The sequence below is a fragment of the Neolamprologus brichardi genome, chromosome 4, assembly GCF_056152115.1.
Source record: "Neolamprologus brichardi isolate AB-2024 chromosome 4, ASM5615211v1, whole genome shotgun sequence".
Lineage (NCBI taxonomy): Eukaryota > Metazoa > Chordata > Actinopteri > Cichliformes > Cichlidae > Neolamprologus > Neolamprologus brichardi.
The window spans coordinates 11,427,389-11,914,975 of record NC_142107.1 but is presented as its reverse complement, the minus strand read 5'-3'; the positions used below and the strand labels follow the sequence as shown (position 1 = coordinate 11,914,975).

At 40.6% G+C, this 487,587-nt stretch overlaps 18 protein-coding genes and 1 long non-coding RNA gene across 29 annotated transcripts in view; 15 read left to right on the top strand and 4 right to left on the bottom strand.

The window, feature by feature from the left end:
- The first annotated feature begins 2,498 nt into the window (after nt 1-2,498).
- On the top strand, nt 2,499-14,727 carry srlb (sarcalumenin b). Of its 2 annotated transcripts, XM_006791436.3 has the most exons (7): nt 2,499-2,597; nt 10,629-10,724; nt 10,938-11,033; nt 11,765-11,800; nt 12,779-12,895; nt 13,137-13,370; nt 13,466-14,727. In XM_006791436.3, exons 1-7 carry the CDS (start codon nt 2,540-2,542, stop codon nt 14,275-14,277), a joined length of 1,449 nt encoding a protein of 482 aa, XP_006791499.1. In that variant the 5' UTR covers nt 2,499-2,539; the 3' UTR covers nt 14,278-14,727. The 2 variants fall into 2 exon arrangements, with proteins under 2 accessions (XP_006791499.1, XP_006791500.1); XM_006791437.3 differs by lacking the exon at nt 11,765-11,800.
- A 3,713-nt stretch (nt 14,728-18,440) lies between these two features.
- Nucleotides 18,441-60,618, top strand: adcy9b (adenylate cyclase 9b). The gene is made up of 10 exons (XM_006791438.3): nt 18,441-22,000; nt 45,314-45,486; nt 48,399-48,509; nt 48,903-49,159; nt 50,584-50,686; nt 51,291-51,499; nt 52,831-52,990; nt 53,552-53,694; nt 54,985-55,008; nt 55,461-60,618. The coding sequence occupies exons 1-10, from the start codon at nt 20,188-20,190 to the stop codon at nt 56,818-56,820; spliced, it is 4,353 nt and encodes a 1,450-aa protein (XP_006791501.1). The 5' UTR covers nt 18,441-20,187; the 3' UTR covers nt 56,821-60,618.
- A 925-nt stretch (nt 60,619-61,543) lies between these two features.
- On the top strand, nt 61,544-103,748 carry crebbpb (CREB binding lysine acetyltransferase b). 4 transcript variants are annotated; one of them, XM_006791440.3, is made up of 31 exons: nt 61,544-62,410; nt 75,064-75,659; nt 80,991-81,158; nt 84,993-85,233; nt 86,099-86,212; nt 86,928-87,173; nt 87,263-87,359; nt 87,551-87,688; nt 87,787-87,904; nt 88,057-88,219; nt 88,372-88,428; nt 88,697-88,818; nt 89,340-89,528; nt 89,693-90,079; nt 90,316-90,492; nt 90,670-90,844; nt 92,481-92,599; nt 92,697-92,936; nt 93,117-93,205; nt 94,555-94,635; nt 94,769-94,825; nt 94,931-95,008; nt 95,132-95,199; nt 95,281-95,431; nt 98,041-98,187; nt 98,284-98,397; nt 98,511-98,676; nt 99,088-99,255; nt 99,508-99,669; nt 99,987-100,268; nt 100,388-103,748. In XM_006791440.3, the coding sequence occupies exons 1-31, from the start codon at nt 62,326-62,328 to the stop codon at nt 102,764-102,766; spliced, it is 7,374 nt and encodes a 2,457-aa protein (XP_006791503.2). In that variant the 5' UTR covers nt 61,544-62,325; the 3' UTR covers nt 102,767-103,748. The 4 variants fall into 4 exon arrangements, with proteins under 4 accessions (XP_006791503.2, XP_087695938.1, XP_006791502.2 ...); XM_087839812.1 differs by having other exon boundaries at nt 94,525-94,635; XM_006791439.3 differs by having other exon boundaries at nt 90,667-90,844.
- A 965-nt stretch (nt 103,749-104,713) lies between these two features.
- trap1 (TNF receptor-associated protein 1) lies at nt 104,714-116,673 on the top strand. Its single transcript, XM_006791442.3, has 18 exons — nt 104,714-104,912; nt 107,795-107,965; nt 108,046-108,128; nt 108,209-108,349; nt 108,792-108,863; nt 108,994-109,154; nt 109,254-109,363; nt 109,453-109,526; nt 110,623-110,778; nt 110,981-111,101; nt 111,188-111,257; nt 112,115-112,262; nt 112,361-112,546; nt 112,685-112,823; nt 112,904-112,989; nt 114,406-114,551; nt 114,716-114,788; nt 115,171-116,673. The coding sequence occupies exons 1-18, from the start codon at nt 104,792-104,794 to the stop codon at nt 115,270-115,272; spliced, it is 2,160 nt and encodes a 719-aa protein (XP_006791505.2). The 5' UTR covers nt 104,714-104,791; the 3' UTR covers nt 115,273-116,673.
- On the bottom strand, nt 116,177-119,593 carry LOC102779933 (MAPK regulated corepressor interacting protein 2-like). The gene is made up of 5 exons (XM_006791441.3): nt 119,210-119,593; nt 119,032-119,101; nt 118,447-118,586; nt 117,515-117,604; nt 116,177-116,565 (listed from the first exon to the last, which is right to left on the bottom strand). Exons 1-5 carry the CDS (start codon nt 119,262-119,264, stop codon nt 116,495-116,497), a joined length of 426 nt encoding a protein of 141 aa, XP_006791504.1. The 5' UTR covers nt 119,265-119,593; the 3' UTR covers nt 116,177-116,494.
- A 599-nt stretch (nt 119,594-120,192) lies between these two features.
- LOC102780506 (glycerophosphodiester phosphodiesterase 1-like) lies at nt 120,193-125,762 on the bottom strand. Its single transcript, XM_006791443.2, has 6 exons — nt 125,284-125,762; nt 124,551-124,726; nt 123,540-123,645; nt 123,257-123,349; nt 122,797-123,008; nt 120,193-122,593 (listed from the first exon to the last, which is right to left on the bottom strand). The coding sequence occupies exons 1-6, from the start codon at nt 125,548-125,550 to the stop codon at nt 122,446-122,448; spliced, it is 1,002 nt and encodes a 333-aa protein (XP_006791506.1). The 5' UTR covers nt 125,551-125,762; the 3' UTR covers nt 120,193-122,445.
- Nucleotides 125,763-125,845: 83 nt separating this feature from the next.
- Nucleotides 125,846-155,235, bottom strand: dnaaf5 (dynein axonemal assembly factor 5). Its single transcript, XM_006791444.2, has 13 exons — nt 154,670-155,235; nt 153,792-153,976; nt 153,528-153,652; nt 151,960-152,078; nt 150,274-150,506; nt 149,704-149,928; nt 146,142-146,285; nt 144,579-144,747; nt 139,006-139,153; nt 133,716-133,866; nt 132,263-132,419; nt 131,819-132,010; nt 125,846-126,432 (listed from the first exon to the last, which is right to left on the bottom strand). Exons 1-13 carry the CDS (start codon nt 155,232-155,234, stop codon nt 126,278-126,280), a joined length of 2,568 nt encoding a protein of 855 aa, XP_006791507.2. The 5' UTR covers nt 155,235; the 3' UTR covers nt 125,846-126,277.
- A 2,465-nt stretch (nt 155,236-157,700) lies between these two features.
- prkar1b (protein kinase, cAMP-dependent, regulatory, type I, beta) lies at nt 157,701-223,731 on the top strand. 2 transcript variants are annotated; one of them, XM_006791445.3, is made up of 11 exons: nt 157,701-157,846; nt 159,460-159,647; nt 173,913-174,083; nt 176,966-177,057; nt 197,022-197,083; nt 201,340-201,386; nt 203,999-204,157; nt 208,968-209,028; nt 211,209-211,330; nt 219,843-219,924; nt 221,298-223,731. In XM_006791445.3, the coding sequence occupies exons 2-11, from the start codon at nt 159,474-159,476 to the stop codon at nt 221,468-221,470; spliced, it is 1,143 nt and encodes a 380-aa protein (XP_006791508.1). In that variant the 5' UTR covers nt 157,701-157,846; nt 159,460-159,473; the 3' UTR covers nt 221,471-223,731. The 2 variants fall into 2 exon arrangements, with proteins under 2 accessions (XP_006791508.1, XP_006791509.1); XM_006791446.3 differs by lacking the exons at nt 157,701-157,846; nt 159,460-159,647 and adding an exon at nt 171,139-171,560.
- A 13,599-nt stretch (nt 223,732-237,330) lies between these two features.
- pdgfab (platelet-derived growth factor alpha polypeptide b) lies at nt 237,331-254,409 on the top strand. Of its 2 annotated transcripts, XR_436902.3 has the most exons (7): nt 237,331-237,982; nt 238,983-239,079; nt 242,733-242,876; nt 244,079-244,269; nt 251,960-252,086; nt 252,646-252,774; nt 253,476-254,409. XR_436902.3 is itself a non-coding variant. In XM_006791447.3 (6 exons), the coding sequence occupies exons 1-6, from the start codon at nt 237,923-237,925 to the stop codon at nt 253,487-253,489; spliced, it is 633 nt and encodes a 210-aa protein (XP_006791510.1). In that variant the 5' UTR covers nt 237,331-237,922; the 3' UTR covers nt 253,490-254,409. The 2 variants fall into 2 exon arrangements, 1 of the variants encoding a protein (XP_006791510.1); XM_006791447.3 differs by lacking the exon at nt 252,646-252,774.
- An 87,331-nt stretch (nt 254,410-341,740) lies between these two features.
- Nucleotides 341,741-366,001, top strand: LOC102781952 (nuclear GTPase SLIP-GC-like). Of its 3 annotated transcripts, none has more exons than XM_087839808.1 (24): nt 341,741-341,883; nt 343,601-343,682; nt 343,854-343,966; nt 344,288-344,317; nt 345,719-345,760; nt 345,869-345,907; nt 356,587-356,611; nt 356,769-356,855; nt 357,173-357,260; nt 358,068-358,284; nt 358,405-358,626; nt 360,265-360,471; nt 360,564-360,739; nt 361,649-361,742; nt 361,829-361,916; nt 362,034-362,155; nt 362,391-362,564; nt 362,651-362,805; nt 362,934-363,051; nt 363,184-363,292; nt 363,394-363,524; nt 363,735-363,816; nt 363,994-364,075; nt 364,384-366,001. In XM_087839808.1, exons 2-24 carry the CDS (start codon nt 343,616-343,618, stop codon nt 364,451-364,453), a joined length of 2,538 nt encoding a protein of 845 aa, XP_087695934.1. In that variant the 5' UTR covers nt 341,741-341,883; nt 343,601-343,615; the 3' UTR covers nt 364,454-366,001. The 3 variants fall into 3 exon arrangements, with proteins under 3 accessions (XP_087695934.1, XP_087695936.1, XP_087695935.1); XM_087839810.1 differs by having other exon boundaries at nt 363,994-364,099; nt 364,384-364,467; XM_087839809.1 differs by lacking the exon at nt 344,288-344,317.
- Nucleotides 366,002-370,556: 4,555 nt separating this feature from the next.
- On the top strand, nt 370,557-383,713 carry LOC102786762 (nuclear GTPase SLIP-GC-like). Its single transcript, XM_087839807.1, has 21 exons — nt 370,557-370,813; nt 370,949-371,030; nt 371,139-371,251; nt 372,218-372,242; nt 372,400-372,486; nt 372,794-372,881; nt 375,678-375,891; nt 376,013-376,234; nt 377,109-377,315; nt 377,408-377,583; nt 379,006-379,099; nt 379,188-379,275; nt 379,416-379,537; nt 380,482-380,655; nt 380,743-380,897; nt 381,009-381,126; nt 381,251-381,359; nt 381,453-381,583; nt 381,770-381,851; nt 382,056-382,137; nt 382,286-383,713. The coding sequence occupies exons 2-21, from the start codon at nt 370,964-370,966 to the stop codon at nt 382,353-382,355; spliced, it is 2,424 nt and encodes an 807-aa protein (XP_087695933.1). The 5' UTR covers nt 370,557-370,813; nt 370,949-370,963; the 3' UTR covers nt 382,356-383,713.
- A 1,357-nt stretch (nt 383,714-385,070) lies between these two features.
- On the bottom strand, nt 385,071-386,979 carry LOC148102958 (uncharacterized). The gene is made up of 4 exons (XR_015719016.1): nt 386,834-386,979; nt 385,954-386,162; nt 385,610-385,790; nt 385,071-385,238 (listed from the first exon to the last, which is right to left on the bottom strand). It is a non-coding gene; the product is annotated as an uncharacterized LOC148102958 (long non-coding RNA).
- A 6,588-nt stretch (nt 386,980-393,567) lies between these two features.
- LOC102782247 (nuclear GTPase SLIP-GC-like) lies at nt 393,568-407,729 on the top strand. The gene is made up of 24 exons (XM_087839806.1): nt 393,568-393,824; nt 395,523-395,604; nt 395,765-395,877; nt 396,196-396,234; nt 396,985-397,026; nt 397,131-397,169; nt 397,589-397,613; nt 397,756-397,827; nt 398,086-398,173; nt 398,377-398,593; nt 398,752-398,949; nt 400,256-400,462; nt 400,563-400,729; nt 402,799-402,856; nt 402,935-403,022; nt 403,155-403,276; nt 403,492-403,668; nt 403,760-403,908; nt 403,999-404,116; nt 404,226-404,334; nt 404,419-404,549; nt 405,078-405,165; nt 405,248-405,334; nt 406,201-407,729. Exons 2-23 carry the CDS (start codon nt 395,538-395,540, stop codon nt 405,328-405,330), a joined length of 2,397 nt encoding a protein of 798 aa, XP_087695932.1. The 5' UTR covers nt 393,568-393,824; nt 395,523-395,537; the 3' UTR covers nt 405,331-405,334; nt 406,201-407,729.
- An 8,352-nt stretch (nt 407,730-416,081) lies between these two features.
- Nucleotides 416,082-418,234, top strand: LOC148102957 (uncharacterized). The gene has a single exon (XM_087840295.1). The coding sequence runs from the start codon at nt 416,202-416,204 to the stop codon at nt 417,918-417,920; it is 1,719 nt and encodes a 572-aa protein (XP_087696421.1). The 5' UTR covers nt 416,082-416,201; the 3' UTR covers nt 417,921-418,234.
- Nucleotides 418,235-424,136: 5,902 nt separating this feature from the next.
- On the top strand, nt 424,137-426,246 carry LOC148102956 (uncharacterized). The gene has a single exon (XM_087840294.1). It carries the CDS (start codon nt 424,255-424,257, stop codon nt 425,971-425,973), a length of 1,719 nt encoding a protein of 572 aa, XP_087696420.1. The 5' UTR covers nt 424,137-424,254; the 3' UTR covers nt 425,974-426,246.
- An 8,924-nt stretch (nt 426,247-435,170) lies between these two features.
- On the top strand, nt 435,171-447,944 carry LOC118454217 (nuclear GTPase SLIP-GC-like). The gene is made up of 22 exons (XM_087840293.1): nt 435,171-435,237; nt 435,407-435,519; nt 435,683-435,724; nt 435,840-435,878; nt 437,028-437,066; nt 437,495-437,519; nt 437,671-437,757; nt 438,074-438,161; nt 440,027-440,243; nt 440,364-440,582; nt 441,841-442,047; nt 442,140-442,315; nt 445,612-445,705; nt 445,788-445,875; nt 445,993-446,114; nt 446,326-446,502; nt 446,594-446,742; nt 446,840-446,957; nt 447,067-447,175; nt 447,260-447,390; nt 447,681-447,768; nt 447,862-447,944. Exons 1-22 carry the CDS (start codon nt 435,171-435,173, stop codon nt 447,942-447,944), a joined length of 2,478 nt encoding a protein of 825 aa, XP_087696419.1.
- A 3,752-nt stretch (nt 447,945-451,696) lies between these two features.
- Nucleotides 451,697-465,543, top strand: LOC102782541 (nuclear GTPase SLIP-GC-like). 2 transcript variants are annotated; one of them, XM_087839804.1, is made up of 23 exons: nt 451,697-452,158; nt 452,294-452,375; nt 452,546-452,658; nt 453,585-453,623; nt 454,413-454,451; nt 454,880-454,904; nt 455,064-455,150; nt 455,464-455,551; nt 456,325-456,541; nt 456,662-456,880; nt 457,790-457,996; nt 458,089-458,264; nt 460,874-460,967; nt 461,050-461,137; nt 461,255-461,376; nt 461,630-461,803; nt 461,890-462,044; nt 462,153-462,270; nt 462,381-462,489; nt 462,585-462,715; nt 462,922-463,003; nt 463,187-463,264; nt 463,418-465,543. In XM_087839804.1, the coding sequence occupies exons 2-23, from the start codon at nt 452,309-452,311 to the stop codon at nt 463,534-463,536; spliced, it is 2,547 nt and encodes an 848-aa protein (XP_087695930.1). In that variant the 5' UTR covers nt 451,697-452,158; nt 452,294-452,308; the 3' UTR covers nt 463,537-465,543. The 2 variants fall into 2 exon arrangements, with proteins under 2 accessions (XP_087695930.1, XP_087695931.1); XM_087839805.1 differs by lacking the exon at nt 454,413-454,451.
- Nucleotides 465,544-467,268: 1,725 nt separating this feature from the next.
- Nucleotides 467,269-480,430, top strand: LOC102782834 (nuclear GTPase SLIP-GC-like). 2 transcript variants are annotated; one of them, XM_035908069.2, is made up of 22 exons: nt 467,269-467,458; nt 467,594-467,675; nt 467,921-468,033; nt 468,303-468,338; nt 468,655-468,679; nt 468,823-468,909; nt 469,497-469,584; nt 472,042-472,258; nt 472,380-472,601; nt 473,402-473,608; nt 473,707-473,882; nt 474,396-474,489; nt 474,577-474,664; nt 477,083-477,204; nt 477,478-477,621; nt 477,710-477,864; nt 477,978-478,095; nt 478,178-478,286; nt 478,390-478,520; nt 478,729-478,810; nt 479,009-479,086; nt 479,296-480,430. In XM_035908069.2, the coding sequence occupies exons 2-21, from the start codon at nt 467,609-467,611 to the stop codon at nt 479,080-479,082; spliced, it is 2,355 nt and encodes a 784-aa protein (XP_035763962.2). In that variant the 5' UTR covers nt 467,269-467,458; nt 467,594-467,608; the 3' UTR covers nt 479,083-479,086; nt 479,296-480,430. The 2 variants fall into 2 exon arrangements, with proteins under 2 accessions (XP_035763962.2, XP_087695929.1); XM_087839803.1 differs by lacking the exons at nt 467,269-467,458; nt 467,594-467,675 and having other exon boundaries at nt 467,939-468,033.
- A 2,539-nt stretch (nt 480,431-482,969) lies between these two features.
- Nucleotides 482,970-487,587, top strand: part of LOC102787068 (nuclear GTPase SLIP-GC-like) — a 12,943-nt gene continuing 8,325 nt past the window's right edge. Inside the window, exons 1-7 of the mRNA XM_087840292.1 lie at nt 482,970-483,095; nt 485,276-485,340; nt 485,439-485,520; nt 486,138-486,250; nt 486,840-486,884; nt 487,076-487,100; nt 487,278-487,367. Of these exons, the coding sequence (XP_087696418.1) occupies nt 485,454-485,520; nt 486,138-486,250; nt 486,840-486,884; nt 487,076-487,100; nt 487,278-487,367 (340 nt within the window). The 5' untranslated portion in view covers nt 482,970-483,095; nt 485,276-485,340; nt 485,439-485,453. The remainder of the gene's footprint in view (nt 483,096-485,275; nt 485,341-485,438; nt 485,521-486,137; nt 486,251-486,839; nt 486,885-487,075; nt 487,101-487,277; nt 487,368-487,587) is intronic.

The following is a 487,587-nucleotide window of genomic DNA, read 5'->3' as shown; positions in this document are numbered from 1 at the left end:
CTTCATTCACGTTTTTGTTCATTTCTTCTTCCTTGTCACACAAAGCTTGTTACTCATGATTTTTCGTCTGCATTCCTTGAAGCATGCACTACATGCCTTTTGGTTTCCATCTGTCGTTGCTTCTTCTCCTCAGTTTCAGTGTTTTCTCTTCTGTACTCTGTTATATACTCCTTGCAAATGCACATTTTTGCTCACCATTTCTTGGATACTACACTACATCACTTTGCATATTTTCTCCAAGTTTTACTTCTTTTCCTCAATTTCAATACTTCAAAATATAAAATACTTGCAGTGCCCCATATTTTGTCTCAAAGTCTTGGAGAATATGCTGCAACCCTAAAGTCAAAGTCCTGTGCTATTGCTTGTGTGCATAGTGGTTTGAAGTTTTTTCAGCCTTTCACTTGCAAAGCAATCAGGAAAACAAAACAAGAGCACATGCAGTAGTTTTACTCACAAGCCCTTGAGTAGCCAGTGGCAAAGCTGGGCAATGTGCTACTGAAGGAAACAATGAAGGAGTGCTGCAGCAGCTGGCAGCAACCAAAAACCCTCTTGAGAGATGTCAAGAGACATCTGCAGACATCTGTGTTCCTCTATGCTCCATCAAAAACTCCAAGGACAGCCCCCTGGTCAATAACTTTAGCCACCGTACACAAATATCTCTGTCCACTCACATTATGAAGCCCGTTAAAAAACACTAGAACCACCAAAGTGGGTCATTTTGGCCCTTTTGCATTTTAAAAATCACGTAACTCTGTTAAAATAAAATAAAAAAAACATAGTCTTTTCCTAAAAATCGGATCACAGTATTCATCAAATAGTGAATTTTGGGGTGTGTGGGATTGAAAAGAAAAAACTAATAGTACTACCATTACCACTATACCTAGAACTGTTGAGGGTGTAGTGTTGATGTCATAGAAATCGATGAAAAAGACTGATATGCTGGGTTGCCTTTGGCACTTTAACATAAGCCAAACCTAGCTACGTGTGATTGATAAAAAAAATATACAGATCAACGATCAATGGTCATGACAATTTGCATATTAATGATCAAGAAACTGACCTCACAGCCCATTGTTCATCAGTGCTGTTGGTTTCAGTCATTGTGCAAATGTACTGTTTATAAGGTTGGGGAAACCTGCAGTCAGCTGAGACTGAAAAAGTCACCTGGTTGAGTGATGAAACGTTTCTCCCACTGAAAACGCTACGTCCACATTAACAGAATCAACTTTTTGGGAAACCATAGCCCCCAACCACTCCCCAGCACCAGTGAACTATCTGAGGATTAATGCTGTTTTCCGCTCTAAAATGAACTTGCTGTAATGTTTGGACATGCTTCCCGAGTCATTTGGAAACGGCATGCTTGGGTAAGAAACTTCTGCCATATTTGGGGATTAATTTACAGTGGAGATGTTGATTCCTGAGGAATTGTGAGATTATGTTCGCCACACTACATCTGCCTGAGTGTGATAAAGCAGTAATCCGCCCAGCCTTTAGCTGTGCCAGGGATTCAAGTCTGACTCTGGGGTCCTCATGCTTCCGACATACCCTCTCTGCAGCTCTCTCATCCCCTCACACTCTCTTTTGGTGATTACTTTAACCTATACGGCAGCCAAGTAAGTCTTCCTTACCAGAGTAAGAGTCTGACAGTTCCCTTCAATGCTTCAGTGCAGCACATTTAACCTACTAAATCTAGAAATTCATGGAGATGGGGGTAGTAAAGCTGTTACAGTCATTTTGTCATTATTTTCTTTTGTTTCAAATTTGATAATGCTTTAGTTAAATAAGAGGAAGACAGTCTCTTTAGACACAGCTCTACTATTCATTCAAATTGCAGCAAATACTCCAGCTCTTGGCCGACACAGCTTTGTTACTTGGTTTAGACAAGCAAACTACAGTTCCTCAATTAGTGAACTTCCTGGCAGAGGTGCTAGTCTCGTAATTATGGTGTTTTGGTCGGATCATAGCAGAGCAGCACTTATATTTTTCCCTGTTTGCAGCTTTTGTGCTGAGCAATGCTAACTAACTAACAGATAAGAGATTCCTGTTGCTCTATTAATCAAGTACTCACCAAGAAAAGGAATGCATAGGTGCAAGTTTGAGCTACTTCAATGCATTTGGCATTTATTCACTATGAGAATAATTTAAAAAAGAAGAATTATATCACTTTATATCTGTGAAAATCTTATTCTCATAAAAAAATGTGGCTATTTCAAGTCTCTGGCATTAATTATGTGATATATATTGTTAGTGAGGAGTTGAGTGAATTTGCCATAGAGGATAGAGCCAACTCTTGTGCGCTTATGACGAGGCCTGAGCTGCAGCCTCCCGCTAAAAAAAAGAAGAAAGAGTCAGCTGCTTGCACATGTAGAGTCCCTGTGGCACGATAGACTCCTGTAACACCTCGAGCACACACAGATCTCAGCCCCTCCACCAGCTGGCCATCTCTGTATCCCACCTCTTCTCTCTCTCTGTGCACTTTAACCTTCCTGCCTTGGTATATATAGTCTGTGTGACTATCAGAGTTCTCCTGGCAGCCATCATGAAGGGTGCAGTCTCGATCTGTTTCCTCTCTCTGCTGCTTTTGCAGGCCACAGCAGGTAAGATTCAGAAGCAATTTGGTAAAACTTGCTGTTTTAGGTGAGCTGGTGCACCGTGGGCGTGAGAAATGTTTGTGTACAAGTACTGCTGATGATTGAACTGGTGATGTGGCATAAGTTTAGAAGCAGGGTTAATGAATGGTTAATAAATAGCACCCTATTTGACTGCTTTGTCAGCTTGATACTTCAATGGTTCGTCAAAGATTCAGAAGATGGCCAGTAATAGCCTGTCATATTATTGAAAACAGGCTGTCGTGTAGGTTTTTGTGTCTATTGTAGGGTCAATTTGGCCACAAATGGCACTGGCTTTTAGAGGCAGAGTACACCACCACCCAAGGATAAGGATAGACAGACAGAAATGTTACCCCAGCCTTTCTTTACCACCAGGCTAAGCTATTTAAATCTGTCCCAGTTTATAGTTAAAAAGCTGGCACGTGTTACAGAATTGTGGATTTACCTGTCTCTTTCTAATGCTAATCATTATTAAATCAAATGTTTCATGGCATACTGGAACAGCTGTCACTTTTCATGTATGAACAAATCGCGTTTGGGCGAGTTTCTGAAGTTCGGGATTATTCAAAGCCGTTCGGCCTCCACTGTGGACTGACAGCATGTCAGCTGTCCTAATGCACGGCACCAGCTGATGGAAAGTCTTAGTCTAACCAAGGAGACGGGAACGGCCACGTGGGAGCTTGAATGGACGCTGAGCTTTTTCTGCACGCGCTAATTCGGTCTCTTTGCTTCATTCTTCGGTTTCACCTGCTACAGTCTGAAGAATGACAACCATAACACCAAAACAACATACATCCTAACTATATCAAATGGCACCCATGGAGCTGAATGTCACAGCGAGCTGATCACCCATAACTGCGCCCAGATTACCCATTCTAAAAATGCGGACTGGTCTCTGGGGCTGGACTAGCGCGGGTATTGTTACCCTTGTCTGTCACCCTTGTCCGTCCTTGGGGTGGCGTTCAGCTCCACAGCCGGGACGCAGGCCTCCATATTCCAAGCTGCTGTCAGGTGTCTAAGATTGGATGGGCTCCTGAAACCCAACCCCAAATCCCCCCCCCTCCCTCCCTACAGCTCCTCCCTCCCTCCTCTAGACCCTCTACCCTCCCCATCCCTCCTGAATCGTCACCCCTCCCAGTTCCATGCTTCCCTTTAGACACACTGCACAGCTGCTGCACTGTCACAATCACAATTTATTCCCAGCAGTTGGCCTTTTAGGGACATGCATTCTCCAGGCTGGAGGGGCCGGGCCGTGGCTTGCAGCTCAAGCTTTCGAAGAGCCCTTTTTTGCAGGCTCGTACAGATGTCTTACGGTGGCCCCCTGTCTGTGAATATATTCCACAGGCATACTGTGTATTGATTTTTGCTGCAGAGCTAAAAAGGACTTTATGTTGAAATACCCCCAGGGTATGGCAACACTGAGTCATGAACTCTTTCTGTCTCGGTGTGTAATTATGGTGTTTTTGTTTGGTTCAGTCAACTCTCAGGAATTCCACTGAACTCTACAGGATGGACACGAAGGTGTAACCGCCCTCGAAAGCAATGTGGTGTTAATATGCTATCATTTTATCACAGGCTGCCTAACATACAGGTTTATTAATCCACCAGAAAATCTTATATCCTTTTAAAAAAAATACACCTGAAGGCTGCATCAGGGCTGACATATTAACACAGAAACTGATTATGTCAAATCTTATGGAAAGCGGCTGATTGCATGGCCAGCATTGATCGCCTTAGCTGACTGATTGGAGTATCCACATTTTGATATAAAGCAAGAACACCAAATGATGCAAGTCATCTTTGAAGCTTAGATATCACTAGGCTGATGTGCAGCAATGTGAACATCTTATAAACCAACAGTAATTTTTTTCTCACCTGACATTAACATGCAGTCATTAAAAAGCTAAAACTTTTCACGAGCTATGTTTTTGGCGGCGTAAACAAGCTGCTGGAAGTTGCAGGTTTCTTATGTGGATGTGACACTTCTCAGTGTTGGCATGTACTGAAAAACATAGGCTCTGTAGGCAGAGAACGTTTTGTGTGAATGGCTATGATTGACCATTCAAGGACTACATTTGTGTTTGTTACATTATAGCAAACTTTTGGGTAAACTGTGAAGAGGCTTAAAATTTCACTTTACTATCTAAAGTACCTTGAGATTGGTAAAATTGTAGTGAATTAAAACAGTCGCTGGTGCAAATGTAGAAAGATTACTTGTCTAACAGGCAGCGCTCAGAACTTGAGAGTCAGCAAAAAGGACAAAAGTGCTATGTGTAGAATATTTCTGCCCACATTAAATAAGCACTAACAGTTCTTCAGCATTTCTTCACACTGCTGTGTTTATAGTTGGTGGCAATACTATCCATCCTCACTCGGTAAAAATATCTTTGGCCTCCTCACTTTGCAGAGGGGAGACACTGAAAGTTAAAGGAGCACGGTCTCCATGTGATTCTCCTCTAATGGCACGCAGGACATCCCTAGGCTTTCCGTAGTGCAAGGGACACGCCAGTCATACTCGGTGACTTTATTACACACGCTTCCTTAAGACGAGCCGCGCAGCCCCAAGGGCACCTGACGTCCTTTCCTGGCTCTAAAACAGGCGAGCAGGGACTGAGGCATCAGATCAACACTTCAGCGTAAAGCGCCTTTGCCCTCGCGCCTTTCTTTGAGCTTGTCCCTACCCTTGATGCAACCCCCCTGGTACTGTTTGGTGGCTTGTTCATTATTGTATGACATAGTAAAACTAATGAATGAAAAAAAAAGAAAAGAAAAGCAATAACAGTGATAATTGCTAAGTGATAAACACCCAGTTCCATTACTTGTTATATTTTCAGAAATTTAATTAGCACATACAAGCAAAACCATACATTTGTAGAAAAAAAATGTATGGCTAAATTTACATGCATCATGCTTTTCACTTGGCTAGCCTGCGTACTACACAGTCAGTTTGTAGGGTGAGGATATCTCTAAAGTCTCCAAACTGACTAACAGTCAAAACCTTAAAATAGGCAGCAGTCATTTTGCCACCCCTCCTCTGTCCATCTTCTGACCCATTGTAGGGCTATTTTTGACTGTGTGGGAGTACGAGCTGCAAGCTGTGCCACCTGTTGCCATCTGTGGTATCTTCTCACCACACCCTGCACAGCTCTGCTCTCGCACCTCTGACCCTCACCGAAGGAGGAAACCGGCATTCTTATAGGCTGGCAGCAGGCTTATTTTAACATTCATCTGCTTTGGTTTAGGTATGTTTCCTGCCTTTCTGAAATGGGCACTAGTGAGAAAGTACTTTTGTTTAATTGCATTCATGAATTTTAAATGAGAGTGGAGGCACTTTACAAGCCATTGGTCATGTAAACATTTTTTTCTTTCTCTTTAAATTTGACTCGAATCATTGCTTCTCGGTGGATCTTTCTGGTGGAAACCTTCTGCCTTCAGATTAGGGCTGCTTGTGCAGGATAAATCCTTTAACTAGGGTTTCCAGGGCTGCTGCCCTCATCATGTTCACTTTAATTCAATTTACTTAGACTGTGCTGTAAGCAGAATATGATCCCGGGGGTTCCACAGTTATACAGATGGTCATTATATACAGGCACATATCACCATGCACACAATCTCAACAAAGTGATTCTTTGCCCTCAATAAACATGAAGCAACAATTTTGAGTGAAATATGGACTGATGTATCTAGAATTAAAGGTTTATTTATTCAGATAATCAGTCATGAAGGAAAATATGCTTGGTATACATTGAAAGTATAGCAGTCAATTACATTTGATCTGTTCAGATTCCATTAAATTGAATATTTTACACTGTACTTATGGAAGAAAATTACATGGAACATTTACATGTAATCAAATTACTTAAAATCAGCATTTTGGGCATAAATATTTATTGAGTGTTTGGAAAAGACCACAACATCTATCAGGATAATCAGAGCATAAATTTAATCCATCTTTAATCTATCTTCTTTAGTCAAAAGAAATTAACCTTGTGGGTTAATGTAATTAAATAGGAAAGCGAAGCATATTTCAGGCTGGTTTCCAATGGCTGGTAGGTCATAAGAGATCTGCCTATAATTGCCGCAGTGGCCGGCTTAGATGTTCAGCGGGATGTACCGACGCCACCAGAATGTTTCTCCAAACTGTGGTGCGGTTGTGTGGCAACGAGCTCAGCGAGGACAGGGTTCAGCTCCCCTGCCACCTTCAGGGTTAATTTTGAGCACTGATGCAAGGCCCACTGTCCACGGGCAACATTACCTCTCTGATCTTTGCAGAGCTCTGTCCTAATTAGGGATCGACTGGATTGGAAGGTGTTAACAAGTTCACAGCCGCTAAGGCCCTCTCGAGGAGCTAGCGTTAAAAGACGTGACTCTTCTGAGTGATGAGTCAAGTTACAGAGGCTTTAGAAATCCCTGTAGTACTGCAGTGATGGCGTGTGGAAGAGATGGGATCTGGTCATCGACAGCCACTTTAGTCCTCAAGTGGAATCACCCTCTCTGCCCTCTGGTGGGTTTCATCAGAGGGCACATCCCCTCTATTTTGCAATATGATCACATTCTGTTCAAAACTTGTAACCTGCTCAGATAACCGGAGCAATGTGGCTCAGATTCAAATGCAACCAAGCGGCCATGGATCACAAACAGATGACATCACTTAGTGGTGTTTCTAAAGGTCACATGAACAAAAGCAGCTTTGCGCAGGCTGTAGTTGTTGTCAGAGCTAAATCCGATTTATTATAAAGTCGCTGTGGAAAAAAAGTTGCGGAAGGTTTGATGTAATTTGTCTTATCCGGTGTTTAACATGTGTTTGAATAAACACTTCTTCCCTAAATGCTTGCATTTTTCCAAACTGCCAAACCCAATGAAACCGTGCTCCTTTCGCCTCTATGTGTTTAGTGCATATGTGCACTATATATTATTAAACTTGGCAGAATCAAAAATGAAGAAGTTTATTATATACATGCAAAACACAGTGGTTATGCTGAGCAATATTTTTTTTTTACTTTCCTGAAATGCAAATAAATAAAATAAACAACCAAACTAAACTAAGATAAAAGTAATGAGCATATAAAAGTAAATAAAATAAAACAGTACTCTCTGTACAAAAGGGTAGAGTGTTGTCACAACATAGGAAGTCACATGAGTTCACATTACTGCATCTCTGCTTTCATTGTGTTAATCCACTAGAATAAAGACAGGGCACACTTGCCATTAGGAGTTCACATGCAAGAAATGAATGTAATTTTTTATTGTATGGGCTGATTAAGGAAGGCTTTCTGCCTGATAACATGTAGCCACATACAATATATGGGTTTGCAGTGTTGCTCGTACCCTCCTTTTATTCTGGCTACTAACCTTTGGGTTTCTCTTGTTCTTGCATCGTGCAGAAACATTACACAGGCTTATTTTTAGCAGGTTGACTCGGTGAGAATCAGCACTGTGTCACTGCCTCCACGCAGCAAAGGAGAAACCTTTCGGGTTTCAGTTAAAGCCCCAGAGATTTGTAATTTCGGGGGTCTTTTGTGGTCGTTTATTGTTTTTGTATGTGCACATACATACATACATACATACACACATCCATCCAATTTGATTGCTGTGATCAGAAAATGCGGGCTGCATTTTTCATGAATGAGAAACATTTATATTGAACTCAGTTCATTTCAGTGAAAGAGTCGATTTACAAGCCTCGAGGCTCATAAATATAAACATAAGTTTGCTTGAGGCTTGTAAACAAACAGGCCTTCGGATGATTTTACTTGTCATTTGATGCAGCGTTGGATTCGTCCAAAGCGACGTGCCATTCTGACGCTTGGCCAGAAACACTAGAAGTCATTCACCACATGGCCGGTGGCTTTACTCGAGGCTGTGGCGCAGGATGCTGCAGCAGCACTGCCCTCTGAGGGGGTGATGTTTATCAGATGTTTAAAAGAACCTCTGATATGTGACTTTGCTCTGTAGTTTTGGTTTTGAAATTTTAAAAGGCATTTTTAAATATTATTTCTGAAAGAAAGCGTTTTGTTTGAGGGAACATTGCTGATGAATATGGTCTATGGTGACACCAGAGAGTTGGAGGAACTATAGTTGAGTTTTTCAAAGAATATTTAAGTCACCTTCTGATTTTTACTCACTCCACCCACAACTTACAGCCAATCTTGTCATCAACTTTCTCAAAAAGTGTGTCAGTATCTGTGAGAAACGACAGCGGCACTTATTTCACAGTGTATTAGACAATAACAGACGGACTGAGAGGATCTTACATTATTCAACCCTGTACATGAAATGTGTCTGCAGTTCTAGTCTGGAAGTTTTTTTTACCTTCCCATTTGAGCACCTCTGCTCTACCCCCAGTCACTTTTTGAGGAGCATTACATAAATGCCATGATATGATTATTTCTTCACAAACACCCGCTGAGATCAGAAGGTTGTGCCGCCAGCGACTGAACCAACTTTTCATGCTTTTTCTGATCCTCTGTGCAAGTGGTGTTAGTTTTATATAACTGCAATAAAATTGTGTATTTTTACAGAGAAAGTCAGGTAAAGTGCAGGCGATTATATGAGGTTATATTCATTTTTCTCTGTGCTGCTTAAAACATTTTGAACTTATCAGCGCCAGTAAACTGAATTTGCTGGCAGAAGGTATGCATGTAATTGGTTTAAGAACAACATCAATATTCTGTGCTTTCCACAGTCTTATTTACACCTGAATGACTGCAGTTAATAATTCAACAGGTGCTCCTATATCAGAGTCAATCTTCCACACTCTTAAATACCTTTAAAATTCTTTAACAGTTCTGGATGCTCAGACCCATAAGCTCCCAGGGCATGGAAGTGTGAACCAGGAAGACTTCCCAATTGCCGCTATATATATCTTGTGGCAGGTTGGCATGTGGGAGGCATTGTGGAGGGGGTCTGTACTGAGGCCTGGGCACACAAGGACAGGCCTCACAGCCTGATGAGCCTGTGATTGGTGGATAAAAATAGATGAGAAAAGACAGAGGATTGCACACCATTGTCTCATGTATATTATTGTTGGGAACACTCAGTCCGGCTTTCAGTTCTCCTCCTCCTCTGTTACGAAACCGGGGAAGTCCCTCTCTCTGTCAGTCTGCCTTATCTTTGCTGTTGTTATATAGCCCGCGCTGATGCCAAACACATGTCTTTGTTTATTTTCAGCATTTGCTTTCTAATTTAAGACCTGATTGTACTAACAGCTGTGATCTAAGTAATCCAACATGTTCAAAAGTGGACATGACTGGTGAGCAAATATTTTCTCTTGGTCATTCTTTCTCTCTTACACACACGCTCATACACAGACACGAAACAAGCTTATAGCTCAGTTAAAATGTGTATATTGACATGCTGGACCTACATCTGAATGTAAATGCTTACTTAGCAACTATATTCCATTTAAAGGGGGGTTGGTTAGAAGGGCTACTATTTAGTTCACTTAACCAACAGTTGGTGTGTCAGTTGAGAGCTTCTGCTACATCAAAAAATATTTGCCCTCAATGTATAGTCATGCAAAAAATGTAATCTAAAAAGGGAATATTTAGATACTAATGACTACAAATCAAAAGTGTTTAGTTGGTGGATTGTGTTTAGGTGCTATAATTTCCTAACTTGACTTGTTAAAATCTGAAAATACAGCAAAAATCACTGAATAGCTGATTTTTTTTTTCTTTCTTTCTTTCTTTCTTTTTTTTTTTAGTTTTCTTCCATATAATGCCTTTATACAAGGCTCACATTAAAACATTTTATTTATTTGCATCTACTACAAAATCAGTCAAGTCTTTGTTTTCACTGATCTTTGGCCAGACATACCGTCATGTATTAGCAAAGCTTTAATAAACATGGCATGGCACCTGTCGACAAACCCAGTGTCTGCTTCTTTATTAAACTGCCGTTGAACAAATCAGACCTCCCATGTTTATTTTCTTGAAATATCAAGCTGGCCATTTAAGGCATACGCTGAGGTCTTGAAACAAACTGAATTTGCTGTTGATGTTTGTGATGTTTCTGCAGAAGAAGAAGAAGATGTTATATCCGTCCTTAGAGACAGATCTCACATTGATGAGACGCTGCGGCTTGCAATGGAGGAAAAAGCAGGAGACTATGCAGGTGAGGATTGAAGGTGAAAGAGGCATGTTACAAATCTACAAATTTTTTTCCACCTGATTTCCCTTTAACACTTTTGGGGGAGCAAACTAAATATGACAAGTCAATAGGATTTTTATGCTATTTAAAAAAAACAGTGTATCCAAAGAGAACACTGTTTACCTTATTTACCTTACTAACATCCTTTTGATCATCTCTGGTCTCCTTTTTCTTCAGCGGCTCTGGAGAGGTTGCGGAAGATCTACCATACGTCCATCAAGCCGATGGAGCAGGCCTACAAGTACAACGAACTGAGGCAGCACGAGATCTCAGGTATCACCGAGCTCACCGGCTGCAGCTTCACTTTGCTTCACTTTCTCCTGTTGGTGTGGAGTTTTCTGTTTGAGTTGCTTTAGTAACTGATTTGTTGACTTGTTTGCAAAAACACAGCATCTTTACACTTCCAACTGATGTATTAACAGCAATATGTTCTCCTTTGGAAATTACCTGTAGCCTCTCTTTATATCAGGTTTAAGGGTGGGATTATAAAAGTAAGAAGGGTAGTGTCTTTTTTTACCCCTTCTGTTACACATTGCACTGTGCCCTGTTTCTTTACAGTGGACTCAACACTCCAAGCTGTACACTGAACTGCCCAGAAAACCCCACTTTCCTGCAATGAAATAAAGTTATCGCCCTCTTGTGGCTTTTCAGGCCTGCATGCAAAAAAAAAATAATGAACTTCTATTTTCAATGCATATGTGTGTTTTAAAAATGGGAGTAAATCCCCACCATCCCAATCACCTGACTACACGGGCATGTCCTCCATCTGTTTACAGACATGTTTGACACTTCGCAGGTCAAATATGGGATTAAACTCCAGCCTGGATCTCCCACCTGTTTATGTACATTTTTACTTTATCCCTCCATGTTGCTTGTAGAAACATCACTCCCTCACTGAGCTTTCCTCCACCTCCTGTTTCCCTTCACTTCTCTATACTCCACCCTCTCCTGTCTTCCACTCATCCCCATCCCCTCCACTCCCTCTTCCACCCCTCATCTAACAGCCTACCCGGGAAGAACCCTGGGGGACTCAGCCACAGGTGGGTGTGGCCAGAGCTTACCTGTGCATGGCAGTGCCTGCAGTGCTCGGCCCTTTCCTTTCAACCCCTCATTTGTCTTCATACATTTGCCCTGAGTGGGTTGCAAAATTTCAAGCACGTTTCACTTTGGACGACACTCGATATGACTGAGGTGTAGTCAAAAGTGATCCATGGGTGAAAGCCTCATTTTACGGAGAGTGAATAAAAAGAGAAGTAAAAACGCTCTTAACATACTTTAAGTGTGTTAGTGTTTAAATTGCACATTATTTAAACTTTTTACAAAATGACTTACCATTACTTTGTAAAAACAAAATATATATATATATTTATATAAATGGGGTTGCATGTGCAGCTTTGGTTTTAACAAAGGATACAGAGGTTTGAGGAGGGGACACTGGTGGGAAAGGGTGGTCAGTGTTCAGCTAGGAGTGAACTGGTTTACTTTTTCACTTTATTTTTTAATATTATTATTTTTTATCATTTTAAATTCCAGTAGCACCAGGAGTGATGCTTAATGTCTGGTTTTTTTGTTTGTTTATTCTTTCTCCTTTCCCTTTTGTAATGCTATTTTTCCATCAGTCAGTTGCATTGTAGTACATTGCACCCAGCCACCCAAACACCATGTCCACTCACAACAGCTACGAGACACACAGCTTGTGCTAGACCCGTCGAGTCTCTTTGTCAGAGTATAAAACTTTATCGTGTGTCATGAGATTATGGCTGCTGCATTGCATTTATGCTATTAAACACCCTAACAGCTTTACAACATGTTTCCGTCCTTCCTTCTTAAGTCTTGTAAAATGTGCCCTGTGCTCTGGATTGGCAGTGCTGTTCAGATGTGCTCTTCAGTGAAAAAATAAATAAATAGATACGCAGGGAGACTTTTCGGATAGATGGTTGATTAGATGACTGGCTAGATGATGATTTCACCACACTGCTGATAATTTAATCAGTGTTGTTTCTTCTTGCCCTAAACAGATGGAGAGATTACCTCCAAGCCCATGGTGCTATTCCTGGGACCGTGGAGTGTAGGAAAGTCCTCCATGATCAATTACCTCCTGGGCTTGCATGACCACCCCTATCAGCTCTACACAGGTACCATGAAGATGTTATTTTTTATTTTGTAAATTAGCAGTAAATAACATTAAGTTCTGAAATCCAGCGCTGATGGGGGGAAAAAAAGGCAAGGTCAAAAGTGCAGTTGTTGCTAAATCTACATCAGATGGGGAGTTGACTGGAGAACTGGGTGCTTTACATCTTACTGAGGTTCAGTGTGTTTTCCCATCTGCTTCTCCTCCGCAATGCTAATCTCTTCCTCTGTGTTGTCCTTCTGCAGGAGCTGAGCCTACTACCTCTGAATTTACAGTTATTATGCACGGGGAGAAGATCCGCTCTGTTGAGGGTATCGTTATGGCGGCTGACAGCTCGCGCTCCTTCTCTCCCCTGGAGAAGTTTGGTCAAAACTTTCTGGAAAAGCTGATTGGTATTGAGATGCCCCACAAGCTTTTGGAGCGTGTGACGTTCGTAGACACACCGGGAATTATTGAGAACCGGAAACAGCAGGAAAGAGGTAAACTCAAGAAGCTCGCTCTCAGGTTTTGATTTTCAGATACCACAAATCAACTGCGTGTAGCTCATTATGACCTGTGCTTTTCTCCCATTTAGGCTATCCTTTCAATGATGTCTGTCAGTGGTTCATTGACCGTGCTGACCTGATCTTTGTCGTGTTTGACCCCACCAAGCTGGACGTTGGTCTGGAGCTAGAGATGCTCTTCAGGCAGTTGAAGGGTCGTGAGTCACAGATTCGCATCATCCTGAACAAGGCTGACAACCTGGCCACCCAGGACTTAATGAGAGTTTACGGAGCACTCTTCTGGAGCTTAGCTCCCCTCATCAATGTCACTGAGCCTCCCCGTGTCTATGTCAGTTCCTTCTGGCCATATGACTATGCACCTGACACCAGCCGGGAGCTCTTCAAGCGAGAGGAGATCTCTCTTCTGGAGGATCTCAACCAGGTGATCGAAAACCGCATGGAGAATAAGATTGCCTTCATCCGCCAGCACGGTATCCGTGTACGCATCCACGGCTTGCTGGTAGACCGCTACGTCCAGACCTTTAAAGAGAAGATGAGCTTCTTCAGTGATCCCGAGTTAGTCTTCCAGGAAATTGTAGATGACCCAGACAAGTTTTACATTTTCAAATCCATCCTAGCCAAGACCAACGTCAGCAAATTTGACCTGCCCAACCGCGACGCTTACCGTGACTTCTTTGGCATCAACCCTATCGCCAACTTCAAGCCTCTGTCAGCTCAGTGCTCCTACATCGGAGGCTGTCTGCTTGATAAGATTGAGAAGGCAATCACCACTGAGTTGCCTGCCCTTCTGAGCAGCATTAACTCTGGCAAGCAGCCTGGCCTGTCCTCCTGCGAGGCCACCGGCTGTGGTGAGAAGCCAAAGAATCGTTACCGAAAGAACTGAGGAACACAAAATACTCTAAAGGTAGAAAGGAGAAGGTGAAGGTGAAGAGAAAGGGTCTGGTCGATGCCAACCCTGCTTTTTGTCAGAACGCTTGTATCACTAATGGAGACAGAGGCGAGAAGATGCTTTTTTCTTTCCTTTTTTTTTTCTCAGGAGTTTAAGGGGAGGTGCATTTAATGTCCGTAGGATTGAAAGAGATAGCGGGAGGGAGGGGTCATCGATAAAGGCAGCTTAAGGATACAAGTGCTGAAGAAATGAGAACATGACTCTCTCCCTTGCACAACCACTCTGGACTGTCTAGGACTTTGGGATTGGGAAATCAATGATGTGAATAAAAGAGGAAATGGGAAAGATTAAATGAGAACGAATAAAAAGTTTAAATCCTGAACAAAAAAAAGTCAAATACCAGCTCCCTTGTATGTGAATAAAGGAAAAAAGTGGAAACAGAAATGTGTGTTGGACAACTTGTGAGAATTGCATTGCAGCAGGTTAATTCCACACGCTTCAGGAAGCTGTTTTTGAAGTAGCCCCTTGTGTGGGTGCCACACAGAGCTAGACATCCAAACCTTTGCTTTTGAATTAGATTAACACTGCATGTTCGACATCGCAAAAGGTGCATGCATTTTCTCTCTGACACAAGCAATAGTCCCTTGTGTTACTGACACCTGCAACACATGTGGCTGTTTTTTTGTTTTGGTTATTTTTCCTCGTAATTTTGTATGCTCGCCAGTCTTGGTTGTTGACAACCTCTGAGAATAGCAGGGGTCAGGGATCAAAGGTCAGAGTCTTCAGTGCAGAGTGGGTGTTTTCACTCTGCTTGTAACTGTTGTTACTCTTTCTTTGTTTTTTTTGTTTTTGTTGTTTGAGTCTATAAATTTGCTTTCAGCAGAATTTAAATGCTGTGTTAGCGTTTATTTTCCCCTCAGTGATAAGCTGCTCAGCCTTTTCTTTTAAGTGATCATATAAAAATAACATATGAATGAGGCTTTCAAATGATTTATTCTGCCAAATATTATATATATATATATATATATATATATATACACACACACACACATACATACATATATATATATATATATATAGATATATATATATATATCTATATCTATATATATATATATATATATATATATCTCCTCTGCTGCAAAATTTTGAAAATTGCTACCAAAGTGTGGTGGATCTTTGCAGATTTCCCAGCTTGCAAAAAAAAAGAAAAGAAAAAAATGTGAGATGGAGGTAAAGGAGAAGTGGAGGACTCGTGAGTTGACCCCTGACCTCTATGGAGAGAAGGAAAGCAGAAGGTAGCTTTTACCGCAAGTTCCTGTGTACTGTGCCTCAATAAATGTCCTAAACACACTTGGACAGTCTGGGCATTGAACAATGGATATTTTGCTTGTTGGCTTCAGCTTTGAGTCTCTGCACACCTTAGCATGTTATTTCTTTTTCTTTGGTTTTATAAGTTGTAAAAGACAAAAGATCAAATGTGTTAGGGTTAGCAGCTTCTGGCAGAGCCAGGCTCGTTGCTTCCAGTATGGGTGCTGAGCTGAATCAGTATATTTTTCCAAATTTTTCCGAGAGTGCTTCATACACAAAGCCCTAAATTGTAAAGAACAGGTAGGTGGTTCTAAGCTAACCCAACAAAAAACTAAAGCTGACTCATGGCCAAGTGCACTTCCTGTTTCCTCCACGTGTCCTGTCTCACTAACACCTCTGCTGCTTTTCCCAACTAAACTCTGAAGCATGATTCAAAAGAATATAGCAAACATAACCTCCAAATAAGCTTAACTTTGATTAACTTTTCAGTTTGAGTGTAAGTGCTGCACAGGGTGTTTAGTATGTTTACACTGCAGATTCAGAACATGGCCACTAGAGAGAGCTGTGTAAAAAGAGGAAAGAAAATGCAGACCACTGGCAAAAGTTTATAGTGGGATTGATCGCTCAGGCTTCGTAACATTAGGTGGTTGCATTTTTTTTTGTGTACTTGAGTGTAATTTATCTTCATTTACCTGTGCATTAGATATTCAATGGATGTGCATCCCATTAAAGCAGTTGTTGATTCACTTTTTTCCCCCCTTTTTTAAAGAAATTTAATTTCATCTTGGCCTAATTTTTGCAAGCTTGACCATCAAGAATAAAGATTTCTGATGGACCAAGCAGTGAAACTTTGTGGTTATTCAAATAAAATGATCAATCTTTGGACTCAAACAAGAAATTTTGCTGAGATTATATCTTGCGCTTGCATATTTCCTGTTTCTCCATCTTGTCTCCATACATTTCTCTGTATAACGTCTCGCTCTGTTCCTTTTGTCTCTCTTACACCAACATCTGAACAGGTCTGATCTCCCACTTTTTGAAAGCATGCTTTTTGTGTTCCACAGCTGCAATGCACCAACAGTTTGTCGTGACTGTGGGAGTGAGGGGGGGGGGGGGGGGGGGCATGTATGTGAATGTGTCTGTGGATGTGTGTGTGATGTAAATTGCCTCAAGTTTTGACACATGCACCAAAATTCCCCCTTTATACAGTGATATGAACCCACGTGAGCTTCTCTGTGAGTGAACTCCAACTCTTCTGCGAGCGTTAGTTGACATATTCTCAGAAGATTAAAACTGATACAGTGGTTTATGAATAAATCAATAGAGTTCCAGCTCACCACTTTAAAATCACAGTAAATGTTCTTATTCTCCCAATTAAAGACAGAGTTTTGTTTGTTCTCATGCACGCAGGTGGAATGCAAGAAGGTAGCGCGGTTCCCTCTGGGGGTGCTTTCAAAATACAGCGAAGCTCCTTGCTGACTACAGAGGCCAGCTGCTTAATATTTCTGTCAGGCTGCTGAATAAATAAATAATAGAACATTAAACCTGCAGGTTCTTCATTCAGTTTGGCTGCACACTCTGTAGCCTTCATTTCTCATAGTCTGCCTTAAATGAAGTATTCAGAATTAGATATCAGTGCTCCTATTCTGCTGTTTATTTGAAGATACTCTGTATATATCCAGGTGTCTTCTAATTAAGACTTCTTCTACTCTCATCTTAGACTAAATGTTGTGTCCTTAAATGATAAAGTGTTTATTCTATTCTTTTTAATGGTATAGAGCAGCAGAAAAGAGAGGAGGGTAGGGGGCTTTGTTCACGAACTGAACATATGGAGTTTCGCTGAGTGCCATTAATAACATACATCCCCACCCTTCCCTAAAATGCGTGCTCGCTACATTTCACTCTATTGCTTTTTATCAAGTGCGTACACGTTCCTGCACTGTAGCCCTCCCCTCACTCAACCCCTCTTTTCGTCTACTCTGCTCGCAGCGTCAAGACGATGGTGACCATCAAAACGGAAGAAGAGAGAGGGATTTTCAAAATAGAAGATCGTTAAAAGTAGATTCTTTTAGCGTGTCAAGAGTGAAGCTCCAAATTGGTTGACAACAAGAGCCTCTAAGGAAACAGTCTCTTATGTATGGAAGCTCGTTTCCGCCAAAAATAAATAATAAATAAATACTAATAATGGGAACAAGAAGAAGAAATAGATACATTAAAACAAGTTTAACATAAAACATAAATTTGAAAGATGCCACTTATAGGTAGAAATTTGCGTTTTGCAGTATTATATTAAGTTTTCAACTTACTAGATCAAACTTATGAGAAAATAACTTGATAATTTGTTTTATAAACTCTAAATTCTATAATAACCTGAAATTTTGACTTATGGATAGCATTTTCTTTTCTTTTCTTACTTACTTTCTTTCTTTCTTTTTTTTTGTTCAAGCTAAAAAAAAAAGTTTTTAATTTTATTTAAACACACAAAATAAATCAATCAAACAAACAACAACAACAAAAAGAAAATAAAGGGTCTGAATGATCACAGGTTTACTTAAAAACCACAAATTTGTTTGCTGAAGCGTTCTTTTGTAGTTTCATGCTAACAGAGTATTTTAAGGTGATCCTATAAAAAGGTTGTTGTAGAAAGTATGTGTTATATTGACCATGTAATACATGCTAATACATGGATTATTATGGCTCTGTGCCTTTTTTAAAACAACTATAAAATGCACATTTGGGTTTTTATTCTGAAAGGAAAGAGGGGACGTGATATGGTATTTATTCTGGCGTCACTTTCTTTCTTTCTCCCTCTTACACACACACACACACACACTCACATACAAACACACACTTCTCTCGGCTGGACGGCTGGAAGCGCACAGAGACAGAAGATGGTGGCGGCTGCTGCTGCCACCGTGTTGCCCGCTGCGCCTGGATTGCGCGCACAGCGTTTTGGCGCACGTGTAGACGCCGGTGCGGCACACAAATTGTGATCAGATAACCCGGTAATAGGACAATTCTATCTCTCACTGTGGACGGCACAAGGGATGGAAAGGCAGGACGGTGCAGCAGCAGCCCTAATCTAGCCTATCATGTGAATCTTGAATCACCTGGAGGTATGACGATATTCTTTGTATCCTGCCCAATTAATCAAAGTGGCCGTATGAAGGCAGCGCTCTGCTTTAGCCTGTGGGACTGTGCTACTGGGGGGAGTGGAGAGGAGGTGGAGACCTTTTAATTAGCCCTACTTTCTCCGGGGCTTTCGTCGTCTGGCGATTACAGGGGGGACCAAGCTGTCGTGGGCAAACTTTACTTCATATACCAGGAAGGACTGGACTTCACGCAGCCTGCTCCAGGGGTCTGTTTGTCTTCGCAGATTTCCGTTTGAGACACCACACAGCCGGGAATGGTCAGGATATTAAGACAATCTGGATATTTTCCTTCTTGGGGCGCACTGACGATGAATTGGCCACAGTTTGGATGTGAATACCAAAGCAGCGCTAACAAAACACTGATTTAAGACTGGCTGGGCTATAGCCTTGAGAGGCGCGCGTATCTGTGGAGTGGGCATTGCCGTCTGAGCTCTTGCAGTAACGCCGAACAGTTCATTCGCATCGCATCTCGCTCCTGCAGAACTCCGTGCACAAAATATCTGCAGAGTTCGGAGACGCAGTGACTGTGGAGACTCTGGAGTGGAAAGCCAGGCGAGGACGGGGCGCCGTCCATGAGTGTGTTGGCGATTAGGCCCTGCGGCAAGGAGCGTGGGGGTATAAAAATAAAAACTCAAGTGGCATGATCCCTGTATCCGGTGTTAACCTACGCCTTAATTTTAACCGCTGACCTTTTGGATCGACACAGCAAACGGCAAAAGCTCGAACCACTGCGTCCGACTGGCCCTGGATGAAGTTTTGCTCAGTCATGTAAACTTCACATGGTTTAGTTCACTTGACATCGACGTGTATGGAAGTAGAAGCGTGGGTAACTGAGTGGATAAGCGGAATTGGAGACGCACCAGCAATGAAAGCGGGCTGAGCAAACACACTGAGTATAAAACAACTTGACAGAATTGAATCTGGGTTTTTTAGACACATTTTGAGAGCACCTTAAAATAATTTATCCTCTCACTCCTATTTGTGTGTGTATGTGTGTATTTTTCAGCATTTTCCTGTACTCACAGTATTGTGTAATTCTGTCCGTTTGGCCAAATAGTTTCCAATGAGTGAAGCAAAGAGCTGGCTGCCTCGGCAGAGGAGGCACTGGGTGAACCTTGCAGTTTCAAGTGTGTCGAGTCAAAACAGCGGGAATGTAGAGGAATGCAGGGATTGACGTCAAGAATGGCAGAAATGAACTACTAAGAAACTTTGGATGGTCTGCTGGTGTTTCTGCAGCCAGAGCACAGAGTGTGATTTTTCTCTCAAACTTTTTCCCCAACCCTTCCTTTTTTTTTTAAAAATTTAAAGATTGAACAATCATACTGTGTGGCCGCAACTTTTTGCCTTACTTCATTTGTGTTTCCTGAGAAATAACTGTGCCTTCTGCCTAGTTTTTGGTTTTTTTTGTAATTTTTTTCTTTTTGATAGATTAGAAGAAAACATGGCATCCCCCCAGCATCAGCAACTGTTGCCTCACAACACAGAAGTGAGCTGTGACTCAAGTGGAGATGGAGGCGTCTCGGTGAGAATTGGCAGTAGTGTCAAACACAAGCACGGAGGCGGGCCGCTGGGTTCAATCGGGGGAGGCTTCATTGGCGGAGCCAAGCACTGCAAGTACAGCATTTCCTCTAGCTGTAGCTCTGGGGAGTCCGGATTGAGGAGGCCGGTGGTCAAGAGTTTTCGTTCTCACAAAAAGATGCCACAGCTTTTTGAGAGATCTGCCGGCCATTTCTGGGACCCAAAGTTTGACTCTTCTATCCTGGAGGAGGCCTGTAGAGAACGGTGTTTCCCTCAGACCCAGAGGCGCTTCCGTTTTGTGCTTTTTTACCTCCTAGCAGCTGCTTTACTCTGGGGAGTTTACTTTGCTGCCAACCCTTCCCGCTGTGATAGGGTTGCTTTTCTCGTCCCCACTGCTTCCTTCCTCCTTTTCTGCTTCCTCCTCTTCCTCTTAACGTTTACCAAACTCTACTCTCGCTGCTACAACCAAGCATCTCTGCTCCTCATCCTCGTAACCTTCATACTGACACTGGCCCCCCAGATTCAGACATCTGGCTTCAAGGACCCTGAGTCTCCAGCACCTACACTTGATGTGGAAGAATTCAGTGGAATAGGGCCCACATACAACATGTCATATGAAACACTTGTGGGAGATAGCAACTGGTGTCCCTGTCTTTCTCCTGTAGGCACCTTCTCCCTTTGCATTGAGGTTCTTCTGTTGCTATACAGCGTCCTCCACGTTCGTCTCTATGCCTCTGTCCTCCTCGGGTTTCTCTACTCCATCTTTTTTGAGAGTTTGGGATGGCTGCAACTGACTCAGGTAGGCGAGAAGTGGAGCTTAGCCGCCCCATCAGATTGGGATACTCTAAGGTGGTTGGGCCCAGCAAAAGCCTTGCTTCATCTCTGCGCTCATGCCATCGGTATGCACCTGTTCATCATGTCTGAGGTGCGGTCGCGGAGCACCTTCCTTAAGGTCGGACAAGCTATCATGCACGGCAAAGACCTGGAAGTGGAGAAAGCCTTGAAGGAACGAATGATCCACTCTGTTATGCCCAGAATCGTGGCTGATGAGCTCATGAAGCAGGGCGATGACGACATAGGTGATCATTCTGTTAAACGTTACTCCACCAGCGGGGCTGCTGCTGCCATCTCCAGCCCTAAAAACAATAAACGCAAGAAAACCTCCATCCCCCGAGGCCAGATCATCTTCAGGCCCTTCAACATGAAACGGATGGAGCCTGTCAGCATCCTTTTTGCAGACATTGTGGGCTTCACCAAAATGTCTGCCAACAAATCTGCTCATGCCCTCGTTGGACTTCTTAATGACTTGTTCGGACGATTTGATAGACTTTGTGAGCTCACCGGCTGTGAAAAGATCAGCACTCTAGGAGACTGTTACTACTGTGTGGCCGGGTGTCCCGAGCCCCGACCAGATCACGCCTATTGCTGCGTGGAGATGGGCCTGGGCATGATTCAGGCTATTGAACAGTTCTGCCAGGAGAAGCGGGAGATGGTGAACATGAGGGTGGGAGTCCACACTGGCACCGTACTGTGCGGCATCCTGGGCATGAAGCGCTTCAAGTTCGACGTTTGGTCAAACGATGTCAACCTGGCCAACCTGATGGAGCAACTAGGCGTTGCTGGGAAGGTGCACCTATCACACGCCACTGCCAAATTCCTGGATGATCGCTACCAGCATGAGGACGGACAGGTCATGGAGAGAATAGGACAGAGTGTGGTGGCTGACCAGCTCAAAGGTAAGTGAGAAGAAATGATAAAGTAGAGTGAAAAACATTTGTTGCTTTTCGATCTGCTTTATTGTAGATTGGCTGTCGGTTCATCGGCATTAAAGTCGATGTGTTCTAATACTTTTACCTTACCCACAGAGGAAATGTGTGCTCATGCCAGCATATTACTATTTCACCCTCCAGGTGAATCAAAGCACTTGTGAGGAAGCATTTGAATTGGTCAAGGTCAGAACAGAGTTTACGCATCATATATTATACCTGATGGGCTGGCAGGGCTTTGAGTGTGTTATCAGTGCCCTCTGTGGCACTGGTACTATGTGACTCTATCACAGACAGACGCCATCTTCTTTCCCATCCTTCCCCGCTCTTTGTTCTCTTCTTCAATTACATTGCCTTCCAGACGTCCTCAGTGTGCTGCGTTCCCGTTACCTTGCCTTGAACCTCTGGGATTGCTTTACAACTTAATGCAACTGTCACCTTTTCTAAAAGAGATTTGCCTGCAGCTATATCCTCAGCCCTCTATCTTGTCTTTTATGCTGCTCGACTGGAGGCTTTTTTTTATATGATGCATTTATGCAAAACGCCTCAGTGTGACTAAATGTTGGCTTAACTGCTCTTCTCATCATTTAAGGCTTTCTGATCCATTATCAGCCATTGTAAGTGAAGTGAAAGTGTCTGACTAAGGTATTGCAGATGGTGTTCATCTGCCCTTTTGAATTAGCATTTTGGGTTTATTTTTGCTTCACTGTGCTGCCTTGAAGGCTGCATGTCAGATTTTGTCCAGTGCATTTTAGGCAGGAATTAGTGTGAGCACAAATTAGCAATTCAAATGTAGCCATTAATAATTTGGGTGCATAAATTATCAGGGTATTTATATACACATCATTTCCCCCCAGAGATCAGTGCTGGGATCAGTCAAGGAAAAGGAGCGACTGAAAGTGCCCTTTGTTTACCAGGCAGCAGGGCCGATTTATAGGCCTGCATTTTCCTCTTATCTTTTAGATTAATGAGCGACTACCACTCTTGCTGTTATGCTTCTCTTTTTAATTTTATTCTGAAGATAAATGTCTTACCCAGAGTGCTATCGCCCTATTCGCCTCTTCTTTTCCCCTTATTCATGCCTCCATCATGTATTCACTTCCCCCCCATAAGATTTATCTTCATCCTGTAGGTTTCCTATGCCAGTGACAGAGCTGGCTGTCAGGAGAGAGTTGTTCTCCAGCGCTGTAAAATTCCCTCCGCTGTCTAGCTCAGTCTGTGTAAATCTCTTGGGTACCACTGCAGCCAAGCATGGATTGTGTCTGAGTCTGGTCCCTGTTGCTTGACTCAGAAGTAAATTTATCCTACCTAGACAGCGATTGCTGTCTGGCTGTCTTTTATGTATCGTTGAAGCCCTTTTTGAGTTAGTGTAATGTTTTAGTTTCTGGGGTTTTTTGCAGTTGCACTATAAGTTGGAGGTGGGTTTCTGACCAAAACGTGCCTACTTCCAAGTTTATATCCTCTTATTTATATCGAGCTGCTTTTAATATAAGCTGTTTATGGTTCATTGTAAAAAAAGGAAGGTTCATACGGAGGGCAGCCACGTGTGGCCAGTTGAGTTTTACAGCTGCGTCCTGTTCCCTCCTCAGCTCTAAACCTCAGTAGTGAGGAGTTTTAGGAAGAAAGTGATGAAATTGGGGCCGCGTTTGTATCCTGTTCTTGTAAGTAATGCGGATATTACAGTTTATTATGAGCCTCTAATTGTTTTCGTTGAACTTGAGACACCTTTGACAGAAATACCTGCTACTGTGTTCCTAAGGTGACGTGGCGATGCCTGTCTTATCTAGCAAAGAGTCAAAGAACTGAAGGTGTGTTTTTTCTAAGCAAAACAAAATTAAATCCAACAAAATTCAACAATAATCAAATATTAGTCTGTAGAAATGCTGAAAAATATCATGAAATTAGTTTATTCAAGGCAAAAGTGATGATCTGCAACATCAAGTTGCAAGTCTACCCCCTGAAATATTCAGTTTGACTGCCACGAGGAAAAGAAAAGGAGCAATTCCTCACTTTAGAGGACATATAACAATTAAATATATATTGCTCATTACTTTTAGAGGATTTGCGTCTTAACTGCATAATTTAAAAATAGTATTCATAGGCAGTTGGCGCCTTACCATAAATCATAACACGGTTTGCTGGAAGGATATTATGATATGATTCTTCTATAAACAAATATACAGGCTTTTTATCACATAGCTATCTATGCTGCCAGACCTTTTTGTTTGTTACTTTTTCTTACTGGAAAACCTACATTTGGCTCCATTTCCCCAGAAAAGTACCTGCATACATCTTTCCTTTGTGCGTAATGCAGAATGATGGCACCTGCAGAAGATTATCCCTTTGGAGGAGACTGTCGGTGTGGCCTTGTTATTTTTCTGCTGATGACAGAATCGCCACACAAAACATTGCTCTTCTCTTTTTCAAGAAGCCATTGTTTCCTGGGAAAAAATAATGTTGTTTTTTGTTTTTGGCTGATGCTTACTGAGGATTGCACATGCTACAGTAAGAATGAAGTTGCTTTCATAACCAATTCATGTCTTAATCTCCAAAACTACAACAGTATTATATGTGTGCAACTAGTAGTTACAGCTGTCACAAGTAATGCCCACACTGCTTTGGATAGTTAGTGAAAACACTTCTGATAGATACTCTTATAATGAAAAAGATGGAAAATGATTGTTAGTAACAAACCCGCAGGGATTTATCATCTTAAATTGAAGGTCCCTTCAGTTTTATAGAGTTTCTTAGTAATCTTTGGAGCTGTCACAGCTTTTTCAGAAGACAGGAAGGCATGTGTTTTCAACCCAGTAGCTCTAAAAACCCACTGCACAGTGCTCTGCTCAGCCCCAGAGAGCAGACAGACACAGCAGAGCCAGGTCTAATGACCCACATTCATGGGCTTATTTATATTGGTCAAACCCATGTTGTCGCCATTCACAAAAGATGCAGGCCCAGTCCTGAGGACACTACATCATTTCCATGTATAGCACTGCCCAGAATCCTTCCAAAAGATGCTGGCTCCAGATCTGGATTCAAATGTTAATCGCTTCTAAGCTGGGACAAGGCCCATCTCTCAAACAGACAAACAATGCTTCCCTGGCAGACAATAACTTTGCTCTATAACTGCTGGGTGTGCAAGTTCACGTCGGTGACTAGACTTGCTGCACAGGTGGTATCCTGTCACGGTACCATGCTGGAATTCACTGGGTGAATAAGAGCAACCCATTTTCTTACAAATGTTTTTAGAGGCAGTCTGCATGCTTAGCTGCTTGAGCTTATACACCCGTGGCCATGGAAGGGTTTGGAACACCTGAATTCAATGATGTGGCTGGGTGAGTGAATACTTTTGGCAAAATATTGAAAGCCAGTGATGTGCTTTCCCTGCTCGTGACTGTGAAAGGGTCTGCCTGGGTGTGAATGACTCTGCAGATGTCTGGGTACCCTCCAAGTTGTTGTGACAACACAAACTGTCCTACACAGCCACCAAACTACAAGAGCACCAACAGTGCATGTGTCCTCAAACAAAACTCCACCCTACTACATATTAGTACGAAGAGAACAACTACTTGTGTCCAAAAGTACATAAATAAATGTTTTTTAAAAAAAGAAATGAAGCAAAATGAGAAGCAGTTGCTCCATTTCACCTAATTTGAACCTCTGATAGCTCTTTTGTACAATAGGCTCTTGCCAAGAATACTCATTACAGCGTTCTCACTAACCAGCTGCCTCGAGGTTTAGCATGTTCATGACCTTTTAATAAGTCATATTGCTGAGCGAAGCTGTGCGAAGCCGGCTACGTACAGCATTACCTTCTCTCACCCTGCTTTCATCTATGTGCCCTGAGGGAGATTTCTAATTAAGCAAGACTGGGTAATCTCCTTGGCTAAAGTGATTAATGTTAGTGATTCTCCATTGTCATATCTTCCCTCACTGGCCTGGTGTTATCCCGACCACGGAACGCATCGGCCGTCTCCCTGCCAGCCCTTTTTATCACAGCAAATGATATTGATTGCTTATAATGAGGCTGTCATAGCCGTCTGTGTTTGTGATGAGGAAACAAGGGAGACAACAGCAACCAGCCAGGGTTTGATGTCGTGTAGATATCAAATGAAAATAACCAGGGTTTGTATGCAGAAGGCAACATGTCTCTTTATTTTGTGAATTTGTAGCACCGCCTTTACCCCTTGCTAATAATTGATTAGCTACATTATGATTGATTTTTTTTTAATTTTTTTTTTAGCAAAGACCAAAACCAATTTGCAAAATGTCTGTGTCTCCAGCTCTATCCTTTAACATTTACGAGTTATTGACAGTTATTTTTTTTGGTTAACTCGTGCACATGTACATATTACCTTTCCCATGTCTGTACCCTTGTGCTGTTCTATAGGGAGCTACTGTCACTCAGCAAATTGCACAATATTTCCTTTAAGCTCAGTGGAAAATTACTTACAATGGTTTCTACCTGTGACCTTGACTGGGATAAATGAGGCTGGTTTTGTGGTTATGCTTAGAGAAGCAGAGAAAGAGAAATCAAGGTGAGAGAGACGATGAAATGCATTTAGCTTTGGTCCTGCTCTGCTGGGAGAGACCTGGTTTTTGACCAGCGGATATTAGTAGCCTAATGAAAGAAAAGAAAAAAGAAGAAGCAGAGATACATCTCTATTGGCTCGCTGTATTTTTCATTCATTGGTTTCAGTTTTGAGCTCTGGAGTGAAGCACACATAAACAAAAATTGTCTAAACACATTAAAACCACTGGATTTTACTGCCAAAGCGATGTGGACGTGTGTGTGTTTGTTTGCGTGCGTCCACTGCCCTTATACTGCTGTACTTGACAAAAAGTTAAATGGTTTGGCTTTTTGACTCTAATATGTATACGCAGCTGTCTTCTCCCCTTGCCAATAACAAAATACCTGGCATAATTTCTGTCTAGCCTCTTGAGTCCAAATCAGTATGCACACACAGCTTTCAGCCCTACAATTGAAAGACAGGGATTTGGGGGCGAAAGTGAAGTGGGCTGCATTTGAGTGCTTGGTGGGGTTATGAGAGGCATACATAGGGCAATAGACATGCTAGACTGTTGTGGCACAACTGTTAGGAAGGTAAGTGCGTTAAATAAGTGGTAGGTAGTAGTGGACTGAAATCTGGGAGTGGGACAAAACTGCACAGAGGCAGCCAGGGGAAAGCTAAGCTGTTATACAGTTTTGCAGTGACCAAGCAGAGGCTAGAGCACCTTGGCTTTGCATGGCAGATGCGGTTGGCCTAGGGAGTAATGGCATAATACATCACATTGTTTGATATTGTACAGCACATATTATAGTTCAGCACAGCATGGCACTGTAGCCTGCAGAAATGCAATCTCACCATTTGTCATCCTTGGCCTTATCATACTGAACAAGTCTGCAGAGCCTCAGGGTGTCAAGCTCTGCAAACACAGGTCCATTGTGGCAAGGTTATTGAAGGAATATGATGTGGTGATTAGCTGATTATTTCTTCTTTTTTTATTGCAGGAATCATTTAGATAATCTTCTGTGTCACACTGTTACTCTGCAGGATTAAAAAATGAGAAAAAAAAAAGCTGTTTTCGTTCAGGAGAGTTGTGTAAGCAAGGGAACTGCTCGCTGTTTTGACCCAGCAAGCAGTAAAAGATTGGTACTGAGGAGCTGTAATGAGCTTCTGGATCAAGAGCAGGAAAAGCAGAAAACATACTAATGTAAAAAAAAAAAAAAAGAGCTCAATGAGCTTTCATTTAAGCTGATACTGTGGGAGATTTTTATTTATGTTCTGAAAATCCATGCATCCCCATTGTGATACGCCTCCTCCTGACAAGTGTCAGAGGACCCTGTAGACCTCTCAGCCCACCTATAGGGGACAGCTGTCCTGTAGACTCAATGCTAAAGTGTCCTACCTCTGTCTGTTGTGACAGAGATGACCCAGGGCGAGGAGGATGAGAGGACCTGATATCAGCAGCACAGCTGTCTCCGTGATAAGACGCTGCACTTGCAAGCAGCTGACATGGCTGAGCCTGTAGAATAGATGTACCATGTGATGTAGCATGTGGAGTGGAACATGCCTTGTTTCATTTTTAAATTTAAAGTAAGGACGTCAACTCAATAGTTTTGCTTACAAAGTATAATTCGCAGGTAACATTTTAATGGTTACATCGTGGATTTTTTAATGCTGTGTACTGTAAAAGCCATCCTGCCATGATATTGACTCGATATAATTATTGTAGAATAAATGTAGTGTTTTGTTGATATTGTTAAGGTGACAAGAGTGACTGCTTGAGTGTTTGTGTGTCATGTTACTAGTATTTCCAGATTTAAATCGCCAAAGTCAGGGAAAATTTATCAATTCTTTTTCGTTCCTTGTCTCTGGTAGAGTGGTGGGAAATTTTCCACCTTCTCCTAAAAACCTGTGTTTAAATCACATTGTGTCAAAGTGCTTGATTTGTTCAGTAGGAGTCGAAAATATGAAATGGAGACCTGCTGTCTGTTGCAGGCATTGTCATTTCTGATCATACTGATGTCATTGTAGGATCTGTTTTAGTATAAGAGGAGAGCGGGCCTCTGTTTCAGCTGCTTCATTAGCCACCATTAAACTGGAGGCTTAATGAAGGTAAGCTAATGTAGTGGAGCCATGCATTGAACTAATGTGTGGAGGTGTTTGTGGACAGATTTGTCTATAATTAGTCGATAACTCAGGAGGATGGAGGGAGTGCTGATTTGCAGGACCGTAAACATAACTTTATTGTGTGTTACAACAATGTTCTATAACTATAATGTAAAGAGTTTTCATACCTTCTCATACTTTTTGCATTTGGAATATGTATTAATATCCTAAAGTAACAACCTTGTAGAAGACCAGAGATAAAGCTATTTATCTATACTCACAGGTTACTTTGGTACACCTATTCAACTGGTTGCTAATGCAATTATCCATTGAACCAGTCACATGGCAGCAACTCGATGCATTTAGGGATGTAGATGTGGTCAAGAGGACGTACTTCAGTTCAAACTGAGCATCAAAATGGTAAAGAAAGGTGATTTAAGTGACTTTGAACATGGTATGGTTGTTGATGCCAGACATGTTGGTCTTAAAGTATTACAGAAACCGCTGAGCTACTGCTGCACACAACCATCTCTAGGATTAGAGGGAATGCTCCAAAAAAGAGAAAAATATCCAGTGAGCGGCAAATCTCTGTGCTGAAATGCCTTGTTAATGTCAGAGGTCAGAGGAGAATACTCAGACTGCTGTGATAGGAAGGGAACAGTAACTCAAATACCCACTTATTACTGAGGTATGCAGAAGAGTATCTCTGAACGCAGAACCAGCCAGTCAAAGGTTGGAGCAGGTGGGCCACAGCCACAGAAAACCACACCGTGTGTCATGGATTTATCCTTCCTTGTATCAACAGTTCAGTCTTTTGGTGGTGTAATAGTCTAGGGAATTTTTTTTTTTTTTTTTGGGGGGGGGGGAAGGGGTCTTTAGTACCAGCTGAATATTGTTTAAATGCCACAGCCTAACTGAGTATTGTTGCTCCCTTTATGACCACAGTGTACCCATCATCAGCAGGACAGGGGCACCTCCAGAAATTATTCAGAGAGGTGCCCATATAGGGGCCACAAAAATATTGGGGTGGTACACCAAAAACCGAATTTTCAGTTTTAAATGTGCTGCTGTCAAATATAGGTCACTTGAAACATATGGCAAAAAAGAGAGAAAGAAAGACTTATATCACTGAAAACAGGTACATATGAAAGCCATATGAAAACAAATCCATAATAATCTGTTTTAATTGATTGATTGACTGATTGAAAACAGATCACCTTTAGATTCTTATCATGGATAAGTAGACAAATCTGCAGCATGTGCTGTCATGTCATTGTAGACCAAAATCCCAGAAGTTTCCAGAACCTTTTTAAATCTGTGCCATGAATAATAAAGGCAGTTTTGAAGGCAAAAAGAAGTCCAAACTAGCAAGGTGTACCTAATAAAGTGACTGGTAACACAATAGCTTATAATAGTGTAAACTTTCTTCAACACAGGCAGAGTTTTTAAAGCAATCTTCTGGCTGTTTTCCATGATTGCATGCAGCAAGCCAATCTGTTACGTGGCAGGAGTTTTCACATGGGCAAATGTGCTGAGAAGATCAGCTTGTATATTTCCCTGCATTCAAAATGTTCCCTCCTGCAGTGAAGAAATAATAAAATAGAGCAGAATAGAAGCACGGAAAAGAAATAGCAGCAGAAAAAAAGAGAGGGCATGCAAGAAAGGTATTAAAAAAACGATCCAGTGAGAGACAGACAGATGGATAGATTCCTGTTTTGTTAATGGCTTTTGTGTGTCTGTATCTCATAACACCAACCTGAACACAACACATACGATGAAGACTTTACATCTCCATGCCTGTTAGGAGGAGGATGAGAGAACCAGACTTCCACTTAGTGTGGACAGCTGAACACTCACTGCAGTTATAGTACTTTTTGCCTAGAGTATTATCTAAAGCCTAAAGTATTATCTGTGTTGGTCTAATCTTTCCACGGCCTGGGTGTCAAAGCAAAGACACTAAAATTGACATCTTGTATGTAATTTGCCAAATCCAGCCTGCAACTTCTGGTAGAACATTGCTATTTGACGCCCTGGTATACGCACTCGCACACATGCGCTTTACTCCAGCTGTGCACCCTGGGCCTGCAAAGGCTAATTGCCATGGCAACGGGCTATTGAAAGAGGTGAGGGTCAGCTGGCTCTTTTTAGATGGAAGGACAGGTGATTTGACAGAGAGAAAGGGTCCAAATTGACTCCATTCAACTGAATTTCTGGTTTTCATATTTCGGTCAAAGCAATGCGAAGACTTATTTTTGTGTGAGTCCAGCAAGAATAAGAAAAACGCATGCGGCTATACTTTACTGCCTGAGCTCTAAAGGACACCTACGCAAATAGATTACACACTCCGAGGAGCTCAAAAATTCATACACCCTGAAAAGAATGGAAAGAAAGTTAAACAAAAAAGAATCTTTCTTTTTTGTCTCTCTGCAGCTGTTGCTATCCCACTGTGTGCTCTGTGTGGTTGTTTATTTAGATCTCTGCTGGTACACTGCGAGTTGTGAGCCGTGTTATCGGACTAGGCTAGCTCGCCTCGTGGTTCTGCAGACGCTCTGGTGATAAATTGTTATCATGACTCACCGATGCATCCTAAGCTTTTTTTTCTCCCCCCTTTATGTTCAAGGGTACAGAAAAATGCCAGCACTCCTTTTTAATAGATGCACACCAGCCTTTACTGACACTGACAGATGGTGCTCACTCTTAAGGTGACACACAACAACCTCTCAGTCCACCCACAGCACACCTCTCAGTCACAAAACACCTACTTTTTGCAATTTATTTATTTATTTTTTGATTTGAGCACGCTAAATGCAATCACCCACACATACAGCCACACCCTTTCCATGTTTGTAGTGCTGTAGTGACTTGTTAGTGTGCACAGCAGGAGTGAGTGTGTGATAAATGGCTATATGAATTATGAATGATGAAAGATGGCGGGGAGTCGGTGCCTGCTTAAGCCTGCTACCGTACTCAACATGCACGGATTGATGGAGCCCGTTTGTGTGGGCGTGCTGCATGAAGTAAAAAAAAAAAAAGTGTTTTCCTCCGTTTGAACTTGTGGGCACATTTGGGTTTGTTGTGAATGCACAGCGGTGAAGTTCTTCATTATTAGCAGCTGGTAAATTCACTTTAGAGTGTCTGAGGCCAATTTTAGCTCTCTTCTTTCAGTGGATGTGGAAGTATTTTGAAATGCTTGTCTCTCACACCCTTCCTGTGTTACTGTCAAGGACATTTCGGTAATATTTTTGACCTTCCTCTTGAACCATTTAGTTTTTTGTTTTTTTTTGTCACCCTTGTCTCACTTTTGTGTAACGATTTTCTGTTGTGTAATTTTGTCATAAAGAATTCAGCAGTGATGTGCTTTAACTTTATTCAAAACCTGCAAAATTAAGTTAAAACCGACGGTTATCTTCCAGTTTATGCACAGTATAAAAACATCAGCAAGAGTTTGAGCTGTCACCTGAGAAAGCTTCTTGCCAAAAACAAAATAAATCAGTTTATACTTGAGAAAAAGAACTGTCGATGCTCACAAAGCAGGACATAGATATACAAAAGTGTCAAGAACTGGAGTGAGAAGTATCACCAAGAAATTCAAAGAGAGCCACAGAGTACAGAACAAGCCTGGCAGAATTAGGAAGTGAAAGATTTCAAAGACTCTGGAAAGAAAACTAGTGAGAGATGTGTCTAAAGACTCCAGAACAACTGCCAAGACATGAGTGAATAGCTTAGCCAAGTCAGTAATTGTAGTCTGAAAGAAGACAATCACTGGAACCGTACACAGGAATGGACTGCAAGGCTACAGATCAAAAGAAAGCTCCACTTCTGTCGGAGATACACCTTCAAGCCAGACTCAAGTATGCAAAGGACAACCTGGAGAAAGATTATAGATACTGGTCATATGACATGAAACTAAAGCTCTTTGGCCACAGAGATGCTGCTTATATTTGGAGAAAGAAGGGAGAGATGTACAACCCAAAGGACAGCATTCCCCACAGTGAAATGTGGTGGTGGAAGCGTTATACTGTGGGGACGCTTCAGTGCATCTGGAACTGGGAATCTCATCAAGGTAGAAGGAATCAGGAAGAATGAAGACTATGTGAAGAAAGCAAACCTAATTCTATCGTGTATCCTCATCATTTCATCAGTTGAATTCACGAGGCTTAAGCTAACAAAGAAATGTCAAGTTGGTATTTGTTCTGTTTGTCTGATACAGTCATAAATATGAGCTAACATAATGTCAACTGTAAAATCATTTTTGGCTGAGCTAGTACGTCAGCCACAACATTAAAACCAGCTGTCTCAGACTGCAAGGAGGCTGAAACACAGTGATCTAGGTTTGAGTCCAAGCCGCTCTCTCTCCCTGCTTTCCTGTGGAGGAGCAAAGAGAATTAAAAAATAATGTTAACAAACAAAAAAACCTGCCTAATCTTTAGTAGCTTCACCAGGCCAGAACAACGTTCCAGCAACACTGCGTCTTTCTAACAGGATAATTAATGTGGAATTAAGTGAGCATCACAGGCACAAAGGAATGAACTATTAGGTTTTGGCCTCACAGGAAATATGACTAAGATCAGTGAAATTAGTATGAAATGTTGTTTTTAACAATACATAACTTCCACTTCACAGTAATAATTAAGTGTTTAGTGGTGGTGCAGTGATTAGTTCGTATCCACCAGCCAGCCGATGTTTTTTACTGTGGAGTTTGCGTGTTCTCTCCAGGTACTCCTGCTTCCTCCTACAGTCCAATGACATGCACGGAGTTGGGTTAATTAGCGATTCTAAGTCGGCCGTAGGTGTGAATGTGGTGTGAATGGTTGTCTGTCTCTCTCTGTGTGCTAGCCCTGCGACAGACTACCAACCATCCAGGATGGAGGGCTGCCTTTCACCTAGCCCTCCTGCAACCCTGGATTCTATACATGGAAGAAAATGGATACGGAGCAAAAAACATCACCAATGTTTCCTTAAACTGCCGGTGTTCCTGGTCTCTCTGATGTATGAACTGATCTCCCAGCGTTAGCTTCAGGTTTTTCCCTTGGCTTTAGTGTGGTACAGTCCTTCTGCATTTATCTTGCTGTCAGCTGCTCCCCCGTACACATACTTCACGTGTGTGTTTGTGTGTTAAGTACCTGATATATCCCCAACAGAGGTCATCCCCCTTTGTTTGCTGCATAACTTTGAATTTGTCTCTTACTCCATGCTTCTTTTTTTTCAGTTTTTCTAACCTCCATCTTGTTGCTGTCTCATTGTTGAGTCAGACTGCTGCAACTGCTGTTTTTCAAATGGCACCTTCATCAACGCTGTGACATTGCAGCAGTGTTTATCTTCGCAGCCTCCGTATCAAACTGTTCCTCTTCACTGAGATGTGAAATGCAACACAACTGTTAATTATGACACTTGTTAAGAGGATGTAGAAGCAAAAGCATACATGACTTTTGTGTTTGTCTCAGGTGGTATACAGTGGAGGGGTTTCTGGGGTAAGCTGAATTTGTAGTTATCATCCTCATTTATTTTGCTGTATCACTTGCCTGTTCTAGTTAGAGAGTCCTCAGGGGAGCGGCACAGTGCTCGGCAGAAGATCCAGCAAATTTTCGTCATCAACCCCCAGTGAAGACACCATTAATCAAAATGTTGAGTTAGCAAAGTTTGTGAGACAGCTGGCGCATGAAAGGGAGGGAGCGGTTGGCCTCTGTCGGCTGTTTGCTTTGATCATTTACCCGGAGCCACAAATGTGGTCGCTGTTTAATCAATAGGGGAGCGCTGCTCATAGCTGTGGGTCAATAGCATCTCTGGCTGAGAGAGTTCAGCCTGTAATGAAATCGAATTTCAGTTATGAGACTGTCTTCTGACAATTAATTAATGTGCAATTTTTCATGGATGTTGGCATTTTATTTGTTTTATTTAAGAGAATGGATGAAGAGAACTGAGTTTCAGACAGCATATTTTAGCATCATATTGTGATAAATAGGAGGAACACCATTAGCTCCTAGGACTCAAACAGCACTTTTCACAGCCAGGAGGAGATACCGGAGATACTGTTTTGGGGATTTTTAGGTTTTCTCTAAGTTTGTATTTTTGATTGTCTTTGCATTATCGTCCTGTATTCTGTATTGCTGTTATTTAGCTTAACGTTATTTCCCTATACCTGATATGCTTTTCTTTTGGCGTTGTTATTTAGTTTTCAGCTTCTGTTCGATAGATCTTTAGGTTCATTCTGTTTTGTGGGTTCATAACTTTTGGTTTGAGATGGGATTCGTGTTTGAGCTCCTAGTCTTCTGTTTATACCTTTAGTTCCTTGTTTGCTTTAGTTGGTTATAGGTTTGATAATCCCCTTTTTAATTCCTGTTCTCTGTATTTGTCTGTCCTCTGTCTCTCTGTCAAGTTTGCTTCTGTAATATTCTGTGGTCTTTGCCGCTCATGTTTTGTATTTAGCTCTGCTTCCCTTGTCTCATCTCTTCTGTGATTAGTTTCAGCTGTCCACCCACCCGTTTCCTCTCCCCTCATTACCTGGTGTCTATTTATTTGCCTTACCCCTCCCCTCCCCGGAGTTCTTTGTTGCCTGCTGCCTCCTTGTTAGTTTTAGTTTTGGATTCACTATCCTACAGTTGTTTTGTATTTTGTGAAAGCTCACCATTAAAGCTGTTTATGACTTTCAGTTTGTCTCCCGAGGCCTGCATTTTGGGTCTATTTTCTGCCTGCCATGCAGCCGTTTCACGGCAGGTGTGGCGACCTGCAGAGCTATGCCATTAGAAGCATGAGCTCCTGGTAGGGACGCTCATGCTGGACAAATCAATGGGTAAAAGTCAGACAAATTTGGACTACCTCCCCTTGAGGTAAAGGCGTTGATCGGAAAATAAAAACTGGGGATTGCCAAGATCCAGGTGCACTGGCAGGGTACAGGGAGTCATCAATGGCCTATGGTTCTCATAAAGCGAAAGGGCTTAGACAGGCAAACACTGGAGGAGATGGGGAAAGCGTTCCGGGTTAAAAAATAAAATTAACAAGAAAGATAGTTGTGCCTAAATCTACGCAATTTTTCTCACTGCAGAATATTGGACTTCAAAATGTTTGAAAATGCCCGACTGCAGTCGGGCATTTAGCTTCATTCATCACATTACTGATGTCTTTCCTCCTTGAACACTCGACTACTCCAAAAAAGCAAACTGCCAAAACATCTGCTTTCATAGATGTGCTCACACTTGCTGATGGTGAATTAATCAAATGCATTTGGATTAGCGGCACCTGATTGCTACTTATCCTCTTAATTCCTGAAGAAACAGTACCCACTGTGCAGTGTACCCACTGCTTCTGCTCTTTGGTTTCTGTTAAATAAATAATGCCACATTGCAATATGTCATTTTTGTTCATCCGAGGTTTATTTCCCTCATTTTAGAACCTGGCATGGGTCAGACGATTTTCTTTTGATATGTGAAACCTTGAAAATGGGTGTATGTGTGATGGCTGAAAAACTTAAAAAGAGTTAAACAAAAAACATGTACTGGAAGGCTTGCAGTAGTGTGACTTTTCCTAAAATAAAATAAAAACATGAATCAAGTGCATTATCTGTTAAAACATTTTGGATGGTGCGTTAAAGGTTAAGTAGGTGAACTGATGTAACAATCAGCTAGATTTGAAAAAGAACATTAAAAGCGTTTCTATAAGAAAAGCTTGCACATTTGGCTGTTTCTGCAGCGTAGACAGACGTGCTGAATGGCAAAGAAGCCATATGGTCACCATTATGTGAGCAAGAACGAGGGAATTACCTTTCATTGTGTGTGTGTGGGTGAAGTGTGAAATGTGATGAAGTAAAAAGCAGAAGATGGAAAGTGAGGCTGAGCTTTTGGGACGATGTCAGTCGGAGTGCTTCTTTGTGGAGAAGAGTGCTCTACGCCGATGTGGCGATTAGGCAAGCGGATATCGTTGTGAACACAAAAGAACATGGAGGATATTTGGATTTGTGACAGAGAGCGAGAGAGCGGGCAAGTCAAAGAAAGACAGTGAGCTACAGCAAGACTGACAAAAACAGGCAGAAAATACAGGCCACTGTGCAAAAGAAGGGGGGTGTTAAGAATTTTGGAGGGATGTCAACTGTATCTGCCAGTAGACCGCGGCAGCATGGGATTGTCGGGGATGGAGGGATCGTAGGCACAGAATACAAAGAGTGCGGAGAGCGTAAGAGACAGACACAGCCAAGCGAGAGTTAAGACTTTGGAGAGATGTCAAGTGTTTCTATTGTTGTTTTGAGTGAGCTGTGGTAGGGCCCGACTGAATTCAGAAAAAAAAAAGGAAAGCCCAGACCAAATGTGGAAATTTAGTGTTAGTGCCACCCCTGTGTGGAACAAAGAGAAAGGAAAAGGAAATAAGAGATTCCAGCGGGAAGAAAGGCCTCAGAATGACTTGTTGTGCTGGGACAGTGTGTTTGTGTGTAAGCAGAGAACTCTGACGTGAGTCTCAGTATAGTGACATATTTTTGTCCTGAACCTGGAAAGCAAATGCTGAGAAGGCCCAGGTGGTGTACAACACCTGCTGTTTCTTCTTCTTCTTTTTTTTTTTTTTGAGTACAGGCTTATGTAACTTGTTTTGAGAGGTCGCTCTGGGTTATCTAGGGTCTCTGAGTGTTTGAGAAAAACTCTGTTGATTTAGCTGGGCTTCACTGAGTTTGACGTGTACAAGCAAGGCACAGGTTTATTTGCATCCCCGTCTGCAAAACGTAATGCTTGGCACTGATAATGTGTTGTTGTTGTTGTTGTTGTTGGAAAGACTGGCAATGTGCAACACATGCAGATGAGAGTGATAACTTTGCTTGACATGCTTGCTTATGTATACAGTGGCATTTCCTGAAAGCAGCAGCCTCATGAGCAGGACAGTAGAGAGCCCTGTCCTGCATAAAAACTACATTCTGCACTTTTCCAAAGTCTTGAGCCACTCCCGATTTCTCGTATCGTGCTTGAAAGGAGCCAGACTTTATTCAAATGTTTTATTTAGTTTTTAAAGTGGTCTCAAGCAACAGTTCTCCAGGCTTTCTGAAGGTCTTTTAAAGTTTTTCTTTGCACATTGGCTGTTTTTTTTGTTTTTTGTTTTTTTATACTCGTTTTCACTCCACTCATTTCACTGGTTTGTTAGTTTGTTAAGCTTCTTAACGTCACCTTTGAATAATACAACGAGTGTTATATGTACACATAACAGAAAACTTAACAAAAAAACAATTTAAAATTGATTCTGAGGAACTTTATAAGCCTGTTGGAAAAACACATAATTTGTTCACAGTCCTTTAGTTGACTCTGTGAGCTATTAGCCAAAACTTGGCATATCTTGTCATTGTGTACATAAAAAAAAAAAAATTAGGAAAGTGACCGAGTGCAGGATAAAGAAGATTCATCCCAAGCAGCAGCAGGTGAACAGTGTCAGTCATGCTGTTGAGAAAAAAGAAAACTCCAACAAAGACCTGACACAGGACCTGAGAGATGCATCTGACCCTTCAGTTGATCCATCTACTGTTCACTGAAGCCTCGTCAGAAATTGTCTCAGTGGAAGGGTGGCTGTCAAGAACCAAAAAAGGAAGTGCTGTGTGCTCTAAAAGCTTATCTAGAAGGTGCTCTTTGGTAGGGCAGATGCAAACTCAGTCCTATTGACTCCAAGTCTTCATCACAGTCTGATGAAAAGCCTGATAAAGTGCAATATCTAATATAAAATATACTTATTGTTTCAATAAATCGCTGCGCCTATTTCCCATTTCCCATAATGAAATCTGGGAAGGCTCAAGACCTTTGCACAGTACATTATATTAAATCGCTAATCAAATGTAATTAAAATCTTTTGAAAAGTTTTACCACCGTCTCTGCTTTTGCAGAATTCTTAGATTGCTATTAAGGATATTTTAAGTACTATGTCTTTCTCTTATGAATTCTCTCTTATGTCTCTGAAAAAGCAGACTGCATTGATCTGCTTGCAGATCCCAGCGTAACCGAGCACCCATGGGATGTGCCAAAACAAGCCAGGTCCACTGAGGACCAACTAGCAACTCAACTAAACTGCCACTATTCCAGTGCCAGACCTCCCTCTGGAGGGCTAGCATCTGTGCTGCGATGCATCACAGCTGTTTTGGTGGAACGAACGGGCAGACACAATTCTAGAGATGTGGTTTTAGTGTTGTGGCAGATTGGTGTACATAGTTAATGAAGCAATATTTAAAAAAAACCTGTCCTATATATTATTCAGAAGAGGATGTGTTATTGGCAAAGTCAGCATGTGAAACAGCCCGCTCTCTTTAACCGTCTCTGACATTCTCTGACAGAGGAGGAAGTCTTTCCTACCTTGACATTAGAAATAATTCTGCCTACCTGTCCTTTAAAATCTCTGAAGAAACACTGGCTCAGCACAACTAGAAGGCCACCACTTACCTTCCTTCCCGGTCTCCCATGGATGCTGGGCATAGAGATATACGCAAATTCACTGTTCTCCTTTACTGACAGATATGACAGCTGAGTCCCTGTGGGATTCCTTATGAAAAATGCATACATGTCATTTATGTTTTCTGACTGAATAGGTTCACTCACAAATTACTTTTTACCCACTACCACCACAAACAAACTCATAGACTTAATCTATCCTTTTACATTTTTTCCTCTTTTTAAACTAATTTCTACCTCTTATGGCTGTCCACTACACCAGAGCAATGACATTCTTCCAAGCAGCCTGCCATGCCGGAAAGATTTCCTGTTGTTCCTCCTACCTTTACCGGGGACAGGATGTACAGAATATCTCTGGACGGAGACACAGAGGAAGAAGGAAGGGACGCTTCTTATTGGTAGTGCCAACATGGCATGGAGAACTGCCCAGCCTAGCAGTGCTAGTTTCTCTGCACCACCTGTTCGAATGCCCTCCTGCTCAGATACCTGGCCCCGGAAAGTGAACCTGTCATTATGGGAAGATCAGCCGCATGATAGGTTTGTGTGTGTGTATGTGTGTGTGTGTGTATGTGTGTGAGTGTATGTTTGTGTGCTGATTCCAGCAAATCTGCCAACACTCCTTTCCTCTTTGCTGCCCTTTGTGTTCGGTTGCTTTTAATAAACCTCCCTGGGACTGCAGCATTGGCTTTTGAGTCCCACTTGGGTTGCAAATGGAACTTGAAAGAAAAAGGTGTTGCTTTGTGATAAATGTCCAGAACATTTTATATTTATGGCTACTGTACCTGTTGCATTCATGTGCTATTTTTTTCCCAATGTGAATTATCTGTTCTTCTTTTCTACTTTTGTATATCCCAGTGGGGAAGCAGGAGGGGTGTTTTTCTATAATAATGATTTGTCTTTCTTTGGTCCTATTCCCTCTATGTTCTGCTTGTTGCATATAGGACAGTGTAAGAGTTTGTGGCATCTATGCTTTTTGTTACTTAATGTTCGCATTCCAATTTAGTTGTCCTTCTCTTTGCACAGATGGATACATTAAGAGTGCCTGAAATGACCCACGCAGTGTGTTTGTGTGTGTGTGCTCATTCATCGGTTTTTTTCTGCATGTTTTTTTGGCACACCCAACCTCTGCACTGAGACACTCAGAGGTGGCTATTGTCCCACGAGAGCTTGGACGTGCCATGAAGAGGTGAGAGGAAGGGAGGAGTAGGACTGATGATGTTATTTGTTTGCAAAGTGTTTGCTCATTTCACCCTCCTCTGTCCTGAACAAAAGGGCTTGGAGAGGGAGATAATGTAACTAGGCTCTCATGGGGAAAGGTTATCTACTGTTCCCTGTCAGCTGATAGCAGAAGACAGGACACTTCAAGTCCCATACCGCCCAGAGGCTGCTGCTAATGATGCTCTTCAATTAACCCAAGGTCATGGGCGATGTAGAAGGGCCAGCACAATCACATACCTGCCTAAGAGACCATCAAACAAACGTACATAGAGTGACAGATGTACTGAAACCTACACAGCAGGAAAGAATCAATTGGATCTCACAGTTTCCTGACCTTTTATCCCGCCACGAGGACTTTAGAGTGCAGCTATACTATGAAGATATTGGACCCTATTAGATGAAGTGAGCTATGTATCCAGCTGCTTATCCGAGCCACACTCTACTGGCTGACAGTGCAATTTCAGCTGCTACAAGGTTAGATGACAGATTGTCCTCAAGTGGTCAGGAGCAGGCACACAAAGCTCGTGTGACCACACTGATAACATACTTGGAAACTTTGCAAGCCTGGGCAGTTTGTTCGTCTTGCTCCTCTTCTCTCTTGGCTGCTGGGAGGTGTGAGGTGGTTTGTACAATTCTAATGACCTTGAAAGTCAATATTTGATACAAGCACCTTTATTCTTCAACACAGCCTGAACTCACTTAGGCAGCTTTCTTCTAATTTCTTTAAGCAGTCTTCAGGAATAGTTCTCCAGGCTCCTTTAAAGACATTCAAAGCTCTTCTGGTGTCTGCCTTCCTCTGTCAAGATAACCCCGCACTGCTTTAATAATCTTTATGTACGGTGTCTGGGGAGGCCAGTCCATGACTGATCGTCTTCTGTTGTGTGTTTTTCTATCCAGTTATACTCTAATTGCATTGCCAGTGCGTTTGGGGTTATTGCCATGCTAAAATATGAAGCCATTGCTAATCAGATGTTTTCCAGATGGTGTTGTGTAGTAGACCAAAATCTGATGGTACTGTTCTGTGTTCATAAGGCCATTCATTTTGATAAAAATCTCCATCAATACTGGCTGAAATGTAGCCCCAGACCAACTGAGCCTCCATTGTGTTTTGCAGATGGCTGTATACACTCACGTCTGTACCTCTCTCCTGACCTCTTACATATATTTATTCTGGGTTCATCAGACCTGTTGTCACCAATTTTCAGTCCAGGAATTTGGCATACCTCAGCCTTTTCTTCTTTTCAACTCTTTCTTTTGTATTTCTATTAATGATCCTTTGGGAATCATGTTGTTGTGGCAAAAATATATTCACAAAAAATATTTTTGTGTCAGGCTGCTAGTAGCAAAGTGCCTAAAGATTTGCTACGTTAGCTGTCATATTTAAACACAACACTGGTTCATCCTCTTTAGCTAGGTCCCTTTTTTATGCTTGAATAATTCAGAGGTCAGGGTTAAGTGGCTTAACAAACCAAAAAACATTCCTCTGAAAATGGTTCAAAGACCGGAGTGAAAACGAGTGAAAAAGCAGTCCGAGGAACTATTGCTATAGACCATTTTTAAAAAATTACATTTAAAAGTAGGTCTGGCTCCTGGGAAGCAAAATATTTAAAAAAAAAAATAATAGAGGCTTAAATTGAAAATGGTAAAGAGATAACTTAGCCACATCGAAACTGAAACATTTTATTCTATTAAAACAAACGAAAATTTGAATTTGTGTCATGGTTCTGGGTCATTTTGACCCAGCTTTTTCAGTTTCTTATGTTTTGGTATATTTTTATATTATTGATTATTATTCTAGGTTTAGTTCAGTGTCGGTCTGCGTCTTTGTAAATTGTTTCTTGCTTCCTGTTTTACTTTGAAGGTCCGTGTCTGGTGTCGGTGTGTTCAGTTTTACCTGCCTCCTGTCTCGTTAGCCCAATCCCTTCCAGCTGTGTCTCCCTCATGTTTTCCATTCCCTGATTACTCCCCTGTGTATATAAGCCCTGTGTTTCCTTTGTTCTCTGTTGCGTCGTTAATGTCTACTCACCCTCAGTTTACGCTGTGTCTTCTGCTACCTGTTTTGCTTGTTTGTTAGTTTATATTTTCCAGTTTAGTTAGTCTTCTGTTCTATCAGATAAGAGATAAAATAAGATAAAACTTTATTAATCCCTCGGGTGGGTTCCTCTGGGAAATTTGTAGTAAAGCAGTTTATTCAGAGTTCATTTTTGCCTCCGTGAGTCCTGCATTTTGGGTCCTTCCTCTCTGCCTGCCTGCACACAGCCATGACAATTTGATGCTAGAAACACATTTAACAGTGTTGGGATAGGAGCATGTTTGCCTCTGTGTTGCATCACCTCTTCTTTAAATTTCTAAACTAACAGACCATCTGCTCTAGCACAGAAAGAAAAATGTGTCGCCCTGACTTTTCTGAAGTGGAGTGATAATGGATCGATATTCTTTGCACTAGCAAACCTCCTTTCTCTGCCTTTTATCTTTTCTGTCTAGTAATTTGTTGCTACACACATTTTCTGTCTTGACATACCTCATTATTTTTAATAAGCTTTCACAGTATTTGGGAAAAGAGGCTAAATGGTCCAGGGATTTCTGTTAAGATGAATTTGGGTTGGTTCCCATAATATGCAGTTTTATTATTACTCAGTGGGCGCCTTTGCTTTTACTGTGCGATTTGCATTAATTGAGAGTATAAATATATTAATAAATAATGAAAATCTGGCACTCTCTCTGACTCAAAGGCTCCCGATCTGGGTTGTGAAAATGTCAATAAAAAGGCGAGGCAACAATTACACCACATTTCTCCACTCAAAGTCATTTAAGGCATCTTCTACCTTACCTACGTCACTCCAGGATGACTTGCGGAAGTTGTGAGAACACTGCATGTCACTGGAACTCATTTCTGCTTCAGAGATACTGATGAGAAAGGATAAAAGAAGACAGGAGAAGCAGAAAGAGAAGGGGAAAATAACCTAGTTGACCCATCAGCAGAAGCAGAAGACGGTGTGTCATAATGGGAGGCAGGGTAGGATTTGATTAGCAAACTAATGAAATCAGTCATGCTGCGTGCGAGTGTTGTGTGTGTGTGTGTGTGTGTGTGTGTGTCTCTGGATCTGTCTTTGACACACAGTCACTCTCACACACTCACTCTCGCACATTTTCATTTTCGGAGGCAGTCAAAAGCTCTCCTCAGTTTCCTGCTGCCTCTCCTCATCTGCTGTGCCATTCTGCATCACTGATGCGGGGAAATGGTTCATTGTAACTGCTGTTTACCGCTTTCATTTCCCGTCCTTGAATCTCATCCACCTGACTATCCACCCAGCTACAGTGAAGTCATCCATCTATACTTCTGCTTGCTTTGTGTACATGCGTTTCACTAAGTGTGTAGGCGTTTAGCGATGCTGTTTTTGTGAGTGTCTCATAAACGATACATCAATCATTTTGTATGCATTCTTATTTTTGTGTCTTGCTTCTTAATTCGTGTGTTCATCTTAAACTGAGACTTTGTTCCCTTGTGGCACACGTGTGTGTGTGTGTGTGTGTGTGTGTGTCAGAGAGTGGAGCCCCAGGGTGGCTTAGCAGAGCCAGTGGCAGGCCTGTCTGAAGTACTTAGTGCATACAATGCTCAGAGCCTGAGGCTGCAGCTTCACTGACAGTTAAATTATGTGGCTAAGCACACAGTTGCAGGTACTAACCTATGCTGCTGACAAACACAGATAACCTGTTAGTGTGGCTATGACGTGTCACAACAGCAAAGAGGAAAAATGAAAAGTTCAGTCACACACACCTGGGTTGCTTGTTCTCAGTGAGGACGATTGGGAAAAACCCTCGTTTCTGGCTAAAAGCTAAAGGTGCGTTGATTGTGTCTGTATATCTGTGCAGTTACCATGTAAAGGATGCCTGTTTCTATGTGAGGTGGTGTATGTATCTGTAGTCAAGATTACAGGATTGAAATACACCATCCTCTGGCAATCCTGCATCTCAGATAAGCAACTAAAATACTGTCAAAAGTTAATGAAAACTTCCTATCTCCCCTTTACTTCTGCTTGTCAATGTCTTGCTTAGTTCAGGTGGTAGAATTTGGGGAAGGGGTTGCATACAAATACACATAACTTGCAGGAGTAATGGAAATGGACATGTTGATAGAGGCAGGAGGAAGCAGGTGTTCAAATATTTGGCTGTTTCAGGGTCAGCGGACAGGAATACATGAACACCTGCACTTACATGCACATGCACCCATATTACGCATATATGAAAGATTACATTTCTCATTATGGAGAAGGTGAAGATCAAGAAGGAGAAATGGAATTAATTCAGAAATTGCTATACAGAAATCCTTCCTCGGGCTATGGGGGAATTGGTGAGAAATGAGAAAGTGTTTGCCCTGATTTCCTATTTTTTTATATGTTTGCCACACTTAAATGTTTCAGATCATCAAAAACATTTAAATATTAGACAAATATTAAAACATAAAATGCTGTTTTCACATGAAGAAGACATATGATTGTGGGCAGGAAATGTGACTCTTGAAAGAAGTTTTACTTGTTTGTATATATCAACTGGAAATGATAGATATGGCATTGGGATATTAACCATTACATTGTGACCCACTAGTTTAGGTCTCAAATGTTTCTTTTTGGTTTCTTTTTGGGGGGTTTTCTAGTTTTGGTAAAAGAAGTAAACTTTTTTCAGCCTCTGATGATGTCACTTGGTATCAAAGCGCTAGTCTTTTTCACACTGTGTGTATTGAAATGACAGAAATGCAAAGACCTGCACAAATGCATAAAAAAATGATGACAAAGTTTTGTAAACGTGTAGGGAAACAAAAAAGGATCATGTCTGCAAACTTGAATTTTCCAACTTTGCATAATTCTCTGTGGGGATTTATTCTGGCCACAAACCCTCTGCTGACTCCTAAAACAACTCCACAACTGCCTATACTTTTATCCACAAAAGAACAACTAAACCCAACTCAGGCCTTTTCCAGTTACATCTGGGAATAAGAACTGATCTGTCAGTGACATCCTCTCTTTATTTGTTTCCGTTTCTCTCTTCAGGCCTAAAGACCTATCTGATTTCTGGCAGAAAGATGGAGGCTCATTCCGTCTGTACCTGTTCCCAAATAGGATTAGCTGGGACGGAGCAAGCAGATCCTTGCTGTCCCACGTCCAGAGTGCATACGCCTGATGGAGCCCCTTCGGCCTGCACCCTTCCCCAAGACAGAGCCAAGGTAAGTTGCTGTCTCTGAGGGAATCAGCTTTGTAGTTAAATATATAAGTATATTTTCTTGGGCTCATCTATCATTGTACAGCTATATTGCCTGAGGAAGAACACTGAGCTCTATGCTCTGCCACAGTCTCTTTGATGTTCATCTTTGCTCTGTGTTTTTGTGTGGGCGTATCAGGAGCTTTGATAAATATTTTCAGTTTTCTTTTTGCATGCATTGAGGTTTCTATTGTCTTGTATTAAAGGAGCTAAAAAACAGAATTGCTTTGATCCATACCATGCAAAACATCCATATTTTTTACATAAGCTTATCTTGAGCACCTTTGTTAATTTGCCTCTTCATATTTGGTGCACTTGTATCAAATATGTTTCTGTTTGCATGGCACCTCAGTGCATATTAAATTCTAAAGAGTATGAATCTAAACAAAAACACAGAGATATTGTCTAATCATATTAGTTATGCAACAAAAATGCAGGCAGCATTATAGTGCTGATCGCATACAGTTCATAAGTATTTGGCTGGTGACACAAGTTTTGTCATTTTTGACTTTGTGCAACCCCACAGTGGAATAAAAAAAAATTAAACAAGTGAAGTGTGACGAGATGCAGACTCCCAGCTTTAATTCATGAGGTTTAACAAACGTAGCCATTTTTATACATAGTTCACCTTTTTTCAGAGGACGTTTGGATAGTTGTTTCATGGCCAAGTGAGACCCGTCCCGTCAAACAGACAAAGCAGATGTAATATCTCAATCTGAAGTGTTGAGATTTAATTTAGCCGTTAACTGACACTCCATATGAGGTCTGAAGAGATGCAGATGAAAGCGAAGGAGGACCATTATTGGGCTGAAAACCAAAATGAGAAGAGAGAGAGAAAAATTCAATGGACAATTCAACAATCTGATGCGTTGTTAAAAACACTGAATGCACTGACCAGCTCAGCAACACCAAAAAGTCCCGAAAGACCACACAAGACAATTAAAGTAAAGATAGAATTAATGCCATGGTTAGGAAAAAGACTTAAAAAAATCATATCATTGTCAAAGTCTGTATTCAAAGACACCTTCTTTGGACAGATGAAACCAAGATTAACGAGTGATGAAATGTGTAACTGTGAAATAGACTCTAACCCGGGAGACAACAGCTCACAGTTCAGAGTTTATTGCACTGGAAGGTTTTTTTCACAGGGATAAGTGCTGGAAAGAGTCTCTGGTAACTCAGAACAGCAACTCTAGGAGAGAAGAGATGAGAGTTACTTCCAGTCTACGGCATGGGCGAGCACCAGAGTAATGAGCTAAGTGAATGTTTCAGAGTTGCTTACTTGGGATGGGCGCGGAACAAGCAGTGGGGTGAGCCACTGGTTAGGTGTTGGGAAAAAAAATCTAATTGACAGGAGGGTGAGCAGGCAGGTGGTTCGAGAAGGTGTTGGATATTCTGGAAAATTCTGGAGAATTGGATATTCTTTAATGGCCAAGACAGTCATCTGAGCTTGGCCCAGTAGAGCTTGCTTTTCAGTTACTGAGGACAAAACTGAATACAGAAAGACACATAAACAAGCAGCAGTAAAAGCCTGGCAGAGCATCTCAAGGGAAGAAAAACAGCATGTATTGTAGACCTCAGGCAGTCATTGACCGCAAAGGATTTTCATCCATATATTAGAACAACCTTTATATTCATAATAATTTTTAGTTTGTTTTAGTTTGTCCATCATAAAAATGGCTGTAATTCCTAAACAGTTAATTCAGTACTTTTGTTAAACGCCTTAAATTAAAACTGAAAGTCTGCACTTTGATCATATTTTGGTCCTTTATTTAAAATCCCCTATGATATTGTACAGAGGCAAGACTATGAAAACTGTGTCATTGTCCACACGCTTATGGACCTACCTGTGTGTCCATCGCCGATCTTCTCCTTATTTCTGCCTTGAAGGGAAATTTTCACATTTGCCAAAATTGTACCGCCATAACATACTCATCAAAACCCTTAACACATCATTTTTTTTATTAATTAGCCTCAAAAACCTTTACTGCTGTAGCATAAATTCACCGAAATTAATCGTCTGTTTGCACCCTGCGATCTCTGCACAGCTCTTTTATCTCTACCCGGACAGGTGGAGAGTGAAGGTGCAGTAGAGAAAAAAGGAAGGCATGTGAGTGGTAGAAGAGGTAGGGCTGGAAGGTGGGGTTGGCTTCTCATCCCAGAATGGAAATGAGTTAACTCAAGCAGAGGGGACCTTGGAAGTACTGCCAAAACCTGTCGGCCTACCACTGATCACTTCTTCATTTGCAGCTTTTCATCTTCAGCGTAGCTCTCACACAAATCTGGATGAGTCTCACACTGAAGGATAAGACATCTTAGAAAAAAAAGCTTAATAACTGTGAGCAGGTGAAAGGATGAAACCTGAACGGCAGGTGTAATCACAAATGTTTCCAAGTGGGTGTACATTATTTGCCATCTCTTTGTATTTACATTGTTTAAGCTACACGGTACTACTTTATGGCACCTTGTGTTTCTCTGTGTCATGGTCAGTCATAGCACAACAAGTATCACACAGATCTCTCGCTCTCGCAGACACACTCGCCTGAAAATAAAGACCTTGAGCCAGTGCAGACCTCCTACACACAACTTGTTAACTCTTTTATTGCCATCACTGTTTTTTAAACATTGAAACATACTATCATAAGTGTTTCAGAGTTTGTTAGATGAATTAAAAACATGTTAGCGTTCCTGCTTTGCCTTTTAATGGCACATTTTAGCTCTTTTGCCCTCACAGCAAAGCTGCATCACACCGACGTATCTTGTTGTATTTTTATCAGCTCGTATGCTCTGCTTGATCTGCGTCACTTACTTCATGAATTCTCTTCCTTTCTTCTCTACTCCCTTTCCTTCTGTGTCACCCGTCTTATCACCCCACAGTCCCCCTGTCTTTCCTGCAGCGTGGCACTGATAGCAGGGGAGGATCAGGTCCTGGAAGAAGGCATGGTGCACAATGGCTGCCATGACGACCACAAGACCAACAGTGGCAAGGTTAGTTAGTTGATACCACCTTAACAAAACAGAGAAAACAATATTAAACAGTCAAAATGTTATTTGTCTGACTTTCACATTTGGAAAGACTCATAGTCTAGTCTACTTTTTGTCATTGTGGTTCTAGCAAATATTGGCACATAGTGATCTTTCATTTACACATACCCGGCGGCTAAAAAAGGTCTCAAAAATAGTTCAAAGAAGTAGAACTCTATGGGTCCCAGATGAACTGTGCCACAGAGACAACCATTTAAATTGGTGCAGCTGAAGCACAGCCTGTAACTTTCATATTTCCTATTCAGACTCCTTCATACTATTTCTGACCCATTTCCACAGCCATATCACACGTTCTTCTTTGTAAAGTCGAGTACCTCTTTCACCTCTTCACCTCAGGATGCCTCAAATTTGAAGTGCTCCCCAGTGATTTCTGCAGGCTGCAACCCCAGGGCTCTAAACGGGTTGCTTAGTCCTCGATTAGAAGCTTTGACCAACAGCCAGACGTCCCTGTGTGAGATGCTGCAGGAGAAGGAGAAGAAGACATGGAGCGGAGGAGCCATGGGGATGGATCATTCAGCGCTCTTACCTCTGCGATCCAAGAACTTCAGGGAGAGGAGTGATGCTCACTTTGTAGATGTTATCAAAGAAGATAGGTAATCCAGCATTAATAATATGCAGTAGTGGCGTACTGTATAAATACATGGGCACCGAAATGAAGAAGAAATGGTCAGTGCATCATGGGAAGCCTCTCAGCACACTGAGTCTTTAGCAACACAATTAAGGGAGGCTTCAGGCTCACCTGATCCAGCCCAAACTATATGCTTTATCAAAAAGGAAAGCTTTTAGCCTTAAAAGTAGAGACAGTGTCTGTCTCCTGAAAACTGTGAGCTGGTTCCACAGATGAGGGCCTGTAAGCTGAAGTCTAATAGTTAAGTGCTCACATTGTGGTAATATAGTACTGTGAGGTCTTTAAGACATGATGCTGCCTGTATATTCAAGGTTTGTGTGTGTGTGTAGAGGAAGCCAATGAAAGGAATCTGGAAATATGTGAGAATATGATCTTCTGGATAAGCAGAATATTTTTCAGGAAGCTTTTAGAAGTAAAGTTAAACAAGCAAGTAAAGCTGATCTATTAGGCACTTTTCATAGACTGTCACAAAGTGTTATACACAAAATGAGTAAAATAAATAAGAACATTAAGTGCCATAATAGCCAAAAAGGATATAATAAAACACAATCTATTAGGAGCCAATGTAGAGAGTATAAAAGAGGAGTAGTGTTGGCTCCTGATAGACTCCAATCAGATAAATACAATTCAAACCAGTGCAGAGCATTTCCTTTAATGCCAGTGCTGCGTTCTAGTTTAAGTCATAAAATGTTCAACGTCATCCACAGTATTCAATGCAACACTGAAGTCTAAGAGGACAAACACACAGCAATGTCCACAGTCATAGACTTTAAGAAGGTTATTATTAACCTTTACTAGTGCTTTTTCGGTGCCATGGTGAATTCAAGACTGTATCCATTCCATTTAACCACTGCAAATGATCACATAACTGATTTACAACATTTTTTTGAGAATCTTTTAAATAATATGAATATTGGACATCTAATTGGATCAACTTTTAAGCAAACTTAAAGGCCTGGTGGGTAGCCAGTTAGTAAAAATAAATAGAGCTGGTAATGGTTACTGGTAAGACTTCTTTGAACAGCCTTCTATGAATGGGGTCTAATAAACACACTGATGGTTTGGATGAATTCATTATAAAGTTGGTTAGGAGAGATTAAAAAGCAATAATTGAACAATTAATACATTTTAGCAGCGTTTATAGTTGCTTTAGTTAACGATACATTTGTGGGAAGGCTGTGAACATATGTTTTTTATTTAACATTAAAATCTTATTTGTAAGCAATGTCTGAATTTCACATTTGTGCTCTCACGTGCACCTCCATTGTTTAAGATCTACAAAATGCTGAGGGTTCCAGTGAATGTGTGAAAATGGCTGAAAGTACTTTATAGAATATTGCAGTGAGATTTGTAGGCGATTAAAAATGTAACTTTGTGTGTCTCTTGCAGTCTCATGAAGGACTATTTTTACAAACCTCCAATAAACAAGCTGAGCCTCACCTTCCTGGAGAAGAGCCTGGAGTCTGCGTACCGGATAAGCTACCAGGAGGAGGTAGGTGTTTGTGTGTGATGAAATGTTGCCTAACATAGTTACCTTTGGTCTAGCTAAGATCTGAGAGTCATTTAGATAAGCACGCATAGTATGCTTGCTTGAATTTCTATATATTTATCTTAGGTTGTTCATGTTTTCGTCTTTGTCTGTGTCTGGTAGCCCAGTAGTGCTGCGTTATAACCAGACCGGTCAAGACTGCGGCAAAGGGAAATCACTGCAGGACCTTAGAAGCAGTTTAGTTTTAGGTTGTGATGTCCTCTGCTGGTGTATCATCAGAAGTGCATCTTAAGGACATGGCTGCTGCTGTTGCTACAGTCTCATTAACAAATAATATGTAACTAACCACAAATAAGATTTATTGAGGCTTGTTAAATTTGTAACATTAATTTTTATTTATTTTTTTCATTTTATTCAAGGGGGATACAGCTTTTTTTGTAGTTGCTCTGTGGTTAAATTTCCTAATATACCACCAGTATTAAGACAGATTTCCTCTAACACCTCATTCTTATTTATGAATCCCCTTCACGCTACCTTAAATAAGCATATTTTTACGATTATACTCTTTTTTTTCTGCCCTCTGTTTCCTCTTTTCCCATCCTCCCAGGTCGAGACCCAAGCAGCGGTGCAGACATTTGCCAGCCCAACATTCAGTTCTTTCCTGGACATGCTCCTGTGCTGTTTAGTATTTCTGGCTCTTTCATTGGCCTGTTTCCTTCAACCGCTTGTTACCCAGCAGAACCCATCCACACCGGCACTCATTCTCACAGCTGTAGCCACAATTTTGGAGGTCCTGGCTCTGCTGATTGCCATACGGTGAGATACTGACTGCAGGAGAGGCTCAAGCCAGTCAGACATTATCAGAAAGTCTTGAACATATTTTATTAAATTAGGAGTGCAATACAAAGAATAGAATAGATTTATATTCCCTGTTAATAAAAACCAAAACTTTGAGCAGCTCTAGGCGGGGGAAATGAACAGAGATAAACACAGTGAGATAGTATATACAGAAATAATAGTGCAACATGATAGTACTCGTATGGTACTGTAAGCACACCCTACCACCCTCACCAGCTGTTGTAGTCTTCACCACACTTGTTGACTGATAGAAGTTTGGCCATCAGGGGATGAGAGAGGTGAGTACGCTCTAAGATCCCAACAGACTAAAGCCTCTTATGGGCCTTCCCGACTTGGCAGGAGAGGTGTGTGGTCCAGGTGAGGGCAGCCTAGATGTGCACACATCATCTCTACTTATTTCTCAAGTATGTTGAGAGAAGAATTCTTGGTACGCTTGGATTTTCTGTAATACCTTATTATTGAGGCATTATAGGTTGTTGGCTCTGCGTGAGACTGGTGGCCTGTCAATGCTGTACCCTACCTCTTTCCCCCTTGACCCTGATAAGGATAAGTGGAGGAGAATGGATGGATTGTCCTTATCATTTCCTTGTTCTTTTTAAGAGGGAAGAGATAGTAGAGACAGTGGTACTCTTATCTTCAAGCTGTGTACAACCCATCTGAGGGCTAAGTCCCAAGCTGATTTTTGGAACTTTTAATCAGAGGCTAGAGCAGTGGTTCTTAACCTGGGTTCGATCGAACCCTAGGGGTTCGGTGAGTTGGATTTTAGGGGTTCAGCAGAGCCTCCGCCGTGACATGCATGGCTCATTTTGTGCACCAGTAAAAAACATATCTATGTCATGAATTTGAAAAAAATCACATTTTATTTTTCACTAAAGAGGGGTTCAGTGAATGCGCATATGAAACTGGTGGGGTTTGGTACCTCCAACAAGGTTAAGAACCACTGGGCTAGAGGAACTGTCTAATACAAGAATTGAGTGGGTGCTTTGCTTACCTCAAAGTATATTTAAAAGATGACCAGGAGGAGAGACAGAAGAAAAAAATGTTGGCGTGGTTAATATTGGACTTACAGGTAAAATCTGTGCAGAAAGAAAAAGTATAGACCCTAAAACAAAAAGAGCCAGGAAATGTTTCCATCTAAATATATATCATATATAAATCAGCCCTTTAATAATTATATCTGCAGCCAGTTTATTAGTCAAGCTGGGATCACATGAGGACACATAAAACTATAAAATCTCTCACATGTCATCTGTATCAGTCATCATTTTCTGGGTTTCTTTTCTCTCCAGTATGGCTTTTTATCTGGATAGTGTGCTGACCTGCACTCGAGTGCTGATGACGGCCATGTCAGGCTGGATAGCACGCCACTTTATAGGAGCTGTCCTGGTGTCCCTGCCTGCTGTGGCAGTATTCTCCCATGTCGCTTGTGACATGCATCACTCCATTCAGGTGAACTAAAATTTCATGTTTATTCTATGCTTTTAAAAAGGGATCTTTAGAGTATTAAATACTGCTACTGTTGTTTGATCAAATGGTAAATGGTAAATGGCCTGTATTTGTACAGCGCTTTTACTAGTCCCTCCTAGGGACCCCAAAGCGCTTTACACACCTAGTCATCCACCCATTCACACACACATTCACACACTGGTGGAGGCAAGCTACAGTTGTAGCCACAGCTACCCTGGGGCAGACTGACAGAAGCGAGGCTGTTATATCGCGCCATCGGCCCTTCTGGCCAACACCAGTAGGCGGTGGGTGAAGTGTCTTGCCCAAGGACACGACGACCGAGACTGTCCAAGCTCGAACCGGCAACCTTCCGATTACAAGGCGAACTCCCAACTCTTGAGCCACGATTGCCACATCGTTGTCAAGTTCTGCTTGTCTTACTTCATCTTTAATTATGTTTTTAACTGCTGTATGCAGTATGTAAGAAGTATTGTAGTTAGTATTGTTTACAGTATAATCTACACCTTTTTGACTGATATTGTGTTCTGTCTCTTGTTTTCCCAGTTTACCATGTTCATCTGCTGTGCTGTCATCATAGCTATTATTCAGTATTGTAACTTCTGCCAGCTCAGCTACTGGATGCGCTCAACGCTAGCAACACTGGTGGGACTGGCACTGCTGGCTTTGCTCTTCAGCTCCCCCTGCAGGTATGAGATGCATTTATTTTACAGCGGAGACGTCAATAAAAGGAAGTAATAGTTTTGCTCTTTACAACCCACGCAGTATTTTTTGGCATGGTCATTTGGTCAGTTCACTTAATTATAAAGGATAATATGATGATTATAATTTCAAGGAGGGAGGTCCATTCAGTCAGCTTTTGTTTATTTCTCATTCATAATCCATAGAAACACATACATCTCACTTGCACTTAACAATCTTGGTCTCTTCGATAATAAGCTCATGGCGTCATTATACGCTACATGAAGTTTCCGTAAACTTGCTTTCCTGGAATTCACCTACAGATGTGCCTTAAAGTCTGTACATGCATTAAATTTACATAAGAGGATGTTCACTAGTGCATACATCATCAGACATTCACAATAAATGTCATTGTCTGTCATTTGATCTTTAATAAGATATCCAACATACCTGACCTTATATTATCTGATGGTTTAAACTCTGGAAATCTTTGGTGTTTGCCCTCTTTGGTTTACAAATCATGACAGTGCTCTTGCAGGCATTACATCTGATGTCATGTTCCCCAACATAACATAACATGTGAAGGAGCTGCTCTAGACCAGCACCACTAGGACTAAAGAGCACAAGATCATCTGCATAGATAATATGATTGACTAGCAAATTGCCAACCCTGCACCCAGTTTTTACAGTCATCATCACAAAGATTAAACAAACTGGGACAACATTTTTCTTTGCCTAACTCGATTGCTCACTGCAAATGGGGCTGAAATGGTGTCTCTCAACATGTGGTTGCCACTTCAATAAACTCTCACATTGTATTTAGCACCCTTCTTTAACTCAACTTGCAAAATAGGGTGTGAGCGCAATCCCCAAATAGTTGCCACAAGAAGAATTTGTTAGTTTTACAGTGATTTACAAAAGTCGTGCTGTTTTCTAAATGTGGTCAGGTTCCTTTCGATATCAAGTGCAAAAAATAAATATCGATGCAATTAACAGTAAACTGTGTGTCTTAAACATTAGTAAATCAGTTTGCATGTTTGATTTAAATGTTCTCCTCCCTATATTTTGCACCCTGAAAAAGGAACTCTCGGAAATACATACATAACAGGGTCAGTCGCAAAAATCTCTGCCTCAAAACTTTTGAGGCATCAATAACAAACATAAAAACTAATGAATTCTTTCCTTTTTACAATTGCGTGCCATTTCATGCTATGAACAAGTATAATGTCCGTGAATTGAAATCATTTTTGATGTTCTTATTCCATGAATTAATGTTGCTTCTGCTTTTTCTCTTTCAGTGTCACTAAGAGTCTGTTTTTCTGGTAAGTATGATTATTGTTAATGTTTTGAAGTGCATTATTTCTCACTTCAATCATTTCACATTAAAACTGGACAAAAAGCCTCAACTGAATGGGCTCTGTTATTATTCCAACCAAGCTTTTTAATCCATGTCAGCCTTCTGCCTACTTCCTACATTTGTCTCTCACTATCAAATAAAATTAAAGATAAAACAAGACAAAACACACTATGCCTTCAACAGATAGTGATAGTGAAATGAGATTGAATGGGTAAAATAAGGACACCAGCCAGACTCTAGGCTCTCTGCCACTGGGGTGCTCTGACCTTCTATTCTGAGCGATGGCAGTTTGATTTTGGTGAGATGCATTGAGTTTATAGCAAATGTTGCATTTGATTATTTGTAATCGTAACAGCTGCACTATTTCTTAAATTATTCTAAACTTTCCTTTCCCTCTTTCTTCTCTTTCTCAACCAGGTCTGATGGCCAGAACAACAGCAGCAGCAACAGCAACACCTCCATTGTCATGTCTGACAGCCCACTGGAACTTGACCCACAGACCCACCCACAGGACCTTCTGGGCCGTGAGGCCTGTGTGGCCTTTTTCCTCCTCCTTCTCTTGGTCTGGTTTCTTAACCGTGAATTTGAGGTCAGTTACCGTCTGCATTACCATGGCAATGTGGAAGCTGATCAACACCGCATCAAGATCCAGAACATGAGGGACCAGGCCGACTGGCTGCTACGCAATATCATTCCCATACATGTGGCCGAGCAGCTCAAGGTTACCCAGAGCTACTCCAAGAACCATGACAATGTGGGTGTAATATTTGCCAGTATTGTTAACTTTAGTGAATTTTATGAAGAAAGCTATGAAGGAGGTAAGGAGTGCTATCGTGTCCTCAACGAGCTGATTGGGGACTTTGATGAGCTCCTACGGAAGCCCGCCTTTGCTAATATAGAAAAGATCAAGACCATTGGTGCCACTTACATGGCGGCAGCAGGACTCAACGCTCAGCAGTGTGCAGATGCAGCACATCCTCACGCCCACCTTCGAGCTCTTTTTGAATTTGCCCTTGAAATGATGCGTGTGGTGGATGACTTTAACAAGAACATGTTAGGGTTTGGCTTTAAGCTTCGTATTGGATTTAATCACGGGCCTCTAACAGCAGGCGTAATTGGCACCACCAAGCTTCTTTATGATATCTGGGGCGACACAGTCAACATTGCCAGCCGCATGGATACCACAGGCGTGGAGTGTCGTGTCCAGGTCAGCGAAGAGAGTTACTGTGTTCTTAGCAGCATGGATTACGAGTTTGATTATCGCGGCACAGTTAATGTCAAGGGCAAAGGTCAGATGAAGACCTTCCTTTATCCTAAAAGCAGCGATAGTGGCCCGGTGCCTCAGTACCAGCTCTCAGTCTCTCCAGAGATCCGAGCACAGGTGGATGGCAGCATCGGGCGCTCACCCACTGATGAAATCGCTAGCATGGTCCCTGCAACCAGCACCACTGCAAGCAGTACTAATACTATGGTACCCAGTGCCAGCACTGGTTCCCCTAGTACGACAGGGCTTACTCACGTGAAAGAGGTAGATAGCCGTGAAAGACGTCCCACTGCAGAAACTTCTGCTGCCAGGCGATCAAAGTCTCACACTGGCCTGACATCTGTACATATAACCAATCTTGAAGGACCCCCTTCTTTGTCAGAAAACAAACAACTTATCATCTCAGCCCAGCAGGATACATCCCAAAGGTCAACAAATCCCCTGAAGGATATCAAGAAGGACAATTACGAGGATGAAACTGGCGGTAATGTTGGCGAGTTAACCAGACTCTAGAAATTGTCAAGTGTGCCGCTTTCATCATCAATCCTCTACCCTTTAAGCTCTCATTCCTTCCAGCTGGCATGTGTAGAATCACTGTACATTTGGTCCTACTTCAGTTGGCGATGGAGGCTGTGAAAAGACCCCAAGGTCTCGCCTCACCAGCCAAGAAGCAAGTTGTTGTTTTTTTTGTGTGTGTTTGTGAGAATATAGCCATTTTCACACATGCACTGCAGTACATAATTTTTACTAGACATTACCCAATTGAGCTGCATATAGGAGCACAAAGATTTGATCAGACTTCAAATTGGCTTTCCACAGTAAGCTCCTTATAGCACAAAGTGTAGGCAATGTCCAGTTGGGCCTGTGTAAGAATAGAAAAGGCACTTATCCTGAGAATTCGCAGCAAAGGATGGACGTTATGTGTCCTGCTTCCTGCACATGCTAAGAAAGCAGCACCTTCATCTAAACCAAAAGAACCAAAATTTCCAGCAGTGTGAAGTGGACTTTCACCTGCAGCATGTGAGAAGGGACAATTGTAGATGTCCTGGTGGGATACATGTGTGAAAACGGCTCACGGTTGGCTGATGTTATCAAGAGTGGAGGGTGGACCACAAAGATGGTCTTAGGCAGTAGCGCACAAGAAAAGGGAAAATGTGACAGCTGACTCTGGACCTTCTCTTGCCTGTCGCAGATCCCATTATCTGCCATTAACTTATTTGATTATCTTTAAACCTTTAATCTTGATTATTTCTTTCATATGTCTTTTTAAGTGCCTTTAGAGTAGAATATTATGTAGACTAAGCCTTTATAAATAAGGGAATAACAACATAAAGGGAAAATTGTAAATTAGAAAGCTTTTTGGGAAGAAAAGCTTTGCTTTTGTTACAGGTTTACTTTTTAAACTATGTTTTGCTATGATAGCTTTGCCTTTTATTAAAAAGAAAAGCACCAATGTGTAAAACATCACAATATGTGACAAGCGAAGGGCAGAATTATGTACGAGTAAAAAAAAAATGCACCGCACTAAAATCCTGCAGAGCCTGTGTCCATGTTGTTCTTGAAAACCAGAAAACGCATCAGGAAAGGCACAACGGGAACAAATCGGTACAGGCTAAAGGCAGACGAGGCTGAGCTGTGAGTTGTCGAGTGAGTGTATTGCTCTTATGCAGTGTGTGTCTGTATAGTAAGATCACTTAGGCTTTAATAAGGGGAGGTGCCTATGAGTTACTCAAATGACTGAAACTGCAGGTTTACAAATAGAAACTTGTTTGCTGATGTGGCAGCTTTTTCTCTGGCCTCAGTTAAGATCTTTGCATTGCCTCAGCACTGAGGCATGATGGTCTAAACTGCATTTAATCAGCATGCTCGCAGCATCATAGGCTAACTGCTACTAGTGTTTGTGCCCTCTGCACATCCAGACTCTTGTAGGAGCTCAAACTATCTAACTGTGTTTAGTGAGTATTTTAATGGGTCCTACAAGATGCTGGCGTACCTATAGAGTGTCTTAAATTGTGTCTTAATTTCTTTTTTTTAGATGGATTAGAGAATAAAACTGCCTGGGTTAGCTATGGATTACACTGTGTGTTAGTTGATTGTGTTTTAGGACATGGATGATCAAAGTGGAATGTCACAATAAAAATGTGTTTAATAGTGTTAATTGTTACACAAAACTTGAACTTTCTATCTGAGGCGTCTTAATCTACTTTCTGTTATTTAAAGGACATTACTGGATGCAAACATCTGGACGCTTTTACCGCTTCATACTTTCAGTGACATGAAAACTTTACATAACGGCACTGTAAATGCAAACGGCAGTGCACCAAAAGGTATTTCATAGAAGGGTCTCTGTGCTTTTCGCTTTCCCTTTAATTTTTTCTATCTATAATGTCAGAACAGTTTTCATCTCTCTTGCTGTTACATTTTCTTTCTTCTGCTGTTTAAAAAAAAAGGATTGTGTGCTCAGACGTAAAAATGGTTTCACCAGGGCACCATTTCTTGACCTGAACTCTTAAGTAATAGAACAAGTGTTGCAAATAAAAATAATTCATCATCAAGTAATTTATGTAAGCTGCTGCAGCTAACAACACCTTAATAGTTAAATAGTTTGCTCGCATTGTTTTCTAAGTGCGGAGTTAGGGTAGCTTGTGCCTTTTAAATTTAAACGTGTCATATTTTAAAGTTAGTTCTTTTTCTTTGACACTTAATATTAATCCGAATTTAAAATACCGACGCTTGTGCTTGAATCATTTAATTTGATAAAATATTGAAAGATGAGATTTCAGCAGTGCCTTTTCTTGACATGTATAAGTAAATATAAATATGCCAAATATGTGACATTATTTGGATTTATTGCGGTTTTTAAATTCCTTTTTCTCTTTTATTTTATAATGTTATAATAATTTACTTATGCAGTTGGTTTAAATGTAACAACAATGGTTTAAAAAGGAAAATAACCTTCCTTTGCTTATGAGCACACAACCCTTAACACCATTCCATTTTTTTTGTTTTTTTTACACTGTAATAAAGGGAATAACCATTACTGTTCATGGTTAAACACTTAATAGTGGTCATAATTCTTGAGTGTTGAGCTACCTTTTAAAATGGAATTTTCCTTAATAATTTTGATAAGCCCTGTTGAATAAGCTGTTTTTTCTTTTAGTTTTTTTTTACTCTGAACAGGTGAAAATCTGAAAGGTGTGTTGACTCACACATTTGACATGCCTTCTTTTTCCCTTGTGTCACTGCAAACATGAGCGCATCTTTTGATTTGCTATGATTTAATGAGATGTGAGTGGCATTCTGAATCAGCAGAATGGCACAAATATTAATGCCAAAGAGTGTCATTGCCATCTCTTGGATTTTCTCTTTTTGTTGTCTTCTTAATTTGCAGGTATTTTGTGCACACCTTGCAGTCATCATATACTAACTGGTAAAGGCACTCATTTTTTAATGTGCGGTATGCCTTTATATTGTATAGTATCTGAGCATTTTCTAGAATTTATATAAGCGCATGTATTAGAATATTACTTGTCTTAAGAACTGGGTAATTTTAACAATGTTGGAATAATACTTGCATGTGTGTTTAAAAAAAAAAAAGTGTGCATTTGTAAAACTTTGTGATTGTGTGTATTTTGGAAGAGATGCTCCAATCCTAGCAGGAATGTGAACAGTGAGGCTTCAGTTGGTAGAGATTTAAGTTCCTTTTTAATCCAAACTAGCCAAATAAAACTGTGGAGACGTTGCAAGACCTCTCTGGTAGGTAGTATTGAAAAGTAGCCCACTGTAGATCCCTCTAAGTTTTAAAGGGGACCTATTATGCTCTTTTCTGGGTCATTATTTAGATTTTTGCACTCTAGTAAAGTAACTTTGGATGATTCGCAGTTCTTTATCACCTTGACCCTACGCTATATGGACACATTACACCTACAAGAGCTGCTCAGCCATGTAAACTGATACCATGAAGCTCCCAGTTTACAATTTTTGTGCTGATGTTAATGCAAGAAGAGGTTTGGGACTCTGCAGTTACTGAGTCAGCAGTAGAAAGTGTCTGAAACATAGTGTATATATCAGTCTGAAGCCTGAACTTTGGGCTTAAAGTGAATTTTTTTTTCTTTTGTACATCAACCTCATTATTCAAAACTTTTTGGTTAGTGTGTCTGATATTGTAACATAATTATATATGAGAGAAAAGAAGAAAAGCATAATGGGTCCACTTCTATGAACTGTTGCTTTCTTTGGATATGTTTTTGTATATAGCACGCTAACAGGTGAAGTTAAATTTAATAATAAATAAAGTCAGTTGCTGGGAAATGTTGTCCTAATGAATTTATAGCCTGTATACTACCAGTGATAGATTGAAACTATAGAAGTACATGGTACAAGTTTTTTGTTTGTTTGTTTTTTTTATTTTACACTTACCCTTAAATGTATTTCAGAAGCAAACTGTGTACTTTCCAGTCCACTGAATTTAACTGAGAGCAGCTTTTTAATTATATTTCTTAACTGATTATGCTATCCACCAATACAGGCAGCTACAAGATTTCATGCAACTTAAACATTGGTGCATCGATACACATTTATAACAAAGACATAAGCTCGACTGTGTGCTTGGCTAGTACTTCGTTATAGTTTTCTGTTTTCTAATTAGTTTATATATATATATATATATATATATATATATATATATATATATATATATATATATACACACACACACACACACACACACACACACACACACACACACACACACACTGAAAGGTGCTTCTTCCCAAAAATTAATCATCTACTTTCACACCTCACAGAGAATCTTCACTTGATTTTTAGATAAGTAAGTAGACATAAGTTTGATGGGATAATATGTAAGTTTTTAAAACCTTTCCTGTAAGCACCAATAGTCACATACCGGTTTATCATAGCTTGTGTACTTGATAGTGTATTCGCTAAAAGTAAAGGCTGCTTTATCTGTTTCTATATAACAGTGTATAGCATTGACTCACGTTTTAGCCTGCGAAATACAAAAAAAAGTTCCATTTCAGGTAGCGACTGTTGGGTGTTTGAAAAGTTTGAAACAGGTAGCTCGTTTTTTCTGTGTAATCCACCCCTAGAGGCAACTTCTCGTACGTCCACATGACGCACGGTGGGGACACAGGTTTACGTCAGGGCGTCAGCGCGCCTCCCCCCTCCCCCCACAGTCTAGCTGGGAAGAAAAAAAAACTTTTTTGTATCGGAGGAATCAACAGCCGCCATCTTGACGCGGCTCATAGTCTGGATTTCGGGGGGAGCATTAAATTAAAAAACCGATCGGAGCCACACGGAGCGGGCTCAAACGGCTTTTTTCGTGCAGAAAATCGAAGCGTGAGCTCTTCCGATTAGAAATAATGCAAATATGTGAGGGCTAAGTGGGGTTTTGTCGTCTCGAAAGCCCTCTGTATATTTGATTTCCCTTTTAGAGAGCGCCGCTTCTCGCCGTATCGCCGTCCCGAGACGCTTTATTTATCGGGAGACAGCGACCAGAAAAATAATCCGTCTCATAGAAAATATTTTTCGAATTTTGATCTTTTTATTTAAGCCCAAAACGGAATTTATGGCTGCTCGTTTCGACTGCGAAAAAAATGATTCTGTGCGGACGTGAAATCGGCGATCTGCGGAGAAAGGGATTCGCTTATGCTTCGTGCCATATTTTATGATTGATTTTTATTTATTTTTCTCGGACTGAAATAATTTTTGGACGTGATTATTGAGGATAATTATGTGGGTGTTGGGTGTTGGATTATCATGGGGTGATCTTAGGTGGCGAAGCGTGGCGCTGTTGCCTATCTTTTGAAATCCTTTTTCTCCAGGCGGCGTTTCGCCAGTCTGCCAGTCAAAGAAAAGGAGGAAAAAAACTGTTAAATTGCTCCTTGGCGCCTAACAATACAAGTGACCAGCGACTGCAAACCGGGGGGCGAAGATTTGGACTGATTTCTACTTTTATTCGTCGGTGTCTTTAAGCGCTTGTAATATTTGCCGACGAGGATGGCTGACAATCTTATGGATGTGGGACCCCCCACTGCAAAGCGACCCAAGATCAATTCACCTCCCTCAGGATCAGATGGCCCAGGTAAGGACAGGGCATTGTTTTTAGTGTACCTGTTGTGACGAAGGTGTAGTAGTAGTAGTAGTAGTAATAGTGGTAATCACAGTTTTCAAGCTACACGGTGCACAGTTTGTGCCCCTCAACAGAAGTGAACGCATCATCTATGTACAGGAAAGCGGTCACTTGAGCGGACTGCAACTTTTCACAGGAAAACAGCACATGGTGATGTTATAGGAACAGTTTGATTTAATCTATAGATCACAAAATAATGGCTGTAAAAGACAAATGGCGTAAAAGGGGCTCAAGCTCAATGCATTTCCATCACACGAGGTTTTCAGCTGCTCAACAGGCAGAATTTGCTCCCAACTTTTCAACCTTTGTTGGGATAAATGTTAAATGCCTCCATTGTGTTTTGTCATCATAATATATCTTAAGATACAGATAACGACAGGGCTCTGGCAGCACTGATGAAAATGCTGCCTCGGTGTCTGGAGTTGAATCGCACTTTGTGTCGTGCTCCTTGACACTGGAGCCGTGCAGATTCGTGACAGCACAAGCTGTTGATAAACGTGCTGTTTGACTGAGTGATAGTCGGACTACCAGTGAAAGATCAGGTCTTCCTCACATGCTGAAATAGGTTTTTTTGTTTTAAGTTAGTTTAGAACACAAACTGGACAGCAAATTTTTCTGCAGTTTTTTCTTCTTCAGGGAAGCATATTTGCATATCCTTTCCTGTTGTAAAAAGCTACCATGGGGAAGTCTGAGGCGTTTAGAGGGTAGCCCCATGGTCTGCCTGTTAAGCGGTCAAACCTGAAGAGCAACTTTGCTGATCCTACTCGAGAAAGGACTTTCGAATAAGACGGAAGGACTTTTCTTTCCTTTACACGGCATGCCTCCTTACAGGTTATGTCACCCTGTGATTTGTGTTTGTGGTTAGGAAAAGAAAACATAACAGTCTATTGGCTTGTTTGATATGATGAGCTTACTTTTTATTTTTGTCCCATTAAAATAAGAAACGAACGCGTGACTATAGTAACAATGCAAGGATTGCTTCGCAATTACATGGGGACTTTTTAAACTTGAGGACATCCTTTCTTATTATGTCTCTTTAAGGTACACCTCAAAGAGTCCAGTTGTATTGAAAAATACACTTTTGAATCAGAGCCGTGGAAAACTAATATGCACTATTTTCACTTTGCTGAAAAGCTACTGCTGCAGAAGTACTCTGTATATACTTTGCATCTGTATACAGTGTAGTTGTCTACTAATTTAAGCCTTGATGACGTTAAGGGTTTACTCGTTGTAAGCATCAAAAAAGCATGGAGGGTCTTATTTCAGTAAAGGCTTGCATTTCATTGCTGGGTTTGCATTAGTTAATCAATTCCTAATAAGATTCCTAGGTAATGCTAAGAATCTTAATCTTCAAGTGACTTATTAAGCTGAAGCATCAATTTTCAGGAATATGTTGAGGTGTCAAACTTAGAATGGTGAAATGAGCTGCTCATATATTAAAATGCATGGCACTAAGGTGCTACCAAAGATGTGAAGGGGAAAGAACACAGCATGTTGTGGAGATAAGCAAAAAGAAAACCACCAAAAAATACACTGAGCAGAAATTAGGTGTAGCTTAAGGGGAGCGATAAAACACAGTCGGGGTTAATGTAAAAACTAATCCCCAGGTCGCCTACCCAGAAGGGTGGCGGGAACCTTCAGATGTTTATAAATCTCCCTGTGGGAAGCACTTAAGTAGAGAATCTCTTTAAGTTTGAAATGCATTTTTTTTTGGGAATGCTCAATAAGGTTTAAACCTATATAGGTCACCCACCCAGAAAGGTGACAGAAACAATCGCTGGGCAATAAAGCAGACCTACCTGGGGCTTCTTCCTCCTCCACTGCAGTTGGAAATTATCTGTTTTAGTTGATGTTCACACAAATTGTATGTTTTTGTAAGCCATTATAGGATGTTTAGTGTTTTCCACAGGATGGGAAGCAGTAGAGATGCAGGTAGATGGTTGCGCACCCATGTTTTCTTTAAAGAATTATTAAATGTTATGTTTCAAGAGGTGTCCCTTTGCATGTTTAAGTGGGGCTATATGTTAAAAATAAACAGGGCAATAATGAGCTGCATCTTTCGGATATTTCCGTTCTGCTGGTTGGATTCAGCATAAAGATTTTGGTCAGCAGCCACCGGGGGTTTGTTGCAGGAGCGCATCAAGCATATTTCCACACTCTTTGGGTTCTGCTTAGGGTAGACACCCCTCCCCCTGACCAGGAGGACCACTGCAGCAGTGCTAAACAGCTAACCCTCATGTTTCCCTTGTTTAAAGGGAAACATGAGGGTTAGCGGTGTAGCAGGCACACAACTTTTAAATTAAGAGCAAGGCAATTGTCCACTAGTAAATCAATAGAGGAGCGCGTCGCTCGTGGTGCAACACTCATTTTCTCTCGGAGACCTCCTCTAGTTTAAATTGTGGCATGCTCGAGGGATAAAGACCAACTGTGAAAAAACGATTGTTCTGTTGCTCGTCAAATAAACTGAATTCATATTCATACAAAGTAAATTGTGTGAATGCAGTCCATTCAAATTTCAACGCTAATTACTGACTGATCATTTAAATATTGTGGGGCTTCAGCGTGTTTGTCCAAATCATCGTGACTGTTATTTACACATTATATTGCCGACTGAGTCACCTTGGTAACTATTATTAGTAGTTGGGCCGATAGGAACGACATCACCCTATGCCACATCAAGCCAACTGTGTACAGAGCTGATGTTCACAGGCACAAATTAACAAAAACATCAAAGACTGCTAATGTGTGACTCTTTTTTTTTTTTCCCCCCATGGTGCTCTACTCTCTTGTCAGTATGTGCCTGTGGCTTCAGGCCAGTGTCACTTGTTTTTATTTGTATGACTGAGTGGGCGTGTCAGCACCACAGGCAGTAGCAGCCATCTTCAATTCTACCGCTCACCTAACGGGTTTCTCTCTTCCTCTTTCTGGCCTCGGTGTCTAGGAGACTACCAACTCCTGGGTGTATTGGTAGTGTTCAAGAGTGCTAAAATGTGCTTTTCACCAACCTCTGGATGTGCTGGCTGATGCCTCGTGTGGCGTAATTGGTGGAGATGAGAAGCATGTGTGGCACTGGATTGCTAAAATCCTCTGAGAAAGTATTTTCAGCAGTTTAATTCATTCAGTTCCTTGCCCCAAAATTAATAAAAAAAAAAAAAATTTGTGATCTTAGATCGTTTTGCCCAGAAATTTTCTTGTCCATTTCTCTAAATGGTTGCGGTTTTTATAAACACACGGCCGCAAATGATTGCAGCCCCAGCTTTACATGTTTCGTGGGCAGCTAATTTTGTACATCGTGAAGTCATCATAGTTCTTATAAAACACCATGTTAAACATTTTACAGTTGCAGTGCCACTCAAATGTGTGGAAAACAGCCCACTCGCACGTTTTCTCTTCACATACAACAGTACGTTTCCTATGTTTCTTTGTTTCATCAGTTCAGAGGTTTTCTTTGATCATCATACCTAATTAAAAGGGAGCAGATTGTCGTATTGGTCTTTTAAACAAGATTTAAATGTATAATTAACATAATAAGAATAATTAGTACAGAATACATTAACAACACACAAACATAGTGTTTTGTCAGAGGTCATACAAGATGTTAGTAAGTATCGTGCTCTCACTATGTACCTATAATTTTTATACAAAAAACTTTGGCGTATATTCAAATAGAAATCTTTTAGAAACAAGTTCTGTCACTCTGCAGCCATGTTGGTAACACCTTGGGGCAGTTATTTAGAAATAATAAGAATAAGCCTCTAGGTGTTGTGTGCCATGGGTTTTATGATAACAATGTTACAAAGGAAATGGCAAGAATAAGCAGCGAATGAACCCATTGTATGTTCTTTGGCCAGTTCTTTTTGAGTGTGTGCAGTAAATAATTTTTCCCATACACCCCTGTTAAGGTCTTCCCTTTGCATTGCTCACACTCTAAAGCCCCTTTTCCGTTAGTACCTGCTCGGATCGGCCGGTTTTCCATTACGATCTAGTACTACCTAACCACATGCGTGGTTGTCGTCATTGCAAAGTGTTCGCGTGTACTGCGCCATAATTAATATGCGACACGAACGCTACAAAGGTGGACGTTGAGGCAAGAATATACCTGGAGCTCGGTCTGTGGCGTCCCCCCCCCCTTCTAGGTACATATTTCCCTCGTTGCCGGGTTTCAAAATTGGCAGTTTTAACTTTAGTGAACTTAGATACTGAGTAGATACTAATGGAGAAGGGCCCTTGTCCACTAGTAACTACTTGGGTTGACTCGGCACAGCTTGAATTATTTTTTAGGATTTTCCATTAGGTGATGGTACCTGGTACCAGATACTTTTGTAGTGCCTACTCAGCTGGGGCTCCAAGTGATCTAAAAAATTTGATGTCAACAGACTGCATGCCACGGATTGGCAGAGGTGCCATTTGATGAGTCTTAAGAGTGTCTCCTTCACGGAAATCAAAACCGCCATTTTTAAAACCCGGAAACGAGCACAAAAAATACTACCATAGTGTCCAAGTCTGACAAAAAGCCGAGCAGCAGGTTCACCATCACTTCAACATTCTGCTTTGTTGTGGCGTTTGTGTCACATACAGATAACGTCACGGGACTTTCGGCTGTGTTGCTGTAATGACCCCATGATTAGGTGGTAATTGATTGTAATAGAAAACGACCAATACCGGTTTGAGTTTTGTCCAACCTCCTCACTTTGAGCCAAGTAGGAACTAGTAGAAAAAGGCTATATGTGGGATGTCCAAGGCAGCAAGCTGAACTGAACAACTGGCTTTGGCTAAAATTTTTATTTTATTTTGTTTTATTTTTTAGTTAATGTGTGTGAAGAAGGCAAAATTGCTCCATTTTCCTCATTTATAAAGTCTTGATTTCATTGTTGGTTTATGTCATTTTTTATTTTATTTTATGTTTGTATTTATTTTTAAAGAGCTGTAGTGGCTTCATAGTGTAGTGGTTTACACAATTCCCTCATTCAATTCTGCAAGGAGAGACGGATCCCATTGCAAAAGGCATCCAACGCTACCCGCTGTGGTGACACCTTGTGTTATCTTTTAGTAGCTTTTATATTAAGGCAGTATTCGCGTGTTGTGGTTGCCAGTGCCGCAGCATACACGATACATTTGTCGTCAAACTTGGTGCACTCAAAAGTTTCCTCTCTTTCAGGAGGTTACCTACCTTAAAGGAGGAACTATAGGAAAAGCAGCTTTTCATATCAATGGTCACAAAGTCATAAAAACGGCATTTAGCGAATTATCTGATAATAGAGAAAATTGATAAATGCCAGATAAAAAGTTTGGTAACTGAATAAAAATAAATCTAGAACCTCCTGCAGTTTATACTTCCACTCCACATGTGCAGTTTCACAACGTAACTTTAATTTACAACAAGTCCAACAAAATTGAGGTCTCTCATCAGAGTGTTTGAACAAATGCCATGCTAATTGATGGTGTATGGACAAAGAACAAAGCACAAACACAGGTCGGTTCCTGCCACAGAACATTGGCTGAAAAGGCACGCAGTGATTGCTGCTAGAGTTTAAGGTAAAGTTACCGCAAGAAACTTGTTAACTTGTTGGCGAACCTGGGTTCTAATTCACTCACATGTTGTCTGCATATCTATAGCTGATATAGCTCTGCTGTTTATCCAGCATTAGAAAGACACCCCATATCCACCTTATCATGTTGTTGCGTTCTTTTCGTGCTGATGTCTTTTTACTGTCTCACATTTTCATTTTTTTCAGAAAAGTCCTCTTTCCTTGTTTCGGCCTTACATGCGTTAGGCACATAACCGTGTTGGCTTGATGGAGTGATTGTGTAGATAACAGCTGAACACATTTTACAGTCTTTACTTCACCCCCTCTGCAATTAATCTTGTGACTTTACAGATTTTGGAAATTATTGCACTAAAATGAAAGGGGGACAAATGCCCATACAGCTTTGAGCCATCTAACGTGAGCTTGCCTGTGATGACCTGTTTTCCAGAAATTGTAATCTCTTCGCAAGAACTAATGACACTGTCTGTATGTCCTGATTTCTAATAAGCATTTCTATTGTGCTATATTCCTTTTTTGATGAGAGGGGACGCTTCAGATCCAGCTCAATTTCTACAGCAGGTGCTGGAACCATCTTAGCTGGATGCAGCTGCTGTTTATATGACCCAACACATTGGTATATGTCAAATTTGTTAAGTTTGCAATTAAAACCGTTTTTGGCTATTTTCTCTTTTTCATAAAATGAAGCTGCCAGCAGGGCAGGGCAATATGGCCAAAAATCTTTATCACGATATATATTTGAAAATTTGCGATAACGATATAACTGACGATATAATTGACGTGAGACAAAATACTTTACAACTCCACAACTTTATTACTGCAAAAAAACCCATCAATGTGTTTTCACTTAAACAAGCAGCTGTTTTTTATGTGCATTAAAGCTATATAAAAATTTAACAGTGAAAATGCAAATTCCTTGCTGAAAAAGACATTTCAAGTGGAAGTTGGCTGACATATCCTGAGCATAACCATGTATAATATCCACAAAACTTAAAAAGAGGTTATACACACACACAATACGGTAATATTATGTTGAAGCACGGTACGTATTACTCCGCGAGGCTCCTGACTACGGTAGCCATAATTCAATTGTCACAGCCAGTTATTATGAATACAGAATTTGTGAAAAGACAAAATGATAAAAAAAAAAAATTCCCCTGCTGTCATGCAAACAAACCCCTTTTGCTCTACAGTGGGATGAAAATGGAGCCTTTGGGGAACAAGATCTTTCTAGAGGAAGTAAAGTTCACAAGTTTATAGTAGGGAAACCTGTGAAAGGATAATTAACAGTTGATTTTGTCTCCATTTTGCTCATGGTCTCTTCAATGGTTTGTTTTCGGCAGCATGAAACACTTTGCTTTTAGCGTTGGCTCTCTGTTACAGAACCTGTGGCTGCAGTACATGTTTTAAGAGGCATACAAGTCTATCCAACCATCCATCCATCCATCCATTTTCTTAACCGCCTATCCCACCTGTCTGCGGCCAAATTATATTCATTTAATTAGGATGTTTTTCAAACACTTGCCATACGCAAAGCCTATCTAATGGTTAGGGGAGCTTGTGTCCTTGTGCTTTCATCTGGTTTGCAGTGCAAATTGGAAGTGGGACACTTAATTAGTTTGATTTTCTCCATAGACATTTATCCAGATTTCTTATAAATCTAATGTTGCTTTAGTACTGCTGTAATTGCTCTGATTTTTTTTCTTCCTTTGTTGTTAGGAGAAACTGAAGCGCTTTACAACTGTCTGCTACCAGATGAAGAGAAATGTCGTCTTCAGAGAGAATAGTGTGGGATGGTGGGATTCTCTGAATAGTGGTTACTACCATTTCCCACTACTTGGCATGTAGTTAACTGCTTCAGACCGTACTTTTTATTTTTTGGATAGGGTCATCATATTGAAGGTCTTAAGTGTGCTTGCTGGGTGCTTGCTCTTTGCCTACACATACTTCACATAGTTTTCTTGGTCCACCAAGTCTTATTCCTCTAACCTTAAGCTTACCTCTGGTATTTTATTTAATGTTTGTGACTAGAATATTTAAGCTTTTTGTAGTATCTGCCACATATCATTGAGGAACATGTTTGGTTATACTCCAGTCGTAATTACCTAGTGGCCCTAGACATTGAGCCAGGCGTGCGTGCGGGTGTGGTTGTGGTGCTAGTAAAATGTTTATTGGCTGGCGTTCACAGCCACGCTCACGCCCCTACGTTAAGGACCTTGGCATAAATGCGATTTGGACTATAACCTTCATTAATGTTATCTGTGTGTTGAGTATTCATGTTTACTCATTCTTTGCACCACAAGAGTGCTCCGAGTTTCAGAGCAAAAGCTCCCCTCTGTATGATATTTTTTTGTACTCAGTGTTACTGTAAGGTCACAGCTGGGGCTGTGTTACTTTATTATTTTACTTTTAAGTTTGCTGTGTGTGAATGTAAACATTGCACACATGCAAGAGTTCATCTGCAGTTTAATTATTTTCTCTGTTCAGCCTGATTGTTTCTAAACTGAAGGTTAGTCAGTGTGAAATTTCAGAAGTGCCCTCTAATTGTCTAAAGTATTCACTCACCTATACAAATCATGGAATTCAGGTGTTCCAATCACTTCCATGGCCACAGTTTTAAAGTCAAGCACCTTGACATGTAGGCTACATCTACAAACATATGTGGAAGAATGGACTTCTCAGTGAATTCCAATGTGGTACCATGATGGGATATCACCTGTGCAACAGTTCAGCGATGAAGTTTTCTCACTACTAGATATTCCACAGTCAACTGTTAGTGGTATTATAACAAAGTGGAAGCGATTGGGAATGACGGCAACTCAGCCACAAAGTGGTAGTCACATAAAATCAGAGAGCGGGGTTACTGGATGCTGAGGTGCATAGTAGAGCTGGGCGATATATCGAGTTTTTAAAAAATATCGATATATTTTTATACGAGATATAAGATGTGACAATATCCTTTATATCGATATAGTCTATGTTACGTTATAACTATACTTGTGGAGCCGCAAGTTTGCCTCTCTTTCGTCCACTTTTGTCTTTACGCAACATTACTCGGCCTCGCCCCTCCTTCACTGAACACAACTCCCCCTCCTCCCCCATCGCTTCACCTGCAGGAAGCGACAAGATGGACACGGCAAATCTCCGTTAACGAGTTACTGCGCATCGCCCCGTGCGTGGGGCTGGACGCCGTCAACTTGTTAGCTAGCTAACCACGCTAACGAGCTAACCACGCTAACGCCATGCAGCCCAGAGGCGCTGCACAGCCTAAAATCCTTTCATTTTCTCAAAAGTTGACAGCGCGCCTTATGTATGAATTCTGGTTGTGCTTGATGGCCGCGAAGCGATTTTATGTGGTACACAGCGCTCAGCAATCTGTCAAAAAATGTTTTAGTACGACTTTGGTAAGCTACGGTGCTGCACCTGTTGATGGATTGTCAGAGCATTACGGCTACCGAGGAGCCTCGCGGAGTGATACGTACTGTGCTTCAACGTAATATTACCCTACTGTGTATAAGGACCATAAATGGCACCTGTTAAGAGACGTGGTTATGAAGAGGATTTCAAACTCAATGCTGTCAGTCACACAGTAGAAGTTGGGAACAGAGCAGCTGTGAAATCTGTCTTTGTTACTATGCTCTGCATCTTTTAGTTTACATTTTGACTGCACAATTGTGAGCTTTTTGTTATGCACAAAAACAACATTGTTTTCTTTTATTTATGGAGCATTATTATTTAATAAATGCTCATAATTTATTTTTGAGTAAATTTTATGTACATCTATGCTCTATGTTAATAAAAGTGCCTGTGTGACATCTGGGACACAGCTTTGACTAAGAACTCTCTTTTTGTTCTTACTTTATGGCTTAAAAAAAAAAAAAATCAAGATATATATCTTATATCGCCGTCCAGGTAAAATATATCGAGATATGAATTTTGGGTCATATCGCCCAGCCCTAGTGCATAGTGTGCACAGGTTGCCAGATTTCTGCAGAGTCAGTTTCTACAGACCTCCAAACTTCATATTTGGAAGAATGGCCATCCAGACCTTCCATCACCAGCACAATGCTGAGCGGCAGATGCCGTGAGTAAAGCATGCTGCAGATGATCAGACTATGTAATAATGGAAATGGGGCTTTAGTTCCAGTGAAAGGAACTCTTATTGCCTCAAAGACATTTTTGACAATTTCATGCTCCCACCTTTGTGGGAACATTTTGGGGATGACCCATTTCTGTTCCAGCATGACTCCTCAGCAGCACATGATGCAAGGTCCAAAAAGACTTGAATGAACATGTTTGGTGTGGAAGAACTTTACTGGCCTGTACTGATTCCTCATGGAGCACCATTGGGATGAATTAGAGCAGAGACTAGGAGCTAGGCCTTCTCATCCAACATGAACATCTGTTCTCACAAATACACCGCTGGAGATTGGTCTAAAATTCCTAAGAAACACACGCATAAGTTAAAGTTGTGAAAACCTCCTGAAAGGACTCTACATATGCTTAAAAAGGAAAAATGATTAGGTTATTGTTTTGTATTTTTATGGCTTCATAGTCTAGTGATTTGCACATGCTTCTAACAAGCAAAAGATCCCCTGATCACCCCCAGGAGGGAGACATCGATCCCATCTTCACTACATCCTCTGTTTGATTGTCTGAGGGATGTCAAAGACTGGTTATCACATAACTTTCTTACTTTAAATGAAAAGAAGACAGAAATTATCATTTTTGATAGAAATATGCCTCTGGGACAACTGACTGGCACATTCGGGCCTGTTGCTAACCACCTCAGTGATGCTGCTAGGAATCTTGGAGTTTCTACTGTGGTAAAAACCAGCTTTCACCAACTACGCCTAATTTCTAAGGCTAAACCTTATATACCACGCAAAGATCTGGAGAAACTCATTCATGCTTTCATCACTTCAAGACTGGATTATTGTAATTCTCTCTACTTGGGCCTACAATCTTCTCTTCTTCAGCGTTTGCAGCTGGTCCAAAATGCCGCAGCACATCTGTTGACCGGCACTAGAAAGTATGATTCTATCGCCCCTGTTCTGGCCAACTTACATTGGCTTCCTATTAAATACCGAATTGATTTTAAAATTTTATTGTTTACTTATAAAATCCTAAACAATATGGCACCTGACTACCTAGCTGATCTCCTCTGTCTGTATAGCCCTCAGAGAGCACTAAGATCATCGGGCCAACTGCTCTTAGTGCAACCTAGGTCTCGGCTGAAGACCAGAGGAGACCGTGCCTTTGCCGTTGCCGCACCCAGGTTATGGAATACTCTTCCTCTTCATATTCGTGCATCAGATTCCATTCAGTCTTTTAAATCACGTCTAAAAACGTATTTGTTTAACCTGGCATTCAAGGCTAATTAGGGTAATTTACATCTGGCTTTGCATTTAGATTATGTAATTATTTTATTTATTTTATTTATATCTGTAATTTATATTTTATATTGCGATTTTTTTATTTTTTTTTTATTTTTTTATCTGTATCATGATTTTACTGGAAAGCACTTTGGTGTACTTCGGTCTTTAAAATGTGCTATATAAATACATTTTGATTTGATTTGATTTGAGGGTTGTGTCACAAAAGGCATTCAGTGGAAAAATCTGCCAAATGAAAATATGTTGAGCCACCCACTCTGGTAGCTCCTTCTGATTAAGAGAGCAGCTAAAAGTACCTTTTATTGTTCAGTAACTTCCATGAAGACATTGATTCACTCCAAACCACTATGTACTTTCCCCCATTGTTTTCTGAATGAATGAATATATAAATAAATACATAAACAAAACATTGCTGATTTCCAATAAAACTTTGGACGATAATGGACGATATTTCTAGTGTAAAAGAACAGAACTTCTATACAGCAGGGCTTGCAAAATTTCAAAATCACTTCGGGCAGGCACTCTTCAGTTTTTGGTAGCCCAAAATAAATTTAAGTAGCCTGAATAAAAAAAGAGATAATTTTTATTGTATAATATTGTAAAGGGAACAAAACATCAATTAAAAAAAATGTTAAAAATGACAATCATCAACTCAAATATCTGTTTTTAATTGAACAGAAGTTTCTGTGAACTTGTAAGAACTGTGTGGGACAGGGGTGGGCAATTCCAGGCCTCGAGGGCTGGTGTCCTGCAGGTTTTAGATCTCACCTTGGGTCAACACACCTGAATCACATGATTAGTTTGTTACCAGGCCTCTGGAGAACTTCAGGACATGTTGAGGAGCTAATTTAGCCATTTAAATCAGCTGTGTTGGTTCAAGGACACATCTAAAATCTGCAGGGACACTGGCCCTCGAGGCCTGGAGTTGCCCACCCCTGGTGTAGAACATGAATCTGTCTGTGTCAGATTCTGAATCTGAAATTTCCACTGAAGTTACTGATGAGAAAATGCCACTCGACGTTGAGGGCATAGCATCTCCTTCATCAGCTTTCTCTTCCTGTGCATTGCCCTCCATTTCACTGCTCTTTGTTCTTGTCGGGGTTTTATGATCCAGGTGTCTTGAACCTTTCAAGAAATCATCCAGAAACAAATCGACTTGTCAGGGCAAAAAGATTCAACTGTTTCCCCATTAATGGAGAGTTGCATGCAGTCATTTAGTGTTTCAGGGTGGTACGATGTACGATGTGTTGTCTTCACTCGGTTCATGCAAGAATATCCTCTCTCACAGATGGCTGTTGATGGAATAAGTGTCAGCATTAATTTCACCACCGCTCTTTATACATAGTTTGTGCAATTGCAAAATGAAAGTGAAAGCAAAAAACAAGCAAAAATTCAAACGCGATTTCAATACATCACATATTGAAAGAGGATCATTGATGCCAATGACATAATTACCCAGCTAAATTTGCGAAAGAATACAAAAGCACTGACATGTTTTTGCTTCCTATGATAGCCCGACGGGCAGGGCTCAGATGGTTTTTAGTAGCCCGACTGGAAAAAAACGCTAGGGACACATTGGGCTAGCAGTTTTGCAAGCCCTGTACAGTCAGCTAATAACTAACTGGTAGCTTATTGACTAATTCTTCCTTTCTCTCTTCTTCAGATCTCGTGTCACTGTTTGACCTGGAAAATGACCTTCCTGATGAGCTCATACCCAATGGAGACTTGGGAATGGGAATGTCCTCTAATGGTGCCCCAGGTGCTGGTCCTGGTCTTAACTCAGTGGTTCCTGATGCTGCTGCGAAGCACAAGCAGCTGTCTGAGCTCTTGCGACCGGGAAGCTCAAACAATTTAGGAGGTGGCCTGCCACAAGGAAGCATGGTGGGAAACCAGCTAGGTGGTGTGCTTGGTAAAAATACACTAGGGCAGGGATCCCCCAATCACCAGTCTCCCCAGGGCCAGAAGGGAGGTCCAGGACAAGGCAATGGAAGTGCAGGCATGGGCTTCAGCCAGCCTATGGGCCAGGTTCATGGTGGCATGAACCAGACAGGACAAGTGATTAATGGGGCTATGGGACCAGCAGGGCGAGGGAGACCTGGTCTTGGCATGCAGTACCAGGGCCAGTCCATGCAGGGGACACAAGTGGGTGCTGGACCTGGAGCTGGAAGCAGTGTGGTGGGAGATGCACTCACACAAGGAGGGCCACAGATGGGTGCGCACAACACAATGAGTGCACAGCAAGCAGGAAACATGAATAAGGTAAGGTTTGAAACTCTGCTCAGCTAACTTGAATACCATATTTTTCAGACCATAAGGCCCATTAAGCGAAACAAAACAACCAGATAAGTCAAGCTTTACTCAGCTCATTTTTCTTGCTTCCTCTACTTCCGTACCATTGATTCATTAATGTTGAATTGTCTCGCAGCTGCTCTGTTCACATGTTTTTGCAGTATATTAATGACTAACCTCGTGTTGTGGATGGATTATTTTAGCTGTTCTCCTGACTGAAGTTTGGTCCGTTTACAGCATCCTGCCATGCGATTGCATTTGTCGCTAACCGTCGGGAACCCTCCCATTAACTTTTATTGAGTGGAAAAAGTTATCCTTCATCCTCCAGCTTCACTGTGTTTAGGGCTGTTCGAGATAAACAATATGTATCAGATGACAATATAAAAACGTCTATCGTTTCCTTTCGTGGTGTCGCAAAATAAACTGTTTACGGCAATATTTGCCACTACAATGGTCATTGTAGTGGCAAATATTAATTTCCTAAAGTTCTCTCTTTCTGTTATATTTAATATAACCACACTACGGACGGACAAGTGCCTGTTTTTATGCGTTGTCGTTAGCAACAACGACAGTAAAACCATCGTGTGTCCGCTTGTTTATTTTCCACATAAACCTTTCACAATAAAGCTCAACATCCTGTTAAGACTTTTCAAAATAAACTGAACCACGTGAAAGATTATGCAGTGTTTATGGATGAGAAGCAAAAAAGAGCCGTCAGGTGCTAAAAAATAAACCTTAGACTCAAACGTTAGAACAAACTTTTCCCCGCAGCACTCCACTCCACAGCAGTAATAAATATTCACAAAGAAAACGGCAGGCGTTACAACGTATGTCTAAAAATGTATAGCTTCATGCATCGGTTAAAACACTCGACTCCAGGTACGCGACGCCCAGCTGGAAACACTTCACGCAAGTCGAGCTGCCCGAGATTCACAGAATTTACATGAAATGATACATTTTTGTGATTTATATCGTTATCAGGACGATGTCCTAAATCGGGATATGAGATTTTGGTCATATCGCACAGCCCTAACTGTGTTTATGTTATGCTAACATAGCTGTGTTGCTAGCGATCATGTAGCACATCACTATATACCAGCTAGTCCAAGTCCAACCCTACAAACGTAACTGCTGTTTAGTGTCTTCATTTATGTTGGAAGTGATGGATAGCAGAGCTGTACGTTTTAATTTTTTCAGAAATCTCTGTCAGAACATGCTAAATCATGTTTAGGTGGAAACTAGCAAGCTAACTTTCTGCTAACTTCTAACTCGGTTAAATTTAATAAATTCTGTTTTCATGGATGCCTGAATGTTAAACTTTATTGTTCCACCTGGCAAAGCAGCAACGCTGATCATTTTATTAAAGATCAAAGAATTTAGACTGTTTTTATTTCTCAATGATGTTGCAGTGTTCGTTTGACTTTGGGACCTGAAGCAGAGTTTACACCCACGCTGTCGATTTTTGAGAAAGTTGCGCCTTATAGTGCAAAAAATACAAGTACATACATTCTGAATAGGAATTCACTCAGGCTGTAGTCAGTGGTGTCAGTCATTGTGGTCTTACATGCTGCAAGTTGACACAACCAGGGCATGTGACGAGACCTGAAAATTGTGTCATCGTACTTCTACAAAGCGAGTCGAAGTTTGTGAATGAAAAATAATTTCCATGATGTGCTGCTGGTGCAGTTGGTTGTGATAATCTTTACTTTCACAGACTTTGAAGTGCTCATTGTGAGAACATGTCTTTCCTTTTGTCTGAGAGCTTTGCGGTTTGACAGGAAACCAGGGTTAAACCAGCAGGCTAGTTCTCACTAAGATTATTTGAACAGACATTGCCACATGAAAAAAAGCCCCTCCTTTCCTCATATAGACACATACGCAGTAATATAGGACTGTTTGTGTTATTTCATTGTTTAACAACATGTATTGCTTTGTATCTCCCTTATATATTATGTCATTTGTACGAAACTGAAACTGTCACCTTTTGATCGTACTGAGACACCATGATTATGTTTGAGATGAGGAAATGGGGTAAGAAGAATAGGTCGATTTGAACCAGCTTGTGAGCAGTATGACGTGCGATCAAGAAGTTTTGTGATTCGATTTGTAAAAAGGAAAACGTACTGTACCAGATTTCATAGCCATAGTTGTCTACTTGTGGACCGAGTGTAGTCTGATCAAATTGTTGTGATTTTTGTGAGGAAAAAGGTTAATTTAAAGTAAGAATTTAAAATATATATATATATATATATATATATATATCTTTGTTTCTTTTGTTTTCTTTTGTTTGGGCAGTGTGAAATGCACTTCACACACGTACACACACGCACAGTTCTTTGTCGCCAGATGCCACGTTTATTTATTGTTTACATATGTTATGACCGACCACAGTCTGACAGCTCCGGTCTCAGCTGATTTCCAGCCTCCCCTCCACTCCTCTCCCATCTCACTATAAAAGGGAAGGAAACCATCATCAGTCCAAACGCCATCAGCTGTTCTCACCTGCGTCTCCAGCACCGCCCCGTTGAGCTCACCGCACCACTCCTCCCCTGCAGCCACGCCCGGGACAGGCAGATATAGCGAACACAATTTTTAAATATGGAGCAATTTTTATCTTTTTAACCAAACAATTCATGTGAGCTGCAAGTAACATAGCATGATTATTATTTGAGTTTTTTTGAAAGAATTGAATTGAATTGCCATCATACAGTAAAGTGGCAATAGACAAAAAAAACCCTCCACCTTAAAAGAATCAGTTAATTTTAGTACAGCATTTTTACATCTGTCATAAACATTTATTAATCAGAATGTAAATACTTAAAGAAGAGAAGAAAATTAGATCCACTGAGAATGAGGGGAAAGAGTCGGTGCTTCTTAAGGCCGCTTTTATGCTTAACACACTCAGCACTGCTGTTTCGGAGTCACTTTAAGTGGCCATGCACCGCTGCCACTATTGCTAGGTTGACAATATGTCAAGTGTAGAAGCTAAGAGATTAACAGGTTACACATAAGGAGATTTTGACTTCTCAAATCAATGCTTGCGGTTTTGACCTCTTCTCTTCCTAAATCAGCGGTGATGTGGCAGCATTTGTCTCCAGGTGCGTGCGTGCGTCTTTCCTCAACTTTGCTCGACTTGCAAACAAAACTTGTTAGCGCTGAAATGGAAGAAGTTGAAATGTGAAACAAAGCGTTTCTGGACCCTTTAAAAAAAAGTTTTCTGCAGAAGTTCTCATGTTTTCCAATTGTTGCTGCAATCTCCCACTAAGCCATCTGGAAATCTTTGTGCTCCTATCGTTGAAATTCATGTAGAGACCAAACGGCTCATGCTCTCGTGTCTCCAGCCCAGCTGTGCTGCCCGGGCCAGCTTACAAGCTAAAACAACACCAAAGCGCACTGCACGGAACAACAGAAGCTGTCATGTCATTTTTGGCGCGTGCCACCATTTGCAGGCAATAACTGCCTGTAATACGTACAGATCATCAAGTGGGAGAATCCATGTGGGAGGCCGAATGTGTGAATGAGAGAGCGGCAGCAGGAAAGCATCTGTGTCTCTCTGTGTGGAGAAGTGGAAGGGGGAGGGGAGGCAGCAGTGCAGCGCTCTGCTCAGCTGTTGTGCAAGCTTTGTGTTGTCACCTCCCTTTTTTTTTTTCCTGGGCAAGCCCTGCCCAGCAGCGAAAGCAAAGCAGACTGCTGCTTTGGCCACCACAGAACAGCGTCAAGCAGAAGCAGCAGAACGGTTCAAGTTGAGGGTATCAGAGGGAACAAAAAGCTAATGTCGGCTGTGGTAATAAATGGTGGTCAAAGCTCTTGATAAGGAAGTATCTGTATGTGTGGCCTTAATGTTGTGTGATCGAGTCTGTTAATTTTGCGCCTGGTGAAGCCTGGCAAGACGCAGGAGATGATTGAAACTGAAATTTTATCCAAAAAAAAAAAGGAAATATGTTATTTTAAGAAATTGAAATAAGCTCCTGGAACACTCTTTTAAGAAGATGTCACACTTGCTGGCTAATAAACAGGTGTTATGTACCTTGAGCTAATTTTCCAATACGCACACAACTTTGGTAACATAGATACTGAAGAGTATTTGTAACCACATGCTTTTGTTCTTGCAGGTGACACATTAAATTGTCATTTTAATCAGTTCTACTTTCACTTGTTTTCTACAAAACACGTTCTCTGGGCGGCAGTGTTAATCGAAGCTGCAGATTCATTAGTTGTAGTTAGAGTACTATAACTTATGGACACGTCAGGATTTTCCAAGTCTGCTGCCAACACGTCTCACCAAAAGTTTCCTTCGTTGGCTGGGAAAGCAGGACGGTTCTGATGTCTTTCGGTCTCTTCATCCATCTTCCTTTTGTTTGGGATCATTTTCTGTGGACGATGGCGCAAATAAATATGGCCAACCTTTTAAAATCAAATGACTGATTGTCCACATAGTGGTATGTGGAGTAATCACTGGTGGGGGAAGGGGTTTAACCAAGAGGAAATGCTGAACTGTGTGTGTCAGTGATTAGTTCGGATTGCGAGTTTTCATGCAAGGCAGCTAATTTCTGTTTACCTTCAGTCAGACGGAGGACAAATGATTCGTATAAAAATCTGCTGGTTTGAAAAACTGCATGGAGCCCATGCTAGCTCCTTCACACAACAGCATTTACAGCTTTTTTTGTGTCATTCCCCGTTTCCCTGTGTCTCCCCACAGTGGAAGTGAAACATGTGGAGTAGAGTCATAAAGCCAAACACATGAAGGTTGAATTAAACTGGAATTATCCTTTAATGAGACTTTTCTTGACTGGGAAACACTGATGAGAAGACCATCACTTTGTAGACTTTGAAGGATTTGTTTTTTTTACCTGCGCTTTCAACATAAACAAAAACAACAACGGAAACTTATAACAAGCGGCAGCAGCAATGCTCCTTTTCTTGAAAAGAGAGTGCTTGAATTTGTTCTGTGTGTTCGTTATCAGATTAACCTCCTACGGTGCCCAGTAGGAAAACTCTTCTTGGGCTCCTGTTGACCTTCATTGGATTTGCAGTGTATGTTACAGTCTGTCCCATTTGCAATGAGACACAAGTGAGTGGAGAGGTAAAGGAGCTGTCCACTATGAGGGCATCCTTAGAACTGAAGAAGCTTCTCGGATGAGAGGTGAAACGTCTTCAAGTAACTTAAAGAAGTCCAGACGCTTTTCTTTGCAAGCTCCTTTGACTACGATGACCTGGATGACTGAGAACCTTCACAGACACTATGAGGGCATGCTGCACGATAGGTCTTCTAACTAGTCTGAATCCTGTTACTCACTGTAGATGCCGATGCCAGGAGCTCCATTTAGCCAGCAGTATGGCCAGCCTGGGGTGCAACAGATGGGGGCAGCGGGGGTCAACGCCCAACAACTGCAGAACAAGACAGCGATTTCCAGCAACCTTCCTCAGTTCCCTGCTGATTTGAAGGGAGCTGGGAGTGTGCCAAACATGGTGAGTGTCCGTCCGTTGTTTAAAAAAATAATAAACGAGGGTAAACGTCCCAGGCTTTAGTTTAAAGTTAGTTTCTGTCCTTGCTGCTACACATTAAATTCTTATTTTAGCTTTTTTACTCTGACACAACTTACTGAGCCCTTCCTGAACTTGTACCTGTTGGCCTGGTTTCAGCTTTTTTTCCACTGTCATCTTCCTGTTGTGGAGATGAGCACCAGGAGCTTAACTTCAGCAAGTCTGTTTCAGCGTACTTACAGGGAAAGTGACTCAGTCCTAGTAGAGCTGTTGCTTTTGACTGGTCAACCACAGCTGTCTGTTGTTGATCATCAAACAGATGTCAAGCAGGGACAGTAAAAACGGTGTTTGATAAACCGCGTGGTCTGCCTTACAATGCATTTCGTTGCACTTATGGTTATTGAGCATTTCATGTTCACCACTGTCTTCTGCACTGCTTTGCACTTGGTTCATGGTGTTGACATACACAAAGTTTAGTCACAGGAAGTCTCCGGGCTTCGCTGTTGCCTTTTAAAAAGATACATCCAAAGGGTTTAAAGCGCACCTCTTCTAACTTGGTGCTATCCACCGTCGACTTCATAGATGGAGCTCTCACTACTGCCACTGGTAAGAGAGGGAGAGAAACACAACAGGAAGTTTATTTCATGCTTCCAGCGTGATGGCACAGTAGCATAAGCTTGTTCTCATTGAGCAATGTATGTTAGTCAACCCTTATTACTGACCATAAGTGGACAGCAACCAGGATAAGAGGTTAAACTGTTTGAAATGGTATTTGGAGGGTTCTTTGTTTTTAAACATCTTTGTAGATCTTACAGTCTTATAAGATTTTTGGCAGTGTTGGCATGGTAGTGTGTGAGGTCGGGGATGGAGGATGGAACAAAATTTGTTTTCTTTAAAGTATTTAGTGTTGGAAATAAATCAACTGTTGTCCAAATTTAGTGAAGACTTGAGAAAGAAAGGATGACTTTTGCTTTAACTTTGGAGGCATTAAAGACTGAAAAAAGCATTGGGTGTTGAATTTTCCACTCACAGCATGCCTTAAAGTAAATCTTCTGTAGCATTTTAATAACCTTAATTAGCTTGAGACTATTAATTGGCCCGTTGAAGTTGAGTTGTTTTGATGTAGCGAATGCCAGCTCTAACAGTTTGGATACAACTCTAGTTTTAATGTTATTTTGATGGACTTTTTTTTTTTAATCCACTTGTGTATAATGTTTCACTTATCTGAGTATCCATTTAACATTAACAGTCGTTACCACTTTTTCCTGTGATTACACTGTATGTTGTCTTTGCTGTTAATGCAATGTTATACGTGACATACATGACTGACATATGCGATGGTGTGTGGGAGCACATGTGCCCGCACACATGTTCATATCAGCGCAACGGCACTCTTCCAGTTGAGTGTAGATGTGGGTACGAGCTACAGTGATCATTCACTTACAAACAAGAGAAAACAGACAGGGCATTTCTTTGTTTTTTGTTTTTTTTGTTTGTTTTTTTAGTTGGAGTTTAATGTAGCTGTGCACTAGCAGAGATGGTAGGTTAACTCTTGTGTATTTGTTGGTGAAAGAGAGTATGTGTATGAGGAGGGTTTGCAGTGTGGTGGGGAGATGGGTGCGCTAGTTTTTACGTGTGTAAAAACAGATTAAAGTTGGAGGAATTATATCAGTGGGGGGAAAAACTGAAAAGAATAGACCCCGGCAGATGACTTATTGTTTTAACCGTTCTGTCCCCACATGGTCAGTAAATTTTTTTGTGTGTGTGTGGTTAATGCTGGAAATGGGAAATTGTTTCACTTTCTCTCTCTCTGTCCGTCTGGTTCTCTCTGAACACGCTAATGTCTGCGACGGAAATATGTAAGCAGAGGCAGACATATTTGTCCCTAAAGTTTTGTCACTGTTTTGCATTTTCCCTCGTCGTCATTCCAACATTTTGTCGTCTCCTTCCAGGAATTTGCTAATATCTGTGATTCCTTACAGTGGGGGCAATAATTATTTGATCCCCTGCTGAATTTGTAGCTTTGCTCACTTATTAGAAATAAATGTCTCTAATTTTAGGTAGTTTTTATTTTAAATCGAGAAAGAATATCAATCAAAGTCCAAAAAAATATGACACACAAGTTATAATTTTGTTTGCAGTCAGTGAGTATTTGATCGCCAAGCAAAATTTGGACAATGTGGGAAAACCCTTGCTGGCAAACACATTGGGAAGATGTTTTTGTAGTTGGACACATCTCAAGAGTGATTTTGGTCCACTCTTCTTTACAGAAACTTTCTAAATCCTTTAGGTTTCTTAGCTGCTGCTTGGCAACTCAAAGCGTCAGCTGCCTCCACAGATTTTCTGTAAGATTGAGCTCTGGAGACTGGCTAGGCCACTGCATGTTCTTGTAGTTGGTCACCAGGTTTGGACACATCTCAGGAGGGGAATGTTCTTCTTCTTTAGCCCCTCCTTTTTGCCTTGGCAGTATCCTTTGGGTCATTGGTCGTGAATGGGTCTTCTAAGGTTACAATCTTCAGTCTTCTGGCTGTGGGAAGCTTCTCAGTAAAGATTTTATGGTATATGCCCCACTCATTGGCCCCTCAGTGTGGTAAAGTTGTCCTGTAAACTTAGCAGAAACACAGCCTCAAAGCACAATGTTTCCACCTTCATCCCTGACTGTGGAGATGTGTTCATTGGGTCATACTTAGCATTTCTCTTCCTTCAAACATGACAGGTCAAGCTAGCAAATTTAACACGGGCTTGTACATGTGCCTTCTTGAGCAGGTTGTCTTTGAAGGTGCTGATTACAGTTTGATTGATTACAGCATAGTGTGTTGCTAATGGTGTAATGCTTGGTGACTGTGGTTCCAACTGCCTTTAGATGATTGACAAGCTTCTCTGTAATTTTGGGCTGATCCACCATATTTTCTCATCATCATCCTCAATCCATGAGGCAAGATCTTGCATGGAGCTCCTTAACGAGTACGAAGATTTATTTTTCTTCCATTTCTGATTAATCTCACCAAGCTGCTTCTTGATGGGTCTTGCAGCTCATTGCAGCCTTGTGTAGGTCGACAGTCTTGTCTCTGACATTCTTTGACACTCTTTGGCCTTGTCCGTGGGGGTGCAGGCGATAGATTGGAAAAAACGATTCTGTCAAAATCTGCGTTTCATACACTCAAGTTGCAATCAGGGTATCTGCAAATGACTGATTGTAAAGGATCAAATACTTATTTCACTCAATTCATCTCAGCAAAACCCACAGGGCCCCCAGCACCAGCAGATGCACATTTCTAGGTTTTATGCAATGTGTTTTTCTGGATTTTTTCCCCCCGTTAATATCCCCTTTCTCTCCATTAAAACTGGAGGCTGTTCAGTTTTTTCTAAGTGAACAAACTTATAAATTCAGCCGGGGATAAAATTTCCCCCATTATATATTGAGACTGTGATGATTATTTATCATATTGAGGTGAAAGTTGTTGTTCTTGTACTGACAAATGTAAAAAAAACCCTGCAATTAAAAAGTAGCCAGAAATGCATACTGGGCTGCAATGACATTATGTGTAGTTGCATTTCCAGGGAGGTGCACATCAGGTTACCACGTAGATCACGTTGTGGGGTTTCATACCTATGATAAAGACTTAAATCTAAGGCCAAAAAAATATGCATAGCTTCAGTCAGGGGAACAATATTTTTCAATATGATATGATAATAACAATATGATCATTCATATATCCACATTAATTTTTTGCCTCCCGGGGTTTCACATCTGTGTCTGGTTTGCACCTCTGTGCGTATCCATCACTAACTTGTATGCGTATTGTGTGTTTATCACAGATGCCGCAACAGGTAGCATCAATGGTTCCTGCTCCCGGTGGTGTGTCCGCAGGCCCAACGGCCGACCCTGAGAAGCGAAAACTCATTCAGCAGCAGCTGGTCCTGCTGCTGCATGCACACAAGTGCCAGCGGCGGGAGCAGGCCAACGGGGAGGTGAGGACCTGCACCCTGCCCCACTGCCGCACCATGAAGAACGTACTCAACCATATGACCCACTGCCAGGCTGGCAAAGCCTGCCACGGTGAGTGAAAGTGATGAGTTTTTAGAGACTGAATTAAAAAATAAATAAAGAGAAGCCTTGGATCTACCCATATGAGCTTTTATGTGACCGTGTTCTTCTAATTTGGTATTTTATCTGCTAATTGCTGCTAATAATCTTATAAAAACGAGATTCCGCTTCTAACAGATGGGTTTACTGTGCCATGTGTTTGCAGCCATAATTAGAGCCTGTGATGTGGGCCTGATGCCATTTCATTTAGCATCTAAATAAAATGGCACCGGGCGTCGATGTCTTGCAAGTTTCATCCAAATGACAATAAACACCTGTTTCTTCAGACTCACACATATACCATCACCACAATAGTTTTGAGTGAAATTTCAAAAAACAAAAAATATCCATGAAATTTGCCTTTTTGAAAGGCATTATGAAGAAATTACTGACTTTAAATTTTAAAATGTGGCTTTAAAATAAAATGCTGAGGATGACTATTGTGTCACTTTTTGATTTATTGTTTAAATGGAGACAGTCCAATTGTTTCATTAACCAAGCCTCAGTGATTGACATTACCCAACAAAAGTTGAATCTTAAGTTACAAACAAGTTTCTCCTACAGTTTGGTCCGTGTCTGTTAGTCAGTAGCTCTGACAGTTGTTGGTAGTGATGAGGGCATCCAAGAGTTATAGACTTGGAAATTTGACATTTTATATATAAATATAAATTTTATAAATATTATCCTATTTTTTTCTCCATTTAACCAGCACCTGTTCTTCACTGTAGTGTGTAGATATTGGGGTTTGATAGTCTTGTGATTTTTGCCAGATACTCCTGAATTAACTGTCACCATCACCTCACTTGATTTTTCCTATTTGTGCTTTATTTTTCTCCAGTTGCACACTGTGCATCATCCAGACAGATCATTTCCCACTGGAAGAACTGTACGCGGCACGACTGTCCGGTGTGCCTGCCTTTGAAAAATGCAAGTGACAAAAGGAATCAGCAGCGTAAGTAACTTCAGCAGCTCCATAATTTTAATCTTAATTATTCATTAAACCCATATGAAAAACCCCCACATGGATTATAAAGAAGATATCTGAAATGCAGGTAACTTTTCAGTAAAGCAGTCATTACTCTGGGATAAGCCTCTCATGTTTGTGGTATAAAGTGGTGCCACCTGCAGGTTGTGTTTCACTGCCACTTCTCTGCTGGCTCGCAGACTGTGAGGGCTCGAGCTGCGAGAGGATTCCTCTAGAAATACTGGGCCTGTAATGTGACACCCAGGGGAGGGGCTCAGTGGCGCTTTTAACACTGGGGGCAGGTTCTTGGGACAGCATGCTCTCTAATTGGTTAAAAAGCCCTATGACAGATTTAAATCCCCCACAGAGGCAGCATGCTCCCTGTCAGCTATCAACACAGCAGGGAGCAGCACAGGGATGTCAAAGTCCCAAAAAGACTATTTGTAGGGAATCTTTTTTAAAATTTTCACATTAAAAAAAACGCGTTTTTCATTTTTATGTTTAAAATTGTTATAGTCATATACTAATCTTATTTTTTTCTAGCAATTTATAGGCTGACATTATTAATACAGGAGAGCATAGAAGCATAAAAGAACACCTGAAGCCGCATTTACTCCTCAGTTATTGCAGGCTATTACTTGAGTTAATTCTTTAATGTTAATATTTATAATGCAAAACCACTTATCCTGTTTTCTCCCTACAGCTACGCTAAGTTCATCTGGAGCCAGTCTACAAAATGCCATGAATACAGTTGGACCTGGCCAGCCCAGTGCAACAGCCATCAGCAGCGCTGCAACACAAATTGACCCCAGCTCCATGCAGAGGGCCTATGAAGCCCTGGGCCTGCCATATGGGAACCAGTCTCCTGCTCAGGTGCAGGGCCAGGGTCCATCTCAGCAAAACCCACAGGGCCCCCAGCACCAGCAGATGCGAAATATGAACCCGTTAGGTATGGAATAAAACGAAATGCCAGTTTAGAAGTTTGTGTATAGTTGCTTCTGTGCCAGTTTTTCATAAATTCTTCTGTGTGTTTACCAGGCTCTAATCAGATGAATCAGATGGCAGGAAGCATGGGTACCCCCTCCTCAAACCAGACTGGCATGCACTCTGATTCCTCGTTGTCTGCGCTTAGCAGGTAAGACTTTTCATTCCTTCTGCATCACTTGAAACGAGGTCTACTGTACTGCCCTTCCCAAAATAAATTTATGCCTCTCAAGTCAGTCATAAATATGTGTTCTCAGTCTCTTCGGTAATTTTTTTTATTTTAAAGAAGATAATTTTTCAATGTTATTTACAAATTATGTTCAAATTGCGTCCGTCGTACAGTCAGCTGATGCCAGATGGGTCAGTAGTAGGAGGCATGGGAAACCTCCCCGCTGCCACCCCTCTGTCTGCCACAGGGCTAAGGAAGGCCTGGCATGAACATGTTACTCAGGACCTGCGCACCCATTTGGTGCATAAACTGTAAGTGCAACAATAAAACAGCTGTGTTTGTAGATAGATGAGTTCTCATATGGTACAACAGGTTATATTTGCTTATTTTATTTCATTTTTTTCATCAGAGTACAAGCCATATTCCCAACCCCAGACCCAGCAGCACTGAAGGACCGACGCATGGAGAACCTGGTGGCTTATGCACGCAAGGTTGAGGGTGACATGTATGAGTCGGCTAACAGCAGGGTAACTTGATAAAGCATCTTCACACTATTCCACCTTCATCCTTTTTGAATATCTTTAAAGCTCTTTGTGCAGCTATCCTTGGCGACTGAGATAAAATAATTTTTAAAATATATTTTCCCCCCCCCTTTTTTTTTTTTTTGCCTCCTCACTAGGATGAGTACTACCACTTCCTGGCAGAAAAAATTTACAAGATACAAAAGGAACTGGAGGAGAAAAGGCGCTCCCGGCTTCAGAATCAGCCTAGCATGGGACCAGCTGGGCCACAGCAGCCTCAGCCCAACCCCATGGGCCCAGGACAAGCCATTCGACCTCCTAGTTAGTAACTTAAATTCTTAATCAGCCGTTGACTGTCCTAAGTTGACAGTACCTAAATACCTTATGTTATAATTACTTTAATGTTTCACAAAATTTCTGTTTTTATCTGAAAGCATCTTTTAAAAGAACCTCGACTTCTCCTGTCTTCTCAGATGGACCTACACAGATGCCTAACATGCAAAATCAGATGATGCCCCGCATACCACAAGGTATGTGTTCATCTTCTGGTTTTTGTTTTGTTTTTTTGGGGGGGGGAGGGTAGCACTTGAATTTGCATCTTTTATTTCTAACATGCTCTAGTGGTTTGTCTGTTGAATGCCACTTTTATTTGTTTAATTCGTCCATACCTGTTAAATTGCTCTGATACGGGATATCAAATTGATCTGGTTAAGTCTCCCTCATATCCCATTTGGTTATGCATTATTAAATTATATTAATTCCCAAGGATCTTAACAAGATATGTACTTGTCCCCACAGGAATGAATCAGTTTAACCCAATGACAGTGCAGAATACACAGATGCCTCAGGCACCCATGGGAGCAAGGACTCCCTCCCCCAGGAACCATCCACAGCAGATGAACATGAACTCCATGCCAGCGGTTAGATACACTCCTTTGTTTTTGTTTTTTTGTGTGTTTTTCTTTCCATTTTCTCTTGCCTTAAAGCAGTTATTTTTCTCTGAGCTCACTTGCTTGCTCCCTTAAATTTCTTTTCCCTCTTCTTGACCGTGAAATACACGAGTCTTTAACTGTATATTTAGTTAATGCTCTGTTACTATTGTCACACGGAAGCATCAATACGAAATGTGTTTCCTGTAGTTCACACAGATCTTGATTCATTTATGAACCAGCTGCTAATGAATAATCTGTACTGAAACTACTGCCCAGGCCTGGGCTTACAGCCGTCCCAGGTGTAGTTTGCGTCTGTATTCTTCTTTGAGTCAGCAGAGGCTGTTAAGTTTACACCACAGGACCTTCAGAAAAATAGCAGGATGCCCTTGTGGTAGCTTGCATGTTAGTAACATTTCCTTTAGAAACAAATTATTTTACCTGGCAGACACCTTCATAATAGGTGTTGTCTGTTGTTTTGATTTATCTATTTGATCTCTTTGACTTTACAGATGGGAATGTCTCCGTCAAGGATGCCTCAGACTCAAGGAATTATGGGTAGTCATGCTAATAACATGGTATCTCAGCCAGCCAACCAAGGCCAGTTCCTGCAACAGGGCCAGTTTCCTGTAAGTGCGGGTGGAGCGATGAATGTGAATATAGGTTTGGGACCTGCCATGTCACAGGCTAGTGTCACGCAGGTGAGAAAGATGCTGAGGTTTTTTCTTAATTCTCCTAGTCTTTTTATTGCACATTGCTTGTTTCTTTTTAAATATATAATCTTTTGTGTGTGACTTTGGTGTCACACGCTTTGTAAATGGTTGGTAGTGTTATTCTAATAGTGCGCACACCTTTGTTCCAACAGCCACAAAACTCTAACCTCCCTCTGAATGCACTGAGCTCCATTGGCTCTCAGCTGCCCTGCGGCCCTACAGCTCAGCCTGCCCTGGGTACCACCCCTCCACCCAGTGCCTCTGCCACCCAGCAGCAGCCGCCGCCACCACCACCGCAGCCACAGCCACACCATACTCCCACCCACTCCCAGATGCTTCCACAGCCCTCCACTCCCGTGTCTACGGGTGGGCCCTCCTCCACCCCAACCCACATACCTAGTGGCCTCCCTCGTCCCCCCTCAGCCTTGGGGACACCACCTGACCCTTCTCACCCTCTCACACCCCTGCAGCCCCAACCTGAGCCCTCCAGCCAGATGCAGCAGCCCACCTCTGTGCAGGCACAGCACCCCAGCACGCCGGTGAGATACTAGTTTTTCCCTGAAAAGCTACCACAGCTCTTGAATTGCTTATGCCTTTTTCACTTTCCTTTAAAGCACCATCCAGGTGTTTTAACCAAACAATATTTCAGATTTTATTTAATAAAATTTAGCTGTCAATATTTTAATCGCAGGAGGGGAAAAAGTTTTTTTTCTTATAAATCAGAATTATTTTTTAAAAACTGGCAGCACTAAACAGTTTCTGTTTCTGCTTTAAGTTGTCCCATCAAACAGCAGCAAGCATAGATAACAGAGTGCCTACCCCAGGCTCTGTGGCTGAACTGAGTTCCCAGCAGGCCCTGCCTGACATGAGCAGCACTGAAGCCAAAAGTGAAGTAAAAGATGAAGAAGACGACAGCAGTTCTCTGAAGACGCAGAATGATGTAAAAATGGAGGTATGTGCAAACTTTCTCCACCACAAATAAACCAGTTCTGTCAGTAAATCTGTCTTGTGGGATTTCAGTAACTTAATCTAAGGCATTATGCTTCCATGGGTGTCAAGTGCTTGATGGTTTGCTGCCTTATCAGTGTTGGATAGATGGTTAACAATCATTGTGTTCATATATAAGCAGGAGGAAGAAACCAAACCCCCAGTGGTGAAGAAAGAGGAGCCAGATGCAGCAGAACCAAAGCAGGAACCAATGGAAACTGAGGAAAAGAAGCCAGAAGTGAAGACAGAACCCAAAGAAGAGGAGGAAAGTGGGGCCAACAGCACGTCAACGACCACCGCTCAGAGCCGCAAAAAAAGTAATGTTTCTATATTTAGATAAAGGTGTAAAAAAAATAGACATAGGAAATTGTTTTTTGGTATTTTTCAGCATGCTTGAACACCCAAATGCTTGCTCTTTCTTGGTAGAGTGCTCAAGTTAAAGGTGTTACACTTAAACAGCAGCACAAGGAAAATGGCCTTTTCACTCACTCACAACACTTTCACTAAAATATCAATGGATGCTTTTCTGTGTATATAGGAAGAACACTCTTGGCCTCAAAATCTTGTTTAGACCCTTTTAGCATAACTGTCTTTGTGCAAGAGTTTTGCGTGATTGTCCACAAGTCTCATCAGACAGGTGAAAAGCTACATGTTGGCTAGCTGTAAATGTTCTATTGTTGAGGGTTGTTTTGCATAGACTATTTAAAACCACTCCACAACATTTCAAAGGAAATAGCCTATCTTTCACAAAAATAGTTGAGCTGTGAGCTGCCCAGCCCCGGAGGCAGGTCGCTGGCCTCAAACCACAGGATTTTCTTCCATCATACTTAACAGGTGGTCTAAGACGCTTCCTCTGAAAAGCCATTTTTGGTCAGAGCCTAACGACTGCTTTTGTGTTGTATTTGTTTGTCCAGAGCATGTTCTTGTCAAAAGCCCTTTCTTTTGTATTCACTGGCAGACTGTAGTTTTGATTTAATGCTTTAATAGGACAACAAAGAATTTTCTGGCATGTCTCCTGTACATGTTAAATGTATGTGATCACTAATGGCTGATGCAATCTGGTTCTTATAGTGGAATTCCAATGATCTGCTGTTTTAATTTAACAGATAAAGTAACTAGTTGTTTGAAGCCTTAGCCACTTGTAGATAATTTTCCTTATGGTGGAGCAATTTATTTATTTGTACATCTTTTTAATCCTTTGCCAGACTTAAAAGTATCTAGAGACTATTTTCTGAAGGCTTTTTAAATTCCTGGCATGATGACAGCAAACACTTCAAAAGCATAAAGAGAACCGGGCCCTGGATGTCAGAGGCAGGTTCCACTTGTCACTTCCCAAGAAGGCTGTAATCATTGACACCTAATCGTGATATCAGTGCGATTCCTTATATTTTTTTGTATTCGTCCCTTTTGTCAATTTTTATCAACAGCTTTATCTACTGGCAGCGTTTTTAAAAAAAGAACAGCATTTGCCTTTCAGACATTTTAACATGAAGTCAAATGTTTTATGGGTATTTTGTGTGTATGTGTGTTATTTAAGTATTTAAACTAAGTCTGGAGTTAAAATCTATTGAACAAGACACAATTTTATGCCTGCATCACCAGGCAGTTAATTTGTAAATGGTAAATGGACTGGTTCTTATATAGCGCTTTTTCTACTCTGTCCAAGCACTCAAAGCTTAAGTGCTAAGTATCTAACATTCATACACATCACACTCCGATGGATGCATCGGAGAGCAACATGGGGTTAGTATCTTGCCCTGGAGCAACCTGGGATCGAACCACCGACCTTCTGGTTAGTGGCTGATCCGCTCTGCCACCTGAGCTACAGCCAACCCCATTGAGCTGCACACCATTGAGTCCATTTAGTTAAGGAATGTCACAATTATTTTATTTTTAGACATAGGTATGCTGTTTATGTGTTTTTCCTCATGGGATTATTCTTGTCTTCTCTAGTTTTCAAGCCAGAGGAACTGAGGCAAGCCCTAATGCCAACACTTGAAGCCCTCTACAAGCAAGACCCAGAGTCCCTGCCTTTTAGACAACCTGTAGATCCAATGCTGTTGGGTATCCCTGTAAGTATACTCAATGATGTGCCTTTAGTCAAAGCTTCGAATTGTTATGGGTCATTTGCTCAATCCTGGAATTACTTCTCTGCTTCTTTTCCTGTAGGACTACTTTGACATAGTAAAGAATCCCATTGACTTATCCACCATCAAGCGCAAGCTGGACACGGGTCAGTACCAGGAACCGTGGCAGTACGTGGAAGATGTGTGGCTCATGTTCAACAACGCGTGGCTGTACAATCGTAAAACATCCCGAGTCTACAAGTACTGCACCAAACTGGCAGAAGTGTTTGAAGCAGAAATCGATCCTGTCATGCAGGGTCTGGGCTACTGCTGTGGCAGGAAGGTAAAATGGCACATCCTGGATAGTCAACACAAGCTACTTAGGGCAGCACACCATTCTGCTTACTGATAAAAGTCACTTACCCTTAGTTTAGTCTTTATTTGGCTGTTGACTTCAGATGAAAGCTGATTGTCACATTTACGTGTACCTTAATGTTTTGGGTTTTTTTTTCCCACCCTGCAGTTTGAGTTCTCACCGCAGACACTGTGTTGCTATGGCAAACAGTTGTGCACCATCTCGAGGGATAGCACCTACTACAGCTACCAGAACAGGTAAAGGTGCATGCTTTCTCTGCTGAAGGGATTGGCATGGGTAAAGAGGTGAAGAATTAATTATACAAAGTGGGTGTGAAGTTAAACCCTCAAAAGTACAGCATGACTAAAGATCCCACTTCACATTCACCATTCTGCAAAACTATAACCCAGGAATGTGGAAAAAAAATCATTTTACATTGTGCGCCACTTACAGCCCACTTTGATCTTAAGTGGTCCAGACTAATAAAACTGCCCTTTTTCTCCTTGTGTGGAAGTTTAACTTCACATTGAATCCCTTAGATACTCAAAAAAGTACGATTCCAATATTTATTGTTGTTGTTTTGTAACCCCCCCCCCCCTCAAAAAAAAAAAAAAAAAAAAAAAAATCTGCCTGATCAATTGCTGTCATTTAGTTATACATGGCCATGGGGAGGTCTTCATCAGCAGGAAAAGCTGTAATACCTATTAAAATACAAGTCTAATACAAGTTTAAAAGTCCCAAATTTATGCCTCTTTTGCATTTCACCGAAGCCAATCTGTGGGCAGGGTTTGAGTTTTTACCTGGCCAATGCTGGTCCCTGGGCCTTATGTTTGACACCCCTGCTCTAAGGACATAATTCTCACAGACAGAGTATTGCACCACAGTTTGAGTTGAGTGAGTCATATAATTCGGACAAGCAAAACGTGCATGATGGGTCCATCCCTCACATCTATCCCTTTAATTTTGTTCTAGGAAATGAGCTCCAAAGCACCCCCTTCTGTTCAGAATCTGTTATTGCAGCTTAACATTAGTCCAATGGAACACACTTTAGTTATAGATAATCAATGCTAAATGCCTCAAGATTTCCCAAATTAGAATTAAAGACTTGGACACTGTTGTTAAAGGGAATTTAGTCATGTTGTTTCTGCTTAAAGGAACCGGCACAATTGTTTTTGCATCATCACTTCTGTCTCTCCTGACATGATCATCCATTCATCAACTCTTAATGCATGTTGCTTCTCATAAATGATTTCAGTGTAAATTTCTTTACCGTTTTGATTTTGCAGCATGCATGTTAGATGACGATGTTGAACACAAATTTGTTGTTGACGACAATCATTTAATGTCCTTAACATAGCATCTGAGCATGTTTCCCCACATTTCTGTTCCACTTTGAATGAGAGTGGCTGAATCATGACCATTTTGACTAACCATGTACCTCTGCCCGTGTGTGTGTCCTTCCGTCTGTCCGCTGCCCATGCTCTGTCCTCGGTTGTTGCTGTGTGCTCCGTTCACTCTGCATTCTGCCACCCGTACGCCGGTTTGCCTGTGCTGCTACTGTGTGTGCTGGCTGCAGTTCACCCAAATATGGCCTTATTGCCGACAGGTATCACTACTGTGAGAAGTGCTTCAATGAGATCCAGGGCAACAGTGTGACCCTGGGAGACGACCCGTCACAGCCACAGACGTAAGTTCCTTGGTCCCCGGATGTCTGAATATCACCCTGTGATCATCGTGGAACCATTTGCTTTCTGGCTCTTGTTCTCTGGAAGGGAATAAATAGTCACAGATTTAACATGAAGATCTCTCTTTTTGTGCAGGATGATATCTAAAGATCAGTTTGAAAAGAAGAAAAATGACACGTTGGACCCTGAGCCGTGAGTATTCTCTAGACAGCTTCAATTTGATGTGTGTGACTGCAGTGTTGCTTCTTTGCTGCTTTTTACCAAACAGAAAGAAAAAGCACGTTTTTGTCATCGTAGGTTTGTTGAATGTAAAGACTGTGGACGAAAGATGCATCAGATCTGTGTGCTGCACTACGACGTCATTTGGCCATCAGGGTGAGTATAGCTTGACTGCTACGCTAGACAAATATCTTCAAGCACATATAAGAAATGTTTGACCGTCATAGAATTTATATTTGTTAGTTGACACTAAAAATAATTAGATTTTTCTCGTTTCAGTTTTATCTGTGACAACTGTCTGAAGAAGTCTGGTAAAGCCAGAAAGGAAAACAAGTTTTCAGCCAAGAGTAAGTTACATATACAAGTAAAACATCAACTTCTGACAAAGAATATCAGTGTTTAAAACATGTCTTTGTGTGTTCGTTAAGGGTTGCAATCCACAAGGTTGGGTTCATACATTGAAGACAGAGTTAATAAGTACTTGAAAAGGCAGAACCACCCTGAAGCTGGTGAGGTGTTTGTGCGAGTGGTCGCCAGCTCTGACAAAACTGTGGAGGTTAAGCCTGGCATGAAGTCTAGGTAAGTGTCACACCTGCTTTACAGCGCTTATTTTTAATTTATTTTTCCTTTGGCGGGTCCAGATGCATAAAAGCATCTGATAAATCTTCAATAGCATTGTGTTTTCAATCTTTTCAATCACGCGGCTGATTCCACATTTATCTCAGCTAGAAACTGAACTGCATAATGCCTCGAGAACAGTTTTTGTATTTTGCAGCTCATAGAGTAGAAGGACCGAAGAGCTTGTTTCTCCTACAGTATTGGTCAGAATTTAATCAAACTTGGACACCATGGCATGATGACAGCAAACATCAAAATTATCACTATTTTGGGTTATTACCCAAATATCCCAAAGGTCGTTTTATAGGGACTCATCACTCCAGCTGGACTATTGATCAGGATTTAATCAAATTTAGATACAACAATCACATAATTGATCACCAAAGGCACATTTTTCATTTTATGAGCAATAACCTGGATCGTTTGCTGAATGCACTGTGCCAGTGATGTGCTACTTTTAGGAAAATGTGCTGGTCACAGCGCATTGTTGAATAGCCTTGGCTCAGGAGGTAGAGCATGTCATCTACCAATCGGAGGTTGCTGGTTGGCTGCTCCATTCTGCATGCCAAAGTAGCCTTGGCCAAGATACTGAAGCCAGAGTTGCTGTCAGTGTGTTCATTGGAGTGTGGATGTTGGATAGAAAGCACTCAGACATAGAAAAAAAGTGTGTGTTTGTGTGAATGGCTGCATGAGATGTCTTCTACTACTTGGATGCTCAAGTATAGTAGAAAAGCTCTATATATGACTAACTAGTCCATTTGCCTGTCTATTTGATGCCTTGTGCAACGTCACAATGTAGATACATAATGCAATTTGTTCAGATATAAACAGAAATCTCCATGTTCATACTTTCATATCAAAGATCTGACTGTGGAAAGGGAATTGGTTCCGGAAAAGAGTTATATTTAATCTTATGAAAATTGATTTACTTTTTTTTTTCTTCTTCTTTTCACAAATGACTTGAGTCTGTCTTTTAAATGCTCTCATATCCATCCATTCAGTAATGCATGCCTGTCCAGGTCTGAGCTGTCTGGGCCTCTCAAGCTAGCTGAGAGAAATAATCCCTACAGCATGTGCTGGGTTTGTCATGGTGTCTTTTTACAGTTGGACATACCCGAAGCATCTCATCTAGGTGATACTCAGGAGGCATCCTAGCCAGATGTTTCAACCATCTCAACTGCTTCCATTGGGCTTGAGTAGAGCCTTTATTCCTCCACACCAAAATGACCTCAGCCTTGTCACTCTTCAAAGGAGGCTAATTTCCGCCACTTCCTATCACTACTCATAGTTATTGCCAATAGGTGATTGTAGATCACCTATTGGCAATAACTATGAGTGAATCTAGTTTAATTATAGATTCACCAGTAAAGTGAAAGCTTTGCCTTTGTGCTTACCTTTAAACAGCATTTACATTACTGTAGATGCTGTGCTTATTTCTCAGTCTCCCACTCCACTCTTCCCTCACTCATACACAAATCTTTGAGATATTTGCCCTCCTTTGCTTGAGGCAGGCACTTGTTACCAACCTGGAGTGGAAAATCCATCCTTTGCCGGGTGGGAACCACGGCATCCGACTTGGAGGCGCTAATCCATGCCAGTTTGTAATGTGCTGCAAACATCCCCACTGGGAGCTGTAGCCCATAGCAGAGTGAAGCCAGCAGAGACATGTTAAGACCAATGAACATGACACCCTGTGCCATTTGGCTACACCTAGAAATTCTGTTCATAATAGTAGAGAACAGAATCGGAGACAAAGGGCAGCCCTGGTGGAAAACAAGCCTACCTTATTGCCAGTAATGAGAAAGATGAACCCAATGACCCATAATCATGAGCACAGTTGAATTGCTTCTTCAAGTCAGCAAAAGTATCTGTAGAGTAGTTGGGGGCAATACCCCACACACCTTCATCTATCATCATAGAGGGCACAGAGCTGGCTCAGTGCTCTGCAAGCAAGTTGAAAACCACATTACTCCTGTGAATGGAGGTGGACTTTTCTCCATAGGGGAAGGGAAGTTAAAAAGTGTGATTTCCTGTTGAAGTTGAAACATACCTCTGGCTCCCCACGGCCTACAGTGTGGTCAGAGAACTGCTTTCACCTCCCGAGTTATCTGACTTGAGGTTGCTAGATTTTCTTCAAGACTTATGGGAATCTTGTTCCATGGCTCTATGTACCAAACCCCTCCCACACTCGAGTTGGCGTAGTTGGCGGCTAAGAACGCTGTCTTCTGCCAGTACCAGTCAGCTGCTTTCAGAGTTGCACAAGTTAACCAATCTCGAAAGAATCCCTCCCTTTTGATTGAGAACTCCCTTCACTTATGTCCATCTTCTGCCAGAAGCCATCGTGGGCGGATACTGCGTCAGGCACCAACAACTTTATAACCACAGTTCTGTACATCTGCGTCAGCAATGGAGGTGTGGTGCACGGTTCATTCAGACTACATGACCCCAGCTTCCCCAAGGATGCTGTTGACATGCCTCTGCCAGAAGCTCTAAGAGCACCCTGACTATACGTTGAGGTGTATTCGATCTGTCCATTGCTGCTGTTGCTTACACCTTCTCTTTTTCCACAGGTTTGTAGACTCAGGTGAGATGATGGAAAGCTTCCCCTACAGAACCAAAGCACTTTTTGCATTTGAGGAAATAGACGGGGTGGACGTTTGTTTCTTTGGAATGCACGTCCAGGAGTACGGCTCAGAGTGCCCCTTTCCAAATACCAGGTAACACAAGAGCAAAATGTTAGAGGCATTGCTCTAAGTTTCCTTTTAGTTTGTGTGCATTATTCTCACATCACATATTCTGTATCTCTTTTTCAGACGAGTTTACATATCATACCTCGACAGTATTCACTTCTTCAGACCGCGTTTACTAAGGACTGCAGTATACCATGAGATCTTAATAGGATACCTGGAGTATGTGAAAAAACTTGGGTGGGTAAAAAGTAACGTTACGCAGTGTTGCATTTTAACTCCTTTCAGTCATGTATTGATGCATGTTTAATTCTTCTAAGTGCTAAGTGAGTCATAACTTAATTCCTGACCAGGTATGTGACGGGTCACATTTGGGCCTGCCCACCCAGCGAAGGAGATGACTATATTTTCCACTGCCACCCTCCGGACCAGAAGATCCCCAAGCCCAAAAGGCTTCAAGAGTGGTACCGAAAAATGCTGGACAAGGCTTTTGCTGAAAGAATCATACATGATTACAAGGTCAGAAAATTATACCAGTAAAAATAACTTTGTAACCACCTGTGCATGTTATGTTTCTCAAGACATTCCCAGCTATAATTAACATTTTGAAGTCTGGTGTTGGCGGCAGGCGGTTACCACGCTGTTCAGCTGAACTAACGTAGTTTGCTTTAGGAATATAAATATGATTATCTTGTAAGATTCTGGAGTGGCTGATGGGCACATTTACACTGGATTATCAGTGAATTAGCATTTATTTACCAGCTACAGTGTTCAGCATAAAGGGGCTCGCTTTGTCTTATTATAAAGACTTGACAATTTTGGGAACCCCCCCCCCCCATTATTTTTCATAAATTCAACTTCCAACTTGTCCCAGTTAGAAGCTCTTGTTGCCCGATTCCCTGATAAGAGCCTTTGTGTGTCTGTGTTCAGGACATTTTCAAGCAGGCAACAGAAGACAGGCTGACCAGTGCCTACGAGCTGCCGTACTTTGAGGGTGACTTTTGGCCTAATGTACTGGAGGAGAGCATCAAGGAGCTGGAGCAGGAAGAGGAAGAAAGGAAAAAGGAGGAGAACACAGCCTCCTCTGAGACAACAGAGGTGAGTTTGATGGATACGTGGATTCAGAATATTTTTTATTAATGAAAGAAAGCCTCTTCTGATCCCAGAATCAACAGCCCAGTGTTTTAAGTCCTTTGTCTCGCCCCAGATTGTATCATTCTCAAGTACCCATTATATAAATGCTTTTGGCTTTCTGGCACTGTATAAACCACTCTGCTTAATTGCATAATTTCATCTTGCCTGTTGTGCAATCTCAACTTCTCTAAATGTCCATGCGTGTCTTTTTACAAGGGAGCCCAAGCTGACAGCAAGAATGCCAAAAAGAAGAATAACAAGAAAACCAACAAAAACAAGAGCAGCGTCAGTCGAGCCAATAAGAAAAAGCCTGGAATGCCAAATGTAGCCAATGATCTGTCCCAGAAGCTCTATGCCACAATGGAGAAACATAAGGAGGTGGGAAACCCTAGCAACTATAACAGATTTTTAATTTTTTTTGTCTGTCCTAAATGAATAAAATTTCATTTCATGTAACATTTCAGTGACTTGACTCTTCTTTTAAAGCTTGGGGAAAAAATTCAGACAAAGCTGGTAGATTGTTGTGTGTGAAGTTATAAGTACAGAGCAGCGTCTCTCTTACTGTGCTGCTTCCTGAGGATAATTGAATTCCACATGAAAATTTTCTTCCACACAAGAGTTAAGGAATTTGTCATGTTGCACTACACTTCAGCAATGCCTATAGCTAACAGTGTTGCTTCCTCTCCTGCCACCAGGTATTTTTTGTTATCCACCTCCATGCTGGGCCAGTCATTAACACCTTGCCACCCATCATGGACCCTGACCCTCTGCTGACTTGTGACCTGATGGACGGACGTGATGCGTTTCTGACCTTGGCCAGGGACAAGCACTGGGAGTTCAGCTCACTGAGAAGGTGTAAATGGAGCACAATGTGCATGCTGGTGGAGCTGCACAACCAAGGCCAGGACCGCTTTGTGTACACTTGCAATGAGTGCAAGCACCATGTCGAGACTCGCTGGCACTGCACAGTTTGTGAGGTAAGATACAGTTGTGATCATTGACCGTGTTTTAAAAGCAACATCTGCATCGGTTTTGAATTAACACTGAGTTTACATTTTTAACTAAGTTTAATGTCGTCTTTCTCCCCTCTCATCAGGACTATGACCTATGCATTAACTGCTACCACACTAAAGGCCATGAGCACCAAATGGTGAAGTGGGGTCTGGGCTTAGATGATGACAGCAATGGTCAAGGTGGAGAGGCCTCCAAGAGCCCTCAGGAGAGTCGACGCCTTAGTATCCAGCGCTGTATCCAGTCCCTGGTGCACGCCTGCCAGTGCCGCAATGCCAACTGCTCTTTGCCGTCCTGCCAGAAGATGAAGAGGGTGGTTCAGCACACCAAAGGTTGCAAGCGCAAGACCAATGGTGGCTGTCCTGTGTGCAAGCAGCTCATCGCTTTATGTTGCTATCATGCCAAGCACTGTCAGGAGAACAAGTGTCCCGTGCCCTTCTGTCTCAACATCAAACACAAACTTCGACAACAGCAGCTGCAGCACAGGCTTCAGCAGGCTCAAATGATGCGTCGCAGAATGGCCACCATGGCTGGAAGGGGTATGCCTATGCCATCTCCACCTACCTTAAATGCCCCAGACACTCCAAATTCTGTGCAGCAGCCTAATACACCCCAGACTCCCCAACCCATGTCCAACCAGCCCCAACAACAGCAACCACCAAACCCCACCAATATGTCCCAAGGCTTTCCCAGCAACGGCCGCAGCAGTCAGCCTCCAACACCAGTGCCGCAAGGTAAACCGGGGCCTCAGTCATCCCCTCTCCATCAGCAGCAGTCACCCATGCCCAACATGCCGCACCAACAGCAGCCTCCACAGCCTCGCCAGCAGCAGCAACCGCAGGAGTCATTGATGGAAGCCCTGAAGGTGGCCAGACAGATCGAGATGTTAGCTAAGTCAAAGCAGCCGCAGCAGCAGCAGCAGCAGCAGAAGCAGCAGAATTATGCAATGAATGGGATGCCAATGAACCACCCACGCATGATGGGGCCCATGCCAAGCCAAATGCAGATGATGCAGGGGCCACGCGGGCCCCAGGTGATGCAGCAGGGCCAGTGGGGTCCGGGGATGCAGAATCCCCAGGGTCATCAGCCACAGGTTCCTCCTCAACAAGGCCCCATGCCCCCTCAGCAGCCTCAGGGAAACCCAATGCCCCAGCAAGGTCAGCCCATGCAGAGGCCCATGATGCCCCAGCAAGGTCACCAGATGTCTGGGGTCATGCCTGCACAGGGCTCCTCACAGCAGGGCATGACACCACAGCGACAAAACATGCCCCGAGGTATGCCGGGTAACATTGCTCCAAGTGCCCTGCGGGAGCTATTGGACACCCTGAAGTCACCCAGCTCCCCACAGCAGCAACAGCAGGTCCTGAGCATCCTCAAGTCTAACCCCCACCTCATGGCCGCCTTCATTAAACAGAGGACGGCAAAATACCAAGCCAACCAACCACAGCAACAGCAGCAGGGCCAACAGCAGAACCCCCAGGCCATGCTAGGATCCCAGCCAGGAATGCACACAATGGTGGGCATGGCAAACCAGGTGCAAAGGCCAGGGATGGCACCTCAACAGCAGCCTCCTCAGCAGGTGGGACCCCAGGGAATGCCATCCATGGGCACCCAAGGCCAGATGGTACCAAACGGAAATCAAATGTTCCGCAGACAGCAAATTCTTAGGCAGCAGCAGTTGCAACAGCAGCAGCTGCTGCTGCAACAGCAACAGCAACAGCAGCTGCAGCAACAACAGCAGCTGCAGCAACAACAGCAACTGCAGCAGCAACAGCAGCAGCAGCTGCAGCAACAACAGCAGCAGCAGCAGCAGGGAGGTTTGCCTCCAGCCCATGGGCAGTTCCCCCAACAGCAGCCGGGACCAGGAAGCTATATCCGTATGCAGCAGCAGCAGCACATGGCTATGCAAGGAGGTGGGGGGCCTATGGGACCGCTCCCTCCCACATCTCAAATGGGCCAACCTGGGATGGGAATGGATGGACAGCAGAACTTCCAGCAACGCATGCTTCAGCAGCAACAGCATCAGATGATGAAGCAGCAGATGGGCTCTTCGGCACAGGCCAACTCGATGAGTCCACAGCCTCACATGCTCCAAGGCCAAGCCCAGGCAGGAGCTCACCTACCTGGCCAGACAATGGCAAACACCCTGGGAAGCCAGGTACGCTCTCCAGCCCCAGTGCAATCGCCCCGCCCACCTTCGCAGCAGGCCCCTCATTCCAGTCCCTCCCCTCGGATACAACCCCAGCCATCACCTCAGCATGGCGCACTCCACTCCAGCTCTCCCCATCCCAGCTTAGGAGGTCCCATGTCAGGGCCCATGGAGCAGGGTCACATGGGAACACCAGAGCAGAGCGCCATGCTCCCGCAGCTTAACACACCAAACCGAGGGGGGTTGAGTAGTGACATGGGTATGGTGGGTGACACGACGGGAGACACACTAGAGAAATTTGTTGAAGGATTGTAGCATTTTGAGACAGAAGAAAGGCCTTGTTCTGTTTTCAGCTGCAACATTTTTCTATTTGCTGATGTAAAAAGCTAAAAGAAATCACAAAATAAATGAGTCTTACGAGGCCTACGGACTGTGAACCAAGGACTACTTTTTTCAAGTACACAGAGTGATTTAATAATTGCTGTTGAAGAAACAACAAAGACACAATGAATATATTTTTGGTTCAGACCAGCCTTGCAAGATTTTGCCCTGGTCTTTGTGTTTTAATTTGTTTTTCATTTGTTATGCTCTGGTATTGACTTTTTAAAAAAACCTTCTCTAAAAAAAAAAATTTCATTTTATTATTTTTTATTTTGTACGTTTGCAAATTAATATTGTATTTGTGTAAAGAAGACTGTAAAATTATTTGTGTGGGAATTGTTTTTGCCAGGCTTCACCTCTTGCTCAGTTTCTCTGTTCCTGGCTAATTTATTCTAATATGCCATTTTTCAAAAAGGACTGCCTTTAGGAAAGCCTTAATTTCTTTCCTGTTTGCAGAGTCTAAAGGAGATTAACGTATTTGTATAGATCTAGGAACTATTGCACACACCCAAACACAATTTGCAGGTTGAAGGTAAACCTGCGATGACTCTTGTTCATGTTCACAGGTGCAGGAATGTTCTTTTTACTGGCCTGGGCCCAGTGTTTGTCTTGCAGATGTTCAAAGATTGCTTTGTCTCTCCTTCAGTCTAAAGAAATTCTCATTAAGTCCTAAACCTCTTTCGCCTGTGGTGGGAAATTATCTTGTTTGACTGCTAATTTGTGTTCAGAGAGTTTTGTGCATCATTTTCTCTCGCATTAAACTTGAATTGATGATGAACTATTCTCTAATGTAAATCATGCAGGTGGACAGTACTGTAAATATGCAGAAAAGAAATGAAATCACTGTACAAATTGGTTCAAATGGCTCATTTCGTACTTATATACCATATTGTTAAATAAACCTGTGTGCCACAGACTCTGCCTTGAATCTTTCTGCATGGGGGAAATTCGTATGTGTTCAGCAGCTGGGCTGATTTTTATTTGCTCAATCATTTCTCTATATTAAAAAATAAATAAATAAAACGATCCATTAGATTTTCATCAGTTGCGTGTGGAAGCTTGTTTGGGCCACTGAAGAATTTGTTTGTTTTTTGGGGGGGTGCCCTCCTTAAGTCAAGGTTTCAGGTAAATTCAAATGATCACTTTGACATTTCAAACTTAGTTGGACATTGACATTTTGAAATGTGTAACCTGAAATTTTGAGAGATGATGAAATTATGAGATGTGTAACTTTTAAAGTAAGTTTTAAACTGATAACCTGAAGTTATTGAGATATGTGAACTGAAATATTGTGAAATGTAACTCAAATTTTGAAATAACCTGAAAATTCGAGGTAAGATTTTAAGATCATATTCTGAGATTTTGAGAGAACTGAATTTGCATGTAGGTAAGAGGACAAATTGAAATATAACCCCCCCCCCCCCCCCCCCCCCACCCCCAGTGGTAACTACAAGCTTTCATAGTTTCCAAGAGTTTATTTTGATGTGAGAACAGGATCAAGAAAAATCTTCACATTTAAAAAATATGAACCATCAGATTTTTGCCATTGACAATTTGAAATGTAACAAATTGTTACAAAATAAATGCTGCTTGCATGAACATAACTAATTTTACATTCTTTTTGACCTTGAAGTGTAAATTGGCAACAAAGAAAAAATCTCAATTTTAAGTAATCAGAAAACTCGAATAAATAACCGTACTAAAGATTAATATAAATATATACACATATAATATACTATGTTATATAATGTCGTAATATAATGTATTACGACATAAAACTTAATTATGCACATAGAGTTTGAAGAGCATCCTATTCTCATCAGGCAGATTGCGGTCGGCCTTTTGACGTCATTATCGCGCGCAGTCGCAGGTCCTTTTCCCGCTGTAGTTCAGCGTGTGTCCCTGTCGGTCAGTTGACCTGTCATTTGTTTTGTCTTTGGGTCCCACCCGAGTGTCAGCATGTCCCGCTGTCTCGCGCTGGCTCGGTTCGCTCTCGGTTCCTCTCAGAGGGCCAGCTCGCGGCTGGTGTCATCTACACGCGGGCTGAGCAGCCGACCTGTCTCGCGCTCCTTGACTGGAGGTAAGCTGTGCTTATTAGCCAGCCAAGTTAGCCTAGCCGCCTAGCTGACAGCACCAAGATTTCAGTTAAATGTAAACTCTGCTTCGGCTAACCTTTGTGGCCATGTTTTTTTAAACTAACCTGCGGCTCACGTGTCTTACAGTAGAAACCGATTAACGGTTGAATTTAAAGCGATTCGCTTATAAATTTTATTGCATGGTTACATCCAGTGTTGGGTAAGTTACTTTAAAATAGTAACTTAGTTACATTACTAGTTACTTCTATCAAAAGTAACTCAGTTACTTCAAGTTACTCGTTACTTTCAAAGTAACTAGTTACTAGGGAAAGTAACTTTGGTTTTACTCAGAATTCTCTTGTTAATGTGTTGCTTCCATAACTTTGCCAGTCTTCTAGCTTGCTTACTTGCCACAAGTGCACTGTGCCACCTACCAATAGAAAGGAAAAGATAATGTGCATATTTCCACGAGAGAAATCCCACACCCTGACCATCATTGACTGCTGCCATGATTCTAGCCTACGTCACAGCATCATGTGCGCCTTTTACATCCAACACAAAAACTGCAGTCGTGGTACTTTTGATTGTACTCAGAACTCGGAAATTCTGCCTTCTGAATAGGAAGATGTAGGTAACACCAGACTGCAGATGAGCTGCATACAGGGCTGGACTGGGACAAAAAATCGGCCCGGACATTTTGACTAGAGACCGGCCCGCCATTATAGGAAAAATCATAAAGCCTTTGAATGAAAACAAACACTGTTGTGACAGTGATGTACACTGTTTTGATGGTATATTTGCATCAATCTATGAATCGTTTGTTTGCAAGATTCAGATAATTATTTTTTAAAAGCTAGACATTTTAAATTAGAATAAGAAAGAAAAGTATTTCTTTGTGCCCACCTTTCCCTGTTAATGCCCTACCTGGCCCCCCTGGCAAAACTTTGCTAGATCCGCACCTGCACAATTACCAGCTGTCAGCTACCTAAAAAAGGATCCTGGTGTTATTTGTCTCTCAGAAACAGTTCATAACCTCCCTTCAACTCATTCATGTCACCTAGAAGGTAAACCTGTTTCTCCATCACCTGCTCAGCTCTGATGATTCAGTAAGGACATCTCCTGGTTTCATCTTCATGTTTCCCTCTCACCAGATAACCAAACCGATATCATGACCAGCAGGTTTACAGCTGTGGCTCCAGCAAACATCAGCTGATACTAGAAATTAATATTAAATAAATTCTAACAACAGCTGATCAAGCTTAAACGTGCTGCTGTTGTTTAGCGTGATATCCGCTGGTTTCCTCTTTCTGGCGCAAAGTGGGCGATAAACAAACAAGAGAGCCGATCAGCTGATCATTGATCAGTTTTCATGATTGAAGTAGAAACGGGAGAGGGAGGGGGGAGAATGAAAGAAGAAGAGGCAGCTGTGCAGCAAAGACACAGAATAACTCCAGCTTTGTGCCCTTTTCATTGTAGCTGAATTACGGGACAAACTGTTCCTTTTCACCTCAATAAGAAACGCGTAATATTTTCTCTGAATACCAGACGGGACGGTTGGCAACTCTAATAACTTATGAACAAAATAAAGTTCAACATCATTAACTTCATAGCACCCACCCAGCTGTATAGAAACTCCGTCATGCTAGCTAGTACGCAGTACGGAAAAAGTCAGCACAACGAAAATAAACTCCACCTAAACTTGGTTTATATCTGACCCAGATAGACTGCAGGTCATAACTTCTTACCTGAAGTTCAGTTCACACTTGGACCGGCGGCCGCCTCGGGTCTCTGCTCCTCCTCCTGCCTCCCCTTTCCCTCATCCACCTGCTGCCTCCACCACTTGCTAATGTTACTGAATCTGTGGAAGCTCCGCGATAGCCACCACACGAAGTAACGAGTAACGACCCTATCTAAATCCTAGTAACGACTAACGCGTTCCTGGTTTTGGCATAATAACTAGTTACCGTGCTCGTTACCACAATAGTAACGTAGTTACTGTAACGCGTTACTTAATAACGCGTTAGTCCCAACACTGGTTACATCACACTAAACTGAATAGATTTCATTTATCGTTTAATATCCCCCATCTTTGAGGAAAACTTACAGAAGTACCATACCATAAACCCCGAGAACCGAGGAAAAAAGTGTCTTTCAGTTGAACCTTTTTGGTAATTTCCTGCCTCTTTTGAGCAAAAAGAGGCCAGCCAAACAAATAAGATATAATTGAAAAGGCCAGGATGTTCTCAATTGAGGACATCAGGACTTAACGTTACTGTTACACAAACACTTAAAAACACAAAGGTGAGACCCTTATTTTTATTTTTTTATTTTTTTTTGAAAGAAGGCTCATGCACACTGCTCAAACGAGTAAATCCATTTCACCTGCTTTGTTTCAAATCAAAGTGGCAGCAAGATGGAGCCCCCCTCCCCAAAATAAGCAATGGTTGTGCAGATGTTGACTACAGACCCTTGCTCGGAACTTACTTTTCTCTCGTTTTGCTTTTTGCTGGTGTCTTTGTGAGTCCTGGTAGCATGAGACGTCACCTACAGCCCAACTGCAAAAGCCCGATCCTCTCTATGCTTTAATCTGCTTCTCAGTACACCTGGATACAGGAGTCGAGCTACAGCATTTTGAACAAGCAAGAGATGTGAACGCAGAGCCTGACTAATGCCCAAATATAAGCTAGTGTGATAACCAAGCCTGGATGACATGAAGCCATGAATCACTTTCTTGAAGGTCTGTGTTTTGCTGTAGGCAGCATTCAGACATTGTTTGGGTAAACATCAGAGGGTTAAGTAGATCCTGATTAGAGAGATGATGAGGGATCTAAAATGCTACTGCTCCCTTGTTAAATGGCCTCACCATCTTTACTCGTCATGCCATCAGGTTTGTCGGTTGGACAGCTGCAGAGGTGGAGCAGTCGCCCCAGGGTGTGGAGTTCGCAGCAGGCCTGCCTTGGCTTTAGCCCACAGTATTATTACAGCACCCAGGAGGCAGAGAAAGAGCCAGAGGAGGAGCCTCTGCACAATATCATCAGTGATACAGAAGCTGTGCAAGGTACTGGGACAGCTGCAGACATATTTCCCATGAAAGCTTGTTCTCAAATTCTGAATGTTGCTCTGCCTTTGATCTTTCAGGTAGTTTCCACAAACATGAGTTTCAGGCTGAAACCAAAAAGCTGCTGGATATTGTCGCCAGGTCCCTGTACTCAGAGAAAGAGGTGGTGTAAATTGGACAAAAGCTACTATCATTACAGTTTACCTTCACTGCTCTCCTCTGACTGACTTGTCTTTCTTTCAGGTCTTCATCAGGGAGCTCATCTCTAACGGCAGCGACGCACTGGAAAAACTGCGCCACAAATTGATATCAGCAGGTGGTGAAACGGCTCCAATGGAGATCCACCTGCAGAGTGATGCAGCAAAGGGCACCTTCACCATTCAGGTACACCTGTTTACTGACTGTAGAAGTTTTGGACAAGTTTTAGAACAGGAAGGATAACATTAGATCAGAAAGCGAGTCGTAATCCTAGCAGATCAGCTGAGCTCGGTGCCAGCAAAACACCAGCCGATGGCTCAGCTGTTACCTTTCCCTGTATCCAGTCTTAACCAGGATAATTCTAAATTTGTTCAAGCTGCTTTGCAACCCATCTCCACCCCAGGACCCCCTTTTTTCTTGCATTGTTACTTACTTAAATCAGTAGCATATCTCTGCTTTTTATGTCCTGAGATCCATACAGCCAGCTATAAATAATTATAGCAGGTTGTTCCTAGTGCTTCTAGTGCACTTGAAGCCCTGAGATGGTTTACTGCCCCCTGCTGGTAAATGGGATACAACACACTAGGATAGCTTAACTCTTGAGTGACTGATTTCTATATTCCAACAGGACACAGGAATCGGCATGAACAAGGATGAGCTGGTGTCTAACTTGGGCACTATCGCCCGCTCTGGTTCTAAGGTGAGTGCTTCATTGTGACATTACTTATCTGATATAGCGCTCCTGTTGTAAGTTTGGCTTTTAAAATGCAGCATCGTGTTTTCTGATGCTCACTCCATCTGTCATCATTGTAACTTTCTCCCCACTGTAGGCGTTTTTGGACGCTCTTCAGAACCAGGCGGAGGCCAGCAGCACCATCATTGGTCAGTTTGGTGTTGGATTCTACTCCGCCTTCATGGTGTCCGACCGCGTGGACGTGTACACTCGCTCGTCTGAGCCCGATGCACCTGGATACAAATGGTCCTCAGATGGGTGAGAGCAAAGAGTGGCTGTAGAGAGGTATCCTTGGTTTGAGAAGGGCTGCTGTGAATCAGAAGTGTAATCCTCAATATCTCACATGGTCTCCCTCAGCTCTGGGGTTTTTGAGATTGCTGAAGCCACCGGCGTTCAACAAGGAACAAAAATCGTGCTCCACCTCAAAGACGACTGCAAGGAGTTTTCCTCTGAGGACAGAGTTAAAGGTAAAAGTGCTGTCGCTGCTTTGGTAACTGTAGGATGGCTGCAGTGAGGAGACGTATTCATGCATCAGTACTTATTGTTTCTGTTTCAGAGGTTGTAACAAAGTACAGCAACTTTGTAAGCTTCCCCATCTTTCTGAATGGACGGAGGCTCAACACTCTGCAGGTGAGCTGCTGTTCTCCTGTTTTGGATGCAAAGACTGTCACTGAATGGTCCAAACTCACAAAATAAATGGCACAATTGTACAGTACTGTGTAAAAGTCTTTAGCCGCCCCCGATTTCTTTATATTTTGCCTCTATGGAGCCAAACGTTTGCTCCTTGTGTTTGTCCTCGTACCTGACAATTTTAACCAGAATGTTTTTGTTTGGTTGTTTGCTTTTTAATCCTGACCTATGAATGATTTAAGTATTAAAAGGCATTAACAAATAGTAAAACTATTGTTATTTCTTTATTTTATTTGACCTTAGTTTGTTTTACAAGTTCCAAAAAAACCAATTCAGTTAGATTAAATGTTTTCAAAAGTGTAGTTTTTGCCCCTCAGCCCTGAAAGGCTCATGGGGTATTGTCATCACCCCACCGGGTGGACAGGCATGTGGTGTGGACACCTAAGTTTGTGAATGCAATAACTTGAGAATGAGGTGACGTAGGAGGAAATTGATACCATGGGGTGCATCTACTAAAAAACCTGGATAAGTTCAAATCTTGGTGATCTCAACCTGAAAGTCACTGTAAGCTTTACGAAAATCTGGTGTATGGGATAACTTAAGAACAAGACGACATAGGATTTTGAAATGAATACCATGGGTGTGTCTACTAGGAGGCTGTCAGCCTCCTAGTAGACACAGTACTGGGTAGCACTGTCAGTCATTAGTATTTAATTAGTTAAGTTGTATTTAACTGTAATAATCTTGGTGTCTGTTTTTGTGGCATTTTGTTGCTAGCATAAAAATCCAAAGACAGCAGGCATAAAATAGTATTTTTAAACCAACAAGCTGATTCCCAAAGAGCTGTCAGCCCAAATTTGATATACATCGTAGCTGTGTATGTTGTGCAGTTTCCTTAAAGAATTTTAGGCACCTGGAGAGGTGGGAGACAAAAGAAGAAGTATTAAAGTGGGGTTTTTTTTAACCTTTATTTATACAAGCAATTTCATTTAGACTCAGTGTCTCATTTACAAGAGAGCCCTGTTTCAGACAAACATATTAAAAATACGACAATGAAAATAATAATTTTTAATAATCGCTGTCTGTCTTCCTTCAGGCCTTGTGGATGATGGAGCCGAAGGAGATCAGTGACTGGCAGCACGAGGAGTTCTACCGCTACGTCGCTCAGGCTTACGACAAGCCACGCTACACTCTGCACTACCGCGCCGACGCCCCGCTTAACATCAGGAGCATCTTTTATGTCCCTGAAGCGGTGAGGAGTATTTCACAATGCAAACTTGACTTCAGTTGCTGTTTGGTTGCAAAGCTCTGTGAGAATCTTCATTTAGGAAACCGGCTGGTGTTCAGGTCCAGTACTGATAGATGACGTAAACTTTACAGCTAAATTGTTCTTTAGTGACCTTTCAAGCCGGTTTCCTGTCACGTGTGTGACGAAAGAATGTATTTGCCAACAGAAGCCATCCATGTTCGATGTGAGCAGGGAGATGGGGTCCAGCGTGGCTCTGTACAGCAGGAAGGTCCTGATTCAGACCAAAGCTACTGACATTTTGCCCAAGTGGCTGCGCTTCCTTCGAGGTTTGTTCCTCCTCAAATGCTTCTAGCATGCTCTGTATTTTTTTCTTCACACAACACTTTGCAGAATGTTTTTGTTTTGTTTTTAGGTGTGGTGGACAGCGAGGACATCCCTCTGAATCTGAGCAGAGAGCTGCTGCAGGAGAGCGCCCTCATCAGGTACAGTAGCAGTAATGCAGCTGTTTTAGGAATAAGGTTGGTTTAATGAAGGGAACATACTGTAATTTCCATATCTGTATTTTTATTGTGGAACTTACTCCTCATTAATCAAATAACAGACCCTCAGTTCAGCCTGTCTCAGGCCACATCTGCATACATTTGTATTTTAACGGGGCGATCGTGGCTCAAGAGTTGGGAGTTCGTCTTGTAATCGGAAGGTTGCCGGTTCGAGCCCCGGCTTGGACAGTCTCTGTCGTTGTGTCCTTGGGTAAGACACTTCACCCGTTGCATACTGGTGGTGGTCAGAGGGCCCGGTGGCGCCAGTGTCCGGCAGCCTCGCCTCTGTCAGTGCGCCCCAGGGTGGCTGTCGCTACAATGTAGCTTGCCATCACCAGTGTGTGAATGTGTGTGTGAATGGGTGGATGACTGGTTGTGTAAAGCGCTTTGGGGTCCTTAGGGACTAGTAAAGCGCTATACAAATACAAATATAAGCACAAATACCATTTTAAAACGGTGTTTTAAAAAAGGGACTGAATTATCTCCAACACGCCTGTAACCACGCATCTCATTGACCGCTCACCTTCTTCTGGAAACCGCTCCACACAGAGTTTCGTGACCCCAGAGGAAACGACTATAGTTCGTTACAAAAAAATCTCCTCTAAAATATGCATGTGCAAAATCAAAGCCATGATGGTAACCTGTGCTTTGACTATGCATTAAAATAGACGTTTGACATCACTACAGCATATCAGCAAGAAGACTGACCCCTTACACTAAATCCGTGCAGTCAATTTTTCTGTTCTTCGCTTGCTCTCCCCTCGATGTTTGCTCATTTCTCTACCGTCTCCTTTCTTTAGGAAGCTTCGTGATGTTCTGCAGCAGAGGGTGATCCGCTTCCTGCTGGACCAGAGCAAAAAGGAGCCAGAGAAGTACAGCAAGTTCTTTGAGGACTACGGCCTCTTCATGAGGGAAGGCATCGTCACCACACAGGAACAAGATGTCAAGGTTTGCACCAGAGCTTTGCATTGAAATGACACAGAACTTTAAAGGTTAGCAGAAACACTTTGAGTCTGAGTCACGCTCCGTGCTCTCGCTCTTTGTAGGAGGATATCGCAAAGCTGCTGAGATTCGAGTCGTCGGCTTTGCCGGCCGGGCAGCAGACCAATCTGATGGAGTACGCGTCCCGCATGAAGGCAGGCACGCGTAACATCCACTACCTGTGTGCCCCCAACAGACATCTCGCAGAGCACTCCCCCTACTACGAAGCCATGAAGCAGAAGGACATGGAGGTAAGACTTGGACTCGAGTTAGCCAGCAGCCGGGTAACCCGAGCTGATCATTATCCTGATTAATTAACAACAGATGCTGCTTATAGCTTCACTATAACAAACTGCCGTGTCTCCATTTGCGTGCGTGCACGTATGCAGGTGCTCTTCTGCTACGAGCAGTTTGATGAGCTGACCCTGCTGCATCTCAGAGAGTTTGATAAGAAGAAGCTGATCTCAGTCGAGACCGACATCGTGGTCGATCACTACAAGGAGGAGAAGTATGAAGACAGCAAGCCAGGTGTGCCCGTCTTTCACAAGAGCCTCTCGCTGTTGCAGCTGTAGACTTGACTCCTGCTCATCGTCTTTTCTTCCTCGCAGCATCCGAGCGCCTGACGCAGGAGCAGGCTGATGACCTCATGGCCTGGATGAAGAACTCGCTTGGACCCCGTGTGACTAACATAAAGGTTAGAGAGGAACATTTGCATGCCTGAGATACCTGAAATGACTGTTTCTGAATTCGGCTGATGGGTTCTTAGAGGCTTGTTGGTCGTCTCTATCTGCACCTTCGATCGCTTTGTTTCCTTTCTTTTTTGTCCTTTTTCTTTCTGCACAGTTGTAGATTTGTAAAGTTTTGTGGGAAGAGCGTGAACTTTAGGTCCTGAAGAAGGGTATGATGGGAAAAGTTAAAGAAACACTTTTCTAAGTGCTGGTTAAATCAGATTGGGAGCCGTGGTGAATGATCGGCTGATTTCCTGTCACAGACTCAATTTTAACCGTCGCGTCGGTAAATAAAAAACAATGATGTGGAAGCTTGCTTGTGTGACTAATTCTGACACAGTTAGGGCGAGTCGTACCTTAGTTTTTACCTTCGTAAACAGATTAGAAGCCAACATTTTCACAGAAGCGCCAAAGCTTCACCTCAAGAATTTCAGGATGAAATCAGCTTGAAAATGTGATTATTTGTGAGTTTGACTCAGCTTATAATGTGAACAAATGAGAGACATCAAAGTTCAGCATAACCAGGCTTTCTTTGGCTCAACAAAACCTAAAACCCCAGGTGGAGATAACGGGTATCACTACAGGAGTAATCAGCTTTCTGCTTCAGGCTCTGTATGAGGAGTTTTGTGGGTCATGGGACTCTTCTGTCACACAGTGATCAGTACGAGTAGCGCCTGCTCTAATCACAGATGTTATCAGAGGGTGATTAAAAATCTATAAGGAACATAAAACTGTCACAAAAAGGACGAGACAGTCAGAGCAGAGGACAGAAGATCGTTAATCAGAGGACAGGAAATCAGCTGATTGGATTCTTCTCTGTACAGAGTAGTAATAAAAACATTTTAATTTAAGTTAATCATTTTAATTGGTTAATTATTATCAGTGCTAATAAGGTGACGGCTGCACATTAAAGCCCTGAAATTTTAAACTACATTTAAACATTTAAGGTGACTGTCACACGGCGTGGGAATCGATTTGGCTGAAAACGATTTGGCACATTAGAATCAGGTTTCACATCATCACCTGTCGCTGAGCCCGTTTCTGCTGGAGGCTTCTTCCTGTTAAAAGGGAGTTTTCCTTCCCACTGTCGACAGTGCTTGCTCACAGGAAGTCACCTGATTTTTGGGGTTTTCTCTGTAATATTGCAGGGTGTTTAACCTTAACTGTTGTTGTGATTTGGTGCTATATGAATAAAACTTTAAGGGAAATGAACATTTACACATTTCCTGCATCATTAAATGGACATTCAGTAACAAAGGGCATCACAGTTTGTCCTCGGTTTTGGTAACAACCATTTCATCTTAAGCACCTTGAGAAACAGATTTAAACGTCTCTTTGTTACCACCGTGTGCTGTAGTTAATTTTCTCCTCTGGCACTTTAGCTGACGCCTCGTCTGGACACCCACCCGGCCATGATCACAGTGCTGGAAATGGGCGCCGCACGCCACTTCCTCCGCACCCAGCAGCTGGCCCGCACTGCTGAGGAGAGAGCCCAAATACTGCAGCCCACACTGGAGATCAATGCAGGGTGTGTGGGTGTGTGTGTGGGTGTGTGTGTGTGTGTGTGTGTGTGTGTGTGTGTGTGTGTGTGTGTGTGTGTGTGTGTGTGTGTGTGTGGACAAATTGTACTGGGTGGAGAGTGGGAGAAAGTGGGTTTTTGTCCTCTTCTGACTGCGCTCTGCTTTCTCACAGACACGATCTGATCAAGAAGTTGTTCGCACTGAAGGACACAAACTCTGAGCTGGCTGGATTATTACTGGAGCAGGTGCTGGGCTCACAGTTATTTCATCTCTATTTGCTCTTTGCCCATTTTTTCCATTAATGATCTTTAAACAAAAAAAACAAACATGTCATATCATGATTTTTAACACTTTCCTTATATTTAGAAGAACCATAATGAAATGTGTTCTAATGAAAAAAATAAGGGCTGTGTTGTAGTGCTGTAAGATACTGCAAATTTTGGTAAATACAGGGCTAATATTGCCAATACAGATACAATAAGCATGTTATTATCAGTGTAAAACGTTGCCCAGCCTTTCTCTTCAGGCAGGATGCCATTAGCTTGTTCACTGGAGAGATTTTATGGTAATTTGTTTTAACTGGTAGCAGTGCAGCTTTTATAGTTTTACTTCTTTTATTTTTTCCAGATCTATGACAATGCCATGATCGCAGCCGGCTTGAACGATGATCCTCGACCGATGATTTCCCGCCTCAACGACCTCCTGACCAAAGCTTTAGAGAAGCACTGAGAGCTGCCTGTAGACTGGAGCATTCGCAGCAGCTCAATGGTCGATAAAGCCAGAGAACTAGACTTTGTAAAGAATACGCCACCTCTTTTCCCCTCTCAAGTCTTTCATTTCCACCGGTGCAGCAGGCGTGAAGGCTGAAACAGGAACTGCCTGAAGATTCTCCATAAATACTTCAGTGTCTCTACGCTTTGTGTTCTTTGGTCCTGCCATTAACAGGACATGAAGGTCATGGTTGCACCCGTCTGTTGTTACAGTGTGACTTTGCCATTACGCTCACTCTTAGTGTACTTTCAGTTAATAGTCAGGCTCATTGTTAATCACATCATGAATACTCCAGGCTTCTCAGTGAGCGCTGAACTCATCTTAAATATCTGATATTTTTCCAAGTTTGGATTTATAAGGAAGCTTTATTGGTCTTCCTTTTGGAAATGTGCCACTAAGTTTCCAGATAATCTGGTTTTTCAGAATAACAACCTCGTCTTTGAGGTACAAATTTTGTGCAGAAAAACGTTCTTTGTCCAGCTCAACAACAAGGAAATAAATAAACAAGTAAATCCTCTGCCAAGGCCAGATTTTAGCCAACGTGATCCAAATCTGCACCGAAATTCAAAGTGTGGGGAGGTTTTGCCCATGTTCCACCTCTCAGCACATTTGAAATTCAGCCTGGTAGTTTGTAATCTTTTGCTGTTCTCACTTTTTTTTGCTTGAACCATTTTTCTTATGCTCTTGTTTAGTTTTGTGGTGTTAAAATGTTTCTGAGCAGCTGTTTGCGCTCGTACTCGGAGACTCTGCTGCATTCAGGAAGCGGTAAACGTCATTTCGAATAGTGTGAGGATTTATGGAGGCTTGTCAGCAAATAAACACGGATTCAACATAATGCCAGGTTAAAGAAATGAAGCTGTAATCTGGAACTTCTTTAAAATACAATTTTACTGCATTTCAAAGTAACATCTCTGCTGTGAGAGAGAAAATATAAGATGAACCTCAGTTTTAAGACTTCATCCTTCTGTGTGCAGTCTGTCTGCACGGCTGTGTGACCGCACAAGTTCAAGTGGTTCTCAGGAGTTTCTCTGTCCACCGTTATCAGCACTGTCAGTCCATTTCAACCACATGTGGGCACTTTGACCCATCAGAACTCCCGCCCAGGCTTCCTCTTCTTTTGTGAGCCGTCATCGCAGTCTCACCTCCAGACTGTCCGAGAGCATCGAATCCCAGAGGAGCGTCAGGAGAGCTTATCTATGTTTTCTAAGAAGCGTTGGGCCCACCATTCATCCAAATCTATGGGCACAAAGTCTGAGAAGAAAACAGAAATTAAACCATTAGATACATCTTTGTCCATGGTGTGGATGGTTGAGAATAAATATGTCAAAAGGATGAAAAATAAAGAATCACTAAATATTACGCGTTTCTCTTCATCTATAAATTTTCCTTACCACCTATTCAATACACTACTCCATTTAGCCCAGTGGTAATCCACTCAACCTGTGAGCTAAACCATCACAAACTGCAACAACGGCATTTTTAATGAGTCTTCAGTGCCCTCTTGTGGTCACAAGGAGGAACTGCGACGGTGTAGTATATTCAAAATAAACTCATTTTTAAATCTCATTTAAAAATGAGAAACGTAAAAACTTTAAAAATAAATACTAGCATATTTTACATCAAGCTGTCTTACATAATGCTACGATAAATATATTTAACACTGCCGACTTTTCAGTTACGTCTGCCTGCTGGGAATCTAAAGTGATCATCGCCCTCCGGTGGTCATAAGGCGGAACTGCAACAGCTCAGTCACACCACCACATTAAAAGTTGGAGAACCAACGAGTTGTATCTAATGTATTTTTATTTGACTCATCTTATTCATGATTTTTGGATTTTTGTTCTGGGCTAGAGGTCTTAGTATTATTATGATCACTGTTACATTTAAAAAACAAAAAACCTACAAATACCATTTAAAACAGTGTGTGAGCTTTCCCTATGCATTGCTATATTAAAATTTTAAAATGAGTCAACAGATTTGACCCGTGACTTTGGGCTATGCTATTTGGCTGTTATAAACCAGTGCGACCTACTGCACAGGTTGCAACAGTTACAGGCCTGTGAGCTGCAGCTAGATGAAATATGATTGTTACACTTGCACTAAATAAATAAAGTCTCAGGACTTTTTTGTCACAGTGCGTAAAAACACCGAGTTGGGGTCTGAAGATAACACAAAAAGGAAAAACAGTAGCTGTACTCACCATCCATGTGTGGGCTGGGAGTGGCCTCTTTATAATGCACTGCTTTCTGTGCAGCCTGGCCCACCTCCTGCTGTAGCACCTCCTGCCAGGCTGAAAACACAAGACTTCGGTCAGTAAAGCCACCATGAACACTCTGTCCAGTCCTACACTCCAGGGCCACACCCACAGTGCCTAACAAGTAAAGTCCAGCAACTGTTTCAGAGACATACCTCTCCTGACCAATGTTTGTGTTCCAAACAGTGAAGCACGTGGTCACACACTTTGTGTGTGTGTGGTTGTACTCTACGATTAAGTTCAACTTTGACAGCTGTCTCCAGGTCACAACTTTGAGGAGCCTCCAGTGGATACGTTTGATTATACAATTTGTATTTCAGTGAACAGAAAAGAACCAATCCAACCTGAACAGAAGCCTTTGCAGAAAGGCGGTGTCAGGCCTACTTTGTGCCCTTGTCCAGTCAGTGCCAAGGTTACTCAAGTTGTTTATGAGCTGCTGTGACTGAGCTTCAATGCCAACAACAGGACACACAATGTAAGAACCACTGAGCCAAGTGGGGGATCTCCTGGAGACCCGCTGGGTTTGTGAATGTTAAAAAGAAGCCCAAACTTCAAATCCGGACCAGACCCAACAATCCTGTCAGAACGCTTTGGTGCTCTTCTTTAAAGTGATGCCTAGATTTAAACCCAAAGCCTGAAATGTCATTTCTTTCAGCACATGTGCCAGCGTGGGTCAAGAGGAGATTGATGTGGGCGTGAGAGCATTTTTCTGCTTAGTGCCTATCAGTGTCAGAGCAGCTGTGTGGGTGAGGCCTCGGAGGGAAGAGGAGGGGGCTGGTTAGCATCTTGATAGTAAAACAATGTCATTCACAAAACAACAAGTGAGGGATGGGTGTCAGGATACAGTGTAACAGTGGGATAGTCTCTCACTTTCTTACCCTCAGAGACAAACTTGACATTTTCTTCATGTGACAGGGTGAAACTCTCTTCGTGATGATTGTGTGCGGGCAGAGCTGGAGCAGGGTGATGGTATTTCTTACCATTCGGACGGTTGAAAACGATCTTTGGTGCGGGAAGTCTGAAAGGGGGACAAGAGAAGTACTGTGTTGATTTCTGCCAGAAAGAAAGTGCTCATTATCATTCCCAAGCAGGAACTTTCTTAAGTGATAGCTTATATCCAAGAAAGGCTGGTTAAGCAGGAGTAAGAAGTTACAACAGCTGAATGAGGGACCTTGTGATCCAAGGTCACACACACATGAACAGGGCCAGTCTGCCTGGCTGGTTCAAACTAAAAACCAATCATAAAAACCAACAGAGTAGGCAGGCCAAGCTCAGAGAAAACCAGAGCGGGGTTTTATTCAATCACCAAGGCATCAGCTGATGAACAATTGCTGCAGTCTCTAGCTGATGACGTCCACAGCTGCTAGGACACAGTCATTCACAATCACAACCAGAAGTATCTGAAAAAACTATAATGCAATCATTTCTTTACAATTGTCTCCTTTCACGACCTGTGCACCTACCCAGGCATATTCCAGGACGTTTGTTTGTGCTTGAAATCACTGATTTTGCTGTCCAGCTGCTGTGTGGGCCCTGGAGAGCAAGACAAAGAGGATAAAACAACTTGTTATCAGCAGTCCGGAGAGGTGAAAGTGGGTTTTCCGGTGTGCCGTGCTTCGTAGTTTAGCCCCACAGTCTCACCTGTGCGTCGCTGCGTGACCAGTTTGCTGGGACCTCTTGTAATTGTGTACATCATGCGCGGGCGGCTTCACCTGTGATCCCCGAGTTCGACACTTTGAAGTGTGAAGCAAAGCACGTACATCCAAGAAGACGCTCTTCTGATGGGAGAAGCTGATCAATCCACTGAGCTGGGACACGAGAGTGTGCAAACTGTTCGGTAACCTCGTGAAGCAGAGCGCCACGCGTAAAAAACACAACAACCCCAAAAATTAGCGACCAGTGCACAGCCAGAGTCCCGTCTCTCCGTGTGCCCCGATCACTCACGAAATGTAAGTCACTTTGGTGCTAAGGTGTCCTGGCCGGCCACAATGTCACATAACCTGAAACAGCGGCAGTCATTCGTAAGACACGAGACGCACACGGTCACCGTCTCGACGTGCCTACACGCCTCCTTTGGCGCTTTAAAGCGACAGCGTCCCCCGAGTGTGAAGTGAGACTTGCAGAGGTGTACTGAAGCTTGTTTCACTAATTTGCCTCAGGTGAGAGCGAAAATGCAGGATGATTTCACGTCATCGCGATGATTCGGCCTCAGTGTGACGAGTAAGACACTAAAATCGGGTCAGATGAGTGACGTTTATGTGCTTCAACAAGCCGCAAATGCGCCAACGATGTCTGTGTTTACAGTACACACAGGTGAGCACAGGTGCACCAACAGTAACACATCTGTGGGAGGTCTCCCCCAGTTCAATTCTGAGGCTCAAAAAATTAATTTTGTGCGTTGGTCTGATATTGTTTGCAGCATTTTGCACCATTAGTGCGTCAATTCATGATTGAAATATCTTTATTTGCGTCCTGGTTTTCAGTCAGAGTGTAACCAGGTCGATACCAAGGCCTCTTTTTGTTTCTTCTGCAACCTCTTTAGGGGGAAAAAACTTCCAAATCTTTGGATGTCTGTATCTCAGATGTGTTGCAGTTAAAGACAAAACAAATACTGCTGTTTTTGATATATATTTTTTTACTTATCTTTACACGAGCACAACTCAAGTGTTCATTAAGAAAGTAAGAAAGCAAACTTTGACCCTGTAAATGAAACTATTAGCAGCAGTTGGACACAGAAACACACCTGAAACATCAGAGGAGTAAATATAATGAGTTACAGTAATGAATGAGATGTTCTGCGTGTGTCACCTGGCATGATTCATGACCCACTTTTTTCTCAGATTAAACAAAACCCTCAAACAATATAGAAATATTTGTGTTGGTGCTTCCGCTTGCACTTTTGAAGTGTACAATTAACCCATATTATCACTGTCTTACATGCAGCACAGTTTCTTGTGTTTTTGTGCAGCTGCAGGATTAAATAAACATCACATAGCAGTGACATGAGATGATCATGACAAGCATTAAATATGATGCCTAAATGTTATGTAACCACTATATACATACATTGTTGTCTCTTTAAAGGTGCAGTAAAACCTGTGGAAGATCAGCAGCACAGCAGGTAGAGCAAACGCTTATCCCTGGTCCAGGTGAGGTGAGGTGTTACTGCCGGCAGTAGAATAAAGGTGACAAGTCTGCAGATGTTCCTTCACGGTGTAGCATGTTTGTATAGCCTGTGTGCCAGCTACAGGTAACTAGAAGAAGAGCCAGATTTTACTGGAAGTTTTCAAAAGGTGGTCTTGAGCAATAGTTCTTTGGGCTTTCTGAAGGTTTCTCAAAGTTTTTGTTTGGACTTTGGCTGCTTTTTCGCTCATTTTCAGTCCAGTCCTTGTACCTGATCATTTTCAGGGGAATGATTTCAGTTTGTTTGTTTTTGTTAAGGGACTTAATACTTGACCTATGAATAATTCCTATTGTATGTGTATGTGTCTACACATAACAGACAACTTTGCAAAGAACCCATTTGAAATTGTGTGTTTAGGCACTTTGTTTCTAGCAGATATAAAATAGCATTTTTGCACCAACAAGGTGATTCCCAAACAGCCAAAAACAGAAAAATCCCAGCATGGTGTGCAGCCAGTCCTTACAGCATTTGAGGAAGCTGGACAAGTGCAGGATAAAAGAAGATGTAGTCGTTTCTAAAAACTATATATATATATATATATATCTACAGCATCTGTAGATATTTATATGAGCAGGAACAGTACATGAACAGTATGTGAAAGTCATCTTCTTAAGACATAGGAAAGAAAATTCAGGTTTGATACAGAACCTGAGAGATGCATCTGAACCTTCAGTTGAGCCATCTGCTGTTCACTGAACGCTCATCAGAAATGGTCTCGGTGGAAGGATGGTGGTCACGGAGCCATTCGTAAGGAAGGGAAAAGAGGAGAAAAGGCTGAGGTATGCTGAACTACACAAGAACTGGAATGAATGATGTGGACAGCATGACAATGATCCCCAACACACTCCCAATGCAGTAAAAACAACATGGATAACATACAATAGGAAACTCTCGGTCATGGATTGGCCTCTGCAGAGCTCGAGCCTCAACTTTACTGAAGCGTCTTGACACAAAAGGCAGAAACATCCAAAGAAGAGCTTTGAATGTCCTTCTAGAAGCCTGGGAACTACTCGTTCGTCTACAACTACTACCCGTGTATTTCCGTGGAACTGGTTGGCATCACAGAATTAGCTAGCACCAAACTTTATTCCATTTTATAATTTATCTTTCAGTATTATCAACACTCTCACTTTATTATATAGGATTTTTAGGATTATTAAAAGGAAAAATGACGTGTGTTGCTATTCTTTAAAAATAAACTGCACTGGTTATGAATCTGGCTGATCTCCACCTAAAAGTCAGCTCCTCGTGAGGCGCTGCAGCACTTCAGTCGTGACCACTCGTTCTTGTGGCTCTTTGATTTCACTACACACCATGCACGCTCATCATTTTTGCAGCACCGAGCAGGTTTTGAGCTGTGACTTTTCCCATCCCAGGCTGACACTGTTCACTCTGAGGTGTACTGTGATGTCCTGAGATTTCTGAGGGAATTCAAGTTGAAGGGTTATCATTTTGACACAGAGGAGATTTATGGAAGAGCAAGAGGACTTCCTAAGGAGGCTGCCTTGAAGGGGAGATTAACCACTTTAAATCGGGTATGGTTTTTATTTACTTGTACGCAAGAGTAGAAATGAATGATTGCACTTCTTAATTATACCCTTTGTCAAACCAATGAGTTTCTAAGATCTAATTTGGTTATATTGAGAACCTGTAAGTCTGGAAGATTTCTGTGTGTGTGGCTGTGTGGTATCGCTCAATAATGAGGATCACAGTCCTCCAGCAGACTGTCAGTCATGTAGCTGATCTTCAGCAGGTTTTGGTAGTACTCCTTCTCCACAGCAGTGTTAACAGTCCAGCCCACCACCTCCACTCCTCGCTCTGCCCAATACTGAACATAGTCCCTGATTGAAAGGAAAGAGAACAAACTCAATTGTGCAATTCTCACGCAACAAAAATATTTTAAAAATCGAAAACAAAAAACACTAAATATGAAGTTAATCATTTATGAGTAACAGATGAATCAAAACCACCTTCCTGTTGGTCACCGTTGGTCTGCAACAACAGAGTCTACGGCAAAATAAACTACCTGTCAACTCTCAATTACCGTGAGATGAAGTCTTTCTGCACAAGAATGGCAGAGATCCCACAAAGTTTCCACAGTACGCGATGGTGGGCCCAGTCCAACAAGACGTCCAGAACACCGGTCCACAACTGGCTCCACGTCGACAGAGAACGAGGCGTGCCGTCTCCAAAACGGCTCAGTCTCCAGGGCCGGTGGGTGAGAGCTGTGATCACATGGGGGTCAGTCTGACGCATCTGCGGACCAGAAGAGGACAAAGGTCAACACAGTGCAGGTTTTAGTAGTTAATAGAGCCTTTTATTTCGTTTAAACAAATACAGTGGATTGAATGACATCACTGCCTCCATAAAACTGAGAGGCTGATTATGAGAAACTGAAATCACTCACAGAATTCCTCCTCCTTAACATTATCCTAAAGCGTTATGATTAGTGTTGTTTTTGACTGATTTTCATGATTAGTGTAATTCAGGAATTTTTGAATTACCTTGTAGATGACTTTGGGTTCAAAGGAGGAAACGACGCTGGAGTTGTAAAGCACCGGGAACTTCTTAAACATGTTATGAAGCACTGATACAGCCTGTAAAGCAGGGGAATGAACAACACAAGTACTATAACTGTGCGGTAACGTCAGTCTCTTTCTTTTTTTATTACAGTCATTGCATTAGTTCAGCTAGCATGTAGTTTTTCTCTTTTCTTCGAGAGCCTTGTATGTATGTTGAGCAATGTATCCATAAGCCTGTTAGGTTAGCGCTTAGTGTATGTAGTACCATATCAGGTTGACCTTTGACATCAAAGAAGATGGTCAGCTGGTGCCTGATGCATTCCTCCACAGCTTCCTGCAGAGTTGGAACCTTCTCTACATTAAATCTGTCCCTGCAAATGAAAAGAAACTATTGGAAAACTGACATAACTCCCTGTTCTTACTGGTTACTGGTCTATGAACTACATCTGTAAGCATTGTATACATACAAGTCATTGTAAGCATACATGTCTGTATTTATATACAGACATGTATGCTTACAATGAGCATAAATGTCTCATTGTAAGCATAAATATAGATGATTTCTTTGAGCTGTTCTTTTTCCAGGATGATTTCATATTACACATCTTTAATGACTTTGAAAGCAAGAAGTGGGTACACAAGTTTGAATTTATTTTGGATTTTCTCTAATCCACACATGGTCAAAAGTATAGAAACACACCCACTAATATTTGGTTAAATGTTCCCAGTAAGTTGCACCTCAAACAGATGCCTTTGGTAGCAATAAACAAGTTTCTTGCTTCTAACTCAAACTGGATATTTGAACACTCCTCTTGACTGAATTGACAATCTACAAGTATAACTGGCAGCAAAAGAGCCCCAGAGCTTGATGCTACCACCACCATGCCTGAAATTTGGTATAGTGTTCTCAGGTTTGCAACCACAAGACATTTGACTCATCCGTGTGGAAAGAAGCAAGAATAAAGGTGTCATTTTTGGAGCATGATGAGTGTATGTAAGCTTTTTGACCACAACTGTATACATTCCATTAGTTTTATTCCAAGTCTATGAAAAGAGATGCACTACTAAATCATTTTGTTAAAAAATACACATATAGACAAAAATAAGGAGGAAAAAAAGACAAAAAGAGAACCGAAGATTCTGCATTTCTAAAACTGTGAACTTTTGGTGAAACACACTTCTAAGACTCCTCATTGAGCAGCTTATTGTTCACAAACACTTTCCTCTTTTTAATTAGCCTAAACACGCTTGAATCACTGATCAATAGGCAGCCTACTTCATCCTGTGGTGAGCAGCAGCATTGAGTCTCCTGAGCTGAACAAACTGAAGTTTGCTGATTGGTCCAGACCCATTGGTGGTTCGGTCCACGGTCTCATCGTGCATCAGGACTGGGACTCCGTCGGCTGTGAAACTCAGGTCCAGTTCCACTCCGGTGGCCCCGTTCCTACTAGCCTAGAGCAGATGTAATGGGACAGAGAGATACTGCGTGAACCAATGTATGATTATATACATGGATGGATGAATTCTGCTGTCCAGAAGACAGATAAGATGTTATCTTGTTTATATTTTTGTCCGTGGCTCATTGCTTCATACTCATAAAAAGCTGAAAACCAGCCTGTTGAAATAAAAGAAGCATCTCATCCAGAGGTTTAGGCATCTGGATAGATGCTAGGAAGAGAAGGCATTGTGAGATGGAGAGCAGATCTTCATCATAAAGATGGCATCAGATTATAAACAGCACAGGAGCAGAATCAGGTGCAAGATGAGTCTGACCTACTTCTACTTATTTCTAACCCCCCCCCCAAAGCCGGTGAAAACACCAAGAAAACCTGCTTTTACTGCAAAAGTAACAGCGACAGCATGTCTCAGCAATGGCTTTTAACCCAAGGGGCTGTTATTCCAGATAACACCATAATTAAATGTCCCTGCACCTGTCATTTGCTGCAGGTAGATAAGAGACAAGAGGCCTGTGGTTATAAATCAGAGCACTACAGCTCTCCAGCTCTCACCTCTCTGATCGCTGCCAAGGTGTTCTCCGGAGCGTCGTGGCTTCCTCCGCGGTGCGCCACCACCGGGACGCCGCCTCCTGAGGAGAGAGCGCCGGGCCGCAGGACTCGAGCGGCCCGGTCCGCCGGCACCGGAGGGAAGCGGAACATCACCATGAAGATGTAGAGAAACGCGGTGAGGAGGGTGGCCCAAGTGGCGCTTCTAGTTACCAGTACAACCAGCAGAAACACCACCGAGAAATACACCACCTCATCTCCGATCTGCAGCATGGTGAAAGAACACAGGACGGGATGTTTGTGTCACGGCCGGCTGGGTCGATGCAAAAGTCGCTGTTTAGACACACGGCATGGATGGAGGTCTGCTATCAGTACGCGGGTGGCTACATGTTGGAGGCAGATCTCAAATAGATGAGCGAGAATCAGCAGATTGTGAAAAGGATGGATACAGGAGCGCTGCTCTTATCAGTGTGGTGCTGCAGAAATCTATAATGTCCTATTTAAAGAATCAGATTTCATGAACTATAACCTAGATTTAAACATCCAATTAAGTCGGTTTGGACAAATATAAGAAAAGCTTATGTGCTTTTATTTTGAAGGCAAAAATCACATGACCAGTTCCTCTGACCGGTTTAGTACAAACAGGATATGCACAAACAACCACACATACACCATTTTTAAAACATTTTTCTTAAAATCAAACAGAGCCAAATGAGTGCAGCGCGAGGAATGAATGCAGAACACAGTAAATTAAGGAGACACTGTACATGAATAAAAAGAAATTATTAAAAAATCTTTTTCTTCTTTTTAAAAGAAAATTTAGTCATAAAACTCATAGTACTTTAGAACAATGGTGAGGTAATGAACAGCTCTTGGAAATGTTTTCTACTCTTGCTAAAAAACAAACAAAAACAGTTAAATAGACTTCAAAGAACAGAAAGTGAACACGTTTTTCACAGTTAAGGCACAAACATCTGTCTCAGTTTCTCCGTGTGCAGCGTCACTCCGTGCAGCTTGCTGTGGACTCTGTGGGCAGTGAGCTGATGTGCTGGAGCAGCTGATCGCAGTAGACAGGACTTCGCTGTTTGTCCCGGACAGCCTCCACCTCCTCCTTCAGAAGTGCAGGGTGCACCGAGCTGCCTTTCTTCAGGATTTCTGCGCGCACACACACACACACACACACACACACACACACACACACACACACACACACACACACACACACACACACACACACACACACACACACACACACACACACACACACACACACACACACACACACATAGAGAGAAACAAATTCAGAAAGACAGCACACATAAAAGTCAGCATTCTGGATTTGAGCTGAACATCAAATACTTAAAAATTTGGGCCCAAAAATAAACATCTCCCATGATCTTCATCATCACTCTACACTAAATAACAACAGCGAGCTGATGCTGTCACTCAGTGAGGAGTGACAGTTTTAACAGTCTCAAAGCCACCTATAATATTTGCACCATCATACTTAACAATTGGCACGCTGTACTTCTCCTAAAGTGCTGCCTCACATTTATCTGTGAACATAAAAATAACTCAGTTTAAAGCTTTAACTACTGGCTGGATGTGTTTTTAAAAGCACTCTGGCTCATCAAGATGCTGCACATCTCACACAAATTGCAGCTAAGGTTTCCTTCCAGCATGTTTCCTGCCAGGAAGAAATTCTGACATTCCCACCCCAAAAAGTTTTAGCCAGACCCAAAGCAAAAATCTCTTTCCCCCATCCAACTTATAATAAGCTATTTTTAAAAACCTTTACAAAACCATATTGCACATTTTTGTTCAATAAATAGTCACAAAAAAGAAAGAAATGCACTGATTTCTGTCAAACAAGGTAACAGATTGATGATGTGCAGTTTTTTTTCATTTTGTTTTTGCACTTCAAGCTTTTGCAGTAAAGAGTAGACAAGAAAGAGTCGGAGAAGATACTTAGCAACGGACTGCAAGTTGGATTCGAACCCTGGACGCTGTACAGCCATGGGGATATGGGCACCTTCTCAACCAGTGATATATATATATATATATATATATATATATATATATATATATATATATATATATATATATATATATATATATATATATATATATATATATATATATATATATATATAATAATATATATAAATAATATAATAGACCATGATATAATATAATATCATGGTCTTCCAGATCTTGTTTTCCATAGTCCCCTTAATTTAACAACAATAATAATAATAATATTTTAGCTAATAAAGGTGGGCGAGGCACTGTTTTTATAGCTTTACAGCCTTTCCTTATTTTATAGGCAAGAAAAGGCTGTAAGTTGACCTTTGAGCTCCAGGTGGATGCCGTCTGTAGAACAACCCAACCACGCATGCTCTTTAACTACAAGCTCTGCGGTTTCCACGTCAACAGCACTTTTATGAAAGTTTTATTGAATTTGTTCTCACATTCTCTTTTATCAGCTGGAACGCTCACTAAACCTACCCCCCCCTCCCCAAAAAACCCAAAAAACAAAAACAAAACAGCTACAGTGTAGCAAAATTGCAGGTGTGACCCTGAATCACCTTCATAACCTGTACAAGGTAAGGACAGGCCCAGCCTATCCTGGATGACTCTTGCCACCCTTTCTCAGAGAAGTTTGCCATTAGTCTTTTGAATAGCACGCTATGCTCTTAATGCTTTTATTGTATATTTATTGCATTTTGCTTGTTGATTGTGTGTTTTTTGCTGACTGTACATCAAATGACCCTTTTGGAGATAATACAGACCTCCATGACAGGTTAAAATCTGCTTTTTTGAACATTCTTAGTCGCTTAAAGGACTGAGCACACCAGCAGGTGGCAGCGATCAACTATATTATAGACGTCAAGTGTGCAGATCCTTAAAAAAAAAAAATTAAAAAAAAAAATCCACCAGGAGGCAATAAGTCACTGTTAAAATCCTCTCCTCCATTGCTCCCACATGCTGTGCTGATTTTCCAGGTATATTGAATTACTTCTATTGCTGTCCCAGTGGGTAAACACTCCACAAACAACAATGCAAAAGCGCTGTTTCAGTGGTGACAGAATATCACTCTGGATGAGTTATTGCATGTAAGCTAATCATTTGATACCCACCTTTGTTCTTCAAGGGGATTGAGGGGATTCTTAGCTTTTGTGTGTCCTGTACTCAGTTGGGATGGATGTGGTGGGGAGAGGCGGGACTTTGAATTAAAAGAGAACAATGATGGCTTGTGAGAAGCAAGTTACGCCCGTGCCAGCAGTGACAGAAGGAGGGATGGGAGTGTTGTCCATCATTCTGTCAGGACATGCTGCAGACATCAAGACAATTCGCAGATATGCGTTTGAAATACAAGAAGCGTAAGAATGGGATCAGCTATTAAAGGAAGAAGTAGAGAGAGATGGAGGGAAAGACAGAGGGTGGGAAAAAGAAAGCTTCAAACAGAGCCATGCATGAGAGGGAGGAATGCTTCCACAAGGATATGGGCTGGTTATGGGTGCTGTCAGATATAGATCACTCAGCGAGACGCGAGGTCGTGTATTCCACAAAGAGTCTCTGAGCACAGTTTGAAGAGCCTGACTCACAACCATATACTTAAACTGTTTGAGGCACATCTGCTGAAAAGAATAAGTTCTAATGCTCTTGTGTCATTTATTTCAGCAGTTCTAAAACACTTTGGAGCCTCTTGGAAATTTGAGAAATTTCCAAGAACTCTTTCATAACTGTAACATCATTTAGGTACCATTCAAACTATAGGTTTTCCAAACCTTTTCAGCCTAAATGCTTCAGACACACGTGACGCAATTTTACACAATTGTATCAGAAAATAAATCTGGGTTGAAAAGATAACATGGGTGAAGGTGGAATATGTTTATTTTGTTTGTGTAAATGTCCCCCATTTTTTCCATTTATAACAGCAATGTGCAAAAGTCCTGAGCCCCCCCTCATTTCTTCAAATTTTGCTTCCAAGGAGCCACTGTTGTGTCTACAAATAACACACAATTTTAAATTGTATCTTAAGGGAATTTTTTTTTTTACTGGCAGCCTGTTGCAAAACGGATAATTTGTTACCATTTCTTTAGTTGAATACATGAAAAATACCAACGATAATGCAGTTAGCCAAAAAGCATTTTTGCATCAACAAGGTGTTTTTACAAAGCGCTATTAGTCAAAAAACTCCCTAGATTTTGGCACTGGTGTGCACTGTGTCCTTAATAAATTTGAGGAAACTGGACAAGTGGAGGACAAAAGAAGATGTAATAAGTCTTAAAAAATGTCCAGCACAGACCTGACACAGGATCTGAGTGGTGCCTCTGGACCTTTGGTTGAGACCAGTGGTGTTGGGTGAACCATGGGAAAAACTGGAATTATGCATTTGTACAATCAGATTTTGACCCATCATGTATAGAAAACATGATTGGCTACAGCTTCCTTTTTCAGCATGAAAATGATCCCTAATACTGTGCCAATGTGGTAAATGATTACTTGAATTGAGAAAAAAAGACCCCACACAATGAAACAAAACTATCACTGTACTTTTTTGGCATCAACGATGGATGACCTCAGTCTGAGAGTCACTGGTTTCGGCTGAAATAACTAAACTAGATATTTAAACTTTTAAATATCAATTAAAAGAAAAATCTATTGTCTGTCACAGTATTCAAACAGTCTTTTTTGGTAGTTGTGAGTGCTGCATCAGTCTCATGGCCAAGGAAAATGTAGGAACACTTCACCCAGTGTGACTCATCTATCACACAGAAATCTAAGACACGGAGTAAAGACTTAACAGGCTTTGGCTATGCAGGTACTAACTGCCAGCAGAATAAACCCAACAGTGATGTGGGACTTTTCATGGGATTTGTTGCCAATGCGTGCCATTGTGTGAGATACGCAACTGTTTCGTGTCCTGGATAAGTTGAGACAGTAACCACATCCTCAATTATTCATTTCATGATTAAACTGAAACAAACAGAATCAAGGCCATGGACATCTTTCTCTCAGTTTTAAAGAAAGTGAGCAAGATCCAGGCCAGCGCTCTTCCTAATGCTCCACCTCCACAAGTGCGGCTAAACGAACGTCCTAGCCTTGCCAAGAGGAATCCCATTATTTTTTCCACCCACCAAGGGGATCCTTAAAAAAGAAATACAACACAGAAACTGCTCTCAATAAAAAAAACAAAAAAAACACTGAATGTGGGTGTGCATATAGTAAGTCTCCATCACAGAAACAAACAGTGTCTTTGTAAAGTCCTCTTAAGTGTGAGGCTTCATGGTATTGAGGCTTCTGCGGCATCTATCGAGTATGAAAATGCTTTTTTTTTTAACTCAGAGAGAGAGAAAGAAAGAGAGGTCCCTTAGCGAGGCCTCTCTCTCGCTCATCACTGGCAAAGGCATCAGCACTCACCTGCGTCCTGTCAGAAGCAATGACAGCTAACATCCATATGAGAGTGGGAGGGAGTGCAAGTCCAGAGGAGCAGAGGCTTGGTTAGACAGTTCAGGAGGGGAAAAAAAATGTGCTCAGACTTTCCACTGATACGTAAATAAAACACAGCCGTGAAGCCACCGTGGACAACAGAGGGCACGAGGAGGAGGAAGAGAGAATGACAGATAAAAGATGAAGGGATTAAGTGGGATGTGAGGGCAGATGTGAAAAGGTGGCGAGGGGCAGAGCGTCTGAATGTGGTTTTCATTTCGTGGGAGCGTTGAGAAGAGAGATCCTGAGCAGAGAGGCAAACCACACACACACACAAACACGCACACACTCCTGTGCGTGTAGGAGGGAGTTATTATACAGACATTAAAGCTCACATATTTAACCTGTGAAATGAACATCTTAGGTGGGGAGGTCTTTATCTGGACCCCCTGCAGCCCAAGAAAAGCCCAGCTCTTAATGGTCTTAAAATACTTTGACAGGGGAAATTGCACATGCTGCTTCTGGTGATAAACTGTGTGGAAAAGAGGGATAATGGTAAGCTTTGGAAAAAGGGAGAAGAGGGTACTCTGGCCGACTGCCAGTAGCACAGTCTAACGTTTGATAGAAGACACCCCAAATTCCTCTCATCCCTGTCTGAGTGTTTTGGACACAGGGGGCTGATCTGCAGAGCGTCACACCTAAACTCTGATTTCACCACTGCCTCACACTCACCATCATATTTCTCAGATAATCAAGATCGTAAGATCCGTCGCACATCATCTGAAACCAAACAGCGCACACGCAACTTGAGAACGGTGCGCTTAATGTATCCCAATGAGTTACAGTTACAGTCTTGCACTATTCTCACAGCATCAGGGACTGTTGATGTCAAGAAAAAAAATAAGCTGTACGAGAGTTTGTCATTGTACGTCAAGAGTTATGGTTTGGATTAAGAGTGCAGACCCAGAAGGAGCTACAGCACATTTCGCCAGCAGTAAAACTTCAAATTTAAATATTTTTTACTTGTTTTAAAAAGCAGGTTGAGGGCATGTTTTTTCCTGCCATCAACACTCTATCCTTGTCTCTAAACCCCATCCAGTCTTACCGAGCACTTGGTCCTGCACTGAACTGTCAGGGTCATCCAGGTGCAGGAGCAGCTGCTGAAAGAGAAGCTGCAGATGAGCACCGCAGAGCACAGGGTTGTAGTCTTTGGTCAGGCTGGAAAACCACAGCCCCACAGCCTGCAGGGCCACACCGCGCACATCCTCGCTGCTATCATCCAGACGCTTCAGAAGCTCTGTGGTAAAAAATAAATAAATAAATAAAAAATGGTTTTGACTACATCAGGTTTATAATGTAAAATGTCAGGTACTGACAGGTACTAGAAAGAAAGAACATATTTCCCCCATACTGGCTTCTTCCAGGCTCTTTACCTTACAATTTAAAACCCCTTGAGGCAACAGTTTTGGTGCGATATAAATAATCAAAAATGACTTGAATCGAGCCTGAACTGCATTCACACAAATTGACAGTGCACACTGTGACTTACCGGGGTAAATCTTATTGAGAGCCTCGTGGTGCAAACTGGTTCCTGTGAGTCTGAGTATGGCACACAGACAGCGACAAGCCAACAGTCGGCTCATCTGAGAGTCCTCCTCCAGGGCCGACAACACCTGGGGACGCATCCTCTCCTCCACACGGATCAGCTGCGTACAGAACGGGCAGGGGGTCAAACTACATCGTCTCTAAAATGCAAGCCAACCAAGAAAGAAATTCTATCTCTACATAAGTTGTCAAAGCAGTTCAGATTTTTTCATTTAGGGGTCAGTCAGCACCACATGAGGTTTTATTCGCTTAAATTGCGAAACATCAACCTGAAGTATAGCATTTACAGGTTTGGATGAGTTCACAATCACGTTGAGCTCGAGTCCAGCAGGAACTGATGTTTTAATCACACCGGCAGAGAAACAGACTGATGAACAAGGTGAGGCTCCAAGAAGTGATGGCTAAAACCTCTGTCGCCCAGTCTGTTTGCTATCGAAACCATGCAGGCGAAACAATAAAAAAAAGTAACAAAAAAAAATGAGAGCAAGGAAGGGGGGTCAAAAAGAGGAGGAAAACTTGGCAGAGAAGTGATCCAGCATTACATCAGTGACAATCTGACGGTGCCAAGTGCAACTGGAGCTGCTAATTGTTTTCACAGGGAGCAGAGAGGAAACAATGTCCTTTTAAACGAGTCGCTGTCGAGTCGCCTGTGGAAAACACACATGACTTTCTGTTCTCGCATCGATCTGGATGTGTTGTTCAACTCAAACCCAAAATTTCTCTTTTCGAGGCTTTCCGCTCCTGCAATCGTGGACGTACGCCTACGCTCACACCGCCCCACCCCAGATGTTTGCAGCTAAAGATGTCTGAAAAGACCAGGTGCTTGAGCTAGTTTAAAATGGTCACTCTGTGCACACGAGGGCAAGTACTGCCAGATGTGCGGGTGCTTGTGCGAACGCATATACTGTAAACTCGGCACATGCTCCGGCAGGCAGGTGCAAGGGCATGTTCCGGTGACAGTTCCTACATATAACAAGGGCCCAGAACAGTGGAAGCATTGTTCCTCTGGGACAAAGGTATGCGAACCCGATTGCCCCCACGTACACCTGCTACCTGCCGCGGCCAACTCTTTCAGCCAAGGAGAGAAAGATGGCGGACAATATATTTTCCTAAAAGGCCGAGTGGGACCGTCTATTTTGATGTGAAATGGACAAAACAGAGAATCTGAAGTAAATGTCAAGCCCTGATGGATTACAGGAATGCACTACCACATCTTTTCCTTTACAGAGTCAATAAAAAAAATTTCCTGCAGATTGGAGATCAAAAGTGCTGGAAGGAGCTCACATCCGGCATGTGCCTCCAGTGCTTATGAGTCACTCTGCACAGGTGGAAACAGAAAAAACTGTGTGCATCATACTATACTTGTGATAGATTTGCTGATGTCCTTCAGTAAATACCTGTCCAGGTGTGATGGCACCTCCATGCAGCACTGCCAGCAGACAGCTGAGGGCAGAGGTGCGGACGGCAGCAGCGATGCGGCCTGCGTGCCACACCAGGTTAGGAAGCAGGATGTCACTCAGAAACCTCTCTGAATCGTCATGGAAACGCCTGGGATGACGCACAGGAAGGGGGGAAAAAGACACGATAAGTCAGCAGGAGTACAAAGAAGACATCTGCTTTATGTACAATACAGCAACCGGCCAGCGCCGAAACATTTCTGATGATGTGCAAATGTAACATGACTGCTGCAGCATTACAGCTATACCATCAATATCATGGACATTCCTACACTCGCTGTCGTAACGTAGAAGGGGGAGGAAGGCAGCAGTGGAGAAAAAGCCTGACGCAATGACTAGAACATCTGGGTATCCTCCTTTCACTTCTCTCTGCCTCTGGCATCCATACCACAGTCTACAATGCCCTTAACTGCAAACCAGCTCTGGCCACTGGTTCTTCAGCTTATGCCACTAACCTGTCATATGCCACATGCGTTAAAGTGTTGCAACGGTTCCCTGCCAGTAGAGGGGGACTGTGTGTCACAAATACAGCAAGAATTGTGCAGCTGGATGGGCTCAGTTACCTTAACAGCTCATCACGAGTGATGCCAGAGGATGGAAAGACATATTCCCACATTACAAGGATGATGTCAAGTGGTTAGGGAAGCAAGATTTTGTGTTGTACTTACACATCTGTATGCATGCACACCCCATGCACGCAAGTGCTAGGTAATTTTGACGGTATACCTAATGGCTTTATATGTACTTGAGCAATCTCTCAGAGGTAAGTGTCACTCAGAAGACAGCACAGCAGAAAATTGGTCTCAAAGATGGGGAAGGGAACAAGTCTCCTGGGCATCATTGGACAAAGAAATCCACAGTAACATTTCAGCATACATTAAGTGGTCCAAGAGAAACCCCCGTGGTTCCACACGTTACTCAATTACAGGTTTATTTAAATCAGATCAGATCAGAGTCTTCAGATGCAGTTGAAAAAAGGTCAAGTGGTTCATTTTCTGGCATGCTCCACATTGCACAACAACTTAATAATGAAAAATGAAACTGAAATTATTTTAATATATATCAATTGGCACATTAACAGAAGTACACTACTGACTGTTTTCCCCCTAAAGAAAATCATATGAATTTAACTAGATTTCACTATTTTTAATCTGTTTTTCTAGACCACACCTGCAGTCATCCTACATCACTGGATTAAACAGAAGTTAATTTTGAATCTCATGTGATGCCAAAAGCCATCTTCAGACTGTGCTTTTTTCTGTAGTTGGTCTTATGCAGTGCACAGACCTCAAATAGATTTTGGGTCTTTCAACATCATCATTGCACGTACATAATGTGGACAACAAGACTGGACAACATCTTAATCTTGAAATCTGGTGTTTTCAGCCCTACTGCAACAAGTGTATAAAAACAAGGTAGCTGTGCAGTCTGCCTTTTCAACTATTTGTCAAAAAAAATGGCTTGTTTGGAAGAGCTCACTGTGTTTGAGTATGGTAATGCAACTGGACGCCCCTGTAGCAACAAGTTAGTTTGTACATTTTCTTGCAGCTGAGATATTCCACAATCAAATGTAAGTTCTATCATTGCAATGTGGAAGTGTTTAGGAACCACAGGAACTCGGCCACAAAGTGGCAGACAATGTAAAGCTACAGAGCGGGGTCACTGCGTGCTGAGGAGCAGAATGTGGAAAATTCACCAACTGTCTGCTGACTCAATAACTGCAAACCTCCTCCGGCATTAACATCAGCACAAAAACTTTGCACTGGGAGCTTCATGCCATGGGTTTCCACGGTTGAGGTAGGAAGGTGCCCCAGCACTTTTGCCCAAATGATGGCGTCATGGTAGAAGGTAGGGCTGTGCGATATGACCAAAATCTCATATCCCATAAGAATTCTATCGTCCGATAACGATATAAATCACAAAAATTTAACATTTTCTGTAAATCTCTTTTTAGACACAAGTTGTAAAGGCCGCCGTTTTCTTTGTGAGTATTTATTACACGGCGTGCTGCGGGGAAAAGCCTGTTCTAACGTTTAAATCTAAGGTTTATTTTTTAGCACCTGACGGCTCTTTTTTAATTCTCATCCGTAAATAATCTGCTCTTTCACGTGATTCAGTTTATTTTGAAAAGTCTCAATAGGATCTTGAGCTTTATTGTGAAAGGTTTATGTGGAACATAAACAAGCGGACACGCGATGCTGTTACCGTCATTGTTGCTAACCACAACACATAAAAACAGGCGCTTGTCCGTCCTTAGTGTGGTTATATTAAATATAAGAGAAAGAGAGAACTTTAAGAAATTAATATAGCCACTACAGTGACCATCAAAACGATGAAAAATCTTGCCGTAAACAGTTTATTTTGCAACACCACGAAACAAATGATAGCCTAAAATGAAACAATAGAAGTTTTTATATCATCATCCGATATATATCGTTATATCAAACAGCCCTAGTAGAAGGTGTATTGGAAGGTTTTTGGAATTTAGCCATATTATTATGCAATAGTCATTTCAACTACTCTGCCATTTGTTTCATTCTAGAATGTGTTATTACAGGGTCACTTCTGATAAAAGCACAGCTTAGTTTATTCTTGTTTCATGTTACTAATTTATCTGCAATCAAAAAAAAAAAACAAAAAACACACAAAACACAAAAGAAACCACATTTGGAACAAGAGAAACAGCTCATCTCTTTTTCCCTCCCGTTTTATATCTTGAAACCTGACATTAAGATTAAAGACGTATCTATTGCATATCGTTCATGCATGAAAGCACACCGTTGTCTTCCTTGTAACTCGGATTATTTTGTCCAGCCGCATACGGTGGAGAATAGAGGCACACGCTTTCATTTCTTACACAACACCTTCTACTTAGATTTCATACTCAGCTTTTTAATCACGACACACAAATCCACATGAAACAAAAGTGTTATGAACGTGTGCGGATGAAAGGCACGTGAACGCACACAAACTTTCCCTTTCAGCTTGTTCCATAGCGGCGCTGTCATTATGCCATTTTGGTTTCAGAACAAAGACGAGAGGTTTTCTCTATGACTATCATTGTGCTCTTGATGACATATAGCGCGTGTGTGGCCTGCAATCTGCCAAGCATCAAGACCAGTCCATAAATCATGAGGGGAGAGGACTTTGGCAGAAGGCAAAGCCCCGTATAGGATAATTTAAGTTCACACTATATGAATCTGAAACCTTTTGAAGGTATACCATGATTTCCGTCATACTGAGGGTTTGTGATTACAGGAGATATAGCTCAGGGATGAGTGAACCAGTTAGCAGTGCAGGTGGCCACGTTGGAAGTGAAGAGACAGACTTCTTTTGTGCGATATGCCAAATTATGGATTAAAAAAACAAAAAAATCTCACGAAAGCTGAATATCCAACTTCCACATTTTTGGCAAAGATGGCAGAATATTCTGGCTCAAGAAGACCTCCTGTTTATGTGATACTTTTCACTGAAATACATTATGTTGCCTTCTGCTGCCGCTGCCAACTTGAGCCAAAAGGGACTTCTAGTGTGTTCCCATACAAAGATTAGCACTAGTTTCTTCCTCCTATTAACAAAACAAACTTTCTGACTGCAGCTTTAAGATTAGTTACACACGACACAGATGTCTCCATCTGAGGTTTTCTTTCTGATCGACGGGAGCAGCTGCTGCGAGGATCTCGGGTTTAATGCATTCCATCAGATCGCAACTCTGAGCCCATACTGAGGGCTGCACAGCTGAGGGCTCAGAGGGGACCCTGTTGGGGTGGTGTTGGTGGTGGCGTGGGAGGTGGATGTCAGACCCCCCCCATATCTCCTTAAGCAGTCAATAACCATTCAAATTAGCGACGAGAGATTCAGGCAGCATGCGCCATTTGCTTCAGGCAAGCTGTGAAGTGATTAATTAATCAGCGTTAGTTGATCTAATACTCCCAATGAGACCATCTGAACTCAAATGGGACTCCCCTGCAGTCTGTATGGTGAGTGAGGAATGTGGTTTATAATTTCAGGATGACTTACTGATTTTAGCAGACAGCATCACATAACCCTAGCTTCTCTCCATTGGCTTCCTGTTTGTTTTACAATTGATTTTATGACTTTTTTTATTTAAAAAAAAAAATTAAAGTATGTCTGGGCCTGGTGCCCTGCTATGGAGCAGAAGTTATGACCTTGTGGCTTTGGAATTACCTGCCTGAGGAGAAATGTTTTACAGATTCAGAGATTCTTTTAAATCCCCGGTTCTGGCAGAATCGTTTAGACTTTTTTTTCCATTTTTTTCATCCATTTATTTATTTTTTTGATGGTATTTTGGAGCCTCCCAGGAGAGCCATTTCAGGCATGTCCTGCCAGGAGGAGGCCCCCAGGGAAGACCCAGGACTCGCTGGGGAGATTATATCTGTCGGCTGGATTGAGAACAATTTGGTATCAACCCACGGAGATTGGTGCCCCATAGACCCTAGCCGAGACAAGTAGTAGAGGGAGCGAGGAAAGATGGATGGACGGCATTTTGCATTTGTCTTTATTATTTTACATGAAGATTTCTGGATGTAAACATAGTGGAAGCTTTCTGATTTATATTTCTTGTCTGTGTGCAGTTTGAGTCGTACTGACTAATCACATTTGACCAGGCCTTGGTTGCATGCAAGTAAAACTGTCCATGTAGAGAGAAAAAGAAGGAGTACAATTTCACGCAATGATGTTTTACCCACGTAAAAATTATTTTCACTAGTAAACAACGACCAAGATGTGAAACTGGAAATCCTGGCCTTTGGAATATTAGATAATTTACATTATCTGATATTCCGAATATCCTGGCCACACTGAAAGCTCCAAAATATTGGCCGTTGCCTCAAACGTTTTACTGTTGTGTGTCAAAAACACTCTGCAACCTGTTTTTTATAGGTGTGAATATAAAGCTAATTATCATTACGTATGAATATGAATCCTATCACCAACCATCTCAAACAACTTATACAATTACTCATTTTGTGCATGTATTCCTAATTATGGTTCCTTGTTAGCATGTTTTGAATGAACACAGTGATGTAAAATCCAGAAAGTGTAAACTAAAACTGATTGGAAATTTAAAGTCTGAACCTCATGCAGAGAAAAGGATGAAAAAGGAAACAGCAAATGAGCGTGCTGTTAAGTGTGAAATATTCATGAACGTCAGACAGAAACATCTCATTCCCGAGTTCTGTTCTTTAGTGTGAACGCGTGTCACTCTCACCCCTGAGAATCCAGTGTTTTGTTCGCATCCAGCAGCAACTTTGCAAGCATTGTGAAGATGCTCATCCTCATCTCTGGGTCTCTGTTTGGTTGGAGGCAGTTATAGAGAAGAGGCATTAACTGGCTCAAAAACTCGCCGATCACTGGACCTTTAAAAACACACACAGACAAAGTTGCATTACTACAAATAAAATTTCCTTTTCTGGTCTAACACACTTTTGCACAAAAAGGAGTTGCATGAAGCTGTAGATGCTGACTTTGTTTGGCCTGTATTTTAACCACTAGGCCACCATATGCTATAGGCTCCATTTATTTATGCAAGGACAAGGACAAAGCTATTCCAGGTCTACCTGCTACCTTTGTAATGCAGGTGTTTGCAAAAGAACTGGGTGAATTTGTGACAGTGGGGACAGTAAGTATTAAAAAAAGGTACCTCAATATAACCTCAAAACACCTCAAAGCCTTCGCCAAGGGCATACTGAATGTTTTTTTTAATCCAGTGATGACAAAAACATGACTGTACCCATCTGAACTTCAGTATCTCACTTTATTATATAGACTTTGATACACCACCACCCGACACCATGTGAATATGTAGAAATTATCAAGGGGAAACTCTGTGGATAGACATGCACAGTGGAACTGCACCCTTAAAATGAAAAGGTTTGTATACGGTATAAAGCTAAAAAACAAATTAATGTAGTGTAATGCAGCTTCACCCATGCTTGGGCTTCAAAACACAATAAAAGTTAATTTCTATGCCATTTAAAATTCAAGTACTGATTTGGAGGAACAGAATATTCAAACTTGATTTTCACATTTTAAATTTTTTTTCTGTTTTCGCTGATTTTTCTAACTAATTACTTTTTTATTAATACAAAGTTCCATCCACACAGGCCTAGAGACCAGTCAGCCACACCCTGGCAACCACTAGTTGCTTTGGCGGGGTGGGGTGGGGTGGGGGTGGGGGTGGGGGGGCGCAATCACTTGGTGAATTCTCTGACAGACAGATGACCGATGTAAACTTAGAGCTGCCTTTATAAAATGTGGTGCAACAGTGGAGAGTGGACAAAAAGGTGGGGACAGAGAGTTAGGGGAAGACACGCATCAAAGGTCACCAGATCGAACTCAAACCCCACCTGCTGCCTTGCAACCTATGCTCACCTGCCCACCCCGTGGGCTAAACTGGCACCCTAGAAACAGATTTCTGATGAACACGAAAAAGCTGTTTTGCGCTGCCATATTTAATCAAATCTCCTGTGTTCTCATACCTTTCCTCAGACCAGCTGACTGTGCGTTCTGCAGTTTTGGAAAGAAAAAAAAAACAAAAAATAACACACAGATGCACAATGGAAATTTCAGTGTCCAGAAAGACTGTTGTTCAGCCTAATTCTCACATTACCAATATAACCATTATCACTACTTCAGCAGTGCTTAAACCTGGATTCTTCATCCAAAGGACTGAAGTTCATTCAGTCTTTCAGTCTTATTTTTACCCAGCTACTAAATGCTAAATCCCTCCATAAAAAGCAACAGTGTTGGTTTTACAGAGAAATAATATATTTGTGTTTGTGAATTTTCTCAACAGGACTTTGTCAGGACAAAAAAGAAAAAAAAAAGCCCCTGTTTTTTTGCTTTGTTCTTACCTTTTTAAAAAGGCACTGACCATATTGTTGAGTTATTAAAAACCATGGACTGGTGAGACATTAACACTGAGTCAGAGGAAATGAGATGTAAGAAGATCTTTGTGCGCCACTGTTTTTATACAAATGTCTTTTACAGGAAAATGAGAAACTCACTGGGCAAATATCCCCAGTTACATTCATGCCTACGCACGCTTATCCACTTACAGTCTTGCAGCATGTTTACACAGCTATATATAGTGATCTCTCTGTGTGTAATGAGCGATAAGTGTCCAAGCCCTGTTTGGACAGACAAACAGAGTTCATGACCTGTTTATACAGACACGAGTGGAGACGGAGGAAATCCTGACATGGCCCGGGGATGCTAGCCAGCGACATAAAAAGATATGGGAAAACAGGCAGACCTTTTCCATCCAAAGGGAATTTGTGAATCAATCAAGAATGTGTTATTTAAGCAGAGGTAGCTCAAAATGACTACTGATGTGGCAAGGCAGAAACAGAATATTTCAATTATAAACAATGAAAAAAAGCAGTCAGCATCTATTTTATCCTTTAACAAGAGAGAATGGGAGTGAGAGAGATTGTGAGAAATTGCGCCATACTACAAGCAGACATTCTGACACCAGCTGGAGAACAAAAGACTGAAGAGGATATGAGCAGGCAATAATTATTCCTGTCTCTTACAAACACAGATGGAGTGTTTGAAGAGCTGATGAGCAAGCAAAATGACCAATTCTCAGTTGTCATATCAACTACCGTCAATTGTCCAAAAGGGACCCAATTTTCCTGAATCGTGTGGACATCAAACACAGTGATAAAACGATAACACGACTGTCTGTTTTGCTGCCCGTAGCAAAGTCCTTGGGATGTGTTAATAGAACATCTGCAAGAATGAAGCGAAGCTTAACCCTGGAAAACATTTTGTGCAGTTCTGCCTTTTATTTCATGCTATTTTGGCTGTGCTGAATTAACATAGCTCATATTTGTAAGACAATATATTTTATTTATTTCTTTAATTTTAGAATTGTTGTCTCAGTTCCTTAAATTAGCTTAAAATGGCTAAGCGACGCAAAAACCTCCACATTTCATCCTCAGCACCCCCCCCCCCCCCCCCCCCAAAAAAAAGCCCCACTGAAAATACAGTTTTTGATCCCACATTTATCTTGACATCAACTAACACATTTCTTTATGTTAGGATTTTATTTTGGACCGCTCTTAAATTTTTATATTTACCCACCACTTTTTACAATTCAAAGCATGCAGTAAAATTTCAGAGTTTTTTTTCTGTTTTCCTCAAGGATGCCTTGCTACTGAAATCATAAGTGTGTGCAGGTATTGATGTTAAATTATGGTTTGTTTGTGTGTGTGTGAGTGCGTACCAAGTTTACACATCTTTGTGGGGACCAAAAATTGGAATATTTCCACACTTGTAGGGACCAACAGCCCTTATGGGGACAATCTCCACGAGTTTGAAGGCATTTTTGAGACTCAAAATGTGGTTTTAGTGTCAGGGTTAGAGTTTGGCTAAGTGTTAGGCATTCATTTTTTATAGTTAGGAGTAGGGTAAGCATTATGTCAATTAGATATCCCCAGTAAATGATAAGTAACCTTACAGAGCGTCAAAGATGTCTCAGCAGCAAGAACAAAAAAAAAAAAAAGAAAAAAAAAAAAAGACTTTTTTTGAAAATTTGGTTCTTGCTCAGGCAGTTTATGCAGCTGAATTGCAGCCATGGTTAGAAGTATGAACAGTACTAGCACCTCATCCTCCTCTGAGGCTGACGTGGAGGCCTCAGAGGTAGAAACAGACGCAGTGACAGGATGGACCTCTCCATCTCCATATTTTGGTTATCCCCATATTTTGTCTCCCACAAAGACTGCAATGCCCTGCTACATCCCAGGAGCCAGAGGTTTGACCCCAGGACCGACACACCCTGCCGCCAGCTATGCACTGGTGCTGACGGATGAAATCCTGCAGCAAATTGTGGTTATGAGAACCTGAAAGGAAGAACTGCTTATGTAGAGATGCTCATTTTGGATGGTGTTTATAGGTCAAAAAAAAAAAAAAAAATCAGTTCCAATCTGCAGGGTGCTGCTGCAAGCCCCTTTCATCAGCAAATGTAAGGGCAGTGTGACCTTTGCACAGACAGAAAGAGAAGAGCTGGCAGCACCACGTGGAACGCTTACAAGCAAAGATCAGTCTGTCCAGCAGCCTCTGCTCCACCTCAGCTGGAGTCACTCTTCTTTAAAGGGTTAATCCAAAAACTATAATTAATACTTGTAGTTTTAAAAGACTGAGTCATTTAAAGCAGAAAAAATATTACTATATAATACTTTTACAGCCGTTTGTTTGTCGAAAGGTGGCATTATTTTCGTTAGGATAAGTTTAAAAAAAAAAAAACAAACAAAAAAAACAAAACAAATCTGACTCTGTATTAAAAATAAAAATGCATGAAAATAAATAAATATAATGACAATATAATCCTTGAAATGTAGTTTATTTTATTAGTTTGTTTGTTTTTTTCAATTAAAAAAAAAAAGAGCGGAGCTGTGCAAACATAATGGCCTTTAAAGGGTTAAAAAGAATGATTAATCATCTTTTATACATTTCAGGCTGAAGTAGTTTTAGAAGACTGAGTCATTTAAAGAAGAAAGAAAATCTTACTCTATAATATTTCTACAGCGTTTTTTGGGAAAGTGGCATTTTGTCGCTTTAGGGTAAAAAGAGTCCGTTTTTTTAAGGCTCATCTAAAGATTAAAGCATTATTCAATATGAAAACAAAACACACCTTTACACAGACACACACATGGACACACAAACACTGAGCTTCAAAGTGTCCTTGATCCAGGAGAAGGTCAAGAACAGGCAGCTTTGCTGCTGTTTGATGTAGTGACCTGCACAGGGATCACTGGACTTAGAGTGGACTGGTCAGTAAGTGTGTGAGAGTCTGTGAAAGAGTAAAAGAGAGAGCACGTGTGTGAGTGTGTGTGTGAGAGAGAGGGGGAGAGAGAGGATTATGAGGGGGGGACCCAGCTGCCCAGTCAATTAGAAAGGGAGTAGTGAGATGGAGAAAGAGATGGAGATAAAAGCGTGGTGCAGGGAGGTGGTGATGATAGAGGGTTTTATAGGATAAAGGGACGCAAAGAGAAGTCTCGGAACCAAACCGAGGGTCACAGCTTTTAACCCTCTGTGTCATCCACATACACACACTCTAACTGCTTTACAAACAGAAGGGAAGACAGAGATGTACAAAAGTCAGGAAGCCAAATTTTCTCCTGTGTGGACAGTCACTCACAGGGATTGATCTTAGACACTGACAAAGTATGCGCTGCCTTGGGAACTGTCAGGTATTAACTAGCATAATTTTTTTTTTATCCTTAACATTCGACTATCGACATGGATTGTGCCGACAGCACTGACATCAGCTCTGACTGCTGAGATTAGGACCCCTCCAGCTTCTCTCAGGAGGAGTTGGGACCATGAGCAAACATCAGCAAGAATCAATGAGAGGTGGTAGGATGTGTTTTCATGATTCCTCCTGCTTCTGTGCATGCAGGACAAAGACAACAATACAAACAAAACCCCACAAAAACCCAAAGCTATCCCAACTATTTGTGCAGTAAAGTGTATGTGCTGCCTTCGATATGGACTACATGTGAGGGACAAATAACTTTATTCTTAAAATATGATGTAGTATATTATGTCCGAACAAGCTGAAAAATTACTACCACATGAGGTGGACGTGAACCTGCTCAAACTGATGGATGTAGTGATTTTCTTCATGTGGCAATTCAAAGTACCTATGTCTTAAAAACCTTACTGCATATTTTTTTTCCTCCACTTTTACCACTGTAGAGTCTACACATGCAAAAACTTTAGCACCTGCAGTATAAAGTGGCTACATCTTGCACACATACAAGCTTCAGCTCTCACCTGATTGTATGACTACGATATGCAGCTGAAGTCTCTCTGGGGAGTAACTGGACCAGGTGTTGACAGAGGCAGACAGCCAGTCCAGCAGCTGGCCCATATGTTGTCTATAGAGCTCCATCACCGAGTCCAAGCCCTGCACCTTACACAAGAACTGCACACTCTCCAACGCCTGAAGAAGAGAGGGGGTAGGTGGAGCAAAATTAAGTCAACATAAGTTTAGACTGCAAGGTTTACTTGAAATCATGAACTGTCTATAAAAAAAAAAAAGAAACAACAAACAAACAAAAAAAGCAGAACTCTGAGCGGGAGTAAGGCTTAGCAAAGATGAGACAAAGTGATAAGAGAATTATTTCAGCTGAACAGCTACTGGTTTCCAATAATTTCAGGAATTCGGATGAGACACAAAAGCATCGTGTGAAGCCATGGGAAGAATAACACAGCAGACATGACAGGGTCTCACACAGACAACCACTCAGAAACTAAAACCTAGATACACAGGATGTCACAAAGGCACAGGAACCGCCAGTACATGCACACACACATCAATAAAGCTGAGCTCAGAGGAAAGGGAAAGAACGAAAGAAAAAAGGGATAGTAAATACTTAGCTGACTTCTTATGGCAGGGAAACAGACCTATGGGGCACTTAATAATTCCCGTTGTAGTCCCTTAGGGATGGACGGGGATGGATACATTGTTTGAGTCACAAATCGGCTCTTTCAGAAGAGAGCCAGACAACCCTGAGCTGCCCGCTGATGGGAAAGACATGCCCCTTTTCTGGGAAAACAAGTTCTTCTTTTCCTCTGGGTCCGGGAATGCCCAAGGCCATTCTCACCATTCCTCTCTTTCTTAATCCATTCCTTCCCATCTCTTCTCTACTCGCTGCTCCCTGTGTGAACATACACACTGATGCAGACAGACATAAACACACAGTCACACTGGTGGCCCATGTGGTGTCTGGTGAGCATCTGTGCCAGTTCCTTCCCGCTCCTCTCCCTATCATTACCCTACGATTGGCGACAAGAAGTTAGATGACATGTTGACCTCAGATGCCACTGGCTTCACTTGTCACTGGTCCTGTTTGTGCTTGGCATGTGGAGGCTGACCACAAGATGAGAGGTAATTTATTACCAGGATATGAGATGGCTTTTTTTCACCTGAGAAGGCTTTATGGAACTAAACGGGGCTTCACTTCTGACACAAACCTGTGTCACAAGTTCAACACAACTCATCCCTCTCCACCCCTATTTCTGTCCGTTTCTTTCATTCTCCACCTTTCCCCCGCCTCCTTTCCACAAAGACTGGATTTAAAGTTCCACTCCAAAGGTGCAATTTCAGCTCCCGTGGCTAAGTGGGTAATTATACAGTTTGAGCCCATGTAAATGCTTACATTCTTCGAATAGCTCTCGTGTCATAAAACCTGCTTACCTTTCTAGTAAAAAAAATTAAAGGGGAAAAACAACAAGTGAAGGGGAAAATTGTGTAATTTCAGAGCAAAATATAGACGAGAGCTGCAGGAAGGATGGATCTGGATCTGTGACTTCATGATGTGGATGTTTTCTCACCTTTTCGCTCAGCTGTGGCTCAGTGGAGAAGCTCTGGACAGCGATGAGCACTTGGAGCAGCTGCAGGCTCCCTGAGCTGCAGTCTGACTCACACTGATGCAGCAGCACATCCACACACGCCAGCAACTGCTCCAAGTACATAACCTGTGAGAGGCGTGGTAGGAATGCATTATTATTAAGACTGTCTTTTCTTTGTGAATTCTAAGAAGCAATCCGGCTTTTTTAACCTGGTGACATCATTCTGGAACAACTAAATGGCCGCTTGTCTCATGTTTCCTACCAGTAATAACAGATGAACAAGATACACAGTAACACAGAGTGAGAACTTTTTTCCCCTCATCTGAAAACACACAAGTGTGTGTGCGATTGCTGACACTTGTCAGGCAGTGTTGCGGTGAGCTCATGTTTAGACAAAGACCTGCAGGTCAGACTAATTTCCATGCCATCACTGGGACCGTGGCTCTTTTTTTCCCCTTGTTTTCACACAGCCTGTCATTAGGGTGTCAAGGGGGTAGAGTTAGAAGGAGAGTGAGGGGTGGAAGGTGTAAGTGTGATTGAGAGTGTGTGATTTTGTACGAGTTGTTAAGAGGAAGAATGCCCTCCAGGTGTTTGCTTTGGTCTGCAGGAAGACCGGTTGGGTTTTGAAATGGTTTTGGTGGTAGTTGGCTGACTAGCACTAGGTGGCGCACTCTCTTCTCCCAAATTTGAATCTTGGGATTAATTTCCAAGCAATCAGGGGTTACAGCAAAGTCATATAGCAATGCAAAAATAGACTAGAGCAAACACTTAACCAGGGTGGGGGGATCCCTTCTTATGACTGAGCTTTTCACTGGGACATACACACAGCAGGGGCACCAGGGAAGCAGTACTGGAAATAACGCAGCACACACATTCAGATGCTGCATATTAAACATTCGCAGAAAACAACGATTAGGGCTGGCCGAGAGTGAGGGAGCGGAAAAAGTGGTGCTGCGTAATGACTAGGTGGACACCTGGAGCAGGTCGAGATACACCTGGTTTTATTGGCCTGGGCACGTTCCAGGGGCCCTCGTCACCTCGCGTACGTGCATCTGTCCACCGCTGGATGCATCACTTACGATACTCCTCTTTAAGAAGCTATACAGGACCTGGAATTTCTATCCAATGGGGAAACCCCTCCCCACTCCACCAACAGCTACCGACATTGCTATAGAAACAGAAAAACAAACACTGGGAGTAGATGCAATATCAACCCTTTGCAGTCAGCTGAAAGTTGCTCTTGTGCCTTTTCTGCACTCTTTGTCTGCCCTTCAGTTGAGCAGTGAGCGGTATCCAGCTGTCGCTGATGACAAGGTGCGTGCACACGGGAGACTCGCTAATGTATGAAAGTACGCTTGCTTGTTCAACAGAATAGTTGATGTTGCGACATTGTGAAGCTTCTCCGTGTGCAGACAAGATGAAAAGACCTTTTTTCTAAATCCTGGCTGTGAAACTCACAGAGCTCTTCCATCTCTAACTATCTTTACCAATCCACACCAGCCCTGCAGATGTGCTGATGTCTCTATCACCATGGCAGCCTAAAACACAGGGACACCACAGCTGTGAAAGGTGTGTATGATATGATCCACTGCGGCCATGTGGGAGTCATAAGAAAACATAAATTTCACATCTGAACATGGTGGCTTCTTTAACCACCCTCTTTCATGTCTGCTTAAGCTCCTGAAATCATCTTCAATTTATAACCAAAAGTTTTTTGTTTTTCCACGAAGCATCTGTCATTTATTTTTGTGAGTCCCCCCCCTTTCTCAAAATAAAGAAAAGAAAACACAGCTGAAAGAGCCTGTGAGGTTATGTCGTGCAGAAGCATCATATATCAGCTCCTTACAGGGCCTTCAAGTCTGCCTACGCTCACTTTGAAGTTTATTTATATTTAATTTCTTAACAGGCTTCATTGTGTTCAAGTCAGACTTCACCTTCTCCTTTTTCTCTGCCTCTTGTTCAGGTGCTACATAACTCTGAAGAGTGCACTTATATTTTAAAGTCCTTTAAATGTCTATATTTATAAAAAATTAAGAATAAAATAAGGTACTGAGTGTGCCTTACTTTCTATGCTGCCATGGTGCCTGCAGCTGAACAAACTTTTATCCAATAATAATCAAAAGCAGGTCAATCTAAAGGTATTTGGCATTTTAGCGCAGAGAGATCACCGGCATCCTGAACGCAGGTGGTCCTGTCTCCGTTGGTGTTATTTACAGCTACATTGAGATCTGGCCCGTCTCCATGCTATGAACTCTGCCTGTTGTCAAAGAATGTTGCAGGTGCTTTGTCTCTGCCACCTCCCCTGAGCAGTGCTCTGTGCTTTGCCCTCAGAAACAGAGGAGGAGAATGACAGAGTAAGATAGATGGAGAGACAGACAGAGAGGAAGCAGAGGTCTCCCTGCATCTGTGCGACAGCATGTGACTGTCCCATCCGGTTAATTCTTTTTCTGGTTGACCCCACCAGACAGCAACGAGGGAGGACAGAAGGAGGTCAGTTTCCGTATTCATTTATCACCAGCCTTGACCAGTCAGGCTTTGAAATTTCAGGGATTCCTTGAATGGCATGGCTGAACTGCAGTCTGGCGCTAGGAGCTCGCCTGGCTATTAAAAAAACAAAAACAAAAAACCAAAGCCTTTGCGTTGCCTTGCCTGCTCAGAGGGGTCACAGCAGTCATCCTGGGGTCACATGAATTAGTGATTTTTTGTTATTATTATCTCAAGGAGGAAATTCTTGCAGGGCACTACGAGAAGGGATGGGGTCATGGGTATAGGTAGGCCCGTCGTGCGGTTATCTGGCAGACAACTGTTATTGTGAAAGGGAAACATATTTGGCGCTAGAGGAAAAGAGGCATGGAAATGTCTGCTCCGCACACGATAGGAATTTTCCTCTTATTTACAAAGAAAGCCCAAATGTATTTCAGTCACAGTTCATAGCTGCGATTGAGCAGAGGCGGTGCCATCAAAGACGTGCAATGCTAGATTTGAAAAACACCATGTGTCACCTTAACAGACTTGGCATTTTGGAGAATTCCTCCACAGTGAACCTCCTGAACTCACCCCATACAGTAGAGCTATTGAAAAGCCTTGAAGACTTTCACCTTATCATCAAACTTATTTCCATAACGAACAAATTACACCAGAAATATATACAGTAGACGATTGCTGCCAATAATAAGAGCGCTAAGGTACACAGAGAAAGCAGAAAATGACCCTTTATGACACTGCCAAGATCATCTAACATGACTTTAAGAGAAACAGCTGGTGCACACAGACTAGCTGGGATGGGGAAAATCAAAACATGGCTTCCTGTGAGGGAAGGTAAGCTGTCATCAAAACAAGTGTGATTTTAATGTTTTAACTTTTTCAACGTGTCCCTCCCTTACTAGTAAACTTCATACTGGAAATAAGCTAAAAAAACAGTAAGAGAATGTGTTTGTAGTGGGCGAGCAGGAGGTACATGGCATTACTGGAAGAACACTCATACTCAGGTAAATAAGTTCATAACAGGCCAACCACAACGAAACCCGAGCTTCCCTCTGCTGACCTGTTGATATCCCTGGCACACATCGGGCTGGGCCAGAGCGTTGGCGACCTGCTGGATGTGTGGTTTAAGGAGGGGCCTGGAGCATCCTCCGAGCACGGCAGCCAGGACCATGAGGGGGGCCCAAGGGTGGGAGGAAGAGTGTGGGCTGGCCACGTGATCCAGCAGCAGTTTGAGGAAAACAGGTGGAGGGACAAAGGTCCCTATCAGTTTAGCAGCTGCCAGACACTGAAGGTGGAAACAGAGAGGAAGAGAGTCAAGAGCAGAGACCTGAGGGAGTGTCGAGGATGATGAGGAGAGGAAGTCATTCTTTCAGTTTTCCACACATCAAAGATCAGCGTAATCCTCATATGCAAACAGGTGCATCCCAAGTCCTTGAGCCCTGATTGGCCCAGTTTAAATATAGAAGCATGTTTAGACTGACATGAAGAATAACTGCTGACTCAGAAGAAACAGTGCTATTTTACAGTATGTGCAGATGTGAAATTTACTGAATTCCACATTTAAAACAATCAAACAAAAAAATCTTTTAAAAAGTGATGTATAATGTGCTCTACATCTCTGTTTACTCACATTGTTGACTACGTCCCTCTCGCTATCTGTGCAGGCCCGATAGAGGGTGGCCAATAGGGCCGGCAGGTGCTGGATGCAATGGTCCTCGGCGTGGAGCAGCAGCACTGAGAGAAGCTGAGAGGTCTTAACCCGCGTTGGCACCAGCCAATCGGTCACATCGTGTGTGATAGCCAGTACCAGCTTCCCCAGATTTCTCACAACCAGCTCTCTGCAGCCTAACCCTGGACGCTCCACTGCAAGAGAAATTGAAAAATTCGCCTAAGCATACTCTGCCACTGTTTGTAATCTGTATTTTCTTTGGAAAAACTCATGTTTTCCGTCTCATTCACTTAGCATTAAGATGGAGAGTTCCAACAGAAAATAGCAGATAATAGAGAGAGATTTGCTTTACAAATTTACTGAACACTCTCCAGGATGCTAGGTTGTGATCACAAGTATCTCAAATATCACAAAAATATAGATATCAAGACCCATAATCCAAAATATTTTCTGTTCAGAGTACATTGCATATGCTTAATTTATGTGTAGTCTACGTGTGAAATCAATTTGTTACGCATATTGTTATGAACTATATGAATCATTAAAAAGAGCATTTACAGCACAAGAAAAGCCACTGATTCACATATTTTCAAAAGTGTGCTGAGTGGGCTCTACATTCTCTAGAAACCCCCCCAAAACCACTTTTTATGACTGAGATTCCGCCAAAAAGGGCTTGTCAGAGCAAGAGTTAACACTTTTCCCTATAGCCTTCTACATTTCACTTTTGCTTGTCTTTCTTTTCACTAACCTACCACCTTATTGCCCTTCTCCTATAGGCACACTAATGAGAGAGGAAGGGAGGACTAAAGGAAGCCAGAGATAAATCAGAGAAACACAACAGGACAAGACCAAACAAGGCCCTTTCTGGTTGTCTCTCACTGTTTGACAGTGACCTCTTCACACTGGGAGGCCCGGCAGATTTATGATCACAAGACAAAAACGGAAAGAAGGACAGACAGAAACGTGCTCTTCCTTTCCTGTCGCCAGGCAGAACCAGTATTCATCCCTACTGTCCCATGTGGAGCAGTGTACAGGATCTTCTTTTTAAAAATGCAGACTTGTGCAACCGAGCTGTGCACATATTTGTCCTGACCCTCTAGGCAAACTGCAGGCCAACTATTGTGGCCATGTTTCAGGTTCATATTGCTACCAGGCCCGAGGCAAACACTAATCTTTCCAAGCCAGTACCTGCCTTGACAACAAAGCTGTCATAGACTGCATCATTTCTTCTTACTGTACATTATAACTATGAACAGCTGTAATAAAGAGACAAGATTTAGTGGAGTAGGGTGCAGCTATTACATTTAGCTTTACACTGACATGCAGCTGCTTTAAGAACTTTGAGTCTAGACAAGAAAGTAAAACTCCATATATAGAAAGCTTTCTAATCCCTTGTCTCACCACCTACGCGGAGTCGAGGTTGATGCATTGCACCGATGCCACCCACTCCACAGCTATTCTTGTCTTATTTACTAAGAACCCTAGATCACAAACAACAACAGCTTTTAGAACTACTGAGATGGAGAAAAATGTCAAAGTTCACCATTCACTCTAGCTTGGACTCTTTACATTATTTACCAAAATACCCAACTGGATGACCACACTCCTTAAAAATTGTAGCATAGGGAAGAAACAGCAGCTTCAGACCTTCTGATGGGTAATGTGGAGGTGGAGTGAGAAGGAAGTCCATTTTGTCCTTGATGTCATCTTCATTCTCCTTCTCCCACTGTGCGCCTACCTGCTTCCACAGATCGACGGCTAGAAGTCTGAAAGAGGAAACGGAAAGAAATATTATTTCTTATTCATCCTAAATGAGAAATAATAGTATGGTCATTGTTGTTTGCACTATATTTCATATACATCTAGGTCCAGTGGATCATATGGCCACAGCCAGACAGTTTATATGTAAATGAAAGAGTGTAAAAACAGTACTACATAACCTGTTTAGGAATTACAGCCATTTTTATACACACTCCCTCATTTTCAGATGATCAGAAGTAATTGGACAATTGGCTTCTGGGCAGTTTCATGGCTAGATAAGATCTGCTGCCTCAGATCATGTCACTATGTCATGACAAGCAGAAAAAAAGATCTGCAGTTGAACCTGCATTTGGCAGCTGTACACTAGAACTCTAAATATGAGGAACAAATGATGTTTGTGTAGTGAAGGGGGTTCTTCATTAGACTGAAAAACCAAAATAAACATTATCAGCAAGCTGGCAAACACTTCAGAAATGACACTGACATTGTTCAGCTGAAAGGCCATAGAAGTCAACTAAAGCACACCATGGTAGAATTCTTTCACTGGCTAAGAAAACATCTAACACAAAAACCCTCTTGAGGAGAAAGGTCTATCCTTGTTAAGGTTCCAAGAGCATGAAGCCCACATTAGCCTTTCCAATAAAACATCTAAACAGGCCCACACAGTTCTGAGAAAATAATAATTTGGACACATGAAACCCAGATGAACTTTTACTTGAATGATGGGAAGAGATAAGTGTGGAGGAGGAGAGAAACATAATTCAAAGCACACCACATAATCTGTCAAACTTGCGTTTGTGGCGTTGTGGAATGGGCATGTATGACTACTAGTGTTTAGTGATCATGTGACTGCTGATAGAAGTAGCAGAGTGTATTTTACAGTGTACAGAGCTACGCTCTCTGCTCAGACACAGATCAGACAATGCTTTGCAGTGCAAATGGATGATGAAACAATGCAAACTGCAAAGCAACCTAAGAGTTTCTCACTACAAAGAAATGGGATGTTCTTCAATGACCAAGTCAGGTCACCTGATCTCAACCCAACAGAGCATGCTTTTTCAGTTATTAAATACAGAAATGAATGCAGAGACCCACAAACAAGCAGCAACAGAACATAGCTGTAGTAAAGGTCTGACAATATATCTCAAGGGAAGACACAAAGCATTTGGTGTGTCCATTTGGTGTGTACAGTCAGTGACCCCAAAAGATTTTCACTCAAGTATTACAAACAATTCTTAAATATAAAATTTGGTTAGTTTATCAAATTGGAAATAGGAGAATGCGTATAAAAATGACTGTAATTCTTAACCCCCTAAAAAGCCTTGAATTAAAGTTGAAAACATGCACTTCAGCATCATGTTTGAATTAAAAGCCGCTGTGTTTGTGTAAAGAAATTGTGTCATGTAGTTTCTAAACAGGAAATTACACTACAGAATAAAACGGTGGACTTTAACCTTATTTCTGGGATCTCATCATTGATGGTGCTGAGCAGGAGAGGGATGAGTTTGTGAAAATAAGAATATCTGTCTCTGAAGTGCAACAGCCAATCACCTACGACTGCAGTCACAGCTTTTCTCACCTGGATCAAAAGAGAGAATGATAGGGGGGCAAAATTCAGGATCTTCTAAACATAGACAAAATGGTTTTGAGTTTTAGGACAAAAATGTTAATCCATGGTCATGTTATTCCTGGAAGTTGTTTCCCCCAAAAAACTGAACCTGAGGTGAGTCGTCAAACAGTCTCTGCGCCAGGTGAGAGAGCACGTCATCCACTTTTTTCCCACTTCCATGCTGAATGACCGCCCCAGTGGCTTCGATGACAGAAACCCGTACCCGAGTGTGCTGATGAGCAATTGTCAACATGAGGGGCTTAATGAGACACTCGGCTTGCATGTGAAAGTGCTCTGAAGAGAGAGAAGGGAAAATGATTGCAGTCCATTCAATTGTCTAACTGAAAGCTGGATCATGCAGTGATATAATACACAACTTATGATACATTATCAGACCAAGTACAGTGCTGTGAGAAGTATTTGCACTAATCCAGATTTATTTCCTCTTTTTTCGGATACTTGTCAAACTTGCATGTTTCAGATCATCAAACAAATTTTAATATCAGACAAAGGTAACCTGAATAAATAGAAAGTGCATTTTAAAACGATAATTTCACTTATTAAGAAAAATAAGTAATTTAGGTAGAAAATTGAGCTTAATCACAGCTAATTAATGATTTAACAAGAAGCAAGCAATTCTTTTTTCTCACAGGGCCAGGTAAGTTTAAATTGTTTTCCCCTTAATAAATGAAACCATCATTTACAAACAGCATTGTGCATTTACTCGGGTATTCTTTGTCTAATATTAACATTCATTTGACGATGTGAAACACGTCTGTGTGCCTACGGGATCTGTTCGGGCAAAACAAGCAACTACTGACTGCTCTACTTGCCCAGCACAAAAACGTCACTCTTGCCATTTAATATAACTGCGGAGGCACCTGCGCAGTACAGGAAAGAGAGCTGTTGGGCCCCAAACATGTCTGCGTGCTTCGAAACCATGGTAACCAGCTTTCTCCGCAGCCACAACAAAACCCATTCACCAACCTGGCACACACTTCGCAAAGTTCACGGTGCACTTGCAGCTTTCACGTTTAACATCGGGGAAAGGGTCTACGATGGTTCTCTGCAGTATGTTGATCACTTCGCTCAGATAGGGTGCTAAATTCTTCCCGCACACTTCCACTATTAGAGTCAGCATTTCCACGGCCGACAGGCGAAGTTCCTCCGCCGGCTCCAGGATCTCATTCTCCCCAAATCGCTGAGCCAAGCAGGGCATGAGATAAGGCAGCGATTCCTCCGGCTTCGGGACACATCGGATAAACTCTGTCAAAACCGCTATAGTAGTTTCTCTGCATCTTTCCATTGGGTCTGACAGGCATTTAAGGAGAGGCTTGAGGAGGGAAGAAAAGACTTCCTGTAAGGCGCTGCTGGACAGTCCTTTATCAACCGTCTCCTTCTTGATCGCCTCCAGAGCTCTTTTTCTTGTCGCCTTGTTGTCTTCGTTTAGACAATTTAAATGTCGGGCGAGTCCTCTCAAAACTTCAGAGGAAGCATGCTCGTCTCCAGTCGCCATCGCCGCCATCTTGGCTGTCGTTATGGCAACCGGCATTCGCACGACAAACAACCGACTGCTTTACGATAGTTTCAGATTCAAAAATATGAAACTTTATTTACATTCGCAAACACAAGACTTTCATGGTGGCAACTAGGGCTATTCAGATGTTTTCATATATTGTTACAGCAGACAAAAAGATGTTCCAATACAAACACAAATTAAAGAACTAAAAAATATAAATCAATAAAATAATAATAATAATAAAACATGAAAATAATAAAAAAAAGTTCACCAGATTGCCAAAACAGAATGAAATGACATACACTATGATTTTATTTGAAGTCTCCCAGCTATACAAACTGTATATTCTGTAAATTAGCCAGGTTTGGCTTATAATTAAACTTACAGTTGCGGTCAGACACTCATCATGGCCATAAATCTCATGGCTATTTGGAGATTTTAATGACTTCTTTGAACTGTTTGTTTTTCAGTGTTGGAATCCAAAACAGTATACATTTATTTAGGATTTTCTCTAATCCATGCAGGTTCAAAAGTATACATACAGGCTCAAATACATACATAGAACCACTTGATAAGTGGTGCTGAAAGTACTGTGTCTTTAACTTGACAAGGCCAAAGTCTATTAACTTCTCATGAGTGATCATGATGGACTACAACTGCTTATTTCTCTGACCAACACTCAAAACAATGGGAAAATCCACAGAACTCAGTGAAGATCTAAGAAGGAGAATTGTAGATTTGCACAAGTTGGGAAGGTCTCTTGGAGCCAAATCTAAACAACTGCCAATTCAAAATCATCAGCTTAAACAACTATACACAAAAACAAGTTATTATGATGCATAGCCACTTTGCCAAAGTCTGGAAGAAGAGCCAACTGTCACCCTCATATTGGTCAGGATACTCAGGAATAACCCAGAAACCACCAAGACTGAAGCCTGCCATGAACTGGAAACTGCAAAAACAATAGCGTCACTGTCCACAGTGAAGAGTATTTTATGTCATTGTAGACAATGACCAAGAAAAATGCCCTTGTTCCAAAATCATCACTCAACTCTGCTCGACTGAAATTTTAAGGCTAAATGGGATAGAAAAGTTTTATAATCAGACAAGACAAAGCTTGAACTACTCTGCCACAATGTCAAAATATATGTTTGGAGGAGTAAAGGTGAGGCTTTCAAACCTAAGACTTTTCTCTGAATCTTTCCATTGGGTCTGACAAACATTTCAAGAAAGGCTTGGTGGTAGCATCATGGTCTAGAGCTGTTTTGCTGCTAATGGTACTGGTACATTGCACAAAACGGATGTAATAATAAAAATATCTTTAATAAATTCTTGGAGTTTCCCATTATTCTAAATATTAGCCATTACAATGAGTGCTGCCAAACAAATCCTGGCAAAGAGAAATTACCACTTCAGTCAATTATGTTCAACAAGAAGTATAGGATTCTTCCTTCACAAGGAAGGACAATTTACACATATTGAACAATTTAAGTAGGTGTATGTATATATTTGAGCCTTTATGTATACTTTTTGTGGATTAAAAAAAAACTCAAATAAATTAAACTTGTGCACCCAGTTCTTGTTCTCTTCAGTCATTAGAGATGTATAATGTCCAGTCATTCCACCCCGAAAAAGAACAGATCAAAATCCCAAATTACCATGACATTCATGCCCATAGTGAGTTTATGTAAACTTCAGACCAGAACTGCTGATAATTAGAAAGCTATTTGTGTTGCTTGTGTACACTAGAGTCAAAAGTCAAGAGACAAGACAAAGGAAAGACACAGAGAGAGGCGGAGTGAGGTAATTAATTACCCATGTGTTTAACAAAGCCGCCCCAACACAATAGATAATATAAACAAGTAAAAGCAAGGTATTATCAGTACTGCGGGTTTGTGAGTGCATAGGATAATCATATCACAAAAATATAATCACAATCATATAATGATATGACAATCATATGGCATGATAATATTTTATTATCAGTAATAATGAAGAATGGTGAACAATGTGGACAACAAGCAAAAATGCATGATGGAGATGACCTTTTAAAAGTCTGCGAAAATGTGGGCGTTTTATATGAGAATATTCATAATGCAGGACCTTTGACAGAACCAAGTGGCATTTGTTGGGGGGTTGGGCACAGAGACTAGTGTCTCAGTTTTAGATTCGGGATGGTTTCTGAGGCTTTAAATCCAGTGTTATTTAGACGTAGGACTAATCATGTGGTGGGAAAGCATGCATATACGTCATAAAAGTGTGATATTAGGCCTGTAGCTGCAGAGCAGTGAGGGTGTAACCCCAAAAACTATGATGGAGACGTTCATACTTGGAAATGAACGCCTCTAAGTAATACTAATACTACTACTAATAATAATAATAGCAGCACAGTTCTTTTTTGTGTGGTTATTTCCTCTAAGGGTGTTTAATCTGTAAAGGCGCTGCCGCGTGCTCGCTAGCCTCGAGAGAGCGCCGCTGCGGTCGAGGAGATGACAGATTGACGTCATCGAGACTGACGCAGAGCGAGCGAGAGGTAGCGGTGAGGCAGAGGCAGCAACAGCAGCATCCCAGCTAACGAAAGGCACCTCATCAATCTCTTACCAACCAGCGAGGTGTTTTTTCCTCCACATCCTCCACAAATAACGGTAGGGACACGAGCGCGAGCAAGGACTGAACCGTGTCTACGAAATAGCGGTGGGGTGGTTTTAGACCGGGCTCGTGATGCTTTATGCTGTCGCCGTAATTCCCCCTTCGTTGTGGTTTGGTTGTCATTGTAAGGTTAGCAACTCTGGCTGTGTTAGCTGTGTATTGAATGCAGACGAGCAAGTGTTCGGTTTCATCACAAGCGCCACAGTTTACACAGTTAAAATTGTTCCGTGTGGACATCGCTGCTGGTGTATTTGTTGTGAATGAAACTGCAGCCTGATGTCATCCTCAAAGTCATGCTCGAGTCTGGTTTATTATGCAGAAATAACGATACGGTTAACGTGATTTCCCTTTGAGGAAGTGATTCAGGGTAGTGAACTGTTAGCTAGCTACACCTGCCCAGCTTCCTGCCTTGCTTTGAGACGTATTGCACAATTATCTGCAGTCAGACATAGGCTACTAGCATTTGTTAGTAGTCATGTGTTGTTATATAATTACCATTGCCTCCACCTGCTGAAGTATTTAGTTTCACAAATAAAGGCACTACTTTCCAGTATTTCAATGTTCAGTCATGTTTATCCGCCACGAAAAATAGGCCGTGTTCCAGTGGACCTCCATTGATAATAAGTTAAGTTCTGTTAGATGTGTTTACATTAACTATTTTTTTGTCAGTTTCAATTACATTGATTTCAATTGAACTTTATTTATATAGCGCCAAATCACAACAACAGTTGCCTCAAAGCACTTTATATTGTAAAGTAAAGACCCTGCAATGTTAGAGAGGAAACCCCAACAGTCATATGACCCCCCCCCATCATGATCAAACATTGGGCGACAGTGGGAAGGAAAAACTCCCTTTTAACAGGAAAACTTCTAGCAGAACTGGAGTCAGAGAGGGACAGCCATCTGCTATAACCAGTTGTGGGCAAGGAGAAGAAGTCAGGAAAAAAACACACTGTGGAAGAGCTTAATAATAATAATGGTTACATACAAAGTTGTGTATAAACACCTAGTGGTGAGTGAAGAAAAAATGCTTAGTGCATCATTGCCCCTGGCCCCCAGCAACCTAGGCCTATTCCAGCAAACTGCTCTGTAGGGGTGATATAGTACTATGAGGTCTTGAAGATAAAGCACTGTCTGATTAATCAAGATCTAACAAACAGACACAAGAGGTACACTTCTTTTCAACCATCTAGAAGCAGATGATAATATCCTCTATCTTTAAAATCTGTTAGTTTATATTCTCATATATTCTTCACTTATAGATCTTTGTTATTTATACTTATATTTTGTTTAGTAAAGGGAATAAACTGGCAACAGCCTCTGTTGTCACAAAACATCATACCTTGCTCGCAGGGTTACCTTTTTGTGCAAGAAGCATAAAAAAACTGGTGAAATTTTAAGTCACCTGCTTCCCACGATCTATTCCCCCTCCAAATCTCTCCCCTGTGCCCGTCATATCTCATTATACACTCCTCATTTTGCCCCTCCTTCTATTTTTCTGCTCTCCTCAGCCCTCTTCTCCCCCCGCTACATTGCTCTCCCTGCTATCCTCCTTTGGCTTCCCTGCCCTTCTCTCATGGTCCACCCTGTTTCTCTCCCACTGCCACAGAGATAAAAGATAAGATGGCCACCTCCTCCTCCACTCTGGAAGAAGACGAAAGTTTGAAGGGCTGTGAAATTTTCGTGCAGAAGCACAACATCCAGCAGATCCTCAAAGAATGCATTGTGAACCTCTGCATCGCTAAGCCTGAGCGTCCTATGAAGTTCCTGCGGGAGCATTTTGAAAAGCTGGAGAAGGTTGGTGATGACAAAGTTTTGAGAGTCTCTGTGTCTAATGTGTGGAAACTGTTTTTTTTGAATGGGGTGAGTTTGTGTTCAATGTGATTGTATTACGTGACATGCGCTTTTCCTGCAGTGTAACTCTATTTGTGGATAATAATGATGGTAATGTGGCTAGTTTGAATGAAGTACTCTTAAGCTGAATCACATAAGGTGGAATTCTTTTTGAAATCAACATCTTCTGTAACTTGCTGGTATCGTATGTGTTTGTGAGGAAAATTTGTTACATTACATCTCCTAATTTGTTACATTACATCTGCTCACCCAAGGTTTGTACTACTGTATGAATACGTCAGTACCATCCCAGTTAGTTAGAGCATTAAAAACAGACGGTGCCCAAATTATTATCTTGGACTTTTCATTTTCCATCTTATAATAGGAGAATTCATTAGGGAATGCAAGAGGAGCACCCAGTGTCCTGCTTGCGGACTCAGACAGCAGACTTTTTGTATTTGCCCATCTCACTCTCTCAGTCTGTCTGTCTGTCTCTGAGCAGGGAGACAAAAGAGATGGCACATCCATTAAAAGATTAGAGGAGAGTTGGCTGTTTTGAATACAGACAAATGAAAGATCAGAGCTAGAAAACAGGTTAAAACAGGGGGTAATCTTTGTAGCTCAGTCCCTGTAGCTTAAACGCAACGTGACTGCTCAGTATGTGTGTGTGTGTGTGTATATGCATCTGTCTCTTTTCATTTTTAATGTGTTGGCTACTGTTGGCACTAGTACAGCAGTAAGATGTTTTTACAAAAAAGTTGCTTCCTTAAGTCTTTCTTTATTTATAAGACGCTTGTTGAGTTAAATTAACTGGAAATTACTAGGAAGCACATAAAAATAAAAAAGTTCAAATGTTTCAACCCTCTCTGAAGTGTTATACCTCAAATGCAAATGAAGCACTCTCTAAACTCGGGAATATTTTGGAGCATTTAGCTTAAATGGATGTACTTTCTTGGTGTTTGGCTTCGATCATTCGGAGAATCGTGCGTTTGGGCAGTTCATTCATAAGCAGATCATAGGATTTGTGTGTTTGAACAATGGGCTTTACTCTTACAAGTGGTTCATTAAGATGTGTTATTTGGGACTGAAGGCTATTAATGGTGGTCTCAGGAGGACTTTGCTTTAGAAATGCATTTCCAACAAGAGAAGTTATCGCGAAGAGAGATCAGATAGAGCTGATAGTGATTCTCACCATGCTCATGTCCAGGTGAAGGTATCCATCTTTCTTCTGTTGGTATGTATGTGTATGTGTGTGTGTGTGTGTGTGTGTGTGTGTGTGTTTTGCACTGTCTTTGTAAGAATGACTGGATTACACTTAATTCTAACTGCTTGACTAAAAATTTCCCCTCACATTCAAGAAAATGTCTTGTGTTCAGTTGGTTATTACCCTGACTTGTTTTTTTAAAATCTCTTTTAATACTATAGTTTTAATCTTTAGGACTGAATCAACAACAATGACAAAAAAGTTCAAGGTCAAGCAGGGCTCTTTAGCTTGTATGTCCTGAAATTGTTGGTGTATTTGCGTCTTAAGAACAAAGAGCAGCAAGTTGAGGTCAAGCAGCGTTAGAGTCAAAACGAGAACACTGTTGATATTAGAGCTGCTGCTGGTGTTGATGGGGACTGTAATGCTGCATAGCCAGAGAGGCAGCATGAATACAAATCAATGTGATGGAGCTCAGCAGAAACAAGCTGTTTGTGCGTCACCTTGTGTGTATCCCATTACAATAACAACCTATCATGTTAAGAAAAGACATACTGCACAGTGTGTAAGAAATAGGGATACATTTGACATGAGTGTTTTGTACATGTTTTACATCATTAATAAGTATGTGATCTAAAGTGCTATTCTTCTTAGAGGGAAAGAAATATGAAAGAGAATTATTGTAATACCTAAATAGTGAGCATAGAAAAGAGGATATCATTAATACAAGCTGTAAAAGTGGCTGGATGGAGTAAATGCATGCAACATGCAGGACTGTATGAATGTATACAGTCATTGTGAATGACAGGAGCCTTGAGGCGGCTGTTGTTGTGATTTGGCGCTATATAAATAAAATTGAATTGAACTATGCAGTACATATCCATCAAAAGTCTTTATAATAAGTAAGGGTGTGGGTAAGAAATATATACAGCATAATATTGAAATATTTTGAATGAAAATACTACGTTTTCTTAATTAAATTAAAATACTCTGGGGATACTAAGGCTACGTTCACACTGCAGGTCTTAATGCTCAATTCCGATTTTTTGATCAAATCCGATTTTTTTGTCTGCTCGTTCACACTACAAATTAAATAATGTAGATAACCTAATAATTATCCTTATTGCTGTTTTAGAGAGGAGCGGTGCTTCAAAGGATAGTTGCAGATTTCTGTCAGAATCTACAGATTATACAGTACAAATAAAATGTTCACGTTTCTCCAACGTTGTTTTCCCAGCAGTTTCACCGGATGGCCAGGAAGCGTTTGGGATCTCTTCTCGGGCGCTTCTCCGGCGCTGATAATTGGTGTCTGTCTTGTGTCCGTGACGTAAAAGACGGATTTAATGCGACTTGACCGTTCACACAGCAGTCGCTTTCTGAAACATCGGATATGTATCGGATTCAGTACCACATACGAAAGTGACCCAGATCGGATTTGAAAATATCGGATTTGTGCCGTTCACACTGTCATACCATGATCGGATATGGGTCGCATAGGGTCCAAAAAATCGGATTTGATGCGCTTTCGCCTGCAGTGTGAACGTAGCCTAAGTGTATGAGATGAGCCTTCTTGTTCAATTATCCTGAGATGATGCTAGCTGGGGAACTATCGAATTGGCTCAACAAAAAGCCATCAAACACTGGACACACTTAACTTGACAAAGCTACCTTGTAATACCGAGCAAGCTAAGTGCTGAGTCCCAAAAGTAAAAATAGGATAGCAACCTCCTTGCGTTAGCAGAAAAATTGGTGGTTGCCTGGTGATTATATTATACATTCTGTGACTGATTGCAACCTGTGGTAACTAAATGGTTGCTCATTGCTTGAGTGATCACAAAGCGATTGTACGGGTTGCTTGATAGGAGGCAACCTTTCTGCAAACAATCACAGTCTGACTTGGGATGGCTGATATCATCTTCAGAGGGACGGTCCAAGATTTGCAAATAATTATTATCTAATTTATAAATGCAGACTGACTATCAACATGTTGCCATTTTTATCAATGAGTACAACATGACTCAGCAGCCTGCCAGCTGGTTGTAATCTGGTTATATTTCTGTAAAACGGGAAGGCAGCTGAGTACAACTGTAATAGTTAAATGTGAATTTCTTTTAAGTGTGAATTTTTCTATGCACACAGCAACATATATGTGGTTTTTGATGTTTTATCACAGCTAATTGCTTTATCATCAGAAACAGATTGCATGTAATTACCAACTTGATCGACAAAGTTTAACTTTGAGGGCATTCGCAGTTGAAACAGTATTGTCAGAGCTGTGGGTTACATGCAGCACTTGACCAACTTGCAACCATCTTTGGACTTTCATTATAATATAAGGGAGTAGAAATTTCCCACTGTTCAGTCCTCCCCACTGCAGACCAAGTGTTTTCTGCAGCAAACATCCGATATTATAATTAAAAGCACAATAGCCTGACTGTTCAAATGATTGTAAAACAAAAAAACAATATTTAATTTCTCTTTACATGACAGGTGGTTTAATTTTTTTGAGGAAAAAGGAAAAGTGTCTCAAAATCAAGAAGATACCAGTGATTTTTACATGATGTCTTTTACATAAATGTTTTCTGTCAATGTGAACTTAAAAATAAAAAAAAACCTTTAAATTTTAGAATTTTTTGACTACTGTAGGGTTGTGTTTGTGAGGTTCCTGTGTGGCAATTACAAGTACATGGCCCTGTGATTATTGGTTATCATTGTGTAACTGTGTGCAAGGTCAAAAAAGCATCTTTGTACAGTAACAAACATATATTTTATTGCTCTAGCTGCAGTAGTTGAATTGTTATGTTGTTGAATGTTGGTCTGTGAAATCACTCGGTGTAAACAAGTGGTTCGAACAAACAAAAAAACTGCAGACTTGCAGTCCTCTTTCGCCGACAGTTGCCCAACATGGTTCCAGTCAAGCCATCCAAATCTGTGCTTGCGCTGTGAGGTCAGTCATTTGTGGAACTGAAACAGGCCATGTTTTGGTGACCCAGTTATCTGAGAGGCTTATTGTGTTTCTTTTCTTTCTGCCCACTGTAACTTTGAGGACAGTATTTCATTCAACAAGCCATATCCATTTAATCTGAATTTAGGGCTGCCTTTCTATGTTTGCTAAAAATATTCATCTTCATGTTTCAAAGTGGACATTTTTCACAGCAGAAGGCCACAAACGGAGGTAGAATATTTTAAAAGCTAAACAAATACAGAAATTGAAATATTTTTCTGGTCCCTGATCAGGCAGCCTTTTAGAGCCAAATGCTTTTGCTACAGGTAATAGAAAAAACCCTTGCCATGCCATCTTTTGGTATATTTCACCCTCCCTGATTGCGTGTTCCTTTGTCTTCTCTCACCACCAGTTTGTCAGCACTCCTCGCCCACTAGAGGCGGTAACCTAGGCAACAATAGTGGATAGAAGGACTGTAGTCCATCCTGTGTTCAATAAGCTCTTTTATTCACAAGTTTATCCCCTTTGTCCTCTAATGTGTCCACTTTTTTTTCTTTTTGTCTCTGTGCCAATTAGATCACTGGGGTATTCATTCTCCTCTTTTTCCAGACCTCGTCAGACCTAACCTCATATCTGCAGAGGATCAGTTTCATACAGCACAGCAGTCTTATCTGGAAAATCTTTTCTCTGTTATCTACTCTCCTCTCTTCTTCTTTGGTGTTGTTTTCTTTCTTTCTTTCTTTCTTTCTTTCTTTCTTTCTTTGAGAATCACACAAAATCATTAGTTTGACAAGTTTGTTTTTGACTTTTGTTTTGATGTAATAACACATCTTTTGTTCACAGCTGACATTGTGAATGTGGAAATAACAGCCATCTCTCTGCCTTTCATCCTGTCTATTTATGTATGGTAATGATGCCTTTGATCTCTACAATAGTAGCTTTGGATGGTGTTCTCATCTGCCATCTCTATGAGCTCAGCTCAGTGTGTAATTGGAGAGAAATGAGCTTAATTTTTGGCACATAGTACAAAAAGACAAAAGATTATTTCCATGCCACGTTAGCTGACATTTTTTCCCCCTGTTAATAGAAATAGGTTAGATTTGTTTCTTGTTAACACAGAAAGCTATTATAAGATTACCAGTCTTTTGACATTAGGGCTCCCAAACAGTGATTAAAAATAATTACTTTCTAATACAATGGGCTGATTGTCCTTTGTGAGAACCCGTAGAGAAGTCTATTTTAGATGGTTAAATGCATGCTGGACTAACCTAGAAATCTCATGAGTCTCCCAGGTTGCAGGTCTGTCTGAAAGCAGCACTATAATAGTGCCAGGAGATAATGTGTTAGTGTGAATTTATCACTTAGAATGAAACGGGCAGCTGGAAGCACAGATGTTTTATTGAATTTGTTATGCTTAATAGTGTTTTTTTGTTTTTTTGGCATTTTTGGTGCAACTGCTGTTGCTGGCTTTGTTTAACAAACATCCAATATGGAACACCTGGATATCTTCCCCCTTTGTCCTTTACTTTCCATGAGAACATATTTGATGACTTAGGTTGTGTCTCACTCGTACTTGTGCAGTTCTTGCTGTAACCATGTAGGAGTCTAGTGCTTTGATCTTTACATAACATGCCACCTGTGCTGGCAACTAAATGTTCAGCACAATGCCAGCCGTGACTCCTCGACTCCATCTGTATGTCTGGCATGTAATCACTCATGCCTTAGCACTGTTCTGTTAACTCTTATTTTCACATCTTATAGCAGTTTCCTTGTTGTGGTTTTCATTTTTATTGTTATTATATATTTATTTATTGCAGTGCCTATTAATTGCAGAAGATTTGTGGAAGCTTTCCATTAATAGCTTGTTTGGCTATGGTTAGATATGCCCAGCTGCTGTTATTAAAGACTTTTGGGTTATTCTGAGCAATTTGAACATTCATCACATTTATTTCAAAATAGGAAAAATAGTTGACAAACTCCACACTACATACCAATGCATTTTTTTTTGAGTGATCTGACTCATAACTTGTCTCAGCTTCTGTCTGATTATGTGTACCTCTTTGTTTTTTTTCTGTGGTAAATCTTGTTGTCAGAATGACTCATCATGCATTTCTACGAAAAATTATTTGACCTCCTGGTTCATTATTTTTGGCATATTTTTCAGACTTGCGTTTCAGATGAGTAAACAAATTTTAACATTAGACAAAGATAACACAAGTTAATACAAAATACAGTTTTTAAATGATGGGATAAAAAGCTTATTAAGGGATAAAAGCTATGAAAACCTATGAATTCTGCCCTCTACCAGAAAATCCAGAAGAAGAATGTTTGGACATCAGTTCATGCCCTGAAGCTCAAGCACACTCTGCAGGAAAATGATCAGAAACACCCCAGCAAGTCCATCTTTTAACAGCTCAGAAAAAAACAAAGTGTCCTATTCAAGTTTTTGCAGCAGAATAGCAGGCTCAAAATTCCTCCACAGTGATGTGACACATTAATTACCAGTTATTGTTAAATACTTGAGTGCAATTCTTGCTGCCAAGGGTGGCACAATCAGTTAGGCCTGGGTAGGTTTGGATACCTTTTTTTCCCCCTTAATGAAATAAACACTGATTTTAAAATAGTGTTTTGTATTCAATCGCCTTATCTCTGTGTAATATTAAAATTTGTTTAATAATCTGAAAAATTTAAATGTGACAAATATGTTTGTCTCACACTGTCGTTTTAAAGGGTTCTTCTGTCCCTGTTGCCCCTCATTATTTGATTTTTTTTCTACTTTTCTTCTGTCTTGTATCATCAGACGTCTACTCTTGGTAACCCTGCAGAGGACTCATTGAAATAACAATAAATTTAGGTATATTAACCCACTATATTTATCGATTAATTTAACTTTTGTTTTTTAATCGATCGCAATGAGAGAACAACATCATCCGTTTGATCTAAGCGTGGACAACTTGCCCCTATTTTAAAAGTGTAGTTGCAGCTAACCAGCTAACTTCATCCCTTCCTTTCTTGAGTTCCCTCCTGGTTAGATCATGATTGTGGTCGTCCTTCCCAGTTAATCTCTCTTCACACGTCTGACAAGCTCTCTCTTGCAGCTTGGACTGCATATCGTGATGTTAGTGTTTGTTCAACAGTAGGAGATCTGATTCATTCAGTTTTAATTAGCCTCCAGGCGTAATTGTTTGTTTGGATCTTAGGGCTTCCAACTTGTAAATGTAAATTAAACACGGGCCTTTTAGGCATTAAATTCATGTGTTTTTTATTTGAGCTGTTTTTGGCTGTGTTAATATAAGCTTTGAAACATGCATTAAAACAAATATCATTTCTTTTAGGAACAGAAGCTGATTCTGGATTGAGAAGTAATGTGATATTTGTATCTCTTTGCAAAGGGGCTAGTGTTGCGATGATTTTTCATTGCGTCATTGTCGTATGTCAAGTAAAACAAACGTGCCACATCTCCTTCAGTTTGCATTATGAGAGAGAGTTCCTCACTCTCTGTCATTGGATCAGTCAATCAGTTGCTGTCTCCCCCTCCTATGTAAAATGAGAAGGCTTTCAGTGCTCTTGGCCATTCAGCTGTCACTAGAACCTATCATAACAACTCCACCAGTCCCTTCGAAGGGCTCTGATTGACAATTCGTCAGAAGGGTTTGACTGTTTGTTGATTCTGCTGAAAACATTTAGAGGAGTATTATGAGTAGCTTTGGATCATCTACCCTATCATCTGCTTTCCTTTTTGTTTCTTTTACTTTGTCCCTGCCTTCATTATATTCTTTTTAAGATCAGTCTCCATTTGTGTAATCAAGTTTGATTGCACTAGAAGTGGGTGGATTAAACTAAGTATTGATAATACCAATACCAACACTGGTATTTGATTGATACCAGATCTATACTAGCGCAAAAGCCCACTTTCAAAATACATAAAAAATCTAAAAGTTGTGTTTTTTTGTGTTAACTAGTTTTATGGAAAGTAAAAGTAGAGTATTAATATCGGCGATACTGTTCCTGTATTCACTTGGTATTGGATCAATACAAAGTTCAACCAGCCTAGAAAGTTCAATCCATTTCAGCATCACAAACAATACTATGTGCCATGTGTGTCAAGAAGTTCTAAAGTTTTCCATCATAGGCGTAATTAGTACCTCCAGTTTCTGTGTTCATTTGTCACCACTATGTTAAATGGAGGGTACTCTGTCAGATCAGCCTGGCTTTCGTGCACTCACCTGGACTTAAACCTCCTCCTATCTACCTCACCCTGGTCCCTGACAGGTAAGTCGGACCCCCAGCCCTCACTTTATGATGGTCCTTCTTTGTCTTCTTTTACCTGCCTTTCACCTTCACTTTTCCTCTACCATTCTGTGATTTCTGTGAAAGACGTTATTTTCACAAGGTTCACATGCTTATTTCAGTAGTTAGTCAATGTTACATTCAGAAATATGACTTGTGAAGCAGTCGTTTCTTTGCTATCACTAAAAATGGCTATCATTACTCAGGATATTGTTTTTTTTTCCCCAAAGAAAGTCAATTAAATTTAATCAAAAATATATGTATCTCAATTTTTTGTCAATTGACTGGAGTTTTAGCTGCAAAAGATACAGTTTTTAATTTGGACTTAAGCTGCATAGTTCAGTCTAAAATACTAAGTGTAGTATAAGATGACGGTACTAACATACTGGGGCTTAGATGTACATGCAGTGCTGGAAAAAAAAGTGTAATGACTCTTTCACTCTTGGGTGTTTTTGTCTGCAAATCCAGGAAGAATCAGTAGAAATCAGTAGAATCAGTAGAAACATTTATAGGAATGTGCACAGTATTGCTAAACCAGAAAGACTATCATGAGAAAATGTTGTCACTACTCAGTGATGAAAATACTTATGAGCCCCTGAAACTAGATCCAGGAAGTGGCTACAGGAAGAGGGTGATAGACTATCTGAAGCAGTTAGAACAAGACCCAGGGGAGTCTACACCAAGTCTGTATGGTTTACCGAAAATACATTTACATACTATTTACACCTACAGGCCAGTGGACACTCTTTCAAGGATGAGGGTGTACACATCTTGGACAGGGAGGAACGCTGGTTTGAGCGCGGAGTCAAGGAGGCCATTTACGTGAAAAGGGAAAGACCATCTCTGAATTGAGGAGGGGGCCTAAGGGTACATCTTTCGCCATCTTACAATGCTGTGATTGCAGCCATTCCCCAACTCTCTGTGAATGGTACTCATGGCCATTGATCAGTGGTCTTTGATCAGTGGGTTTTGGTCAGTGGTTGTTGATCAATGGTCATGAGAATTTGCATAATTAAGATTAAGGAACTGACCTCCCAGCCCATTGTTCCTTCAGTGGGCTGGTTTCAGTCATTATGCAAATGTACTGTTTATAAGATTGGGGAAACCTGCAGTCAGCAGAGACTGAAGAAGTCACTTGGATGAGTGACGAAACATTTCTCCCACAAAACGCTACGACCAGATGAACAGAATAAACTTTTGAAGATTTACTTTCCTGGATGATTGAGCATGCATCAAGACATTTATAGGAATTATTTCAGTGTATAAGCACAATGCTGCTAATCTAGCAGTTTTGTTTTAGAGTTTAGATTTAGTTTTAGGGCTGAGGTCAAAATACCTGTCAGTTCAGGATGATGGATAGATTAGATTTTTAGGGTTAAGATTAGAGAATGAATATAGACAATGATGAGTTACCATTTAGACAGCGAGACAAGTTTGTGTGTGTGCTGCAATGATAAATCGAGTAAACATCTTTTCATTGCATTTGCACACCTAATACAGCAGTGAACTTTCTGCCTATTGTACTGTTGTAATGGTGTGAACAGAGTGATGAGTAGACTGTTAGCTCCGCTGGTGGATCAGCTCTGCATGCTTCATTACCTGTGTGTGTCTGTGTGTGTGGCACTTTGCTGTTTTTGGTTCACTCGCATGTTTTCAGTCCCAGCAGTGGCGAGTAAAGCTGTCTGATTTCGGACCAAAGGTGGCTAAGGTAATTGCCATGTCTCTTTTTCTCTAACTAATAGTGTTTGTGCAGTTTTTGCAAGAAGCATGATGGGTGGTCTCCCGGATGTGTGATTAATTACTGGTTAGTCAGAGCACTTCAAATCAGGGTTAGTCATATTTTTTTCATGTATACTTGGTGCAGATTGGTTCAGGGAATAAACAAAGCAGTTTGAACTACGTTAAAATGAGTCATCATCTGCAAATTAGTTTGAATTGGAATTGATGATGGTTTTAATAATGATGGGGAGTTTACATGGGACGTGTTTGTGTGTGTGTGTATGTGTGGGATTGGATTTGTGTCATCTTTTGTCTGTGGCTTCATTCTTTAATCTCTGACACACAGTCACTAATGGAAAGCCCACTTTATAAAGAGCTTTTGTGTCCTGCTTACGCCTGTGTCCTCCGTCTCCTCTCCTCTCACTGCCCCGTCCTATCTTTCTGGCAAACATCCGCTGATGATGACGCAGGCAGAGCAGAGGAGAAAAGGAGGGAGTGTGAGTCTGATATAGGGCAATAGCACAAAATCTAGAGTAGAAAATGCTATTTATTGGTGAATAAAAGTAACAGATCTGAATGCAGGATATTAATCATGTATTGGTTTGCTTTTTGAATGACAAATGGATTACTATCCTAGGTCGAAAAGAAAAATAGACTGAAGATGTGTTTTGTTTTGCTGCTGTACATAGCCCTGCATAGAGTACTTTAGCTGCTTAGCCTGCGTGTTGCTAGAGAAGGGCTCAACATTTGTCTCTTGCAAATGCTATTAGCTCGCAATGAACTAATGAAACTTGCTGTGTAGGCAGCAAAAGTAGACTTCAAAAGTCATACTTAATGTGTTTCTTGCACCCTTTTAATGAAGCACTGGAGCCACAACAATACAAAGACTTGTTGGAGCCAGACACAAAGTCCTCACTTGATTAGTGACCCACTGACCTAAAAGCACGTGGGCAAAGATTGAAAAACAAAGCAGTACAACTGCAGAACACTTGCACACATAGGGATTGTATGGGATGATTATGCATCCCTGTGGAAATGTTTGAACCCATTCATTGGTGAAAAACTCAAGCACACCATTTGGTCAGAGCAGAAGTCCATCTTGAAGAGTGTGACGTTTTTCCTTCTGTGATTTACCATAGATGTGCAAGCGAGTGAGCGAAAGCGAGAAGGCGTCAGAACTGGTGTGTACAAAGGTGTGTGAGCCATCGTTCCTTCCTGCTCAGACTCACCAACTATTCAGGATGCTCGCAGTACCCAGTTGTCATAGTGACGGAGTATAGCAAGAGGAGACCGCTCATTGCGCCACCTGATTGTGCGTGCGAGCGAGAGCAAAAGCGAGGGAGAGAGAAAGAGGAAAGCAGAGACAGAGAGTTGCGCAGGACCAGTGAAGAGAGAAGCTTTTTGCTGTGATAAGTGTTTTCATCAATAGACTTGTTTTTTGGCTGCTGTGTCGTGGGGATTGCAGACATTTTGTCATTTGCACGCTATCACTTTGTCTCGCACACTACTTGGATTCTCTGCTTACTTGCATGCAGACAGACACACACAGCAGTTGCTGTGCTAGAATGGCAAGATGCTGATGCATTGTGGCATGTGTCTCAGGTGTGCATGAGATGGGGATCAGTGTGTGCTGATACCCATGCACACTTTGACTTGATGCCGAGTGCCTCTGACAGGCTACGGGACTCATAGCCGGCCAGGCCAAGGGGCCCTCCATGCCATGGTAAATATCTCTGATTACAAACTGATCTCTAGTTAGCCTCCTGAAGCTAATCTGTGTACCTAATTGAGACTGAAACAAGTAGTGCAATTCCATAAAAGCCTTTTTGCAAGGTAAAGGTGCTTGCCCACTGCCTTGTTTGAGTGAAAGTGTGTGCATTTAGGTGGCTGTTAGTCACAGACAGCAGCAGATTAACAGTGTTTGCTAGTTCATGATTCTGTCGAGCACGTTTGTGCGTAAGTGTTTGTTTCGGCTCTGTAGAGGATGCAGTGTGTTACCTGATTGCAGATCTCACCACCTTGATTAAGCTCAGTTTGGAAGCTCTCCTCCCGGAGACTGCCTGTGCATGTGTCTGCAAGGTTATGTGTGTGTTTATGTGTTTGTGGCTGTATGTGTGCTCTGAATCTGCTCTCTGGTTCTGCTTCTCTTCTCCTCCTGCTGGCTGTGTTCCCGCAGGCAGTGACTCTGCGTAAGCAAGAAGCGCATGTATGCGTGTGCACACCGGAGTGTTTCACTTGCTTTTCTAACTCACGTGTTGGCATGAGATTTGCATCATCGTACTGTTTTGTGAAAGTGAGCAAAACATTAATACGAGTAAGAGGGTAATGGAGTCAGGCAGAAGGGGGAGTCGAATTGGGGGATGTTAGATGAAAGTACACTACATCAAAGGCTGAGTCAAAGTCTGAGCTAATGAATAACCTTGAAAACAACTGTTTAACTAGCTAGTGTTTTCTAAAATTGTATTGTGGATGTGTTGCCGTTCCAGATTTCATGATATTGTGCTGTTGTAATTATTGAAATAGTTTAGGAAGTATGTACAGAGAAGTGCTGACTTGTGATTTGACAGGTTTGAGTCTCCGTTTTCAGCTAATATGACAGTTTTTCACCATTACCTATGCTCTCCATCCCTTTCTGTGGCATTTTCTGTCTCTCTGCTGCAAGTTGTCTCTTGTCCTCTCTCCCCTTGTCGGTTTTTGACTACAGTGAATTGTCAGTAAATTTCTGCTCCCTGCATTCACTAACATTCTTACTCCTAGCTTACTTCCAGGTCCTTTTTCTTTTTACCTGTCTTCAGATTTGCAGCAATCATTTCATCTGTTAAACATCAGATAATAGTCAAAAATGCATATTACAGTGCACTAAAGTGAAAAGTGCAAAACTCTTTTTTACTGAAGTCCTTGAAAAGCAAAAGATTAAATCAAATGTTGCTTTAAATTTTCATTTTTGTTGGGTGATTGAATCAGGTCATGTTTTGCTTAACACAGTTACAAATAGGCTTGGAAGAGAGACCACCGACGCTCTGAAAAATCTGTTCTTACAGCAGTTCTCTTTGTGTTTATATCTTGTCTGTCTGGTGTTTCTGTACTGCAGTGTGAGAGTGCCACTTCTTGCCACGTTTGCCTGTCTGGAATCTTGTCTCTCTGAGACATCTTTGTTTATTTCCGACTGCACAGTGGCAATGCACTGAACTAGCAAACAGAAGAAAGCCCCAAGTATATATATAAAAGAAAATGTGTCATAGATATTGTTACTGCACCAAAACATGGGTGGTGAATAATACTGCTGTCAGCTCAGTTCTTACTGTGCTACTAAGTGCGTTAATGCATGAAAATCCACAGATTCACACCAGCCATTGTCAGTGTCTGTGCAGGAACGAACAAAGCAGTGGATTTTTGCTACCTTTGCACAAACTGTTTTCCCATTTCCCTCGTCTCAAAGCAGTCTCACATACTAACAAACGTTCAGTGGTTTGATTGTGTACTTATGCTAACGTGTTAGTCAAGTTTGCAATCAATAATTCATCACCTGCAGAGTGTTCAGCAGTTAAAAGAACAGCCAGCCGGAGGCACCCTGTGTCCCCCTTTGATGTCTCTATTCCTTGTTGTTCATTATCTGAAAGGAGGACAGTACCTGGTTGAGCCTTCTTCGTGCTGCATGGTCAGTTCTGCCAATATTAATATTTGATCCCTTTCATCATACCATCGCAGCCAGATGTCCATCCAGGAGTAGGACATTGATGTTTATTCTCTCACAGTGTCTGACCTACAATTCCACATGATGTTTTGTTAAAATGGTGGTTTGTCAGCTCTCGCTCATGTGATTGTTTTGAAAAGAATAACAAATGCTTTAAGATGATCTTGTTTGTCTTGCTTGAAGTTACTGTAGTCTTTTTGCACTAGTAATAGTATTTGCTGTGTTCCTATGCACATTTTGTTACACATTAAAGAATTTGTCTTGGGTACTCCTTTTTGAAATACCAGCATTTTCTAAAAAAATATTTAAATAGCCTTGTCCATTTATCTCCCTCTCTTTTTGCTTGCAGCTCAAAAAATCTTTTCTCTTTGCTTCTTGCAGGAAGAATGCAAGCAGATCATGGCACGCCAGAAATCTAACAGCCAGTCAGACTCACATGACGATGAAGTTTCTCCCCCACCACCCAACCCTGTTGTCAAGGCCCGTCGCCGCAGGGGCGGTGTCAGTGCCGAGGTTTACACCGAGGAGGACGCTGTCAGCTATGTGCGCAAGGTCAGCCTTATGACGGATACATACATTAACATCTGATTGCAGAGACAAACATCTAACGCATAAAGAAGCTGTGTGCACTTTTATACAAAGTCATTAACAGGTTTGCACACAGTTGGCAGCAGTTATGTAGGTTTGTATGTAGAATACAACCAGTTTACTTAAATCTGTTTAGTTTTTCTGTTTTCTAAGCAAAACATCACATTAAACTATGATGCTATGATAGAGTAAAAACAAATGAACAATGAATACCGTTCAGTCAGAAGGTTAGGTGGGGTTTATTATTATTTTTTAATACACACTAGTGTAATCAATAACATTGAAGTTGTTTATTTTCATTAATTTAACACCCACCAAGAAATAGAACATTTCACAAGTGTGAAAGAGGCTAAACGGTGCAATTTTACAAACATTAGTGAAGAGACTTGGAGTTAATTTATTTGCAGCAAAATACTCAAGCGTGTGAGTCATCTATGTCAGTACAGATGCTGAGTACCCAGACTTAATAGCACCTTAAGTATATTAACATTCATATGGAAATCTGGGTTAATGTAGAAGGTGGATTTCTGGGACAAGATTTTTATTTTTCATTTTTTTGTGAATGCTAATAAATCTAAAAGTCAAAATCTTCTTCACATGATGGCTGATGGTTTTGGGATCACATTTCACCACTACTGAATTTTTCTCTCTCCACATGGACTGTTCATCTGCGTGCAATCAAATCTTGCTCATGCACGACTGGCTAATATAACTGAGAGTGGAAGTGGGAACCAGAAAGCTTCCAATTTCAAAGGTCTTGTTTGCATATGAATATGCACATATCTTTGTACACAGATTATGCAGAAAATAGACTTGATTCATACTTAGATTTACTTTGTATTACTGGTTAACACAGTGTGGTTAACAGGTAAAGAGGAAGAGAAAGTTCAGTAGTTGTTTTCTCTTTCTGGACAACAAGAGTTCAAGTTATCAGTCTTCTTACAAACTGCCGTGTATCCATTCCTCCATAATTTATTGAAGCTGGAAGAAGGGATGCTCTTGTGCCAGAAACTGTAACTCACCATTACACACAGAGACACACACACACACACACACACACACACACACACACACACACACACACACACACACACACACACACACTCACACACACTTTAAGTGGTGTAACATTACCGTGCTTATTCAGTTGTAATTAACTTGACACGCCAATAATTGCTGGGTAATGACATAACGGCACGAGCCCCCATCACCACACTGTAATCGCATGCCCAATGGAGCATGCAGTGTGTGTGTTTGTGTGTATGTGTATATCAGGTGTGTGCAAACACCCACACATGGCTCTGAGGTCTATACCAGACTCTACAGACATGTGTCATGGCAAAAAGCCTGCCTGCATCTCCAGCCTCGTTTTCTTTACACATCCACATCATGTCAAATCTGCATCAGTAGCATGTACAAAAAAACTAAACAAAAAAAAAAAAGACTTTGTGCCGTTACAACTTAGCCTAACACAACAAATCAACCAGAGAAAAGTGAATTTTTGTGTATTTCTTCTTCTGTATTTCTGGCCATTTATGTGCAGTAAGGTGCCATACACACAACACCAAACACACACAGACTCAAAGCCTGTAATACACGCTTACAAATTCCTACATAAATATTTCTATCAGTATTCCAGTGTAAAAAGTAACAGGTGATTTATTTGACAATGTCAGTTAGAGAACTGTGCTCATCTGATTAAAATTGTTTTTGTGTGATATCATTCTTAACAAATTATAAGGTCTGCCAACTTGGCCTGGAGATTGTGTTATGAGAATTGAATTGCGTGTTTCACCGCTAACATCACAGTGCATGTTGATTTTGTTTAAAAAAAAAACTGCTCTGAAGGAGGAAGGTGTTTTTGTGTTTGCAGCTGATAATTGTTTGCAGGTGTAAATAACTGAACACCAGAGATCCATCTTTTTCTATCTGCCTTTACCTAAATTGTTTGCTAGGACTGAATGATAATTTCTTTCCATTACATTCGAAATGTTAAGCCAGTTAAGCTTTTGGAGTGCAAATGCATCCAGCCGACTGGTAACAGGCTGTGTGCCGTGACACTGGATGATCTTCTGGGTGACAGAGCTGGAGATGGATCGGAGGCTGACCTAAAATTGGTGTCCACTTCCAACTGCATTTTCCAGGCCTGACCAGCCTGTTTCTCTTTCTGCCCACTAAGTAGCCAGTTCTAGTTCTAAAATTTGGGTACTTTTTAGTTTGTGTGTGATGTGGTTCTGTGCGTATTTGTGTGCATATTGTGAACAGCACAGTGCGGCTGTCTTCATGTGGAGACATCTGTTGCATTAACTTAATTACAGCTTACCCCCTCCTCTCTCCCACGACAAGAGGGATACACACACACACACACACACACATACATATATCACTCCCTCATATTTATATAAGAAAAATTGTCTTTTATGCTCTACAGTTAAATGAGCATTAGGACATCCTAGAAGAGAGCTATAAAGACGGACTTCTCTCCAGCTGCTTTGTTGTGGCTCCAGACTTTACCATTCCATTTTTTTGCGAACACACACACCACAGAATCTGGGACATGAAAATGCATGTTTTATGAATGAGTTCAGGGCTTTGGTGAATTTTTAAGGCCCATGTGACATTTTGAGTGCAATCCTTGAACAGATGGGCTTCCCCAAAAATACACAGATGCACGTGTGGGATATTCCTTTCAGAGTTTGCCAGCACTCTGGTCTTTAATTACTTAATTTACTGAGCTTTTGAAGTGGGTTCTGCTTTTTGTTTGTGCTGGTTTGTTTCATGTGTCCACCTGCATGGTGTTGTTATAGCACGCATTCATGTGCTGCCTCTTTCTTTTGCCTTCACAGGTGATTCCAAAAGACTACAAGACCATGACTGCCTTGGCCAAGGCCATCTCCAAGAATGTCCTCTTTGCTCACCTGGATGACAATGAGAGAAGGTACAAAATCTTTCCGTTTACCTAACATGTGATTCCAGCGACCCAGATGTGTGTTTAAGGTTTGAATGCTTGTTTTTAGGCTGATAAAATCATAAAGAGGCCATTGTTTCAGTCGGGTCTCATGCCCTTGTGGCCACTATGTGCCAGTGTTGTCAGCATCTCATTACCTAAACAGCGGAACATGGACAGATGTGGAAGAGAAAGGGGTGCTGTTATGGGTGGGTAAGGGGCAACTGGATGTGTTTCATTGTGTTGTCGGTTGCCATGGTAAGCGATGTGAGTATCCGTATCATGTTGCGTATATGGGTGGAGTTGCACAGACACAGTGCTCAGTAATCAACAATTCTCCATAGTTGTCTTAAAGAAAAAGAAAGATGCCAGTTTTCTTCTGTCTCCCCCCATTTTATTTTTTTACCATCTGCTCCTACTCAGTGTTATTTCACATTCCCCCTCTCTTCAGACGCCCTTTCACCATCCTTCCATCTGTCCCATATCTGCAGTTCATGGGCTGGGTTTGGCTCAGACAGGGGACGGGGTGTTGTGGGAAAGGGTTTCAGGTGGCCGGCGGGCAGACTCGCCAGGAGGAATAGTGTTTCATTGGCGGGGAGAATCCATTATGTCCCATGAAGAGGAAACACCGAAGCTTTCCTGTTGGCTACAGAGAGCACAGGCCAAACCCAAAACACAGTTTTTCCACTCTTTCGTCAGCTGACAATTTACCGTGCTGCCTTGGCACAGGCACACAGACCTCTGATTGCACGTCAGTGACTCTGAAGGAGCCTCTAGGCGGGCGCAACATGTGATGGAAGTGGACAGTTTGAAAAACTATGCCCATGGGTGGCTGATGTGGCAGATTAAAGTTACAACAGAAAAGAAATATCTGGCAGCAGATCATACCCATCAGGTTTTAATATACTCTTTCCATGCAAAGCAATGTAATGGCATTGTCATCAGCCCATGAAACCATGCATGATGCAGAATTTATTTGACTGGCTGTCATGTTTGCTGTCTCAATATACACAGCAAGCTTAAACCATTAATGGTGTGCACACAGGAATTTGTTGTTGTGGGATTTGTGGGTGAATAGGCAGCAGTGTCTCGGCAAGTGAAAACCTTGTTGGATTTGCTAGATTTTGCAAGGACATGGCAGTTAGCTGATTTTGTCTGCCCCTAACTTTCTATCCTAGTTGCTTTTACACTGTCCATTCCTCAATTCTGCTCTTCCTCACTCTTCACTTACAGCTAATGATGCTGGACCACTGGCTGGTGGCTTGGTCGCATTGCAGTTGCATTGCGGTTGTTGTGCCTGGAGTGCCGCTGACAGAAATGTGTTGATCTATGCCCAATGTGGTCTTGCAGCATTAATGAAACGCTGTGCAAAGCAAGCAGAAGGCCTGCACACATGACTTGGTCACTTTAGAGTACACTACAAGTTCTCATTGGTAAGGTTTGCCATAAAATCCTCAGTCATCTACCAGACGACTGTACATTCCTTTACAAACAGGCATCAAAGCATAAAATCAAGTTAAACTGAACTTCAGAGTGAAGAATACTTTTTGCTTGTTTGTGCCTTCTGTTGTTGGCATTGATGGAGTGACAGTAAAGTACATCACCCTCGCTTGATGTGCCAGAACTGCCTTGGACTGACGCAGATTAGCAGATGGAGTCCGACTACATCGCCCCCTCTCTGCCTCTCACTCTGTCTTTCTAGCTCTCCTTTCGTTCTGCAAACAGCTGTCCATTTGATTTATCAGACATTGAGCCATTCATGCACATATGGTCTAATGGGGTAGGAAAACTGGGGAAATATACAAATGCTGAAGTTATGTGTCTGTTTTTGACCTGATGGCGTATTTCTCATCATCACGATGTATCAGGTCGTGTAATATTACAGCGAGGGCTATGCATGTGAAATGTTTTTTCTTGATCTTAAGTGTTTTTTTTATTTTATTTTGTGCAATAATTTCCTTGAGACCTCCATGAAATGGAGGTGAGCGTGTGAGCGGCACAGAGTGGAGAGAAAAAAAGAGGTGCTGATAGCAGTGTGTGTGTGTGTGTGTGTGTGTGTGTGTGTGTGTCAAGGAAACAACTTGTGTGATTAGTCACTCAGCAGTTATGTAAGCCGAACACCACACAATTTGTTCCCCCATTAGCACTATATTATGCTATCATCCCCTTCAGTAATGAGTAAAACCAAAAACAATGAAGCCCTCTTTGTTTTTCGCTGCTCTCTCCAGTGCTCTCTTTTTCCCTCTCATCGCTTTTTTTGTGGCCAATTTTCCCCTTGTTGTCTTGTCCTCCTTCATCCTGTCTCTCATCCATTATCTGTCTCATATAACTTTCTAGAAATTCAGTGAGACTGTGCTGAGCCCTGTGAGCACGTCACTTTTAATAAGCTTAGTAACAGACACTTGTAGACAGGGCTGTTTTATGCCTTATACTTTTTATTCCCTTGTTTCCTTTTAAAATGATTGTCTCTATAGCAGTTAAGCACACATATGGTGCTTTAAAAAAAGTCTTTTCCATTTCATTTTACAGACTGTAGCCAGAAACAGTGAAAAATATGTTTTGTGTATGCTGTATGCATTAAAACATTAGACATTTCTGTTTAGTTAATGATCATATATCATGCCACTTTCTGACTTTTCTCAGATTATATATATATTACTGAATAGACTAAAAACTTATGTCTGCATATGCACACCGATTAAGATAAAGGTTATCTGATTGTATTAGATTTATAAGCATCATGCGTTTTCATTTTTTTTTCTCCACCAGTGAAGCTAGTCTATTTGTTTATTGCTGGGGCTGAGATGGGTCTGTATAATTACAGGAATGAGCCACACAGGAGGACAATGATGCAGGAGGGCATCTTGGGACAAGAAAAATATTACTTAAACTGAAACGGAGCCAGGTTGTGGTCAGCATTCTGGTTATATTTTTGTAAATGTCTGCTTCCTCAGCTTTCATTCCAAGCTTTTTAAAGATGTCACGGTAATGCGTGTTTGTGTGTCTGCTGTTCAGGGGTATTCACGAAGAATGGCAAGAGAAAAGATATTTGTCTTGTCTCTTTTCAGCTTGTCTGGCAGAAGGACCAATGAGACATCCATCCATAATTCAAACAAATTTCTTCTCCTCCTACAGAATTTAATCAAACTTGCACAAAGTGATTACCTAATGGGTGCTTAGTCAAAGCTGTGCTCAAAGTTAAGATCACATTTGTTGTTTTCCAGGCAATAACCTGTGAATTATGACAGATGTCATGAGCCAGATGAGCTACTACGTCACTGACATTCTGGTTTTAAAATTGCCGAAGTGCAGAGCTCCCCGACCACATGTAAAGGGAGAAAAGGAAATACTGGAGCATTAAAGGGGAAGAGACATGTCATTGGCTCTATTTGACTTACTGCTCTACAATCATGAGATAGCTTTTTTGGGGGGACTTTGCATGATTCACAGTGCATAATAATCCTTATTTTTACTGTACAGAGTCTTGATCCTCCTCTGTCTGAAACAACCTGTTGTAGCTCCTAAATGCCATACTCCCATTCTTCTGATTGGCTGCCACTCTCAAACCAAAGATTTGAACAGTATGTGCACAAGACTGCTGTCTTCATGGAGCTGACCATATTAAAGATATTCCCCTCTTTGACAGCGTAAAGAAAATCATTATTATCACCATTTAAAAAAGTAGTCAGAAACTAAAGGTTTAGAGGGAAGTTTGAGCTTCTGGCTTAAAGGGAATTAGTTATACATTGTTTGACCTCATTATTTGAAACTTTAGCCATGTTTAATATGATCATCTAACTGTATAATACAGTAGATCCACTTTAAACCAAAACAACTGAATTTAGTATGAATACGTTATTTTAGATTAAATATGTGTAATTCTTTAAATAAACTACACAGAAAGTTGGAAAATGGTACCAGGGTTAGGCAAAGACACACACACGTGCATAACCCGGCTCACAAACTCCACCATCACTGCAAAAATTGACAGGCTTTACATCATTATGAGAAACATACACAGACACATGGACATTCACACACACGTGTTACAAGTGCATTCTCCAGCATGCATGTGAGAATGTTTTTCCAGTGTGTCTGCTCCAGCTGGGAGCATGGACTCTTTGATTAACACACCATTCCATATGTCAGCCTTCATGACCTCAAAGTTTTTGAGCTGCACCAGCCATGTGTTTGTGCGGTGCATGCAGTCCATCTTTCCTCAGATGCCTGGAAAAGGAGCCATAACAGGTTTTGCGGCCTCACAGATTTCAACACACAAAAACATTTCTGTGTTATTAAATAGGGGATTTAAAGAGAAATACACACTTTTCTTGCATTTTCATCATTGAAATTTTATGTTTATGCTCATCTTCTAAGGGGTCTAAGTTCTGTTTAAAAGTCAGGGAACAGTTTTGAAGATACTTCTGCTTCTTTAAATTTCGCCTTAATAATAGCATGCACTTGAGCTGCCTGGACTCAGAAAACTGCATAACCTGAAAATGTGTGTTTTCACAGCCTGATTTGAGAGTGTTTCAAAGGGCTTATTGTCATGTCAAGGGTGCTTTGCTTTCGCTTTCCTGAAGTGCCCCATGCGTCTGAGGCCATGTGACTATAGAGGAAAGTCCACGCTGGCAAATCACAGGTCACTCGTGCAGTTATCCAACTCCTGAAGATCCCAGAAACACTCCTCGATTTGAATTGTTTTGCAGTGTTTCACACTTTCCTTCATGTTTGTCTTCTTACATTTATCCTTTTTGTTAATTCCAGAAATCTCAAAACTGGATTCATCAATACACACTGCCTTTTTCCCCTCCTAAGAAGAGGTTTCCACACTGCTACTAATTCTTGAAAGGTTTATCACCCAAGTGTCATATAGGCAACCTTAACTTATTTTGTAATTTTAGCTTGAAAATTACAAAACAATTCTCATCTTTCAAGAACTATTTGAATTTTCTCCCTCGCCCAAAATGATTGAGGGGTAAAATAATGTGAAGCACACATGGTAAAATGTAGGCGCAGCTGATTTGTCTGTCTGTGTTCACACAGCAGCGCCCTGTGAATGCTTTGTGCTACCGTGAAACACTGAAAATCCCCATGAAGCTCGCTTTCTCTTCTTACTAAAACTGTTTGATTTTTGTCTCTAGTACAAAAAGGAGTAAAGGAGTTACAGTTATTTAAAGAGCACTTGTAAAATAAGCCCGCTGCTGGGCCGATTGATGGGTAGTAGTACCAGTAGTTAAAATAAGTTCAAACTTTATTTTTTAAGATTTTATGATCTTATGATTTTATTTTATAAATTCTGTGTTTGGTGTGTGGTAACATCTACAAGTGTCTCAGCACTAGCAGAAACTTTGTCTTTCTTCATCTTACTTTTTTTTTCTTTTGTATTGTTGTGCATATATAAAATTTGAATGTTATATATATTTATTTCTTGTCTAAATAAATGTAACACTAGTCTAATTCTGAGCAACACCTTTTTTGTGTAAAATAACAGCATAGGTCTTATAGCATGGCTCCCGCTATCAAAATGCAGCTTTTTGCTGGAAACATCTTAATTTAGCTTTGTACTCTGCTTTAACCCACTGAAATTTTATGAGCAGTGTTTGGGAGCACCGAGAGACCAATTCTAAATGAGTGCCACCTTTGAGGAGTGGATCCAAGCCACCTGAGGGTAATGAACTAACGCTGCTATGACAGATTTCTTTTTAATGCAGTGTCAGAATGTTGACCCTGTACATATAGCATTCATGTGAAACACCTGTCTGAATGAAGTACAAAGTCAGGAATGCTTTGTTACTGATAAAAACTGAGTATCTTCTATGTGCTTATCTCTTTGACCTTGGCTGGTCTCTAAAGTAATGTCTAAACCTCTAACACGTTGCTGCCAGCTAGCTCACGGTCAGACCCCTCTATTTGCTACCCATTAGGTACCATAATGACCTCATTATGGTACGTCCCTATAAACGGACATGTGGTTACACAAGATAAGCAAGGAACAGGTGTATGTTTTCACATTATAGTCAGTCACACCAGGCCATGTCAGTGCTGGAGCTGTATTGAGTGAAACTATCATTTTATCTTACTATCTACGTCTGATTATTGTGTTTTGGTTTCAGCTAATTTACAGCACTCAGATTAGAATATTTTTCAGATTACATGTTTAAATAGGAAAATATCAGGTTTGATAAGAGAATCAGGTCATACTTTCTTTTGCACCAATTTGGATATGGTCTCAGCCACTCAAGATTACACCGCTTGTATATGCATGTGCCAGTACAGTGTGCATGTAAATATAGCCTGTTTATCCAGGTGTGCCCTCATTTGCCAGCCTATCTTCCCAACACTTCCTCCAGCTAAATGCCCATTGTGAGGCAGTCTTTTAATATAGTAAATCAAAGCACTGTTGGCTATTTAAACAAGTTTTTCTTATCACACTTCCTCCTGAAGAGATGTTAGTTGAAATTAGCTTTTTGATAGCAATGAGCCATTTATCTGTTAATGTTGGCCCGTTTTTTTTTCAGGGTTTGTTTTTTTTCTGCACACCTGGTTAAACGACCTTGATGACCTCCCGCTTTCCTGTGTATAAGAACAACAATTAAGAGAAATCACATTAATTCTCAGGAGCGCCTTTTATATTTCCCTTTACACAAACAAAACACACACAAATAGACTCATCAGGTTGTCTACTCCTGCCCACCTCCATTAGTGCAATGCCCTCATACCACAAAATGCTCTCACGGGGACAGTGCACATAGTAGAAACCACGCTCTCTTACTATCCACATAAATAGTCTGGCAGGCATGAGGAAACCCTGTTTATCCCATTTCTTTAGCTGACTTGGCACGGTTTGTAGTATTTTAAAATAACATTGCCATCTGCTAACAGGAGTTGTTAAATCTTCTCAGGTCAGGACCTGAATGTAATTCAAGCAAAAGCTGCTCTTTATCTCTGATAAGTAGAGAACCAGAAACTGAAAAAAAACCCTCAAAATGATACTCCAGAACTAAAACTGGTTTACTTCTAACCACAAGAAGCACAACATGCAAGACAACAAAACAACAGCAGTTAAAATTTAAGGTTACAATGGGGGGAGAGCAGGGTTGTAAAGAGGTGGTGCTTACCTCATGCTGCCTGCTTTAATCCTCAAATTAACAAGTTGAGTAATGAGTTGATGAAGTGACTCATTAGATGGCCTTTGGCCCTTAAACCCTGACCTCTGCACCTTCCCAACCAGCCCCTGCTGATGGACAGGGAACATCTTTAGTCTACGGGCAGTCTTTTTCTTTGTGTGTGTGTGTGTGTGTGTGTGTGTGTGTGTGTGTGTTTATGAGAGAAAGAGAGACTCTGTGTGAAGTGAAAAAACTAACAGATAAATTAGCAAGCGACAGAAAACTTAAACATATAAACAAGAGCAGAGGGAAAGGCACTAAAAGGGCCTCAGGGAGCTCTGTCTCCTCTTGTGTTCCAGCGGAAGTTTATTTAAGGCCCGTGTGAATGGACAAAGCAACGGAGAGGATGCAAGAGGAGATAGTGTACTGTCTGACCTAATCAGATGATCATAACTGTCATCATCATATCTGATAGCTCAGCTGATCTGATGTGGAAATTGGGCTTTGTGCTACAGTGTGTTAATATCTGTTATACACGAAAGATGTTTCTAAAATTACAAAGGGTGTTTTGCTAAAATGTGACACACAATTCATCTACACAGTTCCTACATGAGCATCCACTTAGTGAAGCTGAGTATGTTGTTACCACATTGCAGCCCCTAGGGGGTGTTTTTGCCACACAGAGATAAAAGAGGTAATAACAATCATTGGGCTCATTGCGTTTTTTTCCTCGGACAGATACACTTGTTGTACTGGAAACATACAAGATGTGTGTCTGCCTATAGGCATGCACACTTGTATTAGGTGACCCCAGCGGACTTCCGGGCAGTGTAGGGTAAACAGGATGTAGAATAAAGGGCTAAGTGGATGACTGTGTGGGAGTCTTCTCACACCCAAATCTCTTTTTCTCAAGATTTTAGGACTATTGAGGAAGTATCCCATTGACTTTGCGTGTCTTTTCCCATGATTGTGAGGACGCGTCTCTTTGTGTGTTCGGGTGAAGAAAAGTGAGGATGTTTGACTGTGTCTATGATTTGTATTTTATGGTGGGCAGTACACAGCATGAACAAATTAGCAGGTTTGTGTTGTGTGCTTTTTAGTCTGTTTGTTTGAATGTGTTTGTATTTCCTGTCTTGTTGGTCCCCTCATTGACACTCTGTGTGTCTTTATGCTTGTTTTCCCTAAGAGCCTGGTGGTCTTCCGTTTCCCCCTCCTTTTCAGAATTCACTACTTTCTCTGTCTTTACTTTTTTCTCTTCCTGTTTTGCTCCCTTTCTCAGTCATGCAGGCTCATTCGCATCTTCTTCTACACTCACATCCACTCCCTCCCCCACATTCATGTGTAGTCTTCTATCTGTCCCCTGCATGGCTTTGTGCTGCTGCCACAATACCAGGGGCCAGGCGATGAGGTCACTCACCACAGGAGACCTGCAGGCCTGACTGAACCCCAACCATCCCCACCACCATCCAACCCTTAGCGAACTAGCAGGCTAGTCTCACCTCCCCCAGCATATCACATCTTTGCTTCAGCTGAGGCAACTTCACCTTTACGCCCATACAAATAACAGTGCACACACTAAAACATATCGTTCGTAGGAAGTCCATATCAGCCAGGCTTTTTGTTTGCATGCTAGCGCAGATAAACATCCAGCTATGCACGTCAGAAAGTGCACACATGCATGCACAAACACAGTTAAACACAGTCATCCGCACAGAAAGCTGGAAACTTCTGTCCTCTCTCATACTCTCTCTGTCTCCCCAACCTTTCCCTTGCTGCCTCTTCCAACCCGGCATCTCTCTCCGTCCTTCACTTCATCCAATTCTCATCAAATTCTTCATAAAGTAGTGAGTAATAGAGTAGAAAGCTATGTTCCCTCCAAGATGTACCCCAGAGTCTGTGCAAGACTGTTTTCCAACTCGCATAATTCTTCTCTGCCCTTTCATCTGCTTATAACATCGCTGTGAGGATGTTTGTATGATTATGTCTTTTGTGTGTTTGCAGGTGTGTGGAGTTTTTGTGTGCATGTACGTAATGATTAAAAAAAAAAAAAATTGGTCTGTGCATTTGTGTTTCTTTTCATGCATGAATGCATACTGCATATTCATGTTTGTGCTGGAGTAAAGTAAAACAGTTATATTTTGGACCTGAGCATCAGTTACATCAAATGTCCACAGTGGAAGAAGCAAGGAGTTGTTTGCAGTGTCTCTGTACGAAATTAGGCTCATAAGTGGTGAAGAGGACCAAAGACGTTGGCACTTTTAGGCCTCTGTGTGCATACCGTAATGATTAACAGTACCTAAGGTCATTTATTATTGTGCACAGTGTCAGGTTTCATTTCATGTGAACACATTCGTAGGGTAAAAGTGGGCTTGTGGATGTCACTGTAGCAAGTGCTTGCCCCTGCTGTGTGGACATGATGTTCCTGCAACCCTTCAGTGCCTTTATAGCTCAGCCATTCCCAAAATACTGCCCACACACTGACCACCACATTGTGACAGAGCAGCCCAGCGCCTTACAGAAGAGGCTCAGTTGGCCCATGGCCTCCTATTGTATACATCCCGTCTGCTTTGTCTATGCTAGTGCGATAGATTCCAGTGCACAGGAACAGACAACAGTCTTGTTATAGTGTGTTAATTCTCCCATGACCTCTTCATTGGTTTGATGGTGTCACTCTCTTTGAGATTTATTTAGACTAGATGCACTTGGCCCATTTGCATGCTTGATAAGCTACAGTATGGGACATCTCATAGAGGTTGTTTAGCATAATTTAAGCCACAGTACAGTGGTTTATCTTTTTAGGAAATATTTTCCTCTAATGATTTAAGATCAAAGAACAGAGCTATCAAGTGGGTTGTCGTGCTTGCTCAGTTAAATGTCTTAAAATGTATTTTTTTTGTACACAATGAGTACTTGAAAAGATCTGTTGCATGTCATCAATTTACAGCTTGCAAGACTGTATCTTGTATAGCAGTGTAAGGGCAGAAATGAAGACAAATCTGTATGTGCAGTCCTGTAAAAAAGTACGACCCATGATTCAGTAGCTTTTAGAACTACCTTTAGCAGTAGTAACTTGATGCAACTGTTTTCTGTATGACTTTTTCAGTCTCTTACATTATTTTTGCCCACTCTTCTTTACAACATTGCCTCAATTCATTGAGGTTTGTGGGCATTCGTTGCTCATGCAGAGCTCTCTTGCTACCGCATTTCAGTCCAGATGAGGTTTGAACTTTTAACTGTGCCATTTCAACATCATGATTTTTTCTTTTTTTTAGCCAAAATTATGTGATATCCTGTTGCATCACCCAATTTTGGCTTTAGCTGTCATATTTGACTCTACAATACTTTGGTATACAGAAGAGTTAGTGGTCAAATCAGTGACTGCAAGGTGCTCAGGTCCTGTGGCTGCAAAACAAGCCCATATCATCACTCCTCCACCACTGTGCTTTCTGTGGTTCAAAGTGTTTGTATTGATATGCTGTGTTTGGTTTTTGCCAAACCTGATGCTGTGTATTATAATCGGGTATCTCAATTTTGGTCTTGTCTGTCCAAAGGACATTGTTCCAGAAGTTTTACAGCTTTACAAACACAAGCTCTGCTGCAATGTTCTTTTTAGAGAGAGGAGGCTTTCTCTTGGAGATCCTCCAAACAGGCCATACTTGTTCAGTCTCTCTCTAATTGTACTGAGGCCTGTAGAGTCTGAGATGAGGCTCTTGGGATTTTTGCAGTTTCTCTTAGCTTTGCACGGTCTGACTTTTTACTGGGACGTCCACTCCTGGGAAGATTATGGTGCACACCTGAATGCTCCAGCGCAGCAAACTGCCAAAATGTCTGCTTTTATAGAGGTGCTCACATTTGCTGATGAACAGTTAATGACGTGCATTTGATTAACAGCATCTGGCTGCTACTTACCATGTTTATTCCCATGGAAGCAGTAACAGTGTACTTACAGCTTTGCATAGAGTTTAAAAACTTTCTTTTTCACATGATTTTATTTGAGAGAGAGGAATAGAAGGAGAAAAACAGAGAGTATATCCGTTCTTAATACAGGAAAAAACTGATAATAAAAATTGAGAATGGTTCATACAATTTCCTGTCAATTTTCAGGACAGAATCCTAAACTGACCAATGTATTTATTTTTTAAATTGTTGATGTCAGCATCTACTCTCTCTCACTTTTGGGTTCCTTTAGTGTTGATAAATTCTAGGTTGAAAGAACATTTTGTACCTACTCCCTTGAATTTGGTGTTTTGATAGCCAGAATGCTTCAAGCCAGAAAAGTTGGAATATTAATTTAGGGCATCAAGTAGAGTGCAGAAGAAACCCAATTTCAGCTGCTCCCGTATTCACAAGGGGTCGCCACAGCGGGTCGCTCCACATGTTTGATTTGGCAGATTTTTACACCAGATGCTCTTCCTGCCACAAAACCAAAGGGATTTGTGTCTCCTCCCAGGATTGAAATGGGGATCTTTGCTTGGTAGGCAGATGTGTGAACCACTAAACTACAGTGCCACTACCAAGTGGAGGATATCAAGGATAATGAGTATTTCTGATTACACATGATTTCCCTATTTGGAAGGTTTAGTGAAAAAAATGTGGTTCTCGTATCGAGTGAAGTGTTCTGTTTGTTTCTGGTTAATAATTGTCTAACATTTGTGCATTCCGTAGTTTTAGCGTATTATATACAAGTTGGTAGGTAGCTGCGCTTTTTACAGCTGGAAAGGCCTTACGTCAGTCAGATGTCAGCTAGTTAATGTCTCTCCTCTGAAGCACCCAGTGCACCATGACCTCACTGCCCATTGTGAAGGTAGATAATTATAACCACACACACACTATGGTAAACACCACAGTCCTTCAGTCCTTAGTAGTTCCTCCTTTACTTTTTTCCTCCTAGTGATCCTACTGATCTTGCTTAGGGCCCCCAGGTTGTTTTCAGAGTTTTGTCTCTACTTCATTCATGTGTTCGAGCACGTATATGTAATGTGCAATGTTGTGTAAACACCTCTCAGGTTTAAACCCCAACAAAGGACAGTTTGCATCCTGATCTGCTTCTCAAATGCTTATCTTGTTTTAGCTCTTGTCTTCTGCAAGGTGGGAGGGACAGAGGAAGGGGAGTGTGAAGGAGAGTGGAAAGGAAAAGACATGCCCGCAGGACAGCGGTGAGCCTTTTGATGTTAGGCAACATGTCAAGATTACATGTGCATGCGTGTATGTGTGTGAGTATTAGAGAAATGGCTCTTGGCTTCTCTGCAAAATGTATAGGGTTATTTTAGCTTTACACTGTATTATTTGTGTGCATTCAGTATAATTACTTGTGTCTGTGCACGCTGGGAGAGGAAAAGAGTACGGCTCACTCTCTCTCTTTCACTCATTCCAGTGACATTTACCCTGTAGACACATCAGAGAGGCAGAGGCTTAGTCCTGTCAGCACCTGATTCAGCCTGACCCTTTTTTCTCTTCAAGTGGAGGAAGAGCTCGCTTTTTCCTGCCCTGTGGCGATGAACAGAGAAAGGGGGCATTAGGCAGGTGTGAAAATCCAGTACTGAAAATGTGAATTGCACTGACAGGATGATGAAACTTAGTTAAAATAAGCAGGGGAGAAAATAAGTTTTAATACAGTGTAGCAGGAGCTCAGTAGCCTAATTAGTATACTGAGAAAATGCAGGAAGGAAAAGAGAGAAAGGGCGAGGCAGCAGGGTTGGACAAGTTTGTGATGTTTTTAGGCTGACATCATGACTGCATCAGCAGGTGGTATGTGTTGGCTCATCAGGTATGCCTGCAAGACAGCCTGTCACATTTACACAGTACAATACACACAGTGGGCCATTAAGAGTTTGCCAGGAATTCTCTTCCAGTGCCACCAGAAAGCCAGCAATATAGTCAGAAATTTAATCAAATGCTAAGTTTTAATCAATTTTTTTAATCCAGCTCAGATTTGGAAAACAAGATGCAGTAAAGAAGGAGAAAAAGCATTTGATATAGGACTGCTACTTTCCCCTGGAAATCATTCAGCGTTTTCCTGTAATAAAAAAAAAAAAAGTTACAATTATAAACTTTTTGAAGTTTGGGGCATAAATTAACGTTGAAGAAACAGCCAAAGTTATACATCCTATTTTCTCCTCACATCTTCCCATCAACTTCTTACTCTTTCTCCTAAGTCTGGTTCTTTCTTCCTCTGCCATGAAACACTGGCTCTCACCTTCCTGATGACAACCCGAGTGTGTATACCTTTGCTCTGTACATGCTGGGAGAGAGAGCGTTTGAAGCAGCAGTAATGGAGGGGAAATGAGATTGCTCTACTTTTACACAATTATCACTCGTAGCTCTTAAGACCTTTGGAAATTCTCATTAAATAGGGTTTGTAAGCATGTATATGCGTATATGTTAGCATGTTTATTTAAAAACAAGTGTGTTAACAAGGTGTTGATTAAGCTTGGTCTGGTAGAAGTCCCAAGTTGTCTGGTACTCTCAATGCTTCTCAAAACTCATAAAAAAACTTGACTCTGTGGTTTCTCTCGCTTAACCATCACATCGCTGTGCAAGAAGAAATAAGGTGAGAGGAAATAACTGGTGCTATTGTAGGTCCCAGGCATGTGAGAAGGTGATAAGGGCATATTGGTCCATCTGAAATGGACATCCACAGTCTGGCAGGGTTTAAGGCGCCAGTTACAGTTCAGTTAAACCTGATATTTTATCCGACTGACTCAATTAAGTTCAAAGGTTTAAGGAAAGCTACTGTGTCTGTTAGACTTTTCCTCCAGACTGGCTTTTTGTCCCTGTTACCATAGTAACATGGGCTCTTACTTATTTGTTCCTTTTGTCATTTTTTTGTCAGTTGGGAGAATGACTGCTGGAGTCTAAAGTTGTATAAGGTGGATTTTACAGTAGTTTCCTCTGCTGTATCCTCGTTCTGTAACTGGACTAATGCACAACTTCTGTTATACAAATGTAGTTTTCAATGGATTGGCTCCAAAGCATGAGCAGTGCAGGTGCATGATGGCACTTTGTATATCACATCTTTGTCAAACACTCTGTGTAGTTTGCTCACTAGCCGAGTATGTTTTTGACAGTTCAGAATCAGAAAAGTTTTGCTCTTATAAAGTAACATTGATGTTCAGTTTGTACTTCACCTACACTGTCAATAAATGTCAAATTGTGTAACATGTCTGAAAGTAAAAAGTAAACACAACTAATTTAAATCATGTTGCCTTACCATGGCATTTGAGTACATTTAAATTCACATAAATTGGATTTAGGAGCCTAAATACATGCTTAGACTTTAACAGTCTGTCTTCAACCCCTTCTTTTTTTCTCTGAGGTGGTCCAATCAGTGCAGGGTGCATAAATGACAGTTTCCTTCATCAGCATTTCAGTAAAAGTCTGCAGGTCAACCAGATCACCAGCATAAATGCACTGGCCCTTAGGTGGTTAGATTCTCTAGTGTGTACATACTGGGACACGTTTAAGTTTTTAAGCAACAGGATGCATTCACGTTTACACCCCTTGTAAACCTGTGGAGCCAGGTGTGTGAGTTTAACACAGTGGACTCCCTCGCCTCTGTTGGTTTCCACTATTTAAATTGCATGCTATCTGAGTCTTCAAACCATGTGAATGTGAGACTGCACCAGATCTTTAAAATAAAAATATTAGTCTGTTAAATTGTATGGAGAAATTTTAAACGTTCTATTTTTTCAGTAGTCTAATATTTTTCAGATCTGGAGTTTTAGAGAGCTGTACCAAATCCAAAGTCTAGTTGACTGTTAGAAAAAATGAAGGTTTTCTCTCACCTGTCATCTGCCTTTGGCATCCTCCTCTCCCACATTGTTGACCATCCCTAAGTGCTCATTGCCACTAGCCATGACCTGTTATGTCCATGCATGAATGGCTGGGACCACCTCTGTGCTGTGCTGCAAGGTTTCTGTGTGTACTCAGTTCCAATCATCCCAGTAGGTGTAAAATGTTGAAAAATAATTGTTAAAATTGCAGTGGAAATGTTCAACATTGCATATCATTTTATGTTTAAGTATTATAGCTTTAAATTTAATGTACACTTACATACTATACTACTTATAGTGTAACGTTTATACTATAAATAGTATAAAATCTTTGAGTATGTTTAGCCTGCTCTTGTACTGCCATTCATTACACTTTTGATTTGGTTGGAGGGGATATCTGTGGTTTGTTTTGATCAAATAAGACACAGTTTCCTTAGGAGTCTCAAGGCCAGTGTGAAGAAATTGGTAGCAGCTGGCATGACCGGGTTCTTCCACTTGCTGGTGGTGCTTCGTGATGAATAAGGGAGCGTGCTTGGAGCTTTTATGTCATAAATATTCTCCTTGAATGCTTCATTGCTTTATGATTAATCCTTCCTCATCTCTTCCTTTTTTTTTTTTTTATCTCTCATTCACTCTCTCATACTGTTGCTTGTTGTCAGGGAATGTGCTTTCATGTTGATGTAATTACAGATGAACTGTACTTTTTTTAAAGAAGTAATTGTGTCAAAGGTAATGGAGCTCACTGGTTGTGAGCTCTTGTTTTAAGGCGAGGAACGCTGGCTGTCTGTGCCTAACATTAAATGTCACACTGCTTAGTCAGCCTCACAGAGCGGTTTTCTAGCTTATTATGGTGTTTATAAAACTTAAATTTTACATGCATATGATCATATTTGTGAATATCCTGCTTTACACATCATCTTGACTGTTGGCTGAGCTGCCAACTCAAAGCAGTTGTGTGTATTATTCTAAGCAACCTTCCCCTTAGTGGCTTAATTTCTGTTGACTAGTATCTACACAGCATACATTCTTTACTTTACTTTACTTTGTTGTCCCTGAAGAAGAAATTTGTTCTGGATGCCAAATTGCAGACAGTACAGCCATATAACCTGAATAATGATGTTGGCATTGTCTCTGGTGCATCTCACTGCTTTCACTTGCATCTTAGTGGCTGTAACATGTCTTACCATAGGAAGTCATTTTTTAACTTTCATTGCCAGTGTACATTTGGTGTGACTCCAGATCATTGCTTATATAATGGAAATGATTAGACCCGCAAAACAAAGACTATTGTTCTGGTTTGCCAGAGTCAGCAGTCTGAATTACTATCAACTGTGGCAGTGGAAATTAATCCTTCAAGCACTTACGGCATGAACGCTGCAACAGCCAAACCAGTGGCACATTGCTGCCAAGCTGAGATGCAACTTGGAGCAGGGAAGTTCCCGTATGTGGTGGTGTTGTTGATTATTTCAGATATTGCAAAACCTCTCCTACCCAGACAAAGAGCATACTGGATGGGCACCCCATTAAGGACTTGTGTAACTCAACATTCTGCGGCCCATTAAGAAACACAAAGACGTGGCGGCATGCCGTGCCCCTAAAGAGGCCTTTGGTGTTAATGGTATAATGGCAGCGCTGTGTGTTGATGTAGTAATGTAAAGATAAGATGTCTGCTGCTGAACAAATAAACATTTGGGCTGTAGAAGAGATTAAAAAGGAGGGAAGAGGAGAGCGAAGAGGGAGTCTGTCATTGTCAACCTGTAAGAACAACAAGCAGTCCAGCTACAACAAGGAGCGCTTAATTTTATTTTATTAATGACTGAATCCCTCCAAGCTAACCACATTTTTATGGGTGTTTGAGAACAATAATAGGCTGTTGCTGAACTTTTGAGGGCATGTCTGATGGTGAAGGAGCGTAAAACCTTTTCCTGTCACAACTGCATGTACAGTACACAGTACATGCATGAATTCACATGCTCAATGTGCGTACATGTTGCAACCTTTCACATTCAGCGCAACACAGCTTAATGCAGGCTGTTAGATAAAAGTGCTGATCTGTTGGCCTTAGCGGTCCCTGCTTTGAACTTGAACTGCTGCTTTATTTTTATGCTCACATTATTCCACAGGTGTCATCTCCACCTGCTTCTGGCACTACAAACAGACACATATGGGCAATGTGCCGTCCATGTGATGTCAGCTGCACATGATTTGTGTGTGTGTTTGGACATATGGTAAAAATTCAGATGAGATCAAACTAATGTGACAGTGTTACCAGCGTAATTAACATCTGGGTTTTTACATGAATGAAATCTTTGGTCTGTTTTAACACTGTACACATGGACGAGTGAATGATTATCCATGTGTGTGTGTGTTTTAAGGAAGAATCTCCACATAGCTCAACCATGACAGAAGCTTTGTCTCCCTCCATTGGGTGGAGGTGAGTTTCCTAGGCCCGTCACAGTCTGCAGGGTCTCTTTCTGCTTCTTTCTCCTTCTATCTGTCTCTGTCAGAACAGCACACTCATTGTTAGTGGGGTTGCTCTGCCTTTTCATAAGGTCAGAGGGGCTACAGGTAGCGGAAAGGACAAGATTAATCACTTCATTTGAGACACGCAGAGAGGGGGTGATAGACCGAGAGATGGGGAAATGGGTGGGGCAGCAAGAGAATTACAAGGAAGAAAGGGGTAACTGAGGTGGGAGAAAAACCGAGCAGGAACCGACATGGACGAAGAAAGGGAAAGAGAGACGGGTAGAGACAAGGGGAAGTAATTACCTCCATATGCATCTTTGTTGTGCTCACTGATGTATGTACTGAGTGGATGGAGAGAGGCGGTCAAGTGTAATTAGGTAAACTCAAGTTTGCTGCCTTTGATCCTCTTGCTGTGGCAGTGTGGGCCAGTCTTGCCCATCCTCCTTAGCAGTGCCCCGTGTGATCAACAACGCATCACCACCACCACAGCTGAATGTAACCATGATGCCACTTATGTCTACTTTATGTGCCTAGTTTTATCAAAACTTAAAAAGATCTGAGTTTTGAGTACTTCCAGCACTTTCTCCTGGTTTTCTCAATGTTTTCTCACTTAATGCCTCTAAATTGGTCTACACTGTTAAACCTGGCATTTTCCAAAGTAATTATTTTCATAAGCCACACAATATAAATTGCACATAACCTCAAACCAACTGCTCAAAAGCTCCCTGAATAAACACAGTCCACGCCAAGCACAGGTGGCCACAGATGCAAAGAGAGTTGAGGGCACTCGTGCAGATGTTGACTGACTAATCATCATCATCAAAGCGTTTGAGCGAGCGTGTCACGTCACAGTGCCAGTATGCAAGTGTTCATCAGAAAGGACTCTGTATAAATATGTTGTTGCATTGTTGTATCAATGGGCAAATTACACAACTGTGTGTCTGTGAGTGGATTGGTTGCATGTGTCATTATGGTGTATGGGGGTGTGGCATCCTTTAGTTGTGCGTGCAGACTTCAAAGAGTAAGTGTGTTATTTGAATGTGTGTTTGCTGCTTGTCCTCAAGTATGCGTGAGTCAGTGGCCAGCTGCAACGCACCGAGCCTACCTGTGGGTGAAGTTGGCCCAAATCCATCTTCTTAAGTCTGCTTTTTATTCAGTGTCACATAACAAATACCAGCCAGGTCCATTCACTTCCAAACCACTCAATAACATCCTCAGATCTCTCCTCAACACCTGTTGACCTATGTTACTTTCTTTTTTCAAAGTTTATGCAAAGCAACATTTTTTTAATGTTTGCAGTGTGCTGTAAGTTTGGCTGTGTAAGCCTTTTCATTTCCAAGTGCTACGTAGTCTTGTGCACTGTTAGGAGTGCACACTTATTCAACACCCACACATAATTTTGCGCAAACCTGTGTGTTTTCATAGGCAGTGTTCCACTCAGATGCAGACAGACTGGCTCAAGTGCACACGTTCAGTGACACACACACACACACACACACACACACACACACACACAGGCTCACACACACAAACATAACTGAGAATGGGCTCTGACTTGTTCCACATTCACTCAGCAGGTCTTGTATGTCTTTGATATGCCTGACCCTCTTTTATTGTTTTCTTTTTTCCCTATATTTCTCTATGAGAGGGGTGGTATGCAACTGATTAGATAGATAAATATACCCCGAAGGTGTAAGGCAGGCAGAGAGGAGGAGAGGAAGGATACTTAGTTTTCTCTTGTCCCGACACATCCCAGCAGTAGAGCTCTAATCTTTTGCGGCTTCATGCATTTAAACAGCCTGATTAGCAACAGTCTAACAGGCGCTTTCCCTGGTGGGCTGAAACAGAAATTAAGTGCTTAGACACAGCCATCACTTTGTTTGTTTTCTCAGTGCCTCTAAAGGAAGATACACTCTGAGATATGGGCTTTGATCATGGGCTGAAACAAAACAGTCATTGTTAAGCCTGCGCACAGTACCGGTCCAATGTAAAGAGGCAGATGGGGCTGAAATGTTTTAATTCTTATATGTGATGATAATATTCTGATGTGTTTAGTATTTCTACTTAACAAAAATAAACACCAGTAGTAACAGAGTAGTAACAATGGCAATGAACAATTTCAGAAATGGAGAGTGAAAAAAGTACAATATTGTAGACTGATGATAAAATAAACTGTGGTCGGTTTGTTGGACTAAACTGTGTTATAACAGGCATAAATGTGTTCTTTATGATGGCACTAAGTAGAAATAATGGGTGTGTGGCTGGATATGGATGAGGACAAAGAAATCAGTTGTGTACACATTCAGATTGATGTGTCTTGTGCAAGCTTCTCCCTCTCTCTCTGTGTGTGTGTGTTTGAGTGTGTATTGGGGTCACCCAGAGTTCCCATGCTTGTCTCTTTGGCCTTGTCTGCCTGTTGATCGAGTTTGCAAAGTGATGATGGCAACTGTCTTTCCCATAATGCCAGTCCTACACAAAAAGTCTTGTGTTTACTGTATATTTGTGCATGAAACTCAGCAAACAATTCAGAAAACTGGTGGGATAATATAACATAATAGCAGGTATGCGTTATTAACTCTCTCTCTTTTCCTTTCTCTTTGTCTTCCAGTGACATATTTGATGCCATGTTCCCAGTCACCCATATTGCAGGGGAAACAGTTATCCAGCAAGGTTTGTATGAATATTTGTTGAGGTGAAGATTAAAGTCAGCCTGCTGAGCAAAATCCAACTTGGTTTACGTACTTAATTATAGCAGGAATATGTGACTGTTTATTTTCCTCTGGCGAACAAAAACAATCCTTAAATCCTAATCAAAAAGATTCAATTTGAAACCTAAATGGTTTTTAGTGTCATAACTTGCACTCAGAGGTGCTCCACTCAACAAGGTTCTGGAAGCATTCCTCGGAGATTTGGGGACATACTGACATGATGGCATCACACAGTTGCTGCAGATTGTCATCCATGTTGAAAATCTCCCATGACAACACATCTGAAAGGTGTGGTACTGTTCTGACCCTAAATTCTGACCCTACTGCTGTGTGTCGCAGCAGAGATCAGTAGTCATCAGACCAGGTAACATTTTTATAATCTTCTGTTTTTGTTGAGCCTGTGGTAATTGTAGCCTCAGTTTCCTCTGCTGTTGTAGTCCATCATAGATGCTCTTCTGCATACTTTTGTTGTAATGAGCGGTTATTTGAGTTACCATTGCCTTCCCATAACCTTGAAGCAGTCTAGCAATTCTCCTCTAATCTCTGGCATCAGCAAGGCATTTTCAACTGCTGCTCACACATCATAGATGGTTCAGCTGGAAAATTCGAGTAGATCTGCAGCTTTAGACAACCCTGAGCAGATGGACAGGTATACCTCATAAATGTGTATTATGGCCATGTGTATCTATTCACAAGCTTTAAAAGGTCTGAAAAGAGAAGCCAGTGCAAAGGTGCCTCAAGCCTACATTCTTTCTAATGGGCAGCAGTGGTATAGAACACTTGTATAGAAGTCCATGGAAAGAACACCCTTATTGCTCACTTGACCTTTGACCTTAGTAAACACTTATCTAATGTATTTCTTAGTCTTACTGAATGATGTTCATTTCATTCATTCTGGTACCAAGTACAGTAGAAATGATAATGGAACAGGCTGTGCTTCAGGGTGGCGTTACCTTGCACTCTCAAATTCAACTCTTGCTTGTTATATCTGGTTTCAAAGCACAGCCAAAACGCTCAGCTCAAGGCTTCAAGGTTAACCATTTGGTGATGTCATAGTGGTTGTAGCCATCTTTGACACACTGGAATGCTCTGCCATGGTCATGAGTTACATCATCTTGATGGACTTAGCCACTTTAATGGAAAGGAAACAATTAAAGTGCTATTCTCACTGATTACCTTCGATGACTTTATCTTAAAGAATACTACAATTGTACTGCAACCCCTGTTTTTTTTCTCTGCCACTCCTACATTCCTTCCTGTTTCCTCTCATTGCCTCCCTCAAACATTCCCCTCAGTCTGCACCAGATGCCAGGTCTTTCTCGTCTGCCTAACTGCAGTCATCAAAACCTTTAGTCTAGGCATCCCTGGACTTTGACAGAACACAGATCAGCAAGTCCAGACTGTATTTTTCCAGCGCTCCTCCACACAAGCTCCTATCAAACACAGAAGTGGACACATTTAATCACATATTTAAAACACTGAAAACAAACATTCTCTCACACAAATTCCCAGTTCTAGATAATATTATGTTCACACCTGCTCAGAAAAACATAGTTTACATGTGTGGAGCATGCCTTACAAACACACACTCATACAGACACTAGGTGCAGGAAAACTGTCAGTGCTAGACAAACACTCCCTCAGTCTCTCCCACCTTCTCTTAAGACAACACCCAGGAGTATATCAGCCCTAATTTGGTGATAATAAGTCTAGCTAACTTTTCTGGGGGCCCTAGTTCCAATCCCAGACAGTCCATTGTTATATACACTATAGAGTGTGGTATACACTATATGCAGTGCTGATGTCATTGCTAACGTCTGGACTACTGTACAGCATCAAGAAACCAACCATGCCACTGACCACTCACACACTGTTTAGACACAACTGGGAGTTATTGACTGTAAGGTTTGAGTGGGATTTAAACAGGAGGTGATTTACTGTATTATAACATGCAAAATGTAGCATAGAGCTATTTTCATTGTAATATATTGCTTATAGAGAAGTTCATCCGCTGTTCCTGACATAAACTGTTATAATTAATAGTAATAAGATGTTTTCAGCGCTGATTTTTGTTCTGTTTGTCAGCAAGATTATTCAAAGACTATAATGAAACTTGGCATAAAAGTAGAAGTCGATCAAAGAAAGATGGCATTAACATTTGAATCAAATCCAGATCACTTTCTTTAAAAATGCAGAATAGCAGTATTGCCCTTGGTGCCCTACTAATTTTATATGAGTAAAAAAAATATTCGAAGATGAAATTAACTTGATGATGGACATGTTTACTTTAATGCTGACATTGTGTTTACAAAGCACCTGAGAGACTGAGGATGCAACCAGCGTTGTCCTTTTCGAGTCACAGCATAACACCTAAAATAGCTTGTATTGAAACAAAGCCTGTGTGTGTGTGTGTGAGTGTGTCTCTGTGTGTGTGCATTATGGTCAAATATTTGCTTGCACTCACAGAGGGATTGGAAATGATGCAAAACAAAGGATTGGGCACCAAAGTGATAAAAGACAGGAAGAGCAGGAGAAAAGAAAGACACAGTGAGAGGGAACTGAAAGACCGATAGATGAGATGAAAGAGAGAGACAGAGACAGACAGAGGGAGATAGCCAAGGGCCAGGTTGCAGCAGGTTGTGAGTAGGTGTATGTATGTGTATGTGTGTGTCTGAGGTTTCCACTGGGACAGACCTTCAGATAGACAAGGAGCGTTTTGTGTGACAAATAGAGCTGTATGATTAACGAGCCCCCTCCACTCAGTATTAATTAGCCGTGTGAACTCCTGTGAACTTTACTCACGGGGTGCTCTAAGCCTTTCAACTCTTTAGGTGAACATGCACACAGAAACACAATCACACACACATACAACCTCACTTTGTATCTGCTAAATGCACACAAATGCATACTTGTGTCATCAGGACTCATGCATCATTACCTGTATGTACCTCTGAATGGATTTGCATTTGCAGTTTGGAGTTGCGGGGAGAGATTTGCGCTGCTCATGTTTGTGGCTGTCAGTCCTCTTTAATAATTTCCCCTAAACCCTATGTAATGGATAGCATAATTAAAGGAACACTTGCCATTTTTTAGCCTTATCTCCAGACTAGATGCTTTTAACGGACATTAACCATCCGGATCCCATGACTCGCTTCGAGGGTTATTGTTCGCTTTGAAATCCCACCACACTTATGTCAGTGACACAACATCAGACCAGACAGCACATTTAGTTCCAAGCTTTGTAAATATAACAAACAGTATTCTTTAATATAAGGAACTAAATAAATTAAGCTGCTGCCTGTGGTTGGTTGCTATACTATGGATCTCTGTTCTTTACACTTCAGAAGGATCTAGCTATGCATGCTCAGACACTTCGGTTTCAGAGCTTGCATTATTAAGCCACCCAAGAACCAGTAATGAACACTGCTGCAGTTGCACCCTTCTGCTTGTGAGAGCCTTATATCACAAATATATTGGCAGGCCCAGTGAAATATGCGTTCTGGAGAAGGCAGTAGCACTTTTGACGCTGGGTGTGCCCTGAAGCTTGAAGTAGGTAATTTATGAAGATCTGAACAAAAATAACATCCAGACAAGAAACCCAACAGTTTCTTTTTTTTGTTGTTTCTTTGGCTTTTCAGAGAGGGCCCAGAACCAAACAGAGACATTCCAGGATTCACAAATCCCCAAAGTTTCTCAATTTATTTTGTGCCCCAGTTCATGTGAATTGGCTTCAAAAATACTTTAATCCCATAATGCTTCAATTTTAGTTTAAAGGTTCTTGATGGAGTTTTTAAACCTCTTTGAACACTACTTTTTTATGAATATGCTCTCTTTTTCTTTATTTGTGTTCATGCACAAGGACGCTCACAAGCGAAGTGTCACACTTAATTGCAGGGGACGATAATGATGATAGAGATGGAGAGAAGATTGCATGCTAGTAAGCAGTTTTAAGAGGCTTATCTTTTTTTTAAATGAAGCAATGTGTTTGTTTGGCCTCAAGGATACATTCTGTGAAGAACATAACTATATTTGTTTACAAGAAAACATTATAGGGGCACCTTTTACTGGTTAAAAAGTCCACATTTGAGAAATAAACAGGAGGTGAAAGTAAAAGAGGAAAAAAAGGAAGTAAAGGAAGCTTTCTAAATGGTTTAAAGCTAGCAGGTATTGATGTCTTATCTGTGCTCACCTGTGTTTCTCCTCCTCTCTCCCCTCTAGGTGATGAAGGAGACAACTTCTATGTGATTGACCAAGGCGAAGTGGACGTAAGTGGGTCAGAGCACATTTAGAGTACACTCTTACTTGTACTTTGAATGAGTCAAAGCAAAATATTTAAATTAAAGGGGATTCCAGTATGGTTTTATTTACTGTCTCATGTGTAGTCTATAAGAAGGATTGTGACTCAGTAGAAAAACCCAGCCGCCTTCACTCACATAGAGATAAAATTTCCTTCTAACAATGGGCAGGTTGTAGGATTGCCCCTATGTTTTGTTCTCTTCAAAGGTCTCTTCCACTCTGATGACAATCTGTGCACTGCTATAGATTTGAACTGGCTGTGAGAGGCACACAAACTGAGAGATCTTTTGTCTTAGCAAGCCTGACACAGAGCGATAGAGTTAAATGGAGGGAGATAAAACAGAAGCTAGTTAAACAGGAAGTGACCTTATCAGCTTACAACAGTGAGCACAGAGACAGTGGGCAAGAGGAGAGAAGCAGGTTGGCAAGCTTGGCTGAAGTTTGACCCACCTGAGCAGGAAGAAGTAAGTGTAGGAGTAGTGAGATGGTGCCTTGATAGAAAGATGGTGTAGCAATGAACTCTCAGAAAGTGAATTGTCAAATATCATTTGATAAGTTGTGGGGTTCTTTTTAGAGTCCTGTGTAAGAGTAAGGATCCATGGTTGTTTATGTAGTTCAAGATTATATTCACGTTAGATACAAAGATAGATGGTAATATCTGGAAAAACTCAAAAATCTGTCTACAACAATCAAGACAAAGTTTGCTTGTTTAATCTTATAAAGTTCCCTCTTCTCAAAATTTCTTAATTCTGATCTGATCTAAGTCCACATCTGCATCTGCTCAGTCTGTGCATTTTATTTTGTTCTGCCGGAGGTCGTCTCCTCTGGACTGACACCACACGCTCCCAAAGCCAGGACCCTGTCACCCTGCACTCCTACCCTCAACCTCACCCCTGTCCAAACCTCGTGTTCATTTGTGTCGCCTTCACCTCATCACCATCGCGCCATCCACCCCTCTATCTCTACAGACAGCTGCTGCCTCCCAGCCAAAGCCCAGGCGCTAAACTGCTTCAAGATCAGTGCCGAGGTTATTAAAGTGTGGAGATGTCTCTCATTAAGCTGGGGTGTAAATCTGCCAGCATCCCATAAACTGCCTGAACGCTGACAACCACTGCCACTACTGTAAACACCCCTCCATGTCTGCACTCAAATCTCCTCACTTACGGCCTGTATTTATATGGGTGCACCGCTAAAGAAATTACAGCTTTCATGCCAAAATGTAAGATGATCTTATCAGGGCAAAGAAATGGTAGCTATAATTAAATATTGATAGTTGCTTAATCACAATTATTTGGGTAATTGTTGAAATTACTTACCTTAACAGTCATTTTAAAGGAAAGCTTATTTTATTTTATAGTGGATTTGGCAATGAAATTAATTACATCATGCCAAACAGAGATGCAGATTTTTTGTTGCACCTACCTGTATGGGCAGCAGGCTTGTACAAAGAAACAAACTCATGACTCATCTAACCCTTCCAGTAATTTTGATTCATTGGTTCATTAATTATTCACAGGCACATGCGATTTGCTCTCGCAAAATTCACTTATTGTGAGAGACAGCATACAGCATGTTAATCAAAACTTTTCTGTTCTGTCATCTCAGCCCTGACTGGAAGTAACTTCACTCTTGCTCCCGTTCAAGTATTAAAGCAGCTCTGTCTATCTGGGATTTGCAACAGAGTGTTCATGAAACTTTATGACACCACATGAGGATGAAACAGTGACTCATAGGTCAGGAGATACCTGAGGACTGGACCGTTAAAAAGCCTGTATGCTACCTGTATGCTCTGATGTAACTCTTTCTCAGCGTTCATTTAATTGCTCTTCTAGGCTTGACGTAACCAAAGTCAGCACTCTGCATCTCTTTGAAGCCATGCCACTGTATAGTGAAGGATGAGTCCCCTGTGGTCTACTTGGAGCATGAATAATGGCCTGCAACAATTCTGGCAATTCACAACAACCACCAGAGAGGAATAAACCCTGCTTCCCTCTGCCTCTCTCTGTGTTATTAAGTCAACAAGATAGTGGATAGTGTGTCGACAGCTGAAACCGTAACAGCCCTAGAGACAGCCTGAATGAGTCTCACTGAGGTTGCATTGTCTGTAGAGCTACAGTGGTTGATCTCAGTAGAGCTGTGCATGTGTGTTCCTGCACATGTAAGTGATGAAGCATCATGAGAATGTGTGTTTCAGATGACACACAGCCCGAACAAATCCACACAGCTTTCCGACCTCCCATCACTTCCAAATCACAGGGATGACTCTAACAAGACAAGACAAAGAAAATAAAAGGGATTGATGGAGAGATGGTAGGGATAGAGGGCATTTTAGAGGGTCTCATCTGAGGGCTTAGTGGGGATCAAATACTTAGGGACAAGCCTAGTGAGAAAATCAAACAGCCCGGAAACTGAAGGGGGATGGGGGAATGGTGGGCCAAGTGTTGGATAAAGTGTCTTTGGATGGGTAGCTGAAATAGCAGAAAGTTTTAAATTCCTACCTCAGAAAATGTTTGTATTCTTCAGAAGCATCCCATCTTATATATGACCCTCTTTATAAATTTTGCTTTTGTTCTGTCTGCAGGTGTATGTGAATGGTGAGTGGGTGACCAGTATTGGAGAAGGAGGTAGTTTTGGAGAGCTGGCCCTCATCTACGGGACTCCTAGAGCTGCCACCGTCAAGGCCAAAACAGACCTGAAACTGTGGGGCATTGACAGAGACAGCTACCGACGCATCCTCATGGTATGAACTTCGTCATGATGACTCTCAGTATTTCTGTAAACTCCATGGTAACAATATGCAAGAGGCTGGTTTGTAGCAACCATACATTGCAAAACTTGATGGGTAAATTGCTTCCACTGTGCACACAGCAGTACAGCTGTATATTTTTTTCCGTGGCTGTACTGTGGTGGTGTAGGTTCAGAAAAGCTTCCAACCTGCTGATGATTATAAATTAGCTGTAGGTGCAGATGTGCGAATGTACGGTTGTCTGTCTTTCTTTGCGTTTCCCTGTGATGGAGTCGGATCTGCCTTGGCTGTGCACTGCCTCTTGCTCTACATCAGCTGGGATAGGCTCCAGCTCTCCTGCTGCCCCTAGTTAGATAAGTGGCTAAGAAACAGGATGGAGAACTGAATATCTTCTTTCTTGTGAGTGAAATTACAGTATGACAGTTTTGGGACACAAAGTGCTTGCTATGGTTCTTCGTAGTGTAATGCTTTACACATTTGACTAACAAGCTAAAGGCACTTGGTTTGATCACACAGCCCTTAAGGGTTGTGGTTAGGCCGGCTAGCCAGTGCAAAAACTCTGCCAAATCAAACATATGGAGCTGATAGGGTGACCCCCTTTTGTCTAAGGGCCAAAAGTTTCTTCTTCTTTACGTGAAGAAAAGTTACTCTCTTGGTTACTAAAATAGATATACTGGCTACCTATAAATGTATGCATTTGAGCACCATGGAAATTTCTGTATTATATAATTAAAGAGGAACGCTATTACTCTGTTTTGGGCATTTTAACAGTAGTAGACAAATAACCAAAGGGGTTCTAGGTCTGTAGAGCTTGTTATTTGTAGGTAGGTAGGTATTTAAATATATTTAACCCATAAATTGGAAAAGATATGCTATCATAATTTTATGGTATATTTGAAAATATTAAACATTAAAATAAATCCACACTATGACACTGTAGACAAATAATATCTACATCCCATTAGTAGACTCTCTACGGTCATCAATCACAGTCCTCTGCTTGCAGTATTTTCTCCCAGTCAACCACTTAAGGCTCCTTAAGCACTTAAAACATTTGCTTTCTTTTTTATACTCCAAATACGCTTTAACACACAGAGGAGTGTATCCTCCCATTTTAATGCGTCTAGATCTCTTCTTAGATGAAGAAAGCCAAAAGTGGGGAGGGAGTGAGAAGAGGAGTAAAAAAAAGTCAATATTAATGCCTCCTTTTGCACTTCCCACTCCGGGAGCTTATCTAGCAGGAATGTCGAAATGTTTAAACTGGAAACACAAGGAACTGTGCCCTTGCCCTCATCCTTGCTCATAAGTGCACACGCACACACGCGCACACACACACACACACACAGATCGGTTGTTATTAGAATGACTAAATATTGTCCATGTGTGTGTCTGTGCCCAGCTAAACACTTCCTCAAATGTTCCTAACACCATATTCCAAATAAATTAGAGAGTTCCCATTTAACTTTTCAAACTACCTCTTACATTTAAGCCTTGGCCAACTGAAAGTTCAGTTCAGTGTAAAACCAGCAGAGATTGAAGCAGGTTTGTTTTCGGACCTTTCAGCTCAGAGTAAAGTTGGCATTGACCTACACAGCACTCATGTCACCTCTTAAGCGCATAGTTAAACTAAGGGCACAGTCCGCCCTGGTAACCTTTCTTTGAGAGGATTCTCCTTGTCTTACACATTTCATTCCTTCGTTGCTTCCAGCAGCAGCTGCAGGAGGGGAGACGGGGTGAAACAGAATTCAATTATGTGAACCTGTAGTTAATTATTGCTGTCAATGATTTGTAAAGCTGTTTTTACAAAGTGTGGTATTCTGGCAAGGACTTAGGCCAACGAGTGAGCTTTCTCTCTGAGTGTAAATGTGTATGTGTTTGTGTGTGGTGTGTTTCCCAGCAAAAAATATGCTGAGCGCCTGTGTCTGCAGCTAGTTAGCTGGAAGCTCATAAGGTGCATTGCCACTGCCATCAGGTTCATTGTTCTCACATCTGCTTTCCTGTCCCGAGTCTGCTGTGTTTCCAAATCTTAAAAATAATTATGTGTAATTTAAATGGTTTTACATTTACAGTCACTAGTTCATTCCATTTCAAGACACATTATTTTGAACAATTATAGCAACAGTTGCATGTTGCATGGATATCGAGTAGAGAGGTAGGGCAGGCGGGCCATGGAATACCAGGTAATCTCAGTTAGGCAGATCTCATGTTTAGCTTCTTTATCCTGCACACAGCATGCTAAAAGTTACTGAACACTGCAAATCACTTTGCAACCCACCTAAATCTCAGCTCCTGCTTTTTATGCCATTTCTGACTTTTTTGCACTTAAGTGGCTCTAACTGCATTAGGTTTTTGAATAACCGTCTATATTTGATCCTTAAGCTGAATATTAATTTCAACGGATCAAAGTGAATTTCAAAACCAATGAAGCCACATTTATGTGATTTTTAAACAGTCTCCTCCCCAGTTAGTGATCCACCAGAAATGTAAATTTTGTAACCAGTTGATCATCCAAGTCACTTAGACCTACAAAATGGTAAATGGATCAATCAGGAATAAATTTAATATTTTTGAAGAACTATTTGGTTAAAAAAAGATACTTTAAATCTCAGAACTTTTACAATTTACTATTTTAGTTCTCTAAAAAGTGCTTCTTCTTACTTCTTATATACTTCATATATTTCATATAAAACCTTTAAGATGAGCAGAAATTGTTTATAGGTGCCTTTGATGAATTTACTTGTAGATATTTCTCCTTACACCATGCCCAGTGGAAAATAATGACACGCGCACAAGTCATTATATCACAGTTTGTTTACAGTACGGCCATGATTTTATCATGTAGAGCCAAAGAGCCTCTCACTACACCACCCACCCTACCAGCTTCCTTATCAGGGTGTACATTGAGTAAACAGTGTAATGCCATTCCCCGTGATAACCACACTGTTTCTATTGTGTTACTGCCATTTATACAATACCTTCCTTGTTGTGTCATCTTGGTATTTAAACACACATAGCTACAGACAAAGCCGTTAACAAACCGACAGACAACTGTCAACAAACAGAACATGAGACGAAAGGAAACAAGGAGAAATTATACAGAGAAATGAGAGGGGATGTGTGCGTGGCGGGTTGGTGGTGTATGTTTTTCACATTGGACAGAGATGAAGGTGATGGAGATGGGGTGTAAGGTACAGTTGGTTTAGTCTGGCTTCACGCCACACCTCAAGTCTTTGATGACTCTCCCTCAAAGACTGAACAGACACAGAGGCTGGTTCATCTTTTAGCCACAGGAGGAGTGAACACTGGGGCCAACAGGAGCAGAAGAGTTTTATACATGAAACATGTGCTCAGGCCCTCCCAAGTAGACAAGATAAAACAGAAGACAAAGAGAAAAAAAGATGTTCACCAACAAAATAAATGATAACTTGAAATTTTAGAAATAGAAATTTAGAAACGCATCATTTTCATTCCTTCCACCGCAGCGAGCCTCTTTGAAACCCTGCGATGTTACTCTGGCCCACCCAGCGGTTCCTACTGCAGTCGTATAAATCACATCTACTGTATTGTAATGTAGTTTCATGTACACATGTTAAGCCTTTAAGCCTTGCAAGGCTGTCTGATTAGCTCTATGGGGAGACTTTCAAATCTGAAGACCAACTTAACATCTCTGTGTAAGCTGGAGTGTGTGTGTGTGTGTGCGGTGTGTGTTAGAGGTAGAGGGTACATGCGTTACTGTTTGTATTTGCTTGCTTAACGAGCAAGTTTCATCTCTGCGGAGACGGCAGCAAAACATAAGTGGCAGAACTAAAAACAGACTGCACGCTCTGCCTGCACACACTGACGACACACATGCACACAGACACACAACTCAAATCATTTATCCAGGAGGGAGGCAGCGCAGGCTAGAATTCCTTTAATCAAGTTGTTTACGATTCTGACTTTGACATTGGCTCACTTGGGAACATTTTCTCCCCTTTTAAGACAAAATGTGAAATTATATGAAATTAGAGGCAGCAGCGGGTCTCAGGCACTTATGCACTAAAGACACCCCAAGCCTCAATATATCATTTCCATATGCAAAGGCAGGGCGGACAAGATCGTCTCTCCTCACTCGCTTTTACTCTCTTCATGCTCCCACTCCCTCTGAGTGGTTCTGTGCAGCGAGGGAAGGGGTCCTCTGGGTCTAGACTTGTCAGGAAGCACCTGATTTTCATGGCAGAGGCAGAATGGGGGAAAGTCCCCTGCCTGGTGGGTGGGGTGGGCCACACACACACACACACACACACACACACACACACACAGACATACACGTATCAGAAACGCATTACATACACCTGCATAACCATGACTCCATGAACTGTCATCTATTCATCACAGATTAAAAAAAAAAAAAGTGTATTCATGTTTTAATATTTTGGCAGTATTCATATGTAATATTTGGAGGTTTTTTTTAAAGGTTGGCTGTGGAATGAGAAACATGCAACTCTTTGGATGCTCTCTATGTTAACTCTTTGCAAAAAAGGTGCAGATTTTCAGGCTCTTTCCAATATTTGCACCCCAAAGAAATACATCTTTCACAGTTGAAAAACTTTGTCGAAGCAAAGTTGCTGTGCTTTTAACTTTGGTTATTAAAGGAGTGAAAAAAATAAAACAAATTAAAAGTTTTAAAGAGTTTCTGATTAATGAGAGTGATCTCTTGGTTTTGGGATAAAAATCAAACTTATGACCATTGGTGTGCATTACATTATAGTATTACAACAACTTCCTTAAATGGTAAATGTGTTTGCTTTTGTGTGTGTTACAGGGCAGCACACTGAGAAAGAGAAAGATGTATGAAGAGTTCTTGAGCAAAGTCTCCATTCTTGGTAAGTCTGTGTGTTAAATATAATATAGACAAGACGTGCAGCATGTTGTCACTGGTGACTATAATGAATTCTTTTACACTTTGTTAATCAGTTTGTGATTATGCCGAAGGATATGAGTGTGTTTATACATATTTATGCATTCATTTTACACAGGTCAAAGAGTTGAGAGTGCAGAAAGTTACTTATATACTGTAGATTAACCCACATAAACACAGGCGCACGCTGTCACAAAAGGCCCATAGCTGAGTGAGGTCTGTGTGTACAGTCCTAATCTTCTCACACTGTTCATGCTAAAGCCAGTCACACTATGCAATGTGTGCAATGTCTCCATGTGGACAATTAAGGAATGGGGAGTTGAGATAAGCCCCTCTTTGCGGCAGGAATTTGGATAACCAGCCTGCACAGGCAATTTGGTTTTCAGGGATGGCGAATGAGATTCATTCAGAGTTTGAAAACGAGTTGCAATTGGAGCTGACATCTCATCCCTTTCCACTTGATCGTGTATGTGGTGTATAAAGCAAGGCCATGCCCTCTGTACAGAGTTATTAGCTGGCTGAGTAAACACATACACTCAATCCTGGTGTTAGGAGGATGTCTTTGCGAGGTCCGCTCTCTTTTCATTCAGCTCTTTTCTTTCACAGCTCTCTTTTTGACAGCCTTGTCGAGGCCTGTATTCAGACAGCACCCTCCTGCTTTTCCTCTCCTCATTCGCTTTGCTCGGCCCCTTTGAATTGGAGGAGGAGTAGGAGGCGGGGGTGTTTTTGTTTGTCTTTGATTTTTGAGATAGCCACGAAATTGGGTACAAGCCCTTGATGTCATGGAGTGAAGGGAGTAAAAAACACAACCTGTTGTTTGTCGTACACACACACACAGGCCCTAGCATCTCCACGGGCAATTCCCTGTGCGTCTACCGTGTATGTGTGTAGCATGGTGCTCCAAGTGGCTGCAAGTTCTGTGAAGCATGAAATGTAGGTTCTTTAGTCGGCACATTTGTGTATCATGTTACCGCGCTAGTTGTTAGGGTTCACCTCTATAAGACCTGCTGCCTTTAACTGGCAGCCAGAAAGAAGACATCCATCTGGGTCCAGCAGACACCTCGGCCCCACTGGCGGGGGACACTGGACACCTCCAAACCGGCAGGCTTACCTTAACTAATCCTAAGTGCACACACACAAATAGACACACTGGGATCAGTTACTGAGCACATCAGGGACAAAGAGAGAGTGCTGTAGTTTTACACCTCTAACTCATGTCTGAGTCAAATCAAAACATTGAATCTTCTAGACAAAGCTAAGGATGAGCAGTGCTTTCACTGCAGCAAAGTCACATTCCACGTGTTGGTGTAGCTGCTTTTAAGGCAACAATAATCTGCTCCATTTTTAAAGGATTAGCCGATTCAGTAACCAATGTCTGAATAGAGATGTTTACTTACTTGCGGGTCCTGTTTCTTTAAGTATTATTTCATCTGAATTGCCTAAAACTCCTTTGGTTTAAGCATTTTTCCCAGTGAGATGTATGACTGTGTTTTTGGTTTCTAGAAATATCTCAGGCTAACCACGTCACTGTTGCTGTGGTTGGATAATCGTAAAGACTATCTGACTCGCTCAGAACAAACTTAGAAAGATGCTGTCAATTTTTTTAGCAGAACTCCTTCACATATCTTGACCTTTACTTCTGTTTGATCTTTAAAATTATATAAAAGTGAAAAAAATTTTTTAAATATATAATTTTAATCGTTATTAAAGCATTGCTGCTTAAATCAAAATCATATTTATTAGTATATTTGGTTATATTTCAGATAATTTCACTGATGAAGTTAGACTGTAGCTATGAAATCATATTTTGCAACCATAGAACGGAAGTGGTGGAAAGGAACTTGATCGCACCACTTGAACTTGATTGGACTATAATCAACACAATCCAGAGTGAGTACAACAAAGTTTTAGGAGTCAGTTTTAAGGTGTTTGAGATCCATAAAATTAGGGAGGAGACAGAGAGGCTGATACAACGGTTCCTCTTAAATTACTGGATTGTAATTAGTGTTCCTACCAGCTTACTGAACAAGGAAAGCCTCTATCTCCGGGCCATGAAACGGTAATCCACATTGTATGTGCATCTACTACTGATCAATGTAAATAAGACCGTCTTTTCAGTAATCTGTATTTGCTGTCCTTTCACAGAATCTTTGGATAAATGGGAGCGCCTGACTGTGGCCGATGCCCTGGAGCCTGTTCAGTTTGAGGATGGAGAGAAGATAGTGGTGCAGGGAGAACCTGGTGATGATTTCTTCATCATAACAGAGGTAAAGTTTGTGAAGAATATGATGTTTTACAAAGCACTGGAAGCATGTCTCTGTGTGTGAAAGAGACAAGTTTGATGATGGAGTTTAACCTAGTTACAACACAGAGCATAAAGCTGATTTTTTGCACATTGAGTGCTTTAGAAAAAGCATTAAAATCACCAGAATTACAGTGTATGTAATGGTTTCCTATTACTGTCACATTTCCTGTAAGCTGTAGATGTTGACATACCGGGGCCTAAAATCGTGTGCATGTCATCAGAGTCATCAAGGGGGGCACTAGGGTTGATGTAAATGTCATCATACAGAGACGTTGGTGGGCTGTTTGCTGACATTGCAACTGATCCCAGTTTATTGCCACCAGCAGACAGAGTACCCAGTGCTCCCCTGCCCCAGCCTGCAAACACACAGAACCTGTGCAAAGAATGGCTCCCTCACACTGGAGGCTTTGTGGAACCGAGGCCCCTGGTGTGACTTCATGAAGGGCCCCCTGCCTGTCATCCTAACGCACTTTTTATTAACTCCATACTTATTCGGCTTTCACCAGCATCGAGTCAAAAGGGGCATCTAAAGGGGGTTGGGGCACAATCTGCTGTTGTTGCGTCCTTATTTTCAGACCTGCTCGCGGGTTAGTCCCTCTTCTTCAGAGTGTCATTCTTTCTGTCACCTACTAAGTTTACCTAACTTACTCGTTTCATGTCCATCGATAATAGGAGCAGTACACTGGTTACAGTGGATTGAAATGGCTAAGCTAGAGGTACTTCTTTATCAGGGTTGGTTAATGATGTATCAGCCTATATCCCTATTTTGGCTCACACAGATTCTCTCCCTTCACCTGCGCCCCTGCAGTACAACACTCTTCTCCATCCTTCTTTTTTATCTGCATTTTTATGCTCCTCACTATGCCCCTCTTAACATATATAATAGACATTCATTTTCCAGTTATTTGAAATGTTCTTTTGGCTTTTATCCAGCTCAGTAAATTTGCACGTCAGCCGTTAATGCTCCGAAGGAGTAAGGATGTTCACATCTATGATGGGTTAGCAAAGTGTAGCACTCATGGTCACGCTTACATCAGTCTCACTTGCTGAATTTCAAACTTTAATTTATACAAAGAAAACCTGAAGACAGATGAACTACAGCTCTGGCTGAGCTTAACCAGGGAGGCTGTCAAAAAATGTGCATAAAATTAATATACTAGTGATATTAGAGCTGTTTAGATTTCCTCCAAGTATAGCAACAAAATGTAACTTTTGTAACAAGCGATGTTTACAGGACATTGTTCAAAATCCTAAAACTACTTGAACTACTTGTCATATTAGACCAAATAAGGTTGTAGCATCACTAAAGGCATGTTATATTTCCTATGAACTTTCCTCACAGATGCTCATACTTTTCACTTGTAGGAAAAACACTGTTTTATGTCTTGTTTAAAGAAATGGCAGCCCCCGGGTACTGATATAGCTCATGAAGTGGTGCAGGTGACCCATACGCTGTGAGGCTGTTACATGTTCAAATCTACTGCTCTCTCTTGCCTTTTCCGTCTTTGCTCCACTGTCCTATTTCAATAAATGCTAAAAAGCTCCTCCACATTAAAGCTGAAGATCTTTGACATCGTAAATGACCTCTGAAACTCCAGAAATTTGTAATAACTGACAGTGAATGTCAGTGGTCTTAGTCCTGTACGACAATGCCAGGATTATCGATAATTTGTAATGCAAAAATTACCCGCACAAATTACGTATTGCTAATATTAACCTATATTTTATCAAATAAAGAGGTCATGTGATACTATTAGGTCTGTGAAAATTGGCATCTTGGTGATTTTGGTGAGGGCTTCAACAGACTCAACCACTTTTATGTTGCATTCTGTGAATCTAGTTTGGTGTGAGGCTCCTACTGTCAATCAGTTTGAGCTCATCCCATCCAATGCATATATGCTGCACAAAACACAGAAATGAAACTGGAATTTTCTAAATTGCATGAAATGTAAGACCTGTACTTATAGACTGCACTGTATATATTTGACATACACCTCACATTATCTTGTTGTCTATTATTGCAGTGCTGCTCTAAGTCTAAAGTCTTTCAGAAGCCAATTTGTGCAGGAAATGCAAAAGACACAACTATGTATGTGTGACTCATCAATCTGAGACTTTGTACATCCCAAAGAGGAAAAACAAAATAGCAAAATATGTAGAGGAATGTGGGGGGGGGGATAGCAGGATGGAGAGATGGAGGAGAAAGAGGAAAAGGAAGAGAGATACAGGAATCCACTTTTACAGGCAAGCAGCCCATTGAAGGCAGCTGTCTAGGTCTATGTGAATGTGTCACAATGTGAGACTCATCATTTTACATGCAGGCAGCCACACGCAGCACTGAGGAAGGGGGACCAACACTTTCTAGAATGTATATATTTTTAACCTAAATACTGCTTTCTCTTTAATCCCATCACCCCAGCAGCAGCTTGTCTCTTTCTTTAACCCCGTTTCCCTTTCTTCTGTCTATTTTCCCCTTTGTGTCTAAGCTCTCACCCCCTCTTTTCCTCCCTCCCTCCCGCTTGCTCCCCATCTCTCATGCTGCAGAGCCTGACTTTCCCAGAGCAGGGCGGACTGTGGTGGAATGTGTGTTGCTGACTTTCACACAGGGTCAGGAGCCCTCCTGGGAGGGAGACGAGAGAGACAGACAGAGGGATGAGTCAAAGAGGGCAGGGACATATGGGTTGCGAGGAGGTTGATTCAAAAAGGACCACATGTAAAGAGTTAGAGGATTTTGCGAGCACGTGTTACAGTAAGATCAGCCTCCTGCGCTCTGGCTATGCACTTCTTGTGATTCTTTTTATTTCTTTGCTCTGTGCTTTGCTTAGTCAGTTACTCTTTTTCCTTTTTTTTCTCAGTTGCCCACCGTGCCTCTTTTTTCTGTCTGTTTTCACTGTCTTTTGTTGTTTTGTGTGGTTTTGGTAGATGAAGCCAAAGACAAACCCCACAATCACAAATTACATGCTTCTTATGGGGAAGATTAACTAAAAGGAGGTATGGAGACATCACTTTCTCTTCCTTCTGGGTGAAATGGGGCCCTAATGAAAAGTGACATGTTTACATTTTTTTTCTCACACTGTACAAACAAGCCTTTACAAGCTCTGGGGGCCACAGAGACTCAGCCTCACCTTCCCTTACGTCAACCCTCTCTGCCTTTTCCACCGTTTGCTCTCTTCTTAAGGGCTCTACTCACCTAATGTGCAGACTCTTATTTTCTCCATGCCATTCAGTCAAGCCTTTGAGAAAAAGGGCCAGTTAAAGATTAAGATGCATTATGTGTTGCCACTTAACTATAAACAGATGTGGGAAAAGTTACAGTTTGTCAAGTTAAGTCAAAATCAGTGTTTTCAGTCTTTAACAAGTCGTTTGCACCTTTTACACTGTGATATTTCAAGATTTCACAGTATGCTACTGCTAAGTATTAACTAGAAATAACACATGCACGGGTTTTTTTTAATGTCCAATAATTAGTAGCATAACTTGCGCTTTCCCAGGCAGTAATGCAAAACTGTAGCAGCAAACAATCTTGGGTAGAGGGAAAAGGCTACCCGAAAAGCTATTCAGTGCACTCCTGAATCAATGCAATCTAATCAATTCATAAGATTTATCTTTACATGAGATAACTGGAATTGTAAGGTTGACATGTTGCATAATATAATTTTTATTCTTGGTGTTTCATTTTTATCTAGAAGGTCACTCAGAGTACATCCTCTGGAAAAGCCAGTGTCCATCTTTTAAATTCTTAATGGAAGCGATGCAGATGTTCACCCAAGCACCACTCCACCACCTTTCATGAAATTAGTTTTTGAATAACAAACAGATGAACAGCTCTGATCATATACCAATCACATACCTTTGTGAAAGGAATTATTATGTCACTTTATGCCAAAAAGATGACTTCCAGCTGTCTAGCTGAAGTCTTGTTTTTGTCAATAAATTGTAAAATTATGTAGCACTTTTCTGCTCTGTGCACTCAAAGGGCTTTCTTGCCACAAACCTCATTCTTAAACACAAACACACACACATTTATACAAATGCTGTTTTTTTCTATGCCCAAACACTTTTAATCTAACTTCCACACACTCACACTCTGATGGATGCATCAGGGACAACTTTGGGTTCTGTAACTTGCTCGAGGATACTACGACCCGCAGGCTAGAAAAGCAATCCTACCCAAGTCCATTTGATTTGAGCCTACTGAAGTCAGATGTCTCTGCTGCTTCCCACCTTTTTAAAACTGGGTGATGACTCTTGAAGAAAGTATCATCCTCTCCGCTGATGTGTTCTTCCAGTCATCTTCCAGTCATCAGTGTAAATGGACGTCTCCCATTTGTTCTCTGACCACACACAGAACGAATAATTTCTCAGGAGTTTACAGGTTTCCTGTGGGTCCCACAGATGGCATATCCTCTGTGGATTGTCTGCAGAATATCTCCCGGTACTCGCGTGTAACCTGCTTGTTTTTTGCTGAAATGCAATTTAGCTAATGGAGTTTAATATTGCTTTTATAGAATGAAGATCAGTGCGGTTGATCTGAGTGAAAACAAACAGGTAAAGATTAACGGGTCTCATTAGATTTGAACCATTTTGAGTCATTTTATGTTCAAATAAGAGCCCCTCAGGCTGTTAGATGCAAATCTTGTGAGAAATACTGTTGTCCTACCGTATGTTGAGCAAGTGATCTGTGCGTGTGTGCTGGCGTTTGAATGAGAAGGTGCAGACTCTGCTGATGCTGGGTGGTCTCATGAACAGGCAGAGTCGGGATATCACCTTTCTCCATTTCTGGCTGCGCCTCTCTTTCTGCGAGCATGTTCAAATTGTTGTCATTTCTTTCATGCAAGATGCTACATTTTAACTTGTCACTACAAGCTGGTGCACTTTCTGTGTGGCATGTTTGTTTAAAGTGTGTATACACAGAAATGGATGCAACTGTGACCGGTCCTTAAAATACGTCCAAAAATCATCTGATACTTCTTATTTGAGTTGAGGGCTGAAAGTGGCTCACACGAATCCTTTCTTTGTCTCTCTACTACTTGTTTGTATTCATGTTCATTCATTCATATTCTCTGTTAGTGTTTCTCGCTCTGGCTGACCTCGTCTGCTGTCTTTTATTGTTACCGGTCTCAGTCTCCCTGAGTCGGGTAGGGGAGGCTCTCTGATGTTTATAAAACAAAATATCTGTGGAGCAGAGCGCTACCCTTGGGGTGGTACAGTGTGAGATGGTTATCGGGACCACACTGGATGAGGCCTGTTCACCAGTGAACTACTGTACTGGCAGCGCTGCACTGTCTCACACACTTTGTTTGGACATGAATAGAAAGAAGAGGAACCCACTGGTTGTAAACACTCGCGTCTGTGCCTCGTCCACCTCATTGTGGACCTCATCTCCATTCACATCTTACGGTTTTGGGCTCTCAAACCACAACACTCGAAATTTGCGAGCGAATTTGCAGAGATGGAAGTTTCAACAAAACGTGACAAAAAGTGCAGTGGAAACAAGACTAACAATGGAGATACAAGCGACCTATTAGTCACTCTACTTACGCTCCATTGGAGAGAAGAAAAATATCAAAAAGATGAAAACATCAGATATCTGTGGGCTGAAACACTAGCAGTTTATCTTAATACTCTTATCTCTGTAATGACAGTTGTGGTTGCTGTTTTTTGTAAAATGGTTAATGGTTAGATGAAAACCGATGGGGGTGTTAAGACGAGAAAAGTGTTCATTAGGCAGAGTATAACAACAGACAAAAAAGAAATGTGATTATTTATGTAGCACTTTTCTTGCAGTGTTACAAAGTGTTTAACAACTGAAAAGTTTTTTTTTACAATATAAAAAGAACTGTGATCAGCATAAATGTAAATATGTAAAATAAATTTGCTAAAAGGGCCTTTTAAGATGTAAAAAGCCCAATAGAGCTAATTCTGCTAATGCAATTCTTTGTGTAGATGGTGTGGCTGTATACGCTGCAGTCTACAAACCCTCGTCATCTTTATACATGTGCACAATGTGGCTTAAATGTCATAGAGGTTAATGTGCCATGAAAGCCAACTTGGTCACATAGCAGCATTTTAGTCAACCACAAAGGCAAACTGTGAAGCACCAGCTTTTCCTATGCTGCATGCCCATGAGGAGATGAGCCGCAGCCTGCCACAGCATTAGGATTCAGAGCGGCAGACAGGAATACTTACCTCCACGCAATGGCTACTCTTTTATTTATCAATATGTCTAATCAGATACATTTGATTTAGCAGTGAAGCGATTATAATTAAATAAGTAAGCATAAGCACTTTCCAGTAGCTTTGATTGATTGAATCACATTCTTTACTTCAAAGTTCAGTGAAAGTGCACGACTACAACAGGAAAGAAAATATATCATTAAGAGCTTAAACTGTTAAGACATTTGCCCATAGCGACGTACAAGTTCAAACCAGGATCTGCTTTTGCTGTTTATTTTGGACGGGACTTCCACAGTAAGCAGTAAATAACTTTGCGCAGTAAGGAGTAAGGCCAAGTTTGATAGGGTCATCATCAAAGGCTGCTCCTATAATTTTTGAAGGACGAATATCTTTTAATTTTGGCAGAAGTAAGCTTGTTTCCAAAAAACTGAGTGCACTAAAAGCAAAAATGTTATAAAACCTCAGTGTTTCAATGAAAAAAACAAGGGTCTCAGATCAGTTGTAGGTTTTCTTTTTAAGAATATCTGACACCCAAAATGTAGTTTTAGTTTAGCAGCCAGCGATATAAAGTAGGCAGCACATGTCAAATACTTAATAATTTCAGTAGAGGAGCGTAAAGTACCACCAGTCTTGCTGTTGATCCAACAAGTTCTCATCCTACAATGTTGTTAATCAGATGTGAGTGTCTCATAGACAAAGCGGCTTTGACACAACTACACTTTCTTAATCCCTGGGAATGAGAATGGACCGCTATACCACGTGGATCATAATCCTAATTTTTGGTGGCTACACAACTACTTACGAACATCACCTTCAGCCTCCATGACCTACAATATCCCTGCTTTATTTTAATTTGGTTAGAAGACCTGTCTCCAGAGATAAAACAACATCACGCCACGGTTTGGCCAGGTATTACTTGGAAGTGGCGCTCTCACGGTGTTCTCCACTTACTTGGACAGTATCCCTCCACTCCTCCACAGCTCATTTCTAGCACAAACCCACTAAATCGACACACACATCCCTTTCTCTGAAATACAGTATTACCTTTGTGTGGCCGCAATGAGTAGCTGGCAGTTTTGAGGTTCTCATTAAGGCTCATTATATTCATATTTAGCATTATTAGCCTAGTCGGCACAAGGAGGAGAGAGCAGAGAAGGATTAGAAACGGAGAGGGAGAGCGTTGGAACCGTCAGGTCTGTTATATGAAGCGATCCAAGACAAGCTGGGAAGTTTCTACTGATTTTCTTTTACCTACTACCAATTACAGCAGCTTGTGAGTACAAGTGAAGGTCCAGAAAATAAATATCTCCCAATATATGTGCACGGCAAAAGGTGGCAGCTGCACTTTAATGTGAATATACGCCCGTGTCATCAGGCGCAGCTTTGAACACGCGTGTTCTGGTTTATGTGCTAAGATAAATATTCAAACATATGCTCACTCACACACACAATTTTGTCAACAGCTGCAAGATGTGACAGCATAAACTGTTATCATCTGTTGGGCAAAGTGAATGGAAATCAAATTTCCTCCCTTATACTTTTTAGATGACTCACAAACACTCAGCCAGCCGTTGGCGGTCAGTCTCTCCAGCAGCTATCAGCTGTATATGTGAAAATTTACATTTTCCGAATGTGAGAGTGAGCATTTGAGTCTTCTTCTATCTTCTTATTTAACATTGCGTGGTTGTGTGCACTTGCAGATGTAAAGCAGACCATTAGCAACATGCTATTTGAGCTTTCTTTTTGTTTGTGTACACAAAAGCGCTTCGGTTTTCTGAGGTCATTTAAGGACTGTGTTTTGGAGAACTCTCACTCTTGGACAACGCAGTTGTTTCCATTTAATGGCTGGATGCTGATAAAGGGGATTATGTGATGGAGGAGGAATCAGTTCAGCCTCTAAAGGGCTTAGATGTTTGTATTTATTACACTCTGGAGGAAATAATGCAGAACCAATCAGTTTTTGTATCGCATGCAATTTTGGGATACATGAGAGTGTGTTTCTTCTTCTTTTTCTTTTTTTTGTTTTGTTTTGTTTCTGCTGTCCCACACAACAGGTGTCCATCCCACAGCAAAGTGGACTAAATCCTGTGCACCTGTGTTCTTATGAAGCAAAGGAATTTCTCTTCGGCTTAATCCTCCTGATGATTTTCAGTTCCTCGTTAAATAGCCCCCTCCAGACCCCTCCTCCTCCTCCCCTTCTTCCATCATCTTTCCCTTCTTCACACACAATCCTTCCTCTCCCTCTCAACCTTTTTTCCTGCAGCTCTAAACTTTTTTCCTTTTCTTTTCTGTGTTAGGGAATCGCCTCTGTTCTCCAGCGCAGGTCTGACATTGAGGAGTATGTGGAGGTGGGACGCCTTGGACCTTCTGATTATTTTGGTAAGTGTGTCCCTGCTGCTTCTTTGCACCACATACGTTTGTGAGACTAAACTTGGTTTATATAACACTTTTTAATAAATATCTTAAATACAAATTTTGCTAGTAGAAGTCAATAAACATCAATGAAGACAGTACACAGTGATCTAGAAGATCAAACACAAGTCACATTGCTTACTGCTTTTTTTTTTATGGTGTCACAAACAGTTTTTTAAAGATATGGTAAATAAACACGCTATGAGAAGATGAATCATTCTGAACCAGACTTATTATAGTTTTAATTAGTCTTTTTTTTTTTTTTGCTTTTAATTCAGTTTCAGTTAGTTTCCAGAGTGAAAATTCTCGTGTCGGTTTCGTTTTTACCCCTCAGCTGTAAAAGGCTGATGGGCCGTTGTCGTCACCCTGCATGGCATGCAGCGTGGTAACCCAAGTTTGTGAATGCGATAACTCGAGAACAAGGCAACATAGGAGCTTCAAATTGATATTGAGTGACCTCAACCTAAAGGTCAGAAGTCAAGGTCACTGCAAGTCTTGTGGATAAGATAACTTAAGAAGGAAGTTGTCTAGGATTATTAAATTAATACCATAGGTGTGTCCACTAGAACGCTGAGGGGTAGGTATTTTTATTGTTTTAAAATATTTAATTTTAGTTTCGTTTTTATTAGTTCAGTCTTAGTTTTAGTCTCTATTAATTATTATTAAGTTGAGGGCATATGTCAGAGGCAAAATTTAGGAAAACTACAGTACAGTTATTACATGAAAAACAGAACCTTTGAAAGCAGTTGACTCACAGTCTTGTAGTCATCTAGATAAATAAATCAGTAAATTGAACCAAGTTTTGATCAGATTTTACCAAACTAACAAACAGGATCAGGATATATTTCTGTTTTGTTTTAGTTTGTTTTCCAAGTTTATAAATTCATTTCAGTTTTTTTTCCAAAAGTTAAATTTTTATTTTTAGTTTAGTTGTAAAAAGTCTTATTAGCAGTTGCTTTTTACTAAAACACAATACTCGCTAGTATTTTAAAGGGTCAGCTTGACTAAACAGGGTAAAATAGTGTACGAGCACAATCCCCAAATAGTGCTGTTAGGTGTGGTTTGTTTTACTGGTGATTTACAAAATATGCTGGTTTTTAAAATCACGTTTCAATATCAGGTGCAAAAAATAAGACATGCCTTTTTTGGGTTTAAAGATCATCGCAGTTAGCTGTAAATGAAATGTTGGTGCATCTGCTCTCTATGTTTAACTAACTTTCTTTTAATTTGTCACTTAACTGCACTGATTTAGGGCCTTTTGCCCCATTTCTCATACTGTTTGTATTTAATGTTTGAGGTGAAAATTTGGGGCAACGTGCTGATTATTCTCTCTCATCCAGGTGAAATTGCCCTGCTGCTGAACCGTCCCAGGGCCGCCACCGTAGTCGCCCGGGGTCCCCTCAAGTGTGTGAAGCTGGATCGGCCACGCTTTGAGCGCGTGCTGGGTCCTTGCTCCGAAATCCTCAAGAGGAACATCCAGAGATACAACAGCTTTATCTCTCTCACTGTGTGACATGTGCCCCCTCCACCATCTGGGCCCCACCAGCAGGGGTGTGCAACATCAGCATCAGAGTTTTGGTCAGTGGGTGGGAAAGGGGTGAGGATGCAGGGTGAAGGATATGGGTTTTACATGCCCAGATTTGGGGCGCTCATTTCCTGCCTTTTTCCATTTTGCGCGTTTCTCTCTTTTGACCTTGTGCACTTTGACTTGATTCTGTGCTGTCACGTAGCTTTATGTCAAAAACAACATGCAGGGGTGTTTTAAAAAAGAAAAAAAAAAAGAAAAATCAAACAGAGGGCAGAGATTATTTATCTTGTTTCATATTGTAAATGAATCATGCATACAGTGTGTCGGCTGTATACGATGCATGCTTCAAGACTGACAGAAAATGGCGTTTGCACTTTCATTCGTTAACAGGAGGGTACGGATAATTTCAGGAAATAAGAAGGAAGTAAAGTCATGTTTACGTACGGCGGGGGAGGAAGACGGACCAGATTTGGTTGCACGCTGGCTGCGGTTTGCCTTTTTTATTTCTGGAGGTGCGTGTTTCCATTTCTACACTGAATCAGATATGCACTGCACAGATCTCTGTTCCCTAAAATGTAGCTGTTAAAGGTATGAAGAAAATTAAATTACTTGCTGTTGTATTCATTTTCAACGCTTCTTGAGCTTTTACCTTTTATTGAGTTCGGAGGCTGTTCGAGGCCTAATTGAGTTAAATTCTAACTTTGTTGGTATTCTGTATATTTCTTTTATCGAAACACCAAAACAAACACTGCTGAAAGTATTGTGTGTGTATCAAACGCATGTAAAACCTTAGTCATCCAAAGCACACAAAACACAGGAAAATAACATTTCAAGGCACACCTGTATTCATATCTGTGCAAAACTGCCTCTGTGTCACCTGATGAGTTGTCGGATCTTTTGATTATTGGCGACTGAAGGCACTTTTGGAAGCACATTTGCCTCTAAGCTCTCATTCTGCATAAGAGTAATAAGAGACCAGTCCACTAGCTTATCACTGTCCTCCACTGGTTTATTCGACACCTCTACGCAGTCCGAACAAACGGTCTTCCTGCATCTGGAAAACTCAACATCTGAACAAGTGCATGAACAAAATGGGAAAATGAGTGCTTACAAAGTTCATTTAACAATTCATTCAAACAAGGTATGATTGTCACAAAATCACAAAGCACACCCAGACTTACCTCATGGCAAAGCATCTATGGATGAGTGAACAAATATATTTAGACCATAGTTTGTTTAGCAACAGCTCCGTGCACTATTGATGGCACTTACTTTCACTGTGTTTCTGGAAAAATTTGCTCACAACATTTTTTTACTTAGCCTTTTCATCATATCAAAGTTTTGTGTTATTAAATGTTATAACTACGTTGGTTTTAGAAGTTGCATTTCCAGTGCCAGGTATGTGGTTCCTGGGAACAGATGATTTATCGCTTTATCCCTTCAAATCCTCGTTTTCCTTAGTTTGTTCATCTTGCTCAAAGGCTGAAGTGTCTTATTATCCGCGTGTTGTCATGTCATTACTTTGTCACATACAAGCATCAAACCTACTACAGTGGTTGTCACGAGGAACGTTTCGTCAGTTCAGCAGTGCAGCTCAGTGATGTCCTTTAGTTTTTCAGTGATAATGGAGCTCGGTGGCACAGAGGAATTAACCGAAGCTTTTGATACACAAACAATACTTGTTAGTGAATCTATTGTTGCCAATAAAATAAGAAAAATGTAGGAAATCACCAAAGTTTATCCCCTAAGATTTTACAATGTGGTATGTTGTGTCAAAATAACTGACAAGTTGCTTTTTCCCCACCTTGATATTCTCAAAGCAGACAAACACAGTTATAAACACACTAACATGACACACACACCCACACTGTATATGCGTGCACTGTCTCAGGACTAAATACATTTTCAACACACACACACGTCTTACCTGATGTTTTTTTTAAGCTGATTTTGTTCATTGTTTGCTAGATGAAAACTTTTGCACCACTTTTAGAGTTTGTACCATACAGCAGCTTGATTTAGGTGTTTTTAAGACATCAGTTCTGTCTTCTGACTGAAAAAAGTTACGATATATGAATATATACAAACTGTTGCTTTCCTTTGATCTGCTGTAATCTGTCAAAGTTGCACAACTGACCCAACAACTGATGTTGTAAAAAAAAAAAAAAAAAACTTTCTGTATTCTCTCTCTCTGTATCTTTTTTTTTTAAACCATCTTGAACAAATAAAGAAAAGCTTCTGAAATCTCTCTGATTTGACTCATTCTTTTCTTCCTTTCTGTGGGACTTTTTTTTCCTCTATATTTTTGCCCTTTTATCCCAGATCTCAGTTCCCTTTCTTTTTATCTATACCTCCTCTAAATGTTCCATCTTTGTTAATCTTCCTTTTTCTTTCCCGAAGCTACTAACTGTCACCCTCAATCACACTTTTCATATTTATTCCCGCAGGTACCTAATCTCCTTTTCGGCCTCCATCTGGCTCCCTCCGCTCGTCTCTGCTCTCCATCCTTCTCACATTAAGCCAAGTGTCAGTCATCCGTCAGGCCAGCCTGTCAAAACTCCGAGCTCCTCCCAGCCAGTTTACATCACAGTGGACTTAAAGCCTCCGCAGCTTTGACACATTCCTCTTCATCTTAATGCCCACTAAATCAACTAAGGAATGTGCCCCCGACTCACTGACATCGAGTTTAATAGCCGCCCCCTCCCCACACATATACACACACTGACCCATACACCTTCTTCACTTTGACAATACGCAGTAACGCACATGAACTTGAGCGAAGTCGGGGTTTGTACCTCCGCGAAGCAACCCTTTGCCTTCAGTCTTGATTGTAAGTGCAGCTCCTTGCGTGTAGTGCTCGACATTTTCTGACACTCATCCTCAGCGGCAGGTCTTCAGGTTGCTTTTAGACCAAACTCACTGTTGTGCGGTTTGGATCCATTATTTTAACACTGCTGACTTTTTTTTTGGATGACAGGTTTAATATAAATGTTGTTTGGGCTTCCTAATGAGGATGGAGTTCAAACTAAACCTACACTATAGCTCACAGTATAGATCTACAGTATAGTATCAGTATAGATGCCTAAATTAAAGTCTACGTGTAATTGTACAGGTTAGACAAAATGTTATTTCCAAAAATTAAAAACAAAAATTTCTAAACTTCATTTCTTTTAGCCATCATGCACTCTTTTAACTGAAAGCAGTTGGGGGAAAAAAACAGGCGCTGAGCCTGCATGTCACCATTCATCTACATGACAAATGAGCAAAAACATGTCAAACGCTTTAAAACTCTAAAATAAGCAAGTGAGTGGACCTTGAACGGGGTTTGTTCAGTCAAACATGCTCCAAGTTCATGTCTACCAAAGAAGCAGCGACATTAAAACTAGTTACACCAAAATGAGCAAAATAAAAGCTGTCAGCGTGGACTCTGTGTGTGTGTGTGTGTGTGTGTGTGGCCAGAGTTTTTGATTAAGCACGGCCATTAGCGGGCATTCTGGGTGGGCCAGTTAAGGGCAGAACTTGGCACCGTCACATGAGCAGCAAGATGAAACTTTGATAACGCTTCGTTCTTCCAGGGGCAAAATAAGAAGGTGCTAACACGTACACACACTCCTTTACTGACTTTTAATTTAGGTCGCTGTGTTTGGTTTTCCTTTATGCTTTTATTATGTCATAATCTATCATAAAACTCCAACTTTGTAACACTAACGATGACATTTCCACGAGCTAATCTGTTTTCACACTGAATCCGATAAGGGAAAAAAAACCCCATCTGTCCATTACCACTCAGTCCACAACCTGCAATTAAAATTTCGCTTTTTTTCTCTCTCTCTCTTTTGTACAGCGATCCTGCAAAAATAGCTAAACGGTGAATCAGATTTATTCCCAGTATATGTCTGTTAAATCTTTTAATGTTTAAACACAGCAGATCACGTGATTATTTGGTTCAGTTAATCTTTTGGTAACAGCTACTCTGTTTTTTCCCGCTACTGCCAAGTTTTAAACCTGCCTCTCTTTTTCTAAGCACAACAAGAGGGAAATGGTCCATCAGACAAGGAAAGTATGACTGGATACATGACCCCAGTTGCACCATTACTTCTACTGCCTCCATCCATTTTTATCTGAATTTGCTACAAGATATAACTAGCTGCTCCTACCGTGCATGTATGTTTGCAGAATCCTTAGCTGACCAGCAGTTGATGCTTAGTGAGTTGGGGAGGTTGGGTTACAGGAATCAGACAAGATGTGGAGAATAACCGTGGAGGTGGAGCAGATGGTGAACATGCAGGAGGTGGAAGTGGAAAGTAAAGAAATCCTGGGCCAGCTTCACTGACAGCTTGTAACAGACTTTCTACTCACTCCCGATTAAAGTCCATTGAGATTTACTGACATAAATGTGAAAGAATTTATCCCACCATGGAAACATGCCGTCTCCTCATTACAGGATGACTTCTTAAGTGAATCCCTCCCCCAAATTCCAAGTTTTATTTAATGATTGCCAAAAATTTACAAGATAACATGGCCTGGAGGCATTTGGTATGTGTGTGTGCATGTTTGGATGTTTATTTGCTGCATCCCATGCTCCCAGGAGAGCATGTTTTATTTGGTGGTGCATATTTAGATCTGGCACAGTGACTCTGGCCCCAGGGTATTTGACCGCAACAGCCCCTCTGCTCACAACGCCTCCCTGATTCTCTCTCTTTTGTTTCCTGGCTTGTTGCGCCGGGTTCCCATAGATGCCATCTCCTCTCCGCTCTATCCCCCTCATTGGGGAGATTCAGGCTAATTAAAATGCCTACCAACCTCCACTGATTTGTCTCTCCTCTACGATCCCCACATCCTGGTGGAAAAAAATAAATCAACCCCCAACCGCTGGCGCTAATGACCAGCGCCCTTTCATACACAGCTGTCTAGAAATATTGGGTGTGGCGACCTGTCTGCTCCAGGGCAGGGTTCAGCCTGGTTGAGCTGAAATTCTCAGTTCAGAGGCATCCCATCTCTGCCTAGTTCCCTCCCTTCTCCACCACTGCTTCTGCTGCTCTAATTCTCAGCGCTAATCATGGCTTTCTGAGGTCAAAGGTCACTGCCCAGGCCTGGTCACAGGTGACTGAGCAATAGTGAAGCTGATGGGATTGAAAGGATGAGAGGGGGGTAGAAGGAGAAAAGAGTTAAAAATTGGGTCAGGAGATCATCACAAGGCCTGCTTAAGTTAAACAGCAGCAGTTGTTGTACGCTGAGTGTGTTACCACAGCAAAACAAAATGTCCCTCAAACAATTTTGGACTCAATCTGTGTCGCATTGTGAGACGCAACAACTAGGGCCTGTATTACACACAGTGAACCTGTACTGATTACTCGTCTTTGTTCCGGTGTCAAAGGGTGGGCAGCTTTAGCTCAGAAGGTAGAGCAGGTACTCTGCCAATCACAAGGCTGGCGCTTCAAACCTTGAAAGGATGTGGTGACCAGGGGGCATATAAATTAAATGACAAAGCAACTATAGGCAACGTACATGATCAGACCTTTTAGTGCTCCCTCTGCAGCAACAAGACTTGATGCAATTTCTTACAAAGTTATAATATTCCCCTACACCTTTAATCTTCCCATTTCTTAAGCTATACAGCCTCGGTCTCTCCTCAGTTTCCTTGCAAACTGTTCTCTTCCTCCTTAACCCCTTCCACCTGAGATGAGAGTGGAAAGTGTGGGAGGAATCATGAGGAGTGAAGTGTCTGGGCAACGGCCATATTATTTTGTTATGGTCTACTGGGGTATTTAATGATCCCTGTCAGATAAACACAAAAGGGTTCATGCCTACTTGTATGTAAACTAGAGTCTAGTCTAGTTTTATAAATTTTAGCAACTGAGATATTATTTATCATGGTTCCACATATACTTATTACAGTGGGCCAAATTTCTTCCACAATGATGTAACACACTGATAAAGTCATTCAGAAAGCAGTTACTTCAGCTTTTTGCTGCCTAAGGTACTTAAGGAAAGGCCTGAATCTTGGGCTGTACTTAAATTTTCAGAGGACTGCGCACAGTGCTGTGAAAACAGACAGGAAGACACTGAACAGGTGAAACAACAATTCACAGAAAGAGAGACATAAGAAAAGCCTCCTTTAAAAAAAAACACACTCATTTTAACACGCATTTTTATACGTGTGTTAAAATGAGCAAATCAACCATCTCTGCTGTAAAAACTAACAGGTCTGAGTCAGGCATAATTGCCTGGAATTATTTACTTTCGAATTATGTTCGTCTTTTAATTTGACCCTCGGAGGAGACAAAAGAAAAGAAGAAAAGGGAGAAAAACAAAATGAAGGAGGTGACGTGATACCATCTGTTTGTTTTTCTGTATTTCTTTCCCAAGCTTGTTATCGTTCCTCATTTCCTGGTGGACGACAAGTAAATAATTCACATGTATACATGTACCAACACTGAGACCAGGCCTCCCCAACTAGCCTCCGTTTTGGCCTCAATTTCAAAGCTATTCCCAGCCTATGAACCCTTCTGTGACTCGCCTCTGAAACGGCGTGTAGAAAAAACAAACAAAAGACTAAAATGTTCTCCCGACATTTTGCAAGGGAAGGAAAAAAAAGTAGGAGTCGGTAGCATTTTTCTGAGTGAGATATTCCCTCGTGCACATGACTCTGCAATCTCCTGCCCACATTGATCCCAACACAGCACAATCCATCTCTTGACTTCATTGCTCAAGTCATTCCCTGAGGAGGCAGCTCAGCAATTGTCTCAAGTGTTCGCTTTTCTTTTTTTTTGTGTGACTCCTACTCTCAGAGCATTCATTAGGGTTTTAAGTGCAGGTCATAAAAGTAGTCAGAGTTGCTTCTAATCACATTAGGAACATAGAGAAATGCATTGAGCAAAAAAAAAAAAGTCCCTGTTGAGCTGTTAGGGTAAGTGTATTAAAAGCCCACTCTTGTGTGCGCTACTACTGTAGATCTTTGAGACATTTAGATGATTAATGGTTTGCTCCACACTTAAAAGCATCTTGTAGACATTGGACCATAGACTGTGTATCTACAATGTCTCAATTAGATGTGACATGCTCCCCATGAACAAACATGTGCCAGGGTTTAGTAAATGGGACTTTGCACAGCAGAAGGTCTCTGCAGGTGCGCAAAATCACAACGAATAGGCTGTCAAATCTCTTGATTGTCAGGCTGCCCTTAAACATCAACACCTCTCCAACTCCTCCTCGGGCGCTCTGTATCCGTTCATTTGTCCCAGCTGAAAAATGCCCCAGGCCCGAGGTAGCACCTTGAGAGTGGAGGGCGACTCCCTAAAACCCTGCAGGACCCAGCTCAGGGGGTGACCCAGCTCTCTCTAAACCCTCGAGGAATGTGTGGATTTGAAGCTAGAGCTGTAACAAGAGACCACCACTCTCTCCTATCTGTAAGCCCATAATGGAGCCACTTCCTGTTGATAATCGGTTTGTTGTGATCTGACTGCCTCGGGATTTTGACACTTCATCTTGATTCCTGTAGTAAAGGAGGAAGAGGAGAGGCGTTATTATGGTTCTGGTCTGTCTACCATAATGACAGTGTGGGCTGTCATCAAAGGTTCGGGCACCAAAAAATGTTATCTTCCTAATTCGAGTTCTACATCATACAACAACCTGCAAAATATGCATATATGCACACACTCAAACTTGGGCCACTGTATCAGTCTTCAGTATAGGCAGTAAGAATGCCAAGAAAGAAACGAAACATGGGTCCTGCTAGCTTATTTTTTCCATCACAATTCCTTTTTTGTTCCCAAGGTTGGTGTTGGATCGGGGCCGGTACTAGTTTTATGGCCTTGATTAATAACAACAACAATAAAAGAGCCAAAACCTGCTGTAATTATTTTTTAAAAGCAGCTACAATGCTGTTTGCAGAGCATCTAGCAGGGAGCTCTTTGGGGTAGGGGGCTTCCATTTAACTACTGTTAATCGTTACCACGATGCATGTGAAACAGCTTCACGGTATGGCTCATAAACTGGGTAGGGCTTCTCTCCTGGAGGTAAAGCGCTTTCATTGCTCAGTTAGGTGTGGTTGCCAGAAGAATTGCATGGTGTTGAGGAAAATCTCGGGCACACTCCAGACAACGGAGCTGCGGCCGATGAGCATCGTAAAGCAACCGGGAGCCATAACTGGCTTTAATCATCCTCTAATCCAGAGGATTCTTTTGGTGGATTTGTTTTTTCGGGTAACACTTTATGACAGAGCCTGTGACTAAGGACGTAATTCCCCTTGTAATGAAATGGAATTTCAGTGCATTTTATTTAAAATTACTGTAATTATATTTATTTACAAATGCTTAAAGGTGGGTACGCTGGAATAAGGGCGTATGAAGTCAGGTTTTAACAGGAAACAAAGAAATAAGAATTAAGTACAGAGTAAATACATTTAAGCACAGTAAATTTAAAGAACAGTAAGAACAGTTCTGTCTTTGTAACTTACAAGAAAAAATAAATACCATCAAAGTCTGCAGGCCTATGTGACATTAAAATGAGGGAGCCAAGTCTAACTTATTTTTTTAACAGTTCACAATCACTGTTCAAACAAAACTAAAAAGTGGAGGGAAAAGGAAAAGCGATCCATTGTGCACATCAACATATTGAATATTACACAAAGATGTGTAAAGGTAAGATTAATCCACTCAATAATATAAGTGCCCTCAAAAGTACAGTATATTAACAATGTGAGGTGAGGAAATGTATTTTTTCTATAAAATTACCATGAAATTAAACACTGGTTAAATTTCCTTGTGCTGTACTTAAATTTACTGACAGTATTAAAGTAAAATGATGAGGTCACGTAGGCCTGCAAATTTTGATTGTGTTCGATATTTCGTGTAAGTTGCAAAGGAAGAACAGTCCTTACTGTTCAGTAAATCTGCAGTAATTAAATTTACTTTAAAATATTTTACAGTGTAATTTTTTTCTTTGTTTCCTGTAAATTCCAATGTATTTATCTTTAAGTCTTTGTAGATAATTAATAAATTTGAGATAATTCCATTTAATCACTGGGGATTGCACCCTTAGTCGTGGGGCGTATTACAAAGTTTTACCATTTTCTTTCCTTCAAACCCATCCACTCCTCTGTCCCCTTACACTCGCTCTCCTATTTCCATCCAAGTCTTCAGCTCTGTCACAGATGTCTAGTGTCACTCGAGTCAAGCAGACAAATCTCACCTTAATCCCATATATCACCACCATCATCACAACCACCACTAGAGCCCCCTCATCTCACGGTCCCTACAGCGTGACTGCCCATGGCCACTGAAAGACACTGAGAAGGAAGGGTAAAGTGAAAGCCCCCACTGACATGCCAATTGGAGTAATTATGAGCTTATAGTCTCCTAATGCATCTCTGAGGACAGCTTTGTGCAGCCCCTCTGAGAGCTGAGCTAGTCTGTCATGTAGTGATGTAAAGATGACTTGTCCTTTTGCTTGCGAGCGAGCCATTTAACCTTTAACATGGTTTTTATTAGTTTTTTAGATAAGGCTCATCTATGAAGATATCAGTTTCTTTATATTTGTTTTGATGACTTCTCTCTGCAACTTAAAGCCGTGTTTTTCTGCTCACTACTGGTGCATAATCCCATCTATTCTAGTGTTTATTATGAGTATGTCATTGTATATGTTTCATTCTTTAATGCTGTTATTCCAGAGCCAGAGTCATGAAAGGCAATACTGGTCCACTCTTTTCCCATTGGCACCGACAGAAAGCTAACACTTCTGCTACTATAATGTCGCACAGACCTCCAGTTTTCCTACATCCCCCCCTTGGGACCCCAGGGAGACAGGGCAGGTCTGTCTTTTGCTGTCCTTTCCACATCGCCTCGTCCTGCCTTTAATGCCCCCCACTCCGTGGCAGGACCTTGATGGTGTGTGTGTTAGTCATGTCCTCCTCTCTAGACTCCAAATTCGCACATGTGGCCACAGTGGGAGATCCCAGATTTTTGGGGGGAGCTGAAGTCAAAAGAGGGGAGGGGGATTGGGTCAGACCACCACAGCGTCGGGGAGACCCCTATCTTCCTCCTCGCCAGTTCCCACCGCTCCCACCACGGCACACACATGTTGAAAAGGTCAGGTCTTGATAGACAACAGAGCACCGGCAATTACAGTGCTATTTCTTAGTAGCTGGAAGTCCCCTGCTTTCAGTGTGTGTGTGTGCGTGCAGAAAGAGAGTGTTTTTTTCTCTCATTCGTAGAGCATAAAGAGGTAGTGTTTAAGGGGAAAATGAGCTAGGACAGGGGGAACGGAGGAACTGCATGTAGGAACTTGTGCACGGATTGCTTCATGTCTCCTCTGTCTGTCCATTTGAGGAAATCAGTGAATGCACTGCAGGTGCTCCCAAGCACACCATCGACTGCATGAGAGAATTCTCATACCTGAGTGCTTTTGCTTCTAAATGGGATTTCCTTTCTTCACATCTGGAGCTGTGGTTTGCTGTCTGAGACTTCCCTCTGCACTGCTGTGGTCAGGAGTCCATCACTGACCACAGTAGTGCAGGGTTAAACCCTTCGTGTGGATGCTGAGTCTGCAAGCAATCTGCAAACACACACACACACACACACACACACACACACACACACACACACACACACACACACACACACACACACACACACACACACACACACACACACACCTTCTTCCAATGTGTTCCCAGTCTTTTCTCTCTTCTGTGCCATTTCTCTTTCACACCGACCACCTATTTCTAGCTCTCTGATGATTACTTTCATCAAGAAGTACAGAATACAAAAAAAGAGAGAGACTTATGAGAAGAGCAGACCTCAGTTTGACAGATCTGGAGATCACACAGAAAGGATGCCGCGGTCTCTTAACAACTGAAGTGTGCTGCTGTAATGTATAATGTGTTCCAGCTGGAAGTTTGCCTCGCATACCTTGTACCACCGGATTTCTGCGTTTATGTGTGCATATGGCATTTTTTTTTTTTTTACCCAGAGAGTGTCAGTTTGCTTAAAGTTGTGGCTTATGAAACAGCCCTGCCATCTGAAAAGGCTACACACAAGGAAATGGGCTCCTGAGGGGTGCTGGGGTAGCTCTATGCATGTTAGAGAGATGAAGTCCTGTAAATCGTTGCCAGTAATCATCCATATAAAAGAACAGCTGCGTCTGGGACCAGTTTTAAGTATGGCTGCCATACCGTGCCTCCCTCCGCTGTTTAATATTCAGTTGAACAAGCAGCAAGCGTACATGTGTGCGTGCACGCTCTGCGCCACTGCTTGCTTATGTGCGCAGAGGTTGCCCTGGATATGCCCTCTGCTCTGGATAATTTCCAAGCCCAATCTATATTGCTACCAGGCTCTGGAATGCACCTTTGCTCCTGGGAAATTTCACCTGAATTGCTTGGCCCGTGTGAGCGTACGTCTACATGAGTAACCTAACCATAAATGTTACTGCTTCTTCTAATAGGTGTATTACAAGAGTGTGTGTCAAATAACACACAGCTCCGCACTAAAAACATCAAGACTCAACCCGCTAATGGCATCAACTTTGTCATCATGGACTCTGATGAGCTGGTTTGGGCTTTAGTTTGAAGAGCCTAATTTTACCCTGTGGAAGAGGGAGGAGATCTGTCTGTAGTTTGCAAAGGGCCTGCTCCTTGTGTCCGTGACTCATGCGTGCTCATGATATGGCTGGGCGGTGCTGGGGTGGGGGTGGGGGGGAGACATTGGGATCTATGTTTGTTTCTCTGTTGCAAGGCAATTCACATTGGTCTTTGACATTATGAGGTGTTATAGAACGGGGGTGCCGGTGGACTGTCACGAATGTGCAGCTATCAGTGTGCAAAGTTTCTATTGTCTTGCTCTCTCTTTTTATGGTTCTGCACCAAAGTGTGAGATTCTTTGTTTTGTTGATAATGAGCATGCAACACTTTTGCTGCTGTAACACGTGACTCTTGTACTTTGAGCAAATCTGATTTATACCATTCTAATGAAAGGATATTATTATAAAGATCTGCAGTTCTGACCTCATGGGGTCTCCTGTATTATCCTGAATTATAACCATTTTTCTAAGTGTTAGTGGAGTGTGAAAGATGGAAATGTGACAGTGATTGAAATGCATCTAGACTCCAGTGCAGTATTTTTGTTAAGAAAACCAAATCAAATAGGAACGCTCTATATTCAAATTAGAAAACAGCCATTTTCTCAAGGTGCTTTATATTGAAAGGTAGAAACCCTGCAACATACACAGAAATCCCCAACAACCAGGAGATCCCACTTTGAGCAAGCACTTGACAGTGGAAAGGAAAAACACTTTTTTAACAGGAAGAAAACTCTGTCGGAACCAGGCTCAGGGAGGGGCAGACATCTGCCACAATCGGTTGGGGGCTGGATTCAGGAGACAGGATAAAAGATGCTAGAGAAACGAGCCAGAGGTTAATAATGATACAGAGTGGTGAATAAAGACAGTGAGTGAAAAAGGTGAGTGAAGAAGAAACACTCCATGTGAAGCCCCCAGCAGCCTTTGCCTAATGCAGCACAACTAAGGGAGGATTCAGGGTCACCTGATCCAGCCCCAACTATAAGCGTTGTCAAAAAGGAACGTTTTAAGCCTAATCTTAAAAGCAGTTTGTCTCCAAAATCCAATCTGGGAGCTGATTCCACAGAAGAGAGGCCTAAAAGCTGAAGATCGGCGTCCCATCCTATTTTTAAATATCCCAGGAACCACAATTAAACCAGCAGTCTGAGAGCAAAGAGCCCTGTTGAGGTGATATGGTACTATGAAGATTTTAAGATAACATGGGGGCTGATTATTCAAGACCACCTGACTAATATTTTGCATGTGGGCCTGTGTTGCTAAAATAGCTGACTCAGGTGTCTGTTGATAGGGCAGATCCCACAGTTTCTCAGTTTTGGGGGCCATCTGAAGAGTTTGGAAGCCTGCTTTATGCCTGGATGACTTTTTTGTGTTCCTTGAGCTGTTCATAATTTTTAAGATATGATGGTGTGCATAATGTTGCTGGGGAGGTTATGTGCCATTGGCAATGTCTACACCCACATCCACAGGAATGTCCAGCAGAATGACCAGTAATTGTTTTTTTATAATACGGTTAAAATGCTAAATTTAAATAAATATCATACAGGATTTGCAAATTTTTGACATTTTTAAGTGATTTTAATAGATTTTTTTTAAATTACACTCAGCTCATGTTTAGAAAAATCGTGTCACAGCTTGAAAGATAATGATAAAATAATAAGCTCAGGCATTCACAAATGATCACCTCTAGCCTTCACGTAAATGAGTTAAACAGACAGTTCATCCAGACGGAGCCACACTTCAATTCCCCAAAGGCCTCACAGCTCATATCTACCGCATTCCCAGTAAAAGTCTCTCCTTTTTCCTATGTGTCTCTCACTGGGAACTATGTGTGGCCCAGAGGCAAAACGGGAGTCATCACCTCACTCAGAGAATCCTCTCCGCAGAGTCTTTATGGCTCAATTTACTGTGCAACAGCATCCATAAAGGGATTTAATGGGGTTAATGTTGTTAGGTACACATGCCTCAGTTGCCAGTAAACATGATGTCTAAATAGCTCATGCAGGAGGGGCAGGAATGAGAGAATATTTTCAGATCTTGTTGTTTTGATATTGTTTTTTCCCCTAAAGCATGAAGACTTTGCTCCCTCTGTCTGCTTAGTTCTGCTTGAGTTTTACCCTGATCCATCTTTCACCACTTGTACCATCCTCTCCATCTGCTTCCTACATCTGTGGGTCAAAACTCCAGATTTTGGTTCTCCGCATTAATCTTGCTCAACACACCATAAACCGTCTCCAAAACACAAAATAAACACAGCAGTGCTTCATTCTCACTTTCTACTCACCTGTTCTGATAGACGGACAACTACTCCCTTGTACTTTGTGTCCTGTTATCTCACACCTGACTCTTGCTTTCCCATAAGGAAGCCAAATGTAGACTTAAAAAAACCAAACATGCATGAGTCACATGAGTCATTAAAGTCAAAAATATGAGTGAGAGTATCTATCGGTGCTGGGAGGCTGGCGTGTGATGTAATCATGACCACACAGGAGTCAGGATGAACCCGGCTGTCACCGGCTGGTCTTAGTCACGTTGCCAATGAATCATAAAGTTTAATTCTCTTGTAGCACCACCAGATGAGAAATGAATGATTAATGCAGTTTGAGCGAGATGTCACGTAAACTGCTTTAGCAGAGGGACTTTTCTTTTAAAAATATTTGATTCGTTTAATAGCACCCGTGCCATCTTAACACGAGCTTCACAGGCCTATTAAAATTGTTTCATTAATTACTCCACCATCTGCTGCGGCGCTTTCTCTGTGCAACTTTTCCAGCCACCGTGCCCTCTGGCTCGCCTCGCGCTGTATTGATCCAGTTAAATGGACAAGGTGGTCGGCAGACCACCTGGTCGGCTGACCTATGCCTCCCTGCTGATTGTCACCTCTGGGTGATAATGTGTGTGCAAGCAGTCTGTCCGCGTCTCTGCTCCTGCAGGTATGTCTCCTTTATCAGGCCCTTGGGGCTTTTCTCCCAGACCTCCCAGCAAAGCAAAATGAAGCCCAGCACTGGTGCACTGGTTCCAGGTTCTTCTCAACAAGTTAGGACCAGCCTGTTGTGAGCCTTTGCTTTAAGTAGAAGCTTCCTGTGTCCTCAAATCTTACACATACAGAAAAAAAAACTACATGAAAATTGGTTGCGCTGCCTCACAGAACAGCGGATGTGGTGTGCACATCTAAACACAAAATCCAGAAGGCTCTTCCAAAAGGTTTATGGTGTCAGTGATGATGTGCTATATTTAGCAGCTGGAGTGGATGGATGATTTTTTACCCATATATTCAAATACAAACAAATAATTACAATTAAAGTCCAAACCAAAATAAATTAAGTAAACATCAACTCACATTACTGATGCAACCACCATCTTAGTATTTAATAGTACTTAGTATTTAACATTACAGTGATCCAAATGAGGAAATATCCCTTTATGCTGCATGGTAATCAGTTATAAGGTTAAGCTGTCTTCTTAACTTCTTTGCTCCTAGTCTGGAGGTAAGGAGGAAAAGGGCCAACCAGGCCAAAAGGGTGAAGTTATAAACGGCAGACTCCTGGGCGTGTCCAACAGATTGACAGGTGAAAGGATATGATGCATGTTGTGTAGTGGAGCTGGAAAGGTTTTGATTTTAACACACACACACACGCGCGAGCGCGCCCAGCGTTATATAATCAGATTATCATCTGCTATCACCTTTAGGAATTTGCTGTCTTTTGATAAAATTGCTGAACATTGAATATTTGTTTTTGCTGCCTTAAACTCAAATTCAGAGTGAGGCGGGCTGAGTCACCACCATCACTGCCGTAATGATCATAATCATTTTTGTCCCCCCCCCCCCCCCCCCCCCCCACCCCCACCCCCAGTTTTGTCTAAATTAAATTACGCCCTGAAAATCACAAACATCCTGAGGGATATATGATAAATTCAATTTATAACTTCCCCTGAATATTTGTTTTCATGCTTGTTCCGTCAGATGATTTAATGAGAACAGTATCTCTTCAGTATCTCCATCCTGCATCCCCCTTTTCTAATCACTGATAATCAATATCGATTACATCCTGAATCTCTGAATGGGCTCTCTGCTGAAGGGCACACACACACACACACACACACACATGGACTGAGGGGGTGGGGATGTGCTCTTGAGTCTTAAGTCATCTAAGCAGCCAACCAGCTTCCCTTCACTGAATAAATGCACGATCACCAAAGGAAGGGGGGAGGCGCAACGGGCACGGAGCTGCTCTCTATATCCAGAGCCTCAGAGTCGCTCTGACACCATTCACTCCAGAGTCCCACGCAGCCAAGGAACTCCGCAGACTGCTGCAAGACAGGCTCTGGATAGCACAGCACGGACAACGTTCCCCAGTGTGATTTTCTCCTCGTTTGGATTATATATTCATGTAGGACTATTAAATACTGAAAAAAAGTCAGCAAATTAGTCGTGCTATTGAATCCTATGTGACATTTTCTTGAAAGTAGCCGGGTTTATTGCATTTTCCCCCAAATATATATATATATTAAACTGGGTTCAAGTTTGAAGCCTGTAGTTTCTTTTAAGAAAGTGAAGGGCAATGTGCGTCCTGCTTGTCTCTTGGGATTGTCTCACTTGCGTTTGAGGAGCTATGTCGAGTCGCAGCAGCAGAGTGTGTTCGGGAGGACGCGATCCACTGTGAATAACAAGAATCAACTTCCAGCCTCTCACAGCTTCAAGCAAGTGCAGCGCGGTGTCTTGACTGAGCACGCTGAGCTGCCTGACACTCCGGGTTTCTCTCCCAGAGGGGATGGTTGTGGATCCTCTGGGGCCAGGAGCGACTCTGGGGCTCCTACACGTTCGCACTTTTTCTGAGATTCGAGTAAATTCTAAATTAAAGGGAAATGAGAGCCACACTTTCCTACATCCTGCTGTGGACGACGTACCTGCTGGCCACTGCTGAGGTAAAGTTACTAGTTAACTTGGTGGAGGCACGGTGGGGTCAGATAGACGGTGTCTTTGGCCCCCGTGTCATACTTGGTGGTGTGGGGTTTTTATTCTTGTGAGGGTGCAAAGTTCCCAAAGAGCCTTTGCACCCTCTCGCAAGAGCCACACATTCAGCAGCACAGCTTTAATGTCCAGATAAAGAAAACCACAAAAGTAAGAGCTCTGAGATTTGATTTAAGCCATTTGAGGCTCGGATACACACACATGGGTTTATGTAAGACAGTTTTAATTTTAATTTTTTTTTATTTTAACTCACTTTTAACCGATATAAACGATGTATTTAAAAAAAACATGGTGGTGTAGGCTCTGATTTTAAACATTAGTGTGAATGTGCTTTCTTTTTTTTTTTCTCGACAACAGCGTATCAGTGACTGTGCGCTTTTGAACAAACATCACGTCTGCACTTGGATGCATATCTCAGTTATTTTTGGCTTATGTGCCAAATCTGTTCGTAGCTTGAGTCAACTGGGCAAACGTTTTGGTTGGGCTGAGCGCGATCATGGGAACCGCTCCGGCTGATATTTTTAGCCCCTGCTCCTGTGCACGGTTTGCTCAGCTTGAGGTGCCTGCAGGTCCGCAACAAGTGCAGAGTGTGGAGAGGATATTGTTTATGATAGTACAAGCAACTCTTATCGCGAGACAGCTATTTTTTAAAATGCTGCTAGGTAAAGGTAATCCTTTTTTTTAACGCACATTTGAAAGTTTAATGATAAAAGTCTTTATTCTACAGTTATCTGGTTTCCAAATTAACGAGAACTACCTAAACTGCAGGATTCTTAAGAGACCGCTTTTTTTCCTCCGTGGATGAGGTGATGTGTGGCAATGAGACAAATCTGCTTGCTTGTTGGCACACTGTTGTAAAGCTGTCCATCACACATTTCTAACCTTCATTTGTCGTTTGATTTCTTTGCCCCGATCGTTCTCCTCCTCCACCCTCGACCCGCGCCCACCCCAAAGGAAGTGGAGTTTCCCCAAGAGCTGATAGACCGACTGTCCCACAGCGAAATCCACAGCATCAGCGACCTCCAGCGGCTACTGGATATCGACTGGAGAGGTAAATTCTGCTTTTTGATGCTTTGAATCATACATATGAATTACGTTAAGAATCCTGAAGCACTGAAGGTTATTCAGATGTGACATTACATCATGAATAGCCTTTTGTTAGCATCTGATATATATTTTTCTTTGTAAATCAACACATTGATTTATTAAAGATAGGTTATTATTATTATTATTTTTATATATATATCAGCGCTTAGTTTCTATGGGCTATTACTGTGGAGCCTGTAGCTGAATGGCTATGGCGATGTTTAAGAAAGAACTTAAGTCCAGAAGCCACTGACAGTATGCTGGTATCAACACTTAATCAATTCCGGATTTAATGGATTACGTAAACAAACAGGTATATGAAATGTGTTGGCACATTTTTGCCAGCTCCATTCAGGCGGGAAACCATTGCACACCAGAAATGAATCTTCAAAAACATAACCATGTGCAGGAAATTGCTGAGGGATCTGTGCACCAGTGGGGATCTGCCAAGCACGATAAAACTGCAACAGGTGCATTTACTGTGCACGTGTGACAAAGGTTGAATGTTCACTAGCAGCCATGTCTTTTTTTTTTTTTTTTTTGTGCTGCCACGTAAGCTGAGACCAGGTCATCCTGGACCCTCTGAGATTAACTTACGGCTGAAACTGTCTCACCCATAGAGATTAGTTGATGGACACAGGCAATTACAAAATTTGCTTTAACAGTCCCAAATGATGTAAGCTGCCTCACCAGTCATAGCTCATTAGCAACCCTTAACCATATACTCAGCAGAGCAGTGCTGGGACCGGACGTTCGCTCAAGTATTCTTCTGTGTGAGCATGCATTTGCCTTATTGAAGAACATGTTAATTAGGACTAATAGCTCCCACATCATTAGTATGTTATCAGTTCACAATCAAACCAGCCTGTACTGCACAACAGTGATCACTCCTCTTTATGCCGAGCCCAGAATAGATTCCCTGAATGCCTCTAGCATGAGGAGAGGTGTTTGTAATTGAATTAAAATGTCTTTCTTAAAACGGAGTAATGTTTTTCAGGGTAACAGTAGTAGGCTGATTATTGTTACGAGGACATAAATCTGTCCAAAGGCCCACTTGGCTGCCCTGGTCAGCCCATTAAAAGACTTTTGACGCTAGCCAGAGGGATATTTTCAGAGCTTTTGTTGCAATATATAGCAAATGTTGTAGCATATTGAACAGGGAGGGAGAAAGAGAAGCATCTGAAAGGGTATGCAACACATTGTACCTGGACTATTTCAACAAAGAACTGTATTGTAATGATCAAGAGTTAAAATAAATCTGCCTGTTAGGATGAATGTTTCATTTAGTGTTGCTTTGCTCATCTCGGCCTGCATTTGCTTTCGGGAGGATGGTGTCTTTAGCTCTGACTGACAGATGAGATGACCCTGTTGGAGCCTGCAGATGGCCGTCTGGCCCCTGAGGTGCTCCTCTCCTCTCTGCTCCTCTCTTCCCTCCTGAGGTGGCCCCCTGCCTGCCTGCCTGCTCTTATCTCTTTCACTGAAGAACTTTGACAGAAAAGGGAACCTGACTCTTAGCATGGGGCAGAGGTGGAGGAGGGAACAGGAATCCGGAGGTTGTATTCCCGCTTTCTGTAGAAAGACTGCAGTAGTTGTGCAACCCGCTTTGTTTCTGAAAAGCTGACATAGTTTACGCCCTGTACACCAGGACTACCCGCAAATCTGCAAAAACAACGTTTGTGTACTTTCTACCTGCTCTCGCACCCACAGAGGGGACATGCTGCCCTTGTGACCTAAACGAATGCTTTGTCAACTCAACCATGTAGATGCTCTCAAATAACAAATCAAGGAAGAACGGCACAGAGAGAGAATTATGGGGGTCACTTATTGCGATGAGTCAATAGAGTGCTAGCTATTTAAATAAGCAGAGGGACAAAGAAGGAGAGGAGGAGGGGTAAAAGGAGGGAGTAATTTGCCTTCAAGGCATGAGATCGTCTCCTGCATGGTTTCTTTTCTCTTGTCTCAGTTTGACAACATTCTGGGGATGCTGTTGCTTCTTAGTCACCTGGAATCAGCAGTGGAGCAAACCCCTCACAACCCCTGGTGCTGACTCCTTTCTTATTCTGTCTGTCCTTATTTTTCCCTTCTTACCAACATTTTCTGTTTTTTTCCCATTAAGCATAAAGGATTACCCAGTGATGCTGAAAATAAGGAGTGGGGGGACTTAGAGTCTGTCACATCTCCCTTTTCCACATCAGATTTTGAAAATCTGGGTGGCCTACAGTGTCACATTCTTCTTCACTCCTGAAATGAGGACAGGGGTAAACTGAGCACAGCTTGAGTGACCTTGTATAAAGATTGTTAGTTAGACGTCCAGTCAGAGGTAGGTAGGTGTTGTGCACTCACTCCCTGTCTGACTGAGCGCACGACAAGTTCCTTTGACTACTCACTAAAGAGACCACACTGAGACTGAAAGTTGACAAATGTGGAAAAAGACAGCATCAAGAAGCAAATAAACAACCAATCCTGAAGGGGGACTTTGTATAGATAGAGGAAATCCCTTTAGATGACTCTGGTCAGATCACAAAGCTGCTCAGGGGGTGGAATGTGTTTGCCTGTGGGTAAGCTTTGTTGTGCCGGTGTACATTGGGTTTTAGGCTGCCATGCTGAATAATAAGAGGAGTTTGTGTAACTGTCGCTATGTGTTTCTGTTAAGTGTACATGCATAGGAGTGTGTTAGCCAGGTGAAGCATTTGTGCTGTGCCTACAGACAGGTAGGACCCACCCACTTAGCAAACACTCTCAGACTCTGCTCTCTTAGAAAGGGCAGTATCCTGCAGGGAAGTGTTATCATTTTATTGCTGCTCTGGTACTTTTCTGCAGTGCACCTTATATCCTGGGTGGGGACCAAAACAAGCAAGCTTTATCAGATGACCATGAATGTGGAAAAAAAAAAAACTGGCTACATTGACCTGAGGTTAGAACTTTGAGGAGCTAGCATAACAAAACATGTACTTTTCCAAGCCACTAAATGATTGAAAAAGCAAACATTTTCAGGCAAATGAGAGACACCAAACCGCTAATTAGGGCAGGAATAATGGTGGCTGAGTACCACCTGTCAAATGACCACTTTAGTCCCCCCCCCGCGTGTGTCTGTGAAAGCTGGTTGTTTTTGAGGGAGCGTGCTGACTCACCTGCGTCTAGCTACTTCATGCGTGCGTGGAAAGTTCCTGCCAAATGAGTGAGTGAGGCTGACACACAGAGCTTTACAATTATGCAGAGCTGTGTGTGTAAAAATGGGCCTCCTGCCTGCACCCTGTGTCCTCTGGACTGTTTACCTCAGTTTGTGACCTCATCAGCAGTCACTCTGCCCTCCTGCCCACCGGCATGTTGAAGAGAACTATAGGCCCTGAGAAACCAGTCAGAAGTTACCATCTTATTATGGTTGTGTGACTAACCGACGCACAATTTGTTGTGGATCGGGTATATAAAAACATCAACGGCCGATCGCATGCCGGCTTTTCCTGAGGTCTACCAAGCCACCCATCGCAGCCATTCAGCATTGTTAAAGCTGCAACTCATAGCTGGTTTATTGGCTGAATAAGCTTTGTGTGTGTTTGTGTTTTGCTTTTTTTCTCTCTTTGTGACATTATTAACATGGCGGCCTTCTGTTTTGTTGAGGTACGGGAAACAATGTTATTGAGGAGCCCAAGCACCACATGCACCACAAGCAACCAAACCACCACAAGAACTCCTCTCATCATTATGGTTACTACGGTGACCTGAAGAGCTCCCAGCTGCACAGCCGACGCAAGAGGAGCATTGGTAAGGCCGACAGAGTACAACATGCTCAACTCAGAGGTTGCATCATGATTACTTTTTACACCATATAGCCTACATCACACTTTGGCACATAAGATCACAGTGTAAAGACGCCCTAAAAATAACCCGCGTCTTAAATATCACCCCCGACACGAGTTCCCAGGAGATGAAACTGATCACTTTACACTAATTTCAAACAAAGCTAATGGTTAGTGGCTTTTATGGTGCTTTTTTGTGGATAAAAGGGAACCCTAATGAAGACGTCTACCCGGTATTTACTGCAATCAAGGAATCATGAGAAACGAGACTGGTGCGCGAGGTTGACGAGGCCGTCTGACACGAAGCCTTGTAATTGGCCGGAGGCTCACAGATCTAAGGCACACGCGTCAGGAGAGAAATATATCCTTGAGCGTGGAAATTCCAGGCATTCAGGGCTCAAGTTGCAGCTCGTCTGGGCTCTCAGTCAGATTTCTTCATAAAACGCCACGCGGTACGATATCTGATAGAGGCGTGTAGAACACCGTGTAATGTGTGATGCGTGTGCATTAAGACTCTCTACCCTAAGTGGCACAGCATTTAAAGCCACACAGGATAATGTGGTTGGTTGTATTTCATATATATCATAAGTGTAATGTACTGTGTACCATTTTGGCAGCTGTCTCCACATGATGCACATATCATCTTTACGACATAATGGCATCTTACTGTACACACTCTATCAAATCTTTGGCTTTAAGTGCCTCTCGGAGCATTAAATCTGCTATGAATACTTAAAGTCTTCATTACAGCCAGCGGGGTCAAAGGCCATTATTAGATTTCCCACTGGTGCACGTAAGGTTTCTGGCCTTGTCACGCTGCATTAACTCCACCGGGTTCTCTGAACAAAAGAGTACTATTTTAATGTCTCATCGAGTCCTAAGCTTCTTAGCTGATATGAGATCAGCTTTTTTTTTTTTTTTTGGATAGCTTGTCTTCTTAACAGCCTTAAATGGGGTTGGGTGTGATCTTAGCCTAGACAAACAGCTCCCACATCAAATGACTCATCAAATAACGAGGAGCGAAAGAATGCATGAAGCAGCTGTGAGCGAACAGGACAGATTACAACAGTACATCGAGATGGAAAAGATGATAACAAATGCCGGCGCAGACCAAAGTCATTAACTCGACTTTCCCTCTCTCCCCCCTCTCGCTCGTCTCTGTTACAGTAGAGGAGGCAGTCCCAGCAGTCTGCAAGACACGGACGGTGATCTACGAGATCCCCAGGAGCCAGGTGGATCCCACGTCTGCCAACTTCCTGATATGGCCGCCTTGTGTGGAGGTGAAGCGCTGCACGGGCTGCTGCAACACCAGCAACATGCGCTGTCACCCTTCCCGCAAACACCACCGCACCGTTAAGGTAAGACGCACGCCTACAGCATAGGTTGTTTGCGTAAATCCATGACTGCATCATATTAAACCCAGTCACCCGCTCAGTGCAAACACACTTGCTTCCACATCCATTCACCACTTTTCCTCTTTGCAGGTAAGTAAAACAGGGAGGCAAAATTGGGCTAATATGTTTTTCTGGATACTTGTTCCACACTTTACTCCCTATTTTCTTTGACACCCTCCTCCTCAACGTTCCAGAATTGGCCACCTAACCTAACCTGCTGCTTCCATTCCTTCCCTCTATCCTTCATTTTTTTTTTTATTGATCACCACCCTCTCTTCTCATGTTTGATGAGAGGCCCTGGGTTGGCTGTGACAGGACGGAGGAAGGAAGAGGAGGAGATGGGGCTGTTGGCACTTGGAACCATGACATCTGTTGAAGGAATGACCCAAGAGGGATGCTCCTGGCAGATGTAAGACAGGCTAAGAGACAGAGATGGAGTCTTGTATCTAGAAAGTATCTGTCTTTCACTATTGCACAAGTACACCTCTCCTGTCTTCTCTGTTTGGACCTTTCAGGAAGCAGTAAGCCCAGAGAAGACAGGGTGACAAAGAGGATGAGAGAAGGGGTTGCACTGTTCTCAGACTCTTTGGCAATGGTTGCTTGAAAACATGTCCTGTTCAGGATCAGAGGAGACACTGTGCGGCCGGAGCGGGAGATGTATTTTTGACGTATTTACACTTCAGCCTGTTAGCCTGAGCATAGCTCTGTTTGGAGGTATGGGAGTTATGTGGTCTGTTCTGTAAGTAAGAGACAACCGGGGAATAAACAGGGTAGCCTGGAACAGTCTGACTGCACACTCATCTTCGCGCTCTATTGTTTCTTCTCCGATTCTGATCTTGCCCAGCTGCCCTCGCTGGTACATTGCTTTGTCTCCTGGTCCTTTTGCAGGACTTTAAAGATGCCGCGTTGATAGACCAGCAGAGAAATGGGTAATAAAACAAATATCAATCTTGGGCTTGCCCCCTCTTTCCCCTTTGGCACCCTGGCACAGGCCATGGAGATTTCAGTATTAATAGGAGGATCTCCTCGTGTACTTATGGTGCAGGGAGGGTGAGGCAACTCTGGTCACTGTAGGGCAGAAGCCATTGCACCCAGGGCACAGAGTTTATGGTAAGACCTGCTGACTCATAGCGTGGAAGGAGAGTGGAGCTCTGATGTACAGCACAGCTCTGTCTGTCTGCATGCAAGCTCATCTGTCTCTCCGTCTGCCAGACCTCAATGGGAGCACTGTCTGTGATCACAGCGATGAGGGATGGAGAGAGACTGACAACAGCATGGAGGACACTATAAGGCTTGATTCAGCTATTCCTGGAATGCAGTGATCCATGCAACTTTGTCAACCCCCCCACCCCCACTCCGCCCCACCCCATCTTGACACAAAGGGCAAAATGAGCCCACTGACTTGAGGGACCTTCAGGCATGGTGGAACGGGTTTCAAGGGGGTCAGTTTTTCCATGTGGTTCCAGCCTCTGGTGCGGGAGGGCGGCTGAGAAGCGTCGTATCCCTGTAAAGGTCATCCGTCAGGGCTCCGGTCAGGAGACATTCATCGCATTGTGTGTGAGAGACATTGTCTCATGCCAAGTTGTTTTTTTTTTTTTTTTCTTCTTTTTTTCCTGTGTGTCTTCGGTCTGGGTTCGGGGTTCAATTTGTGTGTCTGCCTTCATTTATTAGAAAACTAAAAATGTTGTTCGTCTACTGTTGGCCTGGCTTGTTTTTTTTTTTCTTTTTCCTCCAAAGCGAGGATGGGAAAAGAACACATTTGCGGTGTTTCTTTCCATCTCATGACACTTTGCATTTGTCCAAATGCACCTTTATTTATTTTTTCCCCCTTCTCTCTTTCTTTCCCTTATTCCTTTTTCATGCTGTGGACCCAAAAGAAGCAAGCGGGTCTGTGCAGGCCCCGTTCTGTAGAAGGCTGCCCTGTCCTGTCCTGTGATGGGGTAATAATAAAAAAAAAAAGAGCCAACCAACCTGAGGGAGGGAAACAGGGCCATATCCTAAATTCATCTTTTCTTTTTTCTTGATTTTGCCCCTTCACTCACTCTTTTGCATTTTGCACTTTACTCCTTCATCGAGATAAGTCAGCGTCTGGGACCTTGTACGTGTCAATTTCGGTTACACACTTGTTTTGTGTTGTCTGCATGCCTTGGCATGGAAGAGAACACAGTAAAAGTGAGAGGTGTAAAGATAAGCAACATGGCAGGCTTTTAGAGATGGTTCAGTGTCCGTAAAAGAGATCAAGTGAGGAAGGTGGAAAGAGAAACAGAAAGGGAAACAAAGGGAGGTAAACAGTTTCTAATGAGCTAATGTTATTATATGTTTTCATGTATTTACATCCCAGCATTCCTTTACCTACTCCTGCACCCCGCCTCCTTTTGCACTTTTGGTGACACCATAATCACTCCCTTTATCCCGACATCTTGGCTCTCGCATTTCTTTTCTAGTCAGAGTTCTCATTTGTCTTTTCTTTGTGGTGTTTTATCAGCAGAAGGCTGCCAAGAAACCTCTTGGCCAGCATGCTGCTGATTTTGTGCCACAGAGTTCTTAAACTTGTTATAACCTTGACATGGCATGGATAGCTCAAAATATAAACATGCCCAAATTTATTTATCGCTGGCACAAAACACTTCCAAGTTTCTATTTTTGTCTTCATCTCCTCTCTCCTGTATTCCCTCAGTTCATCCTCTTTGTGTTTGTCTGTCTCTGCTCGCTGACGGCTGCAGCTGTGTCCGGTATTTCTGATGGTTTTCTCAGCGCTTTTGGCTCCGAGTGTCTGCAGACGCACTCACTCATAAAACAACAGGTGATTTTGAAGCAGGCGGGATTCGACAGGAAAAGGGATCCAAATTGCGTGGAAAGACGTGCGCTTTTAAATTCTTTTGCGCGTCTGTGTTTGTGTGTACATGCATGCAGAAATACGACTGCAAACAGGCTGTGGCGGAGGCAAAGAACAGAGCTGTCATTCAACCTGTCACTCATCAGCTCTTAAGGCTTTTGCGGTATACTGCATTCCCCATAAACATTGACAACTATATGCCTTTTTAAAAAAAACAAAGGGAAACCTTTTCTTAAAGCAAGCAAATCAGAAGTTGTAGATTTTTAATGCATGCACAGGAGGAAATTGTGAGTTGTGAAACTGAAAAATTGGGGCTGTATATACATGTCCTGGCACATTTTTAAATCCCACTATAGAAAATAGAGCCTTAGTCTAATAAACTGTTCATTCAATTCAGTTCATCTCGGTTTGGTTCAGTAGCTCGAGGCTTTCAATCACCTTTGATGCACAGGTACAGGTATTTTGCAGAGGTTGTCGAGGGTCATCAGCACATCTGTGTAAACCCAAGGTGTGTGTGTGTGAGAGAATAGAGTGAGCATTCCATGCTAAGCGATGTAAACTCACCAAGCGCAGAGTAGGGACAAGACCGTTTGTGCAAAGCGGCAGCAAAGAGGAAGACGGGCTGCAGAGTAATGAAGTGTTGATGGCTACTGGATCAAAGTGGAGGTTGACAGAGGCCAGGCGGATATAGCCACAGTGCTGAGTGTGGGGGTCCACACATCTCGCTGTGCCGGCCCCGACCCCGACCTTTACGCACAAACACACAACATACGTACTGACAGTTACCTCAGCAACAGTAGGTCACATCCGGGTGTTTGGTTTGGGGGGTAAAGCAGTAGCTCTAGCCCCGCGGTTGTGTGGGACCCTGACTTACGGGGTGTTTCATAAATAAAAGGCGTCGTGACGGTGATACAGTGAGAATGATTTATGATCATTTGAAGGGTAGGGGTGCAGATGGAGAATGAGGGGCCTCCTGGTTTTGAAGTCTTCTGCAGCTGTGAATTATTTTCCCTTTGATTCACTTAGCTCCGCTAGACAAAGGAAGGGTGAGAGAGTTTGTGTGCGCACAAGCGTGTTTGTGGTGTACATGGCGGGGGTTGCAAGGCAGGTCGTGACAGACCAATGGGAGTGTCCTCACGAAGCTCGAAGATGGAAAGTTTGGCCTCTGCTGCACCGGCTGGAATGCATCAGTCCGAACAGGAAAAACCATATTTTAATCACACTTTACTTCATTTCTGTATTTTTCTTCAATCCTCCCCTGCTTTGCTCTTCCCTACAGACTTCATCCTCCCCCTCCACATCTCCTCTCAATACAGAACTGCCCCCCCACCTTCCCTTTTCAGTCTTGGAGTCTGATTGTCTGTTCAGTCAAATAGTTGTTCACTCCCTCCTTGCTCTTTCTGTCTCTTTCCTGAATCCGAGCCATCCCCGCTCTCTAATTTGACCCCTCTGCCATTTACTTTATCTCATTTGCTCTCTCTCATTAAAACCTCGTTTTCTCCTCTCAGTAATGTCTCTAACTCTGTTCTGTTGTTCACTTAAAAAAACAAAAACAAACCCAAACAACCCCCCAAAAACAAAGATTATACACATCTTCAGATTCTTTGATATTTGATATTGCATGATAGTTGTGCAGGAGAGGTACGTGATGCGGTCGGGGGAAGATAGATGTGCACATCTGGAGACGTATGTATGTGGCTACACGACAGTGGTGTACCCTGAAGTGTTGCAGACCTGCGAGAGATGTGATAAATGTCCTCCTTGCTTCCTCTTTTCTTCACACACAGCCTGTGATAACCTCTTTCACCCATTATCCAAAGTTTGTGTCTGTGTGAGCAGCAGCAGATTATCTTGGCAGTCTTTGTCTAAAGTTCAGTTTTCATACTTGTCTTCTGGCTTTTTTTTCCCCTTTCTTTTTGATCTCAGGACACAGACACAAAGTTGTAAGTACAAGAAGCCTCACAGTTGTGGCACCCCCAACAAAGGTTCCTTTTTGTCAGGCCACTCTTGCCTAATTTCCGTCTTGACAGATGAATTGCCACCCAATCCTGCCTCTTTCCACCCTCCATTCTCCAAGAGCACGCATACATTTTTATTTATTTTCGCTCAGTTCTGTCGCTGTTCCAGTTCATGATGGCCTGCGGTGCACATCTACATCCTTGCTGTGTTTTCCTTGGAAGGCCGGAGTAAAACTTTCCTCTCCATCATGCTCTCATCAGGGCCGTGCACTCAGGGAATTCCCAATTAACTCGACTGGGACGACTGCATTCACAAGTAAGGCTGCGGAGACACTTGGGACAAACCACGGGGGTGCACTTCCCAGAGCCCCCGGCCTCACCCCAACCCTCTGCATCGGATATCATTCCACAGCGACTCGGGGGACTTTTTCTCAGGGCCCCGGCTTTCCAGGGAGTTTAGAGGAGCTTGATTTATACAAAGAGAGTGTGGGGCCCCTTGTCATAGCATGGGGGTCTCTTTCTGATGTATGTTTTATTTGGAAAGTGATTGATTCTGTGCCAGATAGGAAGCCAGTGATCTTTGTATGAAGGTTAAGAAGTGCTTAAAAAAATATGACAGAAGTAAATATGAAAGCCAAGTGGAAAAAATAGTTAAGAAAAAAAAAGGGAACAATGGTTCCTTCCACGACAGCATTAACAGTTCCCCATAACATAGGAAACAGGAAGCGAGGCATAAATTGAAAGAGAAAGCGTCAACTTACTTGTCAGAGCACATGCACTTTGAGGAAAACTGTAGCACAGAAACTCATTTAGATTTAAAAAAATATATATATATATAAAAAATTGGGGGTGTGTGAATTTGTGTGTGTGTATACCAACTCCTGCAGGGAGTGCTTTTAACCCTGCTGTGCGAGGGGCAAGGAGACAAGCTCACTGCTGGGCCTCTCATCATGGGGGCCCATTGCTTTATCCTTCAGTCTGTGTGTGTGTGTGTGTGTGTGTGTGTGTGTGTGTGTGTGTGTGTGACTAGGATCAACAGTAAATGTCAGATGTGGCGGTTTCTTTATTTTTGCTTCCTACAGACTTCTTCTGAAGTATTCCGACATTCCCCGTAGCTCCCTGTTTTTCAGTTAGATAATCTGATTAAATATTAGCAAGTTTTCTGGGAAATGGCGATGCTGCTTCACTTTTGGTAGATAACAACAAAAGCCTTGATAACTTCTCTAGCTGTCTGTCCCGTTGGTGTTAGTGTAGTAAACTTTGTTTCTCAGTGGGTAACCCAGGATCTAAGCGTTAATAGGTAACGCATGAATGTCATCTCATGCGAGTCATGATCACAGCGAGCCGTCCGTCTTACTGCCTTAAATGACCCCCTCTGCTTACACACACACACACGAGAGTGATGGTTCACTTTTTTTTTACTCCACGTTCTTCTCTTCTCAGGGCCTAATGATAGAAAATACACCACCGCCACTAGCCCAGACGCCATTGTCCGCTGTTTGCTCACTGCATACCTCCTGTGCTCGCTCGCCCTCCTTTCACTCCCTTTCTTTACTCGTAAGAAACTGTTGCACAGGAGTGACCGGTGAAGCTCCTCGTCTTTCACTTCTTTCTGCCTCGGTTTTAGCCTCACCTGATGACCATCGAGTCCGAGCCACAGTTGTAGCACCAACATGAAGCTGGCCTCTCTGTGTGAATGTCAGCATTATACTTTGTTTTATCATACAGGGACTTGTATGTTTATTAGTTTGCATGACTAACTTGACACCGACAGGCAGCCTTGGCAGTATGCCACCGTGGGTAAGAAAAGCCACTCGCTGGTTTTGCACCCTGTCTGCGTGCACATGATCCCTGTGCTGACTGAAAAACTGTGTTGTTCATATCGCTTGAGAGCACTGGGAGATTTTGCCCAATATCCCTTCTCGTGCAGCAACTAAGATGGTTGAAGCTGAGGATATTGTTTCCATGTGGCCCCCGGGCCCCTTGGCAGTGGATGGGGAGGTTTTTCTGCCCTTGGCACTCAGATCAGAGAATGAAAAAGCATGCAGCCACCTCTCCTGAGTTACACAATAAGATCATCGTAATCTAAACACAACCCTTTCCGTTCAGCTTTCATTTAAGCTTTAATCAATACAGCGTCTTCATGAACCGCCGACAGGCGGCTGTTTTTGTTGCTGGCAGTTGGGTGAGAAATAGAGGTCTAAGGCTTAAAGTGGGTGTTACCTGCTTTGGAATTCCTGCATTGCTTCTTGTGTTTGCTTGATGGGAAGGTTTGCTTTTTCTGCTTAGATTAAACCTAGTATTTCTTTAATGCATGCTAAGCAACACTTTCCCTAACCCACAAAGAAATGCCTCCAAACGTGTTATGACAAGGTGAATGACTTTAGGCGTGTGTCTGTCTGGATGTGGATGCTCCTAGCTTCTTCTCTTCTACCAGAGTAAACTCTTTCCTGCGCCTGAGGGCGTACAATGCTCTCCCCCCACTACCACCACCCTCCATCCCTTTCCTCCTTGTTTGAGCTTGCTTGGACAAGGTCATACACTCCACTCTTTTAAACACCTGATCAAGAGTCTATAAGAGCACACGACTAGTGGAACTCAATGAATCATCCTCAGGGGAATGCTGCTGTCACACTTCAAACACAGCAAGGCAATGGTTTTTTTTTTCTCATTTCTTTTTTTCTTTTTCTTTCTGTGAATCGATTTATGGATGTGTCATCAGTGTCATCAGTCACAGAGCTACGGCTCTTGATATTAGTGGATGGGCAATGAGTGTGTGCATTCTCCGAGGCACACAGAAGAGTAATGATGTTGCTGATGCAGGGTCTGTAGCTAACCTTTTCCCTCTTCCTCTCTTCAGGTAGCCAAGGTGGAGTATGTGAGGAGGAGACCCAAGTTGAAAGAAGTCTTTGTGCGGTTAGAAGACCACCTGGAGTGTGTATGCACATCACATCATCACGCGGTAGAGCCCTCAGATCCAGAAGCAGGTAAATAAAGCTTTGCTTCTTTGCAAAAAAGCACTTAGAAGCTGAGTTTGATTGCAGAAACCAACCCCTCTTCCTGATCGTGCATTCTACTTTCCTGTCTTCCTCATATCGGTCTGATGGTCTCCTCTCTGTTTGTCTCCATGGCTTTGCACTGGATGACCTTTTTTTTTTTTTTTTTTTTTTTTTTTCTGTGATTGCCCCAAACGAACCCATGAAGCGGCTCACTATTGCAAAACTGTAAAGCTTGAGTGCTCGTGTCTTGTAAGATGAGGATGTGTGCGTGTATGTGTACTTGTGTGTTAAGGGAGGGTGTCCAAAGGGCTGCTTGGCATGACAGCAGGTAAACCGCCGGTGCCTTGATCTGAGGCCTCTTTTCTCCTTGGGAGCAGATAAGCGCTGTAATGTGTGCTGATAAGGCATCTCAAGAATTTATAGTGTTAAATCTTTGCACTCTCTGCTTCTGTCCCCGGGCTGTTGTGGCTCTTTCTGTATTATAAACCCCTGCTTCTCGCTTGTAACCCTCCTTCCTATCCACCCTCCCTGACTTTTGTGTTTTCAGGCCACCGTAGGGCCAAAGGTATAAAAAGGAAACCTAAAAAGCTAAGACGCACCAAGGGATTATTGGTGACTTAAAACAAAAAGTTGCACTCATTACCCAAAGTCCACTGGAGAGCTCTGAAGCGAACAGGTAGGACTTAAGAACTGCAGCCTTTAATCACCTTTCGGCACTGCACTGGCCCAATCAGGTGCAAAGAAAGGGCCCTGCCAATCACCCAATAACATCACAGCCAATCAGTGTGAAAAGAGGAGGAACTAAGGAGTGTCATCCTCCGTGCTGTCCTCAATGCTGCATGTTGAGCTCGTGGCCTGCTGAGCATGCACACTGCTTTTATCTGCTGTGTTTTGTGCTTGAATGATCTCATTTCATTGTACAGTAAATCAACTGTTTGTTTTGTTTCACTTTCTAGAAATCACTCCTGAGTTTTCTTTTACTGTTTTTCACCCTATCATATCATCATCCTCTAAAAAAAAAAAAAAAAAAAAAAAAAAAAGAGACCAGTTTTTGTGATTTTCCTCATTCTGTCCTTTACTACACGCACACACACCCCAAACATAAACAAAATAACACAAATGCCATATTATGACTGGACATGATGTCTGGTTTGAGCGCTGTCTTTGAAATATGGAGAAAGATAATTCAGAACACTGCAGATCTTTTGAGCTGTGTTTGAAATGCATGAACAAACTGGTTAAATTGGGCTCTAAATCCAGTAATCTAGTTGGATATCTTTTTCCTGATTTTAAAAAATCAAACAAAAAAAACAAACATGTATTGTTTTTGTAAACCTGTGATTCTAATCTCACCCTTCCTCTCTCCCTCTCCCACAGTGGATGTGAGGTGAGACCAATCAGAACAAGGGACTTCAGCGTGGGAGGTGCCTAAATAGAGGAGGCCTCCAAAAATGACACCTGCTCTGTCCTCTTCCCCGCTGCCGTGCAACCTTCGTTTCAAAAAAACAAAACAAAATAAACCCCAAACTTTTCTGTAAAGATGTCAGACTGAAAAAGAGACAGCAGATAAAAACAACTGAGATACCAAAGGTGCTTTTGAAAAAGAAAACAGCCGGTGACTTTCTCTGCGGTAAGCCACTTACCTAAATGGCTGATTAAGAAGAAAAGAGGATGCTGCGGATCTCGGGCAGGCCAGGAAAAAGGCCAAAGGGAGACGATGAAAGGGATCGATCGGTGATGGACATTTTGACTGGGCGACAGTTGAACAGCTGTTGAACAGTTGGACCACACCTCGATGAAAATCAAGTGCTCCGACTTAACACAAGTACTCCGACCTGCTTAAATGAGTCTTGCATTCACAGGAAAAAAGAGAGGGATATAGGAAAAAAAAACCAATGGAATGAAAGACTCTTTATGGAGCATCAAACACTTTGAGTTGACAGATGTTTGTTCCGAGACCTCTGGTTGTGACTTTGCCCACCTGCTATGTACAGTTCAATTTGAAAAGAAAGTAGTCGTTCTTCTTGCAAGCTATTTATGTGTGGATGTTTGCTTTCCATTATGAAAGAAAAAAACAAACGAAAGATGTTTCATCATGTTTTTGCAATAGGTCTGGTTCTTTGTAACCATCAGTATCACAATCTCAGTGTAATTTTGTTTTCTTGTCAGCCATGTTTCTTATTATATTACAGTATATCTGATTGATGTCCAGTCTTGTATATGGTTTGGATACATGTGTGTGAGGAGGAGTTTTGAGAGTCAGTACAGGAAGATGCTTTATTTTTGTTATGAAATATATTATGCATACTTATATCCAAGCGGGAATTATGTTTTCTTTTTGTTGTTCTTGAATGTCTATATTTAATCCATCTGGGCTGGGCGGGGCGGGGGGGGTGGTGGTGCAAAAAATGAGGTCAGGGGTGAAAGTAGGCGTGTGCGTGCGTGTGTGTGTGTGTGTGTGTGTGTCTGTCATAGCTGTGAACAGGATAAAAGATGGGGATAAAACAGCCCAGGTGTGTGTGCACGCGGTGTGGCATACTGTGGCATATGCTAAGGCAGTGACACGCCCTGCCCTATCCTTTAGGCAATATTTACCACAAACATGCATTCAGCAAATCAGTGTGTCTGCCAATCACATAAGTACACAAAAAGTGCACTAGCATGTCTAAACTAGAGCATATTCATAGGCTGTATATGTGTGTGTGCTTATGCACAATTTCTCTGCTACGAGAGGCTTTTTTTTTTTTTCTTTCTCTCTCACCCATTTCAGTCCAGCGCTGATAAGGAAGATACCCGCCCGGTCTGCTACATAAGCACACATGTTGTGCCTTTGAAGAGCAAAGTCCATCTTAAAGACTGAATGAGCGTGCAAAGCAAATCGACAAGTGCATGAATGGGCTCCTTGTTTGGTCAGGCTTTACTCCTCTGTTGACAAGAGAACAGATCTCAGATTACTCCACCCCTGTGAAGGGACTCACACTTTATGCAGCTCTCCTCCGTCAGGACAAATGATCTGAGGTGGCTTGAAAACAGCGCGGTGCTAGCCTGAACTCGTGCCCCAAAGGAACAAACAATTACTTCCTTACCAGTTCCTATGATGGTGATGAATGTGCGACAAGGCCTGGGGCTTACGCGAAAACAACGTCCCTTTTTCAGCCTGTGTCGAAATACGGAAATATGACTGAGATTCTTCTAGCAGACAAAGGCATGAGAGTGAGTCACAGTTTAATGAAAAGCAAATCAAGTAAGAAGAGCTTGACTGAAACAGCTACTGCTGAACTGTGGGCTACATATCACACACACACAGCGCACCTGTTGACTGGTGCCATATTTTGTAAGGCTGATGTTTCACCGGTATTCTCAATCAAAGTTGCATCAATGTAAGATAGTGTTCTCAGTGAATCAGGGACCATGCGTAGAGCAATTTGATTGCAGTCCACCACAATGCTGTTATGCTATTGCAAAGCCTTTTATTACTTTCCTTTTGAGCTTTCATTGGATAAGCATAGCAATAATCATAATTTATATATTTATGTTATTAACAATAAATATATTTCTGCTCATGAAATTCTTCACTGGATGTCCTGTTAATTGCACCTTGTGTCTCAAGGATGAGTTTTTAGGATAAATGTAGACGGCGTAAAGACAAACAAATGGACATGAAGGGGAAGGAAAGTGAAGCATGCACTTGCTTGCTATGTGAAGGCAGTAAAAATATGTGCAGATTATGCAAGATCAGAAGAGTGAAGTGTTCTTATGTTGGTACTGCCGTAGTTGGCATAACATAAGCTTGATGTGAAGGTGGTGTTGTTACAGGAAATGTGAGCTTTTACCGGCTTGCAGACCGAGCAGGAGCGGGCTTTATTCCAGGATCCACTGGTAGCAGACGGTAGGTTCTGGGGGGCTTTATTACTTTTCCCCTGAGCAGCTCACCCTAATCCCCGGGCTAAGGGACATGAAAGCCCTTCTGCTTTGCACTTCCCAGCCATATACCCTGCTTATTACCTCAGGAGGGGAATGAGATAAAGAAAGGCACAACATGAAAGAGACACAGGATCAGAGAGACAGCAGCTCGGCTACCCCGTAGAATAGGGGATAAAGTCAATAAAGCAAAGATAAAAGGAGGAGCAGAGGTTTGATTGATTTTATTGTTTTTAACCTGACATGCACAGCTTTATTCACAAAAATGAGGGGAGGGCCCAAGTAAGGATTTAGAATAGCGTGTGCAGTGTAGTCGCCATGCAAGGCAAAGAAAACAATATGTCATGCTGAGAAAAGAAGGAGGAGTGGGAAAACCCTGAGGAGTAAGAGTGCAATGGGACGGGGTGGGAAAAAAAGGATGAAAAGAGGGGGTTAGGTGGGCTCAGGATGGGGGTAATCGGCACCACAGCCTGAACGGGCAGACGGGGTGACACTAAAGGGGACATGCTTTTATAAGTAATACCAGAGGGACATATGGGGTAGATAAGGTGAGCAGAGGGCTGATGAATGAGCTTTATGTCTGTGAGTGTGTGAAAGTGTTTGAGAGAGCGAGCCTGGCAAAATGAGTGTGACTGTGTATGTACTAAAAGAATGCAAAGGAGGTGTCTCAGTGTGAAACATGCTCCACTGGAATTTCAGCCCTCGTAGAGAGCAAAGTGTCGTTCGACTACACAGGGTCAGAGTTTAGGATTCAGGGCTCATACGAGGATGCTGTTATTGATGAATTTTGAAGCTTTCGCGGCTTTCCCTTTTTTGTTTTTACTGTAAATAAATTCCACCTTTCACAGGAACCATTTTTGGTAAAGTTTTTGCTACCCTGGATTCAACGCATCCTCGACTAAATCTAATAGACACACAACCTCCTCCAGCAATTAGCTTTTGCTTTATTCCTTAACAGATTACAGATTGTTTAACTTTTGCTTCATTACTCTCTTCCCTCCTCCATCCTCCCCTTTCCTTTTCCCCTCATCGTAGCCCTGTTATGTTTCTTCTCTGAGCCCCAACCTGTGGCCTCTGGGTTTTGAGGAAAGGCAGAGGTGGGCTTTGAAGATGGCGACAGCCAAAGTTTGTCCAGGGCCACGGCCATGAATGCCCGCCTTTGTTGTGCGCCACTCTCTCACGTCTTCATATCCTCCCCCTCCTACACTCCTTACCCTCCCTCTGTCCCCCCACAAACTTACATGGACACGCTCATGCCCTCACTGGGGCCCCCTTTGCACAAATGACCCTGCTAATTATGTATTTAAGGTATTTGGCTCCTGTGAAAACAGCTTTGGGTTAGCGGTGGAAGGTGGTGGGGGTGGTTGAAGAAAGGAGGGTGTATAAGGACGTGGTGTGGTCCATGGTCTCATGGCTATCATTACTGCCCAGCGTTGAATGTAAACACTGGATTAGGGCAGCAAGGGGTGATTCAGGAGAAGGGCGGTTGAGGTGGCAGTGGTCGCCTTGCGCTTCAAGCGTTCTGTGCTCTGGTTTCACCCCTGGGTGACAGTCCCTCAGAAACCTTTCTCTCATGCACACACTGCTTACCTCAGACAGGTAATGATTTATTAGCAACACGGGAGAGGCAATGCAGTGCGTAAACATCATGGGCCTTCTTTTTTTCTCTTTCCTTCTGATATTATCTGTTTTTACAAATTGTTTTAGGATTTTTTTTTTTAATATTCATCATCACATTTCTCATAAAAATCTTTGATACATCACTTTTATTTTTATTCAACTCATTTCAGTGACCTGAACAGATCCCTGAAGGTCCTTTATATTGTAAGGTAAAGACCCCACAATAATAGAGAGAAAACCACAACAATCAAAAGACCCTTTTTGAGCAAGCACTTGGTGACACTCAGTAGGAAGGAAAAACTCCCTTATAACAGGAATAAACCTCTGGCAGAACCAGGCTCAGGTAGGGGCAGTCATCTGCTGGGTCTAGTTGGGGGTGATGGGAGGACAAAAGACATACTGTGGAAGAGAGCCAGAGATTAATATTATTTCCCTTACAATTAATATTGATGGAATATGGTAAATGGACTGATTCTTATATAGCGCTTTTCTACTCTCAAAGTGACAACATTCCACATTCGCACTTTCTTCTAAGCTTTTAGTGCATACACATTTATACACCAATAGATCCATCGGAGAGCAACTTGGGGTTAGTATCTTGCCCAAGGACACTTGGCATGCAGACTGGAGGAGCCAGGAATTGAACCACTAACCTTCCGATCAGATGACCTGTTCTACCTCCTGAGCTACAGCCATCCCATTTGAAAGTAGCATAGCTACAGCTCTGTTACTTTCAAATTTAGTCAGCTTTTTTATACATTTCTGTAGAATGTTACCTTCAAAGCAACTTAAATAGTTGATTGACCTATTGCAGTGTCTAAGAATAATAATCACAGATTTCAATATAATACAGCAGTTTCAGGTCATCAGTCCGGAAGGGGAAGGCTCAATCATGTTGGCCAGAATTTTTCAAAGTAAACAAGTTGTGAGGAGAAAGTAAAAACATGCACAGCAATTTTCAGTCTCTTAAATGCATGGAGGCAGCCCACCAAATCATTAAGCACTTAAGCTTAATGATTAATAAGCATTATTCAATAAAGAAAGTGGAAAATCCCACTGCCACTCCATACACCTTGAATGGAAGCAAACTTGTAAGTGTCAGGCGTTGTGTGGAGGCGAGGAAGAAGGAACCCAAACGCAGGACTCACAGGTAGGTGAAGACTGGTGGATGTTTATTATAAGGAGTGGAGGAACAGAGGGTGAACGGACACTGACTGGCTGGAACACTGAATGGCTGACTGACTGAGAGAACACGGGGAGGACAACATCACACGAACATCATCAATGACACGACAAAGAACGAATGGAAACAGAAGACCTAAATACACAGACTGATGAGGATGATAATGAGAGACCGGTGAGTACACAGCTGAACATAATCTGGCTAATGGCACGAGACGAGGTGACAGGAACAAACAGGAAGTGACGAAATAAACTGAACGTGAACAAAACGGAAAGCACTGGGTCACCGACCCAGGAACCCTGACAGTACCCCCCCCTCCAAAGGCCGGCACCCGACGGCCAAAAGAAAGAAAAACCAGAACAGGGCGGGCGGAGGGGGCCCAGGACGGAGGGACGGAGTCCAAAACAGAAACAGTTCAGGTGGGCGGCCGCGTGGCCGGCGGCCGAGACGAGACAGTTCAGGTGGGCGGCCGCGTGGCCGGCGGCCGAGACGAAACAGTTCAGGTGGGCGGCCGCGAGGCCGGCGGCCGAGACGAGACAGTTCAGGTGGGCGGCCGCGAGGAAGACGGCGGCGGCCGCTGAGCTGGTCCGGTGGGCGGCCGCGAGGAAGACGGCGGCGGCCGCTGAGCTGGTCCGGTGGGCGGCCGCTGAGCTGGTCCGGTGGGCGGCCGCGAGGAAGGCGGCGGCCGCCGCGAGGAAGGCGGCGGCCGCTGAGCAGGTCCGGTGGGCGGCCGCGCCAGCGATGACGTCCAGAACGTGGCTGGGGCAACGGTGCGGCAGCCGCAGGACCAGGCGAAGCAGAGGCTGGCGACGCGGCAGCCGCAGGACCAGGCGAAGCAGAGGCTGGCGACGAGGCTGAGGCCGGACCAGGCGAAGCAGAAGCAGAAGCTGAAGCTGAGTCTGAGGCTGGCCCAGGCGAAGCAGACGCTGAAGCTGAGTCGGAGGCTGGCCCAGGCGAAGCAGACGCTGAAGCTGAGTCTGAGGCTGGCCCAGGCGAAGCAGACGCTGAAGCTGAGGCTGAGTCTGGACCAGGTGACGGCACGGGAGCCGGGGGTGACGGAGCCACAGCTTTAGGGCCAGCGGGCGCGGAGGCCCCTGGCTGGAGACAGGCAGGGCCAGCGGGCGCGGAGGCCCCTGGCTGGAGACAGGCAGGGCCAGCGGGCGCGGAGGCCCCTGGCTGGAGACAGGCAGGGCCAGCGGGCGCGGAGGCCCCTGGCGGGAGACAGGCAGGGCCAGCGGGCGCGGAGGCCCCTGGCGGGAGAGCGGCCGGGCCAGCGGGCGCGGAGGCCCCTGGCGGGAGAGCGGCCGGGCCAGCGGGCGCGGAGGCCCCTGGCGGGAGAGCGGCCGGGCCAGCGGGCGCGGAGGCCCCTGGCGGGAGAGCGGCCGGGCCAGCGGGCGCGGAGGCCCCTGGCGGGAGAGCGGCCGGGCCAGCGGGCGCGGAGGCCCCTGGCTGGCAAGCAGGAGGGCTCACAGCTGGCTCTGGGTGCTGTGGCTGCAGGTCCGGGGACTGAACTGACTGGACGGGAGGCGACTGAACTGACTGGACTACAGAGGACTGGAGGACGGGAGGAGACTGGACTACAGGGGACTGGAGGACGGGAGGAGACTGGACTACAGGGGACTGGAGGACGGGAGGAGACTGGACTACAGGGGACTGGAGGACGGGAGGAGACTGGACTACAGGGGACTGGAGGACGGGAGGAGACTGGACTACAGGGGACTGGAGGGAAGGCTGAAGAGCAGGTGAGGGAACTGACTGGAGTGAAGGCTGAACAGCAGGTGAGGGAACTGACTGGAGTGGGAAAGCTAAGGGATGAACAGAGGTTGGCGACGCTGATGGTTGAGCTAATGACAGAGTTACCGAGGGGGATAAGATTGCGGCCTGGGCTAATAAGGCTGGTGCCTGAGCAGGGGACACTTCAGCTAGCCTAACCAGGGACAGTGCGAGGGCGTGAAAGGTAGGATCAGGAGGTGGATGAAGAGGTGAAGTAGTACTTGGGCCGGTTAGCTCTTCCAAGCCTCCAGGGAGGTCAGGCTGGGTTGAGGCTGCCCTCAGCCTGGGCGCTGGGACAGGCACGGGAGGTGGCTGGACACCAGTCACCCCCACCCGGGAAACAAGAGTGGATGTGGAGGTAGACTGCGTCGCAGCTGCCTTCCTCCTGGGAGCTGGCACCGGTGTGGGAGCTGGTACTGGTGTGGGTGTAGGCCGGGCCCTAGTCATCTGAGGTGATGAAATGGCTGAAGAGGAAGGCCAGATCTGGGCTGCCGTGCTGGTGGGGAATGGCTGAGTGACGGGTGTGGAAATGGTGACCGGGTGTGTGCTACTGGCAGGTTTATCAGCGTTCGGTCTGTTTCTTCTGCCACCACGATTTACAGTCTTTGCGGGAGCACAGCAGAAAAACTCTTCCCAGTCTACATCATCCAGGAGGGAATCTCCCCATGAATCGGAGTAGAGTCCCTTAGTTAATCTGGGTGAAGTGTCAAATGAGGAGGGTGGAAAACAATTACCGGAACTCACCACCGAGAGTTGTTGACAATAGTCCGTGTTATGGCGGCGTGTGCGCCGCTTTCTCCGGGAAGAGGAAGCGGCCGGGGTGAACAGCTGAGCCTCTGGCGCGGTAGCCTCCATTGAGCCGAGGTGGGAGGCGTAGCCGCGGTGTCGTGGCGAAGGTGGAGGTCCGGCGAATGAGGCGGCGGGTGTGTGAACGAGGAGCGGAGCGGCGAGAGAGGGAGCGGCCGAAACGCGGCATGAAACGTCCGCTCTCCGCGGCAAATGCTCCGGGGCAGGTGAGGCAGCAGGTGGGGGAACGCGGCGTCTCCGAGGCCCGCCCAGAGCCAGGCGAGTCCCCTCGAAGACGTGCTCTCTCTCCGCGAAGAGCCGCTGTTTTCCCCTGACCAACTCTGCCCAACGGTAAAGCGCTGCCACCTGCCGCTCGTTGAGGTCCGAGTCCGCTGGGTCCCAATCGTGTCTTCGTGGCACGGGTCGTGTCATTCTGTCAGGCGTTGTGTGGAGGCGAGGAAGAAGGAACCCAAACGCAGGACTCACAGGTAGGTGAAGACTGGTGGATGTTTATTATAAGGAGTGGAGGAACAGAGGGTGAACGGACACTGACTGGCTGGAACACTGAATGGCTGACTGACTGAGAGAACACGGGGAGGACAACATCACACGAACATCATCAATGACACGACAAAGAACGAATGGAAACAGAAGACCTAAATACACAGACTGATGAGGATGATAATGAGAGACCGGTGAGTACACAGCTGAACATAATCTGGCTAATGGCACGAGACGAGGTGACAGGAACAAACAGGAAGTGACGAAATAAACTGAACGTGAACAAAACGGAAAGCACTGGGTCACCGACCCAGGAACCCTGACAGTAAGAGAGCTGCTTTTACATTAAAGTTTATTAATTAATGCAAACCCTCCCTTTAGTATGGAGATTCAACCCTTTCAATGCATTCAGTGCATTTTTGATATAAGTTTAACACCAAGTCACCCAAAAGTGAGATGTAATAGTAAAACAGAAGTTACAAGCCAATATAAGGCATAAACTGATCCATATCAATTAATAGCAATATTCTAAGTTAATACAGACTGCTGCTGGACTCTTGACAGGTAACACCCTTCTGACTTCCTGTCACCTTTAACTGGAGCTGTACTGTTAATAAACACTGAAGCCCAATTCGACCAGAATAGAAATAGAAATCTTTAACAAACTGAAATAAAAAGAAACTCTTTTGCCGGCAACTATACCAGCAGACTAATGGCTCAGAAAGCTAAAAGTAGCTGATAATCTCTAGTGATTTAAGCCACATTAGCTAATGTTTCTGATGCTTTTTAGAGAACAAATAAAAATAAGTAGACACTTTGCAAGCCACAGCGACGTCTCTGCATTATCAGAACAGTTTGCATGTTTGCTATGTTTCATTTGAAGTTTGTTTTAAATCTGATTTGTGTCATGAAATTGCCCCTTTATCTTCTCTCTGCCACAGCAACACAAGTCTCATTTAGGCGATTAATGACATGCCATGCTGCTGAAGACATTATTATTTCAACTACTATTAATACTGTTATTTAATACTGTTATTTTTAGGGGTACTGTGATGAAATTATGGGATGCTTAAGCATCCCCAAAAGGGTCTAACTTGCCTATGACTCAGTGCATTATGGGAAGCCTAGACCTATTGCAGTCTAACTCAGGGAAGGTTCAGGGTCACTTTGTCCAGCTCTATCAAAAAAGAAGAGAGGGTGTCTTTCTGTCTCCCGAATCCTGGGAGCTGGTTCCACAGAAAAGGATCCTGAAAGCTGAAGGCTGTATGAATTAAATAACCTAGGACCCAGCAGTCTGGGGTGATATGGTATTCTGAGGTCCTTGAGATAAGATTGGGTCTGATTATTCAAGGCCATTTTGTTATGAAAGGATATGAACCTGATGGTAAAGTGCGAACAGCAGAAACAACTGTTAGACATGCTAACACAACACTGACAGCAGTGAACTCAGAATGATGTTAAAGCTGAGTGTGAACTGATCCCAGCCAAGCAGAAAACTCAGAAAGAAGATGGTTGCAGAGGATCCTTCTTTCCTACACCCATCTTCTTACCTTTATACTTCCCCTTTGCTAAAATGCTTTGTCAGACTCTCACCGTCTGGGCTACAGCAAAGGAAAAGTTTTTGGAGGTGTAAGCAGCTTCTGAAGGACTCTGAAACTGGATTGTGGTATTCTAACTCCCCCAAAGAGAGAGAGGTTGGCTGACTGATGGTGCTGATAAACTGGAGGTGGACCATAGCTTGCATGGTCACTCAGTTGGAAAATGCTGAAACAGGACCCATCTCAAAAGTTTTGAAGTAACTTGTTTTGAAGTAATCACAATTCTGCCAAAAGCCAAAAGAACCAAAAGACACAAACATGAAAGGTATGAAGTTAGGGACACTGATTTACTTTCTCTTTCTCTGCCTCAGATAGACCTATACCTCTTTTAACTGCTTAAGCTGAGGTTGAATGAAAAGCCTGGATATCTTCACAGTCTTATCGGTTAACATGCAACTTGTTTTCTTAACACTATCTTACAGAGTTGAACCTGGCAGGGTCTGCATCAGGTCTTGTTAAACTGAGGAAGGGAAGAAGCAAGAGAAGCAGGGAGTAAATGAGGCCATCGCAGAGGTCCTCCTGAGAGTATAGAGGTCTCCAGAGGGAGATAAGTCACGCCCGAATGGGAGCGGAAGTTTGCATGTGTTGTAATTACAAAGGAAGATGCCTGGAGTCACTGATTCTACTGTATATGTGTTTGTGAGAGAGGTCGAGTGTGTGAGCATGCACGTTTTCCGATGGGAGCGCAGCTAGGAAAGCCAGTTTCCCTTTGCACATCAAATAAATCAAAAGTCTACAATTAGAAAGAAGGAGAGAGCAGTGTTTGGTTTTGTGGGAAGAGAGGAAGAAAGCTCGGAATGTGTCACTGCTATTGAGGAATGAGGACTCAGTGCGTGCGTGTGTGTTTGCGCGCACGTTTGTGTGTGCACAATTATATGTGTGAGGTCGGGAGTAGCCGGCCGAGCCAACATTCTTGGGCCGGCAGTGTTATTAACTGCGGTGTAACCATTATCAGCATTTTCTTTGATCAAACCACCATCAGGGGAGTAGTGGACTCAGATGAACCTGGCTTCTTTCAGTTTTTCCTCTCAGAGATTTTTGTCTTTATTGACATGATGAAGTTCAGGGTGTTCTTTTCCCTTCATATTTTAAACCGAGGAAGGGCTTGTATGCCGAGAGCAAACTTCATTAGGATGCTGACTAAATGACATTTGATAGCTCACAGCCTATGTCTCTTAATTAACCTTTTTGGCACATAAATCTAATATTTTAGGAGTGTGGTCAGTGCTCTGAGTTTACACTTGCTATAGTCCAAACATGCACACACACAGGGCTCTCTTATCTCTAAAGGAAAACTATTGTCAATAGACTGCGGAGACACACACACACACACACACACACACACACACACACACACACACACACACACACACACACACACACACACACACACACACACACACACAATGAATTTGTTGTGCTGATGCAAAGGAAAAAAAAGCTCTGTTCAACATAAATGTAGGACTCTGGACTTTGGTATGTGTGCTCCTGCAGTTTACCTACAGATTGTGGAAGGAGGAGCCAGCCTCGTACCTCTCTGATGAGGGTGTGATGAGAGCATCACAACAGACCTCCCACTGTTCACCCCAGCTGGCAGGTGGCAGACGCACCTGGCGCTCACGTGAAGATGAACACGCATTTTATATTTTGTCTTGTCCTTGCAGGTGTCGCTTATAACATCAATTAAATGCAAGCTGCAGCACCGAGGCAGGATGCAAAACACAGAGTAGGACATAACAGAGATCATGTCTGGCCAATATTCACTTCATTTTAGGTTTTTGAGCAGTTGCTGTGACTGTGCCTTCTGCACTCGGTAATTTGGCTTGGGTCTGAGCCAATAAACTATGATAGGCTTTTTCCCCCCTTCTAAAATTAGCTGTCTGCTGCAACCAAAACATTGGGAAGCAAAGGAGTAAGCTTGCAGGTAGCTATTATTTTTCTGGCACTGATCTCTGTCCTTAATCTTAACCACAAAATTTGGACTTACTCAGCTGAATTCCTTCTAGGAAACAGCTATCACTAAAGACAACACACAACTGACTGAATCCCCAAAAGAGACAGCCATTATTGGTGCTATGGTACACCTAGTACTACAACTACTACATTCATGTTTTATATATAAAAACTGAATATATTTATAGATATTTCTTTTACTTTTTAAAACTTTGAACTCATCACTTTCCTACCGTCAAATGGTCTGCAACGTAAGAAAACACCAGCAAAAAGAAAAAAAAAACACAGTGGAAGTTGAAGAAAATGTAAAGGAAGCAGAAAAATCACGTAAAACCAATTGGAAGTGTTTTTGGGGACACAATAAAGTGAAGCAACAGCTGTGGATGTGTTGGAAAGCTAAACATGCGAATTGGACACATGCTTAAAAGAAGAGGGGGATTCAACAATGTAGTGATGGAGAAAAAGATACAAGACAATGTGTTTTTTTTAAACCGCATGATTCATATAATAGATGTTTGCTATTAGCCGTTATCTGTTAGCTTGTCACTTCCTTAGCTGGTCCGTCACCTTATTGTGCCCCAAAAAACATTTCAGCTGTGTTTGGTGTGTTTTGGTGAGTATTTGCGTATCTCTCTTGTGTTTTATTCTACTTCTGTGTACTTTTGCGACATTTTTTCTTTAGCTGTAGTTTAATTTGCCCTCTTGGCAACCATAGTAGTGACATTTCTAAGATGTCAGCTTCTTCCGGTGGCGGTGTAACACATTTTCAAGGGTTAATTTCCATCCATCAGTTCATCCATTCATCTTCTGATTATCCAATTCTGGAACCTATTTCAGCTGTCATAGGGCGACAGACAGAGTATACTGTGGACAGTCACCACCATTCGCTGTCACGTTCACATTTATTGGCAATTTAGACTCACCAGTTAACCAAACCCTACTAACTGTATGTCTTTGGATTGTCAGAGAAAGCCAGGGTTCTGGAGAGAACCCACATAGACATTCAGAAACAGAACAGAAGTGGTTTTATCAGATGGTGGATGCAAACCATTTGCTTTGGCAAAACTCCGAATGGGCTCCCCTATTGATTTGGTGTGTTACACTTTTCCTTGAATGCCACAGAGAAAAACTCCCAATCTTAAATAAGGAAGTCAAATTCCAGTTTCACTGTTATTCAAAACAATCTCGAGTGTTCGGGAATACTACTCAGCTAATGTGTGACTTAACCCTCTAACAACATCTGTCTTGTGAAAAACATTTGTGAACTGCTCTGCTGGCTTTCAACTTCCTGTTACATCCACTTAAAGGCTGTGAGGGTATTTTTCTGAACCCCCCCCCATGACCGTCTTTGATGTGAGGTGAGGCTGAAAGTCAGGAGTCTGAGTGGAAGCTGTTTGACGGAGTGGCTTCTGAGGGAAGGTCATGACAGTGGGGGGGAAGCAGTAGTGAGTGATGGAGAGACGGCGGCAGAGAGGAAGGACTGTGTAGGGATCTCTGACAGTATGTTAACATTGCCCGCTCTCAGACTTCACAGCACCCCATTTGTTCTCTTTGTCTTGCAAAGGAGCAAATCCCTTTTTGTTTCGCTTTCTCTCTAAAGCTTCTCATCTCTGCGGCGTCCTTTTAACGTTCTTTTTATATAACACGAGGGTTTCTCTGTGTTGCTACATCATTCTTGCATTATTTGCCGCTTTCTCTCTTGCTGTTATCATCTTCTAAGTTTTTTTCCCCCTCAGAAGAAACATAACTGCCTTTGGTGGTATTTAAACGTTTTCTGGTGGCTCAGTTGGTCGGTGCAGTTTTTCACATTTCTCTTTTCCTCGGCGAAATGATGTCATTGCAGATTGTGCTGAAACGGGAGCACTCAGACACATGCATGCACAGTTCCCACTAACCCCAAATGCTTTAAAATTCGGTGGTTTTACTCTGACCCGAATATCTCTGACATGACTTTCACCAAAAGCTAATAATTGTAACAGCATAACTGGTACCACTTCTGTTTGAAGTAGCCTGGCAAAGTTATTGTCCCAGGATGAGAAACAGGCCCAGCCATGGTTGGGAAACTCAGTGACCTGCCTGCCAGTTTGACTACCCCATTTTAGACTTTAATTCAGCTTCAGACCTACCCCCGTCTCCCTTCCCTTGCACACACACTCCTCTCTCTTTCCCCCCTCTCCCTTTAATTTGCTTTCCATGAGCTAAGCAGCATGCGAACACCTGCTATTTTAAATGACATATTCATTGTTGTGTGGTGTAGGAGGTGTAAATCATTGTTGGCCACTCCTCGAGGCAGCTATGCACACACTCTCAAGCATAAATGACTGACGTCTCTGGCCTGCTGACAGAGGAAGAAGGGCAAAACATAACATGTGTTCAGTGTCCGTGAATTCCTCCTTCACTCTCCCATCCTTTATTAACAAACACAACACACACACACACATACAAACATCTACCACACTGTGTAGATTGTTCAGTAGCTGACCAGTGTTACCTTTTCTCTCTGTTCTGCAGTAAAGTGTGTTAACCTGAATCAAGGCAAACATTGGAAGGGAAATACGAGAGCCTGTCATCTTATTCATAACACCTGCAATCGGTGTTTGCCACAGGTTCATGGCACAAGCGTTCATGGCTTAGCAGCTAGGTGGTTGATTACAGCATATCCTAGATATAAGGTGCAATCTGTAGCTTCTGAGTGGGAAAAAGAAACTAAAGAGGAAGCATCTTAAACCTGTAATTTTTCCAGTTGTTTTGATCTGGGTTTCAAGAGGGCATCTGATTGTATAGAAGTCTGCTGGGAGGCAGGCGTTATCTACTTTTGCGCTATGGCCTCAGTAAACTGTTTCCTGATAAGTTCATGACCTGACTCAAATGTTTGTAAACTATGATCCCAACAACAGATAAAAATTAAATAGTTGATCTTTTATTGTAAATTGTATTGTAAATGTTCTACTCGACTTGAACACCCAAACACTTTATACTACAAGCCTCATTCGCCCACATTTATACAAGCACTTTTCTCTATGCCTAAGTGCTTTTTATGTAACATTCACACTCTGATGAACCCATCAGGAACTCGGGGCTTAGTATTTGAAACAAAGGTATTGTACTAACATATTGTGCAGACTGGAGGAGCCAAAGTTGATAACCTGCTCTACCTCCCGAGCTATAGACTGTGACTTACTCATTTAGCTACGTTCCTCAGTATTTTATCCTGTAACAAATACATTGCCCAGCTCTGCAATGCATGAAGTACATCTTACTTTGTCTTATCTTATCATAACCCCTAACCATTGCTTGACAAATGCAAACCACCCTGTGACAAGCTCACAGAACAGCCCATTAGGACAACATATGAAGCAAATACAGAGCTGGGGAACATGTTTTTCAGGTTCCCATTATATATAGAGCTGGGAAACACAGGACCCTTTGTTATGTTCCCATTATGTGCCATATAAATCTGGGGAACATAAGACCCTGGGAATGACTATGGGTAGTGGACAATTACTGTACAAATTGAAATTTTGACCCAGTGATTTTGCTAGATGAAAAGAGGACCTCTGAAATGATTGGTCTATAGTCTACCCTTAGGGAGACATGAAGTTATATATGAAATTTTATGGCAATCCATCAGATAGTTGTTGGGAAGTTTTAATCAAAACCACAAATGCGAACCTGCTGGCAAATCTGAATGAAATGTCCAGGGATCACCGAATTCAACGATTTATGCTCCCGGGATGGAAATTTATCCAATAGTTATTGAGATTTTTCTAACTGGGTCAAAGTGGTGGACTGACATTGGACTCACTCAAGCCATACTGCTATATCAAAATGTGTTTCAATGTGTTTCAATCATTAACTTGCACACAAATTACAGATGATGATGATTCTCCCCAAACATTTCCTTAAACCTCTATTTTTAACTGCCACTAAAACTGATTTAAGCTATGGGCTGTGGAGATGAATGGGTGAGTGTGCTTGAGGAGGCAATTGTATGTGTGTGATTGTGTGTGTATTCCCAAAGCATTAAGATTATGTGACGCTATGAACAGAAGATGAGCTGTGGGAGGTCTTCAGGGTTATGGAGGCTCTGGAGCTATAAAGAGTTCAGTAATCCTCGGCGGTGCAGCAGGACTCTCAGGCGATAAATCCAGTGAGTCTCCTTCTTTCTGCCCCTCTCATTCAACCCATGGAGGCTTCCTTCAGGGTGGGGGCATGATGAAACTGATGATGCTTTGTCATCATCCTCTATTGTTGCATTGCAAATGCAACAATAGAGGAATAAAGCTGGAGTATGGTACTTTTAAATGTAAATGAAAGTCTGTAGCATTCAGGTGCTTGCAAAATTATTTCAGATTATGTTGATTAAATCTACTGATGCCTGGTAATTTTCTTGATATCTTACAGTATACTGAATATACACACTGAAAAAATGAAATTGGCATCAAGCGATGATGAGCTGGTCCTGGTGTTTCCAAACAAAAAAGGAAGAAACTTCTAATTCTCAAGAGAAGGCAGAAGGAGAATTTTATGGCTTGATCCAGGAGGAGAAGCTGTATCTTCACCATTTTCATACATGTTTGATTCAGATTGACTCCCATATCATTGTATATTTGCTACCGGTGTGCATTTTGAGCTACAAGCTCACCCTTTGCCAAATGCAGTGGTCCAATTGAAAAACTGGACAAAGCAAAAAAAAATAAATGCCACAAATTTGTATGGAGAAATTACACGGTTGGTGTGAATGGCTGCATTAAGAATACACAAGTCTGAAAAATATTTTTAATGCAGGAAATATTTGCACAGATTTGTGTCTGGTGTGAGCGGGTTGGTGTTTGCCATTACCAGTTATGTTACAAAAAGCTTCAAGGTTATCACTCTTGAAAAACATGTCCAAAGTTGTCCTTTCCCTGCACGTAGCACACATCAATGGACACTCTGCGATGTTTGGGTGATAGAGCTGCTTGTGCGTGCAGGAAGGAGGACACGGGATAAGTAGTCTCTCACTGAGAGTTCAGTGGACTACAACCTCGGCTATTCTTACATCGACACAATCGCACTTGTACTTTGCACTTGGGAGCTGGCAGGATAAAAACAGTTTAATGACTGCGTTGGACATCTAGCGCCTCAAATACAACTTCCTCACGTAGTTTCTAGGAAAGTTTAGGCCTCCAGTGCATGTATGAAAACGACTTAAGGAGCAGTGTAAGGCATAGGTTTTTAATAATTTCCTGGCTTTATAGGTAGCAGTTATCCCGAAGCACATACATGATATGACATAAACTGTTAATTGTGTCTGTTAAACACCTCTTAGATAGGTTTAGTGAGTTATTGTCAGCAAGTAGATTCTAATATCAATTTCTGTAACCTTAGGTTTTATTGCTGTCAGTGTGGAAACTCACACAGGTGAGTTGTAGGAAAAGAGAGCAAAACGTTCATGACCTCAAAAACGAGTACATGAGAGTGGAAGACTTCAGCAGCTGCTCTTTTGCCTTACTAGTAATGCCTCTTGAGGATCACACGCCCTGTCCGCACCGTCAGTGCTCAAATCAGTGCACTGAGGTAAGAGGTGGATAAGCAGTTAGGGAGATGGATGGATTTTCTGGGTTCTGTGCAGTCAGATGGTGCTTTGTCTGCTTGCATCCGACAACAGGTCATACTTTTTTCAAATTTCGGTTGCTACTCTAAAAGCCAAATAGCTAAATCCTCATACTATAGCCTATGGCTTAAGCTTTCCAATTTGGAAATAATAAAAGAAATATAATTACTACTATTTGGCAGCAGGGTTATTCATGGTTTTATTGATGGGTTTTATCTCACAGTTAGTGGAGAGACTGGTCCGCAGATCAGATTGCACGATAGATTTCTTCTATGTTCTATGTCTTCTTAAGCTTTTGTGGAACTTCAATTGGACACATCTGCGTTCTCATGTCTGTCTGCATTCCCTGGGTGCTTTGGCTACTTCTGTTGCTCTTTTTTGGCACTTCCGCTTTCCCAAGATGTCAAACTTTCCTCATCCTCAGTTCTGTCCTTATCTCTCTAATCCAATAGAACTCTTCCACGTTCTTTGAGTCACTCAGTCTCTGTTCCTTATTCTTTAAAAGTCATTCATATTCTGCTCTGTCTTTATTGCAACATTCTTACCCTCAGCTCCACGTGTTTGAAAACCATTGTGGACATATTTTAAAGAGAGGTTACCCTCCTAGCCTTTTCCGATGAACAGCAATAACTGTTAGAACAATAAGCAGAAAGCAAGTGAAAAATGCATTTACAAATGCTTAACTTAAGCTAAGGCCTGCTGAATGCCGGTCGCACATGACAGTATATCTGAGCATCCAATTTACATCCACTTTAAAAATAATTAATTAATACAGTTTTGAGAAAGCAGAACCTATTTATGTTGCAACTTATTGCATATAGATATGTGAGTGCTGTCTGACCTTGGGGTGAAAGTGCTCACTGCTGGGAAGATTGTGGTATTGTGTTAATACACACCTAAAAGCTCCAGACCAGCAAGCTGTCAAAACTTCTGCTTTTATAGCGGTACTCACAATGATGAATTAATCAGGTGTAGTTCATTAGCAGCTCCTGGCTGCTACTCACCCTCTTAATTCCCATGGAACCAGAGAGGATGTACTTCATTTTAACAGGAATGCATGCAGTCCTATGAATACTCTCTATTTCACATGACTGTACATTTGAAACACTAGTAAAACATGATAACATCTAGCCTCCAACTTTCAACTCACATACACACATATACAATTCGGGTGCAGAACATTACAGAAAAACAAACAAACAAACAAAAATTCACTAGATTTCCTTGACAGATCTGTGTCATTAAGTTGGATAAGCAGTTAAGAAAATGGATGCATGTGAGGACTGGTGGAAGATCACTAGCCTGAAACAAACGGTATTAACGACTAGGGATGGGTACCAGTACCAAACCGGTACTTTTGAAACGGTGCCGGTGCTTAAACGGTGCTCGAACCGGTACTTAAAGAATGGAGAACACAAAATTGGTCCAAAAACCTCTCATGTTCAGCTCTTTTTTTGTAAAAAGATAACAATGCTAGCCTTTTCTGCAGCTATAGGGGATTTATGGTATCACTCTTGACTGGAAGCAGTGCTTAATCAATGGAAAAAACACAAACTTTGTCCAAAAACCTCTCATGCTTAGCTGTTTTCCACTTTTTCTTTGGTCATTTTAGCATTTTTGGCCAGGGTGAAGGGAGTATCTGCCGTCAAACAAGAAGACAGCCGCATGTAACTACGACGGTGTTTGCTAGTTCACCTTACATGCATTAATTTAATAATGTGGTTAGCTTACACACGAACAACATTAAGCTACTCACGGAGAGAAGAACGGCTGCTGCTGCCATCATCATCCGTCATCATTTCTGCTACAGTGGCAGGGCTAGGGGCCAGGACTCTACTCTTCGAGATTTTGGGGGATGTTGCTAACTCCGGGTCCGATAACAGGCAACCCACCCACAGTAGATGTGCTTGATGTGAGGTCTCGCAGCAAGCTATCAAATACGGCGCATTTCTCGGCTTTTAACAAAATGCTATACGTCGCCAGGTGTTTCATCAGATTCGAGGAGTTACCTCCTTGGCACAGTATCACCTTAAAGCACTTGTTGCAGGCTGCTGAGTTTGCATATTTTGCTGTGAAGTACAGCCAGACTTTTGACCGCTTCGCCTTGGGCATTTTTAATCTGTAGCTCTGCTCTAAAAGAACGTACGTACCTGGGCCCGCCTACTATCCTCGGAAAGGTAAAATGATTGGCTAGAATCCAAAGTGTATTACATCTCAGGAAAAAAAGCACCGAAATAAAGCACCGAAATGTGCGCTGCTTTTCGGTCTGGTTACTACCGTTTATGTCAGAACCTGTGCCATATCACCAGATACTGGTACCCATCCCTATTAACGACACGGATGAAAATTAGCCATCTATCAATATCCTCAGGTCTCTAGAAACAGCAATGATTAACTACAAGATACCAAGAAAACTAGCCAAGTTACATTTTAGATGCCACAAAGTTTATCAAAAAATCTTAGTATCACAACAAGCATTGCCTGGTATACAAGGGAAGCACAAACAAAGGGATAGTTTCATGTTACCTTGTCACTAGATGTCAACTAGATTCCCATCTGAAACAAGCTTCTCCAGCATATCTTTTGTTACCATGGCTGTGATTCCTTGGTTACCACATTTATTTAGAACGTTTCTTTTTAGATGTTGAGAGAGTGCTTTGGAATTCAGAAGTGCTACCTGGGCATTCAAGTGAATGAATGTGAACAAAATCTCCAGGCTTTTTTCCTGCCTTCCTTTAGTTATATTCAAAACTCTGTTATGTTACCTCGTTGGAGTGTGCTTTACTTTTAGATAACAATAATAATTTACTGTATCTGTAAAGTCAAAATCAACCTTTTTTCTTCTCATTTGGTTAGACTGAGTCAGAGCAACAGTGAAAGCTTATGTTGTACTAGCACAATAGCAGGGCTTAAGCGTGATTGTGGTAAAAGAAACGCCTCCGGGTGTTTTCTGAATTGTGAGAAATAGCTGATAATGTCATTCACCCCACCCCCATTCTTTCTGATCTAATCACAACGCGATTCATTTATTACCAGCGCTCTAATGAGATCACTCTCTGCACCTAAAGTAAAAGCAGAGACTTTGTTTCTGAGCACAACAGCTTCAACTGTAACTTTTCAAAGTCCCATTAAAAACAGATTGCGCTGTTGCTCAGCCTGACTCCTGAATCCCATTAAAAACACCCCACAGACATGAAGCAGCCATTAGCAATTAACTTTCTCTCGCGCTGCCAGTCACTGTGTTTATCATTCTTCTCAGAAAGACCTTCAGGGCTTGAAGTGGCGAGACGCGACTTCCTCGCTGACGTAATGTTTTGGTTTACCTGAAGTCCTGCGGGCAGGAAGTGAGAAAGCGCATTTACATGATGTGTAATCGGAAAACAGGAAGTCAAAGTAAAATAAACCAAATTTTGGGTGGATAGTTAAATTACCTTCACCTCAACGTGTTCCCACAATGAACTTCGTTGTAGACAAAGAACACCACCACTGCTTTCAAAACTGCAGTTGTGAGACAATTAGCATGCAACGGGCACGTTCAATAAACTTAAAAGTACTTAATGTACTTTTTCTGCTTTATTTCTCCTCTCATTCTCACCAGCACTTTAATGGAGCTGTACCTAAATAATGCTCCCTTTTTAACGCTCAAGCTTTCTTTTCACTGCCCCCCCCGTTTCAAAGAGCTGGCCTGATTCTGTCGGTGCTGTCAGTGTTTCAAAGGCAGTGTTTCAGAGCGGGGCTCTATGACGTCCAGTGGCAGCGTTTCAAATCACCTCTGGTGCAGAAGATATAAAGATAGCATTCATCTATTGGCTGCTTTATGTTCCCACTGTGGCACAGATAACTACCTTACTGTCCCAGGACAACAGGGCCTGTGTAGACCTTTGTTGCTCCTATGCCAGTGGCGCAAGTGTGCATTTCAGAACTGAGTTCATCCGGGACACTGAATGCTATGGGGCTTGTGTGTATATGAGTTAGAGAATGGTAATCAAAGTGTGTTTGCACTGGGGAAACCAATACTGCAACAGGAAAATGTTGAAGCGTTTGATAATTTGATTATATTACCAGCTTGAAATATGTGTCTTAGAGCAAATTAGGACAATGGCTCTTTTTTCTTTTTAAAGTTTAATGCCGAGCTATCTCCAGGAGAGCAAGCTGAAAACAGGGAATGAGAAGGATATAAAAATAAAACAAATCAGCTTAAAGGTGGCGCGCACTGTGTTTCGGATATGCTATTTAACAGATCAATCAGGCATCGGAGAGTTCAAAAAGGGAGAAAATGATTTTTGCAGACTTTTTACAGACAGCTGGAAGGAAAGTTACCCTTCTCGGTTATGTGTTGTAAGAAGTTTATGGTGTGTTTATGTGAAAACTTTTTGCCCCAGCCTCGATTCAGCGGGAAGCTGTCCTCCTGTCACAGGGCGAGTTGTTGTGGAGTCGATGGAGAGGAAAGATAGGCAAGCAAACAACAGGCATGCCCACACTGCTCTCATTTCTCTCTGTGTGTGTCGATCTCCGCTTTATGATAACGCACAAAGATGCGAAATCAAAACCCCTGAATTACTGGCATCAGAGGCAATGTTTTTGTTCTTTATTTCCATTTTCTCGCCCGTTTCATCTCTCATTCCCAGAATGAGAACAAATGGTCTCATCAAACTCTGGTGAGGCATAAGCATCTGGTTGTGGGTGACAGGCTTAAACATGGGTGGCATGTTCCCTTTGAACAGCTGGCTCACACCACGGTTGTTGCTACAAAGTGGCATTGCGTGGTTTAATGTGTAAAGAAGTCACGTAAGGCTTCTGGTTAACCTCAGAATCTTTACACACTGGGTTCACTGCACTGATTGCTCAGTGCATGTTAGCTTTAGGATCACCAAGGTTGGAAAGTATAGATTTAAAAGTAGCATTGTTCCATGTTTTCTTAATGTTTTCCAGTTAAGCTATTAGCTAATTTATTATTAATTAGTCAGACCATTAAAGATAGATAGGGATAGGGAGGCTTGAAATAGAGAAGGTCAACAATTGTGGGTGCAGACAGAGAGTTAGATAATTTTGACTTTAATCTTTGAAATATGGCCTCTTAAGGCATGAAAAAGAAGCAATAACTGCCCTTTTAACCCCCTGTTTACTTATTAGTGTCCACCAAGAGTGGAGCTGAAAACTGAAGCTTCTGCTTTCTGAAAATAACCCCATTAAAACCCCCCCAAAAAACACAGTGGAGACAGATATGAGGTCATCCAATGATCCAAAGATATTTTTTTATTCTATTTTAAATTTGCACAACAAGACATCAAACGCAAACATCTGCAGGCTCGCTGGAGTTACAGAGGTGGCATTGTGCGAGTGCGTGGCCCTTTCAGCAAGACTGACTGCTTGGAGTGGAGCGCCCGCATGCAGCTTGCAACGCCTTTGCGTTACCATCTGAAACAAATCTGGCTGTGACAAACCAGAGCAGAGGAATTCACTGCTGCTGTGAAATCTCAAGCACCAGAGACGGCAGCCTGAATCCACCTAGCCCAGCCGGTGACCTCTCTGGTGTCTGTGATAATCAGATAATCTCAAGTTTCAAAATCACGGGCAGTATCTTCCTCATTCTTCAGCATTAAGAATTACATGGAGTCTCCACAGTGTCAGCACTGTGATTCAGATGTTGTCATGCTGGAATCCACCGATGATTCTGTTTTGTGGCCGTGCCTCATTCTGCTTTTCACCGATATAGCAAAATGACTGCGTGTCTTCAATGGGCTCTCGGATCCCCAGAAGCTTAATGAGTTATAGTTTAACTGCTCTCCTGCTGTTGATTTAAAGTCCAGATCAGCAACTTTCGGCACATCTAAAAACTTCCCAGGCAGTGAGGTCACAGCTTTTTGTTTGTCATGTCACGATGGGGCTGTGCTGCCTCACTCTGTATCTCCCAACAATTCCAGCGTCACCTCATCGACCTCTCACCTCTAACCCCTGTAAAATGGCAGGGTGACCGTGCGACTGACAGCAGCTCCTGTTGCTACAAACAAGGCAACAATGCTAACGTGGCAGCTCAAAAACATCTATACTGGTGCAGTGCTGTGTGCACGCACGGGGCTTCCACACTGACTCGCATGCGCAAAGTAACCGCACAATACCTGACATAACTGCTTAATCGCCTGTGTGCTCTGTGGTGGCACTGCAGTGCTCTGCTTCGAGAAGGAGCTGTTGAAAGCTCTTCTGGCATGATAGTTTATAAGGTCATTTGCATGATTTTCAGGTGATGGCCGCTGAGAATAGCTGCAAGTTGGCTGGATGTTTTATTGGGTAAAAACAAAACCTTGTGTTTAGAGTCTAAAAGAATGGGGGTGGGGGGGGGGGGTGGGGGGGGGGGGAAAGAAAAATAAGCAAACAAAGGAACCTCGAGGCTGACTTCATGAAAGAGAAATGGGAAGTGAGTGCAGCCTTCTGCATTCTCTTAATGATCGTCACTGTCTGAGACTCGTCACAGTAAGAGTGACAAGAAATCCTCATCTTTTTCTCTCACCTCGTCTAGTTCCTATTTTGCCTTTAGCCAGTCAGATAATTTCTCTGCCTGGTTCCTCCCTCTCGGTCCCTCACAATAATAATAACAACTTCCCTTTGTTTTTAGTTATTGTGCCATTATAAAAAAAAATGTATTCCTCCATGCCACGTCTTTGCCTGTTACCTCACAGACCTGTCACCTGTTTCTGTTCTTTGTCTTCTTTTTCTCGGCTGGCAGGGAGGACAGACAGCGTTGGATGATTTTCTCTCTTATTCACTTGTACTTTCTTTCAGTTCCCCCTTTCCCCCCTCCACCTCGGGGTTTGGCTGCTCTCCAGCAAATTTTAACACCCATCATGGCGCTCTGGGCATCGTCCAACAGATGCCCTTGAGAAGGACATTCCTGTCTGGCACAATTCCTCTTTTCACGCTATTTATACTCAAATATCTGCGGCCTGCACTGATACCAGAGCAGAATGTATCAAGACCATTCTTCTCATGCTGTAAGACTACAGAAAGTGAGTGAATAATAAAAACTCTGTACACATTGTTGCAGAAACGCACAATCGGTTTGTGGCACAGTGTTAACATTTGTTCATCTCAAAGGATATTTTTGATAAAGCCACAGAGACTCTTCCTGAATTGTCTCCATTGTTCTTTTTGTTAATGATGCATTTTATCGCCAGCAGTTTGGGATTGATTTTCTTTTCTTTTCTTTTTTTTGGGAGGAGGGGGAGTTTGAGCAGAGAGATTTATAAATTAACTCTTCAATGGCCGTATATAAGCAGAATGAACCACTACTGAGGGACAGAATGTGCTGTTATCAGAAAGGTAAGTGGGGTTATTCTGAGAAGGCCTCAAACACACCACTTAAGCTTTTACATTTTCTCACAGTGCAGGCCTCCTGCTTTGAGAAGCCCCGGTAAAAAGAGAAGGGAGAGGTAAGACTGTTATCACTGTGGACTTTAGCTACATCAAAAACTAGAGTGCTAGTGAATCACAAAATAGCATTCAAACCATATAGGTGGATCAAGCAGCTATTTCCCCCTCATTCTAAAAGTAACTTGCTGGTCTACACCAAATGTATATTCGTTCATCAGCTGGCTTGTAGAAACACACCAAGCCAATGGACTTGTGTGTTTGTCTTTGGTTTGTCCGTGCTTACTTTTCAGTCCATACCTCAGATTTAAAAGTGACTGCTTCATATGTACAAAATTAACACCGGTGGAGTGCAGAATGCTGCCACTATTGCTGCACATCCACGAGATCAAGGCAAACAGCGAGCTACACACACCAGTGCCACACTCAGAGACACTTAATACTGTCATCAAAGCTGATGAGGGGGTTGGATGGTCTCACTGTGACGCTGGGTAAGTGGGACAAGAGGTGGTAATGGACAGAGAGAGTTGTGTTGAGAGGTTGTTAAGGAATCCGCATGGACCAGAATGCTCTACTTGGGTTGGGAAGCAGAAGTCTTATGAAACTCAGAGAAGCAAATATGCTTCCGGTTTAGTGCTGCCCACCATGTATTTACGTGTTTACACAATAGTAAATTACTGCTATGATCATCATAAATCCTATCTTACATTGAAGATATGCTGTATTTATACTGCAACACAAGGATCTTAAAGGTGTTGCCTAGAAAAGCTTTATATTGCATATGTGGTGCATCTTGCTCCCAGTTGATAATGAGGAGTTACAGATAATCTGTGTTATGACATGCAACAATGTTGTTTATCTGGAATTAAACCAGGTTATAGCAAACCGTGCAAATCCCTTGAAGAATGTTAAATCTAGTTTAGTGATTTCACAGACAAAGATGTTAGGCTTTCACACATGCAGCTGTTCACACCAATCACATAATTTCGCAGGATGAATTTGCGGCTTTTATCTTTCAAGCTTATTTTTTTTTTGATTTTTCACACACAAATGAACAGATCTAACCAATCCAACCATTGCATTTGGTAGCTCAAAACGTGTGCCGGTTCTATATAATACCGGCAATTGTAAAGTAAAACTTGGGGTGTCCCGAACAGTATCAGTAAATGTCTTTCTGTGCCTAAGATAACTGTGATGAGTTATCATATCAAAGTACTGTTTAGAGTTTAGTCTGTTTAGTCTGCTAGTGGCTGTGTGGATTATTGCTTGCAAAATGTGTGATTGTTCCCCCCCTAAATCGGGGTGGAACTTGACATCGTGTAGACCTAGAGAAAGGAGCTTTGCATCATTTCAGATTAATGCTGTAAAAGAAGGGGGCCTGGAGGGGTGTACTCCAATTACAGGGGTATCACACGCCTCAGCCTCCCTGGAAAGGTCTATGCCAGGATACTGGAGAGGAGAATCTATTCATGAGTCAGGCCTCAGAATCAGGAGGAACAATGTGGTTTTTGCCCTGATTGCAGAAGACATGATGAGCTCTTTATCCTCTCCAGGATGTTTGAAGGTGGCAGGGAGCTTCCCCAACTAGTCTAGGCGGATGTTGTCCAAGATAAGGACAGTGTTGGATAATACCTCCCACCCATTCCATGACATGCTGGCTAGTCACAGGAGCACATTCAGTGAGAGACTGAGATTACCAAAAAGCACCACTGAACGACACAGAAAATCATTCCTGCCCGTGGCCATCTCCCTGTACAACTCCTCCATCTAACACACTGTCAACACGGCAATAGACACACCCTTTTGCACACGCCCTACAGTAAAATAGCAAATGACAAAGTTCCCAGGTTAGAGTCAAATGTCACACATATATATTCCACCTCTGTAATATTCTTTGTCAATATTCTTGATATTTATACTCACCTCTGTAATATTCCTTATATTTATAATTGAATAATTTCTATATATATTAGTGCTATTTCTTACTGTTACTTTCTTGGAGCAATTCACATAATTTCCTTAGGGATTAATAAAGTATTCTGATTCTGATTCTACATGTGCTTTGCTGACTTTGCGGAGCAGTCAACTGCATTACTTGGAGGATGCTTTGGGAGTACTCAAAGTATTGGGTTTATTGTTACAATTTATTCAGTCCCTGTACTGATTAAAAAAAACTGTCGATTAACTGGTGGATCCACGTTCCTACTCTCTATGACTGTTAGCTTGCACTGAAAGAATGAGATCACAGATTCCATAATTTCCTTCGGGATTAATAAAGTATTCTGATTCTGATTCTGATTCTGACATGTGAGCTTTCTCTGAAGGGCAGCTGAGCTCTCCCAGATGAGCCGAGGAGTTCGGCCATTCGGTAATAACTCAGAATAGAGCCACTACTCCTTCACCTCAAGAGGAACCAGTCGAAGTGGTTTGGGAATCTGACCAGGATTTTTTTTTGGGTGCCTCCTAGGTGAGATGTTTCTAACAAGTCCTACAGGGAGGAGGCAGGCCCAGAACACGCTGGAGAGATTACATATCTTGGCTGGTTTGGGAACAACTTTGTGTTTCCCTGGATGAGCTGGAGAAGTGGGTGAGGAGAGGCAGGTCTGGGCTTCTGTGCTTAGACTGCTGCCCCTGTAACATGGATAAGTGTCAGAAAATGGTTGAATGGATGGGTGAATGCATACTGTAAAACATTTATCTTAAGACACACTATGGTCTTTTCATAACTATAATTAAGAGGTTATTTCTAACTAAACTGTGAAAGAAAACAATAATAAAACACCCAAAAAGGGAAAGTTTAAAAGCATTCACAGGTGAATGTCAAACTCAGATTTTGTGTCCAGACTTTTTTGTTCCACCTCCATCCCTCTTGCCACCTAACTAAGACTTTATCTGTTTATTAATTGGAAACACTTGTATGGATTTTTTTCAGATGGTTGGCAGGACTAAATTGAGCATTTTGTTAGATGACCTGTTTCAAGCAGTCTGTGGATAGTTTTCAACAAAACTTATGTGTCACTAGACTTCATACACTGTAAACTCCAAATGTCATACAAACTTTGCTGCCAATCTCCAGAAGAAGATTATATATAAGTGAAATCGTGTTACTGCTTCCTACTCCTGGTGCTTCAAGATCACCCCAGCTGACCAGTATTCATCCGGGCACCATGAAATGTCCTATGGAAAATAGCATGAAATAATTTTTAAGCCATGTCATTAACTACTAGAAGTGTTCACCTCAAAGAGATGTCAGTTAGAAAGCTTAATTTGTCTCCTTTCTCTTGCATATGTAACACTTCACAGCAGTTTATCCAATATCCAAGACCTTCCCATCTGGACCCAAAAGGTGGACAGGCCGATATAAACAGATAGTCATGCAGATAAAGGATGGCGAAAGGTTCTACAATAACAACAGCATCATCATAATCTTTAGGATGACAAGTGTCAGCAGTTTTCCTGCAGCTCAAATCCTTATAGATCTATGAAAACATAACCAAAGCTACTTGCATGGCTCCATATTACTTGGGGCAAGTGAGAAAATGTTTTTGTAATATGGCTGAACTGACCTTTTAACCTTATAAACAACCTGAAACATTTTCCTGTGAACCCCAAACCAACAATGTTTTCTCTTCTGTGATTAAGGCTGGAAATGTGGATTGAGGAAAGACAAGCTGTGCGCTTTGTCAGGGTTAGGATGGAGGTTCATAGGTCAGTGAACCCAACCACCGTGACCATCTGATGTCTGTGCTCTGAGGTTGTCTGGCTCTTAGACACAGCACCTGTTGAGAGTGGAGACATATAGACATTTATTGACCTTATTCAAACAAAACTGTCTGTTAAAGTAGTCATCCTTCTTCTAAACTGCTCATCGCTGAGCTTTAAGCTTCAGTCCAGGCCAGATTTTCTTTCAGTTCTGTACATAAAGTGGCAGAGACGCTGACTTTTGGGTTTATCCAGGGCAGCAGTTAAAATACATGACCACAAGCGTAAAGCTGTCAACATGTGGACACGGCCATGGAACACAGTCTTGACTGTCCCCACAGCAACTTTATAGGAATGTTTAACGCCCCCCTCCACCTAAACATATCTGTCCTCTGTATCGTATTTTCCCCACTGCCAGCCTGCTTAATATGCAGGCTGCGATTTCACCCCGCATTCCACCGGATAAATCTCCACTCAGGATCCTTCTAGAACAAAGCCGTTAAGACTTCTCGGGAAATCTCCCCTTTCATCTCAACACTTGCCCTCCTATGTGCGGTGTTTTAAGCCGTTCCTGCTCATATCGTTTTACACACCGAGAGATATTTGTAGTGTTGATATGAGCCACTTAAATTGTCGGTGTGTTGGTTTATATGTCGAGACAAAGTGAGAGGTACTTGTGTGACAGTGTGTCTCCGTGTGAGATTATTCTGCCTCTTTGAAGTGTACAAGATGGGACGAGCAAGCCTGTCAAAATGACAATGAGGAGTCTCTGATGTGTGATTAAAAAAAATGTACAGAATACCTTTATGTAACAGGTTTCAACATTTGACAGTCTGTAGCCCACAATGAAACACTTGTGAAAAAAGATCATAGTTTGAAAACATTGTTATTACCCTGCCTGTGCTTTTTGATCATCTCTCGGTGTCCTCCTTGTAGGCTGGCAACCAGGATATGTGGTTACTGAGCTCACTGCCAAACAAATCTTTCTGTCAGCTTTGTGGGATAAGTAAGGTAAGAGATCAGTGATGGTTGCCACGGTTGGCTTAAGGCAGCAAAAAAGCGTGGAAAATGTACAAGACCGAGCGAATGACAGAGAACCAAACACAGTTGTTGCTTTGGTAGGCAACTGAAATACAAGAGAGCTGCCTTCCACCCTGTGCAGCATAAACAAAGTAACAATTGTCACTGTCCCAGAGTTTCCTCTGATACTCAGAAACAACCTTCAGCGACATCACCTTTAAGTTGTATTTGTATTTGACTTTTTATCTATACTCAGTGGTTTATTATTTCACTTCTTGTGACAACTCTTTATTGTCTTAGTGACCACTTTTACTGGTTGGCTGTTTCAATAAATGCTTTTAGTCAGCAGTTTCAACTGTTTAGCCCTTTAAAGCCAAAAGTATTATATTTGATACATGAATCTTCTACATTCTTCAACCCCATCCCCACCTTCGATAAAACACAGAAATAAAAAGAAAAAGAAACACAAAGTAAATCACATGATACATTTTTGAGCAATAAATGACAAAAAAGCCAGATGTAGCAAATATGATACAAATTAAACTAATATATGCAAATTATTATTAAATTATTATTCTATTTCATCATAAGGTTCAATAAAAAAACTCTTTAAAAAAGAAATTCTGGCAATTATTTCACGGTTCATGCTTTTATGAGTTCGACATGATTTTAGCTTCGTATTTACACTAAGTTACAGTTGAAGCAGTGTTGTCTTGGGCATGTTTTGTGGATTCAACTCAAGAAATTGTGTTTTTGTGTGTGACAGTAACAAAGAGCCTAAAGAGACAATTTAAAAGTGGTTCTTCACTAAGTTTTCTTTTATTTGTAGAGTGAAGACTGGTTCATCACTTGAGTTAGGTGCCATTTTATCCTTGAATGATTCATAGGTCAGAGTTAAGTAGCTTAACAAATAGGAAAAAAAAACCCACATTCTTCTGCTGAGGTACGAGGACTAGATTGAAAATGAGTGAAAAAGCAGCCAATGTCCAAAGAAAAAACTTTCAAAGACCTTCAGCTCAAATTGACCTGAAAAAATATACAAGGAAAGTCTGGCTCTTTGGAAGAAAAATATAAAGACATGAGAACTGTCTCAAGAATTTTTTATTCCTTTTATTCTTTATTACAAGGAATAAATCATCATTTATCATCATTGTAATTAGTTACTTATCTTTCATACTGAGTTACGTTTTCTACGCCCCGGGGTACTTGTTCCACTGGTTGGGAATGAGGGATCTAATAGCACACAGCATGCCTTTGCTAGCAGCAGAAGCAGCTTTTCTGTAACGCTACCAACCTCCCAGCCAGGGCCTAAGCTGCTCTATCAACATGGAAATCAGCCAGAACCTGGCTATGCAGCCATGACAATTTTGTTTTACTTTGTTCTGCTGCTACTTTCTAAGTCCCATATTTATGTTCCTGCTTGATACTCTCACTTTAAAGTGGAGTGACACACAAGCTAAATTCTTCAGCGCAGGTTTCCTGTGTTTGGAAGAAGGGGGGCAAGGATATAAAAACAGAGAAAGGGGTGATGGGGTCACACGAAATGAGGGAAAAACAGGTTGGAAAGTGTGGGGGTCAACTGAGTTTTAAGCCTAAGGAGAGATATTTGCACTCTGGCTTTTAAAGTTTAGATCCTTACAAATCCAATGTAAGACTAGAACTGATTTAAAGTGAATAAATTAAATTGTTAAACTTTTCTAAACCTGTCTTAACATTACCAGAACCTGGGGGGGGCGGCTGAGGTTAGAAAGTAACAATTTAACAACAGAGTGAGCTGTAACATGAGCCCAAAATAATAAGACAGTTTAACGATGAAGTCACTGTCTCTCCCCCTTTCTAAAAAAATTATACAAGCAAGATACTGCCTGGTTTATCTTGTAAACAGGACCACAACAGAGACGTTGTCAGGCAACGACCACAGCAACCATATCTAGGAGATGGCGGTGGACTCCGAGACATTATCGCCTCTAGATGAATGATATCACACTTGAATGAGAGATTGTAAGCCGTCTGACATATACAACGTGTCACGATGTTACACCTCATTTAAGAAACAGCACAAAAGACATCTTGTTCTTTAGTGAGCTGGGGACTGATTGAGAAGATGCTGCTGTCCAGTGGCATCAGCTATGCTAGCAAGACACAACTCTATAAGGTGCATTAACCCTTCAGAATAATTGGGAAAGAGCACCAGTGTAGCTCACCTAGTGGATCAGGTGACCATATGTTAGGACTGGGCAATATATCGAGTTTTTAAATGTATCAATATATTTTTATACGAGATATAAGATGTAACAATATTGTTTATATCGATATAGTCTATGTTACCTTATAATTATACTTGTGGAACCGCAAGTTTACCTCTCTTTCGTCCGCTTTTGTCTCTGCTCTCTACGCAACGTTACTCTGCCTCGCCTCTCCTTCATCCCCCATCGCTTCACCTGCAGGCAACAAGATGGACACGGCAGCTATCAAAGAGGAGCTGGTCGGTAAAAAGAAAACATTTGGAGATTACTATTTTAGTGCTGGTAGCGTTAATCTTGTTAAAATGACGTTAACGCCATAACTGCATTAACGCGACAAATAGGGGCCGTTAACTGCATTAACGCGGCTGCACGGCCAAAAGTCCTTTCATACTCTCAGAAATCGACAGTGCGCCTTATGGATGAATTCTGGTTGCGCTTACTGACCGCGAACCGATTTTAAGTGGTACACGCCGCTCAGCAATCTCTCAAAAAAGTGTTTTAGTACAACTTTGGTAAGCTACGAAGCCACACCGCTTAATGGATTATCAGAGCATTACGGCTACCATAGTCAGGAGCCTCGTGGAGTGATACGTACTGTGCTTCAATGTAATGTTACTGTATTGTGTGTGTATAAGGACCACAAATGGCACCTGTTCAGAGAGGTGGTTACAAAGAGGATTTCAAACTCCAGGCTGTCAGTCACACAGTAGAACTTGGGAATAGAGCAGCTGTGAAATCTGTCTGATTTGTTATTATGCTCAGCGTCTTTTTAGTTTACATTTTGACTGCACAATTGTGAGCTTTTTGTTATGCACAAAAACAGCATTGTTTTATTTTATTTATGGAGCATTATTATTTAATAAATGAGTATTTTTTCATGTACATGCATGCTGTAATGTTAATAAAAGTGCCTGTGTGAGATCTGGGACACAGCTTTGGCTAAGAACTCTCTTTTTGTTCTTACTTTATGGCTTTAAAAAAATATTGAGATGTATATATTGTCATCCAGCTAAAGAATATCGAGATATGAATTTTGGATCATATCGTCCAGTCCTACCATATGTCACAAGCCTCAAGCAGTGGGCCGGGTTTGATTCTGACCCAGAACCCTTTGCTGCTCGCTCTACTTCCCCTGTCTTTGCTGTCCTACTAAAAAAAAAGCTAAAATGCCCCAAAAAGTACTATGAAAAGATGAATAACAAAAGGATTCTGATTTGCCAGGAGCATAAATGGAGGTACACGATGACACAAAGAAGTGAAACTTAGATAGTTAAAAATTAAACATGTGACCTTCCTATAAGAACTTAATATGGGAACTCAGTGCTGGTAATGCTTTTAAAAAACAACATGATCGTTCACCAATCTGAAGCAAGAACATTTTCCAACCAGGACCTCTAAGTTTTCCATCCTTGCAATTCTGCGACCATCACTAGAATCAGTTAAACTTTTGTATATAAAAAAGATTTATTTAAGTTTTACATTTGTAGTTTTTGTCTGTGGACATGTTGCATTTATGCAGTTGCATAAAAGCATGATGTCATGCTGCGCAACTATTTACTACTTTTAATGTAATTATCTTTATTTATTTATAAAAACGTTAACACTGATTTAAGTATTCCTTTTCATTTTTGGTTTTCAGTAAGGAATATTGAAGAAAACAATATGTTGTGTAGAGAAAAATACTTGAAATCTACCATTTTTAAAGGTCTCAAGAAAAAAAGACAGATTGGACTTATTATTGCCCTCTCCAGACCAACGGGCAGCTGTCTGGTATGTAGTTTAGACTTATAATGGTCATTTGCAGTGTCATTTACAGTTAATCCAGCATTACACTGGGCTTCTTATGTTTTCTGTTTTGATGGGTTTAGAGTTTAAAGGTTTTCCAGAATAGGTAGAATTCATTATAATGACGACTTTATTTGGTGGTATTTCTAAATATTTGTTTGTGACTTCACTCTCCAGAAGAATGATGTAAATATGAAAAAGAGAACGCAGGAGAGTGCAAAGAAAAAGGGGAAGAGTACAAAAGATGAAGTGAAACTTGTCATGAAATACTGTGTGATTCTGTGGTTTAGCAGTGATGTGTGGAAAACATCATCTATGTGATGGCCGGAGGTTAACCTGTGACAAAAACCAAACATGAATGGGATTAAAACTGAGGTGAGCCAGAAAGAAAATCGCAAATGCAGCTCTGTGGGAAAAAAATGGCATTACCTGATCTGCCGAGGGGTCACTTAAGGTCACATTCACAGCAAGACACGCTGTTTATGATGCAGATCGTTGAATATGTTTTTGTCATTGCTATTCAACAAACTTCCAGCTCCCTCTTTCTTTATCCACCCACAGTTTCCCCATCCAAATTATGCAGACAGTATTTCCTCTGAGAACCAACTTTATGTCTGTCAGTCTGTTTCTTATTTGGAATAAACACCGAAGACAACCCCCTCATTTTGAAATTAGGAAGGTGCTTCTCTTACCTTCACATCACAAAACTCAGGTAGAAAAAATTTATAATATTGCAGTACTTAAAAAAACAGCATGTGAGATCGGGCACAGACCCATTAGTGTGATCATGGGAAAGTGATGCCTTTGTGCCCTTTTTACTTCCGTCTACAGAAGACCGTTAATAATTGTCTGGCCTTTTGTTGGTATGAAGCTATTCCATTAGTCTTCAAATGTCAAAACACAGAAGAGGTATAACATTACCGTCTACTACATCCACAAGCAGAACAACCATACACACACCCTTCTTCCTCCCACACTCGCTCCTTTTATCAATTTACCAGCCACACTACATGAGCTTCCCTCCCTCACATGGTTTTATGCTACTTTTATACAATCTTTCTCTATTCAATCCCAAGTGCAGTGAAATATTTGTTTTTTTTTACATAACAAAGCTATATAACGGTTTACTTCCTCATAATTAATGCCTACATAAAAGATTATTTGAAATGCAAGCAAATGCGGGTGATATTAATGAGTTTGTCTTAATTTAAAGGCTCCAGTCCACTTGTACTTTTATAGACCATCACCCCAGTTTGAGTCTGAATCCCTTGCGAGACAACCTGCTGATCTGCTCCGAACAAAACTATAAGACACAGGAGGAAAGCAGACACGCTGTGGAATGTCATTACTGTGCAGAAACCTTCTAATGTATCCTAATCTGCTCCAAGATATTTAGTCAACGGCGAGTACACAGACAACGCACAGATGGGGCCACACGTGAACACAGATGATCAGACGGGGTTAAAGGGGAGACTTCAATAAATTATCAATTAAAACGTCTGGCGAGGAAATATTAATTGTGTCTGAATTACTGATTGAGTTCAGATGGCAGACCTGTGTAGACATGTCAGTGGTTCAGCCATCTGCTAACAGACGTAAACACTCTGAATTGCATACTGGGGTTTGGGGGGGTAAGTTACCTCTCCTTACAGTCATGACAAAATAAGTAAAAGAGTTGGGTTTTTCTGCTGCTATCACTTTAAATATATAGTTATTTAAAGAAAGAAAGAAAAAGTCCACCAATAAACTAGAAGTTTACATAAACAACCCTTGATGGACGGGCTTGGCAGTCCTGTTTTGCTTGGAGCCAGCCATGAGCCTCCTGAGGCTTTGACAGGTCCCAGTACGCTTTCCAACGCAATCAAAGCACACGCACGGCATTAAAATAAACATATACCTGCTTAGGCAGAGTCCGGCCCCCATTGCTGAATTACAGCCGATCATTCAAAATTAAAATAGTTTACACACAGCGCATTGTAGGTCGTGTTTTGGTGCAGGAGATTAAGCCGACAGTTTCGGATGAATGAGGTCAAAAAGTATACCTGTCATATTTTTGGCCCTAAACGATGGCAAGTACAGAGGTATGATGTTGGTGCGTGTGATGGAGTGGCAGCGAGCTGTAACGGAAAGAGAAAGACAAGCTGAAAAGAGGGAGAAGAAAAAAAGAAGAACAGGGAATGTGATAGTTCTGATAACATCCACATCAGAGACAAGATCCTTGAGTATGTAACAAATTGAGGATGGGGGGCTGGGGCGAAAAAGGGTGACAGAGAGAGTGAGAAAATGGATGCTTTTAACAAACAGAAATGCAAGTGTTAACGTTTAACACAGATGGAGAGGTTTTGTTTCAGGGTTGCGGTATGTTTTAGTTTACAGTCAGCGTGTCGCAGCGTTCACAGCATGTCCAAGAGTCTTCTTGGCCAGACTGTTCTGAGTAAGAATTGTTTACAGCTGCCCAGATAGCATCAGCAAAACACTTCTCTGAGCTCACGCTACAGCCTTGGGCCACCTCTTAACTCCTGGTTACCATCTCCCTCACCCTGTGTGTCATTGCACCAATTCAAGGGTGCTGCTGTAGACATTACACAAGTCTAACACAGATGACTGCAGATCATCATGCATCAGAAATGAGACTCAAGTTTTTTTGTGATGACAGCACATGGAGGTGGAGGCTAAAATGTCTCCTTTGTTTTCTCTGAGTGCAGAGATTTTTGTTGAAAAATCATCAGGAATTTCCCAGTGATAAAAAGTAATCAAGTACATTTACTCAACTGCAATACAAAACTGGGATTCCTATGCTTGAATATTTGATTTTCAGTCAACATTATACTTTACTGAATGTATTGTGTTTCTTAAAAGTTTTGTAAACTACAGCCTATGAAATATTATGCAGTAAAATATGGATGGATTATACAGAAAAAAAATAAAATATTGAATTTGTGACAGTTTTACTGTTGATACTTTAAATATTTGTAATCATAAAGTAACTAAACTAATATTGTATTTAGATGAATAAAGGCTCTGAATACAGAATGTTTCAGAGGCTGTTCAGGTTTATGTTTATATTCATAAACTTGAGAAAATGTGGATTAAATGGAAAACCATTGCATGCCAGCTTCTGAACTGGATCACTGTCAAATGATTTGACGTATATTTACATTATTATGAGTTATATATTTTAGGTTAGGCCCCACACTGTGTTCAGGGTCAGCTAAAAGCTAATTTCTTCTTTTCTTTTTCAATTTTAAGCCATTGTTTTCTTCTATATGTGCTCATCAGTCTTGAATAAACCGTGGGGTTTCCTAATATTTTGCTGTCATGGCGTCTTTGCCTCATTTGTGTGTGTGTGTGTAAGTGTGTGTGTGTGTTTCAGCTTCTCCTCATCTTGTCTCCACTCGCTTTCCATCCAGGTATGACATCTCTATTTCGCACACGCGGGCTTTATATCTGTCTGCACGCTGTCTGTAGGCTGAGGATGACTTGGGGAACTACCCCTCCACACTTTTATTACCTTCACAGATTTCATGCTGTTGCTTCAGAGCTGTAGATGAAAGGGAGTGAGAGAGAAGCAGTCAATGTGTGGGATCAGCATGCAGCTTAATTGTGTGGTTTTCATTTGACTTGGATACAATCCAAGTCTGTCTTCTGTCATCATATTCTTGTTCTCTTCTTCCTTTTTGGGGGGCTGATTCACCATTCATCCTGGCTGTCTTCTTCTTCTTCTTCTTTTTTTTGGTTTGTTTTGGTTCTAATCAATTGGTATTCTTTCTGTATTTATCTTAAACACTTCCAGCTTTGTATTTAACTTCTCTTCATTTTGCCCTCAAGTTTTCAATCTGTTTTCATATTCACATACTCCCACCTCTGCACTACTATACCACATTTTTTCCCTGTCCACAGTTCCTTGCATCTGTCCTCCCACATTCAACTCAGTACACAGTATCACTTCCCCCCGTCTTTGTCTTCATTCCTCTATGTTTTTCTCCTGTTCTCCGCGTCTTTATGAGCTGTAATGATTATCTGTTAGTGGGGCTGAGCTTTAGTTCTGAGCAGGCCAAAGGCGGTAGAGCCTGTTATTCTTTCCTCCCTGCTGTCTGGCATATGCAGAGAATGGAGGAAAATTTGCAGTGTACACTGCTGTAATTTCAGCCCTTCCGTCTAAGTCAGCCAGTAGGAGTGGAAAGGTGAACCTGGTTCTGTGATAAGCAGAGCGATGGGCATTTCTTTGTTCAACTTTCAGACCACCTCATTTTAGCTTAAGTTCAGCCCAGATGCCCACTTTGATGACAAAGATTACACTGTGGGAAAATGTGAAAGGAAGCCACTAATTAACTAACTAACTGGCCAAAAGCAACAACAACTTAGGATGTTTTCACATGGAAGGATCAGCTCGTTGATTATTCTTCATACAAACCACGTGCTCCATACAGTTAGATCCATAAGCTTTTGGATAAAGACTCAATGTTTTGTAATTTTGCTTCTGTATACCAGCATTGTGGTTTTTAAATCAGTCAGTAAAGATGTGATTAAAGTGCTGACAGTCAGCTTTAATTCAAAGGTTTTAACAAAACCATTTTGTTAAATGTTTCAGAGTTACAACTATTTAAAAAAATTGCCCTCCATTTTAAAAGGCACAAAACTGAGCTGGAAAGGCCTGCTCCCTCGTTATAAATAAATAGATAGATAAAGTATCTGTAGCCAAAAAAAAAGATCACAATGTGAACATGTCTTGTGAAAATTATTTATGCACAGGAAGAAAAGAAAGAACTGGGGTAGAGGTGGGTTGCAAAGCGGCTTGCAGAAGCAGAAACAACTGTAGACAGGCTAAACCAACTTAAATACTGCACCCTAAGATATGTTGGTAGCATGCACATCAGCTGAGCCCTCTGCTGCTGTGGCCTACCGCTGAGACTAGCTGTTATCAGTTCGTATACTTAGATCGTGAGCTTGATTTAGTACTGTGGGTACTGATCTCCTAGATGGTACAGACACGCTAAGGCTGATCTTTAAAATGCTAACAGGTCCACTTGTTTTGCAGATCAAAATAAGTAAATAACATCGTCTTGTATCTGTTTTCTCGTTTAAAAATAAGTATGGACACGTGCTTTACATTTCATGCTCTGTAGTAAGTAGATGGTGGTGCACACAGGGGTGACTTTTGTGGAAATTCGTACTCGTACTATCATCCATCCACCAATAGTCTTACATGTTTACAAAAACGTCTGTTTTATCTGCATTTTGGTGATTCATAAAGCACCAAATTATGTTCATTTTCAGTTTTTAGGTATCTTTTTAGGTATTATTATCCCCATTAAAACACAGTTACAGCATGTGGACGCGTGTATGTTCATTTGTGTTAAGTCGGTAATGGAGATGTGACTTTTGTGTGTATTGGCTGTATTGGCTCCAACAGAAGAAAAACCTTCACTGAAAGAGGTCCAGACCCAGGTGCAGGTACAATCCTGAGAAAAAGAGCTGTGTGTAGGAGGGTTAGCTTTTGGATGGTTACCAGGTTCCCCTGCCAACCCCCAGCCTGAGCCTGGATTCCAGCAGTTACCAGTAAGGTTTGCATTCAGGGGGGAAATCTGCCAGCTCCAGACACAGAGAAGATGCATAATGCAGATTTCAGAAATAAAAAGCAAAAATAATGATAATTATAGTGAGACACTTTGAGAAATCTTCAAGAGCACATAGATTCTCAATTTTAGATCATTATGTGGGACTTCTCTCTCTCCCCTGGCTGTTGCTGTCTCATTACATATATTTGGATTGGCATCTTCGTCCACCATAAGTATCGGGCTTTTATCTTTTATCCCCACTTCTTCCCCAGTAAAGCTTTAAATGTGGGACGCTGGCTGGAAACACTTCCCTGTTTTCCCCAAATTTCATACCACAAGTACCATAGCACCACATTTTGTCATGAAACTTTTGAAACATATGCACATACATTTTTAAAAATTGAACCAAGTTAAAAAAGACCATTCAGTCTCTACTTTTGCCAAGTTGGATTTTTTTTAATGGGAAAAAAAAAAATCCAAAGAACACTGTATTTTTTTTCCATTCATCACTAAAATTGGCAAAGATAATCTCCAAACCAAACCGTAATGTCAATTTTCCAATTGGCAAAACATTTGTCAATTAATCTTTAGACCAAACAACAGTCAGTAAGTGTTGACACCAAACTCAGTGTAGGGACTCTACACCCCTTCCTGAGGTTTTTCTATCCTTGTTTACAGCCATGCTTTGAACATGATCAGTTTATATAAATCCCACAGTAATTACATGAATTGTATGGACAAAATTTGAGTGGCAGTACTCATATAGGAGAGTATATAAGTTTCTCATGTCTGTGAAAAGACTTAAGGAAAGACTGCAGAGACGTTGCATCTGCAGGATCTGGAATGTGTGTTTGGCACAGTGCCCGAGTTCAGGAAAACATCAAAAAGCTACTTCAAGGTGATCACCCATTCCATCTTCTCATCACACTAGCCAAGCTGCTGAGGGTCCTCATCACGTAAAAAAAAAAAAAAAGAAAGAAAAAAGAAAGAAACAAAGGACAAGTAACACCTAACAGCCATTTTAAGCTGTGCCCTAACAAGTATTGTTCTACTCACTGCAACACCTAACTGCTCCCCCTTCCGTTTACTTTTCCAGTTTCGAGTTTACAAAAAAAAAAAAAGTAGCACAAAGTTACATAGACATGCACCAAGGGGTGTTGTAAGGCAATACTAAGCTGGGTTTTTCCCTCTTCACAAGTGCTGCAGTGGAACATTTAAAAAACCCCAGACAACACACCCAGAGCCTAAGAAATAAAAAGAGCAGCTGAAAGGTGAATTGTATAAGGTGTTCTTCAGGGAGTTCAGTCTAATAATCACTGGGCTGGGTAGGTTTATTTTTTAACTAAGACATCAAGTGGCTGTATAGTAACCCTTTTCTTCCTGGATCCGTCCATCTCTGTTATTAATGTGCAACCAGTTACTTTTTTTTAAGGTTTGCAAACCTCTTCAAGGCTTCATTGAAGAGGCCGTGTCAGTACTGCCAACTGATTAGGCAGTACGAATGTTTTTCAAATCCCGATCTTACCTGGTAATGGGGACTGAGAGACCTTTTCCAAGTTCGTGTTATCCATGGCGCCCAAGGTTGCTCATTTTGGCTTTCCATTTGTGCAGCAAATGCCGCTGCCTTAATTTGGGGATGTTTTTTCAAAGTTAACTTAAAAGCCTAGAGCCTAAGGGGTTAATCATGGCCCATGTGCCCACACATCAACCTCCACCCTCCCTGCTCACTCCAAGTGGAAAAACCGCATAGTGGTCAGAAAGAATTAACGCAGTAAGTCTGGCTCTCATGTCTCAGGACCTCAGGTTAACCCCCCCGATGTATATGTACCCATGTGTGTGCAGATGCATGAACATATAAACATATGCTCATACGTTTAATGTTCTCTCAGAGCAGAGTACAGTGCACACAGGTAGCGCTGTTCTGAGAGGGTTGAAGGACTGCCATAGCTGTTACCTAATGGCTGGATATGTGCTGCTGTGAAAGGAGCTTTGTGAGGATCCTCTTGAACTCTCACCGTGCTTTTATATCTTTACATAAAAGGGAATTTCTTTGTGGCGCTCCCAGTGGGCAGCTACACTGGTGCTCTATCAGTGGAATGATGCTGTAATCGAAACAGCTTGTCTTTTTTAGAATTTTAACAAATTAGCAAATCAGTAACTGATTTTTCTGTGAGTTACACCGCTCCCAGCAAAGCACGACCATCATCTTGCTGAACTGAGCCCCTCTTGATATTGTTTATTGTTAAGCCTTGACGTTTCCTTTATGCTTAAGCCAAACATCTCAGTTTGGCCAAGGCATGGCTTGCCACAGGCTCCACTGCTGGACAAGAGGACTGCAATTATAGCTCACTTCAAAGATGCCAGTCAGTCAAAGACAGCATTCATGCATTTATTTTGGCATACCCCAGCCAACCCCTCCCCCCCCCCCCCTCCTTGCCTCCTCACCTTTCCACCTCCCGCCCCCTTTGCCCTTCTTCCTCCTTTCCCACCAACCCTCAAGCTTGTTTAGATGAGCGATTAAGTAGAGAAACAAGTGCAAATGGAGTTTGGTTTGGCACGCTTCACTATTGACACACAGTTTACTGAAATATCTCCCTGCGTAGTTTTCCCCTCACCTAAATTTGGCCGCGGTGGACGTCGGCAAAGATGAGGGGAGGAGTGGGTCTCATGTGCCAAAACAGCAAGGCTTTAGTCTTGGGCACAGACACCATCCTCTGCCCCCTTCTCACCCCACCTCCTCGAGCGGATCCCGAAATAAATCCCAAAGAGAGGGGGGTGGGTGAGAGGACGTGTTTCACCTCAGGCCATCTGCTCTACGCAAGCTATTAGATGTTCAATTAACACGGTAAACTGATAGTTTGCAATGTCAACAGAGCACTGTATCACCAAGCATCAGGTTTTACCCCCTCTATATTCGAACCCCCTTTAAAACCGCAAAGCAGGCCAACTTTAACTGTCAATGATAAATTTAGAGAAGTGTTTATTCATCGGCCATTTCATTTTCTGCCAAGGTTTATTTGACCATGAGAATTCTGTGTATGTAAGGGACTAATAATACAACTTTCTAAACTTGTTATTGCATGGGGTCTTTAAAGTTGCCTGGCCAGAGATTTGTATGTGGAGGAACAGCTGCCATATTCTCTTCATACATTTCACTTTATTGAAAGGGCATCATCTAGTGTATAAGCGATCATATTTCAGAAATATCTAGCCTTCCACCATCTGCTGTCTTTTATCTCCATCTGTTCTGAGACGGATGTGTTGTGTGCATGCTGTAATTTGCTCATATGTCTGTTTTTGAGTTTGCATAAGGGTATTGTAGGCCAGCGATTGGTATGTGCAGAAGTGTCGGCAACTGTTTGTTGTTAAAGCAAACCAGACACCTCAGCCTCACTGGGCCAGAGCTCCACCATCACACCCCCTGGAATCTGAAACCTGATGCTGGAAGTTGGGCAGCCAGAGTGATTAGGGGGACCCACCACGCTGGTGGTGTTACAGTTTGGCTCAGGTGTCCCATTCGTCACACCACAAACCTCGCACACACCACCGGGTACCGACACCCTGGTTGCAAGATTGTCTCTAGGGTGGAGTCAGGTGGCCCGGGGACCTCTCTATAGGAGCCTGTATGGCTCCCGTGGGTCCAGCTTATAAACCCATCTGCAGAGGGTCCTCTAACTCATTAAAAAGCAGGGAACTATGGTGCTAAATCATGAGTCTGTCACACACATCATACACACCTGGCGGGACTTGTATCCCTGCAGAACAATAACTGTCACATTCTGGATGTTATGTGGACACTGAGTTGTGGAGTGAACATTTTAGGCATACAAATAAATACCAAAGCCCCAAATCAGATATACTCAGATTGCCAAATGCACACACACACTTCACCTCGGTGTGAGACCAGAGGTAGTTTTTTTTCCCCTTCAAACTACAGTGAGTGGCTTCACATAAAGGCGGCTTTGTTAAAATGCAACACACACTCTAAATACCATCCAGCTCAGAAAACCATAGTAGGGGAGTGTTGGTTAATTGTGATAACAGCTGTTAACTGCAAAGGTGCAACCTTGCTGCTGCTTATCTGGATATGAAGTTTTAAATAGACATAAATGAATGCAAAGAGCTGCGCTACCAGGATCTCACATTGTGTACACACTCACAAACAGCACATGGACTAAAGGTTTTTCAAGCTGCCTCATTCCCATCAGTGTGTGATCATAAGGGTTTCCTTAATTTCTGGGCTTTTAACAGTACAATAGATGACTGCTTGCTGAAAGGTGTGTGTGAGTGAGTGAGTGCATTTGACATGTCATATAGTGGTAAAACTATCTGAATATGTCCTAATTACTAAAAATAGAAATGTCTTGTCTTTAGAACTGTAATGTAGAAATACACTTTTAAAAAAGAAAGAAAAAAATAAGTATTCTGCAATCTTTTAAATGTTGCATATTTTAATCAAGCTTATTTCTTAGAGCGATGGCTAATTCACCACATATTGATTAATTGATTCCAACATGCGCCCCGGTACAGTTGAATTTTATTCAATGAAATGTAACTAGAAGTAGAGAGACCTTTAAATAAAGACAATAAAGAGAATGAATGAAATTGATCTAAAGGCAAAATACTTAGAGTTAACACGAGTTAACAAAAAAACCTCTAAATTCTACACAACGTAACTGAGCTAAAATTACCAGTTTAATCAATTTGCATTTAGTTAAAAATATCAAGTACAGTTGACTAAACAAAAACTAATTAATTTTTTTCATGCAATTGCACAATGCAGTAAAAGTGAATCATATCAGCAAAATATCTTTTCTGCTGCCCCCTCAACCCAGACCTGGATAAAGACCAGAGAATGGCTGGGTGAATAAATGAATGGATATTTTTTGTTGACTTAGTTGTATTTACTTTTGAAATATAACTGCTTGTTGATCACCAGCTATCATCAATGAATTTTCTGAAAAATGGAAGACACATTTCTACAGTAACATATCAAGGCTCCCATTCATTAAATGCAGATAAGTAATACTTCAATACTTAAACTTGCTATTTTGAGTACATAAGGGCTTTCACACCAAGTACAGTTATTCTACCATAGGACTTTCTGCATTGTGACAATCCACTAATTTAAATGTGGTTCACTGTACAGGTCTGGCTCTCAGTGGTCTACATACAAGGAAAGAGATGCAACCAATTTTCAGCAGGTAGGATGACAATGTGAGATACTACAGTATCATGTGATGTGATGTTCATGTGTGTTAATATATGGGATGTATGCATAGTTGGGGGCTTTGCATACTCTAAATGTGGTGATGTGATTGTGAACAGGTGTAGCAGATTAATCACAGGTAAAACTAATGAATGAAAGGCAGACAAAAAAGGATGAAAATGAATTATGGGAGGAAGTTAAATTTATAGTATTTTAAAAAGATATCATTTGAATATAAACATAAGCATAAGCACAACCCTTTAAATGCACAACTTGATGTGTTTGATGTAGGACAACGACACACTTAAAATTAAATATAAAACCCACATGTTACACCAGTAAGTGTGCGCGTATCCAAATGTACACCACAGCTTCTCCACACCAAACTTCAGCACAGAGAGAAACAAGAAAGGGGAAAAGCAATAAAAATAACAGCAGTAACGATAGTCATGAACTTTTCTGTTAAACTCCTCTAGGTCAAGAAGTAAATAAATGGCTTTGCCTCTCTGGAAGGTGACCCTTAACCCCTCTCACACCCTCACGTCATGCCTGAGCCTTGAGGCGACATTGTTAATAGCTCTCTCCGCTGGTATGCAGAAAGCATGAAGCAGAGCAGAGAGGATCCTTCCAACGCAGCATGAAAGAAATTCTGGCCCTTGTGTGCATTCGGCCTTACAAACACCAAGGTGGTCCTGAGGAGATGGGAAGAGAGGGAGTTAGAAAGACACACGAGTACATGGGAGGACAGGAGTTATGTAGGAGGGGGGCTGTTAGGTTGTCTGTGTCAACAATAAGGAAATAATTGGCCTCTGTAGCCTGTGGGCCTCACTGTGGCAGCCCTGGGGCGGTCTAGGGTTGGGTGGGGCATGGCTGTGGCATTACACACAATTAGGGCAACAAGGGGGTCAAATGGGGAGGCAGGGGAGGTCCCAGCCCTCTCATTCATGAAAGGGATGTCTTTGTGCCCGAGGCTAAGCCACGGCAAACCTGGGTCACGGGGAAAGGCCCTAAACTAGGACTCTGTCTGAAGATGAAAGCTTAATGTGAGTGTGTTGTTAATGTGAAACCAGGCCAATGCTGCAAATTACAGAGGTGGGGGGCAGAGGATATTAACAGGTAAGGGTAAATACGGGTTTGGAGGGGGCATCAGGCAAAAAACTAGAATCACTTACTGTTAGAAATTCAAGGCGGTTCATGTTTCTTTTCTTCTACTGGTTGTTCTTCTAACCTTTCTTTAGCCTCAATTAATGACAAGCATGTTCTCCTTCTATACCTGTGAAATCCACTAAGTCCTGCTGAACAGGTTTCTGTGTCCATGGTCAAGCTCTGGATAGTATCATTATTTAGACTGCAGGGTGGCAGCACACTAGCCTCTCTCTGACTTGACCCCCTCCTTGACCTCTGCCTAATGTGATAAACATTCCCAATCAATGGAGGAAACAGGGTGGAAGTGGCTGGGGATGTGAACATGACCTCTCGTATGGCTTCAAACAGCCAGTGATTCCCTGTTTACACCTACTCCACACTTTATTCTGCTGATTGGCTAAGCCCAGGGAAAGCTCAAGCAAGGTCATCTAGTTCAAAACTGACAATTTGGGGAAATGTAGCAATCCTTCTAAACCGCTCTTTCAACAGTGGCTATGGCAGCGATTTTTCTTATCAGTGCAATTAGCTTTATATTAATAATAATAATAATAATAATAATAATAATAATAATAATAATAATAATAATGGATTGCATTTATATAGCGCTTTTCGAGAACCTCAAAGCACTGTACAATTCCATTATTCATTCACTCACTGGTGGAGGCAAGCTACAGTTGTAGCCACAGCTGCCCTGGGGCAGACTGACAGAAGCCAGGATGCCATATCGCGCCATCGGCCCCTCTGGCTATCACCAGTAGGCGGTGGGTGAAATGTCTTGCCCAAGGACACAACGACCGAGACTGTCCAAGCTGAGCCAGAATGAAAAGAAGTAGCTGGTGTGAAGGGCTCCAAAGCAACTGTGGGTGGACTAAAGCAGCTCATTTAGCATGCCCTACCATATACAAGATAGCTGACTGGATGCTTAGAAAGGTGTTAGCTAAAATCAGCTGATCAGCCTGGATTACTTCATGGTCTGCCTTAATTAAAGCTTTGCTCAGTTTGTCAAATCCCTGCAAATTATTCAAGATTTGCATACATTTAAATGTGTAATCACAGCATATTTATATATGCTACAGTATTGTTCTGTTATGTAATACACCCTAAACAGCAATATATCTGTTTAGCGGGATACGTTTTTATACATACTACAGTCATACACAGAAAAGTCATGTGAAAAAGAGTTTCCACAAGTCTCCTTACATACAAACTGAGTACACCCCATCATTCAGTGGGTCGTAGAATCAACCTAGCTGCAATAATTAATTATTTTTTTTGTATGACTTTATTGGTTTTGCACATCATTATGGAGGAATTTTGGCGCACTCTTCCTCACAATGTTCCTTCAGTTCATTGATGTTTTCCATCATTCATTTCTGCACCTTCTCCTAAGGTCCCAGCATTTCAAGCAATTTGATATCAGGACTTTGACTGGACCATTACAACAGTTGTAGATTTGCTCCTGTGCTTGGGATTATTGTCCTGTTGCATGACCCAATTTGCATCAATCTGCAGCTGTCATACAGATGGCCCAATAATTGACTCTAGAATACTTTGATAAATGGAGGAGCTTACGACTAACTCAATGCCTGCATGGGCCTCAGGTCCTGGGGCTGGAAAAGAAGCTCCCTTTATTTGCCTCCACCATAATGCCAGGGCTGATATTTTGGTCCCAGTCCAGCCCTGGCCAATCACCTCCAGTTTGGTGTCGTCTGTCCGAAAGACATTGTTCCAGAAGTCTTTTTGTTTGTTTAGATGCAACTTTGCAAACTTAAGCTGTGCTCTCATGTTCTTTTTTAGAGAGAAGAGACTTTTTTTCCTGGCAACCTTTCCACACTAATTGTGCTGTCATGAACATTAACATTTAACACACTAACTGAGGCCTTCAGACTCTGCTCACGTTGACATATCCACTGGGAATATTGGGGTGTTGTATTAATATGCACTTCTGAAACTTCAGCCTTAATAGAGGTGCTCACACTTGTTCATGATCAAGAGATTTAATTAGCAGAACCTGGCTGCTACTTACCCTCTTAGAGGATTTTAGTTTTTCACAGGACTCTATAAACTTTAAATACAGCAAATGTTGACTTTTATGGCTTTTTTATGGCATGTTATGTGCTTCTTTTCTACTATATCTCAAATGAGGTAAACATGATTGATTGATTCAAGATTTATTTTATAACATGAGATCATAAAATGATCAACTTGTATTGGTATATTCTGTCTCACACAGACCGATGGTCAGTTTGTGTAAAGAATGCATGTTATATAATACTGCCATGACTGCATAGCCAGACCTGACGTCTCTTCTTCGGCTTCCATTTATACCATCTGCTTTGAACTCACATGTATGTCACACAGGCCACACAGCAACAAACTCTGAAGACGATATTTTACAACTTTGGAAATATCTGAAAACAGTATCCAGCATCTCACTTTCATTCAGCAGAAGAATGGAGAGGGCTCTCACCTGCCACATGAATGAATGCATGTAACTAGAGATGCAGGTACAGTAAAAGATCTGCTCTCCCAGTTGGGGTGATTGTTACGTTTTATCTCCCTTGTTGGCACTTTTTTTTTTTATACCACCCCTCTCTGCTTTGTGGAAGCTTGGGAATTTAAGGGTCTGTTTTTGTCAAAGGAGCATTTCCCTCATGTAACTCTATCTGTAACAGTTCACGCTGCATTGCTTCACTTCTACAGTACCTCTACCCACTTCACTCGCTCAGTCTATACTCCATGCTCTCCCATGGCTGATAGACACTCATAAAATAGTGGCGCAAGCCTTCCCGCAGGAATTCATGGCTGGATGTAACAAAATATATGCCAGAGGCCTTTCACTGCTTCCTCTTACAGTTTAGAACATGATGAAACAAGACTGGGCAGGAAAGTGGGATGGCATTTAGGTTTACGTGAGTTGGAGGGAAGTCAAAATGTGTGTGTGTGTGTGTGTCCCTGGGGATGAAAAGGGGTTGTGGGATATCTCTGATCCCCTGGGCCCCTGGGGAGCAGGCAGGGCTGCTGCTGAGACTGAGTAGGGCTCAAGTTTTGTCAACGGGCATCAATCTCTCTTGTCTGTCAACCCTGCAACTCCCAACCCCTGACCCTACCCCACCCTTTAATGGCCTGGGTTACAAGGCCTCGTGGATTGGAGACTGGTTGCCACAGAAGTCCAGCTGAGAGACAGTGGAGACGGTAATCTGGCCTGTGATGCCGCTGTGTCTCTGGAAGATGGAGCTCGTATTGCTCTGGCCTGAGCTTAACAAACTCAAGCTTAAACTAAATCTGCTCTGAATGTTGTCCCTCGTTGCTGTTCTTTATCACTTTACTGATAATAATACACTGCTATTCCTATCTCTTGGTCATATCAGTCCACTTCCCCTTCCTCGCTCTTCAAGGTACAAAGTGTCATCATCCATCTCTCTTCTAACAACTGAGCAGCCTGTCAGTGAGCTACCTCTGGAGTGAAGGATGGCATTATCTCTGAACAAAGAGCATAGATTGTTTTCTACACATTCACTAGTCTGAGAGGTAGGATTCTGTGATTTTTGGTGTTGGAAGCGTGATGTGAGTAAGTGTGGGATAAAGATATGGTGGGTTCACTGAGACAAACTAATGAGACCATGACAAACCACTTGGGGCACGGTTGTCTCATTGCATATCCCTGAACAATGAATTCTTGCAAGGCCATGCTTGGCTCCTCTCTCAAAGCTTCTCTGTCATTTCATGGAGGAGGTCAACAATTCAGAGCATTCCTCCTTCCCTCCACTTCTGCATTTGTCTTTTTCTTTCAGCCAGTGCATTTTGGGGTGCGAGCAAAGAGACAGTGGCATTTCTTTTCCTGGGGTGTGGGGTTCGAGGGCAAATAAAAGACAGGCATGGGGTTATTGGGGTGAGACCTGGGGGTACTGAGGTACTCCAGCTGTAGAGCTCCTTAACCTTCTTTCCTTTATCTTGGTCACTCTCTGCTTCCACGCCTACAATCTCCCTCCATCACTCACTGTCCCTTGTCCATCAGCATCCTGCAGGTTCCTGATTAAAGAGAATATCTCTTTAAACTCCCCCACCCCCCTCTCATGTGCTCTTCCCCTCTTACTTCATCTTCTTCTGTCCTGTCTTTCATTTCTCCTCCCCTCCCGTGTGAGGCGACCTGGCTCACTTCCATCAGCTTGTCTGTGGAATCTGTGAGCTGAGCCTCGGTATGCACTCTGCATGCTCAAACTAAATGCTTTTCCATTCTCTTTTATTTCTCTTCTCCCTTTATCCTTCCTCAGATTTGAGAACCCTTGTCCAGAACATTGCTTTCCCACGAGCAGGTGGCAAGCTTTGGTCCTCATGTGAGTCATGACTGCACAGAGTGTTTTGTCCACTGAAAGAAATATATCAAAAAACTGTTTTTTAGTAAAATTTCAACCAAAAACCCCAGTCAGCTCTTTAAATTAAGACCAGGACAATTGCTCCTGGTTAAAGCAGCCCTTTGTCCCTGCTGGCCAATGATCAGCAACATACAGCTGACATCAGCACCACTATAGCTCTTAATGAAAGATTAAAATCAAAGGCAGCGTGAACCTGTATGACAGTCCTTTTCACTCACAAACAGCTCTCTGAAGCAGGAGGCCCTACCCTCATGCAGGGACCCTCAACCATCATCAAATCATCACTGGTGGCTTTGATGCTCTATTCAGTTGATGGTCCATTGTCACCGCTCCCTATTCACAAGCACCTGGGCAAGGAAGCAGAGTTAAATCCTTTTGCAGTATTATCAAAACAACACCTTAATCAAGGAGCTGGAGATTGAGGGCGAGCTGACTGTGTCGCAGTCAGTGGCACAGAGGTGCTTTCTTTTTATTTTAACAAGACGGGGACAAGTGGGCAATGCAAGAGAGTTTTGAATGTGAAAACATGGAAATCACAAGAACAAACCAAATGCTTTCTAAAGCAACACAAAAACAATGCCCTCAGATTTGCAGACTAGTTGTGGGCAACAGCGGGTATGAAACGCTGGTATTGTCTCTTTTAGAGAAGCCAGACCTGGTCTCATCAATGAATATATATTCAGAAGCTAGTTATCATGTGCTCTGAGTACCTTCTCACCTCTTCTGGCCATGGTTGAGGGAGGGGTTGGGGACAGAGTCCTCCTTCATCACCTCAATACGAGGAGGGGACCAGTGGCCAGAGGGCCATGCCCAGCAAAATCCATTCCTAGCTGAGCCGCAGCACTAAGCAGAGCAGTTAGGGGGATCTGGACCCAGGTAAAGTGAGAAAGTGTGTGTGTACGGGAATGCTTCTGGAAAAAATACACAAGTGCTTGTTCCTGTATATGTGCATATACATCATAATGCAGCATCCCTTACTAAGTTTTCCCCTGGAAAGTCTGGCAACGATAACAACAATAATGGAGGCTTTGCTGTTTGCCCCCGTGTTGGTCTTTCTGAAAATAGGACCTGAACGTGAGAGGCGGAGCGGAGACTAGGTTGGTGGTTCACCTTGGTGTCTTTGATGCACCGTTGTTCCGCTGGCCACCCTCTCTTCTCTGTGCAGCACTGCGGTTTAGCTTTGGCTCCACGACCCTCTTCACAGTCTTCCCGTCCAACTCCGCCACCGCAGGTGAACTTCTTTAGCACTTGTCAATATTTGTTTAAGATTATTTCTAGAAGTCCAGAAGGATAAAATCCCTTTAGTGATTACAGAGCTGACACAAAATAATGAGTAAGAATCCAAGGAACCATGGAAGAACCATTAATGAATATTTATTATTTGCATAACAAACACAGATGATTTAACTCAGGCATACTGTGGGCTGCTAAATTTGGGTGTATCCACACGGTGTCCTGGGTAACCTCAGCCCAGAATAGCCTGTGATGAAGACAGGAGTCACAGTGGTGTGTTAGGCTCCCTTGCTTACACATGAAGATGGGAGTTATGAAAACAGAGTCAACGGAATGGTTTTTCCACCCAGAGAAGATCTCTGATAAAAGGATCCATGTCTGGCTTAGCAGTGACAGCCAAATTCAATTTGCTATATTTTGAAAAAAAAATTAAAAATGTTTCATTGAGCAGCCCGAGGGCTGACTCGGTGGTCAGCTCATTCACACATAATCAAAGACAAAAGATTTTACTCATTGCACTCATTGCAATTTGATGGAAATGAGAGACGTAAGTGTAAGAATATGCTCAGTCAAGGATGAGCTGTATTTCCGTGATCTCTGAATGATTCCCAGGTGGGAAGTTTTCCTGGCATGCGGCAAGATTCAGCAGGACTTTCTTTGCTTTGTTGCAGTGGGTGATTAGTCATGCAGTTATTAAATACAGTTGATGCATTACAGACTCGTCATCTTTGGGGATATGAGCTATATGTGTTCTTTTTTTAGGCGGTTCACTCCTTTCTCAGACAGTCTGCGTTAGATTAGATTAGTCTGGGGCTTACTAAAGTAATTAAGGTTGAAATAAGTCCTTTTAGACACAGAAATACTTCAGTTCAAAGATATGCAATCCTTTTGGAGTGTTATAATTCCCAAAGTTTCAAAAGAAATGGTGCAGTGAAGGGGATTTCCCCTCAGCTCAGTGTGTGCCAGCAATGACCATAAAATAAGGATCTACTCGTGATCCCTCTCAACTTAGTTTAAGTGTATGAGCAAACTTAAGCGCAATTTACTCCAGGTTATTTAAACCATTTGTCCAGAAGTCTTTGGTAGCTTCTGTTTTCTCAAGTTTAAGATAAGCTCTTTATGCGATCTTTTTGGGATCTTTTTAAAAAGGATTAGTACTTCTGTTTCCATGTGTCTGTTCTGTTAGCCCACATGCAACTGTCTAACCTGACTACATAGCACAGGCAGGAAAGAGGGTTTTTTTTTTAACTGATAAAACCTGCTTGGCCACCATTAACCTTTTCAGGAAGGGAGTCATACCACACATGATATCGCAGCTCAGACTGTATTTTTGTGTTTGACTTGGAAAAATATAACAGTGATTATTTTGTGATCCTTTGAAGTCTTGGCTGGGAAATTCAAAGAGCTGAAAAAGCTTGTGAGTCCCTTTGTTTGTCAAGCTAATAAAGAATGAAGTAGGTAAGCCATTGCAGGCAGGAATCTATTACTCCAGGGCTCTGCAAATTCAACACTTTAATTCCTAAATGCCTGAAATGGGTTATCTTCAGGTCTGCAATATTGTGTGGTTCAGATAAGCTATGTAAGTTGTTTAACCTTTCCTCTTTTTTCTGTGCTACAGAACAGTACACATGCTGCTATGAGCACATTTATCTTTGAGTGGATTAATAATTTAGTCACATAACAATAGCAGCATCACCTGGAAATCAGGATTGAGGTGCTTTTCCTGCAGAAAAGTTGCCTCATTTTTCTCGGTCTAAGTGTGTCATTAAAGAACTGTGGTTGCCCCTCTCTCTTTTTACTCTCCTTGTCTGCTGTTTAAGAGAAGAGTGGAAAGTTCATAAGCAGAAGCTGGAAACTACAACCACAACCAGCCTATGCACAGGATAGTTATTCATAGACTCACACACACACACTCAGACACATGGGGCGGGGAACAAGAGCAGTGGCAGTAGCAGTAAATTGGTACAGGCATCCGTCAGAAGCCCCATGAGTCATCTACTGGAAAACATACAGCTCTCCAAAGCCAGAGTAGATATCCATCAAAAGTGATTGTGGCCAGTGCGAGCGCCTGCAAAAACACAGCTACATACATACACACAAGCATACGCTCACTTTCACACACAGCGGCACATACTAAAGACATAGTCAAGCATGCCCCCACACACACACACAGAACAGAGATTTTTGTGGTGCTGATGGTGAGGTGGTAGAAGGATAACGAGGGGTATGTCGTCCAGTGGAGAGACAGCGAGCCAGGGGGAGCCATGCATAACCACCGGAGAGAATCATCAAACTATAAAATGAAGCCAACCTTACTTGTGAGGTCACCTGGCAATATAACAACTGACTCAAGAGTTAACCTCAAATAAATCACATGCTCTTTGATATTCTTTGATACTTTTTTGAACTCAAACCACTGACTGAAAATCAGGGTTTTGCCACCTGCACTTAACTCCAAATCGTAGTCCCTGTACGACTGCTTCGATGTAATAAATACATAAAGAAACGATGCAATGCCCAGTTTTAAAAAATTATAAGAATACTCATCAGTGACTACTGGTTTATGGAGGGATCCTGGCACCTAGACTGCTGTGTGGGTATTCAATTTAGTTCAGTTCAGTTCAATTCAAGACTATTTCATTTTAACAGTGCAAAATCACACAACAGTCGCCTCAAGCCACTTTATATTGTAAGGTAGACCTTACAATAATATATACAGAGAAAAACCCAACAATCATATGACCCTCTATGAGCAAGCACTTTGGGTGACAGTGGGAAGGAAAAACTCCCATCACCTGGAAATCAGGATTGAGGAAGCCTGACTTCTTCTTAACAGGAAGAAGCCTCAGGTAGAGAACCAGCCTCAGGGAGGGGCAGCAATCTGCTTCGACCGGTTGGGGTGAGAGAAATATCTGTGTAACGGAGGAAGAAGCACAATACCTTACCTTCACTACATTGTGGTGATTATTATTATTATTCAGATTTAATCCTGTATAATACATTAAATTAACTCTACCTTTTGTTTTTCCCATATAAGGCACATTTTCACTTCACTTCAAGTTATGTTAACTTGGGTTTAATTTGCACTAATTTATTAGCTATGCACCACTATGAGGAGTAACAAAGAAGTGATTAAGATAAAACTGTGGGGTAGTACATAAAGAACACTTGATAAAGCTATTCCTACTTGGCATCAATATGTCAGAACTGTATCACCAGAAGAAGCAATGTGATACACTTTCATCTTTCAGGCATTTGTTATGAATATTTAACTCATCATACTCAGCAAAATGTTTAGATTAGAGCTAACTTATCCCTCTGTATTCATTTGCAGAAGACAAAGACTGAAGCACACTATAGAGTCAAAGTTGTTATCGCAGTTGATTATGAGCTGATTATTTTTGTGGGCTCATGTTCACCCTATACAGAGGACCACAGTGTTGTGAATAGTCCTGTGTTGTGTTGCATGGTGGGGCAACAATTCCTGAGACATCAGACATTCTAGTGTTGGTGGGGCCAGCGGCCGCAGCCTCACTCATGACCTGCTCAAGGTCAGCAGGTCAGATCCTGTGATAATCCTGTCTCATAGCTCATGGGGTGCATGCATGTGTCCTCTCTCTCTGTCAGAGAGCCTAAAACTGCGGCCATGTTTGCACCCCTGTGTGTTTTCATGGTTTTCTTTATACTGTAGTTTGCTGATGGTTAGCAATGGTGTTTTCAAATTCTGATCACATGTATGGAAAACGCATTGCATGTTTCATTTGACAGGCTTCCAATATCGCTTCCGCGCTTGTGTGCTGTATGCACATGCAACCGCATAACCGTGAGTGCGTGAGGATGTACATGACTGACGTTTACTCTTTCATCTTAGTGTGTGTGCGTATACCCAGGAATGAGCGTGCAATTTGTCCCAAAGAGGCTCAAAAGGGCCGCACCTGCAGGAGATCTGCAGAAAACATCAATGTCATGTGGATAAGCGAGAACAGAGAGAGAAGAGAGATGAAACAGAGAACAGAGGTTCTCACTCCACCCCCGGACATTGTTATTTCAAGCTTTTCTCATCAAACTGAGGAAGAGGGGAACAATGCACAACACATACGCTCACTCGGAGTGCTCACTGGGAGCAGCTCAGTCTACTCTTTAAGAAAAGACAAGAAAGGGAAAAAAAAATCAAAGAGCAGAGAGGTGAGGACAAGCAGGGACGGAGTAAAAGATATAGACACCGGGGGAGATGAAGTAGCTTATCAAAAGAAGCTATATTCTTCACTCCCCCCCAAACTACTTTTTCATGAGTGTGATGCAAAACATGCATCAACATGACACGAGCTAGAGGCAACTTTACTGAGCTCCATGTTTAGCTTTTCAACATCTTACATGTGCCTGCTATGCTCACAGCGCCCAAGAGAAGTAAAAGAAAACTGACAACTTATTGCAAAAACAGAGATAAATTATTAAAAAAGCACTAACGAGTTGGAAGAAACAATTTTCCTTTTAAGCTCTGAGTGAAAATACATTCTTTATAAAGATTTAGACATGAACATACTAGCCTTTTCTCCAGTTGTTGGGGGAAAGAATGCCCCTGTTGTATATCTAACGGCACATGGAATGATTGATCAGGTGGCAAAGAGACCAGAGTCATGATAGAGTCTGCAGTCATGTGCACATTTGTGCATGCGTGTGCAGTAAGCATGTCACATAAGTATGCGTTCTGCTGGCATTTACGTGTGTGCGGCCTGTTCACGCGTGTAAATTCCTTGTGTACATACATGTGCTGTAGTGTAGCTTTACAGCAATGTAGACACCAAGACACTCGGCACCACACTGACATGACCCAATGCTTGACCCCACAGGACGCCAGCGACAGTCTGACATAGTGAGAAAGATGCACTCTACTTCAACTTCCTTAAAAAGTCTGAAAAAGATACGTTTTTCCTTTGTATCAGTCATGAAGCCTGAAAGGAAACTCTTGCAACACAAGAGTCAATGTCTTACAGTCATTGACGTTTATGCTAACCTCCTCGAACTTTGACAACTTTCTTAGAGACAACTTCAGGCTTGTGTAAAAAACTAGAAGAAGAAACTTGACACCTGTCTGCATTTCCCTCCTGGGAACCATCCAGTTTTGAGCCATCTAGATACTCTTGCTGTGTACGTATTGCTTCTCCATTGCCAACCGCATCTTTTCTCTTTCATCTTTTTCCCATTTTATGCTGTTTGTGTGTGTGTGTGTGTGTGTGTGTGTGTGTGTGTGTGTGTGTGTGTGTGTGTGTATGTGTGTGGGTGGGTGAGTGTGTCTGTGTGTGTGTGGGTGGGTGAGTGTGTGTTTTCCCTCAAAGAAATATTTGCTGGCATACTTGAATTAGAACTTGAATAAACCTCTGCCGGCTTGGGATTCTGGAATTTAACCCCCTCTACAGGAACGCAAGATCGCCAACTTTCATTCGGCAGGCAAATGATGATGGTTTGACAAGAGCCAAAACACTCCCATGATTTACTAGGAAACACTTCGCTTTTAATACATGGAAAAATTCCCTATTTTGCTGACATCATATGAGACGTAGGCCCCTACAAGGCTATGTAATGGTGCACTTAGGTAGGGTTTGGTTAACTGAATAATCCTGTACTTGGTGCATGCCCTTGTTGTGTCTGCCCCCTCTTGTGTTTTCTTTCATCTACACTTGCTCCATTTAGCTCTGTTAGTTCTGATCCTTTGGGTGGTGAGGCTTGGTCAGCTAGACACTCTAATGAGCCATCACCTTAGGGGCTGGTGGTTACAGAGTAAAGCTTTATGACTCAGGTGCATCCCACCTCTGAACATGCACCTAATGTGAGCTGGAGGCTTTGGCTATCCTGGGCCTTTGGATCATCAAGTGTTTTGCTTCAGGACATCATCAATGGCCAGCAGTCAAAGAAGCTCCAAAAATGTGATGCACCAATTTGAGCTAAGGCCAGTGATCTTTATGTCATCCTTTCATCTCTTATGTTTCCTGCCAAGAAACCTGAATCAATAAGGAAAAGAAAGAAACCTTACTGAAATAAGGGAGTTAGTGTAGTGCCAAATAAGTGTGAAATAATGCAAAAAAAGAAGATTTATAGAGGAAAAAAACAATGTTTTAGTAAACCGATGACCTCTTTGTGCACATGTGAACCTTCAGTGTAGTAAAAATGAAGAAAAAAGAAAAAAAAATTGTAATGTTTGATCCTTGCCAAGAAGCTTGACACAGTGCAGGTCAATATTCTTGTGTGGCATGCTCACCTGTCTCCTCATGCCTCACATGTTAAACAATATCCGTCATGGCTTAAAGATAGCACGGCCTGGAGTTGTGCAGGCGGTCTGGCAGGCAGGTATAGGGAGGCAGCTCACTCACACAATAACAAGCAGGGCGGTCTGCACCGGTACAGCAAATATTGATACTGTGCTTGTGGGCGTTCTGGTGTGTTTTCAGGATGTTGATGGTGAGATCGGGGATGAGGAGGGATTTCTATATGTGTGCAGCCGACTCGGAAAAGCTCACCAGCCCCTCACCCGTGACCCTTTACCCTTAAACTGTGCCATGCCTTTCTTTGGCACGATCATGTTTAGTTTTCCAGTCGACTCCCTGAGCATTTCCCAATTTCCCAGGACTCCCTGCAGCAAAGGGAAGTTTGAAACCCGAATCAGTCTGTCTGCAAATGTGCCAGAAGGAGGATCCCAGTGAAGCCAATCATGCCTCCACAAACACTGCTGCTCTGTAGTGAAATATTCAGTCAGATATAGCTTTTATATGTTTGCACAGGGTAGATAAAAATGATTTGGCAGACACAGGTGAGAAGTGTAGTCTGCTGTGAGATCAGGCAGTAAATCAGAAATAAGGTGCATTCATTCTCTGTTTATTACCGTTCTTCTTCTGCTGATTGTGTTCTTGACAGTCCAAAACCCTGAGATATTCAAGTCAGAGTTTAAAGAGGCTGATACAATTTCTTTAACAAATAACAGATTAGTTTCTCGGGTGATTTTCCTGATAGTTCATAGTAAATTTTTCTACCAGACAATAGAAAGTGTGTGTGTGTGTGTGTATGAGTAAGCTGTGTGAAAGTGGTTGAAAGGCTATTATACAGCAGGAGAAATAGGGTTAATGTTTTCTCTCTGTGAGTCAACTTCCTTCACAGACGCTGTAATGGGAGCAACACACTTCCGCACACATAAACATACACATACACACACGCACGCAAACTCGGGAATCACACGTTCAGTCCATTTCTCACTTACTGAAGCCCTGAATCACCTGGGGCCACGACATGACTTTATGACTGGTTGTTTTGCGCCATCTGTAGGTCGTAGATGATTGTTGGCTCAATATATTTTTATGATATGATGATAAGAAAGGCTATACACAGGAGTGTGAAAGGGTCCAGATTTACTGCTTGGTCACATGTGCCGCGAATGTCTCTGTCTGCCTTTTCATGTGTCTGTTAATATAGTGTGTGAGAGAAAGACCGCATTCACGCTGGGTCTTCCTGGTCTTTGCACCACTCCCACTCTCAATAGTTCACAGCGAGATTTCATTTTTTCCTAAAACATTTACCCGGCAGATTGGAAAGTTTTAAATAAACCCAAATTAATACAAATACAGCCTTGCCAATAAAACAAGGATTTCTCTGAGAAGGCTGAAGCCAACACTTTGTCTTTTGTGTGCTCCATTTAGCCGTAAAGTTCCATATGCCTGCGTTTATGTTTTCCCACTCTGAATAAATTTGGATTTGTTTTCTGTGTTAATGGCAGGAGGGAGGGAATGACAAGCAAGCGGGAGGAGAAAAGGTCAGGCCATGAAAAGGTGTCTTAAATACTTTGCTTAGTTAATATTAAAACTTGTACTCTTGCCCTGAAAGTATGTTTTTGCTTGAGTTGATATGTCTCATTTAATAGCCCCCTAATAATATGTTGCATTTAGGCTGTCCATAAGGAAATTCAGGCTCTCTCTCACTTCTCTGTCCTCTCTCTGTCTCTCGTTCTCTCCCACCATCCATGTGCCAAAGGAAAAATTAATAAAACCATCACTCATGAGGACTCATTGAAGAGCGCCAGCTTGACAAATACAGGGAACCTTTTTTAATCGTAATGAGAAAAGTCTGGTTAGCGAGCTGCATTGTTAGGACCGTATACCGGAGAGCTCAGTGGGTCCCAGGGAAAACTTACTGTGTCCTTATCATTTCTCAGTTAAGGCAAGAAGGGAAGCAAAATTATGTTTACAGTAAAATATTTTTTTTTCATTTCTCTGGATCTAAAAGATGAAGACAGCAAGCAGCTATCATCATGTTTGTTTGCTCTTTAAATCAGACCTAATGAGCAAGGAGTGGGTCTGACTCAGAAACTGAAGACACTGCATTTTTATAATGGAGCCACATTGCTCACAAGCTAGATATAGCTGAAAAAATACCCCATTTTATATGTTATTGTCTTTTCAAACATGGGCAAATGATATACAACATGAAACTGACTGAAGTTAGGGTTTTAAGACCACCAACTGAGGCAGAAGCAGGGTCAATCTGTCTTCTTCTAGCAGCCTGTTCTTCTAGGAACCAGAAAGAGCTCAAACATTCTTTAAAATAGCGTCTAGCTTGATCAAAAACGATAACATGACTAACTGATAATTAAACTGACAGAATATCTAATGGACTGACTTGTGCTCCAGTGCCATCACCAGCAGGTCATCTCAGATGTGCTGTTATTTTATGATGTATTGTAATTGTGAGCAGCTGGTTTGAATAAATAACTCTTCATTTCAGCCACAGTTTTCAAGTAATTTCATTAAAATAGAGGCACGCCATGTTTTTTTTGACGTTTGCTGACACCTTGTGCACAGTGAATTGTGAGCAGATTTATTTTAAGGATAAATCTGTCTGGGAGAATATTGTTAAATTTTCCCCATCAACTATAAACAGCTTTTTAGTCTCTGTGTAAGGTTATCAGAGATTAGAAATGATCAAAGACAAAGTGGCAGAAAAATATGTTTTATGCATACATGGTAAACTCCAAAGTATGCGGTGGATAAAATAAACTGCAGTCAGTCACGTCTATTGCCACAGCTATGAGGAGGGAACTCTACCCCACTGCACCTGCTTCCTCCTCTCCTCTGCCTGTCAGCTCTCTTGGTTGGGATACAAATTAAAATTCCTCCCAGACAGATTTGGTAAATAAAGGACTCAAAGCCAAAAAGAATGTTTTTATATACTCTCTCAAAGCAGGGGAGGTAAGATAATAGTGAGTGAGGGTGAGATATGTCTGACATGATTAGGCCCGGGTATAGATCACTTACGTCAGGGTGAGAGCTGAGTCACCGGAAGACAGGAAAAGGACACAATGTTGTACTTTCTACATCCATCAGGTCAGAGCCAGTTTTGCTCTTTTGTGAACCTCCTCTGGCTGTGAATCATGCTGCAAATATAAGTATATGTACACTCCAATAAAGCCCAAACATGTAGGGTGGAAGCAGATGTCCTGCCAAACACAGTATGTTTTTTACTGAAATAATCCAGCACTTATGAAAGAATGAATCTTTTTCCTCTTTGTGCATGGTCTCGACAGTGATATTAAGCCACGTTTACCACACAGCTTTGTATGGAATTCAATCTGCACTGAGATATGTGCTTCAAAACCTCACAATTCCTTAAAAGAACATCAGAAATGACTCTTCTGCAGTTTTTTAAATAGCTTTTGAAAAATCTACAGCAATTTTTTTCTCTAATTCACTTTTTCTTGCTCACCCTTGTGCTGCTGTAACATGCCAATTTCCCCAGTGTGGGATTTTTGCGTAGCACAGGACCAACAAAAGGTAAATCAACAGCGGCGCTTCAAAGCAGGTGCAGGCATGTGGATTAGGCCTGATTGCTTATTAGACTAAGACTGGGATTGATTTTCATCCATCCATTCGCTTCTCCTTTTCAGGGTCGTGGGGGGTGCTGGAGCCTATCCCAGCTGTCAAAGGGCGAGAGGCGGGGTACACCCTGGACAGGACGCCAGTCTGTCGCAGGGCCAACACACAGGGACAGACAACCATTCACGCTCACATTCACACCTAATGGCAATTTGGATTTTCCAATTAACCTATCCCCACAAGCTGCATGTCTTTGGACAGTGGGAAGAAGCCAGTATACTCGGAGGGAACCCACACAAACACGGGGAGAACATGCAAACTCCACACAGAAAGACGCCGGCCTGATGTTGGAATTGAACTCAGGACCTTCTTGCTGTGCGGCAACAGTGCTAACCACCGTGCCACCGTGCTGCCGTGATTGATTTTCACTCGGTAATTAAACTGAAAAAAAAAAAAGTGTCGTTCACATTAGTGATGGGATTTCCGGCTCTTTTTAGAGATCCGGCTCTTTCGGCTCGGCTCACTAAAAAGAGCCGGCTCTTTGGGCTCCGAACCGGCTCTTCAGGTTGTTTTGTTGCTTTAATTATTTAATCATTAACAATAATATAAAATTATGCAGAAAAGGAATTACTAATGTAAAAAAAAGTGGTTTTATTTATATATGTTTATATATGGCCCCTAGAGACAAAGCACGTACAAACTCTAAAGCATATACAAACTCCAAAACACATTTCTAGTGTTAACTGAACTTCCAAAACAGAGCTACCCAGATCACTTAAATTACACAATTGAAAGCATGTGCGTATTGTTTGTGTATTTATAGACAAGCACTCATATTTATTCAAATAATTTAAAAAAAAATTCATTTACCTGTTATTACCACACACCAAATCCGGTTGTTGATACTTCCTGGCTTGTATAGCCACTAGGTAACAAACGCTCAACACTGCGCCCTAGCATCCTGGAGCACTTCTGTTGTCTTTTGTACGTGATTCTGAGTTTGTACGTGCTTCTGAGTTTTTACGTGTTTTGGAGTTTGTACATCCTTCGGGGTTTGTAAGTGCGTCTGAGTTTTTACGCGTTTTGGAGTTTTTACGTGTTTTGTTGTTTGTACATGTTTTGGAGTTTGTACTCCTTTGTCTCTAAGGGCCACCATAAATATACTTTATTTATTCACTCCACATAAAATGTAATAAATAAATCATATAATACAAAGAACAACTATTTACATTTTAAACTTTTAACTATTTAAATTTTCAGCTTTTTCCTTTTAAACAAATTTAACGTGAAACAACACAAAACACTGCAAACCACAACACAATTAAATATAAATTAAAATATTAAAACAAAAAGAAGATGCACATTCTCTGTCATATGGGCCTGCATGATTTCTGAATCCTTTATCATCTGCAACTAAAAATAGTGGATGATTACTATACCTTTCTAATGTGACGTTGTTGTCCCTTGCTCTCTTTCTCTCTGGCTCTGTTCCTGTGCTACTGCGAGTGTAACTAACGCCCCTCCCCCCTCTGCCCAGCGCAAAGTACAGGCCGCGCGTGCGGAGTTTAGCGGAAAAAAGGGCGAGAGAGAGGGTGAGAGAAAGAAAAAAAAAAACCTCACGGCTCCCAATAAGGAGCCGGATCGCGTCGTTCACTTCAAAGAGCCGGCTCTAAGAGCCATTTCGTTCGTGAACGACCCATCACTAGTTCACATGAACAATGCGCAGATTTGTTCTTTCTGCTCTTCTACTTGTCTGAGACTTGGACTTAGAAGCTAATCTCCTCATCAGTTATGACCACTGTAAACCACCGAGGCAACGCTAAGTCACCAAGTGCAGCTGGCTCACGTTTAAATCGAACTGAACGACTGGGATGCACCGGAGCGAGTGACTGGACTTGTGATAGAGTAACCACTGGTAGACACTGGAGTTTATTAATACATCAGTAACCCTTAAGCAGGTTAAAAAGTTGACTTCTTTTTAGCATTAACACCACAACACTAATTAAAAATTAATGAAATAAATTAAAATTCATTTATACTAATTTTCACATGTATGTACTTTTGTTTAAAGCAGCAAACCTTGTTACTCTCAGGTTATCAGTTGCAGATCTTTTAACTGGTCCCAGAATTAGATTTAAGTGTGCTGAGTTACTGCGGTCCTGTTATTTGGAAAAAGCTGCCTGCTGACCTGAGGTCAAGTACAACTGTATTTACATTCAAAAACAAACTTCAATCCTTTTTATTCTCACAGGCTAATAATAAATAACTGTATGAGTTTGTGTGTACATGTTAACTTGTATTTTATTTCTTCTTCTCCGGTTTGTTTTGTTGTTTTTATTGTTTTAAGGAATTGTAGACCTACATTAGTTTTTATGTTTTTATCTTTTCTATTAAACACGTTGAGTTTACGTGTGGTGAAATGTGCCATATTTAAAAAACTGTCATTGTCAACACTGCCACAGTCTGCTTATTCTCTGTGTGCCTGCTGCATGGATGCTCTCACAGTCCGAAACCAAGAATCATATTTTAATTGGTGAGTTTAAAATAAAAAAAATTAAAAAAGACAAAAAAAGAAGCTCATTAGTGCCCATGAGGCGAGGAAGCAGAAAGAAAAAAAAACACTGTCTGAACAAATTTCAATTGCATAAAAACATAATAAACTAAAAGATTATTCAGAAAGTGAAGCAAAGTTTTGAGTTTGCTTATTCGAAAAGTACTTTTATATAGAAAAAAGAAATAAATGAAGGTTTTCACTGTACTTCTGCAAATATATCCCTGTTTATACATGAGCTGGTCCCGTTCTCCTTGATTCGCAGCCACACTGGCCCTGAAAAAACCCACAGCAGTCAACTGTGATGATGTAGGTCCCTTGATTCTAGTCACACTGCAAGCCTCATTTCCATTCCAGACTCATCAGAAAGCTTTAAATGTGACATAGTAACATATGGAAAAGAGAGGAAACTGTCTGCATTCATGATGATGTTGAGGTAACCCATGGTGGTAGGATGTTGGTTAGAGAAGGAAAGAAGGACCAATGTGGCAAGGAGGGAGGGGCTGGAAGAAGAGCTTGAGGCAAAAGGGGACATTATTAACTTTCCTAGAATCCCTGGGGTTGAGAGACAGCCGTGGCTCCATCAACATTCACATGTGCATGTGTGTGTGTTCACCTTTAACTTTTCCATTCAATGACACACACACACGGGCCGTCAACAGAGCAGCTCTCACCTCATGCCCAGGCTGATTTATTACAGTAAAGAGGTGTTGATTCCATATAGGAATGTAATGTGGGACCAGGATGGACCTGTAACACTGCGTGTTTCCTTCCATCTATTATGTGCTATATAAAATTGTTGTCGGTAATATCACACCCAATCGTACTTTATGATGTACTGTGGGCAATACTTCATGTGGCTAGCATGCTTTAACTGTGACAGAAGTGGAAAAGACATTTTGGCTGTTGAGCGAAAAACATCTGTGAGGTGATAAACTGGACCGACATGGCACAGTGTCGTTTAACTGTGTAGAAAAAGTAGTTATTAAACTTCATGTCTGGTTCTCATGAGAGGGAAACACAAACCAACATTGAGTTTTGTCTCTCTGATGAAGAATGGGGCTGATTTAGGCGCACTGTGAGAGAAATGGGCCTCTCGGTGCCTTCGGTCTGGTTGTTAAGGAGCAGTTTGTCGAACAGCGTAAAAATACTGCAGTGTTACTAGGTCTGGATGTAAGGACAGGAGAGAGTGGGGACGCTGGCAGGATGCGATGTTTTTGCTCACTAGGAGAGGGGGTTTCCCTCATGCTGTCATCTGTGAATGCAGCTGAATGGAGAAACTGCAGGGACTCTGTAGAGTGGCACCACAGGTCCCTGTTCTGTCTGAGGCCCTGCTGCCATCCGTCACACCACATCCCTGCCTTTTATGGTCTCAAAGGTAAGGAAAGAAAGATGGTTGTGTTTGGTTACCAATTGCCAAGCCGTTATACTCAAACCGAAAGAAGTGTCCTCCAAAATTCCCACCAGACCTCATTTTGATCTTCTAAAATCGAAATAATCCCCTTTGTGGAAGCATCATCCCATAAATACCTCGATTTCACACTGGCATCCTCTGCAGTGTCTCTTTAAATGGGATCCCAGGTTCTCTGAGACAGCGCCAGTCTACTTGGCTCATTTGGATTTATGCACACTAACTTAATCCAGCTGCTTTACATTGGACAGAGGCCTGTCTTCCTTCCAATTACCATGCACAACATCACCACCACCACAGCTTTTCTTGGCCTGAGGGAATGTTTACCTGGTGCTAAAATACTGACACGCTCCATATGCCTACTACGCACACACGCACGCACGCGCACGCACACACACACACACACACTGAGTGAGGCGATAATAGTGACAGTAAAGATGGTGAAGTGGGATGCAAAAAGAGGGCGATGACAACATAGAAGAATATGGTAGAAAGGATAAAGGAGAGGAAACAAGTCCCTTAAGAGATTGATAGTGACAGTGATATTGCTGCTTGTTATCCACCTTATCTCTCCCCATGTTTCCTGCCTGTCTCTCAGCTGTCATAACAAAGGTTTAAAGGTGTCAAAACAGAGCGGCGTACAGTTAGTGACTCTGAGGAAGCAGTACTTTGTGGTAACTCGTAACATCAGCATGATAAGATGGTCACATGATAACATGCTGGTATGGTTTAATGTTTACTGCACTCATAGTTGTAACATTTTTCCACTTAGGAGAGATGTGCCAAACTTTTTGGGCTCACAGCATTTATGCAGCAGTGCAGTGGAGAAATCTTGCATCCTGTGATGGAGTGGCAACCTCTCCAGGGTGTACCATGCTTCTTGAATTATGACAGCTGGGTTTGGCTGCAGATGGATGGGGAATTGAAATGTCACCTTGGTGACTGTTATCAGCAAAAGTCTTCCTCCTAAAATTGACGGGTTGGACAGCACATTTTGTTTTGCTTGAGCTCGCTGAACATTTGAAAATACTGATTCTCTGTGGGGTTGAAAGTAAATCTGTAGCACTTAATATTTAGGTTGATTAACAACATGCTAATGAAACGAGTGATATGCAATAATGACACAGTAGATAACTAAGGGCAGTGAAAAATATGACCTCTTACTTATCCAGTATTGAAAGACACAACAAGAAATCCAATCATGTTCTACCTCACTTATATCATAACAGACTGGTTTCTTGTCAGGTAGCTTATTAAACTTTCTGTTACTAAAGTTACCTAAATGCACTCAGTAGTGTTTGATTTGGCAGTCTCCCTCAGCTCAGTTGGGTTTCACATCATTTTCTAGCTAAATGTTTTGGTTTTCCAGCACAGCTTTAATGTTTTGGTTCACTTAGTATTTTTATAGGGCTGTCAGACAGCTGTTTGAATGGAAAGGTTCTGATAACTAACTGTAGACAAGCTGATCAATGTCAAACAGCACATAGACAAATTAAGTATCTAAATTAGGAATATAGTGGAACATTCAGCAGCCAAAAATAAGTGATTGTTGGACATTTCCAACCCAGAAAAATAAAAAGAGGCAAGAAAAACGACAGAGAGGCCTAATGCATGCTGGAGCTCCAAAACCTGAACCTGAACAATGATAATATTACATATGACTGATCATATAATAACAGGGATCATAAAGTAATGATTTATATACATGCTGCTTTTTTTGAAATGCAATAGCTGTCGCTAACTGTAGCTAATAGACTGAAAACTCTGTGTCTTGGTGACTCTGCAAATGTATGTCCCTGTTCACCTGCCTCCAGAGCCAAGCCCAGCTGACCAGACCTTTCCATGACCTTGCTCAGTGGTGACAGCTGCACCCAGTCTCCGTGGAACAGCACACCATCCCAGAACTGGCCAAACAATGGCTCCTTCAAGACAAGGTCCCTCAAGACAGTCAGGCAGTCAGACCGGGACCCGAGGAGGACCTGACTCAGCCGTAAGCCACCCAGGTGTGCCTTGCTCACCATGGCACAACAACTCTTCTATTTACAAGTTGTTTACCTCATTTTACCTCGTTTCCCCTTATTTCCCTTGCTTATATTTGTAACCTTGGTGAGCTGTAGGGGGTTTTCCTGTTGTCAGGTTAATTCCCAAACATTAAAAAAGTCAAGAATAACAGATCAGCAGTTGCACTGACCCTGTGGATCTGAGAACAAAGAGACATTAAAAAGCTGAGATAGACAGACACAAAGCCAGTGGTGTGATAAATCATATAGGTTTATACCCTATATGCCCTTTAACCAAAACTAAGACAAATGGCCAACCTGCTGAGCACTAATGATTGCCATTACCTGAGTATAGTGCTGCTGTGTTGAGGAATGTAGAGCCTCTTTTGCCCAGAGAGGGTCATTTTCAGGGCATGGTTTAATAAGAGATACTGTAAGCAAAAAGAAACCAAACTGAGGTTTTAGGTTGATTCTTATCCAGTTAAAGCTGTTTATTTGTTCTCATCTCATCTGTTCTGCTCCCAAACGTTCACTGTGAACCACCACACCAGAACTAATGATGCTGTATTTATCATCATTATTATTTATACGAATCAAAGTTACATAAACAGTCCTGCAGCAGTGCATCTTTGTTCAAAAATGTCTTTCGGTCTGTCAGCGCCTGTGTGCTCACTGTAATCAATGCTGTCTGATCAAGTCTCTGTCTGTTTTAAGAAGAATGATGTCATCTACCCACTTTAAAAAACAAAAAAACCAACAAAACAAGCTTGACCCCTCTAAAAAAAGACCAATCTCAAAATTACCTTTTATTGCAAAGAATTTAGAAGGTTGTGGCTAAGCTTTAATTTGGCTTTCATGAAGCTAATTCCACTGAAACAGCTCTAGAGTGTCAGATTAGATCTTGATTCACAGTAATGTGAGAGAATGTTCTGTGTTGTTGTTGTTTACCAGACCTCTACCATTGACACTGTTGACCATGACATTGTGCTTGATAGGCTGAGACACTGGGTCAGTATATTAGGGTCTGCTTTGAATCTCTGTCTGAGGGATCTTTCTCTTTGGCTGCCTCTGAGTTCAGCTCCTCTTCTATTTTTTTTGCATATAGTGCAAGAAAAGTTCAAATGGCAGACAATTTTCACCAAATTTATTGTCAAAAGAAAGAAGTCTTTGTTTCTGTACCCAACAGGTATATGGAACAATAGACATTATTGGTCCCCTTATCAGTTTTGCTAAATCTTGTATTTAAAAAATTTGGAGTGATTTGATTCAGCCTTCACTTTGGATGCTCATTGATGCTCATCTCTTGTTCACTAATTTATGCTTTTATCATTTGCAAAATTTTGCCAACATGAGTTCGACTGTGTCAGGCTCTGAGTTTGTTATTGATGCATTTATTTTGCCACATTTGGATTAATGTGATTGTTTTGTTCATTTAAAAACAAACCTCTTTGGAACATCTGTAGGTTGGTAAGAATGCCTCTAAGAGGAAGTACTCATGCCACACTATGATTAACACTGTTGCACTGGCTCCCCATTAACGTCAGGGTCCACTTGAAGATTTTTGATTTTGACTTGCTTTGCCTTTTGACTATTTTTTATACATAAAAGAATTGGATTGTGTGCTGCATGGGATATTTTTGGTAAATTTTCTTAGGGTGCTGAATCCAAAAAAAGATCTTCATTCACCCATCATGTACAGTTTATTTTTTTGTTGCAAAACATGAGAAGTTTATATTTAAAAGAAAAACACAGCAGCAATGAAAAAAAAAGCAATATTTTATTACAATTAACTATGCATAGTTTTTCTGAGATTCCTTACACTTTGCTATGATCATCTGAGCTTCTCACTCTGCCAAACCCATCTTCCCACCACCCCACCCTGACCCCTATCCTATGTAGCTTTTCTGGTTGCAGATCTGTCTCATTAAAGATCATTAAAGACAGAATATCTAAAAACAAACAAAAAAACAGTAGAGCTAAGGATGACTCTGTCAATTTGAAATATTTAAATAACTATAAGATAGAACAAATTTGTGACTTTGCCACCATCAACACATCTTTTGTTTTGTTTCAAGAAGTTAATGTTGCTTTTACATCATATAATGTAAACTAAACATTAAATCTCTAAATGTCTTAAAACTGATTTCTGTATCTTGAATCTTTTATGTTCATATGGAACATATCTGTGAATGAATCAAAGCACTGACTAGCACTGCCCTCTAGTGCTCAATAGGAAGAAAACAACAAGAAGAAAATAAGTGTGAGTGTGTGTGCACATGCCTGCAGGTCTGTGATTTATTTACAATCATGTATCATCATGAAAACATCCTCGCATTTCCCAGAAAGGAGTCTGCAAATGATTGTCTTAAATGATTGACTGCTGCTACTCTCCCTAGGAGTGGAAACCCTGTAAAGATCACAGCAAAAATAAAACTGATAAATAGCATGCAACCCTGAAACAGGTGAAAAAGAACCCAAGAACACGTTCTGGTATTTTATGACTATGTGTTTAGAGGTGTGTTTTCTGGTTTGTTTTCAGAAAACGAAGGGGAAGGATTTTCACAAGACACTAAAGTCGGTAGTTCAGAAAGGTGGCATCAACACAACAACAAAAGGAACAAATAAAATTCAACATGGACTTATCGTTGCCATCAGTCAAGCATGAGGCTGAGTTATTCAGTAAAACGTTCCCATAAGAATTCTGTGTTGTTATTCTTTATTTAATAATTTGACATTGAAAAATTTTTATAATGGTAATGCAAATTTCAGGGACTGGGTTAAAATAGGTTATCATGTTTCACCACCATGACGAAGCCAAAAACATCTGTCTGATTGGCTGCAATAAACTGGCCCCGTCTTCAGGGTCAGAAAGGTATTTTAAAAAGGATCAAAGCCTCTCAGTTAGCCTCCTCATCTGAAGCAGTAGTAATTTTGTTGACCAATACTTTTCATTGTAGTTTTCATCAATGAAGATAACTAAATAAAAACTAATGCATGAGGACAAACACTATAGCCAAATGTACTGAGTCTGATGAAAATACATGAAAATTGTCGCTGACATCAGAGAATGACCTGATGCAAAGGCAACAGTTACTCAGATCGCCACTTATAAAACCAAGGTTTGCAGAAGAGCTCTGAACACATAACATATGAAACTTTGAATGTGATTACATACAGATTTATAATCAGCTCACAGTAAAATATTTTCACAGATTTGGTGATGAAACACTGTCAACAGTTTGAAAGTTACATTGTCTGAATTTCAGAGTATGAGTCTGTTACGTTCCCCTAAAAAACAAATCAGAAAAACATTGTAGACAACTTGGACAGTAGGAAAGATCCAAAATAGATAAGGATTACAAATCAAACCCAGATCCACTTCGGTCCTGGTCATTTCCCAGATCATCCCATCTGTCAAGGCTTAATATTTTTCTGCCTTCTTTATTTGGCTCATTGTCCCATGTTCACTATTCTGAAGTATTTAAAAACTATAAAAGCGAGGGCATTTCTTACAACATATTTGCTTTTACATTTATTAAAGCTGCCCTGCATTTTGTTCAGGGAAATGTGAATCTATCATGAAACTCTGATTATTAAAAATAGCAATTCAGTAAAGATTTCCGCTATGACAGTCATCATCTAACAGTGAAGGCTAACATCAGATCAGATTATAAATTCTTAGAGAACATTAAAGCAGAGTTTTTCTGTAAATCCCATTAAACACTTTTATCTGACAATGGCAGAATACAGCCAGTCCTAACAACATGGTATTTTGAATTTAGACACTTGTTGCACTGGCTGAGCAAGAATAGTCTTTCATTAATTGTGTGCAAGAAAAAAAATGTAGAGGTATGCTAAAATAGAATTATACCAACTTTGTGTTATGCAAAAGTTGCATGAAAATACTTTATACTGTCTAGTATAAGTGCAATATAAGCAGCAAATCAGCCAAGACATTACTCAAAACATTTGCTAACATCGTGTTGAATTCAGCTATGTAAATCAATAAACAGCAGTAAACCTCAGAGCAGCAGCAGGACAGGTCAGCTGATCACAGCCTGCACTCAAAGAAAATCCAAATGTAAATGAGTGTAAGCTGTGATTGTTCCAATATGGAGCAACTCAACCAGTCCCCCCTGCTGCCGAATCCCACTTTAACCCCTGTCTGGTTTATGATGCCATCCATCCATCCATCCATTTGCTTCCGCTTATCCATTGCAGTGTCGCGGGGTGCGCTGGAGCCTATCCCAGCTGTCATAGGGTGAGAGGTGGGGTACACGCTGGACAGGTCGCCAGTTTGTCATAGGGCTAACAATAATAATAACAATAATGCCATCTATCCTTATAATAATATAGCTTAAGGTTCAGTTAGCTTTGTAACAAAATGGACAGAAATGTCCTTCAAAGGGCTCCTTTTTACTCTTTCTTTGAGTGCATTTCAGGCCTGTACTTTCTCACTTTCACTTGAGTAGAGAAGCTGAGTATTTCAACTTTTACCCGAGTATTTTTAAAGAAAGTATATCTGTATGTCTACTTAAATAAAAACTGTCTTTGCCTTTGTCACCTCTGGTTGTGTTCAGGCTTCTTATGTGTTGTGGGAATGTGGGCTGCATACTGTTAAAGAGAACATCCTTAATGGTCAGCCCATGTATCGGAGGGCTCCCACTTCTGGTACTTTAATTTTGAGTTTCAAAAATGTAATGAAATTTAATATGAATTGAATGAAATGAATTAAAATTCATATTAAAAATAAAGTGTCCATCACACAACACATAACATCCTTTTACTCCTTTGTTATCAGTACATGGCCACCATGTGGCTGCATGTAATAAAGCCTGTATTAATGTTTTTATCTAAGTCCTGAAGGACGTTTGGAAACTAGGACACTACTGTGCTATTCTATCACTATTTTGTGTTTACGATTATAGTAATAACATGTGTGCATAATGCCAAGTTAATAATTCCCAGTTTGATCCTGGGAAGAGGTACACATCCCTTCGTGTTAGTGTCAGGAAGACCATGCAGTTGAAATCAAATATACGGAGCTGCCTACTGTGGCCACCCCTTATAATTAAATATTGTACTTTTCACGTGTGCAAGTCCGCTATACAGCCAGAACAAGGACGTACTGCTGACGCACCGGGTCTAATGACGTGCATTTCACGTGCCCGCCTGTTTTTTGTGACAGTGGGGACGCATCCGCTAAGAATTTAGATGACAATACACCCACGCCAGGATGCGAACTTCAAGCAGATGTTAAAGAAATCCAGGAATCCTAAACTACTACTCAGCCGTTCGGTCTCCACCGGTCCGCAACTGAGTACAGTCACAGGAGGGGAGACATTTTTTTTTTGTTTTCACTGTCTAAAATGTTGAGAATATACACATGTAATGCAACGGTCTATCTTTATTCTCTTTTGTGTTTAACCTATAATATCTGGAAACTTTAATCCCTTCCAACAAATCCACTCGTCGTTGTTGTAACACATCTCTCAGCCACTCATATCTTCCCTGAACAAACACCGCCTCTTTTGCTTTTCTCAGTCCTGCTTCTCATTATTTTCACTACACCCACCTTTTTCTGGTCTCCATTTATTTATTTATTTATCTATGCTATTTGTATTTTATCTATTAGTACATATTAACCGACATCTGTGTGTGGACAGCAAAGAAAGAATCTCATTGTACAGAGAAATGCTTTTCTTTGTACACATGACAATAAACGCTTTGAATCCTAAATCTTGAAAAAATTGTTCTGCAGTCCAATGCAAACATTTTGGAACGTACATTCTCCAGAGCCGTGGGATGCGGCCCGAAGTTGGGGGTGGGGAAGTTTAGGGTGTAGGACATGAAGTGTACATAGCATTCCATTCCTCTTGCCACATTCTATGAAATCTTTGAACAAGCAGACCCAGATGCACACAGCGCACAACCGTAAGCAGTCTAAACTGGACTGAACTGGTTTGTTTGTTGTTGGTTGTTAATTTATTTTGCTCATGTAAACATTACACAAAGTTCATTTAGCAAAGACAAGAAGAGAAAGAAAATTCAATACTAAATAAAGCGACTACATTTCAATATTCCTTCAACTGTTCTGATTCAGTTCCATATAGAAAAGGAGTGGGAAGAAGTATACACTTATTTTATCCCACCCCTTCCCACCACTGGTCGACACAGAGTTAAAAAAAGAAAAAGAAAAAGAAAAATATATATATATATATATACACACACACACACACACACACACACACATACATACACATATATATATACATACATACATACAGTGGGGCAAAAAAGTATTTAGTCAGCCACCGATTGTGCAAGTTCCCCCACTTAAAATGATGACAGAGGTCAGTAATTTGCACCAGAGGTACACTTCAACTGTGAGAGACAGAATGTGAAAAAAAAATCCATGAATTCACATGGTAGGATTTGTAAAGAATTTATTCGTAAATCAGGGTGGAAAATAAGTATTTGGTCAATAACAAAAATACAACTCAATACTTTGTAACATAACCTTTGTTGGCAATAACAGAGGTCAAACGTTTACTATAGGTCTTTACCAGGTTTGCACACACAGTAGCTGGTATTTTGGCCCATTCCTCCATGCAGATCTTCTCAAGAGCAGTGATGTTTTGGGGCTGTCGCCGAGCAACACGGACTTTCAACTCCTGCCACAGATTTTCTATGGGGTTGAGGTCTGGAGACTGGCTAGGCCACTCCAGGACTTTCAAATGCTTCTTACGGAGCCACTCCTTTGTTGCCCGGGCGGTGTGTTTTGGATCATTGTCATGTTGGAAGACCCAGCCTAGTTTCATCTTCAAAGTTCTCACTGATGGAAGGAGGTTTTGGCTCAAAATCTCACGATACTTGGCCCCATTCATTCTGTCCTTAACACGGATCAGTCGTCCTGTCCCCTTGGCAGAAAAACAGCCCCATAGCATGATGTTTCCACCCCCACGCTTCACAGTAGGTATGGTGTTCTTGGGATGCAACTCAGTATTCTTCTTCCTCCAAACACGACGAGTTGAGTTTATACCAAAAAGTTCTACTTTGGTTTCATCTGACCACATGACATTCTCCCAATCCTCTGCTGTATCATCCATGTGCTCTCTGGCAAACTTCAGACGGGCCTGGACATGCACTGGCTTCAGCAGCGGAACACGTCTGGCACTGCGGGATTTGATTCCCTGCCGTTGTAGTGTGTTACTGATGGTGACCTTTGTTACTTTGGTCCCAGCTCTCTGCAGGTCATTCACCAGGTCCCCCCGTGTGGTTCTGGGATCTTTGCTCATCGTTCTCATGATCATTTTGACCCCACGGGATGAGATCTTGCGTGGAGCCCCAGATCGAGGGAGATTATCAGTGGTCTTGTATGTCTTCCATTTTCTGATGATTGCTTCCACAGTTGATTTTTTCACACCAAGCTGCTTGCCTATTGTAGATTCACTCTTCCCAGTCTGGTGCAGGTCTACAATTCTTTTCCTGGTGTCCTTCGAAAGCTCTTTGGTCTTGGCCATGGCGGAGTTTAGAGTCTGACTGGTTGAGGCTGTGGACAGGTGTCTTTTATACAGATGATGAGGTCAAACAGGTGACATTCATACAGGTAACGAGTGGGGGACAGAAAAGCTTCTTACAGAAGACGTTACAGGTCTGTGAGAGCCAGGGATTTTCCTTGTTTGAGGTGACCAAATACTTATTTTCCACCCTGATTTACGAATAAATTTTGCATTAGTTTTTATGGAAATGCCCCCAAGGGTGGTGGAGAATGACCGAGCTAAGATCCTGTGGGACTTCCAGATACAGACGGACAAAATGGTGGTGGCTAACCAACCGGACATAGTGGTAGTAGACAAACAGAAGAAGACGGCCGTAGTGATCGATGTAGCGGTTCCGAATGACAGCAATATCAGGAAGAAGGAACACGAGAAGCTGGAGAAATACCAAGGGCTCAGAGAAGAGCTCGAGAGGATGTGGAGGGTGAAGGTATCGGTGGTCCCCGTGGTAATCGGAGCACTAGGTGCGGTGACTCCCAAGCTAGGCGAGTGGCTCCAGCAGATCCCGGGAATAACATCGGAGATCTCTGTCCAGAAGAGCGCAGTCCTGGGAACAGCTAAGATACTGCGCAGGACCCTCAAGCTCCCAGGCCTCTGGTAGAGGACCCGAGCTTGAAGGATAAACCGCCCGCAGGGGCGTGCTGGGTGTTTTTTTTTTTTTTCATACATACACACACACACACACACACACACACACACACACACACACACATACATATATATATATATATATAAATACATATATATATATATATATATATATATATATATATATATACACACATTAATAACAACAGAGAACTTACCAGCAGAGGAGGGGTTAAAAATACGCCAGCACCGAGCAACAACAACAGGAGGACAATATCACAATTTTCTAAGTTGGAAACAGGTAAATCATAAGTTAAAACAAGATCCAACTTGTGCCCATATTTTTGTGTAGGCACAGACACAGGTTGCCCAAGATCAACGGAATCAATCAAGATTTAAAAAGTCCTTTGCCATTGGCTTGTCAGGGCAGCACATGTGAATACTGAAGTCCCCAACAATAAGGACATGATCGTATTTTGGCATAATTTCAGCCAACAGATCAGAAAAGTCATTCAAGAAGTCCTTATTGTATTTGGGGGGGGTCTGTAAACCACAGCACAGAGCACTGTGTGAGAGAGACCTAGCTCAAACACTCAGTTCAAAGTTACTAGGTGATGTAAGGACAGTGGTTTACATTTATACTTCTTAAAAACAACCGCTAGGCCTCTTCCTATGCCTGATATTCGAGGAGAGTTTAAAAAGCAGTCATCTGGTAAGCGATCTGGGAAAACACTGGACTCACCGGCCCTTGACCATGTCTCAGTTATACAGAGGAAATCCAGTCCTTGGGTCATAAATAAATCCTTTAAGATAAAAGTTGTATTACTCAGCACTCTAGTGTTCACCAATCCAAACCTGGTGGAGGTCAGTGTGTTCATGACAGATGAGTTCACAGTTTATTTTTACTTATTTAATCACACATTAAATCTAACATTTTAGGCAAAAATAACATCTGGAATAGTGTTTAAACTATTTCAAACATCTTATCTATTTTTTGCATGCTGCAGCAATCCCATTACCCTACATCCCACGGCCTTAGCATTTTCCATTCAGAGAGTAGAAAAACGCTTGAGATATTTTTTCATACTACACAAAATGTGTTAACCTCCTAAGACCCAAACTCTTTCATGGATTGCATTTTAAATTTTTCTTTGCTATTTGACTTTAGTGTTCAATAGAACACTATAAAGTCACAATTGAGTAATGATGTGCAAAACTCTTTATTTGGTGTCTGAACACAGCAACATTTTTCCTGAGTATTAAAACAAAATGAGAAACAGCAATTGTGCCCCTTTGAGCAATGTGGCTCATTTGAAAGAGCAAAATTTAGTATTGTGGTCTAGACAACCCAAAATGTGATGTCCCAATATGTGAACGCCAGGTCCTGAGGTCAAGACAGTATAATTAGAGTTTTCTGTTCCCATAGCTATTTCACTCTTTAAAAATAATTTAAAAAACAATTTCTGAAGTAGTTAAGAGCAATTCTTAATTTCGCAACGGAATCTTTAATTACAGCTGAACAAATTGACAAGGAAAGTTTGTATTGTCTTGATGATCGAGAGATTGAAAATTTGATCAAGACCAAGAGTGAAATTCAAGAAGAAACTCAAGCTGTGAAAAGTAACTAACTGCTGATTTTTTGTTAGAATTACCTGTATATTACAAAACTGTAACATTGAAATAATTTGTAGTGTAACTTTGAAAAATTTAATATGGTTTTGCGATTTCATTTTACCAAAGAACACAAAACACAAATCAGGAAACAGTCAACATGTCTTTTCAAGTAAGTTAAAAAAAAGTTTTTCTTTCTGATTCAGTATCTATACAACAAATTACATTTTTTTTTTTTTTTTTTTTACATTTTGAATACATCTTAAAGTCTGCTCAGTACTGTACACAGCTTTGTACTTTTTATCTGCAGTGTAAACAGGAGCATGAAGAAGCAGCTGATTTGTTCAGGTAAGGATTATACTGAATTTCAGTATAATAAGCCTGCCTGAGACAAAGTAGAGGTCCAGTCTGTTGCTTATACAGACTGTCAGTGAGCTCCCTGGCAACCTTCCAGAAACCAATAAATGACTGAATCTAAAAACTTAATTCATAAGGGGTTGGGGAATATACCCTTCGCTAACCATCTCTCTAAGTCTATGTGACTGGGACATAATTATGCAAAAGATTTGTCTCATAGGATCACAGGTGTTTACTAAAAACAATGGAGTTATAATCTATTCTTCATCAGCCTGCTGGTTGAAAACACGACTGCATTTAAGTTTGATATTTATAAAACTTGTATGTTAGTGTCCTTTAAATTTTGTTAAAGAACAATGCCAATGCAAACAGCGAGAAGTTCCTGTATAACTGAATTTCATCCTCTGCTTTTGCCATTCACATGGATCCAGCTGAGACACGCATCTTATTTTTTTAACCTCATATTAATCTGTGTTTTAAAGGCAGCAATATTTTTGCAACGTCTAAATAATTAATTGAGATAAACTTTAAATGCCGAGAGATGTCAAGAACACTGGACGGCGTGGACTCAATGGCAGAATGGTTAAGGTTTAGTGCCTTTATTTACAGTGACAAGAACTACCAGGGTAATATATATAGTTGCGAGGGAAAAAGGTAAGGCACATACATGAGTTAATGGAGCCAGGTTTTGCATAGTTCAACAATCCAGAGAAGAAAGACTCTCAGCCACAGGTATTAAACCTAATGTGACGGACCTGGGTCTGAGGGACCCATGGTTATTAAATAAGTTATGGACATGTGTATTTTTGGTGCTGCTGTCGCTCGTTTTCCTCGTTTACAGGCATCATCAGGCCCGGCGGGTGTGTTCAGCCTGGATGCTGGCCACACCTGAGGGAGCTCATTACGCACACCTGCAGCTGATCAAGCCTCGTCGGGGGAGCTACCTAGGAGTGTTGTGGAGCTCTCTCCGACGCTTGTTTCGTGAGACTTCCCGTCAGTTTCCCAGCTAGAAGTCAGTGAGTGTGAGTTTGTCGCAGTGTGGTGTATTTGTCTCTGTTATTTTCCCAGGAGGATTGTGGGACGAGAGGACAGCAAGCACGGGTTACAGGAACACCAAGGAGCAGAGGCACGGAGCAGACCGTGACACTGATGACATAATCTGGGACAGGTGGTCGAGACATCCACTGTTAAAATAAAAAAAATACTAAAATTGTTTTCTTAAAGAGAAGGGGCATGCAATTTTGGGGGGGGATTAAATTTAATATACCCCAGTATCCATACAATAGTAAAAAGCTTTTGCATTTCTGTGTGTGGAGTGAAATTGTGGACTGAAGTGAAGAACGGAAGCATTGTCCCAGCATGACTCAGTCTAACAAGCAGTAAAAAAAAACATGGTTTTGCAAAGGGAGGAGGTAGGGCTTTGATTCGGGTATTCTCAAACACTATTTTCATACTGTGTGTGTGTGTGTGTGTGTGGGGATGCACAAGTATGTTTATATATCTGTAAACTTGTATATGTTTTTTTGATATGAAATTTCAATTTCGACTGCACAATCCCACGTGTGGCAGTACAGATAAACTGCTATTTGAGAAGCATGAGAAAAAAGAGTGAAATTTCAGCAAAGTAATCTAAGTAATGTCAAGTACGATGCAGCATTGTTCACCACAAGGATGTGGCATGGGTAACATAACACAAGGCAATCAGAATTTTATCTCTATACAAGAGAACTCAAACACTGAGACAACTGACCTGATTAAAACACACACACAAACACACCTACACAACCGGTAAAGAAATACACTTGTCTAACCCACCAACAGAATAATGAGGTACCATCCTTAAGATCACAGCTTTTACTTTTCATGTATTTAGGGGTACATTTCGTTCTGCACAAAATATTAAACTAAATTTAAATATGATTTTCACAAAGACTTGACACTTAACCAAAGACACACTGCCTAAGATGAGTAAGTAACAGACACTAAACCAACTTCATTTCCAGTTGACCGGAGAGGTTCACTGCATTTCGTCTTCCACGTAAATAAATTTCTTCATAAGTAGTACAGTGCGGCATACTAGTACAAATATTAGGTTGTCCAGAACATGCATTTGCCAGGTTGTTAATTAGCTCCTCATTACTTAGAATTTGAGCCACAAGATTCCATGCGGACTGGTTCATAGTGCCATTCCTCGCAGGTACAAACAAGGAAAACACTTGACATCAAGTTTCATTCCATACATTCAGAAGATCATTCTATATATTCAGAATTTGATTGCAATATATATATATATATCTATATATAGATATATAGATATATAGATATATATAGATATATGGATATATAGATATATATAGATATAGATAAATAGACAGACAGACAGACAGACAGATAGATAGATAGATAGATAGATTATGTAGCAGTATTTCATAGTAATCCAGAAGTTAATAAATGTGCAAATCATAGGGTATTAAAAGAAGTTTTTTGCTTGTAACTGCATATGGTAAATTTGGTACAGGATGTGCTCAGGATGTAAAACTCATGATCATGGGCCTTATAGCGAGAACAACAGGAAACAGCTCAGGGTGTAAGTGAGATGTATACATACATACATACATACACACACACTCCTCGTGCCTATGGTACGACAACTTTTCTCCGTGCCCCTGGCACACTGACCAGAAACACCTTGCCACACACACACACACACACACACACACACACACACACACACACACACAAGAAAAAAAAACGGTAAAGAAATATACTTGTCTAAATGGCAATAACCCACCAACAGAATAATGAGGTACCATCCTTAAAACTGTAATTGATATTTAACAAAAAAGAGATACAAATCAAGAATGTTTGTGATAATGGAAAAAAAGTTTAAATTTTTATCTTGTCATAAATACACTAGTATTTATAAATAATATAAATATACTACATAAATACAAGAACAACAAGAAAAAAAACAAGATCCAACACTGACAACCAACCACCATTCAAAAAAGTAAAAATAAACCAAAACATATATCAAGTAAAATATAATTAATCTGATAGCCTTGTAATCTTCAAATGACAACAGAAATCACAGGTTGCAGTTTGTAGTTTGCTTATTCAAACTGATCCAAAACTAGATAGTAGGTGACTCGTTTTCTGCAACAAACATCAAATAACGGTAATATGTTGACCTTTCAACATGACAAGTAAAAGTTTTTGTTGTACTGACCTTTCACTCACTTGAGTCTAAAGACCTTGAAATGGTTTCTTGGAGCTCGGGGTCACCTGACAGGTATTCTTCCTCAAACAGGCCAAGATATTTACTGCAAAGCCATAATGTTTTGTAAATTATTTAGTTAAATTACATATAAATGATGTTGACATAATTACATTATCACAACACATAGATTGGCCTCAGCATTATTAAAGTTGTGTGGGCTCATCTTGACAGAGAACAGAACAAAAAGCCTGGAGAACTATTCCTGAACCATGGTTAAAGAAATTCAATAAAAAGAAGACATCACCATCCAGAAAGCTTGGTTAAGGGAGTTCAAGCTGTGTTGAAGACAAAAGTAGCTCATATCACATTTTGAATTTTAAGCTCATTAAAATTTTGCAAGTTTTGTTCTACTCTAATATACTGCGCTTTCATGTCTGTTTGTAGACAGAATTTTGTAGACTTCAGTAAATTACTGCGCTTATTTCCTATTTTTCCAGCAAAAAACAAAGAAAGGAGGAGTGGCTCATGACTTTTGCACAATATAGCTCAAAAGATTAAAGGATACAAACATGTACAAAACACTTTACTTGGAGCAACTTTTAGATAGGAATATTTACCACATTTGTCAGAATTTAAAGTTTCTGTGAAATCCTGCCTGCTTGTATGGCTACTCTCTCCATCAGAATATGTCTGTAAATTAAAACAGATAATACATTTCATTATACTGACAACAAAATGGCATAATAAATATTTGTATTATGTTTATGTATTAAAACATAACACAAGTGACAATGTTTAAGGGAGTTTAAAATCCATCTTTGCCTTTTTCACTCTCATTTTATGAACATACATACATTTGCTGAAATGCTCAGGATTACTTACTGATTCATTGTCCTCACATAAGATGACCTTGTCAGGTCTGACATAAATTGACTTCTGATGAAACAGTTTTTTCACAAGGTCTCCATTCAAAGTCTGTTTAGAAGTGAGTGATGGGTCAACAAGTTTGGTGTGGCATGCCAGCAAAATCTGTAGCCTAGGGGAGGAAGAAAACATAGTGTATATGAATTTTTTGTTAAGGCTAACAGACTACAATACAATACAGCACATTAAAATGTTTCTAAAAGATATCAATCCAGTCATCTGACCAGTGCTCCCAGATCCTTTTTTGGAAATACCCAAAGTTAACCTTTAATAGTATAATAATCTAAGTAACAAAAAAAATCTTTTTATGAAAAAGGATCTAAAGCTTGCCTGCATCCTTCAACAACTGGCTGAAAGGCAGTCCTTATTGCCTGCATTACTTTTTCTGAGTCACAGTCACAGCTGAATTCCAGTGCAGATTTTAAATTTCCATTTTCAAAAAGCCAAGCTTTTTTGTTACACCTTGGCACATGTGCAGTTAGATGGTCTGGCAAGAGAATCACTTCTTTGGTGAAAGACTGTGACCTGCTTAGCTGTGCTGGAAACCTAATAGAGGATAAAGGCAAAGTAAATATTTCTGCATGTAATATACTCACACTTCTCTGATCAATGAAGTATATTTGATTGAGTGAATAAATTTCTTCATAAGTAGTACAGTGCGGCATACTAGTACAAATATTAGGTTGTCCAGAACATGCATTTGTCAGGTTGTTAATTAGCTCCTCATTACTTAGAATTTGAGCCACAAGATTCCGTGCGGACAGGTTCATAGTGCCATTCCTCGCAGGTACAAACAAGGAAAACACTTGACATCAAGTTTCATTCCATACATTCAGAAGATCATTCTATATATTCAGAATTTGATTGCAATATATATATATACATACATAGTAGTCCAGAAGTTAATAAATGTGCAAATCATAGGGTATTAAAAGAAGTTTTTTGCTTGTAACTGCATATGGTAAAGTTGGTACAGGATGTGCTCAGGATGTGAAACTCATGATCATGGGCCTTATAACGAAAACAACAGGAAACAGCTCAGGGTGTAAGTGAGATGTATACATACATACACACACATACACACACACACACACACACACATATATATATACACATATATGTATATGTATATATATATATATATATATATATATATATATTAGGGGTGCAACGATACACAAAATTCACGGTTCGGTTCGGTTCGATACTTTGGTGTCACGGTTCGATATTTTTTCGATACAAAAAAAATGTTTATGCTTTTTTATTAATTTGTCATTTATTAAATTTTCACGGCACATTCTGCACCACATCTCTGTGCGTTCATCATTTGTTTGAAGCCAGCTCACCTCCTGCAACCACTTTTCCGAGAATACGCGCTTCTTTTGTGGTTCGGACTCCTTCTGACATTTCTTTGGAGGTGGAGGAAAACCAAAGTAATTGCTTAAAGGAGCTTCTTCGACATCTTTAAGAGTTCTAAACAAATGTCCGTCCTCCAGAAAATCTTATGTACGCAAACACACGTTGCAACTTCTTATCTTGTGCGCGTTTTTTATTTTGACAGTGAATGCGCACCTGCAGCCACAGAAATTCTTTTGTCCATGAAACCATAAAGCTGCACTTTCTTTTTGCCTTATAGTCTGATTTGTCATAACTTTTCCGTTTTGTGGTAAGCTTTTCTTTGGCTGTCACTTCTTCACCCTGACCTGTCTTATTTGGCTCAGCAGAACTAAAATATATATCCTGCTGCTTTTACACAGGCACTCACTTAACGCTCAGCGATTCTCTGCGCGATCAACCTCTCACATGTTTAAGCTGCGGGAGATTTCACTTGTCATGTTTGCATAGTAAGCTAACGATTGATAAGATGTCAGAAGAATTGGTGCGCAAATTATCATCACTCACCAATCAGTGCTGTCGCTCTCTATACACAGTTGCGCGATTGCAAAGTGAAAGCAAAAAACAAGCGCAAATTCAAACGCTATTTCAATATGTCACATTTTGACAGTGGCTCACCGATGCCAATGACATAATTACCCAGCTACATTTCCGAAAGAATGCAAAAGCATTGACATATATTTTTCCTTCCTACGATAGGCCGACGGGCAGGGCAGGGCAGCCCGACTGGAAAAATCGCTAGCCCCCGGACGTCGGGCTAGCGATTTTGCGAGCCCTGTATCTGATTGAGGAATCACTCATCTTTGGAAAAGAGAGTTTATTACAGAGAAATGTCTCTTTCCAAAATAAAAGCTATACTATATGCTTCTTCTGGGCTATACTCTCAGCAGCATATTAAACATATCAGGTCCCCATAAGGAGAATCATGTGCTAACGGCTGTCTAAATGACTCAGCTAAAGTTTGTAGAATGTGCTTGTTGTTTTTGTCCGCTTCCACTTGTCTTTGCACTAGGATGATGTCGGTGTAAATGTGCAGTCATATTCTTTGTGTTCCCACTAGTGCTGTCAGCATTAATCTGAAATGAGGTTAACGCCACAACACGGCAAATCTCCGTTAACGAGCTACCGCGGATCGCCCTGTGCGTGGGGCTGGACGGCCAACACGTTAACGAGCTAACTGCGCTAACACACTAGTTCCCAGCCATGTAATTGAGCATTGCTGGCACATCCAACATACTGTTTTACTTTAGTCCATGACTCGCTTACCTTCAGGGTCATACGTCACATGAAGACCAAAATAGTTCCAAACGCCAGATCTGAATGAGGGTGGGGGAGGTTCAATTTGCCATGTTGCAAGGAGAGCTTAACTTCTGTCTCGCTAGCTTGCCCTGCGCTCAGTGAATCTGCGTTCGACTACTCCGCCTAGGCTGCACTGTCGAGCGCAGATCCACTGAACGCTCAACACAGACAACACCGCCAGAAGGAAAGTTGATAAAATAAATTAAAAATGTTGTATTGTTCGATACATATGCGTACCGAACCGAAAGCACTGTATCGAACGGTTCAATATCGATACGAGTATCGTTGCACCCCTAAAATATATATATATATATATATATTTATATATATATATATATATATATATATATATATATGTGTGTGTGTGTGTGTGTGTGTGTGTGTATATATGTGTATATATATATATATATTTATATACATATATACATATATATATATATATATATGAGCGGGACACAGAAAGGAATTGGCAAGAATACCAGAGGCGCAAAACACCAGCTACTGGTAGACAGAACAGTCAGCCGAGACTGCAAGACCAGACTAACCAACCTGTGCACTGCCTGGATTGATTACAAGAAGGCCTATGACTCAATGCCCCACAGCTGGATACTGGAATGCCTAGAATTGTACAAGATCAATGGGACCCTAAGAGCCTTCATCAGGAACTCAATGGGGATGTGGCGTACAACACTAGAGGCCAACTCCAAGCCCATAGCACAAGTCACCATCAAGTGCGGGATCTACCAAGGAGATGCTCTGTCCCCACTGCTGTTCTGCATAGGCCTGAACCCCCTCAGTGAGATCATTAACAAGACTGGCTACGGATACCGACTACGGAACGGAGCAGTTGTCAGCCACCTCCTGTACATGGATGACATCAAGCTGTATGCCAAGAGTGAACGAGACATCGATTCACTGATCCACACTACCAGGTTATACAGAAATGACATTGGAATGTCGTTCGGGGTGGAGAAGTGTAGTCGGATGGTAACAAAGAGAGGGAAGGTAGTCAGAACTGAGGGGATTGAACTACCAGAAGGCAACATTGCAGACATAGAGGACAGTTACAAGTACCTGGGGATCCCGCAGGCGAATGGGAACCATGAAGAGGCCGCTAGGAAAGCTGCAACCACCAAGTACCTGCAGAGGGTCAGGCAAGTCCTGAGGAGTCAGTTGAACGGTAAGAACAAGATCCGGGCCATCAACACGTACGCCCTGCCCGTGATCAGGTACCCTGCTGGGGTAATAGGCTGGCCAAAGGAGGAGATAGAAGCCACTGACATAAAGACAAGAAAGCTCCTTACCATGCATGGAGGGTTTCACCCCAAGTCCAGCACCCTGAGGCTGTACGCTAAGCGGAAGGAAGGGGGTCGGGGACTGGTGAGTGTCAGCACCACAGTCCAGGATGAGACAACGAACATCCAAGAATACATCACGAAGATGGCCCCAACTGACAGCGTGCTCAGTGAATACCTCAGGCAGCAGAAACCCAAGAAAGAGGAGGGAGACGAGGAACCATCATTGAAGGACAGGCCCCTGCACGGTATGTACCACCGGCAGATAGAGGAGGTGGCTGATATCCAGAAATCCTACCAGTGGCTGGACAAAGCTGGACTGAAAGATAGCACAGAGGCACTAATCATGGCAGCACAAGAACAAGCTCTGAGTACAAGATCCATAGAGGCTGGGGTCTATCACACCAGGCAAGACCCCAGGTGCAGGCTGTGTAAAGATGCCCCAGAGACAATCCAGCACATAACAGCAGGGTGCAAGATGCTACCAGGCAAGGCATACATGGAACTCCATAACCAAGTGGCCGGCATAGTGTACAGGAACATCTGTGCCGAGTATAACCTGGAAGTCCCGAGGTCAAAATGGGAAATGCCCCCAAGGGTGGTGGAGAATGACCGAGCTAAGATCCTGTGGGACTTCCAGATACAGACGGACAAAATGGTGGTGGCTAACCAACCGGACATAGTGGTGGTAGACAAACAGAAGAAGACGGCCGTAGTGATCGATGTAGCGGTTCCGAATGACAGCAATATCAGGAAGAAGGAACACGAGAAGCTGGAGAAATACCAAGGGCTCAGAGAAGAGCTCGAGAGGATGTGGAGGGTGAAGGTAACGGTGGTCCCCGTGGTAATCGGAGCACTAGATGCGGTGACTCCCAAGCTAGGCGAGTGGCTCCAGCAGATCCCGGGAATAACATCGGAGATCTCTGTCCAGAAGAGCGCAGTCCTGGGAACAGCTAAGATACTGCGCAGGACCCTCAAGCTCCCAGGCCTCTGGTAGAGGACCCGAGCTTGAAGGAAACCGCCCGCAGGGGCGTGCTGGGTGTTTGTTTGTTTATATATATATATATATATATATATATATATATATATATATATATATATATACACACACACACATGTATATATATACACACACACATACATAGTGGTAGTATTTTTTTTACAAAGTACTAACTTGCAAATACATCTGAATAGTGGGCGGACGTCCATCCCCCTAAAGCAACTGGGGTGCACCTGCCTTGACATAATAGTTCCACCTGAGGTGTTGCTCCATTTTTCTGTCCTTCTGTACAGTCCATGTGACAAAATAATATACTGCATAAATTGGTCATGTTTCCAAAGTCATTGTGAATATTCATAGTCACAGAAAATCACAAATAAACAAATTAAATAAATTACATTAAATGATTAACACAAAACTGGCCATGTATTTTGGGTGTGCCACATTTATCATTATTCACCAAGAGAAATCTGATTGGAGCTTTATTTGTTATTGTAGATGTTGCAGTATTTAGTGGAGAAGGCGTGCTGGACAACATGAGGGAGACTATTGAATTCCATGTGCACTCAAAGAAGGACATGTTTGAAGAGGCAAAAAATACCATGTTGGCAGAGTTGCCTGATTTGATGGTTTGTCATGTTTTATAAAGAAATATTAACATTATTTTGTTACACATGTGCTTTTTAGCCACAATTTCACTTAAACCCATTTTACTCTGTGTTAGTGGAATAGGTCTATACGAAACTGTACGTTACTATTAATATTTCAGTATTCAGTATGAGAAGCTTCTAAATACACATCTGAAGAAGTCATGTTTGATTCAAAAGCAATATTTTGATCTAATAATAAATGATTACAGTTTTAAATTAGGTACACATCCTGAAGTCGCCGGAGAAAACCATGATGGAATCCACTTAACATTCAAGGCTGAGGAGTGCTTACTCCCAGGTAAACAGAATAGTTTCCTGTGATTACAGTAGTTCCAGTTGTTTAATTATGCTTCCTTACTTTTCTCTTTATCATCATGCTTTGTTCCTATCATTGCTTTGTATTTTTTAGATTTTACATGCGTTACTGGGGTTATAAAAGCAAATACATGTAACAAATTGTAAGGAAGAATTTATGATTGATAAACAGGAAGAAAAAGTGCTGACTGTTAGTAACCAACTAGTGGAAAGAGAGTGGGATTAAAAAAAACTTGTGCTATGCTTTTGTTTTTATTTTGTTTTTTAATAATCATTATTTTTTGGTTTTTCTTTTCTTTTGGAAAACCAAAAATAAACCGACAATATGACACAATACAAATACCAGGAATTTCGCGCAGTTTCTTTCATATGGACTTCGCTATCTTCTTTTTATTTCCATCGCTCTCTCTCTCCCTTTTTTATGAAACACCGGATCCGTTAGTGCTCCAGCGCGCTCAGCCTGGCGCACTGGACCGAACCAAATCAAGAAATAAGGGGGGGGAGCAATGTTAAACGCTGACTCGATTTCATTATTTGCTGCCAGAACAAAACGAAATTGTCTCCTGTAACGCCCCCAACACGTACCTTATGAAACAAAAATCCCTTTATTCTAATAGGTTAATAATATTTTTTAAAAGTAATTGACGGTTTACTGTTTTCTAGCGCTCATGTTATCACTTTTCTCATCCTTATGACGCCTCTGTTTGTTAGTACATAATGAAGCTTAGAAAAGGGGTCATAATTGTGCGATTTTATCACTATTTTTGCTATATACATATATAAGACAGTGTTCTTATTTCTTGTCTTTTGTTTGTAATCTGTAATAATCTGTAAACTTTAATCCATTCGATTTGTTTGACACCAAACAAAACCGCTTTCTACATGCATCAACACCTCTTCTGCGTCTCCCCCACCCCCTTTTTTGTTTTCTCAGTTCTGCTTTTCCCTGCACACCCACTTTACTCTGTCTAGATTTAGCGTTGTATTGTATGTAGAGATCCACGTTCACTTGCCTATTGCCAAACAGTCAACTACACCTTTTGCAAAACCGTGTTTTGTTTTTGGACTTTTACTTTTTGATAGATTTTTCTTTTCACTCTGTTCCAGTGTGTGCCTCCCTGCATTTTTTTTTAATTTACTTCTCTTATTGTCAACTGTCTTTTTCTGCATTACTTTAAACCAAAGGTAAGTAGTTTAAACTTTTAATCTGAATTGAATAAAAGTTTATCAGAATATAGAATCAGAGTCAATGCATTTAAGGAGCAGTTGATTACAAAGGCCTAATTTTCAAGCAGTACTTTTAAAATGAAATATTACAGTTTATCTTTTAGTTTTAGTTTCTTGCATATGGATAATTATGTGCGAAAAAATTGGGCCTAAGTAAGTGGCTGGAGAGATTTGAAGGTAAAGTATTGAAATGCGTCCCTGATGGGTACAGAAATTGATACTGATGTGATCTGTTAACTGTGAAACATAAAATCTTTTACTAAAAGTGCTGCAACATTGTTCTGCAGTCCAATGCAAACATTTTGTACATTCTCCAGAGCCGTGGGATGCGCCAGGAAGTTGGGGGTGGGGAGGTTTAGGGTATAAGAAATAAAGTATACGTTGCATTCCTCTTGTCACGTTCTAATACGCTCTATAAAGTCTCTGAACTAGCAAACCCAGCTGCACACAGAGCACAAGAATAAACAGTATAAACTGGAACTCAATGTCAACACAGCCAAGAAAATCATATCAGATGTTCTGTGGCAAAAATAACTCTTTCATCCACAAAATGGGTGGAGGTCTTAGAACAGAAGAAGAAAAAAAGGATTGAACCAAAAGTGTCATATTAGCTGAACTGTTTATATTTGTTTTTAAACTGTAAATATTTTTCTATCAAACTCAGACTCAGTCTTTAAGTATTGTGTCAGAAATATTTTTTTATTCTGTTTCTAGTGACATTATGTTCAGTTGGTACTGTTGCTGCCCATCGTAAGTTGGGCTTTAGACAACTTGCCCCATTCACGCCCATTCATACAACCACTTTTTCTGTGCTCTTTACTTTAGACTTTTTGAATGCAGGATATTTTGTTAAAGCTATTTAGCAGGAGCAAAGCAAACGATGTATTAAATAATAATAATCACTTAATATACTTAATATACTTAACTAATTAATCTACTCCGAGATAATGCAAATTTCTAATACTGATCTTGAGAGTAATGAGAGAGCAGAGGATTGGCACATCCAGGCAGGAACTTGCACTTCTTTGGGCCGTGTCAATAGAGAGAATAAATGTAGTTTAGCACGTTTGTGCTATTTTAATTACATAATCATATGATTATGTGATTAAAATAGCACAAAAGTGCCTTTCTTTCCAACTACATTAATTCTCTATTTGTGCTGTGTTGGATTACAATGTCAAGAAATTGAAGGACTCAGTATAGAGTTACTACCTTACTATTGGATTATATTGGTCTGGGGAGGTTGTTAGCCCCCTCTCTCAGCCACTTCCATCTAGCCTGCACAAACACCACCTCTTCCTGCTCTTCTCTGTTCTCAGTTCTGCTTTACCCTGCATCCACTTTATTCATGTTGGATTTACCTTTCTATTAAATGCATCTGCAATTGTGCAGTCTGAGCCACACAGTTCCAGTTTGTTTTTAACCTGTTTTTAATCTGTTTTCAGACTTTTTGCTTTCTTCCTGCCTGTTTTCTGTCTGTGTCTCACTGCTTACTTCACATCTCCCTCAGCAGCCTTTTCCTGCATTACTTCTAACAAAAGGTGAACTGTTGAACTTTTAATCTGAATTTAATATCAGTGTCTCTGATTATATGTGCATTAAAGGAGAGGTTGATCACACATGTCTAACCTGTAAAGCAGTACTGTCTGGTTAAACATCACAGTTTATCTTACAGTTTCACTTCCTTGTCATGGATGATTTCGTAAGAACCAAACTGGCTGAATGGGGACTAAGTGAGTGGGTGAAGAAATTTGAAGGTAAAGTATTAACGTGAATCCGTGATGGGTACAGATATTGATCATGATGTGATCTGTTAACTGTGAAACAGCTCATATAACTGTGCCCATTGCTTTGTCACTCATTGAACAAGAATTTCTAATGCAAGTTGAGAATATTCTTTATCTCTGCAACTTTATTTTTAATTACAGATGAACAAATCGATGCAGAAAGTCTGCGTGTCCTTGATGATCGAGAAATTGATAATTTGATCCCAAAAGCTGGACCAAGAGTGAAATTCAAGAAGAACCTCAAGCTGTTAAAGGTAATTAAGTTTTTTAACAACATTTTTATTTGAGTGTTTGGAGGCGAACTTTTGTTAGAATTATCAGAATATTGAAAATGTACTGGCAGTACTAATATGTAGTGTCATTTTTGTTAATTCTTTACTAAAACTGAAATGTTTTCGTTGTGCTAGGAAGAAATAAACACAAATCAAGAAACAGTAATTTCTTTTCAACTAAGTTACAAACTGTTATGTTTCCTTGAGATTTAGTATCTACACAACAAATACAATTTTTAATACATGTTTAAGTGCTCAGTATTGTATTCAGCTTAACACTTTTTTTATCTGCATTGTAAACAGGAGCATGAAGAAGCAGCTGATTTGGTTCAGGTAAAGATTATACTGAATCTCAGACTAATGAGCCAACTGCCTGAGACAAAAGCTACGTTCACACTGCAGGCGAAAGCGCATCAAATCCGACTTTTTTGACCCTATGCAACCCATATCCGATCGTGGTATGACAGTTTGAACAGCACAAATCCGATATTTTCAAATCCGACCTGGTCACTTTCGTATGTGGTACTGAATCCGATACATATCGGATGTATTAGAAAGCAACTGCTGTTTGAATGGCCATGTCGCATTAAAACCATCTTTTACGTCACTGACACAAGACAGACGCCAATTATCAGCGACGGCCTCTCTTTTTTCTCTATTTAATTTGTGAAAATTCTGTCAGTTACTACTGTGCATAAATTGATAGACTGCTGCAGCAACACCTACTAGCTCTGTAGCCGTCATTTTTACTTCCATAAACAGAGCGTGTTGTGTGTGACGTCTTCTTTTGCACATGTGGGCCTCTTTGAGGGCCGTGAACTTTTCACACTAGAGCGCGTTTGCTGTCACATTTTATTTTTAGTATGAACAACCAGACAAAAAAAAATTGGATTTGATCCAAAAATTGGAATTGAGCATTAAGACCTGTAGTGTGAACGTAGCCTAAGTAAAACTCCATTCTGTTGCCTATAGGGCAGGGGTGGACAACTCCAGGCCTCGAGGGCCTGGCAGGTGTTTCGAAAAGTAGGGAAAAACAGTTAGACACATGGACGGGTTGGTGGTGTGCCAGGGGCTTCTGTTTAATACTATGCTTCCTCATCATCACCCAGTCATCTTGTTTCCCCAGCTGCTTGGGACAATCTGCCAGAGGGAGCTAACGGGGCCTACGCTACCTTTGGCTGCACGGGCTAAAGGCGCCTTGCTAGCTATGGGATTTTTAAGGGTGCGAAGCAGAGTCTCCAATTCTGTGATCCTGGCCTCCAGAGCTGCAAATAGGCTACATTTATTACAAGTATCATTATTGCTAAAGGAGGCTGAGGAGTAACTAAACACAAAAGTAACAAAAGTAATCTGACACAATGAGCAAGAAAGTGCAGGAGGTACAGGTGAAAGGGCCATGCTGCTAGTGAGTTGGCTACAGGCCAAGCTAAGCTAGCGAATCCCTGATGGCACAGTGAGTGAATACTGTGACTAGAATTAGTGAGTGAATACACAGAGTGCATGAAGATAACACTATGAAATCTGCTATCTATACGTTTTGAATTAAATTGGCTAAGCAGATAAGCTACACAAAAATACCACTGTGCGTTGGAACAAGAAGTGATAGTCTACCGTGGAGAGTGAACACGAAGTGACCCACTGGTGTTCGACAGCGTCTCACTGGCAGTAATTATTTGTAGAGTGATTTTATTAATTCTTAACTAATATAGATTTGAACTGTTTTTACTGTTGTAGGAAGAACAAAACTCAAATCGGGAAACAGTCAATTCTGTTCAAGTAAGTAAATGTGAAGGGAAAAGTTTTTAAATGTCCATATGACAAATACAATTGTAATACATGTTTAAGAGCTTAATATTAAACACTGCTTTGCACTTTTATCTGCAGTGTGAACAGGAGCATGAAGAAGCAGCTGATGTGGTTCAGGTAAGGATTATACTGAATTTCAGACATTTAGGCCAACTACCTGAGACAAAGTAAAGCTCCATTCTCTGGTCTATAGAAACTGACCACTCTTTACAGAAACCAATAAATGAATCTAAAAACCTAATTCATAGGGGGTTGGGAAATATACATTTTGCCCTAGCTAGGGGGTTTGCCAACCGTCTCTGTAGGTCTTCATGACTGGGACTTTGTTGTGGAAATTTTGACAATAACCTGCAACACACCCATTGAGCGTTTTGAAAAGGGTGTAATAAACACATTGCAATGTGGATAGAAGCATCCCAGCCAAACCACTAGGATCATCTCTTTTTTTTTTTCTTTTTTTTTTCTTGCCTGTCCCGTTTGGCTCTTTTGCCATCAGAATTATTGTCTAAAGGCGAAGAAAGATGCCCAACGGATTTTCTTTACCAAATTGACCATCCCAGCTTTGCCGTAATGGTCCATTTGATTCACCTTTTATTCTTTATTTTATTTTCACTTGCTGAATACGGGACAGACTTGACTGGGGGAAAGAAAAGGGAGAAAGAAAGAGGGAAAGAAAAACAGTTGAGAAGAGGGACGGGGGAGAAGGGCAAAAAACAGAATAAGCAAAAAAAAAAAAAAAAAAAAAAAAAAAAAGAAAAAAAAATACATGTATCGATCACCTGGATCACCTGTTGAGAAAGAAAAAAGAAAACAAGCAGAAGAAAACGAGAGTAATACAATAAACAACATCACAATGATATATGGGAATATGACAGTAAATACTAAATATTAAACATTATTGTGCAGCACGTAAGATCGACAGCACAGTGTGCATTGAGGTAGGAGCCAAAAAGGGTGTAGTTTGTGTGTGTGATCACCCGTGTGTACACCTGTGAGCATGGACGCGCTTGTTTTCTTAAAAGGTTCCCTCATGTAATGATCTGCTAGAGGGTGTGGGGGGCCACTGCCCCGTCCTCCAGGGCATGAAGCAGGTATGGAGGAGATCAAAACCCCAGACATCCAGAGGCCCCCAGAACACAAGAGACCAAGGAAGACCAACAGAGGGGCAGCCGTGCCACTGTCCCAGAAAGAGCTGAGGAGAGTCCCAGATGAGGGGTCACCCAGCAGCCACGGAGCAGAAGCCAGGGGGGGTTGCAGCGACGTGCCCGTGAGCTCCGCCGGCAGCCAGCTGTGCCTGAGTGACCGAGCCCCAGGCCGAGAGGCTGGGGGCACCCCACCTCCGAAGTGGCCCAAGCGAGCCCCAGGCTCCAGGCCCCGATAAGCAGCCGCCAAGGAGTGAGCCGGTGTGCACCCGGACGCCCACCCCCGGACACAAAGAACCACCAACGCACCGATGTCTGAGGGAGTCCGCCCCCGGCAGGGGAAGTGGTGGGGGGAGATAGGCCTCCAAATCTTGGAGGGCCTGAGCTGTCCTCAGAGAGGTGGCGTTTGATACCCAACCTGACATATGGACACAGACATACAGGCACACACAGATACAAACATCCATTCCCACCCTCATGCTCTCATATGCACTTACTCCACACTTAACCAACGTGGAGACAGACATAAAGAGACGCTGTACACACAATCACACTCCCCAAGCGTACTCTACAAACCGGGTCTAGGTACCCTTGCCCCTGGGGGGGGGAACTGCACCCAGACCCAGGTTGTGTTACCCTTTTTCCCTGCGGTGGGGAGAAGCAGACCGCCCCGACTCCGCAGCAGCAGGGAGGCCCCACATTCCGGACCCCAGTCGGACGGCCAACTCCTCCTCCTAGCCCCCCTGCTCCAGCAGACCGCAGAGAACGAGGGTGAGAGAAGACTCCTAACCTCCCTCCACCCGCTCATTGTAGTGTTGATGTATGTGTGTTCTAAGGTGCATTTAAAACCCAGGAGGGCATGGAGCTACCTGCCAGAGAGCAGCAGGTAAGCGCATAGTCCCTCCTGCTAGCCCTCAATGTCTACGTGTATTTAAAATTGAGAGGTGGGCAACGACGCCAGGGGTGAGGTGTACACCCTGATGGTAATTGAGATTCCGTGTAGCGTGCCCACCCCCAAGATCCTATATGTATGTGTAATGAGAGTGTGAGTAATGTGAATGTCTAAGTTGCGGGATAAAATTGAGGCAGAGGCAGCCAGAAGGGGACAGAGGGGGGGGTTACCCCCTCTGCACCCTGGTGACACACCCCCACTCCAAGGCCCTGCATGTGTGGGTGGTTGTGGTGGAGCGGGAAGAGGGAGGCAGCTGGAGATGGGGAGGGAAGGAAGGGAGGGGCAATTGACCCCTCCCTGGGGCCAGCTCCCCCGCTGACCCCAGTAGGCACCCCCATACTCCGCGACCCGCCAGGGAAGGGGGGCCCAGGCCCATCCGAACCGGGGCCCAGCGCAGCGGCGCCGCCCGGCCCCACAGAGCCCGGGGCAGTCCACCCAACCCCACCACAGAGAAAACTGCACCCACCCCATCATCCACTCATCTTCCAGACTACATAAGACAATAGACGCCCAGGCTGAGATCTTCCTCCACCTCTCCTGTATCTCCCCCTCTTGCAGAGAGAGTTCCTGAGAGAGGAAAGCTCCTGCAAGATGTGACAACCCCCCCCCCCCCCCCACCAGTTGAAGAGCCCCCCAGGTGGCTCGGCGCACCGGCGGCACCCCGCGCCAGTGGCGGGCCCCCATATACCCACCGGCCCACAACCCCGGCAACACACCAACCGGGACCCAGGCCCCCGAGGCCCGGCCAGGGCCCCAGGCCAGAGCCGGAGCACCCCCAGAACCTCACGCCCGTCCCGGACCCACCCAGGGGCAGCCAGGCTACCAGGTCAGTAACCCCCGTCCGTCAGCACAGACCCTCCCCTAGCCCCGCTGCACGTAGCTACGAGGAAACCGTCACCCAAGAGCCAACAGAGCCCCTAATTGGCCATGACCGCTACCCCGGGTTGAGCCCCCCAAGGAAGATGCTCCCGAGGAACCCCCCGACGCCCTAAGCCTGACCCTACCCCCACACCAATCACAACAGTGAAGGCAAGACCAAAATATGACCCCCCACCCCCACTAGGTGATGGAGCTGATCAGAGGAGCCCAGAGCGATTGATCTGATGTGGTGGCAGAGGCTGTATCAAGACTAATGTAATCTAATAGATAATTTCTATATTGGTTAGAATTAAGATTGTTTTTATTTTTCCAGTTCATGAGGACTGTTTTCTTGGCGATGCATAGGGCAGTGAAAACCATATGGGCTATATTCTTTTCTGAAGTGACATTATCTAAGCTGCCCAACAAACACACTAAGGGGGAAGTTGGAATGTTACATTTCAGACACTTTGATAAGTCTTCACATATCTCGCGCCAAAACTTCTGAACTGGTGGACAGAACCAAAGAGCATGGATATAATTGTCCGGTGAATTGGTTTGGCAGTGTGAGCAGTTGTTGGTAGATGCAAAGCCCATCTTGAACATCCGATGACCTGTATAGTGCACTCTATGTAGTATTTTGTATTGAATTAATTGAAGACTGGGATTTTTGATTAGATGAAAGGTTTTTAAGCAAATCTGAGACCAGAAGTTTTGGTCTAAGTTAACTGATAAATCCGCTTCCCATTTTGCAATAGGAAGTGATATTGATTCATCTATTTTAGAAAGCATTCTGTATATTTTGGATAGTAATTTGGGGGTTTTAAGAGTAAAAAATTGAACCACACTTGGTGGTGTTTGTAGTTCAACTTGACCCGGTTTAAATTTCTTTTTTATTATGGATTTAATTTGTTGATATTCTAAAAATCTTTTCTTGTTGATCCCATATTGTGTAACTAGTCTGTCAAATGAAATAAATTCTGTTCCTTCTAGTATATGTTCTACATATTTGATTCCTTTACCATTCCAATCTGAAAAGTTTATCATATTATTGTTTTGTAATATGTCAGGGTTGTTCCAGATAGGTGTACGTTTGCATGGGATTAATGAAGACTCTGTCAACTTCAGAAACTCCCACCATGCTGTCAGAGAAGAGCTGATGTTGATGCTTTTGAAGCATTCATGTCGTTGGATGTTTGAGCTGATAAATGGTAGATCTGAAATCTCTAGATTATTGCAAAGTGCTTGTTCTACATCTAGCCAAGGTTCATCTAAAAGGGTATGTTTTAGCCATCCTGAGATAAACTGAAGCCTGTTGGCTAAGAAGTAGTGCTGAAAGTTAGGTAGTTCTAATCCTCCTTTATCCTTGGTCTTTTGTAGTGTTTTTAAGCTTATACGTGGGGGCTTATTTTTCCAAAGGAATTTGGACATATATGAATCTAGAGATCTGAACCAATCTTGCGGCGGTTTAGTTGGGATCATTGAGAATAAATAATTTATTTTTGGTAATACCATCATTTTTATAGCAGCAACCCTTCCCATGAGTGATATGGGTAGACATTTCCATCTAGCCAGATCACCTTCTACTTTCTTTAAAAGTGGGGTATGGTTTAATTTAGTTAGATCTGCAAGCTTGGGAGAAATATTAATACCTAAATATTTTATATTTCCCGATTGCAGTGGAGTAGAAGAGGAATTATGGAAGCAGCAATTAATAGGAAGGACTGTAGATTTTGACCAGTTAATTGAGTAATCTGATATTCTTGCAAAAGAGTTTATCAATTCAATCACCCCAGAGATATTGGTTTGTGAATTTTGGAGGAAGAGTAACACATCATCAGCATAAAGGCTGATTTTATGTTCCACGTTCTTGCATTTTATGCCCTTAATTGCTGAATTCTGTCTAATTGCTGCTGCTAGTGGTTCGATAAAAATTGCAAACAGTGAAGGGGAGAGTGGGCATCCCTGCCTGGTGCCCCTCAGGAGACATAAGCTGGAGGATGTCTGGTCATTTGTTCTGACACAAGCTGTTGGGGAATTATATAATATTTTTAACCAGTTGATGAAAGAAGATCCAAAACCAAATTTGTGTAAAGTTGCAAATAGAAATTTCCAGTTAACTCTGTCAAACGCTTTTTCTGCATCTAAGGAAAATATTGTAGTTTCAAGGTTTTTACTGTATGAGTAGTCTATCAAATTAAGTAATCTACGTGTATTTGTTGATGAGTGCCTACCTTATATGAAACCAGTTTGGTCAGGATGAATTAAGAGGGGGGTTATTTTCTCTAGTCTCTTCGAGAGAGCTTTGCAGATTATTTTGAGGTCTACATTAATAAGGGATATTGGACGATAGCTTGAGGGATATACAGGGTCTTTGCCTGGTTTTAGCAGGAGATTAATGTTTGCAGAATTCATATTTGATGGAAGTCTGGCCTTTTCTTTGATTTCTAACAACGTTCTGTAAAAAACTGGTGCTAGAATCGTCCAGAATTCTTTGTAGAATTCTGCAGGAAAGCCGTCTGGACCTGGAGCCTTATTATTGGACATACTTATCAGGGCTTCCTGGAGTTCACCTGATGTCAGTGGCGAATCCAGTGCCATTGCTTGAGCTTCTAATAATTTTGGGAGAGTTATGTTGTCTAAAAATTGATCAATTTCCTTTTTAGATGGGTTTATTTGTGGTGAATACAACGTTTTATAGAAATCCCTGAAAATGTTGTTTATTTGTTTCGGTTCATATATTGTGTTCCCAGATGAATCTTGAACAGCACATATAGTTGTTTTTTCTTTATTTATTTTTAGCTGGTTTGCTAGAAATTGACCGGATTTATTACTATGTTCATAATTTTGTAAGCGTAGTCTTTGTACTAAGAATTTTGTTTTTCTATCAATTATCTCATTTAATTCTAGTTTTGTTTTGCGTATTTTGTTCAATGTTTCCTGATCTTGGTGGAACGCGTAGGCTTCTTCTAGTGATTTGATGTTTTTTTCCAATTCCTGAATATTTTTGTTTTCTTTTTTCTTTTTATGTGATGAGAAAGAAATTATTTTACCTCTCATCACAGCTTTCCCTGCTTCCCATAAAACAGAAGCTGATGTTCCGGGAGTGTCATTAAAGTCTAAATATGAAGTCCACTCTTTTTTAAAATATTTAATAAAGTCTTCATCTTTAAGCAGTGATGTATTAAATCTCCAGTTTTTACTTGGCATAGTATTATTCTTGTGCATTAGTGTTAAAGATACAGGAGCATGATCGCTGACAGCTATAGGGTGAATCTCAGTGTCTGAAATGTCACTCAGCAGTGAGCTGCTGACCAAAAAATAATCTAGACGAGAGTAGGAGTGATGAACATGTGAAAAAAAAGTATATTCCTTACTGGTGGGGTGAAGGGAGCGCCATGCATCGCAAAGACCAAAGTCGCTCATATACTGTTTGATTATATTTGTGGACTGCCAATTACGCTGAGTTCCTGCTGTATTGAGCCTATCCATTTCTTCATTCAGTCCAAGGTTGAGGTCGCCTCCAAGCACAAGTGTGCCATCTAAGTGTTCAGAGAGTGCACTGAAAAAACCGTGAAAGAATGAGGGATCATCAACATTTGGACCATATACACTTACAATACATAGCTTTTTATCAAGTATAGATAGTTTAATGATTAAGAATCTGCCCTCTGGATCTATAACTGTATCGAGTACTGTGAAATTAATTTTTTTATGGATTAAAATTGCTACTCCCCTTTGTCTAGAATTATAACAAGCTGAGAACACATTAGGAAACTCAGGTGTTTTAAGTTCATTCGAACCTCTAAGAGGTCTATGGGTCTCTTGTAAAAGGACAACATCTGCCTGTAGTTTTTTGAGTTGGTTAAATATTTTTAACCTCTTTTCTCTGGAGCCAGCTCCATTTACATTCCATGTAACGAATCTTAGTGCACCCATAGATGTCTGTACATAACTAGGGGTGTACTCTGTGTGTGTCGCTTAGACAGGTGGAGAGAATACATCACTTGTTCATAAATAAGGAGAGGGAGAGAGAGAAAAAATGTGTGGCGAGATGCTCCCTGAGTCTGACTATGTGTTTGCATATTTACTAATATGAGTATGCTTGGCTTAAGTGTGTGTATCCTGTAGGTCTGTGTGCGCTGTCTGACTGATGTAAATGTGCTGCCGTTGAGCGCATGACTGTGCGTGATCGTGCAGTGAGTAAGTGTCGAAATAAATGATGTTGTTTGTGGATGAGTGTGGAAGTAGGTGATCGAAGCAGTGAAAGAAATAAAGAAAGAAACCAAGGACGAGGGTGAGCAGCATAAAAACAAGAGGGGGAAAAGAGAGAAGAAAAAAAAACAAAAAAAAACAAAAAAAAAAAACGAGAAGAGTGAAAAGAAAACGTAAACATTCCAATTAAATCACTGACGGAGAGTGACGGTGTTAATATTGCTATGAAATCACACTTAAGATGCGATTTGATACCGGTAAGTTAAACAGATGTTAATGCAAGTTAGTGTGAGTGGATAGGGAAAGGGTGTAGCGGATTCTTATCTGGTCTGAAGTTAATACAGCCACGGAGTGATGTTGGGGTCGCGGTGGAGCTGTCCGTCCACGTACAGCCGGTCCACAGCGATGACAGCGCGGGAGCCTTTCTGGATGAAGCCGCGTCGAATTGGGAAGAGGACCCTGCGTCGTTCCAGGATCTCTTTGGGGAACTGATCGTTCACGCTGAAGTCCGTTCCTTTTAATTCCCTGCCGCGGCTTTTCACATGTTGCTTTTGTTTGAAGTGGCCGAATTTGGCCACGATAGGACGTGGTCTCCCGGCCGTAGCTCGAATGGGGCCGAGGCGATGCACCCTATCGAAAACGATGTTCTTCACCGTGTCCTCCGGCAGCTTCAGGTGGGTTTGGATGAAGCTTTTTACCGTGGTCTCCGCGTCCTCTCCAGCGGCTTCTGGAATACCAGAAAATACTAGATTATCACGCATGCTACGAGCTTGTAGATCAATAACCGTTTCTTTTTTTTTTTTATTTTCTCTATTGAGCTGAGTAACATTTTCTGTGAGAGATTTCACCGACTCCCTTAGCGTGGCATTTTCAGCAGCGAGCGTTTCCACTTGCTGCTGGCTGAACTCCAGGGATTCTCGCAAGCATTTAAATTCCCGGTGAAGAATCTCCACCAGGGACAGCCTTGCGTCGAAACTGGACAATCGCTTGTCGATTGACTCCAGTATGTCGGCAATATCTTTGCCAGCTGTCGATGTTGTGCCGGGGGAATCTGCCGGGCGTTGTCTTTTCGACGACGGCGTCTCAGATTTGGCCGGGGAAGCTGCACTCTGGGCCTTCTTCATCACGAGATCCTGAAAGCACTGATCAATATAATCTTGGAGAGCCTCTAAACTCTCCCTGTTGTTCTCCAGGGTGTTGGAGATTATTTAGACAAATATTGTTAGTTATGAGACAATTGATAAGTGTATTTGGTAATACTGAAGCTTAAAGAAATTTGTTCAAATCTAAACTACCATTTGCTTTAATTTTCCGCCAAAATCTCCGGCGTCTGACGTCAGTTACAACATGAATCGCTTACCTTGACCGTCACTTCCGCTTACCTTCGCCTTCTCCCGCTAACTCCACTAGGATCATCTCTAAATTGTGGCCACCGCCCTTACATCTTATATACCCAGAGACAGACAAAGACACTCCACAAACTCTTACATGTTGGCCCCTCTCACGAGAGGGGGTGGGGGGGCTATACCATCAGCCTCATGCTTAAAACCCTCTCCCTCTCAGAGAGGATTGTAACCTTGCTTTCTGCTTAACCATCACCTGAAGATTTACATCCCTGAAAAGGAGAGGGAGTTTCACTATCTGTTTAACATCTCCCATGAACTACAATGGCCCCGCTGTGTCAGTGTGTGTAGAGCATAGGGCTCATTTCTAGTGCACATGCATACAACTACAGTGGGGCAAAAAAGTATTTAGTCAGCCACCGATTGTGCAAGTTCCCCCACTTAAAATGATGACAGAGGTCAGTAATTTGCACCAGAGGTACACTTCAACTGTGAGAGACAGAATGTGAAAAAAAAATCCATGAATTCACATGGTAGGATTTGTAAAGAATTTATTCATAAATCAGGGTGGAAAATAAGTATTTGGTCACCTCAAACAAGGAAAATCTCTGGTTCTCACAGACCTGTAACGTCTTCTGTAAGAAGCTTTTCTGTCCCCCACTCGTTACCTGTATGAATGGCACCTGTTTGACCTCATCATCTGTATAAAAGACACCTGTCCACAGCCTCAACCAGTCAGACTCCAAACTCCGCCATGGCCAAGACCAAAGAGCTTTCGAAGGACACCAGGAAAAGAATTGTAGACCTGCACCAGACTGGGAAGAGTGAATCTACAATAGGCAAGCAGCTTGGTGTGAAAAAATCAACTGTGGGAGCAATCATCAGAAAATGGAAGACATACAAGACCACTGATAATCTCCCTCGATCTGGGGCTCCACGCAAGATCTCATCCCGTGGGGTCAAAATGATCATGAGAACGGTGAGCAAAGATCCCAGAACCACACGGGGGGACCTGGTGAATGACCTGCAGAGAGCTGGGACCAAAGTAACAAAGGTCACCATCAGTAACACACTACAACGGCAGGGAATCAAATCCCGCAGTGCCAGACGTGTTCCGCTGCTGAAGCCAGTGCATGTCCAGGCCCGTCTGAAGTTTGCCAGAGAGCACATGGATGATACAGCAGAGGATTGGGAGAATGTCATGTGGTCAGATGAAACCAAAGTAGAACCTTTTGGTATAAACTCAACTCGTCGTGTTTGGAGGAAGAAGAATACTGAGTTGCATCCCAAGAACACCATACCTACTGTGAAGCATGGGGGTGGAAACATCATGCTATGGGGCTGTTTTTCTGCCAAGGGGACAGGACGACTGATCCGTGTTAAGGACAGAATGAATGGGGCCAAGTATCGTGAGATTTTGAGCCAAAACCTCCTTCCATCAGTGAGAACTTTGAAGATGAAACTAGGCTGGGTCTTCCAACATGACAATGATCCAAAACACACCGCCCGGGCAACAAAGGAGTGGCTCCGTAAGAAGCATTTGAAAGTCCTGGAGTGGCCTAGCCAGTCTCCAGACCTCAACCCCATAGAAAATCTGTGGCGGGAGTTGAAAGTCCGTGTTGCTCGGCGACAGCCCCAAAACATCACTGCTCTTGAGAAGATCTGCATGGAGGAATAGGCCAAAATACCAGCTACTGTGTGTGCAAACCTGGTAAAGACCTATAGTAAACGTTTGACCTCTGTTATTGCCAACAAAGGTTATGTTACAAAGTATTGAGTTGTATTTTTGTTATTGACCAAATACTTATTTTCCACCCTGATTTACGAATAAATTCTTTACAAATCCTACCATGTGAATTCATGGATTTTTTTTTCACATTCTGTCTCTCACAGTTGAAGTGTACCTCTGGTGCAAATTACTGACCTCTGTCATCATTTTAAGTGGGGAAACTTGCACAATCGGTGGCTGACTAAATACTTTTCTGCCCCACTGTAAGTGACAGGAGTGCTCTTGCTATACTAAAGTGAGAAAGTGATATTACTATTACTAATGTGATATGATTAAACATGCGATTAATACACGAGAACAGAAATCTGCCACCAAAACTTAATTATGTAAAAGAATTGTCTCATAGCATAACAAGAGGGTAATTTGTAATGTATTCTTCGTCAGTCTGCTGGTTGAAAACATGGAGAACTTGTATGTTAGTGTCCTTTAAATGCTGTTAAAGAACAATGCCAATGCAAATAGTAATAATTTCCTGTATAACTCATATTCATCCTCAGGTCTTGCCATCCACAAGTGATACAGGTGAGACACATGCATCGTATTTATTGCATCTAATATTAGTCTTTGTTTTAAAGGCACCAATATTTTTTGCAATCTACATAACTTTACTAAGAATAACTTTACTGAGAGAAACACGTTCTTTTTTTCTTCTTATTTTTTGTTGTTTTTATCCAATCAGGAAAGAGAAAATCAGACCTTCAAAGTGATGCCAGCAGGTTGCAGTCACCAGCTAAGCGACAGCATCAGTCTTTGCCAGGATTTGAAGGTATTTATCTTTCTGTCTAAACAGTGTCACAGTTTAAGCCATCACAGGGTTAAACCTCTGTGCAGCACAATTTGTCCAACATCCCAGTTTCATTGTTGATGCTAGAAATTACTTTTTCTTTGGGCTGTTGTCAAAATGTAACAGTCACATGATGCATGGTATACTAAGTTTGATTGGTAAGTGGTCACATTATGATCCTGATATTCTCTAATTCACACAGGTTTGCTTTTTTTTTTAAACACGACACGATTTTTACATTTTCTGTTTATTCTAGTCTATAATTCCTTCTAAATAGTTCTTTACTTTTATGTCCACAGAATCAATCATACTGTCTGATGTGAAAAGCATCATGACATTTGTACATGCCAGACTAAATGACCAAGACAAACTCAGTGCTTTCTTGAAGTGAGTATTAATTTTTTTCATATTTTGTAATGTATGGGCCTGGTTCCACTCCTGATCATGTGACAGTTTCACAAACAAATCACAGAGAGTTTGTTTTTAAAGAAAGCAAAAATGCACAAAATATCTGTAAAACATCCTCAGAAGCTGTTAGTTATGTGTAATTTAGTCACACGGAGATGAATTAACCTAAATGCACTAACTGCACGTCTTTGGACTGTTGGAGAAAGCCAGAGTACCTGGAGAGAACCGAGGCAAACACAGAGAGAACACGTAAACTCAAAACAAAAAGGCCCCCAACCAGATGGTGGTGTGAGACAACAGTGCCATCATGCCATCGTGCTGCCTGAACATGAACCCTTTTGGTTCAATAGTCACCAATTAGTTTCCTGTGTCAGTCTGTCTGACGTGTTGGTTCTTTGTTTAGTTATTTTTACATCATACTTTTGACTTACAGCCACACAATTATAGATGACGGAATGATTCGGTAGTAAACTAAAACTTTCCAAGTTAAGACCAACAAAGACTGATATTTTTAGGATGTTTTGGTGACTTAGCTACATTTTTTTCCTGTTCCCGGTATCTACCAACTCTTGAAGGAAACGTTTTCACTTTAGCTGACACAAAAAGGAAGGTGTCGATCAAAACAACATACAGTACACAATTAGTGGAGCGAGTCTATAAAACTGAAATACCTAGTAGTGATTACTATTAAAAATAATATAACTCTCTTTTAAACCTTTTGAAGCATGCTTAAAAATGTTTTTGTGACTGAAACATTTAACCCATATTTAAAATCTTGTTCCACAGGAAAAAGATCAGTGATTTGGAGACAGACAAGAGGGAGCTGGTTGGTGTCTTTGGTAAAACCGGGGCTGGAAAGAGCTCTTTGATAAATGCCATCATCAAAGAGAAGAATCTTTTACCCTCAGGAAGCATCAATGCCTGCACCTCAGTCATGATCAAAGTGGAAGCTAACACACGTAGCACAAAATATGAAGCAGAAATTGAGTTCATCACAAAGGAGGTAAAACAATTCTCAAAGTTTGATTTGTACTTAAAACTAAATCATTTGTTATAGTGCTGTTCTTGGGGCTTAAGGCTGGGTACATTCCTCCAATAAATGGCTTGTCATCTATTTTTGTAGGAGTGGAAAGATGAGTTGTGGTCATTTCGTCAGTTTCTTGACAATAATGAAGATCAGGTAAAGGAAGACGATGATGATTATCGTGATGCTGTTGAAAAGCTGACAGCACTGTATGGAGAAGAATGGAAAGAGAAGTCCTTTGAAAACCTCATGGAGAACAAATATTTCAAAGAAATTCCAGAATTTCTCCAATCCAGGCGAAAAATTTTGAGATGTGAATCAGTAAGACAAACTCATATTACTACTATAACAGACAGCCATGATAGTCTACACACTGGGGATACTGGGAAGGGGACATAGGTGAAACTAGGACAACTTGGACACAAAAGGGAACTGACCAAATTAACAAAAGATTACGAATTGGAAATCCATCTCACTTCTGAAAACGGCATGCAGCATAGATTAAAAAGTCCAAAAAACACAAAACACCGAAAACAGATCCAGTGATCAAAACAGATCTTACTGAGATCCCATAATGACATGTAGACGATCACATTGCCAGAAAAAAAAAAGATCTTGTAATAACTGTTGTTAACAGGACCCAAGACTGGTCCAGGTCCATTATGTAGAGCATGATTTTCTTTTCTTTTTTTTTCTTTGTTTTTTTATTGTTTTTTTTTTAAATCGCAGTAAGAACCTTTACCTCTTCACACGACAGTGATCAGTTCCCTGTTCTAACCTACTTACCCTTTTTAAATCGCTCTGTAGAAATTAACTCCTGAGCAAAGTCAACAAAGATTGAATCAAAGTGGCCACAAACTTTAGTAAATTAGTGTCTGACAGTCGGTTGTGTCAGGAACGGCATAAAGTGGTGTAAAACCCTGAAAGTCAAAACATGCCAAGTTATGCGCTGTAGTGATCCCTTGCAAATAAGGGAGCAGTCTAAAGTGGCTTATTAATATCTCAAAGTGGTCGAAAACTATGCAAAATTCCCACATGAAGTAGTTTCTGCTGTTGAGAACAAGAGTGTATTAAGTGTTATTTAAATAGAGAATAAAAACTTTTAAAAAATTGGTTTTGAATGATAATTAGAGACTTTCTCAAAACTATCAAATGGTTGATTGTTCTAAAAAGGGTTTCACATGACCTAAATTTCCCCTCAGTCTTGATCCAATATAACGCAAGGGGAAGCTTGTACATGACACAATCTGATCATTTAAATCGAAAATTGACGAAGGTTGTCTTGAAAGCTTTTTGGAGCCAGATTTTTACGTGGTTTTCAAACCAATTTAGGAAAAAAGTACCACTTGATGGTACACTGGCTATAATTGGATCATTTGCATCAATCGAATCTTTTTTTCTTTTCACAAAAACAGATAATTACAATGGGTATGCTGGCTGCAAAGAAACTTATTTTTTTTACAGTGGCGGTCTTCTTCGGCACCGTGTTTTAAAAGGTGGCTTAATGAGATGTCTGTGGCCAGGGTGGAACAGATAATATTTGATAGAAAGGGGAAACTGGCGAGTTTTTGTACGATTTGGCAGCCATTTCTAGAATTCTTAATTAACTGATCATAATTCATGCCTCACACTCTGCGCGAATTTTCTTATTTTATTTTACTCTTTATTTAGTTAATATTGTTATCATTTTTTCGTCCTCTGTTTTCTCCTTCTTTTTCTTTTTTCCTTATAAGTTCACAAATGCTAAATGTAGTAATTGTCCTCAGTTGAATCTGTATAAGCATGCTGTGTTTAATTTAAAAGCAAAAAATAAAATAATTTCAAAAAAATCTAAAATTGAAAACTAATTGCTCAACTTTTAGTGATCCAATTTCTTTAAGTTTTTTTTTTATGTCACGGACTTTTTAATGGTTTTTGTAAAGCACTTAAACTGTAGGATTAATGTATTATTTATTGCAGGCTAATGAACTTTCTGCAAAATGTGTCAAGTACACAAGAAGTGATTCAAAACAAGGAGAAGGTAATGAAGGAAAAAAGTGGTTTTGGCCACTAGTGAAGTGTGTGACTGTCAGGGTGCCAAACAAGTCTCTTCTCCAGCATGTCACACTTGTGGACCTTCCTGGAAATGGTGACTGTAACAAGAGCAGAGATCAGATGTGGAAAGGGGTAATTCACATTTACTGTTCTTTGCTTATACTGTGTTGTCTGTAAACAGTCATCTTTCTATTAAGCACTGAGACATGTTATTCTCCTTTCAGATTGTTGGAGATTGTTCTATTGTGTGGATTGTGACTGAAATTAATCGAGCAGCATCAGAGAAAGAGGCCTGGGAGATCCTGGAAAGTGTCAGTAGTCTGATTGGAAATGGTGGCGAATGTCAGCAAATTCATTTTATCTGCACCAAGTCTGATCTTCTTGATGATTCAGATGATCTGTAAGTACATTTTCCATGCTGATCAACTACACGGTGTTTCCATTCCAGAGCAGGAGGAGGAAGAGCATCATGGCAGCTTTTATAAATTTATTCTTTTTCATAAATGTATCCGCTCATGATCTATGAGATTATTGGAAATCATGCGTATCGTGGTCCTTACAGTCAAGTTACAATTTTACATTTTAAAGCAAAAATACCATTACACTGTCCTTCAGTAGTTGCTGTGACAAAATAACATTTGTATGTAAGCATGTCAGCGTTTGGTGACATAAAACATGCTGGCCTTTCTCCGAGTGCTTTAAGAATAAATGGTACCAGTCTCCCATATTTGCGAGTTTGTTTTTTAAACGGTCAAAATAAATACATTAAGCAAATAAAGCCATATAATCATAAATGACTGGACCCGCAAAGCAGACTCGCACAACTGAAGCTCAATAGGTTTATTTCCAATGAAACAAATGTATACAATGAACTGGTGAATTAGTGGAGACCACCACCCTAAGGTGGTGGTTTGGGAGAGAGTACTCAATGACTGGCTGGAAGGAAAAAAGACGGAGACTGTAGTGAACAGGTAAGTATTTTGGTGTGAGGCTCTGACAACCCAGGTTAGCAAGTAGGAGTATGAGAGGATATTAACCAGACCAGACATTTAAAAATAGAAAGCAACAAACTGGAGTACCAGCACCATCAGGCAGAGAAACATTGCCACAGCCAGTCTTTAAATACAATCTATGTGTTAACAAAGAGTTACAGGTGTGCAAAAGTCAGGCAAAGCTCAGTTTGGTTCCCACATTTTCACCTAAAGGCCAAGAATAAATCAAAACCGCCCAGCCTGCCCCAAATTAATGATGGTGATGGTTATGATAATAGTGATGACGGTAACAGTACAGATATGCACATTTCTTCTAGTTCACGAGCTCATATCCATGATGGAATAGTAATGAGAAACCAGCAAGCCAAGGATGGAGTAAGGAAAGAATTCAACAAGCGAAGCAAGATTAATGTGAGTTTTATAGGCTGACAGAAAATCTAATGTAAAGACTCTCCACAGTTGCAAAGATGCTTTAAAATTAAATCATTTTTCCTCAGACACACTTCACTGACGACAGTTTCAAAGTGTTCACAGTGAGCTCCAGAGAGTTCCTAAAAGGGAAGCATCTAAATCCAGAAGAAACTGGTAGGTGAAGTCTTGATGCACATGTTGTTTTAGTTTGCTGTGACTGAAAGAAGAATTATTTAATTTGAATTATAGTGTGTAATGTCAAACTGTGGCACTGAAATTTCTTCTTAACAGAAATACCCAAACTTCAGGGATTTTTGCAAGAGCTCAATGACTGTCACTCTGAGATAGTAAACTATGTGAGTGGAGCTTATGGGATTCTTGCTTTGATCCAAGGAGCCAACTCCGGAGGAGTGGTAAGGTCAAGTAAAACAAATTCTTACATGGTGGGATTTCTCAAATGTCTTTGTGTTTTGTATTATGTTTTTGTAATGTATTAATTTATAGGTTATTAAGTGATCAATTGATTCATGTATTTTTGCCGTTCTGTTTTACTTACAGTAGAGTGACTTAAAGCCAAGTGAAGTTTATAGATCTATAAGACATAATAAGTATTTTTTTTATGGTTTTATTCCTTCAAATGTTTTTCAGGATGATAAAAAAGGTGAGGTGTGTTCAGAACTTGAGAGAAACATGATCCTTCAACTTGCAAATATCAACAAAGAAATGGAAGAGACCATTACGGCCTTTGAAAAATGTCTTAATGATGGCGTTGAGAAATCCAAACGTTCATACGGAGAAAAACTCAAGAACTTCTTGTATCACGTATGTATTTTAAATCTAGTTGTAACAAAACAACAGGTTTTACAGGAGTATGTATTTAAATAATTCTGTTTTCTTTTTTGCTTTAGGGAAAGAAGGGTGGTGGTTTTCACAGGGTACTGAAGTGTGTCGTTGAGAATGGTGGCGTCCACAAACCAAAGAGCAGGACCCTAATTAACCTTAACATGATGTTGGCTTCATGTCTGACTGACAGCATTGATGAAGAATTCAGAAAGACCTTCCCGTAAGAAAAGACAAATTCTAAACAGTCACATAATATTATTCAAGATATGTAATTTATAACATATCACAATTTTAAAATATAAACTTGCCAATTCTGCCATTAATAACTACAATATTTACATGTTTCAGAAATGACTCAGAACGTGGAGCATTCAACGGAGTCATCAAGACTTTTTCTCTTAACACTGATTCTCTAATTGAAAAGTACAAAAATACTGAACTGCAGCTCAGATTTCTCAAGACAGAGGTAAGAGATGAAACGTTCCTATACATCAATTCAAACAGTAAAGTACAGTAAAAGGAAAAAATGAAAAATTAGTTTTATAGCTTGATGTAATTTAAAACGACGTTCATCCGTATTTCATGATTTGTGTCTAAGGAAGAAAAAATTAAGGCAAAACTGAACAGAATGATCCGGGAACAGAAGAAAAAAGTCTACAGCAGTTTGACAGAGACAATTGAGAACATTATGGAAGAAGGCTACAAGAGTAAGAAATAATATTATTCACAACTTGGCACTAAAACACATATTTATATTTATCATTATTGAGCAAGAGAAATCTGATTGGAGTTTTCTGTCTTATTGTAGAGGCTGCAAAATTTAGAGGAGAAGGCATGCTGTACAACATGAGGGAGACTATTAAGAACCATGTGCACTCAAAGAAGGACATGTTTGATCAGGCAAAAAATACCATGTTGGAGAAGTTACGCAGTTTAATGGTTTGTCATGTTTTATGAAGAAATATTATGACCGTATTTTGTTATAGCTCCCTGAAGGCTTTTTCTGTGTTTAACTGGAATAGACTTATACAAAAATTTATGTTTCCATTTATGTTTTAAATCCAGTCTGAGAAATTTCTAAATGTAATTTAATTTGACTTTAATACAATATTTGATATGTGATAAGTGAATACATTTTTTTAAAATTAGAGACACATCCTTGAGATTCTGGAGACTACTATGAAGGAATCCTTTGAACTCTCATTCAAGACTGATGGGAGCTTACTCCCAGGTAAACAGGACAGTTTGCTGTAATTATATTGGTTCCAAGTGCTTGATAATGCTTCCATCCTTTTCTCTTTATCTTTGCAATCTTGCACCTGATAACTTAGTCTATGTAACTATTTATCTATCATTTTAAATTAACTTATAAATTACTGATTCACAAAAATTCAAATTTGTTTTTCAGATGTTTCAACAGAGCTTGATATGGTGAAGAAACGTTATGATGAACTTCCAGGCACTCCAGATGATGAAGTGTCCCTTACTGGGTAACTCCTAATATGTTATCAATGGTATTACATTAAATATTTAAAATTTTACAAAAAATAAACAATTTTTGCTCTTAACAATGTTAACATTTATTTTAAGTCAAAGTATGATGATCAGCTCAGAAGCTGCAATGAGTCCATTTTAGGGGAATCTGCAATTCAACATTTAAACTAATTATAGCCATTAGTATTCTTTAGTGTGAGGAGTTTTACAAGCAATATTAAAATTTTAAAAATGTAGAAATTATATTATGTTCATTTGTTATTGTTTATTGTCAAACCTTTGCTCTCTTTTTTTAATGTTTCAGATTTGCTGACCAGGTAGAAACTGCAGAAGCCTGGACACAAACAGGTCTTACCAGAGGAAGTACTGTTTAAAACAAAAAAACATCTGATTTGGTCTCAATCCTTTTCAGTTGTTTTTATTTGGTCTTTGGTGACATTTGACTTTGATTTTGTGAATGTCATTAAAAGGGATTCTGGATTTTTATTTCTGTAAGACATTTGTCTCTTTTAATGTTTTAAATCTTGAGGCTAGCAGAGAAGTTTGAGGAAAAACTGAAAGAGATTCACATCACTCTAATATATTTCGATCTACTTTAATGCTTTTATTTCATGAGTTTAGTCATGGTTTATTCAGATGACAATGACAATTATATAGCACATTTCAGTACATGTAAAATCAGTCTACTTATCACAGAAGGTAAAAACATGGCAACACTTTATAATATAGCCCACGACTAACGCGTAATTCCCCTGTAATTAAAAGGAACATCAATGTATTTCATCTAAAATTACAATTAAAACTGTGATTGTATTTACCTACAAATATTTAAAGGTAACAAGTCATCCAGACCATTGTTTTAAGATTTTTAGTATTATAATCTTAAGTCTCGTTGATAGGTCAGTTAGGGTAAGTAGCTCCATCTCCATGCAGCTACAGGACTAGTTTTATCCCTCTACATTGTGTCCATCTTTTCCTCCAATAAATGTTTAATTTCACAAGTTCTTTTCCTTATGGAATTAACTGTCTGATTATGAGATAAAAAATAGTTTTTCATCTCAACCTTGCACACACAAATGTGTGTTTTTGACAGGTTTTCATACATTAGAGCCACAGCAGAAGGTGTTTTTCTTAAAAACAATATCTGAATTAGGATAAGATGGATTTGTGTATGAAAAACACAACTAGTCATAAATTTATTTGTAAAACTTAAAGTTTCTGGGGTTTTTTTTTCCAAGGACACATTTACACTTCTTGTCATGCTCTTTTAATTGTTGCTTTCTTGTTCCCTACAATCTTTCTGACCTGTCATCTATGTTTATTCTTCACAAAAAATATTGTTATATGAACATTGTTTTGGTAGTATATCAGTGGACTCTGTTGTGATATTTTGACAACATTGTGTGCTGTTGACAGAATTTGAGTTTGTCTAAGGTGCACCTCTGTCACACCTAACAGCCATTGTTGTTGTTGCAGGTCTTTCCAAGTATCCTGTGCCATTTGAGTCCCCACAAACGAACTGAGTGTATTTTGTATAAAAATATATTATCACATTATTTCCAAAAGCTTGTCTTACAATGTTAATCCCCAATTTACCTTAGAAATCAATTATACTTTTGTTTGGGTTTTTAAGCACAAACATCCCGAAATGCCATGTCCAGTCATTTTTGTTCAAGTTCAGTTTTTAACATAAGCTATAAAAATTTAAAACAGTTGTACACCCTTACTCATAATATTATAACCAGATGTTATTTTAATTCTGTGAATACATTTTCAATGCTTAAAGTCTTTGATATAAGTCCCTGAATTGCCTGTAACCCCCATTACTCTTACTCTTAGGGGTATTGTTTTTTTGTTGTTGTTATTTTTGTTTGTTTTCTTTCTTTTTTTTTTTTTTAAGGAAAATCATCTTTTTTTTAAAGAACCAGAATAAATATCAGTCTTTCATCAACCTTGTCTTCCATTTTTCTGAATGATTCACAGATGTGTTGAAGCATAGCATGTTCACCCTCTTATGCTTATTTACAGTATAAACTGATACTGCCTCACGTAAGTAATAATTTAAACTTGATTAACTATTAGCAAATAACATCTAAGTAAACTTAGTTTTAACCATGTGCATTGTGATTTCCATAAAAAGACTGGATGTTAAGTCCTTTTATTCCACTTTATTAGACAGAGATGAACCAAGGGATCTCATTCTCTTTGGCACTTTAAGTCTGGAATGAAAATCATTAATTTAAGTTCTTACATTACAAACTGCAGATATTTAATGTGTCTCTACAAATGTATGTTTTTATATGCTGTCCCTTTTTGTGTTTTACATTTAAATACATTAACATTAAAATGAGCACAGCAGGAAGGAAAACAAGGCATGTTTCTGTGAAGAACAATCATTTTATGTAGAAGTACAACAGTGGTTCCCAAAGTGGGGGGCGCGCTATGAATTAAAAAAAGAATGCTTGGACATTGCTAGCATAATGAACAGGTTTCAGGGCTCCCACAGAAATACAAAGCAGAAATTGAAGCATCACCAAATATGCTTCTAAACCAACTTTCTTTCAAGCCAAAGACTAGAAAATATGATTAAGCATATCTTGCCTTTGGCTTCACCTGCTTGGTACTTGGTAACGGTGGTACCAAGTAGGGGTGGGTTTCAATATTTGTTTTTCCAACCGATTTATTAAATCCTGAATCGATTTTTAAATATCAATGTATTTTGCCAGAAACGGCATTACTTCAGGTTAAAGCTAAGAAAACTATATCAACAACCACCAAACAACTAAATCAGCAAATGAGAGCAGGTAAACGGATTCCACGCAAAGATGCAAACACAAAGTGTGGACGAAATGCATGAGAATCAGTGTGATGTCTTCTGCTTTCTCACTTGACGGCACGTACACGCCATCAGTGCTGAACAATGAAATCTCACAGCTTATGATGCTGCAGGATTTGTCACTCTCCACCTCTTCCTTACAGATGTATCTGGAGATCAGCACACCTAAGGCTGATCTGTGTGTGTGTGTGTGTGTGTGTGTGTGGGGGGGGGGGGGGGGGGGGGGTAATGGACAGCTGCTCTTCAGTAGTTTTCCACTACTCGCACGCCACCACAGACTGGGACGTGCTTCTGAGCCCACATGGTGAGGACATAGAGGGGGCGACACACTGTCTTACAGACTACCTCAACTTTTGTGTGGACACGGTCGCCCCTGCTAAGATGGTACGGTGTTACCCTAATAACAAACCGTGGGTAACACAGGAAGTCAAAGCTGTCCTCAACATGAAGAAGAAGGCTTTCAGGAGCAAAGTGAAGGAGGAGATGAAAGCAGCACAGCGGGAGGTGAAACGCTGCCTGAGGGAAGCAAAGGACACCTACAGGAGGAAGGTGGAGCAGAAGTTGGAGAGGAACAATATGAGGGAGGTCTGGAATGGTGTGAAAACCATCACAGGCCACAACACCAAGAACAGCACAGTGGGGGGGACTGTGGAGAAGGCAAACGAACTCAACAACTTCTTCAACAGGTTTGACCAGCCCACAACCCCCCCACCCTCACCCTCACCCTCACCTTTACTACAGAGCCCTCTCCCCACTCTCCTACCTCCCTTGCTTCCCCCCCTTCCTGACACTATGATGACACCCCCCTCCTCCAATCCCTCTCTCAGCAGCAGGACATCTTCCCCCCTCTCCTTCCAATCATCTCCCAGTGTCACAGTGGATCAGGTCAGGAGACAACTGAGGAAGCTTCGCCCCAGAAAGGCAGCAGGTCCGGACAAGGTGTGTCCGAGGATGCTAAAGGCGTGTGCTGCTGAACTTGGGGAGCCGCTACAACGAGTCTTCAATCTCAGTCTGCAACTGGGGAGAGTGCCCGCCCTATGGAAGACATCCTGCATCGTCCCGGTCCCCAAAAGGAACCGGCCCAATGAGCTGAATGACTTCCGACCGGTGGCACTGACATCACATCTTATGAAGACTCTAGAGCGGCTCTTCCTCAACCTCCTCCGACCACAGGTAGAACATGCCCAGGACCCACTACAGTTCGCCTACAAGGCAGGTGTCGGAGTGGAGGATGCCATCCTGTACCTCCTGCATAGAGCCCACTCACACCTCGATGGGGGAAAAGGCACGGTCAGGATCCTGTTTCTTGACTTTTCCAGTGCCTTTAATACCATCCGGCCCTGTCTGCTCCAGGAGAAACTGAACAGGATGGAGGTGGACCCCTGCCTGGTGGCTTGGATCTCCGACTACCTCACCGACAGGCCACAGTACGTCAGGCTGAAGGACATCACGTCTGACACTGTGGTCAGCAGCACAGGAGCACCACAGGGAACTGTGCTGTCCCCTCTTCTCTTCACCCTGTACACCTCTGACTTCTGCTACAACTCTGAATTATGCCACATTCAGAAGTTTGCAGACGACACAGCCATCATGGGGTGTATCTGGGATGACCAGGAAGAGGAGTACAGAAGTCTGGTGAGGAACTTTGTCGCATGGAGTCACACAAACCACCTGCAACTCAACACCTCAAAGACTAAGGAACTGGTTGTGGACTTTGGGAGATCCAGAGCAGGTCCACTGCCGGTTCAGATAGAGGGGGAGGAGGTGGAGGTGGTCAACAAGTACAAGTACCTCGGGCTGTGGGTGGACAATAAACTGGACTGGTCATGCAACACAGAGCACCTGTACAAAAAAGCCCAAAGCCGACTGTACTTCCTCAGGAGGCTGAGGTCTTTCAACATCTGCAGGAAGCTCCTGAGGATGTTTTACCAGTCGGTAGTTGCTGGAGTACTGTTCTATGCTGTGGTGTGCTGGGGGAGCAGCACAGCAAAGAAGGACTCATCCAGGCTGGAAAAACTGATCAGGAAGGCTGGCTCTGTGGTCGGCATGAAGCTGGACACTCTGGTGTCAGTGGCAGAGAAAAGGACACTAAAGAAACTGCTGGACATTATGGACAATGCTGGGCATCCTCTGCACACGGCCATAAACAACCAGAAGAGTCTGTTCAGTGACAGGTTGCTTTTGGTAATAATCAGCGGTGCAATAGACTCCATACTTGAAATGTGCAATTCACTTGTATTTTTATTTTATTTTTATTCCTATTTATTCTATTTATCCCCTTTGTATATTTTATCTATATATGTCTTTGTATTTATATATGTGTGTGTGTATATATATATATATATATATATATATATATATATATATATATATATATATATATATATATATATATATATATATAATATTCTTAACTCTGTAACTTCTGTCGGTGCTGTGCTTTTTGGAAAACAAATTTCCCAGAGGAACCCACCCGAGGGATTAATAAAGTTTTTATCTAATCTAAACTCTCCTTCTCTTTGCCCTGGAGGGTTGCCCTCCCACAGGCTTGTAACTGCGGTCTCCAGTCCTGGGGGTGGGGGTTAGCTGTTCTCCTGCCCTGCACCCCAGCCCCCTCCCACTATGCAATCTACAATCTCTCTAACTATACCAAGCAAGCTATTATCCTCAAAGAGCATCAGGTAATGTTCATATGTTGATTAATGGTTTTCTTCAGTTTTTGATCCACTGCAGAATATTTTTAAGGAAAAGCCAGGCCAGGAGAATCTCCTTCGTGTTTTTCTGTGTTTTATCCTCAGTTACTTTGACACAAAGGCATCTGCTGTGTATATTGCATATGCTTAAACCTCTGATGAAGTACTGATAAATGATCAAAATTTTAATATTTCTGACTGTCTGAGGAAAAATTTAATCGAATTGGAATCCAACCAATTCTAGAAATCAGTGATGATAACCAGCCCTAGTGCCAAGATAGGTATCCCCCTGCGTCGGAAGCCCGCACTGGGCTGTCCAAATCATGGACAAACAGTATCCCACAGCTGTTTATGTTTTTAAACCCATTTTGAAGAGAGGATTTTTTTTTTAATGTATTGATAGCATAATGTTAAATATTCTTACACAGTTAAAAAGAACTACACGTACAATAAATTAAACCATAAATATTGGTGTTTTCCTGTTATTAAAAGAGTTAGTACTTTATTTTATTGCAACCTGTAATTTGTTTCAGTTTCTTGTATTTGTTTTATTGTTTACAAAAGGTTTGAGGTGCGAAATACACTGCAATGGAGTTTGAAAGCAAAACATGCGTGTGTGTGTGTGGTTGGAGGATGTGTTTGTGTGTTGGGGGTTATAAAACAAGATAATAGATGCAAGATAATAGATAATATGCAACTTAACAGTTGTATTTTATCTATTGGGGGATAGGTGTGGGTGGGCTGATGACTTTAACAGAAAAGAGTGGCACTTTATATTTTTATTAGTATTTTTAAGGATTAAAGATGGTATTTATTATTAGGCTTTTTTTTTTTTTTTAAGTGTTTTTCACCCATCATCGTTTCATTGTTGAAAAAAAAGGGCTCCGATGGAGGGTGTTACCGCTCTTCCAGCCACGCCCATCTGCGCTGCACAAACACCTCCTCTTCCTGCCTTTCTCAGTTCTCCGTTCTGCTTTTCCTGCTTCCGCGTTACTCATGTTGGATTTACTTTTGTATTTTATGTATAGATGCAGTTGCAATTGTGCAGTCTGAGCCACACAGTTCCAGTTTGTTTTTAACCGTATCTGTTTGTGGACTTTGCTTTTTGCTTGATTTTTATTTTTCCCGCCTGTTTCGTGTTTGTGTCTCACTACTTCCCTCACATCTCCCTCAGCAGCCTTTTCCAGCATTACTTCTAACAAAAGGTGAGCAGTTTGAACTTTTAATCTGAATTTAATATCACTGTCTCTGATTATATGTGCATTAAAGGAGAAGTCGATCACGAATGTCTAACCTGTAAAGCAGTACTGTCTGGTTAAATATTGCATTTTATATTTCAGTTTCATTTCTTGGTCATGGATGATTTCGTAAGAACCAAACTGGTTGAATGGGGGCTAAGTGAGTGGGTGGAGAAATTTAAAGGTAAAGTATTAACGTGAATCCCTGATGGGTACAGATATTGATTCTGATGTGATCTGTGAAGTAAGTTGAGAATAATCTTTATCTCTTCAACTTTATTTTTAATTACAGATCAAGAAATTGATGAAGAAAATATTTTTGAGCTTGATGATCGAGAAATTGAGAATTTGATCACAAAAGCTGGACCAAGAATGAGATTCAAGAAGAACCTCAAGCTGTTAAAGGTAATTAAGTTCTTTGACAATCATTGCTATTTTAGTGAACAGAGGTGACTGTATCTGGATATTTAAAAATACACTGGCAGTAATAATCAGTGATGGGGAAAATGGCGTTAAAAGCAACTATTTTACGTTTTTTTCTGTAACTGGCAATCTAAGTAATTACTATTTCTATCGTTTTGTCTTGATGCATCAATCATGCAGATAAGTAAATCTCCAAAAGTTGATTCTGTTCATCTGGACGTAGCGTTTTGTGGGAGAACCGTTTCGTCACTCATCCAAGTGACTTCTTTAGTTTCAGCTGACTGCAATACATTTGCATAATGACTGAAACCAGTCCAGTGAAGGAACAATGGGCTGAGAGGTCAGTTCCCTAATGTTAATTATGCAAATTCACATGACCATTGATCAAGAGCCACTAAGCAAAACCCACTGATCAATGGCCATGAATACCATTCAGAGACTTGGGGAATGGCTGCAATTACAGCATTTTAAGATGGCGAAAGGTGTACCCATAGGCCCCTCCTCGATTCAGGTCAGAACAGAATCACCAATTACCAGAGTTTGATTCCTAGCGAGTGTTTTGCCAAGTGGGCAAAAACAGTTAGACACATGAACAGGTTGGTGGTGTACCGGGGGCTTCTGTTTAAGACTATGCTTCCTCCTCACCATCACCCAGTCATCGTGTTTCCCCGACTGTTCGGGACAATTTGCCAGAGGGAGCTAACCTTTGACTGGACAGGCTAAAGGGGCCTGGCTAGCTATAGGATTTTTAAGGGTGCGGAGCAAAGTCTCCAATTCTGTGATAAGGTAATTTATAATGTATTCTTCATCAGTCTGTTAGTTATAAATATAACTGCATTTAAGTTTGTTGATTGCAAAACTTGTATGCTAGTGTCCTTCAAATTTTGTTAAAGAGCAATGCCAATGCAAATAGTAATAATTTCCTGTATAACTCATATTCATCCTCAGGTCTTGCCATTCACAAGTGATACAGGTGAGACACATGCATCGTATTTTTTGCATCTCATATTATTCTGTGTTTGCATAAAATATGGGTGCCTTTCAATCTACATAACTTTACTAAGAATAAATTACATTGCTGAGAGAAACACATTTTTGTTCTTATTTTTTTATTCTTTTTATCCAATCAGGAAAGAGAAAATCAGACCTTCAAAGTGACGGCAGCAGGTTGCAGTCACCAGCTAAGCGACAGCGTCAGTCTATGCCAGGAGTTGCAGGTATTTACGTCTCTTTTTAAACAGTGTCACAGTTTAAGCCACTATAGGGTTAAACCGCTGTGCAGCACAATTTGTCCAACATGCCAGTTTCATCTTTGATGTTAGAAATTACTTTTTCTTTGGGCTGTTGTCAAAATGTAACAGTCACTTGATGCATGGTGACTAAGTATGATTGGTAAGTGGTCACATTATGATCCTGATATTCTCTAATTCACAGACGTTTGTTTGTTTTTCACATGAGATTTTACATTTTCTGTTTATTCTAGTCTATTTGTTTTAAATAGTTTTTTCCTTTCTTTGTCCACAGAATCAATCATACAGTCTGATGTGAAAAGCATCATGACATTTGTACATGCCAGACTAAATGACCAAGACAAACTCAGCGATTTCTTAAAGTGAGTATTAATTTTTTTCATATTTTGTAATGTATGGGCCTGGTTCCACTCCTGATCATGTGACAGTTTCACAAACAGATCAAAGAGAGATTGTTTTCAAAGAAAGCAAAAATGCACAAAATATCTGTAAAACATCCTCAAAAACTGCTAGTTATGTGTAATTGAGTCACACAGAGAAGATGGTCCCTTTTCAAGAGTCTTGACACACACAAAAATAAGCAGTATATTCACATGGTCACAACAATTAAAATGATTAACTTCAAACAAACTTTATGGATGTCACACTGGTTACACCAAGATGCAGTCACAGGAATGAGTAACTACATTGATGAGGATTTAAAATTTATTAACCTAAATGCACTAATTGCACGTCTTTGGACTGTTGGAGAAAGCCAAAGTACCTGGAGAGAACCAAGGCAAACATGAAAAGACAACACGTTTTCACTCCCAAAGCGTAACATGTTACGCTATGTGACAAATAGGGATGGGTATCGTTTAGGTTTTATCCGATATCAGTACCAAACCAGTACTTTTGAAACGGTGCCGGTGCTTAAACGGTGCTCGAACCGGTGCTCGAACCGGTGCTTAAAGAATGGAGAACACAAAATTGGTCCAAAAACCTCTCATGTTCAGCTGTTTTTTTGTTGTTTTTTTTTTCTTCTAGTGACAAATCGTTGGTATACGCTTCTGGCCACCCAACACGTCCCTATAATACGAAATCAGAAAAATGAGAAAACATGAGAACTATTTGGAATGAATTTACACATATACATTTGTTTTACTTAAATTACTTTGGAAAACACCATCTAACATCAATAAAGTCCTGGTTAACGTTAGGTTTAGGGCTGGAATACATGGCCGGGACCTGTATTACCGCGGAAGTGTCATTCTGCATGGATCCATAAGAACCCGGAAGGTCACTTTTCGGGTTCCTCAGGAACGCCTCGGGGGTTGACAAACCGTCACTATATTACACCTCGGGAGTGAGAACGGGCTTGTAGAAAACACGTAAACTCAAAACAAAAAGGCCCCTAGCTAGATGGTTGTGTGAGATAACAGTGCCATGTCATTGTGGTGCCTGTACATGAACCTTTTTAAAATAGAGTAGAATAGAATAGAATTCAACTTTATTGTCATTGTACATGTCACAAGTACAAGGCAACGAAATGCAGTTTGCATCCATCCAGAAAGTACTTTAGCCATAATATAAATTTCTTACAAAATATGGATCTATTATGTGTATGTTACAATGCACACGGTATGAAGGTATTTTATGAATATGCTATAACTGTAAGTATGTACAGGCTGTAGTGAGTGTACAAACTATGTACAGGGTATGAACAGGATTTAAATATGGTTAAAAATATGAAAACTATACAGAAATATGAAATATGAACTATACTGATTGTAGATATACAATTGTGAGTATTAATAAACAGTTGTAAACAGTTGTAGAACTATAATTATTGTATTGTACAGAATGATTGTCTATACAGCATTTACAGTAGTGCAGTTCAGATCAGTGAAATATGTGGGTAATTTCTACAGTGGTTATATAAAGTGCTAGTGGTTGTAAGGCTGGTGAACCACCACCTGAACCAGTCCATGTTATCATTTTGTGTATGAGGGTACAGTTGGCCATTTGTTTGTTTTGTCCATTGTGTGTGTGTTCAGTTATAGGTGGTTGTAGGTGTGTGTATGTTCAGTCCATGAGTTTAATGTGGGTCAGAGTTCAGGAGTCTGACAGCTGTAGGGAAGAAGCTGTTCCACTACCTGATGGTCTTAGTCCTGTGGCTCATGTAGCGCCTCCCAGAGGGCAGGAGTCGAAGAGTCCTTGTGCTGGGTGACTGGGGCCTCTGATGATTTTCCCAGCCCTTTTCAGACACCTTCCTGTAGATGTCTTGTATGGCAGGAAGTGGTCTTTCACCGATGCGCTGGGCAGTTTTCACGACCCTCTGCAACGCCTTCCGGTCCGAGGCAGAGAGGCTCCCATACCAGACTGTTATACAGTTAGTCAGGATGCTCTCGATGGTGCAGCGGTAGAATTTCATCAGGATGTCTGAGGACAGGTGGTTCTTCCTCAGAGTCCTCAGTAAGAAGAGGCGCTGGTGAGCCTTCTTGACCAACTTGGAGCAGTTGGTCGTCCAGATGAGATCCTCGGAGATGTGGACCCCAAGGAGCTTGAAGCTGCTCACATAATCCACAGCCGTCCCTTTAATGTAGATGGGTGGATGTGGGTCAGCATTCCTCTTGTAGTCCACGATGAGCTCCTTGATCTTCTCGGTGTTAAGCAGCAGGTTGTTGGTGTCGCACCACTCAGCCAGATGATAGTTTGGTTCCATATTCACCAATTAGTTTCTTGTGTCAGTCTATTTGGTGTGTTGGTTCTTTGTTTAGCTATTTTACGTTATACTTGTGACTTAACAGCAGTACAACTATAGATCACAGAGTTATTTATTAGTAAAATAAAACTATCCAAGTTAAGACCAACAAAGACTGATATTTTTAGGAGGTTTTGGTGACTTAACTACATTTTTTTTTCCTGTTCCTGTTATCTACCAACTCTTGGGGGAAACATTTTCACTTTAACTGACACAAAAAGGAAGATGCGGATCAAAACAACATACAGTAAACAATTAGTGGTGTATGTGTATAAAACTAAAATATTTAGTGATATTTCATTTGATGATCACTACCATGATTATAACTGTCTTTGAAACTCTCTTTTTTAAAGCATGCATAAAAATGTTTTCATGACTGAACCAATTAACCCATATTTAAAATCTCATTCATCAGGAAAAAGATCAGTGATTTGGAGACAGACAAGAGGGAGCTGGTTGGTGTCTTTGGTAAAACCGGGGCTGGAAAGAGCTCTTTGATAAATGCCATAATTGAAGAGAAGAATCTTTTACCTTCAGGAAGCATCAATGCCTGCACCTCAGTCATGATCAAAGTAGAAGCCAACACACACAACAAGTATGAAGCAGAAATTGAGTTCATCACAAAGGAGGTAAAATGAATTCTCAAAGTTTGATTTTTACTTAAAGCTAAATCATTTGTTATAGTGCAGTTCTTGGGGCTTAAGGCTGGGTACATTCCTCCAATAAATGGCTTGTCATCTATTTTTGTAGGAGTGGAAAGATGAGTTGTGGTCATTTCATCAGCTTCTTGACAATAATGAAAATCAGGAAAAGGAAGACGATGATGATTATCGTGATGCTGTTGAAAAGCTGTCAGCACTTTATGGAGAAGAATGGAAAGAAAAGTCTTCTGAAAACCTCATGGAGAACAAATATTTCAAAGAAATTCCAGAATTTCTCCAATCCAGGCGGAAGATATTGAGATGTGAATCAGTAAGACAAACTCATATTACTACTATAACAGACAGCCATGATAGTCTACACACTGGGGATGCTGGGAAGGGCAAACAGGTGAAACTAGGACAACCTGGACACAAAAAGGGAACTGAAAAAATAAACAAAAGACTAAGAACTAGAAACATAACTCACTTCTGAAAACGGCATGCAGCATAGATTCAAAAGTCCAAAAAACAAAACACTGAAAACAGATCCAGTGATTGAAACAGATCTTACTGAGATCCCACAATGATCTTTAGATGATCACATTTCCAGAAAAAATAAATCTGTTCTTGTAATAACTGTGGTTAACAAGACCCAAGACTGGTCCAGGTCCGTGATGTAGAGCATGATTTTTATTTTTTTAAATCGCAATAAGAACCTTTACGTCTTTACACAACAGTGATCAGTTCCCTATTTTAACCTACTCTTACACTTTAAATTGCTCCGTAAAAATTCACTGCTGAGCAAAGTCAGCAAAGACTGAATCAAAGTGGCCACAAAGTAAATCACTGTCTGACAGTCAGTTAAAGTGGACAACTGTGCAAAAGGCCGACATGAAGTAGTTTCTGCTAATAGTAATACTGGCTGTTGAGAACAAGAGTGTTCATAGCATGATTTAAATAGAGAATAAAAATTAAATAAATCATAAAAATTATTTTCATTTTGGATTTGATTGATGTTTTTCTTGGTCCAATATAACACAAGGGGAAGCTTGTACATGACACAATCTGATCATTTAAATCAAAAACACTAAACACTAATTACTTAACTTTTTTTTATGTCACTGACTTTTTAATGATTTCTATAAAGCACTTTCTGTGAGGACTGAAATTAAACTGCACTGCTTTACTTTCATTATTTATTGCAGGCTAATGAACTTTCTGCAAAATGTGTCAAGTACACAAGAAGTGATTCAAAACAAGGAGAAGGTAATGAAGGAAAAAAGTGGTTTTGGCCACTAGTGAAGTGTGTGACTGTCAGGGTGCCAAACAATCCTTTTCTCCAGCATGTCACACTTGTGGACCTTCCTGGAAATGGTGACTGTAACAAGAGCAGAGATCAGATGTGGAAAGGGGTAATTCACATTTACTCCTCTTTGCTTATACTGTGTTGTCTGTAAACAGTCATCTTTCTATTAAGCACTGAGACATGTTATTCTCCTTTCAGATAGTTGGAGATTGTTCTATTGTGTGGATTGTGACTGAAATTAATCGAGCAGCATCAGAGAAAGAGGCCTGGGAGATCCTGGAAAGTGTCAGTAGTCTGATTGGAAATGGTGGCGAATGTCAGCAAATTCATTTTATCTGCACCAAGTCTGATCTTCTTGATGATTCAGATGATCTGTAAGTACATTTTGAATGCTGATCAACTACACGGTGTTTCCATGTAAGATCAACGCAGGCTAGAATGAAACACAGAGTTGAGCCTTTTTTTTTACATAATTTTTTTTATAATACAGAACATTTGGGTCAAAGGGAGTCTCAGAGGCAGATACAATTTTATAAAGTTTATTGAATATGGTGGACTGAGTAAGAGAGAGAGGGAGTGGAATAGTGGAGAGTGGCAAAGGTAATAGATTTCTTTAGTTTTAGGGACAGCAAGAGAGAAGAGGGTGAGCAATAACAGGAGAGCAGGAGGAGAAAGAGTTGCAACTGGTATCATAGCAGCTTTTATGTGTGCACAACTGATGTGAAGTTTAATAGGTTTATTTACAATGAAAGAAAAATATAAACTGAATAAACTAATATGAACTGGTGAATTAGTGGAGAACACCACCGTAGGTGGCAGAGATGCAGTGCCACAGTCAGTTTTTAAATTCAATCTAGGCGATAACAATGAGTTATATGTGTGCGACAGTCAGGGAAAGCTCAGCTTAGTCAGAAAGGGAGCCTCCCACATTTTTGCCTAAAGGCCAAGCCTACGTCCACAGCTACACTGGTATTTATGAAAATGCAGCTTTTTCTATAGGTTTGGGCTTTTCATCCACACGTAAATGGCGTTTTGGATCACTGAAAACTGAGATTTTTTTTAAACTCCTGCCAGCTTGGAGATTTTCGAAAACACAGTTTTTGCATTTACCCGTGGACGAGGAATAGGGGGAGTTAGTCACGCAACATCAAACATGACGCCACGCTGTGCGCCACGTTATTGTTTACATTTGATGAATTTTCAAAATGGGAGACAGAAACAAAATACTATCTGAATTTTTTACACGCTTACATATACACATGCAGTTACTGTCCTTCTACTTAGAAAGACAGAGGTGTCAGAGTAAAATACACAGACACTGTCACAACCCAAGTCCCAACACCAATGCCTTTTTTCAGTCCATGTTATTTTCAATGCCGTATTTCAGAGAGCTGTGACTCATGATTATAAATCACTAAGACAAATGTAAAATTGTCAGTTTCTTTCTTTATTGAATAAACTCAGGCCAAAAGAGCTAGTGAGATAAAATCCAAAATACAGTTTAGTTATTAACATTGGAAATAATGAAGGCACTTGAAAAGAAAAGAGGACATAATTCTATTAAGTTAGGATTTGGCATTTTCTTGACAGTGTTTGACTTTGTTTTTGCGTTTACATGTGAACAGAGATATTTTTTAAAAAGTGCACTCGATGCGATTTTTAAAAAATGAAAAAATACCTTTGTACGTGGGGATGTAGCTCAAGAGTAAATCAAAACCACCCAGCCTGCCCCAGATTAATGATGGTGATAATAATAGTGATGATGGTAACAGTACATATATGCACATTTGTTGTAGTTCATCAGCTGATATCCATGATCGAATAGTTAAAAGAAACATGCAAGCCAAGGATGGAGTAAGGAAAGAATTCAACAAGAGAAGCAAGATTAAGGTGAGTTTTATAGACTGACAGAAAATCTAATGTAAAGACTCTCCATAGTTGTAAGGTTGCTTTAAAATTAAATCACATTTTTCCCCAGAAACACTTCACTGATGACAGTTTCAAAGTGTTCACAGTGAGCTCCAAAGAGTTCCTAAAAGGGAAGCATCTAAGTCCAGATGAAACTGGTAAATGAAGTCTCCGTTTTGCTAACAGAATATAAACAGCTGAAATGCACGTGTTATTTTAGTTTGCTCTCACTGAAAGAAGAATTATTTAATTTGAATTTAAGTAATGTCAAACTGGCACTGAAATTTCTTCTCAACAGAAATACCTCAACTTCAGGGATTTTTGCAAGATCTGAATGACTGTCACTCAGAGACAGTAAACTATGTGAATGGAGCTCACGGGATTCTGTCTCTGATTCACGGAGCCAACTCCAGAGGAGTGGTAAGGTCAACTAATGCTGGGCATACACTGCGATTTTTTTTCAGCCGCGTTATTCAGCTTCTGCTCAAACTGTACGATTGAATCACAGGGGTGAGAAGTTCGTAGGTCACGGAGCAGGGTTTTCACACTATACGGCCCGATGCTCTGATGTGCTCACACTGTGCGTCCATAACACAAAATCTGTCTCTCCCTCTCTGTCTTTTACTCACACAGACACACACACACCACCACCATCAACATTACTAAATTGCTAATGAAAAACATTGACCAGGCAGCTGCAAATGAACAGCAATGTCCATCCACCTATTTTCACGGTTGTTGTGGTCGTGATAATTTTGTGAGGCCACATCGAAAAGGCTCAGATGAGCTTGCCAAAGTTCTACAAGTTGTGCCTCCATCGCTTATGTCCAGATCACACGCTGCACTGCTGTGCTGCTGCTCCACCTTTTCACTTCTGAAAGATGGAGCTAGTGTGAGAGGCTGCGTTGACACCCTCACAACAAGCGACAGGATTTCAAACAGGTTTAATTTTCTTATGATCAAACGATTGATGATCGGGAACTGATCGTGAGGTATTAATCGCTTCTTGTTACCCCACGTATACTACACGATGCATGACACACGATTAGGGGAAAACTCGGACCAATCCCGAAAACGGTCGCATGACTGAAAAATCGTCTCAAAATAGACCAAAAATCTCAGAGTGTATGCCCAACTTAAAAGATACACATTCTCTTACATGTTGGGATTTCCCAATTTTTTTCGAGTATCTTGTTTTTTTTAATCTATTAATTTATGATTTATTAATTGATTTATTTATTTTTGCTGTTCAATTTTCTTCTCAGGTTCTTATTACAGGACAGTGACTTTTAAAATCAATTGATTTCATAAATCTATACGAAACAAGTTGTTTTTATGATTTTATTCCTTCAAAAATTTTTCAGGATGATAAAAAAGCCGAGGTGTGTGCAGAACTTGAGAGAAACACGAACCTCCAACTTCGTAATGTCAACAAAGAAATGGAAGACACCTATACAGCTTTTGAAAAATATCTTGATGATGGCGTTGAGAAATCCAAAGGATCATACGGAGAAAAACTCAAGAACTTCTTGTATCGTGTATGTATTTTAAATATAGTTACAACAAAACAACATATTTTACATGAATATGTGTTTAAATACTTCTTCTTTTCTTTTCTGTTTTAGGGAAAGAAGGGTGGTGCTTTTCACAAGGTACTGAAGTGTGTTGTTAAGAATGGTGGCGTCTACAAACCAAAGAAAGGGACCTTAATTAACCTTAATATGAAGTTGGCTTCCTGTCTGATCGACAGCATTGATGATGAATTCAGAAAGACCTTCCCGTAAGAAAAAATAAGTTCTAAGCAGTCACATAATATTATCCAAGATATGTAATTATAACATATAAACTTGCCAATTCTGCCATTAATAACCACAATGTTTATATGTTTTAGAAATGACTCAGAACATGGAGCATTCAATGGAGTCATCGATACATTTTCTCTTAACACCGATTCTCTGTTTGAAAAGTACAAAAATGCTGAACTGCAGCTCAGATTTCTCAAGACAGAGGTAAGAGATGAAACTTTACTGACATAATGGACAGTAAATGGAAAACATGAAAAATTAACCTTAGTTTTATGGCTTGATGTGATTTCAAGTGATGTTCATCCATATTTCATGTTTGTTTTCTAAGGAAGAAAAAATTAAGGCAAAACTGAACAGAATGATGCGGAAACAGAAGAAAAGAGTCTACAGCAGTCTGACAGAGACAATTGAAGACATTATGGATGAAGGCTACAAGAGTAAGAAATAAGATCAGAGATTCACAAAAACACATTTATATTTATCATTATTCAGAAAGAGAAATCTGATTAGAGCTTTCTGTCTTATTGTAGAGGCTGCAGAATTTAGTGGAAAAGACACGCTGTACAACATGAGGGAGACTATTACGGACCACGTGCACTCAAAGGAGGACATGTTTGAGAGGGCAAAAAATACCATGTTGGAGAAGTTGCACAGTTTGATGGTTTGTCATGTTTTATGAAAAAATGGGATGAACATATGAAGGCTTTTTCCATATTTAACTGGAATACACAAAAATATGTTTCCATTTATGTTTTTATGCAGTATCTGAGAACCTTCTAAATGTAATTGTATTTGACTTTAACACAATATTTTGATCTGTGATAAGTAATAACAATTTTTAAAATAGGAAAAAATCCTGAAGACTCTGGAGGAAACTATGAAGGAATCCATTGAACGTTCATTCAAGACTGATGGGGGCTTACTCCCAGGTAAACAGGACAGTTTGCTGTATTTACATTTGATAAAGCTTCCTTCCTTTTCTCTTTATCTTTGAAATCTTTCACCTGATAGCACAGTCTATTTACCTATTTGTCTCTCTATTTTTAAAATTAACTTATAATTTACAGTCACACACACTATTACGTGAGTCACTCTTGGGGGGGAAACAATTCAAAAAATGTTTTGTTTTTCAGATGTTTCAACAGAGCTTGAGATGGTGAAGAAACATTATGATAAACTTGTAGGCACTCCAGGTGATGAAACATCACTAACTGGGTAAATCCTTATATGTCATCATCAGTATTACATAAAAAAATATCTATCTATCTATCTATCTATCTATATATCTATATATCTATCTATATCTATATATATATATTTTGGTCCTTATTGCTCATTGTTAAACCTTTTTTTAATGTTTCAGATTTGCTGACCAGGTAGAAACTGCAGAAACCTGGACACAAACAGGTCTTCCCAGAGGAAGTGCTGTTTAAAACAAAAAAAACATCTGATTTGGTCTCAATCATTTTCAGTTGTTTTTATTTGGTCCCTTTAAAAGTTGTTTGGTGACATTTGACTTTGATTTTGTGAATGTCATTATAAGTGATTGTGGACTTTTATTTCTGTAAGACATATTTATCTTTTAATGTTTGAAGTTTGAGGAAAAACTGAAAGGAATTCACATCACATCACTCTACATATATTTCAAATATATTTTAATCGTTTTATTTTATGAGTTTAGTTATGGTTCATTCAGATGACAATGCAATGATATAGCACATTTCAGTACATATAAAATCAGTGTACTTAACACACAAGATAAAAAATGGTAACACTTTATAATACAGCCCACAACTAAGGTGTAATTAAATGGAACATCAATGTATTTTATCTAATATTACAATTAAAATTGTGATTGTATTTACCTACAAATATTTAAAGGTAACAAGTCATCCAGACCATTGTTTTAAGATTTTTAGTATTAATGACTCCTAAAATTGATCTTGTAAACGTTGATTGGTCATTTAGGGCAAGTAGCTCCATCTCCATGCAGCTACAGGACTAGTTTTATCTCTCTACATTGTGTCCAGGTTTTCCTCCAATAAATGTTTCAGTAGTTCTTTTCATTATGAAATTAACGGTCTGATTATGAAATTTAAAGTAGTTTTTCATCTCAACCTTTCACACTCAAATATGTGTTTTTGACAGGTTTTCATACATTAGAGCCACAGCAGAAGGTGTTTCTCTTGAAAACAATATCTGAATTAGGATTAGATGGATTTTGTGTATGAAAAACACAACTAGTCATAAATTTATTTGTAAAACTTAGAGTTTGTTTGCTTTTTTTCAAGGACCCATTCATAATTCCTGTTATGCTCTTTAATTGTAAGTTTCTTGCTCCCAACAACCTTTCTGACCTGTCACCTTTCTTTATTCTTCACAAAATATTTAATTATGAACATTGTTTTGGCATTAGTATCAGCTGACTCTTTATTGATATTGATATTTTGTGCTGTTGACAGAAGTTAAGTTTGTCTAAGGTGCACCTCTGTCTCATTTAACAGCCATTGTTGTTGTTGCAGGTCTAGTACTCTGTGTCATTTGAATCCCCACAAAAGAACTGAGTGTATTTTGTATAAAAATAAATTATCACATTATTTCTAAAAGCTTGTCTTACATTGTTAATCCCAATTTACCTTAGAAATCAATTATGTTTCAGGGAAAAAAAAGATTTCTCTCCTTTTTTTTAGCACAAGTATCCTAAAATGCCATCACTTTTGTGCATTTTTGTTCCTCTTCATTATAGCCTTACTCATAATATTATAGCGAGATGTCATTAGAGATGGACCGATCCGATATTACGTATCGGTATCGGTCCGATACTGACCCAAATTACTGGATCGGATATCGGCGAGAAATAAAAAATGTAATCCGATCCATTAAATATCAAAAAAGCACCTCACAAAACTTGCTACACGGCGTAACTCTGCTCATAACCGCAGCAAGTTGGAGCCGTGTGGTCACGTGATAGAGCGGCTGCTAGCAAACCAGCATTTCATCTCCGAGGAAGTTTTCCCAGAGAGAAGTAAAGCAAGTGTGTAAGTTCATCTCTGAATGTTTGTAAAGCATTCCCACGTTAAGCTTAACAACCGATATATGGAGCGACTGCCTCTTCTTGCTGCTACTTCAAACGTGAAACTGATCAATAATCAGCTGATCGGCTTTTCTGTAGCGAGTCCGTCTCTCTTCTTAGTTTTTGGCCCACTTTGCACCAGAAAGAGGAAACCAGCGGCTGAACAACAGCAGCACGTTTAAGCTTGATAAGCTCTTGTTAGAATTTATTTAATATTACTTTCTACACCAGGATCTTTTTCTACAGCTGACGGCTGGTAACTGTGCAGGGGCGGATCTAGCAAAGTGTAGCCAGGGGGGCCGATAGGGCATGAACAGGGAAAAGGGGGCACAAAGACGTACTTTTCTTTCTTATTCTCATTTAAAATGTCTGGCTTTTAATAAATAATTTTCTGAATCTTACACCCAAAGTTTTAATCTGATGTAAAATGTATAGAAGTCCATTACTGTATATAGTAACTGTTAAGTCTAATATACCCTAGTAAGCTATAGTACTTTTTTCTTTGGGAAGATCCCAGATAGCAAGGAAACATTGAAACAACGTTGAGTCAATATCAGGCGACGTCATTGAATCAACGTTGAAGTGTGACGTTGACCTAACGTCACTCTTGCACCCTTTTTTAATGTTGAAACAACGTCAGGTTTTGATGTTGAATCAATGTTGAAACCTGACATTGAAACAATGTCAGATTCTGATATTGAAACACTGTTGAGCTATGGTGTTGATTTTCCACCTCTTTCGCACAGTTGCTTTTTATTAAAACAACAGTTAAATCATGACTGGAAATCTACCTTTCTTTATAGGTATTTTAACCAATACTAAACTACTGCATGTTTCCATCAATACTTAAACCACCTAAACACATAATTGTACTTATTCCTCAAATTGGACACCCTTTATAAAAAAAAAAAACAACAACAAATGTCTCACAATGTATCATGTCAATATTAATATCCTAAAATAAGAAAGCATTGCATGTGATGTAACAGAGAAAAAAAATAAACAAAAAAAGGTCAATAGGCGTGTTTCGTTTGCTAAATACTTTATTAAAAGACAGTTTCCTATTTACATTTATATGTTTCACAGAAGTTTGTAATTTTTTACTCTGGGATGGGGATACATGATGTGCGTCCTGCACCACCCATACCCATACGATCTGGGGCGTATCGGAGCCATTTCTGCACTGCTTGTGCAAAGACAAACTTGGACATAGAGTTTGCCCCTAACTGCTGCGTCAGGCCATCTAGGAAAAAAATACACACACAAACAAAAAAAGTGAATTAGAGCACATGAATAAGCTCTTGTTAACTGTCTTCAGCGGGGAGAAAGTATGTAAACTCCTAGGCTGATAAACATGAAAGTCACCAGGCGTAAATCTGCAAACTGCCGCATTTGATTCCCAAAGAGCTATGAGCTGTGATAAGTGATAAGTCTTAGCATGGTGTGCCGTGTATCCTTTAAAACAAAATAAACATGGGGTCCTCGGGCTGTACAACTACAACCCGAGGACTAAACAAGCCAAAGACCAAAGACTCCATCTCCAGCTTAACCGGACATGAAAGTCTTGTTATTAAGAAAGACAAAGTAATATAGCAAAAAAACTGTAAAACTTACCACCATATATGCATTTGCAGAGCGCTGTATCTTTAAATGCCATTTTTTGCTTTGTCTGGTCCTTGGTTTTTTTCCCTACCCAGTTGAGTACCGAGGCCAGCTCGTTTGTAATGGCATAAGCCATTACACGGCGGACTCGCACCTCCAGTGTGGTCCCTCCAATCAAGGCAAAGCGTCTCACCTATAGACACATTTTAAGAGATGGAATTAGCGTGTCTCATGTCTTAAATGTGTATGCAAGTGCTTGTGTGTTTAATCAACAGGCCGTTGTTATGTATTTAAATCACATCTGACAGCTATTACACTTTATAGTTACAAAGTGTACATAACCTTTATATACTTACCATTGCCTTATTTGCCTCTTATGATTGAAAAGCTGCCTCTGCATTGTTTAGCTCCTCAATGTTGTGCAAGGGCAAATCCAGAGGCAATACCCCAGCATCTACCGATTCATTGCAGCAGGGATGGCGGATGGCTCTGACCTCCTCACGGAGTTCGTTAACAGCTGTCGTCAGGTCTGACAGCATAGCTAATATCTTTTGTGAGGTCGCATCTGTTTAAAAAAACAATTCCAGAAAGATTAATGGTTTAAGCAGTGAGAGGCGAAAAACTAATATATAAATAATAAAACGCAGTTTACCTGTGGACAAAAGGTGCAAACGCAAGGTAGGTGAGCGTGCATCGTAAAGTTAGGTGAGCGTGCAACGTAAAGTTAGGTGAGCGTGCAACGTAAAGTTAGGTGAGCGTGCAACGTAAAGTTAGGTGAGCGTGCAACGTAAAGTTTGAATTGAGTGCGAATCGAAGCGGGTGCTCTCCAATCATTAAAAGTAACAAAGTCATTGAACACATTTATACAGTTACCTTTACGTTTATCAATCATATATCACAGATTTACAATTTTTTGTAGTACTATGCTAAAAAGCAACTACAGAGCGAAAGTCTGGGTCAAGCGCCGAGGCGACGGCAAGAACAAAGGAACCCTCGAAGCGTTAAGCTAGCTTTGTAAGGGAATATAACGGAAAAGTATGAAACGAAAATGTTTTCTTTGTTGACTTTGTTCGCAGTGCAATTTATTTGTTGCCGGATTGTAAGATGAAAGTAGACACAATTTCGGGCTCCCACATTTTGTCCGAAACTTTACATTAACAAGTTTGTTTGTTTTTTTACTGTTATTCAAATGCAACCGTGGAAATAACGAATAGAACAAAAGTCATTCATTCTTACCTTATATTAATCGTGGTGCAGGCCAGTGCAGTGCATGAACTGATGCCTTCTCCGGTCAATTCCGCTGAGAGTAAATCTAATGTCCCGCTCTACTGTACAAGACAATGGTTACCTGAAGGGATGTACCACTGTGAGAGGGGGGGCTATGGAATAGTCCAAGTGTTAGCAGCTGTAAGCGGTTTCATCAGTATTTCAGTGTTGTTTCAACATTGGATTTGTGTTGACATTTCAACCCTGACGATTCTGATGGTTCAGATGGAAAATCAACATCTGTTCAATGTTTCCTTGCTATCTGGGATACCATCTGTGCAGTTCTGTTGAAGAAAGATGTTGAATCTATTTAATTATTCTTGAAAAATAATTCATTTCTGTGCATTTTCCCCCTGCGTCAAATTAAATTTGATTACATCGATTAAGCATCATGAGCTGGAGGGTGGGGGGGTGGTTCCCTTTTTTTTTTTTTTTTTTGCTGGGAGTTTGCAACCCTATTAGTTCGGTTGCTTAATATTTCTGCTAAGTACTCTTTAAAATACCAGAATAGGGAGGATGGAGCAGGTTTAAGTTTATTAGATTGATCAGTGTTGCTGAACTATGAAATATTTTGGGTGCAGTGTATTTTTTGCATACAGGTGTAACAGAATAGCTTTAGTGTTGTTATTTATTTAAACTTGAGTATAAACTTATACAAAATGCAGCAAGATATTAAAAAAACGTTTTATTGATTAAAAAACACATTATATATCGGATTCATATCGGTATCGGCAGATATCCAAATTTATGATATCGGTATCGGTATCGGACATAAAAAAGTGGTATCGTGCCATCTCTAGATGTCATTTCAATTCTAAACAGCCTCAAAAAGCAAGAAGAAAAAGACAAGTCTGCCTGCTGTTTGCAGTTAGCAAAATATATGGAGAAGTTCTTAAAATGCAAAAAGGAAGATAAAGGTGACAACCCCCTCCCAAAAGTCAAAATGTTTGCGCAAGTACAGCTTTGACTTCCTGAAGCATGGGTTTGTGAACAGAGGAAATGAGGCGGACCCGAGAGCCCAATGTGTGGAGTAATGCTATACATTGAAGCACTGAATTGATTTGGCCTGCCACTGTATATATGTGCCATGAGATCATCGGAGGGGCTGCTGCAAAGAACACTCAAACAACACTGCGAGCCACCGAATCATGGACATGGCCTTAGACATACAGCATCAGCTTCTGGAAAGAATAAAAATACTCATTTTTTCTCTTTACAACTAGATCAGTCCCTTTTTTCTTGTCTCTTTTGCTGTAGTAAAATTTAATTATAATTTTTTTTTTGTGTTATTAAGCTTGACTTGAGCCTTTCAATTTCTACTTGCAGTTTGATTTGTTTCATGAATTATTGACCTGTTTGGCATTTTTTATGTCCAGGTTCACATACATGTAATAAATAAATGTCTTTGTGATTTTTACATTGCATCATGTCATCATCATGTTTATTTGGCAAGGTTTTAGCTGTTAAAATGAGGTAGAATTGATTTAGTTATTAAATATAAATCAAACCAAAAGCAAAATTAATTTATTCAATACAGTGTTAATATCTGAATGGGCCCTGGGCCACTTTGTAGTGAAAACGTCAGGCCCTGAGATAAAAACAAACAAAATGTAAGAACCCCTGACTTAAGTGATAATGGCTAATTTAAGCAAAAAACGTCTTCCTCGTTTTCCACAGTAACAAGGTGGACATAGTAATGAGCAGGTCGATCATTGATGTGATATGCCCATTTTGTGTGTATTTTTAATTTATTCAAAGTATGAGAGGTGGTGGATTTGATCTAGAAAACCTGTTTAGTTTGAAATATTAGTGAGGACTCACTTGACCGTAGTCTTACAACCGACTGCCCACGGCTGTTGCATTTGACAGAGTAATGCGGCTGCTTCACTTAGGCTACTAGCAGGTTATTGAGTAGACATCTGTGTAGCGGTTTGAAATGTACCACTTTTTCCTTGTCAGGAAAAAACTTCCTGTTCATCTGAAATGGCTTGGTTTTCAGTGGTGAGTGTTTCAGTAATAATGTTCTTTACGGCACCTCATAGCATCTTTGACCCATGACAGAGATGTAGTAAAATAAAATGAAAAAAAAAAATGTAATTTCAAATCAAACTTAACTTGAACAATAAACTTATTGCCATACATTTTACATTTGGTAAGTGGTCAGTAAGAATGCGATACATTGCTCATTATGTATATCAGTTTGTTTATTTTGCTCATTTGCTCATTTTGTTATAATGGTTCCTAATTCCTGCTAAACACTTCTTTACTTTCACTCTGACAGAAGCTAGAATGCTCTTGCTGACGTGAAAGGCATAATGAACAAAATCAAGCACCATATAGACGACAAAGAACAGCTTGGTGCTTTTATAAAGTGAGTATATAAACATTTAAGTAAGACCTTTTACTTTAGGGATAATTAACCATTATTTATACAGAGGACCAAATCTCTTTTTGCAAGACCATTCTGGTCAAAGGAAATCATACACATAAGATAATTACATATATATGTTATTATATGTATTTTTTATTATTATTATTATTATTATTATTATTATTATTATTAATAATAATAATAATAATAATAATAATAATAATAATAATAATAATAATTATTATTATTATTATTATTATTATTATTATTATTATTATTAATAATAATAATAATAATAATAATAATAATTATTATTATTATTATTATTATTATTGCCATTAAGTGCCTTTGTAACTTGAATTTAAATGGGGTCTTCGTAAGCTGGGGTTCCACTGTACTTTCCTTCATACACTTCATGCATAATCATGTACTAATTACACATGAATGTTGTGTGTTTACCAATCACAGCATACTTAATATAACTTCTTTCTTAATAATAGATGGCAAACTCAGAGAATCTCACATCTCTTAGACTTCCACAATATAAACATGATTAACTATTTATTTAAATAAACTCAATTTTATCACTCTGTATCCCGATTCCCATAAAAAGGCTGGATGTTCAGTCCTTTTTTTTTCACTTTTAGACAGAGACGAACCAGGGGATCTCATTGTCTTTAGTACTTTGAATCTGGAATGAAAATCATTTGTTTTCATTTTATTATCACATCACAAACTGCAGATATTTTATGTGGCCCTACAAATGTTTTCATGCTGTCCCTTTTTGTGTTTTGCATAATTTAAAATGAATACAGCAGGGAGGAAAAGAATGCATGTTTGTGTGAACCACAATCATTTTATGTAGCAATAAAACATTTGAGTATGTTCAATATGCCATTCTAAAAACACAAACACTGATTCAGCAACAAATTAGAGCCAAGATTTATCAATTCTTTTTGCTTTAATTGTCAGTGAATTTATCAGGTATACACCATAATTCAGCAAGTCAAACTTTACAGTTGCATATTATTTGTTGTTCGAGGGTGGGCTGTTAATTATGACAGAGAACATTTACAATTTATATTTTTATTAGTATTTGTAAGGATTAAAAATGGTAGTAAAGATTTCAGACTGAGGTTGTTGTTTTCGGCCCTGAATATCTTAGAAATATGGCACCTAACCAGATTTTTACTCTGGATGGCATTATCTTCACCTCCACTAACACTGTGAGGAACCTTGGAGTGATTTTTGACCAGGATATGCCCTTCAATGCACATATTAAACAAATATGTAGGGCTGCTTTCTTCCATTTGCGCAATATCTCTAAAACAGGGGTGTCGAACTCCAGGCCTCGAGGGCCGGTGTCCTGCAGGTTTCAGATCTCACCCTGGGTCAACACACCTGAATCACATGATGAGTTCATTAACAGGCCTCTGGAGAACTTCAAGACATGTTGAGGAGGTCATTTAGCCATTTCAATCAGCTGTGTTGGATCAAGGAAACATCTAAAACCTGCAGGCAGTAGCGGTTTTTGATACGGCCGACACGGGCGGTTGCCTGGGGCGGCATCGTGGTGGGGGGCGGCATCGCGGGCATCGACAAAAAAATAAAATAAAAAATTGTTCGTACTCATTCTGCCCCGACGTCATGCCAGCGCATACTGGGGTTTACTATCGCCCATTTGCGGGAGTAAGGGCGCCCTCTGTTTGCGAGGTGCGCCTGCTGCTTGCGGCACAGGGAGGAGAGGGCGGGGCGGCGGGGGATTTTCTGACCAGCTGGAGCAGCATCTAATAACCAACTCGCAAAATCAAACAAAATAAAAACAAACCAACAAACACGAAAACACCAGACATTATGATACAGATTTATAATTTGCACCGATGTTTTTTCGAAATTGAAAGTGAGCGCGAGAGCCCTCGGTGCGCCTGCTCGCTGCTGAAGTCAAAGTAAACTTTATTGACATCTCCGCTACATACAGTCCAGTATATAGAGAAACGAGGCTCCAGTTACAGCAGTGCAAGTAAACAAACAATAAATATAAGAAGAGTAAGAAAATAAATATACACTTTAGGATGGGGTAAAGGGCTCAATAACAATTTAAAATTTATATTTTATAGTTTGATGATTTAAAGTCTCACACACAACCCGTCGAAAGGGCAGGGGGGCGGCTACTTCCAGAGCACATTTAATTCATAATGTTGTAAATGCAAGCCCATTATGTATTCATGATTTGAATCCTGGGTTGTGTGAAATCCCAGAAATACACCTTAGACAAAGTGAATCTGTGAACAAAGGTGTAGGTCTGTTAGGTTATGTTGTGGTGATCCTCGGGTTGGGGAATGGGTGTTCATACTGGAGTGCAAAATTAAAACCAAGATGGACAAGAAAAGTTCAAAGCCATCAGGTGCTCAGTTTAGAAAAAAGAGAAAAGAAGAGGAGGAGAAACGAGCAAAAGATACAGGTAAGCAGATGTGTCATTGGATAATGGCATGTAGCCTGAAACTATCAGAATCAGAATACTTTATTAACCCTTAAAGAAATTATGTGCGTTACAGTTGCTCCAAGAAGAAATGGTAAAAATAGTAACAGTAACAGACTAAACTCCAAAAAATACATTATGTTACAGATTTGAATATTAATTAGTCATTGTCAATTGTTGATTTGTCCTGTTCTCATTGTATGACAAATTATGATAGCTGTCTGGTAGCTGTTTGCATACAATGCATGTGTGTGTGTATGTTTCTCTGGTGAAATTCAGTATGGTTCCGACAACAGTTTTATGTTTGTTATGCTTTATGTACAATCCTTAATATTTATACACACATTTACTTACACACACACACACATAAAGTTTTATGTCTTAGAGGGAATGTTCGCCCAGGGCGCCAAACAGGCTTGGACCGCCACTGCCTGCAGGACACCGACCCTCAAGGCCTGGAGTTCGACACCTGTGCTCTAAAATTAGAAATATCCTGTCTCAGAGTGATGCTGAAAAACTAGTTCATGCATTTATTACTTCTAGGCTGGACTACTGTAATTCATTGTTATCGGGATGTCCTAAAGTATACCTATTATATTGGCTTCCCTTCATTGGCTTCCTGTTAAATACAGAATTGAATTCAAAATCCTGCTCCTCACATACAAGGTCTTAAATAATCAGGCCCCATCTTATCTTAATGACCTTGTAGTATAGCACTTCGCTCTCGCACTGCAGGCTTACTTGTTGTTCCTAGAGTATTTAAAATATTAAAAGTATTATTTAAAAGTAGAATGGGAGGCAGAGCCTTCGGTTTTCAGGCCCCACAATATAGAACCAGCTTCCAGTTTGGATTTGGGAGACAGACACTAACTCTTCTTTTAAGATTAGACTTCAAACTTTCCTTTTTGCTAAAGCATATAGTTAGGGCTGGACCAGGTGACCCTGAATCCTCCCTTAGTTATGCTACTGGGGGATTCCCATGGTGCATTGAGTATTTCTTCTTCAGTCACCTTTCTCACCCACTATGTGTTAATAGACCTCTCTGCACTGAATTGTACCTGTTATTAATCTCTGTCTCTCTTCCACAGCATGCCTTTATCCTGTCTTCGTTCTCTCACCCCAACCGGTCGCAGCAGATGGCCGCTCCTCTCTGAGCCTGGTTCTGCCAGATGTTTCTTCCTGTTAAAAGGGAGTTTTTCCTTCCCACTGTCGGCTAAGTGCTTGCTCATAGGGGGTCATATGATTGTTGGGTTTTCCTCTGTATGTATTATTGTAGGGCCACCTTGCAATATAAGGAGCCTTGAGGCTGTTGTTGTTGCAATTTGGTGATCTATAAATAACACTGAAATGAAACGAATAGTAATAATAAAGAATTCTTTTAAAAAGTCTTCATCACCCAACATTGCTTCACGCATTTATTATCAGTACAATGTGGCAGCATATAATAAAACCCATGGTGACATTTTTAATCTAAGAACCATAATGTAGTTTGGCAAATTAATAATGTTAGTGGCTCCATAATATAGTTATTTTTCTGTTTGCCTAAGAAGTGAAAGATCCCTGATTTGATTCTGGTTAGCAGCACAAATTCTTAACATATGAAGCTGTCTGTTGTGATGAGTTTTTGTGAAAAAGGGAACAGCTGAAAGTATTTTTTCTCCCTTTTTTGATGTTTTTTTCCAGTGTATTTTAAGTATAGATGAAACTGCGTTTTTAAACTGTAATATTTGTAAACTTTAATCCCTTTGATTGATTTTAAACAAACAAACAAAAAAAAACCACTTCCTCTGAGGCAGGTTACCCGTCTGCCACCCACTCCCATCTGCGCTGCACAAACACCTCCTCTTCCTGCCTTTCTCGGTTCTCCGTTCTGCTTTTCCCTGCACCCGCTTTATTCATGTTGGATTTACCTTTCCATTATATGTATATGTACATTTCTATTATATTGCAGTTGCAATAGTGCAGTCTGAGCCACACAGTTCCAGTTTGATTTTAACCGTATCCATTTGTGGACTTTGCTTTTTGCTCGATTTTTATTTTTTCCGCCTGTTTCCTGTTTGTGTCTCACTGCTTTCTTCACCCGCCTTTTCCAGCATTACTTCTAACAAAAGGTGAGCAGTTTAAACTTTTAATCTGAATTTAATATCAGTGTCTCTGATTATATATGAGAGTGCGACGATGGCGCACTTGGACAGTTCTTTTAAACTTGACAAACAAACAAAGTCTCCACTGTAGTTAAATCTAGCTTTTACCAATAGCCTTATATACCCAGTAAAGACCTTGAGAAACTTATCCATGCCTTTATTGCATCTAGATTAGACTACTGTAACTCCCTCTATTTTGGCCTCCAATCTACCCTTCTCCGCAGACTTCGGCTTGTTAAAAATGCGGCGCCGCGCCTCTTAACTGGAACTGGCAGGTTTGATTCTATCACCCCTATCCTCGCTGACCTGTGTTGTGCCAAAAAGTGATTGTCTGCCAAAAACTGATTTCCGGTATTTGCCAAAAACTGATTGCTCGTATTTAAACTGCTATAAGTAACTTGTTGGCCTATAATATGTGAAACATATGTCAAATGCATCCCTCATGGATGACACAAAGTCATATTGAGCCACAAACAACATTCGTGTAACAAGGTAGAAGCCGCAATCGGTTTTTGGCAGCGACTTTTATAGAACCTTTATTTATGCAGTTAATAAAATCTCATTAACATTAAAAATGTCTTTTGTAAGAGTAAGTTGGCCAGGAGGACAGCAGAAATGGCAGCAAATATTACAATAGTTCTGTAAAAATATTTTAAGTGGGGATAAAGGACCGGATTGGTTATAATGTGAGTACAATAACACAGAGTTATAAAGATACTTGAAAAAACAGATAATCTTTTAATTCTATATATAACCCCTTTGTAAACGCTGTTCACCGAAGTCTATTTACCAACATACGTAAAGATATTACACATAAAAAGTACAAGGAAACATCGGAGATCAGTTTTTGGCAGGCAATCACTTTTTGGCACAACACCTGCATTGGCTTCCCATCAAATACCGTATTGATTTTAAATGACTTTTTACCTTGACCTTTTTATTCAATTTAGCCTTCCCTAGTTAGTATTTGTGTGGGCAGCACGGTGGTTAGCACTGTTGCCGCACAGCAAGAAGGTCCTGAGTTCAATTCCAACATCAGGCCGGGGTCTTTCTGTGTGGAGTTTGCATGTTCTCCCCGTGTTTGCGTGGGTTCTCTCCGGGTACTCCGGCTTCCTCCCACTGTCCAAAGACATGCAGTTTGTGGGGATAGGTTAATTGGAAACTCCAAATTGCCACTAGGTGTGAATGGTTGTCTGTCCCTGTGTGTTGGCTCTGCGACAGACTGGCGACCTGTCCAGGGTGTACCCCGCCTCTCGCCCTATGACAGCTGGGATAGGCTCCAGCGACCCCCGCGACCCTGAAAAGGATAAGCGGAAGCGAATGGATGGATAGTTAGTATTTGTATCCTGCAAATGTTCTTTTATGTAGTTTTAATGATTTTATTTTATTTTATTGCTGAATAATCTCCTAGTCGAGTTGTGTTTGTATTTTCTTTTACATATTTTCACTGCGCTGCGGCTAATTAGTGCTCTCCACCTGTTGGTGTATTTATCCCCTGTTAGTTTCCTTTCTTTAAATTATTGTATTACTGTAAAACACTTTGGTGTACCGCTGGTTTTATTGTAGTTCTATTGTATTGTGTATGCATTAAAGGATTAAAGTTGATCACAATGTCTAATCTTTAAAGCAGTACTGTCTGGTTAAATATTGCATTTTATATTTCAGTTTCATTTCTTGGTCATGGATGATTTCGTAAGAAACACACTGCTTGAATGGGGCCTAAGTGATTGGGTGGGGAAATTTAAAGGTAAAGTATTGATCTGATTGACAGATATTGATTATGATTTGATCTGTTAACTGTAAAACAGCTCATAGAACTGTGCGGATTGCTTTTTCACTCATTAGCGAGAATTTCTGAAGCCAGTTGAGAATAATCTTTATCTCTTCAATTTTACTTTTAATTACAGATGAACAAATCAATGCGAAAAGTCTGTATTTGCTAGATGATCGAGAAATTGATAATTTGATCACAAAAGCTGGACCAAGAGTGATATTCAAGAATAACCTCAAGCTGTTAAAGGTAATTGATTTCTTTGACAATCATTGTTATTTTAGTGTACAGAGGTGAATTTTTGTTAGATTTATCTTGATATTAAAAAAATGTACTGGCAGTAATAATATGTAGCATAATTTTTTTAAATTCTTCACTAATATGGATTTACAATGTTTTGGTGGTGCTAGAAAGAAATAAACACAAATCAAGAAATAGTCACTTCTTTTCAATTAAGTTACAAACTATTTTGTTTCCTTGAGATTTAGTATCTATACGAGAAATACAATTTTTAATACATGTTTAAGTGCTCAGTATTTTATTCGGCTTTGCACTTTTTATCTGCAGGGTAAACAGGAGCATGCAGAAGCAGCTGGTTTGGTTCAGGTAAAGATTATACTGAATCTCAGACATTGGGCCAACTACCTGAGACAAAATAGAGTTTCATTCTGTTGCCTATAGGATTACATACCGATTGAATATTAATTATAGTGACCTTCGATTGACATAACCGGATGTCATTATTGCCAACGTAAATTACAATTTTACTGAATTTATATTTACCCTTCGCCAGCAGCTTTAAATTTCTCTCAGTGTCGCCTGTTCAGGCCATCTTGATTGATGTCTCTAGCTGTACATGTCTCAGAACAGAATCACCAATTACCAGAGTTTGATCCCCTGCGGGGGTGTCGCCAAGTAGGGAAAAACAGTTAGACACATGAATGGGTTGGTGGTGTACCAGGGGCTTCCTCGTCACCCAGTCACCTTGTTTTCCCGACTGCTCGGGACAATCTGCCAGAGGAAGCCAATGGGGCCTACACTACCTTCGGCTGTGCTGGCTAAAGGGGCCTGGCTAGCTACGGGATGTTTAAGGGTGTGAAGTTGAGTCTCCAATTCTGTGTTCCTGAGTGAATGGTTGAAGATTACACCTTGAAATACGTTATAAGTTTTTAATTAAATTGGCTACCCAGATAAACTACACAAAAATACCACTGTGTGTTGGAACAAGAAGTCATACTCTAATGCAGAAAGCAAACACCAAGTGACCCACTGGTGACAGTGTTTCACTGGCAGTAATTATATTTAATTGTATTAATTCTTAACTAATGAAGATTTTAATTGTTTTGATTGTGATAGGAAGAACAAAACTCAAATCAGGAACCAATTGTTTTTTTCCAAGTAAGTTAAAAACAGTTTTTTCCCCTTCAGATTTAATGTCCATATGACAAATACATGTTTAAGAGCTTAATATTAAACACTGCTTTGCACTTTTTTATCTGCAGCTTGAACAGGAACATGAAGAAGCAGCTGATGTGGTTCAGGTAAGGATTATACTGAACTTCAGACATTTAGGCCAACTGCCTGAGACAAAGTAAAGCTCCATTCTCTGTTTTATAGAGACTGACCACTCTCTACAGAAGCCAATAAATGACTGAATCTAAAAACTTAATTCATAGGGGGTTGGGGAATATACATTTTGCCCTAGCTAGGAGGTTTGCCAACCTCTATAGCTCTTTGTGACTGGGACTTAATTATGCGAAAGAATTGTCTCATAGTATCACCAATGTTTACTAAGAAGAAGGTTATTATAATTTATTTTTCATCAGTCTGCTGGCTAATTAAAAAAATTACTGCACTTACGTTTGTTGATTGTAAAACTTGTATGTTAGTGTCCTTTAAATGTTGTTAACGAACAATGCCAATGCAAATAGTGATCTGTATAGCTGATATTCATCCTCAGGTTTTGCCATCCACAAGTTCCAAAGGTAAGATATATACTATCTATTACATCTGATATTCATCTTTCAAAGCAGAAATATTTTCATTTTGACTAAATGATTCCATTGAGCTCAAGTTTGGATATCGAGAGAGACCCAGCCAACAAACGGATATTTTTTTGTGGCTTAGGAAAGCGAAAGTTGGATCTTCAGGCTGAGTCCCTCAAATGTTTCCCAGCAGCTAAAAGACGTTGTGACTCAGGTATTTTTATTTGTTTCCAAACAACATATCCAATGAAATTTTTCTTGTTTAGCAAGAAAAAACTTTATCATCAGGTTGCTTATATAAAATTTTTCTTATTTCAAATCAAACATTGAACAATCAACTTGTGCCATAAGTACTTGGTAAGTGGTCCATAAGAACCTGATACATTACCCTTTTTGGATATCAGTGTATCACATTGTGTGTTATAATGGTTCATAATTCCTGCTAAACACTTCTTTACTTTCACTTTGACAGACACCAGAATATTGTCTGAAGTGAGAGGCATAATGAAACAAATTAAGGACCGTATAAACGACAAAGAAGAACTTGGTGCTTTTATAAAGTGGGTATATAAACATTTAAGTAAGACCTTTTACTTAAGGTATAATGAAGCTTTATTCATATGAGATCCAGATCTCTTTTGTAAGACCATTCTGGTGAACGAAAACCATACACACAAGGTGTTCACAAAGAGATGGCTTTCTAATTTTTCGAGACATTTCATTGTTGAATAAATTAACTCACATTTAAACTCTTGTTCCATAGGAATAAAATCAGTGATTTAGAGATTAACAAGAGAGAGCTTGTTGGTGTCTTTGGAAGAACTGGGGCTGGAAAGAGCTCGTTAATCAATGCCATCATTGATGAGAAGAATCTTTTGCCCACTGGAAGTATCAGCGCATGCACCTCAGTCGTGATTAAAGTGGAGGCTAACACACGTAGCTTAAAGTATGAAGCGGAAATTGAGTTCATTAAAAAAGAGGTACAATAAAATGAATGTTTATTTTTTTACAGTATATGTATATATAAGTATGTATATAATAATTATATAATACATTATTATAATAATTATGATTTCTAGTTAGTCTGCATGACATTTAAGAAAGCCCAAAGATTGTTTTTGTTTTTATCTTGTTTTAGGAGTGGCATGATGAATTATGGTCACTGAAAACTTACAAGAAAGGTGATGATGACTATCGGGACATGGTTAAAAAGCTGTCAGCCCTGTATGGAGATGAATGGAAAGACAAATCCCCTGAAAACCTTTTAGAACCAAAGTATTTCAAAAATATTCCAGAATTTTTTGAGTCCAGGAGGAAATCTTTGAATTGTGACACAGTAAGGTCAAATGCTATTCTATTACTTAGAATGTTTCTTGTTTTACTGAGTGAAATTTGTTTGCAAAGTCTGAAATTGATATAATTTATAGACGGCCTACTCTATGCAAATTGGGCTTTAACTGTTATTAAAAAAATGAAGAAAGAGAAAAAATAGAAGCAGAGTAGAATATAATGCATCTTTGATAAGTGCTACAGACCAAAATCACAAAACAAATCTGTTCTTGCCTTATCAAACCTCAGTGCTGCTTTTGACCCGTTTGAAAACTAGATGTGATCAAAGGACCAAAGACACAAGCAAAAACGTGATTATTTATTTACAATGTTTTCCAGCTGCCTCCTGCAGCTCAGCACACTGAGCTCCCTTGTCAGGTTCTGCCATCCTACTTAAATAGGGGAGACTGATTCTTATATAGATCTTTTTTACTTTATCTGAGCACTCAGAGAGTGGAAAAACAAAAACCTCATTGAAGAAAAGCATTTCAGACATACTCCAGATTTTTTAAACTCCATGAAGAAATCTTTGGAATGTGACACAGTAAGCTCAGAAACTCTAAATAATGCATTCTTTGAGAAAGTATTTATGTTTTCAGTTTGCAAAGACTGACATCATTTACTGTCGGCCTACTCTATAGAAATTGGACTAATTTAACTGCAAGTTTAGTGGATTTGTAACTGAGAACATTTTTATTTATCACACCTCCAAATCCATAAAATGACAACCAAACGTACCAGGGCAGGTTCTAATTCTTTTTGTTTTTTAGTTTTTTAACAGAATGAGTGATAGTTGCTGTGCAACTCTGCAAGTTCATCAAACTTTAAAAAAGGAGAAAAAACAAACAAATTTGAGTTCCACTGAAATGGATTTAGAGGATTCGAAACAAACAAAAAATCATGTTATGGATAGATGGTATGAGAAAAGCTTTCAAAAAGTTTTTCATCCTAAAGAATGTCAGTAGTAGCTCCTGAGGTCAAGAGTGTACATATGGTTGTATATACTTACATTAGCCTGTGCTGTATTTTGGGTTTTCTGCTCCTAATTTACTGTAATTGTAAGTTTTAGCAAGATTGTAAAGATAGATAGAACTTTATTAATTCCTCGGGTTGGTTCCTCCGGGAAATTCAGTTAGGTATAGGTACATATTCAGGTATAGTATTACTAAAAGCTACAACACTCACTACACGTTATCGTTGCTCTTCAGTCATATTTTACTTTGCACTACTTCTTTAATCCAATTTGTAAGACACGTTCAGTGATTGTACAGGTTACGTGTTTTGCATTATCGTATTTATTTCATTTATTGCAGGCTCAAGAGCTATCTCAAAAACTTCGTATATACACAAAGGGTGGACCAAAGCAGGACGATGGATATAAAGCACAGCAGTGGTTTTGGCCACTAGTGAAAAGTGTGACTGTCAGGGTGCCGCACAATGAGCTCCTCCAGCATGTCACACTTGTGGACCTTCCTGGAAATGGTGATCGTAACAAGAGCAGGAACGAAATGTGGAAACAGGTAATTTATTCACATCCACTGCATCTTGTTTTGTCCTGTGTTGTCTGAACATTGTTTTGTGTAATTATTTAAAATTGACATTCTATGATTCTCCTTTCAGATTGTTGTAGATTGTTCTACTGTGTGGATTGTGGCTGAAATTACTCGAGCAGCATCAGAAGTTGAAGCCTGGGAGATCCTAAAAAGTGCACATGGCCTCATTGGAAATGGTGGTCAATGTCAGCAAATCCACTTTATCTGCACCAAGTCTGATCCTGCAGATGATCGGTAAGTGAATTACCAAACCACACAGTGCTGGATGTGTTGGCAAAAGTACTCAATAACTGATATCAAAAATCATATCAAAGACACATACTATTATCAAGACTAAGGTAGTACCAGTTTACTAGAGAATGCATTTCTTGAAGAAAATTCAGTGTGAACGCTGACAGCTGAATCTGAATTTGAGTTGAATTTTTATAATTACTTAGTCTTGTACACCAGTGTGTACACTGAATACACCAACTCATTCACATGAGAGCAGAAGTTCACACAGAAGAAGTAGTTTCAGAGTTTGAAAGTAGCTTTTACTGTAACTTTTTCTGTGTGAACTTCAGCTTTCAGCAATTCTGCACTTTGACTTTCAGATGAATGGTTCGGTGTATTTCAGCTCAATGGATATTTTTCCAACCAAAGATTCAGAAGTTATGACATTTCATCTCAAACAATTCAGCTATCTGCATTCACACTTGAGTTTTCTTTAGGAAACGTGTTCTCTAGTTATTCCTTTGTTGTTATTTCAAGGGCATTATTCTTCTCCAAGATCTTATCCATATTGCGTTCAATAAACACAGTCTGAGTACTCACAGCCCTGCCCATCGTCTATCATGTCAGCCAGCCTTGTGGGATTTTGAACAGCTGTAGCCGCTTCTTGTTCTTCAATAAGCCAGGTCCGAGCCAGCTCCAATCAGCCAGAATTCTGTTATCGTGGTTCCGAATTGATAGATGTCATTCAATGTCCGCCATCAAGATTGTCGCCAGACACGACACAACCGTGTCGTGTCTGGCGACTAAGATGATGTATTCATCTTAGTGTGAATGTTAGATATAAAACACTTGGATATAGAAAAAAGTGTTTGAATGAAATTTTTATTTAAAGAAATGAAAACAGCAGGTCTGTGCTCTGTTTATGTCAGTGAGTGTTTCTAATGTTTGTAAGATATGAACACAACACTGTCAGAAACCTACCCAGCTTATTTACCATTACAACAAGACAGCAACACACGAATAAATGAAACCTCCCGTTCATTCATCATTTAGCTCGTCACTTCAGCACAACTGACACAACTGTTTAACCAAATGATGGACGCTAGCTGTCATAAATCAGATAACCCTTCAAAACACAGCTGCATATTCGTTCTGTAGGTTTACTCTTATTTCAGATAACCTTTTTCTTACCTGTGGTTAATGATCACAGAGCTCTGAGATCTGATTTCTTCTCTGGAAGTGGAAAGTTTTAAAAGTGCGGCGACTCAGACTTGAAACAGCGCCGGAAAACCATTGTGGACAAAAGTATATTACATCTGTAGTGATTTAGCACTCAAGTACAGCATGGGACATGTTTGTCATTTTCCACTTTCAGCATGTTTGACAAAAAGGTGCCACTTTTAATATATCCCGTGGTATACACATAGCTAAACATAACTTTCTAGAAAATCACAAAGCGTTGTCCTTTTATACTTCAGAACAGGGTCTCAAACTCATGGCCCGGGGGCCACTCGCGGCCCACGTCACCCCCCCCCCCCCCACCCCCACCCCCCCCTCCTTGCAGCCTGTATATTGACGTGAAGAAATATATTGCAATTTGGCCCTTCAAGTTTGTTGTTGAATGCAATGTTAAAATAAGTTATTTAAAAAGCAAATTATTTAATATGAAGGAATATAAGCAGGGAGTACAAACATTTTGAGGAATTGTGTTAGTTCAGTGAGGGAGTTTGTAAATAAAACTATTTTCACTAGCAGTCAGAACTATTACTTTAACTACTGTGGTCTGCAGAATCTGTATAAGCATGGGGCCATTTACCATTGAATGAAACCATAAACAATAAAAAAAAAAAGGTCAGGAAGAATAGAAAGCAAGATCCATCAGAAAATAAAAAGAAGGCAGAAAAGCGGGGCCTGAAGTGGTCAGTCCTTTAATTATGCTGATCTTATTGACACATCTTTTTGAAGTGGTAACGGTATCTTGCACTCCACATACAAATCCTTTGAAAGACAAACACTCAGCTATTTTCTTGATGTGTTGCTGTATGATTAAGCTATATGTTGAGTCCAGTTTTCTTTTCTATCCATTTAAGAGTTCCAAAAAACAAGGAAGCCAAGGAAGAAGTGATGAACGAATTCCAGGAACTGAGTGTGAGTTTTAAAGATGTTCAAACTGTTTTCTGTAATGGCGAGGCAAAGCTTCATTAAAATTAAAACACATTATTTCAGGAGCAGTTCAGCGTTAAAGGTTTCAAAGTGTTCACAGTGAGTGCTGATGAGTTCCTGAAAAGAAAACGTGTAAAAGAAGATGACAATGGTAGGTTGTAAGCATGTAAGCAGAATATTTTGTGATTAAAAGAAAACAATCTTATTCAATGCATATCTTGTTTTATTTACCCTCTATGTAAACCAGGAAGAAGTTACTAGATTAAATTACTTTTATTTACAGAAATACCCAAACTTCAAGACTTCCTGCAAAATCTCAACGACTGCCACTCTGAGACAATAAACTATGTGAATGGAGCTTATGGGATTCTGTCTTTGATTGAAGGTGCCAGGTGCAGCAAAGCGGTGAGATCAAGTTATCTATGTGGAACTATATATTAATGACAAATTTATAACTTCAAATGTTTCCATAACTCTGACACCTAACAAGATTTTAGTTATCAAGATTTCTTGACAGGAACTGACTGAAAAAAATTTCAAAATGATGAATGAAAATAGAGAGTTGTGTTTATGTTATTACTGCTTTAATAGAAAATAAATATACTTTTTTTAAATTTCAGGGTGTTGGAAAAGCAGATGATGTATGTAAAGTTCTCGAGAAAAACATGACAGAACAACTTGATCAAGTCAAAAGAGCAGTTGATGAAGCGATCAAGGATTTTGAACAATGTCTTACAGAAGGCGTTAAAAATTCCAAAACTTCTGAAGAAAGACTGAAATTTTTTTTGGACCGTGATGTACGTATCTGAATTATAATTAACATCAAAGCAACAGATTTTGCACTTTATATGAGCTTGTGTTTAGAAATGGTTTTCCAATTTGTTTCAGCAAGAGCCTGGTTTTTTCAAGACACTAGAGGCTGTGGTTTGGAAATACGGCATCCACCAAACAAAAAGAGGGGAACACATAAATCTCAACACAATGTTAGCTTCATGCTTGACTGACAGCATTGATGAAAAATTCAGAAAGACCTTCCCGTAAGAATAAACACATTTTAAACTGTACACTATACTTAAAATGATTAAAACAAACTTGTCAATACTGCCATCATGAAACTTTTTTTTCAGAAATGATGTTAAAGGCGGATCTTTCAATGGAGTCATCAGTAGATTTTCACTTGATACAAAATCGCTGATTCAAAAATACCAAGATGTCAAACTGCAGCTGATATTTCTCCAGACAGAGGTACGACATGAAACAATCCAGTTTGTCAGTCCATTATAGCAGAATTGACCTATTCCCTCTACAAATACTAATTCTGTTTATTAACTCATCCATGTTTCATGTTTTTAAGGAGGATAAAATTAAGGCAAAACTCAACAAAATAATCCTAAAGGGGAAGAAAATCATCTACAACAGTCTAACAGAGACAATTGAGAAAAACATGAAAAAGTGCTATGAAGGTAAGAAGATGGTCAGCTTGTCACTGTAATAAATCACAATTGTACATAAAAAATGTTTTGACAAAGTTTATTTTCTTCTTGTAGACGCACGAAAAATTTCTGGAAATGATGCACTGAAAAAAATGAGGAAGACTATTGAGACACGTGTATTCTTAAATAGGAACATTTATGAGGACGCAAAAAAGACCACGATGAAGAAGATGAATAAATTGATGGTTTGTCAAATCATAACATACAATGAGACCAAGTTGTGTTTTTTCTGTATTTGAGTGTTTTTGCTCAGTCTGAACATTCTCTAAACCAGGGCTAGGCAACTCCAGGCCTTAAGGGCTGGTGTCCAGCAGGTTTTAGATATCACTCTGGGTCAACACAGCTGAATCAAATGATTAGTTCATTACCGGGCCTCTGGAGAACTTCAGGACATGTTGAGGAGGTAATGTAGCAATTTAAATCAGCTGTGTTGGATCAAGGACACATCCAAAACCTACATGACATCGGCCCTTGAAGCCTGGAAGTTGCCCACCCCTGCTCTCTAAGCATTAGTGAGGCTGCTGTTAATATTTTTATTTTTCAGCATTACAAAGATTTTGTCTGATACGATGGGTTGAACTGAAGAGTTTGAAGTATAAACTGGCCACAAGCACTCTAAACAAACATCTACCCATTAATTTAGATGTTTCAATTGTTTTAAACCTCAATATTTGACTTTGGAAAAAGTAATAAAAGCTCTGATGTTTAATTAGACGATCATCTGTGAGGAACTGGAGGAAACCATGGACCACTCCATTAAACACTCACTCAAGGCATCAGCTTTGAGTGAGAGTCTCCCAGGTAAAGAAAATATAGGCTATGAAAGTAAATCATGTATGTTGAACAATGCCAAAACATGTTTTATTTATTTTTTGTTTTTCAGATGTTTCAGAGCATCTTGAAACTGTGCAGCAACATTACAATGAAATTAAGCACAGTCAAGAGGGAGAAATGACATCACAGTAACCAGGTAAATATTTAAATGTTATTTCATGTCACAGAATTATTATTATTAACCATTTTGTGCTAAATTACTTTAATACTTACTGTGAATTCTCAAAGAGAGGGGGTGAAATCTGATGACAATCCTAAGCACCTAATTATACATTAACTTTTGTCATAATTTAAAGATCCGAAATAGCCATTTTAAATTACATATGGCCATTTAAGCTGTCCGCTTGTATTTTCATCATCTCAGCTAAAAAAACCCCCAGCTGGTTCTTATCTAACATTGTGCCAGGTAATGTTATGCACCGGTGCCCTAAAAATCCTCATTTCTCTCCGATAAAATGTTTGATTATATTCTTACATTGGATGAGAGTTTTTTTCACTAAGTGTTAAAGTATGACACCATAATGTTAGATTTACTTTAAAATAAGTTTACTAGCAGCTGCTAAACAACTGCTAACAGTTGTGAAAACAGCAGCACTACCAACATAAACGTTCAGGACATGCTCAAAAACTTCCCTGAAAATTCTCCACAGTCTTTGGACAGAAGTGACTTATTGACTCATATCGGACTGACAGCTGAGGTAAACATGCTGAATTAATTATTGCTGTGCACAGACAAAGTATTTGAATAATATCACCACTTATAATTTGTGTTATTTTACCCTTTTTACATCCGAGTCACCTCAAACATGTTAAAATAAAGTGTTTCAAAAAATGATTTTCTACACAAACAGTAACAGAAACAACAGATATTAAGATTTTCTATTCTATGCTGAGGAGCTTTCAAGACATCTTAAAGCTAGCTGTAAGCACTGGCAATTTTACTGTTTGCCTGAGCAGCTGAGTGTTAAAAATCTTTGTGCTTATTATTACTGGATGTTTCAGATTTGCTCCACACAGTAACAGCAGAAACCTGATGACCCACTCAACATCTCTACGGGAACACTGACCAAAAGCATGAGGTCTCTGGATATCACCACAGACATTTCTGTTGTGTTGCTTGCTGTCTTTGAATGTTGTGTTTGACTTTTAATGAATTTGGTGAAATTAGATTTTTCAGTCTTCACTGAGAGAAGGTCCTGGGTTTGAATCCAGTTTGAGGCCTTTCTGTGTGGACTTTGCTTTTTCTTCCTGTGTCTGTGTGGGTGCTCTCTGTGTACTCCAACTTCTTCACACAGGCCAAAAACATGCATGGGGGTTAGGTTAATTGGTGTTATTAGTTTTGTATTTTGTCATTCATTTTTATTTTTCATTTCTGTTTAGTTTTAAGACTTACAATTTCAATTTATTTTTTATTGTTTGAAAATGTTTAGTTTTAGTTGGTTTTTATTACTGTTACGTTCTGATTTTATCTACTGTTTTTCTTTTAATCAATTTTAAATCATGCTTTTTTATTGTTTTTAATGTCTCTGTAAAGCACTTTGAATCACCTTGTTGTTGAATTGTGCTATATAAATAAACTTGCCTTGCCTTACTGTTAATTTTTTTAAAAAAATTTTTTTTTATTGTTGTATTTAGTGGAAATATCAGAGACAAAATTTAGGAAAACCAGTGGAAACAATAGAAATGTTTCACTTTTTAAAAACAGTTGACCCATTTGTCTTGTTACATGTCCAGTGTCTCAAACATGTCCATCAATACCATGTCAGGCACATTGTAATAACATTTCTACCAAACTAACAAATACTGAAACTAAATCTATTTCCTCTGATTTGTATTTCAAATGAGGTCATTTAATCATTTCTGTTGTTTATTGTTTTTATTTTGTTTAACTAAAATATTCATATCTAGTCTTAGTTTTTAGTTTAGTTTTAGTTGAGTGTAATAAACTTAGCAACCTATTAAGGGTGTACGCTGCCTCTCGCCTGACAACTGAGAAAGGCTCCAGCAACCCTGGATTGGATAAGCAGAAGAAAATGGATGGATTGAGAATTTTAAGTATTAATTCCTCCCAGGGGTATTACGGTTTTAATTGTGAGGGTCTAAACCAAATGGCCAGCACTCTGTCCAAAAATGTTTTGGTCTCTTTTTTCCCCCCTTTTGTCATATTTATTCATTATGTGTAGACCCTAGTTATACAGAAAATTAGATACAGCGGTAGAACTACAATGTTACAGATTTTAATTTTAGTGCTTTAAACCACAGGAATACTGTGATATTCAGACTCTTTTCAGGTTTAAGGATTCAATTTGTTTTTCTTTCAATAGCAGATTTTCTTTCCGTTGTAGTAAATTTGAATTTTACAATTTAATGTCTCTAGTCATGATTCATTTATATTCATGATGCATTTGTCAGTTTTATTCTTGAGACCTTTATAGCACATGACTTATGTATACCATGTTCTTACATTTCTAACATGAATATTATTTAGTGTAATACAATGGTTTAATTTGGTTGTCACATGAGAAATAAAGCAGCAGCAAAAAAATAAGTCTCTGCTTCTGCTTTAGCTATTATATCATATTGTTTTCTGTTGTTTCTATTCTGTATTGATTCTATAGCCGTAAGATGGAAACATGATTTTTCAAATCCTGATCTTGTTTTTTCTGACACTAAAAATAAGCTACCTGCCAAAAAGTATTTTGCAGCACCACAGTAATTTGTAACATACAACAAAATTATCTATGAATTGTAAAGACTGAACCACAAACCAAGTCAAATGATTGTGGATCCTGCTTCCTCTGAAGGTGTTCTTGTCTGGGTGGCCTTATAGGTCATCTACAATCCTCCAGTCACATGTCTAATCAGCAGCTCTCTTCTATAATCTGTGTACCTGGTAACTAACTGGGTTAAAGTTTAGTGGCCTGTAAAATAGGGCCCAAGGATCTGTTAACTTTTATAGCCAAAGTAACCTTTTATAACCTTTTGTGTGATATTAAAATATTACAGGTGTCATCGACCTGGGTCTGAGCGACCCAGGGTCCACGAGCAGTTGTTGTCTCATTTTATATATTTTTCTGCACTGTGCTGCCTTTCCCAAGCATGTTCATGCTTGTGTGTGTATAGGCTTGGTGGGTGTGGCCCTGCCAGGTTGCTGGCCACACCTGAAGATCATCACACACACCTGGAGCTGATCAAGCCTCGTTGGGCAGCTACTTAACAGTGTGGCTGAGCGCTCCTTGACGTGGGATTGTTGTGTGAGACTCCACGTCAGTTTCCTAGAGTTACAAGTTCAGTGTGTATATGCCCACCGTTATAAAGTGTCCTGACGGCTGCCTCTATTATTTTCCCCCCATGAGGAGCGTGGAACGGTAGAGGGCAGCAAGCACGGAGACTGCAGAGACACGGGAGCGGAGAGCACTAACACGGACATTTTGGGAGAAGACACTGCACGGGAGTCGACGGAACGCACTGGAATGTATTGTTATGTAACATTCTCTTCACTCTTCAATAAACGCACTGCTTTCGTCGCATCTTACCAAGTGTGGTAAGAGGAAGAAGGGGGGAAGATGGGCATCCCATCCTGTTGTTTCTCTCGCATGTGAATATACTTTCCTTCATACACTTCATGTATAATCACATATATTCTACTAATTACACATGAATCTTCTGCGTTTACCAATCACAACACACTTAATATAACTTCTTTCTTAATCATACACGGTAAACTCAGAGATTCTCACATCTCTCAGACTTCCACAATCTCACGCACACAGAGAGACACAAGGATGAGCAGCGTAGTCAAAAACACTCGCGGAATCTGGGTGAAAAAGTCAGGTATGAAAATAATTTCATTACCCAAAATACACTTTCTATTTCATCATATTGATTAAATTTAAACATGATTAACTGTTAGCAAAATAACATCTAAGTAAACTGAGTTTTATCACTCTGCATCACGATTCCCATAAAAAGGCTGGATGGCTCCTTTTACTCCACTTTTAGAGATGAACCAAGGGATCTCATTCTCTTTGGCACTTTGAATATGGAAGGAAAATCATTTGTTTTAGTTCTATAATCACATCACAAACTGCAGATATTTTTATGTGGCCCTACAAATATATGTTTTCATATGCTGTCCCTTTTTGTGTTTTACAATCTAAATACACTAACAGTAAAATGAATAGCGCAGGGAGGAAAAGAAGGCATGTTTGTGTGAACCACAATCCTTTTATGTAGTGATACAACATTTGAGCATGTTAAATACGCCATTCTAAAAACACAAACACTGATTAAGCAACAATTTTCAGCCAAGATTTATAAATTCTTTTTCCTTCTAACTGTCAGTGAATCTACTACCTATATATGGAACGCCAGGACTGCCATAATGAATTAATTAAATACACTATTAAATAATTAATTAATTGTGGCAATATTTAATTAAAATCGGAAATAATTAATTACATACATATTTACGACACATGTAATTAATTAATTATTGCCACATTTAATTAATTATTGACATATTTAATTAATTATTGCCACATTTAATTAATTATTTATTTATTCATCCATCCATTCGCTTCCGCTTATCCTTTTTCAGGGTCGCGGGGGGCGCTGGAGCCTATCCCAGCTGTCATAGGGCGAGAGGCGGGGTACACCCTGGACAGGTCGCCAGTCTGTCGCAGGGCTAACACATAGGGACAGACAACCATTCACACTCACATTCATTCGCACATTCACACCTAGTGACAATTTGGATTATCCAATTAACCTATCCCCACAAGCTGCATGTCTTTGGACGGTGGGAGGAAGCCGGAGTACCCGGAGGGAACCCACACAAACACAGGGAGAACATGCAAACTCCACACAGAAAGACCCCGGCCTGATGTTGGAATTGAACTCAGGACCTTCTTGCTGTGCGGCAACAGTGCTAACCACCGTGCCTATTAACAAGCTTATTTATTTATTTCACATTTTAATTAATTATTGCCACATTTAAATAATTATTTAATGGTGTATTTAATTAATTCATTTTGGCACAGTTGACTCCTTCAGGTCTCACCATGAAATAATTTTATCTGTCAGCCTCACCCATTAAACTAAGTGGGCGGGGTTAACGCTGCCATGCAGCTTCTCTAACATTTGATTGGTTGCCGTGCAAAGTAAGGCAAGACAGGTCAATCCTAGATAATCGATTGCTTGTGTCGACTTAGTATCCCAGAATGCATTTCAAATCACAGGCAGCAATGGTGGTGGTGTAGTTTTAATAATAGTGTTTTAGCCACGAATGTCTGGTCAGGTTGTCAACATAGAACATGTTTGCAAAAGTACTCAGATGTTTTCAGAGATTTCACAGTCAGCTGACAGAGTGCACCGAGCTCACAGCCCCGGTGTTCCAGCTTAACTGTTTATTTTGTGTGTATTTGTTTGTTTTGGAGGGGTGGGGGCTACGTTAACCGGTTTGTTTAGATTTTCCACTCTCTGTGTTCCACATGTTGCATTCGCAGATTCTCATTTTCACCGAACGATCGTCTCTTTCCGCCTGGTCTTGTGTCTCTGTGCTTCTGTAACATAAAGAACGAGCTGACATGTTTCTCACGACACCAGCGATCAGCTCAACAGGCCCTCAGTTTACCTGCATGCATCCTCCTCCTCCTCACCTGTCAGCGGTTGTTTAACACCTGCTGCTAATTCAAGAAACACGTCCACGTTACCTGGTGATAGTCACAGTTTAACTGGGCAGCCGGTGCACAATATAACGCAATGTCAGCACATTTTTCAGCACAAGATAAGTAAATATAGTTTTTCCCCGAGCGCAGAGCTCCTCGAGCTTGTTTCCCAACAGAGCACTTTATAGGCGAATCCACTTTATGAGCAGCTGATGTCCAATCACCGGTACACAGCTTTGAAACCTCACCTGAGTTTTAGCTCTCAGTGGTTAAACGCTGGACTTAATTCACTCAGGTTCTGTCTGTCGGGTCACGTTTACTTCGCTGTTTTATTTACAACTGAGCAAATCGGTTTGGAAGAGAAGGCGCATTTCCACCGAGAGGAGCAGAGTTTGCAACAGCGTGTTCATCATGAAGACTGCAACCTGGACAGAAATATTATATCATCTGTTTTTTAATAGTTATTCAACTGTATTCTAAGCACCAGCTGTCTGTTAAAATTTTTAGAGTTTACTTAACTAAAAATAAATGAGGTTAACATATAATTTGTGATTTTTTTTTAATTTTTTTTTCTTCTTTTTTCTCTTTTTTGGTCATGTTATGTTTAACTGTCAAAGGCTTGTTACAAACTATGAAACACACCGTGCAGACTTCTGGATGTTAGAAGAATACTAATACTGCTCATGAATAAGACTAAAGACAGGAAGGTGTCCTTTAAAACTAAACATGTTAATAGGACCTCCCTATTTATATCATAGTTATATAGCACGTGTATTTCAGTAATAACCTACTTATTTCAGTGTAGTGGTGAACAGTCACACAGCTCACGTGGGCGTTATATGTGATACTCCTTAACTATAATTTATCCAAGTTAACTTCAGTTAACCATTCAGACAGTTCTTTTCCAATGAAGAACATAAACACCCATGCTCCCGGTAGGTTTCCGCTGTGCCAGCTGTTTACATTACAGCTGCTTATGCAGTAGCCATGGTAACCACGGACTCTGAGCGGCTGGATCAACGCAGGTCAGACAACAATTTTACATATATGATCTTAAGACAGGATATAGCCACAGTACGTGCTGGCCTCATATCAAATGTGAACGCAGACTGAGTCTATGTTTGACGGTTGCTTTATATCTAATCTTCCTCTCAAACATTTAAACAGCAGCGAGTCTGCAGCTGAGGGAACACAAACTCAAACTGTCGGAACAGGTTTGCTCGTTTCTTGCGTGTATTCATTTGGTGATTTATTAAATGTATAACTGTTATTCTAATCTGCTGCTGAGTCTCTTACGCTGATGGAAATGCAGAAAACACAGATCACGAACACCTGTTCAACCAATCACTTTCATTCCACTTTGATCTGTGACAAACTGACGGTTCATCTCTGTTACAGTGTTGTGTTAGACTGCTATATTTTTTTGTTCTTTATGCTGTAGATTTTCCCGTCTCTGGAATAGTTGGCAGTAATAAGGATGATTTTCTGTAAAATTATATTGATACGACCTGTGACATATACGTAGATGACCGTTAGATTAGTCAGCTGGGAAACTCTGTGTTAACTCATAGAGCTGAAGATATCGTGGATATGCTGACCTCGCTCTGTGGTGTACAGGTCCATTTACCCTCATGATTAATATTCACAATAAAAATATTAGCCGAACATCATGAAGTCTGCAGTGGCGTGTCCAGCGGGGTGGCCTGGGGGGGGGGGCACAGGCCACCCCCCAACCAGACTGGCCACCCCAGGTGCCACCCCGAAGCTAAAACACTAAAATTGAATGAAATATCAAATGTACGATTAGGGTTTCACAGTGAAGCTCAGATATCCGAGGGTAAGTGAATGCAGCACCGGCTTCTGCACTATGAGCATCATGTCAGCAAAGGTAGGAGAGTCAAGCACGAAAGACAGCACCGCAGAAAACATTTTTTCAGCGAAAGATTAACAAGTTAACATAGCTGGACTAGCCATCGGACATTTGCACGGCGGGCTGATGACTTGTTTATTTATTTATTTTGTAACGGCATGAACAATGAGAGGTGGTGGATTGGCCAGATGCTGGCCGATGTGTAAAAATAACTCAGTTGTTTGGTGGTGGCTATGGCGGAGCTTCCACAGAGGCAACAGGTGGATGAGGGAAGGGGAGGCAGGAGGATGAGAGACCCGAGGCAGCCGCCGGTCTGACTATCAGGTGAACTGAACTTCAGGTAAGAAGTTATGACCTGCAGTCTATCTGGGTCAGATATAAACCAAGTTTAGGTGGAGTTTATTTTCGTTGTGCTGACTTTTTACAGTCAGTTACAATAACTCGTACTGCGTGAGCTAGCATGAGGCAACAGGTGGATGAGGGAAGGGGAGGCAGGAAGAGGAGAGACCCGAGGCAGCTGCCGGTCCGATGACGGTAGCATGACAGAGTTTCTATACAGCTGTTTGGTTGCTATGATGTTACTGATAGTGAAGTTTATTTTATTCATAAGGTTAGTTAGTAGAGTTGCCAACGGCTCCTTAAAAAATGGAATGGTCCCTCATTCAGAGAAAATATTATGCGTTTGGTATTGAGCTGAGAAGAGACGCAGTTTGTCCCGTACTTTAGCTAGAATGAAAAAAGACACAAAGCTGGAGTTATTCTGTGTGTTTACGCTGCACAGCTGTCTCTTCTTCTCTCATTCTCCCCCTCCCTCCCCTGTTGCTACTTCAATCATGAAACTGATCAATGATCAGCTGATCTGCTTTTCTCTCTTGTTTATTTATCGCCCACTTTGCGCCAGAAACAGGAAACTAGCGAATGTCGCGCTAAACAACAGTAGCACGTTTAAGCTTGATCAGCTGTTGTTAGAATTTATTTAATATTAATTTCTAGTATCAGCTGATGTTTGCTGGAGCCACAGCTGTAAAAGCTGCTGGTCATGATATCGGTTTGGATATGTGGTGAGAGGGAAACATGAGGATGAAACCAGGAGATGTTCTTACTGAATCATCAGAGCTGAACAAGTGATGGAGAAACAGGTTTACCTTTTAGGTGACATGAATGAGTTGAAGGGAAGTTATGAACTGTTTCTGAGAGACAAATAACACCAGGATCCTTTTCTAAGTAGCTGACAGCTGGTAACTGTGCAGGGGCGGGTCTAGCAAAGTGTTGCCAGGGGGCCAGGTAGGGCATCAACAGGGAGAGGGGGGCACAAAGAAATACTTTTCTTTCTTATTCTCATTTAAAATATCTAGCTTTTATTAAATAATTATCTGAAGCTTACGAACAAAGTTTTTATCTGACGTAAAATGTATAGAAATCATACATATACCAACAAGACAGTGTACATCACTGTCACAACAGCATTTTTTTTTTTCATTCAAAGGCTTTATGGCTTTAATACCTGGTGGGCCGGTCTGTAGTGAAAATGCCCAATTTTTTGTCCCAGTCCAGCCCTGCAGGTTAATACTGGCAGTGTCACCATGCCAGCTGACTGTATTTCATCATCAGCCAGTGTTGTTCTTCATACATCAATATTACCAAAGTTTACCATAAGGCAGCATATAAATTATTTACTTGCTTTCAGGTTTCATTCAAATGTTAGTCTTTTCATTTGTTTCCCCACTTTTTTCCTGTTTCAAAATCAAACACCAGTTTGTGAGAAGATTATCTTCTTTTTTTAATAGGCATTGGTTTTGCATTGGCTAATTTGGCAATTGTATGTTAAAAATATTCAAAAATGTTTTTGCCCAAAACATATGTGCACTACACGTCAGTAAAAATACTATGCAAATATTGATGTCCTTGACTGCTGAATAAACACTGACTGATTGTATCTCTTGTACTTTATCAACGCAGTATCTAACAACTTTGCACCGGAGTGGTTAAAATCTCATTCTAATAAGAGTTAAAAGCGCATTCGGTTATTAGGTTTATAGGGTTATTGAATTATGGTTAATGGTTGGTAGAATTGTTTTTAACATTATCTGCCAATTACATCTGCCGCCCTTCTCCAAATCTATGCCCCTACCTGGCCCCCCCAACAAAGATTTTCTAGACACGCCACTGGATGGGTTCAACATTTCTTTTGAGTTCCATGTAACAATCCCTAACTCTGTAATTAAAGAACGCACCATTTAATGTTGGCTGGCTAAAATGGGGTGGCTGCCGTTCAGGATTTAGCACAAGTCAGCTTTTGATCAGAAAGTTTTCTGGTTTGATCCCTGGCTGCTCCAATCTGCAGGCGAAATATCCTTGGACAAGATTGTAATCCCAAGTTGCTTTCTGATGCATCCGTTGGAGTGTGAATGCTTTATAGAGTTTGTGAAACAGTTGTACGTGTGGTCAGATCGTTTTGTATTTGTGTGTGGATTGAAGCATGTGCCTGAAAGCACATCAATCACTGCACATATTTTTAAAATCTTAGTTTAAATAAGGTTTTTGATTATTTATTATAAAAAAGAGATGATATATATATATATATATATATATATATATATATATATATATAAAATGCAGTGGGTACTCCACCAGCTAACATGTCAGTTAATTTGACACATAACACCAGTTAGTTCTTCCTTTTGGCTCTTCAGTTCAGCATGGTACAGCTCCAAAGATTCTGCAACTTCAAACCCTCTGTCTGCTAATGTTACATCACCTGGGCTGAGGCAGTCCAGGTAATTTCAGCAGTTTTTTGTTTTTAAAGTTTAGATATAAAGAAAAAAAGAAAAGTAACATTTGTCATCATTTGTCACTTAGCAACAGTTCTAGAAAAGGAGACAGGTTTGTTCCAGTATGAAGAAATGTTATTATAAATGTTCAAACTACTGCACTGTAAAATCTAATTAGTTCCCAGAACTCAAAAAACTATGCAAACTCGTTACCTCCAAAAAATTGAGTAAAGTTTACTTAAGATGACTGTTAGGACAACTTATTCATTGCAAGTATGCAGTACTAAGAATAACTTGATGTTCCTGAAGGTGCATTATGAATTGTTTACCCACTGACAAACATTTTGAGTTCTACTATATTAAAAAACAATTTGTGGTAACCTGATTATGATTTAAAAAGAATGATTAACAACACTTCTTGTAATGGGTGTTAAAATCAGCCCAGTGTTTATTTTCAAATGCAAAAAGGAAACTAACCTGCCACCATCTGTTGGCAACTATGACACGTTTAGAATCTTATGACCACTTTGTCCTTTGATCCTTTGATCCTAAAAAATCCTTAAATAGGGGTGAGACACAACCACTTTTAGTCCGTTATTCGCAGCATTTATGTTCGTAGCGTTCAAACATTCGCCAGAGAAATCTTTTAAAACATTTGGATCCTTTTGAGAGTGACAGTTTACAGATTCAAACATGTCTCAGAGAAAAAAAAATAAAGAAATCCTTGAAGAGAACGAACACCTGAAAATAAACCAGAGAGACTTGCAGTGCCAACTCCAAGAAATGGAGGAGAAAAACAGAGTGCTGCAGGGAAAGCTTGATGAAAGACCGCACACAAAGGAAGACTTTCTTCAAGAAAAAAGGCTACAGGAGATAAAACAGAAGGAAATGGATTTCAAGCTTCAGGACATGGAGAAACACAACAAAGGCTTGCAAATCAAGCTTAATGAAGCTCTCCAAAAAAATAAAGAGCTCCTCCATGAAAAAGATCAACAGGACATGAAGCAGAACAAACTCCAAGGCATGGAGGAAAAATACAAAGCGCTTCAGGTAAAGCTTGATAAAACACTGAACAAAAATAAAGAGTTGCTTCAAGAACAAAAGCAACAAGAAATTAAACAGAAACAAATGGACTGCAAGCTTGAAGATGTGCAGGAAAAATACACAGCGCAGAAAATAAAGCTTGATAAAGCTCTGCAGAGAAATAAAGATTTCCTTCAAGAGAAAGAACAGCAAGACATGAAACAGAAACATCTGGATTGCAAGCTTCAGAACATCGAGAAACACAACAAAGGCTTGCAAGTAATGCTTGATGAAGCTCTGCAAAAGAATAAAGAAATCCTTGAAGAGAAGGAAAATCTGGACATTAACCAGAGAGACATGCAGTGCCAACTCCAAGAAATGGAGGAGAAAAACAGAGCGCTGCAGATAAAGCTTGATGAAAGACCGCACACAAAGGAAGACTTTCTTCAAGAAAAAAGGCTACAGGAGATAAAACAGAAGGAAATGGTTTTCAAGCTTCAGGACATGGAGAAACACAACAAAGGCTTGCAAATCAAGCTTAATGAAGCTCTGCAAAAAATTAAAGAGCTCCTCCATGAAAAAGATCAACAGGACATGAAGCAGTGCAAACTCCAAGGCACGGAGGAAAAGTACAAAGCGCTTCAGGTAAAGCTTGATAAAACACTGAACAAAAATAAGGAGTTGCTTCAAGAACAAAAGCAACAAGGAATTAAACAAAAACAGATGGACTGCAAGCTTGAAGACGTGCAGGAAAAATACACAGCGCAGAAAATAAAGCTTGATAAAGCTCTGCAGAGAAATAAAGATTTCCTTCAAGAGAAAGAACAGCAAGACATGAAACAGAAACATCTGGATTGCAAGCTTCAGAACATCGAGAAACACAACAAAGGCTTGCAAGTAATGCTTGATGAAGCTCTGCAAAAGAATAAAGAAATCCTTGAAGAGAAAGACAAACTGGACATTAACCAGAGAGACATGCAAGGTGTGCAGGAACAATACGGAGCGCTGCAGGCAAAGCTTGATGAAACACTGCACAAATATCAAGAGCTGCTTCAAGACCAAGAACAACAGGAGATAAAGCAGAAAGAAGACAAAGAAATTCTTCAGGACTTTGAGAGGGTTAGGCTTGAAGAAAGGCTTGAAGACAAACAAGCCAAATTAGAAGAAGTGGAGAAAACATGCAAGAAACTTGAGCAGGAGAATGCAGAGACAATCGATCAGCTGAGAACCCTCATCCTAGAGAAAAAAGTGCTCGTAGAAAAGCTCGTGGAAAAGAAGAAAAAACGCTTCCGCTTCTTCTGGAGGAGGAACACTCCTGCTTTTTCTTCTTTTTCTACTTTTTCTACTGCTGATGTCACCTCGTCTTCCTCCACCTCTGTTCCATCTTAATTTTCACCTCTCCTCTCCCTTTCTCTCCCTTTCTCTCCGGACACCTCTCCCTCACCAATCTCCCTTTAACTCCTAACACCTGTCCCATCTCCCCCCCCCCCCCTCCCCTCTTTTCACCCTCACCCCCCAACCAGTCCCGACAGTTGACTGCCCCCTCTAGAGCCTGGTTCTGTCATAGGTTTCTTCCTTTATAGGGAGTTTTTCCTATCCACTGTCGCACCTAGTGCTTGCTCAGAGGGGATTGTTGGGGTTTTCTCTCCTCTATCTCTTTCCTTCTTTCTATCCCTTTCCTTTCCCTTCTTCTTTACAACCCCCCCCCCCCCCCCCCCCCCCCCCCACACACACACACACACACACACACACTTACTTTCTATTTCCCAAATTAATAATAAACACAATTGGCAAAATTTTAAAAAGTCAGATCAATGTCTTCATTCAAGAATGAATTGTCTTTGTCACAGGGTCATGTGTATTTTGTGTTTTCCTCGGGCTGGTGATCCTTCCAGTCGTTGAGCCCAGGAGTCCAGATTTTTAGTGTTTTAATCACATTTAGTGTTACACTTTAGATCACAACAATAGGATATCCACAATTTAGGATTCAGGCATTTGTTCTTTTCAATATTGTAATCATTCTATGATTGCAGGTGTTTAGAGTTAATTCGTTGATTCAGATGATTAGGTTAATAGCTCGTTTAGAGAACCTTTTCATGATATGCTAAATTTTTGAGATAAGAATTTTGGGTTTTCATGAGTTGTATGCCAAAATCATCAATATTAAAACAATGAAAGGCTTGAACTACTTCAGTTGTGTGTAATGAATCTAAAATATATGAAAGTCTAATGTTTATCAGTACATTACAGAAAATAATGAACTTTATCACAATATGCAAATTTTTTGAGAAGGACCTGTACACTTTGACACACATTGGAACTGTTAGCAAAAGGAAGAGTTACTGAATTTTACAGGAAAAAATATCATTAATATGTCCCAACTTCATGGAACAAAGATATAAGAAAGTGAGGACAGGGCAGAGGTATTTGCATGATCAGCAAGAGCCATTTCATAAACTGGAATTCAAGGCTCACGTGTAAATTATATCGTAAACCAGAAGCACTCCACCACAGTAGTTCAGTCTCTGGGCAGTATTTACTTTTAAGTGAAAAGCATTATATTCTGTTTATATTCATTGTGCTTTCTTTGTTCTTTTTAATCATACTAGAAGTTTGTAGTGCAGTAAAAATCTGATCAAGGTAGCCGGACGGGTTTTCACTTACACAAGCATTACACAGTATTCATTTGTAAATAACCGGACACGAAAAACTAGAGATAAAAAATGTGATATAATATTATACTGCGGTGTATTTCGAACAAACTAGGCAGCTTATTGTCTTTCTCTTGATGATACTTTCTTTTTTTATTTTTTTTTATGGCTCAAACTATTTGTTATGAAAGCAAAACAAACAAACTGATGTTGTATAAATTGATTCAGGATTATTTACTTCGAGTCCAGAAATCATAGCTGTCTCATCAGATCCAGTTGTGACATTAGCTATAGTTTCCGCGGAGGGTACTTGGTTCTGTATGACAGCACAGCTTTTAGGTTGAATTCAAGTGCTTGACTACAGCCTGATAATTAGAGGCCTGCAAACTGTTTGCTGATGAACTTTTGTCTGTAAAAGTACAGACAGCTTTAGAAGGCACAGGACACGAGATGGGTTCAGTGGCGTGTCCAGCGGGGTGGCCTAGGGGGGCACAGGCCACCCCCCAACCAGACTGGCCACCCCAGGTGCTACCCCGAAGCTAAAACACTAAAATTGAATGAAATATGAAATGTACGATTAGGGTTTCACAGTGAAGCTCAGATATCCGAGGGTAAGTGAATGTAGCACCGGCTTCTGCACTATGAGCATCATGTTAGCAAAGGTAGGAGAGCCAAGCACGAAAGACAGCACCGCAGAAAACATTTTTTCAGCGAAAGATTAACAAGTTAACATAGCTGGACTAGCCATCGGACATTTGCACGGTGGGCTGATGACTTATTTATTTATTTATTTTGTAACGGCATGAACAATGAGAGGTGGTGGATTGCGCCTTGAGGCGACATTTGTTGTGATTTGGCGCTATATAAATAAAATTCAATTGTATTGAATTGATTGGCCAGATGCTGGCCGATGTGTAAAAATAACTCAGTTGTTTTGTGGTGGCTATGGCGGAGCTTCCACAGAGGCAACAGGTGGATGAGGGAAGGGCAGCAGGAGGACAGACCCGAGGCAGCTGCCGGTCTGACTATCAGGTGAACTGAACTTCAGGTAAGAAGTTATGACCTGCAGTCTATCTGGGTCAGATATAAACCAAGTTTAGGTGGAGTTTATTTTCGTTGTGCTGACTTTTTACAGTCAGTTACAATAACTCGTACTGCGTGAGCTAGCATGAGGCAACAGGTGGATGAGGGAAGGGGAGGCAGGAAGAGGAGAGACCCGAGGCAGCTGCCGGTCCGATGACGGTAGCATGACAGAGTTTCTATACAGCTGTTCGGTTGCTATGATGTTACTGATAGTGAAGTTTATTTTATTCATAAGGTTAGTTAGTAGAGTTGCCAACGGCTCCTTAAAAAATGGAATGGTCCCTCATTCAGAGAAAATATTATGCGTTTGGTATTGAGCTGAGAAGAGACGCAGTTTGTCCCGTACTTTAGCTAGAATGAAAAAAGACACAAAGCTGGAGTTATTCTGTGTGTTTACGCTGCACAGCTGTCTCTTCTTCTCTCATTCTCCCCCTCCCTCCCCTGTTGCTACTTCAATCATGAAACTGATCAATGATCAGCTGATCGGCTTTTCTCTCTTGTTTATTTATCGCCAGTGTTGGGAAGGTTACTTTTAAAATGTATTCCATTACAGAATATAGAATACATGCCCCAAAATGTATTCTGTAATGTATTCTGTTACGTTACTCAATGAGAGTAACGTATTCTGAATACTTTGGATTACTTAATATATTATCATGCTGTTTACAACTACGTGAATGTACTATTGCTGTGATTTATTACTGTTACTGAAGGTCCGCGGCTCCGAACCGTAGTAAAGGGACCTCTGGCTAATACGGTGGGTTCCGTGTTGGGCTCGTAGCCGAAAACTAGCTTTACTTTGTTGTCTGGGTCAAGTTTGCTAGCGAGACACAGAGAGAGGCGTTGAAAGGCTGCTCCAACTGAACTTATTGTTTTTGGAGGAAAACACGGTGTACAGTCGAGTCTTAATAGCTTACTTACAACTGGGCTCGTCAGGCACTCTTCTTATTTACATGCTTCCAGCTCCCATTTTTGCTCGATGACAGCTCGTACTTTTCCTTTTTCTCCCTCCCTCGCTCACAGACACATAACGGGTATGGCAGTCCATTCTCACTGCAGCACGGACTACACTGCTTATGATGCTACATTCTTTAGAGCTATACCTGTAGCATTCTGCCTATTAGCTTAGCACAACAACAACAAAAAGGCCTCTCTCACCCAGGAAACACGCAGAGAGAAAGCATCACCCTGTAACCATGGCAATCGTAACGCTGCCACCTGGAACAACAGAACGTAGCTGTCAAACAAAACCCAAACAGGCCTGACCCGCCACAATATGAAACATGGAAGTACCGCCGTGTAATCCATTTATTTCAACAAAGTAACTGTATTCTAAATACCACCCTTTTAAACGGTAACTGTAACGGAATACAGTTACTCATATTTTGTATTTTAAATACGTAACGGCGGTACATGTATTCCGTTACTCACCAACACTGTTTATCGCCCACTTTGCGCCAGAAACAGGAAACTAGCGAATGTCGCGCTAAACAACAGTAGCACGTTTAAGCTTGATCAGCTGTTGTTAGAATTTATTTAATATTAATTTCTAGTATCAGCTGATGTTTGCTGGAGCCACAGCTGTAAAAGCTGCTGGTCATGATATCGGTTTGGATATGTGGTGAGAGGGAGACATGAGGATGAAACCAGGAGATGTCCTTACTGAATCATCAGAGCTGAACAGGTGATGGAGAAACAGGTTTACCTTTTAGGTGACATGAATGAGTTGAAGGGAAGTTATGAACTGTTTCTGAGAGACAAATAACACCAGGATCCTTTTCTAAGTAGCTGACAGCTGGTAACTGTGCAGGGGCGGGTCTAGCAAAGTGTTGCCAGGGGGCCAGGTAGGGCATCAACAGGGAGAGGGGGGCACAAAGAAATACTTTTCTTTCTTATTCTCATTTAAAATATCTAGCTTTTATTAAATAATTATCTGAAGCTTACGAACAAAGTTTTTATCTGACGTAAAATATATAGAAATCATACATATACCAACAAGACAGTGTACATCACTGTCACAACAGCATTTGTTTTTCATTCAAAGGCTTTATGGCTTTAATACCTGGTGGGCCGGTCTGTAGTGAAAATGCCCAATTTTTTGTCCCATTCCAGCCCTGCAGGTTAATACTGGCAGTGTCACCATGCCAGCTGACTGTATTTCATCATCAGCCAGTGTTGTTCTTCATACATCAATATTACCAAAGTTTACCATAAGGCAGCATATAAATTATTTACTTGCTTTCAGGTTTCATTCAAATGTTAGTCTTTTCATTTGTTTCCCCACTTTTTTCCTGTTTCAAAATCAAACACCAGTTTGTGAGAAGATTATCTTCTTTTTTTAATAGGCATTGGTTTTGCATTGGCTAATTTGGCAATTGTATGTTAAAAATATTCAAAAATGTTTTTGCCCAAAACATATGTGCACTACACGTCAGTAAAAATACTATGCAAATATTGATGTCCTTGACTGCTGAATAAACACTGACTGATTGTATCTCTTGTACTTTATCAACGCAGTATCTAACAACTTTGCACCGTAGTGGTTAAAATCTCATTCTAATAAGAGTTAAAAGCGCATTCGGTTATTAGGTTTATAGGGTTATTGAATTATGGTTAATGGTTGGTAGAATTGTTTTTAACATTATCTGCCAATTACATCTGCCACCCTTCTCCAAATCTATCCCCCTACCTGGCCCCCCCAACAAAGATTTTCTAGACACGCCACTGGATGGGTTCAACATTTCTTTTGAGTTCCATGTAACAATCCCTAACTCTGTAATTAAAGAACGCGCCATTTAATGTTGGCTGGCTAAAATGGGGTGGCTGCCGTTCAGGATTTAGCACAAGTCAGCTTTTGATCAGAAAGTTTTCTGGTTTGATCCCTGGCTGCTCCAATCTGCAGGCGAAATATCCTTGGACAAGATTGTAATCCCAAGTTGCTTTCTGATGCATCCGTTGGAGTGTGAATGCTTTATAGAATTTGTGAAACAGTTGTACGTGTGGTCAGATCGTTTTGTATTTGTGTGTGGATTGAAGCATGTGCCTGAAAGCACATCAATCACTGCACATATTTTTAAAATCTTAGTTTAAATAAGGTTTTTGATTATTTATTATAAAAAAGAGATGATATATATATAAAATGCAGTGGGTACTCCACCAGCTAACATGTCAGTTAATTTGACACATAACACCAGTTAGTTCTTCCTTTTGGCTCTTCAGTTCAGCATGGTACAGCTCCAAAGATTCTGCAACTTCAAACCCTCTGTCTGCTAATGGTACATCACCTGGGCTGAGGCAGTCCAGGTAATTTCAGCAGTTTTTTGTTTTTAAAGTTTAGATATAAAGAAAAAAAGAAAAGTAACATTTGTCATCATTTGTCACTTAGCAACAGTTCTAGAAAAGGAGACAGGTTTGTTCCACTATGCAGAAATGTTATTATAAATGTTCAAACTACTGCACTGTAAAATCTAATTAGTTCCCAGAACTCAAAAAACTATGCAAACTCGTTACCTCCAAAAAATTGAGTAAAGTTTACTTAAGATGACTGTTAGGACAACTTATTCATTGCAAGTATGCAGTACTAAGAATAACTTGATGTTCCTGAAGGTGCATTATGAATTGTTTACCCACTGACAAACATTTTGAGTTCTACTATATTAAAAAACAATTTGTGGTAACCTGATTATGATTTAAAAAGAATGATTAACAACACTTCTTGTAATGGTGTTAAAATCAGCCCAGTGTTTATTTTCAAATGCAAAAAGGAAACTAAACTGCCACCATCTGTTGGCAACTATGACACGTTTAGAATCTTATGACCACTTTGTCCTTTGATCCTTTGATCCTAAAAAATCCTTAAATAGGGGTGAGACACAACCACTTTTAGTCCGTTATTCGCAGCATTTATGTTCGTAGCGTTCAAACATTCGCCAGAGAAATCTTTTAAAACATTTGGATCCTTTTGAGAGTGACAGTTTACAGATTCAAACATGTCTCAGAGAAAAAAAAATAAAGAAATCCTTGAAGAGAACGAACACCTGAAAATAAACCAGAGAGACTTGCAGTGCCAACTCCAAGAAATGGAGGAGAAAAACAGAGTGCTGCAGGGAAAGCTTGATGAAAGACCGCACACAAAGGAAGACTTTCTTCAAGAAAAAAGGCTACAGGAGATAAAACAGAAGGAAATGGATTTCAAGCTTCAGGACATGGAGAAACACAACAAAGGCTTGCAAATCAAGCTTAATGAAGCTCTCCAAAAAAATAAAGAGCTCCTCCATGAAAAAGATCAACAGGACATGAAGCAGTGCAAACTCCAAGGCATGGAGGAAAAATACAAAGCGCTTCAGGTAAAGCTTGATAAAACACTGAACAAAAATAAAGAGTTGCTTCAAGAACAAAAGCAACAAGAAGTTAAACAGAAACAAATGGACTGCAAGCTTGAAGACGTGCAGGAAAAATACACAGCGCAGAAAATAAAGCTTGATAAAGCTCTGCAGAGAAATAAAGATTTCCTTCAAGAGAAAGAACAGCAAGACATGAAACAGAAACATCTGGATTGCAAGCTTCAGAACATCGAGAAACACAACGAAGGCTTGCAAGTAATGCTTGATGAAGCTCTGCAAAAGAATAAAGAAATCCTTGAAGAGAAGGAAAATCTGGACATTAACCAGAGAGACATGCAGTGCCAACTCCAAGAAATGGAGGAGAAAAACAGAGCGCTGCAGGTAAAGCTTGATGAAAGACCGCACACAAAGGAAGACTTTCTTCAAGAAAAAAGGCTACAGGAGATAAAACAGAAGGAAATGGATTTCAAGCTTCAGGACATGGAGAAACACAACAAAGGCTTGCAAATCAAGCTTAATGAAGCTCTCCAAAAAAATAAAGAGCTCCTCCATGAAAAAGATCAACAGGACATGAAGCAGTGCAAACTCCAAGGCATGGAGGAAAAGTACAAAGCGCTTCAGGTAAAGCTTGATAAAACACTGAACAAAAACAAGGAGTTGCTTCAAGAACAAAAGCAACAAGAAATTAAACAGAAACAAACGGACTGCAAGCTTGAAGACGTGCAGGAAAAATACACAGCGCAGAAAATAAAGCTTGATAAAGCTCTGCAGAGAAATAAAGATTTCCTTCAAGAGAAAGAACAGCAAGACATGAAACAGAAACATCTGGATTGCAAGCTTCAGGACATCGAGAAACACAACGAAGTCTTGCAAGTAATGCTTGATGAAGCTCTGCAAAAGAATAAAGAAATCCTTGAAGAGAAAGACAAACTGGACATTAACCAGAGAGACATGCAAGGTGTGCAGGAACAATACGGAGCGCTGCAGGCAAAGCTTGATGAAACACTGCACAAATATCAAGAGCTGCTTCAAGACCAAGAACAACAGGAGATAAAGCAGAAAGAAGACAAAGAAATTCTTCAGGACTTTGAGAGGGTTAGGCTTGAAGAAAGGCTTGAAGACAAACAAGCCAAATTAGAAGAAGTGGAGAAAACATGCAAGAAACTTGAGCAGGAGAATGCAGAGACAATCGATCAGCTGAGAACCCTCATCCTAGAGAAAAAAGTGCTCGTAGAAAAGCTCGTGGAAAAGAAGAAAAAACGCTTCCGCTTCTTCTGGAGGAGGAACACTCCTGCTTTTTCTTCTTTTTCTACTTTTTCTACTGCTGATGTCACCTCGTCTTCCTCCACCTGTGTTCCATCTTAATTTTCACCTCTCCTCTCCCTTTCTCTCCCTTTCTCTCCGGACACCTCTCCCTCACCAATCTCCCTTTAACTCCTAACACCTGTCCCATCTCCCCCCCCCTCTCTTTTCACCCTCACCCCCCAACCAGTCCCGACAGTTGACTGCCCCCTCTAGAGCCTGGTTCTGTCATAGGTTTCTTCCTTTATAGGGAGTTTTTCCTATCCACTGTCGCACCTAGTGCTTGCTCAGAGGGGATTGTTGGGGTTTTCTCTCCTCTATCTCTTTCCTTCTTTCTATCCCTTTCCTTTCCGTTCTTCTTTACAACCCCCCCCCCCCCCCCCCCCCACACACACACACACACACTTTCTATTTCCCAAATTAATAATAAACACAATTGGCAAAATTTTAAAAAGTCAGATCAATGTCTTCATTCAAGAATGAATTGTCTTTGTCACGGGGTCATGTGTATTTTGTGTTTTCCTCGGGCTGGTGATCTTTTCAGTCGTTGAGCCCAGGAGTCCAGATTTTTAGTGTTTTAATCACATTTAGTGTTACACTTTAGATCACAACAATAGGATATCCACAATTTAGGATTCAGGCATTGGTTTATGAATGAATGAAAGCTTTATTTGTCACACACAGGTTGCCCTGCTGCGAAATGGGGACCCCCCCCGACCTTACACACAGGACACAAACATTACATGGGGTTAGAAGTCGGAGATTGGTAGTGTTACAGAAAAACACCGAAATGTCCACACAACGGGGAGGTACAAGAGGAAAAAAAGAGACCTCCACTCATGCTGTGCTTCCATGGTAGGACAGCACGAGAACAGGAAACAAAAAAACTCCTCTGCACAAAAAAGCACATGAATGTCCACGTCACAACATTATTAAGACATAACAAGCCACAGGGTTGGGTAGGGGATGAGGAGTAATCCCAGGAAACACAGCAGCCATCCTGCAACGGCGCCGTCTCTGCAGCGCGGGCCCAGACCCGCCTTGTGTTCCCGGGGGACAACAAGCATCGAACGCGTTGGAAGGGGGGGGGGGGGTGGGGGGGGGGGGGAGATGAGTGAGTGCTTATCAGTGTAAGTGTGTGTGTGTGCGTGTCCATAGTTCAGCTGAGACAGTGTCCTTCGCCCTATCAGGCTAAGTAAACAGTCCTCCAGCCAATCCAGGTGTCCTTGCATGGGATGGGGAGAATAGTCATATCACAGTCGTTATCAGGGAGTGTTTGTCCGGCTTCACCCTTGGGCCTATACAGCTGGGGCCGTGGTGGTGTCTGCATTTTCATCCCGAATTTGTTGATTTCCTTTCCAAACGAGCAGCTTACGAGAATTTTCAAGCTGATCTTACACTGATGCTGGTCTCTCGATCTCCCGTTGGAGAGCCGCGAGCCTCCCCATGATGGTATCAAACTTCTGATCCGTGGTGTTGTCATTCATTTGAGCCTGAGACCTCACAACTGCAGTGATCCCTTCTGTGATGTGATCCAACTGTCACTCAAGGTTGTCATTTTGAGCAGGGCCCTCTCTGATGTATCCCACCATACGCTCAATGGTGTTGTTTTGAGCCTTCACAGCAGCTGTAAGCGTCTCCAAGGTGTTAACCATGCTGCGTTCGTTGTGAGAGGTCGCGCCTCGTCCTGTCGCTTCGATTCCAGCGGGCAGCTTTGGGGGGGTTTGAACAGCCGGTTCCGCTCTCTTATTTCTCCGATAAGTCAGGGCCATGCCAGCTCCGATCAGCAAGAACCCCGTTATCATGGTTCCGAATAGGTAAATATCTTCAGCGTCCTCGATCGACAGTCCCGCCAGGCACACGAGCCTCCATTTCTGCCACCCGTCCATCGTGTAACCGGCAGGGAAAGTCCCTCCGGGGCACTCGGGCTCTCCCGAGCCCAGACTTCTCGTTGAGAAGAGGGTGTCAATAGCATTCAGAGACCAGTTGATCAAATCCATAATTCTCTTTTAGGTTTAAGAGAACGACAGTGAGAGACTGTTCCAGGGAAAGTAATGCACATGAGACAAGACAAGGACACAGAGGCTAAGCAGGGAAGATAAGGGTAAGGAGGAGAGGAGAAAGTGCGACCGCCTTCGCTGAGAGCCAAGAGAGGATATTGTTCTTTTCAATATTGTAATCATTCTATGATTGCAGGTGTTTAGAGTTAATTCGTTGATTCAGATGATTAGGTTAATAGCTCGTTTAGAGAACCTTTTCATGATATGCTAAATTTTTGAGATAAGAATTTTGGGTTTTCATGAGTTGTATGCCAAAATCATCAATATTAAAACAATGAAAGGCTTGAACTACTTCAGTTGTGTGTAATGAATCTAAAATATATGAAAGTCTAATGTTTATCAGTACATTACAGAAAATAATGAACTTTATCACAATATGCAAATTTTTTGAGAAGGACCTGTACACTTTGACACACATTGGAACTGTTAGCAAAAGGAAGAGTTACTGAATTTTACAGGAAAAAATATCATTAATATGTCCCAACTTCATGGAACAAAGATATAAGAAAGTGAGGACAGGGCAGAGGTATTTGCATGATCAGCAAGAGCCATTTCATAAACTGGAATTCAAGGCTCACGTGTAAATTATATCGTAAACCAGAAGCACTCCACCACAGTAGTTCACTCTCTGGGCAGTATTTACTTTTAAGTGAAAAGCATTATATTCTGTTTATATTCATTGTGCTTTCTTTGTTCTTTTTAATCATACTAGAAGTTTGTAGTGCAGTAAAAATCTGATCAAGGTAGCCGGACAGGTTTTCACTTACACAAGCATTACACAGTATTCATTTGTAAATAACCGGACACGAAAAACTAGAGATAAAAAATGTGATATAATATTATACTGCGGAGTATTTCGAACAAACTAGGCAGCTTATTGTCTTTCTCTTGATGATACTTTCTTTTTTTATTTTTTTTTATGGCTCAAACTATTTGTTATGAAAGCAAAACAAACAAACTGATGTTGTATAAATTGATTCAGGATTATTTACTTCGAGTCCAGAAATCATAGCTGTCTCATCAGATCCAGTTGTGACATTAGCTATAGTTTCCGCGGAGGGTACTTGGTTCTGTATGACAGCACAGCTTTTAGGTTGAATTCAAGTGCTTGAGTACAGCCTGATAATTAGAGGCCTGCAAACTGTTTGCTGATGAACTTTTGTCTGTAAAAGTACAGACAGCTTTAGAAGACACAGGACACGAGATGGGTTCAGTGGCGTGTCCAGCGGGGTGGCCTAGGGGGGCACAGGCCACCCCCCAACCAGACTGGCCACCCCAGGTGCTACCCCGAAGCTAAAACACTAAAATTGAATGAAATATGAAATGTACGATTAGGGTTTCACAGTGAAGCTCAGATATCCGAGGGTAAGTGAATGCAGCACCGGCTTCTGCACTATGAGCATCATGTTAGCAAAGGTAGGAGAGCCAAGCACGAAAGACAGCACCGCAGAAAACATTTTTTCAGCGAAAGATTAACAAGTTAACATAGCTGGACTAGCCATTGGACATTTGCACGGTGGGCTGATGACTTATTTATTTATTTATTTTGTAACGGCATGAACAATGAGAGGTTAAAGACATTGCCTGGCCCGACGTCCCGGGGCTAGCGATTTTTCCAGTCGGGCTACCAAAATCTAACTCAGCCCTGCCCGTCGGGCTATCATAGGAAAATATATGTCAGTGCTTTTGCATTCTTTTGCCAATGTAGCTGAGTAATTATGTCATTGGCATCGATGAGCCACTGTCAATATGTGACATATTGAAATCGCGTTTGAATTTGCGCTTGCTTTTTGCTTTCATTTTCATTTTGCGATCGCGCGAACGGTGTATAGAGAGCGGCAGCACTGATTGGTGAGTGACGATTAATTGCGCACCAATTCCTCTCACATCGTCTTATCACTCATTAGCTTACTATTCAAACGCGACAAGTGAAATCTCTCGCAGCAAGCTTAAACATGTGAGAGGTTGAGTGCGCAAAGAATCGCTGATCATTATGTAAGTACTTGTGTAGAAGCAGCAGGATTTACGCTGGTATTTTAGTTCTGCAGAGCCAAATAAGACAGGTCAGGGTGAAGAAGGGGCAGCCAAAGAAAAGCCGATCACAAAACGGAAAAGATATGACAAATCGAGCCCGTTCTCACTCCCGAGGCGTAACATGGCGACGTTTTGTCACGTCCCGCGGCGTTCCTGAGGAACGCGAAAGGAGACTTTCGGCGTTCTTATGGTACGCGGCGGGTTATGGCTGAAATCCAGTGCAATGACACTCCCGCGGTAACCAACGTTCCAGCCCTGTATTCCAGCCCTAAACCTAACCTTATCCCTAGCCCTAACCATAACCTTTTTCCTCACCTTAAACAGGACTTAAATGATGTTAAATAGCGTGTTTCTAAGCTATTTGAAGGAAAAGAGCGAACATGTGTAGATTGAGTCCATACGGTTCTCATATTTCCTCATTTTTCCGAGGTCGTCATTTAGGAACGTGATGGGTAGCCGAAAACGTAATATGTTGACGATTTGTCACCTAGCCTAAAGACTATGAGGCAAAAAGAAAGCGCAGCTTTTTTGGTTTCATGGACAAAAGAATTACTGTGGCTGGAATATGACGAGCTAAATAACATGATGTTCTGCCAGGTGTGTTGTGAGTTTCATTTGATTTCTGAGTTGACAAGCGCCTTTGTTACTGGGACCAGTCATTTTAAGAAAGACCCCATCAGAACCCATGAGAAATGCAAGAAATGCATTATTGCCCAGTCTGCAGTATCTTTCCCAGAACAAACACCAATTGCAAAAAAACATACTACAAATAAACCAAGCACAACAAGAACTCCTGAAAAAGCTGTTTAGAACAGCATGCTATATTGCAAAGAGTGAACTACCATTGGCAGAATTTAGCAGTCTTTGCAAACTTCAAAAAGCAAATGGCCTAGATCTTGGTTCCACTTACTTCTTACCCGTGACTTCAGTGAAAATTTCAGATTCAGGATCTGACACAGACTGATTCATGTTCTACACAGTTCTTACAAGTTCATAGAAATTTCTGTTCAATTAGAACCAAGTATTTGAGTTGATGATTGTAATTTTTATACAGCTGTTGTGATTTGTATTTTAACAATTTTTTTGATTAATTTTTGTTTCCGTTACAATATTATACTTTAATGTATAATATTGTAAAGGAAACCAAACGTAAAAAAAAAATCTTTTTTTATTCGGGCTACTTAAATTTATTTTGGGCTACCAAAAACGGAAGAATGCCTGCCCGAAGGGCTACCAGAGATTTTGAAATTTTGCGAGCCTTGATCACAGTTCAGTCATGTCAGCTCTGCCACAGAAGTTGTGCTCCTACTCCTTTATGCATTCCAAGGAAGAGGGATGAAGTTACATACCACACTTCTGCGATTAAACACTTTACTGGAAACTTTATTAACTAGTAACTTCATCAGTCATGACAGAAGCTAATATTTCTGTGCTAACATCGTTTAAACAGTAACAGCTTTACTACAATATAAGCTAACGTTTAAACCGTAACTTTAAGCTAGCACCATAAAGATGGTAAAACACGTAATAATATCTACAAATGCATCTTAAAGCTGTTATATTAGCACTCGGTGTATTACTAACATAACCACATTAACATTATTGACACTCGCTGACTTTTAATAGTCATTCTATAAATGCTGTCCGTTTAAACGATCTTACCTGTAAACACTGATGTATCCACCGGATTCCAGCCAGAGTGGATTCTGGAGTCTTCCCACGCTCCTGTTAGTGATCCTCCATCTGGATGGATGATAACAACCTTCTGAACAATCTAGCAGGAGATAGCCCATATCTATGGGACTGATTTGTGCTAATAACGCTCATTGTATGGACTGATAACAGCCGAAGCGGGTGAATAAAGTCACCCAGTCTCTAGCTGTGCCATTACCCAGCATATATCACTCCCTCCATAAATGCAATAAACGATACAAAAGTATCGTTTTACCTGTTTTTCAGGTAGTTGTTTACATTATATAATTTATTGTGTTCAGTATACGTCACTACAATGTGATTTCGGAAATATATAAATTAAATATACGGACAACAGGCTCTTCCGCGGCAATCTCTTGTCGTCAATAAGCAACGTTTAGGGAGCTCTATAGTATTCAATGAGAGGACCCTGCACGTCAATTCTCGACGCGAGGGGGGTACCCTGCGCGTCGATAAGTGAAGCAGAGGGAGCCTGACCATGTGTCACACATTTGACGAGTTGGGAGTGAGAACGTGTTGGTTACAATAGAAACATTTCACTTTTTGAAAACAGTTGACCTATTTGTATTGTAGATGTCCAGTGTCTCAAACACATCCATCAATACAATGTCAGGCACATTGTAATAACATTTGTACCTAAAGCTATTTCCTCTATAAACTGACTTGTATTTCAAATTAGTTCACTTAATCATTTCTGTTTGTTGTTTTTATTTTAACTAAAATATTCCTATCTAGTCTTAGTTTTTAGTTTAGTTTTAGTTGACTGGAATAACCTTAGGAACCTATTTAGTGTACTCTGCTTCTCTCCTGACAACTGGGAAAGGCTCCAGCTGTCATGTGCAGGCTGTGTGCAGGCAGGAATGGAGGAAAGATGGACCCAAAAGTGCAGACTCTGAGGCAAACGTAAACTCCAAAACTCAGCTTTATTGCTGGATAGTACGGTGGCCCCTAGAAACAAAGCACGTACAAACTCCCAAACACTAACAAATTCCAAATAGCACGTACAAACTCCAAAACACTTACAAAATCGGAAACACTTACAAAATTAAGATTAAGGAACTGACCTCCCAGTCCATTGTTCCCTCAGTGGGCTGGTTTCAGTCATTATGCAAATGTACTGTTTATAAGATTGGGGAAACCTGCAGTCAGCTGAGACTGAAGAAGTCACTTGGATGAGTGATGAAACATTTCTCCCACAAAACGCTACGACCAGATGAACAGAATCAACTTTTTGGAGATTTACTTTCCTGGATGATTGAGCATGCATAAAGACGTTAAAATAAAGTGTTTCCAAAAGTGATTTTCTACACAAACAGTAACAGAAACAACAGATATCAAGATTTTTTATTATCTGAGGATCTTTGAAGACATTTTAAAGCACATCTTAAGTACTGACACTTGTACTGTTTGCCTGAGCAGCGTAGTGTTAAAAATCTTTGTGCTTATTATTACTGGATGTTTCAGATTTGCTCCACACAGTAACAGCAGAAACCTGATGACCCACTCAACATCTCTGAGGGAATACTGACCAAAAGCACGAGGTCTCTGGATATCACCACAGACATTTTTGTGAAGTTGTGTTGTCTGCTGTCTTTGAATGTTGTGTTTGACTTTTAATGAATTTAATGAAATTAGATTTTTTAGTCCTCAGTGCAAGAAAGTCCTGGGTTTGAATCCAGTTTGAGGCCTTTCTGTGTGGACTTTGCATGTTCTTCCTGTGTCTGTGTGGGTGCTCTCTGTGTTCTCCAACTTCTTCCCACAGGCCAAAACATGCATGGGGGTTAGGTTAATTGGTGATCTTGAAGCCATGCGACACAGCTATTGTAGTTATTATATATTTTATTTCAGTTTAGGTTCAGTAAGTTTCAAGACTGTTCTTGTTTATTTGATTTTTTATTGTTTGAAAATGTTTAGTTTTAGTTCAGTTTTATTACTTTTATATATATTTCTTTATTTTTTGTTGTATTTAGTGTCAACCAAACAGAAAACCAGTGCAGGTATTACAATAGAAACGTTTCACTTTTTTAAAACAGTTGACCCACTTGTCTTGTACATGGCCAGTGTCTCACACACATCCATCAATAACATGTCAGGCACATTGTAATAACATTTTTACCAAACTAACAAATACTGAAACTAAGGCTATTTCCTCTAAAAACTGATTTATATTTCAAATTAGTTCATTAATTCATTTCTGTTGTTTGTTGTTTTTATTAATTTAACTAAAATATTCATATCTAGTTTTTACTTTAGTTTTATTTGAGTGGAATAACCTTAGGAACCTGTTCGGGTGTACTCTGCCTCTCGCCTGACAACTGAGAAAGGCTCCAGCAACCCTGGACTGGATAAGCAGAAGAAAATGGATGGATGGAGATTTTTAAGTATTAATTCCTCCCAGGGGTGTTCAGGTTTTAATTGTGAGGGTCTAAACCAAATGGTCAGCACTCTGTCCAAAAATGTTTTGGTGTCCCTTAGTTCCCTTAGTTATGCTGCTGGGGGATTCCCATGATGCACTGAGTATTTCTTCTTCAGTCACCTTTCTCACTCACTATGTGTTAACAGACCTCTCTGCATTGAATCATACCTGTTATTAATCTCTGTCTCTCTTCCACAGCATGTTGTTATCCTGTCTTCCTTCTCTCACCCCAACCGGTCACAGCAGATGGCTGCACCTCCCTGAGCCTGGGTCTGCTGGAGGTTTCTTCCTGTTAAAAGGGAGTTTTTCCTTCCCACTGTTGCCAAGGTGCTTGCTCATAGGGGGTCATACGATTGTTAGGTTTTTCTCTGTATGTATTATTGTTGGGTCTTACAATATAATGAGCCTTGAGGCCACTGTTTTTCTTCTTTTTTTAATGTTTTGACTTCCAGTGTATTTTAAGTATAGATGAAACTGTGTTTTTAACATATAGTATTTGTAAACTTTAATCCCTTTGATTTATTTAAAACCAAACAAACAAAAAACTCCACTTCCTCTGAGGCAGGTTGTTACCTGCCTGCCAGCCACTCCCTTCTGCACAAACACCTCCTCTTCCTGCCTTTCTCAGTTCTCCGTTCTGCTTTTCCTGCTTCCGCGTTACTCATATTGGATTTACTTTTGTATTTTATGTATAGATGCAGTTGCAATTGTGCAGTCTGAGCCACACAGTTCCAGTTTTAACCGTATCTGTTTGTGGACTTTGCTTTTTGCTTGATTTTTATTTTTCCCACCTGTTTTGTGTTTGTGTCTCACTGCTTCCCTCACATCTCCCTCAGCAGCCTTTTCCAGCATTACTTCTAACAAAAGGTGAGCAGTTTGAACTTTTAATCTGAATTTAATATCAGTGTCTCTGATTATATGTGCATTAAAGGTCACAAAGGAGAAGCTGGTCACAAATGTCTAATTTGTTTTAATTTTGCAAAGCAGTATTGTCTGGTTAAATATTGCATTTTATATTTCAGTTTCATTTCTTGGTCATGGATGATTTCGTAAGAAACAAATTGCTTGAATGGGGGCTAAGTGAGTGGGTGGAAAAATTTAAAGGTAAAGTATTAACGTGAATCTGTGATGGGTACAGATATTGATCCTGATGTGATCTGTTAACTGTAAAACAGCTCATAGATCTGTGCCGATTGCTTTTTCACTCATTTAAGAATTTCTGAAGCAAGTTTGAGAATAAACTTTATCTCTGCAACTTTATTTTTAATGACAGATGAACAAATCGATGCTGAAAGTCTGTATGAGCTTGATGATCGAGAAATTGATAATTTGATCACAAAAGCTGGACCAAGAGTGAAATTCAAGAAGAACCTCAAGCTGTTAAAGGTAATTAAGTTTTTTTTAAAACAATTATTGCTATTTTAGTGTACAGAGGGGATTTTTTTTAGAATTATCTGGATATTAAAAAAGTTACTTGCAGTAATATTAGATAATGTAATTTTTGTTAACTCTTTACTAAGATGGATTTACAATGTTTTTACTGTTGTAGGATGAACAAAACACAAATCAAGAAACTGTCATTTCTTTTCAAGTAAGTTACAAACTTTTTTGTTGCCTTGAGATTTAGTATCTATACGAGAAATATAGTTTTTAATACATGTTTAAGAGGTTAATATTAAACACTGCTTTGCACTTTTTATCAACAGTGTGAACAGGAGCATGACGAAGCAGCTGATTTGGTTCAGGTAAGGATTATACTGAACTTCAGTTATTTGGGCCAACTGCCTGAGACAAAGTAAAGCTCCATTCTGTTGCCTATAGGGTTAGATACTGATTCAGTATTGATTTTAGTGATTGACATAACCGGATGTTGTTACTTCCGACGTAAATTACAATTTTATATATATATTTATATATAAATATATATAAATATATATTTATGCTTAGCCAGCAGTTTTAAATTTCCCTTAGTGTCACCTGTTCTGGCTGTCCTTGCTGGTGTCTCTAGGTTCACATGTCTGAGAACAGAATCACCAATTACCAGAGTTTGATCCCCGGCGGGTGTGTCACCAAGTGGGGAAAAACAGTTAGACACATGAATGGGTTGGTGGTGTACTGGGGGCATCTGTTTAGGACTATGCTTCCTCCTCATCATCACCCAGTCATCTTGTTTCCAAGGCTGCTCGGGACAATCTGCCAGAGGGAGCTAACGGGGCCTACGCTACCTTTGGCTGGACAGGCTACGGGGGCCTGGCTAGCTATGGGATTTTTAAGGGTGCGAAGCCAAGTCTCCAATTCTGTGATTCTGGCCTCTAGAGCTGAATAGGGTACATCTAATGCAAGTATCATTATTGCTAAAGGAGGCCGAGGAGTAACTAAACATCTGACACAGAAAGTACAGGAGGGACAGGTGAAGAGGCCATGCTGCTAATGAGTTGGCTATGGGGCAAGCTAAGCTAGTGAATCCCTGAAGACACAGTGAGTGAATACTGTGACTATAATTACTGAGTGAATACACAGAGAGTGTGTGAAGATTACACCTTGAAGTAAGTTATACGTTTTTAATTAAATTGGTTACGCAGATAAGCTACAAAAAATACCACTGTGTGTTGGAACCTCAGAGAGTGAACACCAAGTGACCCACTGGTGTTTGACAGTGTCCCACTGGCAGTAATTATTTGTGGAGTAGTTTTATTAATTTTTAACTAACATAGATTTGAATTGTTTTGATTGTGGCAGTTAAAACGAAACTCGAATCAGGAAACAGTCATTTCTTTTCAAGTCAGTTTAAAACAGTTTTTTTCCTTCAGATTTAATGTCCATATGACAAATACAATTTTAATACATGTTTAAGAGCTCAATATTCTACACGGCTTTGCACCTTTTATCTGCAGTGTGAACAGGAGCATGAAGAAGCAGCTGGTCTGGTTCAGGTAAGGGTTATACTGAATTTCAGACATTTAGGCCAACTGCCTGAGACAAAGTAAAGCTCCATTCTCTGGTCTACAGAGACTGACCACTCTCTACAGAAACCAATAAATAATGACTGAATCTAAAAACTTAATTCATAGGGGTTCGGGAAATATACATTTTGCCCTAGCTAGGGGATTTGCCAGCCATCTCTGTAGGTCTTCGTGACTGGGACTTAACTATGCAAAAGAATTGTCTCGTAGGATCACAGATATTTACTAAGAAGAATGGAATTTATAATATATTCTTTATCAGCCTGCTGGTTGAATACATAACTGCATGTAAGTTTATTGATTGTAAAACTTGTACGTTAGTGTCCTTTAAATGCTGTTAAAGAGCAATGCCAATGCAAATAGTGATAATTTCCTGTATAACTCATATTCATCCTCAGGTCTTGCCATCCACAAGTGATACAGGTGAGACACATGCATCGTATTTATTGCATCTCATATTAGTCTGTGGCACCAATAGCTTTTTTGCAATCTACATAACTTTACTAAGAATAACTTTACTGAGAGAAACACGTTCTTCTTTTCTTCTTATTTTTTGTTGTTTTTATCCAATCAGGAAAGAGAAAATCAGACCTTCAAAGTGACGGCAGCAGGTTGCAGTCACCAGCTAAGCGACAGCGTCAGTCAATGCCAGGATTTGCAGGTATTTACGTCTCTTACTAAACAGTGTCACAGTTTAAACCACTATAGGGTTAAATTTCTGTGCAGCACAATTTGCCCAACATGCCAGTTTCATCTTTGATGCTAGAAATTACTTTTCCTTTGGCCTGTTGTCAAAATTTAACAGTCACATGATGTATGGTATACTAAGTTTGATTGGTAAGTGGTCACATTATGGTCCTGATATTCTCTCATTCACACAGGTTTGCTTTTTTTTTTAAACACAAGATTTTTACATTTTCTGTTTATTCTAGTCTATAATTCGTTCTAAATAGTTATTTTTGTTTCTTTGTCCACAGAATCAAACAGACTGTCTGATGTGAAAAGCATCATGACATTTGTACATAAAAGACTAAATGACCAAGACAAACTCAGTGCTTTCTTGAAGTGAGTATTAAGTTTTTTTCATATTTTGTAATGTATGGGCCTGGTTCCACTCCTGATCATGTGACAGTTTTACAAACAGATCAAAGAGAGTTTGTTTTTAAAGAAAGCAAAAATGCAGAAAAGGCTGTAAAACATCCTCAGAAGCTGCTAGTTATGTGTAATTTAGTCACACAGAGAAGATGGTCCCTTTTCAAGAGTCTTGACTCACACAAAAATAAGCAGTATATTCAGATAATCACAACAATTAAAGTCCATACACACTTTATGGATGTCACACTATTTACACCAAGATACAGTCACAGGAATGACTAACTACATCGATGAGGATTTAGAATCACCAATTAAGCTAAACGCGGTAATTACACGTCTTTGGACTGTTGGAGAAAGCCAGAATTCCTGGAGAGAACCGAGGCAAACATGGAGATAACACTTAAACTCAAAACAAAGTCCCCCAGCCAGATGGTGGTGTGAGACATCTATGCCAAACAGAGATGGGCAGTAACGCGTTACTTGTAACGCATTACTGTAATCCGATTACTTTTTTCAAGTAACGAGTAAAGTAAGGGATTACTATTGCAAAAACGGTAATTAGATTACCGTTACTTTCCCGTAGGAACGCTGCGTTACTGCGTTACTAAAACCGTGATTTTCTTGCGAGAATGTCTCATGACAGTGACGTAAGCGAGTGCGACGTTCGTGACAACAGCTGTGTGCAGATCAACAATGGATCATATATCGAGTGCGGAGAGAGTATGAGCGTGCAGCGTTTAAAGCGTGGAAGTACTGACCTTACTTTGAGTTTGATTCCATAAAAAGTGACAAAAACATTAGTGTCCGTTGTGCGTGGGAAGAAAACTTCTTTTTACAGCGAAAAAAAACCCCTAAACTTCCAAGCAAGCACCGAGTAGCTACGACGTAATGAGAAACTCACAGAGAAACTGCCGTATCCTTCCACTGACCGCTGCGGCACACCTGCACCAGGATAAACCTCCGCCTACTCTACTCCTGCTTTACAGGTGAAAATAGAGCAAAAGGACCGCTAGTCTTTGACTATTTATTTTCTGCTGTGTTTTACTTGCATCTGAAAGAGTGAGTGTAAACACAAATATATATATATATATATATATATATATACATATATTTTATGTGCTGGAATGTGCAGAAAATAGGTTTAAATGTTAAACTAATTTCTTCCAGTCAGAGAATGTTGCATATAATTAAAATTTTGCTTCATGCATAAAGTTAAAAGATTAAAACTAACAAAACAAGTTTTAAAAAGAGACTTTTCCATTTGATTACATTTTGTATGATGGATTATGTAGAAAAAGTAGAATTGGGCTGAAAGATCTATCGCTTTATCACCTATTCAGGTTGTAAATCGTGTTTTTAAAAAGTAACTAAGTAATTAATTACTTTTGAAAATAAGTAATCAGTAAAGTAACAGGATTACTTTTTTGGGGAAGTAATCAGTAATTAATTACTGATTACTTTTTTCAAGTAACTTGACCAACACTGATGTCAAACATCATGCCACCGTGCTGCCTGTACATGAGCCCTTTAGGTTCAGTATTCATCAATTTGTTTCTTGTGTCAGATTTTATAATGTGTTGGTTCTTTGTCTAGTTACTATTAAGTTATACTGCCAACATGTAGCAGTACAAATATAGATGATGAAATAATTCAGTAATAAAATAAAACTACATACAGTAAACAATTTGTGGAACCAGTGTATAAAACTAGTAATGATTCATTGAATAATCACTACCATGATTATAACTCTCTTTTATACTCTCACTTTTAAAGCATGCTTAAAAATGTTTTCATGACTGAATCATTTAACCCATGTTTAAAATCTTGTTCCACAGGAAAAAGATCAGTGATTTGGAGACAGACAAGAGGGAGCTGGTTGGTGTCTTTGGTAAAACCGGGGCTGGAAAGAGCTCTTTGATAAATGCCATCATCAAAGAGAAGAATCTTTTACCCTCAGGAAGCATCAATGCCTGCACCTCAGTCATGATCAAAGTGGAAGCTAACACACGTAGCACAAAGTATGAGGCAGAAATTGAGTTCATCGCAAAGGAGGTAAAATGACTTCTGAAAGTCTGATTTTTACTTAAACCTATAACATGTGTTAGAGTCCAGTTCCTGGGGTTTAAGGCTGGGTACATGCCTCAATAAATGGCTTGTCATCAATTTTTGTAGGAGTGGAACGATGAGTTGTGGTCATTTCAGCGTCAGCTTCTTGGCAATAATAAAAATCAGGACAAGGAAGACGAGGATTATCATGATGCTGTTGAAAAGCTGACAGCACTGTATGGAGACGAATGGATGAAGTCCTTTGAAAACCTCATGGATCGCAAATATTTCAAAGAAATTCCAGAATTTCTCCAATCCAGGCGGAAGATTTTGACATGTGAATCGGTAAGACAAAAACTCTGATATTACTACTATAACAGACAGCCATGATAGATTATACACTGGGGATGCTGGGAAGGGCACACAGGTGAAACTAGGACAACCTGGACACAAAAGGGAACTGACCAAATTATCAGATAATGCCATTTAGATGATCACATATCCAGAAAAAAAATCTGTTCTTGTAATAACTGTTGTTAACAGATCCCAAGACTGGTCCATTATGTAGAGCAGTGTTTCCCAACCACTCTGAGAAATGATCAGGTGTGCCGTGGAAGACAACTACCTGCTCTAATTAAATGGGTTACCAACTGCTAGTAATACAGAAGAAGAAGAAGAAATTACATAATAGTCATGCTGTGAGTGAGACGACGCAGCACATGATAACAATAGATAAATATTTGAAAAGAAAAAGTAGTAAATCTGACCTGGGTCCTGGAAAAAATTCCAAACCAGATGGAGGCCCTAGCATGAGTAGTGGTAGAGAGAAAGCTAAAAAGGTATATTGGAGACAAACCAAGAGCCAATTCCGCTATACCCGGTGCTTGGAAAAATTATCACTATGGTTTTTGGACATTTTTGTTTGGTGGTGTGCCGTGTGATTTTTCTAATGTGAAATATGTGCCGTGGCTCCAAAAGGTTGGAAAACACTGATGTTTACATCGCAGTAGGAACCTTTACCTCTTCACACAACAGTGACTAGTTCCTTGTTTTAACCTACTCTTACCCTTTTTAAATCGCTCTTAAGAAATTCACTGCTGAGCAAAGTCAACAAAGATTCAATCAAAGTGGCCACAAACTTTAGTAAACCAGTGTCTGACAGTCGGTTACATCAGGAATGGCATAAAGTGGTGTAAAACCCTGACAGTCAAAACATGCCAAGTTATCCACTGTAGTCATCCCTTGCAAATGAGGGAGCCAACATGAAGTATATTATTAATGTCTCAAAGTGGTGACAACTGTGCAAAATACACAGGTCAAATAGTTTCTGCTAATAGTAATACTGGCTGTTGAGAACAAAAGTGTACTTAGTGTGATTTAAATAGAGAATAAAAAATTAAAAAAAATCATAAAAATCTATTTTCATTTTTGTTTTGAATAATAATTAGGCACGTTCTTGAAAAAAATCAAATGGTTGATTGTTCTAAAAAGGATTTCACATGACCTGATTTTTTATGTCACTGACTTTTAATGGTTTTTGTAAAGCACTGTCTGCAAGGACTTAAATTAGACTGCACTGTTATACTTTTATTATTTATTGCAGGCTAATGAACTTTCTGCAAAATGTGTCAAGTACACAAGAAGTGAGTCAAAACAAGGAGAAGGCAATGGAGGAAAAACATGGTTTTGGCCACTTGTGAAGTGTGTGACTGTCAGGGTGCCAAACAATCCTTTTCTCCAGTATGTCACACTTGTGGACCTTCCTGGAAATGGTGACTGTAACAAGAGCAGAGATCAGATGTGGAAAGGGGTAATTCACATTTACTCCTCTTTGCTTATACTGTGTTGTCTGTAAACAGTCATCTTTCTATTAAGCACTGAGACATGTTATTCTCCTTTCAGATAGTTGGAGATTGTTCTACTGTGTGGATTGTGACTGAAATTAATCGAGCAGCATCAGAGAAAGAGGCCTGGGAGATCCTGGAAAGTGTCAGTAGTCTGATTGGAAATGGTGGCGAATGTCAGCAAATTCACTTTATCTGCACCAAGTCTGATCTTGTTGATGATTCAGATGATCTGTAAGTAAATTTTGCATGCTGATCAACTACAGGGTGTTTCCATGTAAGATCGACCCAGGCTAGACAAAGAATGAAACACAGGGTTGAGCCTTTGTTGTAATTAATACAGAACATTTGGGTCAATCAATCAATCAATCAGAGCTTTATTCGCCACATGCAGGTTACCCTGCAGTGAAATGGGACCCCCCCCCCCCCTCCCTCGACCTTACACACACAAAACAGACATTACATGGGGATACAAGTCGGAGATCAGTAGCGTTACAGAAAGGGGGGTGAGGAGTAATCCGAAGCGAACACAGCAGCCGCCCTGCACAGCACTACCATTCCAGCGCGGCACACAGACCCGCCGCGTTTCCCCGCAGGAAACAAGCATCGAAGGCGTTTGGAAAGGGAGGGGGATGAGTGTGTGCTTATCAGTGTAAGTGTATGTGTGTGCGTGTCCATAGTTCAGCTGAGACAGTGTCCTTCGCCCTGCCAGGCTAAGTAAACAGTCTACCAGCCAACCCAGGTGGCCTTGCATGGAATGGGAAGGAACAGACTAAACACAGTCGTTATCAGGGTGTTGTTGTTCAGCTCCAGCCTTGCAGCTGGCGCCAAATGGGTATCCGCATAAGTGATGGTGCTTTTTACTTTAGTGCGAACAGCTCATATGAATTTCAAAACAGTTCTACAGTCCAACACTGGTCTCTCAATCTCCCGTTGGAGAGCTGCGAGCTTCGCCATACTTGTGTTCTGTGATGTTGTCATTTCTTGTGCTCAAAGAGCCGATTTCTGAGAACTCACGGCAGTGTGCCTCCCCGAGATGTTATCTAATTTGCACCCAGAGATGTTATTCCGGGCTCGCCCTTCCGAGATGTATCCAGTCTGCAGTCAGAGATCTTATTCTGAGTATTCACAGCAGCCGTAGCCTCTCCAAGATCTTATCCGTGCCGACTCAATGAACCCATTTTGAGAAACTCACGCCTCTCCCATCATTCCAATCCCAGCGGGCAGCCTTGTGGGGGTTTGAACAGCCGGTTCCGCTTTCTTAATTCTTCGATAAGCCAGAACCCTGTTACCATGGTTCCGAATAGGTCGATATCTTCAGCACTCAGGCTCACCCAAGCCCAAACTTCTCGTTGAGAAAGGGGTGTCAATTGCATCTAGGGACCAGTTGATCCAATCCATAATTCCTCTTTTAGATTTTAGAGAACAGACTGTGAGAGAATGTTCCAGGGAAAAGCAATAAAAAACACGAGACAAGACAAGGACATGAGGAGCTAAGCAGGGAAGATAAGGGAGAGGAGAAGAGAAAAGTGCGACTGCCTTCGCTGAGAGCCCAATGAGAAGGGAGTCTCAGAGGCAGACACAATTTTATAAAGTTTTGTGAGGATGGTGGACTGAGTAATAAACAGAGAGGGAGTGGAACAGCGGAGAGTGGGAAAGGCAGGGGAATTATTTTGTTCTAGAGGGACAGCAAGAGAGAAGAGGGCGAGCAATAACAGGAGAGCAGGAGAAGAAAGAGATGCAAATGACATCATGGCAGCTTTAATGTATGTTGCACATAATCTATGAGATTATAGGAAATCATGTATATCCTGGTCCTTACAGTCGAGTAATTCAACTATTTTACACTGTAAAGCAAAAGTGCCATTACACTGTCCTTCAGCAACAAAGTTAAAATAGTTGCTGTGACAAAAGAAACATTTGTATATAAGCATGTCAGCGTGTGGTGACATCACGATCCAAATAAACATGCTGGCTTTTCTCTGAGTGCTTTAAGAATAAATGGTACCAATCTCCCATATTTGCGAGTTCGTTTGTTTTTTAAACAGTAAAAATAAACAAATAAAGTCATTAACCATTTAAGACCTACCATAGAACCAAGTCCGCCAAAGCTTATCTTTATATTTTTATATGTTGCAGTGCCATTTTTGGGAGCATTTCAAGTTGCTATACATCAATACAACCGTTATAGCCCAAATTTGAATAATATGTATGCATTAAGTCCATAGTGACTACATAAATTGCAAGAAAGCACAATAAAGTACAAAAAATTTTTTAATCACTTTTGGTTTTTTTTCCATATATTTCTTGTTAGAGACATTTAAGAGGTTTATCCCTCAAAACTGAAAATACAAGAAGTAGCACAAAATAGTTTCCAACAACAGGAAAATTTATTTTGAGGGTCTTTATAGTTTTATTTTGAGATACACCAATTTTTATATATAGCAGGAAAAACGAAAATAAATATTATAATCCAAATTTGCAAAAAAACCCAGCATGTGCATCAAAATAAACTATTTCCAACAGTTCAGTTTGAGTTCTAAGCATCCCAGAAAGTATTCAGAAAAGCATAAAGTCAAACACGACTTTTAAAAACACCAATACAGGCTTATGAAGCCCCGAAGGTAAAAAAAAAATTACATTATCCGCAAAAATTACGTCACTTCCGGTTCCGGGCAAGTAATGGCGGACGTCCATTCGAAGTCGGAAGTGTTTTGAATAGCTGATTGGATCGGTAAAGCTTGTTTCTGGAATATTATGTTTTTGTTGCTGCAAGTGCTTTTTATGCAATTTTTGCAAAGCTATATGTGGAAAGAAACCATGACCTAAGGCAAGCTGATGGTATAGCATATAAGTACAACTCCTCCGGTTTCATGTGAAAAAAAATCATTGCGCTAGCCTATGTGGTTCCGGTTCTACAGGGATTTAAAAATAGTTACGCAAAACGGAGAATGCCCGCTCCGACCAGTTTTAAAGGGTTAAACAAATAAAGTCATATAATCATAAATGACTGGACCTGCAAGGTGGAAAACTGAAGCCTAATAGGTTTATTTACAATGAAACAAATATATAAAATGAACTGGTGAATTAGTGGAGAGCACCACCCTAAGGTGGTGTTCTGGGAGAGAGTACTCAATGACTGGCAGGGAGGAAACAAAATCAAATGCTTTGAGAGAAATTGGGAGTTGTTCTTACTCAATTTAGAAACACGGCTGAGACGGAGTCTGTAGTGAACAGGTACGCATTTTGGTGTGGGGCTCTGACAATCGAGGTTTGCAAGTAGGAGTATGAGAGGATATTAACCAGACCAGACATTTAAGACTAGAAAGCAAAAAACTGGAGGACAACCACCATCAGGCAGAGAAACATTGGCACAGCCAATCTTTAAATACAATCTACGTGTTAATTAGATTCCCACATTTTCACCTAAAGGCCAAGAATAAAACAAAATCACCCAGCCTGCCCCAGATTAATGATGGTGATGATAATAGTGATGATGGTAACAGTACATATATGCACATTTCTTGTAGTTCATCAGCTGATATCCATGATCGAATAGTTAAAAGAAACATGCAAGCCAAGGATGGAGTAAGGAAAGAATTCAACAAGAGAAGCAAGATTAAGGTGAGTTTTATAGGCTGACAGAAAATAATACAGACTCTCCATAGTTGCAAGGATGCTTTAAAATTAAATCATCTTTCCCCAGAAACACTTCACTGAAGACAGTTTCAAAGTGTTCACAGTGAGCTCCAAAGAGTTACTAAAAGGGAAGCATCTAAATCCAGAGGAGACTGGTAGGTGAAGTCTTGATGCACATGTTGTTTTAGTTTGCTCTGACTGAAAGAGGAATTATGTAATTTGAATTAAAGTGTGTAATGTCAAACTGTAGCACTGAAATTTCTTCTCAACAGAAATAACCAAACTTAAAGGATTTTTGCAAGATCTCAATGACTGTCACTCAGAGACAGTAAACTATGTGAATGGAGCTTATGGGATTCTATCTTTGATTGAAGGTGCCAGGTGCAGAAAAGAGGTCAGGTCAAGTTATCTGTGGAACAATATTTTAATGACAAATTTAAAACTTCAAATGTTTCCATAACTCTGACACCTAACAAAATTTTAGTTATCAAAATTTCTTGACAGGCACTGAGTGACAACATTTCAAAATGATGAATAAAAAAAAAAGAGTTGTATTTATGTTATTACTCCTTTAATAAAAAATAAATATACTATTTTAATTTCAGGGTGTTGGAAAAGCAGATGATGTATGTAAAGTCCTTGAGAAAAACATGACAGAACAACTTGATCAAGTGAAAAAAGCTGTAAAAGAAGCGATCAAGGATTTTGAACAATGTCTTACAGAAGGGGTTAAAAATTCCAAAACTTCTGAAGAAAGACTGAAACTTTTTTTGGACCGTGATGTATGTATCTGAATTATAATTAACATCAAAGCAACAGATTTTGCACTTTATATGAGAATGTGTTTAGAAATGGTTTCCTGATTTGTTTCAGAAACAGCCTAGTTTTTTCAAGACACTAGAGGCTGTGGTTAGAAAAGACGGCATCCACAAAACAAAAAAAGGGGAACACATAAATCTCAACACAATGTTAGCTTCATGCTTGACTGACAGCATTGATGAAAAATTCAGAAAGACTTTCCCGTAAGAATAAACAAATATTAAACTGTACCATATTAGACTATACTTAAAATGATTAAAACAAACTTGTCAATACTGCCATCATGAAACATTTTTTCAGAAATGATGTTAAAGGCGGATCTTTCAATGGAGTCATCAGTAGATTTTCACTTGACACAAAATCACTGATTCAAAAATACCAAGATGTCAAACTGCAGCTGATATTTCTCCAGACAGAGGTACGACATGAAACTATCCAGTTTGTCAGTTTATTATAGCAGAATTGACCTATTCCCTCTACAAATACTAATTCTGTTTATTAACTCATCCATGTTTCATGTTTTTAAGGAGGATAAAATTAAGGCAAAACTCGACAAAATAATCCTAAAGGGGAAGAAAATCATCTATAACAGTCTAACAGAGACAATTGAGAAAAACATGAAAAAGTGCTATGAAGGTAAGAAGATTGTCAACTTGTCACTGTAATAAATCACAATTGTCCATAAAAAATGTTTTGACAAAGTTTATTTTCTTCTTGTAGACGCACGGAAAATTTCAGGGAATGATGCACTGAAAAAAATGAGGAAGACTATTGAGGCACATGTATCCTTAAATAGGAACATTTATGAGGACGCAAAAAAGACCGTGTTGGAGAAGATGAATATATTGATGGTTTGTCAAATCATAACATACAATGAGACCAAGTTGTGTTTGTCTATATTTGAGTGCTTTTGCTCAGTCTGAACAGTCTCTAAACATTAGTGAGGCTGCTGTTAACATTTGTATTTTTCAGCATTACAAGGATTTTGTCTGCAATGATGAGTTGAACTGAAGAGCTTAAAGCATGAACTGGCCACAAGAGCTCTAAACAATCACCCACCCATTAATCCAGATGTTTCAGTTGTTTTAAACCTCAACATTTGACTCTGTGAAAAGTAATAAAAGCTCTGATGTTTAACTAGATGATCATCTGCAAGGAACTGAAGGAAACCATGGACCACTCCATTAAACTCTCACTTAAGGCATCAGCTTTGAGTGAGAGTCTCCCAGGTAAAGAAAATATAGGCTATGAAAGTAAATCATGTATGTTGAACAATGCCAAACACATGTTTTTAATTATCTATTTGTTTGTTTGCTTTTCAGATGTTTCAGAGCATCTTGAAACTGTGCAGCAACATTACAATGAAGGTAAGCGCAGTCAAGAGGGAGAAATGACATCACAGTAACCAGGTAAATATTTAAATGTTATTTCATGTTACTTTAACAGTTCCTGTGAATTCTCAAAGAAAAGGGGTGAAATCTGACAACAATCCTAAGCACCTAAATATACAGTAACTTTTAATTTTTTAGTGTTTAGTGTCAATAATAAGTTCTTCATAATTTAAAGATCAGAAATAGCCATTTTAAATTACATATGGCCATTTGAACTGACCATTTGTATTTTCATCAGCTAGAAAGAACCCAGCTGGTTCTTATCTAACATTGTACCAGGTAATGTTATGCAGTGTTAAAGTATGACACCACAATGTTATATCTACTTTAAAAGAAGTTTACAAGAAGCTGCTAAACAACTGCTAACAGTGGTGACACCAGAAGCACTATCAACATAAAAGTTCAGAACATGCTCAAAAACTTCCCTGAATATTGTCCACAGTCTTTGGACAGAAGTGACTTATTGGCTCATATTGGACTGACAGCTGAGGTAAACATGCTGAATTTGTTATTGCTGAGCACAGACGAAGTATTTGAATAATATCACCACTTATAATTTGTGTTATTTTACCCTTTTTACATCCGAGTCACCTCAAACATGTTAAAATAAAGTGTTTCCAAAAATGATTTTCTACACAAACAGTAACAGAAACAACTGATATTAGGATTTTCTATTCTAGGCTGAGGAGCTTTCAAGACATTTTAAAGTAAATTTTAAGTACTGACACTTGTACTGTTTGCCTGAGCAGCTGAGTGTTAAAAATCTTTGTGCTTATTATTACTGGATGTTTCAGATTTGCTCCACACAGTAACAGCAGAAACCTGATGACCCACTCAACATCTCTACGGGAACACTGACCAAAAGCACGAGGTCTCTGGATATCACCATAGACAATTTTGTGAGGTTGTGTTGCCTGCTGTCTTTGAATGTTGTGTTTGACTTTTAATGAATTTAATGAAATTAGAATTTTTTAGTGCATGTGGGTTAGGTTAAATGGTGATTTTGAATATAGATGTGTATCTGAGCATTGTTGTTAACGCCAATTGTGTTTCTCTGTTAGCCATGCAACAGAGTTATTATAGTTTTGTATTTTGTCATTAAGTTTTATTTTATCTATTTGTGACTTTTTGTTTTTATTTCAGTTTAGTTTCAGTAAGTTTCAAGGCTGTTTTTGTTTCAATTTTTTGTTTGAAAATGTTTCGTTTTAGTTCAGTTTTATTACCTTTATACTTTTTTTTTTTTTTTAATTATTGTTGTACTTAGTGCAAATGTCAGAGGCATAACTGAGGAAAACCAGTACAGGTATTACAATAGAAACGATTCACTTTTTTAAAACAGTTGACCCACTTGTCTTGTACATGTCCAGTTTCTCAAACACATCCATCAATAACATGTCAGGCACATTGTAATAACATTTTTACCAAACTAACAAATACTAAAATGAAGGCTATTTTCTCTAGAAACTGATTTGTATTTCAAATTAGTTTCTATAATTAATTTCTGTTGTTTTTTGTTTTTATTTAACTAAAATATTCATATCTAGTTTTTACTTTAGTTTTATTTGAGTGGAATAACCTTAGGAACCTGTTCAGGGTGTACTCTGCCTCTCGCCTGACAACTGAGAAAGGCTCCAGCAACCCTGGATTGGATAAGCAGAAGAAAATGGATGGATTGAGAATTTTAAGTATTAATTCCTCCCAGGGGTATTCAGGTTTTAATTGTGAGGGTCTAAACTAAATGGCCAGCACTCTGTCCAAAAATGTTTTGGTCTCTTTTTTCTCCCTTTTGTCATATTTGTTCATTATGTGTAGACCCTAGTTATACAGAAAATTAGATACAGCAGTAGAACTACAATGTTACAAATTTTAATTTTAGTGCCTTAAACCACAGGAATACTGTGATATTCAGACTCTTTTCAGGTTTAAGGATTCAATTTATGTTTTTCTTTCAATAGCAGATTTTCTTTCCGTTGTAGTAAATTTGAATTTTACAATTTAATGTCTCTAGTCATGATTCATTTATATTCATGATGCATTTGTCAGTTTTATTCTTGAGACCTTTAGCACATGACTTATGTATACCATGTTCTTACATTTCTAACATGAATATTATTTAGTGTAATACAATGGTTTAATTTGGTTGTCACATGAGAAATAAAGCAGCAGCAAAAAAAATACGTCTCTGCTTCTGCTTTAGCTATTATATCATATTGTTTTCTGTTGTTTCTAACTAACTGGGTTAAAGTTTAGTGGCCTGTAAAATAGGGCCCAAGGATCTGTTAACTTTTATAGCCAAAGTAACCTTTTATAACCTTTTATGTGATATTAAAATATTACAGGTGTCATCGACCTGGGTCTGAGCGACCCAGGGTCCACGAGCAGTTGTTGTCTCATTTTATATATTTTTCTGCACTGTGCTGCCTTTCCCAAGCATGTTCATGCTTGTGTGTGTATAGGAAGGTGTGGCCCTGCCAGGTTGCTGGCCACACCTGAAGATCATCACACACACCTGGAGCTGATCAAGCCTCGTTGGGCAGCTACTTAACAGTGTGGCTGAGCGCTCCTTGACGTGGGATTGTTGTGTGAGACTCCACGTCAGTTTCCTAGAGTTACAAGTTCAGTGTGTATATGCCCACCGTTATAAAGTGTCCTGACGGCTGCCTCTATTATTTTCCCCCCATGAGGAGCGTGGAACGGTAGAGGGCAGCAAGCACGGAGACTGCAGAGACACGGGAGCGGAGAGCACTAACATGGACATTTTGGGAGAAGACACTGCACGGGAGTCGACGGAACGCACTGGAATGTATTGTTATGTAACATTCTCTTCACTCTTCAATAAACGCACTGCTTTCATCGCATCTTACCAAGTGTGGTAAGAGGAAGAAGGGGGGAAGATGGGCATCCCATCCTGTTGTTTCTCTCGCATGTGAATATACTTTCCTTCATACACTTCATGTATAATCACATATATTCTATTAATTACACATGAATCTTCTGCGTTTACCAATCACAGCACACTTAATATAACTTCTTTCTTAATCATACACGGTAAACTCAGAGATTCTCACATCTCTCAGACTTCCACAATCTCACGCACACAGAGAGACACAAGGATGAGCAGCGTAGTCAAAAACACTCGCGGAATCTGGGTGAAAAAGTCAGGTATGAAAATAATTTCATTACCCAAAATACACTTTCTATTTCATCATGTTGATTAAATTTAAACAGGATTAACCGTTAGCAAAATAACATCTAAGTAAACTCAGTTTTATCACTCTGCATCACGATTCCCATAAAAAGGCTGGATGGCTCCTTTTACTCCACTTTTAGAGATGAACCAAGGGATCTCATTCTCTTTGGCACTTTGAATATGGAAGGAAAATCTTTTGTTTTAGTTCTATAATCACATCACAAACTGCAGATATTTTTATGTGGCCCTACAAATGTATGTTTTCATATGCTGTCCCTTTTTGTGTTTTACAATCTAAATACATTAACATAAAACGAATAGCGCAGGGAGGATAAGAAGGCACGTTTGTGTGAACCACAATTATTTTATGTAGCGATACAACATTTGAGCATGTTAAATACGCCATTGTAAAAACAAACACTGATTAAGCAACAACTTTCAGCCAAGATTTATAAATTCTTTTTCCTTTTAACTGTCAGTGAATCTACTAGCTATACACCATAATTCAGCAAGTCAAACGTAACAGTTGCATTTATCTAATGTGGGATGGTTGTGGCTGGGCTGATGACTGTGACAGAAAAGAGTGGCAATTTCTATTTTTATTAATACTTTTGAGGATTAAAGATGGTGTTAATAATTTTTTTTTTTTTAAGTGTTCATCACCCAACATCGTTTCACTCCTCTGTTAAAAAGTAAAACAAAAAAGAAAAACAAAACACTTCCTCTGAGACAGGTTGTTACCTGTCTGCCAGCCACTCCCTTTTGCACAAACACCTCTTCCTGCTTTTCTCAGTTCTCCGTTCTGCTTTTCCCTGCACCTGCTTTACTCATGTTGGATTTATCTTTCTATTATATGTATAGATGCAGTTGCACCTGTGCAGTCTGAGCCACACAGTTACAGTTTGTTTTTAACCGTATCTGTTTGTGGACTTTGCTTTTTGCTTGATTTTTATTTTTCCCGCCTGTTTCCTGTTTGTGTCTCACTGCTTCCCTCACATCTCCCTCAGCAGCCTTTTCCTGCGTTACTTCTAACAAAAGGTGAGCAGTTTGAACTTTTAATCTGAATTTAATATCACTGTCTCTGATTATATGTGCATTAAAGGAGAAGTCGATCACAAATCTCTAATCTTTAAAGCAGTATTGTCTGGTTAAATATTGCATTTTATCTTACAGTTTCATTTCTTGGTCATGGATGATTTCGTAAGAACCAAACTGGTTGAATGGGGACTAAGTGAGTGGGTGGGGAAATTTAAAGGTAAAGTATTAACGTGAATCCCTGATGGGTACAGATATTGATACTGATGTGATCTGTTAACTGTAAAATAGCTCATAGATCTGTGCCGATTGCTTTTTCAGTCATTAACAAGAATTTCTGAAGCAAGTTGAGAATAAACTTTATCTCTGCAACTTTATTTTTAATGACAGATGAACAAATCGATGCTGAAAGTCTGTATGAGCTTGATGATCGAGAAATTGATAATTTGATCACAAAAGCTGGACCAAGAGTGAAATTCAAGAAGAGACTCAAGTTGTTAAAGGTAATTAAGTTTCAAAAAAATATTGCTATATACAGAGGTGAAGTTTTGTTAGAATTATCTGTATATTTAAAAATGCACTGGCAGTAATAATCAGTGATGGAAACAACAGCAATAAAAGTAACGCTGTTACTTTTTTTCAGTAACTAGTAATCTAACTAATTGCTATTTCTATCTTTACAATGTTGTTACTGTTACTAACAAGAAAATGTGGTGTGGACACGTTGCAGTTTTTCAACACACAGATGGTTGATGAAGCTGTCTTCAGCTAATTTAAAGTGGAGACTTTAAAATAGATAGATTTTCTCCTGAATAGTATTGCTATGTTTGCTGCAGGAAGAAACTGTAAAAGCTGCATTTTCTAAGGAGCAAAAACAAAAAACTCCACCCTTTCTATGGGCTTAAATTGTGGTCATAAATATTTTGTACTTGTAAATCAAATGTGTAGTTGTAAACTCAGTTTTGTAACCTTGTAAACCAGAATATCTGAAATTTTTAGGTTTGTGCATCTATTTGTGTGTGTGTGTGTGTGTAAAAAAAAAAAAAGGATCTGGATTTTTTTTTTAAGTAATGAAATAGTTATTTTCCTAGTAATAATTAACTTTTATAATATTGTAACTCAGTTACTAACTCAAATAGCTTTTTAAAGAAGTAACTACTTACTATAACAAATTAATTTTTCAAAGTAATTTGCCCAACACTCAAAATAATATCTAACGCAATTTTTGTTAACTCTTTATAAGATGGATTTGCAAAGTTTTGATTGTGCTAGAAAGAACAAAACACAAATTAAGAAACAGTCATTTCTTTTCAATTAAGTTACAAACTATTTTGTTGCCTTGAGGTTCAGTATCTATACGAGAAATGCAGTTTTTAATACATGTTTAAGTGCTCAGTATTGTATTTGGCTTTGCACTTTTTATCTGCAGGGTAAACAGGAGCATGCAGAAGCAGCTGGTTTGGTTCAGGTAAGGATTATACTGAATTTCAGACATATTAGCCAACTGCCTGAGACAAAGGAAAGCTTCATTTTGTTGCCTATAGGGTTACATACTGATTCAATAATAATATTAATTAATAGTACCTCCGATTGACATAACTGGATGCCATTACTGCCGACGTAAATTACAGTTTTGCTGAATTTATTTTTACCTTTCAGTTTTACATTTCCCTCAGTGTCACCTGTTCTGGTCGTCTTTGCTGGTTTCTCTAGCCTTACATGTTTCAGAGCAGAATCACCAATTACCAGAGTTTGATGCCTGGCAGGTGTTTCGAAAAGTGGGGAAAAACAGTTAGACACATGAACAGATTGGTGGTGTGGCAGGAGCTTCTGTTTAAGACTCTGCTTCCTCCTCATCGTCACCTAGTCATCCTGTTTCCCCGGCTGCTTGGGACAATCTGCCAGAGGGAGCTAATGGGGCCTACACTACCTTTGGCTGCACCAGCTAAAGGGGCTTGGCTAGCTATGGGATTTTTAAGGGTGCGAAGCCAAGTCTCCAATTCTGTGATCCTGGCCTCCTGTGTCTCACCGGCAGTAATTATTTCTAGAGTATTTTTATTATTTCTTAACTAATATAGATTGTAATTGTTTTGATTGTGGTAGGATGAACAAAACTCAAATCAGGAAACAGTCATTTCTTTTTAAGTCAGTTTAAAACTGTTTTTTCCTTCAGATTTAATGTCCATATGACAAATACAATTTTAATACATGTTTAAGAGCTCAATATTCTACACGGCTTTGCACCTTTTATCTGCAGTGTGAACAGGAGCATGAAGAAGCAGCTGGTCTGGTTCAGGTAAGGGTTATACTGAATTTCAGACATTTAGGCCAACTGCCTGAGACAAAGTAAAGCTCCATTCTCTGGTCTACAGAGACTGACCACTCTCTACAGAAACCAATAAATAATGACTGAATCTAAAAACTTAATTCATAGGGGGTCGGGAAATATACATTTTGCCCTAGCTAGGGGATTCGCCAGCCATCTCTGTAGGTCTTCGTGACTGGGACTTAACTATGCAAAAGAATTGTCTCGTAGGATCACAGATATTTACTAAGAAGAATGGAATTTATAATATATTCTTTATCAGCCTGCTGGTTGAATACATAACTGCATGTAAGTTTGTTGATTGTAAAACTTGTATGTTAGTGTCCTTTAAATGCTGTTAAAGAGCAATGCCAATGCAAATAGTGACAATTTCCTGTATAACTCATATTCATCCTCAGGTCTTGCCATCCACAAGTGATACAGGTGAGACACATGCATCGTATTTATTGCATCTCATATTAGTCTTTGTTTTAAAGGCACCAATAGCTTTTTTGCAATCTACATAACTTTACTAAGAATAAATTTACTGAGAGAAACACGTTCTTCTTTTCTTATTATTTTTTGTTGTTTTTATCCAATCAGGAAAGAGAAAATCAGACCTTCAAAGTGACGGCAGCAGGTTGCAGTCACCAGCTAAGCGACAGCGTCAGTCAATGCCAGGATTTGCAGGTATTTACGTCTCTTACTAAACAGTGTCACAGTTTAAGCCACTATAGGGTTAAACCTCTGTGCAGCACAATTTGTCCAACATCCCATTTTCATCTTTGATGCTAGAAATTACTTTTTCTTTGGGCTGTTGTCAAAATGTAACAGTCACGTGTTGCATGGTGTACTAAGTTTGATTGGTAAGTGGTCACATTATGGTCCTGATATTCTCTAATTCACACAGGTTTGCTTTTTTTTTTAAACATGAGATTTTACATTTTCTGTTTATTCTAGTCTATAATTCCTTCTAAATAGTTCTTTACTTTTATGTCCACAGAATCAATCATACTGTCTGATGTGAAAAGCATCATGACATTTGTACATGAAAGACTAAATGACCAAGACAAACTCAGTGATTTCTTGAAGTGAGTATTAAGTTTTTTTATATTTTGTAATGTATGGGCCTGGTTCCACTCCTGATCACGTGACAGTTTCACAAACAGATCACAGAGAGTTTGTTTTTAAAGAAAGCAAAAATGCAGAAAATGGCTGTAAAACATCCTCAGAAGCTGCTAGTTATGTGTAATTTAGTCACACGGAGAAGATGGTCCCTTTTCAAGAGTCTTGACTCACACAAATAAGCAGTATATTCACATGAACGCAACAATTAAAATAATTCAGTCCAAACACACTTTATGGATGGCACACTGGTTTCAGCAAGAAACAGTCACAGGAATGAGTAACTACATCGATGAGGATTTAGAATCAATACTAATTGCATGTCTTTGGACTGTTGGAGAAAGACAGAGTACCGGGAGAGAACCGAGGCAAACATGGAGATAAACTCAAAATAAAAAGTCCCCCAGCCAGATGTTGGTGTGAGACAACAGTGCTAAACATCATGCCACCGTGCTGCCTGTACATGAACCCTTTAGGTTCTTTCCTTTCTTGTGTCAGATTGTATGACAGAGACTGCTGACATACAGCAGTACAATTATAGATGCTGAAATAATTCAGTAGTAAAATAAAACAACATATAATAAACAATTTGTGGAACCAGTGTATAAAACTAGTAATGATTCATTGAATAATCACTACCATGATTATAACTCTCTTTTATACTCTCACTTTTAAAGCATGCTTAAAAATGTTTTCATGACTGAATCATTTAACCCATATTTAAAATCTTGTTCCACAGGAAAAAGATCAGTGATTTGGAGACAGACAAGAGGGAGCTGGTTGGTGTCTTTGGTAAAACCGGGGCTGGAAAGAGCTCTTTGATAAATGCCATCATCAAAGAGAAGAATCTTTTACCCTCAGGAAGCATCAATGCCTGCACCTCCGTCATGATCAAAGTGGAAGCTAACACACGTAGCACAAAGTATGAGGCAGAAATTGAGTTCATCGCAAAGGAGGTAAAATGAGTTCTGAAAGTCTGATTTTTACTTAAACCTATAACATGTGTTAGAGTCCAGTTCCTGGGGTTTAAGGTTGGGTACATGCCTCAATAAATTGCTTGTCATTTATTTTTGTAGGAGTGGAACGATGAGTTGTGGTCATTTCAACGTCAGCTTCTTGGCAATAATAAAAATCAGGAAAAGGAAGACGATGATTATCATGATGCTGTTGAAAAGCTGACAGCACTGTATGGAGACGAATGGATGAAGTCCTTTGAAAACCTCATGGAGAACAAATATTTCAAAGAAATTCCAGAATTTCTCCAATCCAGGCGGAAGATTTTGACATGTGAATCAGTAAGACAAAAACTCTGATATTACTACTATAACAGACAGCCATGATAGACTACACACTGGGGATGCTGGGAAGGGCACACAGGTGAAACTAGGACAACCTGGACACAAACGGGAACTGACCAAATTATCAGATAATCACATTTAGATGATCACATATCCAGAAAAAAAAACCCTGTTCTTGTAATAACTGTGGTTAACAGATCCCAAGACTGGTCCATTATGTAGAGCAGTGTTTCCCAACCACTCTGAGAAATGATCAGGTGTGCCGTGGAAGACAACTACCTGCTCTAATTAAATGGGTTACCAACTGCTAGTAATACAGAAGGAGCAGAAGAAATTACATAATAGTCATGCTGTGAGTGAGACGACGCAGCACGTAATAACATCATATTAGTACTATAACAGACAGCCATGATAGATTACCCAGTGGCAATGCTGGGAAGGGCACACAGGTGAAACTAGGACAACCTAAACACAAAAGGGAACTGAAAAAATTAACAAAAGACTAAGAACTAGAAACATAACTCACTTCTGAAAACAGCATGCAGCATAGATTCAAAAGTCCAAAAAACAAAACACTGAAAACAGATCCAGTGATCAAAACAGATCTTACTGAGATCCCACAATGATCTTTAGATGATCACATTTCCAGAAAAAAATCTCTTCTTGTAATAACTGTGGTTAACAAGACCCAAGACTGGTCCAGGTCCGTTATGTAGAGCATGATTTTTATTTTTTTTTAAATCGCAGTAAAAACTTTTATGTCTTTACACAACAGTTATCAGTTCCCTATTTTAACCTACTCTTACATTTTAAATTGCTCTGTAGAAATTCACTGCTGAGCAAAGTCAGCAAAGACTTTCTGTGAGGATTGAAATTAAACTGCACTGCTTTTATTATTTATTGCAGGCTAATGAACTTTCTGCACAATTTGTCAAGTACACAAGAAGTGATTCAAAACAAGGAGAAGGTAATGGAGGAAAAACATGGTTTTGGCCACTTGTGAAGTGTGTGACTGTCAGGGTGCCAAACAATCCTTTTCTCCAGTATGTCACACTTGTGGACCTTCCTGGAAATGGTGACTGTAACAAGAGCAGAGATCAGATGTGGAAAGGGGTAATTCACATTTACTGCTCTTTGCTTATACTGTGTTGTCAGTAAACAGTCATCCTTCAATGAAGCACTGAGACATGTTATTCTTCTTTCAGATTGTTGGAGATTGTTCTACTGTGTGGATTGTGACTGAAATTAATCGAGCAGCATCAGAGAAAGAGGCCTGGGAGATCCTGAAAAGTGTCAGTAGTCTGATTGGAAATGGTGGCGAATGTCAGCAAATTCACTTTATCTGCACCAAGTCTGATCTTGTTGATGATTCAGATGATCTGTAAGTACATTTTGAATTCTGATCAAATACAGGGTGTTTCCACATAAGATCAACGCAGGCTAGAGAAAAAATGAAGCACAGGGGTTGAGCCTTTGTTGTAATTAATACAGAACATTTGGGTCAAAAGGAGTTTGAGAGGTAGATACAATTTTATAAAATTTACTGAAGATGGTGGACTGAGTAATAAACAGAGAGGGAGTGGAACAGCGGAGAGTGGGAAAGGCAGGGGAATTATTTTGTTCTAGAGGGACAGCAAGAGAGAAGAGGGCGAGCAATAACAGGAGAGCAGGAGAAGAAAGAAATGCAAATGACATCACGGCAGCTTTAATGTATGTTGCACATAATCTATGAGATTATAGGAAATCATGTATATCCTGGTCCTTACAGTCGAGTAATTCAACCATTGTAAAGCAAAAGTGCCATTACACTGTCCTTCAGCAACAAAGTTAAAACAGTTGCTGTGACAAAAGAAACATTTGTATATAAGCATGTCAGCGTGTGGTGACATCACGATCCAAATAAACATGCTGGCTTTTCTCCGAGTGCTTCAAGAATAAATGCTACCAGTCTCCCATATTTGCGAGTTTGTTTGGCTTTTTTAACAGTCAAAATAAATACATTAAACAAATAAAGTCATATCATTATAAACTGGATCCGCAAGGCAGACTTGCACAACTAATATGACATTTAATAGGTTTATTTACAATGAAAGAAATATATAAAATGAACTGGTAAATTAGTGGAGAGCAACACCCTAACGTGGCAGAGAAGCAGTGCCACAGCCAGTCTTTAAACACAGTTTAGGCGATGACCATGAGTTACAGGTGTGCAACAGCCAGGGAAAACTCAGCTTTGTCAGAAAGGGAGCCTCCCACATTTCCACCTAAAGGCCAAAGCTACGTCCACACCTACATGGGTATTTTTGAAAACGCAGCTTTTTCTATGCGTTTGGGCTTTTCGTCCACACATAAACTGTGTTTTGTATCACTAATAACTGAGGTTTTTTTTTAAAAAAACTCGTGCCAGCGTGGAGATTTTTGAAAACTCAGTTTCTGTGTTTAACTTGAATACAGAGATTTCGTCACACAACGTTTTGACATCATGCTGTACACCACAATATTGTTTAGATGAAATGAATTTCTACAATGGTGGATTTACACAGTATACTGTTGCTGTTAATCTTACTATCTGCAGTTTTTAGATGCTTACATATACACCCGCAGTTACTGTCCCTCCATTTTGAAAGACAGGAGTCATAAGGGGTGTCCAAATTCATCTGCTGCATCCTCCTGAGGCCTTCATTTCCCAAGGATGGGTCGGGTGTATCCTTCGTGGCCCACCATATCCCAGAATTCATAGCGCGGCCAAGCTAATTCCAGTTTCCAACAATGGCGGCAGTTTATCAAAACATCACATATTTGCAAAAGTGCTCCGACTTTTTCGGAGACATCTGTTACCCACCAGCTCGATAGCTCGAGAACAGCGAACTCCTGGCACATTGTTTTCAAACCTCCCGCGGTCTTTCGCTACTCAGGTTAAACATGATCTCATGAAATAAAGTCACTTAGATAACTGAAAATGTTATTGTTTGGGTTTTTTCAGTGTTTTATTTGTTTGTGAGTAAATCATTTTGGCTGAGATTAAAGTTATTAGATTATAGTAGATTAAATAAAACTTTATTAATCCCTTGGGTGGGTTCTTCCAGGGTTTTTACACAGCTGAATAAACGTCAAACAGAAAACTGATTAAACAGAAGTGTGAGATGATCAAGAATTTACTCCAGTGTCCTGTTATATTTTAGATAGCAAGGAGCAGACGGCTGAGTTTATTAAACTCCGAGACAGCTGGTGACGCAAAACTGAAGGCTAGATCGTCCAATTTCACAGCTGCTCACTTTTGGCCTACCCGGCCTCCTGAGGACCGCGAAGTAAACCGCGAAGGCCGGGTCCTCAGGAGGATGCAGCCTATAAATTTGGACACCCCTAGAGTGAACTTCGGACGTGCCTTCTACATTAAACACAAGCCAAATCCCGATGCCAACGCGTCGTTGTTTTTGAACACATTTAATTTTTTAAAATTAAATATTTGCATGCTGTATGCATAAATAAGTTGTGAGTCTACACCAGCCATATTTCACAGCACTGTGACTTATGATTTTGAATCACTCAGACTAATGTAGTATTTGTCAGTTTTGTTCTTATTTAAATAAACTCTGGCCAAGAGAGCCAGTGAGGCAAAATCCAAAATACTGTCTTTAGTTATTAACATTATTTAAATAATGAAAGCGCTTGAAAATGGCACTTGAAAAGTAACACAAAATTAGTTGCCTTTTCAGAAAAACAAAAACTTTTCAGAAGTACTTAAGGTTTTGTGTTTACTTGTTCCCTCCCAAGAAGGTTAGGATTTGACATGTTTTTGACAGCGTTTGACTGTTTGCGTTTACATGTGAACAGAGATATTTTTTTAAACTGCACATGTGGATTGGGTTTTTTTTAAATGAAGACAGACGTAGCTCAAGAGTAAATCAAAACCACCCAGCCTGCCCCAAATTAATGATGGTGATGATAATAGTGATGATGGTAACAGTACATAATGCAAATTTCATGTAGTTCATCAGCTGATATCCATGATCGAATAGTTAAAAGAAACATTCAAGCCAAGGATGGAGTAAAGAAAGCATTCAACAAGCGAACCAAGATTAAGGTGAGTTTTATAGGCTGACAGAAAATAATACAGACTATCCATAGTTGTAAGGATGCTTTAAAATTAAATCATCTTTCCGCAGAAACACTTCACTGATGACAGTTTCAAAGTGTTCACAGTGAGCTCCAGAGAGTTCCTAAAAGGGAAGCATCTAAATCCAGAAGAAACTGGTAGGTGAAGTCTTGATGCACACGTTGTTTTAGTTTGCTGTGACTGAAAGAGGAATTATTTAATTTGAATTAAAGTGTGTAATGTTAAACTGTGGCACTGAAACTTCTTCTTAACAGAAATAACCAAACTTCAGGGATTTTTGCAAGAGCTCAATGACTGTCACTCAGAGACAGTAAACTATGTGAGTGGAGCTTATGGGATTCTTGCTTTGATTCAAGGAGCCAACTCCAGAGGAGTGGTAAGGTCAAGTAAAAGATATACAACAACATTCTCTTACATTCTGGGATTTCTCAATTGTCTTTGTGTTTCTTATTTAGTTTTTTTTTTTTAAATAGTTTATGGGTTATTACTTATCTCATATATTTTTGCTGTTATATTTAGCTTCTCAGGTTCTTATTACAGAAAAGTGATTTTTAAAACCAACTGAATTCAAAAACCTATAAGAAACGACAAGTAGTTTTTATGGTTTTATTACTTCAAATATTTTTCAGGATAGTAAAAAAGGCGAGGTGTTTGCAGAACTTGAGAGAATCATGAACCTCCAACTTGAAAATGTCCGAAAAGAAATGGAAGAGACCATTATGGCTTTTGAAAAATGTCTTAATGATGGCGTTGAGAAATCCAAAGGTTCATATGGAGAAAAACTCAAGAACTTTTTGTATCGTGTATGTATTTTAAATATAGTTACAAAAAATTTACAGATTTAACAGTAATATGTATTTAAATAATTTTGTTTTCTTTTTTGTTTTAGGGAAAGAAGGGCGGTGCTTTTCACAAGGTACTGAAGTGTGTCGTTGAGAATGGTGGCGTCCACAAACCAAAGAACGGGACCCTAATTAACCTGAACATGAAGTTGGCTTCATCTCTGACCGACAGCATTGATGATGAATTCAGAAAGACCTTCCCGTAAGAGAAGACAAATTCTAAACAGTCACATAATATTATTCAAGATAATTTATAACATATAAACTTGCCAATTCTGCCATTAATAACCACAATGTTTATATGTTTTAGAAATGACTCAGAACGTGGAGCATTCAACGGAGTCATCAATGAATTTTCTCTTAACACTGATTCTCTGATTGAAAAGTACAAAAATGCTGAACTGCAGTTCAGGTTTCTCAGGACAGAGGTAAGAGATGAAACTTTCCTGTCTAAACTAATGGACAGTAAAAAAAAATGTTTTATGACTTTATGTGATTTAAAATGATTTTCATCCGTATTACATGTTTTGTGTCTAAGGAAGAAAAAATTAAGGCAAAACTGAACAGAATGATGCGGAAACAGAAGAAAAAAGTCTACAGCAGTCTGACAGAGACAATTGAGAACATTATGGAAGAAGGCTACAAGAGTAAGAAATAAGATTAGAGATTCACAAAAACACATATTTATATTTATCATTATTCAGTAAGAGAAATCTGATTGGAGCTTTCTGTCTTATTGTAGAGGCTGCAGAAATTGAAGGAGAAGGCATGCTGTACAACATGAGAGAGACTATTAAGAACCATGTGCACTCAAAGAAGGACATGTTTGAGCAGGCAAAAAATACCATGTTGGAGAAGTTGCACAGTTTAATGGTTTGTCATGTTTTATGAAGAAATATGATTACCATATTTTGTTATAATTCACCCAAAGGCTTTTTCTATGTTTAGCTGGAATAGACTTAGACAAAAATGTATGTTCAATTTATATTTTTAATCCAGTTTGAGAAACTTCTAAATGTAATTGTATTTGACTTTAACACATTTTGATCTGTGATAAGTAATTACAATTTCTAAAATAGGTAAACATCCTGGAGATTCTGGAGAAAATTATGAAGGAATCCATTGAATGTTCATTCAAGACTGATGGGGGCTTACTCCCAGGTAAACAGGACAGTTTGCTGTAATTACATTTGATAATGCTTTCTTCCTTTTCTCTTTACAGTCTTGCACCTGATAGCACAGTCTGTTTACCTATTTGTCTATCTATTTTTTAATTAACTTATTTATTACTGAGTGACCCTGTTACTGTGGCGGGAAACAATTAAAAAATGTTTTGTTTTTCAGATGTTTCAACAGAGCTTGAGATGGTGAAGAAATATTATGATCAACTTGCAGCCACTCCAGATGATGAAACATCACTTGGTAAATCCTTAAATGTCATCATCAGTATTACATTAAATGTTTTAAATTAAAACAATTGTCCTTAATGGAACCAATGGAAACCAAAGTTTCCATTTGTTATTGCTCTTTGTTAAACCTCTTTTTCTGTTTTTGTCACGGTTGGCTGTGTGGCAGGCAGGCAAGCAGGAGTGGTGGACCCAAAATGCAGGACTCAGACTCGAGGGGTGAACTCAAAAGCTTTTATCTCAGCTTTATTTGCTGGCACAGGAAAACAAGCTTACAAAGCAAACTAAACTAAACTGGGAAACAACATAAACTCACGGAGATCACTCAAGGAGATCCACACAGCATGAGGGTGAACTGACGTTAACAATGCAACAACAAGAACTAACTGACAGGGACTAAAATACACTGGTAGGCACATGAGGAAACGAGGAACAGGTGGGAACACAGCCGGGAGAAATTAGACTAAACGAGACAGAGGAAGCGAAACTAGAAACACTGACATAAGATATGAACCTTCAAAGTAAAACAGGAAATCCACAGACTGAACACAGATAACCAAGAACAGGAGGAACACAGTACAGGGGTCAGAGTGACATCAGGGGGAAAGGAATACACAAGCTAAGAAATATAGAACAGAAACCAAAACACCAGTAGTCATAAGCCAAGAATCTAAAGGAAAACAGACCAATAAACAATAATATAGAATCAAAACACTGTCAGAACCGTGACAGTTTTGGATGTTTCAGATTTGCTGACTGGGTAGAAACTGCAGAAGCCTGGACACAAACAGGTTTTCCCAAACAAAAAAACATTTTTGATTGATTTTGTCTCAGTCATTTTCAGTTGTTTTTGTTTGGTCTATTTAAAAGTTGTTTGGTGACATTTGACTTTGATTTTGAGAATGTCTGTATCTTTAATGATTCAAATCTTGAGGCTGACAGAGCAGTTTGAGGAAAAACTGAAAGAGATTTACATTACATCACTCTACATATATTTCAAATCAATTTTAATGTTTTTATTTATGAGTTTAGTTATGGCTCATTCAGATGCCAATGGCATTTATATAACACATTTCAGTACATGTAAAATCAGTCTATTTAACACAGAAGATAAAAACATGGCAACACTTTATAATATAGCCCACGACTGACGCGTAATTCCCCTGTAATTAAATGGAATATCAATGTATTTGATTAAAATTGTAATTGTATTTACCTACAAATATTTAAAGGTAGGGATTTCTGAAATGTTTAGTACTATAATCTAATGAATCCTAAAACTGATCTTGTAAACTTTGAGACAGGATTGGTCAGTTAGGGTAAGTAGCTCCATCTCCATGCAGCTACAGGACTAGTTTTATCCCTCTACATTGTGTCCATCTTTTTCCTCAATTTCAGGAGTTCTTTTCACTGTGGAATTAATTGTCTGATTATGAGATTAAAAGTAGTTTTTCATCTCAACTTTTCACACTCAAATATGTGTTTTTGACAGGTTTTCATACATTAGAGCCACAGCAGAAGGTGTTTCTCTTGAAAACAATATCTGAATTAGGATTAGATGGATTTGTGTATGAGAAACACAAATAGTCATAGATTTATTTGTAAAAGTTTTTTTTTCAAGGACACATTCATACTTCTTGTCATGCTCTTTAATTGTAAGTTTCTTGCTCCCAACAACATTTCTGACATGTCATCTATGTTTATTCTTCACAAAAAATATTACATAAACATTGTTTTGGCAGTAGTACTAGCAGAATCTGTTGTGATATTTTGACAACATTGTGTGCTGTTAACAGAATTTGACCTCTGTCACACCTAACAGCCATTGTTGTTGTTATGCAGGTCTTTTTTTGTATAAAAATATATTATCACATTATTTCTAAAAGCTTGTCTTAAAATGTTAAACCCAATTTACCTTTGCAATAAATTCTACATTTCAGGAAATATTCTTTTCTTTTTTTAGCATGAGTATCCTAAAATGCCATCATTTTTGTTTAGGTTCAGTTGTTAATATAAGTTATAAAAATTTGGCAAAAACATTACAGTTTTACAGCCATACTCATAATATTATAGCCAGATGTTATTTTATTCCATTAAGGCATTTTTCAATGCTTAAACTCATTGAAATAAGTCCCTGAATAGTCTTTACTCCCATTACTCTTATGGAAATCCTTCTGAATTTGAATTGTTTTTTGTTTTTTTTTGTTTGTTTGCTTTCTTTTGTTTTTTGTTTTTTGTTGTTTTTGTTTTTTGAAGGGGAAAAAAAAAGAACCAGAATAAATATCAATCTTTCATCAACCTTTTTCTCAGTTTTTCTGAATGATTCACAAATGTGTTAAAGCACACCCTGTCCACCCTCTTATAGTTATTTACAGTATAAACTGATACTGCATCATATAAGTCAGTTATTCTTAACCACTGGGCCGTGAGCAACACCTTGAGGGCTGGAAAAAAAATGTTATTTTACACCTGTGTCCCTGTCCATTAAAAATAATTTCACTTTCAATACAGCTTCCCACCACTTGTTGGGGGTTGTTTAATCAGCCTCAATAAGCAACCAGAAGAAGACAGTCTGCCCACTGTTTACAAATAGCAAAATATATGGAGAAGTTCTTAAAATGCAAAAATGAAGATAAAAGTGACAACCCCCCTTCCCAAAAGGCAACATTTTTGTGCAAGTTTAACCCTGACTTCCTGAAGTATGTGTTTGTGAACAGAGGAAACGAGGCGGACTTGAGAGCCCGGTGTGCGAAGTGTGGACTAATGCTACCCAACGAAGCACTGAACTGATTTTACCTGTTGTTGTATATATGTGTCATGAGCTGATGGGAGAGGCTGCTGCAAACAAGCTACTGACCATCGCACTCTCAAACGAAACTCTGAGCCACCGTATTACAGACATGGTCTTAGACATACAGCATCAGCTTCCGGAAAGACTAAAAAGTACTACATTTTTCTCTTTGCAACTAGACGGGTCCCTTTTTTTCTTGTCTCTTTTGCTGTAGTAAAATTGAATTATTATTTTTATTATTAAGCTTGACTCGAGCCTTTCAATTTCTACTTGCAGTTGGATTTGTTCCATGAATTGTTAACCTGTTTGGCATTTTGTTTCATGTCCAGGTTCACATACAAGTAATAAATAAATGTCTTTGTGATTATTACATTGCATTATGTCATCATCCTGTTTATTTAGCTTTAGTTGCTAAAATGAAGTATATTTGATTTGGTTATTAAATATAAATCAAACCAAAAGCAACCTCAGTTTATTGAATACAGTGTTAATATCTGAATGGGCCCTGGGTCACTTTGTAGTGAAAAGGTTGGGCCCCGAGGTAAAACAAAAAAAAAAAAAGGTTAAGAACCCCTGACATAAATAATAATGACTAATTTAAGCATAAAATGTCTTCCTTATGCATGAGCTTGATTTTGAAAATTTGGGTTTGTCAACATCCCCAAAAATCATAAATAAGTAACAAACCAGTATATTTGTAAGAGATTATATACCTTATGTCACAAAGTGATGTCAGTGATTTATGATGGGGTAATATAATATGATAATTAAACAGTAGTATGTTTGACATATATATCTATATATCTATATACCTATATATCTATCTCTCTATATCTATATGTATATATAGATAGATACAGATATATAGATATAGCAGCTGGATGGTGTAGTGTTAAAACTATGCAAACTGTATAAGTGAGCAGATTCCTAACATGTTGAGCTGTCTGTTGTGATGACCACTTTTTTCTTCTTTTTTAATGTTTTGTTTTCCAGTTTACTGTAAGTATACATAAAACAGTGTTTTTGTCTTGTTTTTAACCCATAACATTTGTAAACTTTTATCCCTTTGGGTTGTGTAAGACAATAAAAAAAAAAAAACACTGTCTGGCAGGTTGCTACCTGTCTTTCAGCCACACCCTTCTGCACAAACACCTCCTCTTCCTGCTTTTCTCTGTTCCCAGTTCTGCTTTTCCCTGCAAGCACTTTACTCATGTTTGATTTACCTTTCTCTTATATTAATAGAAACAGTTGCAATTGTGCAGTCTGAGCCACACAGTTACAGTTTGTTTTTAATCGTATCTGTTTGTGGACTTTGCTTTTTGCTTGATTTTTATTTTTCCCGCCTGTTCCCTGTTTGTGTCTCACTGCTTCCCTCACATCTCCCTCAGCAGCCTTTTCCAGCATTACTTTCGACAAAAGGTGAGAAGTTTGAACTTTTAATTTGAATTTAATATCAGTGTCTCTGATTATATATGCATTAAAGGAGAAGTTGATCACAAAGGTCTAACCTGTAAAGCAGTGCTGTCTGGTTAAATATTAAATTTTATATTTCAGTTTCATTTCTTGGTCATGGATGATTTCGTAAGAAACAAACTGGTTGAATGGGGGCTAAGTGAGTGGGTGGAGAAATTTAAAGGTAAAGTATTAACGTGAATCCCTGATGGGTACAGATATTGATCCTGATGTGATCTGTTGACTCTGAAACAACATCTGATAACATAGATTCTTGAGATTTTTGTCCATACTGCACAAAATGTTTTTAGACATAAAAGCGAGTTAGATTAAAACTGAAGAGCATTCATCTCTTTCACTCATTTAACAAGACTTTCTCAAGCAAGTTGAGAATAATCTTTATCTCTTCAACTTTATCTTTAACTGCAGATAAAGAAATTGATGCAGAAAGTCTGTATGATCTTGATGATGAAGAAATTGATCATGTGATCACAAAAGCTGGACCAAGAGTGAAATTCAAGAAGAACCTCAGGCTGTTAAAGGTAACTAATTTCTGTCATTTCTATTTTAGTGCATAGAGGTTTGAATTATTTAAATACCGTATGTAGTGGAATTTTTGTTAATTCTTCACTAATTTGGATTTAAAATCTTTTGATTGTGGGAATAACAAAACTCAAATCAGGAAACAGTCATTTCTTTTCAATTGAGTTGTTTTCTTGCCTTAAGATTTAGTATCTATATGACAAATGACATTTTTAATACATGTTTAAGTGCTCAATATTGTACACAGCTTTGCACTTTTTATCTGCAGTGTAAACAGGAGCAAGAAGCAGCTGATTTGGCTCAGGTAAGTAATATAATGAATTTCAGACATTTGGGCCAACTGCCTGAGACAAAGTAATGCTCCATCCTCTGGCTGATAGAGACTGAATCTAAAAACTTAATTCATCGGGGGTTGGTTAATATACATTTTAACCTAGCCTAGCAACTGCAACTTGCTGTAGGGGTTCACCGACCGTCTCTACAGGTCAGCGTGACTGAGACTTAATTAGGAAAAAGAATAGTCTCACAGGATGAGATGTTAAGCAGGAATGTAATTATAATCTATTCTTCATCAGTCTGCTGGTTGAATAATTATCTCTATAACTAAATTTCATCCTCAGGTCTTTCCATCCACAAGTGATACAGGTGAGACACATGCATCTTATTTATTGCATCTCATTAATCTGTTTTAAAGGCAGCACTATTTTGTACAATCAAACTTTGAGAGCAACTTTCAATGCTGAGAGAAACTTTTTTTTGTTCTTTCTTTTTTGTTTTTGTCCAATCAGGAAAGAGAAAATCAGATCTTCAAAGTGACGCCAGCAGGTTACGACCACCAGCTAAGCGACAACGTCTGTCTGTGGCGGGATTTGCAGGTATTTACATCTCTTTCTGAACAATTTTACAGTTTAAGCCACTATAGGGTTAAATTTCTGTGCAGGACAATTTTTCCAAAATATAAAATGTCTGCGTGGCAGGAATGAGGCATGACGTGACCACAATTCTACGTTCTCCAACATACTTTTATCTATGGTTGCTGTTCTTATACACTTCCACACATACCCACAACAACGACAACAACAATAATATTACAGGATATTACACCATTCTTAAGCTAGCGAAGAGTGATTACGATGCCGGTGCAGGTGCTTCTGCCTTCCCTGTCGCGACACCGCCGCCCACGCCCCGCCACAGTCAGTTTCTGCTTTGCTGTTAGAAATTACTTTTTCTTTGGGCTGCTATCAAATTTTAACAGTCAGCATGTTGCATGGTATATTAATGTCTGTCGGTAAGTTGTCACATTATGCTCCTGATATACTCTAATTCACACTTTTTGTGAATTTTGTGAACAAAATTTTTTGTTGTTTTTTTTTTTTTTTGTTGTTGTTGTTATGAGACTTTACATTGACTACATGCTAGTTTAGAAGTCCTGCCAAATAGTTCTTTACTTTCATGCCCACAGAATCAGTCATACTGTCTGATGCAAAAAGCATCATGACATTTGCACATGCCAGACTACATCACCAAGACAAACTCTGTGCTTTCTTGAAGTGAGTATTAAGTTTTCATATTTTTTAATGAATGGGTGTCTCAAATCCTTTTGGTTCAATATTCAACCATTTATTTCTAGTGTCAGTCTGTTTGATATGTTGGTTCTTTATCTATTTTTAACCTCCTAGGACCTGGCGTCCACATATGTAGACATCACATTTTGGGTTGTCTAGACCAAAATACTAAATTTTGCTCTACAAGGGCCTGATATCCACTTACGAGGACATTTTACTGTCACTGTTCTATCAAAATTAAAACAAATGTCCCATATGTAGATCCCAATTTTTTTAGAAACAAAAATCAGGTAAAAAGAAAAAATCTGGTAATTCTTTGTTTTTACATTCATCAGGTCCCAATCAGCCCAAATAGCAAAGAGAAATTAAAAATGCATGCCATGAAAGAGTTCGGGTTTTCGGAGGTTAAGTTGTACTTCTGACTAACAACAACAGATGTTCAAACCATACAAATTATAGATGATTTAATGATACTAAAGCATTAAATCATCTATAATTTGTATGGTTTGAACATCTGACTTTTAATGTGTATCCCACTTAGACTTAAAAAAAAATGTCATCCAATAGCTAATAATAGAAACATCAGCACTTTTGCTGACAAACAATGAAGCTATGAACCAAAACAACAATAAACAATGAATAAGTGTATAAAACTGAAACATCTAATGATAATTCTTTGGATATTCTATAATGACATACAGTGGGGCAAAAAAGTATTTAGTCAGCCACCGATTGTGCAAGTTCCCCCACTTAAAATGATGACAGAGGTCAGTAATTTGCACCAGAGGTACACTTCAACTGTGAGAGACAGAATGTGAAAAAAAAATCCATGAATTCACATGGTAGGATTTGTAAAGAATTTATTCGTAAATCAAGGTGGAAAATAAGTATTTGGTCACCTCAAACAAGGAAAATCCCTGGCTCTCACAGACCTGTAACGTCTTCTGTAAGAAGCTTTTCTGTCCCCCACTCGTTACCTGTATGAATGGCACCTGTTTGACCTCATCATCTGTATAAAAGACACCTGTCCACAGCCTCAACCAGTCAGACTCCAAACTCCGCCATGGCCAAGACCAAAGAGCTTTCGAAGGACACCAGGAAAAGAATTGTAGACCTGCACCAGACTGGGAAGAGTGAATCTACAATAGGCAAGCAGCTTGGTGTGAAAAAATCAACTGTGGGAGCAATCATCAGAAAATGGAAGACATACAAGACCACTGATAATCTCCCTCGATCTGGGGCTCCACGCAAGATCTCATCCCGTGGGGTCAAAATGATCATGAGAACGATGAGCAAAGATCCGAGAACCACACGGGGGGACCTGGTGAATGACCTGCAGAGAGCTGGGACCAAAGTAACAAAGGTCCCCATCAGTAACACACTACAACGGCAGGGAATCAAATCCCGCAGTGCCAGAGGTGTTCCGCTGCTGAAGCCAGTGCATGTCCAGGCCCGTCTGAAGTTTGCCAGAGAGCACATGGATGATACAGCAGAGGATTGGGAGAATGTCATGTGGTCAGATGAAACCAAAGTAGAACTTTTTGGTATAAACTCAACTCGTCGTGTTTGGAGGAAGAAGAATACTGAGTTGCATCCCAAGAACACCATACCTACTGTGAAGCATGGGGGTGGAAACATCATGCTATGGGGCTGTTTTTCTGCCAAGGGGACAGGACGACTGATCCGTGTTAAGGACAGAATGAATGGGGCCAAGTATCGTGAGATTTTGAGCCAAAACCTCCTTCCATCAGTGAGAACTTTGAAGATGAAACGAGGCTGGGTCTTCCAACATGACAATGATCCAAAACACACCGCCCGGGCAACAAAGGAGTGGCTCCGTAAGAAGCCTTTGAAAGTCCTGGAGTGGCCTAGCCAGTCTCCAGACCTCAACCCCATAGAAAATCTGTGGCGGGAGTTGAAAGTCCGTGTTGCTCGGCGACAGCCCCAAAACATCACTGCTCTTGAGAAGATCTGCATGGAGGAATGGGCCAAAATACCAGCTACTGTGTGTGCAAACCTGGTAAAGACCTATAGTAAACGTTTGACCTCTGTTATTGCCAACAAAGGTTATGTTACAAAGTATTGAGTTGTATTTTTGTTATTGACCAAATACTTATTTTCCACCCTGATTTACGAATAAATTCTTTACAAATCCTACCATGTGAATTCATGGATTTTTTTTTCACATTCTGTCTCTCACAGTTGAAGTGTACCTCTGGTGCAAATTACTGACCTCTGTCATCATTTTAAGTGGGGGAACTTGCACAATTGGTGGCTGACTAAATACTTTTTTGCCCCACTGTATACTATATACTATAATGACTATCACTATTCTTTTATGCATTAGTGATGTCAAAATATTGTTTTAAACCTTTTGAATTACATTTGAAAATGTTTTCATGAGTGAATCGTTTAACCCAAATTTAAAATCTTGATCAACAGGAAAGAAATCAGTGATTTGGAGACAGACAAGAGGGAGCTGGTTGGTGTCTTTGGTAAAACTGGGGCTGGAAAGAGCTCTTTGATAAATGCCATTATTGAAGAGAAGAATCTTTTACCCTCAGGAAGTATCAATGCCTGCACCTCAGTCATGATTAAATTGGAAGCTAACACCTACAGCTCAAAGTATGAGGCAGAAATTGAGTTCATCACAAAAGAGGTAAATTGAATTATAAAAGTTTCATTTTTACTTAAAACCAAATCATGTGTTACAGTACAGTTCTGGGGCCTTAAGGCTGGGTACATGCCTCAATAAATAATATGTAAAAATGTTATTTTAGGAGTGGAACGATGAGTTGTGGTCATTTCATCAGTTTTTTTGCAAAAATGGAGATCACAAAACGGAAGATAATGAGGATTATCATGATGCTGTGGAAAAGCTGTCAGCAGTGTACGGAGAAGAATGGAAACAAAAGTCTTCTGAAAACCTCATGAAGAGCAAATATTTCAAAGCAATTCCAGAATTTCTCCAATCCAAGAGGAAGATTTTGACATGTGAATCAGTAAGACAAAAACTCTCATATTACATTATATCTATCATATATACAGCAAAATTAATTAAGTAGTTGGCTTTTTCACATGTTAAATTTTTAACGACTTTTAAATTTATTCATAGAAATCCACTACTGAGCACCTTTGGCAAAAAGTGAATCAAAGGGGCCAGAAATTTTAGCAAGTTAATGTCTGACAGTCGGTTGCATCAGGAAAGGCAAAAGGGCGTACAACTCTGTCAATCAAAACATGCTGAGTTACCCGCAGAGGTGCCCCCTTTTAAATAAGGGAGCAGTGTAAAGTAGCTTTTTAATGTCCAATTTGTGGACAACTATACAACATGCCCACATAAAGTTGTTTCTGCTAAGAGCAATACTAGTTATAAATAATATAAAACTTTTCCTAAATAACTTCTTAAATACATTTTAATTGTGGCTGGCAATGATCCTTTTTCTAAATTATCAAATGGTTGATCGTTTTAAACAGTTCAAGAAAGCAACAATTTCCATAGAAATTACCGTTACCCGAATTTCCCCTCAGTACCCCTCAGAGTGGGGGACTGTCTTGGTATAATATAGAACAAGGGGAAGCTACATTATCCCATACTTCTGTGATAGACATACTTGTACACAATCTGATCATTTAAATCTAAACTTTAAAACTAATTACTCAAGCTTTAGTGATCCAGTTTCTTTAATTAATTGTTCTTTTGTCATCTTTTATGTCACTGACTTGTTGATGGTTTTTGTAAAGCACTTGCATTGAGGACTGAAATTAAACTGCACTACTTTACTTTTGTTTTTTATTGCAGGCTAATGAACTCTGTGCAAAAGTTGTCAAGTACACACGAAGTGATTCAAAACAAGAAGAAGGCAATGAAGGAAAAAAGTGGTTTTGGCCACTAGTGAAGTGTGTGACTGTCAGGGTGCCAAACAAGTCTCTTCTCCAGCATGTCACACTTGTGGACCTTCCTGGAAATGGTGACTGTAACAAGAGCAGAGATCAGATGTGGAAAGGGGTAATTCATATCTACTGCTCTTTGCTTATACTGTGTTCTTGTGCAAACAGTAATGTCATCTTTTGATGAAGCATTGAGACATGTTATTCTCCTTTCAGATACTTGGAAATTGTTCTACTGTGTGGATTGTGACTGAAATTAATCGAGCAGCATCAGAGAAAGAGGCCTGGGAGATCCTGGAAAGTGTCAGTAGTCTGATTGGAAATAGTGGCAAATGTCAGCAAATTCATTTTATCTGCACCAAGTCTGATCTTCTTGATGATTCAGATGATCTGTAAGTTAATGTTGCATGATGATCAACTTTTTGTAATGAATGCAGAACATTTGGGTCAAAAGGAGCCTCAGATGCTGAGACAATTTTATAAACTTTACTAAATAAGGTGGAGTGAGTAATGAACAGAGAATTGCCTGGTCAGAAGGAAATTGAGTTATTTAAGAGAGATGCAGACAAGGGTTTGGAACAGCAAGAGGGGCTGAAGAATAAAACAGGAGTAGAAGGAGAAAGAGATGCAATGATGGGATCATGGTAGCTTTATGTATGGGTACAAAATCTATGAGATTATAGGAAACTTCCTAACAAATCATGGTCCAACGAGAACCTGCTGACATGTCTCATAATGCTTTAAGATTATAACAATAATAATAGTGTGCAAAAGCCACCTAGGCAAAGCTCAGCTTGGTCACAAAAGGAGTCTCCCACAACTCCACCTAAAAGCCAAAACCACACAACCTCCTGCAAACTGATGATGGTGGACAGAACATATACATATATATATATTTCTTTTAGTTCATCAGCTGAAGTCCATGATCTAATCACTGAAAGAAACGTGCAAGCCACGGATGCAATAAAGAAAGAATTCAACAAGCGAAGCAAAATTAGGGTGAGTTTTGTAGCCTGACAGAAAATCTAATGCAAAGACTCTCCACAGTTGCAAGAATGCTTTAAAATCAAATCACATTTTCCCTAGAAACACTTCCCTGATGACAGTTTCAAAGTGTTCACAGTGAGCTCCAAAGAGTTCCTAAAACAAAACTACTTAAGTCCAGAAGAAACTGGTAGGTGAAGTCTCCTTCTAAATAACTGAAATGTATAGGGGGCCAGAAGTGACCAAATTGATTAACTAAATATACCATATATTTAAAACATGTAATAAATTATTTATTCAAACGTTTATTTAATTAATTATATATTTGATCAGCTAATTATTGACACATTTAATTAATTATTTAATTATGTATTTCTTACATTTATTTTGGCACTCTTGGCCCTGGCACTGTCTTCATGAATTTTATTTTAGCTGTCAGTCTCACCCATCAACTTTAGGGGGCGGGGCTAATGCTGTTCGAGTCAAAACCATAGCTGTGGCCTGGTGACTACTCTTTAAGTGGGCGTTTCTCTGCGCCAACAAGGACATGTAAAAACTAACTGAGCTGTACTTTGAAAAACCCAGTTTGTGTGTCACCAAATACACTTTAAATATTTTTTTAGCCAAGAATGTAATGTTTTAATCTTCAGATATCTGGTTGGTGTGTCAAGATAGAGCCTATTTGCAAAAGTGCTTCGATGATTTGAAAAATGTCTGTCCAGCCCAGTCTCATGACAAAGCGTGTGATAGGCTGCTCGCAAGTGCTCGAGCTGTTATACCGCTGACAAAACTCAGGTCCTGGTGCACAACTGTCATAACTCCAGCTGACTGGAGGTTGAACACCAACTTCCTTTACTGAAGGAACTCAACTTCTTTATATCTATCGGGTCTTTTTACTCCTGATGTTCCTATGTGCCACACTTGTTTCAGTCGCCAATTCTGAATTAAAACTAACATTAAAATAATGTTTAAGGAGGAGAGAGAGCAAATAAATCTGATGAACTTTGACTTTGACATTCAATAATCAGTGTCACCAGTGCATAAACGCATAATCTTTTTTAAAAGAGATAACGGCGTTGGTGTTTCCCTCATATATTAACTGTCAGGTTTAAGTGTACCAGGCTTGTTAGACACTTTGAAACATACAGACTTCACAATGTTCAACTAATATTTTCATCGTGAATATTAACCATGAAGGTAAACAAGCAGTCCAGCTGCTGTCTTTTAGCCCTGTATACCAAGAGCAAGATCGGCATATCCAGGATATTTTTCAGTGTTCTGGAATCACTGACCCTAACACTGGGACCAGGATAAATGCTCACACGAAGCTGGTTGTCAGCTCTCTAAATTAACCCAGGGTTACCCAGGGCAGGCACAAAGTGTTGGCAGCATCAAATTAATCTAACGATCATATACGCCAGGGGTCATATCGATATTCTTTTACAGAAAATCATCTTTATCAGACTATTTGAAAGACTTGAGAGCTAAAACTTTAAAACTTTAATCAGAGCCAATCAGATTTGCTCAGTTGTAAATGAAACAGTGAAGTAAACATGACCTGACAGACAGAACCAGAATAAATTATGTCTGCTGTTTAACCTCCACTGAGAGCTAAAACTCATCGGAGGTATTAAAGCTGTGTGCCGGTGATTCGATATCAGCTGCTGATAAAGTGGGTTCGCCTATGAGGTGCTCTGTAGTTTTATAAGTGTCCTTCACTCTCCGTAAAAACAGTTTTACAGAGAAACAAGGGAAACAAGCTCCAGCAGCTCTGCGCTCAGGGAAAAAAAATACATTTGATTATCTTGTGCAGAATATTGCTCCGACATTACGTTATATATAAAGCAAGTTATATAAAGCAACAGTGCCCACGTTAAACTGTGACGATAACCAGGTAACTTTTGCAAACATATTCTATGTTGACATCCTGACCTGATACGTGAAGATTACGCCATTGAATTCTCAGATAAAATAATATTAAAAGTACAGTTTATGACAGAAAAACTGGGTATTTTGAAACTTTGCTTACAGTTTAGAGCGCCACCACCATTGCCGCTTGTGTTTTGAAATGCATTCTGGGATACCTGGCTGCCCCAAGTCCACACTATCACCACTTCATAGCAGTCAATTATTTAGGATCGACCTGTCTTGACTTACTTTGCACTGCAACCATTCAGATGTTAGACAAGCAGCAGTTGCAGTGTTAACCCCGCCCCCTGACTTTGATGGGTGAGGCTGACAGATAAAATAAATTCATGAAGACAGAGGCAGGGCCAAGAGTGCCAAAATGAATTAAATAAATACATCATTAAATAATTAATTAAATATGTCATTAATAAAATAAAATTTGAAATAAATAAATGCTTTAAATGTAATGAATGGACATTTAATTGATTATTGAAATATTTATTTAATTAATTCCAATTTTAATTAAATAATGAAACATATATTTAATTATTTAATTGCATTTTTAATTCATTCATTTTGATAATCCTGGTCCTCCACAGGATTGCGCTTGTTTTTTTAGTTTGCCTTGACTAAAAGAAGAATTATTTAATTTCAAATAAGTACGTAATGTAAAATTGTAACATTGAAATTTATTTTACAGAAATAGCCAAACTTCAGAGATTTTTGCAAGATCTCAATGACTGTCACTCAGAGACAGTAAACTATGTGAATCGAGCTCAAGGGATTCTGTCTTTGATTCAAGGCGCCAACTCGAGAGGAGTGGTAAGGTCAAGTAAAAGATACACAACAACATTCTCTTACATGTTGGGATTTATCAATTGTGTTTCTGTGTCTGATTTTGGTTTTGCTATGCTATGTATATTCAATTATGAGTTATTAATTTGTTGACTGATTCATAAGGTTTTGATGCTCCATTTTGGCTTCTCAGGTCCTTATTACAGGAGAGTGGCTTTTAAAACCAACTGAATTTCATTAATCTTTTTAAAAAACCCAACAAGTGGTTTTCATGGTTTTATTCCTTCAAATGTTTTTCAGGATAGTAAAAAAGGAGAGGTGTGTGAAGAACTTGAGAGAAACATGAAAGTCCAACTTGATAATGTCAGAAAAGAAATGGAAGACACCTGTAGGGCTTTTGAAAGATGTCTTGATGATGGTGTTAAGAAATCCTTCTTATATCATGTATGTTTTTTAATCATAGTTAAAATACATACAGATTTTACATGACAATGTAAAATGCAATAATTCTGAGTTTTCTTTTGTGTTTCAGGGAAAGAATGGTGGTGCTCTTTACAATTTACGGAAGTGTGTCGTTGAGAATGGTGGCATCTACAAACCAAAAAAAGGGAAACCAATTAACCTTAATATGAAGTTGGCTTCATGTCTGACTGACAGCATTGGTGCAGAATTCAGAAAGACCTTTCCGTAATAATAAATTTAAAAAAAACATGTCGCATAATGTTATCCAGGATATGTAATTCATAACATATAAACTTGCCAATTCTGTCATTATAAACCGTAATGTTTACTTGTTTTAGAAATGAAGTAAAATGTGGAGCATTCAACAGAGTCATCAATACATTTTCACTTAACACTGATTCTCTGATTGAAAAGTACAAAAATGCTGAACTACAGCTCAGATTCCTCAAGACAGAGGTAAGAGATGAGACTTTCTTATACATTAGCCCATTGATAAACAATAAGTAAAGTTCATCTATACTTCATGTTTTTCTCTCAGGAAGAAAAGATTAAGGCTAAATTAAACAGAATCATCTGGGAACAGAAGAAAAAAGTCTACAGCAGTCTGGCAGATACAATTGAGAACATTGTGGAAGAAGGCTACAAGAGTAAGAAATAAGATCAGAGCTTCACAACTTATCACTTAAACAGATATTTATGTTTGTTATTATTCAGCATACAAAGTCTGAAGAGTTTTCTGTCTTTTTGTAGAGGCTTTAGCATTTACAGGGGAAGACACACTGTACAACATGAGGGAGACTATTGAGAACCATGTGCACTCAAAGAAGGACATGTTTGAGCAGGCAAAAAATACCATGTTGGAGAAGTTGCATGATTTGATGGTTTGTCATGTTTTATGAAGAATTATGATGAAAATATTTTGTCATAACTCACCTGAAGGCTTTTTCTGTATTTAACTGGAATAGACTTTTACAGAAATGTATGTTTCCATTTATATTTTTAATCCAGTCTGAGAACCTTCTAAATACAACTTTAACACAATATCTTGGTCTGTGGTAAGTGATGAAAAACTTTAAATTTTTAAATTAGGTAGACGTCTTGGGGACTCTGGAGAAAACTATGAAAGAATCTATTGGACTTTCATTCAAGGCTGAAGAGTGCTTACTCCCAGGTAAACAGGACTGTTTGATGTAATTACATTGGTTCAAATTGTTTGCCTTTCCTCTTTATCTTTGCAATCTTGCAGCTGATAACAATAAGGGTGTCTATTTCTCTATTTTTAAAATTAATTCATTACTCATTTAGTCACACATTTACGTATGTGTGTCACTCTGGGAGGAAACAATTCAAAAAATGTTTTGTTTTTCAGATGTTTCAACAGAGCTTAAGATGGTGAAGAAACATTATGATCTACTTGTAGGCACTCCAGATGATGAAATATAACTGGGTAAATCCTAAGATTTTATCTTCAGTATGAAATTATTGTTGTTAATTTTAAAAAAATATGTCAGTGTTTTTGTCTTTAATAGACAATAGATTCTGTTTGCTTGCTTTGGCTCTGATGGAGGCGGACACATCTCTCTCCCTCTCCCTCCCTTATCTTTCCTGCTTGGCTTCTTGTGTCTTATATCTGGTCGTGTCTATCTCTAACCCCAGAAGAGCCTCTCAGTCCTGATCTCTAATACCTAAAGAAGAACTATGAATTTGATCAACTGATCCCTAAATGCAATTGACACTCACTTCTCGATGAAAAGCCTGGGTTCGGGAGAGTTCAACTGTCCTGGAGGGACATTCCCTGCCGGATACACGATGGCAAGAGAAGTGGCATGTCATGTGCCTGGCGGGACTTTTGACTGAGGACATTGAAGACATATTCCTATTTGGAATCATTATAACAGGATTCTTGCTGATCGGAGATGGCTTGGCCCTGGTTTATTGGAAATTGAAGAAAGCACTGACAGCTGTTATAAACCCCAGAAGGCTACCCGCTATGATCAAAGCTATGGGTAGAGCTGTGAGTAGTCAGAACAACTGTAAAATTCTGATTTCCTGCAAAGGCTGTGGACTATTGACTTTTGCTTAACTAGGTGAAAGGACAGTCTCTCAAGCTGAACACAGGATACACATACACATGCACGCACACACACACACACACACACACACACAAGTACACTGACACGCACTCACCTACCCTCACCCATCCCAAACTCCTCCAATGCATGTCATGTGCTTACGTGGTGTACATGTGAATATCCATGTGCTTTTTTTGTTCTAAGGTGTTTTTTTACTGTCCTCAAACTGGTCTCCCAGTTAGGAGCCCGGTTTAAGTCTTTTTTTTTTGTCTCCTCTTGTCCCTGATGTGTGTACCTTCACTGATTTTCCTTATGGCATGGTTATGTCTGCATTACAATTTCTGGAACTATGAAATCACTATAATAGTGTAGAAATGTGTATTTAAACACCGTTACATTGACAGAAATTGGAGTTTCTATGGTTTGACCCATCTGTGATAGAAGTGAGCTGTATGTGGCCTACGATGAAAAATAAGTTTTACATCCTGTGAGGCCTTAAGCCTTGTTATTATTTGGTGGGCCTGTTTTAATTTCTTTTGTTCAGGTCATCATTAGTGGCTCCTCCTATCCATTATGAGACAAGGAATTCACCTGTTTGGGAACCTATGTAAGGTGATATACTTTTAAGATGGCGGCCACCCTCCCCCTCCTCTCAGAAGGCTGGTGCTTTTCTGGCACCCAATTTATTTATTTATTTATTTTTCCTGCTTTTGTGGCTTTTGCGGTTATTTCTAGTTTCAGTCACTTGTAGTTAGGTTATAGGTAAGCACATAGTTGTTGTTGTTTTTTCTACTTTACCTCTGTTTGTGCTTAATAAATGAATATGGTAAAATTATTCGTGTGGAATTCCCTTCTTTGTTATGTCCCTAACAAGCTGTGCATATTAATACTACTACTACTACTACTAATAATAATAATAATGATGATGATGATGATAATAATAATTCATTTTATTTGAAGGTGCCTTTCTAAAACCCAAGGTCACCTTACAAGGAGAAAAATATAAACATGGATAAAGATCAATAAAACAGTAGATTAAAATAGATTAAAATTCATTAAAATACAACCCCCCCCCCCCCCCCCCCCACACACACACACACACACACACACACACACACACAAATAAAAAAGCAACCAAGATTTGACAACAAGTAAAATCTGACTTAAATAAGGGAAGGGAATCTATTTTTCTTATAACTGGAGGAAGTGAGTTCCAGAGCCAAGGAGCAGAGCGACTGAAAGCTCTGTTTCCCATTGTGAGTGATAAGACCAGCAGAAGGAACAACAAGATGAATGGCAGATGAAGATCTGAGAGAGCGGGAAACAGTGGTGATATGAAGCAGATCACAAAGATAAGGAGTGGCAAGGTTATGGATGCACTTAAATGTGAGAACTAAACTTTTAAACTTTATCCTAGCTTGTATGGGTAACCAGTGAAGCTGTTGAAAAATTGGGGCGATATGGTCTCTTAAGTGAGTATGAGTTATGACCCGAGCTGCAGGATTCTGATGAAGTTGAAGTTTATGGAGGGACTTATTGGAGAGACCAAAGAAGAGGGAGTTGCAATAATCAATCAGAGAAGTAATAAGACTATGGACAAGGATGGCAGCAGCATGGGGAGTAGGGAACTAAGCAAACTAAGCAACCAACTTTATTTGACACATACACAATCATACAGAGTACAACATGAATAAAATGCTTGTGTCCGAGCTGTGGACTGGCTGCAGACGTAGCCGCGCCATTCCAGGGCTTGGTTTTAGCATGGGGGGTCTAGCCAGGACCCTTACTGGATACCGGGTGGGAAGGGACGAAGTCGGTTAATGTTACATAAGTGAAAGTATTCAGACCGGGTTATGTAATGTAAATGTGAGACTGAAATGGGAGAGTACTGTCAAATATGGCACCCAAACTCTACAGTAATACCTAGTTTAACAATTATTATTCACACCAAATACAAGCTTTATACTGACATGCAATGTGAATGGAATTGTAGGAGAAATAATAATAATATATTTTAATATTGCATTGTTAATCACCAATTAATGGCCAATCACATTATATGGTGCTACTATAAATAGTAGCTGCCATCTGAGCAGTTGTTAGAGGTTGGCCACTTTGTTTCATACTCAGGTGATGTCGTTTGATCAGCCTGGGCCTGGGTGGGCACTTAATAGCTTTGTTCAAGTTTTCTTCTGCCCATATCAGTATATATGTATACATATTTATAATATTGCAAATCAATATTTCAAACTAAATTATCTATCCAATTAAACACTTTAAATTCAACTTGGATTTTAACAAAAAAGGAAAATTAAAAACCTTGATATTTGAATTAATTTACTTATTTCTCTTTTTTAAATTGCAACTTGAAAATCTGTTTTTTCTAATTTGGAATTTAAAAATGCTTTTTGAAATGAGGTTTTTATTGAGAGTTAAAAAATTGTGAAATCTGTTTTAGTTTGAAGTATTTATTAATTGATTAATAATTAATTTTGAAACATTGATTTATAAATTGCGTTATTAAGTTATTAAGTAATACATTAATTTAGTAATTTTTAAATGAATAAAATCATTTTGTATTTTGTTACACAATTCATTATTTTAACACAGATGCACTTCGATGCACTTGGCTCTTCTGGTCCTCCATATTGACATCATTGGTTTCTTGCTCCTGCAACACACACACGCACACACATACACACGTCTGCCCCGTGTTGTCAAATGATGTAATGTTTGTTTTTGTTGTGACTGTGGTAAAGCAATGATGGCAGGGAGGAGGGCGTTCCTCCTGAACGAAGTCTTTGAATTAGCCTTATACGATTTGCAAATGAATGTGATGCAAATGGCTTGATCATAGTTTTTACTTGGCAGAGTTTCGGTTTCTATTTCTGTAAAATAAATGTAAATAAGTGTAAAAGTAAAATGTCTTCGAAGACATTTATTTTTACACTTGTCCTCGAGACTATCTATTACTCTGGATGACATTACTTTTGCGTCAAATCTTGAAGTTATGAATATGAATATGAATAGAAATAAAGAAATTTGTGGGACTGCTTTAAAGGGGTTATATCTCCCCCCCGCCGGGCCTGTTGTACCTCGTCAGTCTCCAGCACAAAATTAAAGGAAGGGGGATTATTTCAGAACAAAAATGTGGTACGATATCACGAATTAGATGCCCTTCCATTTAAGCATCCCTCACTAGCTCACCTGTTGCTGTATACATCCGGGTCTTCGTCACTCGAGCTGTTACAGGTAGAGGTTGTGTAAATTTTTCTGCTCCCTCCGACTGAATTGGTTACATTTTTGTTGATTGGTGCTACTCATGTTTTTGTAGAGATCACCTGCGGATAGTTTCCTCTGAAGTTTTCTCTCCACCGATTACTGGTATGTTTTAATTCTGTGCGTTTAATTTTACTTCGCAGTAAACGGGTGTGTTTATAGGTCGTAGCTGCAGAAACCTCTACTCTAAGAATTGGAAGACGCCGTTTGTAACTTTGATTTTTCACGGTCTTAGCTTTATTTCTGTCACAATCGTCTTTTACTGTAAATGCTAATTTTACCGTGCATTCACAGCATGTCTGGTCCTAGGTGGGCGGCTGATAGCATTACAGTGGCGCCGCTACTGTTTCTCTGGCATACACTTACAGAAGTGCTGCTGCTTTGCCTTTATGCTTTGTTTTCTCCCTTCTTTCGTTCGGTTTTATTCTTTCCATTTCAGTCACTGTCTGGGCAGTAATTTGATCTTGATCGTTTGATCTTTGTGCATTGCTCTGGTTTAAGATTTTAGAATAGCCTTTAACCCGTATGTAGAGTATATGGAAGCCTGTTAATGTGTTTTTGATGTATTGAATTATTCATTTCGAGCAGTTTGAATATATAACAACTTATATTATTTTTTAAAGTGATCAACAATAATTCAAATAACTCATTACTGAGTTCATGTTTGGAACTTTGATTTCTGTTTGGGGGTTTACTGGGGTTTTTTGGAGGTGTGGTCCTAAATTTTTGATCAACTGTAAAACAGCCTGTTTCAGTTTAAGCGTTGTTTTCAATAACCTTCTAAAACATTTTTTGTTTCACTCCCATTTCTTCTTTTTGCATGTTCGAGCTCCAGTTGGAACCTTGTTAAGATCCAACCATACAAAATATGATTTTTTTTTTTGTGCCATTTTTCAAGTGGTCTTAAACTTTTGATCAGGACTGTGTTCCACCATTGGAAGTAGGCCCTCTCTCCGTTTTCTAGCTGCATCTGCACCAGTGTTTCTGCAGTAGGGTTAACCACAGAGGCTTTTTTTTATGAATATTTTAGATAAATTAATAACTTGTTTCTATTTATCAGGGGCTGATGCAATAAAGTGGAAGTAACTGGATGCCTTAGTGGTGGGACCTTCCATGTGCCTTGATTATTTATGGACCTCTGGTTTAAACTGCACCATAGTGTGTGCGCAAGACATGGATGGGGAACTCAAAATCTTGTCTTTTTGAGTCTCAGGTTGAAGTAGCAGCTTTACTAATATTGACCTGTGACTATTTCATGGATTCAGTGCAGCTGCTGAATAGATCACCTTCAGTGTCATTAAAAACACTGATAATGTTACTTAGGACAAAAACACATCATAGTTAATCAAGGCCGTTTTAATACGGTTAAAATTTTACCCAGTTATGAAACAGCAAAACTGATTTTATATTTGGTAAATGCATATATTCTTGTATCTTTTGGAAAGTTTTGTTTTAGGTGAAATTGTATATGCATTGTTCTTTAGTTTCAGTTTGTGTATATTATGAAAACAATCTTGCCATGCTTTTGCATCACTTATTCAATCAATCTTGCTTCCTGCAGCCTTTTTGACCTTGTAAATAACATAAACATAGATGAATAACATAAATACATAAACACTGAAGATATGGAACAAATCTGTGTCATGTCATTTATGTTTATTCTTCAGAGAACTTCCTTTTGGAAAGTTTTTTTTTTTTAAGTTTGGTGGGTTTTTTTATAAAAAAATTTATTTTAAACATAGCTTTGGAAGTAAACCCAGACTCTTTTTGTGCTGTTTTATCAAAATTGTGTTGACATTCTGACAAAATAGTAAAGAATCTGAGTGTCTCCAAAAAACACATTTGCTTGTCATACCTAACAGTTGCTGTTAGTTTTGTTTTGTCTTTATGTATTTGTTTACCAAAGTTATTCCTTTTTATATTTTTCCTAGCTGGGTTTTTTTTTCCCACATTCAAACAAAACTAAATGTCAGTGTTTCTATATTTAGTCTTTCACTCACTCCTTATTTTTACATATCCACTAATATCCTATAGTCAAACATCCAGCCACTTCCGGCACCTCTGCAATAACACTAGCTCTTCCACCTTTTCGCACTTACCCTTACTCATCCCCTGACTAGCATCTGTTTATGTTCAGATCTGGTTCCACTCACCTCCTTTTGTTCCACTTATCTTCTCTTGCTTTTTTTTTTTTTTTTTTTTTTACCTTAATCGACTTTTGTTTTTAAAACTTCTACTTATTGTTGGACTTCTCCTTTTTTGTTTTTGTTCCTGACTGTTCCCAGTCTATGCCTTCTGGCTGACTTCACCCTCTCTGAAAGAATCTTTTTTACCGCATCTTCAATAGCAGGTAAACTATTTGAACTTTTGCTCTAAACGTATTGTTTATATATCTGCCTATTCCTAGCCATTTTGTTGTTTGATTAGAAATTACAATTTATCTTTCAGTTTCTCTTCGTGGTCATGGATGATTTTGTGCGAAACAAACTTACTGAATGGGATCTACAAAAGTGGATGGATAAATTTGAAGGTAAGGTATATCTATGCATCACTGATGAGCACAGATTTTGTACAATAATAATGTGATGTTTAACATGACAATTTGGCAAGCGAAAGGTCACTGGATTGTTTCCAGCTGGAGATTTGGTGCTGTATCAGGAAGAGCATATTACCTAATGAAGCATTTGGAGCCACCCAATGTGGCAACAACTTGTAGCAAGAGAGTAGCCAAAGAAGCTTTTGTGAATACTGAAAAAGAATCTGTTAGTGTAGACCTAAATGCTGCAACTTTGTTCTGCAGCAAAGCAGGTAATTTTCCTACTGTACTGGAGTAGTACATATGCACCAACGGCAACACATTGGTACATTTTATACAAATCTCGATAATAGTTATGATAGTTACTTTTCTGTAGCATGTTGTAGGTTGTTAAATTAACAGAGAAAAGTAAAAATATAAATTAATAAAAGAAGACACAAATGACATGCTTTCAATTCAAACAGCCAATGTATTAAATTACCCCTGTGAGGGCAAATTACACTTTAACAGCTGTGTCTATAACTAAACTCTCCTTCATCATATGCATATGTGTAGTAATTTTAAAATGATTTGCACTTCTGCATTACTAAGATTTAAATTTTTAATTACAGATGAAGAAATTACACAGGAAAGTTTATATGAACTTAATGATGAACTCATTGATAAGTTGATTCCAAAAGTTGGACCAAGATTAACGTTCAAGCAGAAATTAAAGCAGTTAAAGGTAATTGTACTTGTGTTGTGTTTATTATGCTGCTCTCTTTTTTTGATTGTTTTCTCTTTTTTTCTCTCTTAATAGGTGGTCAGCAAGATTTTTGTTTTTCTTTTTAAGTACCCTTTCGCACTGTCCCTCTTCCATTCTGTTTTTCTTTTCTTTCATCTTTCTTTCTGCCTTTCCTATCCCCCAGCCATGTCTGTCCCCTCTGTAACAACTGAAAATAAAAAAAAATAATAATAACAAATGTTGATCAAATGGACCAATACGGCAAAGCTGTGATGATCCACTTGGTAAAGTAAATCTGTTGGGTATCTTTGTTGGCCTTCAGACAACAATTCTGACGGCTAAAGAACCAAACGGGACAGACACAGAAATTAATTAATTAATTAAAAAAAGTAATTGTACTGCATGTAATTAGTATTTCTAAAGTTGTCTGTGAAGGTTCTCAGTCAGTTTATTTCTAAAGTTATTTTGCATATTGTTATATTTGGTCTGATAAATCTCAATTTCTGTGAATTTATATTAGAATTGGATTGGTATATGCAAACACATATTAACACAAAACTATTTACCTGGAATTTTTTGTTCTTACTAGGAAGAACAAAACATAAATCAGGAAACAGTCAATTTGTCTGTTCAAGTAAGTTAAATACAATTTCATTTAAATGGCCAAGATCAATAATAGCAATTACAGTGTTTCAGTTACTTTGCACTATTAACAGGAGCAAAAAGATATGATATGATATAGATCAAGTAAGATTTATATATGATTAAATTCCTATATTTGATTACTTAATTTTTCATGCATTAAATATGTACATTGATCCCCAGGTTTTGGCATCCACAAGTGATAAAGGTAAGATGTATGCCATCTTATATATTACAAGTATTAGCAGTATTTTCAAGACAACAGTGTTTTCACTTGGACAGAATAATACCAGTCAGTTTGAGTATTAAATTTCACTCCTGAGCAAATCCCATTTAAAATTATTTATTTGTACATTTTTATTTTATTTTATTTTTATTCATTTAGGAAAGAGAAGGTTTGAACATCCAGATGAGTCCAGCAAGTTGCAACCACCAGCTAAACGACAACGTAGCTCCCAACCAAGACCATACTTGGGTATTTCTCTATAAACAATGCCATTTAACAAAAATGGCATTTTTTTTTTTTCAAATTATTTTTTTCATTGGTTTATTGGTGTAAAAGTATGTTAATAAAATTGAATTTTTAAGAGGCAACGGCTGGCATGCCACATATACCATAATTAAATATTTCATGTTTTTGCCAAGTTCCCATATTATGAGCATGATACATAATGTTCAAACATTTTGCCTCCTTG

Bases quoted from the DNA above. Each gene is read 5' to 3' on its own strand.
- LOC102781952 (XM_087839808.1), top strand. From the start codon at position 343,616: ATGGATGATTTCGTAAGAACCAAACTGGCTGAATGGGGACTAAGTGAG. The intron at 363,525-363,734 runs GTTTGTCATGTT...TTTTAAAATTAG, and splicing joins AGAAGTTACGCAGTTTAATG to AGACACATCCTTGAGATTCT. The intron at 363,817-363,993 runs GTAAACAGGACA...TTTGTTTTTCAG, and splicing joins TGATGGGAGCTTACTCCCAG to ATGTTTCAACAGAGCTTGAT.
- dnaaf5 (XM_006791444.2), bottom strand. From the start codon at position 155,234: ATGCCGGTTGCCATAACGACAGCCAAGATGGCGGCGATGGCGACTGGA. The intron at 150,507-151,959 runs GTCTGAAGCTGC...TTTCTCTTGCAG, and splicing joins TCCACATTACCCATCAGAAG to TGGAGCGTCCAGGGTTAGGC. The intron at 133,867-139,005 runs GTGAGAGTGACA...GCGTCATCCCAG, and splicing joins AAAACACTGGATTCTCAGGG to GCGTTTCCATGACGATTCAG.
- LOC102782834 (XM_035908069.2), top strand. From the start codon at position 467,609: ATGGATGATTTCGTAAGAAACAAACTGGTTGAATGGGGGCTAAGTGAG. The intron at 474,490-474,576 runs GTGAGTTTTGTA...CATTTTCCCTAG, and splicing joins ACAAGCGAAGCAAAATTAGG to AAACACTTCCCTGATGACAG. The intron at 478,521-478,728 runs GTTTGTCATGTT...TTTTTAAATTAG, and splicing joins AGAAGTTGCATGATTTGATG to GTAGACGTCTTGGGGACTCT.
- trap1 (XM_006791442.3), top strand. From the start codon at position 104,792: ATGTCCCGCTGTCTCGCGCTGGCTCGGTTCGCTCTCGGTTCCTCTCAG. The intron at 108,350-108,791 runs GTACACCTGTTT...ATATTCCAACAG, and splicing joins AGGGCACCTTCACCATTCAG to GACACAGGAATCGGCATGAA. The intron at 114,789-115,170 runs GTGCTGGGCTCA...TATTTTTTCCAG, and splicing joins CTGGATTATTACTGGAGCAG to ATCTATGACAATGCCATGAT.
- LOC118454217 (XM_087840293.1), top strand. From the start codon at position 435,171: ATGGATGATTTCGTAAGAAACAAATTGCTTGAATGGGGGCTAAGTGAG. The intron at 435,238-435,406 runs GTAAAGTATTAA...TTTTAATGACAG, and splicing joins GTGGGTGGAAAAATTTAAAG to ATGAACAAATCGATGCTGAA. The intron at 442,048-442,139 runs GTAATTCACATT...TTCTCCTTTCAG, and splicing joins GAGATCAGATGTGGAAAGGG to ATAGTTGGAGATTGTTCTAC.
- pdgfab (XM_006791447.3), top strand. From the start codon at position 237,923: ATGAGAGCCACACTTTCCTACATCCTGCTGTGGACGACGTACCTGCTG. The intron at 237,983-238,982 runs GTAAAGTTACTA...CCCACCCCAAAG, and splicing joins ACCTGCTGGCCACTGCTGAG to GAAGTGGAGTTTCCCCAAGA. The intron at 244,270-251,959 runs GTAAGACGCACG...TCCTCTCTTCAG, and splicing joins AACACCACCGCACCGTTAAG to GTAGCCAAGGTGGAGTATGT.
- crebbpb (XM_087839811.1), top strand. From the start codon at position 62,326: ATGGCTGACAATCTTATGGATGTGGGACCCCCCACTGCAAAGCGACCC. The intron at 81,159-84,992 runs GTGAGTGTCCGT...TGTTTATCACAG, and splicing joins CTGGGAGTGTGCCAAACATG to ATGCCGCAACAGGTAGCATC. The intron at 88,819-89,339 runs GTTAGATACACT...TTGACTTTACAG, and splicing joins ACATGAACTCCATGCCAGCG to ATGGGAATGTCTCCGTCAAG.
- LOC102786762 (XM_087839807.1), top strand. From the start codon at position 370,964: ATGGATGATTTCGTAAGAACCAAACTGGTTGAATGGGGGCTAAGTGAG. The intron at 372,882-375,677 runs GTGAGTATTAAT...CTCATTCATCAG, and splicing joins AAACTCAGCGATTTCTTAAA to GAAAAAGATCAGTGATTTGG. The intron at 379,276-379,415 runs GTAAATGAAGTC...TCTTCTCAACAG, and splicing joins TCTAAGTCCAGATGAAACTG to AAATACCTCAACTTCAGGGA.
- srlb (XM_006791436.3), top strand. From the start codon at position 2,540: ATGAAGGGTGCAGTCTCGATCTGTTTCCTCTCTCTGCTGCTTTTGCAG. The intron at 2,598-10,628 runs GTAAGATTCAGA...ATGTTTCTGCAG, and splicing joins GCTTTTGCAGGCCACAGCAG to AAGAAGAAGAAGATGTTATA. The intron at 11,801-12,778 runs GTGGGTGTGGCC...TGCCCTAAACAG, and splicing joins CCTGGGGGACTCAGCCACAG to ATGGAGAGATTACCTCCAAG.
- adcy9b (XM_006791438.3), top strand. From the start codon at position 20,188: ATGGCATCCCCCCAGCATCAGCAACTGTTGCCTCACAACACAGAAGTG. The intron at 51,500-52,830 runs GTGAGATACTGA...TTTTCTCTCCAG, and splicing joins GCTCTGCTGATTGCCATACG to TATGGCTTTTTATCTGGATA. The intron at 52,991-53,551 runs GTGAACTAAAAT...TTGTTTTCCCAG, and splicing joins ACATGCATCACTCCATTCAG to TTTACCATGTTCATCTGCTG.
- LOC102782541 (XM_087839804.1), top strand. From the start codon at position 452,309: ATGGATGATTTCGTAAGAACCAAACTGGTTGAATGGGGACTAAGTGAG. The intron at 452,659-453,584 runs GTAATTAAGTTT...TTTTATCTGCAG, and splicing joins AGAGACTCAAGTTGTTAAAG to GGTAAACAGGAGCATGCAGA. The intron at 463,265-463,417 runs GTAAATCCTTAA...GCTGTGTGGCAG, and splicing joins AGATGATGAAACATCACTTG to GCAGGCAAGCAGGAGTGGTG.
- LOC102782247 (XM_087839806.1), top strand. From the start codon at position 395,538: ATGGATGATTTCGTAAGAAACACACTGCTTGAATGGGGCCTAAGTGAT. The intron at 397,828-398,085 runs GTATTTTTATTT...TCACTTTGACAG, and splicing joins TAAAAGACGTTGTGACTCAG to ACACCAGAATATTGTCTGAA. The intron at 404,335-404,418 runs GTAAGAAGATGG...TTCTTCTTGTAG, and splicing joins CATGAAAAAGTGCTATGAAG to ACGCACGAAAAATTTCTGGA.
- prkar1b (XM_006791445.3), top strand. From the start codon at position 159,474: ATGGCCACCTCCTCCTCCACTCTGGAAGAAGACGAAAGTTTGAAGGGC. The intron at 201,387-203,998 runs GTAAGTGGGTCA...TTCTGTCTGCAG, and splicing joins TTGACCAAGGCGAAGTGGAC to GTGTATGTGAATGGTGAGTG. The intron at 211,331-219,842 runs GTAAAGTTTGTG...TTTCTGTGTTAG, and splicing joins ATTTCTTCATCATAACAGAG to GGAATCGCCTCTGTTCTCCA.
- LOC102779933 (XM_006791441.3), bottom strand. From the start codon at position 119,264: ATGATGTACACAATTACAAGAGGTCCCAGCAAACTGGTCACGCAGCGA. The intron at 119,102-119,209 runs GTGAGACTGTGG...CTTGCTCTCCAG, and splicing joins GGTCACGCAGCGACGCACAG to GGCCCACACAGCAGCTGGAC. The intron at 117,605-118,446 runs GTAAGAAAGTGA...TTGTGTTTTCAG, and splicing joins TGTCAAGTTTGTCTCTGAGG to CCTGGCAGGAGGTGCTACAG.
- LOC102780506 (XM_006791443.2), bottom strand. From the start codon at position 125,550: ATGCTGCAGATCGGAGATGAGGTGGTGTATTTCTCGGTGGTGTTTCTG. The intron at 123,646-124,550 runs GTAGGCTGCCTA...TTTCATTTGCAG, and splicing joins GCTGCTCACCACAGGATGAA to GGACAGATTTAATGTAGAGA. The intron at 123,009-123,256 runs GTAATTCAAAAA...TCTGGTCCGCAG, and splicing joins AACCCAAAGTCATCTACAAG to ATGCGTCAGACTGACCCCCA.
- LOC148102956 (XM_087840294.1), top strand. From the start codon at position 424,255: ATGTCTCAGAGAAAAAAAAATAAAGAAATCCTTGAAGAGAACGAACAC.
- LOC148102957 (XM_087840295.1), top strand. From the start codon at position 416,202: ATGTCTCAGAGAAAAAAAAATAAAGAAATCCTTGAAGAGAACGAACAC.